This window comes from Delphinus delphis, chromosome 6 (genome assembly GCF_949987515.2).
Source record: "Delphinus delphis chromosome 6, mDelDel1.2, whole genome shotgun sequence".
Taxonomy (NCBI): Eukaryota; Metazoa; Chordata; class Mammalia; order Artiodactyla; family Delphinidae; genus Delphinus; species Delphinus delphis.
Window position 1 is genome coordinate 86,081,480 of NC_082688.1, and position 576,716 is coordinate 86,658,195.

The following is a 576,716-nucleotide window of genomic DNA, read 5'->3' on the forward strand; positions in this document are numbered from 1 at the left end:
CCTTTCCCCGCTCCCGTGGAGAAGGACCCTCTCCTCCCCTCAAAGGACTAAGAAGTCTTCTTGGAAACAGTGACCCAAAGGCTTTGAACTTGCAGACCCCAGGCAGTGGGGAGGGGGAGGCCAGGGGCTGAAATCAGGGTTTAATGTGAAAGTCTGCCAACCACAGGTGAGCAAGAAATTCTTAATGAAATACAAGAACATTCTTTCTACATTTTGGGAGTAGGAAAGTCTTGATTTTATAAACTAATTTTGTACTTATCTGAGTAATAGACTGTCTTCTCAGAGTGGCAGCAGCCTTCCAACCACCCTCATCCCTCCTCTTTTTCCAAGCAGAACTGCTAGTTTTCTCTGGAGAAAACCCACAGCCCCAGAGAGGAAACCTCCAGATACTTTGGTGGTAAAGAAAGAGGGCTAGGCATTTTTGTGTGTGTTTATTATTATCTAAGAAGTAGAGCTCCAACGTAATTTCTCAGCACCATCTTTCCCTGCTGATGGAAATGCCTTTACCATATATTAAATCCCTGTAAGGACTAATTCAACAAATATTGGGCACCTGTTGTATGCCTGAACTGTTCCAGGCACTTGTATTGGGGACGGTCAAGTATATAAGTAGACCATGTGGGGTCTAGAAGGTGTTATGTGTTAGGGACGAAAGCTGAGGGGTGGAGAGTGGGGTGCCACTGGAGACGGGGGCGTCAGGCCATATGGAGGTGGTGACGTGAGCAGGTGAGGGATGGCTGTGCATGTCTGGGGAAGGTGTGTGTGCAGGACAGTGCATGCAAAGGCCCTGGGCCCCCGTGGCTGGAACAGGTGGGTGTGTGAAGGGGTCACAGAGAATATTAGGTGGTGAAGTCAGAGAGTAAAAGGGGGCCCATACTGTGTAGGGCCTTGAAAGCCATTTTAAGAGTGTTGAGTTTTACTGAATGAAGACGGGAGTTTTTGTCGTGCTTTGATCAGGGGTGTGGCATGATGGAACCAGCAAGGGATCGCAGAGATGCTGCAGAGGGGCCAGGGCGGCGGTGGGGAGAGCAGGCAGATGCTGGTGTCTGCGAGGAGGGCAAGGAACGGTCCGATCCAGCGACGTCCTAGTGACTCAGACATGGGGGTGAGAGAGGAGTGAAAAATAACTACAGAATTGGGCCTGAGTCCCTGGAAAGACGGGACGGCCATCGACTGACTTGGGAAGACTGTGGTTTGGGGTCAGGGGGTTGGTGGCAGCTTTGGACCTGTTAGTTTGACATGGTCACCTGACCTCCCAGTGGAAACAGCCACTGGGCCGTAGGTATTCAGGTCTGCGGTCCGGGGAGGGTGCGGCCCCTCTGCACAGAGGTGGCTCGTGGAAAGCCCAGCAGAGTGAGGGTACACGTGGTGGCCCGGGCGCACCCGCCAGGCCGAGGTCAGGGGTTGAGCAGGGCCCAGCCCCCTCAGGCTGAGGGGAAGCCCTGGAATGTTCCACCAGCCAGAGGAAGCTGTCAGGGAGGATGGAGACCCAGTGGGTCAGGTACTGCCCGGGCTGGTGCAGGAGGCCTGAGAACGGTTGGCTGGAGCCCCAAGGAGGGCCCTCGTCATAACGAGTCGAGCTTCAGAATTTGTGCGTACTCTTCATTATACTCCATCACACTTCACTTTCAGGATCTTCCTGGCTGTTCTTGAACGTTTATTTTTCCATATGAATTTTGGAGTCAGATCACCTAGTTCTCCTATTAGGATTCTATTAAGTCTAATTTATCTCTCTAAGACAGTTACTGTTTCTATCCAGGATATCTTTCCAGAAGGAAAGAACCACCAGTTAGAGAGCAGTGGTTCTCAACTTGGCAATGTCTGGACAAAGTTTCGATCGTCGCTCCTAGGCTGGCACCTAGCTCACAGAGGGTGGGATCAAGCCGCCGCCACAGAGACTTACCCGGTCCCCAGGGTAGTAGCGCCACACTGGAGAAGCCTAGCCTCAGATGCCTGCACGCTGGCTTTCTGCTATGGGCCCTCGTCTTCCTTTTCTTACTGAGTAGAGTATCGGGCTGCTGCATGGCACTCATCCTTCTGCAGTGCTTGAGAAGAGTAGACAATAGGTAGTGTTGTGGACGTTCTTAATTCTCTTCCGCCGCCCAGGCTCTGGCCCCTTCCTGTCTGTGGGAGATGCAGTTGGCGGTGTCCAGTACCATCACAGAAGCGAAACCAGCTCCACACCTGCTTTCCCAGCTCCCCTTACAGCCTAAGTGCGGGTGGGGGACCTGGGCTTCTCTAGTCAGATACAGCAGCCAGGACTGTGACCAGCCCTTCAAAGAGCGGGGTGCAGGGGCCTGTCTCGCCACTGAAGGTTGCAGACCTTGCAGGACGAGCTACAAGGGTTGCAGAATTCAGTGACAGCAGCAGCAGCAATTTCCTCACCAGGCCACTCTGAAGCCGGGTTTTGGGCACTGCTGCTGGCTGGCTAGAGCTACGCCTCGTCTGCCTGACAATTCTGTGGGCTTTTAAATACCCTTTGGATTGCTTCCCTTTTGCTTTCAACATCGTGTCTGTTTCTGTTGCTTGCAACCAAGAATCCTGACTGATTCACATGGATTCATCATATGGTGAGAAACACCAGAAGTCGAGATTTTCAACATTGATTTATGAGACTTTCTACTTCTACAGAAAAGCTAAGAAGTGTGAAACTTTCAGTATCCAAGCATGCAAGTTTCCTACCCAAAACACCAAGTACAATAAGCTATATCACAGTTATGTCAGTACTGGGGAAAAAGGGAAGGTCCTACATTATCAACTTCCTTTATTACTGTCAGTCTATATATGAGAGAGATGATCTGGACCCATGCTATAAACAAACTGTGGACTTGAATTTTACAAGAAGGCTTTAAGACACATTTATTTTGCCTTAATTTTGGTTCTTTAAGAGTGAGATGGTTTGGTGATGATTAATAACTTAGGATTGTTTGACGAAATCCATGTCACACCTGGTGTCAGGCAGAGGAAGGATGCCATCACCAGCAGTGCTGGCTGTGGGTGACGTGGTGATGGGCTGGCAGAGGAAGAGGAAGGCAAGGACAGCAACACAGTCAAGTTCATCCTCGTCCTCCTTGGAGAGCACCATTTGGATTCCTTGTCGAATAAGGAAGAACATTCCTCACGTTTGTTCTCACTGTGCAAACGCCAGGCCCCTTTGGGTAACACAGGGACAGGCTCAGTTTAGATTTTCCTCGCATTTCTGCCCACTGCCCAGGTCCGCATCCTCTCCAGGTACCCCTTCCAGTCCCTGTCCTTGACTCCTCCACTTCGATGGAAAGTGTAGCTTTCTGCTGGCCTCTGGAAGGACTCCCATTTTTGTCTAGTACCCTTGTCCCAGCAAGAACGGGGCCGAGAATGGGGCCGAATGAAGAAGCCGGAGCCCAGGAACACCCGGACAGGGGCTTGTCCCCAGGTGCCCTCTGCTGTCTCAGATGCCTCCTGGACAAGATAAGAGGCCCTCAGCACCCGGTGCCAGGAAGCAAAGTGATCGTCCAGAGAACCCGTGCAGGCTGCTTGCAGTAGAACCGGGAGCGGCCAGGGTCCTGTGGGAGCCACGGGACGCGCGCTTCAAGGTGAGTGGAGCCGCGGGCCGAGTCCCTCCTTCCTGACACACAGGGGAGCCCGGGGAGGCCGGAGCGCCAGGGCCATGAGTCTGAAACAGCAGAACGAGCAAGAGGGTGGGCTGTGCTTGTCAGATGCGTTCCCGCTTGAGAAATGGGGGGAAGCATGTGTAGATCAATTCCGCTTACACTCAGTGGTAGTATTTAAGTCTGGCTTAAAGGGAAAAAAGGGTATTTATGTGTGACGCACTTCATTTGGTTTTAGCAGCTCCTGCTGACTGCCGGCCCTGCAGTCACTCTCCTCAGCAGATTTCAGACATCTGGTGGCAAGATTCCCAGGCCTAGAGATAAACCACAATTGGTCTTTTCCAGGGGCAGACCTATCTAGGTTTTGTGAGACCTGAAGCTTCCATGATTGGGGAGTAGAGGGAAGCTTTCTCTGAGAAATACTTAACGAATACAAAATTAGGTGCCATGTGACTTTCTATTTAGAATGACAAACTATAAAACAAATTACAAATCTGAAAAATCTAACAAATTCTGCAAACATCATGAAGTCCTGATGAATAACATAACCTCTGTATTAATGGGTGGTCATTAATGCCTTTTCTCCCTATAGTTTTGGGCTCTGTCCTCTTTGATCCAAGTCCAAGGCTTAGGAGAACGTTAGAGGCTTCGTAAAGGAATTGGGAAATACTACAAACAGACTGAGGTAAGGTCAGGACAGGAAGGGATCTTCCAGAAATGCAGCTTAAACAATCTGAGATAACCGTCTTGCTTTTATTGTTTGCTGTGAAATACAGTGTGAATGGATGTCCACCTGGAAGCGCACTCCACAGGGAGGTCTGGTTCCCAGTGGCCGCTTGGTTTAGGGGTTACTCACTGCCACCACACTAAGCCCTTTTCTTCATGTCCACAGAGGTTGGTCACAGCTTCCCTGGCAAAAGCCAACATAGGAGAGGCGCCCTCAACACCAAGGGAAGCATGTGATGATGGCACTAGTGATAAAAGTATTTTAACAGTATACCTTTCATACTGTAACATTTCTCTAAAGAAAGGCTCAGGTCAGAAGGTCTTGGAATTTTCCAGATCTTCAGGTGGATCCGTATACCAAAACAAGTAACTCCCCTAAAAGCTCAACCTCTAATACATCAAAACTCTACTTATACCTCAAACAGGAGCCAAGAATGAGAGAAATTCAGAGATGACTGATGCAGAAATCCAAGTGAGAAAAGTCTGGACTCACTCGACAAACAGATCATACACAAAAGAGCAAAAGAATAAACCTGAAAGGAAAAAAATATCTTCAACTAATGTGAAATAAATATTAATGTTGGCGTTGCCAGTTCTTTTTTTTTTTTTTAATAAATTTACTTATTTTATTTATTTTTGGCTGCGTTGGGTCTTCTTTGCTGCACGCAGGCTTTCTCTAGTTGGGGTAAGCGGGGGCTACCCTTCGTTGCAGTGCGCGGGCTTCTCGTTGCGGAGCATGGGCTCTAGGTGTGCGGGCTCAGTAGTTGTGGCTCGCGGGCTCTAGAGCGCAGGCTTAGTAGTTGTGGCACACCCACTTAGCTGCTCTGCGGCATGTGGGATCTTCCTGGACCAGGTCTCGAACCCGTGTCCCCTGCATTGGCAGGCAGATTCTTTTTTTTTTTTTTTTTTTTTGTGGTACGCGGGCCTCTCACTGCTGTGGCCTCTCCCGTTGTGGAGCACAGGCTCCGGAGGCACAGGCTCAGTGGCCATGGCTCACCTGCGGCATGTGGGATCTTCCCGGACCGGGGCACGAACCCGTGTCCCCTGCATCGGCAGGCGGACTCTCAACCACTGTGCCACCTGGGAAGCCCCCAATTCTTTATTAGAAGTTTCCAATTCCCATTTCAGTTAATAGAGAACTGACACATAATCTCGTCCAATGTTTCTAGAACACATCCTGTACCCTCCCGTCAGCCACCTTTGAGGTAATATGAGCTCTTTTGGTAACAGCCAGTGCTTAGCCAGTATAAAGCAAAAAGCCCCAAAGCTGGCTTTATTTCATTGCTAAGCAGTGTTGCTACCCCGTCACCACTACTTGCTACTGGGCTTGGGTGGGCTCTGCTCAGGGGGCACGGGAGGGAAACTTGAGGGATCCTGACTATCCCGGATGAAGAACGTCTTAGGGGAGCAAGAGAGTATCCCGGTGGATAAGACGAAATACCAGTAACAATTACAGGACTTCTTAAAAAAGAGATCTGTGGAAAACAGCTAAGTTACCTTCTAAATTGATCAGTGGTTCATGACCAATTTCTTGGTCCAAAGAGTTTGAAACATCCAAATAATAGTTGTGCATCTTGGTTTGATATGGGGGGGGCGGGGAAGGAAATAAACATCTGTTCTCCCATCCAAGCCTTTTCTTGAGTGACTCTCTAATCGACATCCGGGCTAACAGGCACAGGGAATGATGAACCATAACCCCGCCATTAGTGAGTAAATCTCACTGAATTCAGGCTAAAGCACCTGACTTCTCATTTTGTAAAACATGTACTGCCAGATCTTGCCAAGACGTTTATGGCTCATTCTTGCAACTCAAAGAGGGAATGCATGCGACAAACAGAGGCCGTAAGAAGCGGCCCCACCATTTCATCGCGTAGCCTCCCTGGTTAACTTGCCTGGGCTAGGCTTGCCCACGCAGCTCTGCAAGGAGCTCTCTGGCCAGTTTTCGCGACCTAGGGGCTTCCACACAAAGATGGTCCCATCTGTACAAGGTCTGGTCCAGAAAGCCAATAATCTCGTGCATTATTGCATCAGTCTGAGCCATCTGCAATGAGGACAGAAGAGAAGGCAAATTAAAACACTTTCCAGACAGATTCATCTCTTCGTCCAGTGGACCAACTGTAACCATCCTGTCCCCCAAAAGCACCTGCATTCCTATCAGCTCCAAAGGGCTCTTGTTTTGTCTTCAAGGCGATTAGCAAAGCGAATGTGTTCTCAGAGGTGGGCCATCTAGTGAGCAGAGCCATTTCCTAATGCTGGCCCTCTCAGACCCACAACGGCTACAGACAAATGCTGTTTCTTGGAACACCCATCACAAGCTTTGGGGTTATTTGCCGTGGGGAGCAGAGGCCAATGAGCATGCTGTGGCTTGACTTCCTGCAAAAGGCTCGCACTACTATGAGAACTGGAAAATGCTGAAAAGAGAGTGCCACCTGTTCTTACACAAACAGCTTTATAAATGGCATTCTTGGGCTAGCAGCAGGCCCACTTGTTTGTTAATAGGCACCCAAGGTTTTAACACTTGATACTTAAGGGAAGCAGGAAACACAGGAACTGTCAGTTCTGCTAAATACAGCCTTAGCTGTTGGTACCCATAAAGGGAGAATAAGAATCTAACGATTTATCTGCGTGGAGAATTTACTGTGATTTTTTTTTAGACACAAGCATATTGAGAACCTCTGTTTTTGAGAGCAGTCCACATACTCATTTCTTTTTTCTTTTAAATATGGAACGCTTCACGAATTTGCATGTCATCCTTGCACAGGGGCCATGCGAATCGTCTCTGTGTCCTTCCAATTTTAGTCTATGTGCTGCCAAAGTGAGCACCACATGTTCGTTTTTCACGTGTGAATCAAATATTTAAGTAGCCTGAGTAGCCCAAGGTCAGCTCCTCCTCTGTGTCCACACTGGGCCCTTCTGGTAGGGTGACCAGCCGCCCTGGTCCACCCGGGACTCTCCTAGGGCCCAGGACAGCCTTTAATCCCAGGCCACCCCTGGCCATGAGTCAAGGCAGACTCTCACTGCAGCACGGATACTAAGTGAGTGGCAGCGGGGGAAGCCCTGGGCCCCCTGGACAGCACTGGTGCTCCCCGGCCAGCTACTGGCAGTGGCCCAAGCTGAGAGGGCTCTGCTGGGGGCGGGGGCAGGCTGCCAGCCTGGGTGGGGTTCACCGGGGCTCTTGGTGTCCACAGAATCCTCTCTTGGTTTTCCTCAGAAGTCACAGATGCTGTAGATGACTTTACGGATGAAACAACATGAGCTTCCCTGGGACGCCTTAGAAGAGTTAATTTAGTACCTCAGACCCGAGTGGGGGGAAGACTGCCTCCCGCGCCAGTGCCCAGGGACCGTGGGGGCTCCTCGGAGCCGGACGCGGGGCAGCGGTGCCGTCACCGGCCCTCTTACAAGCCACCTCGATGCCCATGTTCCACTTTGTCTCCGGTCACATACAAACCCCGCCTCACTGCCACTGAGGGAGGGGAAGCCGCGTCCTGCAGGGCTCAGCTGAGGGCATCCTTGTGGAGGTCAAATTCATCTTGAGCTCAACAATTATAGAACTGAACTCTATATTTCAGATTCTGGCTAACTTTTGGCTGTTACTGCTATGGTCCAGCAACAGAAGACAGAAGGAGAGGGAGAGAGAAACGTGAACTCAGGGCAGGACGAGGGGCAGCAGGAATCCGGGCACCAGCCAGGCTGCTCCTCCTCATCGAGGCTCAAGGAGGAGAGAGCAGAGCTGGTAAAGCAGGAACAGGGCAGAGAAGCAGAACAAGGGGTGGGAAGGGCGGGGGTTCCGATGAAGGGATTCAGTGGAGACTCAGAGGCTGAGCCCTGGGGCCCGTGCGGGAGCCTGAGGAAGTGGGGGAGCGTGCTGTGGCTGAGGTTGGGGTGTGAGGCCAGGAGAGGAGGAAGGTGAGCTGATGGCACAAGGGGCAGCTCAGAGGAGGATCGAAGGCTGCAAAGACAGGGCTCAGACGCACAGCCTATAGCGAGCACGGCTCTCCAGAGCTGAGGGCAAGACAAGAGGGCCAAGACCAGGACCCGGGCCCAGAAGCTGGCCCTGCTCCCACCTCTCTTGAGTTCACATCAAAGCCAGGCCAGGGCTAGGGTCCTGAGGGTGGTGATGCCAAAGCCCCTCAAAGAGAAAGGCCGTCCACCTGCTCCTGGCCAAGCAGACCGGCCCAGGGCTCTTCCCAGGCTGCCCACAGAGGGAGGCACCAAGGAGCCCACGAGGGGCTGGCACTGGGTGGACCCCTTCCACCTGTCCTGCTGTAGCTGCTCTTGCCGGGCTGCCTTCAACCGATCGTGTGGCCACTGCAGGAAAGCTTCGAGTGAGGAAGGCCGGTATGTTTGTTAGTTGAAACAGTTGCTGAACATCTGCAAGGACGGCGCCCAGGAGGCGCTCTCAGCTGTGACGGGCTCCAAGGTGCCCGGGAGGCCAGCACCCACCTCCTAAGGAGCCGGTGCGGGAAGAGAAAACACCGAGCTTCATCCTTTAGTTAATCTTTTTTGCAGCTGAGCTGACTTCTGAACGTGAATGAAGGCGCCGGGTTGCCCCAGGCTCAGGTGTGGACCAGCAGTGCTGATGCGTGGCTGGAGGTGAGCTGTTCTGTGGCGACGGGGCTCCAGCATCGGCGGCAACCCTGAGCTTGGTGACACGACCAGCTCCTGAGCCCCAGCAGCCAGTCTGTGGGTGAGACCTGAGGGCGGTCCGTTGTGAACCTGGACTGTCTCCCCAGAATGGAGGGAAATGTGACTGCAGTACAGAAGCAGAGACCTGCGTGTCTCTGAGGAGCTGTCTCTGGGTTACGTTCTCTCACACCCTACGTGCCGGGCCGGCCGTGATCTCCTTGGCCTGCTCTCCATTCCCAGGGTGACAGGACACTAGAGGAGCAGGAGGGTGCAGGCTCAGGGAGGAGGGGCGGCCGGGTCTGAGCAGGCTCCACGGGCTGAGGCCCCTCCCACAGGTGTCCAGGGCCTGGGCAGGAAGTCAGAGGTCAGGCAACAAAAATGCCACCAGCACCTGCATGATTCAGAAGTGTCTGCCTTTGACTTTTAAAATAACTTTCAATTTTAGAACAGTTTTATAGTTTGACCCAAAAGAAAATACTGAGAAATCCCATATCCCCTACACTCAGTTTTCCTGTTAACATCTTACGTTAGTATAGTACATTTGTCAGAATTAATGAACCGATATTAATATGTTTTATTAACCTTATCTTTAGGTCAGACTTTTCCTCAGTTTTTCCCTAATGTCCTTCTTCTGTTCCAGGATTCCATCCAAGACACCACATTACATTTAGTCATCATCCCTCCTTAGGCTCTTCTTGGCTGTGACAGTTTCTCAGACTTTCCTGTTTTTGATGACCTTGACAGTCTTAAGGAGGACTGGTCAGGTATTTTTGTCAAATGTCCTTCAACTGGGGTTTTTGTCAGTTTGGGGTAGGACGGCCACAGAAGTAGAGTGCATGTTCATCGCTTCATATCAACGTGACTTATCCCTGCTGATGCTGACCTTGATCACCTGGCTGAGGTAGTGGCCGAAAAGTGACTATTATAATTTACACTTGGCCAGAGAAAAAGTTGGTTGATACCAAGTTCTACAGATATGAGGACATTATTTAACTCTCACCTGTGTAGTTCCCCACCTCACCCCACCTCAAATGGATTTGGAGGTGAGATGTACACTTTATAAAAGCACACGATAGATCATTGTGCTGGGGCGGGCCCTGAGGAGATGGCACCCAGCAGGTGACAAGCAAGTCCTCCTCTGCTCTCGGCCACACCCAGGCTCTGGGAGGTCTTCTGTCTGAGCCCGAGAGGGCGGACAGACAGGCTGGCCGCGTGGTCTGCCCACCCCACACACGTTGTTCTCCTAGGAGCAAGGAGAACCTTGTGGGCACTGGTTGCTGGGGTTCTTGGCAGTCCCACTGGTCACTGGGACTTTCTTCACGTTCACATTCAAACAGAGCCTGCCCTGGAGGGGAGTGGGAGGGGGTCTCTGGGTACTGGGAACATTCCTATCTTGATGTGGTTGCTGGCTGCATGGGTGTTTTTGGTTTGCAAAAATTCATCAAGCTATACCTTTCTGTATATACCTTATATGACAATAAAAAGTAAAAACAAAAACAGAAAAAAACCTAACTCCAAGAACCAGCACATTGTGGTTTTTTGGTTTTTTTTTGTTTTTTTTTTTGAGATGAGCTCATAACATAAAATTTGCTATTTTAATCATTTTTGTGTGTACAATTCAGTGGCATCAAGTACATTCACAATGCTGTACAACCACCACTGCTGTCCATTTCCAAAACTTTTTCATTATCCCAAACAGGAACTCTGCACCACTCCCCAGCCCCTAATAACCTCTATTCTACTTTCTGTCTTGTTTTCCATTTTGTTTGGCTTGGTTTACAGTGTATGTCCTAGTGGGTATGGAGCGGTACCTCACTGTGGTTTTGATTGCATTTCCCTAAGAGCTAATGATGTTGAACATTTTATTCATATGCTTATTGTCCATTTGTACATCTTCTTTGGAGAGATGTCTAAATTCACTGCCAGTTTTTGAACTGGGTTGTTTTACTGTTGTTGAGCTGTACAAATTCCTTTTATAGTCTAAACACTAAACATTAAACCCCTATCAGATACGTGATTTCCAAATATTTCCAAGTATAAATTCAAAATTTTTCTCCCATTTCAAGATTTGTCTTTTCACCTTCTAGATAGTGTCCTTCGATTTGCAAAGCTTTTTATTTTGATGAAATCCAATGTATTTTTTCTTTTGTTGCCTGTGCTTTTAGTGTCATTATTCAAGTAATCATTGCTGAGTCCCATGCCATAAGGGGTGCCACATTTGACTTGGACCGTAAAGAACCCCTCAGGTCAGCTGGGCTTCCAGAAGGAGCTCTTTGTAATTAGCAAACTTTTTAAAAAATTAACACATGAAATTCTTTGAGCCACTGCAGTGACCATATTCTCACTGAAGGCTTGTTTCTCTTCACGAGGAGGAAGAGTCATGGACTGTAACTGAAAGACGACAGCCTGGGGAGACAGGAGGTGAGCTTTCACCGTGGGCCCTGGCAGTGAGCTGTGTGACCTGGGAGAAGTGCGCTCCCTTGTCTGAGCCTCCCTTCCCTGTCCTGTGCCACGCCGGTGTCGCATAGGGCAGGCTCTGGGTCTGGCCCAGCTGTCCCCTCCCGGCCTGTCCAGCCACGTTTGGACAGCATCTTGGTACCCACACTCTTCAAAGGCTGGGTCCTTGGGTGATAACCCACCTTTTCCCTGGGATGAGAATGAGAACCAGGATGCCAGAAAAGGGGAGACTTACGAGCGTGATGACTTCCCGGGCAATCGCGTGGCCTCCGGGAGCCCAGAGCAGGAAGTTCAGGAGGAGGCGCCTGATCAGCTGCTGACAGGCAGGCGGTCTGGGAGCTCCCTCCCCGCCCTCTCCAGCTGCCGCCTGCAGGTCCCTGGCCGAGAGGGTCGGACTCCTGAGCAGCTTCATGAGGCGGCTGAGCACGGCCTTCACCTCCACCTGGGAAGTACAATTTCAAAGGGAAGAGATTAGGGAAGAGTCGGGACACGCAGGTTGTAGGATGACTCAGTTCTTTGAAGCAACCCCCAGAAACGGGAGAGGACTGGCGCCCGAGGGAGGGCAGGTGGGGCGGACCATGTCAGAGTTCACACACTGCTCCACACAAACCCAATTGCGCATAATGGAAATTTCTTGACTTTCTTTCGTCCTGCTCACTAAGCAGCCAGGGCATCATGCCAGGAATCGACCTTTTTTTTGTATGAAAGGAAATGGAGAAAAGTCCTCAGCAGAATGTAGTCAGATTTTTATATTGTGGGAAAAAGAACAAAAGGCTCCTTGAAGACTTGTTCACTATCACAGCCACAGGTCAATTAAAGCCCAGTGCTCGGACCTCCTCTGAGCCAACGTGCTGATAAGAAGGAGGTTGGCCTTTTTGCCACCTTCGGCGGGGAGGAGGCGCGTGCATGCACACACACGCACACACACACACACACACACACGTACCACACTGGTTTGGTTTAGACACTGGGACACTGTTCATACATGTTGAAAGCTCAAGCAGAGGTCACAAGTCTGTGGAATCCACATAGTAATAGTGGCTGTTATAGGTCTGTGGGTTGTTTTTGCATAAAAAATATTTATTTCATGCTGAGATTTCTGTTTGCTCTAAGAATGGTACATCAAGTTGTGACTTGGAAAACCGTAAAAACTGAAAGCTGTAGATCCAAAATGCCACATGGAACTCATGAAGAGCTATGTTCCCTCATTTTCAGAAGAATACTTAGGCCTACTCTGAAAATTCCCATGACCGATTTTATGGATTTTGTGTGAGTCGTTTTTTTCCCTGGAAGTTAGGGCTTCATTCAATGAAATCTGTCATAAGCTCCAGTACACTAGCAGTGCTGTGTGAGCGACTCCAATCACAAGGCAAGACCGTGAGAAACTGCACCCCAGGGCCCTTCCATGCAGGAGGGCGGTGCCCCTCACCCCCTCTTCTCTTGCCCGGGACCACCCTGCCCTCGTCTGACAGCGTCTACGGGGGCCCACGGCTGTCCTGCGTCTAGGCAGGTCTGCAAAAATGTCAGGGCTTAGGAAGCAATGCCTCCATATCCATTTTCTTCCTGACTGGCATTTGATTTTCTCCTCTTGTCCAATATTCCCTGAGGTTTGTCTTCTTCCTTACTCTTTCACTCCAGGCCGTCTTTCCCTTCAAATACCTTCCTCACATGCCCAAAACTTTAATGCTTTCTAAAAATCTTTTCAAGAGAAAAATATAAGCTTTCTTTTCTAAGTATTAATTTTTATCCTGCATTATGAAAATTTATATATGCTCACTGTAAAACATTTAAAAAAGTAAAAAGAAAAAGAATCAAAGTGACTATAACTCCACTATCCAAAGAGACTCGTTGAAAGTGAGGTTTACATCCTTATCATCTTTTCTCTATGCATTGTGAACACAGCACTCACTATACATGAGGTATTCTAGTTTTCACAGTTCACTCTAAGCAATTTACCATTATCGATAGCACATTTGCTTTGATAACATGATTTTTCATGGTAGAATGCTATTCTGTGGTTGTAATACACCACAATTTATTTAGCCGATATCCTTACTGTTGAAATATAGGCCATTTTCAGTTATTGCAGTTACAAGCAATGCTGCAATGATCTCGTACATAAATCTTTCTATGGCTCTCTAACTACTTCCTTAGGATAATTCCTAGAAGTAGAATGACAGGGTTAAAGAGTGTGAACCCTCACCTAATTCTTAAGAGTATACAAACATAGTCGTTTTTTATCATGATTTAATTCAACGTCAGCAAGAGGAGATGAACACTGGCTGGCAGAGAACATGGTTTGCAGAGTGGAGCGGTCTCTGAGCCGGCTGTACACGTCTCAGGCAGGAACGGCTGCTCTTTGCCCCACCCCCTCCCAATCCTGCACCTCAAGGATGCCCAGCAGAGGTGACGGTTCCAGTCACAGAACGCTGCTGCGTACAGTCCGGTACCGTGATTTAATTATGCCTTTCAAGGCAAAGGCACAGATATTGTCAAGCTCAGTCAAATCTTACAATAATCATGCTTTCAAAGACAGTTCACAGTTTGTCAAGTCATCCAACAGACCATCAAAGGTCAGGAGAGCGAGAAGTATGCACTACTAGTTAAACTAGGAAAACTGGGCCCCATTTGCTCCCCGGGATGCCACACAAACTGGTGCCTCAGGTTGAGCACCGAGAAGGAAGAGGAAGGAAACACACGTACTGGCACTAAACTACTGAGTGAGCTAATCTGTTTTTATCCAGGCTGCAAAGCACCCCCTGAGTAAGAACTAGGCATAAGTTTTATTTAAAAAAAAAAAAAAAAAAAAAAGGACCAACTTAACTAGTAGAAAGATAGGCCAATGCAGAACTCTCTAGAAAATAAACCTTATTGGACAATTTATTTCTCTACACTTCAAAAGTAATCTGTCAGCTTCTATGATAGATTTGGAATTTAACATATAACCTACCAAGTTAGCTTATACAGAATCAAATATAAAGTATATAAAAAGGCTTCAGAAATCATTAGTGCTTCATACATTTAAATTATTAAAATTAAGATACTGAAAAATTAGAATTCTCTTCAATTAGTTTAATGTGATATTTTAAAAGGGAAAAATAGGCTTTCTTTTTAATCAGATAGCAATTCTGAGATACATGTTAATTTCTAAAAAAAAATGTTCTATTTTTGATCCAAAATCATCACCAAATTTCAACTTTTTAAAATTCCAACTCTTTTCTTTCTCCTGCCATATAACATGCTTTTAAACAAGTAAAATATACAGCCATATCTGAACTAGTCTCTGTTTTGTTCAAACAGAAAACATCAAGCAAATAGGAGCACTGCTCTCTACATAAAGAAACCTGCTCCCTTTAATTATTAAAATCAGCAAAAAGCGCTGGCAGTTGAACTTTTAAAAACCAGCAAATAAATGTTTGTAAGGAAGGTGCAAATGCCTTTAATCAAAACATTGCTCCTGTTAATATTATATTCCACACAAAATAACAACTGTCTCTGCCACAGACAGCTAGCCACTCCTGTACTTTGCTGCTCTGTTATTTAGGAAATGACCAAGTCCTTTTTCAGAAACTAAGTGGTTAATATCATGTGATTACTTTTCTAAGAGTTCTAAACAAAGCCGGTTCTGTGAGGATCTATTGACTGATCCAAGAAAGGAGTTAAGTCAAGACGGAAGCAGACAGTGCCAGGCCACTGATCAGAAAGAGGACGATGCTCCTCAGAAGAGGGGTCAGACCCTGCATGGCATCCCCTGGAGGGAGCGGCCCCAGGGCCAGGCACGCCCGTGAAGCATGACAGAGTGGCAGTGACCAAGAAGAGATAAGATGACCCAGGGATGGAAGGGCTGCACCTCATCTCCTGGGTGCCTCCCAGGACAGCAGGCAGCGCCTGGCCTCCAGTCCACTCCTGAGGGCAGGAAAACACCTCGACCCCAGGCCCAGCTCCCACTCACTCGTCCAGGCGGATGTCTGCATGTACCTGCTGAGGTGCCTGGGGGTCAGTGAAAGCCACACCCACTGCAGGGCCCCTTCCAGCCCCTGAGAGACTGATCCTGAGGCCGCACACCATAGGCCTGGCCACCCACCATGGTCTGTGCTCTCTGCTGATGCCCAGCTCCTGGACCGCAGCTGAAAGCCAGGAGCCACAGCAGGGCCTCTGGAGCTTCAGCCTCAGCCTCCGACGTCAGTAACTGCTCAGCCGCCATGTCAGCCCATCCTCCAAAGTGAACGAACAAAAACCAGCTCTCAAAGGGGCCTCCGTAGGACCTGGAACAGAACCAGAACACATGGCAGCCGGGCAACTTGATTGCTTTTTCCTTTAGGTTCTTAAAGCAACTTGTGTTTGTGAATGGTTGGCTTCAATTGTTCTTATCCACTGAAGTACAACTTGCAAGGAATACGAGTTAGCCTCAGAAAAAGAGCTCACAATGCCGCCCTGAACCTGTCACAGGACTTTCAATGGCATGCCTCTCAAAACCTCATGTGCCCTGAGGACCTCAGACATTTAAATCTTTAAATCAAGGTCATGCAGGGACACTGAGTGCAAACAGGCCTTCGAGAAAGGAAGGTTTTGGCCCATGATCATCAAGAACGACGCAAGATGAGAACCTGCAGGCCCACGGCTCTGCCTTCTGCGTGGCCTGCACAGCCGGGCTGCTGTGGAGAGTGGGGCCCCTCAGCCACCAGGCAGCCGCCCAGGTAGCCCCAAGCAAGAAACGAGGGGGCTCCCTGGGGTCCAGACGGAGACCAGAGAAGGGACACAGGCCGAAACACGTGCTATTCCTTTTCTCACAAGACAAAAGATTCTGGTCAGTATTTTGGCAATTATGAATTTTTAATGAGCTGTATATTATACTCTTTCCTGGCATCAAGTATACATCAATGCTGAAAAGTTAAAGCTTTTGTGAAGCTATCCTTTTGTCACACAGGGAACCGGGAGTTGCAATAAAGGGTAGACTCTGCTTAAGGTAAGGACCCACTAATTTTGCATAGTGACAGTCCTAGCAGTTTAACATCTCCCCTGGGAGAAATGGAGCAGGACTGGCCTGAGATTAGCATAGAGCAGAACTTTCCTTCTGAACTGGGGAAGCTCCTAGAACAGGAAAGCTCTGAGCCCCTCTGCAGCGCTCCGTCTTTGCTGGATCTGGGTGCGTGGTCCCCCGCTTGGCCCGTGGAATCCCCAAGCCAGCGCCGTTCCCACCTCTCCTAGTCACTGCTCTCCTCCTATTCAAGTCCTCCCCGAAAACAAGTGATTAAATGTTCTGAAATCTAACTTGCAAAACAATGACAGAAAAGGAAGAAGGAGGAGCACCAGTCTTACTCCCTTGTCCCCACAACAGGGAGAGCTGATGCTCCAGGGGCCACATGAGCAGTGGGCTGGGTTATGTCTCAGAAGCAAGGAACCAGCTCCACAGGGTCTCCTTCCTGCAGGCCTCACGGACGAGTGAGCTGAGCAAGGGCTCCCCCATGCTCGCTGCCCCCACATGGGCATCCCTCCTGGATCACGGCTCAAGGCCTGGTCATTCTGCCTCTCTTCCTCTAGCAGCCGAGTGTGCAATGCAGTCCCATGGGGCTGGCTGAGAAGGTGCCTAAGGCTGCTCACAGAGCCCTCCCCGCGGGTGGCCCTGAAGCCTAGTTGAGGCAGATCTGGGTTAGGCAGGAGCCCTAAGATGTTTGGGGTCTAGGCCCTGCTCTTCAACAGAGACAGCCAGAAGGGGTGTGTATGGGGCTGCCAGGGTATGGCAGGTCATTAATATGGCCAATCCTCTGATCCCCACTTGGCTGACAGTTCTGTCTGTCTCCTCTGCTGGTAAGAGTTTGGGGGCAGGGTCGGGGAGGGAGGCTGTGTAAGTGAGAAACTGGCACCCAAACCTGCATCAGTGATGATGAACAGAAGAGCACCAGCCATAATACGTGATGGCTCAGTAATGAGATTATAGAGAATTTCAAGAAGGAAAAGTGGCAACAAATAAAGACAGTATCAGTAGGCTAGTATAGACAATGAATAAGATATGTATACTCTAAAAGCAAAGAAGTTAAGAGGAAGTCGAAGGGTACTATGTTACAAAGAACTTAGCAAAGCCTAAATGTGAATGCTTCTAGGGAAATAACACATATAAGAGGGTACCTAATATCATAATGTTAGAAATTACTTTATGTTAGAATGGATTTTCTAATTTTAGACAAATATTTATTACAAGGAGGAGGAAAAGAAACATTTCATCCTACTGTGCAAGAGAAGTTTAGAATTTCCTTCCCTAGAGAGGTAGAGAAGGGCCCAGAGAGGTGCCCTTCTCCTTCTGCAGGCCAGGGGTTGCAGCATGTGAGCACTGCTTTCTTCCTAAGGTCTATTATTTTTATTGTTATGCTTGTACATTTCAAAGCCTAACACTAGCCATTACTCAGAACAGTTGCTATGCCAGGTATTTACACATGCAGCCTATTTATTCTGAGCTGCTCAAAGTGCTTCCTCCACTTCTTACTCAGCAGTGTGCTTACCTGTTTGGGGATGGAAACAGACCAATACAGCCATACCTCATTCTACTGCACTTCACAGGTAATTGTGTTTTTTCACAGACTGAAGGTCGTGGCAACCCTGCGTCGAGCAAGTCTATTGGCTTCATTTTTCCAACAGCATTTGCTCGCTTCCTGTCTGTGTACAATTTGGTGATTCTCACAATATTTCAAACTTTTCCATTATATTTGTCATGGTGATCTGTGATCAGTGACGTTCCTTGTTACTATTGTAATTGTTCTGGGGTGCCATGAACTGTGCCAATATACGATGATGAACTTAATCGATAAATGTGTGTGTTCTGACTGCCCTACCAATTGTCCGTTTTCTCTCCTTCTCCTTGGGCCTCCGTAGGAGACACAACAATATTGAAATTAGGCCAGTTAGTAACCCTACAATGGCCTCTAACTGTTCAAGTGAAAGGAAGAGTGGCACGTCTCTTACTTTAAATCAGAAGCTAGAAATTATAAAGCTTGGTGAGGGAGGCATGTCTAAAGCTGAGATGCGCTGAAAGCTAAGCTTCTTGCGCCAAACAATTAGCCAAGGTGTGAATGCAAAGGAAATATTCTTGAAGGGAATTAAAAGTGCTACTACAGTGAACACATGAATGATAAGAAAGCAAAACAGTCATTGCTGATACGAAGAAAGTTGTAGTGGTCTGGATAGAAGATCAAATAAGCCACAACATTCTCTTAAGCCAAAGCCTAATCCAGATCAAGGCCCTAACTCTCTTCAATTCTGTGAGGGCTGAGAGAGGTAAGGAAGCTACAGAAGAAAAGTCTGAAGCTAGCACAGGTTGGCTCATGAGGTTTAAGGAAAGAAACCATCTCCATATGTAAAAGTGAAAGGTGAAGCAGCAAGTGCTGGTGTAGAAGCTGCAGCAAGTTATCTGGAAGATCTAGCAAGATAATTAATGAAGGTGGCTACATTAAACAACAGATTTTCAATGTAGACGAAATAGCTTTATATTGGAAGAAGATGGCATCTAGGACTTTCATAGCTGGAGAGGAGAAGTCAATGCCTGGCTTCAAAGCTTCAAAGGACAGACCAACTCTCTTGTTAGGGACAAATGTAGTTGGTGACTTTAGGTTGAAGTCAATTCTTATTTACCATTCTGAAAATCTTAGGGCCCTTTAAAACATCTACTGTGCCTGTGCTCTATTAATAGAACAACAAAGGCTGGATGACAGCACATCTGTTTACAATATGTTTTACTGAATATTTTATGCCCACCGCTGAGATCTACTGCTCAGAAAAAAAAATTCCTTTCAAAATATTACTGCTCATTGACAATGCACCTGTTCACCCAAGAGCTCTGATGGAGATGTACAGTGAGATTAATGTTGTTTTCATGCCTGCTAACACAACAGCCATTCTGCAGCCCATGAATCAAAGAGTCATTTCGACTTTCAACTCTTACTATTTAAGAAATACATTCCTCTGAGGGATCTGGGCAAAGTAAACTGAAAATCTTCTGGAAAGGAGTCACCATTCTAGATGCCATTAAGCACATTTGTGACTCATGGGAAGAGGTCAAAATATCAACATTAACAGGAGTTTGGAAGAAGTTGATTCCAATCCTCATGGACGACTTTGAGGGGTTCAAGACTTCAGTGGAGGAAGTAACTGCAGATGCGGCAGAAACAGCAAGAGAACTAGAGTTAGAAGTGGAGCCTGAAGATGTGACTGAATTGCTGCAATCTCATGATAAAATTTTAATGGACGAGGAGTTGCTTCTTATGGATGAACAAAGAAAGTAGTTTCTTGAGACGAAACCTACTCCTGGTGAAGCTGCCATGAGACTGTTGAAGTGACAACACAGGGTTTAGAGTATTACATAAACTTAGTTGATAAAGCAGTGACAGGGTTTGAAAGGAATGACTCCAATTTTGAAAGTAGTTCTGCTGTGGGTAAAATGCTATCAAACAGCATTGCATGCTACAGAGAAATCGTTTGTGAAAGGAAGAGTCAACTGATGTGATAAACTTCATATTGTCTTATTTTAAGAAACTTCCAAAGCCACCCCATACATAGCAACCACCACCATGATCAGTCAGCAGCATCAACGTTGAGGCAAGATCCTCTACCAGCAAAATGATTATGACTCACTGAAGGCTCGGACAATGGTTAGCAATTTTTAGTAATAAAGTATTTTTAAATTAAGGTATGTGCATTGTTTTTTTTAGACATAGTGCTATTGAACACTAAATAGACTGCAGGATAGTGTAAACATAACTTCTATAAGCACTGGGAAACCAAATAAGTCGTGTGACTCACTTTATTGCTGTGGTCTGGAACGAAGCCTGCAATATCTCTGAGGTATGCTTGTAATGCCTTCCCCTGTCAGGCCTGCTCATGGGAAGATAAGGATCCAGAGCAAACGCGTGTGAAACAGACCTACGAGTCATCAGTGTTTGCTTACCCATGAGTTTGGTCTTCAACTACTTCTTTGAGCATTTCAGAGATATGTTTCAGTGCCTGGTGCCAAAGTCCCTGTGGGATATCTGTGGGTGGAGAGAGCCATCAGAGAGGAGCTGAAGAAAAGTCAAACCTACTAGAAATCATCGACAGCTAAGACCAGAAGAGGCCATTTGGAGGAAAGGCCTTAATTTTCCTGGTCCACAGAATCCGTACCACCGCTCTCATGCTGATCCCATCCAGAATCTATGTCCCTGGCCTGGGAAGAAAGACCTGTCAGTGTTACACAGAGCTAAACTCAAAGGCTCTTTTACTTGGGTACATGGGAGTGGACAGAGAGACTGCACAGGCAGCCCACCGTAGGGTTTACAAAGGCTATGTGGAAGATGCCCCAGGGTTTTTTCTTTTCTACTCACCTACCCCCTCCTCCATATCACTAGTAATCTGTGATTTCAACATACATGGAGATTATAATAAAATAATCAACAAGGAATTAGGAATGGGCTGCCCAACTGTTTTTCTACGATTGTGATGAATTTAGAATAAGATTTCAGGTATATAGTTTTGTTTTTTTTTTTGCGGTATGCGGGCCTCTCACTGTTGTGGCCGCTCCCGTTGCGGAGCACAGGCTCCGGACGCGCAGGCCCAGCGGCCATGGCTCACGGGCCCAGCCGCTCCACGGCATGTGGGATCTTCCCGGACTGGGGCACGAACCCGTGTCCCCTACATCGGCAGGCGGACTCTCAACCATTTCGCCACCAGAGAAGCCCAGGTGTATAGTTTTTTTTAAAAAAACAAAGGTCAGAAAAAAATACATGGGTATCATACAGACAAATGTCTTTTCTTTAGTTAGTTTTTCTGGTTTCACAATTTTCCCATGGTCTTAAACACTTCTGACCATGTATGTATCTGTAGTTCTAAACAACATCTGAAAAAGGCTACCACATTTCCATGCAGTGATAGGTTCTATAATTAAATACACGAGAAAGATAATGTAAGTGATACAATAACCACTACTACCCTACAAATGTTAAAGAATCATAAATTATCTCTCTCCCTCTTCTGAACTCCCATAACTCCTGATTTGCAGGCTTTGAAGGCACTTTTGTTTTCTTCTTTTTATTAGTTGTTTAGATATGTATTTTATGTCTTCTTTACTTGTAGCTCCTGGATAGTCAGGGCTCATAAGTGACCCATGTTTAATGCCTACAAGACTTTACAGTGGGCATAAGATCAATTTCTGATGAATAGAAGATTCTACTGTTAAAAAACACTTCAATTTGTGAATGTAACATTATTTTTCCAAATGTAACATGCAGAAAACTGTTCTAGGAACTAGCAGAGGTAGTCTTTTGTTTATAGATTTCCAAATTAAAAAATAACAACCCCAATACTTTTTCTGGAGCTCATTCAGCTGCTCACACAGGCTGACCTTAGGCTTTGCTCATCTGATTTAGGCTGTGAGACGTGGCCCTGGAAAGTGAATTACTGACTTTTCTGTCTTGTTATTAAAGTTTTCCCATTGTGTCCCCACAGGTTAAGTTCCACAAAACAGCTGACTAGAGATCCCACCAGGCCTGTCACCACCTCCACCTCTAGCATCTCAGAGGACAGCATCAAATGGGTCACTCTAGGTGAGAACCTAATCTTTTAGAACAAGGAAGAGGAACTTTGATTTTGTAAAATGCTCTGAAACCTCGAATCATACTTTCCTCAAATGAATTTACTTACTCAAGTCTCAGGAAAAAGCCAGGGAAAAAAATGGCATAAAAAGGAAATATTACGGATTCTTTTACTCTTTTCTCTCCTCTTTCCTTCCATGGTCAGATGAATGCCGTTTTCTACAGCACAGAGTCTGTCTTGTGTCAGTGTTGCCTCTGCTTCAGATTTCAGGCTTTAGATGGGAAGGATGTCTATATTCTCTATTTCTGAAATGTTTCCTAAACAGGAGCTCACAGGCATGTTAACAGATCAACATCAGTGGAATCAGGGCAGAATCATCACTTCCCCAACTGGATATGGCCTCTGGAAGGCTGGCAAATGAAATCAGAGAGGGCTGTGGTCTAATACACTTACTGAATTCTTTCAAAAGGCTTCCCTTGGCTTGGTTAGGAGAAATTTCCACTAAACTTCCTTGGTTTCATTCATCATTTTATCTTTTCTTTTGCAACAGGGGGCACAGAGTAGAAAGAATGAAATACAAATAAACAATACTGTTTTATTCCGAATCAGCCAAGTCTTATTAGCCTGTTCCTGGCATCCAGGTAGATCTGGCTGGCACGAGCAGAGGCCTTGTGTTATCCAGAACAGACTATCAAAACCCAATTAGAGGCCATTTTGTTCTTTTTTCTTTCTTTTAGTAAATGATTGTAACTGGGAAGTCAAGCAAATTCTCACATCAAAATCCACAGAATGTGAGACCCTGAGAGCTTAAAGGATGTAAGCAATGACCAATTCCCTTTACAGATAAGGAACTGGGAGGAAACAGTTATAATTTAATCAGTGTATTCCCAGAAGTTATTTTAATATGGGCAGAATCAACCTTCACGTACCTTTCGGGTGTTGGAGTAGCACCATGACAAGAGACGGAGAAGCATAAGGAAAGTAGGTCTTGAATGCAAACTTCAGCTACAATAGAATCAAAAATTCAAAACCATTTGAACATTAGCATTGGAAAGGGTATTAAGAAAATACAAAATCTTGCATCCTCTGCCCCAAAAAGACCCTCTACTTTATGTGGTCAGAATGTTTCCTTGCATGCTTATCAAAAAAAAAAAAAAAAAGTCTCCTAATAATCTTGTAAATATGTTCCAAAAAAATTAAACCTTTTTAAAGTCACCTTCTAGGACTTAAGAAAAATAAAGTTATACTCTTGATGTCTTTATATCAGTTCTTCACCTCACATGAACTCAATTATATATATAAATCTTCTATTTAAGTGAGAGTTTCCAAGGCAGTTGTGAGATGGTTTTTTAATAATCAAAACAGCATAAAACAACAATGGTGCTCACGATACTTTGAGGGCCGAAGCGCTATCCTAGCTATGCCCTCAGAAGGCACAGAAGTTTTGAAGAACTTTTGTAAAAAGTTGAGGTAAAATCTATAAGCAGTGAAGTACAAGGGCTTTAAGTGTACAATTTAATGACTTTTGGTAAATGTGTAAATCCAATGTGACCATCACTCCAATCAAGACACAGAACATTTATTTTTTTTTATTTTTTTGCGGTACGTGGGCCTCTCACTGTTGTGGCCTCTCCCGTTGCAGAGCACAGGCTCCGGACGCGCAGGCTCAGCGGCTACGGCTCACGGGCCCAGCTGCTCCGCGGCATGTGGGATCTTCCTGGACCGGGGCACGAACCCGTGTCCCCTGCATCGGCAGGCGGACTCCCGATCACTGTGCCACCAGGGAAGCCCAAGACACAGAACATTTCAATCACCCCAGAAAGTTCCCTTGTGGCTGTTATAGTCAATCCCTCCACCCCATCCCGGCAACCAATATTTTATTTCAACAAGAGAGAGTAGTTTTGTATGTTCTTGAATTTCACACAAATAGAATCATAAGAGGATGTATTTTTGTGTGTCTGGCTTCTTTGGCTCAACATGTTCTTTTGCAACTCATCCATGCTATTGTGTATGCGGAGTTCATTTTTTAAAAAATTGCTCTGAAGTAGTCATTGTATGAATATACTATAATCTGTTTATTTATTCTCCCATTGATGGGCACTTGGGTTGTTTCCAGTTTGGGGCTGTTATGAATAAAGCTGCAGTTAACATTCACATTTATGTCTTTTTGTGGATATGTGCTATCATTTCTCTTGGGTAAATACCATAGGAATGGAATTAGTAGGTCATAGAGTAGATGCTTGTTTAACTTTCTAAGAAACTGCCATGTAATTTTTCAAAGTGGTTGTACCACTTCACACTCCCATCACAATTTATGACAATTTCAGTTGCTCCACATACTTGTCAACTTTTGGTATTGTCAATCTTATTAATTTTAGCAATATTAGTGGGTGTGAAATATTACCTTATTATGACTTTACTATTCATTTTCCTGATATGTTTACTGCCAACTTATACATATTTTTTGTAGTGTGTATTCAAGTCTTTTGTCCATTTTTAAAACTGAGTTGTCTCTTATGTTCTTGAGTTGTAAGAGATCTTTATATATTCTGGATATAAGTCCCCTGTCAGATATATATATTGAGAATATTTTTTACCTGCTGGTGGATTGCTTTTTCATCTTCTTAAGGATGTCTACAAACACCAGAAGTTTTAAATTCTGATAAAGTCTAATTTATCCATTTTTCTCATATTGCTAGTGCTTTTCTGCATTCCTTCTAAGAAATCTCAGATTATCCCAATGTCAAAAATGCTATTCTTTTCATTTTCTTCTAGGAGCTTTATGGCTTTAGCATTTATTTTGAAGTCTATGATCCATCTCAAATTAATTTTTGTGTTTGTGAGGTAGAGGTTCATTTTCTCCTACCTGGATATCCACTTGTTTCAGTGCTGTTTGTTGAAAACTTTCCTTTCCCCATTGATTTTCCTGGCATCTCTGTCAAAAATCAGTTGACTACATATTAATATATGTATGGATCTATTTCTAGACACTATTCTCTTCCACTGATCTATCCTTTTGCCAATACCTCACTGTCTTGGTCTTGATTACTATAGCTTCAAGTCTTGAAATCAGGTAGTTTGAATCCTCTGTTTTTTGGGGGTTTTTTTGCCTTTGAAATCTTTTATTGTCACTTTGGTTAAGGAATAAGTATTGTCTCACAGTGACCTATGATCTTATTTGACCAAGTGTTTTAAAACTTTTTGACAAACTTCCTAAAATATCAAATTTTAATTAAAGTTCTTTTGATTTCCAGCTAACTTTGGGATACCTTAGAGGGCCCCTGAGGTATCTCAAAGAGAAATATTTAATGAGGATTATTTCGTATGTTGAACTAAATATAATCAGATGTTTAACCATGCCTTTTAAGTCTTTTGTCATTTACAGATATTTTTGTACTCTGATGCTGTTACAAAAAGTGCTTCATCATCAAGGAGATTCATGGAAAGGCTATGGAAACCGTTACAACAGTTCCACATCAAAATGATGGCTATGCGAGGATTCCAGCACATACCAACTTAAAACAAGGAGCTGTCCTACCCCTGGGGCCCCTAGATCAGGCATCCAGAGATTTTTACTTCCTGACAGGCCCCTACTCAGCCTTGAAGCAGTTGCAGAAGATGGACCATTGCCCCTCTGCTTCCCATAAGAATATGGGAGTCTGAATTTTTTTTTCTTTTGTTTATTCAAAATTGTTCTAGCTACTGTAGGTCTTCTGCATTTTCATATAAGTTTTAGAATCAGCCTGTCAGTTTCTGTTTTGAAAACCATGTTGGGATTTTAACTAGGATTACATTGAACGAGGCATCTCAACAATTCATAAATATAGTTTCTCTCTTTATATGTTTAAGTTTTCTTTAGTTTGTCTCACCAATGTTTTATAGTTTTCCAAGTAGAGGTCTTATACACCTTTTTTTTTTTTAAAAAATAAATTTATTTTTGGCTGCACTGGGTCTTCATTGCTGTGTGCGGGCTTTCTCTAGTTGCGGTGAGTGGGGGCTACTCTGTTTCGGTGCACGGGCTTCTCATTGCGGTGGCTTCTCTTGTTGCAGAGCACGGGCTCTAAGTGTGCAGGCTTCAGTAGTTGTGGCACACGGGCTCAGTAGTTGTGGCTTGTGGGCTCTAGAACACAGGCTCAGTAGTTGTGGCACACGGGCTTAGTTGCTCCATGGCATGTGGGATCTTCCCGGACCAGGGATCGAACCCGTGTCCCCTGCATTGGCAGGCGGATTCTTAACCACTGTGCCACCAGGGAAGTTCCAGGAAAACTGATACACCTTTTAAAAAATTCACTTCCAAGTGTTTTATGTGTGACTGTGGATTTGTCTATTTCTCTTTTTACTTCTGTCAGTTTTTGCTTTGTGTATTTCAGAACTCGGTTATTAGGCATATATCTATTTGTAATTGGCATTTCTCCTGATGAACTATTGCATAATTATAAAATGTACCTCTTTTTGTCTGGTCATACTCCTTATCTTGAAACCTAATGCATCTGCTGCTAGTAGAGTGATACCAGCTTTCTTGTGCTTATTGTTTACATTACGTATCCCTTTCCTTCCTTTTAACCTATCTGTGTCTTTATAATTAGAACTGGTCTCTTGAAAACAACATATAGTGGGTCTTGGTTTTTCATCCAGTCTGACATATTTGCTTACTTGTTTATTTATTAATTAATTAATTTATTTTTGGCTGCACTGGGTCTTTGTTGCTGTGCACAGGCTTTCTCTAGTTGCAGTGAGTGGGGGCTACTCTTGTGGTGCGCGGGCTTCCCACTGCAGTGGCTTCTCTTGCTGCAGAACACGACTCTAGGCGCACGGGCTTTAGTAGTTGTGGCATGGAGGCTCAGTAGTTGTGGCTCACGGGCTCTAGAACGCAGCTCAGCAGTTGTGGTGCACGGGCTTAGCTGTTCCATGGTATGTGGGATCTTCCTGGACCAGGGCTTGAACCTGTGTCCCCTGCATTGGCAGGTGGATTCTTAACAACTGTGCCACCAGCGAAGTCCCATCTTTGTTTTTTACTAGTGTATTTAGTTGATTTTCACTTAGTTTTTTTAATTAATGTACTTGTAGATATATTTGGGTTTATCTTTTTATATTCGTTTCTTTTGCCCCATCTATTTTTTGTTCCTCTGGCAGCCCACAGCTCTGTCTTTTGACACCTCAAGTCAATCAGATTGTGCCTTGAGCTCTGGCCACCCCCTCACCCCTCCACCCACTCAACCCCCCTTCTACCCCTTACATGAGAGCCCTCATGGAAAAGTTAGAAGATTACCCAATGTGGTTTCCTTTTTCAAGGGTTGAATCCCCGCCAGTTTTAATCTGCTTTTTGGGTTGCTCTCCAGTACCTTCAAATAGTTTAAAAAAATATTTTCCCCAGAGTTTATAGTTTTTATCTGTGGGAGATTTAGTCTAGTACATTATTAAACTCTGTACTACTGGCACCAGAACCTGAACTGATTTGCTGTTTGTACTGGAGCCATTTGTTATGCAAGCTCAGAAAAGAGGCTTGTCATGACAGCCTTAAGTTTTTGCCTACTAGTCCGACTGGGCACATTGATGGAGCTGCACTGTGCTCTCCAACTAAAACAAGGGTGAGAGGAAAGGATGAAAAGAGAATGAGGAGCACTGCAGATAAACATTTCTGACAATGGGAAAGAATGTGGATTAATGGGATTTCTCATAAACTGCTGGGGGGAGGGACTTCCCTGGCGGTCCGGTGGTTAAGACTTCGCCTTCCAATGCAGGGGGTGCCGGTTTCGATCCCTGTTCGGGGAGCTAAGATGCCACATGCCTCGTGGTCAAAAAACCAAAACATAAAACAGAAGCAATATTGTAAAAATTCAATGAAAGACTTTAAAAATGGTCCGCATCAAAAAAAAAAAAAAGTAAAAAAAAAAAAGATATCATTCTAAAAAATAACCAAACCGCTGGGGGGAATGTAAATTGGCACAAGCATGTATGAAAACAATTTGGCAGTATCTGCCAAAGCACTCCTAATAACCAGCACTTCCAGTCCTACATATATGCCCCAGGATGTTCAGAGCAACACTGTTTATGAAAGAAACCAAAACCTGGAAATAATCCAAAAGCCCACCACCAGGAAGATAGCTACATTGTGGTACACTTTCCCAACAGAGCTCTACACAGCAATCCCCACCAGGACCACGACCACGCACAGCACAGAGCAATCCTGGTAGCACGATGCTGGAAAGAACAAGGCTCAAAAGGCTACATACGGTGTGCTACTCTTATCTGTTGTTTGTTTTATAAAGTGCAAAAACAGTCACAAGTAAAGAAAACACGGTTTAGCAATCATGTGATCAAACTATTTTCAGAAAAAGCAAAGGAATGATAAACATAAAATCAAAACAGCAGCTATCTGAGGGGAGAAAGTCAAAGTGACAGGATAGAGGAGGAGCATGTGGATACCTGAAAGTTGCTATAGTGGGCCAGGTCTTGTTGGATGTCAGGCTGGTAGATACTCATTTATTAAGAATGAATACGTGGATGGATGGATAAAACACCGAAAGAAAAGAGGGCCATGCATGGACCAAGTAGGACAAAGGATGTCATGCATCAGGGATTATGATTAATCTACAAAGGGGCACTAAGGAAGGCAGGGGACTGATGATGAGAATGGCATCGACTAGAAAGGCAGGCAATCAGGAACAGCCCCAGGAAAAGAAATGACATAACAAATGTGGATGAAGGCATTTGCAAAGTTAAGAGGTTATTGCTCTTGTATCCTGAACCCAAGGCGAGGGCACTGAATTCCTGTTTCTTTTTGGATCCCTGCCCTGCCTTCCACCAGAACCCAATCTGTGCCCCTCACACCAGCAGACACATGTAGCCTGGGCAGGGTACTATTTTAAATTAAAAGTGACTGTAAGAACAGTTCAACCAGTCCAAATCTAAAGTGCCAAGGCCAACCCTGCAACTCAGGGGAAAAGCTGGTAAGGAAAACAGACTCAGGCTAACGGTACAGAGCAATACTTCTTTCACCGATGCCCTCCGCCGTAACCTAGGTCTGTTCCAGGAGTCAAAGGCACAGGTTTTCTAGAGGTCAGTTCCTAATTGGAAATACTAAGAATATTCAGGGAAGATAAAAGATATTTATAGTTATGCCTCAAAGTAAGTGTGAGGGCCAGCCAGTGCCTTTCAGCAGAGCTCTCCTCCCGAATTCCAGGCTGGATACCATTGATAATGCTGTTTGCTACAGTCTAGCTAACTTCCCTTGGGAAAGAAAAGATGGGAAGAAAGCATCGTAAATATTTATCATTGCCTTAAAAAACAGAAACCTCTGCTAAAACCTGAGCGGTTTCTTGGCGTTGGAGTGTATGGGAGTTTAGTACAACCAAGCATCACAGCAGTGCTCTCCTAAGTCAGACTGCAGCAAGCACGCCAAGGGACCATGACATATCTCACAGGGAACTGCAGTGGACTTGGGCACTTGAACAGGCAAAGCACTACACAGACATTAGGTCTGCGGCCATCAGAAGTACAGGCCAGTTAGAATGCCCAAAGACAAAAGCGCTCTGGTAGAAAAGGTTCCTGTTACAAAGGTCACTCTAATCGATCAGCTGCCTCTGCTGACGGCCCCCCAGTGCAAGTCCTCCTGCAGATCCCTAGATCCAGCTTCTTGCTTACTGAGTCCAACTGACACCTCTTGATCATGGCCATTCCTAGCTCCTCATCTACAATTATTCAAATATTTCCTTGTCACTCTATCTCCTTTCTCCCCTGGAACCCAATTCACATTTAGGTCTCTGATATGAATGGAAACTAATAATTAAGAATGTCCAGTATTGCTTTGTAATAAGTGGCATTTCCTTCTTAGCACATGCCATATAGACTCCAGAATACCTCTCTCTAGCCTGGGAGGGGCAGGGTCCTGCTTGACAAACAGCATACAACACAGGGCCCAGAAAGTTCACCCTCTGGGGTGGCACGTGCTGGCATGGCACAGTTCTCTGCGCAGCAGTAGATAAATGCTTTTGGGTACCAGGACACAGGACAGACAGGAACCATCTTGATTTACTTTCAATTAAAATGGTTTTACCTTTGCTGGGTTTTTCATTTGGAAGCTTTCTTCTTGAACAAAACAGTCTATCAAAATCACTGAAAATAATGTGCTCCCTTCTGGTGATTAATCAAATACTCTTAACAGCTTCTTTTTCTTTGGGGGAATGAATAATATCTGCAATATAACGAACCTGCTTGTTTTCTTTTTCCAGAGCTTCTACAAAGCATCGTGTAAACACTTGGATAGTGGCCAGTACTTCTAGGGCTCCATCAGTTTCCAGGAGTGCGTACCTGAGCAATGCAAAGCCAGATCACAACACATTCAGTGATTAACCTGGCAAACACGTGAACCTGAACATGTAAAAGGGAAAAATGGAAACATTTTTTTGTGCCATAAGCTTCAACAGTATCTCAACTCATCAGTTTTCAGTCCTTGCGTGAAATCCCTTTTCTAAAAATTTTCTTTAAAATTGCAAACATGCAGAGCTCCCTTTCTTGTTTTTTAAATTATTAAGCACTTCATATCCCTTCCACATGGGCCTGGAATGCTCTTTACAAATATTTGCGCACTGTACGCCCAGAAATGCAACATTCACAGAACTTTTGCTTTTGCAAGTGGAGAAAGAGGTGCCCCGGGGTTAAAATGGCTCGGTCAAATCCACCTAGCAAAGTGGTGGAAGAATCTGCATATTCCTGGTTTGTTTTCTATGCATTTTCACACAACTAACCTTTCTTTATGTTTGTTTAAACAATAACAAAAAAATCAACTGAAACTTTGCTAGCTTTAAACTAAAAACAGCATTCTGACTTATTTCTATACTCATTTAGCTTAAAGTTGGTATGTTTCAAGACCAACCCAAGTGCTGGATTACTTGCTATTGTAAAAATTCTTTTCCCCAGTGTCTGCTGTCTGCCATGGGGCCTCTGTTTGCTGAGTGTGAGGGGGATGGGATAAAGAGAGTAGATACCCTGGCTGTACCAGCACCCAGGAAAGAGGCTGGAAACCCTCCCTGGGTGGGCAAGTCCGGCCCCCCACTAACTGGCAGCCATAACCCAACCTAATGTCCAGGGGTCTCCTCATCTTTCATCATTGTAAATCCAATGCCTTTACCAAGAAGTTCTGGTATTTGCAGAATAAAAATTAGTGTGCTGTAAGATAACATGCATAGTTGATTCTGCCTTTCAGAAGAGCTCTGTTAAGAATGGCATCATTTATTTATTATTCTTGGTTTTCCTTAGCTTTCAAATCCTTTAAAAAGATTGGTCAGCCCTCATGTGGTGAAGGGAGAACACTACTACGCTTTATTTTGAGTTGAGAAAAATTCTACATGAATATTGAATGATGTAAATCTCATGTAATTTTGCTTTTCTACCATTATTATTAGAATTTTAAAAGGTTAAAAAAAGATAGTTATCTTAATTTTTAGGCATTGGCTTTTAAATATACATTGACATTTGGGTTTTACCAAAAAGCTCAGCAGGAGGGGATGGAAGCAGAAACTAATTCCCCCGTGGTACAGCCAGAGACTACCACAGAGTTTTTTATTCGCATTTGGAAGCTGAACATATTTAGACCAATTTACTAGCAGAAACAGCACAATACTGACCTGAACATTTCATCAACAACTCTGAATATGGCAGGGTGGCAGGCAGCTGCAGGCTGTAAGGAAAGGACCATGAGAAAGTAAACTATCAGAAGCATTTCATCAATAATGACTTGCTCTTATCAGGCAAATGAATTGTCTAGAACTGCTGGTGTCTAGAAAATGGGTACATTCCTGTGAGTTAGAAAAAAACAAGAACCAGTTCATAGCAAAAGCCCTACATACAAATACAAACAGTAGTTCTCTTGGGGCAAGGGGATTATGTACAATCTTTATTTCTTCTTTATACTCTGTACGTTCCACATTTTCAACAATAAACCCATATCATACAGAAAAAAGAGTCATTAAGTATCATGGAACATTAAAATATACCTTCTAGGGTTTCCCTGGTGGCGCAGTGGTTGAGAGTCTGCCTGCCAAAGCAGGGGACACGGGTTCGTGCCCCGGTCCGGGAAGTTCCCACATGCCGCGGAGCGGCTGGGCCCGTGAGCCATGGCTGCTGAGCCTGCGCGTCCGGAGCCTGTGCTCCGCAACGGGAGAGGCCACAACAGTGAGAGGTCCGCGTACGACAAAAAAAAAAAAAAAAAAAAAAAAAAATATATATATATATATATATATATATATATATATATATACCTTCTACCGGCATGCTGTAATGAAGACACAGAGCCTACCTGTGTTGCTAGTTTTACATAATGTGCCCTGTGTGTCTGACCGCCTCACATGACTTAAAAGTGCCTCAAGGTCGAATCTGGGCCGGCTATCTTTTCATTCCTGCTTATTAGGAAATGAGTGCATAATTTAGAATTATTATTGAGGAAAGCAGTGGCCACTACCATGCCAGACTGAATAATATTACATCTTAGTGCCCTATGAATTTAGCAGCTTAAATTACTTCAGACGAAAAAAGAATAAAGGTACCATCATCTTGAATGATGAAAGCAATCTAATTTATTCCACGAGTATTTTTATGACAGGTTTGATTGTATAAATCTGCAGAAGCCGACCTACTGTGGCCTGAGTGGGGCTTCAGTGGGCCTGACCCAGATTCCATATCTTTTTGGCCAGAGCTCAAAGCATGACATTAAGCCAGAGGAAGATGCCATTTGGGTTCTAAGATATTTTACAGTAGCATCCAAAGGTTAGTGAATTGGCTCTATAGGGAATTTCTCTGAGTCACATTGAGCTTGATATGACTAGCTTTGGGAAACATTTTTTCATACCCCCTCAACTAGAAAAACATAAAAAAGGATATGCGTTTTCTCTTAAGTTTTCTAGACCAAGCTGAAGAAAGAATGATGCCTATCTCCATAGACTCTCTTCCACCCTGTTCTGCGCTGGCATTTCGAGTTCTAACATTGAATGTGCGCCATCTAGTGTTCATACACCGCCATTACAGGCTGTTATAGAAGGCTCCAGGCAAGAGCATTGTCACTTGTTAAAATGATGGGATAATTCCTTTTATTTGAAGAGAGACTTGCGATTTGTAAGTTACAGATCTCTATTTTCTGAGTAATCCATACTCCCTAATCCTTCATTGATGTCCATTTTTATCTAAAAGAAACCAACTAAAATTTTTCATAGATAAATTCATTATAAACTCAGTGATTTGGCAGAATTCAAACTGAAGAGAGGCAGAAGAAAGGCAGGTTCACCAGGAGAGGCGGAATATTTTTTGGCTTTGATTTCAGACAAGTCAGTTAATCTCTCTGCTTTTCAGCCTCACTGTAAATAATAACAGTTATTAAAAGGTCACTGGATATATGCCCAGAAAATATCATGGAAGTTTCTATGTATTCATAATGGAAAAATCAAACAAGAAGGGAAGAGCAGGGCTTCCCTGGTGGTGCAGTAGTTAAGAATCTGCCTGCCAATGCAGGGGACACGTGTTTGAGCCCTGGTCCAGGAAGATCCCACATGCCATGGAGCAACTAAGCCCATGGGCCACAACTACTGAGCCTGCGCGCTAGAGCTTGCGCACCGCAACTACTGAGCCTGTGCACCACAACTACTGAAGCCCGCGTGCCTAGAGCCCGTGCTCCGCAACAAGAGAAGCCACCGCAATGAGAAGTCCGCATACCGCAACGAAGAGTAGCGCCCGCTCACCGCAACTAGAGAAAGCCCGTGCACAGCAACGAAGACCCAACGCAGTCAAAAAATAAAATAAATAAATTAAAAAAAAAAAGAAGGGAAAAGCAAACTGCATGTCCTGAAGAAATGTGAGTCATCAAATTTGCCAGAACGATTTTTCAAAGTCTTATATATAGACAATGTGTGTTTAAGACCAAACAACACTGTCATGTGACACACAGTGCCTAAAAAAAAGTGCATTGATAGAAAATAAGACTAAAATTGAAAATGGTAAAATAGAACCTTTGTTCTAAATGGTTTAACTACTCCAGAACCACTCTATAAAGTTGATGCTAGTAGAAAATCATTCAATACTGATTACAGGGATTTCCAAATGGCAAAGAAAAGGCTGATCCAACATGTAGAACAGGGCTACCTTGAAAAGCAAGGGGGAAAGCAAGAAAGCTCTAATTTAGCTTGTTGAAAGAGGACAAGAGCTTGGACATGCTCTTCTTTTATGCAGTGTTTTCTAGCAAAACAGCTCAATCAAATGTTTTAAATATCTACAGACTGTGTGGAATCTGCCTGTTCTCTCCATGCCAATGGCCTCTCCTCTTAGATTTCTTTCTGTCCAAATATTTCAGACCTTTGGTTGCTCTCAACCTGCTTCTACAACCTGTTTTAGCTTTTAAAACAGATAAGATGTTAGGAGGCAGAGGAACCTCCTGGAGGTGACCAGGCTTGAAACAGCAATGGCAGAGATTTTGATTTAAAAACCAGTCTCCCTCGCCACTCCAGAGTTGTGAACAGCTTTCTCATCTGCAGCCTTTACAGATGGTTTTAAACATGATGCTCTTCACACTTCCCGAGCACATAATTTCAAGGTCACTGAGTCCCCTCATGAAGCCTGGAGTGCTCACAGGCCAGGCATGTGTCCCAGTGACATCAAATCACAAAAGCAAACGTAAGCCGCTTTTCTTATCAAGGGAATCCTCTAAATAGAATTAAAGTCTTAATTTATGCTCCTCTGGAAGCCATAAATTTCCCCCCTAAATCTTTACAGCATCCATGTGAGGGAAGAGGCAAACATTTAACCCCTCTGTATCCTGTTTTATTTTTAAAACAGGACCCTACATTAACACAACAGGTCACTCTGCAACCCAGAGCTCCACACCCTAGCTCCGAAGCCCCACAATCCAGGCAATTGTCTTTCCTGTTAAAATGAAGACAGAAAAGAAAACCTTTCTTGAAAATGAGGACAGAAAAGAAAACCTTTCTTGGGTTCCATCTGTTTGTCTGTTTTTCTCCATCCTACCAAAATCTGTTCCTTCTCAAGCTCTTCTCTTCCCCATATGGTCTAACGATTTCCGTGTACAGATTATTTCAAGTCTTGGGAAACTATGTTACCAGGAGGCCATCAGTAACAGGAGTTATGCCCTTCTTCTCTCCCCTCACGCTGCCCCCAGTTCTTTCACTCAACGTCAGAGGATGAACGGAAGATGATGACGGTGAGCTCCAGACTCTGGTTTCCTTTTCTTATGGACCAGATTGTTCTGGGGTGCTCATCCCTTTACCTCTGCCACAGCTACCCAGAACTGCATTGCTCATCTCCTCTCTGCCCAGAAGGACAGCCCATTTCCATCCCTCGAAAAAACAAGGGAAGACTAAGCAACATAGAGAAGTGCGCGGCGGCTGCGTTCTCTGGGCCTGCATTGTAGGCAGAGGTGAGGGAGAGGCCAGCTTGTCATTCTGTGCCGTGAACTGTACAAATAACATCAATACTTGCTCTCTGTCCTTAGTGTCTAACCTGTTTTCATCCCGATTCATCAATGATTATTACAAGCCACCTGCCACTTGAAAGAGGCCCAAGAAAACGGAAGAACAGAATTCTCAGGAAGAAATCTTTCCTTTTTTCTATCATTTTTTGATTCTTTGTGTGTGCGAGAAAGAAAGAGTATGGGTAGAGGGGAGAAAAAGAATACAAACCAGAAAGGGAAATTATACTATGATTTGAGGTAATTCACAGAGAAAAGTGAATGCCTCTCATAAAAAACAAAAAGGCAGTGAAGACACAGAAAAAAAAAATTCTCAAGCCGTCTACATTTATCACCCTTCATAGATATTTTTCCTAAAAAAATAAAGAGAGAAATTTCAGGTGAGAGATAAACTGAAGTTCAGTAAGCCTGGGATAGCTTCTCTTTCATAATCTATTTTTATGTAGTTTTATATAGTTCACTCCGGAGCAGAGTTTCTTTTTTTTTTAATTAATTGCTGATGAGACGCTTTTCCTCCAGTTTACCCGACAGCCGGCAATCACGTCCCACTGTGTAGCTGACTCTTCCAAACCCTTGACAGGCAGGAGCCCTTGTCTTAATATATAAGTTAAAAGGTGACTATTCATCAAGAAGTAACACTCTTCTTTAAAAAAAAGATTTTTCATAAGTTTCATTTCAAAAAACTCCTTTACTGAGTTCAAAAACAATTTGGTTTAAAAAAAAATCTACTTATATGAAAAACTTCACCTCTGTCATGTAAAATAAGGGACCTTTATAAACATGTATTTTCTTTTATTATGCCATTTTCTTCATTTCTTTCAAATACCAAACTTAGGACGGTAAATATCCCTTTTGCATTTTAAGATCTGTTTTGTTTCAAAACATTCACATTTCTTTCAACAAATTTGAGCTTGGAAAAATGATTCTTTCTTTTTAATCTTTACCAGATGTTGTTTATACTACAAGCAATTTTTTTTCAGTACTCCATAATGCAATTATTGTTTAATTAGTGATAAATCTGTCATTTCTGGGCTTAAAAAAAAATTAACAAGTACCAAATGTACTTTTGTATTTTAAATTTACCCGTGCTCTCTGAGAGGGTTAAGACACAGGGATGCCAGCTCTGGAAGCAGAGCAAAATCCCCCAAATCTGAAGTTCCTCTTCTAGCCTCGCCCAGTGGCCTCTATCCTGTTGGTTTGTGTAGCCTGAGCGGGGAAGATAGCTCTTCAGTCCCCTGCTGCTTCCTGGCGCAGCCTCTGAGTGGCAGTGACCTCCCAGGTCAACTACTGCCCTGTTTTGTTTTCTCTTTTTGGTTTTTCTTTTTTTTTGTTTCTCTCCCTTCATCCCTGACTGGCTGCCAAGTCCTGCATCCCCAGCAGTGAAAACAGAACATGAGATCTAGGCCTCTTTCTTTACAGACAATGCTGGGTGATGTGGTGCCCCCATGAGGTCGATGCTGGAAAGTGCAATTACTGAGATTTTTTTTTTTTTTTAACCTCTTAGCTACAAGCAGAAACCACCTCCACACTTTTCTATTCGATCACTGCTAAATTATCTACCTCAGCTTTCGTTAAATTACATGCATCACATTAAAGAGCTCAAAAACGAAATGCTTAAAAGACTGCTAATGAGAAAGCAGGAAAAGAAAACCCTAGAACATTAGTAAGAAGTTATTCAAACAGAGAAAACTGACATCATCCAGGATGTGGAGTTAATTCTTCAGTATAATTTTTTATTAAAGAGGAGCTGTGTTTGGAATTTTGTGTAAAAGAAGTTTCCTTTTCTTTTGGAAGTGGCTATGATTGCTATCTGGAGAATGAAAACAAGAATGCATCTTATCTCATATGAGGGAGGTCAAGCAGGACACTGAGGTATCTGCATGTTTATTATTCTTAAGCTCTTATTAGATCAAGAACTACTTTTTCACCCTATCTTTATTGAGGTATAGTTGACAAGATAAAGAACTAATTTTAAGGGCACTATGAAGAGAATACCAGGAGTGTTTCCTGATTTAAAATCTGAATAAACGAAACCAACCCCCCCCACCCCACCCCCTCACTCTTTCGTGGGCAAATCTCTAGATCCCGCTGGAGGGGCCAGCCAGAGAAGGATCAAATGGGAGGGCATGGGAACCAGGGTATATCCCGGCCCTGGCATGCAGCAGGGCGGCCAAGCACAGTGCCACCCAGCCAGCACTTTTCATTCAAATGTGGAATATAAACAATAGCTTTCTGGGCTCCACAAACAGAATTGTAACTGCGAAACATAACATCCTTCTGATTTGGGGCCAGCCTTGGGAAACCAAACAGTGCCAAGAAAGCTGAATAATTAGCAAGTGGCTTTCACTGCTTTTGGTGACATCAGTTTTTAAGGTCAGGTCTGAAGCTACGGATTAGGTCTTCCATTGCCTGTTCTGTCAAGGGACACACAAGACCATCTGCTTTTGAAAAGTGTCAGTCTGCTCAGTAGATGACAAACTGAGTTAATACCTTGGTTTATTTAGGAGCACCAAATGTGGCAGGTGGGCATGTACTTGGGGGAGGTCCAGCCCACGAGAGCCAAAGGGTGAGTCTCAAAAGTAAACAGGTTTTGAAAACTTACTTTTATTTTATTTTAGAAGTCAAAAACATATACATGCACTTAGAATTCAGGTGATTATTAGGTTAGCGGCTTATTATTCATAGTCTTAATGGAAAATACCAAGCCTTGCATCCTTGAGAGGCCAAAGAACATTTGGGGAGATTATTTCACTTTGTACAACCTGTACTACACTTTTATCTTTTGTTTTTGCAACATCTTGGTAACTATAGAATTTCTAGGGCTAATTCTGGATAGTCCCAAGAGATGGAAACATAATTAACAGTGCTCCATATAAAATACAAGTTATGTAGACCATCACACTTTAATTACTCTCAGAATCCAGCTCTAATGTAATAGGCATCGAGTTTCTTCTGGAGGAAAAGTACCGCAGTCCTGTGCTAGCTGAGTCTTCAAGATCTCTCTGATACTTATGCACGGTCCTGTCACTGCACCAAGATATTGTGCTATGATAAATGAATCAGATGATGCAATTAGGAAGCAGGTTCTTCAGGTTACCCTTCCAATCACTCAGTCATGTCACAGGCTTATTCCAGCCTGCCGGGTTTTTTGGCCCAGTATGCCTGAGGAGAGCAGCCCACGCCAATCAAGGACTTGCAGCTCTGTATTATAATTACGTCCTTGAACCATAAGGCACAGAGGGGTTACATCCTGCCAATGCCACAATAAATTAAACCAAATAACACCCTCTGGAATCCCCCCTTTAACCACAATGGAAGCTCTGAATGTCTACACACATGATCCTGATAAATGCTTTTGGTAAATCAACTGACTTCAAAACTGTTTGGGGGAAATCATTTTACACTGTAAATTGGAGACGGAAGGTTATACAATGCGATGTTTAATGGGAGCGCCTGCTCTCTCTCTCATACACAGTATCCTGTGTTTACTGAAGTGCTGCTCAGGCCCTAGGGCCACAGGGAAAAGGACGCAAAGAGGCTCAGAGAAGAATCACAAGGTTGCTGAATCAAACCAACTTAGAGAAGTCGATGAAACTGGAATTTTTCTATAGGGAGAAGGCTTAAAGGAAATTGAATGAGAACCTTGAAAGCAAGAAAATAGCTCAGTTACTATATTTTGCCACTGAAAAAGGACCAGAGCAAATTAAATTATAGCACGTATATTTAAGTTAGAAATAGATTTACCTGATAATAAAGGTAATGTTTTGAATAGGTTGCCAGGGGCTTCTAAAAGCCTTTGTTTATACTGAATTTTATTATAATTATTTTTATATAAAGTGTCTTCTTATTTTTCACCATAATATGCAACTCTTGTGAATGATGAGGTCAAGGAGAATTTTCTTAAAAGTAACTCTCTTTGGGCTCTCTCAGTCTTTATACCTATCTTCTTTTCTTTTTTTCTATCAGACACTATAAACTTCTAAATCAGTTGGGTTCAATTTGTGCCAGCTAACTTGCAGATGAAAGCATCATGACTGCTGGAGACTACAACACTACCCATGGTCACCTGGGAGGCCCCAGAATGGGAAGGCAAAGGGGAGCCCAGGAAATAGGGAGAAGGCAAGCACGGCCATGGTCACACACGTGAGCTGGTAGGGACTGATCAGGACCTAAAAAGAGAACTGGGATATTGTAAGAAGGCAGCAGATTCAATTATGATTCTCTTACACAGCCTCCAATTTAAAAGAGAAAGAAAAAAACCAGGAAGTTCTAAGTGAATTAAACAAATAGAAGGTGTCGGAGGGGGGGCTGTGCAAACTCAGCCAACCTCAGCGCACTCTAGGCAGAGACTCACCCCCGCCCAACACACGCCTCAGCTCAGCAGGGAGGCGCGCACTCTCCTCCGCCCAGTTTCCTGAACACCAACATAAGATCTGACGGTTCACCATCTCCCTTGAGCTAAGTTTCTCCATCTGTACAAAAGGAAGCAAATCTCTGCCCCATATCTCCCCTAGGTTACAAAAGCTAATGAGAAAACATGTTAGAGCCTACTGAAGTTCCTGTAAGAGGCCCCAGAAGCATGACACCTCCTGTAGTTTTTTAATTGTTTTTTTCAGAGTGCGTTGGTCTTTATTCCTGTTCTTACAAAAATGCACATAAATTCCAGAGCTGCCTCCCACAGAGGGAAAGCATCCGCATTGGTCAGTTCCCAGGGCTGCCGGAGGGCTTGGGCCCCTGACACTGGATTAGGCAATGGGGCCCATTTGGCCCACTGAGCCCCCGACTTCCCAGGCCTGAGAAGTGCTGAGTAGAGGGGAGACTGGGCAGCCCCTGAATGGAGGGAGGGGTCAAGGCTGGCAGGCTGACACCAAAAGAAAACTGACATAATTCTCAGTTGTTTTTGTTGTTTTAACCACTTTTCTTGGGTTTTGTTTTGTATCTTTTAAGTATTTTATTTTTCCTCTAGTGAAGGGTTAAAAGTTTATTTTTTGAATGCTTTTCTTTGTTAATTGATTCCTCCTATTGTTCATAAGATCCTCACTTTTTAAAACTTAACTTTTCATGTGGAAATGAGAAATACTGTTTTAAAAAATTTGTTGTCCAAATGTCAGGTCAATTCTTGTGAATATGCAATATAAGGTGCAATGATCAAGTAAATCTCGAAGCTTGCCTTTTTTTTTTTGCCCGTGCCACTCAGCTTGTGGGCTGGTGGGATCTTAGTCCCCCGACCAGGGATTGAACCTGGGGCCACAGCTGTGAAAGCACCAAGTCCTAACCACTGGATCACCAAGGAATTCCCTCACCTTATTTTTAACACATGCTCTAAGTATGCAGAAAAGCCCGCTACATTAGGCATTTCAAAAATAAAATGTAGATAGATAATTATTTTAAAAGGTGCCAATCGCTCTTTAGTTTACATTTTTTTCCGCTTGTGCTGACTAAAAGAAATGATACCCAGCATCGTCTTTAAGGATTTTTCTCCTCATCAAAACCCGGCACATACCAGCAATGAGTCTTTCATAAAACATTCGATCCTCCTCAGAAAATTTCTCTCACTGGAGATAAGCTTTTCAAAAAGATGCAGCATTGTATTTTCAAGGCTGGGAAGGTGCCGAAGCCAGAGGCAGAGTATAGCTGACGCGGGGAGAGAAATCTTCTTCCTTTCAGTAAGAAATAAACAAAACTTTAATATAAATGAGTCACTGAAAAAAGAAGCAACTGACAAAGGATTAATCTCCAAAATATACAAACAGCTCATGGAGCTCAACATCAAAAAACCAAACAACCCAATTAAAAAATGGGCTGAAGATCTAACATACAGATGGCCAAGAGGCACATGAAAAGATGCTCAACATCACTAATCATTAGAGAGATGCAAATCAAAACTCCAATGAGGTATCACCTCACACGGGTCAGAATGGCCATCATCAAAAAATCTACAAACAATAAGTGCTGGAGAGGGTGTGGAGAAAAGGGAACCCCCTCTTGCACTGTTGGTGGGAATGTAGATTGATACAGCCACTATGGAGAAAAGTATGGAGGTTCCTCAAAAACCTAAAAATAGAACTACCATTCAACCCAGCAATCCCACTACTGGGCATATACCCTGAGAAAACCATAATTCAAAAGGACACATGTACCCCAATGTTCATTGCAGCACTATTTACAGTAGCCAGGACATGGAAACAACCTAAATGTCCAACGACAGATGAATAGATAAAGAAGATGCGGCACATATATAGAATGGAATATTACTCAGCCATAAAAAGGAAAGTGGGTCATTTGTAGAGATGTGGATGGACCTAGAGTCAGTCTGTCATACAGAGTGAAGTAAGCCATAAAGAGAAAAACAAATATCGTATATTAACGCATATATGTGGAATCTAGAAAAATGATACAGGTGAACCTATTTGTAGGGCAGGAATAGAGATACAGATGTAGAGAACGGACGGGTGGACACAGTGGGGGAAGGAGAGGGTGGGTCGAATTGGGAGATTGGGTTTGACATAGATACACTGCCATGTGTAAAATGGATAGCTAGGGGGAACCTGCTGTATAGCACAGGGAATTCAGCTCGGTGCTCTGTGATGACCTAGATGGGTGGGATTGGGGGGTGGGAGGGAGGTCCAAGAGGGAAGGGATATAGCTATACATATAGCTGACTCACTTCACTGTACAGCAGAAACTAACATAACATTGTAAAGCAATTATACTCTTAAAAAAAAAAAAAAGTTCAAAATGCAATAACAAATCCAATCTGTGACTTTTTTTCATTGTGGTCATAGTAGCAGTTAATATTTATAGTATCAACGAATATGTACCAAGTATCCCTTTGCAAATATGCTTCCACTTCAACTCAAGAAAAAAAAATGCTTTCAAAAAGGACAAATAAATATATAGTGAAGGAAGAAAGAGAGTGATAAAAAATGTGATGGAAAAAGGCCTTGAGATATCCAGGTAAATGCAGTCCCTAATTTAAGAAACAGTTATGTTTGAAGGTGCATCCTAATGGTTTAAAATGTGGAGTCAGCCCTGGGTTTGAGTCCCAGAGCCACCACCTACTCACTATATGACCTTGGGAAAGTTACTTAACCTCTAAACCTCAGTTTACTCATCTGTAAAACAGGCCTAGCTCCCTCCTAGTGCTGTCAGAAGGATCAAATGCAATAATAACACATGTACAGTGAGTGCTTAGGACAGTTCTTGGCACATAGTAAATATTTAATCACTGTATTTGTAAATCTGTTGAAAATTCTCTTTAGTAATAATTTCATAAAAGCTGGTTGGACTGGTTGATCCAGTTGGTCCACAGCATGATACACTATAGACCCTAACCATTTTGTATAGTTACATTTCTATAGGATAATGTATTTGGAGATTCCTCCTATGTCAGGTCAGTGAATCAGGAATTCTACTTCTCCTGGGAGGGAGCTCTAGGGGGACATCTGTCTAACTCTGAGCCACCGGCAGGGGGCCCTCCCTGTGAATCTGGTGGAAACTTGGCTTTCTTCTCTCAGTCCTGCTTTTCCAAGGCCTCCTGCCCTTTCACCTGCAGGACCACAGAGAGCAGAGTGCTTTTCCAGGTTCTGCTAAAGATGTTTACTGCTTTTAATAAGAAAAATGAAAGCTGGGGACACAAAGGTTTCCCATTACCCAACAATCCCTTCAGGGTCTTTCCCTTCACCATCACTTCTGGGCCATTTCTCTGCAGGAGCTGGCATGAAGCCCAGGGAATGGGTACAGGGGCAGGAAATGAATAGGCAAAGACACAGGGTAGCAATTTCTAGTAGTTCCTTTTTGTTCTTCTCCCATAGCCTAACTCCTGTAGACCTTGTCCTAGATTAACTCTGGGGCAAGACTGAAAGAGGCTGAAGAATTGTAGGGTCTGTCACAGGAGCAGGCAGAAGGGCAGGAGAAAGGAAGAGAGGCATGGCCCTCATCCGACCCTCTTTATAACTCCCATCTCACCCTGAGCTTCAGCTCTTCTGGGAAGTCTTACAGGACCCCCTTCCCTCTCCATACCTGGCAATGAAGAACTGCCATGGTGCCGCAAACTCGTATCACCTGGCACATTCTGGGGCCACACTATGGATGTCCTCTATTGTGGCACCGGTGCTTTGGGCTGCCATTCCCATGCCACCACCCCTGTTATACTCGATGGCAAGGAGCTGGTAGTCACGCATTCAAGGAAGATGACTAAGCACTTCCCATGTGGCACTCAATGTGCTGGGTACAGGCCAAACAACTGGGAACAAACAGACCTAATCTGTATCCTTAGCGGCTTAGGGCCCAGTGGGAGGTATACATACATACACACACACACACACACACACACACACACATCAACTGTGATAAAGGCAATGAAGGAAAAGGACGGGCTGAGGAAAAAGAGAATATCAGGAGGGGCCCAATTTAGAGCAGGTGGTCAGGGACAGCCTCTCCAGTTGAGTTTAGCTAGAGACTAGCTTGGTGGGATAGGCAAGGTAGTACCGGGAAGAGCACCTCAGCAGAGGGAACAGCAGCTGTGTCAGAAGAGAGCAAAGGTGAGGCGGCCTGTGATGAGGCTGTGCAGGACCACAGGCAAGGCAAGGGTCTGGTGTTTTATTCTGGCCCAGAAGGTTTTTGTTTTTGTTTTTAATTTATTAATTAATTTATTTTTGGCTGCGTTGGGTCTTCGTTGCTGCACGCGGGCTTTCTCTAGTTGTGGTGAGTGGGGGCTACTCTTTGTTGCGGTGCACAGGCTTCTCATTGCAGTGGTTTCTTTTGTTGCAGAGCATGGGCTCTAGGTGCGCATGCTTCAGTAGTTGTGGCACGTGGGCTCAGCAGTTGTGGCTCGTGGGCTCTAGAGCACAGGCTCAGTAGTTGTGGCACATGGGTCTAGTTGCTCCACAGCATGTGGGATCTTCCCAGACCAGGGCTCGAACCCGTGTCCCCTGTATTGGCCACCAGATTCTTAACCACTGCGCCATCAGGGAAGCCCTGGCCCAGAAGGTTTTAAACAGAGGAGTGCCAGGATCCAATTTACATTTCAAAGATCACTCTAATTGCTGCATGGAGAACTCAGTTCAGAGAAAAGAGTGGGTGCAAATTTCCAGGGGGAGCTGGTGTTAGCTTGGACCTGGGTGGCACTGGAGAAGGAGAGATAGTGTATTTTAGCAGTGATATCAAGAGATACTGGCAATGAATTTGATGAGAGTTGGTGAAGACGAGGTAGGAATCAAGGCTGTCGCAAGTTTCTCGAGCTGCAAGATGGATGGACATACCATTTACTCAATGGAAGGAAGGGAAGAGAAGATTTGTGAAGGATTTACTGAGAGCTTAGTTTGGGGTGTGTGAATTTAGAATGCCTGAGGCACAATCCAACAGAGGCATGACGTAGGTCCTTGAATATCCAAGTTGGAAGTTCTGGGGAGAGATCTGGGCTGAAGATCTGTATTAGGGAGCTGTCAGCTGGCATGGAGCAGCAAGAGAATGGAGGAGAACTCTGAGGGACAGAGGTCTGAGTGGGGAGAGGGCCCAGGTCTGTGCCCCAAGGAGCTTCAACAGGTAAAGGAAGAGGTGGGGGAGCTGCAGACAGAAGGAGGAGTGCCAGACATTCAGGAGACAGAAGCAGAGAACCATGTCACCAAGGAAGAGAAGGCCAGTCCAGCTGTAACCAAGTCTGCGGAGAGGCTGAGGACATGCGGAGGGAAGCACGAGCACTGCGTCGGGCAGGCCCTTTGTGACCTCCCCAAGAAAAGTGTTGGATGGGGATGGAGTGATGGAAGCTGAAGGCAGAGTCCATGAGGAGAAGAGTGGAAGTGCAGCCAGCATTGCAGACTGGTCTTCAGAGGTACGGCTGTGCTAGGAGTGAGTGACAACAGGAAGCCACACAGGGTGGTGGCCTTGTGTGCTCCTGAAAGGTGGTGCTTTGGGCTGACTGCTGATGGGCCGGATGAAGAGGAGCTGGAGAGGCTGAAGGGCCAGTAGCTGCCATTTATTAAGGTCTCACCTGGAACAATGCTAAGCATTTTACTTGTATTTTAATCCTCATAACAACCCTACAAAACAAGTACCATTATTATCCTTATTTTTTGAGGTTGGAGTGGGACGGAGGACTCACAGCCACGATTTGAACCTAGGAGGTCTGGTGCTGGAGCCAGTCCTCAGCCTCAAGTCACACATAGGCCTCTCCACTCTGCAGGTAGGAGAGTGGAGGATGTTGCTCAGAAGCTGAGGCCTGGTACAGGGGTGAAAGCAGACAGTTTTCCCGGGTGAGCCAGATGCCTGGACCCTGTGTTCACTCCCTTCAGTGTCTAGGGAAGTCTTTTCAATAGTCCAGGCTATCAGCCAATTTTAGCCACATTAACAGACGCCTGGGAAGGGATTTCTGTCCAGCTTTCTTGAGAGAGAAGAACACCCCTTGGGAGTAGGGAGAGGGTGTCTATAGCCTCTGTCTCAGAGCCAGAAAGCTGCTGGGAGGCAGGGAAGCTCTGAGGTGCAGGGGGAAGAACTTGGCCGCACAGTGGCTCCTCCCTTCCCAAATAACACCTGCTCTTATCACACCTTATCTTTTTTGAGGACCTATGTGAAATAAATATGTACATCATTAGAAAAGTTTCTCACTTCAGTGAGAGTTCTTCAGAGGCAGTCCCATTCCTAAGCCCTCTGAGCAGCAATATGTGCAGTGTAGTTTCTATCATGAGGTCATGGTGGCCGAGTGATGCCCAGTGCACAGAGGCAGGAGCTGTTAAGAATGATGAACAGTAGATAGATATGAACAAATGTAAAAGGAAGCTAGTGTAAAATGGTAGTTCCAGCAAATATCTGAATTAAAAGATATTGCTCAGTTACAAATTTACATAAGAGTTGTGTAAGTTCTATACTCAAGTTAGTAAGAACATAAAATTTTTGTTCTATTCTCAGACACAGTTTGAAAAATGTATATGTTAACAATTGTCTTTTTATTACCCTTGATTCATAGCACACTCTACTAATTGTTGTAAATGATTAAATCTATGGGCTCATGTTTAGTATTTGAATCATCTATTAACCAAAAAAAATCTATTTTTCTCTAAAACATCAAAAACTTAACTACAATTAATCTTGGATGAAGAAATTACCAAAGCAACATGATCTTAATATATTGCATAACAGAATTTGGCTGGACTGTAAATGTAAATTATATATAATTTACATTATATATAAATTATATTTCAATAAAACCAGGAAAAAAGAAGGCAAATTATAAAAGAAGTGCAAATGGCCAATAAAAATATGCAGATTTTCAACCTTATTAATAGTATAGAAGGGTAAACTAACACATCCAGGAGGTATCATTTTTTCATGCTCACATCAGCAAATGTTTAGATGAATGATAACATCCAGTGCTAAAGCAGGTATAGGATATGGGTGTTCTCAGAAGTGGGACAGGGAATGGCTTTGCCCTTTTGGTTAAGTCATGTGATACCACCTAATAAACTGTAAAATACACATATCCCTCGTCTTCATAACCATACTTTTGTGAATCTGCCTGGCAGAAATAAAGGCATTACTTAGAAGGTATTTATTGCAGCAATATTTAAAGAAAAAATTAGAAACAACTTGAATGTATCCATTGGCAAATAGCTAAATAAATTAAGGTCCATTCATGTCAGGAAATATGTTCCTATTTTATAATGAATTGGATCTATATCCCTTGAGGGATACCCAAGCTATGTTGGTTAAAAAACAGGTTCCAGAGTCATGTGTATGATGCAATGCTGTTTTTCTTTTTGCTTTTTTAAAAAAGCTTATTAAAAAAAGAGAGAAAATTGTTTCACATAGATTTCTAATGTTTACAAGAGTATAAGGTATGGTTACCAGAAGTACTACAGTGTGATAAGGAGGGGATAATTGACATTTTCTGTATATACTTCTGCACTGTTTGACGTGACCTGATAAAGTGTATATATTTCTGTGGAAATGTTAAAGAGCCAATAAAGTAAAAAAAGAAAAACGTTTTTAGGGACACTGAAAATTTTCATTCTATTCAATATGTGTTAGTTACAGAAACTCTAAGGCTGTCCTTTTCCTACTCTGTCTATAGTTATTCCATCCATCTAGGCTGGATACTGATCAAAATTCAAGAAAAATAGATTAAGATTAAAAACTTGGCTCTCCAAAATTCCTTCCTAATAATCACAGGAAGTTTTCTGCATCATAGCAGTTTCATAATTTCTGACACAGAGCAGGAGAGGCCTGGACAGGACACTCTACCCTGTCCAACATCTCCTGCTATTAGACTCTTCTGGACAGATGCCTCCTGGACATTTAAAAAACTGTACTTTGTTTCCCCAAATACTCAATTTAGTAAGCTAGTTGTGTGCCCCATCCTCTTGAAAAAGATGTAATCAGGTTAAGAAATTGGTCCAGATGCTTATTAAATAATTTTGGCTCCAAATGCTTTTTATAGCAAAACCAAAATATGGAATTCAATACTTTGCAAGAGAGGTTCCGGAGGGCGGCGATCATCGGTAGAGAATGTGTTCTAACACTGTCTGAGAGGTAGAGGAGAGAAAGGAGCTTCCTTACTCAAGAGGAACGCAGGCAGTGTTCCATCTTTCCAAACCAGAAAGAGATCAAGGGCTGCCTGGGCTGCCAGAGTAGCCCACAGAAATCAGGACCAACATTTTTGGAGAACTACTTAATTCCAAGGACCCGGAAAGAATATTCTCTATTACATTTCAAAGGTGTATTTCCATGAAAACTTGATCGAAGAAGTATATCAAATTTGAGGAAACTGTGCCATCATTATCACTTATATGTGCAGAGAAGTCACTTCTTAAAGCAAAGAGCAGCAACACCAATCAAAGGAAACGTACAAATGCAAACATAATGGAACGTCTATTACAAATCAGTATCAGCAGGTTTTTACTTGAAAAGTAAACTTTTTCAATAACTAATTTTGTGATCATATTTTAGTAAGATTAAAAAAAAAAAGAAAAAAAAGAGGATGCCAGGATAGATAGAAATGGGAGTATTAGTTACTACTACTGCTTTGCTAACTTTTTGTCCTTGGTATTACACTAGCTTTTCTTCGTTTAGACATTCACTTATACTGACAATACTTAAAGACTGATTTTTCTCTCTTTTTTTTTTCTGGTCGTGCTGCACGTTTTTTGGGATCTTAGTTCCCTGACCAGGATTGAACCTGGGCCCCAGCAGTGAAAGCGCCGAGTCCTAACCACTGGATTGCCAGATTTAAAGCCTTAAAGCCTGATTTTTTTCTTATTGGAGCTGAAAAAACATAAAACTAGAAGCTTGGTTGAAGGCTTGCCTTTTCTTGTAATTTATTTTTTTCTTATTTAGCATCTTTGGAGGGTGTATTAGCTTTTTCAGCAATGGAAATTTAGCTACGTCTGGACTTAGTTCAGTGATAATTTCATTAGGAGGAAAAGATATAAGCTTGAGAAAACCTAATAAAACATTATCAAAAATAATATAATTATTATTAAAGTCAACAACAATAATAACAGCAACAAGCTAACAGTTGAGTATTTATTTTGGGTGCCAGGCACCCTGCTAAATATTTTATAGGCACTAGACCCATTTAAATATGTTCCAGTGTGCCTGGGACAGGCTTGTGTCTGTTATCCCACCATAATTATAATAGGTACCTCTTTTAACTCTCAAAAGTGTCACGGTCTACAATTTATAAGTGTATCGTCACCCTATTTGACACTCACAGTTACTGCTTGAGGTCAGTTACTTGGTCAGTCACACACCCACTCTTTCTTTCATTTGTTCATTGGCTCATTCATTCCAGTATGTAGAAAAAATTCTCCAACTAGTTATCAAACTTCTCAATATTTTTGAAGCAATGGATTTATGTTTACCTTAGAGGCCATGTCATGCAGAATTACTTGTACTCCACAGACTTATGAAAGGATTGCATAAGCCCTCCCAGAAAGGTTTTACACAATGTGCAGCCTGCAGGTGGCTATTACGGCAACCCCAGGGATAGACGTAAGGAGTCTGGTTTGACTTTTGAGCCAAGAAATTATAAAGTTCCTCTAGGTTATCTAAACTGCAGAGAGGAGCAAGCATCTGCTGTTTAAAAGAAGACAGGCTGCCCATTTCTGAAAATACATGACTATATTTGGAAGCCAAGGCCAAAGACACCCAACCAATTGTAAACCAGATGAAATTCCACTGGTGATTGTGGTAAGCAAATAGTTGGAAGGCTAAACACAGGGCAGGGCACCTTGGTCAAAGAAAGTACGTGGTTTCTAAATGACCACGCAGCACACTTGGGGAACTCTTCAAGGGGCTGGGGGAAAGGGGGTACCAGTGAGGAAGTGGTAATGTGAATCAGCCTCCCCGTGTCAACATGTGGCTGGGATGCTCTGTCTATGGGAAAGTGTCCATGGAAAGGCTCCAGCCCTTACGCCACTGCTTGGGGAACTTGCTGAGCTGAAGCCATAAGAATTGGACAAGTTGAAGACCACCCAGCATTTCTCGACAGTCTGTCCCCTGTGGATTAGCAGACATAATTTTCCAAACCAAATAAATTTTATTAGTTACTGAGGGAGAACATGCTATCACAAGTAAAATAAATAGCAAAGGAGTTCAGGCCTACTCGTGGAGCCGCTACCCTCAGCTTTCCATCTGAGCACTGCTGGTCGAGGAGGAGTGGCTATTCTCTAAGCAGGCCTCCTTCTCGCCAGTAATTTCTGAAGCAGCTTTGTGGGGTTTCACAGAGGATGCCGAGGGGCATTCTCCTTCTCATTACCTTTAATTCAACTCTTGCTGAAAAAGTAAGACTGGAAATACAAGTTGTTAAGACCATATTCTTCAATAAAATGTATGACTAAATAAATCAGAAATAGAGCTACCAAGATGAAATGCAAAGAGCATTTTACTTAAAAGTAAATACTATGAATAATTGCTTTGGAGGGTAAAAAATGAAATTTGCTGGGGTGAGCCACTAGAACCTGCAGTGTGTACTCAGGTAAATGATGTGACGGACACATGCATGTGGAGCACACTTACCACATTATATAGACTTTCAGATTGATTATTATCCAATATCTTACATAAATAACAAAGATAACTGATCAGACTCCTCAGGAAGTTCAGACTCTTGGATAAATTTTGACATAAGTGTAAAGTAGACAGAAAAAAAGACTTCATATGCTTAACCATGAAAATTATGTTCTGACCTTTTTTTAAAGCATCAAATAATTTAACATTCTATATCTCTTTCTAAATCTTACCTTAACAAATTCCTGAGTTATAACTTTCATAAAAAATGAAATTAAAATATACATTATAATTTTTAGGAATTATATGTAAAAAACAACAAATACTCTATTGGTAACTACTTCTTCTGAAAGAATGATGGCAGCTTTGAGGTTGTTCACTTTCCAAATGTAATAAATCAATTTGAAAATGGGAAGAAGATCCATTTACTACAGCATAAATAAATAAATGAAACCATTAGGAATAAGAAATGTCTAAAACCTATATGTGAAAAATATGTAAAAGACTCCTTAAGATCATGAAAGTAAACCTGAACAAAATGGAAAGACGTAAGTGTTCTTGAATAGGTGGATAGAAACCCTTAACATCATAAAGTTGTCCATTCTTCCTCGGTTAATCTACATATGTAACATGAGCCTCCCTCCAGATAACATGAGCTGACTTTCCTGGAGCTAGACAAATTGGTTTCAAAGTTTACTCGAAAGATAAGACAATCAAGAATTGCCAGAAAAACCCAGAAAAAGAAGAGAAATGAGGGGGAAATAGCCTTACTTTATATTAGAAAGACTCTGTTATTAAAACAAAGTGGTACTGATGTGTAAATGTATGATAGGCCAAAGAAACAGAACAGAAAATAATAAAACAGGCCTAAATGCATACAGAAATTAAGTACAACTCAATCCACGGGTAAGGAGGGCTAACTGTACTACCAACTGTACCCTGCCATTTTACATAAGGGACTTGAGCATCTGTGGATTTTGGTATCCACTGGCGTCCTGAAACCAATCCCCCATGGATACTGAGAGATGGCTGTATATGACTAAGGGAGCATCTTAAGTCAGTGGAGGGTTGACGGGGCGAATGCACCCTTTATCACACTCAAGGTGGTAGGATGCTCTGTAACCTGAAAGTGGGGAAAAGCAACAAAATTACTTCAAGAAATAATTTGCAAAACAAAAGGAACCTATAGATTGAAAGAGATTTGTGAACCCATCAACCAAATGCAATGTGTGGACTTTGGACTCTTAATTCCAAAAAACCAAACAGGAGAATTTGTTCTCTGCCTAAATACGTGGTGATGATCATGAATCAGTGTCAATTTTAAGATATAATAATGGTACTGTAGTTAATGTTTTTAAAAAATGTGCTATATAGAGACTTCTGGTTTCCCATTCTGCATGTCAGGAGCTTGTAAGTCACCACTTTGTCCTAACAAAAGTAAAAAGCAGAACAGACTGAAAAATCAACAACTCTTCTTGCATCCTTAAGAGAAGGGAGGACACAGGGCAAACCTTGGTCCCCGAGACTGGAGATAACAGGAAAGCGAATACAGGGAATCATAGCTGACTGGAGCAGAGGTCCACAAGTAGAAACCACCACAGGCACGAGTGCTGGGTAGGAAAACCTGAACTGGAATTAGCAAATGGCTGGAGGGTCACTGTGAACAACTCGGAAAGTTAAAAACTCCAGGGAGACTCAGTCCTAGAGGGGCCCCCACAATATTGTGAGATTTACCTCCAGGAGTTCCCACCAGGTTCACATAGTAAATATCAGAGAAAAAGTCACCCCTGCTTTAGGCAGAAAGAGGGGAAAGGGAATCACTTTTAAATACAACAGAGCTCTCTGTTTTTCTTAACAAGGCCTGACCTCAGGAGTATTATCAGAGCCTAACTGACCAGGCGGAAAGGAAATAACCACTTCCAGACAGCTCTAGGCATACTATCCCACTTAAGAGGAAGAAAAAACTGAGAAAAACTTATGAAGTTCCCAGTGCAGAGGCACAGACTCACTGAAAGACTGAGACCTAATCATAAGACTATAGAACACTTCCTCTCCCCTCACATCTCATCACCACATTACAAAAAGCCTATTTACAGCAGTTCCTTTTACTTAGTACACATCTTGTCCAGCTATTAAGAAAAAAATTACTTGACGTACCAAAAGGGGAAAGAAACACAATTTGAAGAGACAGAGGAAGAATCAGAACCAGACACGGCAGAGATGTTGGAATTATCAGACTGGAAATTAAAAAGAACTATGATTAACATGCTAAGGGCTCTGATGGATAAAGTAGACAGCATGCAAGAACAGATGGGCAATGTAAGCAGAGAGATGGAAATACTAAGAAAGAACCAAAAAAGAAATATGAGAGATAAAAAAATACTGTAAAAGAAATGAAGAATGCCTTTGATGAGCTTATTAGTAGACTTGGTGGGAAAAGAAATCTCTGACCTAGAGGATATATGAATGGAAACCTTGCAATCCGAAAAGCAAAGATGACAAAGACTGAAACAAACCAGAACAGAATTTCCAAGGGATGTGGCACAGCTACAAAATACAGCATATGTGTAATGGGTCTAACAGAAGAAGAAAGAGAAAAAGGTACAGAAGAAATATTTGAAATGATAATGACTGAGACTTTTCCCAAATTAATGTCAGACACCAAATCACAATTCCAGGAAGCTCAGAGAACACAAGCAAGATTAATGCCAAAATCCTACACCTAGGCATATCATTTTTCAACTACCAAAAAAAAAATTAAAGATAAGGAAAAACCCTGAAAGAAGCCAGAGGAGAAGAAATATCTTACCTATAGAGGAACAGAGATAAGATTACATCCAACTTCTCAGAAACCATGCAAGCAAGCAGAGGGTAAAATGACATACAAAAGTGTTGAGAGAAAAAACCCACCATGTAGAATTCTGTACCCTGTGAAATTATCCTTCAAAAGTGGAGAAGAAATAAAGGCTTTCTCAGACAAATGAAAATTGAGAGGATCTGTCGCCAATACACCTGCTTTGTAAGAAATGTCGAAATAAGTTCTTTAGAAAGAAGGAAAATAATATAGGTCAGAAACTCAGAACTACATGAAGAGCATTGAAGAAGAAATAACTGAAGACAAAATAAAAACTTTTATTTTTCCTATTCTTAATTGAGGTAACAGATAATTGTTTGCTCAAAAATAATAATATGAACAATGTACTCAATTATGTATGTTTATGTGTATGTATATGCTTACGTATGCTCATATGTATGTGAAACGAATGACAACAATGGTATAAGGAAGGAGAGGGAGGAATTAGGATTATTTTTTTATTATAAGGTATTGGATTTGGATTAGCTGCCGATGTATATTGCAAACTCCAGGGCAAACACTAAAAAAGTTAAAAAAAAGAAGTGTAAGAAATATGCCAAGAAAGGAGATAAAATAAGATCACATAAAATGTTCAGTTAGAACCACCAAAGGCAGAAAAAGGGTAGAAGACAAAAAGAGGAACAAATAGCAAGGACAACAAATATAAAGCAGTAATAAATATAATAGATATTAGTCCAACTATAACAATAATCACTTTGAACCTCAATGGTCTAAATGCATCAATTAAAAGACTGAGATTGACAAAGTGGATCAAAACAAGACCCAGCTATACCTTGTCTACAAGAAACCTATGTTAAATATAAAAACGCATGTAGATTAAAACTAAATGGATGGGACTTCCCTGGTGGCACAGTGGTTAAGAATCCACCTGCCAATGCAGGGGACACTGGTTCAATACCTGGTCTGGGAAGATCCCACATGCCGTGGAGTAACTAAGCCCATGTGCCACAACTACTGAGCCTGCTCTCTAGAGCCCGTGAACCACAACTACTGAATCCTCCTGCCACAACTACTGAAGCCCACGTGCCTAGAGCCTGTGCCCTGCAACAAGAGAAGCCACCACAATGAGAAGCATGTGCACTGCAACGGAGAGTAGCCCCCACTCACCGCAGCAAGAGGAAGCCTGCGCACAGCAACAAAGACCCAGTGCAGCCAAAAATAAATAAATAAAATAAATTAAAAAAAAAAAGACAACAACTAAATGGATGGAGAAAAATATACCACGCTAACACTAATCAAAAGAAAGCAGGAGTAGCTATATTAATTTCAAATACAGCAGACTTCAAAGCAAGGAAAGTTATCAGGAATATGTAGCTCATTACATAATGAAAAGGGGTTCAATTTTCCAAGAAGATATAACAATCCTTAACTTGTATGGGCCTAACAACAGACTGTCAAATTATGTGAGGAAAAAAACTAATAGAAGTGTAAAGAGAAATAGATGAATCTACTATCATAGCTGGAGACTTCAACATCCCACTATCAAAAATGGACTGATCCAGCAGCCAGAAAATCTATAAGAACATAGCTGAATGCAACAAAACCATCAATCAAGTGAATATGATTGTCATCTATAGACTACTTTATCCAACCACAGCAGAACACACATTCTTCTTAAGCGCACATGGAACATTCACCAAAACAGACCATATTCTGGGCTATAAAACATACCTTAACAAATTTAAAAGAAAAAAAGTCATATAATGTCTGTTCTGAGACCACAATGGAATTAAATTAGGAACCAATAACAGAAAGTTAACTTGAAAATCTCAAATAATGTGGAGATTTAATAACATAGTTCTAAGCAACACACAAATCAAAGAAGAAACCTCCAGAGAAATTTAAAATTATTTTAAACTAAATGAAAATGAAAACATAACTTATCAAAATTTGTGGAATACAGTGAAGCAGTTCTTAGAGGGAAATTTATAGCACTGAATATATATTTAGAAAAAAAAGAAATATCTAAGATGAATAATCCAAGTTTCCAACTCAGGTAACTAGAAAAAGAAGAGCAAGTTCAATCTAAAGTAAGTAGAAGAAAAAATAGAATTAGAGCTGAAATCAAATGAAAATGCAAACAGGAAATCAATAGAGAAAATAAATGAAACCTAAAGGTGGTTATGGAAAAGACCAATAAAATCAACTAGCCAGGCTAACTAAGAAAAAAGAGAGGGCACAAACTACTAACGCCAGAAATGAAAGAGGAGACATCACTGCAGATCCTAAGGCATCAAAAGGACAGTAAATGAGTACTCTGAACAAGTTTATGCCAACAAATTTGATACCCTAAGTGAAATGGACCAAATACTTGAAAGACACAATCTGCCAAAACTCACACAAGAAGTAAAAGACTAAATGAGTAGGGCTACATCTCTTAAAAGAAATGGAATGAATAAGTAATAACCTTTCAAAACAGAAAGCACCAGGCTTGGATGAATTCACTGGTGAATTCTGCTAAACATTTAAGGACAAAATTATACCAATTCTTTACAATCTCTTTTGGAGGACAGACGCTGAGGGAATACTTCCTAACTCATTCTATGAGGCCAGAATTACACTGATACTAAAAGCAGACAAAGACATTACAAGCAAAGAAAACTTAGAGACCAATATCTCTGATGATCATAGATGCAAAAATTCTCAACAAAATACTAGAATCCAACAATGTATAAAGAATTAAATATCATGCTCAAGTGGAATTTGTCCCAAATATGCATGGCTGGTTCGACTTTTGAAAATCAATCAATTAATATAATTCATTACATCAATAGGCTAAAAGGAAAAATCACATGATCATATCAGTAAATGCAGAAAAAGCATTTGATAAAATCCAAACCCATTCAATATAAAAACTTTCAGTAAACTAGGACTAGAGAGGCACTCCCTCAAATTGATAAAGAATATCTACAGAAACCCTACAACTAATAATCATAATAATTGTAAGAAACTTGAAGCTTGCCCACTGAGTTCAGGTACAAGTCAAAGATGTTCCCTTGCACCATACTTTTTCAACTTCATTATAAAGTCTAGCTAATGAAGTAAGAACAGAAAAGGAAATAAAAGCTATACAGATTGGGAAGAAAGAAAGAAAACTGTCAGGACTTCCCTGGTGGTGCAGTGGTTAAGAATCCGTCTGCCAACGCAGGGACATGTGTTTGAGCCCTGGTCCGGGAATATCCCACATGCCGTGGAGCAACTAAGCCCGTCTGCCACAACTACTGAGCCTGCACTCTAGAGCCCGCGAGCAACAACTACTGAAGCCCGCGTGCCTAGAGCCTGTGCTCCACAACAAGAAGCCCGCGCACCGCAACAAAGAGTAGCCACCGCTCGCTGCAACTAGAGAAAGCCTGCACAGCAACGAAGACCCAACACAGCCAAAAATTATTTTAAATAAAAATAAAAATAAATAAATAAATAAAACTGTCTTTGTTCACAGATTAACTGATTATCCATGTAGAAAATCCAAAATAATTGATTAAAAAACTGGAACTAATAAGCAATTATAGAAAAGTAGCAGGATACAAGTTAAAATACAAAAGCCAATCACCTTCTTATATACCAGCAGTGAACAAGTGGAGTTTGAAATTAAAAAGAAGATACCAAGTACCTCCCAAGTTAAATAATTATGTATAAATTTTACAAAGTATGTACAAGGCCTAGATTAGAAAAAATACGAAACTCTGATGAACAAAATCAAAGAAGAACTACATAAATGGAGGATATCCATGGATAGGAAGACTCAATATTGTCAAGATCTCAGTTTTTCCCAATTTGACCTATAGATTCAATGAAATCTCAATCAAAATCCCAACAAGTTATTTTGTGGATATCAACAAACCGATTTTAAAGTTTATATGGAGAGGCAAAAGACCTAGAATAGCCAATACAATACTGAAGGAGAAGAGAAAAGCTGGAGGACTGACACCACCTGACTTCAAGATTTACACAAAGCTACAGTAATCAAGACAGTGTGATACTGATAAATAGACCACTGCAACAGAGAGACCAGAAATACCTAAGTAGAGTCAATTGATTTTTGATAAAGGAGCAAAGGTAATACAGTAAAGATTGTCTTTTCAACACATGGACGTCCACATGCAAAAAATCTGATTCTAGACACAGACCTTATACCCCTCATAAAAATTAACTCAAAAATGGATCCTAAATCTAAATTTAAACTACAAACTATAAAACTCCTATAAGATAACATAGCAGAAAACCTAGATGATTGAGTTTGGCGATGGTGATGACCTTTTAGATTAAAAAAAAAAAAAAATCCATGAAAGAAAGAATTGATAAGCTAAACTAATGAGAGAGAGTGCTCAAATCTCAAATAAATAAAATTATAAATAAAAGAGGAAACATATTACAACTGACACCATACAAACGATCATAAGAGACTACTATGAAAAATTATACACCAACAAATTGGACAATCTAGAAGAAATGGATAAATTCCTATAAACATACAACCAACCAAGACTGAATCGTGAAGAAATAGAAAATCTGAACAGAATAATTACTAGCAAGGAGATTGAGACAGTAATCAAAACTTGCCAACAAAGAAAAGTCCACCCAGATGGCTTCACTGGTGAATTCTACCAGACACTTAAAGAACTAATATCAATCCTCCTCAGTCTTCCAAAAAAAACAGAAGAAGGAGAACACTTCCAAACTCATTTTATGAGGGCAGCACTACTCAGATACCAAAACCAGACAAGGATACCACAAGGAAGGATAATTATAGGTCAATATCCCTGATGAATATTGATACAAAAATCTTCAACAAAATATTAGCAAAACAAATTCAACAATACATTAAAAAGATCACGTACCATGAATGATATTGTGATTTATAATAAGATACGTATTTGGCCTTGGACCCCATTCCTGACACAGAGCTCCTAAAACCCTTGGAATTTCCTAAGTGAAGAGAGCTATTAAGGTATCTATTGCTATGTTAATGAGGTGACTTTTAGACTTCACTTAAGGGTAGGGGCTGGTTGCCAAGAGAACCAACCATGTGACTAGAGGATGGGAATTTTCAGTCCCATCCCACTAACCTCCAGGGAGGGGAGAAGGGTCTGGAGATTGAATCACTTGCCAATAGCCAATGGTTTAATCAGTCATGCCTATTAATGAAGCCTCCCTTAAAACCCAAAAGGCTGGTGTTTGGAGAGCTTCCAGGGTGGTAAACATGTGGAGATCAGGGGAGAGTGGCACACCTTGAGAGGGCAAGAAAGCTCTGCACCCTTTCCCCATACCTTGCCCTATGCATTTCTTCCATCTGGCTGTTGCTGAGTTACATCTTTTTATAATAAACCAGTAATCTAGAAAGTAAAATGTTTCCCTGAGTTCTGTGAGCCATTCTAGCAAATTAATCAAAGCCAAGGAGGGAGTTGTGGGAACCCCCAATTTGTAACCAGTTAGTCAGAAGCATAGGCAAAAACCTGGGCTGGCAACTACATCTGAAGTGGAAGGTGGTCTTGTGCAACTGGGCCCTTTACCTGTGCAATCTGATGCTATCTCTGATAATATCAGAATTGAGCTGAATTCTCGAATAGCCTGCTAGTGTCAGAGAACTACTTGTTGGTGTGGGGAAACCTACACACACACACACACACACACACACACACACGTTGGAATTGGGTCCAGGGGCCTAATTTGTTGACCAAGTGGGATTTATACCTAGAATACAAGGATGGTTCAACATCCACAAATCAATCAATTGTGACATACCACATTAACAAACTGAAGGATAAAAAAAATCTTATCATCATTTCAATAGATGTAGAAAAAGCATTTGGCAAATTTCAATATCCATTTATGATGAAAACTCTCAAAAAAACAGGTATAGAAGGCAAATAGCTCAACATAGTAAAGGCCATATATGACAAGCACACGGCTGACATCATATTCAACATTGAAAAAGTGAAAGCTTTTCCTCTAAGAATGCCCACTCTTGCTGCTTTTATTCAACATAGTACTGGAAGCCCTAGCCAGAGCAATTAGGCAAGAAAGAGAAGTGAAAGGCATTCAAATCTGAAAAGAAGTAAAACTGGCTCTATTTGCACATGACAGGAGATACACACACCAACACAAACACACACACACACACACACACACACACACACACTAAAGACTTCACAAAAAAACCGTTACAACTAATAAACAAATTCAGTAAAGTTGTAGGACACAAAATCAATACAAAAATCAACTGTGTTTCTAAACATTAACAATAAATTATCTAAAAAAGAAATTAAGAAAACAATCACATTTACAATTGCATCAAAAAGGCTAAAATACCTAGGAATAAATTTAACCAATGAGGTTAATGATCTGTTCACTGAAAACCATAAGATTTTGAGGAAAGAAACTGAAGAAGACACAAATAAATGAAAATATATACTGTGCTCATGGATTGGAAGACAATATTGTTAAAATGTCCATACTACCCAAAGCAATCTACAGATTCAGTGCAATCCCTATCAAAATTCTAATGCTATTTTTCACAGAGACAGAAGAAATAATCCTAAAATTTGTATGGAAACACAACCCTGAATAGGCAAAGCAATCTTGAGAAAGAAGAACAGGCTGGAGGTATCACAATTCCTGATTTCAAACTATATTACAAAGGTATAATAATCAAAACAGTATGGCACTGGTATACACACATAGATCAGAATACACACACATAGATCAGAACAGAGAGCCCAGAAATTAACTCACACATATATGGATCAACTAAGTTACAACAAAGGAGGCAAGAGGGGCTTCCCTGGTGGCGCAGTGGTTGAGAGTCCGCCTGCCGATGCAGGGGACACAGGTTCGTGCCCCGGTCCGGGAAGATCCCACATGCCGTGGAGTGGCTAGGCCCGTGAGCCATGGCCGATGAGCCTGCGCGTCCGGAGCCTGTGTTCCGCAATGGGAGAGGCCACAACAGTGAGAGACCCATGTACCGCAAAAAAAAAAAAAGGAGGCAAGAATATACAATGTGGAAAGAATAGTTGCTTCAATAAATGATACTGGGAAAACTGAATAGCCACACGCAAAAAAATGAAACTGGACCCCTATCTTATACCAAACACAAAAATCAACTCAAAATGGATTAAGGAATTGAATGTTAAGCCCTAAAACCATAAAACTCCTAAAAGAAAATATAGGGGATAAGAATGACATTAGTCTTGGCAATGACACTTTTGATTTGACATCAAAAGCAAAGGTGACAAAAGCAAAAATAAATAAATGGGACTACATCAAACTAAAAAGCTTCTATACTGCAAAAAGCTTCTAAACCATCAACAAAGTGAAAAGGCAACCTACAGAAGGGAAGAAAATATTTGCAAATCATATGTCTGATAATGAGTTAATATCCAAAATATATAAAGAACTCATATAACTCAACAGAAAACAAACCCCAAACAATCTGATTAAAAAATGGGCAGAGCATCCAAATAAACATTTTTCCAAAGAAGATATGCAAATGCCCAACAGGTACATGAAAAGGTACTCAACATCACTAATCACCAGGGAAATGCAAATCAAAACCAAAATGAGATACCACCTCACACCTATTAGAATAGCTACCACCAAAAAGACGAGAGATAATAAGTGTTGGTGAGGATGTGGAGAAAAGGGAACCCTTGTGCACAGTTGGTGGGAATGCAAATTGGTGCAGCCACTATGGAAAACAGTATGGTGGTTCTTCAAAAAATTAAAACTATAACTACCACATGATCCAGCAATCCCACTTCTGGGTATATATTCAAAGGAACAGGAAAGGAACAGGAAAACAGGATATCAAATAGATATCTGCACTCCCACGTTTATTATGGTATATTCATAATAGCCAAGATATGAAAACAACCTAAGTGTCTATCAATAGATGAATAAATAAAGAAGATATGATATATATATATCTATATCTAGTTATATATATGCTATATATACATAGTGTGTGTGTATATATACACATATACACAAAATCGGCTATTATTTAGCCATGAGAAAGAAGGAAATCCTTGGCTGTGACAACATGGATGGATATTGAGGGCATTATGCTAAGTGAAATAAGTTAGAAAGAGAAACACAAGTATGATATCACTTTATGTGGAATCTAAAAAAGCTGAACTCATAGAAACAGAGACTAGAATGATGGTTATTAGGGACTGGTGGGGTGGGAGAAATGGGAATATGTTGATCAAAAAGTACAAACTTCCAGTTATAAGTTCTGAGGATCTAATAATGTACAGGACGGTGATTATAGTCAATAATACTGTATTGCATATTTGAAAGTTGCTAAAAGAGTGGATCTTAAATGTTCTCATCACAAAAAAAGAAATGGTAATCCTGTGATGTGAGGGAGGTGTTAACTAACATTATGGTAGTAGTCATTTTGCAATATAAAAGTGTACATCTTAAACATGTGCAATGTTATATGTCACTTATATCTCAATAAAGCTAGGAAAAAATAAAATGTAATAAATTAATATAAATTCTGATATTTTTTCTTGTGCCTACATGGAAACATAACAAGAAGCAAGTGCTTTTTTGTCTTATTTGGTAATAATATTAAACATTTTTTTAAACTTTCCTAAATTTTATCCCAATTATTGTAGATATAAATACATTTTATGTTTCATATATTTTTACAAATTTTATATAACATATTTTTAGATTTATTTTATAATTTAATATTTTATTCAAAAATAAAATTTATTTATAATATATTTTCTTATATTAAAAATGGACCCCTGGCTTTACAAAGGAGAATTAAGAGATTTCTCTTCTCATCTCACAGGTGTTTCATCAGGAAAAGATGAAATCAAAACGTCAGAGATTTCTCTGACTTGTGAGAGTGGGACATCTACTCCAAAGTAATGCGCTAAACTGTAAATGAAAAACAAATACGAGGAAAGTTATTTTTCCCTTGGCTTTATAGATGTTAATAATTTACATCTTATAAATTATGTCTTATTCAATAGAATGTTTTCAAATACTATTTGTTTTCAAATACTATTATATTTCAAATACTATTTCAAATACTATTATACTGCTAATTAATTGCAGCAGCAACTTGAGACCAATCATTCAGAATCTAAACAAAAAGGAATTAAATAATTAAAATGTGTATGTGATAAGTTAATATTTCATCAACAGAACCGTACTTCTGCCTTAAAATTGAATCTCTAGATATGGCTGGACAAGTTGTGTTGCTTGTATTAACACAAGTTGGTATTAGCACCAACTAAGGACAGGAGTTTTTTTAGGTGAACTTGGCAGTACACACGTGGTACAGAAATACTTGAAGTGCTGAATAACTATTTTGAATCCCATGGTTCTCCTAGAACAACTGTGTTGACATATGCATTCATAGTGCAAAAGCAATAGTGAGTAAAACTGCTATGCCTAACACAAATCAAAGAAGGGACAGTAGTCACTGTATTCTTTACTACCACATACTCACAGTAAAAACACTGCCAGTTTCACATAAAAATGCATTTCATGAAAAATATTAATATAAAATATTGATTTCATTAAATTTTACCCTTGAGGATACTTTCAATTAAAAACATTCTGTGTGGTGAAAAGGTATGCATAAAGCATTTCTGCTACATACCAAAACACGATGATTGTCTAGAGGAGAAGCACTTGGGCAACTTGCTGAGCTATAAGATCAACTAGCCACTTTTTTCCTTCTTGGAAATTTACTTGAAAAAAATCACTGGCAGACAAACAATCGTTATTCAGACTTGAGTATTTGGCACATACTTTCTCAAAAATTAGAGAAGTGACCCTAGCACACTAAGGAAAACAACTGACAGTATTTATAACCAATGATAAATTTGAGTTTTTAAGCTCAGAAATTAGAATCTTGGAAAATTTGCTTTCACCAATGTAAGCTTTACAGCTTCCCAACACTTATAAGACATTTCTGATGAGACTGGTGGTGAATGAATGTAAATTTTGATAGTATAAAGTGAAATATGTCAATGTTTGGAAGATCTGCCTAACTTAATGAACCAATATTTTCCAAATGAACCATGTATGAAGCTATAAAATAAGATCCATTAAAAATGCAAGACAGACCAATTGGTTTTAATGTAACAGCATGAACAGCTCATTGATATAATTTCAGATTCCACATTGCAACTAACCTTTAAAAAACCACCATTTTCAATTTTTGGTGAGGTATCCATGTCGCATATCCACAATTACCTGAGATGGCTATTAAAATATGTCTTTAACAAGTACATAACTGTGTGAAGCTGGATTTTCTTCATATACCTCAACCAAAAAAACATATTGCATCAGACTGAATACAGAAATATCTGTGAGAACCTAGCTCTCTTCTTTTAAGTCAAACAATAAAGAGGTTTGCAAAAATGTGAAAACAATGCCACTCTTGTTAGACAATTTTTTTCTTGGAAAAGGTCACTGTTTTTCATTAAAAATATGCTATTTGTATTAACATGTAATCAATTTATTGTTATTTTAAAATGAAGTGATAAATATTTTTTAAACTTTTGTTTTAATTTCAAATATGGTAAATATTGATAGACAGAACCCACATTTTTTAGAAAGCTCATTGAGATCCTCAATAATTTTTAGGAATGTAAAGTGGTACTGAGACCAAAACATTTGAAAATTGCATTTCCAACATACTAAAGTATTCTAAGAAAAGGAAAAACAAAATTGAATGGTAAGGTAGATGGTCATCACTTACAGCAAAAAAGCCTCATTCACAGCATCACAGAACTCAGGCCAGAGCACTTCCTGAGGTTCATGTCCATGGTAGGTGAGCAGAGCCTCTACCAATGGTTCAAAATCTGGCAGAGTAACAAGTGGGACACAAACTCGTGACAGGGACCTTACTCGTTCAGGATCCAATCTATGGAATAAATAAAATGAGAAATAAGTACCCAAATCTTACAGCCACATGTACTGATAGTTAAAGGCATATAAAATCTTCATGTTAAAAAGGTTCATGACAGGTCATTTGCTTTGCCCCTCATATAAAAAGGGGTACCCTAACACCATCTATGAACTCTATTCTCTTACATAGTTCTCTAGGAAGAAACCCTTTAGCTGCAGTTCCCATTTTGATCTCTCTCATTGTCAGGACTGTGGCTTAACCCTCTACAGGCACCTCCCGCTTACCATGCCCAAAATAGAACTTGAATTCCTTCCCCAAATGTTCTCTTCCCCCAGTGCTCCCTATCTCATTTGCTCAAGCCCAAACCCTTGAAGTCCATCCTTGATTCCTCCTTTTTCTCTCCTGCCCCTTATCTGATCCAGTGGTTAATACCATTAGTTCATTTCATTACTTCTCTACACATCCATCACTACCGCCTAATTCACCATCATCTCCAGCCTGGGTTACTGTAGGGCCCTCCTAATTTTCTCCCTGCTTCTGCCCTCACCTGTCTTGTCTCTCTCTGGAACAGGTCCAGACCCCTTAAAAATTCAGATCACTTCACTTGTCTGCTCAATGGCTTTCCACCTCACACAAAGAACAAGCCAAGTCTTATATTAGTTGCCAAGGCCTTCCATGGTGGGGCTCCCTCTGTTTCTCTGGCTTTATCTTTCCACTCTTACTTTGCCCATTCTGCTCTGGCCTTTCCAGCCTCTGACTACTCCAGATAAGTTCCTGTTGTTCATTCTGCCTGGAACACATGGTTAGCTCCTTCATCTTGTATAGGTCTCAGCTCAAATCTTGCTTTATGTAGGGGAGTTCCCTGACCATCCCATATAAATGCACTGGCTAATATGGTAGCAATCAACCACATATGGCAACTTAAACTTAAACTAACTGGAATGAAATGAAACTTAAATTCCATTCCTCAGTTGCACTAGCACAGATCAAGAGGTCCAACAGCTACATGAGGCTAGTGGTTTACTGTATCAGACAGTGCAAATTCACAAGGCTTGTCCATTACTGCAGAAAGCTCCACTGACAGCACAGCTAAACATATGTGTCCTCTTATCTCACTGTGTTCTTCTCTCTCTTACCCTGTTTTACTTTTCTTCACAGTACTTTTCATCACCTGACCTATAATGTATTTGCTTGTTTATTGTTCATGGTCTGTTTCTTCCTGCTAGGACATCCACTCTGTAAGGGCAGGCACTTTTCCTATTTTGCTCACTCCTCTATTCCTAGTATGTAGGGACAACTCCTACTTATAGCTCCAGAAACAGATATTAAATGAATAAATGAACAACTAGAAACCAGGAAGATGAAAGTTTGGGATGTATGCTATTAGATCATTCTCTAGGTATCTTCATATAAAACCATAAATCTACAAATTTAGTCTTTTTTTGTGAAACACGAAACCACAATATAGAACATATAGCTGTCACTCATTTTTTTTTTACTTGTTGCCTATTTTTAAAATATATGTGTTTTGTATTTTAACAATATCTCCATTTATGGGCATTTAGGTTGTTTCTAATTTTTCACTATGAAATACTGCTGCAGCAGTATCCTTGCACATGCCTGTTTGTGCCCCCATGTGAACATCTGCATATTGAACTGCTTTCCAAAAGACTACAAATTTACTTTTCTACCCCTGACAGTGATATTATTCTGGATATTTTTACTTCTTCCTAATCTGGGCAAAAATTATCCCATTGTTTTCATCTGCATTTCCCTGATTTTTTTTTTTTTTTTTTTGGCGGTACACGGGCCTCTCACTGTCGTGGCCTCTCCCATTGCGGAGCACAGGCTCCGGACGCGCAGGCTCAGCGGCCATGGCTCACGGGCCCAGCCGCTCCGTGGCATGCGGGATCTTCCCGGACCGGGGCACGAACCCGTGTCCCCTGCATCGGCAGGCGGACTCTCAACCACTGCGCCACCAGGGAAGACCCCCTGATATTTTCTGAGATTGAATATTTGTGTGTTCCCCACTTGTATTTCTGCTTCAGTGAATTTGTTTTTGAATTTTTGTATATTTGTCCTATTTATTCATCTAATAAATATTTTTGAACCCTTACTATATTCAAACCTGTTTGCAGTGGTAGTGCTACAGAAGCAAAGACAAGACAAAGCTTAGTAATGAAAAGCATAAAATGCCAGATGATATCAAGTGCCATAATGAAAGTAAAATACACTGAGGGGCAAGAGAGGGCAAGAATTTACTGAGGGGAGCATTTGAGCAGAGATCTAAAGGAAGTGTATGAACAAACCATATATGTACGTGGGAGAAGGATGTCACAGGCAGATGCAAGGCAAACACGAAGCCCTGGAGTATCTAAGTACAACAGAGTCCAAGGTGGCAAGTCCACAGTGAATGTGGCGGTGGGGGTGGGGGGGAAGACAGGTTTTGAAGAGACCAGTGTAAGAACCTGGGATGTTAGTCTTTTTTTTTTAACTTATTTTTTAGTTTTATCAAACTTACAGATACAACTACCTTAAATAGTCAAATAGCTCTTCAAAGCTTATGAAAAAACAGCAGCTTTTGAACAAGCACTCCCACTCCCATTTTCTGATCTCAGAGGCAACCATTTTCAAGTCTAACTCATGCTTTAGATATTTAATATGTTTTTTCCTGTGGGTTTAGTGACTATTATTTGGCTTGCTTGTTTGCTTTTTTCTTGGCACTGATGATTATTTTAATGCTAAACTCCCGCCCAAGTATGTAATCTCCTTGCAATACGTTCAAACATATCTGATATTCTGCCATTTTCATCTTCTTAAAAGAAATTTCTCTTAGAACCTTCTGACCTATTCCAATCTGAACAGGTTGCTTTTTACTCCCTTTGTACAGTTATCTTGGGACCTCTACCATAGGGATTTCTTTCACTTCTCTCCTGGATCCCATATCTTCTTCTTTCTTGGTTTATTCTTCTTACGTGAGAAAAGGTACAAGAGAGGTAAAGTATTTGAGACCTTGCATGTTTGAAAATATCAGTACTTTACTCTCATACTTGATTGATACTTTGGCAGATTATAGAATTCTGGTAATTTTCCTACAGAATTATGAAAGTATGGTTCTACTATCTTTTAAATTTCAGTGTTGTTCTTGAGAAGTCCCATGCTGCTATGAACACTGACCCTTTATATAAGTCCTGTTTGTACTCCCTGGAGGCTTTTGGATATCCTCTTAGAAATTTCACACTGATGTGTCTTGGTATGCATTTATTTCTATTCATTGTTCTGGACATTCAATGGACCTTAAATCCGGAAAGATCTTTTGAATTTCTTTGATGATTTCCTACCTATTCTTTTGTCTGTTCTTTCTGGGGACTCTGATTTTTTGGATATTGAACTTCCTAGACAGTTCTCCCTTATCTTTTCTTTCTTATTTTTCATCTCTGGGTCTTTTTGCTCTAGATTTTGAAAGAATTGTTCAACTTTATTTTCCAATCTTTTATTATGTTTTTAATTACCACTCTCTCATTATTAATTTCCAAGAACTATTTTCTTCATTCTCTGGATGCTTCTTTTAAAAAAAAAAAACAGCATTCCGTTCTTTATTTAAATTTTATTTTTGTCTTAGGACTCCTTTATTGATTTAGTTTTATTGAAGTATAGCTGCTGTACAATATTATATAAGCTACAGGTGTACAATATAGTGACTCACAATTTTTAAAGGTTATACTCCATTTATAGTTATTATAAAATATTGGCCATATTCTCCAGGTTGTACAATATATCCTTGTAGCTTATTTTATACCTAATAGCTTGTATCTCTTACTCCCCTACTCCTATATATTGCCCCTCTCCCCTTCCATCTCCCCACTGGTAACCACTAGTTTTCTATATCTGTGAGTCTAGCATTCTGCTCTTGTTTAGTGGATATATTACCTTTTATTTTAGTAGGGACTTTTTTTTTTTGGCTGAGTTGGGTCTTAGTGGCGACATGCAGGATCTTTTTGTTGTGGCGCATGGGCTTCTCTGTAGTTGTGGTATGCGGTTTTTTTTTTTTTCTCTCTTTAGTTGTGGCGCAGCAGGCTCCAGAGCATGTGGGCTCTGTAGTTTGGGGCACGTGGCTCTCTAGTTGAGGCGGGCAGGGGCTCAGTAGTTGTGGCACACGGGCTTAGTTGCCCCATGGCATGCGGGATCTTAGTTCCCCGAGCAGGGATTGAAACCACATCCCCTGCATTGGAAGGTGGATTCTTTACCACTGGACCACCAGGGAAGTCCCTTAATGGGGACAATGACATGAATTTATTTTAGATGATCTTTTCTTTAAATAATCTTTTTTTTCTTTATTTTCACTGGTTTCTACTTTCAAGACTATATGCTTAATATATTTCCTTAAATATGTAGTGACCATTGCCCGTCATCTTTTTTTTAAACACCTTAAATATATATATATATATATATATATATATAAATTTATTTTATTTTATTTAACACCTTCAATAACCTTTATTGAAATCAACATTCAAATAGTATCTCAAGGGTGAAATTCTGTTTCAGCAAAACCAATTTAACAATTTCAAATATATATAAAAACATTTAAAAAGTAATCTTGTTAAAGGTGATCATTTCTCCTTCCCCCAGTTTATCTTCTATACATTACTGCACCAAATAAACAGGGAAGACTCTGTTCAATCATCTGCACCAAAAAAAAAAAAAGAAGAAAAAGAAAAGAAGGGAAAACTGCAGTTTGACCAGTGCCAAATATCAGAAATCACATCAAATCAGAGTGTAATTATAGGCTTAATGTGTTATAACTAAGGCTTTCGATAGTACAGGCCACAAACCCAATGTGAATTCCCACCATTTTAAGGGCTCCCGTAGCTTGACTTTGCTGGACTAAAACGCACAGGGGCCGTTACCTATGATAAATGAAGTGATGCAATACTTTTGGAAAAGTGGAAACGGGTAGTAACTAAAGGTTTACTTCCAGTTATTTCAGCAATAGTCTGGCTTGACCAGCCTGAGAAAGATTACATTTCTGGTTCTTGTTTCTGAGTTGGGCCCGAAGAGGTGAGCTGCTAGTGGAATAGAAGTTATGGCCTGTCATCTTATATTTAACAGTCAGGCACTAAAAACCCAGTAGTGAGTAATATGTGCATGGGTGGGGAAAGCTGACTGTGATCTTCACCATAGGACAGTAGTTTTTAGACTTTTTGAGTTTCAAAAACCCTTAAAAATTACTAAAAGACCAAACAGCTTTTGTTTCTGAGGATATAACTATTGATACTCATATTTGAAATTAAAACAAAGACACCTAAAAGTATTTATCAATTCACTAAAAGTAACCATAACAAATCCATTAGGTGTTAACATGAATAACATTTTTGTTGAAAAATTACTATATTTTACAAAACAAAAACAGTGAGAAGAGTGGCACTTTTTTTTAAATTCTTGGTAAAACTGGATCTCTTAGTTACTTGATTCTCAATTGAAAGTTCTTTTATTTTTAAAAATTTATTTATTTCATTTATTTGTTTTTGGCTGTGTTGGGTCTTCGTTGCTGCTAGCGTGCTTTCTCTAGTTGTGGTGAGCGGGGGCTACTCTTTGTTGCAGTGTGCGGGCTTCTCATTGTGGTGGTTTCTCTTGTTGCAGAGCACGGGCTCTAGGCACACGGGCTTCAGTAGTTGTGGCTTGAGGGCTCTAAAGTGCAGGCTCAGTAGTTGTGGTGCACGGGCCTAGAGCTGCTCCACGGCATGTGTGGTCTTCCCAGACGAGGGCTTGGACCCGTGTACCCTGGATTGGCAGGCGGAATGTTAACCACTGCGCCAACAGGGAAGCCCGGCACTCTTTTATATGTTTGCAAATTTCTTTCCTATATGGCTTGAAAGAAGACAGCTGGATTCTTGTATTTACTTCTGCATTTAATTTGTTGCAATACGTTTTTTTTTGGTTGAACTATATGGAAAGTCTAGCCCCACACAGATATGTAGTTTTAAAAGGGAGGAGTATTATAATAGCTTCTTCACACAATTACACATATTCTCTTTTGATATTACACCAAAATTTATCAAGCGCTGCTCACCCTTTTCCTCCAAGCCTATCTAGGAATGCAGGTAGAGCTGCCTGCCATAGGTCTAGGGGGTTGGTGATGGGTGGTCTCTACCATGAGAAGGGCTGAAATTATCCACAATTTACTGGCCAAGCCTTACCCTGAAAGCTGAAAGTCCTCAAACAGACTAGAGTACTAAAACAGTTACATCAAACGGATCCTGTCAATGAAAGTTTTGTCTAGGTGAAGAGATGGACTCCTGGCACTTCCTAATCCACCATCTTCCTTGACACCCCTTTTGATCTCTGTATTAAAAGTTAAAAATAAAAAGAAGAAAACACTTGTCTTAATTTCCATTTCTTTGTCCTGTTGTATTATATCCTAGGAGAACTACTCAGCTCAATCTTTGGAGTCATTGTTGGTTAATATTTAGCTTTATCTCCTATTCATAAACTCAATAAACTGTTTATTGAATTTTCTTTTTTTATCCCCTGTAAGTCTCTTTGGAAAAAACATCAACTTATTCCTACTTCAAGGTTTTGATAGTTTCTCTTACTATTCTTAAGATAATTAATTATTCATTTTTTATTTAAAAAATCCATTTGCTTGTCCTTGGGAATGCATATAATTGGTACATTTGCATTTTCTGTTTGTTGCATTTGGTTCATTTTTCCCTTATGGTGTCAACTTTTCATGAATGTCTGGTGATTTTCGTTTATTTGCTCTTTCTGGCATTTGGGGTTCCATGTTAGTCTCTCCGTGAGTGCTCTGTTCAGTGCAGCCCGCCTCCAGCACTTGGTCAAGGGTCAGGACGCGGTGCTGGCCAGGGCTGCCAGTAAACTGCATTCTGGGCGTTAGAGCATCCCCACACTGCTGGGAGTTGGCAGCCATCTGGTGCTTGTTCTCCTCCAAAGGCTCCTCCCCCATTCTTGTGGGAAACAGGACACCTTTGTTGTCTCTTTTTTGGGGGCAGCGGATGAGTTGGAGGAGTGTATGAGGGACTAGTCAGCTGGCTGTTATTACTGCAGTACTCTAACAAGTATCTTGTTGGCTGCCATGTACCCTACTACTCCTTGAATCCACCCGCGAAGTAACCCTCTTACAAACTTTCTGGGATGTGATATTTGCCTTGAAAAATATCCCACGACCAACCATTTTAAGCCTTTCTCACAGTTTGTGGGTCATCAAAAGCCCCCCTTATTTCACAATATTATATATTTAATTGTTAAAATTTCCCTGTAATTCTAGAGGTTGGAAGCATAAAAAGAATGCTAGGACATTCAGGTGCTTAGTCCATCACCTGACTTAATTTTTTAAATTACATTTTCATCTTAATCTCCTGGCTAGATTATTAGAGTTGCTATTCCTCATAGGTCTTGCACTTAGTCTTCAGGGTCTGTCCAAGTTCTCTATAGCAGAGCTACTCAAAGTATGGTCCTGGGAATCAGCAGTATCAGCATCTTTGGGAGTAAGGCCAACAAAACTGTTTACATTTTTCCAGGGGAATCTTATACACATTGAAGTTTGAGAAACATTGCTCTACACTTTAATAGCAGTCCCCAGAACTAGATATCAATCTCTAGCAATAATCTGAATACCTTAAGGAAACATGATAGAACTGCATTTCAGGTTTATATTTGTATTAATTAATTCCTACAAATTATTAGTTTAGCTGTATTATTTTCTTGAAAATCAAGAGTAAAATTCTCATAGAGATAATTTTTTTGTCGAGCTACACAATGATATCTTTTTTTGTGTGAACAGTTTGTCTTTTCTCTTTAAATATTCACCCTTTCTAAAACTCACTTCTTGTTCTTTACCACTTTCCTAAATGACTGAAGTCTCTTCAACAGCATTTATCTTCCACAGTGCTCTATCATCTTTCTCTAACTTACCGTCTAGGTGGTTTCAGACCTAAAATTTAATTCATGTGTTTTTGAGTCTATCATCTAAGTTGTTAACAAAAAGACGTATTTATCTTGAGTTGTAAATACCTTAAGTTTTTGGAATATATGAGCTTACTGGGTAGGATAAGAGAAGGGAAAGTTGTATTCGTGTGTGATGTAGGGTGCTTTTGTGTGTGCATATTTTGCACAGAATCTAGCAGAATATTTTGCATAGAGCAAGGGCGCTATAATGTTTGAGAAATTGAAAAATATGCCTGAGAATTACATGCACTCATAATAAATCCAGAACTCTGAAATATAGGAGGACAGAGATAGTGATCTTGCCTCTACAGCCTTGACTCATCAGTCCTCCTCTTTAAAAGACCTATAAGTACAACTTTTCTCTCATTATCTTAAAAAAAAGGAAGAGAGTCAGAGACTATCACTGGTAACTGAGTGGGTGGAAAAGAGGACCTCAGCACCAAGGGCATTCATTTATCAAGCGCTGAAGCTTATGGGCTGCAGATTGTATCTCTCATTAGACTGAAAAAAACCCAAGATAATTTTCCTGAAAAATTCTAAAGTCTCAGGTAAACTGAGGTAGCTCTTGGTTCTACCAAAATGCAGGCAGGCCAAATGATAATCTTCTGAAGGGCTGCAAATGGCTCACAGCCTTCAAGGCTCCCTCTTTTGTCAGAAGCTTGCCAGAGAGCAGAGATCCAACTTCAACCAGAGTTACGCAATGTTTTCCAGACTGGATTACACTAAGCATTAGGTCTTGACTGATTGCCAGAGCAGCACTTCCAAATGATTTCTGCACAAGAATTCAACTACAGAAGGCTCAATGGTAACCATATACTGCTGGAGACATCCTTCCTATGTGGTTGTACTGAAGTTTCCAAACCATCTGCAGCAAACCATAGAACTACAAGATAAACTGATGATGCTCAGAAAGTCCACAATGTTGCTCCTTCTAGACAGTTTGTAGCAAAGAGCAAGAGAGATTTTAAACATTCTGTCATTGGATTGTTGATTTTACTTGGTGGCAAGTGAAACTCTATTTAAAGCACTATGACAAGATCGTTTATCAGGCGTCTAAAAATAATGCAAAAAGAACCAAACAGATTTTCCTAATTTCTCCTTTTGTTCCACTGACAATTTATGCATTGATGTTATTACATTAATTTCTATATTTTCTATGAGGCTTTCAAATCTTTTGAAATGAACTTTAAGCATTCAAGTGGCAAAAAGAAAAAAAGTGTAGAAACCCTCTATAAAAAAACAAACCCCAGAAAAAAAGCAGTATAGTATCATTTATAAGCAATTTAAGTTTGAGAGTCTTTTGGTTGTTTTAACATTTGAAGCCATACAAGTAGAAGGAAAGTAATGATAAGACTCAAGTTTCATAAATAATAGGAATATCTGGATCCAAGTGTATCAGAAAGTAGTTTTGCCCACCATGCTGATGTACAGATAACTTCAGATATATAGTAGGATGAACACATTGTTATGATACATATTTTAATTATTATAATAACTTATTACAGCAACAACTGTAATGGCTCCAGCATGTTTGGCAGCTCTTTCAAATATTATCATGATGCCATTCCACTAACTGATTTCACAAGATCAGTTCCTACTCAAGACAAGAGAACACACTTGGTTCAATTTATAATTCACTAGAGAACTGTAGACTTAAGAGTTCTGAGTCTCACACAAGGTTTTACGGACCTGGGTCTTATCTGGAGGTAGAAGAGAACTTCCTGGTTTTAGGTCTTAAAAGTAGGATTTTCAAAGCTCTCTCTCTCTTTATGAGACTCAAAAAGTATGTTGGGTATCAAATTCCTTTTTAAATTCAACCTTCTGGTAAGTATAAATGAACCTAATCCAAGAGATTGAATTTCCCTAAAAACATAACACATTCAGAAAAATACCCACAAGAAGTTCCTCTTGTTGAATTCTAAAATTCTCTCTAAAAAGGAAAAAAAAAAAAAAAACTCCATAGAAAACATCATTCAATAGAGCAAATTAGGAATATATCGATGTGTCAGTGTCTAGAGGACATTCTATTAGCACAGGCATCTCATATTCTTGGTAAATTCAGTTAAGAATTTTACTAATTAAATCACAGATTTGCCTTGACTAAGAATGCTCTAAACTACTAACCAAATTAATCACCATTTTATCCTTGCTGCTACTGCCAGCTGGGGTGCCAGCATGGACTCCCTTCAGTGGACTTTGCTCTGCGCCAGGAAATTTGTCCATGTTGTTTTTAAAAAACAAATATCCTTAATGAAGAAACAGTCATGAATTTGGAAATGAACCTGCCCCACAAAATGGCCCAATCTGGTACAAACGGAGCCTCAGCTATAAAGAGAGGATCTGCTAATATCTTCCAGCAGGCTCTCCTGATTGTGGTCAGCAGAGTTTAGACACTTTTCTGAACTGCTGTCTTCTCTTGTCCAAAACTGAGAACATGAAAAGCACAAATAATTCTGAGAAAAATGTCTGAAGAGACCAGTATAATTAAATAATGGATAGAGTGCAAAAATATGTAAATAAAGGGGAAAAGTTGCAGAGAGGAATACATACTAAGCTATCTAAGGCTGATTAAAGATGATTATTTTTTCATGAACTACACCTGCTATTTTGGAAACAAGACCTGGAGGCAGGAAATCATTTCTTTATTTTGAATATTATCTAATTTTTAGCATTTTACTAGGTAACACTGCATTTTAGTTTTTAAAACTTTAATTATAAAGTACTTATGATGTATACAAAAACACAGAGAATTATTAAACATCAACTGTATACCCACTGCCCAGATCTTACAATGCTAACATTTATATTTGATGTTTTAGGAAATAAAATGTTTCAATTACAGTTGAAACACCTTTCTTCTCATCCCATTTCCTCTTCCAGGAGTTAGCACTCCCCTAAAATGGTGCAGATCATTTCTGAATAGTTTTTAACACTTTTACTTTATATGTAAGTATTGTTTTGAGTGTTTTGAAATTTTATGTAAGTAATGACATATTACAGATATCTTTTTGCAACTTCACTGCTAGTCTGTTCCATGGGTCTACATGTCTGGCTTTATGCCAGTAGCAAATTATTTTGATGAATGTAGTTTTGAATTATGTTTTGAAATCATGGAGTATGAAGCCTCTGGTTTTGTTTTTCTTTTCAGGATTGTTTTAGTTATTTGGAGTCCTTTGAGATGCTATATGGATTTTAGGATGTTTTTCTATTTCTGCGAAAGAAGAATGCCATTTGGATTTTGACAGAATTGCATCACACCTATAGACTGATTGGGTTGTATGGATATTTTAACAATATGGAGTCTTCTAATACATGAACACAGGATGCCTTACCATTTATTTGTGTCATATTTAATTTCTTTCATTAACGTTTTGTAGTGTGCAAGTCTTTTACTTCCTTCAGTTTATTCCTAAACATTTTTTCTTTTTGACGCTACTGTAAATGGGATTTTTAAATTTTCCTTTTTGGATTGCTCATTGTTAGTGTATAGAAACAAAACTGATTTTTGAGTGTTGATTCTGTGTCCTGTAACTTTGCTGAATTCATTTTTTAGTTCTAACCGTTTTCTTGTGGAGTCCTTAGGGTTTTCTGCATATAAGATCATGTCATCTATGAACATAGATCATTTTACTTTTTCCTTTTATACTTGAATGGCTTTTATTTCTTTGTCTTGCCTAATTGCTCTGGTCAAGACTTCAGTACTATGTTGAAAACAAGTGGTGAGACAGGGTATCTTTGCTTCCTGGTTTTCAAAAAAAAGGTTTCAATCTTTCACCAGAGAGTCTGATGTTACCTGTGGGTCCTTAACATGTGGTCTTTATTATGGTTGAGGTAGTTCCCTTGTTCCTAGTCTTTTGAATGTTCTTATCACGAAAGGGTATTGAATTTTATCAAATAATTTTTCTATATCAGTGGAAATTACTGTGTCGTTTTGTACATCATTCCATTAATATGGTGTATTACATTGATTAATTTTTGTATGTTGAACCATCCTTGCATGCTAGGAATAAATCCCACTTGGTCATGCTGCATCAGCTTTTTTTTTTTTTTTTGGTACGTGGGCCTCTCACTGTTGTGGCCTCTCCCGTTGCGGAGCACAGGCTCCGGACGCGCAGGCCCAGCAGCCATGGCTCACGGGCCCAGCTGCTCCGCGGCATATGGGATCTTCCCAGACCGGGGCACGAACCCGTGTCCCCTGCATCGGCAGGCGGACTCTCAACCACTGCGCCACCAAGGAAGCCCTACATCAGCTTTTTAATGTGTTGTTGAATTTCTTTTGCTAGTATTTTGTTGAGGATTTTTGCATCAATATTCATCAGGGATATTGGTCTTGGTTTTCTTTTCTTGTGGTATATCTGTATGATTTTGATATCAGGGCTGGCTCCATAAAATGAATATTGAAGTATTCCCTTCTCTAACTTTTTGAAAGAGGTTTGGGAAGGACTGGTATTAATTCTTCTTTAAATGTTTAGTAGAATTCTCCAGTGAAGTTATCTGGTCCTAGACTTGTCTTTGTTGAGAGGTTTTTGATTACTGATTCTATCTCCTTACTAGTTATAGATCTGTTCAGATTTTTAAATTTATAATTCAGTATTAATAGGTTGTACGTTTATAAAAATTTACCCATTTCTTCTAGGTTATTCAATTCTTTGGTGTATAAAAGTTCATAGTCTCTCTTATGATTCTTACTATTTTTATGGCATCAGTTGTAATGTCTCCTCTTTCATTTCTGGTATTTATTGCTTGAATATTCTGTTTTTGTTAGTCTAGCTAAGGGTTTGTCAATTTTGTTGATCTTTTAAAAAACCAACCCTAGTTTCTTTGAGTTTTTTCTACTGTTTTTTTCTAGTCTCTATTTAGTTTATTTCTGTTGTAATCTTTATTTTTTCATTCCTGCTGTATCTTTGGGTTTAGCCTGTTCTAGCTCCTTGAGATATAAAATTATGTTGTTGATTTGAGATATCTCTTCTTTTTTATTTTATTATTATTTAAATATTTATTTATTTGCTGTATCAGGTCTTAGTTGCGGTGCATGGGCTCTAGAGTACCCAGGCTCATTAGCTGAGGCATGGGCTTAGTTGTCCTGCAGCATGTGGGATCTCAGTTCCCTGACCAGGGTTCAGACAGGCATTCCCTGCATTGCAAGATTGATTCTTAACCACTGGACCACCAGGGAAGTCCCCTCTTCTTTTTTAATGAAGGCATTTACCACTAGATACTTCCCTCTTAATAATGCTTTTCCTGCATCCTATAATTTTTGGTATATTCTGGGGATGCATCTTCTCTGGGCCTAGGCACATAATTTCCCAGTTAGAGCTTTGCCAGTTTCTTTTTCAGGAGTTTATAATCTCTTCCTCCCTCTAGTGTTTATCTGTGGTACCACAGGTTCTCTGATGCTGCAACAAGCCACTAAGCTCTTTTGTTCTCTCCAGCCCCCCAGGCATCCAAAGTATGCTGGTTCTGTTACTGCCTCAAGTCAGGGCAGACGGAAACTAATCTCTAGGGTAGCCCCTTTAAAAGTTGTAACATGGTATGCACATTCCACTCTTCTCCCCACCCCCACCCCAAAAGAGAAGTTGTGAGTTGGGTACTTTGTCCTAATCATGCTGACCTGAGCCAACCTGTCTGTGGCACTGCCAGTTTTCTGTTGCTGCAAAGAGCAGCTGAGCTCTCTTTAACTCTCCATGGTCTCCAGCAATTGAAAGTATGCCGACTCCCTGTCAGTGGTCAGAGTCAGGAAGGACAGATAGCAGTCCCTCAGGTAGCCCCCCAAAAGTCAGAACACTGGACACTTTCCAGTCTTTCCCTCCCAAGGGAGATACTTCCAGCTGGACTTTTCCCCCCAATCCTCCCAAGCCAGGCCAGCTTAAGGGAGGGGCTACTGTGGTTGATATGAAATGGCTTTCTTACCCGTTTTGGTATGGCTATGCTTGACTTTGAGTTTGCCAGGGGTATTGTGACTTTGTAATTGATTTCTGAAGTCCCATAAAGTCTCTTTGGGTCATACACTAGTTTTAAGTTCGTGTCTCTGTGGAGGAACAGGACTAGGGCTTCCTATTCTATCTTGCTGACATCACTCCTAAAGAATTTTTAAAATGTTTATTATTTATTCAGTTTTCCTCTTTTGGTAATGACCTGCTTATACAGCTTGTCCATTTCCATACTGGAGTGTTTGCCTCTTTATGAGTGGTTTCCAGGAGGCACTTCTATAGTTTGCATACTAGTCCTTTGTCTGTTTTACAAGTTGTAAATATCTTCTACGTCTGGCTGCCCTTTACTATTTGTTAACAGGTTTTGTTTTTATTTTTATTTATTTTTAGCTGAATTTTAAGAAATCAATTTTACCTATATTGGGAGTTTGGTGTGGGGTGTATGTACACACTGCATCTTATTGATTTTTGAAGTCCCCTTCAGTAATTTTTAATTCTATTATTTAAAAGATCCATTATTCAACATTCACCTCAAGGCTAAATCAAAGTCTTTACCTGACATGTAAATGATGGTAAGTGCTTTCCATGCACCCTACAGGCTCTTCTTATTACTTTTTAAGGTATATTTTATATACCACAAAATGCACCTATTTGAAATGTACAATTCAAAGATTTTTAACAAATTACTGACTTGGACAACCATCATCATCATCATCATCATCATCATCATCATCATCCACTTTCAGGACATTTCCATCACCTCAAGATCTTTTGTGCTCATCTGCAGGAAATCCCTGTATCTACCTCTAGTCCCAGGCAACAACTAATCTACTTTCTGTCTCTATAGTATGATTTGTCTATTCTGGACATTCTATAAGCATGGAATCATACAATATGTGGTCTTTTATGACTGGCTTCTTTCACTAAGCATTATGTTTTTTTTTCTGCGGTACGCGGGCCTCTCACTGTTGCGGCCTCTCCCGTTGCAGAGCACGGGCTGTGGACGCGCAGGCTCAGCGGCCATGGCTCACGGGCCCAGCCGCTCCGCGGCATGTGGGATCTTCCCGGACTGGGGCACGAACCCGTGTCCCCTGCATCGGCAGGCGGACTCTCAACCACTGCGCCACCAGGGAAGCCCTCTTACCCATTTTTGAAGTGAGTTTTTTCTTGTTGTTGAGGTTTAGGAGTTCTTTTTATAGTCTGGATATTAGTCCCTTATCAGATATATCATTCTCAAATGTTTTCACTCACTTACTAGGTGTTGGCTTAATATTAATGAAATCCAATTTATCTACTTTTGCTTTGTTTCTTGTGCTTTTGGTGTCATATTCCAAAAATCCCTGCCAAATCTAATGTCATGAAGATTTTCTCCAGTGTTTTCATCTAAGAGTTTTATAGTTTATTTTAAGGGGTTAAATGCAAAGGACTCCTAAAGCCTGAGGGCAAAGACCATTTCTGATAGAGCTTTAATTTCCAATAGCTTTACAAAAAAAATGCCACAAATTTCTTTGGCCCCCAGATTCTCTTAATGAGTTGTTAAAAATGAAATGTTCACCAATAAAAACAACTTTGAATTCCTTCATATAGTGAAGAAACATTTTGTAATATTAATTGCCTTTAAATTTGTCTGAATCTGTTTGATTTGTTTAGTCTAGATTTTGGAATATTATGTTTCTTAAAATAGGTTATTTGTGTACATCAAATATCTACTGCCTTGTAAATATTCTGATCGTGTATGTGTGTGTCTGAACGATACACACTCACACTGAGCTGCACACTTCTTCCTTTTGTGTTCCATACTGCATATGTGGGGCTTTTTACTCAATGGGTGCCCAAGAGTCATTGTATGATCTACTTACTGACCTGAGAGTTGAGAGAATAGTAATTAAAAGAAGAAAATTTGTAAAACTTACCAATTTGCCATGTATCCCCTGAAAATAATCTCTCCACATAGAATACAACCATAACTATGAACATGCATTTCCTAAGAATTATAAAATTTTTCTCTTATAACCAAACTGATACATTTTGAAACTTAAGAATAGGGATGTTTAGTTTAACACCTACCGCCTTTGAGTGTTAAATCCATTAAGATGATTCTCTCTGAGTTCAGACACTAATGATAAAACCATCTGTAAAACAAAATCAGTTTCAGGTTAACTCACGCTGCAAACAGGATTACATCAGTTCTATTTTTCTTGATGTGAGTGATATTTCCGTTGAGATTCCCTACTCTCTTTCCCCACCAATCCTTTCCTTGTCTTACTTTGTCAAAGCAGTGCCGAGTCACATTTACTAATAACTTAGATTTTATGTTTAATGTCTGTTACTCCATATTCTGATGTAAGCAAATGAATAATAGAGAAGTCATTAATTTCCCCCAAATTAAAACCAAGCCTGTTAAAAATAAAACCATGTTAGAGTTAGCTTACTTTTTTCCTTTCTTAACTTAGTTCTTTATTTTTTTAAAATGCTATTCATGTATAAAGCTTCCAAAAGACAGGAATAGTTAATAAACATTAAAAATCTCATAACATTTTTTAGAAGAGCTATGTTAAGACCATAAGTTAAAATTTCTTGAATTTGGTTAAAATTTAAGGTAGACGAAATTACAGCTTTAATACTAAGATGTAAATATATAATACTATTTACAAGATTGTTATTATTGAATATTTTGCTTTAACATAAAATTCCTATCAGGTTATTTTTAAATACGAAATTCATCCAACAGTAAAAGGCTGTGTTTATATTGGTTAAGGAAATCTTTTCTCCCAAAAATCTTTGAGAGAATAAATGAGATGTATGTGTTAAGGGACAGAGAGGTTGGTTGATTTAGAATAACCTCTCCTGGTTTCCTTCTTCTTTCTCATAATCTCCCATCTCACATTTTTTCCTTACATGGTCATAGTCCACCCAAGGTAAGAAGAGATAAACATGGAAAAGTTAAACATCTCTCCTGGAGGACTGAAATATTTCCATTTACCTTTTTTTCAGATGGTACATTAAGCAATGAAAATTTCAATACTAATAAATTAAAAATACTCACATTTTTAAGTAAACCAGGATAGTAATCTGTGGGTGCATACCCAAGAACTTGAGTAAAAAGATCAACTTCTTTTATATTAAATCTGAAGGTGGAAAGTATATGAGATAACAACCCCTAAAAATCATAAACAGAAAGAGAAAAAGGTCTTAAAAATGAATGTAAGTCCCCATTATATATAATGCCTAGAATCTGGGTCATTTGCAAATGGGGTGGTCGCTATGAAACAAATAATCTTAATTTGTCCAAATAACTCAGGTCACTTTGATTCAGGTATAAAGAATAAATAAGTTAGTGATAAAATTATTACATTAAGTAAATTTAAACAAATACTAACAGTGAAAAAAATGTATAACTAATGAACAGTGCTTTTACCATATTAAAAATGTGATCTTTACTGTTTTCAAACTCAGTAAAATATTTTTATCAGAGTAGAGGTGATAATTTAATACATAAAAAGGAATGCACCACAAATCACAAAGGAAAGATTATGCAATAAATGGTGCTAGGAAAACTATTTGAAAAAAATTAGATTCTCACCTTATGTTATTTATTAAAATATACTTGAATTTACTGTAAATTAAAGAGATCAATGTAAAACTGGAATAAAATAATAAACAAGAAGAAAATACAAGTACTTTTCACATGTCTGAATGGGGAAGAACTTTGTAAACTGAAAATCAAGGAAGCAAATCACTGATCGTTTTAAATTAAAAAACAAAAAAACTCTTGTGTTTTCCAGTGAATAATATAAGCACAAAACTATGAAGAATATTAACAACAAATAATACAGACATATGTAATCAAATCAGTGTGCAAAATACCATATGACAAATACTAAGAGCATAAAAAAGGAGTATGAACAGATAATTTCTAAAACAAAACACAAATGCCCAAGAAACACATGGATAAATGTTCAGCCTCATAATCAAAAAGGCAAATTTAAATATCAACATAACATTTTCCATTAAATGAATTAAAGAGTTTTAAAGACATGAATACCTAATGCTAATCTGGGTTCTCTGAAACAGGTACTCTGTGTGAGCTATTGGAAAAATACAAATGGGATCCACACATCACTGCTATTGTGAACTGCACGAAGGCACCTATAGAGTGTAAGCAAGTATAACACAAACCATACCCACTCCCATGCTTGGACTGCCAGGGCTATGTCTGCCTAGATGTTTGTAACGTGAAGACACCTTATAGGTTGGTAGAGGCCTACTTTATAGAAAACAACTTGAGAATGTATATTAAAGGTTTTAAAAGCATTCAGAGCTTTTAACATACATTTAAGGAAATAAATCCAAATATCATGATGGGGATTATGCTCAAAGATGTTCACTACAGTGTTATTTCTCATAGTAAAAAACGTCTAACAGCAGGGAATGATTAATTTATAATACCCTCAATACCATGGCTCACTGTAAGCCATTAAAATGCTTATAAAGAATTTATGACAGCATTTTAAATGGTTATAATGTTAAATGAAGAAAGGAAGATGCAAAATTGTATATACAGAAATGATTTTATCAATATAAAAACAATCCAGGGGCTCCCCTGGTGGCGCAGTGGTTGAGAGTCCGCCTGCCGATGCAGGGGACACGGGTTCGTGCCCCGGTCCGGGAAGATCCCACATGCCGCGGAGCGGCTGGGCCCGTGAGCCATGGCCGCTGTGCCTGCACGTCTGGACCCCGTGCTCCGCAATGGGAGAGGCCACAACAGTGAGAGGCCCACGTACCACAAAAAAAATAATAATAATAAAAAGAAAAAAAGAAAAACAACCCTGTACCTTAATACTCAGTGTTGGCAAAGATGTGGTAAGGGGCACTCCATTGCTGTTGGATACATAATTTTTTTTAAAATAAATAAATTTATTATTTATTTATTTATTTACTTATTTATTTTTGGCTGTGTTGGGTCTTCGTTGCTGCGCATGGGTTTTCTCTAGTTGCGGCGAGTGGGGGCTACTCTTCTGTTGTGGTGGGCTGGCTTCTCATTGAGGTGGCTTCTCTTGTTGCGGTGCACGGGCTCTAGGTGCACGGGCTTCAGTAGCTGTGGCACACAGGCTTAGTTGCTCCACGGCATGTGGGATCTTCCCAGACCAGGGCTCGAACCCGTGTCTCCTTCATTGGTGGATTCTTAACCACTGTGCCACCAGGGAAGTCCTGGGAGCACAAATTTGTAAAGCCTTCCTGGGAAGTCACTTGATGATATGTAACCAAAGCATTAAAATTCATATCCTTTTATCCAGTAATTTGATTTCCAAAAATATATCCTAAGGAAAGATTTAGGTTCATGACAGTATTACTTGTAACAGTGAAAAACTAGAAGCAACCAAAGCACCCAACAACATTGGATTTGTTGAATCCATCTTGGTTTATCCAACAGCATGAATCACATTGTAAAAAAGATATTTAATGACATAGGAAAAGACAATGTAACATTAATTTGAAAATCAAGGTATAAAAACTGTATATTCAATGTGATATTAATTTTATATGCAAAAAAATACTAGGAAGAAACATGACAGTTAACATATATTATTTCTGGGAGTGATTTAAAATTTCTTCTTTATACTACCTGTATTTCCAAAGTTTCTACAATTACCATATCTTAACTTTTTATCGTAAAAAAAATTTTGTAAAATGCAATTATGCGCTTTAACTTATGTGTTTTTTCTCATAATTCCCTAATACAAATTGCTATGAAGGGACACAAGAGTTTTATCCCTGAATGAAATAAGCATAAGTCCTAGAAACAACATATTGAGGCCTTGCTATGGCTGCATAACTTCAAAACAGACACCTTAAACTTTAGACCTACAAATCTCTCTTTTAAAGTAAACTTAAAAATTGATAAGTACTTCTCATCGCTAAGAATAATATTTCTTACTGCCACCTAGTGGCAAACATTCTAAAGAAAAAACCATTAAAGATTCTGTAGGCACTGGCCCTTGGACAAAAATTAATTCCTACAGTCACACGATAATTGACTCATTTTAAAATGCTGACAAAGCAATCTTGGAAACCTTCTACTCCAACCCCCTCATTTTACTGATGAGGAAGTGAGCTTCTAAATACATAAATCATTATCTACAAAAAGATGTGCATGTATATGAATAGGCTCCGATTTGAAAGGCATAAAGAAAATGTGCAAATGCAACACGCTGACTAGTGATCTAAAATCCTTCAAGCGTGGAAAGTGCAGGAACCAACACAGCTGTGCATAAAACATTTTAAGCCTAATTTTGATTCATGTATGAGTTTGAACTCTGCTAATGTTTGAAAAGCCACTTAAAACTGCTTACACCAGGGGGCTTCCCTGGTGGTGCAGTGGTTGAGAATCTGCCTGCTAATGCAGGGGACACAGGTTTGAGCCCTGGTCTGGGAGGATCCCACATGCCGCGGAGCAACTAGGCCCGTGAGCCACAACTACTGAGCCTGCGCTCCGCAACAAGAGAGGCCGCGATAGGGAGAGGCCCGTGCACCGCGATTAAGAGTGGCCCCCGCTTGCCACAACTAGAGAAAGCCCTCGCACAGAAACGAAGACCCAACACAGCAAAAATTAATTAATTAATTAAACTCCTACCCCCAACATCTTCTTTAAAAAAACAAACAAAAAAACCAAAAAAAAAAAAAACCTGCTTATACCATGAAAGTGAACTTTTGAGAAGAAAAGTTTTAAATAAATCAGGGGAAAGTCCATTTCCCTTGTTTTCAGGTGTTCTTTCTTGTCCTAGTCTCATTGTATCCGCTCCGTCTTGTAACAGGCAGCACATTCACAGGCGGGTTAGTAAAGCTGGAGCTATGAGGCTGTGGTTTGGCGCAGAGTATGGGTGTGGAAGAAGGGCTGTGGTTTATACTTAGGCAAAGGGTTAGGAGAGCCAAATTGCGGTCAATACTCTTGAACTGAGACAGAGCACATATTTTATACTTCTCCAAACAATTTCTTCATCTGATCATTAAAGTCCTTTAGAATTTCCACCACTTTGGTCTCTACTACATCTATCTCTTTACACATAATATAAATAAAAACTTTGGTAAACAAGGATCCCTTATTCATTCATTCATTCATCAACAAACATATATTAAGTATGATCTGGATTCAAGCCACTCTACCGGGGCTACTGTGATAAGAAGCCCCCTACAATCCGATGAAGGGAGAGAGATGGAAATATCCGTAATACAAGACAGAATGCACTAAGTGCTATAATGAAGGGGTAAGACAATCACTGTGGAAACAGAGGAAGTAATGATTAATTCTAACTGTAGGGTTTCAGAGTGCTCCCAGAGATGATGACTTCTGAGCTGATTCTGACAGCCAGGGAAGGAGAGAAAGAGAGAGGAGGAGGTGTAGGAAAGAGAGGGTGTGTAATGATGGCTGCGCTAGACGGAGAAAAATGACTAGAGGGATTAGAGAAGGGCGGTGGAAAAGCAGCCATGGTGTGTGGGCAAAGACATGGGAAATGTTCCTGTAACCCCTACTACTCCAATCCTTCACTGGATTCCTAAGCATAGCCTCCCCTACAGGGCCTCAGCCTACCTGGTCAAACTTACTTCTCCCGAGGAGGGACCTTCAAGATTGTGGAGGAGTAAGATGTGGAGATCACCTTCCTCCCCACAAATACATCAATAATACATCTATATGTGGAACAACTACTGAGCACCTACTGAACGCTGGCAGAAAACCCCAGACTTCCCAAAAGGCAAGAAATTCCCCACATACCTGGGTAGGGCAAAAAGGAAAACAGAGACAAAAGAATAGGGATGGGACCTGCACCTCGGGGAGGGAGCTGTGAAGGAGGAAAAGTTTCCACACACTAGGAAGTCCCTTCACTGGCAGAGATGGGGAGTGGGTGGGGGGGAAGCTTTGGGGTCATGGAGGAGAACGCAGCAACAGGGGTGCAGAGGGCAAAGTGGAGAGATTCCTGCACAGAGGATCGGTGCTGACCAGCACTCACCAGCCCGAGAGGCTTGTCTGCTCATCCGCCAGGACGGGTGGGGGCTGGGAGCTAAGGATCCGGCTTCAGAGGTCGTATCCCAGGGAGAGGACGGGGGTTGGCTGCGTGAACACAGCCTGAAGGGGGCTAGTGCGCCACAGCAAGCCAGGAGGGAGTCCGGGAAAAGGTCTGGACCTGCCTAAGAGTCAGGAGACCATTGTTTCAGGGTGCGCGAGGAGAGGGGATTCAGAGCACCTCCTAAACGAGCTCCAGAGATGGGAGCAAGCCGCGGCTATCTGCGCGGACCCCAGAGACGGGCATGAGACACTAAGGCTGATGCTGCATCCACCAAGGAGCCTGTTTGCAAGCACAGGTCACTCTCCACACCTCCCCTCCCGGGAGCCTGTGCAGCCCACCACTGCCAGGGTCCCGTGATCCAGGGACAACTTCCCCAGAAGAACACACGGCGCGCCTCAGGCTGGTGCAACGTCATGCTGGCCTCTGCCGCCGCAGGCTCACCCTGCATGCCGTACCCCTCCCTCCCCCTGGCCTGAGTGAGCCAGACCCCCCTAATCAGCTGCTACTTTAAGCCTGTCCTGCCTGGGCGGGAACACACGCTCTCAGGCGACCTACATGCAGAGGCAGGGCCAAATCCAAAGCTGAACCCCAGGAGCTGTGAGAACAAAGAAGAGAAAGGGAAATCTCTCCCAGCAGCCTCAGGAGCAGCAGATTAAATCTCCACAATCAACTTGATGTACCCTGAATCTGTGGCATACATGAATAGACAATGAACCATCCCAAAATTAAGGTGGTTGACTTTGGGAGCAACTGTGGACTTGGGGCTGGCTTTCTGCATCTAATTTTGTTTCCGGTGTTATGTTTATTTTAGTTTAGTATTTAGAGCTTATATTATCATTGGTAGATTTGTTTATTGATTTGGTTGCTCTCTTCCTTTTTTCTTTTTAATATACATATATATTTCCCTTTTTTTCTTTTTGTGAGTGTGTATCTGTATGCTTCTTTTTGTGATTTTGTCTGCATAGCTTTGCTTTTACCATTTGTCCTAGGGTTCTGTCTGTCGGTTTTTTGTTTTGTTTTTTTTTTAAGTATACAGTGTGCTCTTCTTATTTACTTATTTTTGGCTGCACTGGGTCTTTGTTGCTGCGGGCGGGCCTTCTCCAGTTGCAGTGAGTGGGGGCCGCTCTTCGTTGCGGTGCGCAGGCTTCTTGTTGCAGTGCGTGGGCTTCTCACTGTGGTAGCTTCTCTGGTTGCGGAGCACGGGCTCCAGGGGCAGGGGCTTCAGTAGCTGAGGCAGGCAGGCTCAGTAGTTTGGCTCATGGGCTCTAGAGCACAGGCTCAGTAGTTGTGGTGCACGGGCCTAGCTGCTCCACTGCATGTGTGATCTTCCCAGACGAGGGCTTGGACCCGTGTACCCTGGATTGGCAGGTGGAATGTTAACCACTGTGCCACCAGGGAAGCCCGGCACCCTTTTTATATGTTTGCAAATTCCTTTCCTATATGGCTTGAAAGAAGACAGCTGGATTCTTGTATTTACTTCTGCATTTAATTTGTTGCAATATGGTTTTTTTGGTTGAACTATATGGAGAGTCTAGCCCCACACAGATACGTAGTTTTAAAACGCAGGAGTATTTTAATAGCTTCTTCACACAATTACACATATTCTCCTTTGATATTACACCAAAATTTATCAAGCGCTGCTCACCCTTTTTCCTGCAAGCCTATCTAGGAATGCAGGTAGAGCTGCCCGCCTTAGGTCTACGGGGTGATGGGTGGTCTCTACCATGAGAAGGGCTGAAATTATCCACAATTTACTGGCCAAGCCTTACCCTGAAAGCTGAAAGTCCTCAAAGAAACTTTTACCTTTTGTCCTAGGGTTCTGTCTGTCCGATTTTTTGTGTTTTTTTTTCTGTTTTTGTATAGTTTTTAGCGCTTGTTATCATTGGTGGATTTGTTTTTTGGTTTGGTTGTTCTTTCTTTTTATTACTTTCTTATTTTTTATGTTTAATAATTTTTTTAATTTTTTATTTTAATAACTTTTATGGTTTCCTTTCTTTCTTTCTTTCTTTTTCTCCCTTTTCTTCTGAGCTGAGTGTCTGACAGGGAATTGGTGCTCTGGCCGTCTGTCAGGCCTGAGCCTCTGAAGTGGGAGAGCCAAGTTCAGGCCACTGACACACCAGAGACTTCCTGGCCCCATGTAATATCAAACGATGAAAGCTCTCACAGAGATCTCCATCTCAACGGTAAGACCCAGCTCCACCCAACAACAAGCAAGCTACAGTGCTGGACACCCTATGCCAAACAACTAGCAAGACAGGAACACAACCCCACCCATTAGAAGAGAGGTTGCCTAAAATCATACTAAGTTCACAGACACCCCAAAACACACCACTGGATGCGGTTCTGCCCACCAGAAGACAAGATTCAGCCTCACCCACCAGAACACAGGCAACAGTCCCCTCGACCAGCAAACCTACACAACCCTCTGAAGCAAGCTTAGCCACTGGGGACAGACACCAAAAATAACGGGAACTACCGAACTGCAGTCTGCAAAAAGGAGACCCCAAACGCAGTTTAAGTTAAGCAAAATGAGAAGACAGAGAAACACACAGCAGATGAAGGAGCAAGGTAAAAACCCACCAGACCAAACAAATGAAGAAGAAACAGGCAGTCTACCTGAAAAAGAATTCAGAGTAATGACAGTAAAGATGATCCAAAATCTTAGAAATAGAATGGAGAAAATACAAGAAACATTTAACAAGGACCTAGAAGAACTAAAGAGCAAACAAACAATGATGAAAAACACAATAAAAGAAATAAAAAATTCTCTAGAAGTAATCAACAGCAGAATAACTGAGGCAGAAGAATGGACCTGGAAGATAAAATAGTGGAAATAACTACTGCAGAGCAGAATAAAGAAAAAAGAATTAAAAGAATTGAGGACACTCTCAGAGACCTCTGGAACAACATTAAACGTACCGACGTTCGAATTACAGGGGTTCCAGAAGAAGAAGAGAAAAAGAAGCAGTCTGAGAAAATATTTGAAGAGATTATAGTTGAAAACTTCCCTAATATGGGAAAGGAAATAGTCAGTCAAGTCCAGGAACTGCAGAGAGTCCCATACAGGATAAATCCAAGGAGAAACACGCCAAGACACGTATTAATCAAACTATCAGAAATTAAATACAAAGAAAAAATATTAAAAGCAGCAAGGGAAAAGCAACAAATAACATACAACAGAATCCCCATAAGGTTAACAGCTGATCTTTCAGCAAAAACTCTGCAAGCCAGAAGGGAGTGGCAGGACATATTTAAAGTGATGAAAGGGAAAAACCTACAACAAAGATTACTCTACCCAGCAAGGATCTCCTTCAGATTTGACGGAGAAATTAAAACCTTTCCAGACAAGCAAAAGCTAAGAGAAATCAGCACCACCAAACCAGCTTTGCTACAAATGCTAAAGGAACTTCTCTAGGCAGGAAACACAAGAGAAGGAAAAGACCTACAATAACAAATGCAAAACAATTAAGAAAATGGTAAGAGGAACATACATATCAATAACTACCTTAAATATAAATGGATTAAATGCTCCAACCAAAAGACATAGACTGCCTGAATGGATACAAAAACAAGACCCATATATATGTTGTCTACAGGAGACCCACCTCAGACCTACGGACACGCACAGGCTGAAAGTGAGGGGATGGAAAAAGATATTCCATGCAAATGGAAATCAAAAGAAAGCTGGTGTAGCAACTCTCATATCAGACAAAATACTTTAAAATAAAGGCTATTACAAGAGACAAAGAAGGACACTACATAATGATCAAGGGTTCGACCCAAGAAGATACACAACAATTGTAAATATTTATGTACCCAACACAGGAGCACCTCAATACATAAGGCAAATGCTAACAGCCATAAAAGGGGAAATCGACAGTAACAAAATAATAGTAGGGGACTTAAACAACCCATTTTCACCAATGGACAGATCATCCAAAATGAAAATAAATAAGAAAACACAAGCTTTAAATGATACATGAAAAAAGATGGACTTGATTGATATTTATAGGACACTCCATCCAAAAACAACAGAATACACTTTCTTTTCAAGTGCTCATGGAACATCCTCCAGGAGAGATCATAGATTGGGTCACAAATCAAGCCTTGGTAAATTTAAGAAACCTGAAATCATATCAAGTATCTTTTCCGACCACAACGCTATGAGACTAGATATCAATTACAGGAAAAAGTATGTAAAAAATATAAACACATGGAGGCTAAACAATACACTACTAAATAACCAAGAGATCACTGAAGAAGTCAAAGAGGACAACAAAAAATACCTAGAAACAAATGACAATGAAAAGACGATGACTCAAAACCTATGGGATGCAGCAAAAGCAGTTCTAGGAGGGAAGTTTATAGCAATACAATCCTACCTTAAGCAAAAGGAAACATCTCAAATAAACAAGCTAACCTTGCACCTAAAGCAATTAGAGAAAGAAGAACAAAAAACCCCAAAGTTAGCAGAAGGAAAGAAATCATAAAGATCAGATCAGAAATAAATGAAAAAGAAATGAAGGAAACGATAGCAAAGATCAATAAAATTAAAAGCTGGTTCTTTGAGAAGATAAACAAAATTGATAAACCATTAGCCAGACTCATCAAGAAAAAAAGGGAGAAGACTCAAATCAATAGAATTAGAAATGAAAAAGGAGAAGTAACAACTGACATGGCAGAAATACAAAGGATCATGAGAGATTACTACAAGCAACTCTATGCCAATAAAATGGACAACCTGGAAGAAATGGACAAATTCTTAAAAAAGCACAACCTTCCAAGACTGAACCAGGAAGAAATAGAAAATATAAACAGACCAATCACAAGCACTGAAAATGAAACTGTGATTAAAAATCTTCCAACAAACAAAAGTCCAGGACCAGATGGCTTCACAGGCAAATTCTATCAAACATTTAGAGAAGAGCTAACACCTATCCTTCTCAAACTCTTCCAAAATATAGCAGAGGGAGGAACACTCCTAAACTCATTGTACGAGGCACCATCACCCTGATACGAAAACCAAAGATGTCACAAAAAAAGAAAACTACAGGCCAATATCACTGATGAACATAGATGCATAAATTCCTCAACAAAATACTAGCAAACAGAATCCAAGAGCACATTAAAGGGATCATACACTATGATCAAGTGGGGTTTATCCCAGGAATGCAAGGATTCTTCAGTAGATGCAAATCAATCAACGTGATACACCATATTAACAAACTGAAGGAGAAAAACCATATGATCATCTCAACAGATGCAGAAAAAGCTTTCAACAAAATTCAACACCCATTTATGATAAAAACCATCCAGAAAGTAGGTACAGAGGGAACTTTCCTCAACATAATAAAGACCATATGTGACAAACACACAGCCAGCATCGTTCTGAATGGGAAAAACTGAAACCATTTCCACTAAGATCAGGAACAAGACAAGGTTGCCCACTCTCACCACTATTATTCAACATAGTTTTGGAAGTTTTAGCCACAGAAATCAGAGAAGAAAAAGAAATAAAAGGAATCCAAATTGGAAAAGGAGAAGTAAAACTGTCACTGTTTGCAGATGACATGATACTATACATAGAGAATCCTAAAAATGCCACCAGAAAACTACTAGAGCTAATCAATGAATTTGGTAAAGTAGCAGGATACAAAATTAATGCACAGAAATCTCTTGCATTCCTATAAACTAATGATGAAAAATCTGAAAGAGAAAATAAGGATACACTCCCATTTACCATGGCAACAAAAGGAATAAAATACCTAGGAATAAACCTACCTAAGGAGAGAAAAGACCTGTATGCAGAAAACTATAAGACACTGATGAAAGAAATTAAAGATGATACAAACAGATGGAGAGATATACCATGTCCTTGGATTGGAAGAATCAGCATTGTGAAAATGACTATACTCCCTAAAGCAATCTACAGATTCAATGCAATTCCTATCAAACTACCAATGGCAATTTTTCACAGAACTAGAACAAAAAAATTCACAATTTGCATGGAAACACAGAAGACCCTGAAGAGCCAAAACAATCTTGAGAAAGAAAAACGGAGTTGGAGGAATCAGGCTCCCTGACTTCAGACTATACTACAAAGTTACAGTAATCAAGACAGTATGGTAAAGTCACAAAAACAGAAATACAGATCAATGGAACAGGACAGAAAGCCCAGATATAAACCCTCGCACATATGGTCACCTTATCTTTGATAAAGGAGGCAAGAATATACAATGGAGAAGAGACAGTCTCTTCAGTAAGTGGTGCTGGGAAAACTGGGCAACTATGTGTAAAAGAATGATATTAGAACACTCCCTAACATACACACAAAAATAAACTGGATTAAAGACCTAAATATAAGGCCAGACACTATCAAACTCTCAGAGGAAAATATAGGCAGAACACTCTACGACATAAATCACAGCAAGATCCTCTCTGACCCGCCTCCTAGAGAAATCAAAATAAAAACAAAAATAAACAAATGGGATCTAATGAAACTCAAAAGCTTATGCACAGCAAAGGAAACGTATAAACAAGACAAAAAGACAACCCTCAGAATGGGAGGAAATATTCGCAAACGAAGCAACTGACAAAGGATTAATCTCCAAAATATATAAACAGCTCATGCAGCTCAATATCAAAAAAACAAACAACCCAATCCAAAAATGGGCAGAAGACCTAAATAGACATTTCTCCAAAGAAAATATACAGATGGCCAACAAACACATGAAAAGATGCTCAACAGCACTAATCATTAGAGAAATGCAAATCAAAACTACAATGAGATATCACCTCGCAATGGTCAGAATGGCCATCATCAAAAAATTTACAAACAATAAATGCTGGTGAGGGTGTGGAGAAAAGGGAACCCTCTTGCACTGTTGGTGGGAATGTAAACTGATACAGCCACTGTGGAGAACAGTATGGAGGTTCCTTAAAAAACTACAAATAGAACTACCATATGACCCAGCAATCCCACTACTGGGCATATACCCTCAGAACACCATAATTCAAAAAGAGTCATGTACCAAAATGTTCACTGCAGCACTATTTGCAATAGCCAGGACATGGAAGGAACTTAAGTGTCCACTGACAGATGAATGGATAAAGAAGATGTGGCACTGGGCTTCCCTGGTGGCGCAGTGGTTGAGATTCCGCCTGCCGATGCAGGGGACACGGGTTCGTGCCCCAGTCTGGGAGAATCCCACATGCCGTGGAGCAGCTGGGCCCGTGAGCCACGGCCGCTAAGCCTGCGTGTCTGGAGCCTGTGCTCTGCAACGGGAGAGGCCACAGCAGTGAGAGGCCCGCATACCGGAAAAAAATAAATAAATAAAAAAGAAGATGTGGCACATATATACAATGGAATATTACTCAGCCCTAAAAAGAAACGAAATTGAGTTATTTGCAGTGAGGTGGATGGGCCTAGAGACTGTCATACAGAGTGAACTAAGTCAGAAAGAGAAAACCAAATACCGTATGCTAACACATAGTTATGGAATCTAAAAGAAAAAAGAAAAAAAGGTTCTGATAAACCTAGGGGCAGGACAGGAATAAAGAAGCAGATGTAGAGAATGGACTTGAGGACACGGAGAGGGGGAAGGGTAAGCTGGGGCGAAGTGAGAGAGTGGCACTGACAAATATACACTACCAAATATAAAATAGATAGCTAGTGGGAAGCAGCTACATAGCACAGGGAGATCACCTCGGTGCTCTGTGTCCCCCTAGAGGGGTGGCATAGCGAGGGTGGGAGGGAGACACAAGAGGGAGGGGATATGGGGATATATGTATACATATAGCTGATTCACTTTGTTATACAGTAGAAACTAACACACCATTGTAATGCAATTATACTCCAATAAAGATGTTAAAAAAAACCCACAAAACTTATTTCTCCCAATCTTTCTCTTTGATCCCTGTGATTTGGTAACATCAGACTCCCTGCTGGTCTCCAGACTCACCCAGCCCTTTCCCACTGCCATACCATTTCTTTCTCCTGAGAAACCCAACAACCCTCACTCATCTCTAGCTGCCAAAGGTATACCAATCTTTCAAAATCCATCTTTCTCCAAGATTCCTCTTCCAGTTCCCGACAGTATGAGATAGAATTCTCCTGAAATCTCCACGGTGTCCTATTTGTATTTCTCTCGCAATGCCTTCCAAGTTCTGCCTTGTAGTTATATTTCCCCATTCTACTCGTTAGCACACAGGCTCTCCAAGGAAAAGACTGTCTTACTAATATTTATATTCTTTAGAGCAACTGTTAACTTGCCCTTGGCATTTCACACACTAGGTGTTCAATAAACCTTAGCTGAATCAAACTCATTAGAATGAATCGCTCATTTACACTCACTGAACAAGATTATTGCAGGATTCCTTTGTGACCTCATTACAGTACAAAATGATAAATCTTTTCACAATTTCCTAAGTTTTAGTCCATGAAATACCCACATAATACTGGAAAAAAACATTACATTGCTATGTACTTTTATTTCAAAGAGTATTACTTAATTTCATAACACTGACTGGAACCTGGCACATTGATGTGGATGTGATTTCATTGAATAAAAAACTGCTTTGGTGCAGCTCTGTCTGTGGCAACCTATGAGTATGCCACAGTATTAGAGCACCCAGAAGGGACAGGAGAATCAGTAAGTAGCAAGGACCATCTTTGCTGAAAGGGGCACTGGAAAATTACAGAATTATCTCAGATATGCTTAAATAAAAATTATACATTTGAAAAACATTTTTTCCCCAGCAAACCCAAATAAGAAAACAAACCTTTTGTTAGTTCAATCCAATTTATTCAATTATTCTTGGCCCAAAAATTTAATCCTCAAGGTACAGCACAACATGTTTAATCTTCTCTTTTCTCAAGCTTTCACAGAAGTATCTGGTGTATTCAGACCTTGGCCAGCAGAGATGCTGCCATTTTGAATATTTGGCAGGTTCTTTAACCATATGAAATACCTGTGCCCAAACACTGAAGTAGTCATTTTCTTTTTTATGTTCCCATGACATTTTATGTAAATATCTAATAAAACATTTATATTCTTATTCTGAAATTGTTTATTTACTTAAGCAATATTAAAATTCCCAAATTAATAAATCACTGCTAAGTGATTTAGATTTTTCTAAATTAGACACCATAGTGAAAATTGTCTAATTTTCTTAATAACACAATCTTAAATTATCATTTCTCCCTGCCAACAAAGGCAATCTAGAAACTAGACCAACATGTAAGCATCAACTAAATATATTACTTCACTGAAAAAAAAGTTGCCCTCTATAAAGTACTAAAATGCAAGAGATGCTCTGTGCACAGCACTACATAACAAAACAAGAAAGAAGACAAGTGTTATAAAACTTAAAGAAACACATAGTAAAGACCTGCATAAATGCAGAGATAAATCAATACTATGGTCATATCAAGAAAAATTCAATGTCATAAAGATGTCAATTCTCTGTCATATAGACTCAATACAATACCATCAACAACCCTAAATATGTTTTTTAGTGGAACTTCAGAAGCTTTTCTAAAATTTCCATAGAAAAGCAAGTGGCCAAGCATAGCACATGCTAAGGGAAAGAAGAAAATGATAGAAGTAAACATATAGGGTGACTCCATTTCTATGAAGTTCAAAAACAGGCACACTAAACAAGATGCTGATCAGGGGTACATATACAATGGGCAGAACTACATATTCCTCAAATTACTTCTGGATGCAGGTTCTAAGAGACAAAGAATAAATCAAATGAAATATTTCACACCATCACAACAGCTATTCTGCGCCTGTTAGTCTGAAGCACCCGTAATTCTGAGACTTCTCAGGAAGGAAATATCATTATTATGATGTAGTTTCACTTCTAAGTCTCCTAAAATCTGAAATCCTTAATATCTGAAATTATAAGGAAGACTTCATTATATAAGATATAATGCATACCCATTGCTGATAAAACTAAAATAAAATAAGATAAAAATTGCTTGAAAACTTATTTAGAATTCTGTTAAAAATTTTTTAAGCTTCCATGTATTTGTTATTTCTATAAATTAAGAATTAAAATATAGTTCAACATGTAACTGGTACACCCAATACTAGAATAATCTATAATTAAAATGGAGAAGAAATGAATCCTAAATTAAGGTATAGGTTTATTTCTAATGCATTCTTTCTAAAAATCAGACATGTCTAAATTAATTTAAAATCATTTTGAGGGGAAAAAACCCTCATTATTTTCATTACAAATATTTGTGATAATGTATTCTTTAGCAAAGTAATAATGGACGGTTAAATTTTTTAAGAAATGAAGACAGGCTAAGCTTAGGATTTGTACATTATTTCCTTCAAACACAAAATGGCAGTCTGAATAAATTAACGTAAACAATGCCAAAGAAAACAAACAATGCCCAATTCCCAATCTGGAACCCAACAACTTGTTTCCTACAGTTAACGGTCTTGCTTATTAGTCTTACTAGGGCATCACAGGTTCAAACTAATAGATCTACAATTACAAGAGTTCCTTTTATTTCAATACAATATTTTCCAGACTTCCAATTTCACAGAGTCTGTATCTACTTAAGCACAAGTGGACAAAGTTGAATTCGGTGGACAACTTACTACTGAAGAAAAACTAACCATATAAAACATGTGTTGAGAAACACTTTTCCCTATTACATGGTTGGGAAGCAAAATTCAATTAGTAGTTAGTCATTGATTATTTTGCCTCCTTCATAAACCACACTCTGAGATGTATAAAATTTCAAATATGATTTCAAATCAGGGAGGAAGCCAGAGTATAACAGTTTTTTTTTCCCTTAGAAAGCCTGAAAGCCTACCATTTAAAACAAATGGATTTATTACCCAGCACCCTTTTAAGTAAAGGTTAGTGCTGAGAAACTATGTATTGATCAAGCCCCTTCATGGGGCTGCTGAAATACCTTGATATGAGTAGGTTTTCTCAATCTTGGCATTATTGACATTTTGGGGCCTGATAATTCTTTGCTACAGGGGTGGTGGTGCTGGTGAGGGGGATGCATTTCTGGCCTCTATCCACTAGATACCAATAATAACCCCCTTCCAAGTTGTGATAACCAAAATTGTCTCGAGACTTTGCCAAATCCCCTCAAAAGCAAAATAGTCCTGGCTAAGAAACTCTGGTTTAACCATATACAATCAGCCCTCCATATCCATGGGCTCTGCCTCTGCAGATTCAACCAACTGTGGGTTGAAAATATTTGGGAAAAAGAGTTTCCAGAAAGTTCCAAAAAGCAAAACTTGAATTTTGGTGTACCGGCAACTAATTACATAGCATTTACAGTGTATTTACAACTATTTACATCGCATTTACATTATATTAGGTATTATAAGTAATCTAGAGATGATTTAAAATACACAGGAGGATATGTGTTTGTTATTAGCAAATATTATGCCACTTCATATAAGGGACTTGAGCATCAGAGGGTTTTGGTATCCTCAGGGAGGGGTGGGGATGGGGTATGTGGTGTTGGGGGTACTGAAACCAACCCCCTAGGATAGGGATGGATAACTGTCTGCTTTTTAAAATCAGTTTGTATTATACTTTTTGAATATTCCTTTGTCTCTGGTATAAAGATGAATACTGGCAATATAAAGGAGACCTTGTGACTGATACAGAAATAACTCCAGGAGTTAGTATTTTATGAAGAAAGTAAGTTGCAGAATAATACATCCAGTATAACTCCATTAATGTGAAAAGAAACATAAAACAAATTAATATATTTTCATATATAAATGCAGAGAAGACTAGAAGGATCTACAGTCAATTGATATATCAGAGTTACTTCTGTGGAGGGATATAAGGTTGGGGGAAGGCTGCTATGTCTGGATTTATTAGATTTTCTTTTGAGACTATTAATGTCTTATTTGTATAATTTAAGAAAGAAAGAAAAAGAAAGAAAAAAGGTCACGGGACTTTCAAATTAAACAGACTTTGAGGCCTAGTTACATGACCCTGGTGTAATTTTTTCTTTAACAGTGTTATGTCTCCTCAGTTCCTTCTTCTATAAACTGTAGATTATGAAACTGATTTTATAGGTTTGTTATAAAATTAAATGAGACATATACACGGGAAGTAGCTAGCATGGTGTGTCAGCTCACAGCACATGCTTGATCATCAGTGGCTGCTATATCGTAAGTCTCAGTTTGGGTAAAAATGAAACCTATTCCTGGGTTCTGGGTACCTTTAATCTTCTCTCTCTTCATTATCACAGTCAAGGTCTGTGTTCTGCTCTCTGACTCATCATAAACGCCTGGTCTCGCCTAACCTAACAGTGAGGGGAGCATCTCTAGGTTTGCCACAATCAAGTAAGAAATGTATGAGGAGACCCAAGAGGAGCTGTATGTGAAAACTGGGTTGCCTACCTCAGTGTTTCTCCTGGTGTGATGTGTAAATACCTGGATCTGAATCATCTGTTTTCTTACTACCATACAGACAGTCCACTGAATCAAAACCACAGGCTGCAGAGCTCTAGAATCTGCTTTTCCAACAGGATCACCACCCATCTCACTGCACTGTGACCCGAGCACCTGACCACAGCTCAAACACTATGTATCTAAACGCTATGTATATTCATGTCCTATGCACTGGGGAGAAAACTGAGAGAACAGAGAGAATCCCAGGTCTGGGGTTCCTGGGAAGGCAGAAATTATTGCCCAGTGAAAGGAAAAACATTAATTTTCTTTGTACTTATTATTTCTGTCCATACTTTTAAGTCTTTATAATCAATAAAACTTATATCCCTATAATTGCTGTTACCAGGAAATCTGAAACAATTAAGTGTTTGAGTTTGTTTTCTCTATAGGTTATCTGTTTCCTACTAATTTCTACTCCTGCAGTTTCCCATTCTCTCATTGTATAAAGTCCACCTCTCATCCCCCAACTAATAATCCTTCCCTGCATGACTTGTGGGCCCCTGTCTCTTCTCTTAACCCTTTTCTCATTTCACTCTGGATACTCAAAATTATGGTATGATATCCCTGTATAATTTTTTAAAATAATATTACAGATGAAAAGTTATGAATGATACCTAAAATCAAATTCAGAATGAGAATTTCTTTTAATTTAAAACTTGGTATATGTAATATTTTCACAATGGCATATTGTGCATTCTGGTACACTATTATTCAAGTCCTCTGGACATCAATTAAATGTACCAATTTCTCTCACTTAAAATATGGAACAAAGTTATTCCCATTCCTTTTGCACTTTTACATCCATAGCCAGAACAAATTACGGCACAGATTCCTGTAGCTTTTCCTTCAAAATCCTGCTTTCAATTTTTTTTTTAATTTATATGTCCCATTGCAGTTTAAATTAAATGATCTACAATAAAAAACTTAACTGGCCTGGTATTTTTAGAGCCTGTTTTACTATGAAATAAACACTCAGAAATCTGGAAAATTGCAGTGGTTAGGTTTGTAAGTGTGAAGGAAGGCTGCTCATTCACAGAACCGCCTAACACCCATTGTTTACATAGCTTACTCCATGAGCAGGATGCTGACATGACACAATTCACAGAATTTCTAAACACAGTTCCAATCATAACAAAGTCTGCAATTTTTACTTTTACTTACAGACCTCTTGCTTGCTCGCTCATTAGTTCCGAGGGGCAGGGGAGAGAGGATAGAGTTGGTTTTCCGAAAACCAAAATCAAAAGGCTTTAGAAAATAAGCCTGAACTAAATAACAGTATGAATGATTTAAACAATGGCATTAAAACACATCAATAATCATGTAACATAGAAAGACTATAAGTATATAGACATAGAAATGTATACTTTACTAAATACACTTACTATAAGCCACTCACGTGTTTGATAAACACGTTGCCAAGCTTAAATAATCACACCCTCAACTCCCTGCTTTCTGCCCACTCCCTTTCTAAAGTACTATGGTACTTGCCTTGTAAAACCCTGACCCTTGTGAATCCAGTTCTGCACTTTCTCTTTACCAGTCAGTGCCCACACAGCTGAACTGCTAAGAACATCAGACACCTGAGCCAATGACTCTGATTTCATTACCACAATCCTTGCTGGGCACTGTGCTGCCTGCCTCCCAACCCACCCTCCTATGCTTCCCTAGTCAGTCTGCTTGGCAACTTCCTGAGCAATTATTTCACGTCTTCTCTCTCATCACATCACCCCCGCTTCCCCGCTGAGGACCTTGCCTCATATACAGTTGAAAAAACAGCAATTAGCTTGAACCTCTCATCTCGTCACCAAGCAGCTGACAACCCTACACGCACCTACACACACCCCTTTTCTGGCCTCCCTCCTGTTCTGAAGGAAGAAGTGTCTCTGTTACCATAAAGTGGAGTTGGCCACTTGGTCTCTAACCCCCTCAACTCCCTTCTTGGCCAGGACTCTCTACAGCAGAGATCCCTAGTCCCTCTGGCATCAGCACTGAATTGCTCATGTCAGCTTACAAACATGCCTTAAGATGTCCCTGCATTAACATCTCCTTCCTTCTAATCACTGCCCATTTCTTTGCTCTCCATTTAACAGTTTCCTGAGAAAGATGTCTAAACTCGCCTTCTCTACTTCCCACCTCACATTCATTCTTCAGTCTTCTCTCCCTCCCGATTCACCAATCAGAACTCCATGATGCAAACCAATGGATCCGCTTCTGCCCCATCCTTGCTCACCTCCTCAGCAGTATGCTAGTGTTGACTCTCCTCCCAGGGGACCACCCTGCACACCTCCAGTTCAGAAACAGACTGCACCTCATGGCACTGTGGCACACACCTGTGCGGATACACATGGTGTCCCTAGCTTCTGCTTGCTTGAAATACTTTTGTCTTAGCTGGTAGCACACTACACTATACACGTTTCTTCCCTCATCCTGTCTAACTTGCTGCTACTTTCTCCTCAGCCTGATTTTTAAATGCTGGAGTCCTCAGAGTTCAGTAATCCCCCAGGAGATTTTATCTAGTTCCATGATTTTAGATACCATTTATTGCCAATATCTTCTGTCATAAAGAGTTTAAATCCATTTTTGATGTCTGACTGCTGACAGCTTTCAAGTCCCACTGCTCCCCTTTCCTCTTCTGCCCCACATCTGGGCAAGCTGATAAAGAAGCTGATAAGAAGGCCTGGGTGGAAGTTCAAACCTTGCGAGGCCCAGCTCACACAGGGTAACTCTTGCCCCAAGTGCATCCTCTATTCACCATGAAAGCTAAACCAGTCTCCTTTCTTGCTCTCTCAAGCCACTTTGGAACAGCTGGGGAACCAGCCCTGCTCCCCCATTGTGTGAGTAATAAATCTTTTCATACCCTCTTGGTATGGGTGTGGTACCCTCTTGGTTTGGTGCCCTCTTGGTTTGGGTGTAAGACCATCAGTCTCTATATCAGAACCAAATTGGGGGATGGTGTGTTAGGAGGTCCATCCTCTCCTGTAGGGTGACTGCAACACATTCCAAAATTCTAGCTCCAGCCCTGCCCCCTCTCCTATGCTCTAAATTCATATACGTAACTGGCTTACTTGATATCTTTTAATGTGTAATAGATATCTCAAAAAAAATTCCTAGTTTCCCAACTTAGCCAGCTTTCTAAATGTTTTAGAGCCTCACCTTTTTGGAGTGAAGGTATGATATTTTTCACAGTGGGCTGTTAAACACAATTATGTGTGAACAAATTACAGAGCACCATCCAAATATAAGTTGTTAATATAACTTCCTTTGACATGCCCTTCAGACAAAAAGTACTTTTAATTTGGCTATTTTTTTAAATTTACTAAAATTATAGGAACAACAGATAAAGATCATTATGGAAGTTTAAGAGATATATAAAGCTATACTCATAAGGTAAAAATTCTCGGGTATTACAATAATTATAGAATTCTATTTCTAGCTTGTTTTTCCCCGGATATCAGTCTTTTCCTATACAGTTTTGTTTCCTACCACATTCCTGGCCTCCATTCATCCAAAGGTTACATGTGAGACTGTGAATAGAAAGAATTTCATTAAGCAAAACAATTTCATAAATTAATATATGTTAAAATCAATGGAAACCAAGATTCTCTTGTCAGAGAGTTGCTTTAATATAAAAACTTTACTGTAAGTATATATAATTCGAAATAAATTAGAGGATATTTACTGAGCACCTACTTTGTACCTCACAACAGTGAACAAGACTGTTTAGTCACTGCACTCATGTAGTTTTTACTCTAGTAAGGGGAGGGGGAAGAGGAAATGAATAAATAAAGAGGTAAACAATATAATGACAAGTGTTGTAGAGGAAATAATCAGGGTGCTGTGATTAGAAAAGAAAAAGGGAGGGAGAGAATGGGATTTACTTCAGATAAGTAAGGAAAGGCAACTCTGAAAACTGAGCATGGGACCAAAAGCTTGTTGAAGGAAGAGCATTGCAGGCCAGAGCAAATGCAAGAAAGAAAGTACTGCTGAAGAAAGCCCAAGAAGGCCAGTGGAGCTGGGCCGTGGTGAGCAGAGGGAAGAATGGTATGAGATGAGGATGGAGATGAAATGGGATTCAAAACAGTGTCTTACAGGCTGTGGTAATAAGGACTACGGATGTTATATCCAGTGCAACAGAATGACACTAAAGGGTGTATAGTAGGAATGTAACTTGATTTGATATTTTTAAAGGTATTATATTTGAGCTATATTTTGCGGATAGTGAGGAATAATGAAAATGTTTCTCAGTGACATTAGCTATGCTTATGAAGACTGGGTTGGCAACACTGTTCAAGACAGACTGGAAGAGGAAGATACTGGAGGTTGAGAGACTAATAGCCAGCTATTATGTAAAGTCAAAACGTAGTAAGTGCTTGAATTGCAACGATAGCAAAGAAATGAAAAAGAAGGATGAAAGGGACATACACTACACAGGTGGAATGGACAGAATTTGGTTCAACTGGTGCAAAAGAGGAGGAATTAGAATTGTGGAGGGGGTTTTCAACCTAAAGACTAAATAATGCTGCCATAAGGAAGACATACAAAGTACAAAGGCATAGGCCTGCTAAAGGGAAGATAATGCATTCAGTTTTGGCCATGACACTACTTTCTTTTCATTCTGCTACCTCACTACATTATTCTGGTCCAGAATTCCAGTGTGTCTCATCTAAGGCTGGGCATCAGTGTCATTAGGGACCCCAAGCCACAGATCAATCCTACAGAAGAAGGTGGAGGTTATTTTCTTTTTAATTCCATTGGTGATTCTGATGTGCAGCTAGAGCTGAAACTTACTGGCTCACACGGAGTACAAGAACAGGATTGATTTCTTGTATTCTTTGCTGGAGGATTATTTTGGTCATTTTCCTTCTGCCTGAAGAAAACTTTTAGTATTTCCTTTAGTGTAGTCTGTTGGTGATAAATTCTCCCACTTTTTGTTTACCTTAAAATGCCTCATTCTTAAATGAAGGAGTCTTTTTCCCCCGCTGGCATTTGAAGATATCATTATCTTGTCTTCCATTACTTCTATTAGAAGTCAACGGTCCGTCTAATTATCAATGCTGGTACTAGAGTAATGCAAGTAAGGTGCTTGCCACGCATGCAAAACTGTATCCACTGTCACATTCCTACCAGAAATGTAAGCGATCCAGTTCCTCCAAATCCTCACCAACATTTCGAAGTCTATATTTCATTTGAGCCACCGGACAGGTGTGTAGTGATATCTCATTGCCATTTTATTTTTTGCATTTCCTGATGGCCAGTGAGGTTGAACATCTTTTCATGTGCTTATCTGCCATCTGTACAGGTTTTCTGATAAAATGTCTGCTCATGTCTTTTGCCCATTTTCTAATTGCGTTGCCTGTGTTTTTACTATTGAGTTTTGAGACTTTATACAGTCTGGACACTAACCCTTCATCAGATATGTGGTTTGCAAATATTTTCCTTCAGTCTGTAGCAAGTCTTTTCATCCTCTTCACATGGGTCTTCACAGAACAAAAGTTTTTAATTCTGATGAGGTCCAGTGATCATTTTTTCTTTTATGTACTATGCTTTTGTTATCAAGTCTAAGAACTCTTTGCCTAGCTCTAAGTTCTAAAGATTTTCTGTATTTTCCCCCAAAGTTTACAGTTTTAATTTTATATTTAATTCCCTGATCCATTCCAGTTAAATTCTGTGTCAGCTGTAAGGCTTAGATGGATGTCCAATTGCTTTGGCACCACTTGTTGACATTCCTCCATTGAATTGCTCCTGTACCTTTGTCAAAATCAGTTGAGCATATTTAATATTTAAGTGGGTCTATTTCTAGGGTCTCTGTTCTGTTCCACTCATCTATGTGTTTATGCCTCTGCCAATATCACGTGATCTAACCTTATAGTAAGCCTTAATATTGAATAGTGATTCCTCCCACTTTATTCTTTTTTGTTAAGATTGTTATAGCTAGTGCCTGTACCTTTCCATGTAAGTTTTAGAATAAGCCTGCCTTTGTCTACAAAAAACCTAGCTGCGATTTTAATAGAAAATGCTTTAAACTTATAGATCAATTTGAGGAGAACAGACATTTTTACTATGTTGAATCTTTCAATGCACAAACACTATATGTCTCTCCACTTTTAAAATTTAATTCATCAGCCATTTTGTAACTTTTAGCATACAGATCTGTTTTGTTAAGTATATACCGAAGTATTTCATTTCTTAGGAATGACTGTAATATTGTTTTTAATTTTGGTTTCAACATGTTCATTGTTATTATATGAAAATGTAGTTGATTTTTGTGTATTGATCTTATATATGGTGACTCTGATGAACTCATTATTTCTAAGAGATGTTTTCTTTCCTTTCATTTTTAGGTAGCTTCCTTGGGGTTTTCTACATAAAGAATTATATCATCTGCAAACAGACACAGTTTTATTTCTTCCTTTCCACTATGTAGAGCTTTTAGTTCTTTTTTGTGCCTTATAACAGTAGCTAGAACTTCCAGAGCTGAGATCAGACATCCTTATTTTGTTTCTGATCGTAGGGTAAAAACATCCAATCTTTCACCATAAAGTATGATGTTATTAGTGTAGGTAGCTGTAGATGCTCTTTATCAAATTAAGGTAATTCCTCTCTATTCCTAACTCATTGACAGATTTTTGTCATGAATGGATGCTGGATTTCATCAAATACCTTTTGCTGCATCACCTGATATGACAATATGATTTTTCTTCTTTTGCTTGTTAGTATGGTAGAGAATACTGATTGATTTAGAATGGTTATTTTAAAGTCTGAGTTCTATAATAATGCCAGTATCTGGAGCCCTTATGTGTTAGTTTTGTAGCCTGTTGTTTCTACTGATTCAGTTTTGCTGTCTAAACTTTTCATGTGACTGGTTATTTTTATTTTGTGCCGAACACTGTTATTTGCAAAACTGTTGGTAGAAATAATCTGAATCACCAAGGTGATGCTAGTTTCTTCCAAAGAGAATTCTGCCAGACCTGAAGCACTAGCAATCCAGGATCATCTTAATACAATTTCAGCAACTGAGAAGATCTGAAGCTAAGCTGCACTCCTTGTGAGGGCCTGTTTACTTCAGTTAACACTTACTCTTAAGGTATACCCTTTCAGAGTTCCGACCTAAATTGAAGGGTTCACCAGGACATCCTCACTTGGCAGGCCATGAACTCTTAATTCCTATCCTCTTAGCCTGCAATGCTGTAAAAGCACCTTGCTTCTTATAAGGTTGCCCCCTTTGGAACTGGTAGACACACTCCCAGCCCAAACAATGGATTTACTGCGCTTGGCCTCTGTCCTTACATGGATCCTGACTTGATAAGTCTTTACTAGTTTATCAGCTTTTTCATTCCTTCAAGCATGTTTTTAAAATATTGTTCATCTAGTTGTTGAGTTTTCAATTGTTAGAAAAAGAAGTCCCTCAAAACCTATTCTGAGTATCTGAGAAAAGGAATGAACTTTCTTTCAGGAAAACTATACAGACCTACAACATTCTAATACAATTTCATGGAGTTTGCTGACCCTCTAAAGCCCATCCATGAACTCCAGGGTCCAAGGTCCTCAAATTAAAAGCTTAATATAGTAAAAAGAAATGGAGACTGTATGGTTCACATGTACTGACAGCTTTCTCTGCTAGGTATGATGCTAATAGCACAGCCCTATAATCATGCTTGTTTTTGTGCTTACCCCTTACAGTCTCTGCAGGAAGCAAAGTTTGTTGGTATTGAAAGTGCTGGGCTGACTCATGAGGAAAACCATCAGTGCTAGGGGCATAACTTTCTACTGCTGCTCCTGCTGAGATGCTACTGAACCCCGAGTCAACATAAAGGAGTTGCTAGGCAGAAGGCCAAGGAACAATGTCTCAGACCAGGCCATGTTTTGAACTGATGGAGCCATCCAGATAGACCTTCCTGGTAGGAGGAGTAAAAAAACAGAGGTCCCCATAGGATCCAAAAATGGTAGTCAAGAGGACAATAGTGGCCATTTTCCATGAGTCCATAGGGAAGGGGTCAACCTCAGAAGGGGAGATGGCCTACAATCAAGAATATAATCAGAAGCTTGAGACTCTGACCCCTAGAATGGGCACATGGCTTCACGCTAGAGGCAACAACTGTAGCTAAGTAGGTCTCGATGTATACTAAAGGCACCCAGAGCCAGCACTCAGAGGAGTGAGACATGCATGCTTCATGACCTAGCAGCAGCTAGTGATAATGGAATTTCCAAAATGCTAACACACTTGACTGGTGTTAAAGGCTGTAGATTTGGGCAGAAAAAGTCTATAGTGCAGAACAGTGGTTCTCAATGCGACTAATCAAAATCCACTTTTTTCCTTTAAATTTGTGGCTCTAGTGGCATTTAATGGTTAAGAAAGCAAAGCCTAGAAATACACCTTACAATGATGAACTGTCACATACAATTTTCAGATGTCCCACGTATGTGTCTTCATGCATCTGAAACCTATTGTTAGAGCCTATATCTGTTTTACACATAAACACAAGCATTATTTGCATGTTTTGACATCCTCTGACTTCTCCAAAAATGCAACTACCATGTTGTCAGGGCAGATCTTACGGCGTTTTATATTTATGTATTTATTGTTTTAGATTTTACGGCATTTTAGTCAGAGCTTTATCAGAGTTGCCCATCATTTTAGAAGATCACCTCACAGAAGGCAAGGTCACTCATGGTATTTGCCTCACTGCCACATCACCCTCCTATATCAGCCTTCATTTGTGGTGGTCACACTCTCACAGAACCTATGTATACATCAGGCTGTTTATTATGTCTTCTAGGGTCATAATGTCCAAACACTTACATTTCAAAATGTACATTATTTTATTTAAAATTATTTTCCTTTTATTTTTTTCTTTACTTTAGTAAAGACAATATAATGATTTTTTTTAAAAGAAAGTATTTATGGATTTTCACAGTAGGAACTCTGGTCTGAAGGGCTGGGTATGAGGCCTCTGTGTGTGGCCCCCTATGAGCAAGTGAAACTAGTCTAAGCAGAAAGGAAAGAAAGAATCCATTGCCGGGGACTGGAGACAGATGGCTGAGCATAACGACTCTGAGATCACCTCCTCTCACAAACACACCAAAATCACAACTAACTGCTGAACAACCATTGATAAAAGACTGGAATCTACCTAACAAAGATATTCTACATCCAAAGATGTAAAGAAGAAACCACAAGATAGTAGGAGGGGCATACTTGTGATATAATCAAATCCCATACACCCTAGGTGGTGATCCACAAACTGGAGCACAATTATATTGGAGAAGTTCTCCCACAGGAGTGAGAGTTCTGAGTCCCATGTCAGGCTCCCCAGCCTACGGTCGCCATTGGTAGGAGGAACCCCAGAGTATCTGGTTCTGAAGGCCAGCAGGGCTTGATTGCAAGAGCTCCACAGGACTGGGGGAAACAGAGACTCCACTCTTGGAGGGCACATAGGAGGTCTCTCCTGTACTGGGACCCAGGCCAAAAGCAGAGACTTCACAGGAACCTGGGGCTAATCTACCTGCTGGTCTTGGAGGGCCTCCTAGGGAGGTGGAAGGAGGATGGCAGTGGCTCTCTCTGGGGTCATAAAAGCTGGTGGCGGACATACTGGGGACTGTTCATCTATGGGAACTCTTGCTGGAGGCACATAGCAAGACGCTTGCTTGGGTCATAAGCACCAAGACCTGGCCTCACCCAACAGCCTGTAGGCTCCAGGGCTGGATGCCTCAGGCCAAACCACCAATGTTTCAAAACACAGGACCACCCATTAGCAGACAGGCTGCCTAAAGAGTTCCTGAGCCCACAGCCACCTCTAGACACACCCCGTGACACACACCTGCCCACCAGAGGGCCAAGACCCAGCTCTACACACCAGTGGGCAGGCGCTGGCCCCTCCCACCAGGAATCCTGCACAAGCCTCTAGACAAACATCAGCCATCAGGGGGCAGCCACCAGAAGCAAGAAAACTATCATCCCGCAGCCTGTGGAACTGAGTCTGCAAACAGAGGTCAGAACCTACCCCAGAACTAGCTGGTCCCTGGCCCTTGGGTGACAAGAGGGGAGTGTACTGCTGGGACACACAGGACATCCCCTACAGAGGGACATTTCTCCAAGGTCAAGAAACGTAACTAACCTACCACATACATAAAAATACAAATAGAAATTTAAACAAAATGAGACGGCAAAGGAATATATTCCAGATGAAGGAACAAGATAAAAGCCCAGAAGAACAGCTAAGTGATGTGGAGATAGGCAATCTACCTGAGAAAGAGTTCAGAGTAATGATCGTAAAGATGATTCAAGAACTCGAGAAAAGAATGGATGCACAGAGTGAGAAGTTATAAGAAGTTTTTAACAAATAGTTAGAAAATATAAAGAACAACCGAACAGAGTTGAAGAATACAAAAACTGAAATGAAAAATACACTAGAAGGAATCAACAGCAAAATAAATGAGGCAGAAGAAATCTGGAACACAGAGTGGTGGAAATCACTGCCACAGAACAGAATAAAAAAAAAAAAAAAAGAAATGAGGACAGTTCAAGAGACCTCTGGGACAACATTAAACACACCAATATTTGCATTATAGAGGTCCCAGAAGGAGAAGAGGGAGAGAAAGGGCTTGAGAAAATATATGAAGAGATAATAGCTGAAAACTTCCCTAACATGGGAAAGGAAACAGTCACCCAAGTCCAGGAAGCACAGAGAGTCCCATACAGGAGAAACCCAAGGAGAAACATGCCGAGACACATAGTAATCAAACTGATTAACAATTAAAGACCAAGAGAAAATATTAAAAGCAACAACAGAAAAGCAACAAATAACATACAAGGAAATCCCTATAAGACTGTAGCTGATTTTTCAGCAGAAACTCTGCAGGCCAGAAGGGAGTGGCAAAATATATTTAAAGTGATGAAAGGGAAAAACCTACAACCAGGAATACTCTACCCAGCAAGGCTCTCATTCAGATTTAATGGATAAATCAAAAGCTTTACAGACAAGAAAAAGCTAAAACAATTCAGCACCACCAAACCAGTTTTACAACAAATGCTAAAGGAACTTCTCTAAGCAGAAGACAAAAGGTCACAACTAGAAACAAGAAAATTACAAAATGGGAAAGCTCACTGGTAAAGGCAAACATACAGTAAAGGAAGGAGACCTTCTACGCACAAATATGGTATCAAAACTAGTAATTGTGATAGGAGGAGAGTACAAATGCAGGATATTTAAAATGTACTTGAAATTAAGACACCAGCAACCTAAAACAATCATGTATATATATAGACTTCTATACCAATACCTCATGGTAACTGCAAAACAAAAATCTATAATAGATATACACACAGAAAAGAAAAAGGAATCCAAATACAACACTAATGGTAGTAATCAAATCACAAGAGAAGAAAAGAAGAAAGGGGGAAATAAAAAAGACCTACAAAAGCAAGTCCAAAACAATTAACTAAATGGCAAAAAGAACATACATATCGATAATTACCTTAAATGTAAATGGATTAAATGCTCCAACCAAAAGACACAGACTAGCTGAATGGATACAAAAACAAGATCCATATATATGCTGTCTATAAGAGACCCACTTCAGATCTACAGACACATACAGGCTGAAAGTGAGGGGATAGAAAAAGATATTCCATGCAAATGGAAATCAAAAGAAAGCTGGAGCAGCAATATTTATATCAGACAAAACAGACTTTAAAACAGAGAAAGTATTTATGAATTTCACTTCAGGACAGCCAAGGCGGCATTATAAAATATCTGTTCTAAGAACCTGGTGTCTGAAACTACCGTATTATTTACCACGTCCTTAAAACAATCTGCGCTCAGGTCACACTTTCAAAGTTCCCCCACCCCTTAAAATCCCTTCCATGTCCTCCTGCTGTGGCTCAGATACAAACAAACCCCAGGGTCGACCTCTGCAGCCCCACCTTGTACCCCACAGCCTTCACTGCTTCATTCAGCCCCTTATATTCATCATGTTCCCTTCCACTACATGTTGCCTGTTTCCTGTATCCCCTTCCCTCTGCTCTTCACCTACTAAACCCTTAATCCCTCTTTAGGTATTAGCTCCAACCAAGAGCACTTCATGTCCATTTGCCATGATGTTACTGGCCCACCCTTCTCCCAGGTATGGTCCCCTTGTCTGAGTGAGCACTGATTGATGACAGTCTGCCCCCTGGAAAATATGCTCCACAGGGCAGGGCCTGGGTCGGTTTGAGCACCACTATATGTTCAGTACAGAACAGGTAGGGCCTGGTACAGACAGGCATTCCATCTGGTGAATGATGGAGTGGAAGAACAGAGAGAAAAACACCATTACAGGCCCCTAGTTTCCATTCCAAGAATGAGTGTTTTACAGCAATGACTTCCTTACAGGGTTCTGAAAGGTGCACATTCACCTTGGTACAATGACTCTCTTGTTTAGATGAGACTCTTCCATACCTCACTCCCCCTCAAAGTTTTATATTACATTATTAAGAACCTTTTATATGAGAAAGGACTTATATTAGGTAAAAATTTTCAAAGCTTATATGAGTCTTCTTTCTCAACAAACAATGGTCTTACTTTTATACTAGTTAACATCTATCTGCTCCAGGTAGTATATCTACTGACAATAATAGATAATTAACATTTACAAATGTTTTCTCCTTCTTTCTTTTGGTGTAAATCTAAAGAATAAAACCTCTTATTTCTAAATTTTCATGTCAAATCTTTAAGATTACAGGCAAATGCAAAAAGATGCTATTAGAAATACTAGTGAATACTTGGAGTTTGAAAATTAGTGCACATGAACCACTATTGGGAGCTAATGTAGCATAGCAGTTAGGAATCCTGAATCTTAAGAGCAAAACTTCTGGGGTTCATACTGGTGCCCACCACTTACTGGCTTTATAACCTTAGGAAAGTTACTTAATCTCTCTTTACCTTAGTTTTCTCATCTACAAAACAGGGAGGCTGTTGAAGGGATTAAATGAGATAAGATATTATCTCAAAGTATGTGGCACTTTGAATGCGGTCAATAAATGTGCATTATAAACAATATTACTACTGCTCTTCATCCACATGTAAAATACAAAGGAGATCTAACTGGAAGCCAGTGTGGCTGTTTCGCTTTCATAGAGGAGCAGCAAGATGTTCAGTGAAGTACCTTCATTTGCCAAATGGGAAGTTTCAGGCAAATTCCTTATGGGTCTCATCTCATCTATGACATGGAGATAATTATATCTGCCCTGTCATATCACGAGGTTGTTGTGAGAATTAAGTTAGATAACATATGGATTTACTTCTAAATCTACTAAACAGAATCAAATCTAAAGTATTAATAGTTTTATTTTCCTTAGAAATTCACTATTCCTCGAATAACTGACATGTATAATAAGCAGATAACATATAAATGGCAGATCATTTTTTCTTAAAAACTATGGCAATATAAACAATAAAAGGCATCTATTTTAACTTCATGATATTTATTTGAATAAGACTTTCCCAATCATGAACACAGTCAAATGTTCTTTTCAGACAATCAAAATATACTCTCTAGAACAAGTCAACTAAGATTATACTTAGCTGTAAACTGAAGTACATCTCCCAACAAGAAAACAAATCCACACAATGCAATCTGGTACTAAGCAATATAAAAATACAGTTAACAAAACATCATTTTAAAAATCTTTAAACAATGTAACATTAAGCATTTTTGAATCATTTGATTTGCTTCCTTTTTAAGCAATAGGCAAATGTTAATTCTGCTAAAGCATTCTTTATTACACAAATCAAGAGGGAAAAGGCCAAACCTAACACACACACACACACACACACACACACACACACACACACACCCTTGCACTGTTAGTCTCTCATCAATTCCAGCTCAGTTAACCTCTGTGAAACTAGTACAGGAAAAATAAACTGAGCTGCTACTGTGGCTAAGACCACACAACTTTTTAATGGAACTGATCCAAGATCTGAAGTTCCATTTGAAAGTCACTAACAAAACCCTTGGAAATGTTAAGGAAAAAAAAAAGCCAAAGACTGAAGTCCTGGCAAGCTCTGAAGCTTATGCTTATCCACACTCATGAAAAGTAATCACAGGTCCAGTTCAGTTCTCTCCTTCCCTCTGCATTTTCTTCAAAGCGACCCACTAACAAAACTGCTAATTTTTTTTTCAGTGAAAAAAAGGAAAAGGATGAAGGAATGCAGACAGATTCTGCATAAACGAAATGTGGAAAAACCCCATTTATGCCACCACATAACAAAAACTACAATAGTTCTTAACTAATCCACAACGAAATCTGTTGGTTTAGCACCTAGTGATTTAAATTTCTTTATGCGTAAGAAACACCACACTCTCATACTAACCAAGACACAGAAGGCCACCTACTTAGACAGTAGTAGATCCATTTTTAAGTGATAGGTAATAGCTGGTTTAAAAGGTTTCCAAGTTTAAAAAGATTTCCAGAACTGAAGTCCAAAGTCCTTTAATATACTCCAAACCTCAGATTAGGATATTGCATTACTTTCTATAATAAGGTACACACCTACATTTTGCTTATTTAAAGAAAGCATTTACAGCTGTACCCATGTAATACAGAAGGCCGATAGTTCTTGACTACTATAATCTCGGAAGAAAACTGAAAATATCAGTTAGGTATGTATTTGGTAGAACGCAACAAATAGCGTAATTATCATGCAAATCACCTGCAATGCCAAATATATAGAATTGCTGCATTAAGCTCAGAAGAGGAAAACCTCCTCCCCATCCATGTGACTAGAGACTAAATGGAAGACTTCAGAGGTGCTGCTGGCTGCGAGGAGGGCTGGGGAAACTTGCCCAGCAGAGGTGGAAAGGACAGGGTGTAAAGGAAGAAATTCTAGTCTCAAGAAAAAGCCAGCCCTCTTAGCACGAGTCAGAAGTTGCGCAACTTCCTACATAGATCAGTGAATCAACCAAGCCCTAAGTTGCCAAGGAATACTCTGTTTCTGGAGACACACGGAAGATAAGCAATCACCTGTTCCAAAGGTTTAAGAAAGGAACTGGATCAGATCTTACATGACTCCATTTCCAATACAGAAATTTACTCCATAGGGCAGTTAGCCCCTTCTAAGTCAGAAGTAACCACATTCTAAAAGATTAGTTACAAAGCAAGATAAACTAAAAATGGAAGATTTAAGGTAAGACAGAGACAAATGAAAATGACAATTCAAAACCTATGTGATGCAGCAAAAGCAGTTCTAAGAGGGAAGTTTATCCCTATACAAGCTCACCTCAGGAAACAAGAAAAATCTCAATCTAACCTTACACCTAAAGGAACTAGAGTTGCCATAATGAGTAAAGTAAGTCAGACAGAGAAAGACAAATATCATATGCTTTCAGTTTTTCACCATTAAGAATGTTTGCTGTGGATGTGTCATATATGCTCTTACTATGTTGAGGTAGGTTCCCTCTATACCCACTTTCTGGAGAGTAAATATATGATATCACTTATATGTGGAATCTAAAAAAAGAGTACAAATGAACTTATTTACATAACAGAAGTAGAGTCACAGATGTAGAAAACAAACTTATGGTTACCAGGGGGTAAAATGGGGGAGGGATAAATTGGGAGATTGGGATTGACATATACACACTATTATATATGAAACAGATAACTAATAAGGACCTACTATATAGCACATGGAACTCTACTCAATACTCTGTAGTGGCCTATATGGGAAAAGGATCTAAAAAAAGAGTGGATACATGTATAACTGATTCACTTTGCTGTACACCTGAAACTAATACAACATTGTAAATCAACTATACTCCAATATAAATTTTTAAAAATTATAGAAAAAAATAAAGGAACTAGAGAAAGAAGCATAAGCAAAACCCAAAGTTAGTAAAAGGAAAGAAATCATAAAGATCAGAGCAGAAATAAATGACACAGAGACTGAGAAAACAATAGAAAAGATCAGTGAAACTAAAAGTTGGCTCTTTGAAAAGATAAACAAAATTGATAGCCAGACTCATCAAGAAAAAGAGAGAGAGGGCCCAAACCAATAAAATCAGAAATGAAAAAGGAGAACTTACAACCAACACCACAGAAATACAAAGGATCATAAGAGACTATTATGAGCAACTATATGCCAATAAAATGGACAAACTAGAAGAAACAGAAAAATTCTTAGAAAGGTACAATCTCCCAAGACTGTACCAGGAAGAAATAGAAAATATGAACAGACCAATTACCAGTAATGAAATTGAATCAGTAATTTAAAAATTCCCAACAAACAAAAGTCCAGGACCAGATGGCTTCACAGGTGAATTCTACCAAACATTTAGAGAAGACAATCAAAATACACCTATCCTTCTTAAACTATTTCCAAATAACTTCAGAGGAAGTAACATTTCCGAACTCATTCTATGAGACCACCATTACCCTGATACCAAAACCAGATAAAGATATCACAAAAAAAGAAAATTACAGGCCAATATCACTGATGAAAATAATGAAAATGATGAAAATAAAAATCCTCAACAAAATATTAGCAAACCAAATCCAACAATACATTAAAAGGATCATACACCATGATCAAGTGGGATTTATTCCAGGGATGCAAGGATTTTTCAATATCCACAAATCAACCAATGTGATATATACCACATTAACAAACTGAAGAATAAAACCCATATGATCATCTTAATAGATGCATAAAAAGCTTGTGATAAATTTCAACATCCATTTATGATATAAATTCTCCAGACAGTGGGCATAGAGGGAACATACGTCAAAATAATAAAGGCCATACATGACAAACCCACAGCTAACATCATACTCAACAGTGAAAAGCTGAAAGCATTTCCTCTGAGATCAGCAACAAGACAAGAATGCCCATTCTTGTCACTTTTATAAACATAGTTTTGGAAGTCCTAGCCTCAACAACCAGAGAAGAAAAAGAAATAAAAAAATCCCAAATTGGAAAGGAAGAGGTAAAAGTGTCACTGACTGCAGATACATAGAAAATCCTAAAGATGCTGCCAGAAAACTATTAGAGCTCATAAATGAATCTGGTAAAGTTGCAGGATACAAAGTAATATACAGAAATCTGTTGCATCTCTATACATTAACAATGAACTATCAGAAAAATTAAGGAAACAATCCCATTTACCAGTGCATCAAAAAGAGTATAATACTGGAAATAAACCTACCTAAAGAGACGAAAGACCTGTACTGGGAAAACCATAAGACACTGATGAAAGAAACTGAAGATGACATAAACAGATGGAAAGATAGACTGTGTTCTTGGATTGGAAGAATCAGTGTTATTAAAATGACCATACTATCCAAGGCAATCTACAGATTCACTTCAATCCCTAACAAAATACCAATGGCATTTTTCACAGAACTAGAACAAATCATTTTAAAATTTCTATGGAAACACAAAAGACCCTGAATAGCCAAAACAATCTTGAGAAAGAAAAACAGAGCTGGAAGAATCAGGCTCCCTGACTTTAGACTATACTACAAAGCTACAGTAATCAAAACGTAATGGTATTAGCACAAAAACAGATACACAGATCAATGCAACAGGATAGAGAGCACATATACTTATGGTCATTTAATCTACAACAAAGGGGGCAAGAATATACAATGGAGAAAAGACTCGTCAATAAAAAAAGTCTCTTTGATTAGTGGTGCTTGGAAAACTGGATAGCTACATGTAAAAGAATGAAATTAGAACATTCTTTAATACCATAAACAAAAATAAACTCAAAATGAATTAAAGACCTAAAGGTGAGACCAGATACTATAAAATTCCTAGAGGAAAGCACAGGCAGAACACTCTTTGACATAAACTGCAGCAATATTTTTTGGATCTGTCTCCTAAAGGAAATAAAAGCAAAAATAAATGGGACCTAATTAAACTTAAAAGCTTTTGCAAAGCAAAGGAAACCATCGACAAAATGAAAAGACAACCTACTGAATGGGAGAAAATATTTGGAAATGATATGATCAATAAGAGATTAAAATTCAACATATCTAAACAGCTCATAAAACTCAACATCAAAAAAACAAACAACCTGATTAAAAAATGGGCAGAAGAACTGAACAGACATTTTTCCAAAGAGGAAATGGCCAATAGGCACATGAAAAGATGCTCAACATCACTAGTCATCAGGAAAATTCAAATCAAAACCACAGTGAGATACCACCTCATACCTGTCAGAATGGTCAACATCAAAAAGAATACAAATGACAAATGTTGGCAAGGATATGGAGGAAAGGGAACCCTCATACAATGTTGGTGGGAATGTGAACTGTTGCAGCCACTGTGGAAAACAGTATGGAGGTTTCTCAGAAAACCAAAAATAGAACTACCATATGACCCAGCAATTCCACTCCTGGGTATATATTGGAAAAAAACAAATACTAACTCGAAAAGTTACATGTACTCCAATGTTTACAGCAGCACTACTTACAACTGCCAAGATACAGAAGCAACCTAAGTGTCCATCAAAGAGGAATGGATAAAAAAAGATGTGGATAGGGAGGGTGGGAGGGAGGGAGATGCAAGAGGAAAGAGATATGGGAACATATGTATATGTATAACTGATTCATTTTGTTGTAAAGCACAAGCTAGCACACCATTGTAAAGCAATTATACTCCAATAAAGATGTTAAAAAAAAAAAAGATGTGGTATATACATGTAATGGAATACTGCTCAGCCATAAAAAAAGAACAAAATTTTGTCATTTGCAGCAACATGGACGGACTTGGAGGGCATTATGCTAAGTGAGATAAGTCAGACAAAGAAAGACAAATACTGTATGATATCACTTATATGTGGAATCTAAAAAAATAAAACAAACTAGTGAATATAATGAAAAAGAAGCAGATTCACAGATATAGAGAACAAACTAGTGGCTACCAGTGGGGAGATGGAATGGGGGAGGGGCAACATAGGGGTAGGGGAGTAAGAGGTACAAACACGTAAAAAATAAGCTACAAGGATGTACTGTATAAGATGGGAAATATAGCCAATATTTTATAGTAACTATAAATGGAGTATAACTTTTAAAAATTGTGAATCACTATATTTTTACACCTGTAACATATAATTTTGTACGCAACTATACTTCAATTAAAAAGAAAAAGATTTAAGGTAAGAATAAAGGCAAAAGTAATGGTTATTTTGCCAGTTACTTTCTTTTTCTTCTTCATCCCCAAACTAGAAATCAATTGAAAAATAAAAAACATTAGGTAACTGATACAAATGTGGTTAGAAACATCCCAAGTACACATAAGAACAAGGTATTCTATGCTTATTAAAATTGCTGTGGATTCTATGATTGCCATGGAGTCATATATGGAATATGGCAATCTATAGTGTTTGTTAAAAGCCATATATTAAGATGCAGATAGGAGCATATTATGTCAAACTACAAAGAATATCAGTTATATAAGTAAAAGGGATCATAACTCTATAATCTATGTCTCCTTCTTAAATTTACAAGAGGACATTGGCAGCTTGCTTGATATTTCATTTATAAAAAGACACATCATGAAAACATCCTGAAAATGTAAAGGAGACATTTCATTAAAACCTCATGCCTGTGGGCTAATTTTATACATTTTATAGGCTCACTTGGATCAGACTCTCAGAGAAGCCAATGGAAGACTGATTTGAGAACCACAGCAACAGTCTTACTATTTAACGTAACAGTTCTTAAATTTTCTGGTCTTAGGACCCCAAAGAAAAATTTTTATATAGATTTTATATATCAATATTCACTATATTAGTAATTAAATCTCAGAAAATTTTACAATATTATATACTAATTCATTAGAGATAATAAACCCTTTACATGTTAACAGAAATATTATTTATGAAGAAAACTATATTTTCCAAAATGAACAAATTTTGAGTTAGAGTGGCATGGTTTTACATTTTTTTGGCAAATCTCTTTAATGTCTGGCTTAATAGAAGACAACTGTGTTCTCATGTCTGCTGCTGCATTCAATCTGTTGCAATATGTTGCTTTGGTTCAATTTATAAAGGAAATCCATCATCACAAAGATACATAGCTGGAAAAGGAAGGACATGGCAGGCTTCCTGGAAGTGTCTCAGAGACCCCAGTGTCCTTGAACCACACTTGAGAGCTGCTAGTCAATGACACAAAACATAATGATGAATATATTTACACTTTGGGTGAAGTGAGGGGAATACAGGACTGTAAATTCCACCAGGAGCATATAAACACCACATTGGTATATGTTAGTGTGTTCTTTATAGACCAAAAGCCAGGAAAGGAAATTAATTTCAAGAACAGTAATCTAAGTTCATGTAATATATTTGTGCTTTAATTTCATTCAAGAAACAAAAAACATAACGTACAGAGCATTATCTTCCAGTTTTGTTACTTTTCTCACTTGTATTGCTATGTATCTTTTTTTATGAAAGAAATTCAAGGGGATACATCTGTATAAACCCATGAATCTCCATCATGAGGACATCGGCATAATTACATATGGTAACCGGGGAAATGTTCTGCAAACAGGTCTGTGATAGAAACCTGCTGCACCTCCACTGGGTCTCATGCAGTGAGGAACCACACATGAGCCTGAAATGAGACATTTAAGACTCTAAGGCACATTTTCTGTGAAGGAGAGTTTACCCTGATGTCTTAGGCAAATTCTGGGAACCATCAGGAAGCTCAGGAAAAGGGAGATGGAACACTCAGTCATAAGTGTATATTAACCAGTACTATTAAAATTAAAAATGTCAACATCCCTGCTTTTGATATTGTTACTAAACTCCAAATGGTAATTTCTAAAACCAAAACCAACCTGCCTTACCCCTACTCCATTTAAAATTAAATGTAATCCTTCAATTTATAGATGAAAGACAATTCCAAAAGAAAGTTAATTTCAGCATCCTTAACTTATCCCAGTTGCACCCAGACTCTCAAGTTCCAATCCCCTCTGCCAGAGGGTCCCACATCAAACACCCGATGGTTCCCCATAAACAGACTGTAATGTACCATAGAACAAAGGGTGCCCAAAATAGCTTCAAAATACCAAAGGGGATTAGCCAGCAATTTTTTTTCTTAAATTAAGCCGTTGTGATCTAAAGCTTGGCAAGTAGCATTAGAACAGAGAATTAGATTAGCTTTATCATAAACGAAAATGACTAAAGTATTTTTAAATGCTTTCATGAATAACAATAAAATTCTCCAAAAATCTATGTAGAGTACTGGATTTTTTACAGGTATGACTTTAAAAGGAACTTATTTCTTCCAAAATATATAATCACTCTACTTTCTCTTTAAGCTGGTTTTGACAATGTCATTATACATTATAATTGTAGGCAACTTATTTATAATCAGTTTACGGGAAAGGAGTACAATATATGTGACTTTATTAGGGACTATATCTTATATAAAAGTTTGCAAATTATTTTCTTTTTTACATACCTTCTTTATGTTATTTATGTATGCTAACATAAAATATCAACTAAAATGTCATGTTTTATTTAAAAACTTGACAACTGGAAACAGTCTGTTTATAATTTTATATATGTTCTTATATATAGGAACAGCCTGTCTATAATTTTAAGCAATAAGACAGAGGAGTGAGAGGAGGTAAGGGTACACATTTGTAACATTAACTGTTCTTTTATTAACATATTTACATTTTTCCAAGTGTTTCTTTTAAAAATCCCTCTTTCAGAGAGAAAACGTTAAAGCTTCAGATAATACATTACCATTTGTACACATTTATCATTTAAAATAATTCCTCCCTAGAGAAATCGACCAAGAACTGTAATAAATTCCATTAATTCTCATGAATGGACAAAAACCAGTGACTTTGCATTTCCATCACTTGCTTTTTTCTTTGATATTCATAAACATTAAGGACTAGGACAGTACAAGTTTATAAAAAGGGAAAATAGATTACTAAGGAACAAAATAGGGTAGCAAGGACAACATTTTTGAATGGGGAAGAAAAATCTGCAAATGATTCAAATTTTCTTTTAGTCAAACAAACATCAAAGGAAACAAGGGACAGAAGTTAGATGTTTTAAAAAATGAAATAAGATAATAAGTTGATTAAATGCAATTTTCCAGGGCTTACTGCAAGAAGTTGCTAACTTGTAATGATCACAACATCCTACTGGTCATTTTCAGCTTTTGTGCTGAAATGGAACTTCAAAGTGTTAAACATACTTTATTTTGTTGCCAAAAAAAAAAAAAAAAGCTGAACAAAGAAAGCAAAAGCATATGCAATAAGGTTTCATCTGATAAAAGCAAATAATCTAAGCAACAAAAATTTAAAGGAGGAGGTTAGAGGAGGAGAGAAAGTGGAAAAGCAACCTAAAAGAAATGAAATCCTGAAAAGCTTGTGAAGTGCTGTTTACTTGTGCTCTGCTTCACAATCCCTCTCGCGAGGGGGCTGGACTGCCTGAAACGTCTGCGGACTGTGACCACCCACACTATGGGAAGCACTGTGATTAAAGAGAGTGCTGTACTCCAGTATCTGCCAGCACAGTCTATGCCATGTTGTAATTATTAAATTTGCAGTCTTTTTGTAATCTGTTGCATGTGTCATGGCAAGTTCCCTACACTGTGTAACAAGAAAACCACTGAACATGAATAGTAAGTTATTTTTAACGTGCATAAATGCCTAGAAAACTGAATTCTTTTAATATTACACTTTCAACTTTCACAAAAATGGTTTAACTTACCATACATCTAACACTACAATGAAAACAGATATGCCACTCCAAATTCCCTTCAATCCTCTTAAAGAAGACATATAGCCCAAGTTAAACCCCTTAATAAGTAGCTAAGAGGTAGGTTAAACATATACCAAGAAACAATTCACTCGTTATCTCTCCAGCGATTAAATACATGGGCAAATACCAAGGAATACAGCAGTTGTAAAATTCTGCAGGTCTGTTTACCCCCCAAACTTTTGTTTTCTATAAAAATTTGCTTTCCATTATAAATTTTTTCCCCAACAGTAATGTGGCTTTAAAGACATACATTTCAAGAAGCATTATCCCAGGTAGTGTGAAAACGTTAGTCAGAACACCCAGAATAAGCATTCAGAAAAGGATGTGAACTAAATGAATGGGAATGCTACCAAATCCTGTCATCTTCCCCCAACCCTACCCTCCCACCCCACTGGAGAAGTTGTCGCCCCAGCATAGCAGGCCTTCTCTGCAGGAGCCAGGATAATATGAAGTTGGGGTTTTTTTTTTTTAAGTCTTTTTAGAAAAGAACAAGTCAGCTCAACCAGAAACAGGCAGGCGGGTCTGGCCCAAAGGCAAGTAAGGAAGACCTCCAAACCTCCACCTAAACCTGTCTACTTCAGAGCCCCTGCCTTGGGAGGGGTGCATGAGTGAGCTCGCACAGACAGCTGGCCATGGCTTTTATCACTAAATAGGAGGGAAACCGAAAGAATAAAAGAAAACAAAATAACCATAAGAATTTTTTACAAGATCCTTTATAGGAGCATAAAATCAAAACAACCAGAAAATCATGACCCATCTCTGTAATGCTCCTGCCAAAATGAGCCTTTCATCTGGAGGACAGATGACAGCCTCGTTTTCCTCTTCCCAATGATCAAAGTCCTTAAAGATTATTTGCATAGGTTAAGCAAGGAATGAGGATCCTTCATTCCCAAACATACCTCAGAAAGCCATAAAATCCCCAAAACCACAAGACCAAGACTGAGAAAACCAACTCTGAACTGTGCTGGCCTCCAGGAGACAACAATTCCCATCTCTCCCCTGGATGTATGCTCCCGTGAATTGCAGATGGCTCCACTACTCAGTGATGGGGCAGAGAGAAGAAGGAAGTCTCTCTCTCACAACCTTCCCACGACCCACTCCAACCTAACTCATTATGTATATACTTTACATGTGGCAAAATGCTACATAGACAAAAAATGACACAAAGCTGTGTGAGCCATGAATTGACCTTACAATCATAAAGCAGTTTATGTTTAGAGGTTTAATTTAACTTAAATTTTACTTCGTTCCAAGGAAGGGGAAAACAAAAAAATAGATATATTTAAAGTTTGTAAAGTTATGTATTTGAGTTAAAGGCCTCAGACTGTTTGAGAGTTCCTTTTTGATGTTTATTTTAAAATGTTACTAATACAGATTAGACTTTGCTTATGAGTATGACACGAATGGCTCTGACTGCAATATTTGGGTCTGGCTCTTAATCTCCATCTTCTAATAAACTTTTTAGGGAGGAGGCAAAGGACTGGAAAGTAGTAAACTCTTTAAATGACTTCTGCTAATCCACAAGCCTTTTAAGAGAAAAGTCACCCATATATATCCTTTACTACTTTACTGCTGTTTTATATGAAGGCCATTTTCTTTTCTTTTTATAAATCTAATACAATTTCAAGTTTAAGGAGTTTTCAATAGAGTCAGAGGTCTTGGGCCCATAAAGTTATTTGTCCCTGACCTAGCTAGGAAATGGGGATTAGAGTATGTGTAATACACATTTAAAATATCTCATTTACACACATTATACAGAATACACTAAAATTCATACAAATCTCCTGAATTTTAAAGTGCCTGATTTATGGACACACAGATACAAGCTTAAAGTGGATTATGAGCCTTTAAGGGTCTTCTTGTATTATATACTGACTTCAGTATAAATTGTAACAAAAATAACACTTGCAACATTTGCAAACTGTTTATTCTTCTAAAGTCTTCCAAAAAACCCCCACAACTGTTTGTCTAAATCTGGAGGTGGGTGGTGGCATTATTATTGTTATTATTATTCTTATTAATTTCATACATAAGAAAGCTGCTCAAGTTGCCCATGTGACTGGTCTATGGACATCAAATTTGTGGTAGGTGTGCATGTGTGCACATAAACATGTCCTGTTCCCTGGAAATTGTAAATATGTTACTTTATATAGCAAAAGGGAATTAAGGTTACAGATGGAATTTAAATTGCTAATCAGCTGACATTTAAAATAGGGAGGTTATCCTGGATTATCTACATGGGCTCAGTTTAACCGTAAGGGTCCATAAAGGTAGAAACAGGAGGCAGGAAAGGAAGAACCAGAGAGATGGCAGTCTGAGAAGGACTTGTTGGTTCTGAAGATGGAGGAAGGGGCCACAAGCCAAGGAATGTGGGGTGGCCTCTAGAAGCTGGAAAAGGCAAGGAAATGGATCCTCCCCTAGAGTCTCTAAAAGCAACGCAGCTCTGTTGACACCTGATTTTAGCCCAGTGAGACCCATTTGGACTTCTGACTTCCAGAGCAGCAAGGTAAAAATGTATTGTTTAAGCCACTAAATCTGTGGTAATTTATTAAAGAAGCACTAGGAAACTAATACACATCTCATCAGTAGCAGGGCCAAGATTCAAACAAAGAGCTTCAGACTTCATCTCATTTGCCATGTCCCTTATTTTCCACTGTCCTTTAACAGATAAGGCATAATCCTTTACCTCCAAATGTCACTGCATTTAAATTACTTAAATATGCATAAAAGACCTTAACAGGATCATACCTAACCTATATGAAACTTAGCCAACTAACAACATCCACCAACACAGCTCAAAACTGGGTGTAATCAAGAGATATCAAGTTCAAATCTCAGGATATTCCTAAGGGAGCCTCTTGTATCCGTATTCAGTGTCATTACATATAATCCCAAACCATTTAGTTCTTATTTATGTTGAAAGCAGATCTAAAGCAGTATATGGGAAACAGAACAGTACAGTTTATAGGCAAGCGTACTGACATTACTAATAGTAGCTAATGGGATATTAAAACTTAAAAAAAAATACCCATGGATGAAATGAAATGAAATAAAATAAAATGTCTTATCTATTGTGAGAAGTCCCCATTTCAGTAAATGGCACCTCCATTTAAAACCCTGGGAGTCATCCTTGTTGTAGCCTTTTCTTTTCCATTTAGAGAAGACCCTTTAACACTTCTTGTAAAGTCAGTTTAGTACTGATAAACTGTTAGTTTTTGCCGGTTTGAGAAGCTCTTTCTCTCTCCTTCAATTCTAAATGAAAACCTTGCTGGGTAAAACATCCTAGGTTGTAGGTTTTTTCCTTTCAGCACTTGAAATATATGTCACTCCCTTCTGGCCTGCAAAGTTTCTTCTGAAAAATCAGCTAACAGCTTTATGGGGGTTCCCTTTTATGTGACTCTCCGTTTTTCTTTTGCTGCTTTTAAAATTATCTTTTTATCTTTAACTTTGCCATTTTAATTATGATATGTCTTGTTGTGGGTCTCTTCGGGTTCATCTACTTTGGGACTCTCTGCGCTTCCTGTACCTGGATATCTGTCTCTTTCTTCAGGTTCAAGAAGTTTTCAGCCATAATTTCATCAAATATATTTTCTATCCTTTTCTCTCTTCTCCTTCTGGGACCCCTATAATGCAAATGTTAATATATTTGATGTTGTCCCAAAGGTCCCTTTAAATTATCCTCGGGCTTCCCTGGTGGCGCAGTGGTTGAGAGTCCACCTGCTGATGCAGGGGACACGGGTTTGTGCCCTGGTCCGGGAAGATCCCGCATGCCGCGGAGTGGCTGGGCCCGTGAGCCATGGCCATGGGGCCTGCGCATCCAGAGCCTGTGCTCTGCAATGGGAGAGGCCACAGCAGTGAGAGGCCCGTGTACCGCAAAAACCAAACCAAACCAAACCAAACCAAAACAACAACAACAAAAAAAACTACTGCAAAGATTGATGTCAAAGAGCATACTGCCTACGATTTTTCTAGGATTTTTATGGTTTCAGATCTTACATTTAAGTCTTTAATCCATTTTGAGTTTATTTTTATACATGCTGTCAGAAAGTAGTCTAGTTTGATTCTTTTGCATGTAGCTGTCCAGTTTTCCCAACATTTAGTGAAGAGGCTGACTTTTCCCCATTGGATATTCTTCCCTCTTCTGTCATAGATTAACTGACCATATAAGTGTGGTTTCATTTCTGGGCTCTCTATTCTGTTCTATTGATCTATCTGTTTGTTTTAGTACAAGGACCATAATGTTTTGATTACTGTAGATTTGTAATATAATGTGAAATCAGGGAGCATAATAACTCCAATTTTGTTCTTGCTTCCCAAGATGGTTTTGGCTACTCAGGGTCATTTGTGTTTCCATACATATATTAGGATTATTTTTTTAGGTTCTGTGAAAAGTTTAATGAGAATTTTTACAGGGATTGCATTAAGTCTGTAGATTGCCTTGGGTAATTTGACCATTTTAGCAATATTAACTGTTCCAATTTGTGTATACAACATATCTTTTCATCTCTTTGTATTGTCTTCAATTTCTTTCATGAATGTCTTCTGGTTTTCCATGTAGAAGTCTTTTACCTCCTTGGTTAAATGTATTCATATTTATTTTATTCTTCTTAAAACAATTATAAATGGGATAGTTTTTAAAATTTATTTTTCTGATAGTTTGTTACTAGTCCATGGAAACACAACAGATTTATGTATATTGGTTTTGTATCCTGCAACTTTGCTGATTTCACTTATTAGTTCTAATCAATTTTTTGGTGGCATCTTTAGGATTTTCTACATATAGTATCATGTCATCAGCAAACACTGACCATTTTATTTTTTCCTTTCCTATTTGGATGCCTTCTCTTTTTCTTGTCTGATTGCTGTAGCTAAGACTTCCAATACTATGTTGAATAAAAGTGAAGAGAGTGGGCATCCATGTTTTGTTCCTGATCTCAGAGAAAGTTTTCAGCTTTTCAATGCTGAGTATAATGCTGGCTATGGTTTGTCATATACAGATTTTATTAGTTTGAGATATGTTCCCTCTATAATCACTTTGTTCAGAGTATCATAAATGGATGCTGTATTTTGTCAAAAGCTTTTTCTGCATCTATTGAGCTAACTATATGGTTTTTATTCTTCAATTTGTTAATGTGGTGTATCACATTTGATTCTTTGCAGATATTGAACCATCCTTGCATTCCCAGGATAAACTCCAGTTGATCATGGTGTACGATCCATTTAATGTTGAATTCGGTTTGCTACTTTTCTGTTGAGGATCTTTTCATCTATGTATATCAATGATACTGGTCTGTAATTTCCTTTTATTGTTGTGTTTTTGTCTGATTTTGGATTCACAGTGATGCTGGCCTTATAGAATAAACTCTGAAGCATTCCTTCCTGCAATTTTTTGGAATAGTTTGAGGGGGAAAAAAGGGTATTAATTCTTCTTTAAATGTTTGGTAGAATACACCTGTGAAGCCGTCTGATCCAGGACTTATGTTTTTTGGGGAGTTTTTTGATTACTGAAACAATTTCATTACTGGTGATCAGTCTGTTCATACTTTCTATTTCCTCCTAATTCAATCTTGGGAGATTGTACATTTCTAGGAATTTATCCATTTCTTCTAGAATGCCCATTTTATTGGCATACAATTATTTGTAGTAATCTCTAATGATCCTTTGTATTTATGTGCTGTTAGTTGTAACTTATTTTTCATTTCTGATTTTCTTCATTTGGGTCCTCTCTTTTTTTCTTGATTAGTACCACTAAAGGTTTATCAATTTTATCTTTTCAAAGAAACAGCTCTTAGTTTCATTGATCTTTTCTACTTGTTGTTAGTCTCCATTTCATTTACTTCTACTCTGATATTTATGATTTCTTTCCTTCTACTAACTTTGGTTTTTGTTTCTTCTTCTAGTTCCTTTAGGTATAAGGTTAGGTTGTTTATTTGAGATTTTTCTTGTTCCTGAAGTAGGCTTGTATCACTAAGAACCTCCCGTTTACAACTGCTTTTGCTGTGTCCCATAGGTTTCAGAGTGTCATGTTTTTGTTTTCATATTCGTGTTTCACTGTCTCTAGGTATTTTCTAATTTCCTCTTTGATTTCTTCAATGATCCATTGGTTATTTAGTAGTATATTGTTTAGCTTCCACATCTTTGTTTTTCTTTTTGCAGCTTTTTCTAGTCTCATACCACTGTGGTTGAAAAAGATACTTGATATGATTTCAATCTTAAGTTTATTGAGACTTGGTTTGTGGCCTAGCATGTGATCTATCCTGAAGAATGTTCCATATGCACTTGAGAAAAATGTATATTCTGCTGCTTTTGGATGGAACTTTTTATATGCATACATATATCCATCTGGTCTAATGTGTTAAGGCCAGTGTTTCCTTTTTTTCTACCTAGATGATCTCTCCATTAATGTTAGTGGGGTATAAAGTCCCCTACTATTATCATGTTACTGTCACTTCTCTCTCTTTATGTTTGTTTTATTTGATTTATGTATTTAGGTGCTCCTATGTTGAGCACATATATTTACAATTGTTATATATTCTTGTTGGATCAATCGCTTTATTATCATGTAATGTCCTTATTTGTCTCTTGTTACAGTCTTTGTTTTAAATTCCATTTTGTCTGATAAAAGTATTGCTACTCCAGCTTTCTTTTCCATTTCCATTTGCATAGACTACCTTTTCCATCACCCCTCACTTTCATTCTGTGTATGTCCAGATTTGAAGTGTCTCTTATAGACAGCATATATGGGTCTTGTTTTTGTATCCATTCAGCCACTCTTTGCTTTTTATCAGAGCATTTAATCATTCATGTTTAAGTAATTATTAATAAGTATGTACTTACGGCCATTTTGTTAACTGATTTCAGGTTGATTTTGTGTCTCTTTTTTTTTTTTTTTTTCTTTTTGCGGTACGCGGGCCTCCCACCGCTGTGGCCTCTCCCGCTGCAGAGCACAGGCTCCGGACGCGCAGGCCCAGCGGCCATGGCCCACGGGCCCAGCCGCTCCGCGGCACGTGGGATCCTCCCAGACCGGGGCACGAACCCGCGTCCCCTGCATCGGCAGGCGGACGCCCAACCACTGCGCCACCAGGGAAGCCCCTGTGTCTCTTTTTTATGCCTTTCTTCTTTGGCTCTTTTCCCTTGTGGTTTGGTGTCTATCTTTAGTGTTATGTTTGGATTCTTTTCTTTTTTGTGTGTGTATCTATTAAAGATTTTTTAGTTTGTTGTTACCATGAGGTTTATATATAGCAAACTCCATATGTATGTATGTGTGTGTGTGTGTGTGTGTGTGTGTATATATGTATGTATGTATACATATATATAAAATATGTTCCCATATATATATATATATATATACACGATTATTTTAAGTTGATGATCTCTTAAATTTGAACACATTCTAACAACCCTGCTTTTTACCCTTTCCCCCCATTTAATGTTTTGACATCATATTTTACATCTTTTTGTTCTGTGTATCCCTTAACTACTTATTCTAGATGTCAATAATTTTATTATTTTGTCTTTTAACCTTCCTAACTTTATAAATAGTTGATCTACTACCTTCACTATATATGAGCCTTTACCAATAGGATTTTTCCTTTCGTATGGAATATTTCACCCAATAATCCCAGAATACACATTTTTTTCAAATGCACATGGAATGTTCTCTGGAACAAACCATAACTTAGGGTGCAAAACAAGTCTTAATAAATTTAAAAAGCCTGAAATCACACAAAGTATTTTTTCCAAGCACAGTGGAATGACACTAAAAAACAATGATAAAATAAAATATGGAAAATCCACAAATATGTGGAAATTAAACAACACACTCTTAAACAACCAATAGTTCAGAGAAGAAATCTCAAGGGAAAGTAGGAAATATATAAAGACAAATGAAAATGAAAACAAAATATATGAAAACTTATGGGATGCAGGTAAGAGGAAAGACTGGTAAGAGGAAAATTTACAGTTGTAAATGTTTACATTAAGGAGAAAAACAATCTTAACAACCTAACTTTAAATCTTAAGAAACTAGAACAAAAAAAGAAAACTACATCAGTTACCAGAAAGAGGGAAATAACAAACACTAAAATAGAGAGAAACAAAATAGAGAATACAAAAACTAGACAAAAATCAACAAAACCTGGAGTTAGTTCTTTGTAAAGAACAAAGAATAAAAATTGACAAACTTTAACCTTGACTGAATTCGAAAAAAAGAGAAAATTGAGGAGGAGACATTTTACAGAAATAAAAAGGATTGTAAGAGAGTACTCAGAACAACTGTATACCAACACATTGGATTATCTAGATGAAATGGACAAATTCCTAGAAAAAAATAAACTACCAAGACTGAATCATGAAGAAATAAAAAATCTAAACAGACTTATAACAAGTAGGGAGACTGAGTAATCAAAAAACTCCCAACAGTTTTTGGTCCTCCAAAAGCCCAGGACCAGATGGCTTCAGGGGAGAATTCTACCAAACATTTAAAAAAAAAATTAACACCACTCCTTCTCAATCACTTCCAAAAAACTGAAGAAGAGAGAACACTTACTAAATCATTCTGAGGACCAGTATTAACATGATACCAAATCCAGATAAAGACACTATAAAAAAACTATAAAGCAGCATCTCTGGTGAATACTGATACAAAGAACTTCAACAAAATACTAGCCCACCAAACTCAACAACACATTAAAAAGTTTATACACCATGACTAAGTAGGATTTATTCCTGAAATAAATAAATATAAAATAAAGATGACTCATTATACAAAAATCAATCGATAAATGAACCATAATAACAAAATGAAAAAAACACATGACCATGTGAATTGATGTAGAAAAAGTATTTCACAAAATCAAAAGTCAATACCTGTGCAGGATAAAACACTCAATTAGGAGTACAAGGAAACTATGTCATATAATAAAGGCCGTATGTGAAAAGCCCACAACTAACATCACACTCAATGATGAAAAACTGAAAGCTTTCCCTCTAAACATGAGGAACAAAATAAGGATGTCCTCTCTCACCACTTCTATTCAATACAGTACTGAAAGTTCTAGCCAGGGCAATAAGGTAAGAAAAAGAAATAAAAGATATCCAAACTAGAAAGGAAGAAGCAAAATTATCTCTTTTCATAGATAGCATGGTCTTATATGTAGAAAAATCTAAAGATTCCACCAAAAACAAAAAAATGTTAGAACTAATACATGAATTCCGAAAAGCTGCAGGAGAGAAAGTCAACACACAAACATCAATTATGTTTCTATACATGAATAATGATGACCAAAAAGGAATCTAAAAAAACAGGGCTTCCCTGGTGGCACAGTGGTTGAGGGTCTGCCTGCCGATGCAGGGGACACGGGTTTGTGCCCCGGTCCAGGAAGATCCCACATGCCGCAAAGCGGCTGGGACCGTGAGCCATGGCTGCTGAGCCTGCGCGTCCAGAGCCTGTGCCCCGCAACGGGAGAGGCCACAACAGTGAGAGGCCCGCGTACCGGAAAACAAACAAACAATTTCATTTACAATAGCATCAAAAAGAATGATTTACTTACGAATAAATTTAAGCAAGAAGAAAATTTATAAACTGAAAACTACAATACAATGCTAAAAGAAATTAAAGAAGATACCAATAAAGGCATCCAATATTCACAGTCTAGAAGACTTAATATTACTATCAATACACCCTAAAGCAATCTACAAATTCAATGCAATCCCTATTAAAATTCTAAAGATGCTTTTTGCAGAAATAGAAAATCTATCCTAAAATTCAAATTAGACTTTCAGGGGTGTCCAAATAGCCAAAACAATCTTGAAAACAAAGAACCAAGTTAGGGGTCTCACTGATTTCAAACTTACTACAACTCTGTAATAATCAAAACATGGTGGTAATGGCATAAAGGTGAAAATACAGACCAATGAAACAGAATACAGAACTCAGAAATAAACCCTCATGTATTGTTTAAATGATTTTCAACAGGTGTGTAAGTCTCTCTGATGGGGAAAAACAGTCTTTTTGTCAAATGGTGTTAGGAAAACTGTATATCCACACGTAAAATAATAAAATTGGACTTTTACCTTACACCATATACAAAAATTGACTTAGGGTGGATCAAGGTTCCAAATATAAAACCCCAAACTATAAAACTCTTAGGACAAAACATAAGGAAAAAGCTTCATAACATTAGATTTGGCAACGATTTCTTCAATAGGACACCAAAAAATCAAAGGCAACCAAAGAAAAAAATAGATAATCTGGACTTCATAAAAATTTAAAACTTTTGTGCATCAACGGATGCTATCAACATAGTGACAAGGCAGATCTTAACATACTGGATCTCAACCTTTTTCATACATAAGAATTTTCTGTATGGCTTGAGGAGATTGGTTCAAGACGGTGGACTAGAAGGACATGCACTCACTCCCTCTTGAGAGAGCAACAGAATCACAACTAACTACTGAACAATCATTGACAGGAAGACAATGGAACCCACATCCAAAGACAAAGGAGAAGCCACAATGAGATGGCAGAAGGGGCGCAATCACGATAAAATAAAATCCAATAAGCACGAGATGGGTGATACACAAACTGGAGAACAATTATACCACAGAAGTCCACCCACTGGTGTGAAGGTTCTGAGCCCCATGTCAGGCTTCCCAACCTAGAAGTCTGGCAACAGGAGTAGGAATTCCCAGAGAATAAGACTCTGAAGGCTAGAGGGATTTGACTGCAGTACTTCGACAGCACTGGAGGAAACAGAGACTCCACACTTGGAGGACACATACAAAATAGTGTGTGCATCAGGACCCAGGGGGAAGGAGCAGTGACGCCATAGGAGACTGAACCAGACCTACCTGCTAGTGTTAGAGGGTCTCCTGAAGAGGCTGGGGGTGGTGGTGGCTCACTGTGGGGACAAAGACACTGGCAGCAGAAGTTCTGGGAAGTGCTCCTTGGTGTGAGCCCTCCCGGAGTCCACCATTAGCCCCACCAAAGAGCCTGCAGCCTCCAGTGCTGGGTCACCTCAGGCCAAATAACCAGTACGGATGGAACTCAGCCCCATGCATCAGCAGACAATCGGATTAAAGTTTTACCAAGCTCTGCCCACCAGAGCAATACCCAGCTCTATGCAACACAGTCCCCTCCCATCAGGAAGCTTTCACAAGCCTCTTAGATAGTCTCATCCACCAGAGGGCAGACAACAGAAGCAAGAACAACTACAGTCCTGCACTCTGTGGAATGAAAACCACATTCACAGAAAGAGAGACAAAATGAAAAGGCCAAGGACTATGTACCAGATGAAGGAACAAGATAAAACCCCAGAAAAACAACTAAAGTGGAGATAGACAACCTTCCAGAAAAATATTTCAGAATAATGATAGTGAAGATGATCCAGGACCTTGGAAAAAGAATGGAGATAAAGATTGACAAGATGCAAGAAATGTTTAACAAACACCTAGAAGAATTAAAGAAAAACACCTAGAAGAATTAAAGAACAAACAAACAGAGATGAACAATACAATAACTGAAATGAAAAATACATTAGAAAGAATCAATAGCAGAATAACTGAGGCAGAAGAACCGATAAGTGACCTGGAAGACAGAATGGTGGGATTCACTGCCACGGAACAGAATAAAGAAAAAAGAATGAAAAGAAATGAAGACAGCCTAAGACACTTCTGGCACAACATTAAACGCACCAACATTCGCATTATAGGGGTCCCAGAAGGAGAAGAGAGAGAAAAAGACCCGAGAAAATATCTGAAGAGTTTATAGTTGAAAAATTCCCTAACATGGGAAAGGAAATAGCCACCCAAGTCCAGGAAGCACAGGGTCCCAGGCAGGATAAACCCAAGGAGAAACACGCTGAGACACATAGTAAGCAAACTGACAAAAATTAAAGACAAAGAAAGATTACTAAAAGCAACAAGGGAAAAACAACAAATAACATACAAGGGAACTCCCATAAGGTTAATAGCTGATTTCTCCGCAGAGACTCTGCAAGCCAGAAGGGAGTCGTACGATATATTTAAAGTGATGAAAGAGAAGAACCTACAACCAAAATTACTCTACCCAGCACGGATCTCATTCAAATTTGACAGAGAAATCAAAAGCTTTACAGACAAGGAAAAGCTAAGAGAATTCAGCACCAGCAAACCAGCTCTACAACAAATGCAAAAGGAACTTCTCTAAGTGGGAAACACAAGAGAAGGACCTAAAAAAACAAACCCAGAACAATTAAGAAAATGGTAATAGGAACATACATATCAACAATTACCTTAAATGTAAATGGATTAAATGCTCCAACCAAAATATGCAGGCTCACAGAATGGATATAAAAACAAGACCCATATATATGCTGCCTACAAGAGACCCACTTCAGACCTAGGGACACATACAGACTGAAAGTGAGGGGATGGAAAAAGATATTCCATGCAAATGGAAATCAAAAGAAAGCTGGAGTAGCAATACTCATATCAGGTAAAATAGACTTTAAAATAAAGAATGTTACAACAGACAAGGAAGGACACTACATAATTATCAAGAGATCAATCCAAGAAGATATAACAATTATAAATATATATGCACCCAACATAGGAGCAATTCAATACATAAGGCAAGTGCTAACAGCTATAAAAGAGGAAATTGACAGTAACACAAAAATAGTGGGGGACTTTAACACCTCACTTACACCAATGGACAGATCATCCAGACAGAAAATTAATAAGGAAACACAAGCTTTAAACGACACAATGGACCAGATAGATTTAATTGATATTTATAGGACACTGCATCCAAGAACAGCAGATTACACTTTGTTCTCAAGTGCACAGGGAACATTCTCCAGGATAGATCACATCTTGGGTCACAAATCAAGCCTCGGTAAATTTAAGAAAACTGAAATCATATCAAGCATCTTTTCTGACCACAAAGCTATGAGATTAGAAATCAATTACAGGGAAAAAAATGTAAAAATCACAAACACATGGAGGCTAAACAATACATTACTATATAACCAAGAGCTCACTGAAGAAATAAAAGAGGAAACAAAGAAAACTTAGAGACAAATGACAATGAAAACACGGCGATCCAAAACCTATGGGATGCAGCGAAAGCAGTTCTAAGAGGGAAGTTTATAGCTATACAAGCCCAACTCGAGAAACAAGAAAAATCTCAAGCAAATAATCTAACCTTACACCTAAAGGAACTAGCGAATGAAGAACAAACAAAATCCAAAGTTAGCAGAAGGAAAGAAATCATGAAGATCAGAGAAGAAATATGAAATAGAAACAAAGAAAACAATAGCAAAGATCAATAAAATTAAAAGCTGGTTCTTTGAGAAGATAAACAAAATTGATACACCATTAGCCAGACTCATCAAGAAAAAGAGGGAGAGCACTCAAATCAATAAAATTAGAAATGAAAAAGGAGAAGTTACAACATACACCGCAGAAATACAATGCATCCTAAGAGACTACTACAAGCAACTCTATGCCAATAAAATGGACAACCTGGAAGAAATGGACAAATTCTTAGAAGGGTATAACTTCCAAGACTGAACCAGGAAGAAACAGAAAATATGAACAGACCAATCACAAGTAATGAAATTGAAACTGTGATGAAAAATCTTCCAACAAACAAAAGTCCAGGACCAGATGGCTTCACAGGCAAATTCTATCAAACATTTAGAGAAGAGCTAACACCTATCTTTCTCAAACTCCTCCAAAATATAGCAGAGGGAGGAACACTCCCAAACTCATTCTACGAGGCCACCATCACCCTGATACCAAAACCAGAAAAAGATAGTACAAAAAAAGAAAATTACAGAGCAGTATCACTGATGAATATAGATGCAAAAATCCTCAACAAAATACTAGCAAACAGAATCCAACAACACATTAAAAGGATCATACACAATGATCAAGTGGGATTTATCCCAGGGATGCAAGGATCCTTCAATATACACAAATCAATCAATGTGATATACCATATTAGCAAATTAAAGAATAAAAACCACATGATCATCTCATTAGATTAAAAAAAAACCTTTTGACAAAATTCAACACCCATTTATGATAAAAACTCTCTAGAAAGTGGGCATAGAGGGAGCCTTCCTCAACATAATAAAGGTCACATACAACAAACCCACAGCAAACATCATTCTCAACGGTGAAAACCTGAAACCATTTCCTCTAAGATCAGGAAAAAGGCAAGGTTGCCCACTCTCACCACTGGTATTCAACACAGTTTTGGAAGTTTTAGCCATGGCAGTCAGAGAAGAAAAAGAAATAAAAGGAGTCCAAATAGGAAAAGAAGAAGTAAACCTGTCACTGTTTGCAGTTGACATGATACTATACATAGATAATCCTAAAGATGCCACCAGAAAACTACTAGAGCCAGTCAATGAATTTGGTAAAGTTGCAGGATACAAAATTAATGCACAGAACTCTCTTGTATTCCTATACACTAACAATGAAAGATCAGAAAGAGAAATTGAGGAAACAATCCCATTCACCATTGTAACAAAAAGAATAAACTACCTAGGAAAAGACCTACCTAAGGAGGTAAAAGACCTGTACTCAGAAAACTATAAGACACTGATGAAAGAAATCAAAGATGACACAAACAGATGGAGAGATATACTATGTTCTTGGATTGGAAGAATCAATATTGTGAGAATGACTATACTACCCAAAGCAATCTATAGATTCAATGCAATCTCTATCAAATCACCAATGGCATTTTTTACAGAACTAGAACAAAAAATCTTAACATTTCTATGGAGACACAAAAGACCCCGAATAGCCAGAGCAGTCTTGAAGGAAAAAAACGATGTTGGAGGAATCAGACTCCCTGACTTCAGACTATACTACAAAGCTACAGTAATCAAGACAATATGGTACTGGCACAAAACAGAAACATAGATCAATGAAAGAGGATAGGAAGCCCAGAGATAAACCCACGCAACTATGGTGAACTAATCTATGACAAAGGATGCAAGGATATACAATGGAGAAAAGACAGTCTCTCCAATAAGTGGTGCTGGGAAAACTGTACAGCTACATGTAAAAGAATGAAATGAGAACACTCCCTAACACCATACACAAAAATAAACTCAAAATGGATTAGAGACCTAAATGTAAGACCAGACACTATAAAACTCTTAGAGGAAAACATAGGAAGAACACTCTGACATAAATCACAACAAGATCTTTTCTGATCCACCTCATAGAGTAATGGAAATAAAAACAAAAATAAACAAATGGGACCTAATGAAACTTAAAAGCTTTTGCACAGCAAAGCACACTATAAACAAGATGAAAAGACAACCCTCAGAATGGGAGAAAATATTTACAAACGAATCAACGGACAAAGGATTAATCTCCAAACTATATAAATAGCTCATGCAGCTCAATATTAAAAAAATAAACAACCCAATCAAAAAATGGGTAGAAGACCTAAATAGACATTCCTCCAAAGAAGACATACAGGTGGCCAAGAGGCACATGAAAAGATGCTCAACATCACTGATTATCAGAGAAATGCAAATCAGAACTACAATGAGGTATCACCTCACACCGGTCAGAATGGGCATCATCAGAAAATCTACAAACAACAAATGCTGGAGAGGGTGTGGAGAAAATGGAACCCTCTTGCACTGTTGGTGGGAAATGTAAATTAATACAGCCACTATGGAGAACAGTATGGAGGTTCCTTAAAAAACTAAAAATAGAATTACCATTGCTTTGGATTACCAGCAATCCCACTACTGGGCATATACCCAGAGAAAACCATAATTCAAAAAAACACATGCACCCCAATGTTCACTGCAGCACTATTTACAATAGCCAGGTCATGGAAGCAACCTAAATGCCCACTGAGAGACCAATGGATAAAGAAGATGCAGTACATATATACAATGGAATATTATTCAGCCATAAAAAGGAACAAAATTGGGTCATTTATAGAGACATTTATGGACCTAGAGACTGTCACACAGAGTGAAGTAAGTAAGAAAGAGAAAACCAATATATATTAACGCATACATGTAGAATCTAGAAAAATGGTACAGATGAACCGGTTTGCAAGGCAGAAATAGAGACATAGATGTAGAGAACAAATGTATGGACACCAAGGCGGGGAGGGTGGTAGTGTGATGAATTGGGAGATTGGGATTTACATATATACACTAATATGTATAAAATAGATAACTAGTAAGAACCTGCTCTATAAAAAAAAAATAAAATTCAAGAAAAAAATACAGTGAAAAAGGCAACCCACAGAACAGGAGAAAATATCTGCAAGTCATATATATAATAAGGACTTAATATTCAGAATATATAAAGAATTCCTACAACTCAATAACAATAAAACAAGCTGGTTAAAAAGTGGGTAAAGGACTTGAATAGACATTTCCCTAAAGAAGATTTATAAACGGCCAATAAGCAGGTGAAAAAGTTCTCAATGACACTTATCATTAGGAAAATGGAAATCAAAACCACAATGAGAAACCACTTTACACCCATTAAGATGGTTAATATTAAAAAAACAAACAAAAGATAGAAAGTGTTGGGAAGGTTTTGGAGAAAGTGGAAACCTCATGCACTGCTGGTAGGGATATAAAACGCCCCAGCCACTATGGAAAACAATATGGTGGCATCTCAAAAAAAAATATTAGATGACCCAGCAATTCCACTTTTGAGTACCTGACCAAAAGAACTGAAAGTAGAGATTCACAGAGACATTCGTACACCCATGTTCTTAGCAGCATTATCCTCAAAAGACAAAAGGTGGAAGCAATCCAAGTATGTTTTGACACATTAGTGGATAAATACATGTGGTATGTACATACAATGGATTATTACTCAGCCTTAAAAAGGAAGGAAATTCTAACATATGACACAACACGGATGAATTGTGAATACTTTATGCTGAGTGAAGCAAGCCAGTCACAAAAAGACAAATGCTGTATGAAACCACTAATATGAGAAACCTGGAATAGTCAAATTCATAGAGACAGAAAGTAGAAATGGTGGTTACCTAGGGCTGTGGGATGTAGAGTTCTTGTTCAGTAGGTACAGGGTTTCAGTTCTTTAAGATGAAAAAAATTCTGAAGATAAATGGTGATGGTGGTTGCACAGCAGTGTGAATGTATTTATGCAACTGAACTGTACACTTAAACAGTTAAAATGATAAATTTTATGTCTGTATATTTTATCACCATGTTTAAAAATTAAAGTTTTTAAAAATTCAACATTCATTTATCATAAAACTTTCAATAAATTATAAATAGAAGGGAATTTCCACAACTTTATAAAGGACAATCATGAAAAACACAGTTCTGCTTAATGGTGAAAGGCTGAATGCTTTCCTCTTAAGATCAGGAAACAGGCCAGGTGTCTACTCTCACAGCATGTATTCAACACTGTAGTGAAGTTTTAGCCAGTTCAATTAAGCAAGAAAAAAAAGTTAAAGGCATACAGATGGGGAAGTAAATATTAAACATGACTATCTATGTACAAAATCCTAAAGAATCTATGTAGGGCTAGTAAGTATAGCAAGGTCCCAGGATACTAAGTCCATTTTAAAAAGTATATTTCTATCAACTGGCCACCAAAGACTAGAAAATGATATAAATTATAAGCATCCCAAAACATGAAATACTTGGTATAAATTTTACATGAGCAAGAAATGTATACTATAAATTATAAAATACCGATAAGAAACATTAAAGACTTAAATGGACAGCTATACTATGCTTATGAATTGGAACACTCAATACTGAATATTCAGTTGTCCCTAAATTGATCTATAGATTCCAATCAAAATCATTTCACACATTTTTGAAGAAACTGATAATAAATATGGCTAATTGAATAACTGTATATCAATTTAGAAGAAAACAAACCTCTACTCTTACCTCACATCTATGTAAAAAGTTAACTCAAAATAGATCATGTATCTAAATGTGAAGGCTAACACTATAAAACTTTTGGAAGAAAACACAAAAGACCTTTATAAACTTGGTATATGCAAAAAATTTCACACACAGAAGTCTGAATCATAAGAGAAAAAATTGACAAATATAAATTTGAGCAAAATTTAAAATTTATGCTCTCTAAAGTATACAATTAAGAAAATGAAAACACAAGCCACAAATGGAGTGAATACTTTCTCTAAGGAAAGACAAAGGAGCACTATCTGTAATACTTAAAAAAGCACTCTTACACTTTAGTAAGAAAGCAATTTTTTTTAAATGAGGAAAATATTTGAATAGACACTTTACAAATGAAAATATAAGTACATAAAAGTTGCTTTAACATTAAATCATCAGGAAAATTCATATTAAAATCACAAAAAGAGACAGCCATGAGAGTGACTAAAACAAAAATAGACTAAAAATACTAAGTGTTGGTGACTATGTGGAGCTACTGGAACTCTCATACATTGTTGCTGAGAATGAAAACCACTTGGCAGTTTCTTATAACATTAAGCATATACTTATTACACAATCCAACAATTCCAATCCTAAGCATTTATCCAACAGAAATAAAAACATATGAGTACACAAAACCCGTACAGGTATGTTCATAGCCACTTATTCATAGTAGTCAAAAATTAGAAACAATCTAAATCAATATCAACAGATAAATGGATAAACAAATTGGTATATCAATACTAGGGAATATACTCCTTAATAATAAAAAGGAATCAACTACTCAGATAAGCTACAAATGGATAAATCTCAACAACATTATGCTAAATGAAAGAAGCCAGACAAAAGAGAGTATACTATATTACTCTGTTTAAATGAATTACAGAAAAGAAAAAGCTAATCTGTGGTGACAGAAAACAGATCAGAGTTGACTAAGACCAGGATTAAGAGAGTGACTGACTATAAAAGGCAACAGAGAACATTCTGTGATGAAAGAAATGTTTTATTCCTTGATTACAATGGTGGTTATAAGGACATATACACATTGAAACTACCCAACTGTACACTTTAAAAGGGTAAATTGTATTCTACATAAAATTTGCCTCAATAAAGTTGATTTTTAAAAAATAATATTGCAACCACAATAATACATTAGCATAATTATATGTAATAAAAGTAACAAATTAAAAGGAAAAACCCACCCAGATCCCACTTTCCTAACAAAGCCTTTTCATTTCTGTGTTCCCTCCTGACCTTAGTGAATGCATATGTACTTTGCACAGCTGTTATCATTTTGTATAAACAATTTTGCATTCAACTTTTTTACATATTTACATTACACACATTCTTCACATTCTTTCATAGGCTATATAAAATGACAATATAATATTTCATCAAGTAGATATAATTTGGTTATTTACTAATGCCTAGACATTTTGGTTACTTCTCACTCTTTCTGATCATAAAAATTATTATAATGAACATCATGTATTAAGATCCTTTCTTAATTTGAATATTGCTTGGGATAAACTCCCAGGAACTATGGCTAACTTTTTTTTTTTCTTTTTCATTTTAGAAGTTATAGTAAAGGGCTAGGGCTGCTGTAAAAAAGTACCACAAACCGAGTAGCTTAAAAAAATCACAAAAATTGGGACCTCCCTTGTGGCACAGTGGTTAAAAATCCGCCTGCCAATGCAGGGGGCACGGGTTCGATCCCTGGTTCGTGAAGATCCCACATGCAGCAGGGCAGCTAGGCCCATACACCACAAATACTGAGCCTGCGCTCTAGAGCCCGCGAGCCACAACTACTGAGCCTGACAGCCACAAATACTGAAGCTTGCATGCCTAGAGCCCATGCTCTGCAACAAGAGAAGCCACCGCAATGAGAAGCCCACGCACAGCAACAAAGAGTAGCCCCTGTTCACCACAACTAGAGAAAGCCCGCGTGCAGCAATGAAGACCCAACACAGCCAAAAAATAAACAAAATTAAAATAAATAAATAAACTTAAAAAAAAATCACTCCTTGGCTCACAGAGTATCACCTCAATCTCTAACTTCATCTTCACCTGACCTTCTCCCTGTGTGCCTGTCTGTGTCCAAATTTTCCCTCTTTATAAGGATACAAGTCATATTGGATCAGGGGCCCACCCTACTCCAAATGACCTCATCTTAACTAATTACATCTGCAATGGTCCTACTTGCAAATAAGGTCACATTCTAAGGTACTGGGATTTAGGACTTTAACACATGAATTTGGGGGGAACACAATTCAACCCAAAACAAAATTTATACTTGTTATTAAAAACTCAAAAGGCAGAAAAATATACAATGAAAAGGTGAAGGCCCTTCTCAGTCTCTGAGAACCAAGCCTTTCTAGAGAAGTAATCACTATTAGCACCTTAATTTTTCTAACATTTGAATAACACCTTGGCCTGCCAAAAACAGCAAATGGAGCTGTTGGTGTACCACAGACTAAATCTAGTATGGCAATTTTTATTCACTATAAATGCTAGAGGGGTAGTCTCTGAACACCAAACATTGAAACTTTTTTTTCCCCTCACTTGTAAGGTCTCTGCAGGGTCCCTGGGGCATCTCAGAATCAGAGAATCACATATTCCAGAGCTAAAAAGACAGGAATAGTATGATTTATGCTTCGCTGGTAGCACTATATTTTTTGAATGGCTTTAGAGTCACACCTAGATCCAAAATGGTCTGCCACATACTAGCTAGTAAATTACTTCTCTAAGTCTTCTCATCTATAAAACAGGGTAATAAATAATACCTGCCTTCATGGAGTTGTGAATATTTACTGAGATAATGCATCTAAGGTAGATACTAAGCACTCAATTAACAATAACACTATTAATTTAAAAATTAAAACATTTAAAAATTGTGAAAAAAGATAACATAAGATTCACCATCTTAACCATTTTAAGTGTACAGTTCAATAGTGTTAAGTATATTCACATTGCTTTGTAACAGATCTCCAGAACTTTTCTTCTTGCAAAATTGAAACTCTATGCCCTTTAAACAAACCCCCATCTCTCTCTCCCCCCACCCCTGTACTTTGTTTCTATGAATTTGACTACTTTAGATACTTCATGTAAGTGGAATCATATAGTATGTTATCCTTTTTTTAAGACAAGGAAATGAGGGTATGTGATTCATAAAAGGTCTCACTAGCAGAGCCAGAACAGATTTGGATTTTTGATTCTTAAAAGAGTGACTCATCTGAGGTCATTTTTTAGTTCCAGTTGAACTATGAGAGCCTTCTGATAGCCAGAATTTTTATAAGTACTGCTACGTCTACCATAGAGTAAAGGACTATTTTAAACCACAAAGCTTTTAAAAGATCTGGAAATCAAGATTTATGGGTTTAAATATGTCTGGTTCTTTTGCCATGCTGCTAATTTATAGAAACTCCAAAGTTGTCAATATTAAACAAAACCAGATCTGATAGGAACAACAGCCAGTAAACTAAGACAAAGTAGACAATCTCTAGGTCAAAAAGAATAAGCCAGTTATAGTTACCAGCTTACAATGCCTGGATGCTGGGAGGGATGTCAGTCCCCTAGAGAAATACACATGTAGTCTGGGAAACAAATGACTTCAAAACAGATGTAGAGATCATGCTGCCACATGTAGTACAGATATCCACACAGCCCCTCACCAGTGGCTATTCAAATGCCTCCCACTACAGACATTACCGTTTAAATTTGCTCTTCACAGGGACTTATCCCTAAACAGCCCAAAGAGCACCAGCCAGACAATTTAGATTGAAACACAGTGAGCCCATATCTTAGAAACATATATTTTATCTGTAACCCACAGACCTAAAAATTCCAGTCACTCCAGACTAAGGTTGGGGTACAATAAGAGAATTGGGGGGAGGGGTGTGGAATGAGGAGAGAGCTGGGAGTTAGAGAAGGGGATCTGGTTAATGTTCTATTTACTAAGCCAACTCAATTAAAATTATAGTTTAATGGAAAAGCCAACATGATCATAAAAAAAAATAAAACAAAATAAACAGAAAACATAAAACAGGTCATCCGGAGAACATCACTAAACATCTCAAACATCCTGTTCCTAATTGGCAATAAATGCCTTGATCTGGCCTATTTGAGCAGTGGCAACTTACTAAAAAAAATCTAATACGATTTAGAGTTAAAATGAGCAGAACTCATCTAAATGAAATCAAAAACAGAAAAACCTAGCCAAAACACAAATGGTATCTCATTTTGCCCCTTTAGAGGAAGCAAATTTTCAATCTGGGAAGTTTAATAGTAAGTTCAGTGTATTTCAACTCCCTCAAAACACGCACATGTAAAGACAAAAAACATTCACAATTAGACTTCATATATGCAATGAACTGCTGATCACATCAAATGAACTTAAAATACTTGGGAATGAGAATTACAGTGATTTTCCATTTCCAGAGCCTTGAAAAATCCTAAATATCATATTTATACTGCAAAACTATGAAACATTGAAAAAACTTTATCAGACTAAATAAAAACATGATATTTAGTAAGGCAGATGCCATTTTGTGGATTTACTTAAAGTATTTGCTGAATCCAGCCTACTACCAGACTCCACTGCCCAAACACAGTATGACAGACAGCTCTGGTGGTTTCCAAAACCCTAGGGAACACACATTAACAAAATTATAAAGAAGTTTTCCACGCTTTCCCATTCTCAGTGGCCTGTTCCCTGCCAGTTCTACTCAATAACAGACAGGAAGATAAATGGAAGAGGACTCAATTTGTATTATATTCCCTGCACTATGGTCCCAAGCATGTATAGGGACAACAAAAAGCAGTGAGGAAGGCAGGAGAGAAGACAGGGTCTCTACATGACACTGTGCTGGAACATGACACAGAAGAGGAATATGGGACACTTGCTGGGATGACCTGATCTCCACCTCCTCACTCTTATATGTTCTTTCTTGGCTTATTTCAGGGATCCTGCCACCTCTGCCCCTTATATTTCTCAGTGAATGGTACTACCATTCGCCATGATGCCCAAGTCAGAAACCTAGGAGTTCTCTCTTAGAGGGAAACATATTGCTTAGTCCTATTTCCAGAGAAGATAGAATATCCACCCCACTCCCTAGGAGGGAAGCAGAGAAGGAATACTTTTGGTACATGTGATGGATGTTGTGATGTCACATCTATATCATCCTCAGCTGTCTCTACCTTGCCCAAGATCACAGCCCTTTCCCAGAGGTGGCCACACCCCCATGACTGATGGACAGAGAGGTATAAAGGCCCAGTCCTCTTTCCCAAAGCAGAAAAGCTTTGAATGGTCTCCCATCTTTGTCCCTGTAGGCACAGCAGAAGCTTCTGTTGAGACTACATTGCAGCTAATCTTTTCCCTCTGCTCAGTCCTGCCTCCTTCCTTTCCCTTCCACAACTGTCACTCCCCCAAACACTCCCTGCACACTAATCTCCATCTCAGATTTCCAGCGAGCCCAAACTATGAGATCATCTCTCAATTCCCTCACTCTCTCCTCTCCAGCGAAAGAACTGGTCAATTTGCAAGAAGAAACTAAAAATGCCCAGCACCACACACTGCTCTCCCTGTGTCTTTCTGACTTACCTTACTTGAGAAAGGATGTGATCTGATCTACTGTTGCACCATGCTTTGCCAGGAAGGCTTATTCCCTGCCAGGCAGGCCTATGGCGGTTCATCTTACCTGTGACTGGCTGATCTGTCTACCAGATCCAGAGGAGCCCAGGTGAACCATAAGTTACATTCTTGAATCTGTTTTAACAGTTAAGGGACAGATGTTTTGATTTCCAACTGTCTACCTCTGATATCTTATATCTCAACTGGTTCCTATCTCAGGAGAAGACAGAGGTGTTCTTTATTAGTTCCTCCAAAGCTCAACATTATTCTTAACTGTTCTTCTTTCCTTTCCCTAACAACTAATCAGTACCAAGCCCTGTCCTAATATGCTCTCAAGTGTATTTTCAACACTAAAGCTACTATCTTGTTTATATTTACTGAGGGAATAAATATATTTATTTAGAAAAAATATACATTTATTTAGGAAATACTCCCTTTTTAGGAGTACTCATATTTTCCTGGCCATGCCCAACCTTCTCTGTGTTCATTCTCTTCTTTCCAAGTGGAAACCGTGTCCACCAATCACCACCACCAGATTTTACCATCTAAAACTGTACTCATTTATTTACTAATTCAGCAATCATCAAATGCTTATGTGCCAGGCACTGTTCTAGGCTTTAGAACAAAGTCTCTGCTCTTATGGAACTTGAAACCAAGTTGGGAGGTAACAGGGAGACCAAAAAAAAAAAAAAAATCAGTATGTCAGGGCATGATCAGCACTAAGAAGAAAAATAGTTCAAAATAAGAAGAGCAAGTGCTTGAGACAGGATGAGAAGGAAGGCCTCTCAGATAAGATGATATTTGAGCTGTGGCCTGAAAAAGGTGCCAGAAGAACCATGTGGCTCTCTGGGAAAGAGCTGTGGAAACGCTTGCATAAACTCCAGGGACGGGGTTGCTGGGTACATAGGAAGAACAGCAAGGCCAGTATGGCTGGAATGAAGTGAGAAAATGGGAGAGAAGATCAGAGAGGTCACTTGGGGCCAGGTCATGGAGGGACTCGTAACCCAAATACACATTGCATTTCACTCTGAATAATATAGGAAACTATCAAAAGGTTTTGAGCAGAGGCCTTTTTTTTTTTTTTTTTTGCGGTACGCGGGCCTCTCACTGTTGTGGCCTCTCCCGTTGCGGAGCGCAGGCTCAGCGTCCATGGCTCACGGGCCCAGCTGCTCCGCGGTATGTGGGATCCTCCCGGACCAGGGCACGAACCCGTGTCCCCTGCATTGGCAGGCGGACTCTCAACCACTGCGCCACCAGGGAAGTCCCAAGCAGAGGCCCTTGTAAGAAGATCATTTGGACTGAGACTATAGGAGAGCAAAGGTGAAAGCAGGAAGACAGACGAGGTATACTGCAGGGGTCCTGATGAGAGGTGATGGTGGCTTGGATGGAGGCAGAAGCATTGAAGCTGGTGAGAAGTAGTCAGATCCTGGATATATTTCATAGATAGTATCAACATATTTGTTGACAGACTGAAATGCAAGAGGAAAAGAACAGCCACAGATGATTCCAGAGTTTTTGAGTTGAGAAACAGGAAAGATGAAGGTTGCTTTTAACTGGATTAGGGAAGCCTGTAGGAGAAACAAGTTTTGGGGAAAAGATAGGAATTCATTTTGGACAGGTTCAGTATAAGATGCTCATGGACATCCAAGTGCAGATATCAGACAGGCAGTTATGAGTCTGGAGCTCAGAGGAGAGGTTTGACCTAAAGATGTAAGCTTAGGACTTAGTGCGTATGCACACACACATCTCCCTGTGCCCTCCCCTAGTACCACAATTTATCCCTCTTTCATGGGTCCTTCCACATTTGATCTGGAAACAGATTCATCTCAAAATAAAACAAAAAGTCTGATAATCTACAATTTAGGAAAAAGAGAATGAACAAAATTCTGAATTAAAATTTACTTAATTTTAATCCATTCAGTAGTTTTAAATTTTGTGCCTGTTGTAAGCTAAAAATACAATGCTAAACAAAACAGACACAACTCAATTATATGGAATTTAACATCTGGTAAGCTGACAAATACTGCTTAAACAGTGCTTCCTTAATTTATTTTAGTGATAAAAAAATTTTTTTAAGTATTCAATTCAGAAAAAATAGAGACTTTTTCAAGGCCACATGAAGAAAATTCTGCCCTCTGTTGTCCCCAGCAGTCTGGAGGACAGTGAACAAGCTCTCCTTCACTGCTTACTACCAATGTCCCTCTCCAGAAAATGTAGACACAGTGCAATCACACATACTGTATGAACTTTGGGCCACTGGCCAGAGCAGGCCAGATGTCATGTAGTACAGAGTCTAAATGCTTTTCACACAAGGGAGTGGTTTTACCAGGTTAAGTCTGTTTTCATGGGTAAGAAGTCTGGAGAAGCACATATCTTGCTTTCTACGTTGCATCTGGCCTATGGATGAATAAGAGACCATCATCTCCAGTGCAAAACTGTTTAACCTTAGTAGGAGAATTTTTTTGTGTAACTTTATACCATTTTAAAAATCTGACTTATTATATTCAATTTTAAGCCTGAACCTTTGAATTCTGCAAATTTTAACAAGTACTGTTTTTAGAACATTAGTTTACCCTTATGCTTTATTTTTCTGAGATGGTCTACATTGCAATATTTTCAGAAAGTAAAAACCGAGTCCATAAAATATCTAAGTTATGTCAGTTTTCCAAAGGAGGTTGCAAAGAAGCTTTTTAAAAACAATGGTTCATCAAATCAAGGTCACACTATATTTGAAAGTTTCAAATGTGGAGAAAGAAAGAGGTATACTGCTCATGACTGACTTGAAGAAGAATTTTTATGGAGATGCAGATCAGAGAAAGGGACATTTTAAAAAGAAATTTATATTGGCCAGTCCTTTATTATATGGTAAGCTGTAACATGGGATAAAGGTATCACATGTGGGCTAATCTCTCTTTCAGCAAGATCTTGTGACACTTTTTTGGTTTATGCCATTTCAGTCTGCTACTATGTAAATGAGTGTGAGGTGACAATTACATTACAATCTCACTTCAGGACTGTGCAAAAAAGTGAAATGAACTGAGGCTAGGAAGGGCCCTAACCGCAACCCAGAGTTTTTCTGCCTATTACCCAATGCACAGGTAGGCAAATATATGGCTGTTAGCATGACTGACACCATTTTGGGCCCTTAGTTTCTCCTATCCTTTCACTGACCCTACCCAGGACTGTACTGTGCAGTGAATCACTTCTCTGTTGTCAAGAGCTTTGTAGTTAACAGATATTGTTTAATAATCATTAGACTAGGTGGATTCTAGTCCCCGAACAATGATGAAAACCTTCCCTAACATATTCCCAGAGCCCACAACACTAGTTACTCATTCATAAACCTTGACTTTGGACTGTATATCCTGTTTCCAAGCACCTACCCCCATACCTTAGGTTAACTATAAAATTAGCCCTATGTGCCCTCAGCAGAGTGGAGTGGATCTGTGAATGCTTCCAGATCACTGTCCACCTCATCCAGATCCCACCTGTGAGTAACTTACCCTATAATAAACCGATCCATTGATGACATGGAGCTGTCTGCCTCGTTTTTCGATCTCAAGATGCATTCTCAGTTCAGTAGGCACTTTCATTCCCTCCATCTTCCAACAGTGAGACTCCTCCCGGGTCCCTTGGTGTACAGTGCTAGATCCCACAACTCCCACAGAGGCACTTTTGTTCACAGACAGTTGTCAAATTATAGATGCTATGGGGAGACTAAACTGAAGGAAGTCTTATGTCACCATGATGCTGCTGTCGGTCTTTTAAGGATACCTTCTTCAAAACATATCTTCCACAATGAGTGGTAGTGGTAAAAACAACTATGAATCAAGTATGAATTAAAGCAACTTTTAAGAAACTAAAAGTATTTCATTAAATTCACTGTTTATTTAGAGTATCCTTTGAATAAATAAGACTTTAACCCAGCTTTGTCCCTGAATTTCACCTTGCCTCTACTGTGTTTTACTAATCACCCCCAGGAAAATGGTATTTTCTCTTTTAAACTACCATTCAAATGTGGACAGAAATTCTTTCCCTAAGTTTTGATATCCCAGCTGCACCAGGCTGGCATTTTCAAATCCAAAACAGCACAAAAACAAATAACAATAGAAATTACCAATAACACAGACATCATCATGTTTCCAAAATATCAGTGTCGGTCCCTTGGCTGACCAATTCCTAATGCAGTTGGGCTGCACCAAACCTACTGTCTGTTTCTTCTGAGTCCCCTGCCTGTCTTACATCTTGCTGCACATACCACCATTATGTCTAATAATACTGGCTTTCTAAAAGTGCAGAATGCTCTCTGTAGAACGCCCTGACAATGATATGTTACACTAAAAATAACAAAACATACAGTTTGGGATTCACTCAAGAATCACTTTTTTTCCCTCTGAGTGCACAACATAATGATTCCGTATTTCTACACACGGTGAAATGATCACCACAGTAAGTCTAGTTACCATCCATCACCATTCGTAGTTACAATTATTTTTCTCATGATAAGGACTTTTAAGATCTACTCTCTCAGCAACTTTCAAATATGCAATATAGTATTATTAACTATAGTCACCATACTATACATTACATCCCCATGACTTATTTTATAACTGGAGATTTGACCTTTTAACCATCTTCACCCTTTTACCAATTCCCCACAACCCCTCCCCTCTGGTAACCACAAATCTATTCTCTGTACCCATGAGCTTGGGGTTTTTAGATTCCACACATAAGTGAGATCATACAGTATTTGTCTTTCTCTATCTGACTTATTTCCCTTGGCATAATGCCTTCAGGGTCCATCCATGTTTTTTTCCACAAATGGCAAGATTCCATTCTTTTTATTTACGAATAGTATTCCATTATATATACACAGACCACATTTTCCATTCATCCATCAATGGACATTTTGGATGTTTCCATATCTGGGCTATTGTAAATAATGCTGCAATAAATATGAGGATGTATATGTACTTTCAAGTTAGTTTCTTCATTTTCTTAAAATACCCAGAAGGAGAATTGTTGTGTCATATGGTAGTTCTAGTCGTAATTTTTTGAGGAACCTCCGTACTGTTTACCATAGCGGCTGCACAAATTTACATTCCCACTAACAGTGGACAACGGTTCCCTTTTTCCATATCCTCACCGACATTTGTTATTTGTAGACTTTTTGATAATAGCCATTCTGACAGGTGTGAGGTGATATCTCATTATGGTTTTGACTTGAGTTTACCTGATGATTACTGACGTTGAGCATCTTTTCACGTGCCTGTTGGCCATCTGTATGTCTTCTTCAGAATAATGCCTATTCAGGTCCTCTGACCTTTCTTTTCTTCTTTCTTTTCTTTTTTTTTTGCTGTTGAGTTCTCTGAGTTTTTAAATGCATTTTGGATATTAGCCCCTTATCAGATATACAGTTTGTAATATTTTCTTCCAGTCAGTAAACTGCCTTTCCATTTTGTTGATGATTTCTTTTACTGTGCAAAAGCTTTTAGTTTGATGTCATCCCACTTGTTTGGTTTTGCTTTCGTTGCCTTTGCTTTTGAGGTCAGATCCAAAAAATCATTGCCAAGACTGATGTCAAGGAACTTACCACATATACTTTCTTCTAGGAGTTTTATGGATTCATATCTTACCTTGAAGTCTTCAATCCATTTTGAGTTAATTTTTCTGGCCTAGTTTTATTCTTTTGCATGTGGCTGTCCAGTTTCCCCACCACCATTTTTAAAAATTTAAGTACCATTGATTTACAATATTGTGTTACACTGGTGTACAACAAAGTGATTCATTTATAAATATATATACATATTCTTTTTTGTTTTCTTTTCCATTATAGTTTATTATTGGATATTGAATATAGTTCCCTGTGCTATATGGTAGGAACTTGTTGTTTATTTTATATAGAGTAGTTTGTATCTGCTAATCCCAAACTCCTAATTTATCCCCAACCCCCTTTCTCCTTTGGTAACCATATGTTTATTTTCTACGTCTGTGAGTCTGTTTCTGTTGTAAATAAGTTCATTTGTGTCATATTTTAGATCCCACATATAAGTGATATATGGTATTTGTCTTTGTCTGACTTTACTTAGTATGATAATCTCTAGGTCCATCCATATTGCTGCCAATGGCATTATTTCATTCTCTTTTATGGCTGAATAGTATTCCATTGTATATAATACCACATCTTCTTTATCCATTCATCTGTCAATGGACATTTACGTTACTTCCATGTCTTGGCTATTGTAAATAGTGCTGCTATGAACACTAGGGTGCATGTATCTTTTCAAATTACAGTTTTTTCTGGCCTAATACCATTTATTAAAGGAACTTTCCATTCCCTAGTGTATATTCTTGGCTCCTTTGTCCTAAATTAATTGACCATATATGTGGTTCTATTTCTGGGCTCTTTATTCTGTTCCATTGATCTATGTGTCTGTTTTTATATCACTATCACACTGTTTGAATTACTATAGCTTTGTAATATAGTTTGAATAAAGGAGTGTGATGCCTCCAGCTTTGTTCTTTCTCAAGATTTCTTTGGCTATCTGGCGCCTTTTGTGGTTCCATACTAATTTTAGGATTGTCTGTTCTATTTCTGTAAAAGATGCCATTGGAAATTTGATATGAATTACACTGAATCTGTAATTTGCTTTGGGTAGTATGGTCATTTTAACAATATGAATTCTTCCAATCCATAAGCACAGTATATCTTTCCATTTATTTGTACCTCCTTCAATTTCTTTCATTGGTGTCTTATCATTTTCAGTACACCTCTTTCACCTCCTTGGTTAAATTCATTCCTAGGTATTTTATTCTTTTTGATGCAACTGTAAATGGGATTATTTCCTTAATTTCTTTCTGATAGTCCATTATTAGTGTATAGAGACAATAATATATTATACTGCATACTGGCTTTGTATTCTGCAACTTTACCGAATTTGTTTATTACAACAGTTTTTGGTAGAGTCTTTAGAGTTTTCTCTATGTAGTATCACGTCATCTGCAAATAGTGACGGCTTTATTTCTTCCTTTCCAATCTGGATCCCTTTTATTTCTCTTTCTTGCCTAATTCCTCTGTCTAGGACTTCCAATATTATGTTGAATAAAAGTGACGAGAGTGGATATCCTTGTCTTGTTCCTTATCTTAGAGAAAAAGCTTTCAGTTTTTCACCACTGAGTATGATGTTAGCTGTGGGCTTGTCATTATACGGCCTTTATTACGTTGAGGCACATTCCCTCTATACCCACTATGTTGAGAGTTTTTATCATAAATGGATGTCAAATTTGACAAACGCTTTTCCTGCATCCGTTGAAATGATCATATGATTTCTACCTTCATTTTGTTAATGTGGTGTATCATACTGACTGATGTGCAGATATTGAACAATCCTGGAATAAATACCACTTCATCATGGTATACAATCCTTTTAATGTATTCTTGAATTCAGTTTGTTAATATTATGTTGAGGATATTTGTATCTACATTCATCAGGGATACTGACCTGTAATTTTCTTTTCTTTGGTGTCCTTATCTGGTTTTGATATCAGGGTAATGCTGGTCTCATAAAATGAGTTGGAAGGCATTACCTCCTCTTCTATTTTTTGATAATTGATTGGTATCAATTCTTCTTTAAATGTTTAGTAGAATTCACCAGTGAAGCCATCTGGTTCTAGACCTTTGCTTGTTGGGAGGATTTTGATTACTGATTCAATCTTCTTACTAGTAATTGGTCTATTCAGATTTTCCATGTCTTCATGATAAAGTGTTGATAGGTGGTATGTTTCTAAGAATGTATCCATTTCTTCTAGGTTGCCCATTTTATTGGTGTATAATTGTTCATAGTGGTCTCTTATCCTTTGCATTTTTTGTGGTTATCAGTTGTAACATCTCCTCTTTCATTTCTCATTTTATTTATTTGAGCTCTGCCCTTTTTTCTTGGTGAGTCTAGCTAAAGGTTTATTTATCTTTTCATAGAAGCAGCTCTTAGTTTCATTGATCTTTTCTATTGCCTTTTGAGTCTCTATTTCATTTATTTTCTCTCTGATCTTTGTTATTTCCTTCCTTCTACTAACTTTGGGCTTTGTTTTATTCTTTTTCCCGTTACTTGAGGTGTAAGTTAGATTGTTTATTTCAGATTTTTCTTGATTCTTGAGCTAGGCAAGAATCACTATGAACTTCCCTCTTGGAACTGTTTTTGCTGTATCCCATACATTTTGGTATGTTGTATTTCCATTTTCATTTTTCTCAAAGTATTTTTTTGATTTCCCTTTTGATTTCTTTGTCAGTCCTTTGGTTGTTCAGTAGCAGGTTGTTTAATCTCCACATTTTTGTAATTTTTCCAGTTTTATTCTTGTAATTGATTTCTAGTTTCATACCATTGTGGTAAAAATAAAAAACTTTATACTTTCCATCTTCCTAAATTTGTTAAGACTTGGTTTTTGGCCTAACATATAATCTATCCTCGAGAAAGTTGTAGGTACAACTGAGGAGCAGATCTTCTGTTTTTGGATGGAATGTTCTATATACATCTATTAAGTCTATCTGATCTAAAGTGTCATTTAAGGTTGATGTTTCCATATTGATTTTCTGTCTAGATGATCTATCCATTGATGTAAGTGGGGTATTAAAGTTCTCTACTATTATTGGATTGCTGTCTATTTCTCTCTTTAGGTCTGTTAATATTTGCTTTATATATTTAGGTGCTCCTATGTTGGCTACATAAATATTTACAAATGTAATATCCTCTTGTTGGATTGATCCCTTTACTGTTATTTAATGCCCTTGTCTTTTATTATAGTGTTTATTTTAAAGTCTATTTTATCTGATATAAGTATAGCTATCCCAGGTTTCTTTTATCTAAAGTGAGTCTCTTATGGGCAGTATATAGATTATTATTATTATTACTATTTTTGGCTGTGTTGGGTCTTCACTGCTGCACACAGGCTTTCTCTACTTGTGGCCAGTGGTGGCTACTCTTTGTTGGGGTGTGCAGGCTTCTCATCATGGTGGCTTCTCTTGTTACAGAGCACAGGCTCTAGGCACATGGGCTTCAGTAGTTGCAGCTTGTGGGCTCTAGAGCACAGCCTCAGTAGTTGTGGTGCATGGGCTTAGTTGCTCTGTGGCATGTGGGACCTTCCCGGACCAGGGATCAAACCTGTGTCCCCTGCATTGGCAGGCAGATTCTTAACCATTGTGCTACCAGGGAAGTCCTGGTCTTATTTTTTTTAATCCATTCAGCTACTTTGTCTTTTTAGGGAAATTTTAGTCCATTTAAAGAAATTATTGATAGGTATGTACTTATTGCCATTTTATTAACCGTTTTCTGAGTGTTTTGTAGTTCCTCTGTTCCTTTCTTCTTCTCTTGCTCTCTTCCTTTGTGGTTTGATGACTTTCTTTAGTGGTATGCTTAGATTCCTTTCTCATTAGTTTTTGTGTATATACTATTGGTTTCTGCTTTGGGGTTACCATGAGACTTACATATAACACTTACATTTATAACAGTATATTTTAAGTTGAAAACAACTTAAGTTTGAATGCACTAAAGCTCTACATTTTTACTCTCCCCCTAACACATTTTATATATTTATGTCATTTTACATCTTTTTATCTTATGTATCACTTTAAAGATAAAGATTCTCCTTTTATCTTTAACTTTAGACATTTTAATCATAATGTGTCTTGATGTGGATCTCTTTAGGTTCATCTTATTTGGAATTCTCTGGGTTTCCTGAATCTGAATGTCTTTCCTTTCCCAGGTTAGGGAAGTTTGCAGCCATACTTCTTCAAATAAGTTTTCTCTCCCTCTTCTCCTTCTGGGACCTCTATAATGTGAATGTATTCTGCCTGATGTTGTCCCATAATTCCTTAACCTATCTTCACTTTTTAAAATCCTTTTTTGTTTTGCTGCTCTGCTTGGGTGAGTTCCACTGCCCTGATTTCAAGATCACTGATCCTTCCATCTGCTTCATCTAGTCTCCTGTTGAACCCCTCTACTGTATTTTTCAGTTCAGATTATTGTATTCTTTGGCTCTGTAATTTTAGTTTGGTACTTTCTTTAATTTTCTACCTTTTTGTTGAAGTTCTCACTGTGTTCATCCATGCTTCCCCCAAGTTTGTTAATCAAGTTTATGACCATTATTTTGAACTCTCTATCAGGAGTTACTGATAATTACTTATCTATGTTTCACTAAGGTTTTTCTTTTTTTTTCCCCTGAGGTTTTATTTGGTTCTTTCATTTAGAACGTATTCCTCTGTTTTCCTCATTTTGCATGACTCTCTATGTTTCTATGTATTACATGAAACAGCTACCTTCCCAGTGAAGGAGTGGCCTTATTAGGAGGTTCACCTTCATTCAACCTTGCCCTAGCAATGGTTGTGTCTTGGACCTTTGTGATTATCCAAGCAGCCTGTTTTATTTTTAACAGCTTCTAGAGCTTAAGCATGTGCCAAGACCTGTCAGTGTCCCAACAAGAGGGATCTCAGTCAGCACCTAGTTTAAAGCTAGAGGCCAGACCTACAAGCAACAGCTTTTAAAGTATGCAAATATATACAGTTGTATGGGACCACAATCGTAAACTCTGGTGGTCTCTAGACTAGGCAATCTGGAAATGTCCAATTGTTAAAGTCTGTGAGACTCAGGAACACAAGCTCCAATGGCCACCAGAGCCAGGAAATCAACGAGTGTCCCCCATGTGGCAGCTGCAAAAACTGGGGAACCAGAGGGCAGGAAGATAGAGCCCACCTTCTGAGGTCCCTAGAAAGGTTAACAGTCATCAATGAGATGTATGTTTAATTAGAAGCCTGCTTGTCAGGCTGCAGCTATGATGATGAGCTTATAGGCCTCTTTCACAGGAAGACTGATCTCCTGGGTCTGTTGCCTCTTCCTGGTGGAGGACGGTAGCTGTTTAAGAAGTCTTTCTCTGTTGGTTACAGTCCTGTGGGATCTGTGAGTATAAGCCATGATGACCTCCAGAGCCAAATGATATACAGGTGTCCCCTGGCAACAGCTACAAAAAAAATTAGGGCACCAGACTAGGGAATTAGCTCCTTTCTGGGAGATACCATCAAGCAGTAGCAAGGCAGAGGGGGAGCTCAATGACTCATCCACCAGCCTCTGTTTCCTGAGTATTCCACAAGCCTCGAGGAGTAAGCCAGACTAGAAGCCTCCCCTCAAGCCAAAGCTTCTGGGCATGCAAATAGGCTTCTTTACCAGAAAGATGGGAGTTGTGTTTCAGTCTGCTATCTATGCAGTGCCCTTGGGGTGGCAGACTACCAAGAACTGTCTCTCCAATTTTTACAGTCCCATCGGACCCAGGATGGACCCCCACTATCCTTCAGAGCCAGGCACTCAAGGGGTGTCCCTCAGCTATGGTTGCAAAAACTGGGGCACCAGGTATATAAAAACCTGGGCACGAGACCTGTGTAAAAGCTCCCCTCCAGGAGATACTGGCGCTGTGGAACATGGCAGAGGGAGAGCACAAAAGATGGCCTGCACTGAGGAAAAGAGAAAAAAGGAAAAAACTAAGCAAAACTGAAAAACCACTGTTTATTAGATTCCAACAGAGAGAAAACTTAGGGGAAAAGCAAAAAAAAGAAAAAGAAATGATACCTCTATATTTATTTTTCTTTGCCTGAATATTGAGATCAGACCATCATATTCATTTAGACGCAAAGCCTTTGTTAAGCTTAGGGACAGCAAAGTTTAACACACGATGTTATAATATAATATATAATTATTATAATATAATATAACCAAAAATAAGAATATATATCTACCAGACAAAATGTTTAAAATTATAACTTTTCCCCAAAACCTAGGCCATTCAGTTCTATACCTTTGCACCAACATGATAAATGGTCTTAGGGACTTGAGCTTCATAGTCACATAGATCTGGGTTTGAATTGCAGCCCCATCACTTACTCACTCTGTACTTTTGAACAAGCTACTTAATCTCTCTGTGTCTTCATTTCCTCATCTATTAAAATAGGGCCAATAATACCTCCCTGACAGAGTTGTTGTGAGGCTTACATGAGATCATCTATGAGAAGTACCTAGTAAAAGGCCTTTCCCATAGGAGATGCTCACTCCTTCACCTCACTGGACACTGTTTATGTGCAGCAGTGACAGACACATAAAAGATATACTAAAAATCCCAGAAAGTATTTATGAAAAAAAAGTATCATAAAAACTGAAAAAGAATTAATGAGATAGATACAAAAGTAAAATATTTAGTATTTAATACGACACACATCCACCAAAGGGCATAAAGGGCAAAGAAAAATCAAGAGGTCGGTGTATAAAACAGGTAAAGAGAAGGAGGAAAAATGTTCTGATGGAGAAAACAAGTGACAAGGTAAAGAGTGTCTTCAGTGGATGAAAGTGCATAAGTTGACAATAAGAAGGAGAAGCAAACACAAGGACAGATGTTCAGGTCCCAGGTACTGCACACCAAAATATATTGAAAAAAACAAAAACTACATAAATGATAAGTTCTACTACCATTAAAAGGAGTGAAATAGAGCCAGGGTAATGGAAGACCCTCGTAATAGTCCCCCAGAGACCTCTCAGTGCAGTGGACCTGGGTCTACTCCTCGGCAGGGCAGGAAATGTAAGAAGCAGCACACTCAACACAGGGAGGCTTCTCACACACTGACCCATGCTGGCAAAACTTATAGGAAATGATATATAGTTCAGACCAACAATTTACTGATTATAACAAGAAATATATTTTTCTATTTGAAGAGAATACTTAATGGTTTACTCTTCAGGATATGAGGAATACCAATTTTAAAAACTAGTAAAAACTAAGATTGGTAAAAATCAAAGTATCATTGGTCATTCAACAACAATCATATATCCAGCAAATATTTATTGAGCACTGACAGTATATGGTAGACACAAAGCTACATAAGCTTCAGCTACAAGGATTACTATGACACTGCCCTGCTGTTGACCATGGTAAAAGATACCTATAATACAATTACTTTCAGTATGAAAGACTAAGAAATATAGATACCATGCAAACAGAGCAATCCTACTTCAGGAGAACTAGGGAAAGGAAAAGAACAAATAAGCTGGATATTTTAAATTATCTTTCAAATATGAGCTTTCTAGACAAACAAGGGTTGAAAACCATTCCAAGAAGAGGAAAAGAAATATGCAAAGTACAAATCTGTGAAAATGTTTGCCATATATGGAAGCAATGTGGTAAGATCCTAGGATGTAGTAAGATCCTGAGATGGCCTTCCTGGTGTGTGGGGTGCAGACAATGGGAAATGGTGGGATATGAGGATTGAGAAAAGGTTGAGAAAAGCTGCATATATCAAGGTAGCATGTGGATTTTATCAATTAGACTAGTAGTCACAAAACTTGGGGATGTGCAAGCCAACTTGTGTACAAGATAATCCACTGAGTTGTGGAAAAAAGTTAGAATTTTTATATAAAAGGAAAAATTAAGCTTTAGTAAGATTTCATAAATGGATCAACACTGCAGCCTCATTCAATCTTAACATAAGGTGGTCATGTGTCACAAACTGTCCAAGTGGTATCTTGAAAAAAGAGTAGGGGTTCTACCACACACAGGGAACCCTCAGCCTTTCATTCACTTTCAGGCTATACATTATAGTTTCTACAGGACCAGCAAGGAAGATGTACTGAGTATACTATTTAACTAAAGTAACCATCAAATGGACACATTGCTTAAAAAGATTCTTGCAAAGAAGTCAGAGATTAAAGATAATACTATCAAGCCAACAAAAGTTGGAAACTAGGAAATGATAGAGCTGACACTTCTATTCCCACTGTGAGCTATTCATCAGCCTCATTAAGAGAATAAGCTAATAAGAGGTCAGAAAAAATTTTCAAAATTATCAGGAAGACCATTTGAAATAATGAATTTATAGACCTTAATAAGAATTCACTCACTCTTTCAAAATTTTACTGTGCAGGTATTGTTCAATTTGCTAACAGTTAAAAAGCTGATAACAAGCAATTTTGCCCTAAGGGTACAGTGTTCACTGAGAGTCTCACCAATTGACTGATTATAATGTCAGTCAAAATCCCAACAAGTTATTTTGTTTTGGGGTGAAATCTGACAAGCAGATTCTAAAATCTGTATAATGGTAATGCAAAGTTCAATCATCAGTCAAGATGATTTGATGATTTTTTTGATAAAAAAAAAACACCAAGCTGCAAGGACTGCCTCCTGGATAGTAAGACACTTAGAAGGCCACATTAATGAAGACAATGTGGCATTGGCATAAAGATAGTGTTTTAGTGGGGAATCTCCAGAGAAAAAGAACTAACAGGAGATTATATAGATACATATAGAGAGACCTATTATAAGGAATTGGCTCAAAAAAAAAAAAAAAAAAAAAAAAGAGAGGGCTTCCCTGGTGGCGCAGTGGTTGAGAGTCCGCCTGCCGATGCAGGGGACGCGGGTTCGTGCCCCGGTCCGGGAAGATCCCACATGCCGCGGAGCGGCTGGGCCCGTGAGCCATGGCCGCTGAGCCTGCGCGTCCGGAGCCTGTGCTCCGCAATGGGAGAGGCCACAACAGTGAGATGCCCGCGTACCACAAAAAAAAAAAAAAAAGGAATTGGCTCACTTAATTATGGAGGCAAGCTGGAGACCCAGGAAAGCTGATAGTTTAGTTCTAGTCCAAATTTGAGGGCCTGAAACAAGGAAAGCCAATGGTTTCTGAAGGCTGGCCGACTCAATACCTAGGAAGATCTAATGTTTTAGTTTGAATCTGAAGGCAGGGAAAAAACTCAGGTCCCAGTGCAAGCCCTGTCAAGCAGAAGGAATTCTCTTACTCATGGAAGTGTTCAGCCTTTTTGTTCTACTCAGCCCTTCAACTAACTGGATGAGGCCCACACACATGAGGGAGGGTAACTGCTTTATTCAGTCTGTTGATTTATATGTTAATCTCATCTAAAAATACTCCCGCAGAAACATCCAGAATAATGTTTGACCAAATATCTGGGCATCCTATGGCCCATTCAAGTTGACACATAAAATTAAGCATCGCATATAGACAATGAGAACATTGGAGACATTTAGGATCAAACCTGCACATAAAAAGACATTTTATTTACAGTATTTCCCTGGCGGTCCAATGGGTAAGACCCCACGCTCCCAATGTAGGGGGCCCAGGTTTGATCCCTGGTCAGGTAACTAGATCTCACATGCATGTCACAACTAAGAAGTCCCCATGCCACAACTAAGACCAGGCGCTGCATAAATAAATAAATACTTAAAAAAATTTTTTTAAAAAGACATTTGATTTATTATGAAGGTAGCATCATAGCTCAGTGAGGTAAAAAGACTTTTCAATGATGGTGTTGGGACAATGGGGTATCCATGTGGAAGCAAAGTGAAAATGAACTCCTACCTTAGACCACATAATGAAACAGTTACAGGTAGATCACAGACCTAAATGGGAAAGGCAAACCAATATACTTTTAGAAGATAATGTGAAAGGTCTTCATGACCTGAAGTGGGGATACATTTTCTTAAATAAGATACAAAGTTATTAACCAAAAAGGAGAAGACTGATAAATCTGACAACAATAAAATTTTAAATGTCTTTCTTAAAAGAAGGTAAGACAGGTATTTCAGAGGCCAGCCCAAGCCCATGTTGTTACCTGTGCTTCTGACTGACTGGCTACATTGTGACTGGAGGTCCCAATGACCCCCCCCCCAACTCAGGATGCTAATCCCAAACCCAGATTATTACCTGTACTTCTGACCGACTGGCTAAATCAGAGGTTCCCAGAACCCACTCACTGGGTTCAACTATTTTGTTAGAGTGGCTCACAGAATTCAAGAAATGCACTTATATACTAGATTACTGATTTCTTATAAAAGGATATTAAAGGACACAAGTCAACAGTCAGATGAAGAGATGCATAAGGCAAGGTCCCAAACAGAGAAGCTTCTGTCCTTATACAGCTTGGGGCCTGTCAAGGTGGCATGCAGAAACATTCTGCTTCCCCCATGTGGAAGCTCTCTGAAAAGGGGCCAAAAAGTGGTCCTTTGGGTTTTTATGGAGGCTTCGTTATATAGTCATGATTGACTAAATCACTGGCTAATGGCAACTGGTTCAACCTCAAGCCCCTCTCCCCTCGCAGGAAACCAGATGGTGGGACAGAAAGTTCCAACCCTCTACTCACAAGGTTGGTTCTCCTGCCAAGCAGCCCTCATCCTCGGATGCCCTCCAAAAGTCACCTTATTAACATAACACAAGACACCTTTTATCACTCTTAACACTTAGACGATTCCAAGAGTTTTGGCAGCTGTGAGCCAGGAACTGCAGACGAAGACCAAATATAAATAAAAAATATATTTTGGTCATCTGAATGATCAGACATATATTTCTTATAAATTACAATATCTCAAATACATACTGCATTATTCCATTTTTACCAAGATAAAATAATAGGCCAAACTGCATAATTAAGTGGTAAAACCATAAAGCAAGGTAAATAAAAGTCAGGCTAGTAGTAACTGCTAGCAAGGCACATAAGGGCATATAAATAGGAAGGGGCACTTGGGAGCTTCTAGGAGGGAGACAATGTTCCATTCTATTTCCTGACCTGGGTGGTAGTTGAAAGGGTATTTATTTGCAACAATTCGTTAAGCTTGGCATTTATGCCTCATGCACGTTTCTGCATGTTGGTTAGATTTTGTACTTTAAAAGGGTTTTTTTTTTTTAATTCTAAAGAATGAATTAGAGGGCTGAAGCAATACAGGAACATCTGGATATTGCTTACTACTGCATTTAAAGGGAATAAAGATTGAATAAAACCCTTTTGACTGATCTCCACTCCTGGTATTCTGCCATTTTCTTCTCATCAGAATAAAATACAATACTGGTATGGTCTTGCCCAAAGAACATAAGTAGTTCCTAAATTTGGCAGACCCAGAGACCTTCCCTTTGGATTATAAACTCTGAGAACAGACTGTCTTTAGATCCACTACTGTATCCTCAACTTCTTTAATAGTGCCAGGCAAACAGTAGGTTCTCAAAAAGCATCTGTTCAATGGATTCACTGGTAAAACTAAATTTTTCAAAAACCAAATATTCCAAAAAGATGTGAAAGAGTCCTGTGACTTCAACCAGTCTCTAAGAGCTGTAAGAAGAGCCACAGAGACGGTGTTATTTGACAGTACATTTGAGGTTACTAGTAAGACTCCAAAAAAATTAATGTATTTCCAACATAACATATTAACAAAGGCTAACATATGGCAAGCATCAAACAATTTCTAGGACAGGTGCGGAATTTGCCTCTGCACCATCTTCCATTGGATGCTGTTTGTGCCGTCACTGGAGGGCTGGCAAGATGACTGAGTTGAAGGATGTGAGCTCACCCCTTCCTACAAAAACACCAAAATCACAACTAACTGCTGAAAAAACACTAACAAAAAAAACACTGAAACCTGACAATAAAGATACCCTACATCCAAAGACAAAAAAGAAGCCACAACAAGATGGTAGGAGGGGCACAATCACGATAAAATCAAATCCCATATCCACCTGGTGGGCAACCCACAAACTGGAAAATAATTACACCACAGAAGTTCTCCCACAGGAATGAAAGTCCTGAGCCCCACATCAGGCTTCCAAGCCTGGGGGTCTGGCAACAGGAGGAGGAACCCCCAGAGAATTGGTTTTGAAGGCTAGTGGGGTTTGACTGCAGGATTCCACAGGACTGGGGGAAAAAGAAACTCCACTCTTGGGGGGCTCACACAAGGTCCCATGCTCACCAGGACCCAGGGAAAAAAGTAGTGACCTTGTAAGAGACTGGGCCAAACCTGCCTGCTAGTATTGGATGGTCTCCTGCAGAGGCAAGGGACGGATGTGGCTCACTGAGGGGGAAAAAAACATTGGCAGCAGAGTTCTGGTGAGTACTCATTCGTGTGAGCCTTCCTGGAGGTCACCATTTCCTCCCCAAGGCCTAGCCCTACCCAACAGCCTGTAGGCTCCAGTGCTGGGCACCTCAGGCCAAACAACAAACACAGCCCCACCCATCAGCAGTTAGGCTGCTTTAAGTCTTCCCGAGCATGGCCCTGCTCACCAGAGGGACAAGACCCAGATCCACCCACCAGTGGGCAGTAATCAGACCCTCCCATCAAGAATCCGGCACAAGCCTCTTAGATAGCCTCATCCACCAGATGGCAGACAGCAGAAGCAAGAAGAACTACAATTCTGCAGCCTGTGGAACAGAAACCGCAATCACAGAAAGTTAGACAAAATAAGACGGCAGAGGAACATGAAGGAACAAGATAAAACCCCAGAAGAACAACTAAGTGAAGTGGAGATAGGTTATCTACCGGAAGAAGAATTCAGAGTAATGATAGTGAAGATGATATAAGATCTCGGAAAAACAAAGGAGGCGGAGTTTGAGAAGATGCAAGAAATGTTTAACAGAGACCTAGAAGAACTAAGGCACAAACAAACAGAGATGAACAACACAATAACTGAAATGAAAAATACACTAGAAAGAATCAATAGCAGAGTAACTGAGGCAGAAGAACGGATAAGTGAGCTGGAAGACAGAATGGTGGAAATCACTACCGCAGAACAGTATAACAAGAATGAAAAGAAATGAAGACAGTCTAAGAGACCTCTGGGACAACATTAGATGAACCAACATTTGCATTACAGGGTTCCCAGAAGGAGAAGAGGAAGAGAAAGGGCCTGAGAAAATATTTGAAGAGATAATAACAGAAAACTTCTCTAACATGGGAAAGGAAACAGTCACCCAAGTCCAGGAAGTGCAGAGAGCCTCAGGCAGGATAAACCCAAGGAGGAACATGCCAAGACACATAGTAATCAAATTGACAAAAGTTAAAACAAAGAAAAAATATTAAAAGCAACAAATAACATACAAGGGAACTCCCATAAGATTATCAGCTGATTTCTCAGCAGAAACTCTGCAGGCCAGAAGGGAGTGGCACGATATATTTAAAGTGATAAAAGGGAAGAAACTGCAACCAAGAATACTCTATCCAGCAAGGCTCTCATTCAGATTCAACAGAGAAATCAAAACCTTTACAGACAAACAAAAGCTAAGAGAATTCAGTACCACCAGACCAGTTTTGCAACAAATGCTAAAAAAACTTCTCTAAGCGGAAAAGAAAAGGCCACTACTAGAAAGAAGGAAATTATGAATGGAAAAGCTCACTGGTAAAGGCAAGTGAGATCTCATTAGTTTTCTATTTTATACACAGTAGTGTATGTATGTCAATCCCAATCTCCCAATTCATCCCACCCCCTCTTTTCCCCCTTCGTATCCATAAGTTTGTTCTCTACGTCTGTGTCTCTATTTCTGCTTTGCAAATAAGATCATCTATACCATTTTTCTAGATTCCAGTAGTGGGGAACTTTAACACCCCACTTTAATCAAGGGACAGGTCATCCAGACAGATGATCAATAAGGAAACACAGGCCTTAAATGTCACATTAGACCAGATGGACTTTATCAATATTTATACAGCATTCTATCCAAAAGTAGGAGAATACACATTCTTCTCAAGTGCACATGAAGCATTCTCCAGGAATGATCACATGCTGGGACACAAAGCAAGCCTTAGTAAATTTAAGAAAACTGACATCATATCAAGCATCTTTTCTGACCACAGTGCTCAGATTTAGAAATCAACTACAAGAAAAAAATTGTAAAAACACAAACACATGGAGGCTAAACAATATGCTACTAAACAACCAATGGATCACTGAAGAAATCAAAGAGGAAATCAAAAACTACCTAGAGACAAATGCAAACGAAAACACAACGATCTAAAACCTATGGGATACAGCAAAAGCGGTTCTAAGAGGGAAGTGTATAGCAATACAATCTTACCTCAGGAAACAAGAAAAGTCACAAACAACCTAAACTTACACCTAAAGCAATTAGAGAAAAAAGAACAAACAAAACCCAAAGTTAGTAGAAGGAAAGAAAACATAAAGATCAGAGCAGAAATAAATGAAATAGAAATGAAGAAAACAATAGCAAAGGTGCATGAATAAAAGCTGGTTCTTTGACAAGATAAATTAGCGAGACTCATCAAGAAAAAAAGGGAGAGGGCCCAAATCAATAAAATTAGAAATGAAAAACAAGAAGTTACAATGGACCCCACAGAAATAAAAAGGATCATAACAGACTACTACAAGCAACTATATGCCAATAAAACTGACAACCTGGAAGAAATGGATAAATTCTTAGAAAGGTACAACCTCCCAAAACTGAACCAAGAAGAAACAGAAGATATGAACAGACAAATCACAAGTACTGAAATTGAAACTGTGATTTAGAAACTCCCAAAAAACAAAAGTCCAGGACCAGATAGCTTCAGAGGCAAATTCTATCAAACATTTAGAAAAGAGTTAACACCTATCCTTCTCAAACTATTCCAAAAATTACAGAGGAAGGAGTACTCCCAAACTCATTCTATGAGGATACCATCACCCTGATACCAAAACCAGACAAAGATACTACAAAAAAAGAAAATTACAGGCCAATATCACTGATGAACAGACGCAAAAATCTTCAACAAAATACTAGCAATCTGAATCCAACAATACGTTAAAAGAATCATACACAGGGCTTCCCTGGTGGCGCAGTGGTTGAGAGTCCACCTGCCGATGCAGGGGACACGGGTTCGTGCCCTGGTCCGAGGGGATCCCACATGCCGTGGAGCGGCTGGGCCCGTGAGCCATGGCTGCTGAGCCTGTGCGTCCGGAGCCTGTGCTCCATAACAGGAGAGGCCACAGCAGTGAGAGGCCCGCGTACGGCAAAAAAAAAAAAAAAGAATCATACACAATAATGATCAAGTGGGATTTATCCCAGGGATGCAATGATTTTTCATTATCTGCAAATCAATCAGTGTGATACACCACATCAACAAACTGAAGAAGAAAAACCATATGATCATCTCAATAGATGCAGAAAAAGGCTGTGACAAAATTCAACACCGATTTATGATAAAAACTCTTCAGAAAGTGGGCATAGAGGGAACATACCTCAACATAATAATGGCCACATATGACAAACCCACAGCTAACATCATACTCAACAGTGAAAAGCTGAAAGCACTTCCTCTAAGATCGGGAACAAGACAAGGATGTCCACTCTCACCACTTTTATTCAATATAGCTTTCGAAATCTTAGCCATGGCAATTAGAGAAGAAAAAGAAAAGGAATCTAAATTGGAAAAGAAGTAAAACTGTCACTGTTTGCAGATGACATGATACTATACATAGATAATCCTAAAGATGCCACCAGAAAACTACTAGAGCCCATCAATGAATTCAGTAAAGTTGCAGAATACAAAATTAATACACAGAAATCTGTTCTATACACTAACAACGAAAGATCAGAAAGAGAAATTAAAGAAACAATCCCATTTACCAACACATCAAAAAGAACAAAATACCTAGGAATAAACCTACCTAATGAGACAAAAGACCTGTACTCCAAAAACTGTAAGATGCTGATGAAAGAAATCAAAGATGACAAAAACAGATGGAAAGATATACAATGTTCTTGGATTGCAAGAATCAATATTGTCAAAATGACTATACTACCCAAGGCAATCTACAGATTCAATACAATCCCTATCAAAGTATCAATGGCATTTTTCAGAGAACTAGAACAAAAAAAAATCTCAAAATTTGTATGGAGACACGAAAGACCCCAAATAGTCAAAACAGTCTTGAAAAAGAAAAATGGAGCTGGAGGAATTAGGCTCCCTGATTTCAGACTATACTATCAAGCTACAGTCATGAAAACAGTATGGTACTGTCACAAAAAAAAAAATATAGATCAATGGAACAGGATAGAAAGCCCAGAAATAAATCCACGCACCTACGGTCAATTAATCTATGAAAAAGGAGGCAAGACTAGACAATGGAGGAAAGACAGTCTCTTCAATAAATGATGCTGGGAAAACTGGAGAGGTACATGGAAAAAAGTGAAATTAGAACACTCTTTATCACCACAGACAAAAATAAACTCAAAATGGATTAAAGACCTAAATGTAAGACTGGGTACTACAAAACTCTTAGAGGAAAACATAGGCAGAACACTCTTTGACATAAACCACGGCAATGTCTTTTCCAAGCTGTCTCCTAGAGTAATGGACATAAAAACAAAAATAAACAAATGGGACCTAATTAACTCAAAAGCTGTTGCACATCAATAGAAACCATAAACAAAATGAAAAGACAATGCACACAATGGAAGAAAATATTTGCAAACGATGTGACCAACAAGGGATTATTCTCCAAAATTTACAAACAGCTCATGCAGCTCAGTATCAAAAAAACAAACAACCCAATCAAAAAATGGGCAGAAGATCTACATAAACATTTTTCCAAAGAAGAAATATAGATGGTCAAAAAGCACATGAAAAGATGCTCAACATCACTAATTATCAGATAAATGCAAATCAAAACTACAATGAGGTATCACCTCACACCTGTCAGAATGGCCATCATCAAAAAATCTACAAACAATAAATGCTGGAGAGGGTGTGGAGAAAAGGGAACTCTCCTACACTGTTGGTGGGAATGTAAATTGGTACAGCTACTATGGAGAACAGTTATGGAGGTTCCTTAAGAAACTAAAAATAGAGCTATCATATTATCAAGCAATCCCACTCCTGGGCATATATCCAGAGAACACCCCAATGTCAATTGCAGTGCTGTTTACAATAAGCAAGACATGGAAGCAGCCTAAATGGCCATCAACAGAGGAGTTGATGAAGAAGATGTGGTACATATATACTATGGAATATTACTCAGCCATTAAAAAGAATGAAATTATGCCATTTGAAGCAACATGATGGGCCTGGAGATTAGCATACTAAGTGAATTAAGTCAGACAGAGAAAGACAAATATCACGTGATATCGCTTATATGTGGAATCTTTAATACAAATGATAGAAATGAACTTATTTACAAAACAGAAGCTGACTCACAGACTTAGAGGACGAGGAGGAGGGATTGATTTGGAGTTTGGCATTGACATTTACACACTGCTATATTTAAAACATAAGCAACAAGGACCTACTGTATAGCACAGGGAATGCTGCTCAATATTCTGTAATAACCGAAATGGGAAAAGAATTTGAAAAAGAATAGATACATGTATATATATAACTGAATCACTTTGCTGTACATCTGAAACTAACACAACATTGTTAATCAACTATGCTCCAATATAAATTTTTTTTAAATGACAAGTATAAGAAAATTCAGAGGAATAAAGTTAACTAGGCATTCAGCAAAATTAAAACACATAAAAAACCCAGAATTTCTATTACATCTCTGTCCTAAAAATACAACTAATCAATTCAGTCTACCATTTTCAAATTTAATAATTAACATGAATTTTTACTGCATTTTAGAATTTATAGAAGAAATTCTTTGTTTTTGACTCAGGGTGTTTCAATCACATTTGTGATGCTCCAGAAACACAGAATGACCCAAGATTTTATTACCACAATTAAAACAGGCTAGCATGTATCAGGTACTAAGTAAATGCTCACTGAATGAAACTAACAAATATTATTAAAATATGGCTTGTTATATAGTTTTAGAAGGATACTTGATGACAATTACACATTTTTAAAGCGTAATATGTCACTCTTTAACTTTTATGGAGAAAATATCACTTTTAGGATAAAAGAAAATATACCCAAGACATGTACAATTGATTCATAAACTAGCAACCATCTTCTGTCTTGCTGCATTTACAGTCAACATTATACAATTATGAAGGTACTGATTTGTGATAGGTATATGTAATTAGCTTTAGACTGCTAAAAGTTAAATAATTAATATTATTCCTACACATCATTTTTTTTATCAGTTAATATTACAGGTTTGCCTAGTACAACGATGAGGGAAACTGTTTTCCTAGTCTCTTAAGTGCTCAACTCCTCTCTAGTGGCACCATCTTCTCAGAGTAAAGCAGATTCAGAACCATCTCTATTTCAATCAACTTTCTCTCCTTCCTTCACTGCCAAGTTTCTTCAAAGGGTAATCAAAGTTTATTACCTCTGCTTCCTCACCTCCCCATCATTCCTCAATATCTATAGCAGCCTGGCTACTTCCCTCAACCTCCCACTAAACCTATTCTCACCAAAGTCATTCCTCCTTAGTGGCTAAATCCAAGTAGTGCTTTTCAGTCCTTATCTTGCTCTTTCAATCCTTTATGCTCTACAATTGCCGTGTCCAATACAGTGACAACTAGCCACATGAGGCTACTCAGCACTTTCAAATGTAACAGGTACAATGAAGAAAAATGAATTTTTAACTTTTAAAATTTTAATTAAATTTAAATTTGAAAACAGACACATGATTCAGCTTTAAGTTTCTTTGAAACAATTTGGGTATGTGAACCTACTTTTTCAACTGTATATTTTATAAAACAAATCAAGAATTTCCAATGAAAATTTAGCCTCTGAATTAAGATGTAACATATACACTGAATTAAGTATAACATATATACTGGATCTCAATGACTCAGTATAAAAAAGATTATAAAATGATCACATTAATAATTTTTATATTGATTACATATTTTAATAATGGTATTTTGGATATACTGGGTTAAATAAAATAATCATTAAAATTAGTCTCAACTTTTTCTTTTTACATTTCTTAAAGCAGGTACTAGAAAACTGAAAATTATCTATGTAGAATATACTTTGTTTCTATTGGACAGTGGCGTGCTATAGCATTAGATATAAATGACCACTCATTCCTTCTTAAAATGCTGCTGCTTTTCTCCTTCTTCTTCTTGGACTCCCCCTTTCTAGTGTGCAGTGTAACTTATTCTTCCACTCACTCCTTAAATGCCAGTGTCTCCCAGGGTTGTCCCTAGGCCCTTTCCCTTCCTCACACTAGGCACTTTCCTTGGGTGATCTCACCCTCACGCATGGCTCCCACTGTTCCTGTACCCTGAGGACTGTCAACCCTCTATGTGCAAATCAGCCCCTCTCCTGAAAACACTAAGTTCAACTCGACCTACACCTAAGTACACCTGCACTTAATTTGCCGTTACATCCTTACATATTTACCTTATTAATATCATAAATCTGGTCCCTCTTTTCCATTTCATTCAGGCCTTCATGATTTCTCACTTTTACCACTACAATTGCTTTGAAAGTGCTATCCCTGGCACCTTCCAAAGCAACTTCCTTTTGCTGGTAAGTTTCTAAAATTCACACCTAGCCATATGATTTCTCTATTTAAAATACTTCGGTGGTTTCCCCACTGCCTTCAAGTTAAAGTAAAAACTTCTTATAATCATACATAAGGCTTTATGCTTCATCATCAACCCTATAAAATCCCAAGCTCAGGGATATCTAAGCACCTGCAGTTTCCTGAATACAGCATTTGCTTCCTCACCGCCATTCTTTGCACATGCTCTTTTTGCTGGCAGGAATACCGTTCCTAAAACTCTATCCTGTTCTCTTAGTCATCCTTCAAAACTCAGCTGATATATCATCTCTCCCAGGAAACATCACCAAACCACCAAGTCTGAACAAGTGTCCCTCCTCTGCGTCACCATCACCCCTATACATAGTTCTACCAATAACCCAATGACACTGCCCTAGAATGACCTGGTTAGTAGTCTGTAAACTCCCTGAAGGTAGGAATTAAGTGTTTTAACTTTACCTCCCTGTGCTACACTTAATGAGCACCTATTTATTAAATGGACACAATATTAAATAAGGGAAACCCACAGAATAAACTTCAAGGCTAGAAACTTAAAACTAGGCTAATATAAGTCACGAGTTAAATGAAGAAAGTTAACCTAATCACTCTAAAAACACTTTATAAGATGGCCTATTTCTGGACTTAATGAGCTAGCCAATAAAAATATATATCCTAAATAATCACTAAAATAGCAAATACTCAACTAAAGCAATAATTTAAAAAACTGAAAACTAAGTATGTTATTCTATTTCTATAGTCTTGTTTTTCATACCTTTTCTTCCCTAATTCTACTTATCAGTTCCTTCCTTCAGCTCTTTAATTTTCCTTCGAGTTAAATGTTGCATTTTTTCCGTCCCTCGCCCAATCCTTTTCACTTCTACTGTCCCTCCAATTCTTCTTTTAATCTAACAAAAATGCAAATACTGTCTTTGTCATCTCTGTCAGCAATTCTGTATAAAATGAAGGAATGGTAAAAAGCAGTGAACGGAATGATATCACTAGTCAGATTGCTAGACAAAACCATATGCATTAATCTGGGTGGTTGGTTTCATAATACTAAGCAGCTAATCTAGACCATATGCATAGTAAGTGGAGTCTGACAGGCATCAGCAAGTCCTTGAGGTTATTGCAGCAGGGCAGTGGGGGGTAAGAGAAAAGACCAGCCAACTTGCTGGTGGTGAGGGCAGCTACAGCACAGCCTTACAACATTCTCCTATTTGTGCCCACCATTCAAGAGGAAGCAGAAACGGGGAATTCAGGAAGCTGTCAGCTATCTGGACTAGCACGGTCAGGTAACCGATTTTAACGGTGCTTGCAGCATTAGCCAACCAGCCCTAGATGCTAGTCTGAGCACACTGGCCAGGGCACCAACTTTAGGACACAAAATAAAGACTGCTGCTCCCAGGGCACTTCTGAATTTTAGTTTTACTACAGAATAGATTCTGAGAGAGGCAGAGAAGTACCTGAAGAGAAATTATATAAGTATTTAAAGTAGGTTGGTAGGAAGAAACAATTGTTAGAAGGAAGGAGAGTACATTCTTTTAATTACCTGAGAGTAACTTTCTAAAACCACTCAACATTAGTTCTTGCAGGCATGGGGAAGTTCACCCTGAGGACCTGTCTCTTAAGGAATTCGCAATCAAACAAAACTGAAATCTCTTGTAAAGCTTTACAAGTTTAACAGTGAAGGATGTGTCTGAAAAAGTTTCTGGACTGTCAAAGCAGCACCTTTATTGAATTCAAAGCAGTATAGTGCAAGATTTATTTTTACCCGTGTCCAGGAGTTAAGCTTTGATTCTCCAGAATTCTGTGGATCTTTCTTAATCAGACAACACAAGCACCATATTAGAATTTTTTGGCTTTCATCTGCAAAAAGGAAAACTAAAATGAGTAGGTTTTATCAAATAGAAAGAAAAGATAATCAGTATAAAATTTGTAACATTATATACTAAAGGAAATATATTTATTATATTTTAGGAAAATCACAAACTACTAAGTTCATAGAACAAGCATCCAGGACCATGTGTGAAACTTTGTGGTTTTTTTCCTTCTTGTGGGTTCAGGATCACTTATGCTTAGCCCTTGTGAGGTCAATTCTCTTTCTGTCACAGCAGCAATTTTTAAAGCCAAAAGAGAATGATGGAAAGAACTAGCTTTTTTAAAGATCAGTTCTTTATTTTATATTCAAACCATTAGTAATTTCAGCCTTTTTAAGGCAATATCACTGCCATAAGCAGTAGTCAATATTTCTGATTTAATCAAATTGGCCAAAATACCCCCACTTGTTAAAAATAAATTTAACAAAAAGAATTGTTTTAAAATACATTCTTTTTAGTACCAAATGGTTTGGATAAAATAGAAGCCTTTTACATGCTCCTAATTCTTTACTCTAAAATGTAAAACTTTACTAAATATGTGATAACAATGCTGACCTTTGAAATCTATTTGGCTAGGACATCTACTTGGTAAGCCATTTTCTCTTTCCTCCTTTGGTAACTAAGTCCATTCAAGTTGGAGATTCTATAACACAACTGAGAAGCAAAAATGAGACCTAAAAACTGAAGATGTCAGTACCTGAACTAGAGCCAAGCTACTATGGACTTTACCACAAGGCCATGGAGCTGATGCTGAGGAAACCCAGCACCCGGAATCACTCCTCTGCAAAATCACCTGATGCTCTTTACTTTGTTATCTACTGCAATTTCATAAACACAGCATTTCTACAGGGCTTCATTAACAAGAAATAAGGAGAATACAAACTACAGTAAGCTATCTCGGCATTTTCAACCACAAACCAAAGGACCCTGATAGTAATTTTAAATCCATTTTCCCCCCATAAACTTAGGCTCTCCTAACAACTAACACCTCTGAACAAACTTTATCAGGGGTTATCCTGAGGGATAGTTCTATTTTTCCTAGCTTTTATGAGCTCAATTACATCACTGCCTTGCCTCAAATCAGTTCATTGCAAGAATCACATAATTTAACCACTGGAGATCCTAGGGTTCTTCAGGTTGAACCAATGCCACTGATTAAAAATCTGACTGTTGTACTTTCTATGTTTTAAATATCAGAAGAAATTATAACTATCTGTATGTCACAAGTGTGACAAACACATCTAATGATATGCTTATGTAAGCAGCTTCCCATGTTATACAGAATGCAACCTGATGGGGAGCATTTCCAAAAATCAGACACTCACCACTGAAGAGAAAAAAGACAGAAAATGTTAATTATGGAGTGTAAATCTAAAAGTATCCCAAAGATAGGAGTTTTCCCCAGGTGTTGAGTGACTCTGCACATTTAGTTCAACAAGCATATTATTTTTTACTTTTCTCTCAAAAAGAAAAAGAAGAGCAAGAGTAACTTGCCCCCAGCCTTTATTTCTTTGCCCAGAGTCAATGCACTGAAATGCACTGCTAATGAGCTTACTTTGCTTTAGGGATTTAAAGATGCAAGCCATCACCTATTATTCATGAATGCCACCAGCACTGTCTACAGGGGATGGCATCTGTCAGGCTCCTCCCTAGAGGCTCAGACATCGGAGCTGGAGCACTGGGGATCGAAAACTGCCTGGGATTCATCATGCAGACAGTCATTAGTGCAAAGCACTCATCTAAAAATGAGTGTAAGGGAAAGGAATATACCACCATATATTTGTCACCTAATATTTTATTGTTTGATATCTTGAACTGAAAGCTCAAATGAAAGCTGAATTAATTCTATAGTTTAAAAGTGTGATGGCAGCATTTTTTTAGACAATAAATATTTGTTTTAAGCTGCCAAGTTTGGGGGCAAACTCTCACACAGTAATAAAAAGCATGAGGAAAACAGGTTATAGCTATAATACGTTAATCACGAGCTCAGACCTAGAACCTACCAGCCAGAACTCCAAGGAGGTGAAGGCAGTAATTTTATGGAGAGAACACCACTGAATAAAAGGTGTTTTTTCTATTAACTATTTTTTCTCTTCCCTTTGTGGAGTCTTTTAATTTGCAAATCCTTCCTCCTTCCTTATTATCCTTATTTCTGATCCTAGTCTCACTTACTTACTTCTTTCCTTGATGGAAACTGTTTTCTCTTACTGTACTTAAAAAATAATTTTGATATTACAAAACCATAAGAAAATATCCCTTCCTGGAAGAAAGTGCCCAACTAGTGAAACAACAGTGGCAACACAGGCAAGATTTGATTACTCATGAGTTCTGTGCCTGTCAGTCTTCTCTACTAGCTCAAAACCAAATGCATACCTCAAACAGGAAACTGAAATTTAATGGGCAGTTCAAATGGTAACACACACATTTAAACAGAAGGAGATGGAGAATTTGTTTCTGGTTCACAGAGGGGGCCAAAGTAATAGAGATTAGGTGCTAAGGAAAGATCACAGACAGATGCAAGTCTAAGTCCACAGGGAAAAATCAGTCCAGTCTCTCACTTTTACAAATAAAGAATCGGAGACCCAGTGAGTTCTTGCCTTAGTTCTTGCCTTAGAAAATCCTATCTCATCTATTTTCCTCCAAGAGTCAGCCCCTGCAAAACCTCGCCTGTGAAACTCTCCTTCCCCTCAGCAACTTAGTCAAAGCTCCACAGTACCAACCATCATCCTGACTCTGGCTGATCTCCTTAGGTTTCTTTTTTCCCTGACTGGAAGCTCCTAGAGGGCAGAAATTGTGAGCCATGTTTTCCTAGGGCTTGACATTAAAAAAAAAAAAAAAAAAAATAGTGACTATATACATTCACATGAAGCTGGCTGGTGGTAAAGCCAGGACTGGAACATTTCAACCACAGTGGTACAATCCATGGGGGCAGATCATTACAACAACATGGGCTTTAGAGGAGTAGGATCCTGGATTTTATTAGTTCAATATTCTGAGAAAAGTGACATATTTAGGCTAATCCATAAATATCTATCCTGCAAGCCTATCAAGAACTCAGTTAGACCCACGATGCAATCCATAGAGAACAGTGCTCAGCACAAAGTGAGCAATGCGTTCTACTTCAATTCTACAACCCAAACTTTCCCACATTTTAACATTTCTGAATTAAGGATGTGTCCCACATCCACTAGGTACACTTAAAGGGCATATTATTTTTTTTCTAAAAAGTGGTCATTCAATCTATGAAGTATCTAACTATGAGTGATGCCTTTAAATGGAGGAAATTCAACAGTTTCTTTTCCCTTCTCCTGCCATCAACAGCATTGGCCTAGCTCAATGTTTTTCACACTTTTGGTCACGACCTATAGGTGGATTGTAAAATCAGTTTTGGGTCATGAAAACCATTTTAAAAATGGTATAGTGAATATGAATTGTACATAATAAAAGCAAGCATTTTTTCATGAAACGTGTGGGTGTATGCGTATAACTGTATGTATGCATATACACACATGTATAGAAAATGTATTTCTGGTCAAAGGTTTTTTGAGAAACACTGGCCTAGTTGAAATATATAAATTTGGGGCAGGTAAGCATGGCCCTGGTAGGCAAATACAGTGATGGCTTCGCCATTTTAGATCAAGAACTTGAACAAGCTAAGTGGGTAAAGGAGGAAGCGTCAACTTAAGGGGGAAGAGGAAGCAAGAGGCATTAAGTGAAGAGGAAAAGGAATAGAATGAAGTTGGGGGTGGAGCCAGTAAGTTTGAGTATATGCAGTGCACCCATGCATGTATGCTCATGGAACCAAATGCAAATGTTGTCCCTTCCCCACCTAGTTCAAGCTCCTTCTAATGACTTAGAACAGGCTAGGAAAGAGATACTGTGTAATTCTCTAAACATCAAAGGGGAATATTCTTATTATTTTTGATTCTACTATCATTATATTATGCAATTAGTCTCTGACTTTAAAAATATGAAAAGTAGGGGGCTTCTCTGGTGGCGCAGTGGTTGAGAGTCCGCCTGCCGATGCAGGAGACACGGGTTCGTGCCCCGGTCTGGGAGGATCCCACATGCTGCGGAGCGGCTGGGCCCCGTGAGCCATGGCGGCTGAGCCTGCGTGTCCGGAGCCTGTGCTCCACAACGGGAGAGGCCACAACAGTGAGAGGCCCGCGTACCGCCAAAAAAAAAAAAAAAAAAGAAAGAAAAGTATATATTACATTAGCTAACAATATAGTCAAATCAAGGCAATAAACCTCCACTATAAACCTTCAGATGTGCCTATTCACCCTATGCTAAGCTCTGGGACAACAAAGAGAACTAAAACCACAGTTCCTGCTGTTGAGAGGCATTCAGTCTTCCAGGGCATCAGACAGGCAAACCAACAATTATAAAGCAGTGTAGTAAGTGTTATAATTAAGGGAGATACTGGCAGCTATGCACACACTAAGAAAGGTTCCTAACTCAGCCCTAGCAAGGCTATTTCGAAGAAGATTTGAGGACATGAGATGAGAACAGAGTTCCAGGCAAAAAGAACTGCATGTCGCAGGCCCAGACATCAAGCACTGTTAGTAATTTAAACTGTCTACAATGCATGTGGTATAGCTGTGGAGGATTAAACAGGAAATGAGGCTAGACAGGTAGGCAGGAGGTCAGTGAAGGAACACCTCCCCCAAAGTATCCCCAAATTCCTTTTAACCTTGAGTAAAACCAAACTGTCACCCCTAAATAATGGCAGAGCCATAGCAGAATTCAAACACTGAAGAATTTTACACATGGAAAATGGTGTGTGAGTTAATATGAAATTGCAAAACAAGAAATTATTTCATTATTATAACCATTTTACACTGAATTAAAAATGAAGTTATAACAATCATCTGGGAGTTTCTGCCCTCTAATTCAAGGAGTTCTGTTCTCCTACACATCTGCATGTATGTGCTTGTTTGTGTGTGCTTATCTATATACACATACACAAACATATATGGACAACACTAAAGGGTACCTTCTTTGTAATGGAACAAGGAATACGTTTGATAAGTTGTTTCATGAAAAATAAGAAAAAGGCTTATAATTTAAAGTTCTGTGTTTTGTTAAACAATGCAAAGATTAAAATTATCATTAGAAGTCTGCATTTTGAGAGGACATGTTTTGGATTCTTACCATATGCTAAGATAAAAGGATTCCAGCAAGTTTTTGCCAACAGTTGACCAACTGTGGGGAATCTTTCAATAATTGCACTTGAATCCTATAAAAGAAAATTATGTTTTGGTCAGTAAAAGGACACTACGCAACTCAGAAAAGCCTGAACTGCCATTATAGGTTAAGGGAGCTTGAATGTTTCTTGTTTAGCATATATTTTAGAAAAGTAAGGGGAGAAAAAGGTTAGAGAAGATCTTTAGGTAAGTAATTCTAATAAAGTTTAACAAGCAATCACCATACTTCATCCTTAAACCAGGCCACCCAAACTAAGAAGTACAACAAGTTTAGGTAAAATCAATATTATTGCAGCATTAACTTTCTTTTACTCATATTTAAGTCAAGAAAGGCCACTTTATCTAAAAAATAACAAAGACTGCATAATAGTGAAAAAAAATTATAGGTGACTAATATCTATATAACACCATACGTTCATCCTGGGTTTTTTTTCTAACATAATAAGAGAAGTTCCTGAGTCAGCTCCAGTAGCACTAGCTCAAAGAAGGTTTAGCAGCACAAGAACTCTGGAACTTGTAAAATGAAATAAAAGCAGCCAAAGCATATAGATGCATATCTCTGTTTATTACTATTTTGATTACTATATGCTAAATGACATCATATTTGTCTGCAACGACCTAAAACCTGAAACAAAAAGCAATCAACCAAATAGAAAACAGCTTAAGATTAAAAAATACACTTGCTGTTGTACACTTGGCCCTTTCCCACTTCTTTACCTTTCAAGAAAGTTAAAAAATAAGAACAAACTGGGCTAACATGCATGTAAGCTGAAATGATAAGCATTTCCTACTGCTGAAGCAATAAATTCCTCACATTTGTCTGAGCATCAAGGTCAGTCCTGGACTTTCTGGAATCACTTTAAGGTCAAGTTACTAAAGTCTCATTGCCAAAAAACAATTTTAAAAGTTAGCATTAGTTGTTCATACAGACAGTATCTTTTCTTCTTCTTTCTAAAGACATGTGAACTCACATCATCACTATTAATTGTTCTTCAAATTTCCTACTTGCTTCTTTGATTAAGGAAAGAAAAGTATAACACAAGAACACCTACATTAAATGACAATTTTGCTTTTCATTTTGAAATTAGAAAATAAGTATAAATAAATAATATTTTGATATTATGAAAATACATTAATTCACAAAAATACCTATTGCAATGAAAGTATGAAATCTTATGTCAAAATGAAAAAATACAAAATTTTGAACACAATAACGTATACAACAATAGTGAAGACACTCATAATCTTAATATTCACAAGAAAAGTCCACTTAAAATATTTATAAAGAAGAGATCTTAACATTTATCATCTCTTAGTAGAGCCCACTTTAGAATAGGGTTGAGAAAAGAGTAAGCATTTCAGCAAACCCTTCAATATTTAAGAGATACAAAGGCCTTTAAAAGAAACCCAACTATTTCCTGACAACAAGTGTCGAAGTCTTGTTTATTTAAAAACAACTTGATTGGTCGGGAAGTCTCATGTGACAATATAACTAATCAAGAAAGAAAAGACTGAAGTCATAATGAATCAGACACTAGGAAACCACATCCTGTCTGCAATATTTACAGGTAATTTGTCTGTCTAATCTTTCGTTAGGTCAATACCACAAGTCCCTGGACTGCATTCAGGCTTAATAAAATCTGGTAAAGAGTTCCTGATGTCACAAAATAACCTTATTATTTTGGTCCACTACTCACCATCTCTTTCAAGGCTTCATACAACTGCCTCAGGAACTCCTGGAACTGAGGCAGGTGAAGACAGGTGTCTTGTTGGGTTTCCAAAGTGGATGCCTGATCCCATACAGAAAGCTTGCGCATCCAAAACTGAAAATCAGAAGGAAGGCCTACTGAATCTTGAGCCATCTCAGAAAAAGGGAAAAGGTGATGTACCTTCACAGTGGTTTATCACACGCTGAAGGAAACAGTGAACACACATCAAATCTATAAGAAAGGGGGAAAGAAATGAAACATTTAAAAAAGGATCTTTTATCAATGCCTTCATACCACTGATGAGTGAAAGGAGGATTACAAGGGACCAAAATAGCATGCTTTCTGTGAAGTCATCTTTGAGTTATTTTAAAATGTGTCACCCAGCTGTATCTCCAATTTTTACCATCTGAACTTTTTATCATGAGTAATATCATTACACTAAAAGTCATTATACCTCCATAGGCACATGCTAATTATGTACAAAAAGCACAGCTGATAATACTTTATATCTTCTTTTTAAGACTGAGCTATTTTTAAATGTTCTGAATATGAAGTTCATTTGAGTATTTTAATGTAATGGGAAATCAAAAACATCCAGGGGAGTTTCATAATAGTCTGTGCCTAAGAAATGTTTTTGAAGTTCTTATGTTTTATATGCACTTCTGGCTTCTCATTTAGGTGTAAAAAAATCTCTATGCATTAGTGTCTAATGAATTTTCTTCCTAGTTTCTCAATTCTGAGAAAAAAGTAAAATAATTCATTCCACATGCACCAATTTGAACAATCTGCTTAATTTAATTAATGACTGCTGTATATGCTTGGTCTCCATTCAGAAGAAGAAATCATATTTTGGTAAAATAAGATAAACTCCAATTGTTGAGGAGGTATGCCAGTCCTAAGTGACAGAAAATAAAAACTCATAAACCTGACTTACGACATCTGAAGTACATGTTAAAAAGAATAGTGGAGTTACATGCAGAGTGAGTGAGTACCTCAGGCAGAGATAGGTAAATAAACTCCAGGTGCCTCACCACCATCCCAGCTCCTTGCCATCCACACCCATGGGAAGCATACTGGGCAAAGAAGGGAAGGCTGCTTCTCAACAGGTGCAGGCTTTTACAGACTCATAGTTTCCTGGGGCAGGGATGATACTCAGCTATCTAATTTCAAAAGATTACTCTGCAAGTAGTAAGTGAGTTTAAATCTTCAACAGCGATTAATTAACAGATAAGGTGCTCCCAATTAAATGCCAATAACATCAACAATGGAGGTTTTCATTACTAAACAGGAAAATAAGAAAAAAAAATAGGAAGACTGTACAAGTTTGCTGCAGTGCAAAAAAAATCTAGACCAGGAAGATGAATGTTTTAAAATAGTACTAAAAATTTAGTTTTGAAAAGTCCCATAAAATTTTTTAAAAGTTTAATTATAGAGGGAAATATGCATACTGTCAAATGGCACATACATAGCCAAAAGTCTAGATGTGGCTAGACTTCATATGGCTCTATATGTAAGTCAGTTTAGATATTTGGGAACATCAAATTGAAGAACTTTTTGATAGAAGAGACAAGAAACTATTTTATTTTAACAAAATTACAAACAACCTTCAGTTTAGCAATGGAAATGCATCTGATTGTTTTAAATGGAAAAAGCTTTAGGGATCATGCAGTACAGTGGTCCTGGACGCTCTATTTCACAGCCTATCTGGGGAGTGGGGTCAGTGGGAGTAGGGAGATGATAGTGGTTGTGAAACAGGTGGTACCCTGGTTGTGATGGTAGCAGTGGAGGTGCTGCTGGCATTTACTGTCCAAGAGCCAAGGATGCTGAACACACTGCAATGCACTGGGACAGCAGCTCAAAAAGGAAAATGGTCTTCCCCCAAAGGCCAACTATGTCCCTACTGAGAAATGCTGACCTAATCTGCACACTCTGGAATGGCCATCTGTTGGTTTTGCCTGTTTACCATTCCTCCTCCATTTTTAGTTATAACACCTTACTTTTCCTTCAGGAAAGTATCTCCCCTATGTTCCCCAAGTCTTGGCAGGTCCATTAATCAAGGTACCTATGCCATCAGTCAAGGGGTGAGATGATGATTCAAAGTAGGCAAACTAGACTCTCTACTGGGAATCCGAATCTTGAGCAGACTGCCATAAAGGTGGAACTAAGTCATTCAAAGATTCTCTTAGTCTAGATCCCTATGCCATCTCCTTAACAAGGTATGACTTTTCAGCTTTCTCTTTAATTCTGTCAGCTACCCAGGGGCCGTCTAATAATTTTTTTTTTTTTTTTTTGCTTAAATTAACCACTATTGGTTTCTGTGATTTTCAATAAAAGAACACAAACTGATATAGTCTGATGTTATACAGTATCGGATACAAACTGATACCAGATAGTGGGCTGCAGACAACAGACCTTTGGAGAAAGGAGGGGAATTTAGAAGTGCTACTGGGCCAAGTCAGGTAAAATGACAGTGAAACTTCTGTTCCTATTAGGGAACTGGAAACCAGAAGTCCATGGAAGAAGGTAATACAGATCAATGAGGCATCACCCTCACACAGGGGTCCTGAATCGTTACACTCTGCTAGTAGGAATGGCCAAGTGAAACCACTTGACTATCAAAAAAAAAGAAAAAAAAGTCACACATCTGATGACTTGCAGAGAACCTCACTCCTCAGCTGAGGGGCCAATGGGTCTTAGTCAGTGATATTAGGCTGTCATAAACGTAATCAAATGGTGACTCCAACTCAAGGTGTACTTTTAGATATGAATCCTAACTGGGGCAAATTAATACCACCCTTTGCACCTAGAATACAGTTAGGAAGCTGGTAAATGCATTTCTCCATGGGGATAAACTGAGGACATGAGAAAGCAGTTGACTTTCACCTGAATCAAAGATATCAATTCTGGATATAGCACATTACACTGGTCTACCATATTGAAGATATCAGGCTGATCAAAGTAGGAAGATACGGGTGCCTTGTTTGTATTCCATATGGTGGGATATAAATCCCATGAACATACAGGGCCTGCCACTTCAGGAAGTTTCTTGTAATCCAATGGTCTGTGGTCCGGTCAGGATATGCCCTTTAAAATGAAGATACACAAGAATCTAGTACCAGTGGTGGCCTCCATTGTGGAGACCTAAGTAGATGGATGATAAGTGCAGGAAAGGAAATGTTCTTTCCTGTACTTTTACTGTACACCTTTTTGCAACTTTTCAATTTAATGCCATGTGTACTAGTTACTGACTCAAAATTAATAATAATAAACAAACAAAAAAGAAAGTGAATGATAAGTGCTATACCTTACACCTGCTAAGAAGCAAAATGCTTGGCTGATACCTCTGGGATTCTGAAGGTAACATATACTACAGGGGTTTTAGACCATTTATCTGCTTCTACCCACTTGCCTGGCAAGGAGGAAATACGGGTAGGCCCAGAGGAATAATCACTATACAGCTTATCTGTCCATACTGAAGTGCTCTGCCACTCAGCTACGACCCAGCAGATCCTACACTCTTTAAAGCCTGTGTGGAAGATCTAGATTCTGGAAAAACCTTATGGCAGGACTCAGTGACTGGACTGATCTTCCAAGCCACAAAGCTGGGTGTACCCAGCAGCACTCTATCATCATGTGCAAATTATGCCTGCTTGGTCAAAATGCATAAGTGAGGTTTTTGGATGCTATCTGTATATGTCTTGCTTGCTATGTCACATAATTTTTAAAAATTCCCTTCTCTTTCATTTTCCCCTCTCCTACTACTGCATATATAAAGTATATTATTAGTAGATAAATTTGCTAAAATCTATAATTTACAGATAATAACAAAGATGGGAAAAGGAACTGACATTATCCAGAACCTCTGGACTTGAAGCTAGATGCATTAACCAGGCATTACTTTGAATTACCTCCCTTTTTGGAAGGAAGAGAAAGCTAAATTATGTTAGTGGAAAGTGTTTTAAAAATTCTTTGTATGGAAAGCAATAGGTTTGAATGTCTTGAGTAGCCAAGAAGAGACAGTGGGCATATCTGTTGTTTTTGCCCGCCTAACACCCTTTTCCTGTTCTTTTAATATACAGTCAGCGCTCCCTATCCACAGGTTCTGCATCTGTGGATGGAAATTTTTTTTAATTTCAGAAGGTTCCAAAAAATTTGCCATGCACCCGCTACTATTTACAAAGCATTTACCTTGTATTTACAACTATTTACACAGCATTTACATTGTATTAGGTATTCTAAGTAATCTAGAAATGATGTAAACTATATGGGAGAATGTGGGTAGGTTATATGCAAATACTATGCCACTTTATATAAGGGAATTGAGTATCTATGGATTTTGGTATCTGCAGGGTCCTGGAATAACCCCCCTGCAGATATCAAGGGACAACTGTATACACACCCCACTTATGCTCTGAAGAACTGCCCTTCCTTTCCGTGTAGTTTTAATGAGACTGGTTTGCCTCCTCAGAAGTGGAAGAGTTACACAAGTCTAACAGATAAAACTAACAGCTAAGGAATACACTATACAAAATAAAATGAGTTTATGTCCTTTTTATCTGACATAAACTGTAGACTTTCACCCATTAAGGAGTACTTTCTGATGATCTCACTTAAAACACAAACTGTGTGGCACAAGTGAAATTCTGTTTATGATGTTTTCTTTCTTTCTTTCTTTTTTTTTTTTTTGGTACTGTTCAGTAAGTATTTTTTAGTATTCAAAAAAAGAAGTAAACAGCCAAATGAATCCTATGTACCCTTTAAACAGTTCAAACAATTATCAAGATTTTCCATTTTTAAAGCAAATCACAGATACCATATCACTTTACTGAAAGTATCTTGATTTGTGTCTCTCTTTTTTTTTTTTTTTGCGGTACGCGGGCCTCTCACTGCTGTGGCCTCTCCCGTTGTGGAGCACAGTCTCCGGACATGCAGGCACAGCGGCCATGGCTCACAGGCCCAGCCGCTCCGCGGCATGTGGGATCTTCCCGGACTGGGGCACGAACCCGTGTCCCCTGCATCGGCAGGCGGACTCTCAACCACTGCGCCACCAGGGAAGCCCTGTGTCTCTTTTTCATAAAGACTTAAAAGAAACTTAACTATAATATCTCTTTCATAGCCAATAAAGCCAACAATGCTATCATCTAATACCTCTTCTATGTTCAAATTTCTTAAAAACTTCCCTTTATATTTGGATCGTTTATATTCGGATCCAAACAAGATCCACACATTGAATGTAGTCAATATTGATATTTCTCCTTTAATCTGTAACAAAATGATGTAAAAACAAGCCTTCTCTAATCTGTAACAAGTACCCCTCTTTTATTTGTTTTTAACCTCTTCATATCATTTATCCCCGGGAAAACCCAACACATTTGACCTATAGAATCTTTCACACTTGTGCATTTAGCATTTCTTGTGGTGGTCTTTAACATGTTTTGCTCTCTCTTCTATATTGCTTGCAAACGGATAGCTAGACCTAGAGGTTTCATTAGATTCAGGGTTAGTTCTTTTGCAAGAATACTTCATTTGTGGTGTTGTGTTCTTTGAATCAAATCAGAAGTCACATATAATATCTGGTTGTCTCATGTATCATAATGTTGAAACTGATCAGTGGTTTCAGGTATTGTCAAACAAATCCATCCATTATAAAGTTCACCACCACCTTTTCTCTAATGGTTTTAGGATCTTCTGATGATCATTTTAGGTCCATTAGAGGCTGAAAAATAGTGATTTTTCTAATTTTATCCATTCTCCTGCTTTTATGATGTTTCCTGATGTATAGAAGTTTTACATTTTTAGGTAGTCAGGTTAACAATCTTACCTTTGGAACTCCAATGTATGTCTCTCCAATCCTGTGAAACTGCCAAAAGTTCTGCTAACTTCTCTCACTTTTAGTAGTACAGGCCCTCTTCTAGGTTCTTGGTCTCTCCCAGCTTCTGAAGAAATGACAAATGCCCTGAGGTTGAAAAGTTGCTGTAAAATGTCTGCTCAGAACTTTGCACCTCCCTTCATCCCAAGATCTTAACCCTTTGAGTCATGAGTACCTTCATAGTTCTCCAGTATCTTCCAAATACGTTTTATCTGGCTTTTCTAGCCACTCTAAAATAGCTGGAGGTAAAGTCTATAATAAGTTCTCTTGATTAACCAGGATAGGTGAGGTAAAAAAAAGTATGATACAGACTATATTTAATGCAAACATACTTTCTTTAAAATTGCACCCAGGGCTTCCCTGGTGGCGCAGTGGTTGAGACTCCGCCTGCCGATGCAGGGGACGTGGGTTCGTGCCCCAGTCGGGGAGGATCCCACATGCCGTGGAGCAACTGGGCCCATGAGCCATGGCTGCTGGGTCTGCTTATCCGGAGCCTGTGCTCCGCAACGGGAGAGGCCACAACAGTGAGAGGCCCGCGTACCGCAAAAAAAAAAAAAAAAAAAAAAAATTGCACCCAATTTCAGTTCTATTTCAGACTATATAGTTGAGACCAACCTTCCTGCTGAAAGTTATTCTATAAAGCTACATGAAATATAAAAACGTAATTCAAAAATCACCAAAGAAACAGCAGGATAGTGTGGAATTTTCAGAGAAAGATCTTGGCACATAAGGTGGCACAGGCCTAGGGAGGCTTTTCTGATCCTGAAGAGGTAGTTTAAAGACAAAGCAGCAATTTTGACAGCCTTGCTAGAGAGTAAAAGTAGGAGGCCAGGCCTGTCAAAGTGAGGTCCTCGTAAACCACCCCACATTGAGGACTGCACCCACAGAGGTCCACCCTGAGAGTATGGGTGACCCAGAAGTAAACCAGCCTGCATACAGACTACAGCCTAACTATGAAACTGAAACTGAATTAAGGTGGCCCCAGGTTGCTAGTGCTGCTAGGCACCTGCAAGATGCAAACAAAATTCCTCTCTGGAGAAAAATAACATCATCATACCTTTCTAGTTATTTCTGAAAATAATTTTTCAAATCCAACAAAATTAAATAATTAAAGACAGGCACACAGGAAGAAAAGAACACATGAACAAGAACCCAAAAACAACGGACAAGAACAACAACAACAAAAAACCCCAAAACAGAGAGGTACTCAAGATAGTTCAAAAACTAGACAAATTCCTGGTGGCACAGTAGTTGAGAGTCCGCCTGCCGATGCAGGGGACACAGGTTCATGCCCCAGTCCAGTAAGATCCCACATGCCGCGGAGCGGCTGGGCCCGTGAGCCATGGCCGCTGAGCCTGCGCGTCCAGAGCCTGTGCTCCACAAAGGGAGAGGCCACAACAGTGAGAGGCCTGCGTACCGCAAAAAAAAAAAAAATAGACAAAAACTATAAAGTAACTAAGAGGGTCCCTTGTGAAGATGAAAGCCAAAATTTCATCAAGGAACTGAAAACTATAAAAAAATGACTCTGTAGATGAAAAACAAACAAACAAAAAAAGCAGGAATTCTAGAACTAAAAAAAAACTGAAATTAAGAATTTAACAGATGGGTTTAACAGCTACTTAAACACAGTTGAAAAGGGATTTGATAAACTTGGAAGATATATTAGAAGAAACTATCCAGAATTCAACATGGAAAGTAAAAACAATGGAAAAATACAGAAGAATGGATAAGATACACAGAAATACAGTGTGAAAAAGCTAGAAAACCTATCTTCAATGCAATGAAAGGAAGAAAGGACCAACCTAGAATACTACACCAAGCTAAAATACTCTTCAGGAATAAAGGTAAAATAAAGTTCTTTTGACACACTGAAAGAATCTGTCACCAGTAAACCTGCTCTAAAGGACGCTCTTCAGGCAGATGGAAAATGATTCCAGATGGAAGTCTAGAGATGTCAGAAGAAATAATAAAAAATGATAAATACATGTGAAATTTTAAATTAACACTTATGATATAAAATAAGAATAGTATTATTGGCGTTTTATTCATATATATACTGAAATTAAAATATAAAAAACAATAGTACAATAGTACTTAATAGTATTTATTTTATAATCTTACAAAAATTTTTAAAGCAATGTGTTAACACTGTAATGAATATAAAATGGATCCTAACTGCATGTCTTAGAAAATGTGAATTTCATAGAATTATTTAAGAATGAATCCCTAATAGCCCATCTTTTAAAGTATGTTAGCTGAATGTTATGATTGTGTAATATCATTTTAGGGCATTACAAAAAAAAAAAAAAAAACAATAGTACATATGCCAGGAGAATGACAGACTTAAAGAGTTCTAAAGTCCTTGCATTTTCCAGGAAAAGGAGGATAAAAATGTTAACATTCGACTTTAATAATCGAAAAAAGCATACCATAATTTCTAGGCTATCCACTAATGGAAGAATAAAAGACAGTATAGAATCTCCAAGTTATCAGAGGAGAAAAATTCATAGTAAAAAACACTTAACCCCCAAAAGGGCAAGACTGGAGAGAAAAGGAATATAGAATAGACAAAATAAATAAAAAGCACACAATAAGATGGTAGATTTAAACTCAAATATATCAGTAATTATATAATATGCAAATAGATTAAATTCCACAAGTAAAAACCAAAGATTATCAGTTTTGAATTTTTTAAAAAGCTAAATGTTGTTACAAAAGACACATCTAAAACACAAGGATATAGGGATACCAGAGAGGCTAAAAGAAGAATAAGGAAAAAAATGCCATGTTAACCTAACCAAAAGAATCAAATAGAGAGGGTGGGAGGGAGGCGCAAGCAGGAGGGGATATGGGGATATATGTATACATAGAACTGATTCACTTTGTTATACAGCAGAAACTAACACAACATTGAAAAGCAATTATATTCCAATAAAGATGTTAAAAAAAGAAAATCAAATAGTTTCAATTTAAATACACTTTAGGGCAAAAAGCATTATTAGAGGTAAAGAGAATCACTTCATAATGATAAAATGTTTAATTTACCAGGAATACGTGACAATTCACGTTTACATGTACACAATAACATGGGAATGTAGAACAACATATAAAGCTTAAAATATAACACAGAAATTAACATAACTACAATGAAAAATAATAAATTCCAATCATAGCAGGAAATTTTCACACACTTCTCTCGGTAAATCATAGGATAATCAGACAAAAATCCATGAATTACAAGTTTTCCCTCAAAGCACACTCTAAGCTTATGTGTTTATGTACACTAGTAGAATGCTCGTAGCAGTATTATTCATAATAGACCTAAATTGAAAACAACCTATATGCCAATCAAGAGTAGAATAAATAAAATATTCATACAAGGGAATACTATGGAGCAATAAAAATGTAGAAACTAGTACTACAGTCATAGAGATGAACTGACAATCACTGGCTGAGAGAAAGAAACCAACCCATAAGAATATATAAGGTATGATTCATTATATAATGTTCAAAAACAGGTAAAACTAAACTGTAGTGATTACCCCAAAAAAGCCAGGAAACCTGCTACATTTAGAGGAAAGGAAGCAGTATTATTGGGAGGGTATGTGAGAAAGGCTTTCAGGATGCTGGCAATATTCTATTTATTGACCTGGATGGCAGTTACATATATATTAACGTTTTAATAATTTATTAAAGTGTAAATCATGTTTATGTACTTTTCTACATGTATTATTTCCACAACTATAGAAAAATTGTTTTAACTTCTAGCTACATATTTGCCATACAGATATCACCCCAAAGGTAAGGAAAAAAAAGAAAACATAGTATAGTTTGTAAATGCGAATCAAGACGTAAGGTACTTGATGAACATAATAAAAGGTTTTAAATTGCTAAAATAGTCTGCATTTTCTATTTTTTAGTTGAGTTCTCTGTTTGAAAAAATTAAAACCACCAGAATTGGCCAGGGATACAGTTCCAGCGCTTGCTCCCTCTTCTTCATTCCTGTCCTCAAAATGTCCCCATTTTCCCAATCCTGGCTCTGCGGAAGAGAAAATCCACAGCCTTCTCCCTCCATCTGCCTACCCTTAGCTATATGGCTACTGCTTTGCCCTATGAGGGCCATTGCCACAGGAAGGGAGAGACATCCAATCTACCACGCAGGGGAGGATAACTGGTGAGAGCATGAGATGGTCTGTGCTCATGTATGAGGCAGTGTCCATGTATCTCAAAAACAAAAAGAGAAATGTATGCCTTGTAAAATGGGGGTGATTCTTCAGATTCATAGTGATTTCAACTTTTTTCACAAATGCACTGATTTTTTTATACCAGTTAATCTGCACACTTACTACACAACTGAGAACTAACTATACTTTTGATTGATACCACATCTTTTGATTGGTACCAAAATCCTTGATACTGCACTGAATGTAAATCCTTGGCTTTCTTATGATCCCACTGAGTGTATATGCCCTCACATGGACGTCTATGCCTATATTCATTTCATACAAACAACTAAAGAAATATTGTTTAGCATCTTTTACTTAAGAGCATAAAAGAAAGGTGGACGTTCAATGACATATTTCCTCAAAACTCAAGATTTTAACAAGTATTTTGTGCGCGCACACACACACACACACACACACACACATACACGCATATATATACTAATGTATACTAATGTAGCAAAAGCAAAGGGCATGGAAAGTCAGAAGGAAATCCCCTTTTTCATTTCTTGAATATTTCTCTTTTAGCACATTTACACAGGTTCCTAAGGAATCAAACCATGATTTCACCTTCTCTACATAGAGACTAAAAATAACAGAATTGCTAGTCTCCTCAGTATATATATCCAAAAGAAAATAAAATGACCTTCATAAATTCTTATGAAGAGTGAACTAAAGGGAAAGTCCTATGAGCAGAGAGACCTAGACACCTGAATGGAAATGGCTGTCCTGTGAAAGATTCCCATGTGCTTGTTCATGTCCCTGTTTCCTGCTGATCAGAGGAAAGCAGGAGGTGGGAGGGGGAGGAGTAAAGTGGCAAGGAAAACCAGCTCTGGGGTCCAGCAAACACCTGAGATACCCAAAAGAGACAGGGTCAAAATGGTGTCAGGTTGGGATCACTGCATTTGCCCTTTCCCTCTCATCTATAAATTGGTCAAAAGTTACTTTGTTGCTTGCCAAGTACTATTCTATGAACTCAAATCACATGGCACAAAGATACACTATTGCATACCCTCAATAACCTCAATGTCTATGAGGGTTCATACTCAGACTCAAAGTACAGCAGGTGAGAGAGAAGTAATACTTCAGGGCTAAAAAATTCCCCCATTTTGGTTGACTTCTATTCTTTAGGAAAAGGATATATTCAAAAGCTTCAGAGACATGTCGACACAAGGTATATGGATTTCACCAGGCACAATTCATTAGAGTAGAAGAAGGAAATAAAAGCATCAAAACACTTAACGTACTGTCTGAAGAAAGATGACAAAAAGTTAAGAAACAATTGGGAGACAGGCTGGAACAAAGCGTCCTAATTCATTAAAAACAAAAACATTTCCCTTAATTTAGAAATCAAGAGGTTTAAGAACCTGGCATGGGACAGCCCTAGGCCAGTGGTTCTCAAATTATCTTTCAGAAAGCAAAGTGGGTTCCTAAAGTTCTATGTTAACACCTGAGCATTTCAGCAGCCCCAACTTCAAAGAGCCACAAGTAGGGCTGCACAGTATGTCCAGTCTACCACAGTGCTAGGACCAGTGACCAGTAACGACATGAGCAATTTCAGCCTCTTGCTTAACATTATATGACATTATTTCCCCTCCTAAGTTACTAGGTTTCAGGATGGAAAAATAAACATTCTATAATTTAACCTGTGATATTCTGGTCCTCCATTTGCATTACTGTTGGTTGAATGACACTTTCACATCTCAAATGGTGGTTCCATCTAGAAACATCTTAGAACTCAACCTTTTAAAGATTTTCTGAAAAGTCTAAAAAGAATCCCTACTCAGCCGATATGATGAAGAATCTGGTACCTTTAAAGTTCTGTCAAAGGATACAACTGCCATGGATGAAAGAAAAAATATTTTAAAAATCATTTGGCCTTAATCATCGTTTTCTTTCATGGCAAATATGAGGTAATCTATAAAACCACGTGTGCAAATAAGAGTAGCCAGTGCCACATTTTGAATAGTGTGAGAAATTCTAAAGCAGTTATTGTAAATTAATCATGAGCACTGAAGTAATTACCAAGGTCCTACCATCTATACCTTCTAAACCAGTGCAGTGTGTAACACCCAGGATGACAAATGTGAAAATAACAGTGATATAGAGCTTTAAAGCTCTTTTAAAAATCATTTAGCAAAATGAAATCTTGTGTTAAAGTTCTACATACAAAATGGACAGACCCATGCAAATCATATATCTGATAAGGGATTAATATCCAGAATATACAAAGAACTATAACTCAATGATAAAAAAACAAATGACCCAGTTTTTTAAAAATGGGAAAAGGGCTTGAACAGACATCTCTCCAAAGATATACAAATGGCCAATAAACACATAAAAAGAAGTTCAACATCACTAATCATTAGGGAAATGCAAAGCAAACCACAATGAGATATACTTTATACCCATTTGGCTGGCTATCATAAAAAAACACAAAAAATAGCAAGTGTTGGTGAGGATGTGGAGAAACTGGAACCTCAACTGCTGGTGGGAATGCAAAAGAGTGTAGCTACTGTGGAAAATGGTATGGTGTTTCCTTTAAAATAATTAAACATTGAATTATCATATGATACACTTCTATGTACATACCCCAAATAATTGAAAGTTGGGCTTCCCTAGTGGCACAGTGATTAAGAATCCACCTGCCAATGCAAGGGACATGGGTTTGAGCCCTGGTCTGGGAAGATCCCACATGCCGTGGAGCAACTAAGCCCGTGTGCCACAACTACTGAGACTGAGCTCTAGGGCCCACAAGCCACAACTACTGAAGCCGTGTGCCCTAGAGCCCGTGCTCTGCAACAAGAAAGGCCACCACCATGAGAAGCCTGCATGCCATAACGAAGAGTAGCGCCCACTCACCGCAACTAGAGAAAGCCCGTACACAGCAACGAAGACCCAACGCAGCCAAAAATAAATAAATTAATTTAAAAAAAAAAGAAAGTAGGGACTCAAACAGATAATTTGTTTCCCCATATTCATAGCAGCATTCACAGTAGCCAAAAGGTAGAAACAACCCAAATGTTCATCAACGGATGGATAAACACAATGAATATATGCAGACAGTGGAATATTACTCAGTCATAAAAAGGAAGGAAATTCTGATACATGGATGAACCTTGAAAACGTTATGCTAAGAGGAATAAGCCAGACACAAAAGGACAAATACTGTATGACTCCACAGATAGGAGATACCTAGAATGGTCAAACTCAGAGGCAGAAAATACAATGGTGGTTGTCAGGGGCTGGGAGAAATGGAGGAGGTGGGGATATATTGTTTAACGGGTAAAAAGTTTCCGTTGGGAAAATGAAAAAGTTCTGGAGATGAACGGTGGTGATGGTTGCACAAGAATGTGAATGTAATAATGCCACTTAACTATACACTTTTAAATAATGGTTAAAATAGTAAATTTTATGGTATGTATATTTTACCACAATTAAAAAAGAAAGGATGGACCTGGGTGGAGTGGCTCCAGCCAAAGCAGAGGCAGGACCTGGAGCACACCCTGGGTCTGAGCCATGCCCTCCCTGCCAAAGCCCCTCCTCATAATAGTTCTGTAAACACTGCTGGTTGCCCATCCAACAGCCTAACTCCTCTACTGCTTCTTTGTTAACAGAATCAGTTTTGTCCAGGAATCTCACAGCCTCTGAGTCTTGGGGGAGGCTGGGATCTTCCCAAATGCCAGGGGTGAATCTTGATTAATGAAGACCAGTGGATCTCAAACATTTTATTCTCAGGCCCCCTTTATACTCATACACGTTATTGAGGACATTACTGACAGCTTTTGTTTAAGTAAGTTATATTTATCAATATTTACCACGTTAGAAATTAAAACTGAGAAAATTTAAAACCCAAGAATATATTCTATTAGTTGCCAGAGCAATGACGTCATCATATATCATGTAACCTCTTAACAACTCCACTGTAGACTAGTGAGAAAATTAGACTAGTAAAAAACACAAACGATGTTTTAGCATTATTATGAAAATAGTTTTGCTCTTGTGAATCTCCTGAAAGAGTCTCAGAGATACCCAATGCCACATTTTGAGAATGGCTGGTGCAGACCAGTCACGGTATTTCCATTTGTCTTCCGACTAACTGTAGGAATGTAGGAATGGGCAATGTTATGCAACTCTGGACAATAAGAACTTCAGCTGGAGGATTATTGAGAGAGTCTTTCTCAATCTTAAATAAATTCACTTTTTTCCATATTAGACACTGTAGTCTTCATGTGACACAAAATAACAGCAGTAGTTACCTTGGGAATCAAGCAATAAGTAAGCCTGAGGGGACTGGTCAACATGCTGCAAATAGCAAAGCAGAAAGATGGACCCGGGGTCTTCTCACTAGCACAGCTGAGGGAATGAAGGAGCCAATCCTGAAAATTTTCCTTTTGGCTTAAGTCACCTTTCATTGGGTTTTCTTACAGTCAAATGTGTCCTAGCTGGCATATCTCCTCAGAACCTAGTTTGCTGAACACATTCTGAAAACCACCATTGTGTACGTAGCTGGCACACAGTAGAAGCTCAATAAATATTTGTTGAACAAATGTGTGAATAAATAAATAAGTAAACAAACAAATCCACTAAGGCTGTTGTAAAGGAGAGACTAAGATAAAATTTTGACTGATTTTGTGTTGAAAGAACGCTGTGTAGCTCCCAGATTGTCAACATTTAAAACAACGCTCATTATAAACCTCATAGTATCAAAAATGGCTGCATACTGTACCTGTCAGGGGGGCCAAGAGAGTTAGAAATTGCTTCCTTTTAGTCTGCACAATCTCCAAGCCAGAGGTATGAGAGGTAAGTCTACACATGCCAAATACAGACCATAACCTACTCAAAGTGGCAACCTGATAAAAAGCACTGGTTTTTATTTTTCCTCATTTCCCCTGAGCACGAGTCAACTGAAGTCACTTCTCCCATGAAATAAGCACCAAACAGAGATTTATGGACAGAATGCTAGAAAACACACTGTTTATGGAAGAAGGAAAAGAGACAAATCAAACACCTAGCCTCCAATCAATGTCACTAACTAGGGGCACAATGGCCTTGTCTGAAACTACTTAAAACCTCCATAAATATAATCAAATATAAAGTTAAGAAATTTATGCTCAACTATGCTTAAACTTGACAATATTCCTCCTCTTCCTTACTGAAAACCTGATACCAGTATTTCTAATTTACTTTAATGTTTCTTTGCTTCATTACTTTAAGTAGAAGTGATCGATTTGTCTTTTTGTTTGTAGCGTTCTAAAAAAATTCACAATAAAATATTCTTGTTCCCATAAAGCACTTATGAGAGAAACAAGTGATATTTTTTTCCCCTAAAAACAATGAGGTTTTAAGAAAAGGTCCACTAGGAGGAGCTGGCTTTTTCTCTGTTGAGTCAGGAGTGTCTGGCCTCTGAGCTACTCTAACCAAAAACACAGACCTGAAATTTGCAGATAATTTCAAACAAACCCCAATCATAAACAAAATCTGGGCCTAAGGAATCAGAGGAGGCAACTGCAATCCAGGTGCAGAGTGTACACATTCTTCACTCAACTTCGCCAAGAATTAGGGAAGTTTAATTTAGCAGATAACTTTCTGGGGATTTACTGAACTCCATTCTCCCACCCATGTCCCTAGCCACATGGGAACTAGAGCTGCTCCCTGGATCTGGCTTCCAAGTAGAAGCATCCCTTCGTGAGTGGTTTACCTTTGAAGCTGCTCAGATAGAAACCCCTGACCTTGTTCTGCATCAGAGAACCAAAGACCTAGTATTGGGACTTGAAAAATACCAGTCTTCCCACATACATTCTGTTAGAAATAGTGGTTACTTACTTTCCTTGCATTCCTGTCCTCAATTCACTTAACTGACAGTAAGACTGTGAGCTTTTGGTGAGACCAGATAACAAAAATGGGCTGAGGAGCACATTCGATATAAAAATATTAGAAATCTTTTTGCCTACTTGGCTGCAAGTTATTTCTGCCTCTTTCCACCCTTAGTTCTACTCATAATTTATTACTAAATAAACAAAAACAAACAAAAAATCCCACACATTTATTGGAAAACTACCATACGACAGGAACTCTAAAAACACTGCAAATAAAAAGATGGCAGGGGCTTCCCTGGTTGCGCAGTGGTTGAGAGTCTGCCTGCCAATTTAGGGGACACAGGTTCGTGCCCCGGTCCGGGAAGATCCCACATGCCGCGGAGTGGCTGGGTCCGTGAGCCATGGCCGCTGAACCTGCACGTCCAGAGCCTGTGCTCCGCAACGGGAGAGGCCACAGCAGCGAGAGGCCCGCGTACCGCAAAAAAAAAAAAAAAAAGATGTCAGTGTTACCTGCTCTCAAGCAACCCATGGCTAATGAGGAAATCAGTAACTGCAAACAGATAAAACATAATCCCTTCTGGGAAGGACTGGGAGAGATGGAAACACAGGGTGCTGCAGGGAGCATTAAGAAGGGGCACCTCGCCCAGCAAGAAACAGCAATCTCTCACTCTCCCATTCAAACACATTGTTTACATTTTCACCTCTGTTCGGTTTTCAGCATCTAAAAGAAGTGCCACTTGGTGCCAAGACAAGCACAACTGCAGGCACTGACATCTTAAGACACTATTCAGTTAGAACTGTGAGCAGTTAGGTGTTTGGAAACAACTGAATTCTTAAAATTACCATGAAAATGAAAAATAAGGGACTTCCCAGGTGGCGCAGTGGTTAAGACTCTTCCGCCTGCCAATGCAGGGGTTCGGGCCCTGGTCTGGAAAGATCCCACATGCCGTAGAGCAACTAAGCCCATATGCCACAACTACTGAGCCTGTGCTCTAGAGCTTGCGAGCCACAACTACTGAGCCTGCGTGCCACAACTACTGAAGCCCCTGCGTCTAGGGCCCGTGCTCCGCAACGAGAGAAGCCACCGCAATGAAAAGCCCATGCAGTGCAACGAAGAGTAGCCCCTGCTCGCCGCAACTAGAGAAAGCCCGAGTGCAGTGACGAAAACCCAACGCAGCCAAAAATAAATACATAAATTTATATATGTATAAAAAAATAAAAGGTGAAATCCTTGTAGAGAACTATGGCATCCTGCTTAATCCCACGCATCTTTTTGGGGCTGCAAGCCTCTGAAGGAGGAGTTTAAATAAATGTATGCTAATGGTCACTGAAGTCACACAGGAAAGCATTTTTGTGGTTAGCTTTTAGTACTATGTAAAACCAAATATCTGACTTTGTTTCCTTTAAACCCTCAGCCCACGTGACCTCCAGTTAAGATGGCAAGTAAATTCACTCTTTGATGGATCCCCTCTACTCCAAACACAGCAACGAGAGAGGAAACAAGAAGAGAAAACCAAGAGGATGCAGGCAAGCTCAAAAACAATATAAACATTTCTGTGAAACTGATATAGGGCAGAAACACAGTGAGGTAAATCCTCAAAGTTAAAGCCTTTAGCCCGCTAAGCTCAGGATCCAAAAACAGGCACTGAAACTGGAAGCATGAGACCTACACAATTTGGTGGCTAACCATAACCCACAAAGGACAGACTCAGACCTAGCATCATACTTGAAGGCAGGGTCAGAGGTGAAACTGGAGGAGGGTTCCTCCATTCCTGAAAGAAAGATGGTTATCTCATATGGAGCTGTGGCCTAGGGAGAAGGGAGAACATAGACCAGCCAGAGACCAGGAACTCAATGAAGCAGCCTGTGATTGCCCAAGTAACTGAAACACCACTGCAGTTCTAGACTGGGGCTCTGTGGAAGCCAGTCAGAGACAACTATAAATTGCTAAACAAGAAAAAACTGAGCAGAGAGGGAAAAAGACAGGTGGAAAATGAATGAATGAAAGCAATTAAAAAATATATCTCATTCAAAATAGGCCATTCAACCAAAATTCTAAAGTACATGAAGAAATCTAATGCCAATAAAGGCAACTAAAAGTCAGCCATCAAACCACTAATTCATTTCAGATGAAATGAAAATTATAAAATAGTCCAACAAAATAAGTATATTTAACTGAATTAAAGACTTAAATTTAAGACCTGAAACCACAAAACTCCTAGAAGAAAACAAGCAATAAGCTCTTTGACATCGGTCTTTAGGAATTTTTTTTGATCTGTCTCCTCAGGCAAGGGCAACAAAAGCAAAAATAAACAAAGGAGACCACATCAAACTAAAAACCTTTTGTACAGCAAAGGAAACTACCAATGAAACAAAAAGGCAACCTACTGAATGGAAGAAAACATTTGCAAATGATATATCCAGTAAGGGATTAATATCCAAAACATATAAGAAACTCATACACTCAATATGTTAAAAAAAAAAAAAATCCAATTAAAAAATGAGCAAAAATGAGCAAAAATGAGCAGAGGACCTGAATAGACATTTTTCCAGAGAAGACATACAGACAGGCATCAGGCACATGAAAAGATAGTCAGCATCACTAATCATCAGGGAAATGCAAATCAAAACCTGTCAAATGGCTATTGTCAAAAAAATAACAGAGAATAAACGTTAGCAAAGATGTGCAGAAAAAGGAACCCTAGTACGCTGTTGGTGGGAATGTAAATTGGTACAGCCACTACGGAAAACAGTATGGAGGTTCCTCAAAAAATTAAAAATAAAACTATCATATGGTCCAGATATTCCACTTCTGGGTATTTATCCCAAGGAAAGAAAAACACTAATTCAACAAGATATATGCAAACCAGTGTTCACTGCAGTTTTATTTCCAATAGTCAAGATATGGAAGCAACCCAGAAGTCCACTAATAGATAAATGGATAAAGATGTCACACACACACACATGAACACACACACACAATGGAATATTGCTTAGCCATACAAAAGTATGAAATCTTGCCATTTGTGACAACGTGGGTGGATCCAGAAGGTGTTATGCTAAATGAAATAAGTCAGACAGAAAAAGACAAATAACATATGATTTCACTTACATGTGGAATCTTAAAAACAAATGAACAAACGTAACAAAACAGAAAAAGACTCATAGATACATAGAAAAAACCAGTGGTTGCCAGAGGAGAAGTGAAATGGGCAATACAGGTGAAAGGGACTAAGAGGTACTACCAACTTCCATTTATAAAATAAATAAGTCATGGGGATGTAATATACAGCACAGTGAATACAGTCAGTAATATTGTTATAACTCTGTATGGTGACAGATGGTAACTGGACTTACTGTGGTGATCATTTTGTAATGTACAAAAATATCAAATCACTATGTTGTACACCTGAAACTAATATAACATTGTAAGTAAATTATACTTCAATTTAAAAATCAAAATAGGGCTTCCCTGGTGGAGCATTGGTTGAGAGTCCGCCTGCCGACGCAGGGGACACGGGTTCGTGCCCCGGTCCGGGAAGATCCCACATGCCACGGAGCGGCTAGGCCCGTGAGCCATGGCCGCTGGGCCTGAGAGTCCGGAGCCTGTGCTCCGCAATGGGAGAGGCCACAACAGTGAGAGGCCCGTGTACCGCAAAAAAACAAAACAAAACAAAACAAAACAAAACAAAAACAAAAAACAAACCTACACAAACTAAAATATTAACTGTAAAAACAAAGTCTCAAAAGCTAACAGAAAGCACCCTGCACATCACTGGATCTGCTGGGTCACAAGGCTCAAGAGGAAAGCTGCTGGAGCTCTGGGTGAGCTCACTGAGACCGGACAGCCTGCCGAGACAATGGGGAATTAAGCAGCTCAGATCAGCACACCCAGGCTGATTCAGAAGTCCCACAAGAATTTTGCCTCTTCCCTTAACAGTTGGTGGATACAAAGTGAAGTGACCGTCTTTCATTTTAGAGACAACCCCAAGAAACTCCCTGAAAAAGCAGAGCCTTAAATGTTTCCAGCAACTTCTAGCAACAAGAGATTTGTCCTCCCTGGAATGACAGTCTGGATTTAAATTTCTCTTCCTTGCCCACCATGCTTCTGCCAGCAGCATCAAACATGGACTTTCTTGGATGCCTTGTTCACCATCATGGTATGACAACCAACTTCAGACCAAGACTCATTATACAGCAAAAGAAGTGAGGCAAGGAGCTGATGCCAGCAGGGTTCACTGTCAGCTCTAGTTATTACTAGCTGCTATCTGAACTTGATGTTTTTTCATCATTTTTGCTTTAATAACCACAGTAAAATGAGTCTTGCTACCGTCAATGTCCTCTTTCTCTCCTATCCAGCTTCAGCTATCTCAGTGAATACCGCTATTTCTAGAACTCTTCCCCTACTTGTTTTACAAGAAGCAGAGAAAACTCAAGGGGAGAACCTATAGTAGTTCTAATGGGCCTGGAAAGGATAATATGTCAAGTTATTCAGTCAAATTTTAAACCATACAAGGCACAATACTAAGATTAGGGAATTGTGTTTTGTTTTCCAAACTCATTTAAAGATGATTACAACAGTCTCCCCCTCCCCTCAAGGAGCTTAAAATGAACACAGAAGGGGCTTCCCTGGTGGCGCAGTGGTTGAGAGTCCGCCTGCCGATGCAGGGGACGCGGGTTCCTGCCCCGGTCCGGGAAGATCCTACATGCCGCGGAGAGGCTAGGCCCGTGAGCCATGGCCGCTGAGCCTTCGCGTCCGGAGCCTGTGCTCCGCAATGGGAGAGGCCACAACTGTGAGAGGCCCGCGTAACGCAAAAAAAAAAAAAAAAAAAAAATGAACACAGAAGTTCTAGACCAGCAAAGCTGGAGGCCAAATGAGATACTAGTAAAATAGAATAAAGAAGAAAATACATAGGGAAAGACAATTTATGGGATATTATTATCTAATATCAGAGTATGACATTGTTTCTGCTATGCTGTATACAAACAGAATAAAACTAAAGCCATGGCAAAAACAGGGTTCTTTCTGTAGCCCTTCAGGCTTTCATGAAGCTCTTAGTTATTGCCAATTACAAAAACCCTGACCCAGGCTCACTTGAACAATTCACATAAATTCTAGCTTGTAAGTCATTTAGTTTTGTTACATTTTATTGGTCTGATGGGGGTACTCTATTTATGAGCCATTGTATGTGTAACCTCTACTAGGCCTTAGATGTAATGAAATTCTAAGATAAAGAGCAACTGACTAGTTGACGTAAGTAAAGCAGAAAAAATCCCAACAAGTGATTCACAGGCCCATAGAATTAAAAAAAAAGGCATAATATTGGGTTTTATTTGTCCAATATAAAAGACCATAATGTTAGACTATACCAACAAGGGCCTAAAAAAAAATTTAGTAGGTCTGCTACATTTGACCCAATTTTGGTCCTCATTAGAATTTCAGGTATAGTGAAAATTTGCAGTTACCTCTCCAACACCCATTTTCCACATTCCTCCTTCCTAACAAGACCCAAAATTTCCCACCCAGCAGATTTTGGTGAGACAAGAATAGCTCTGATTGGTTCTCAATCAGGGGCAATCTTGATTCACAGGGGGACCTTTGACAATGTTTGAAGATATTTTTGGTTGTCATAACTGGAGGAGTGTGCTGCTGAAACCTAGTGAGTACAGGCCAGCGATGATGTTAAACATCCTATAATGCACAGGACAGTCCCCCAAGACCAATAATTATCTGGCCCAAAATGTCACTCCCTCACCCATGCTAGAACACTCTTCTCTCACTCAGGAGCTACTGAAAAAAGACTCTCTCTTTGTCAGATGTAAAGGAAATAAGAATTCTAGTTGCTGCTGGGAGCCATCTCACAACCACACGGAAGCCAGCTTTAGGGTGAAGTGTGGTAGGCAAACACAGATTTCAGGTGATGACTTCCTGCCATTAGGGGTCTTAAAAAGATATACCACTTTTTGGACAATGACTCCTTTTTTTCCCCCCTCATTATATGACCTTTTCATCCCATAGCACACTACATAAATCATCAAAGGTAATATATCGACATTACGATTTCAGAGAAAGAACACTCACTAATTTATACAACACAGCAGTTTTTTGTCAAGAATATCACAGTACAAAAAGATTTTAAAAATCATTCAAATATGCCACCTTATCTGCAGTAGGCTAAATGACGGTGACGGCCCTCTCAAATGTAAGGTCCCCCTGGGACCTGTAATTATTACTTTGAAGGAGTGAATTCATATTCACCTTGTAAGGCAAAAGATGTGATAGTTAAGGATCTTGAAAGGAAGTATCAATACTTATAACGGATTATCAAGGTAAGCCATAAAAGTAATCAGATGTATCCTTATGAGAGAGGGAGAGGGCGTTTGAGACACACACACAGAGGAGGAGGCAACGTAAAGACAGGCAGAGATTGGAGTGATGTAGCCACAAGCTCAGGAATGCCAAGCTGGCAACACCGGAAGTCAGGACCAGATTCTCCTCTAGTGTCCCCAGCAGGAGAGCGGCCCTGCCAGATTGCAGACTTCTGGCCTCCAGAACTATACACGAATAATACATTTCTCTTGCTTTCAGCCACTAAATTTGTAGTCATTTGTTACAGCAGCCTCAGGTAACTAACAGCATCCTACAAAGAGGTATAAAAATTGCAGACTACAAGAACGGAAGCAAACTTATATCTTGCTATTTTTTTGTTCCCCAAGATACTTCTTCTTTGATGCCAACGGTTTTCACAATCAGAAGTTTCTTCTGTCAAAGTCCCAAAGAAAAAAAATTATCACTAAGCACTCCTGATATTGAATACATGCCTGAAAACCCATCACCTGACTCTACCATCTTCCAAAGAATGGCTCCTTCCCTCTTCCATCAATCCCCACAGTCTGTCAAGATGCCTCTTTCTTATTTATTGAGGCAAGAAAGCAACATTTTATTTATATTTTATGTATAAACTGTAGTTGTTTTCAAATTATGGTTTACTTTTTACATAAAAATGTTTTCATTGCTCAATGATATATTTGTCTATTTGTGGAAAATGTTTGGGTATCTTAGGTTAGGTTGAAACACCTCATAAATTTTCCCATTAAAATTAACAGAAGTAGTTTTTTCTTCACTAGCTTTTCACTTAGTGACTGAGTTTACAGAAATGAATTAAAGTCATTAAGGTATATCTATTTCATCTATAGTAAATGCCTGGTAAGTAGATTGATTTCTTAACCCTCTTCATTAATGCCTTGTCAAGAATATGGAACAAAAAGTTTTAAAAATGGTTCAAACATGCCATCTCATCTATTGTAAATTAAATGGTACTCTCCCATTCCAAAATATTGAATATATGTCCACATCCTAATCCCTGGAACCTGTTAATATTACCTTTAAGGAATGTAAGAGCTATAAGTTGGAAATCAGTGATCCAGCCCAACCCTTTCACTTCACTGAAGAGGTAACAGGGGAAGGAGGAATGAAGTACCTTCCTTAGACCATCCATCTGGTTGGAGTCCCAGCAAGAACAGAATCCAGGTCTCCTAGCACCTAGTCCAGTATGCTACCTAAGGTTATGAAGGAACTGAAGAAAAATGCGATGAATAGAGAGTCAGAAAACAACAAAACTTTTTTCTTTTTTGAGAAAAGATGAAATGATACAGACATTCTTTAGCCTAGAAAAGGGAAGGGTAGTGAATAAGTTAATAAGTGCCTAGAAGTGAAGAAAACACTGACTGACTAAAGGCTACCTGACATACACTTATTTTGCACTGATAACAAGACCTTGACTTTCTTTTTTTGAGTCTTAGAACCCAAAGAGTCTTCAAGACTTTAATTATACAAGACTCTCTTATATTAGATTCTACTAGCACTATCTCAGTTGCAAAACAAAAACTCACACAACTAGCCCAAGTCAAATGGGGGGTGGTTACAAAAAGGCTACAAAAGATATCATGGATACACAAGGAAAGAAAACAAAGATTAGGTGGACCAAATGAGAACTGGAACTAGAAGCTCCTACCACCGTCTCTCATGGGTCTCTATACAGCTGCTCCACTCTACAGCTTCTCACTATAGACTAGCTTCTTCTGCTTTTTTTGTTGCCTCTGACTTGCACATGGCTTTTATGGTGTAGTTCAAAACGTGGTCACAACTCTATATGATCCTTCAGCCCAAGGATTCATCATCAACCAATTAACTCAGAATCTCAAGGTCCCCATTCTCAGGAGGAAAATTTAATTGGCTCAATCCATCCAATGGAGTCTCTAAATTGTTTTCTATTGGGTCAGCTGCTCATCCCACAAAGATAGGTGTTCGACAGGTACTAAAGTCTGTGCAGATTCTTCAAAGGCGAGAATAGCAAAGAGGAAATGATCAGCATGTGCATTAAGGTACTCAAGAGTTATATAGCTCTTTTATTAGGTTGGCCAAAAAGTTCGTTCACGTTTTTATGAACATCTTAACAGAAAAACCTGAACGAACTTTTTGGCCAACCCAATGGTTAAGCCTACCCAGGAAGATTATGTCATTTCTGTATTTGAGATCTGTGGAAGAGATGACCACTGTCTGTAAACAGAGTAAGAGTCATTTAAAAATTTCCTTCTAGCTCTATGGGTCTAGAGCAAAACCTTACTACTTAGTATTATCGGATGGTATCATTTATCCAGAAGTACCTCCAATTAGCAGACCATCAAGGAAATCTCAGGAAATGAAGGAACATCTCTGTTATACAATATGGTCACTGACTTGCCATTATTGGGGGAAAGGAAGGGAGGAAAGGAATAAAGGGAAGATATCAGTAGTGCTTACAGAAGTAAAAATCGTCTGAACTAGTTATGGTCAAAGTACAGTGCAACAGTTCAACAGAGCACTGGAATTGTAACAGAATGGGTCCTTGGGTAATTAAAAAAAAAAAAAAAAAAAAGCCTGACAGGGGTTGAGGAGAGGGGAGGATGAATAGGCAAGACACAGATAATTCTTAGGACAGTGAAACCACTCTGTATGATACTCTAATAGTGAATACATGTCATCATATACTTTTCCAAACCCATAGAATGTACCACACCAAGAGTGAACCCTAAAGTAAATGATGGACTTTGGATGATTATGGTATGTCAATATAGGTTCATCAACTGTAACAACTGTACTACTGTGGTACAGGATGTTGAGAATGGGGGAGATTGTGCATATATAGGGGAAAGAAATATATGGGAAGTTTGCACTTTCCACTCAATTTTGCTGTGAACCTAAAACTCCTCTATTAAAAAAGACAAGTCCTTTTAAAAAGGCCATGGTGACAGGAGCAATTTTGGCACAACAAACCCAAACCTACCCTACACACTCTGAGCATAAGAGTCAGAAATAGCAGGAGCAGAGTGAAAAAGACAAGAACAGCTCTCAACTATTATCTGGCAGCAGCTGTAGCCCTCATACCCTATATAATAAAGTAATCAGTTCCCTGAGTTACAATTTCATAAATTCAGACAGCCAGATGCTTGCTTCCTCCAGACACAGAGGATAATTCCTGTTGGTTATACTATGAGGTATTATCTGCTTCAAAGTCTACTATGTGAACTCCTCAACCACCAGGAAATTAAAATACAGAAGTTTTTTATTGGGTCCTCCCCTAACTCTACCCTCAAGATATTATGCATTTCCAATGTCAACTAAGAATTTCACAGGGGAAATCTCCTCTCACATGTAAGATATGAAGGGTTTTTGGTTGCTGGGTTTGTTTGTTCTTAAAGAAGTTTTCATCCCGACTTAGACTGCAGGATATTCTAACAGTACCATATGGCCTCTGGCATTAATTCCATGGACCAACTTTTCTTTAATCCCTTCCTCTAACAGATGTTCCTCTCCCTGTCACAAGGAACCTAGTCTTTTTCTTACCCTCCTCTACCTCATCTTCAAGACCCCTCATTTAGGGGCAAGGTAATCTCAAGTAACAGCTTAGTTATGTATGTATGTACCCAGCCTAAGTATTAATAATGTGCTACTGATCATTCCTTGTCACACCCCAAGACTTGTATTTGGTCTGGCAATCCTCAAAAGGTTTAACGACATTTATTTGGCTAAGATCTTAAAAAAAAAAAATGAAAAAAAAAACAAAACAAAGAAAGAGTATGAGTCCATTTGCTTACTAACTGTGGGTAAAGATCTTGAAATTTTCCACTAGCTTAAGAAGCATAAATGTAACCTTCGGCTAATTAAAGTTAAGACTTGAAAATAAACTAGCTCATACATAATTACTTTTGTCTACCTTGTCTTCTGTTTCTATGCCTCCTTCCTAATAGTACAAATTTCTTCCTTTAAACATTTGGGAAGGAAGATCCTATGAAAGTACAAAATGTTTACATGGTATATCCTGGGTCTTACCCATCATTTTCATTGGAAAAAGAAATTTACAAGCCATACTTTTATTCATTAAAAAAAAAAAATTTCCCAAGCACTAGTTCTGAGATACTTGTAGGGACTCCACAATCAAAGGGTTCAGGAGTCAGGTAAGGTTTCTAACTGTATGCTATAACCTCTCTTAGGGTATCTCAGTGCACAGTAACTTGTTAAAGACTGGGAAGTCTGGCATTCACACGATCATTCAACAAACATTCATTAAATGGCTACTGTGTACTAGGCACTGTGCCAGAAATTAGTGACAAAATGTAAGTCCCAGGAACAGTCCCTTGCCTCAAGGAGCCTCAGTCTAAAGAGTGATTTTCAAATTGCAAGTTGTGAAATCAATTAGGTAAATAGCAACCAAGGATTTTTTTAAATGAAGTAAGATATAGTAGAAAATATCATAGTGTACCATACATAGCAAGAGTAGGTGCTATTTGGTGAAACCTTTAAAAAAATTATGTGTGTGTGTGTTCTAAATAGGATATAAAGTGTATTTCTTATTGTGGAACACAGTGAAAAAGTTTTCGAAAACCCTGCTCTAGCAGAAGAAATACAATAGAAATTATAATAAAATATAATGGGTGATATAAGAGAGTAAACAGAGGATCCTATGGGAACAGCAAAGAGCATTCCCAAAACTTTTTTTGAGCCTAAACCCATTATCACTTCACACTTGTTAAAAACCTAGAGAAGAATGGATCAACTTCCAGCAAGACAATGTGAGGAGCTCTGCTGACCTGCTCCCCAGTGAAACTGGTGAAAATTATTAAAACAACAACAATGTAAAGCCTCTGGAAATGGTCCTACGGGCAAACAGCAAATGAAAAAAATTCAAGAAAATGTACGAAAATTTGGTAAGAGTGAGTCTGTGGTATTTAAACCAGACCACTATCTACTTCCTTCCTCTCAACTCAGTGTGGCCCACTCCACACTGCTTCATCCAGAACAGCTCGTGCTCCCTCTAGCTGCTAGCCAAAGGGCTTTCTTTCTAGAAGGAGTAGGACTTCAGCTTTTCTCATCTTGCCTCCAGCCACCTGTTGCTAAGTCCCAGAGGAGTAAGACTAAACGGTGGGAGCTCCTTTCTTCCACCCAGCCCCCACTTGCAGAATGGCAGCTCTACCTTGTGTGTGGCACACAGAGAATAATGGGGCCCTGAACACTCCTGCCCCAGTGGTTCCACACCAGATATGGCCAGCTGAGAAGACCTCAGGCTACTGCACTCCCACCAAGTGCTCACCTCCTGGAGCAAGAATGTCACTCAAAGAAGCTTGTCATTGTCACCAACCCAAGCTCCAGAGCCCCGACTCAGAGATTTTACCTGAAAGGGGAAGCCGGCCGTAACAGACAGCTTCTAATCTTTACCCAAAGGAACTGATTTCATTTGCAACAGAGTCTGAAGAAGTTCAAGCCTAAGTGTGCTCCCCAAAACACTGGAAAATGTGGGGAAAGGCAACTGGGAGGAGATTCAAGATACAGGCTTCAGTGCAGGCTAGCTAGTTTACAGGAGAGAACTGTGGATAAGTCAGGAGAAGCCCTTCTGGGCCTGGAACAAATATCAAACTCTGATCTCAAAAACTATACCTTCAAAGGAGTCACAATTTGATTGGATTAGTTTGTAGAGCAACGTGTGTCCCAGGGCACTGTTAAAAACGTAGAGTAATTAGCCAGCAATCAGTGGGAATCATCAGCTGGGTGTGGTCAGAGAAAGAGTTGAACAGAGCCCTACCACTATCACTGTCATCCCAGGGTGACAACTGGCATACCAAAGCTGCTGAGGAACAACATCAGAGGCTTAACACTGTAAAGGAAAATACACTAACCAGTTGCTAAAAAATAAACAAGTAAATAGCATAACAGGCCCTGGAAGGGGGTGGGGGAAGACAACCAGTGTCCAGGTTTGCTACAATATATTATTTAAAATGTCCAGTTTCCAACAACAACAACAAAAAAAAAAAAAACCTATGAGGAATGAAAACAAACAGGAAAGTATAACCCATACTCCTGAAAAAGGCAGGCAACAAAAACTGCCTGTGAGAGCAATCAGATGTTGCATTTATCAGAAAAAGATTTCAAAGTAACCACTATAAACATGTTCTCAGAACTAAAGAAAACCATGATTAAAGAAATAAAGGAAGGTATGATGACAATGCTGCATCAAATACAGGATATCAATAAACAAATAGAAATTATAAAGAAAGGACCAAATGGAAATTCTGGAGTTGAAAAGTACAGTAACAAACAATTAAGAAAACACCTCACTAGAGTGGCTCAATAGCAGATTTAAACTGACAGAAGAAAGAATAAGCAAACTTGAAGATAAACTGACATAGGTCAACTCAAAGAAGAAAAATAATGAAAAAAATGAAAAGAGCCTCAGAGAAATGTGGGATCCATTAAGTGCACCAACATCCTCATAACAGAAGCAAAGAATAGAGGGAAGGGAGCACACAAATGTGCGCGCGCGCACACACACACACACACACACACAACTAAAAATAATGGTTAAATTTTCCCAAATTTAATGAAAAAAATGCAGGAAGACCAACAAAGCCCAAGTAGAATAAAAGCAAAGAGATCTACAAACAGAAACATAGTAATAAAACTGCTGAAAGTCAAGGACAAGGAAAAAATCTTAAAAGCAGCAAAAGAAAAATAACCCATTACTTACAAGGAAACCCCAGTAAGATTAAAAGCTTGAGTTCTGAGCAAACTCAAAGTTCTGTTGTTCTTGAGCAAAAACAACAGGTGCCAGAAGAGACTGGGGTAACATATCAAAGTGCTCAAAGCAAAAAACTGTCAACCAAAAATTTCATATCCAGCAAAACTATCTTTCAAAAATGAAGATGAAATAGAAACTTTCCCACATCAAAAAAATAAAAAGCAGAAAATTTCTTTCTTAGAAGAAAGCCAGTTCTTCATATTGAAAGCAAGTAACCAGAGTCCACACGGTAAAACAAAGAACACTAGTAAATATAATTATGTAATTGTAAATGCATATTTTTCTTTCGTCTCATAACTGTATAAAAATCAATTAAAACATTATGTATATAATGTACTGTTGGCCCTATAGCATAAAGAAAGGTAAGATATGTGTGATATATTTGCCAATACCACTGCAAATGAGATGTGTGGGAGCAAAGCCCAGTAAGGCTAAGGAAATAACTACATATGGTAAAATAATATCTATAACAACATATGGTTGGGTTTGAAACATTAAATGATGTAATCTGTATAACACAAAAAGGTGGGGGGAGAAGGGAATAATATATATAGGATATAATAATATATAGGATTAACATTACTATATACCAATGAAATTAAACTAGTATAACCTGAAAATGATTAAAATAAGTTAAAATATATATGGTTAGCTTTCAAGGAACCACTAAAACAAAAAGAAAACTCAAGCTGGTGTGGCCAAGATGGCAGAGTAGGAAGACCCTGAGCTCACCTCTCCCATGGGCACATCAAAATTACAACTATTTACAAAGCAACTATCTATGAGAACAACCTGAAGATTAGCAGATAAGATTTTCCACAATTAAAGTTACAAAGAAAGAACCAGGTGAGATGGGTAGGAGGGATGGAGATGTGGTACAGTCAAGACCCACACCACTGGGTAGGTGACCCACAAACAGGAGTGTAATCAGAATTGCAGAGGATCTCCCCAAGTAGCAAGGAGTCTGAGTCCCATACTGGGCTCCTCAGACTGGGATGCACTGGGATGATGAGCCTCCAGAACAGCTGGCTTAGAAGACCAGTGAGGTGTGGGTACAGGATAGCTGGAGGGCTGTAGGAACCAGAGACTCCATTCTTAAAGGGTGGATGCAAAATATCACAAGTTCTAAGTCCCAGCACAGAGGCAGTAATTTTGAAGGAGCCTCGGCCAGACCCACTTGCTGATCTTGGAGAGCCTCCTGGAGAGTCAGGACGCAATGGGGACTCACCCTGGAGACACAGACGCTGGAAGCAGCCATTTGAGCGAGTTCATTTTACCACCAGGACAGTAATGCTGACAGTGCCATTTTGGAGTTCTCCCCCTAGCCTCTTAACACTAGAGGCTTACCCATCCACCAGCTGATTGACATCAGTTCCAGGGGCCCCCAACCCCCGCAGCCAGCCACCCCAGAATCATGCCCAGTAGGCAGGCACCAGCCCTAGCCATACCCACCAATGGCCAGCAGCCTCACCACAAAGCAGAATCTGGTGGCCAACTGGCTGAGAAGCCAGCCCCACCTACCAGCATGCTCACAGCAGGTGGCCTCATGACAACAGAAGGGCCCATAAAACCCACCTAGGGGACACCCCTAGAGCAGCAGTCCCCAACCTTTGTGGCACCAGGTACTGATTTTGTGAAAGACAATTTTTCCACAGATGGCAGGGGTTGGGGGCGGGGGATGGTTCAGGCAGTAATGCAAGCAATGGTTCAGTCAGTAATGCAAGTGATGGGGAGCGATGGGGAGCAACAGATGAAGCTTCACTCACTTGCCTGCCGCCCACCTCCTGCTGTGCAGCCCAATTCCTAACAGGCCATGGACTGGTACCAGTCTGCAGCCCGGGGGTTGGGGCCCCCTGCCTCCTAGAGTATGTTGCTCTGATGACCAGAGGAGAGTGTGTTGCTGGGCCCCATAGAATGTCTCCTACATTAGACCGCTTTGCCAAGATCAGGGACATAACCATCTACCTAATATATAGGAATAAAAACAAAGAATTAGGCAAAATGAAGTGACAGAAGAGTATTTTCCAAACAAATGAACAAGGTAAAACCCCACAGGAACTTAACAAAGTGGAAATAAGCAATCTATCTGATAAAGAGTTCAAGGTAATGATCATAAAGTTGCTCAACAAACTTAAGAGAAGAATGAATGAGCAAAGTGAGAAGCTGAACAAAGAGTTAGAAAACATAACAAGAACCAAACAAAGGTAAATAATACAGTAACTGAAATAAAAAATACATTAGAAGGAATAAATAGTAGATGAGAGGATACAGAAAAACTAATCAGTGAACTAGAAGACTAGTGGAAATCACCCAAGCTGAACAGAAAAAAAAAAAAAAGATTTTTTTTAAAAAATGAGGATAGTTTAAGAGACCTCTGGCACAACATCAAGCATACTAAGATTTGCGTTCTAGAAGTCCCAGAAAAAGAGACAGAGAAAAAGGGGCAGATAACTTATTCGAAAGGATAATAGCTGAAAACTTTCCTACTCTGGGGAAGGAAATAGACATTCAGGACCAGGAAGTAGAGATTCCAAACAAGATGAAACCAAAGAGGTCCACACCAAGACAAAAATAGCAAACACTAAAGACAGAGAATCTTAAAAGCAGCAAGAGAAAAGCAACTAGTTAAGTACAAGGGAACTCCACTAAGACTATAAGCTGACATTTCAGTGGCAACTTTGCAGGCCAGTAGGGAGTGGCACTATTAATTCAAAATGATGAAAGAAAAAAAAACTTAAAACCAAGAACACTCTACCCAGCAAGGCTATCATTAAGAGTTGAAGAAGAGAGAGAATTTTACAGACAAGCAAATCTAAAAGAGCTCAGCACCACTAAGAAATGTTAAAGGAACTTCTATATGTGAAAAAGAAAAGGTCACAACTAGAAATATGAAAATTACAAAAGGAAAAATCTCATTAGTTAAGGCACACATCATACAGCAAAGGCAGTAGATCAACCACTTATAATCAGATACGAAGGTTAAAGACAAAAGTAGTAAAATCATCTATATCCACAATAAGTAGTTGAGAGATACACAAAATATAAACATGTAAAATAGAATGTCAAAAATAGAATGTCAAAAACATAAAAAGTGGTGGAAGGGGAAGTAAAAATGCAGGGTTGTTAGTGTTTGAACTTAAGAGATCACCAACTCAAAATAATCACTCATATTCATATTTATATATGTTGTTATATATGAATCTCATGGTAACCACAAACCAAAACCTATGATAGATACATACAAAAAAAGAAAAAAAAAGAAAGAAAGAAAAGAATCCAAACATAATACTAAGATAATCATCAAATCACAAGGGAAGAAAGCAAAAAATGAGGGAGGAAAAGAAACTACAGAAACAAGCAGGAAACAATGAACAAAATGGTAATTAGTACATACTTATAAATAACTACTTTAAGTGTAAATGGAACAAATGCTCTAATCAAGAGACTCAGAGTAGTTCAATGGATTAAAAAACAAGACCCATATATATGCTGCCTACAAGAGACTCACTTCAGATCTAAAGACACACACAGACTCAAAGTGAGGGGATGGAAAAAGATATTCCATGCAAATGGAAATGAACAGAAAACAGGAGTAACAATACTTATATCACACAAAATAGACTTCAAAATAAAGACTTTAACAAGAGACAAAGGACATTACATGATGATAAAGGGATCAATCCAACAAGAAGATATAACAATTATAAACACAGATGTACCAAATGAAGAAGCACCTAAATACATATAGCAAATATTAATGGACATAAAGGGAGAAATTGACAGTAACACAATAATAATAGGGGGCTTTAACACTCACATCAACAAACACATCAACGAGACCAAAAAAAAAAAATCAATAATAAAACACCGGCCTTAAATGATTCATTAATCAGATGAACCTAACAGATATAGACAGAACATTCCATCCAAAAGTAGCAGAATACATTCTTTTCAAGGGCACATGAAACATTCTCCAGGGCAGATCACATGCTAGGCCACAAAACAAGTAATAAACTTAAAAAGATTGAAATTATATCAAGCATCTTTTCTGGCCACAATGGTATGAGCATAGAGGTAAACTACAAGGGAAAAAACTGCAAAAACACAAACATGTGGAGTCTAAACAATATGCTACTAAACAACCAACAGGTCACTGAAGAAATCAAAGAGGAAATCAAAAAAATACTTGGAGACAAATTAAAACAGAAACATAATGATCCACAATCTATGGGACCCAGCAAAAGCAATTTTAAGAGGTAAGCTTATAGCAAGCCTACATAAGGAAACAAGAAAAATCTCAAATAAACAATCTAACCTCATACCAAAAGGAACGCAGAAAGAACAAACAAAACCCAAAGTTAGTAGAAAAAAGAAATCATAAAGATCAGAGCAGAAATAAATGAGCTGTTTCTTTGAAAAGATAAACAAAATTGATAAACCTTTATTTAGCCAGGTTCATCAAGAAAAAAAGAGAGAAGACCCCAATAAATAAAATCAGAAAGGAAAGAGGAGAAGTTACAACTGTCACCAGAGAAATACAAAGAATCAAGAGATTACTATGAACAATTATATATATGCCAATCAAATGGACAACCTAGAAGCAACGGATAAATTCCTAGAAATGTACAATCTCCCAAGACTGAATCAGGAAGAAACAGAAAATATGAACAGACCAATTACCAGTAATGAAATTGAATCAGTAATACCAAAACTCTCAACAAACAAAAGTCCAGAACCAGATGGTTTCTTGGATAAATTCTACCAAAAGTTTAAAAAAAATTAACACTCACCCTCCTCAAACTATTCCAAAAGATTTAAGAGGAAGGAACACTTCCAAACTCATCCTATGAGCTCAGCATCACCCTGATAGCAAAAACAAAGACACTACACACGTGCGCGTGCGCGCACACACACACACACACACACAATTACAGGACAATATCATTGATGAACACAGGTAAAAAATCCTCAATAAATATTACAAACCAAACTCAACAATACATTGAAAGGATCTTACACCATGATCAAGTAGGATTTAGCCCAGAGATGCAAGGATGGTTCAATATCCCCAAATCGATCATTGTGATACACCATATTAAAAACCTAAAGAATGAAAATCGTATCATCATCTCAGTGCAGAAAAGGCTTTTAACAAAATTCAACATTCATTTATGATTAAAAACTCTCAGTGAAGGGAGTATAGAAGGAACATATCTAAACGTAATAAAGGCAATATATGACAAACCTACAGCCAACATCATACTCAAGAATGAAAAACTGAAAGCATTTCTCCTAAGATCAGGAACAAGATAAGGAGAGAGAGAGACACTCTCTTGCCATTTTCATTCAACGTAGTATTGGAAGTCCTAGCTACAGTAATCAGAAAAGAAAATGAGATAAAAGGCATCTAAATGGGAAAGGAAGTAAAACTACCACTGTTTGCAGATGACTTGATATCATATATAGAAAATCCTAAAGATGCCACCAAAAAAATATTAAAACTAATAAACGAATTCAGTAAAGCTGCACAATACAAAATTAACATACAGAAATTTGTTGCATTTCTATACATGAACAATGGTCTTTCAGAAAGAGAAATTAAGAAAACAATCCCATTTACAATTGCATCAAAAAGAATAAAATATCTAGGACTAAAATAACCAAGGAGTAAAAGACCTGTACCCAAAAAATTATGACATCGTTGAAAGAAACTGAAAATGGTGCAAAGAAATGAAAGATATACCGTGTTCATGGATTAAAGAATTAATATTGTTAAAATGACCATACTACAAAAGGAATGCAGATTCAATGCAATCCCTATCAAAACACCAATGGCATCTTTCACAGACATGGAACAAATAATTCCAAAATTTGTGTAGAAACATAAAAGACCTTAAATAGCCGAAACAGTCTTGAGAAAAAAGAATAAAGCTGAAGGTATCACATGCCCTGATTTCAAACTATACTACAAATCTACAGTACAGTAATCAAAACAGTATAGTACTGCAGTGTGGTACTGGCACAAAAACAGACACATAGATCAATGGAACAGAAGAGCCCAGAAATGAACCCACATTTATATGGTCAATTAACCTATGACAAAGGCAAGACTATACAATGGGGAAAAGACGCACTCTTCAATAAATGGTGTTGGGAAAACTGAACAGCTACGTGCAAAAGAATCAAACTGGAATACTTTCTCACACTTTACACAAAAATCAACTCAAAATGAATTAAAGACTTAAATATAAGACCTGAAACAATAAAACTCCTGGAAAAAAACACAGACAGTATGCTCTTTGACACTGGTCTAAAGGAATATATTTTTGGATATATCTCCTCAGGCAAGGGAAAGAAAACCAAAAATAGACAATTGGGACTCCATAAAATTAGAAAACTTTTGCACAGCAAAACTTTTGCACAGAAAAACAAAGGGACCATTCAAAAGATGAGCACTGATAACATTTTTGAAGGCACCCACCAAAAATATCACCACCACCCCATACTCTCCTTAACAGCTGCAATTCACATGACATTTTACTTTTATCTTTAACAGATTATTTTCAAAATGTATAAAATGTTTACATCATTCTAATCAACTGTGTACTAGGAATAATTTAAAAGATAACTAAATTCAGGAAAAAAGTTAAACGCATCATCTTAAATTATATACATTTTATTGCAGAATTTTAACTCTATTACATAACATACCTATATTCTTGTTTCACTGTATTCTACTCAGTCAGAAGTTTCTTCATCTTTGAACTATCTATCCTGAATATCCTCAACTTCCCATACTTGCCTCATTTCCAAATGAAGATTCATCCTTTCCTACTTCCCTGAGTTCCCTCACTTCTCCCTCCCATGATCCCTCACTCTTCCCACCCATGATCTACTCATATCTCTTCCCATCTCATTTAAGACTTTTTCCATCTACTGTTCTCTCTGCTCATCACCTCTTCCTGAGGTCTAGACTTGACAGCAAAACAGAGAGACTGCTGGAAGAGAAATGAGGATGAGAAGCAGAAATCTCCTGAGCCGCATGAAGAAGAGAGGCAAATAGTGAAAGTAATTCTGTACCCTGGCCTTTGATTTTTTTATTAAATGCAATTCCCTGAGAAGATGAACCATAATCTTAAACATTAATATGAATATCTTAGGAGGGACTTGTTGACAGTGAGTAAAGGTGGTTAGGTACCCCATCCCACCTAGTAATGGGGAAAGGCAGAAGAGACCGAGGTGCCAATGACAGGTAAAATGAGAAGGTGTCAAAGACACATTCTGCCAACAGCCAGCCTGGGCAATTCCAAACTATTCAGCCTGCCATTTCTAGAACACTCAGTTATAAAGGATGGAGTACAGGACCAATAATGCATGGTCTATTTATTACAGAGCATTAACAAGATCACTTGATCATTCTGTGACTATCACTTTGATTCTGAACCCACTCTTCATATTTTGTTTTAAACACTGTCTTTCTAGGAGACCATTTTATTTATTAGAAATGCAAGCTTATCTAAATTTTTATAAACACATAAGAATATGCTTTACCCACTGTTTCCACCATAATATTAGGTACAAGACAATTCATTTTAAGAGTTAAGAATTTAGGGCTTCCCTGGTGGTGCAGTGGTTGAGAGTCCACCTGCCGATGCAGGGGACACGGGTTCGTGCCCCGGTCCGGGAAGATCCCACATGCCGTGGAGCGGCTGGGCCTGTGAGCCATGGCCGCTGAGCCTGCGCGTCCAGAGCCTGTGCTCCACAACGGGAGAGGCCACAACAGTGAGAGGCCCGCGTACACCCCCCCCAAAAAAAAAAGAGTTAAGAATTTAATGAATGGCAATAGCTTAACTATTTTGAGCTGCCACTATACATAAAAGTAAACCTTTTCCAAAAACATGAACAGCTACTTAAGAGTCATCTATCCCCCTCTCTCTTTTCATCTAATAAACGTCAGTATAACAGAGTAATTAAGGAGACTACCTCTGGAGGCAGACTGCCAAGGTTTGAATCCCCACTCTGCCCAGTGACCTTGGGAAATTATTTAACCTCTCCATGCCTCAGTTTCTGCATCCGTAAAATGGGGACAACCTAGGAGGGTTACTGTGAATAATAAAATATATTACTATCTAGAAAGCACTTAGACTTGTGCCTGACACATTGTAAGCACTCAAAAAATGTTAGCTACTATCATTAGTTATGGCATTTCTAATAAAAAGACTATGATGGCTTTCTCCAAGATTTCTCCACTAGGTAGAGATAATCTCTCTTGGCGAATCTAAATGCCTGTCAGCAAAACTGCTCATGAAAGCAAGGGAGTCAACAGTGAGAATAAGCATCAATGCCTTGGACAGGCTGCACCACACAAACCTGAAAGCCACAAAGTTGTTTGTTTTACTATACCACAAATATTAGAGTCAGAAGTTTCAAGATTTTGCTAAGCCAGTTTTCCTGCTACATTCAAAATATGGTAATACAAGATGGTTTGGTCTGCTGTCAAGTCATGGGTTGTATAAACACTAGTTTACAGCAAAAATGACTGTAAAAGTGGTATGGTTCCTAATGGTTATATTAAATTATATTTGAGGCCTTTTATTTTTCTAGCTGAAAATAATAGCGAGAAGAGTCTACCTGAAAGCAAGAAACAAATTTAAATAAACTGTAAATTTCTCAACATAACTTGGAAACTTCAGTTCAGTCACTTTTATGTGTAAGACCAAACACTGTACAGTTTATAAGGTGAAATCCAAACACATCACTAGCAAACTAGGTTCCAATCTAGCTCTACCACTATTAGCTGTGTGCCTTAAAATATTTCACCTCTCTCTAAAAGAAAGGGGTAATGATACCAATCTCCTAGAACCAAAAAGTAGATTAAATGAGATAAATGTTAATAATAAGTAGAGTTGTAACTATTAATAAATAACACAGGAAAATATCATTTACTTGAGCTCTGAGATTACACACACACACACACACACACACACACACTCATACAATTAAAAAAAAGAAAAGGAAAAAAGAATCTGATCTAAGAAGTGAGAAGGAAAGCTTAGAAAGAACATAATTTAAGATTCCTCCTGTATAAAAAGGTTTTTATACCTGGGAGAAAGTGAAGATAAATAAAATGCTATGTTGTCAAAGCAAAGAAATGTAAATATGTAAATATCTGTAGTCACAGATATTTACTAAATAACATAAAAGAATCTGAAAAGAAACGATTTATTTTTCAGTCAGTATCAAAGATGAAATTTATAAGTAATTAGGAGCACCAGAAAGGATGGAATAACTCACCCAATCAGAGCTGGCTCTGAGAAACTATAATATTATGTTCTTTATGTATATCATAATAAAGTAAAAATAATGATGCCATGTAAAGGAGATCACATCAAGAAACACATATTTATTCTTTCATTCAACTGATACCTGGATTGCTTGACTAAATGAAAAAGTATTCCATAAGACTGGTAATCCAAAAACAAAAACCAGAGTAAAACAAAAGAATACCACTTTTTGCCTATAAAATTAGCAATTAAAAAATAATTCCAAGTCTTGGCAAGAATACAGTTAAATAGTCACTCATATACAGGTTTATGGGAGTATAACTGACACAAGTTTTCTGGACTTCTAGGAACTGAGCCTAAGGAAATAACCAGAGGCATAAGCAATGATTGATATAAAATGATGTTCACTGCATATTTACAACAGTAAAAAACCACTATCTAAATTTCCAACAACAAGCAATTAATTAATTTGTAATATAGCCATATGAAGGAACCAATGAACTCCTCCTGTCTCATTTTAGATGAACGTGATTTAGTGGCATGGAAAAACGCTTGTGTTAGACTGCTAAATTTAAGACTCTAAAACACTATATACAATCTGATTGCAATTTTCTTTAATACACACAAAATATATCCATATACAACCAAAAAGTGAAAAGCGAACACTGCAGTGTTAACAACAGTTATCTTTGTGTGGTGTTTTTATTTTCTTAATTATACTTTTCATTATCTTCCAAATTTCCTATGATAACTGTGTATTATTTTTATAATCAGTACAGTCATCTTTGTGGTTTACCCAAAACACTTATTCCACCTAAGTCTATCAGGGTAATCCCACTCCCCTGTCATGACTATATCCTGGCCAAGGAGATACAAGGAGACATCTGGGATGGAGGCTTCCAGGAAAGGTTTCCTTGCTTCTGAGAAGAAAAGTGGGAGAGGTATTGCTTTCTTCTGAAAACGGTCAGAAGATGTGATTCATTTATTTATCATTCAATACACATTTACCTGAACATCTACTGTGCAGTTCTTGACCCATCTCTAAATAGAGAGATTATGTTTGCTATTACTTCTAAGAGTCCTAAATTAATAGCTTTAGTAGTTAAATACAAAAATCTTAATTATCATCCATCTTCCACTTTATTTGTCACAGGTAAGAGAATTTGTTGACTCCATGGCAGTATTGTACAAGAAAACAAAACAAACTTAACACAACAACAAAAACCTGACCAACTGCATAGGTTAAGCAAAACAAAACAAAAATAAAGACAAGACAGCTTCAAGCCATCATTACCCTATTACACATTATGGACAGACAATATTACAAAAGATAAGAGGAGTATGAAAGTCTGGAAGGAAGATTAAGGGCTTTGTTTCTCTCATGCTAACTTTAAGACTGTGAACAAAATACATGAATCTTTCATTTCAACGCACCTAAGAATACACTAAACCTGACAGAGGTTGCTAAAATTACAGAGGAATTTTAAGTGCCAAAACTTGCTATATGTATTCATGATGGAGATCTTTTTCAAAAGCAGATATACAATTCCATTTCTTTTTAAAAGCACACCTGAAAATCTGGATGACTTTGGGGCTGGCCACCATTAAGAATTGCTGTGTAGCTCCGTAATATAATAATGCCCTTAGGGCGCACTGGGGTGTGTAGAGTTTTTTGCCCCTACCCTAAATGGCTTCACGTGGCTGTATTTTTTTTATGTGACATTTACTGGCTCATGTTTTAATTAGGAAAAATGCTAAGAAAATACTTACATTTTTCAAAAGTTAATTTTTCAAAGGTAACATGGACATATTACAAATCACCTTAAACACTGAACAAGTAATTCATTCCTAATTCATTTCTATAAAAATACATCAAATATACTTAGGTTATTAGAAGTAACTTCCTCTTCAAGAGACTTTCTTAATCTATTGATATAAAAATGATGATAATTATTATAGCAGCTAACACTTAAACAGTGCTTATTTTATGCCCACAACTATCAGCTCTTTTGACATACCTCAATTAATCTCCACAATCCCATTCTACAGATGAGGAAACTGAAGCAAAGAGAGATGAAATTTCTTACCCAAGGTCTTGTATCTTGTGAGATAGAACCATTCACTGAGGAACAGATCAAGTACTCATCCACATCACAATCACTGATGCCATGTCACAAAAGGAAAGAAGGCTGAATATAAAAAGTAACTTTTGTTTGTTTTTATCTGTAACAAAAGCAAAATTTTTTTTTTTTTGCGGTACAGCGGTCTCTCACTGTTGCGGCCTCTCCCGTTGCGGAGCACAGGCTCCGGACGCGCAGGCTCAGCGGCCATGGCTCACGGGCCCAGCCGCTCCGCGGCATGTGGGATCTTCCTGGACCGGGGCACAAACCCGTGTCCCCTGCATTGGCAGGCGGACTCTCAACCACTGCGCCACCAGGGAAGTCCCCCAAAAGCAAAATTTTTAAGGGACCTCGACCTAAAATTTTTGGCTTATTTTTTAAGGAGAAATTACCATTTTATTCTGAGCATTTGCATTCCTCATTTACATTCAAATTACTTAATTCTTCTCTCAAATCTCTCTAACAACCCCATCCCATCCCACATCATCAGGGTCAACTGTCTCATTCTAAATTCTCAGTGTGTCCTTCCAACTGTCAGAGGCAATCTCTCTGTCTGCTGTTTCTATTTACACATCCCATTTCTACCCACCCAAACTTCTGTGGGGAAACCACAGACAGACAATGCCTGCCTCCTGCCAAAGGATAAAGGGAGCAAAATGTTTTCCACACAGTTAAAAGAACTCCTTTTGTCAAATCAATCTGATGATGCTGAATAAACTGAACACCTCCCTCTGACCACCTCATCACCATTAAATTGCATAATTTCCAAGATGGAAATTATTCAAATTGCCCTCAAAAAGTTAAAATAGAAAATCTTTTTTGTCTATAACAAAAAGGCAGGCATTTGTAGACAGAAGCTATTACCTGCAATATGCTTTTTCCTGAATAAAAATGTGCTTCTATTCTCCTATATAAAAATTCAAAACACATATCCAAGATAACGGATTTGGTATAGATGTTTTTACCATGGCTATACAGTAGTAAAATCAGTTTTTCTAGCTGATAAGGTTTCCCTATCTTCCCAAGTCCGATTCACAATTTCTCTCAAGAGCTCTAAAATTTAATTTCTAAATTCATGTCCTCAGTTGTAGAAAATTCATGTCCTCAGTTCCTGATAATCTATGTACATATTAGAACAGGGTATGTGACAGAAGTAAAGTGTTTGGCATTTAACATTAATGACTGGGATTAAACATTGTTTCTTTTTTATCTAAAAACATTCGTGCTTTCTCTACAACAAAGGCTAATGTTTCAGCAAGGAAGAACAATTTTCAAAGTAGGGTTTTATTTACAATTTCATTGTCCAAGTGATCGTGTCTTTATGTAAGATGACGTGTCTTTACTAAGACCATAATAAAGGAAAATTAAACTTGGTATGGAACTATTTTCTCCAACAGATCTTTTTTTTTTTAACATCTTTATTGGAGTATAATTGCTTTACAATGGTGTGTTAGTTTCTGCTTTATAACGAAGTGAATCAGTTATACATATACATATATTCCCATCCAACAGTAGTTATAAATAAGACATTGATGTATTTTATTTATCTGCCCATGTACTTGAAAACCACTGGACCATTTCAAGGTCATTGCTTAATCTTAGCACGCCCTGATACAAGCTCCCCTGGCAAACTGCACTCTCATACAGGTGTCCATGTTTTTGTGTTTTATGTAAATGTCTTTTTAAATGTTCTCATAATAGGTAATAGTTATAACATGTAGCACATGGATTCAGTGTTTAATGCTGGTGCTGCATTAATATCTTGCATTATCAAGCTCTTGCCAGGACACAAATTTCCTATGCTCGTCCACCTTGATTAGTTCGTTGAGTATTTGCATCCAGTGCTTCTACTTGATTAGCATTATAGCACTTTACTCTTTCTCTTATTTCCAATCACATTTCTCTTTCTTCACTGTTTTCTGTTCTTCTAAGAGTTTCATTTCAATCTATAGTTTCTCCTTTTATATTTCACTAATGTGTCTTTTACAGTTTGTCAAAGGTACTACATGGGATTCAGCCTTTCTTTTTTAAATTTTCTGAACCTTTAAAAACTCTGGTGCGGTAAATGCTCAGAAGCATATATAATTCCTATAAATAGCACTACCTATCTCCTGCCACTGAGGTATACATAAATTAATGGGTATGGTTTTCACACAGTCACTGAGTGTTTGCATTTCCACTGGTTGGAGTAGGAACCTAAAAACTATACAACTGAACCTTGACAAAATATACATAAGTATATTATAAACAGAGCACACCATAAAAGGGCAGTTGCCTTTTACACCTGTATTTCACAGGGTAGTAATAATTTCATGTGTTAATATCTATAGTTAAAGCTTCTGATCATGCTAAAATTCATAAATCATTCTTCTCCACAGAATTCATATAAATCCCAATATTCATAAATTCTCTATTGTTCTCAATTTTTTTTTTAATTTAATTTTAACCTTAACTGTAGCACACAGATTTCAGAACATGCTTGGACATGTGTTAAGGTTAGGCCTGCTGAGAGAATGCTCCCAGAAAACTGGTCTTCATGTCCATCCAATCTTGCAGTAAACTCTGAAGAATGTGTGGGGATTGCTGTGTATCTATTACTTCTACCTATTGACTGGGTAGGCATGTCACTGGGTTCCAGAATAATAACATTCAAGCATGAGGGGTGCTAAATGACCAAAAATGTAAAAAAACTCATGAGAACTACTAAGGGGGCTTGATCCACAGATTTCCAAATCTATTACCATTAAGGAAACTGACCATCTTCCAACTGTATATCTCCATCACCAATATGCACATTAATCCACAGATCTTAGAACTCTAATTAATGCCAAGAACGATAAATGCCTTATTTTGGTTTCCCTATAAGTAGTTTATTTGAAGGTAAACTGTTAGGGAAGTGGAGAAAGGATACAGGGAAGTGAATTTTGAGGATAACCATTAAAAGAACAGACATAGGGCTTCCCTGGTGGCGCAGTGGTTGGGGGTCCGCCTGCTGATGCAGGGGACGCAGGTTCGTGTCCCGGTCCAGGAGGATCCCACATGCCGCGGAGCGGCTGGGCCCGAGAACCATGGCCGCTGAGCCTGCGCATCCGGAGCCTGTGCTCCGCAATGGGAGAGGCCGCAGCGGTGAAAGGCCCGCATACCGCAAAAAAAAAAAAAAAGAACAGACATAGAGTATGTAATTTTGAAACTAATAGAAATAAACTATGGAATGATTTTTTAAATTATCAATCAAAAAGAATGCAAGAAAGGAGAGAAAATGGAATGCAGAATAGTTGGAGTTCAAAGAAGGAAGGAAATAAAAGACTGATTTATCATTGGTCACACCAAATGTAAATATACGAAAATGATCTAGTTTGAAAAAGAGGATCAAATTGGATTATCCAAACATACAATGTTTATCAGCGTGACAGGTAAAACATAAGGATAAAGAAAGGCTGAGTATGGATACAAACACTGACAAAAATAAGGTTGGTGTAGCGATTTCTATTAAACAAAATAGGCTTTAGAGCAAAAATCATTACTAGAGACAGAGGTTCACTTCACAATGACAAAATTCAATTCACCAGTATGTTATAATAATTTTAAATTTGTATTCATCAAACAATATAGTATCAAACTATATTTCATACTATAAAGTGAAACATAAAGCAAAAACTGGCAAAACTCCAAGAAGAAATGGAATAGTTCCACAAACAAGTGGGACATAATTAAAGCATTTATAGCTGTAACTGTGTACATTTTTTAAAGGCTTAAAAATTAATGTACTCTAACCTTATACCATATACAAAATTAACTCAAAATGGAACAAAGATCTTAATATAAGTGCTAAAACTATACAACTCTTAGAAGAAAACATAGGGGGAAAGCTTCATGACACTGGACTTGGTAATGTCTTCTTAGATATGACATCAAAAATACAGGTATCAAAAGAAAAAGAGATTGAACTTCATAAAAATTTTAAACTTTTATGCATTAAAGGACACTATGAAGAGAGTGGAAAGAACACACAGAATGAGAAAAAAAATTTGGAAATCATATTTCTGATGAGTTAATATGGAGAATATATAAAGAAGTCCTATGACTCAACAACAAAAAACATAAACAACTTCATTAAAAAATGGGCAAAGGTCTTGAATAGACATAACCCCAACAAGATATACAAATGGCCAATAAGCACAAGAAAAGATAGTCAACATCACTAATCATTAGGGAAATGTAAATCAAAACCACCATAACCACCATGAGATATCTCTACACACCCATTAGGATGGCTACCATCAAAACAAACAAAACAGAAAATAAGTGCTAGTGAAACTGTAGAGAAATTGGAACCCTTGGGCATTGCTGGAATGAATGTATCATGATGCAAACACTGTGGAAAACAGTATAAGACTGTTCCTTTAAAAATTAAACAGAATTACCATATATGATCCAGCAATTCCACCTCTAGGTATATATCCAAAAGAATTGAAAGCAGAGACGGGAACATGTACACCCATGTTCACATCAGCATTGTTCACAATGCAAAAAGGTAGAAACAACCCAAATGTCCAACAACAGATGAACAGACACATAAATTGTGATATATATATACAATGAAACTTTTATGTTGTGTATATTTTATATGTTATATAACTTTTATGTTAGGTATATTTTACCACCATGAAAAAATTTTTAATTAATCAGTTAGGTATCTCAAGAAGTTAGGGAAAAAAAAGAATACAAATAAGAGCAGAAAGGAAGAAGTACTAGATTATCACTCAGAAGAAACTGTTCAAGAAAAGTTTATAACCCAGTTATGAATCTCTGTTATAAATTAAATTTCCTAACTATAAAAGACCTTATATAAGAAATATGTTCTTGAGACCTCTGTCAATACCAATAAAGTATATTATAGAGCAAAACATAACTAAAAGTTTTAAATGACTCTTTCAGACTTTAACTGTTGTATCAATCAAAACCATCTATAGTCAGGCAGAGAAAGACAAATATGATACCACTTATATGAAATCTAAAACAATAATACAAGTCAACTTATTTACAAAACAGAAACAGACATAGAAAACAAACTTATGGTTACCCAAAGGGAAAAGGGAGGGGGAGGGATAAATTGGGAGTACAGGATTAACAGATACACACCACTATATATAAGACAGATAAAACAACAAGGATTTACTATATAGCACATGGAACTATATTCAGTATCTTGTGATAACCTATAATGAAGAAGAATCTGAAGCTGTACACTGAAAACTAACACAGTATTTTAAATCAATTGTAAATAGTTAAATTTAAAAAAAATCATGTGTAAACTAGTGATACACAATAACAAGTGCTGATGGGTTGTGGAGAAACTGGAATCCTCATACACTGCTGGTGAGAATGTAAAATGGTGCGGCAAATTGTGGGAAACAGTTTGGCAGCTCCTCAAAAAGTTAAACATAGAAATACCATATGACCCAGAAATTCTACTCCTGGGTATAGGCCTAAGAAAATAAAAAACAGGTATTCAAACAAAAATTTGTATACATATATTCATATCAGCATTATTCATAACAGTCAAAAAGTGGAAGCAACCCAAATATCCATCAACTGATGAATGGATAAAATATGGTATACCTATATGATAGAATATCATTTAACCATAAAATGGAATGAAATATTGATACATACTACAATGGGGAGCCCTGAAAACATTATACTGAGTGAAGAAAAAAGTCACAAAAAGCCACATATTGTAAGAATCCATTTATACAAAATGCCCAGAATAGGCAAATCCATAGGGACAGCATATTAGCAGTTGCCAGGGATGGGTGGGGGGTCAAGGGTTCAAGGGGTGTTGGGAGGATAACAGGGATTTTCTTCGTGTAATGCACAGTTAATGTGAAGCATAAACCAATCATAGTGCTAGGGACAAGTTTCCTCTTGAGTTCCAGAAGGTGAAGATGTTATTGACCAGAAATGTACTCCGTAAGATGACAGACAAAAACAAGTGGTAAGGAATAAGCAGTGTGTGATGTTCAGAACCCTGGAGAAGTACTCTAATATTAGAAGTTGCTAACTGCCATATTCAATCATTTGTGACATACAGTAAGTCCCCTACATACGAACCTTCAAGTTGCAAACTCTCAAAGATGCAAACGTACGTTCCATCAGCGTCAGGCGTGAGTGAAACTGCAGCTTGCCCTCCGTCTCCTATTGCTGATGATTCTTCAGCTCTACCATCTCCCACCTTCTCTCCCTCCTCCAGTCAGTAACTCTTCTTGCCTGTTCACTCAATACCAGTCCCTGTATGCCAGCTGTTGTACTGTACTACTGTACTTGTCAAGATACTGTACTGTGAGATTAAAAATGTTTCCATTATTTTTTGTGTTTGTTTTTTATGTATTATTTGTGTGAAAAGTATTATAAACCTATTACAGTACAGTACTATATAGCTGATTGCGTTAGTTGGGTACCTAGGCTAACTTTGCCGGACTTACAAATTGGACTTAAAATGCGCTCTCGGAATGAAACTCGTTCGTATGTAGGGGACTTACTGTATTGATGAACTGAAGAATGCCTGAGCAGTAAATTTCTCATTAGCCCCATGTAAAATAAATTTATAAAAAGGTAGAAAAGAAAAAAATAGTTATTAGATATTCTTTAAGGGGCAGTAATAGGGTAGTGGATTAAGAGGTAAAACTACTATGTATAAAATAAAAACGCTAGAAGAGATATATTATACAGCATGGGAATATAGCCAATATTTTATAATTACTATAAATGGAGTATAACCTTCAAAAATTTACCTCATGTCTTAAAATTATGGACCTTTAAAAGGAAAAAAGGATCATCTAATTTCACCCTCTACATATTAATTATAAATAGTTTGGTGACTATTCATTTAGCCTTTGTTTTCTATGTGTAGTATAACAAAAATATAATTTTTTATTCTGCCCCCCCCCAAAAAAAATTATGGACCTTTACTCTCATTAAAGTTTTTTCTTTTTTAGAAATTGACTAGTGCCTTTAATACTTGATGTTTCATATTTTATATCCATGACCCTGTTTTTCTACAGAATATTTCCACAAAAAAAACAGACTTCTTCCTATCTTCAGAGCACAAACTAATTACCTATCCAACTTCTACAATTTCGCATTCGCTTGAGCAACTTTCACACTGGCTGCAGTACTCAGTGCAGCAGGTTCACTAACTTGATGACTACCATGGACTCATTCACATTTTAGTTCAGAATTACAATTTAATTAGACATCCTAATCTTTAATTTATACAAAACTTTACTATCACACCTAGAATCAACATGTTCTTAGCTCTTAATATTTTCTCTTCTCTTTCTTCAACAGGACTAGCAGTTGGCTTTCTTTATAAAATCATTTAAAAAATGTTTTATTAGTACTTCATAAGAACTATTGTGTAAGCTCTTATGATGAGCAGACAGCAAAGTCACTCTGAAAGGCAGACTCTGAGGCATGAGTTAAGCTTACTCACAGCGCCTCATGCCCACAAACTTGCCTCACAGTCAGCGCCTCATGCCCACAAACTTGCCTCACAGTATCGATTACTCAAATATGAGTCTCAGCAAAACTACAACTTACTGCATCTCATAGATTTTTGAAATCAATTGCAAATAGTCAAAACTGCACATGTTAAACCTGAAACTATCTAAAGTCTACTGTATATTATACTGAAAACCCTCTATATCACACTCCAATTTAAAATGAAATAAGGATCATGATATAGACACACTGATCTAATATATCAGGAGGCTTCATTGCCTAGAAAATAGAAAAGAGACAGAGGCCCCAAATGTCATGTCTTTTGGATGACAAAGAAGACTGTGATAAAGTGAAAAAAACATATTTGAAAAGAAATGTACTCTTTTTTTCATTGCTCCTTTAGATTCCACATCAAACCCATATATCTTTGTTAAGTATTTTTTTCTTATTCAAAGGTAATTTATTTGGATTTTCCAATAGGGTTCCAGTAAAGCATAAATTAGGAAATTACATATCCTTATTGGATTACAGTATGTCAAGCATATTAAACTCCCCTGAGCACAGAAATAAAAGTGCTCTCAGAAACAACAGTTCTAGACAACACCACCTGAGGAAAAACACCTGGTTAATAAAAGTAAATATCCATTCTAACAGGAGGGGATTTAGGGGCTAAGTGCTAAAGAGGGCAAAGAAAACTTTTAGGCTGAAAGTGGAGAAAATGCAGGTAGGGTATATTGAGTTAGCCAAACAAGCACAGGTCATGTATTGGGACAAGACTGGGCTGGCTTTAAAGCTGGAGTATATACCAAAATAAAGAACATTAAACATGAACACCAGCATTCACATTCAAGTCATTCACAGCTAGACTGGGGCAGGCTAGCTCTCCTCCACAGAATACCTTATGGTATGCTCTGCCTACATTTTTCAAAGTTGTAATTAGGTTCAAAGGCAACTCATGGCTTTATTGGTTTCAGGAGTGGAGAAATGCCTCGACTCTAGTCAATTCTCTTTTAAAAACCTCCTAAAATCCCTTTCATTTTAAATGGTAAAATTAGTCATAGTCAATGAACTTAAACTAAAGCTGCAGTATGAAAAGTGTTCTGTGGAATGGGAGACTCAGCAGAACACTTAATCCAGACTTGGGGTGTCAAGGAAGGTTTCCAGAGAAAGAGAGCTGAACAACATGTGAGGGTTCATCAAGTGAACAGTAGGCAGAATGTTACAGGTAGAGGGAACAGCATGTGCAAAGACTGAGGCAAGAGGACATGTCAGTAGACAAAGCACAGACTAACAAGAGAGCTGTTTTAGGATCTTGCCAAATCAGGAAATACTCCTTTCTCTGGGAGAGGCCAACACTGACTTCTTTTTTAATCATGAAAACAAACATTTTAGGGCATCTAGAGATAGAGACCAGCCAAAGGATTACTCTACTGGTGCTTCTGTATTCTGACCTCATCATTTATATCCCTCCACCAGAGACATTCTTTCCTTCCTTCCTTCCTTCCTTCCTTCCTTCCTTCCTTCCTCCCTCCCTCCCTCCCTCTCTCCCTCCTTCCCTCCCTCCCTCCTTCCCTCCCTCCCTCCCTCCCTCCCTCCCTCCCTCCCCCTTCCTTCCTTCCTTCCTTCCTTCCTTCCTTCCTTCCTTCCTTCCTTCCTTCCTTCCTTCCTTCCTTCCTAAGATTTTCAGGAACCCCAGTGTCTTAGAGGGAGACTTACCTACAGCCAACCTCTGTTGGCATGTTTGGGCAACTGCTTCAATGGGAGCTGCTGTTAAATCTTTTATTACCTTGTCTGGAGAAAAATGACAGGCTGCGGTGACATCTAATCACCTCCATTACTTTATTTGAGTCAGGCTCAATAAAGTAGATACCCTCTCTATAGTATGTAATAAAAACATTAAAATAACATCAAGCATAACCTCTAGAGATTTCTCAATGGAATTTGCCAACTAGTACAACTATTTGCTACAATATGTATAATGTATCTTTAGGAAGAAGGGCACACAGCTCTGACTGGGGTTTACTAATGGACAATGGACCACAATAAAATTTCTGGCTTCTCATAAGAAAAGCATCATGAATGATAAGTGTTAGGGGGACTTCAGGCTAAAACAGTAAATTTGACCAAGGCTGTCACCTTGTTTAGGCAAGCAGTAGATGGATGTGAAAGAACCTCATAAGATTGGTAAGGACTCTGGACTATATTCTAAGAGCAATGGGAAGCCACTGAAGAATTTTTAGCACAAAAGTGATATAATTAGGTTTGTATTTTAGAAAGATCACTAAGAAGCAGTGTAGAAAATGAGTAGAAAACAGGAAGACTACACTACACTGTAGGATAGAAGATCATCTTTTAGTAATCGAGGCCTAATCTAAATGCATGAAAGAATGTAGAAAAGTGTGTAGATATGAGAGATACTTAAGACGTAGAGTATATAATATTTAGTGTCTGATTGAACATGGCAAAAAAGGAATAGGGAGGAACTAAAGATGATGTTCAGGTTTCTGACTAGGGAACTAGATGCATGGTACCACCATGTACTAAAAGAGGGAACAGACGAACAAGGACATACTTAGATAGAAAGATGAGTTCAGTTTACAGCATGTTGAGTGTAAGATACTTGGGGCATCCAAGTGAAAATGTCCAATGAGCAATGGGCTATATGAGTATAGAGGCTAGGAGACAGATATGAGCTGAAGACGTAGATGTGGGAACCATCAAAAGATAGAAGGTATTTAAAGCCATGGAAATGGATGAGCTAACCTAGGGAGGATGGAAAAAAAAGAAGGATTGGGCCAAGGACATAGGGATGTGAGAGCTATGGAGGATTTCGTTGACTTGCAGATATTTAAACGAGGAGGGGAGGGAAGTTAATCGCGACGATAGTCATGTTAAGGGAGCAAGGTCTGGCATTCGGGAAGAAACTGCACTGATTCTCCTGGGACAAATTAGCAGACCTGTAGTAGGGAACAGGAAGAATGTCCACCCATTCTGTTCTTGGCTCTAGTTTCTAGGTTAAGTCTGCCACCTTCACAAAGGACTACAGTCATCCAAAATAAATAATCAGTAAAAACTGGCAAAATCATTGTTGTTCTAGTTTTCTTTTACTTAGTAATTCAAAACTGATACCATCTGTTCAGTGAAGCAATGTATCTTACTTAAATATAAGAATCATTCTTGTACCACTAATGCAATCCAAAAGCCATATCAGGGCAGCACAAACATACAAGTAATATCAGATGTAGTTTCAGCTGCTATAAAACACAGTGATTCTACATTTTGGTTCCAGGCTTTAAAAATACTATAATATATGTGGTTTTGAATAAGATTCTACATTGTAGTCAGATTCTTAGACTAGTTTTTTTTCTATTCAAGTGTTGACAGGAAAAAATATAGTTTTAGTCTGACCTTACAGGCACACACCATTTACCCTACTTTTAACTTGATTTGAACCTTAAAGGTATCCTTGCAAAGCAACAAGAATGTGCAAAACTAAGGTCAATTAATAACTAGTTTCTAAAATCTACTGAATTTTTGCCTGAACAATATCAAATCCCTATAATTTGTAATGAGCAATAATAAAATTAAAAATTTTCCAGTTTCAACTAGGAGTTCCCAAAAAATGATGAACAGTTTCTTTTAAGAAATTCTATCTGATTCATCTATATGTCCCTTTAACTGCTTCATTAACAATTATTCTATTGCTAGATATAAGGTTAGATATAATAACCACATTCAGACATTTTAGTAAAAAGGTGTCCAATTCAATACTGAAATTATTATTCAAATTTAACTGTCTTCTAGGAACAAAACCTTGTTTTCTGAGGCCCAGAATAGGTTCTATCCCTTAGTACTTAACATTTCTTCAAATAAGAGTAACTAACAGTATAGCCCTGTTTATTACCAACATAAAATATCTCTGTATACTTAAAACTCAGCTCCTTCTGAAAGTCTTTCCATTTTTATCTATCATCCATTCACAATGTATGTGTCACTGACACCATAGTTGCTTACTGTCATGCTGGTTTATCTCTGCTGGTGTATTTTTCTTGCACCTTCTACACAGGCAGGTACCTTTTCCCACAATGCATCATGAACTCATGGGAAATGGGGACTTATCATTATCTCTTTGTAAGGCTTTGCACACAAAAGCCATTTGATATTAGTGTCCAACTGATTCTACAGTCTCCCAAACACGACGAATCAAAAAGAAATTAGGTTCTTTAATGTCTTGTTTAATATTATATGAAACAATTAGCAGATGGTATATTTACCCCCACCTCCCTATCCCACCCTCCTGTCCCCACCCAATGAAAAACTAGATCATTAGATGCAAGCAGAATGAAAATCTGATTAGCATAGGGCTGATTAAGAAAAAGGAAAAAGTCTGAGGAATCAGAAATAGGGAAAATGTCAGAAAAAATGAGCAAAGTAAAATGACTAAAGGGAAATTTAAGCCAAAAAAATTAAAAAGGAATAAGATAGATAATAATAAGGCAATAATGTCAGATGATGACCAAGAAAAAGAAGCCTGTAGGAAATAAATTTAATCTCTTGCTTAAACTGATCACTAAACCACAGCTCACAGGACAACTAACAACTTTCAAATCCCAGTCCACCGACGTGTGGTTATCCCACCGTGGTGCTTGTTATGCCAAATATTACTGCTGACTTGGGGTGCTCTTGAGTCAATTGAGAAGACCACCATCATTTCCATTCCCTGCCAAGAGACACATCAGTGACTGGGGGCTGGAACAAGAGCCAGTGGCAAATATACCACAGCAACAGGCTAAGGACTGCACAAAAGAAGTCTGGTATTGAGGTTAAAATTAAATGAAATGGAAGAGAAATAAAGACAAGGGAGGATGAGAAGAACAAACACAGCACCAGTGTGGGTTCTTTCTACACGCTGGGAAAAGCAAACATCTGGAATTATTTGGTGCTGAGTGCCACCAAATTTAAGACTTTGTTACTCTCTTGCAATTATTTCTTAGTAACCATACAAAGAAAAAATAGACCTAAAGGCTAAAATGAAGGAGAGTGGTTAAAGTGGGTATAACAATAACCATTACACACACACACACACACACACACACACACACACATTTTTAAAGTAACAGAGCAGTGAACTGCACAAAGAATATTCCTGACTGACTTGGAGAGATGTTCATCCTAAATTCTGAAGTTCAACGAGGAAGCTGCAGACAAATACATATAATAACATGATAACATTTTTGTCAAAATATGCCTGTACAAACACAGGAAACATCTTTAAATGATTCCAAAATAAGTGCTGGTATTATGAGTGGTTTTTACTTCTTTTTCATTTTTCCTGCATTTTTTAATGTAATTATTGATAAAATAACAACAATCCCCTAAAATAAAAGAAAAAATATCCCCTTGCAGGTCATTCAGTCTTTACCTTGAACTAAATGGGTATTCAATCTACAAAAACCCCTTTTACATAGAGCACAGCTTTCAGAGACCTGCTCCCACCCAGTGGAGAGGAGGGGCCCCAGGCCAAGTCCAGTTGCATTATGGTGGAAAAAACACAAGCTGTGAAGACCAATGAAAAGACTTGAATCCAGCAACTCTATTCACTAGTTCAGTGACCCAGGGCAAATTACATGAAATTTCTGAGTGCTACCTTCACCTGGCTTCAGGAGTGGAATAATACATACCTCACAGGGTTGTTTTGAGGATTATCAAGACCAGCTCCCACATATGACAACAGACTGGTGGGCTAGGTACCAGGGAGATTTTGACCCTTCTGAACAATGTTAAACTGTTTATCATCTCATGAAACAATCTGCTCTGAATCATGCCACACTGTTTGCCACTTTTACTGACCTCCCCTCAGTCTATGATTCCTCAGACTAATTAGTGTTCAGCAGAGCAACCTGGTTACTGATGCTTGCTTCTACAGCATCTGTGTCTACTACCTCCAGGAGAGAGCAAACATCCAGCGGAGAAAAACAGTGAAGCAGGCATCAGATAACAAAGGCAGGTTTATCCAAGTTCTTTGTCCTACAAATATATAAGCAAGCCCAGAAGGAGTAGAAAACAGTTCTTCTAGGGGCACATACTGCAGAAGCATGACCAAATGAATAGCTTGATAATTGCAGATATTGTTACAGACTCAGCTTGACATATTATACTTTAACAGAGTTTGCACTGTAATTGGTGTCCATTTCTTACTGTTATTATTTTAAAAACTTTAAGGATGCCCACCAAAAACTTTAGTATTCATAAGTATGCCTTGAACCTGCAGAAGTTTGGAACCACTGAGACAGAAAATAAATAGTGAGAGGTTTGAGGCAACTATCTAGAAAAGTGCTGCTAAGAAAGACTTTCCTCAATGATGGAAAATTTTTCTCTATATTTATGTCATCCAATACCATAGCCACTAGCCACATGGGGCTACTGAACACATGAAATGTGGCTAGTACAACTGAGGAACTTAATTATTAATTTTATTTAATTTTAACTAATTTAAATTAATTTGTTTCATGAAATATGGCTATTGACTATTGTATTGGATGGCACAAATTTAGAACACTGGTTTAATGACTTGTGCTAACTCAAAAAAGGTGGTATGTGGATGAGTTAGCGAAGTTTAAAAGCTAACAGACAAGAAGAGAAACAAACAAAACACACACAAAAACAACAACAACAACAAAAACCCAGCACCATGTTAATATTTCTCTTGCTTCACACAGGATTCACCTTGATAAAGCTGAGGTCCTACTCTGATCTCAACTTGTCATAGTCAGCTCAGGCTGCCATAACAAAAAACCATACACTGGGTGGCTTCAACAACACAAATTTATCTTCTAACAGTTTTGGAAACTGAAAAGCCAAAGATCAAGGTTCTGGACAAACCGGCTCCTGGTGAGATCCTCTTCCTACCTTGTAGATGGCCCCCATCTCTCTGTGTGCTCACATGACCTCTTCTTTGGTGGGTGCAGGGAAATAGATCTCTTATCCTCTTTTTATAAGGCCACCAAACCTATTAGATTAGGACTCCACCCTTACTTCATTAAACCTTAATTATCTCTCTAAAGGCCCTATCTCCAAATACAGTCACACTGGGGGACAGGGCTTCAATGTGTGAATCGGGGGGTGGCAAAATTCAGTCTTTGCACAAGCTTCCACTCTCCTATAACTAGCTTTTTATTATGAGTTCCAATATTCCATAAGCCATATTTCTTGCCCTTAATTCATAATCTTCTAGAGGCTTAGTTTTCTGCCTTCTCTTACTATACCACCAGTTTACAACTGAGTAAGGCTTTAACCCTGTCATCAGACAACTCTGAAATTCACTGAGATTAAAACTTATCTTTGGCCCTCAAAAATGACTTCTTACCTCTTAAACTGATTATGCAGAAAAGAGTTATTTAACATAGCAGGCCTGATACTGCTCTCCTTAGAAAAAACTGTTTGTAAGGTTGGCCCCTGGATAGGGTCTGGGAACTTGGATACTGGAAGAGTTCCCACCTCCCTAACTACTAAGAGGGACTCTCTCTGCCCAAACTGTTTGTACAAACAATGTGATTGATGCTGAACATCTGCTTTCCTTCTGAGGGTCTGGAATTTTGGTACTTGCTAGACATACGATAACTACGGGACCAGCCCCCAAAATAAACCTTAGGCATTGAATCTCTAATGAGCTTCCTTGATGGATGACATTGCCCATGTGTTGTCACAACTCTGCTAGAGGAATTATGTGAGTCTTGTGTGACTCCACAAGGAAAAGACTCTTAGAAGCTTGTGTCTGGTTTCCTCCAGACTTCGTCCCATGCACCTTTTCCCTTTGCTGATTTTACTTTGTGTTCTTTCCCTGTAATAAATTATAACCATGAGGATAACTACATGCTGAATTCTGTGAGTTTTCCTAGTAAATCATCAAACCTGGGGGTTATCATGAGCACCCTCAACATATCAAACCACAAACATTTTTATATTAAAAAAAACTTGCCCCCCTATCTCTTAGAGAACATTCGCCCCAGTTACAGAAGCATTAATCCTGGAGGTCGAACTCCAAATACAGGAGGGCCAAAGAAAACAAAGGGAAGGATATAATCAACAAAACTTTTTTTTTACAACTAAAAGACAAGCATTTCCAGATTGGAAGGGCTGAACAAGTGCCCAGCACAATAGATGAAAAGATGTACCACAGTATGTCATCATGAAATCATAAAAGCACTGGAAAGCAGAAGGAAATGGAACAATGCCTCCACAATTCTGAAAGAAAATTATTTCTAACCTGGAATTTTATATCCAGACAAACTATCAATCAAGTATGACTAGTACAATGACACATTCAACAGTCAGTGACCAAAAATAATTTACCTCCCACACACCATTTTAAGAAGAAACTAGAGGATGTGCTCCACCAAAAGCAGGGAGTAAACCAAGAGAGAAGATATAGTAAAGAAAAGATATAATATCAGCGAAAGGATAGAAGAATGGATGATAATGAAGGAAAGTCCGAGGATGGTTGCAAAGAAGTTTTTAAACAAGAAAGGAAGGGCCTATTTATATCTGCCCAGATTACCATCTCAAAATACAGAAGTTCATGTAAATACCAAAAGAGATAAAAGAAACCTCCACAAACTCTTAAATTAAAAGAAGAGGGAAGGAGGCAAGAAAGAAGAGGGAGGTAAAAACAACAGCAGCAGTCATAGTGGTATACCAATCTTTTTTTTTTTTTTTTTTTTTTTGCGGTACGCGGGCCTCTAGCTGTAGTGGCCTCTCTCCCGTTGCGGAGCACAGGCTCCGGACGCGCAGGCTCAGCGGCCATGGCTCGCGGGCCCAGCCGCTCCGCGGCATGTGGGATCTTCCCGGACCGGGGCACGAACCCGTGTCCCCTCCACTGGCAGGCGGACTCTCAACCACTGTGCCACCAGGGAAGCCCACCAATCTTTTATGTTGATAGAAATATCCAAAGCTCTTTTGAATAAGGGATTACCAAATCAGCTCTGCACTTTCAAAATTACCGACTTTAGGTTACAACATGGTACTTGACAATGGTTGGCAATTCTCCTGATCAAAAAAATATGTTCAACAGAAGTTAAAGAACAAATGTAAATGAGAGATTCCACTGGCCTCTTTTGATAAATGTTGCCTCTTTTTATTCAGGGACTAGGAATAGCTTATCAACAGACACATAACCACTCTATTACCCAATTTAAAGGCTCCCTCAAAATTCTAGTTAAGGGCTTCCCTGGTGGCGCAGTGGTTGAGAGTCTGCCTGCCAATTCAGGGGACACGGGTTCGTGCCCCGGTCCGGGAAGATCCCACATGCTGTGGAGCGGCTGGGCCCGTGAGCCATGGCCGTTGAGCCTGCGCATTCAGGGCCTGTGCTCCGCAACAGGAGAGGCCACAACAGTGAGAGGCCCGCGCACCGCGATGAAGAGTGGTCCCCGCTCGCCGCAACGAGAAAGCCCACGCACAGAAAAGAAGACCCAGCACAGCCAAAAATAAATAAATAAATGAAATTTAAAAAAAAAAAATTCTACTTAAGAAATTTAGTAAAGGCAAATGAATTTTAAAATCTAGTCAACAATAAACAAGCGAACAAAACCAAAACAAGCACCTGCCTCCTTCCCACCACCCCCGCCCCCCGCCAGAACTATTTGGCCCAATTCATTCAAAAAGACTCCAGTGGACCTTTATAGACCCTTAAATTTGACCTTTATATACTCAAAATTCATACAAGATTTCATAGGAAATCAGAGCACAATCTGAATGTAACTCCAATCAGAATGTAACTCTAGAAAATATATTGCTGAATTGATACCTAACCAGTCATATCACTAAGTGGAAAATGAGGAGAAAAACAAATTAGAGTGGTGCAGATTTTGAATGCTTGTCCCACCCTGGTCTAGCTGAAAGACAAAACCACAAGAAACAGGCTCAGAATCATTTAAATAAAATTCTTTCTTTAAATATAGCACTCTAAAATGTCAAACTACAAAAGACCCCGAATAGCCAAAGCAATCTTGAGAAAGAAAAACGGAGCTGGAGGAATCAGGCTCCTGGACTTCAGACTAGACTACAAAGCTACAGTAATTAAGACAGTATGGTACTGGCACAAAAACAGAAATATAGATCAATGGAACAGGATAGAAAGCCCAGAGATAAACCCTCGCACATATGGTCACCTTATCTTTGATAAAGGAGGCAAGAATATACAACGGCAAAAAGACAGCCTCTTCAATAAGTGGTACTAGGAAAACTGGACAGCTACATGTAAAAGAATGAAATTAGAACACTCCCTAACACCATGCACAAAAACAAACTCAAAATGGATTAAAGACCTAAATGTAAGGCCAGACACTATCAAACTCTTAAAGGGAAACAGGCAGAACACTCTATGACACAAAACACAGCAAGATCCTTTTTGACCCACCTCCTAGAGAAATGGAAATAAAAACAAAAATAAACAAATGGGACCTAATGAAACTTAAAAACTTTTGCACAGCAAAGGAAACCATAAACAAGGTGAAAAGACAACCCTCAGAATGGGAGAAAATATTTGCAAATGAAGCAACTGACAAAGGATTAATGTCCAAAATATACAAGCCGCTCATGCAGCTCAATATCAAAAAAACAAACAACCCAATCCAAAAATGGGCAGAAGACCTAAATAGACATTTCTCCAAAGAAGATATACAGATTGACAACAAACACGTGAAAGGATGCTCAACACCACTAATCATTAGAGAAATGTAAATAAAAACTACAATGAGGTATCACTTCACACCAGTCAAAATGGCCATCATCAAAAAATCTATAAACAATAAATGCTGGAGACGGTGTGGAGAAAAGGGAACCCTCCTGCACTGTTGGTGGAAATGTAAATTGATACAGCCACTATGGAGAACAGTATAGAGGTTCCTTAAAAAGCTACAAATAGAACTACCATATGAGCCAGCAATCCCACTACTGGGCATATACCTTGAGAAAACCATAATTCAAAAAGAGTCATGTACCACAGTGTTCACTGCAGGACTATTTACAATATCCAGGACATGGAAGCAACCTAAGTGTCCACTGACAGATGAATGGATAAAGAAGAGGTGGCACATATATACAATGGAATATTACTCAGCCATAAAAAGAAATGAAATAGAGTTATTTGTAGTGAGGTGGATGGACCTAGAGTCTGTCATACAGAGTGAAGTAAGTCAGAAAGAGAAAAACAAATACCGTATGCTAACAAATGTATATGGAATCTAAAACAAACAAAAATGGTTCTGAAGAGCCTAGGGGCAGGACAGGAATAAAGACGCAGATGTAGAGAATGGACTTGAGGACATGGGGAGGGGGAAGGGTAAGCTGAGACGAAGTGAGAGTGGCATGGACATATATACACTATCAAATGTAAAACAGATAGCTAGTGGGAAGCAGCCATATAGCACAGGGAGATCAGCTCGGTGCTTTGTGACCACCTAGAGGAGTGGGACAGGGAGGGTGGGAGGGAGACGCAAGAGGGAGGGGATATATGTATATGTATAGCTGATTCACTTTGTTATACAGCAGAAACTAACACACCATTGTAAAACAATTATACTCCAATAAAGATGTTAAAAAATAATAAAATAAAATGTCAAACTAATACCATCCTAAAATATCGACTATTTTTAGTGTCTTTTTATATTTTAATTGACCAATGCAATTGGATTCCATTAATAGCTAATTTTTGCCTAATTTAATTCTAACAAACTCACTTAAGTTAAAAGACCATAATGAAAGAATAAAAATATTTATACCATATTTTTGCATTCCTACAATTCAAAAGCAACAGTATCAAATTTTTTCAGGCTGTGAATAAACATGCCATACTTTAGGCTAAAAGCATATTTTATCCCAAAATTAGAAGTGAAAATGAAGCTCAAAAGAAATGACCTCCCAGTCTTGAATTCAGTGGCATTAATATTAATGACAATCCCACTCATTTCAAAGGCATGTCCCAGAGTGTTTATATTATGAAAAATGGGTCTGGAATGTCATCTTCAGTAAATTTTAAACTGTTTAATCTGAGGTTTTGCTAGATTTGTAACAGCTGCACTTGTGTTTACAACTATAATTTACAGCACGGCACTCTTTTACACATTTTTTTTTTGGATATGGTTGGTACAAACATGCTGTACTGATCAATGGAAATGAGTTTGGTATCTCTCTATAGCTACAAGTTTAGTCAGAATATAGTTTTGTTTTGGATTAACACTGTAAAACAAATGCATCATGGACCTTCAGAAGTCTTATGGTATTGGTTAAAGAAGGAAAAGACAAAAACTTCCATTCATATACAAACATTTGGAAAATGACTCAATTTGTGTTTGTTGAATTCAAATTTTGTTTGGGGAAAAGATATGCACATCAAACACACTGTGGGTCTAATTTGTTTGCTGGCATTCATTGAGGGTCTCGGGGCACATTACCAAGCAGAAACTGGTTGGGCAGTATTCAAAAATTACATTTCTTCTAATGCCTCTATTTACACATAGAAAGATGCAACAAAAAAGCCTGCCAAAGACTTTCTTAAGAATGCTTCAGGGGCTTCCCTGGTGGCGCAGTGGTTAAGAATCCGCCTGCCAATGCAGGGGACATGGGTTCGATCCCTGGTCCAGGAAGATCCCACATACTGTGGAGCAACTAAGCCTGTGTGTCAAAACTACTGAGCCTGCGCTCTAGAGTCCACGAGCCACAACTACTGAGCCCACGTGCCACAACTACTGAAGCCCATGCCTAGAACCCGTGCTCCACAACAAGCCACCGCAATGAGAAGCCCGCACACCTCAACAAAGAGTAGCCCCTGCTCGCCACAACTAGAGAAAACCTGCACACAGCAACAAAGACCCAACACAGCCCAAAATAATAAATAAAATAAATAAAGTTATTTAAAAAAAAAAGAATGCTTCAATAGGAAGCATCAGCAACCCTTGATGTGGAGTTGCTGGTGCAATGAAAAGAGCACCGAAAAGAGTTAGTTTCTCAGGGTAACACTCAACAGCTTTGTCACTAACCTCATCTTCCTCCTCTGCAAACACTTCAAAGAGAAGTTATTACTGAACGTGAATGTTTTCTGCTAAAATCAGTTGAGTCTGGGTAACCAGAAATGCTCAGCTCTTTTAGTAACTGAAAAGGTTATCATGCCATAAGAATTAAGACACATGTAAAAGTTGCACAATAGAAGTAACCCCAGCAGTTTTCTAGTAGCTATCTTCTTTTTGGGCAATCTCTCGGGAACCCTTAATCCTGGTCAAACTTAATTTTTTTGAAAAAGCTCCACTCTATGTTCCTTTTTGTTTTAATACCTGTCTTACCTTGGTACATATGGTTACTGTAAGAATCACGTACAATCTATATGAAAATAATTTGGAAAGTATGAAACATATTTAGTAGGGCTTATGACCAAGGCAATGTTAGAAATGAACCAAGACCCAACAGTAGTGAAAAAAAAAAAAGCTTATAAAATCAATGAACTTCACGGGGCTTCCCTGGTGGCACAGTGGTTGAGAGTCCGCCTGCCGATGCAGCGGACACGGGTTCGTGCCCCTGTCCGGGAAGATCCCACATGCCGCGGAGCGGCTGGGCTCGTGAGCCATGGCCGCTGAGCCTGCGCGTCCAGAGCCTGTGCTCTGCAACGGGAGAGGCCACAACAGTGAGAGGCCCGCGTACCGCAAAAAAAAAAAAAAAAAAAAAAAAATTAATGAACTTCTTAAAAACATCAATAGAACAAAAGCTCTGATTTCTAAAGGGTATATGGTATATTATTGTTCAAGATAATAATAATAAGCTTTTTTCTACAAGTATGAAACTTTGAACTCACCAGAGAACATAGACTAGTGTAGTAATTTCCCCAATAAGTATGATAAATTTGTTTTGAACTACCCATTGTTTTTTCTGTCAGTTTGACATTTCAAAATGATTCAAAAGTTAGTAAATCACTTTAGACAAAGGTCATAAATTCAAATGTCCACAATAGGTAAGTATAATGAGTAAAGCAATCAGATTGGGCTTGAAGCAACCAGGAGACAAAGCACTATCCAAAGAAGACGGCCAGAACTTAGCTCCTGCCAGCTGCTGCCAAATAAAGAAGTCAGATTTAGTGTTGCCAGATTGCTTTTCATCTAAAAGATAAGCTGAAAATATGGATTTTTAAAGGTAAAATAACATAGTATTTAAATGTAGGTAAATGACTCAAAAAAGCTTAAAACATCATGCAAGCCACACCTATCTGCAAAGCAGATCTGGTCTCAGCTTTATCATCTCTACCATGTTTGCTCTATATAGATAGATCTATTTAAAATACCATTACAAGATTGAAAAGAACTTTGGTGACATTTTTTTAATGCTTTAATTATACTACGAGTCATGTTAATGTATTCAACAGAGTTTGCTTTTTCCTATAAAAATTATTACCTGAACTTCATCAAGCAAGAGAATTCATCTGGCCAATCGCAAATGGAAAACAGTAAACGATTCTTCTTTTACCAAATACCCAAGTATGCCACGACACCCTCTCCCCCCAATCCATCCTAGAAGGTAACCTCAGCTAGAAAAGGAATCAAGTCTACTTTGCCCACTATTATATCCCCAGCACCTAGCACAGTGCCTAACTCATTATAGTTGTATGTGACAGAGTTTAACAGTGCTCCCACATCTGGGGCAAATGAGTATTTCCCAGCTCCTTGGTAGTTAGGCTGGCCATATGACTAAGTTCTGGCCAAAGGAATGAGAGCATAAATGATGTATACTACTTCCAGGCCTGGCCTCTAAAACATCCTGTGCAGTAGTCTAACTTCTCCCCCAAAACACAAGGCTGGAAGTAAAGGACTGAGTCAGTGCAGCTAGAAAATGGAAGGAGCCCAGAGAAATTGGGGACTCTGCAGAAAATCTGTCATGGAAATATGCACAAAAGAGACATCTGACATACAGGGGCCTGTGACACCAGCAAAAATTAGCACTTGTATTATGTTAAGCCACTGAGATTTAGGATTTTGTTACCACAACTAGTATTTACTTTGACTAATACTGTGTTCAATATTTGTTAAATGAACACCTAAATAAATAAATAAATGCCTTAGGCAAGAATCTAGGCATCAAAAGTGCAAAGATTCCTGTCCCTCTGAGTTGGTTGACAGATGCTAAAGTAATGATGTTCAACCCCATTACAGACATTATGGCTTGAATTTCAAAACATAGGAGATTGTGGAAAACAACCAGAAAATTAGCACAAAGGCAGTCAAAACAGTTAAATGAGAATAGAATCTCCAAGAACTTATGTGTACCTCAACAGAGGGAGAAAAAGCATGTAACAAAAATTAATATCCATTCGTGTTTTTAAACATCTCATCAAACTAGGAATACAGAAAAACTTCCTCAGCCTGACAAAGAACATCTACAAAAAACCTACTACATGTTACATTATACTTAATGATGAAAGAAAGAATACTTGGAAAACTCAATATTGTTAAGCTAACAATTCTCCTAATGTGATCTACAGATTCAATGTAATCCCAATCAAAATCTCAGGAGGGTTTTTTGGAGATATGAACAAGCTAATTCTAAAATGTATATGTAAATAACCTAGAATAGCCAAACAACTTTGAAAAGAACCATGTTGGAGGACTTACACTACTTAATTTCAAGACTTATAAAAAGGCTATAGTAATCAAGGCATATAGACATGTATATAGACAGTGGAACAGAAAAAAGAGTTCAGAGATAGAGCCACACATATACTGTGTGATTTTTGACAAGCTCCAAAGCAATTCAACAGGGAAAGAATAATCTTTAAAGTATGGAACAACCGGAAAGGTACATAAAAAAATGAACCTGATCTCTTTCCTCATACAATACATAAAAACTGAACTCAAAATGGATCATAGACCTAAAATGTAAGAGCTAAGCTGGACTTCATTAAAATTAAACTTCTTATTCTTCAAAAGATACCATTATAAAAATAAAAAGGGAAGCCATAAACTGGGAAGAAAACATTTGCAAATCAGGTATCTGACAAAGGACTTGTACTAGAGAAGTGCAATTTAAAATGACTGTGAGCTATCACTACAAACCCATTAAAAGGGCTAAAATTAAAAAGACTGACCATACCAAGTATTGGTGAAGATGTGGAGCAACTGGAAACTCTCATATATTGCAAGTGAGAATATAAAATGGTATAACCCCTTTTGAAAATAACTTAGCAATTTTTTTATTGAAGTATAGCTGGTTTACAATATTGTGTTAGTTTCAGGTGTACAGCAGCAACTTCTTAAAAAGTTAAGCTTTCACCTACCCTACAATCTAGCCCTTCCACTCCTAGATTTTTACCCATGAGAAATAAAAGCTATGTTCATAGAAAGACTTGTACATAAATATTCATAACAATTTTATTTGTATAGACAAAAAATGGAAAGTACCCAATGTCCATGAAAAGGAGAAAGATAAACTGTGCTATATCCAAACAATGAAATGCAACTCAGCAATAAAAATGAACTAGTAATACATGCTATATAACACAATTATCAAAACAATTATACTAAGTGAAAAAAGACCAAAAAAAAGAAAAAAAGAGTAGATATCATCTGATTCAATTTGTATAAAATTTTAGAAAATGCAAATTAGTTTACAGTGACAGAAAGCAGATTAGTGATTGCCTGGGAATGGGGGAAGGGGTAGAGTGGATCAGGGGAGAAGATGACAAAGGAGCACTAGGAAACTTGAAGGTACGATATACATGTTCATTATCTTAATTGTGGTGATGGTTTCAAGGATGTATGCATACTTAAAGAGTACAATTTGATGTGTTTTGACAGATCTGTAGTTCACTGTATCAATAAAACCTCAATCTGTTTCAAAAAATAATTAAGGTATAGTCAGATACTCATAGCTACTGTGGCCACAAAACAACATAACCAAAGATTGTTCTAATCAAATACAACAGTATTTTCAAACGCTTGTCTTATTTTAACTATTTTGTCTCAAAAAAAGATAATTCTTTAAAAACTCATATTATTTTAAAGGTAAAGAAATTAGACAAATTATTTTAAAACTTAAAGAACTTAGTGCAGTATTAGCCATATATTAAATGTGTACTGTACACACTTGTAGAACTAAATGGAAATACAGATCTTTCATATAATGAAATAAATTTCTAGCTTTTAATATAGTTCCAAAGGAATGTCACTACCAAATTCAAGACATTGTTCACTGCACTTATCTTAATTTATAATCATTCAATTTAAAAATAAAGTCATTCTTATTACAGTACTTCATATAAAAGTATTTTTATGTGTGTTACTTCTAAAACTGGCTGCACAGTTTCAAAAAAATACCAATTCATCAAAATACTTATCAGCAAGCAAAACTTTCACTAGCTTTGCCAACATCTTTAGTATAATGACTAAGAAGTCTAATGGTGCTGATCAAAATCAGAAACAGGATATTTTTCTGTGTGCCAAATACTGCAGAAAATACCACTTGATAAATAAAATATCATACTGTTATACCACTAACACAAGGTTACTTATTCTCAAGGCCTATGATTACAGATACACAGCTAACAGCTTCAAATAAAAGCAAAAATGAGTCTCACTAGAAATTGGAAATGTCCAAATACACATTCTATATAGCCTTTTGTTATAAATGCTGATTTGCAGGGATAGGCTAAAGAATCATCACAATCCATGTTTTACAAGGTCATGTTTGAGTACCCCAAGTTCAGAAAGCTAGGGTTAAGTACAAATGATTTCTTCAAACAAGCATAAGTCTTACAAATCAGTTTGAATGTATAATCTGCATACACTGTGTATATCACATACACAAGTAATTATAAACTATATCACTTAGAATGCTTTTGGTTTCTAGTAACTGAAACCTAACTTTATTCATCAAAATAAGATAAATTATGCTATGGTAAGTTTTTGCTCATGCTGTATGTTCAATGCCTGTGTGGGAGGTGAAGGGCATGAGAGTGGTCTGCTTACTCACTTGTGGACCCAAGATGACAGATGCTATGACATCTTAGCGCCTGGCATCCATAATCACCACTACAGGGAAGAGAGACAGCTAGGTCATTCATCTACTACTAAATGTTTCTACCTAGAAGTAACCTGCTTAAAACCTATTGGCTAAAGAATCACATGGCTGTGCTTAGTTGCAAGTGAAGCTAAGAATTAATATTGTTGAAATGTCCATTCTACCCAAAACAATATACAGATTCAATGTAATCCCAACAAAATTCCAATGGCATATTCACAAAACTAGAACAAATAATTCTAAAATTTGTATGTAACCATAAAATATCCTAACTAGCCAAAACAATCCTGAGAAAGAAGAACACAGCTGGAGGTATTAAAATCCCTGATTTCCGACTATACTACAAAGCTAATAAAATCAAAACAGTATGATACTGGTACAGAAACAGGCATATAGATCAATGGAACTGAAAGTCCAGAAATAAACCCACACATACATGAACAATTAATTTATGACAGAGGAGCAAACAACATACAATGGATAAAGGATAGTCTCTTCAATAAATAGGAAAACTGGAGAGTCACATGCAAAAGAATGAAACTAGACCACCATCTTAAACCATACACAAAATTAACTCAATGTGGATTAAAGACTTGAATGTAAGGGAGTGGCCAAGATGGCAGAGTAGGAAGACCTTGAGCTCACCTCCTCCCATAGACACACCAAAATTACAACTATTTACAGAGCAACTACTGATGAGAAAAAAACAGAAAGTTAGCAGAAAAGATCTTCTACAACTAAAGATATAACGGAACCGCAGAGAAGGGCAGAAGAGGTAGAGATGCAGTATTGTCAAGACCCATATCCCCGGGGAAGGCAACCCACAAATGGGAAAATAATTACAGTTGCACAGAAGTTCTCCCCAAGGAGTGAGGGATCCAAGACACTCATCAGGCTCCCCAGCTCGGGGGTCCCACACTGGGAAGAAAAGCCTCTAGAACATTTGGGTTTGAAGGTCAGAGGGGATTATTTTCAGGAAAGCCAGAAGGCTGTGCAAAATAGAGACTCCATTCCTAAAGGGTACACACAAAATCTCACACACTCTGGGACCCAGGGAAGAAGTAGTAATTCAAAAGGAGCCTGGGTGAGACTCACCTGCTGATCTTGGAGAGCTTCCCAGAGAGGAAGGAGGCAAATGGAGTTCACCCTGTTAATACTGACAATGGTGGCAGCCATTTTTGGAAGCTCATTCTACCTGGAGGACAATGCTGCTGATAAGCACTATTTTGGAATCATTCCTCTAGCTTATTAGAGCTGAGACCCAGGCCCACCCACCAGCCTGTAGGCAGCAGAACTGGAACACCTCGGGCCAAACAACTAGCAGAGCAGAGACACAACCCCACCCACCAGGAGACCTGCTGCCCTGAGCCCCTGAGCCCACAGCAGCCCTGGGATTGGCCCTGATCACCAGAAGGCACAGGATCCAGCCCAGCACACCAGCACACCCCCAGGGCCCTGCATCCAGAGACCCTGGGACATGGCCTCATTCCCAGTGGGCGAGCACTAGTGCCAGGACCAGCCTCACCCACCAATGGAGAGACACCAACCCTGGGATCCATGGGACCACTGCCCCACCCAGGCAGGCTGATACTAGTTCTGGGACCCCCAGGGCTCTGTAGCCAGCCACTTCATGACCCAGCCCCAGCTACCAGCATACTAGCACCAGGACTGGAACTCCTCTGGCCATGCAGCCAACAATGCCAGACCCAGTCCCACACACCAGTGGCTGGCAGCCTCCACACAAGGCCAGACCTGGCAACCAACTGGACCAGGACTAGCCACTTCTACCAGTGTGCCCACAGTAGTCAGCCAGCCACAACAGGATGACCCATACAGCCCACATAGAGGGCATCCATAGACAGTACAGTTCTGGTGACAAGAGAAGAGTGTACTGCTGGGACACACGGAACATCTCCAACAAAAGGCCACTTCTCCAAGGTTTGGAAATATAACCAATCTACCAGATATATAGAAATAAAAACAGCAAATTAGACAAAATGAGGCAACAGAGGAATATGTTCAAAATGAAGGAACAAGATAAAACCCCAGAAGAAAAACTAAGTGAAGTGGAGATAGACAATCTACTCAATAGAAAGTTCAAGGTAATGATTGTAAAGATGTTCAAACAACTCAGGAGGAAATTGGATGAACAGATTGAGAAGTTGTAAGTTTTTAACAAAGAGTTAGAAAATATAAAGAAGAACCAAGCAGAGATGAAGAATACAATAACTAAAATGAAAAATATGGGACTTCCCTGGTGGTCCAGGGGTTAAGAATCCACCTTCCAATGCAGGGGACGTGGTTTCAACCCCTGGTCAGGGAACTAAGATCCCACATGCCACGGGGCAACTAAGCCCACGTGGCTCTAGAGCCTACGCACTACAACTAGAGAGCCCACATGCCACAACTAGAGAGAAGCCCGCATGCCACAACGAAGAACCTGCATGCCACAACAAAAGATCCCACATGCTGCACCAAAGATCCCGCGTGCCGCAACTAAGACCCGATGCAGCCAAATAAATAAATAAAATAATTTTTTTTTAAAAAACAAGAAAAATACACTAAAAGGAATCAATAGTAGATTAGAAGACAGAGGAATGGATCAGAGAGGTGAAAGACAGAGTAGTGGAAATCACTGAAGCTGAACAGAAAAAAAGAAAAAAGAATAAAAAGAAATGAGGACAGTTTAAGAGACCTCTGGGAAAACATCAAACATACTAACAATAGCATTACAGGGGTCCCAGGAGAAGAGAGCAAGAAAGAGATAGAGAACATATTTGAAGACATAATAGCTGAAAACTTCCCTAACCTGGGAAAGGAAACAGACATCCAGGTTCAGAAAGTACAGAGTCCCAAACAGGATCAACTCAACAACACACTGTAATTAAAATGGCAAAAATTAAAGATAAAGAGAGACTATTAAAAGCAGAAAGGGAAAATCAATAAGTTAAGTACAAGTGAACTCCAATAAGGCTATCAGCTTACTTTTCAGCAGAAACTCTACAGGCCAGAAGGCAGTGGCACAATATATTTAAAGTGATGAAAGGGAAAAACCTACAACCAAGAATACTCTGCCTGGCAAGGCTTTCATTCAGATTTAAAGGAGAGATCAAAAGTTTTGCAGACAACGAAAAGCTAAGAGAGTTCGGCAGCACCACACCAGCTTTACAATAAATATTAAAAGGACTTCTCAGGCTTCCCTGGTGGCGCAGTGGTTGAGAGTCCGCCTGCCGATGCAGGGGACATGGGTTCGTGCCCCGGTCTGGGAAGATCCCACATGCCGCGGAGCGGCTAGGCCCGCTGAGCCTGTGCGTCCAGAGCCTGTGCTCCGCAGCGGGAGAGGCCACAACAGTGAGAGGCCCACGTACCACCAAAAAAAAAAAAAAAAAAAAGTACTTCTCCATGCAAAAAAAAGGCCACAACTAGAAACATGAAAATTACAAAAGGAAAAATCTCATTGGTAAAGTCAAATATACAGTAAAGGTAGCAAATCAGCCATGTATAAACATGATAGGAAGGTTGAAAGACAAAAGCAGTAAAACCGTCTATATCCACAATAAGTAGTTAAGGGATACACAAAACAAAAAGATGTAAAATATGATGTCAAAACAGTAAAAATGCAGGGTTGTTAAAATGTGTTTGAGCTTAAGAGATCAACAACTTAAAATAATCATAGATAGATAGATAAGACAGCTATGTACAGTGTGGGGAATATAGTCAGTAATTATGTAATATTTTTATATGATAACAGTGTAACTAGACTTATAGTGGTGATCATTTTGAAATGTACAGAAATACCAAATCACTATGTTGTGTAATGGGAAATAACATAGTATTATAGGTCAGTTATACTGCAAACCCAAACAAACTCATAGAAAAAGAGATCAGGTTTGTGGTTACCAGAGGCAGGGGGTGGGGGGAAAGGGGAATTGGATGAAAGCAATCGAAAGGTACAAACGTCCAGTTATAGGATAAATAAGTACGAGGAAAACACAGGGAATATACCCAATAATTTATAATAACTATACTATAAATGGAGTAAAACTTTTAAAAATTGCAAATCACTATGTTGTACACCTGAAACTTACAGAATATTGCACATCAACTATACTTCAAAAAAAAGTTACAAAAAAAGATAAATAAGTCCTAGGAATGTAATGTACAATATGATAAATATAATTAACACTGTTATATGTTATATATGAAAGTTAAGAAAGTAAATCCTAAGATTTCTCATCACAAGAAAGAGATTTGTTTCTATTTTTTTTAAATTTTGTATCCATATGAGATGATGGATATTCACTAAACTTATTGTGATAATCATTTCATGATGTATGTAAGTCAAATCATTATGCTGTACACCTTAAACTTACAGAGCTGTTATGTCAATTATATCTCAATAAAACTGGAAGGGGAAAATAAAAAGACTCGAATGTAAGACCTGAAACCATAAAATTCCTAGAAGAAAACATAGGCAGTAACTTCACTGACATTGGTCTTAGTGATTTTTTTGTGGATTGGACTCCAAAAGCAAAGGAACCAAAAGCAAAAATAAACAATGGTGCTATACCAAACCAGAAGTTTTCCCATAGTGAAGCTTCCCCATCATCAAAATAAAAAGGTAACCTACTGATTGGAAGATATCTGCAAATCATATATCCAATAAGGAGTTAATATCCAAAATATATAACCTCATACAACTCAACATCAAAAAAACAAACAACCCAACTAAAAAATGGGCAGAGGTCTTGAACAGATATTTTTCCAAAGAAGACATACAGATGGCCAAGGGTTCATGAATTGCTCGACATGACTAATCATCAGGGCAAATCACAGCCAAATTACAGCCACATCACAGCAAATCACAACCATAATGATGTATCATCTCATACCCATCAGGATGGCTATTATTAAAAACAAAAACAAAAAAAAACAAGGAATAACAAGTGTTGATGAGGATGCAGAGAAAAGGAAACCCTTGTGCACTGTTAGTGGGAATGTAAATTGATGCAGCCACTATGAAAAACACTATGGAGACTACCATATGATCCAAGAGTTCCACTTCTGGGTATTTAACTGAAGAAAACAAAAACACTAACTTAAAAAGATATATACACTCCTATGTTCACTGCAGCATTATTTACAGTAGCCAAGATATGGAAACAACTTAAGTGTCCACTGATAGATGTATGAATAGAGAGTATGTGGTACATATATACGGTGGAATATTATTCAGCCATAAAAATGAATGGAATCTTGCCATTTGTGACAACATACATGGACCTTGAGGACATTATGCTAAGTGAAATAAGTCAGACAGAGAAAGGCAAATACTGTTTGGTCTCACTGACATCTGAACTTATTGATATAGAGATGAGATTGGTGGCTGCCACAGTGCGGGAGCAGGGGACTGTAACAGGCCAAATAGGTGAATGAAGTCAAAAGGTATAAGCTTCCAGTTATATAATAAATAAGTCATGGGAATATAATGTATAGCATGATGACTATAGTTAGTAATACTGTACTGCATATTTGAAAGTTGCTATGAGAACAGATCTAAAGTTCTCATCACAAGAAAATTAAAATTCTGTAACTATGTATGGTGACTAATATTAACCAGACCTTTTGTGATCATTTAGCAATATATACAAATATTGAATTATTATGTTGTATACCTGAAACTAATATATGTCATTATACCTCAATTAAAAAATGAAAAGTTGGGCTTCCCTGGTGGCACAGTGGTTGAGAGTCTGCCTGCCGATGCGGGGGACACGGGTTCGTGCCCCAGTCCGGGAGGATCCCACATGCCGCGGAGCGGCTGGGCCCGTGAGCCATGGCCGCTGAGCCTGCGCATCCGGAGCCTGTGCTCCGCAATGGGAGAGGCCACAGCAGTGAGAGGCCCGCATACCACAAAAGAAAAAAGAAAAAAGAAAAGTTCACATATACTTTGATTTGGCAATCCAATTTCTAGAAATATATACTACAATTATAGTTACACATGTGCAAAATGACATGTATGTGAATATTTCTGGTAGCACTGTTTGCAACAACAAAAAAAATTCATCTAAATCCATTGTGTTGCATTTACAAACTGAATAAAATGTAACTATTTAAAAGAATGGGGCAACATTCTGTGTACTATTAGGAGAGACTGCCAAGGGATATTATTAAGGAAATCCATCCTCATTATTCACTAATTCTGCATTTGTGAATTCATCTACTCAATATAATCTTCCTGTAACCCCAAAATCAATATCCACTGAACTTTTGTGTTCATTTGCGGATATACACAGAACAGCAAAAAATCTACGTCACCCTGTACACTCATTCTTAGCTGACTGAGGTCCAACAACATGTCTCTCTGCCTTCTTGTTCACTGCTCATACTATAAACAAATGTTACTCTGGGGTCTGTTTAGTGTCATATTTTTTACATTTTTATGCTTTTTGTGGGTGACTTTGCTGTTTAAAATGGCCCCCAAGCATAGTGCTCAAGTGCTGACTAATATTACTAAACACAAGAAGGCTTTGATGCACCTTATGGAGAAAACATGTGCCTTATAGTTACAGTGGCAAGCTCTGTGGAAGACAACTTGTTAATTGTTTAATAGGTTTTTATACTTTGGGGAATTTTATATCACTTGCATGTACTACTAAATCAAAAGATATATAATTTTATAAAAGAAACTGGCAGATCCTGAGACAGGGTAGACTTCATGATTGATCTACCTCCATCCTATTCCCCTCATGATAGCAAAATAGCTCAGTCATTACAAGAGTCCCATTACACACCATACCACCCAAAAAGAGAGTATAGATGAGACGCTGTTGCAGCATCCCCCCAAGTAAAAGACTTCAGATGTTTTCAGGCTGTACTTGTTTAAGCTTATGTCCATCCCGTGATCATGCAAATTTTATTGCCTATTTTAAGGCAGATTGTTTTAAGCCAATCAGAGTCTACTGCAGGAGCTAGTAGTGAGATGTGTGTTCCCTGAAGTCTATATAATGGTGACTTCTGAAAGAAAATCCAGGCCCTGTTAGGAAGGAGAAAAGCAAGAACGGATGCTGGGTAGGCACCCAGCAAGGTCAACAGTCCTGAAGAAGCGCTAAGAGTTGTGGAAATAAAGCATACACACATAAGACAACAGTATAAATTACAGTGCATAAGGACCAGAAGTGATCATCAAGCAATCAGGGCTTGGTAAGGAAATCTAAGGATACAGCACATAAATGTACAAACAAAATCAGAGAAATGGGGTTAGGATTAAGTACAAGGAGGACTTATAATGTGATTGCTCTAAATAAACAACAACAACAAAAAAGGAACCAGCCCCAGGAGGATGTTGGAAGTCATTAAGGTAAATGGCACATCCAAATTCCTATGAAAGAAGCAAATTAGTTTAGCAGTTCTGCACCTTCAAACCTGACCAGGTAAGGGATCATAGAGCCAAACTCAAATTCTTAAATAATGCCTGACCTGAATAATTGTGTGTATGTGAAAAACAGCTGTCTCAAACTGTCTTATTGGTAGTTACCAGAGTATCAGACCCCAGATCTCAGATTATGCTAAAATAGATTAAATCTACACAAAATGTTTATATAACATATATATTCTGTATTACAAAATCAGTGTTGGGCCTCTAAAGGAAAATGAAAAAACAACAGTCCTAAAAATCTGAAAAATGAAAACCATGTGGTAAAAGGTAATAAGAAGTATAGCCAGACAGATGTAAAGTCATGCCATCTGGGGGTCCTACCCACTGGATGCCATTAACACTGACCACAGTACAAATTCCCTTCCTCTTCCCCTTCCCTCTTACCCCCAACCCCACTTCCCTTGATATCTGTACTATTTCTAATTTTTGGAGGCCTGAAAGAAGCAAAGGAAATACAAAGCCCAATTCATCACTATACTTTTGTACAGTGACATACATAAGTCATATTCTCACCAAAACCTACCTTTTGTGATACGGAAGTGGTAATAACCCTAAGGTTTTACTTTCACAGTTCAAGAAAATGAATAGGCTAAATACTCTCACCACTCACTATCTCCTGAGAAGGTTGGAAGCAAAGATAATGGATCAATCTGGGTCCCATCAGGAGAGAGAAATCACACAGTAATTTGAATAAAGAAAATCAAATATAAACAATTAGTCACTATAACAGGAGACTAGAGTAACCAGGGATTAGCTAGTCAAAAGTAAAAAAACAAAAAACTAAAGAATATAGGAATAGCAGATATAAAGAGGACCCACTACCTTCTAGTGCTAGAATTCAGCACCCAAGGAAGAGCACCCCCTTTGACCTTACCCACCATGCACGCAGTAAGATCTAGATCTTGTTGGAGAGGGCATAGCCATGGCTCACTGAATGACGGTGAAGTGTCTATGGGTGCTGTGCCGGTAGAACTTGCTGGAAATCCACCTTTTGTAACTTGCCAGATACCTACCCTGTAGGGTGCCATGGTCACAAGGAGGTGTCTCACCAGAGGCACTCTGTTACAAAATCACCTGAGGGGAATGATGGGTTAAGTTGCTGGCAACTGGGTGCTGCTGGCCATAGTGCACAATAGGACTGGGCACTAAAAAAGCCACACGTGCCCAGGAGCCTGCCAGAGGAGCCACAAGTCCAAGGAGCTGGGCAGTGGGGGAGCCGTGCTCTGGAGGAACCACTCAAGCTACAGGAGCTGGGCACTGGGGAAGCCATGTGGGCTGCAGGAGCCAGAAGTACTTGTCCTGACAGTACGTAAAATATCACACTGGTCTCCTACTTGAACATTTGCTGATTGCATCTGATGAACAGGAAATAACAAGTACTCTAGATGCCTTATTAACACACATGCCAATAAGTGGGTGAGAGATAAACCCCACAAAAGTTCATGGGTCCCCCACCTCAGTGAAGTAAATGGGGTTTAATAGTTTGAAGCAGAAGTTAGCAAACTTCTTCTATAAATATCCATATAGTTCAAGAAATGAATAGGCTAAATACTCTCACCACTCACTTGGTAGGTAGTCCAGTGGCTACCTACAAAAGGTAGGTTTTGGTGAGAATATGACTTATGTATGTCACTGTACAAAATATTTTAGGCTTTAGGGATTCTGTCACATATTCTTTTGGGGGTATTTTTCAAACACTTAAAAATATAAAACATATTCTTAGCTCACAGGTCACACAAAAACAGGTAGCAGGCCGAATCAGACCCACAGGCCATAGTTTGCTGATTCTTGATCTGGAGCATGTCGAGGTATCCTCTACAGGGTGAAATATAAGTTTCTCTACCTTGCACCACCTACCATGAAAAGAATCACAATGGTGGGGTAATTTTTTTGAATTCTGGAGGCAACATATATCACATTCACATGTACTATTTTGACCCATCTATAGAGTCAAGGGTAAGCTGCCTGCTTTGAGTGGGAGCAGAGCAAGAGAAGGCTCTGAAGCTAGATCCTTCAAGAATACAGATCTGCTCATGTACCAGGCCAAAAACCCCAACCATCTAAGGCTCTGGCTGAGGGCAAAGGAAATAAGTGAATAAGTTGTGGAAAGAAGTCACAGATATCAATTATAGCCCTGTGGTCAACTAGAGGAACAAGGATTGTAAGTAGTTTTGCATATTTTCTATTTGCTTATTTTGTGTGTGTGTGTGTGTGTGTGTGTGTGTGTGTGTGTGTATATATACTCTCACATGTACACATATGTTAGAAAATTTCCTTCTCTTTCCTTCCCATTTTTATCTTATGTACAAGTTGTTAGAAGTTAGCTTTACAATTTTGTCTTTAAGCAACAGAATATTCAGTGGGACTACTGCTGATTTTGAAAAGTAATATAGTAAGCAATTAATACAATGACTCTTGGGATTGTGCATTTGCTCATTTGGGGAAAGAGTAAAATTTGTTCACTTGTAAGGATAGCTTTACCTTGTTGGGTAGAAATACAGTTGTTTTGTTGTTATACAGCCAAAACAACAGGCCTTAATAAATTTTAAAAGCACATGTTCTGGGGGACTTCCTTGGTGGTCCAGTGGCTAAGACTCCACATTCCCAGTGCAGGGGGCCCAGGTTCAAACGCCAGTCAGGGAACTAGATCCCACATGCCACAACTAAGAGTTCGCATGCCGCAACTAAAACCTGGCGCAGCCAAATAAATAAATAAATACTTAAAAAAAAAAAGCACATGTTCTGACCACAATGGACTTAAATTTAGAAATCAATAACAAAAATGTATGAAATCCTAAAGTATTTGGAAATTAGGCCCACACTTCTAAATAACCAGTGGGTCAAAAAAAGAAATCATAAAGGAAATTAGAAAATATCTTGAACTGAGGACAAAAACACAGCATATCAAAATTTGGGGGATGCAGCCTAAGCAGTGCTTAAAGAGAAACTTGTAACTGAACAGGTGTATTAGAAAAAAAATAAAGGTCTCAAATCAATAACTTAAGCTTCTACCTTAAGAAACTAGAAAAAGAACATCAAACTAAACCGAAAGCAAGCAGAAGGAAAGAAATAATAAAGATCAGAGTGAAAAATCAATGAAATAGAACACAGAAAAACAACAGGTAAAATCAATGAAACAAAAAGTTGGTTCTTTTTGGATTTGAAAAGATCAAAACCAATAAACCTTTAGCTTCACCAACAGTCCCCAACCTTTCTGGCACCAGGGACCAGTTTTGTGGAAGGCAATTTTTCCACAGACCAGGTGAAGGGGGGTGGTTTCAGGGTGATTCAAGCACATTACATTTATTGTGCACTTTATTTCTATTATTATTACATTATAACATATAATGAAATAATTATACAATTCACCATAATGCAGAATCAGTGGGAGCCCTGAGCTTCTTTTCACTTGCCACTCACTGATAGTGGTTTAATATGTCTGCAAGCAATTGATTTATTATGGTCTCTGTGCAGTCAAACCTCTCTGCTAATGATAATCTGTATTTGCAGCCACTCCCCAGTGCTAGCATCACTGCCTCAGCTCCTCCTCAGATCATCAGGCATCAGATTCTCATAAGGAGTGCGCAACCTAGATCCCTCACATGCGCAGTTCACAGAAGGGTTTGCACTCCTATGAGAATCTAATGCTGCTGCTGATCTGACAGGAGGTGGAGCTCAGGTGGTAATGCAAGCGATGGGGAGCAGCTGTAAATACAGATGAAGCTTCACTCTCATGTCCACTGCTCACCTCCTGCTGTGTGGCCCAGTTCCTAACAGGCCACAGACTGCTACTGTGCGTCGGGCACACAAAGTTGCATTTGGTAACAAAAGATTAAATGTTTTCCCCCTAAGATCCGGAACAAGAATGTCCACTCTCCTCACTTCTGTTCAGCAATGTATTGGAGATTCTAGGGGAAAAAAAAAACCTAAAGGCATCCAGATACAAAGAAGTAAAATTGTCTATATTCACAGTGACATGATACTGTATGTAGAAAATTCTAAGGAATTCACAAAAAATCTTACAGTAATAATCAAATAAGGTTGCAGGATACAAGATAAATATACAAAAATCAATTGTATTTTTACATAGTGATGAACAATCCAAAAACGAAATTTGAAAAATAATTTTACTCACAATAGCACAAAAAAATGAAATACTTCAAAATAAAGTTAGCAAAAGTAGGGCAAGACTTGTACACTGAAAATTACAAAACATTGCTAAGAGAAATTAAATATCTTAAACAGAAAGACATTCCATGTTCATGTTAAGATGGCAATGGCAATTCTCCCCCAAACAGATCTACAGATTCTATGCAATTTCTATCAAAATCCATGACAGTAGGCTTTTTGGAAAAAATGACAAGCTGATGCTAAAATTTATATGGAAATGTAAGGAAACCAGAATAGCCAAAACAATTTTGAAAAAGAAGAAAAACATCGGAAGACTTAGACTACCCAATTTCAAAGTTTACTACAAAGATACCATATAATAAAGACAATGTGGTGCTGGTGTAATAAGAGGCATAAAGATCACTCAAACAGAAATGAGAGTCTGGAAATAATTTATGGTCACTTGATTTTTTTTTTTTTTTTTTTTTTTTTTTTTTTTTGCGGTACGCGGGCCTCTCACTGCTGTGGCCTGTCCCATTGCAGAGCACAGGCTCCGGACGCACAGGCTCAGTGGCCATGGCTCACGGGCCCAGCCGCTCCGCGGCATATGGGATCCTCCCGGACCGGGGCACGAACCCGTGTCCCCTGCATCGGCAGGTGGACTCCCAACCACTGCGCCACCAGGGAAGCCCTGGTCACTTGATTTTTAACAAAGGTGCCAAGGCAATTAAAAGGGGAAATTTTTTTTTTCTTTTTTCTTTTTTCTGAACACATAGTGCTAGAACAACTGGATATTCATATACAAAAAAACATGAATTTGAACTCATACCTCATACCATACATAAAAGTTAACAGAAATTGATCATAAACCTAAAGAATGATCCAAAAAAAAAAAAACTGATAAACTGGACTTCCTCAAAATAAAAACTTTTGTATTTCAAAAGATACCATGGATAAAATGAAAAAACAGATAACAAGTTGGGTAAAAAAATATATTTACTGAAATAACTTATAAAACATATATCTGATAATGGACTTGTACTCAGAATATACAAAGAATGCCTACAGCCAGTAAGAAGGCAAACCCAGTGCAAAAAATGGACAAAAGATTTCAGTAGACATTTCAAAGACAACATAGCAACAGTTAATAAGAACATGAAAATATGTTCAACATCATTAGCCAATGGGGAAATGCAAATTAAAACCAATATGAGATACTACTTCACAGTAAAATGGCTATAAAAAAGACACAATAACAAGTGAAGATATAGAAAAATTGAAACCCTCATACACTGCTTGTGGGAATTTGATATGGTACACCCATACTGGAAAACAGTTTGGCAATTTCTTAAAAAGTTAAAACATGAACTTACTATACAACCCAGTAATTCCTTCATAGGTATCTGTCCAAGAAAAATGAAAACGTATGTCCACACAAAGACTTGCACATGAATACTCACAGCAGCATTATTCATAATAGCCAAAAAGTAAAAACAACTGAAATGTCCATCAACTGATGAATGGATAACCAAAATGTGGTATAATCATATAATGGTTATTCATCAATAAATAAGAACAAATTACTGATACATGCTACAACATGGATGAATCTCAAAAACTTTATACTAAATGAAGCCAAGCACAAGACAGCACTTATTCTATACATCCATTTATATGAAATGTCCAGAAAAAGTTAATCAATAGAGACAGAAAGCAAATCAATTGTTGCCTGAAGCTGAAAGCCAGCGCCAGGTTTGAGTACAAAACTCGCATGGGCAAACTTGTTAAGGTGATGCAAAACTTCTAAAACTGAACTGTGGTGATCACTGCACAATCCCCCAAATTTACTAAAAATCACTTAATTATTTAGAAAATGAGGATATAGTTTCCAAAAGGTGATTTCCATATGAACTCTACCTTCCTATAACTAGAGAAAGGTACCAGGAAGATTATAAATGTTCCTATATTAGAGATCGTAACAGAGATCTACACATGCAGCAGAGTTTATGAAGAGCCTAAGAGAATGGACCAGATAACTTTCCAAAGCCTCTTCCAAAATCAGTCCAAAAAGAAAAGTCTGATATTTAGTAGAAAATTAAAAATGCTCAAGATTTGCCTTGTTATCTAATTTTTCTGATGAAATTTTTAAACTTTTTCCTTCTCTACTTCTACTGCATTCTTATTAAAAGACTGCGAAGTCAGTGCACTTCCCCTATAGGTGTTCTTTCATATTAAAAATCAGTCATTCAAGATCTATGAACAAAAACAGAGAATGTACATACCCCAGCCTAAAATAAAATTTAATAAATCCATTTAAGGGAGGGGGATCAAGATGGCGGAATAAGAGGACATGGAGCTCACATCTACATGTGGAATAATTCTCAAGGAAAACTAACTGCAAACTGGCAGAAGAAATCCTATTAAATCAAGGCTGTAATAAAGATACATACATAATTGAGCAGGACAGAAAGAAAAGCATCAGTTGGACCTGTGCCCCTAGGATGGGACTAAGAGGGAAATGGAGATGGCATGGGCAGGCACTTACCCTGGGGAGTGAGTGGAACCTATGCGGAGGAGACAAACCCCCTTGGCTGACTGGAGAACTGCTGGGACAGACAGAAAGACTGGAGAAGCCAAGACTCCACTAGTAAGAGGTACATGGGTGCTGGCTCACCACCAGACAGGGAGGAAAGAGGTCTGCCCTAGCGGCTGCTTCCTTGCCACACTCCCCAATCCACACCAATCCCATCTAGGGTAGCCAGGACCTGGGGAAAGACTCGATCTAGGGACACAGAGGAGACATGGGGGCCTAAGGTGTGGTCCAGGTGAGGCAGCAGTGGCCATTGTTGATGCTTACTCAAACAGCACCACAGAAGCAGCCCAGACTTCTGAAAGACACGCCACTGCTTCCCCCAACCACCAAACCATGCTCCCCAGTCCCAGCTCAGTGAATGCTCCGGCCCTGCCCACTCCACCCCACACAACAACCTAGCACTAGATCTGGGACAACCACAACAGGGGAAAAGACACACCTTGAGCTGCGTCTGAGCAGAGCTGCAGATGCCTACAAAGGCAGAACATCAGGTCTTTGTAAGCACACAAGTCCCATTTGCTACAGTACTCCCCTCCTTTGAGGCAAAGGCCCCAGTGCAGGGAGAAGGAAAAACACATACTTGAAGAAAACAGAGCCAGCTTCGGTCCGACATTCAGGGCATCCTCTTCAGCAACCTGGGAGCAGAACCTGCCCCTTACAGGGTGGCTACAGCCACTGAGCAGAGGGCAAGTCCTGCCTTACACCCTGCACAGACTCTAGCTCCCCAATCATCAGCCACACCCCCTACCAAAGTGATAGCAGCCAGCACACTCTGAGGAAAAACATGATTGGCATCCACATCAAATTCAGCCCTAACACCAAAGGCACTGGGCACACGCAGTCTACACAGGGATGTTCCCACATAAGAACACTCCTTCAAGACCACAAGATATAACTGTTTCACCTAAATTCATAGAAACAGAGGAAGTTACATAAGATAAAAAGGCAGAGAAACTACCCTCAGTTGAAAGAGCAAGAGAAAACCCCTGAAAAAATAAATAATGAAACAGAAATAATCAGCCTACCAGACAATAAATTCAAAACATTGGTAATAAAAATGCTAACTGAATTAGGGAAGAGAATTGATCTCATCACAGATCATTTTAACAAGAAACTAAAAAACATAAAGAAGACCCTATCAAAAACAGTTCAACTTCTGAGATTAAAAAGCACTCTAGAAGCAATGGATAGCAGACCAAATGACACAGAAAAACACGTAGTGATCTGGAAGATGAAAACAATAGAAATCACCCAATCAGAACAGCAAACAGAAAGACAAATGTAGACCTTTTAGAATATGTTTGAATTTAAATGACTATCAGTTTAAAGCAAGTAGATATAATTATGGGTCAACATATATGAACCCCATGGTAACCACAAATCAAAAACCTATGATAGATACACAAAAACCAAAAAGAAAGGAACCCAAGCATAGGAGAAAAGAAAATCATCAAACCACAATGGGAGAAGAAAAACAAAAGAAGAAGAAATGAACAAGGAAGAACTACAAAAAACAAACAAAAACAAAAAACTGGTAAACAAGGAATAAAGTGGCAATAAGTACATATCTATCAACAATTACTTTACATGTCAATTGGACTAAATATTCCAATCAAATGACATAAGGTGGCTGACTGAATAAAAAAAACAAGACCCATCTATAAGCTGCTTACAAGAGACTCACTTCAGAGTCACACACAGACTGAAAGTGAGGGGATGGAAAAAGATATTTTATACAAACAGAAACAATAAGAAAGTAGGGGTAGCAATACTCATATCAGACAAAATACTAGACTTTAAAACAAAGGCTATAATGAAAGACAAAGAAGGGCATTATATAACCCTCCTACATTGTTGGTGGGAATGTAAATTGGTACAGCTACTACGGAGAACAGTATGGAGGCTCCTTAAAAAACTAAAAATAGAGCTACCATATGACCCAGCAATCCCACTCCTGGGCATATACCCTGAGAAAACCATAATTCGAAAGGATGCATGCACCCCAATGTTCACTGCAGCACTATTTACAACATCCAGGACATGGAAGCAACCTAAATGTCCATCGATAGAGGAATGGATAAAGAAGATGTGGTGCATATATACAATGGAATATTACTCAGCCATTAAAAAGGGACGAGGGACTTCCCTGTTGGTCCAGTGGTTAAAACTCTGTGCTTCCAATGCAGGGGGCCCGGGTTCAATCCCTGGTCAGGGAACTAGATCCCACATGCTGCAACTAAGAGCCCCCATGCCACAACTAAAAGATTCCCCATGCCACAACTAAAGACCCCAATGCTGCAACAAAGATCACACACGCGGCAATGAAGATCCTGCATGCCGTGACTAAGACCTGGCACAGCCAAATAAATAAATAAATAATAAAATAAAATAAATAAAAAGGAGCGAAATAATGCCATTTGCAGAGACATGGATGGAGCCAGATATTGTCATACAGAGTGAAGTCAGTCAGAAAGAGAAAGACAAATATTGTATAATATTGCTTATATGTGGAATTTAGAAAAATGGTTCAGATGAACTTATTTGCAAAGCAGAAATAGAGTCATGGATTAGAAAATAAACTTATGGTTATTAAGGGTGGACGAGGGGGTGGGATGAACTGGGAGAATGGGATTGACATAAACATACTACTATTTATAAAATAGATAACTAATGAGAACCTACTGTATAGCACAGGGAACTCTACTCAATGCTCTGTGATGACCTAAATGGGAAGGAAACCTAAAAAAGAGTGGATATATGTATATGTATAACTGATTCACTTTGCTGTACACTTTGCTTTACAACATTGTAAAGCAACTATACTACAATAAAATAATTTTTTTTAAAGGGGCATTATATAATGATAAAGGGATCAGTACAAGAAGAGGATATTATACTTGTTAACATACATGCACCCAATACAGGAACACCTAAATAATCAAGTTTTATTTATTCCAGGGTCACAAGGATGGCTCAACATACACAAATCAGTCAATATGATACACCACATTAACAAAAGAAAAGACAAAAACCAAATGATCATCTCAATAGATGCTGAAAAAGCATTTGACAACATTCAACATCCATTCATGATAAAAACCCTCATCAGGGCTTCCCTGGTGGCGCAGTGGTTGAGAGTCCGCCTGCCAATGCAGGGGACGCAGGTTCGTGCCCCTGTCCGGGAGGATCCCGCATGCCACGGAGCAGCTGGGCCCGTGAGCCATGGCCACTGAGCCTGTGCGTCCAGAGCCTGTGCTCCGCAATGAGAGAGGCCACAACAGTGAGAGGCCCGCGTACCGCAAAAACAAAACAAAACAAAACAAACAAAAAAAAAACCCTCATCAAAGTGAGTATGGAGGGAACATATCTCAACATAATAAAGGACATTTACAACAAATCCACAGCCAACATAATGCTCAACAGTGAAAAGGTGAAACCCTGCTAAATTCAGGAATAAGACAAAGATGCCCACTCTCGTCACTTCTATTGGAAGTCCTAGCCACAGCAATAAGACAAGAAAAAGAAATAAAAGGTATCTAAATTGGAAGGGAAGAGGTAAAACTGTCTCTATTTGCAGATGACATGATACTCTATATAAAGAGCCCTGAAGTTTCCACCGAAAACTATTAGACTAAATGAAACCAGCAAGATTGTAAGATACAAGATACAGGTTTAACCCTCCCGGACTTCAGACTATACTACAAAGCTACAGTAATGAAAACAGCATGGTATTGTCACAAAAACAGACACATGATCAATGGAACAGAATACAGAGCCCATGCACCAATGGTCAATTACTCTATGACAAAGGAGGTAAGAATATACAATAGAGAAAAAACAGTGTCTTCAACAAGTGGTGCTGGAAGAAATGGAAAGCCATAGGTAAAACAATGAGCTAAGAATATTCCCTCACACAATATACAAAAATAAACTCAAAATGGTTTAAACACCTAAATGTAAGACCCAAAACCATAAAACTCCTAAAAGAGAACATAGGTGGAATATTTTTACATAAGTTGCAACAATATTTTCTTGGATCAGTCTTCTAGGGCAAATAAAAGCAAAAATAAACAAATGGGGCCTAATTAAACTTTAAAGCTGTTGCACTGCAAAGGAAACCATCGACAAAATAAAAACACAACCTACAGAATGGGAGAAAATACTTGCAAATGATGCAACTGACAAGGGGTTAATATCCAAAATGTACAAAGAGCTCTTACCACTCAACATCAAAAAACAACCTGGGCTTCCCTGGTGGCGCAGTGGTTAAGAATCCGCCTGCCAATGCAGGGGACACGAGTTCAAGCCCTGGTCCAGAAAGATCCCACAAACCACAGAGCAACTAAGCCCGTGCGCCACAACTACTGAGCCTATACTCTAGAGCCCACTAGCCACAACCACTGAAGCCCGCGCGCCTAGAGCCTGTGCTCCGCAACAAGAGAAGCCACCACAATGAGAAGCCCGCTCACTACGACGAAGAGTAGCCCCCACTCACAGCAACTAGAGAAAGCCCATGCGCAGCAACAAAGACCCGATGCAGCCAAAAGTAAATAAACTAAATAAATTAAAAAAAAAAAACAACCAAACAACCCAATCAAAATATGGCAAAATATGGGCAGAAGACCTGAATAGACATCTTTCTAAAGAAGACATACAGATGGCTAACAGGCACATGAAAAAATGCTCAACATTGCTAATTATTAGAAAAAATGCAAATCAAAACCACAATGAGGTATCACCTCACACCTGTCAGAATGGCTATCATCAAAAAGTCTACAAATAACAAATGTTGCCAGGGATGTAGAGAAAAGGGAACCCTCCTACACTGTTGGTGGGAATGTAAATTGGTGTAACCACTATGAAAAACAGTATGGAGGTTCCTTAAAAAACTAAAAATAGAACTATCATATGATCCACTCCTGTGTACGGTCTCTGGAAAAAATGAAAACACTAATTCGAAAAGATACGTCCACCCCAATGTTCAGAGCAGCACTATTTACAATAGCCGAGATATGAAAGCAACCCAAGTGCCCATCAACAGATGACTGGATTAAGATGTGTAGTATATATATGCAATATGTTAGCCATAAAAAAGAATGAAATACTGCCATTTGCAGCAACATGGATGGACTTAGAGAATATTATGCTTAGTGAAATAAGTGAAACAGAAAGACAAATACTGTATAGTATCACTTGTACATGGAATCTAACAAATAATACAAATGAAGGTATATGCAATAACAGAAACATGTACAGATGTAGAAAACAAACTTGTGGTTACCAAAGGGGAAAGGAAAGGGGGGGAGGGCCAAACTAGGGGTATGGGATTAACAGATACAAACTACTATATATAAAATAGATAAGCAACAAGGATACACTGTATAGCACGTGGAATTATACCCATTATCTTGTAATAATCTATAATGGAGTATAATCTGCAAAAATACTGTACCACTATGCTGTACACCTGAAACTAACACAATTTTGGTAAATCGAGTATACTTCAATTAAAAAAATAACAATAATCCATTTGGTGCTGATTTCCAGCCTGACTTGAGGCTCCGCCACTACCAACCTGGAACTGCCACAGATGTGAGATTTCCTCAGCTGTCACTGTGGCCTGGATAATCAATCCAACTTTCTATTGGCTAGGCTAGCCTCCCTGTAACTGGTTTTCATAAATACAAAATTTGTATAATTGTTACTTGGAACTACTTGCTGAAATATGGAACTTGTTAAAAGTACCATTTATTTTAAAATGCACACTTTCACATACAAGCAGCAGCACATCTTTCACATCCAGCCAATCAATCAAGTTAATGCTTCGTATTAGACAACGGAACAAAAAATGCAGATATTCCACTACAGAGTTTGCCTTTCTTTTCTGGGGCCTTAGTAAACGTTTTTCAAGAAATCAAGAGGTATATGACTAAATAATGAAAAGAATGAATTAAAATGTATAATATACCAAGGTATAATTTAGCTCAACTCTAAAGAAGCAGGACCTTTTACTCTGGGGGAAAGAGGCCTTTGATATAACTAGGAAAAGCAAATTCTTTTTTGATGCAGTCTTTCTTGTACAGGTATATGAGTAATGTATATGAGGGCTTATTTCCCTGCGAATCTGGCACAGTACATTAGATTGAAACATCAATTTGATTTAAGCTTAATGGATAAAGTCACAATGAATATATTTTTATATAAGTTTATGTATAAATGACCCCAACACAGTATGAATTCTATCATTTGTAACAACCTTTCCACCTCTCATGAGGGGAGTAATGAAAATCTGTTCTGAGCTGCACATCACTAAAGGTGAGTGACATCCAGAAAGAACTGAAGTTGGGTGGTCCAAAAGTGCCTGCTCCTCTGATAAATAACTCAGTAACATCTCAGTTAAGATGCATTAAATGGGACACAGGTTAGAATGAAACCAGGTGCCCGGGAGCTTTCCAACAATTTCAGATTAGGACAAACGTAGAGGCACATACAGGTCTTTGCTGAAAATTCCTTGGCCTTTATTTGACATTCTGGTCCCAAATTGCTGATGTTTTAAAAACTCCAAATCTTTCCCCCTCCCGACTTTTCTAGCCCATACAACATGACCACAGAGGGTTCATGGTTGTAAACGCGCCCACGTAAAAAAATTCGAAAAAAGCAAGCTAAACAAACACAACCCCCGACCCCCCCCCCCCAAAAAAAAAACCTCTCAAAGCCTTTGGACGCTATTTGGCCTTTCATTCAAAAAAAGTGAGTTAGTGCGAGATGATCGCCCACCAGAACCCTCCTCCCCTCACAGCGGGAAAAGCCCGCAGAGTACGAGGGGTAACAGCCCGCCCCGGGCTCCTCTAATTGGCCTCCCGCTCCCAGCGCCCTGAGGAAGGGGGGCGGTGCGGAGAGCATGTGGCCAGCTGTAAAGGGTGATGAATTTTAAAAGGCGAGATTTTCACATCTCCCACGGATCCAAGGGCGAAGAAATTCACCTTTGCTCCTGTCCTTTTACGAAGACATAGCTAACCTAGGCTCAATGAACAGAGAGAAGCAAAACGCCAGCCCCCAGCTCCCAACGCTCTGGGGAACTCCCTTCCTTGCGACCACCCCTTACCCCCGACCCCCGACCCTCTGTCGGCTCCACCCCCTGGGCCTGCTCCGCCCTCTAACCACGCCCCTCGCCCGAGGCCCCGCCCCTACGGTTGGCGCCATCCCATCCCCTACCCACTCCCCTCAGTCCCTGCAGACAGCGCGAGCCCTGCTCACCCACCTAGAGGCGGGGAACGGAGAGAACGTTCTAGCGAGTCTCCCTCACCCCCACCCAACCCACACCCCCAGGCTGACGTGTCGGCCGGACCCCCGAAGGAGGCAGCTGCCTTCGCTGTCGTTCTGCGGCCTCTCTCTTACCAGCTGGTCCGCGCCAGAGCTGCTTCTGCAGTTTGGGCAGTGGCGGAAAGCCTGCCACCGCCTGGTTCTGTGGCTTGAAAATTTGACTTTGCCTCGTACTGGTTTTTTGTTTTGTTTTGACTTTTTTAGAACTTTCCCGCGGTCGCTCGTCAATGGAGCCGCGCGCGCACGTATCCGCAGTGCACTCTGGGGCCTGGCCAGCGGCTCCGCGCCCCCGCGGCCTCGCGGGAAAATTCCGACGAATCTCTTGCTCGTGGGGCGGGGCGGGGTAGGGGCCCCGGCTCAACCGGAAGTCGGTCTGGCTGGGCGGGTTCCCCGGCGAGGGGCCCTGCTGGGGCTGCTTTAGATGTCACCGGTCTCTGGTTGGTGTCGCTGGCCCCAACTAGACCGCAGGCAGTACCTGGAGGGGAAAAACGCGGATTTTTTAATCGGTTGTTGCTCAGTTATTTCAAGATTCTGTTCAAAATGCAGAGAATTTTTAAAAGAAAAATTGGGTCTTGGTCAAGAAGGTAAAACCTCGAAAGAAGACCTAGAATATGATTTTCTAAGTGTGGTCACACACAAAAAAGGGATCTTTCTTGGATTGATGCCCCTCACCACCACCAAAATCAGTTCTATACACTGATTGGGGTTCAAATCAGTTCTACGCTGCATTTAAACCTAAGTGGTTTAAATAAATAAATGGAAAACAGCATTTTTAAATAAACTTCCATTAATGTCATTAGTATTAGCGTGTCTTGGTGGATTTTTTAATTTTAATTCTTGAACTTAGTAATACACGAAGGTTTTTCACAGATGTTTAAATTTTTACAAAAAAATTTTTTGAGGAAACTACCTAACCTTAAGCCTTATTTTTTTTTTAAATCAATGACATAATCATAAAACTACAACTTAACAGGTGCTTTCAAAAAATTTACTACAAGGCAATGTACACACATAATAAAAATATTAAGACACCTCCAGCCTTCTATAATAAAGGAATATCCACTTTACCAAATATGCACTTTACCGAATAAATTGAATTCAGAGATTAGATAATCTATTAACGTTATACAGCTTGTAAGTGACAAAGTTAGTGTGTAGGGTAATGGTGACAACAACAACATAATTTTTTTAGTTAAAGGGAGATGCAAAAGGAACCAGACCTAGAATTTGAGACAAAATTGGCAGGATCTGTATCAAGAAATAAGGTGTTAAATATATTCTTGAAAATATTCCCTGACAGCCAAAGAGGTCTCTGCTTGTTTGATGTGTGCATAGTTCAAGGTGAGTAAATCTAAAGCAGGGCTTGTGCAGAGAGACACATGCTTGAGTGATATTCATCATGGCACTTTGGCCATAAGAAGAAAGTCGCCTAATGTGACAAGTTTAACTTTTGTGTTTACCAGCAAAGGAAGCAATTAAACCATGTATTTCTTTAGAGAAAATATCTGTTTTGTTACTCAGGTCCTTTCAAGTATTTGCTGAAAAATCATTTCTAGTATTTGTAGTGTTAATAATTGAGGTCTTGCCATATTGTAGTTTTATGTCTTTTTAATTCAGTGGTTAATAAAGAGTTGCATGGCTCGTTACAGTATATGAAAGGACATCATATTTAAGCCTAATTTAGACCTAAATGGGTAGCGTGTATAGTATAAATTTCCAAATATAAATTTATGGGAATTTATAGACATTCATTTTATCTGGCATCCATATGTATGGAGCTATCCTAATACTTTAATACTGAGATGATCACTATAAAATGCCTGAAAAGTTTCTTGAGAAAAATACTTAGATATGAATCCTATTTTTAGCTGCCTCATAAAGTTGAGTATGTGTGTTCTAGAAACAATTTTGGTTACAGTATAGAGTCAAATCACACAAATAATATGGCAAAAATGAAAAATGGCATGTGTAGGCGAAAATTATTTCATCCTTAGACACAATTAGAATTAGAATCTATTCTAATGGAATCCATCCTTTAGAATCTTTACATTCTGGAGAGAAGAAACACCACAGCTGCGTGCTGCAAGGTTACTGACATTAAATCTTCCTTTAAAATTCAGCAAACGAATAGAATAAACTGTCTCGGATTCTAGCCATTGTAGTAAGACTCATGTTTCCAGAGTTAGTCCAGACACCCACCTGGTTTCCGGCTCTTATATGGCACCCCAACACTTAACACTATCTTGTCCTTGGCTCTAATATTTGCCGCTGGTATCTCAACTGTGAATATTTAATAAGTGTTTATTAAGTCCCAGGCACTAGGCTGATTATTTTCTTTAATTCTCACAGTGATCTTTTGTGGCAGACAATATTCCAGTTTCACAGATAAAGAAACTCATGCACAGAGCAATCTCAACTAATAGGTGTTATACCTTCAAATACAAGTAGATTGATTCTGGTGCTTCTTATTACTTGCCATTCTCTTGCTCTTGCCCCAGTCTGGGTACCAGACCACTTCCCAAGATTTTAGTGGGGCAGAAGTGGGGGAGGGGTGATGTGACCCCAGAGGCTGTGCATGTTCATCACCGCACTGCTTTCCTCTTAAAACATTCTGACTGAGGAAATGAATGTTAAATTGCAGATGAAAACAGTAATAATAATGCTTGTGCACAAAATGCATCAAGAAATGGTGCAAGTAATAGTGAAAGTCTTTGATCTGCCACGCTGATGGCGGAAAAGCACCTGAGGTCAGGAAACAGGGCTGCCAGAGGTGGAAAATAACAGAAAAAGGGAAATGTATTATAACTGTTGCATGGTACTGCCACCCTCCCCCAACATGCTCATTCTCTAGGCTCTGTTGAAAGAATGAACCTTAGGAAAATATATTTGTACTAATCACCCAGCTCCCTGCCACAACGACTTGAATCAGAAATAGTAACCTGATCCCCACTGAACCAGTCAAACTGTTGCTGGGGAATTTGAAATCGCAGCGCTGGGACTGACCGTACCACCCCTACATCACAGAAGCCAAACCCCATGCCAACCAAAGACACTGGGGGAAGAAAAAATATAAGTAGCAAACAAAGTTAGTTGGCAGAGAATGTTGAAAGACCATGTTATTCCATGAGAGATAGAGGGTAGTTACCATTCCCAACTTTCCATTTTTAAGCCCAATTTTAAGGCAAACTGACTAGCTTATTTTTCTGTTCTTAGTTGTCGGTGAGATTCCCTTGTATCATTGCAACAATCACTCCCTCACTTATTCTGACTTCAGTGGGTTTCTCTCCCTTACTGCAAAGCAAGCCCTGACTAAGGACCTGGCAGTGGCAGCTCTTCTTTGTGTTACTGGGCATTAGCACTTTGGATAAAACCTACTTGATTAATTAATCAATGGATACCTCATGAGAACCTCCCAAGCAGAAGGCATGAAGCATATAGGCTGCATTGAAAACACAGATCCATCTGAGTATATTGGAGTTTGGAGAAATCTCACAGCTCACCTATATAGTCCAGGAGTTCCCTGTATGTGGGCCAGTAAAGTGTCAATAATATTAGAAGACTAACAGAGTTAACTGTTTATTAGGTGGAATAAAGACTGGGGAGCAAGGGGGACTCTACCATCATTTCACTTTTTTAGTAACATTTTTGACTTTCAAAAAAGATGGGAAGGAGTCTCAAAGAACAGTCTTATAAACTGAATAAATTTTGCTTCACGAAAAACTCATTAGATTGTCCTTATTAATCTTGTTTTACCACTTCCTCTTTCCTTGTTAGTATGAGAACACTGCTTTTACTTAGCATGGCAATGTGCCCAATAAAAAAGACTACATTTCCCAGACTCCCTTGCTATTAGGGGTGGCCACGTAAGGAGGTTGTAGCCAGTGAGAGAGAAGTGGAAGCTGTCGGGTAGGACTTTCAGAAAGGTTTCTTGAAAGGCCGAAAGACAATAGACAAGGAGCTTTTTAGCCCTTTCCCTCTTTCTCTTTTTTCCTGCTGGTGGTCCAGTCACCTTGGACCATAAAGTACCTCAAGGACAATGGTCATGGAATACGGACGGCAGAACAAAGGAAATAAAAGGACCCTGGGTCCCCAGTAATCATGGGAGTCACCTGGTTTTCCTAACTCTGGACTTCTTTTATTTTTTAAATAAATTTATTTATTTATTTATGGATGCGTTGGGTCTTTGTTGCTGAACGCAGGCTTTCCCTAGTTGTGGCGAGCAGGGGTTACTCTTCGTTGAGGTGCGTGGCCTTCTCACTGCAGGGACTCATCTTGTTGCAGAGCACGGGCTCCAGGAACGCGGGCTTCAGTAGTTGTGGCATGTGGGCTCAGTAGTTGTGGCTCGTGGGTTCTAGAGCGCAGGCTCAGTAGTTGTGGCACATGGGCTTAGCTGCTCTGCGGCATGTCGGATCTTCCTGGACCAGGACTTGAACCCATGTCCCCTGCATTGGCAGGCGGATTCTTAAACCACTGTGCCACCAGGGAAGTCCTGGACTTCTTTTAGAACAAACAAAAATAAATCTGTTTTGTTTCTAAAATAACTACTGTTATTTTTTTTAACATCTTTATTGGAGTATAATTGCTTTACAATGGTGTGTTAGTTTCTGCTTTATAACAAAGTGAATCAGCTATACATATACATATATCCCCATATCTCCTCCCTCTTGCATCTCCCTCCCTCCCACCCTCCCTATCCCACTACTGTTCCTTTAGGTCTTTCTTGCTAGCGCTGAACTCAGCTGAGGCACTATAGTAGGATCTGAGGTTACTCTGATGAAAAAAATAAAAGAAAGAGAAAAAATACATATCCTCTGCCCTTGTGAAGCTTAGTCTAGTGAAGGGGATCGTCCTTTAATTAATCAACATCTTCTCTGCCAGTAGCATAGATGTTGTCAAAATGAGATAAACTCAAGACACTAGCACGTTTCATTCAAAAAAGGGGGTGGGGGGTCCTAAACCACCTCAAGAGACAGGAAGGCAGGAGACTCTTATCCACTTACTAAAATCCTATAAATGTCATAGAATGGAGAAACAACTTTATCATTTCGCAATCTCTGACACAGAATTCCCAGAAAACAAAAGTTTGTTCTTTTTCCATTGATCAATGATATACCCTTTTTGGAAAAAAAAAAATAATAATAAGAAAAAAAGATATATATATATATATATATATATATATATAAGGGCAGTTTTCATCTGATTTTCTTTAGTTCAGTAAAAAATGCATTCCTATTTAGAGCATGCATTCCCACTAATCATGGTGTGTTGTAACTAGCATAGCACATTTTTATTGCCTGCAAAAAATAATAAATTACATTTTGAAAGAAGCACATGGCTTAAAAATAATTTTCTTCTTAAGTATTTCATAATGATTCATTTAGCATGAAATTAATAGTAAAGAATTGCTAAGAATAAGCACTTTAAAAATAGCAAATGAAAAGAAATTCTGCACATTTATGATTTGATTAATTCTGGAAACTATTTAGTCAAAAATAAGTAAGTTTTTTTCCCATTCTTGTGTCAGTTTCAGATTGACCCTTTAATTGCCTAGCATTTCTCAGTAAGACTAGTTAACTGCATTTATTAATGTGCTACATTTAGGTTTCAATACACTCAAATCATACAATAAAACAGCTGCTGGTGAGTGGCAGAAATGTGGAGATGTGGCTCAAAGGGTACAAACTTCCAGTTTGTAGATCTGGGGATCTAATGTACAGCATAGTGACTGTAATTAACTGTAATTAACAATACTGTATTATATTAACAATTAACAATACTGTATTATATACTTGAAAGCTGCTAAAAGAGTAAATCTCAAATGTTCTCATCCAAAAAAAAAAAAAAGGTAATTACGTGAGGTGATGGAGGTATTAACTAACCCTATTGTGATAATCATTTCACAATATACACATGTATCAAATCATCACATTGTATGCTTTAACTTATACAATGCTATATGTCAATTATAATTCAATAAAGCTAGAAAAAAACCTGCTGCATGATAAAGGAAAAAACCCCAAACATGACACCAACATGTATATATAAAGTATAGTATTATACTATATAGTATAATATATACATATATGTATATATTATACTGAATACATGTATATAGTATAATATATATGTATAATATATACATATATATACATATATATATAGCTTTCATTCCTCAAGATCCAAGATCTATAAGAGTGAGTGGGAGAAACTAACATTTAATGAGCATCTACTATGTCAGGCATTTTGTTAAGCATGTAACATTTATTATCTCATTGATTACTTTCTCTGGCATAATCTCATCACATGTAAGTATAATTTTTAAAAAATGTCACTCCCATTTTTCATGTAAGCCAGTAGAGACAATGTATCAGGAGAAATCATTTCAACTGTAAAAAAAAAAAAATCAGGACTGCAAGTGACAGAGCATCATCTGCAGTCTCACTGGGGCTTGATTTCACAACTTCCTTAAATGTCTTGGATCTCTTTTCTTCTCACACTTGCAGACACCTGTCTTTGCCTTGCTCCCTGGCTTCATGTGCATATATCTTAGCTCCCAACAAGGTCATAGTCATCTTAGGAGCTGAAACCAGGTCCTCTTCTTCTGTATCTCTTGAGGGTCTAGCAAAATATTGGGCCAGAAAGAATAAGCAAGCACCCTGAAGTTTGCATCTTGCCAGCAGACTTGTTTTGTTTACCTTGAAGGCTGTTTGAGAAAAAAATTGATTGAAAACATTTAGAAATCAGAGGATCTCACAAAAAATTCTTTACATCCCACTTTTCTTCTAAATATGGAAAATATGGGCACCCTGGGCCAGCGTTTCTGCCTGGGAACCATCACCTGTAGTTCAAGAGCAGTACCTCCTGTAGATAGGCAGTGGTTTTCCAGCTGGGTAGCCTCCCAGCCCCAGACTGACCCCAATAAGCACTTGACTTTGGGATTCCTGTACTAGACATGCCATAGAAATCTTTAGTGATGTCCTAATAGTATCCCATCATTTTTCAAGTGTGGAACCTGCTTGCTAAACCCATGTTTGGCCCAGGATCTATTTGAGGGAGTCTTCGCAAAACATTTTTTTTTTTTTTTTTTTTTTTTTTGCGTTATGGGGGCCTCTCACTGCTGTGGCCTTTCCCGTTGCGGAGCACAGGCTCCGGACGCGCAGGCTCAGCGGCCATGGCTCACGGGCCCAGCAGCTCCGCGGCATGTGGGATCTTCCCGGACCGGGGAACGAACCCGCGTCCCCTGCATCGGCAGGCGGACTCTCAACCACTGCGCCACCAGGGAAGCCCTTCGCAAAACATTTTTAACGTGTAAATTGTCCTCTAAGACCTTGCTAATCAAAGTGTAATCCGTGAACCTACAGCATTAACATCAACTGGGAGCTTGTTAAAAACTCTACTGAACCAGAATCTGCAGTTTAGCAACATACCCATGTGATGTGGATAGGAATTAAAATTTGAGAAGTACTCCTCTAGATGAAGTTCATGGCTAACCCTATCTCTCTCTCTCTCTCTCTCACACACACACACACAAACACACACACATGCACAAAAAACCCCAAGGCCAGGCCAAATTCACTCATTTTTGTGTCATGGAAATAATATTTTGAAAATTACTAACAAGTTTTTCTCTTTTGCCTTTCTGAAGGTAGAGTCAGAGGCATTCTTTTAAATGAATGGAAAGAGATTAAAAATACAAAAGAATATGAGGTAATGTCTCTAGGCTTAGGCCAAAAAAACCCAACTCATAGAATTTACCTATTATTCTTGATGACAGAAGGAGGATACACTGTAAGAACAGTGAAAGAAAAGCACCACTCTTTTCAGCACTAAGAGTTGAGCGAAGAATATAGAGGCAGGAGAGACCTTCGGTCCAGGGTCTGAGCATGTCCTACATGTCCTCCCTTCTCCAGAGAGGTGTATAGATTCTGTAAGGCCCACATGAAGGCACAAGGGTTTTTTTGTCCTCACTCTTCTCTTAAAATCTGCCTCTGACAAAAGGACAGCACAATGTAAAAATGGACAAAGGACTTGAATAGATATTTTTCCAAAGATCTACAAATGGCCAATAAGCACATAAAAAGATGTTCAACATCATCAGTCAACAGAGAAATACAAATCAAGACCATTTCACACCTAATAGGATGGCTATTATAAAATAAAACAAAACAAAACAGAAAACAAGTGTTAGCGCTGATGTGGAGAAACTGGAACTCTCATACATTGTTTGTTAGAATATAAAATGGTTTAGCTGCTGTGGAAAACAGTTTGGCAGTTCCTCAAAAAGCTAAACATAGAACGACTGTATGATCCAGCAATTCCCCTCCTAGGTATAGACCCAAAAGAATTGAAAACAGGGACTGAAACAGATATTTGTACACCAATGTTCATTGCACCATTAGTCTCAATAGCCAAATGGTGGAAACAACGCATGTCCACCAACAGATGAATGGATGAACAAAATTAGGTATATGCCTACAATGGAATATACCATAGCCATAAAAAAGGATGAAGTTCTAATCTATGTTGCAACGTGGATACATCTCGAGGACATTATGATGAGTGAAATTAGCTGGACACACTAAAGGATAAATATTGTACAATTACACTTACATGAAATATTTAGAATAGGCAGATTTATAGAGACAGAAAGTAGATTAGAAATGACCAGAGGCTGGGAAAAGGGAGCAATGAGGAGAATTTCTGTTTCAGATGTTGAAAAAGTTTTGGAAATTGTGGTGATGAATACTATGAATCAAATTAATGCTGCTGAATCATACGCTTAAAATGTTTGAAATGACAAATTTTATGTTATGTATTTTTTGCCACAATAAAAAGAATACTTTTTGCCTCTGGGGCTCCCCACAGTACTGTGGGTGATTTGAAAGTTGATGGTCAGAGTGAGTGGACAGTAAATGGACCTCTGGCTGCTTAGCCCATAGGCTGGAGGGAATATGTGGCATAGACCCAGGTGTCTATAGTCAGTGAAGGTCAATGTGATGCCAAGTCAGGAGGGGTCACCTCAGACTGTGACCAGTCTGACAAAGAGACCAAACCAGAGGTGAATGACATCCAGGCAACCTGCAAACAGGACTAGAGCCATGGTTCCAGAGGCCAGAGAAGTCAAAGGACACCTCAACCAGACATCCCAACCCTTCTCTGTCACCATAAGAGGGTATAAGACACTCTACCACTCATATCTCAAGATATTATCTCAAGAGAAGAAAGGCGGAAGGGGCAAATGAGAAACATTTCTATCTGAGAAGGCTGAGCAACAGCTTAAGACACTGACACAATTTTTTTTTTTTTTTTTTTTTTTTTTTTGCGGTACGTGGGCCTCTCACTGTTGTGGCCTCTCCCGTAGCGGAGCACAGGCTCCGGACACGCAGGCTCAGCGGCCATGGCTCACGGGCCCAGCCGCTCCGCGGCACGTGGGATCACCCCGGACCAGGGCACGAACCTGTCCCCTGCATCAGCAGGCGGACTCTCAACCACTGCGCCACCAGGGAAGCCCAACACCGATACAATCTTTAAGCCAGATAGAACTAACAGTTAATTTTTTAACTCCCTCTCTACTCCCCACCCGCACCATAAAACAAAGGGTGGGCTTTCATGAGGAAGATCAAATTGAGTAAACAAAGAAATTTCGAGAGCATGGCGGTGCGTCCCCCAGCGCCTGCTAAACCTCTTACACTGATTCTGGTGCCCCCCTTTTGGCTTCTACATGCTTTTGTGCTAAGGGCCAGGCCCTGTGGGGACTCTTTTTGAAAAACTTGACTGGGGCTCCTGGAACCACCTCACCTGCAGATGCAGACTCTGAAATTGAACGTTTGCTTGGTTTCTTCCCCTTCTCTGTCCTTCTTCCTCCATCCGCTTCCTGGTTTCTTTAGGCACCGCCCCCCCACACACCCCGTTAATAAGTCACTTGTATACAAAAGCTCAACTCATAGCCTGCTTCTGGGGAACAAACCTACAACATGCGTTTTTCTCTGCACTCCCAAGTTACAATATAATTTAACATCTTCAACCTTGTCACATCTGTTACTTGGCTGACTCCAAAAGTATTTGAGTTTGCGGCCCCTGTTGTAGGTGTTCTGCATCGTTTGTGGGAAGCACTGAGCCAGCTCTGTGGTAGGAGTACCTCAGGGAGGGAAATTTCAAGCAAGGTTGGAAGGAACAGTTGGGGAACAAGATCACAGAGGTGGGTACCTACTTCCTTCCTCCTCATTTTGGCCCCTCCTCCCCCAAACCCCAACTCTGCTTCTAGATGTTAGACTCTAGGCTGGTGAAGTGACTCCAGGAGCCCAAGTCCAGTTTTCCAAAGTGAATCACAGGAGGCCTGACCCTTAGAACAACAACAAACTCTTTAAAATTTAAAAGGTAATATGGGTTTATTTCAGAAACCATAAACTAGTAAGAAATAATAAAAATAAAAGCAACTAATTCAAATTTTCTGTTTTATATCCATGAATCCATTCATTTTTTTCTCTTTTCCTGATTTCCACTGGATACTTTGAGATTTCTTCTGCTAGTTTAATTTATGTAATATTTTTGTTCGGTAGCGGTTATACTCATGTTTATCCCTATTGACTTCTTAAACTTTTCAACATTTGCGTCTTCCCCTAAAAGTACTACTCAACTGCTACTACTCTAGTTCCAGGTATCACCGTCTCTCACCTGGATCACTACAAAGCATTGCTGTTGGATTTCTCTGCTTCCATCTTGCAGCTATACAATCCTTTTAAAAGCCAGAATTCGCACTTCTCCACTGAACATCTTCCAGTGGCACCCTATTTGACTAAGGAAAAAAAAGTCAAACTCCATAGCTTGGCCTACAAAGGCACACCGCGTCTGAATTCTTGCTCTCGATGTGGTATCATCCCCCTGTTAATCCCCCCTTAGCTCACTGGGCTTCAGTACATTGGCCTTTTTGCCCTTCTTCAGGCATGCTATGGAAGGTCCCACCTTGGGGCCTTTGTACCAGCTGTTGCTTCTCCTTTCTCTCACCTCTTTCATGTCTTTGCTCAAATGTTCCTTCTTAATGAGGTGTACCCTGATCCTCCTATCTAAAATGGAAACAAAAACCAAAACAGAAAGCACTCCCAATTCCCTTATCCTGCTCAATTTTTATTCTTTTTGACCAAAACATCTCCTAACATATTATGTAATTTACTTATTTATTATGTTTATTGTTTATTTTCTGGATCTTCCAACTAACATGTGAAGCCTTGAGGGCAGGGATCTTCTACTGGCTTGCTTACTGATATATCCTGAATACCCAGACCAGTGTCTGGCACAAAGCAGGCATTCAGTTAATATTGGTTGAATGAATGAATGAACGAATGAATAATGCTCTACTTTTCTTATGATTTATCTTCCAAGTTTCGGTCTAATTGTCTTTTTCCTTTTAATTACTGGGTTATTTCTTCATCTTTATTTTCTGAATATTGGATTGAATTTTACATTTCTGCAATCATATTTCATTTTCAAAAGCTCTTTCTTGTTTTCTAAATGTTCCATATTTATAATCCCCCATTTTTATCATGGATACAATATGTTCTCTTATTTTGAAGTTTTCTTGCATTGTCTTTTTCCTCTGTTTCTTTGTTTTTGTTTTCTATACTGAAAGATTTCTTCAAATTTATGATGAACTTTGTCTATTCATATTTAATATTGAGGCACTAAAGACCCATTGGAAATTCCACATACCTGGTTGGATCCTGTCAATGGGTGGTCCTCAATGGGTGGTGATAGGTGTCAGCCTGTCCTTTTCGCAGGGGAACCTTCAATATCAGTATCTATAGAATTTCGGGGAGGGGGCTGGTTAGTCTTCCAGTAGAGAAGCTCCTCCCTGAGATCATACTCCTGCCTGCCAGGAGTATGGGTAAGGGACCTGAGCAGAATACAGGGGACTGCAGTTCTCCCAGTTCAGAGTGTAGATTTTCACTGGAGTTTTCCAGTACAGAACTTTATCCCTGCCGTAAGTTGGAGTGTAGCTACAAGATCAGAGTCCATGTGGTTCAATCTTCCTGTCTTCAGCCAGTGTAGGGGCAGGGTAATTCTCTAGCTGCGTGGTGGGGAAGGGGCGGGGTGAGGCTTGGGGGTCTATTTCTTACCACCAATTTTACTCCTGCCTTTAACTCTGCACTGCACCCATGCTTCTGAAGTACCCAGCACCTCCAATTCCTGAGCCATCCCAGGGTTTAGTAGTGCAAACCTGCTCACTTCTGATCTTCTCAAAAGGTGGAGATTTTAGCTTCCAGTTTGCTAAGACAGATGTCAGCCACTGATTTGTTTGCCACCTTCCAAAATTTTATTAAGCTCTTGCCTCTGCTGTTGCCTCTTCTGCTTTCTTTATTCTTATGGGTTTATGTCTGTTTAATTTATTTTGCCCTATTTTAGTGGGGTTTTGGGAGGGACCAAAAATTAAATTATTAATTGGAAGTGATTTGTGTTATGTCCAATATAAATATTATTTATGTAAAAATAAAAGAAAACCACTTGCATTTTTCTTTTTGAGAGATTGTGTTTACATCAGGACACTGATTATCAAATAAAACCAAGTTTTACTCCATATATGCTTATTTGTGCAATACTATCTAAAAAGTATCTAATCTTTAAAGACATTTAAACATTTAAAAATGATGGGTGGAAGCATTGTAATTTTCCCCTCTATAACATGAATCATTTGTTCCGCTGGGACACTGTTTCCCAATATTTCTAAACTAATGTCTCTTTTGAACAAATATAAAACTTTTCATTTTCCCCAGTCCTTGCCATTTCTGATAAATTTCTCTTAAGGGCCTAGAAGATATTTATTAAGCTTTATATTCTGTATTTTGAATTATAAAAGTAAGGTTTTATTTATATTTCCAAATATAAAGTATTGAGTAAATATATGTATTCAAATCATATTTTCTCATTTCTCCAGATTCTAATTAGTTCCCCCTGCTGGGGGTAGGAGGGAGGACAGGTGACTTAGCAAGTTGGTAAAACTATGTTTAGGATGATTTTAGAAGCAATATTTTTCCCCCTGACTTATGAGCATAACTATTCTGTGAAATTTCGGGCAAGGGGAAGAATTTTCAAACAATGTATGTTTTAGACAATGATTTCCACCAAGGTCTATTGCCTTCCAGACTTGACTAAATCATTGTAATAATTAAACTGCTGGTATAATGTGAATTTAAGCTGACTAGATTATCATGGGAAGTTTATCATCTTCATCATGAGAAAGAGTCCCAAGCTACCTTAATAAAATTAAATGGACTGCATTTAGCATCTCCTCCACAACCATGACAGTGGTTATTTCACCATTTTAATAACGTATTTAACCACATTAAATTAATTGGTGGAAAAGGTATTTGTAAAATCCAACTATAGAAATGTAAAGAAAAGCACAAGGGAAAAAAGAAAAATTAATTAAAACAGACTTCATCAAAATTTAAACTTTGTGCTTCAAATGATACCATCAAGAAAGTGAAAAAACAACCCACAGAATGGGAGAAAATATTCACAAATCACATGTCTGATGAAGGACATATCTAGAACGTATAAAGAATTCTTACAACTCAGTAATAAAATGATAAATAAACCAATATAAAAATCAGTAAATTATTTGAGTAGACATTTCTCTGAAGAAGATATATAAAGGTCCGATGAGCACATGAAAAGATTCTCAGCATCATCAATCAATAGAGAAATGCAAATCAAAACCACAATAAGCCACTACTTCATACTGACTAGGGTGGCTATAATATCAAATATGTGGAGAAATTTGAGCTCTCACACATCACTGATGGGGATGTGAAATGTACAGCCACTTTGGAAAAAGAATTTGGTAGTTCCTCAAAACGTTAAAATGGAGTTACCCTATTATATGACCCATCAATTCCGCTTCTAGGTATATATCTCAAAGAACTGAAAACATATGACCACACAAAACCTTGTACATAAATGTTCATAGCAGTATTATTTATAATCGTCAAAACATGGAAACAATCCAAATGTCTATCAACCGATGAATGGATAAACAAATGCGGCATATCTATACAAAGGAATATTACTCATCCATAAAAAGAAATGAAGTACTGATATCCTGCTACAATGTGTGTGAACCTTGAAGGCATTATGCTAAGTGAAAGAAGCCAGACACAAAGACCACATATTGTATCATTCCATTCATGTCCAGAATGGCAAATCCACAGAGACAGAAAACAGATTAATGCTTACTAGGGGCTGGGATGAGGGGGAATGGGCAATAATTGTTAATGATTATGGGGTATCTTTTGGGGGTGGTAAAAATGGTCTAGAATTAAATAGTGGTGAGTGCTGTGTAAGATTGTTGACTATACTAAAAATCACTGACTTGTACACTTTTAAAGGGTGAATTTCAATATTTCAATAAAGCTATTATTAAAAAGCAATTTCCCTAATTATCTAAAAAGAAAATCTCTGATCTACCAGGTAGTTGTTGGAATCAAGATATAAGAAGGCCCACACAATTCATTTGGTTGATAAATCTCTTAAGACTCTTAAAATCCAACCATTTCCCTTCTCTTTTTCATGCCACTGATTTGTTGAAACAATCCCTTAATTAATACATCAGATTACTGTTTTGCTTGTGTTGCAGTTGTAGGATGGTGTAATGGTGAATTTCCTTTATTTAAAATTTTCTCTCAGCCCCTTTAATGTTCCATTTTCATTCTGGAAGAAATAAGCCTCGTTCCCTGTTATGGGAAACTTCCGAGCTTTCAGAGACTTAGATCCTCATTAGCCTGCCTCTCTCCACATCCCCCACAATCATCCCCTCGACCTCCCTCGTTGCTGACCTCGGCCTGTTCTCCATTACCCTTCAGCCCAGCCTGGCCTCCCCAGGGTGGCACACAGAATTGCAACTCCAGATGTGGACTGACCAGGGACGCACCTATTGGGATGGTTACTTCCCTTGATCTGGACGCCATCCTTTAGTTAATACAAATTAAGTTCTCATTAGTTAGTTCATTCATCAGCTCACATTCTTGGCTTATTTTCCCCTTGAAATCAACTAAAACACCTAGAATGTGTTTGCACGTGTGTGTCTGTTTTCTCATACAAACTTATGCCAGGCTGTGTACTTTACAGTGGGATTTTTGAACCTAAAGGCAAGTTTTTAATTTTACTTCTGTGCATTAAATTTCATTTTGTTGATTTTTGTCCATCTCTACAATCTTCAGAGATCCTTTGAATCGTACATACTTTACAAATCTGAGAAGCACATTTCTCTGTTGCAAGGTCAAATACAGAGCCCTAGAGCTTTCCTTTAAAGGCCTTCTTTCCCATATAACATTGATACATTGCCTCTTTGACCTCTCAGGTTTAATCAACTATAAATCCACCAGACTGTACCAATTCCCAGGCCTTAATTCTCCATGTGCTCTACAATAGTATCATGAAAGACTTTGAGAAGTGCTTATATGAAGCCAAGAAACTGTTCATTTATTTCCAGACTCATTTCATTTTTCCTTACCTTTCATTGCAGCTCACTAAACAATAAAGTGTTTCCTTGATCTCAAGAACGAAATGAGTCCCTAAATTGCAAGACTTGATTGTTTTGCTGAAATTTTTGATAACTACATTATTCTGCTCACAAATCCCTAATCTCTAATCTTTGAAACATAGTCTTTAAAACAAATTATCACTAAGTTGTTTTAACAGACCTCTGCCTTAATGAATATTTCCCTTCTTTTACCTTGTTAGTCTGAATTTTGTCTTATCCGGATAACATGTTGGACAAAATATTCATTGACTTCAGTATTTTGTTTTGAGGAGAATACTTTCTAATTTTAAGAAATTTCTTGAGAGTATCATATTTATTTAAGCTCTCTTAAATGTGTCTTATGATAAATACCATACGTATATAGTAATATCTTAACTGCTTATTCATTTTGACATCCTTTGTAGGCAACAGCGTGCTTAAATCTGTATACTACTCTACAGAAAATCAGAATGCAAAAGGTAACTGCCGAATACAGCCACGAACGCAGTGAATTCGATAAGGTAGGCTGAGAGACTCAGAGACTTCTTTCTGTCAGGTTCTGAAAGAAAACCCCACACTCCCATAGCTCATACATGATAGGCATTTATGAGACATCCACAAACTGTGTGAATGGCTGGAGAGTCTCTCCACGACTGGTGCTCTTGCAGGACCACATTAGGCTCTGCATTTGAACTGGCCACATTCGGTGATGTGGATGTGGACAGGTGAGCTTGATGCTCTGCCATTTTTACCATCAATCATCCAAAAAACATTTGCGCTCGGGAAATACTGGTCGGTTTAGGATTGCAAGGAAATGGCAGTTCCCTCTGCTTGATGAGGTGATCCACTCTAGGAAGATCTCACATTTTTTTTCAACCATTCCAAATGGAAAACAGCCAAGCTCTGGACAACAGCACATGGTTTGGTCTCTGCAAGATGCAAACTCCATCCTGCTCAGAGAAATTTTTTTCCTGCTAAAAGAGTAAACAAAGCAGTAAATAAAGCAAACATTCTGTAGGAATCCTATGTGGAGAGTGTGGGGAAGGCTGCTCTGTCAGAGCCGACATTTCAAGAAACATCTTCAGCCTGAAGGAGACTTATGCCTTTTGCGTTATTCAACCCAGTAATAGGTATACTGTGCTTTAGGGAAACATTCTAAATGTAACCATATTAATGGAGCTCATAACTTTACTAGTAGATTAATGAGGATCTGAAAGATAGGGTAAGTCTGATCTGGATAATGTGGTGATTAATGTTTGTGATGTAATAAGGAAGCCCCAATTAGGAAACTACAGGGGGAAAAAAACGTCAACAGGCTTTTTCACTTAACCAAAGCTTTCTACCATCTAAAGAAATTTTGCAGTGTCATTTAATAAGCTTTATGGACTCAGGACATAAAGTCAGAGGAAAGCCTATTAAATGTTGAATCAAGAGTAAGCAATGTAACGATCCACTGAGACTTCATATCTTTCCTTATGAAAATTCCGACATCAGAACAAATTACTGTGAAAAATATGATCTGAGGTTATAATAATAAACTGGCCTATGTTTGTGATATTTCAAGTACACTTTATACTCGGTTCTTTTAAGAATATGGGAAACATACAGCATCATTTTCAAGTGGACATTCACCTACAGTCCAATTTTCACTCTCATTATGACTTTTAATAAATTCATCCAAAGTATTAAGGACAAAAACAAACGCTCCCATCTTTAAAGTGAATTTTATACCCCCTTTTCTTTGGGCCAATAAAAACATCTTAGGATGCCAGATATTAGTAATAGTTTTCCCTACATACATAGCATATTTATGTCAAATTATTCTTTTGTATTGGAAGAACATTCTAGAAATAAAAACCTAAACAAACTTTAAACTACTATGCACATACATATACAATACGAGAGACATCTTCTTACTAAAAATATATATATATGAAACAATTATACAGCCTTTTAAACGATACTGGTGAAATCCTTTTCTGCACCCTACTTAGTGGTTTCTGGAGGTTAATAACCAGATTCTAGAGGTTAATGACCATCTGAGGAGGATCAATGAGCTAAGGCTTCGTCAGAACTATTAACCTCAACCAATCACTAATGGCTAGAAATGTCTTGGGTCTGGGAGGTTAGCTATAGTACAAGATTAAGGAGAAGGAACTGTAAGCTCTTAATACCATCTTTATGCTCTATGTCCTTTAATTTGGAATGTACACGGCAATTATTGTTTTATACATTGGCCAATCAGATGATTTAAAACACCATTCAGTATTCTGTCCAACAGTGCTATAATTAAAGGCCTTGGATTTAAAAAGGAAATAAAGTCTATTAATTTCTATCTATTTCAGTTGTTTATGTTTTTTTGTTTGTTTGTTTCTTTGCAGTACGCGGGCCCCTCACTGTTGTGGCCTCTCCCGTTGCGGAGCATGGGCTCCGGACGCGCAGGCTCAGCGGCCATGGCTCACGGGCCCAGCCGCTCCGCAGCCTGTGGGATCTTCCCGGACCGGGGCACGAACCCATGTCCCCTGCATCGGCAGGCAGACTCTCAACCACTGTGCCACCAGGGGAGCCCTCAGTTGCTTATGATTTTTATATCCCTTGCCAGAGTTAGTTTTGTATTTTTTCTTAGCATCTTTGTACAGGGGTTTTTATCTCTTAAAAAAGTATACCTATTTGTTAATCAATTCACTGGAGTGTAATCAGTACTCAAAATGATCTAGAACAGAGTCAAGAAGTCTTCTCAAAACGCTGCAATTTAAGCAACCACCTGCATTTCTCAGGTCCCAGAGAACTCTCTCTGACTCTTTCAATTTCACGCTTATCACTGAATGTTTTGTATTGGGCAGGGAAAACATCTTAGGTGTCTATGCAGTGTCTGTTTTGTTTTTAGCACATGGAAGTCCCCCCAAAACATGTATTGATTTGACTGTATACATGTGAATCAAGTCTCTGTATATGCATCTTTAAACGCAGTAGCTATTCTTATTTTCAAATACTCATGCTATACATGATTAAACATGTTCAGAACAGTGATGCCCATAACATATTACTACGTGAAAGAAGAAAGTATGTAAAATATAACCCTATTTTTTAAAAAAGAAAGGAAAATATTCTCAAATTATTTGAATTATTAAAGTCACACAACTGTGAACTTATTCAGTTATGTGTCTCTCTTTTTGAAAAAATTCCAGGTTCCTTGAAGAACAATGAGTTGGGAAGTTTTAGGCAAACAAATCAAAACTCGTCAAAGCATTCTCCTTAGTCTTGCCTTATATCAATCACCCTTTCTTATTAACTTCTCACCCTTAAAAGGTGTTTCAGTGAGGGAAAAGTATGTGGTAGGCTTGGGGGTGAGGAGTGAGTTATAAAATGCAAATTATATAGAAGGGAGCTACAGCTATAACAACACCTTATGTTTATTCTGAGCCTTGCTCAGTGTTTTGTAAGCACAATCTCCTTACTCCTGTGGGATGAGTAGGTGGCAAGACTCTTGATCTTTACTTGACAGATATCTACGATATAAAAAATTAAATGTGAACATAAGATCTTAACAGAAAGGAATTGGATGATGAGAAAGGTTAATTTTAATGTATGCCCTCAAGCACAGTTCAGAGCAATCTATACTACACACTTGATTTTCAGCAGCATTTTTTAGCATCTTCCAACATGCAAAGTTCCCATGTGGTAGGAGTCCCAAAAAACTGGTCACAGTGGTTGCCTTGAGGGAGAGAAATTTGGCAGATGGAGGGAGGGATTATTGAGGGGGAGATTTTTTCCCTGTGTACTCTTCTGTACCTTTTTGGATTTACCTATTCAAAATTTAATTAAAATTTTAAAAAACCACAAAAAACCTCCTAAAACAATTTTCAAGAGGGCAGATTCAATCAGAAGATCTGCTCCCTTGATGTTTTCCCTCCATTCTCCAGGAAACTGGGTGGCTGTGCTTTGTCCTTCATGTTTTTTTGTAATACTCTGATAGAAATCATTGCCTACAATTGATAGTTTGTATTAAATGTATAAATTAGCCTACAATTAATGTATACATTCAGAGATTTAATAGAAATGAGAAGTGCAGTGTGTTGAAAGGCACTTTGGCTCTCCCTCTCTGTGAATTTATATATGTACTGCACTTTCTTCATCTGGGTGGTGGATCACACCAAAGACGTTTCAGGTGTCTTTACAAACCACAGAGAGTTTTTAAAAGAGGAGGTAAGTGTCCTCCTTTTCCTGATTTCACCCAGTTTTCAACTCCTTATCAATTTAGTCTTGATTGAATAAAATAGATGTGAGGTCTTAGGCTGACTAGCAATGAAATACAACTTTTTAAGCAGGAACAAGAAAAGAACTAAATCAGGGTAACCGGTGTGTGTGGGGAGGGGCAGTGAGAAACATACTTAATGATTGTACATATACAATTTTGCGCCCACCTCCCAGTGTTTGAAAGTTATCCCAATAAATCCCAAGGGTATCACTGTTTCCAGACAGACCATATCTTTCAGCCTAGGAGAGAAGAACTAAGGAAAATGTCCTTCCCTGACCTCTGTGAGCTCCAGAGCTGTGCTCCTCCAATTCTGAAGTGCCTCTAGATCAACCCCAGCAAATGAAAGTGCATAGTTTTCTTGTTAAAATGCAGATTCTGGTTCAGCTGATCTGGGGAAAGGCCGTAGATTCTGCGTTTTAACACACTGCCAGGTGACATCCTTGCTGCTGGTTCAGGGAGCACACCTTGAGTAGAGAGGATTTAGACAGAACCCATTCTCAGTTGCATCAATTGTATCAACAGATTACGCTGGTGCCAACGATTAAGGATTTCTTTTTCTTAGCCAGCAAGCCTGGGGACTGGCAGAATTGGGCTGATGAGGTATTTCCACAATGCCATCAGGGATCTCAGATCCTTTGACTGTTTTTGCTTTGCCATCTTTCATGTGTGATTTTCATTCTCATTCTGTCAGTAGAGTGGCTGCCCTTCTGGGTATCAGATTAATTTTTTTATACAGGACATAGAGTTAATGGAAGAGGGCAAATGGTATATGACAGCTGAGTCTGCCTCTTTTAATCAGGAAAACAGTAGCTTTCTTGGAAGCCAGAATTCTACTTCTCATTGGCCAGTAGACTTCTACCGACATCTCATTGGCCAGACATGCCACATGAGCACATGCAGCTTCAAGGGAACTTTGTAAATAAAAATTTTCAACCAATATTATTGTCACCCTGAACAAAGTGTTAAAAAGGAAGAAGGGAAGACTAGATATTGGGTAGGTGTGGGAGGCAGAATAATGGCTCCCCAAAGATGTCCCTGTCCTAATTATTGAATCTGTGATTAAGTTACCTTGCATGGAAAAAAGGACTTTTTGCATATGTGATTCACTTAAGACTCTTCAGATGAGGAGATTACCCTGGATTATCTGGGTAGACCTAAGGCAATCACAAGGGTCCTTAAAAGAAGATGGCAGAAGGGACAGAGTCGGGCAAGGAGATGTGATGATGGCAGTAGGAGTTGAAGTGATGTGGGGCCATGAGCCAAGGAAAGTAGGCACATCTAGAAGTTGGAAAAGGCAAGGAGATGGATCCTCTATAGTCTCCAGAAGGAATGCAGCCCTGCATTTTGTGTGACTTTGTGTGACTGTGACTTTGACTTTAACCCAGTGAAACCTACTTTGAAATCTTGACCTTCAGAACTGTAAGATAAATTTGTGTTGTTTTAAGCAACTAAATATACAGTAATTTGTTACAACAGCCTTAGGATACTGATACAGTAGCCAACTAGCATTGCCTGTCATAAGGTTTGAGTTAGGAGAAGGTGTGAAGAGGCCTGCAGCAAGGAGGGAAAGAAGCATGAGTGGCAGGGCCATGCCCTGTAATCAACAAACTCACCAGATTGGGGTGAGTGCTTAAAGGAGAACTACTGAAAAGTTAGAACACAAACACACAAATACACTCAGCAAATGAAGACAACTGTCCTGAACTATAAACATTTTAAAATTCATCTGTTTGTTTTATTTTGTTTTGGCAAGTAATGTTTCTTTAATGGGATCATGGACTACAAGGGAACCATAGTGAACATCCCAGTCAAGCCCCTCATTTTCCATCTGAGGAGTCAGGCCTGAAGGTAAAGTAGTCATCTACTTCCTATGTGAGTATGTTTTCTACCATGTCCCACTGCTTCATGCTTTTAAGCGGGTTGCCAGATAAAATACAGGATAATTAAATTAAATTTGAATGTCAGATAAACAACAAATGATTTTTAGTGTAAGTTCTGTATGGTTCCTATTGCTCCTGTAACAAACTACTGCAAACTTAGTGGCTTAAAGCAACACAAATTTATTATCTTACAGTTCTATATGCCAGAAATCCCACTGGGTCTCACTGGGCTAAAATCAAGGTGTCAGCAGGGCTGCGTTCCTTCTGAAGTCTCTAAAGGAGAATCTGTTTCCTTACCTATTACAACTTCTAGAGGCCACTGGCAATTCTTTGGCTTGTGAACCCTTCTTCCATCTTCAAAGCCAACATTGTAGCATCTTCTAATCTCTCTCTGTTTCTGATCCTTCTGCCTTTCTTATCAGGACTCTTATGATTGCATTGGGTCTACTCAGATAATCCAGGATAATCTTCCATCTGAAGAATCTAATTTTTTTTTAACAACTTGAATAATCTAATTTAATCACACATGAAAAGTCCCTTTACACACATAAGATAAACTGTTCAGAAATTAAAATGTGGACACTTTTTGGATCATTTTTCTGCCTACTACAAGTCCCAGATATTGCATGGAACCTACCTACACTAAAAAATTATTCATTGATTTTCTGACATTCAGATTTAACTGGGCACGACTTCCCTGGTGGTGCAGTGGTTAAGAATCTGCCTGCCAATGCAGGGGACATGGGTTCGATCCCTGGTCTGGGAAGATCCCACATGCTGCAGAGCAACTAAGCCCGTGTGCCACAACTACTGAGCCTGTGCTCTAGAGCCCGTGAGCCACAACTACTGAGTCCACATGATGCAACTATTGAAGCCTGCATGCTTAGAGCCCGTGCATCACAATTAGAGAAGCTACTGCAATGGTAAGCCCGTGCACCGCAATGCAGAGTAGCACCCACGCACCACAACTAGAGAAAGCCCACGTGCAGCCATGAAGACCCAATGCAGCCAAAAATAAATTAATTAATTTAAAATATATATATACATAAAATTAAAAAATATATATACATAAAATTTAACTGGGCATATTGTGTTTTTATTTGCTAAATGGCAAATGGCATATATTCTCTATGGCATGATAACTATTACACCTAAGACTCAAACAATAAACAAAAAATTGTCTTTGGACTGGTGAGCCGCTTTTTCCATTTTGTGAAAATGGATATTCGCCTTTTAATATTTCATACTGTGTTTTTAGTGAAAATCTGCTGAACAATTTCTATCAAGTTAATCTTCAATGTGGGCATTTTACCCCTAAGAATAAATGAACACATCACAGCAGTCAGAGAGGAAGGATGCCAAGTATTTATTTTAAACATTTCCAATTTTCTCAAACACCAAATGGTTCAATTCTCTCAACCAGCCCATTAATAAATCTGTTATCCAAAAATGTGGAGCTAAACATGGCTTAGCTTGGCCTTACTTAATTATTGAGCGTATAGAATGTTTTTCCCTTTTAACCAAAACATTTCATGGGCAAGAGAGGGGCCAGGAAGTAGGACTATCACAGTGTAGGATGGGTTCAGATTTGATGCCTCCTTGACTGGCAGTGTTGAAATACCCCTGTTTTCCACCCCAGCTGCTTTCTGAATAACCCCTGGAACAATTGTCTCTGTGGGTACTGGAGGTCCCTAGGCCTTCTCATTTCTGCCGGCTTCTCTTACTTGACTCTTCTCTAGTGATGGTAGCAGGACACCTCTCCTCCTAGTGAAGGGTGTCTAATTTCAACTACTTCCCACTCAAGGAATCAGTCAAAATGTCTCTTTCTTTGAGCAGATCTCCTCAAGCTCCCTTTAATGACTATGTTACAATTGATTAAAATTAGCAGTATCTACTGATGTGTAAGTACTATAAGGCTCAAGCCCGTTAAAAAACACACACACACACAACAAACTTGCTTTAAATAGATTGCTCTGGTGGTATTAGATAATAACAAAAATTATTCAGAACTTAGAAATAAACCCAAGAAGATTGTCTATCTTTTTTTTTTTTTTTTTTTTTTTTTTTTGCGGTACGCGGGCCTCTCACTGTTGTGGCCTCTCCCGTTGCGGAGCACAGGCTCCGGACGCGCAGGCCCAGCGGCCATGGCTCACGGGCCCAGCCGCTCCGCGGCACGTGGGATCCTCCCGGACCGGGGCAGGAACCCGTGTCGCCTGCATCGGCAGGCGGACTCTCAACCACCGCGCCACCAGGGAAGCCCTGTCTATCTTTTTAATGTCCTACTAGAGCATGGTTTAACAGGCCCATCTAAGGATTATTTCATTCTGTGCATCTAGGAAGTTGTATTATTATTTTACTTCCCTAGCTACTACTAAAGACTCAGACTTCATGCAGTTAACTATTAACTTGTAGACCTGTATCTTGTCCAACAGAAGTGTGAGTGATTTCTTTCAGGTAGAAAAGATATCCCCAAAGGTTATGATTTCATTGCTCTGAAACATATTAACCAGTTTTGTCTTTAATTTAGTAATGTTATTCTAACCCCCTTTTTTAAAAAAAGTGACTTTCCTGATGAGTGATATAAACCCTTGTCCCTGAGATGCTCTTCAAACCAGCTTCACACTCTTATCAGATTCCTTATTAATTAATGAACTGAATGAAATAGTTGACGTGTACCCATCCTAGATTTCTATGAGTCATGTTTTAACTTTCTGAAAATTATGTCTTGACGCTAATCAGTCCATTTGTCTTATGCTATGGATTTGCTTTAACAATGTCTTTCCTCACAGTTTGAAGGTCCAGATTCTTAGCATGGCATTCAAGGTTCTTCATATTCTGGTCCCAGCTGGCATCTCCTTTTCTGTGAAGCATTCCCCAACCTCTTCTTTCCCACCCACACCATTCCTTCCTCTGGCAGAGTCAGATGTCCCTTCATCTTTTGCACCCAACATCCCCAAACACGTTTATTGATAAATTGACATATTTTCCTACCCTTGTGCTTGACATGTAACCTAGAGGTTAATTGAGATAATGCATTTCATCTCCTAGCCACAGTGATTGCTTCAGGTGGGGTTCAACAAGCACTGTTCCCAGGACATGTATGGGAATGGTGTGACAAAATCACTCTTTCTTTTCTGCCGGATGTGGACAAAAGCCTGCCGCCCTGGAATCTGGTGGCAACCATCTTGGGACCATAGGAGGAGTCACCTCAAGATGAAGCGGAAAGCAGCTCTGAGAACTGGAAAGAAACCGAGGCCTTGGTAACATGGGTCAGCCTCTGGATCAAGCCTTAAAACAGCCCTGTTTCTCGACTTTTTAGTTCAGTGAACTAGTAGATCTCTTTGATCACTTAAGCCTGTTTGAAGCAGGTTTTCTATTATTTCCAGTCAGAAGCATCCTAGCTGATACATACACCTGTATCACTCATTTGTATATCCATCAATGTTTCCTGAATAATTTTGTATCTGCCTAACTTCTGGCCAAAGAGAAACATCTTAGAAGGGCTATATTCTTGTCATTTCTGCAAGTAGTAAAATAAAAACCTACTTTCCCTACCTTTGCAGCCCCCAGTGTCTATAGAATTCCAAGTCTTAATCCTATTTTCTGGCATCCCTCTCATCACATCTGGAGCCACATGAATCTCTGTGTGCTTCTACCCTACTGTGCCCACCCCTGCCCACTTCCTCTGGAAATTTTCAGAGAGAAAAATGCCCGGGCTGGCAAACTGTGGGTCTAATAGAGCCCTACGTAAATATGCCTACATCATAGGTCAACAAGATGCACTTTGTCACTTGCTACTTCGGATCTTGAAAGTGATTGTGGAAATTCAGCATTCAATGGGGAGACTTCCTTTGAAAGGTATGGGTCCCACCCTCTGAGCAGCCACACTTGAGGACCAGGCTGAGAAATCACCTGGGAAAGAGATTTTGCTGCCAGATGAAGAGGGCCTGGGAATGAATCTCTTCTTAATCACCAGGCACAAATGCTGGGAAGCACTTTGGAATCATCTCTCTCAATGGACCTTCACAACATCTCCATCAGACAAGCATACTTGTCCTGCCCGAATAACCACTTTTTGACAAGCATGCCGAGTTTGTTTATTGGACTTGTTTCTCTCTTGTATGAAGAGTGAGAACTCAAAATATCTGTGGGAAGAACAAGCCTGGAAAATTAGTTTGTGCTTAATATATTTGCATACCTTGAGAGTAGTAAGGGAAAAACATTACTTTGAATTGGTTCGAGTAGGTGAAAGCCAGATAGATTTGGTAATTTAAAATCGCAATTCAGTAAGCCCTTAAATGCCCAGGGAAGAAATTTGTCTGTTTCAATTCCTAAATAAAATTGGTAACAATGCTGAAAAAAATGCTGAATGAAATCAAAGTGGTCTCTGCCAGTTCCATATTTCAGATGTTATTTATGTTGTGTTAGTTTCCCAGAATCCACTTCATCTGGGACAAACCATTGCTAATAATTTATATATGATTCCCCGTATCTGCATGTTAAAATAGAATGAAGTAACCAGTATCAACCTGGTTTTTACAACAAAGGCCAGAAACTTCTTTCCTACTCACCACCTGGGGTCCCTTAGGGGTGTGGCACTACCATTTAAACATGAAACACCCTCAATCGCTATATTTCTTCCTCTCCCTCTCGACTCATGAAACACTTGGAGTTAAAAACAAGAAGTAGGTGTATGAGGCAGGCACCCACACAAGGAAGCAGAACTTATGATTTGTGTCTTCCAGATTTAACAGATTTTCTAACACTTCCTCCTTTCATTGAATTTCATAGTATCTGATGCTACTACAAGCATATAATATTAAACTCATGGAGTTCCCAGTTGAGGTGTGGCTGTGAGGATAGAGCAGATGGACACCCATAAGTTATTTTTAGCAATGATAACCTGTCCCATGGGGTCACTGTGGACTTTCATTTTGAAAGGTGAGCCTGGAATATTTCACATCATAGGGACATATGACCACATCCACATTAAAATGAATGTTTTCTGCCCCCAAATTGAAAATGCTTAAAGGAAGCAAGATTAGCACTTTTACATAACAGAAGGGCAGCTGTTATCTCCGTGTTGCCTAAGATGCTCCCATTTTAATTTTGGCAACATAGCCATCATATCCTCAAAAAGGGTTAATAATCACGTTAGACTATCTCAGTGTGGGTTACAGAACACAAATTTGTAAAGCTTAATGTGGTAATTTCTCAGTGAAAATGGAATTTCTAAGCTGAGAAGTCTAGGCCTCTGTCCATCTATATGAATTTATTAATCAGTTCACTAATACCTATTGCAAGGCTAACGAGTGTAGGGGAAACTGTGAAGTCTAAGGCATGGTGCCTGTCTTGAATTGCTTATAATTGAATAGATGATAAAAGATTATATTATTTAAAAAACCCTCATATTCATCCTTCAAGAATTAGCTCAAGACTCTCTACCCTGACCCTCCTTTGGTATTCCTTCCTTGAGGGAGTTAATCACCCCTTTTTCTGGACTTTCCAGTACTTTCATTCTGAACTGTAATGCTTTCTACAGCTATCTTCTCCCCCACAGCTATCTTTGTAGTTGCTTAATATAGTTCAACATAGTAGGCTCTTGAAAAAATGTGGGTTAACTAAATAATGAACAAAGAGTTAGTGCATTAGAAGAACCGAGAGAACATTCTGGATTATATAATAATATGCATGAGACAAGTGGGGCAGAATGAGCCCTCCCTCCAACCTGGGTTGGTCAAGAAAGATTACACTGAGGAGATGGGAAACACACCAGATCTTCACGGCTGGACTTGTCAGATGTAGGTAATTGTGCATGGGACAGTGAAGACCCCATATCCCTGCTCCCCCAAATCTGGTGTTGCCTTCTGATATTTAAGTCAAATCAACATAAAATAAGAAGAGGTAGACTATTCTTACAAAAGTGTTTGACAAGAAAAAGCAGCTTCACCAAGAAGGGTCACACATTTGAAGGAAGAATGCCTCTACTAAGTGTCTGTCCAGCTCAGAGAATTAGAGTGGAGAAAAGCAAACTTTAGCAGTGAGTGCGTAGCATTGTCAAATAGAGAAAGAAGATGAATCTAATTCCTTCTAAATGGTCTTCCCACTCACCAGAAAACTATTTTAGAAGGTAAATTTTCAGCTAGCTAAACTCAACATACCTCAGATTCATGAAATCCTAGTTTGTACGCACTATGGAATATTTAATCCATCCTTAATCATAACCCTTTTCCATTCAATTGTGCATCTTCTTCCCGGACCCAACTTCCCTCTGCCCTAAACCTTCAAAGCTTCCTCCACTCCACTCCATGCCCTAGTCCATCTCTTGTCCCATATGGTCTTTGTCACCCATCATTCACTGAAGATTCTTGCACATTATTCACTTTTTAAAATAATAAATGAGGTTTTGTATCGTGGTAAAATATACATAACGTGAAATTTACCACTTTAACCATTTCTGAGTGTACAATTTACTGACATTAAGCATATTCACATTGTTGTGCAACCATGACCACTGTCCTAAATGGTGTATTTTTCATTACATCATATATATTAATTTGGTTCTTAATTCTATCAAAATTATGTAAATGCAGAGTTTTGAGTAAAATGGTTCCATGAGGGTTGTTCCTTACATTAGCAATTCCTGACCCACCCATTCCCCATTTCTTGCACCTCCCTCATCAAGATCAACCATCTCCAATTCTTTCATCTATTCCTTCTGTACTTAGGTCTACATATCAAATATGTTGCTACCTTTTGATTTCTCTTTTTTCTTTTTTTTTTTTTGGCCACGCCATTTGCGGGGTCTTAGTTTCCTGACCAGGAATTGAACCCGGGCCCTCAGCCATGAAAGCGCAGAGTCCTAACCACTGGACCACCAGGGAATTCCCATCTTTTTCTTTTTTTTTCAGTTTTCACAGGCACTTTATTCATTGAAAAGTTACCTCTCTGACTTTATCAGGCTCTGTTCTGAGGCAAGATCTGTGTTATGTTTATTTTTTTTTCTTCCAGTTTTATTGAGATATAATTGACATACATCACTGAATAAGTTTAAGGTGTACAGCATAGTACTTAGACTTACATACATCATGAAATGATTATCACAATAAGTTTAGTGAACATCCATCATCTCATATGGATACAACATTAAAGAAATAGAAAAACACTGTGACTGAAACTCTTAAGATTTACTCTCTTAACAACATTCATATATAGCTACAGCAGAGTTCATTATATGTGTCATGTTGTACATTACATCCCTAGTACTTATTTATCTTATAACTGGAAGTTTGTACTTTTGGCTGCTTTCATCCAATTCCCTCTCCCCACGCCCCAAAGCCTGCCTCTGGCAACTACAAATCTGATCTCTTTTTCATTGTTTGTTATTTTGAAGTATAACTGACTTACAATGCTATGTTAGTTCCTGGTATACAACATAGTGATTCAATATGTCAATACATTTCAAAATGACCATCATGATAAGTCTAGTTGTCATTTCTCACCATACAAAGATATTATATAAACTCCCAATCCATCCTTCCTTCACCCCACCTTCCCCTTGGCCACCACAAGTCTTGTTCTCTAGGTCTGTGAGTCTGTTTCTGTTTTGTAAATACGTTAATTTGTGTCACATTTTAGATTCCACATGTAAGTGGTATCACATGGCATTTGCCCTTTTGACTTGCTTCACTTAGTATGATCATCTCTAGGTCCATCCATGTTGCTGCAAATGATATTATTTCATTCTTCTTTATGGCTGAGTAGTATTCCATTGTGCGTGTGTGTGTGTGTGTGTGTGTGTGTGTGTGTGTACCACATTTTCTTTATCCATCATCTGTTGATTGTTTCCATGTCTTGGCTATTGTAAATAGCTCTGCTGTGAACATTGTGGGGTATGTATCTTTTCTAATTATAGCCAAAACCATTTCTTGAAGAGGCTGTCTTTTGCCCACTGCATATTCTTGCTTCCTTTGTCACAGACTAATTGCCTATATAAGTGTAGGTTTATTTCTGGGCCCTCTATTCTGTTCCATTGATCTATGTGTTTGTTTTTGTGCCAGTACCATAATATTTTGATTACTGTAGCTTTGTAGTATAGTTTGAAATCAGGGACTGTGTTACCTCCAGTTTTGTTCTTATTTCTTAAGATTATTTTGGCTATTTGGGGTCTTCTGTGTTTCCATACACATTTTAGAATTATTTGTTCTGGTTCTGTGAAAAATGTCATCAGTGTTTTGATAGGGATTATATTGAATCTGTAGATTGCCTTGTTGTAGTATGGTAATTTTAACAATATTAATTCCTCCATGAGCATGTTATCCATGTGTTTTTGTCATCTTTAATTTCTTTCATCAACGTCTTATAGTTTTCTAAGTACAAGTTTTTTACCTCCTTAGTTAGATTAATTCCCAGGAATTTTATTTTTTTGATGTGATTGTAAATGGGACTGTTTTCTTAATTTTTCTTTATGATAGTTTGTTGTTAGTGTATAGATACACAACAGATTTCTGTATATTGATTTTTTGTCCTACAACTTTACCAAATTCATTGATGAGTTCTAGTAGGTTTTTGGTGGTGTCTGTAGGATTTTCTATGTATGGTATTGTGTCACCTGCAAACTGACAATTTTACTTCTTCTTTTTCAATTTGGACAACGTTTCTTTCTTTTTCATTTTTGTCTGATTGCTGGTCTAAGACTTCCAATACTATGTTGAGTAAAAGTGGTGAGAGTGGGAATTCTTGTCTTGTTCCTGATTTTAAAGGAAATGTTTTCAGCTTTTGACTGTTGAGTATGATGTTCCTGTGGGTTTGTCATATATGGCCTTTATTATGTTGAAGTATGTCCCCTCTGTACTCCCTTTGTTGAGAGTTTTTTCATAAACTGATGTTGAATCCTGTCAGATGCTTTTTCTGCATCTAATGAGATGATCACATGATTGTTATTCTTCAATTTACTAATGTGGTGTATCACATTGATTGATTGTGGATATTGCATCCCTGGGATAAATCTCACTTAATCATGGTGTATGATCCTTTTAATGTATTGTTGGATTTGGTTTGCTAATATTTTGTTGAGGATTTTTGCATCTATGTTCATCAGTGACACTGGCCTATAATTTTCTTTTGTTGTGATATCTTTGTCTGGTTTTGGTATTAGGGTGATGCTAGCCTCATAGAATGAGTTTAGAAGCATTCTTTCCTCTGCAATGTTTTGGAATACTTTGAGAAGGATAAGTGTTAACTCTTCTCTAACTGTTTGGTAGAATTCACCTGTGAAGCTGTCTGGTCCAGGACTTTTGTTTGTTGGGATGGGGTTTTGGTTCCCTTGCTCCTTGGGGATAATCTCAGCAATTGTAATTATCTTCTTTTTTGTGGGTCGCCCACCTGGGTGTATATGTCTTGACTATACAGTGTCTGTGCACCTTCCACCCATTTTGTTATGATTCCTTCTTTGTACCTTTAGTTGTAAAAGATCTTTTTGCTAGTCTTCAGGTTGTTCTCATTGAGAGTTGCTTTGCAATAGTTGTAACTTTGGTGCCCTCATGGGAGGAGGTATGCTCAGGGTCTTCCTACTTTGCCATCTTGGCCACTTCCCTTGATTTTTTGCAATTTTAGAAATTATCTATTTTTTCCTACCATGAATATGAGGATTTTATTCTTGTACTGGCTTACTACTACCTCACACATGTACTTCTTATACTTCCATCCTCCCCATATAATTATACAATAATTGTAGCTAGATCACTATGCATTGTTGACATTTTCATGCTGGTAGATTTGGATGGAACACAATTTAGAGCAGAGCCATGTAGAAGATATTACTTTCTTGCACAGTATTTTGTTTTCCCTGGAGTTATTTTCTTATTTCCTCATATGCTGAGTTCTCTATATGTCTACTATAAGTTATCCCCAGACTCTTCTTCTCAGTTTGACTAAATCCCCTTTCAACATATTAGGACTTACTAGACATTCTATCAGTTTCATTTTTTTGAAGAAATCGCTCCAGGAACCTTCTTACCTGGTCATATCTGAACTGGCTGCTCTCCAAATTTCCTGAATAGTTGTCCTACTGAGATAACCTTTCATCATTAACCTGGGATTCACTTTTCTTTCCCCTGCATTGAATTCCCTTTATCCTGGATCCCCTGTCTTCTTCTCTCTTTGTTTAGTCCCTTATTTTTGTGGACCACACCCTATAGTAGCTTCTTTTTTTTTTTTTTTTTTTTTTTTAGTAGCTTCTTGAGAAAGGGTACATGGGAGGTAAATTGAGATCTTGCATTCTTTCTTTTTATAGCTTAATTGGGGTATAATTGACTTAAAATAAATGGCACGTGTATGCACTTGTGAAGCCATTACTACAGTTGTGATAATGAACCATCACCCCCAAAAGTTTTCCTGTTCCTTGGTCATATCTCCCTTCTGGTGCTCCATGTGCCTCTCTTCCACCTGTAAGTAAGAGCTGATATCTTTTGACATTATAGATTAGTTAGAATGTCCTAGAATTTTATAAAAATGTAGCCATAGAGGGTGTACATTTAACAGAATTATTTTGAGCTTATTCCGTGTTGCATTATATAAATTGTTCATACCTTTTTATTGATGAGTGGTATTCCATGATACACATATACCACAATTTCTTTATTCTACCACCTATGCATTTACATTTGAATTGTTTGCAGTTTTAAGCTGTTACAAATAAAGCTGTTATGTACATTCATGTACAGTTCCTCTCCTTTTACATAAAAATGCTATCATTTCCTTTGGATAAATTCCAAGAAATTTAGATCTGTGATTCCTGGAAGTCAAATGACTGGGTCTTATGGTAGGTATCTACTGAAGTCTAAGAAACCGCCAAGCTGTTTTTCCAAAGTGGTTGTGCCATTTTAAATTCCCACCAGAAGAGTAAGAGAGCTTCAGTTGCTTCTCACCAACACTTGGTGTAGTCAGTCCTTTTAATTTTAGCCATTCTAATTAAGTACGTACTGGTATCTCATTGTGGTTTTAATTTGCATTTTCCTAATGACTAATGATGTTGAGCATTTTTCATGGGCTTATTTGCCATTTGAATATTTTCATTGGTCTGTTCAAACCTTTTGGCAACTTTCAAAAAATGGGTTGTTTTCTTATTATTGAGTTTCGAGAAAGTTCTTTTTATATTCTGATTCAAATCCTTTATCAGATATCTAATTTACAAACGCTTTCTCCCATTTTGCAACATGTCTTTTCATTCTCTTAACAGTGTCTTTTGAAGAGTAGAAGTTCTTAATTTGACAAAATCTAACATCAATTAAAAAAATGTAATATACTTTTGCTGTTCTAAAAAAGTTTTGATCAACCCAAAGTTTCAAAGATTTTTTCCTATGTTTTCTTCTACAAGATTTATAGTTTTAAGGTTTACATTTTGATCTGTGACCAATTTTGAGTTTATTTTTATATATTGTATGAAATATAGACTGAATTTCATTGTTTAACATACAGATATTTAATTGTTCCAGCACTATTTGTTGGAAAGACAGTTCTTATTCATGGAATTAACTTTGCACATTTGTTGAAAGTTGAATGACTGTATATATTTGGGTCTGTTTCTGGACCTAGTTTTCTTCCATTAATCTACCTTTATGCTAATAAAAAACTGTCTTGATCATTGTAGCTTTTTAGGTAAAGTAAATTCACTATTTTGTTTTTCTTTTTCAATGTTTTGCTGGCTATTCTAGGTCCTTTGCATTTCCATATAAATTTTATAATCCTATTATCAATTTGGACCATAAAAAAGGTCTTGCTGAATTTTGATTTGGATGGCATTGAATCTATGGATCAATTTGGGGATAACTGATGTCTTAACAGTATTCAGTCTTCCATTCTATGAACATAGTATATTTCTGCATTTATTTACATTTATTTAGTTTTCTCAACCATGTTTCATAGTTTTCAGTGTACAGGTCTTACACATCTTTTGGTGGATGATATACTTACATTTTCAATACACTCAGATGATAAAAATAAGTTGATGAAAAAGATGGGGACGGAGGACCTTCAGGAAGGTGGAGGAGTTAAACGTGGAGATCGCCTTCCTCCCCACAAATACATCAAAAATACATCTACATGTGGAACAGCTCCTACAGAACACCAACTGAATGCTGGCAGAAGGCCTCAGACTTCCAAAAAGGCAAGAAACTCCCCACGTACCTGGGTAGGGCAAAAGAAAAAAGAAAAAAACAGAGACAAAAGAATAGGAATGGGACCTGCACCTCTGGGAGGGAGCTGTGAAGGAGGAAAATTTTCCACACACTAGGAGGCCCCTTCACTGGCGGAGGTGGGGTGTGTGTGTGGGGAGTTTTGGAGCCACCAAGGAGAGTGCAGCAAAAGGGTTGCAGAGGGCAAAGAGGAGAGATTCCTGCACAGAGGATCAGTGCTGACCAGCACTCACCAACCTGAGAGACTTCTCTGCTCACCTGTCAGGGCAGGTGGGGGCTGGGAGCTGAGGCTTGGGATTCAGAGGTCAGATCCCAGGAAAGGACTGGGGTTGGCTGTGTGAACACAGCCTGAAAGGGGCTAGTGCACCACAGCTAGCCAGGAGGGAGCCCGGGAAAAACTCTGGACCTGCCTATGAGGCAAGAGACCATTGCTTCGGGGTGCACAAGGAGAGGGGATTCCTTCCCCGTCTACCCACAGAAGGCAGAGCACCGCCTAAACCAGCTCCAGAGATGGGTGCGAGCTGCGGCTCTCAGCTTGGACCCCAGAGATGGGCATGAAACACTAACGCTGCTGCTGCAGCCACCAAGAATCCTGCGTGCAAGCACGGGTCACTACCAACACGAACTCCACCCCCCCGCCCCGGGAGCCTGTGCAGCCCACCACTGCCAGGGTTCTGTGATCCAGGGACAACTTCTCCAGGAGAACACATGGTGCGCCTCAGGCTGTTGCAACAGCTGTTTTTCTTATATTCTCCATTGTTTTTTGCCCTAACTGTCTCTCTCTTCCTTCTCTCTTTCATAATTGTATAATTTTCCAAATATATCATTCCCTAAATGTTCCTCCTTTTTCACAATACTGGTGACTTTGTATGCTGTTTGTTACATTCCTTTATCCATTCATTCACCCATTATTCATTCCTTCAACAAGTATGCCTTGTGTTCCTACCATGTGCCAGGCATTATGTACGCTAAGTGCTGGAGGTACTTCTGCCTGGAACATCATTGCCTCCAAATGCCCCCTTTCTCCACCTGAACTTCCACTTAATTGAATTATCTGACTTTTACTGTGAGCTTATTCAAGGTCAGACACTGTGCTAGACATGCTTTAAGCCTCTGCTCTCTTATAAGACTTCCTTTTTCCACCAGAGTTAATTGCTTCTGCCATACTCTGTATTGGTAATTCAGTAATGTTTTGCTTACTCATTTGTTTATTCACTCATTCTTTCATCAGGTATTTTTGAGAGCCTGCTATATGCCTGTGTTAGGAGCTGGGGAAACCATGGTGTGAGGTAAGTGCCAACAGATATTTGCACCTAATGCAATGGAAATTCTAAGTTGGAGCAACTAATTGTATGCTGTAATTATTTCCCTTGGTCCCTGGGTTCTTCAAAGATCTTGAGCTACCTGAAGGCATTGATTACATCTTCTTGTTATTTCCAGTACCTAGCACAGCCTCTGGCACATGGAAGGAGCTTACTAAAGGTTTGTTGTGTGTTTGAAGCCCACTACTATGCTATATAACAACTGGAGACCAACCTGCGTTGGATCATCATACAGTCATCAAATTAATGATCTCTCCAGGCACCCACATTTTGGCTTATGTCTTTTCTCAAAGTTGATTCAAAACAAAAGCTCATCTACAACTCAATTGCATTTCAGATGCTCTGCCCTGGTCAGACTGGCAATACGCCAAATTCACTTAAATTTCTGGGAGAAGGTTTGTAGATTCTGAGGGGTGGCTCATGAATATTGGGTGCTTAGTGAGAGGTGAAGGAGAAAAACAAGCTGTTGGAAAATGAGATGGAGGCCAAACATAAGGTTGGTCTCCTTCTTCATCTTTCTGGGGCTAATCAAAACTCAACAAGTTAGCTTTGGCCGCTGAGCCTGCGTGTCCGGAGCCTGTGCTCCGCAACAGGAGAGGTCACAAGAGTAAGAGGCCCCTGTACTGCAAAAAAAAAAAAAAAAAAAAAAAGTAAACAAACTTTTATCATAAGATTCAGCAATTGTGCTCCTTGGTATTTGCTCAAAGGAGTTGAAAACTTATGTCCATACAAAAGCCTGTATGTTTACGAAAGCTTCATTCATAATTGTCAAAACTTGGAAGCAACCAAGATGCCCTTCAGTGGATGAACAGATAAACTGTGGTACATCCTGACAGTAGGATATGCTTCGCTGTTAAAAAGAATTGAGCTACCATGCCGTGAAAAGACACGGAGAGCCTCTGAGTGCATATTACTAAGTGAACGAAGCTGGAAAAGGCTACATACTGTATAATTCCAACTATATGACATTCTGGAAAAGTCAAAACATTAGAGAAAGTAAAAAGATATGTGGTTGCCAGGGGTTGCAGAGAGGGAGAGATGGAGCACAGATCTTTAGGGCGGTGAAATTACTCTGTATGATACTATAATGGTGGATACATGTCATTATATATTTACCCAAACCCATAGAATGTTCAACATCAAGAGTGAACAATAATGTAAACTATGGACTTTGGGTGATAATGATGTGTCAGTGTAGGTTCATCAATTTTAACAAATGTATAATATTTTGGTGGGGGATATTGATAATGCGGGAGGCTATGCATGTGGAGTAGGGGGAGCGGAGGGCATAAGGGACGTTTCTGTACCTTCCTCTCAATTTTGTTGGGAATCTAAAACTGCTGTTTAAAAAGAGTCTTAAAAAAATAGGTGCTAGAGTCACTTAAAGTTTTTATGAGTTTTTTTTTAATGTTTCATTTTAAAAATTTTTTAAAATTTATTTATTTTTGGCTGCGCTGGGTTTTAGTTGCTGTGCGCGGGCTTTCTCTAGCTGCGGCGAATGGGAGCTATTCTTCATTGCAGTGCCCGGGCTTCTCATTGCAGTGAGAAGTGGGTTATCTTGCTGTGCAGCATGGGCTCTAGGTGCACGGGCTTCAGTAGTTGTGGCACGTGGGCTCAGTAGTTGTGGCACGTGGGCTTCAGTAGTTGTGGCACGTGGGCTCAGTAGTTGTGGCACGTGGGCTGTAGAGCACAGGCTGAGTAGTTGTGGCACACAAGCTTAGTTGCTTCACAGCATGTATGACCTTCCTGGACCAGGGATCAAACCCGTGTTCCCTGAATTGGCAGGTGGATTCTTAACCACTGCACCACCAGGGAAGTCCCTAAAGTTTTTATGAGTTTAAATGATACAGTATATGAAAAGTACTTTGCTCTGTGTTTGACATAAGAAGCCCTTGACATAAGAAGCCCTTAGTAACTGGTAGCCATTAAATATAAATAACATGATAAGGCAGCATTACAGCACAAGTAAATGACAACTGGGTAATGCAAAGTGCAATAGGGATGACCACAGAAAGTAGTGAGGAAAGGCTTTATGGAGGAGGTGGGCCTTGTCTGGCCCTTAATAAGAGAGCAACGCTTAGACAAGCCTCAAGGTGGGAGTGGTGAGGAAGACTACAGCATTCTAAACAGACAAGACATAATGCGCTGTGGTGAGGAGTGTGCAAGGTGCATGGCAGGCTTGAAAAAAGATTATTTGGATGATCCGAGAGGTCTTGTATAGAAGTCATAGCAATACGTCCTGAAAATCACTCACCTACAAAGTCCCTAAAAATTCTGGATTATTCAGGTCTTTAAAAATGTATAGCTAAAGTTTCAAAAAAAAAAGGGGGAAACCTTTGAATTCTAAAATGTGTAAAAAGGATGGATATAGGGAAGTAATGAGCACTGAAGCCAGCTGCTGCTCTGTGAGCCTTTGTCAGTCCCTGACTGCCTGGAGCATTGCTCTTTAAAGGGTTGCCCAAGGGTGACAAGGACAAAGGGTGTCAGCTTGGAGATCCCCACAAAAACCTGAAACTACTTCAGTGGGTTACCTGTACAAAAATCTGCCCCCTCAAAGGGAGATTGGAAGAAAACTCGTCCTTTTCTGGTTTTAGCTCAGGGGAAAAAGAAATCACTGAGAATTCACAACCACAGGCCAGCTCCTTATGGCGAGTGTGGCCTAAATTCACACTGCTGTGTGATTTGATATGATTTGATAAATATCAAGCTAAGAATTTAGTTCAGAGTGAACCAGGGTTGATAGTGCCTGAGATACACAGCAGATGCAAACTAAACTTCTCCCTGGAGGAATGCTCCTAAAACCAGGCCTCGAAGAACTTCTTTAGAGAAAATTATAGAGAATGTGCGTCAAATTTTTTTTTTTTAAATCAGAGGACATGCAAGAAAACAAGGTACTATGAGTGAGAGTCAGCAAAACAACAAACTGTAGAACCAGACCAGCAAATATACCCAATATTAAAGTGATCATAAACAGAGTATAAAGTTACTATGTTGAATATATTTGAAGAAACAAAAGAGGCTATTAAAAGTACAAGTAAGCAACTAGAGACTTAAAAATGACCAGGCAGATTTAAAAAGGGAAGCGATGAGAGATGAACCTGCAAAGCAGATAGTGGCATAACTGTGGGGAGCCTTGCCAGGTGAAGAAGTGGGACTTTGTATATACACACAATGGAACCATTGAAATCTTCAGACAGTGAGACTGACATACGTTAAGTGGAGTTTAACTAGGACTAATCTGGTAACTGTATGCAGAAGAGACTAGAGGCTAGAGGGTGCCAGAAAGATCGATTGGAAATTCCATGGTGGCAGTGCCAGTGTGTGCTCCTAAGAGAATAGAAAGAATTTGTGGAAGCGGGAGAACCATCATGATGGAGAAACCAACAGTATTTGGTGCCTGGATGTCAAGCGAGTAGGGAGGATTCTAGTCTAAGCCTTAGACTCTCTGATTGACTTCTTGTATTCCCTTCTCCTAGATCTTCCCCAAACCCAAATCCCTGGATTCATCCTCAGCTTCCACTTGGTCCCCATGACCTGGGCATGAGCAATGCGTGAGCAGAGGGGAGCTGCACGACCCTTCAGGATCAGGAAGCATCAGAATGCAGTAAGCTTCCTACTAACCAAACATATGTGGGCTTCACACAACTCTGCTGACACAGGGTAATAATAATCGTGCATCAGATATTACAAAGCCCTCTTATACGCCCTGTCGTGGTTGATCCTGGAAGCAATCCTTGAAGTAGGCTGACGAGACCTTATTACTTACCCCTATTTTAGGACTGGTGAAGCTGAGGCTAAGCGATATGAAGGAAGATCCCCCAAGTCACACAAGTTCTTTAGTGGCGAAGCCAGCACTAGACTCTCCCAGGCTAGAACGCTGTTAATTCTTCCACATCTTGGAGGGGGGGAATCTTAGGATGGACCCTGTTGGTTTTTGTTATGTTCTATTGTATTTTGGCCCTTGCAATGATGCAGGGCATAAAAAGAAGGGAAGTTACTGGAAACTTTAGTTCTAGCTTGTTCAAAGCTATAAAGAGGGAATTGTGTAATGGCAATGCATTTTGCAATTTCACTGATGCTTTGATCATAAGCTAGAATATTGAGTGGGGGGGGGGGTCTACCATGGGGGGGAGGGTTGAAAGAGACGAATGGAGTTGCTTAGAGAGATACAGTTGTAAAAGGGGATAGCAGCTGAGTTTCTGACCCTAAATTTTTTGGTGCCCTATGGTGTTAATTAGACATTTCTTTTCAACCTGATTGACAGTGCATTTTAATGAAGAAATAACAGAGCCCAGCAGAGCCTGGCAGTATACTCTTTTCTTACAATTTACAAGCTGAACTTCCCTTGGCAACCTACATCTGGTTTACTCTGCTAGTAAGTCTGTCAGTAGAACAATGTATAGGCTCTTTCATTTCAATAGGTTTGCTGTTATTAAAGCCTTCTACATTTTCCTCAGCTTAATTCATTAAGGCTGTTAAATTTCTTCAAATTACTTTCCTTAAATTAAAAAAAAAAAAAAAAAGCACAGTTTTGACCTGCCTGAATAAAAGTGGGATAGTATGGAAATGTGAAGGCTTTTAAAGGAAGAGGCTGTATGTTAAGGGTTATATAGTGGAGGCTTCATGGAATTCTTTTAAATTATTTTTTCTCTCCCTTTAAATGGGATGTTTCCTGGAAAATTAAAATAAATCCTGAAGGATCCCCTAAGCCTCCCGTGACCAGTTGGAAGCAGAAGGTCCCCACACATTAAATGCCTTGACCCCCTCAGAGTGCTGATACTTGGCAAGTGTTTCGGAACACTTATTTTTTTTTTAAGATTTCACTTTCGTTTTATATTTACAAACAGACTTAAAAAAATAGTACATCGTTTATTTTTGACTTCTACGCAGAAGCAAATGTCCATCTCTACCAGAGACTAACAGGGAGCCTTGCTTTTCGTAGATAATCCAGGTGACCGGGGAAGACAGGCAGGAAATACTGGGTTGACATACCGCCCCCTGCCTGGGGACAGGGTTGGGAGCAGGGCTGAACCTACAAATTGGGGGTTAAGTGACTCCAGTAGAGGCTCTAAAGGCAGAGAGCCAAGCAGATCATTATAAGCTTCTCCTCCAGGAAAATGGAAGCCATTTAAAAAATTCCAGGAATTGCTTGGAACATGCAGTATTCTTAAATAAAGGACCTTTGGCATTCAGAATTACTGAATTTAGAAGAGGAAAAGACTCATACCTCACCTGCCTCCCTTCCCTTGGTCTACTGCCACTACTTTGTCAAGATCAGTTGAAAAGACCTCCAAATCTGGAGTCTAACCACAGTCCCACATTTTCATGAGGAGGGCAAATGGGTGTTGTACCCTATTAAGGGTTCTGCCCATATGCTATTTCCAGGTGTTTGCCCACCTGGATTTCATGATCTTCAACTCTGTATTAAAATTTTCTTAGGTCAGAAAAATGCTTGAATTCATACAAACTTCTATTGCTGCAGGGATATGATAGAAGAAGATCATAGCAAGAATAAAGTTAAACCTCCACTCAGTAACTTCTGCTCACATCTTGTCGATTAGAACTGGGTTGTGTGAACACTCTTGGCTGCAAAAGAAGGTGAGTGATTTCTGGACCCAGGGCTGCCCCAGACAGAGTCACGGATTGATGGTAAGGAACAAGGAGAGGATGGACATTGGATGGACACTAGCAGGTTCTGCCAACTCACCATCTTTTGGGCATTTCTAACATTAGTTTCTATGAGCCAGTTACAACAGCTCCAGACTGTTGTAAAGCTCTTCTTAGTTCCTTATTATTCAGTAATACAAGTTCATTGTAAATTTCTTTAAATTAGAAAACAAAATTGAGAAAAAACAGAGAAAAAATACTTTTAACCTATTCTGTAGAAAGAACCCATGTTAACCTTGAGGTGTATTTCCTTTCAAACATTGACACATACACAAACATACACACACAGACACACGATACACATGCATACATATAAAATACTTTTTTTAAATGGACTGATTAACTTTGAATATCTTTATTTTTATTCCTGGCATTGCCATACTATAAGCTTGATTCTAAAGCAGAATGAAGGTATAATCTTGCCCAACCCAACAGGATGTTTGTGTATTTCAACTGATACATAGATTCTCTCTCTCTCTCTCTCTCTCTCACCTGTGTGCACATGTGCACATGCGCACGCACACACACACACACATTTGTTTTATCTGTTTATCTGTTGTAGACACAGGTTGTTTTCACATCTTGTCTATTGAGCATAGTGTTGCAATGAACACAATAGTTCTAATATCTCTTTGAGATCCTGATTTCAATTTTTTTTTGAGAAATATTCAGAAGTAGGGTTGTTGGATCATATGGTCATTTTATTTTTTATTTTTTGAGGAAACTCCATACTGTTTTCTGTAGCTGTGCACCATTTTGCATTCCCACTAGCAGGGTACAGGGTTCCAATTTCTCTACATCCTTGCCAACACTTGTTGTCTTTTGTTTTTTTTTATAAAAGCCATTCTAACAGGTGTGAGATGATATCTCGTTGTGGATTTGATTTGCATTTCCCTGATGACTAGTAACGTTGAGCACTTTTTCATGTACCTGTTGGCTATTTGTTTATCGTCCTTGGAGAAATGTCTATTCAAGTCCTTTGACCATTTTCTAATTGGGTTATTAGTTTTTTTGTTATTGAGTTGTAGGACCTCCTTATCTATTTTGGAAATAAACCTCTTATCAGGTATATAGTTTGCAAATCTTTTCTCCAATCCTGTAGGTTGCCTTTTTATTCTATTAATTGTTTCCTTTGCTGTGCAGAAGCTTTTTAGTTTGATGTAGTCCCACTTGTCTATTTTTGCTTTTATCGCCTATGCCTTTGGTGTCATATCCATGAAATCATTGCCAAGACCAATGTCATGACCTTTCCCCTAGATCTCACTTTTGGGGTCAGACCTCAATTCCAGAGATGTCATGTCCTTGAGGTGCCTTCTAGGGTGAAGGTGAAGAGTGGGATTTGAATCCCTTTGCTCCTTTCCCCAGGGGCTGGGAGCTGGCCTGAGAAGAGGGTTTCTGGGGGCCAGAGCTTGGGCCAGAAGAATGACCAGAAGTGATAAGAGTGCCTAAAGCAGAAGTGGAAAAGGGCAGATAGGGTGAAAGACCAGGACACTAGAGAAGTCCAGAGATTTCCTCAAACAGACGGGGGAGGCCAGGAGAGGGGGTGTGCTTGCCTGGGCTTATGTAGGCAGCCGAGGCAGGACTGGGTGAACCAGGCTGCTGTGTTGGATGGCTCATGGCATAGGCAGGGGCCCCCAGTCCAGGTAAAATTGCTGAGTCAAATAGTGATTCCACTTATGAATGTCTCATTATCAACATCTGCCCAATGACTTTTACATAAGTCTGCTATGTTTAACGCAGCCTTGACTTAGAGCTTTTTTTTTTTTTTTTTTTTTTTGCAGTACGCGGGCCTCTCACTGTTGTGACCGCTCCCGTTGCGGACGGAGCACAGGCTCCGGATGCGCAGGCTCAGCGGCCATGGCTCACGGGCCCAGCCGCTCCGCGGCATGTGGGATCTTCCCGGACCGGGGCACGAACCCGTGTCCCCTGCATCAGCAGGCGGACTCTCAACCACTGCGCCACCAGGGAAGCCCTAGAGCATTTTTGATGTTTAAACATTTCATCTGCTTTGAAATTCCTTTAGCAATGCTGCTGTGGGCACTTTCTAGTGTTTTCACAAGACTGTCATATGCTTACGCATTTGATTCATGAACTGCCTGATTCAGGAAGGGTCTCTGTTTCTCTGCTAAGAAAACTGACGTGCACAGAAGTAAAATCGCTTGCTCAAGGCTCGACTGCTGCCAGTTTGGAGGCTCTTTTTCTCAAGGCAATGAGCGTGATGATAATGCATGGTAATCTAGTTATCACTTATAGATACAGACACTCACAGAAGTCCAGGTTGACTAGAGGCTTTGTGACCACTAAGACTGGCCCAATCGATTGTCAGGGACTCTCCGTCTGGGCTGTCCACAGCTCCCTCCTCAGGAGTAGGACCATTTCCCCCTGTCAGCTGCTGGGCGCCAAGATGCCGCTCTGGGCTGTGAGGACAGTATGGTGGTGGCACAGAAGATCAGTGCTCAGTAGCTAAGCGTAAAGGATAGGCCCCTTGGGGCACATGACGTTCTCTTCTTCCGAAAATGAGAGTAATAACGACCGACTCACATTAAATGTGAACATGAGAAGACAAGGTGAAATACGTAAAGTCAGTTTATAAACCGAAAATTGCTACACAACTATAATGTAATATAATGACTCTTTTTATTATCAATAGTAATAATAATATCTAATATTTACTGAGCACGGTGCCACAAGGTATACATGAACGATCCTGTTTAGTCTGCAGAATAACCCCATGATATGGGTTTTCTTATTATTAGTCCATTTTTATAGGTGAGGATACAGAGGCAAGGTTAAGTAGCTTTCCCAAGGTCACAGCTGGTAAGTTATAGAGCTGGGACTGTAATCCAATTCTATCTGACTCAGAACTCTGTTTTCCTAGGTAATCCAGGTATGATTATTTTGTATGGTTTCCAGATCCTTCCTTATTCAGATTGTCCTCCTTGGATGCTTTCTTATTTATTTATTAATGTCTGTTTTAAAATACACCACCTATAACTGAAAAAATATTCCAAACGTGGCCTGACTATAAAAGAGTACTATGGGCTCATCACTTTCCTTGTTTGAGATATTTTATTTTTTTATTGCATCCCAACATTTTATTGGCTTTTTGAACAGCTTGGTCCCCCTAATGGCTTACCTGAGTTTAACGTCTTCTTAATTCCCTAAGTCCTTTTCTCTTGAACTGTTGTAAACTTGGTCTCCCCCATTCCAAACTCCTACGAATGAAATTGGATATTAGTCTTTAATATATTGCCTTGTTTGAGGCCCCAGCCAGAGTGTGGAAACTCTTAAGGAATCAATAAAATATTCTGCTGGGCGTTCCAAGCAAGATCCCCAAATGCTAATTATTATCGTTAAATGAGTGACTCATCTGAAAGAGTTTCCTTTTCAAGATGCATTGCATCATGTGGGAACTGTTTTAAATAGACCACCCCGTACACAAACATTCTCATCTTAAAGCATTCAGGCACCACTTCTGTGTAGTAAGAGAGTAATTGTCCTCTCCACCTCACAGACGGGGCGACTTCACAGACAGCACGCGACGTGAGAGCTTCCATGAGGCCCAGAGCTCCTGGGTCTCCTCCTGCTTCATTTCCAGAGGGTGAGACTGTATCTCTTCCATAAAAGGGAAAATTTAGCAGAAGAGAGAAAAAGGGCTGAGCAACCCAACCCGTTTTCCACTGAATTAAAAACAAGTCCCTCATGAACAAAAGAGGATTCTTTACAGTGGGCTTTAAAAAGAGGGACATAGGGGATAAGAATTCGAATTAAAATATTTTCGGGGCTACTTTTAACAAGGCAGGAGGAAGATGAAATGAATTTCAAGCCGCTCTGGAGGAGGAAAGACCGTGATCCTGGAGTACGTAGAATACATATGTAGAAGGAATACATATGTAGAATATGTAGAAAGGAGGGCCTTAGCTGAGAAAGTGAATGCATCGCACAGGAATTTAAGTTAACTGGTTAAATTGCAGACAAATAAGAACAACATAAATTTCACTGTTTGGAGGAGGGAGAAATCTCTTCTTAGAAAAACAACAACAACAAAAAACAAAGCAAATCTTCACCTCTCTGTGCATATTTTCCTTCTTTGCAGTGGTGAAAGTGTTTGCACTAATTTTCCAGGGAGACCAGAAAATATGTATGGTGTGTTTTGTCTCCAGTGGCATCCTGGGTCACTGAGCACCGTCATTCAATGCAATTTGTTGATGGATAGGTGGAAGAATCGAACCTTTTCAGCATTAGGGGGGAAAAAGTAACCAGAACTCAGTGTCTATATAGGAGCCCCACTCAAAATAATTTAAAATGTTAAATCTAAAAGTTATAGAAAACACCACGCCATGGGAGGAAGCACAGACATTGTCACTGGGAGAGAACCGGCCAGTTGGATTTTGCCTCTGTTGGATAAGGTCATGTTTCTAGAAGCTGAGTGACAAAAACAGAGTGTTCCATGTGGTTTTTCAATGCACCAGATTCAGGCTCTCCACCTCAATTGTGTGCAGAAAGAAAGGCCCAAACTGCAAACCAGGGTTGCCCAGAGAACTGGTGGGCTGGGGCGGGGGTGGGAGTGGGGATGGGGGAGGGGAAGAGCATTCTCTCTGCTTGCAGGGGGAAATTCTCCACCAGCTCATTCCCAGCTGAACGCAGAAAGGGGATGCATCCTGATACCCCCTCCAGTTCCCAAGGGAACGGGAGGCAGCTTGAGCCCTCCCCCTCAGTGCCTCTTGGTTCACTGAATGCAGTGGCCTCTTCCCTGGGGCCGGCGTGAGAGATCAGGGTGGCCCACCGCACCTGGAAAAACTTGTTTGCTCCTGTCCTGCCCTTCACTGCAGGCGCAGGTGGAGTCTGCTCTGAACCTGAGCTGAGCCCATTTTCCTGATCTTACATAGGGTGTTCAGAGGGAGGGGTGAGGGCGGCAGACTGGGATATGGTACAACCTGGAGTGGGGCACAGAAGACAGGAATGGGAAGGACAGATCCCCGGGCCCCTGTGATGTGCCAGGCCTGTGATAACTGCTTTCCAGCAGTTCTCTCATTTATCCTCATTTTTTCGTGGAGGACGTGGGGGCTCGGGGGCAGTAAGCAGTTTGTGGAAGGGAGGTGTCCCATCAGTAGAAAAGTAGGATTGCAGCCTGTGTCTGTCTGAGTGGCACGGTCAGGAGTGTCGCTATTGGCTTTGGCCCAGAAAAGCACCAGCCCTCGGCCTTAGGAAGTAACTCAAGGCTTCAGATGTGATGGTGTCATTTCCATACAGACAGGGATGATCCTGTCAGGCCTAAAAACCTTAAATGTCAGAATTCTCACCTTCGGCCTGAAGGGAGAGGCTGAAGTCTGAAATCAGACTTGGTCCCGGGTTCGGATCCCAGCGGATTTGCATTCCGTGGTTCTGTTGGGGAGAATTCTCGGATCTGCGTCCTTGGAGGAGAAGGGAGGCAAGCAGGACTGCACAGAGGAGGGGATGAGTTGCTAGACAGTCTCAGCAAAGGCCTCAGCCAACCCCAGCAGCTCTGGAGCTGAAAGTGGCCTCCAGGGCTGGTATTTCTCACCCCTGCCCCACTACTTATTAGATGCGAGCTCTTCTGGGGGAGGGGCGTGAAATTGGGAAAGGTAGTTCTTCTGAACCAAAGGCAAACCATAAAGAGGAACTCAGGTAAAAGCTGTTGGCAGCCAACACTCAGCACAGCTGAGGGAACCGGGGCCTCAGTCCTAGAGGGGCCTCTGGTGATGCATTCACAGTACAGGTGTACCCAAATACCAAAGCCGTCAGGCCAAGAGGGAACAAGACCAAAAAACAGGGCATTTCAAAGTATCCCTCAGTTGAGAGATACACAGTCTTCACATGTTAATATTTCTGAAATTGGGATGCATTTCGCAATTCATGTGAAAGGAGGCTTGCCAACTCTTCCCCACCCTGTCTACTCCAAAGCTGTTATTAAATTGATGGTGGATATTAGAGTAGAAAATCTTAGAATTGAGGAAATACTATGATGAACTGACTGGCTGATAAATAGGACTCTGGGGGCAAAGGTATCTTAGGTCTGCAAATTGCTTGAGAAGAGGGACTCTGGCTCCACTCACAGTCAGGAGGTAAGTGCTCCGATCTTTTCTTTGCTTCTAAGCTACTTTCAAATTTTGTTTGTTTGTTTGTTTACTTGTTTTTAGTCTGAACCTCTGAAAATAAGGAAAGAAATACGTGAGTAAAGAAAAATTGTGGAATCTGTCCTGTGTGTCTGTAAGGCCTCTTGAATTAATAAACCTTATTAAATTGCTTCAGATTTTTTTTCCAAATTGCTCTGGAAATCTCCCTAGAAAGTTGAACTCTACTGCTGGAAAATAATAATGTTGCCTTGTAAATAGAATTTAAAGTCCACAACAAGTTTTAGGTAATTTTTATTTTGTCAGTGCAGTACATGCACAATATTTATAAAGTGAAATAGTATACAACAGCTTGTGCCAAAACCGTGGTATCTGCTCTCCTCATCCTCCACTCCTGTCCTAGGGACAACTACTTTTTTTAAGCTATTTTTTCCTGCCAGTTACATGTCCATGATCCTAAGTAATGTATGTATGTACTGAGTGAATTATTTTGACTCACCTGTTTTTTGGGTTTTTTTGGCCATGCCCCATCACAGCATGTGGGATCTTAGTTCCCCTACCAGGGGTCAAACCCATGCCTCCTGCAGCGGAAGCATGAAGTCTTAACCACTGGACCGCCAGGGAAGTCCCTTGACTCATCTGTTTTATCTACTGACTTCATACTACAGTAGAGGAGCCATCCCCTCAGCCTTCCTTCCTTTGTTCCCCTGATATAATTATGTCACAAATTTTAGAATTAGTTAATATTTAGTGTTTACATTACTATGGCTATGCAAATATTCTCAGCTGAGCATTGTATTCTTCCTTATCTTTTCTCTCCTGAAGTTCATGATTGCCTTTCTTTTTCTTTTGTTTAGTTTTCTTTCCCATACCTATTAATAACCTCCCGGTACAATTTTCCACAAGGAAGGGCCTCAGGCTTCCTCATGAAGGAATCTATGCATTCCATTTATTTTCTTGGAGGTCCTACAGACCTCCACTCTCCCTCTATCTGGGCAAATGGTACAGCTGTCATCCTGAGACTTCTTTTCTGTCATCCTTGTAATTGCCTTGACTTTGTCTGCGATTGTATCCCCTAGTTCCTAGATCTTACATCTTCTCAAGGGAGGAATGGAAAGGAGTGGGGCAAAGCACAGATACATACACATACATCTGTATACACACACATATATCACATGTTAAGTTTATTGAGGTATCATTCACACTCAGTAAAATGCATGGATCTGAATTGTATAGCTCAGTGGGATTTGATAAATGAATATCCCCGAGTAAGATATAGTATATTTCTATACCCCAGAAAGTCCTCTTGTGCCATTTCCCAGTTAGTCCCACCCCACACTCCCCAAACAACCATTGATCTGATTCCCATCACAATGATTAGATTTGTTTTGCCAATTCTAGAACTTTATATAAAAAGTATTTTTGAGGGTCTGGCTTCTTTCACTCAGCATACTATTTCTGGGATTTATCTATGTTGTTGCACATAGTTTTGATTGCCAGGACAACTGTATTTTATTAATGCCTTTCAGTACTATTTGGCTTTTAAAGCTATGTGTATGTGTTTGAGGATAACAAGCAAGTCGTACAATGGCAGAGGGCATGGTGATGAGTGTGCTCCCCCGTGCTGTTCCCTGAGCCATGTTGTCTCTGTCAGGATTGGCTGCACTTGGCCTACAGCTGTATCTTGGGCTCTCTCTTCACAAGGGTCCTACACTCCCTTCGATTCTATGCTATGTAGAATTTCCTGTTTTCTCTATCCCATACCTTCCTCTTTCTTGGTTTACTTCCTCATTGTTGTGAAAGTATCCTCCAGTAGCTTCCTGAGAAATGGTGTGTAGGAGATACATTTTTTGAAACCTGGAATGTCTGAACGTGTCTTTATTTAACTCTCAGTTTTAATTGATAGTTTGTTGTACATAGAATCTAGATTGGAGATCATTTTCCTTCAGACTTTTTTTCTGAGGCATTGCTCCATTACTCTTAGTTTCCAGTGTTATTGTTAAGAAGTCTAAAAGCATTTTCATGTCTATCAGATTGTGACCTTAAAAAATATTCTCTAGAATATTGGAGGTTCTGAATTTCACAGTGATGTGCTTTGGTATGGGTTAATTTTCATCTGAAGGCCTAAGCCCTTTCCATCTAGAAACTTGTATCCTTCAGTTTTGGGAACGTTTCTTACATTATTTCATTGTTAATTTCCTCCCCTTTATTTTCTCTATTCTTGTCCTCTAGAACAACAATTATTTGAATGTTGGATAACCTGAACTTTTCAAGATCTCTTACCAAAGAATCTAGACTCAATACGATAGCCTGCACAATTGGAAGTGGTCTTTATGGTCTTCTCGGGTGGTTTACTGAAACGTGGACTCAATGGGTCAGCAGGACATCGACGAGGAAAATCTTCCTAGTTTTATGAACTTTAATTGATACAGCTCATTGTTTACTTTTCCTGAAAGATGAGATTGCTTGAAGTAAGGATCTTTATTGTTTCATAGGCAGTGGCTATCATTTGGACAAATGATCAGAGACTTGGAAGGACCAAGACTGGAGGACTGTAACAAGGAAGCTTGGAGAAGAATATTTTAAATGGACTTTTTTTGCAATTGTGTGTGACAATATTTTTTTTTTTTTTTTTTTTGCAGTACGCGGGCCTCTCTCACTGGTGTGGCCTCTCGCGTTGCGGAGCACAGGCTCCGGACGCGCAGGCTCAGTGGCCATGGCTCCGCGGCATGTGGGATCTTCCCGGACCGGGGCACGAACCCGTGTCCCCTCTATCGGCAGGCGGACTCTTAACCACTGCGCCACCAGGGAAGCCCTGTGACAATATTTTTATCCCATGTGATTGGCCACCCCAAAGCTCCTATCACAGAGGTGGCTACAAATATGCAGGTGGACAAATGACCCACCCTGTGGACATTAGTTAGCCTCTTTCACTAGCCTCCCAATTGCTTGTTCAATGGGCTTTTAAAAAAGTGGCCACAGTAGTAGGAAAGAAGTCTGTCAGTAAACAAACCCATGTCACTTCCCTTCACATCATTCCTGAGTTCCTAACTTGCCAACAGCAGTGACCATGCCTGAAACCCTGACAAGGTATCATGCCTGGGAGGACAAGCTAGTCACCTGTGGTAGGTGAAGAGGGCATGTAATAGATTTTTTCATTTAAAAAATAGGCTTTATTTTTTAGAGCAGTTGCATGTTCATAGCAAAATTCAGCAGAAGGTGCAGAGATTTCCCATATACCCCTTGAGCCCATCTATGCCTAGTTTCTCCATAATCAACATCTCCCTCCAGAGTGGTGCACTTATTACAATTGATGAACCTATTGATACTTATTTGGGGTTTGGCTTTTTTTCCCCTACCCACCATGCTTCTTCCAGCAATGCCATTCATGAATTTACTGAATACCTAAGCATCTTTGTGTTTTTGACAAAGAAGCTCACTTCATAAAGAAGTAAGGTAATGGAAAAATAAAAATGGGTTTCACCACCCACATACCCAGAAGCATCTGAATTCATAACAAAATAGTCTATAGAAGATGGGTGTGTTGCTAACAACACCTTGTGACGTTGGCACGTTATCTCGTGAGACATGCTGTTTGCTTGGAATCAGTGACCAATGTGGTTTCTCCCATGGCCAGAATTAATGAGTTGGAGAAGGCGTGGCACCTCTTATTATTACATTTAGTCACCTACTTAGAAAATTTTCCCTTATTGCCCTTGCAAAATTTTTGTTTATTGCCTCTATGACTCTGGTCTGTATTGATTTAGAAGAGATCTTAGAGCCCAAGAGAGAAATGCTTCCCTTGGGCACACAATTACTGAATTGAAAGCTGTGACTTCCACCTTGACTGTTTGAGGCTTTTCATATTATTAAGTGATCAGGCAAAAGTTAGATTAAGTGTTGGTTAGGTTGATTTATACTAATTGTCCAGGGAAATAGAATTTATGCCACCTAACAAGAACTGGGAGGAGTATGAGTGGAACCCACAAGATCCACCTGCTGGTTTTACCATATTCAGTGATAAAAATTAGTGAGTGACCAAAGCAACCCTGTGCAGTGAGACCAAGGGCTCAGATCCATTTGGGGTTACTCCATTGGATAAATAACTCTGAAATGTAAACCCTGAATTGAAAGGGAACATGGAATGGGTAGTGGAGGGGGGAATCATAAATATCAGTTAAAATCTTTTAACCAGTTACAGACATGAGGATTCTAGCATTTAAGTCTCCTCTTTTATTCTGGGCTGGTAGCACTTTAGCCAGTATAAAAAAAAAAACAAAAAAACAAAAAAACTTTGTAGGCTTCTAAGTATTTGATTCCAGTCCACCAATTGCAAAAACCATGCCACGATTCTTACGCCATTCTATCCAAATTTAATTACTGCTAATTGAGACATATTGGGCTGTTGTGGGATCACACACCCCTTAGCTTCTAGGAGCTGTTATACAGCTTAAAGTGTCTCCTAGATGCTAACGTGTGTATCTGCATGGAATAAGATATTATAAAACATGACAAACATGTATACATATGAAGATGAGTCAAACAAAACCTGTAAAAGTAAAAAATACTTTTATAGAATAAAAAACTAAAAGACTTGTTTAGCAGCAGAAGACAGAACTCATGAACTGCAATACAAATCAGAAGAAATTATTCAGAATGTAACACAAAGAGACAATAAATATGGAAAATACAGAAGAAAAGGTAAGAGCTGTGATGTAGTGAGATAAATATAACAAATACTTGATTTCCAAAAGGAGAGAAGAGAAAGAAATAGAAAAGGCAATATTTGAAAAGGTAATGGCTAGGAATTTTCTAGAACTGACCAAAGACATCTGTACACACATTTGAGATGCACACTGAGCCCCAAGCGTGCTGTTTTAGTTTTCTGTGGCTGCTGTAACAAATTACCACAAATGTGGCTTAGAAGAACAACAGAAATTTATTCCTTCACACTTCTGCAGAATAGAAGTCTGAATTCAAGATGGTGCAGAGCTGTACTCTCTCTGGAAGCTCTGGAGAAGAATCCATTCCTTGCCTCTTCTAGCTTCTGGTAGCTGCCAGCATTCTTTGGCTTGTGGCTACATCACTCCTATCTTTGCCTCTGTAGTCACATTGCCTCCTCCTCTGTGTGTCTGTCATATCTCTCTTTACCTACTTCTATGAGGAAATTTGTGGTGGCATTTAGGGCCCACCTATATAATCTTCTCATCTCAAAATCCTTAATTTAACTGCATATGCAAATATTCTTTTTCCAAATAAAGTAAAATTCAGATGTTCCAAAGATTAAGACATGGACATATTTTTTTAGGGGCAAGTTTTCAACCTACCACACATGATAAATGTAAAAAAAAAAAGAAACCCACATGTAGTCACATCAAAATGAAAATGCAGAAAAACAAATTAAAAAAAAGAGAGCAACCACAGAATAAAGATAATTTCTCTTCAATGGATTAGTAGTTAGATTAAAGGCTCATTAGGAATCATGGAAGCCCAAAGTCAGAGAGAGGATATTTTCAATGTTTTGCAAGAAGGTAACCATCACCTAGAATTCCATACCCAGGAAAACTATCTTCCAAAAAGGAAGGAGAGAAAAAAATATTCTCAGAGAAAAGAATTAAGAAAGTTTGTAACCAGTGGGTACTTACTGACTTTAATTCTAAAGGATATATATTTTAGGCAATAGAAAATTATTCCCAGATGACAGGTCTAAAATACAAGAAAGAATGAAGAGCAAAGAAAGTGGTAAAAATATGGGCAAATGTAAATGAACACTGACTATTAAAAAACAGTAATAATAATGTCTACTTGTGAAAAAAGAACAAGATAGAACTAAAATAAAGACAGTAATAACATACATTGGAGTAAAAGCTTTCAAAAATTCATGGAGTTAAAGCTTTCAAAAATTCTTGTATTATTCATTCAACAAAAGTTTTGGAGGTTTTGCTATGTACCTGACACTGTTCTAGGCACTGGGAATGCACTGATGAACAAACAGACAAAACCCTTGTTTTTAGAGCTTATTTATATTCTAGTGTGAACAGAGAAAATAAACAACAACAAAAAAAGTTTTTAAAAAGTATTGTATAAAGTGATAAGTACAGAAATAACTAAAACAAGTATGTATGTGTTGGGTGGGGCAGGGAGAGGGGCAGATGGAGAAGGAGAGCATTCCAGGCAGAAAGAAGACTGCAAAGGCTGTGAGGTGAGAACAAGCCTAGAGTGCTCAAAGAACAGGAAGGATGCTAGTGTGGCTAGATCTGAGTAAAAGGGGAGAATAGAAAGAAATGCAATGAGGAAAGGAATAGGGGCCAGATCCTGTGGGCCTTTTATGTCATGGTAAGGACTTGGTAAGTTTCACCGTGAGTAATATGGATGCCTTCAGAGAGTCTGAGCAGAGTGACATGATCTGACTTGAGTTTGAGCAGGATCACTTGGCTCTAAATTGAAAATTCAGGCAAAGGATAATTGTGACTTGAACTAGGATGGTGGTGGTGGGGTGGGGGACAGTGAGAAATTGTCAAATTCTGGATCTATTTAGGAGGGAAGCCAATATGATTTGCTAATGTAATAGATGTGAGGCAAGAGGGGAAAATAAGGGGTGAAGTATACATCAAGGTCAGGGCTGGTTGCACAATTTGCAGGGCTCAGTGCGAAATGAAATTGTGGGGTTCCCTGTTCAAAATTTGTGAAGAATTTCAAGACAGCTACTGCAGGGCAGTAACTTAGTCTCAAGGCCCTTTGAGTGTGGGATCCTGTGTGACTGCACAGGTTACAAGTCCATGAAGCTTACCCTGATCAAGATTTTAGGCCTGAGCAACTGGAAAAATAGAGTTATCATTAACTGATACTGGGAACCCTGGAGAAGTGATTAGAAAGATATTGATTAACTCTACCTTTCATCAATTAAATATGCATACTGTAATTTTTAAATTAACCATAAAATAGAAACAATATATATAGCTTCTAAGCTAACAGAAGGAGAAAAATGGGATTGATATAAAATAGTCAATGAGAAAAAAAGGAAGAAAGTTTAGGAAGATGTACAGAACAAGTGGGATAAATAGAAGACACATGATAAGGTGGTATATTTAAATGAAAACATACCAAGAATCATATTAAATGTAAATGGACTAATTTCAGATAAAAGATTGTCAGTCTGTCACATATTTTTTAAAAACGCTCAACTATATGCTGTTTAGGAGAGACACATATAAACGATGGAAAAAAATACCTGCAAATATTAACCAAGGAAAGTTTGTATACCTTTATGAATATTAGATAAAATGGACTTTGAGGCAAAAGGCAATATAAGAGTTAAAGAGAGCTAGCTCATAATTACACAAGACAGATTTGCAAGAATAATAATTTTAAATTTATATATGCATATATTATTGTTTAGCCTTAATATATTTAAATTAAAAATTCACAACTAAAATGAGAAATAGACACACTTATGATTATAGGACAAAATTTAACATCATTCCTCTCAATAGTTGAAAGAAAAATTCATGATAGAGATTTGTGCATGGTTAACAAACTCAACCTAAATTATGTATAGCACTCATGTCCAACAATTGCAAAATACACAGTCTTTTCAAGCAAACAGGGAACATACAAAAACTGATGATCTAGTGAGCCATAAAAGTGAATCTCAATAAATTTTACAGAGGAATGTTCTCTGACCACAATGAAATTATGTTAGAAATCAATCATTAAAAGTTAAATCAATTAAAATAAAACATTTCCATTTGGTTGGAAATGATCAAAGACACTCCTAAAAATATTACTGGTCAAACAGGAAATCACAATGGAAATTAGAAAATACTTAAACTGAACTAAAATGAAATAGTACATATTAAAACATATAGGACATAAAATATCTTAAAAAAGATAAAAGTCTGAAAATCACAACTGAAGTATACACCTCAAAAATTAGAAAAAGAACAGCAAAATAAACACAAAGAGCATTAAAAAAAGGAAGTAATAAATATAGGAGTAGAAGTTAGTGAAATACAAAACAAACATATAAAATGAGGACCAATAAGGTCAAAAGTTGGTTGTTTAAAAAGATTAATAATTGACAAATTCCTGTCATGACTGATCAAGGAAAAAAGAGAAGGCACAAAAAACTCAAATCAGGAAGTTTATGAAAATAGAGACATCACTACAGATGCTGTAGACATTAAAAAGATTATAAGAGAATATTATGAACAACTTTAAGCTAATACATTTGAAAATTAGATAAACTGGGAAAATTTTCTAGGAAAAAATGTAACTACCAATTTTGAATTAAGAAAAAGTAGAAAAACCAGATAGTTCTAGAACTGTGCTTGTCCAAAAGAAATATAATGACAGCCAAAAATATGAGTCATGTGTGTAATTTAAATTTTTCTAGTAGACACATTTTAAAAAGTAGAATAAAAACAGGTATGATTAATTTTAATAATAATGTATTTTATTTAGCCCAATATATTAAAAATATTATCATTTTAACATGTGATCAATATAACAATTATTAACAAATATTTTTCATTCTTTTTGGGTACTGTCTTTGGTGTGTATTTTACACTTACAGCACATCGCAATTTGAACTAGCCACATTTCAAGGGCTCAATAAACACATATAGCTAGTGGCTACTATATTGGACATGCAGATTTAGGCCAAGGTTGGAGAAGCTGCTCTACCAGATATCAAGATTTTATTTTTTAACAATGTAGTCATCAGGACAGTATAGATTTTGTGCAGAGCTAGACAAATACACCAAGGGCTGTGTCATCAATAACCAAGAAATGCAAATTAACACCACTTGATTTTCAGAAGCCTCAGAGATGCAGTGAATAGTCATGTGTGTCGAAATACTAAAACAGTCGAGAAAGCTGAAAGGTCTTAAACATTAACATTTATCAAGAAGGGTTATCTGAAGTAGAGTATGAACACAATGGGAATCTAGATCTAGAATTTTTAAGACTGCTTTATAATGCTTATTGACTTCCATAAAGAGAATAATTTTTTTTGTTGGTAGTTCATGGATATGTTTTGTGTTATTGTTCTTATTTTAAAAGTAATATTTAGAAAACACTAAAAGCATGAAGAACATAAAAATCACTCCAATTCCTATAACTGTATACTTTTAGTATATTTCCTTTCAGTTTTTAGTGTGTGTGTGTTTAAAATAAATTTTGATCATGCGGTTTTGAGAAAAGTAATACACAGGCATTGCAAACAATTTGGAAAATATAGAGAAGTATAAAAAAATCATCCATAATCTCAACAGCCAGTGGAACCCTTCCAGCTTTAATCATCTTGCTTCTTTATAAACTTTTTTATACAACCCAAGCAAGGCAGCTTTTTAGCTATATATTTAAGATGAGGGATAGTGAAACATTTCTCCACTTCAATGAAGCTAGGAAATCAGACAGGGTCTCCCTCACCCAGTCATCGAAGGAAGCTGGAGCCGCATAATAAGAGTCTACGGTGCCATGTATAATTAAGGGGGTATGTTGGTAAATGTATTACGAGCAAAGAGAAATGACAAGATCTAAGGAGCCAAGCATGATGGATTGCTTCAAAGAAGGCTGCTTACCAAGTGGGGCCTATATCATGATGTGCAAGAGAACACTGCAAAGAAAATCATATTGCTGAGGACCCAGAGGATGTATTTACACACATATATATATATATATTTAAAATCCCTTGGATGGACATTTGACCTGTGTTACCCTCTTTGTCTTTCAGAATTTCCATATGGAATGTTACCTCACCAAACCAAACTACTGTAGGGTCAGTGAGTTTGAAGTCTAATTAATTTTTTTTCCCATTACCAGAAGGCAATCTTGGAATAAGATCTTCAAAAACATTGTAATCTTTCTGTAGGCATATTTATCTCTTTCCATCAAAACAACATACCAGAGTTTACAAAAAATTCTTTCAGATGAAATTCAAAATGCTATGAGTGTTTATGTACTCGTTGACAGACATTCCATTCTAAGCTAGTTAGAAAACTGAATTTTTTTCCAGGCCCATAAAACTGTGGTTGAGCCTGTGATGCATTGAAACAGAGAGATGAAAAGTAAAAATGAAGTCAGATTTGACATTTACCATCCCAATGACAGACACATAAAAATAATGAGTTGCTTCAATGTCTGAATCAAAAATCTAAAGGTATAGACAAAAGGTATAGACATAGACAGTACATTGGACTTTAAACTTTTCATTAAATTTTTTGAGTGTTATGTAGACACAGTAGATGCTCAGAATTGAAATTGGAGGCAGAAGGCAGCAAGGAACTGGGAGTCCAGCTACTTCAGGGCAGAGTCTATGTCAGATTTATTTCTTCTTTCCATAATCTTTGGTCCAGTCCCTGGAGCTTGTGCTCAAAATATTTTTGTTAACTGAGTGACTGACGAACTGACTGAATGAATGAATGAGCATGTGAACATACGGAGTGGTAGTCTGTGCTGTAGATTGTATGTTGTAGCCTGTGTGCTTTACTGAGTCACTGATTCTATGACTGTGTTAAAAAAAAAAAGCTTTTAAAATATAAAATCAAAATCAAATCAATAAATCAGCAACTTTACTCATGAATCTAGGCTAGATATTGTGGTAAACATAAAGATGGTAAATCTTTACATGTGGAACATGTTGGGATGAGATTAAATAACAAACATTAAATACATTTGTGAATCCTGAGAGCCATGGGAACATTGAACAGCTTTTAACTGAGAACTTGCCCTATACTACTGTACACCAAAATTAAAAACAGCTTCAAATTGCTATTATTTTGACATATTTCCCTCCCTTTCCCTCTACCACTGCTACCAAAGGCCAAGTATTTCTGCCTAATTGCTATCCATTGAGGTCAGGCTGACACGAACAGCTGGATGAGACTTAACCTGAAGTTTTGGTTGGATCAATTCACCAGCCCCACTGACCCAGAATTATAGATATGACATTTGTCATTCACCGTATTAATCATTCTGACTAGATATTAAATTTGTGATTTACTTATTGGAGTACACAGACTTAGCCCAAGGGATAAGTCTCACCTGAAGTGAAGTAAAGTGAAAGTTTCACATCTTGTATCAATGTGACATTGAAATAATCAGTGAATATGATAGTAAAAAGTCAAGCCAGAAGGGTTTTCATGTCTGGGGTAATGATGGCTGCCTGAATCCAAATTTCTCTCTACGTATCCTTATACATCTACTTCCCAAATATAAAATCACCAAGTAGTATGAGTAAAACCACACATGGCCCATGCCTTCAGCATTACTAGTAGACAGAGAATACCACAATCCTCAAATTACCTGAAAATAGTGAAATAAACACCAAATTTCAGGAGAGTCCCACTACCACTTCAAGCCTGCGGAAGCTGAGAGTAAAGAGAGGGAGACTTAAGTGACTCACAAAAAAACCCAAGAGACAGAAGTGAAAGATATACGAAGCATAGGCAAAATCACCCCAGAAAAGACTAACAGTAAGTGTCAAAATATTGAACCCATGTCTGGACTTAGTAGCTCAAAGCATCATCTACAGAAGAGAGGCTTAAAATGAGCAGCCCTGGAAGTGGAAACCTTGAAGAAGCATTGCTGCTTCAGTGGAAAAATCAGATAGGGAAGTGGTTGTGGCCTTGAAGATGTTGCCATGAAGAACCAAAAGGAAATAAGAGAGAAAATTAAAGAATGAAATTAGAACACTCCTTAATACCATACACAAAAATAAACTCAAAATGGATTAAAGACCTAAATGTAAGACCGGACACTATATAAAACTCTTAGAGGAAAACATAGGAAGAACACACTTCGACATAAACCGCAGCAAGATCTTTTTTGACCCACCTCCTAGAGTAATGAAAATAAAAACAAATGGGACCTAATGAAACTTAAAAGTTTTTATAAAGCAAAGGAAACCATAAACAAGACAAAAAGCCCTCAGAATGGCAGAAAATATTTGCAAACAAAGCAACAGACAAAGGATTAATCTCCAAAACATACAAACAGCTCATGGAGCTCAATATCAAAAAAACAAACAACCCAATTGAAAAATAGGCAGAAGACCTAAATAGACATTTCACCAAAGAAGACATACAGATGGCCAAGAGGCACATGAAAAGCTGCTCAACATCACTAATTATTAGAGAAATGCAAATCAAAACTACAATGAGGTATCACCTCACACCAGTCAGAATGGGCATCATCAGAAAATCTACAAACAATAAATGCTAGAGAGGGTGTGGAGGAAAGGGAACTCTTTTGCACTGTTGGTGGGAATGTAAATTGATACAGCCGTTGTGGAGAACAGTATGGATGTTCCTTAAAAAACTAGAAATAGAACTACCATATCACCCAGCAATCTTACTACTGGACATATATCCTGAGAAAACCATAATTCAAAAGGACACATGTACCCCAATGTTCACTGCAGCACTATTTACAATAGCCAGGACATGGAAACAACCTAAATGCCCAATTACAGATGAATGGATAAAGAAGATGTGGTACATATATACAATGGAATATTACTTAGCCTAAAAAGGAATGAAAGTGAGTCATTTGTAGAGATGTGGGTGGACATAGAGTCTGTCATACAGACAGAAGTAAGCCAGAAAGAGAAAAACAAATATTGTATATTAAGAAATATATGTGGGATCTACAAAGATGGTACAGATGAACCTACTTGCAGGGCAGGAATAGAGACATAGACGTAGAGAATGGACATGTGGACACAGTGGGGAAAGGGGAGGGTGGGACGAATTGGGAGATTAGGATTGTCATATATACACTACCATGCATGAAATAGCTAGCTAGTGGGAACATGCTATAAAGCACAGGAAGCTCAGCGACGACTTAGATGGGCAGGATGGCGGGGGCGTGGAAGGGAGGTCCAAGAGGGAGGGGATATACATCTAGCTGATTCACTTCATTGTACAGCAGAAACTAATATAACATTGTAAAGCAATTATACTCCAATAAAAACAAAAACAACAACAAAAGAGAAGCATGATGTTTAGGAGATATAATGGCTCACAAGGACTGATAGCATCTCTTCCTAACCCTGTGTTCAATGACATCCCATTATTAGCTTGAAATCCACCATGGAGGCAGTATACATACCACAGAAAGTAGCAAATGCTACAAATCAGGCTACTGATGCCCCTGGAGATCTGGTTGTTAAACACTTATCAGCAAGCTGTTGAACCAATCAATCCCCTTTCTCCACCACCACCACCACCACCACAACAGCCAACAACATCATCCATTAAAGAAATTGCACTTCAATAAACTGGCGTAAGAAGGCACTCCAGGAGCCCTGCCCACAAAATGCCTAGAAATTGAAAAAAGTCAAGCTGATTTCTTAAGGAACAATTGTAACAAGAAAACAAAGTTAAGCTGATGAAAATCCACCCCCAAAACCATTCACAAAGCAGAAGAAAACTTAACACAACCCTGCAAACTGAATTAAGTATCCCAAAACAAATATGTGGAGATAGATTTTTTTAAATCCTAGAAATCATAAATTAAAAAAACTAAGAATATAAATGGATGCAAAACAGGAAGAAATGCAATATGAATTGATTAAACTTAAGAAACATATTGAGAAAAAGACTCAGTTCTCTCAGAAATTAAGAATAAATTACAAATCCCAATGGAGAATATATTTCAATAAAACTTTAACAAGTGGTGCTGAAGAAAGCTAGACAACCAACCAAGAGAATTAAAGTGAGACAAATAAGTTAAAAGGGTCCAAGAGAAAGTGGCTGAAATGAAAGGCAGGCAAAAAAGGTCCAGCACGTGAACAACTGTAGCTCCTGAAGGAGCAAACAAAATACTGGAATGGAACACTAGCATTTAAATGTATATAACTTCCTGGAAATAAAAGAAAAATTCAGTCTATATATAGAACAGCTTACTGTGTAACTATGAAAGTTGACATGAGACAATGATTTCCAAGACATATTCTAGTAAAACTATTAGACTTTAGGACAAAGGAAAGAAATTCTTAGAGTCTCCAGGCAAAAAGACCCAGTTACTCACAGGAAAAAAATCAGGCATGGCATCAGCTTCTCCTGAGCCCCACGCAAATGAAGACAACAGTGAAGCAGCATGTTCATGAAACTCAAGGAAAGTGCTAGTCAAGAATTTTATATCCATCTGAGCTATCCAAACCATGGAATACTTGATACATGGGAGAATATACTAGAGAATGAGCTTCGTTCAACTGAGTGGTAATAGAAGAAACTTCAGCAAAATAACCAATGGTGAGTCCTTCAAGTAGTTAATTATAGAACTAGGAGTAAAAAAAAGGGAGGGAACATGAGTGGCAAGCGTATAAAAATTGTATTTTCTGATAAAGTAGAAATAATGCGACTAAAAAATGGAGGGGAAAGGACAAAGATAGGGGAAAGCAGAATAAGATCCCTGCCTGTTATAATAACTGGGAGTCACACGATACCACTGAAGGGTCAGATAATAAGAGGTTCAGTAGGAAAAAAGGAGTTAGAGGAACTATAAAATATATAAATCCAAAAGTAATAACTAGAACAAAAAAATTCTTAAATACCAAAAGAAATTTTAAAATGAATATAGATGATATTCTAAATAGGGAAAGAACCACAGTAAATACAATATAATATACACTGTAATTATAACGTAAAATAGTATGATGAAATTGAGACCAAACGTATGTCATATTGTTAATATGAATAGCTCTAACTTGTCTATATATTATGACAAGATCTTCAAATTAGATTATATAGCACCACCAACTCTTTGATGTGATCAAAAGACACACCTAAAGCGTAATGATTCAAAGAGTAAAAATAAAGAGACGGACAAAGACTTACCAGGCTAATGGAAACAATAAGAATTCAAGGATTGTTATTGTGATATAAGACAAAGTGGAATTTAAGCCAAAAATCATTAAACAAGATAAACACTTATTAAAATTAAAACTATAATTCACAAAGGACTGGAACCTGTTTTGGAAGGGAAAATGCTATAAAGAAAATTATTGGCATAATTGTCAAAACTGCAATATGGACTGTAGTTTAGATAAAAATGTCATAGCAAAGTCATATTTCTTGAGTAAGAGAATGGCCTTGCTCTTAGGAAATATACATAGAATTATTAAGATGTAAAGATACATGATATATGCAACTTGTAAATGGCTAAAAAAAGTAGTGAATCTGGGTAGAGGGTAAATGGGAGAGCTTTGTATCATCCTTGCAACTTTTTGTTAAATTTGAAATTACTTTTTTAAGAAAGCAAATTGTATGCATTTGTTAACACTCATCAAATGAGGTCCACTTTAAATTTGTGCATTTTACCTTAAAAATTCCACAAATCACAAATGAATGTTGAACTCTAATTAATAGATATATGCTAAAGTGTTTGTTTAAGAGTGACGTAAGCAATTTAAAACTCTTAAAAAATAAGATGACTCGATGGACAGGTAAGAGCAATGTATAGATGGTTACTAATGTGAAAAAAGCAAATATAGCAGGTGGTGGGTATATGAGTATTAATTGTATGATTATTGCAGCTTTTTCTGTATGTTTGAAAGTTTTCATAGTAAAATGGGAGAAAAAAAGGTAAATCAGTAGTTTGATGCCATGTAGACTTTATAAATAACTAGAGGACTGACTAGATTTTCCACCTTCCAGCACTTTCTCTTTTTACTCGGCCTCTTTTAGAATCTAACATCCGGTCCAGTCACATAAAGTCTTGGAAACACAGGGAACCACTACCTGTGTCTTACTTGAGTCCTAAAGCTCTATTGGATGGGCAAGTTTGTTCACGAATCGAACCGGCCCTCACAAATCTAACTCCGATTTCCTTTTTCTTTAACTTGGAATAAACTAGGCCAAGGCCCCCTCATACATTGAATTTACTTCCTTTAAAACATACTTTGAATTTGCTTCCTTTGTGGGTACATATGCATCACACACACACACACACACACACACACACACACACACACGCACACGCACACACGCACACACACACACACACACACCTGTCTTCGCTGGGTGAGGCAGAGCCAGTTCCCACTGCTGTGGAAGTCTGGTTCTGGTTTATTTTTTAGGGTAAGAAAAAGGCCATTAAAATTCTCTCTGACGGTTGAGTCAGTCCTTGTTGGGGGAGGGGAGGGACAGAACCAAGGGAAGAAATTTCCTGGTAAGCAAAGCCCCACTTAAAAATTTTCCCTTTCTTTTTTTTGTTTCTCCTTTTTTCCCTCTTGAAGCGGCTCTCTCTGGAGTCAAAGCATTTTACAAAAACAAACCACTCCAAAGCTTTCAAGTCCAGGGAAAGCTCAAGCAAAGTTAATTAACATGAAGGTTCTCACAAAAGTTAATTAACATGAAGGGACTCACAAAAGCTGTCTGTTGGCATCTGCTCGCCTCCCATGTGCAGTGGTTCCTTTGTCTGATGGCAGACTCTAGCCCAGCCCTGCCGGCCTTGCAGCATCTCCCAGGGCCCAGGCTGCCTTCATTTCTCCCAAAGCACGTCTGCATCCTCCTCAAAGTTACACGACGTTCTAGGAGGCTCTTTGCTTCCATGATGAATCGTGGCTGCTTTAAGAAACCCCCGAAGAAAGCTAGTTTTAAAAATGCTAGTTTGAAAAGGAAAAAGAGGAAAGAAGGATAGGGAGAGCGGGAAAGAGGAGGGAAAGCAAATGAGAAGGAAGATTGAAAAAAAGTCCTTGTAACAGAGAGATGATTTTTTGTAGACCTATTAAAGAATACAGATACACGCAAAATATAAATCACTCAAAGAAATAATAATATAATGAAATAAATAACATAATAAATAATGAATAATGCAACATATTAAGTAATAATATGTAACTATCAAATAATATTACATTAATATTGATACATAATATTGAATACCATTTGCATGAACACTATAATGAAAATGTACACCCTCTTGGTCTTTGCCTCTGTTCTTTTTTTTTTTTAATATAAAAACTCATTAAAATAATTTTATTTCTTTTTTGTGCCTTTACCTGAATGGTTATATTTTCTATAATGAAAATATATTCTTTTTTTGCATAAGGACATTTCAATAAAGGTTATTAAAAGATTTAAAGTCTTGGGTTTCATTTCTTTTCCATTTTATTTTTAAAAATTATCTTCATTTTACATATGGTTTTCAGATTGCTGTAATTTAGCTTTTTTTTTTAAAAACATCTTTGGGGGTTTTTTTGGTTTTATATATTTTATTTTAATTATAAAATAGGTTGACACTCTAATAAGTTTTCTGAAAGTTGTAAAACATTTTGCTTAAACATTTTCTAAAGGTAACTAAAAGTATAAACCCAGACAACTTTAAACTCTTAAAACCAAGTACCAGTGTTGATTGCAGGGTTCTCATTTCAGAAGCATCTTATGCATGACAGGGGTGTACAGTCATATAAATCTGTGTTTTTATTGTTGTTCTTTTTGGGATCCTGTATGTAGGCTACATTTTTTTTTTTTTTTTACAGTGGTTTAGCTCACAGTACATTCTGTCCACAAAATACTGTTCAAATTACTGTTGAAGGTGTGTCTGGCCTTATCTGTTTAGTTCTACCCAGAGTATATAAAACCAGAATGAATTTAGTATTTCCTAGTAAATTCTTAGGTGCCTTCTTCTTTTTTTTTTTTAAACATCTTTATTGGAGTATAATTGCTTTACAATGGTGTGTTAGTTTCTGCTTTATAACAAAGTGAATCAGTTATACATATACATATATCCCATATCCCCTCCCTTTTGTGTCTCCCTCCCACCCTCCCTATCCCACTCCTCTAGGTGGTCACAAAGCACCGAGCTGAGCTGATCTCCCTGTGCTATGCGGCTGCTTCCCCCTAGCTATCTATTTTACGTTTGGTAATGTATATATGTCCATGCCACTCTCACTTTGTCCTAGCTTACCCTTCCCCCTCCCCGTGTCCTCAAGTCCATTCTCTATGTCTGAATCTTTATTCCTGTCCAGCCCCTAGGTTCTTCAGAACCTTTTTTTTTTTGTAGCTTCCACATACATGTGTTAGCATACGGTATTTGTTTTTCTCTTTCTGACTCACTTCACTCTGTATGACAGACTCTAGCTCCAACCACCTCACTACAAATAACTCAGCTTTGTTTTCTTTTCCATTGTATATATGTGTCACTTCTTTTTCCATTCATCTGTTGATGGACACTTAGGTTGCTTCCATGTCCTGGCTATTGTAAAGAGAGCTGCAGTGAACACTGGTACATGACTCTTTTTGAATTATGAGTATATGCTCAGTAGTGGGATTGCTGGGTCATATGGTAGTTCTATTTTTAGTTTTTTAAGGAGCCTCCACACTGTTCTCCATAGTGGCTGTATCAATTTACATTCCCACCAATAGTGCAAGAGGGTTCACTTTTCTCCACACCCTCTCCAGCATTTATTGTTTGTAGATTTTCTGATGATGGCCATTCTGAAGGGTGTGAGGTGATACCTCATTGTGGTTTTGATTTGCATTTCTCTAATGATTAGTGATGTTGAGCATCCTTTCATGTGTTTGTTGGCAATCTGTATACCTTCTTTAGAGAAATGTCTATTTAGGTCTTCTGCCCATTTTTGGATTGGGTTTTTTGTTTTTTAGATATTGAGCTGCATGAGATGCTTGTATATTTTGGAGATTAATCCTTTGTCAGTTGCTTCCTTTGCAAATTTTTTCTCCCATTCTGAGGGCTGTCTTTTCGTCTTGTTTATGGTTTCCTTTGCCGTTCAAAAGCTTTTAAGCTTCATTAGGTCCCATTTGTTTATTTTTATTTTCATTACTCTAGGATGTGGGTCAAAAAAGATCTTGCTGCAATTTACGTCAAAGAGTGTTCTTCCTATGTTTTCCTCTAAGAGTTTTATAGTGTCTGGCCTTACATTTAGATCTTTAATCCATTTTGAGTTTATTTTTGTGTATGGTGTTAGGGAGTGTTCTAATTTCATTCTTTTACATGTAGCTGTCCAGCTTTCCCAGCACCACTTATTGAAGAGGCTGTCTTTTCTCCATTGTATATTCTTGCCTCCTTTATCAAAGATAAGGTGACCATTTTTCATCCATGTTCATCAGTGATATTGGCCTGTAGTTTTCTTTCTTTGTGACATCTTTGTCTGGTATTGATATCAGGGTGATAGTGGCCTCATAGAATGAGTTTGGGAGTGTTCCTCCCTCTGCTATATTTTGGAAGAGTTTGAGAAGGATAGGTGTTAGCTCTTCTCTAAATGTTTGATAGAATTCACCTGTGAAGCCATCTGGTCCTGGGCTTTTTTTTTGTTGGAAGATTTTTTAGTCACAGTTTCAATTTCAGTGCTTGTGATTGGTCTATTTATATTTTCTATTTCTTCCTGGTTCAGTCTCAGAAGGTTGTGCTTTTCCAAGATTTGTCCATTTCTTCCAGGTTGTCCCTTTTATTGGCATATAGTTGCTTCTAGTAATCTCTCATGATCCTTTGTATTTCTGCAGTGTCAGTTGTTACTTCTCCTTTTCATTTCTAATTCTGTTGATTTGAGTCTTCTCTCTTTTTTTCTTGATGAGTCTGGCTAATGGTTTTCAATTTTGTTTATCATCTTCTCAAAGAATCTGTTTTTAGCTTTATTGATCTCTGCTATTTTTTCCTTCATTTCTTTTTCATTTATTTCTGACCTGATCTTTATGATTTCTTTCCGTCTGCTAACTTTGGGGGTTTTTTGTTCTTCTTTCTCTAATTGCTTTAGGTATAAGGTAGGTTGTTTATCTGAGATATTTCTTGTTTCTTGAGGTAAGATTGTACTGCTATAAACTTCCCTCTTAGAACTGCTTTTGCTGCATCCCATAGGTTTTGGGTTGTCGTGTTTTCATTGTGGTTTGTTTCTAGGTACTTTTTGATTTCCTCTTTGATTTCTTCAGTGATCTCTTGGTTATTTAGTAGTGTACTGTTTAGCCTCCATGTGTTTGTACTTTTTACAGTTTTTTTCCTGTAATTTATACTTAGTCTCATAGCATGGTGGTCGGAAAAGATACTTGATACAATTTCAATTTTCTTAAATTTATCAGGGCTTGATTTGTCACCCAAGATATGGTCTATCCTGGAGAATGTTCCATGAGCACTTGAGAAGAAAGTGTATTCTGTTGTTTTTGGATGGAATGTCCTATAAATATCAGTTAAGTCCATCTTGTTTAATGTGTCATTTAAAGCTTGTGTTTCCTTACTTATTTTCATTTTGGATGATCTGTCCATTGGTGAAAGTGGGGCATTAAAGTCCCCTACTATTATTGTGTTACCGTCGATTTCCCCTTTATGGCTGTTAGCATTTGTCTTATGTATTGAGGTGCTCCTATGTTGGGTATATAAATATTTACCATGGTTATGTCTTCTTCTTGGATTGATCCCTTGATCATTATGTAGTGTCCTTCTTTGTGTCTTGTAATAGTCTTTATTTTAAAGTCTATTTTGTCTGAAATGAGAATTGCTACTCCAGCTTTCTTTTGATTTCCGTTTGCGTGGAATATATTTTTCCCTCTGCTCATTTTCAGTCTGTATGTTTCCCTAGGTCTGAAGTGGGTCTCTTGTAGACAGCATATATAGAGGTCTTGTTTTTGTATCCATTCAGCCAGTCTATGTCTTTTGGTTGGAGCATGTAATCCATTTACATTTAAGGTAATTATCAATATGTATGCTCCTATTACCATTTTCTTAATTGTTTTGGGTTTGTTTTTGTAGGTCTTTTCCTTCTCTTGTGTTTCCTGCCTAGAGTAGTTCCTTTAGCATTTGTTGTAAAGTTGGTTTAGTGGTCCTGAATTCTCTTAACTTTTGCTTTGTCTGTAAAGGTTTTAATTTCTCCATTGTATCTGAATGAGATCCTTACTGGGTAGAGTAATCTTGGTGGTAGGTTTTTCCCTTTCATCACTTTAAATGTCCTGCCACTCCCTCCTGGCTTGTAGAGTTTCTGCTGAAAGATCAGCTGTTAACTTTACATACTAGGGGATTCCCTCGTATGTTATTTATTGTTTTCCCTTGCTGCTTTTAATATTTTTTCTTTGTATTTAATTTTTGATAGTTTGATTAATATGTGTCTTATTTGCCTCTGTTCTTATACAAAGATAGTCTTTTTTTTTTTCAGAAACAGGATTATAATATACCTACTTTTGGTAACCTGTTTTTTAATTGATGAATAGATTGTGAACTTTTTCAATGTCAGTAAACATTGGTCTCTGCAGACCCTCAAGGATTTTTCTGATTTCCAGATAATCAAATTGTCCCAAATAAATATGTATATAGGTTTTGCTATGTCACTTATCAGGCCTCTTATATATACGCATATAGTCAAATATAGAGTGTGTGTGGTATATATTGAACAAATCACATGAAGAAAGGTTATGTCTCTTAAGGGCTTACTGTGGGGATTCTTCCTTAGAAAGAAGTGTACACTTGTTTAGATTTATAAGATTTTGAAGTTAGGTATCATTCACCTAGAACTTTGATACTGGGAATGTTTGCAAAGAATGATGATTTGATTCCCTTTAGAGACTTTATAATATCTATTTCCAAGTTCCTAATGGTTATGAAAGAGTCATACTGACCATGTGTAAATCTTTCTTCATTCAGGAACTGCCCAAGTGGACGGTCATGGTCCTTTGACGCTTTGTGCTGCTGCATTGTTGTCCCTGCCCAGGTGTGTTCACTGGGATTTATTTAGGAATTTTGACATGTGGGACTGATGTAACTAAGACCCAAAGGCCGAGGAAGGCTTGATTCCCATTGCAGATATCTCCTATTATCATTGCCAGAAGTCTGTTTTGTTTTTCCAAATACTTTTTATAATTCCAAGCGTCACTAAGACCCCTGGGTTTACACCAGTTACCCCAGTAACTGCTCTGCTAGCTTCCATAAACAGAAGCATTTTGAAGTGACTGGCTCAGGAAGAAAAGAGGGCTGTACATACCACAGCCTTCCCAATGCCTGAGGTGATGTGGACAGGCTAGAAACAGGGTTGATTGCTTTTATTTTCTCCAGTATAGGCTATATCAGAAAAGTCTGCAGCTGATGACAACAATGGAAACTGTGGATATAATAGGTAAATGCAAAATTTAGAGACCAGAAATATTTCTAGACAAGCCCCAGACAGCAGTGAAAGATCATTCTGGATCTTGGGAGGAAGTGTGGGGTTTAAGAGCATGACCTGAGTTTGAATCCTGGCTTTGCTCCCCAGTGGCTGAAGGCGGTGGTGCATATAATGGCTGCATATTATGTGGTGGATTGGTGTCCTGCATCCATTCCAACCATAGTACATTTCAGAGGTGAAGAAATAAAAACACTTCCTAGACTCCCTTGCAGCTAGGGTAACCCTAACGGATGTGGTTTAGTCCCACCCATTAAGTGCAGTCAGAGAAAGCAGAAGTGCATTTGGGGGCCATATTTGTGTTGTTTCTGGTGTTTCTCCTGGGAAGCATGGTTGTGGTGGTGTGGTTCAGAAGCTGCCAAGAACTTTCCAGTTTGACTGGTGACTTCTTGATCTTAAAAGAGGCAGAAACCCTCTTGGTAGTATGTTTCTGTGGCATTGGCATTGCTCTTCAAAACAGCCCACAGCTTTCCTTCTCCAGCCTTCTCAATAATTCTGTTATTATTCTCAATCATTCATTACCTTGTAATACATCTCTTTTTGCTTAAACCAGCAAAGAATGGATTCTGTTCTTTGTAATGGAGCCAACAGAGCTGCTTAACCTCTCTGCAATGGCTTCTGATGTGTCTCCTTGGCTAGGCTCAATTGCAGTCCCCAGCGTTCTCTTTCCAGTGTATTTCTGGTTAGGGTCATCCTCTTTCCAGACTTGGAGCATGGAAGGGAAGCAGTGGTCCTTTTGTAGCATGCACACACCTTCTCCCAGGTGTTCAATCAAACACTAACATAGGTGCTGCTGTGAAGGAATTTTGCAGATGTGATTAAAATCCCTACTCAGTCACCTTAAGTTCATTAAACTTAACTTCATTAAAAAGAAGATTATCATGGGTGGGCCTGGCCCAATCAGTTAGAAGGCCTTTAAAAGAAGGTACAGGCCTTCCTCAGCTTTAGAAGTTCTCTCCTGTGAACAAGCTTCAGCTCACGCCTGTGGGGTTCCAGGCTGCTCATGATCCTTTTCTCCTCTCTGCCCAAAGAAGGACCTTGGACTTGCTTAGCCAGCTCCACAATTGCATTTGTCAATTTCCTGTAATAAATCTATCCATCTGTCTATCATCTTCTGTCATCTCTTTTACTTCCTCTGCTTCTCTGGTTGAACCCTAACTGATACGCTCTCTGAGCCTCAGTTTGTTTGACTGCATAATGAGGCTTACTGTCTTGCACTAGGCTTGCTCTCTAAGGGTTACCTAGAGAGTGAATGTGAAGCACAGTACCTGACAAAGATGTAACTCTATTTTGCTCCCATCCAATCCTGGACATTCATTCATAGGGTGGCTATAGCTCTGCCAGGTATGTAATCTCAAAAAGACCAGTCCTCTCTCCGCAGAAATATCAAAATGACTCTGCCAGTTCACAGTGATCCTTCCAGCCTCTGAATTTCTAGGTTTTGCTTACCTCTTCCTGAAGCTTAACCCCATCTTCCTTTTACTATCCTTTTATCATCTGATACACTACACTATGCAATAGTTGTTCCCTCCCTAGCTCCCACTAAGGTACCCAAAAAGATTGGGGTATATACTGGTTAAATTGAATCCAACTGAGACATTTTTGTAAGCTGCATAATACTCTTTGCAAGCAAAATATGTGTGTTATTGGGATCAATGGACCCGACCTATTCTTCCTTTCCTCACCCCACCCCCAACAGGTGGTGATGGGAAAGGGTGGGGATATGGTTAAGTCCGTGGCTACTCTGAGAATGGAATGGGGCCTCCCTTTGGTACTGAAGAATTAGAATCTCAGAGGTTAGATCATTCCTTAGGATGGTCATTTGCTTGGTTTTATTATTACCACATATTTTCACATGGGAAACACTCACACTCATCCTGTGTATCTCTCTCCTCAAATGACTAAACATAGGGTTACCATGTGACCCAGCAATTCTACTCTTAGGTATATACCCAAGAGAAATGAAAAAATATGTCCACACAAAAACTGGTACAAGAATGTTTGTAGCAACAGTATTCCTAATCACCAAAAGGCAGAAACAACCCAAATGTCCCTCAACTGACCAATGAGAAACAAAATGCAGTAGAGCCATACACTGGAATTTTATTTGACCATGAAAAGGAATGAAATACCGATACCTGCTACAACATGGATGAACCTTGAAACATTATGCTGAGTGAAAGAAGCCAGTCGCAAAAGACCACATACTATATGATTCCATTCATCTGAAACATCTAAAACAGAGCAGAAGGTAGGCTGGTAGTTGCTTAGGGCTGGGGGAGGGGGAGGGGTGGATAAGGGAATGAAAGCTAAAGGATGACGAAAATGTTCTAAAACTGACTGTGGTGATGGTCGCGTAACTGTGACTATACTAAAAACTATCGGATTGTACACTTTAAATGGGTGAACTGCATGATATGTGAATTATAGCCCAATAAAGCTATTAAAAGAAAAGGAATCCAGAAGGTGGAGATAAAATTTATTCAGCAAACACATGCTATGACTTTTATTTTTTAGTCAGCAAATACACATGCTTCAAGTACACCTGCCTCATGCCCAGATTCCAGATTTAAATGCTGTTATCTAAATGCTCATCAACTGATGGACCCCCACCCAACTCACTGGGCATCACCTTTTTAAAGGGCCGCATCCAGAAATGAATTAATGTAAATTAAGAATGCAGAACACAGTAAGTCTTCACGGTCTGGCACAGAGTAAATAGCCTGTACGTATTTGTTATTATGACTGTTATCGTGGAATTTGCAACACCTCCCAGTTTATGCTACTTCTTCAACTGCTCATTCCTCCCTTTGTGGGTTCCTTTGCTTCCTCTGCTCCCCAAGTGGGGCGCTCCTCGGGCTCCATCGTTTTCTATCTACACCCTCTCTCGGCAGGTGCCCGTCAGCTATGGTTTCTATTCCAATGTTTCCCAGATTGACATCTTTCTGGACCTCTGGGAACATCTTTTCAAGTGTTTAAATGCTACCAGTTCAAAATTAAATCCATCCTCCCCCTGAGTCCACCTGCCCCTCCTCACGCCCTCATCTCACTTGCAGGCGTCCATGTCCTCACAGCGCTCACTCAGGCGGGAAACCTAGCTGCCATGCCTGCTAGGCTCCACCCGTGCCAAACTCAGCATCCTTTCCCCAGCTGCGGGAGTATCGGTGACTGACGTCTCGGCTCAGTCCCTCTTTGGGAGTTGTGCTTGATGGAAGAGAGACACCTGGCCCAAGAGCGTGCCTTTTTCCTGACAGCAGCCTGCATCCGATGACTAGTCAATGTGAGAATGTCAAGCTCTGGCCTCCTTGCCATCATTTGAGCCATCATCTCGGCTCCCCACGGGACCAGCTGCATGACGGTTCAACTTCTCCCTCTGCTCAGTGCTGCTTCTTTCACTTTCCCATAGGTTTTGACCCCGTACACAAATCTCCTTCTCAGAGTCTGCTTCTCTTGGAATCCGACCTTCCGCACTGTCAATCGCTTTTGACTTCCCCAATCTCTTCTCCTTTTAATGACAATCTAAAGCCTGTCGATGTCCTGTGAATCTGTGACTCCCATATCAAGTCCGAAGCCATGGCTGAGTTTAGATCGTTTGGAACAAAAAACCTGATTCCCGTTGGCCTGAGCACAAAAGCCGTTTCAGAATTGAAAATTTCAGTCATAGATGTAGCTTTAGGTACAGCTTGATCCAGGTTTGAAATGATGTAACCAGTCTCGACTTCACCTTCTTTCTTCCTTGGCTCTGCCTTCTGCTCTACTGACTCCTTTCTAAGAAAAACTCTCGAGCTTCCCTGGTGGCGCAGTGGTTTAGAGTCCACCTGCCGATGCAGGGGACACGGGTTCATGCCCCGGTCCGGGAGGATCCCACATGCCGCAGAGCGGCTAAGCCCGTGAGCCATGGCCGCTGAGCCTGCGCGTCCGGAGCCTGTGCTCCGCAGCGGGAGAGGCCACAGCAGTGAGAGGCCTGCGTACCGCAAAAAAATAAATAAATAAAAAATAAAAATAAAAAAATGAAAAACTCTCTACCCTTCAAGTTGCAAGGAAGCTCACTTCTCCTCCTCGCTGCCCCACCCCTCTCTCTTCCTCATCTTTTCTGTTTCCTCCTGCATTTTAGTGCCCTTTCCTGCTCATTTTGAGTCTCTGTTAGGGTCATATTTACTGGGTTTATTTGGTGAGTTAAGTTAGGGCCTGACACATATTAAGCAAGAAACTGTGGTTTTTATTGCTAGTAGCACTGCTACCCAGGGTGGAGCTCCACCTTTAGCATCTGTATTTTGGATAGACTTCTGTTGGCGTTGGTGCTGAGAGAGTCTGACTCCACTGAGTATGCGAGAGGACAACCTTCTTGTGGGAGGGAGAATGAGAGGAAGGAATTCAGAAGGGGTCAAAGGTGACAGGTCAGGACTTTCTACGCATGTGGGTATGTTTGGGCAAGCACGTGCATGCATGATGTGTGTTTTAACAGTCCAGGGTGGATGCAGGCTATGTCCTCAGCAGTGGAAGAAGAATTCATAAATACAGGCATCCTCCCTTACTTACACTTTGAAAAGCCCACCTTAATTGTGTGCGCCTTACGGTTACAGGCCATTAGAGACCATTAGTAGATGAACTCTGAGATTTCAATCATGAAATGCAAACTGTCTTGTGAAATGCAAACCTAGTTTCACGTAGTAATCACTTCTAATTAAGGAGGAACATTTTAGCCAATTAGCTTTTGGAATTTAAGTGTAATCAGAAGGCTACTTCAGAGATTTGCTAACCGCTTCCCCCCTTGCAGTTGTTTGCATTTAGTGCAGATATATACCCTGTGTACATGATTATGCATGTACCCGTGGTGGCTGAGAGGCCCAGAGCTCTTTGGTTATAGTAGTTATGTGGACGGCAGTCACCCATACCTCTGAAATTATCACATAAAACAAATGGGGGAAGGAACGAGGGCAAAAAGAGAGAATAACATCTGACTGAACTAGATCCACCTTCTAAATCTGACTTGACCGCTGAAGGTGTTGGCTCGTGTTAGGCACCAGATTTCTTGGATACAAGATGACAACAGTCTCATACAGCTTCAGTCTTCCAGGATTCGTGGCCAACTCCCATGATTCATGATAACCTCCCATGATTCCATGTAAGGCGGGAGCTGTACAGGAAAAGGTAAAGCATCCATTGATAGAAGGGCCAAGTGAGCTTATTGCCACTTCAGCATCTGGCAACTGCTCTTGTGGCCCATGGGTGTTCTGACCATCTCTTGACAATCTGTCTCACTCAATCTTTTTCATACCTCTTCCTCATTTTAATGGTCTTTTCCATAGTATCGGCCTCACTTTCTGGACATCTGACCATGTCCCCTCTGATGGATAGCTGTTCTCTCTCGCAATCCATAGCAGGGAGCCTCCTGCTTCTCTCTGTTCCTGCCTCATCTCGCTTCTTCTCTTGCTCAAAAGAGGCTCTCACCAGGAGTCTACCTACCACTGCTGCTGATTGAACTTTGGAATTACAAAGATTATTCTTTTGGCATCTTGGGCTAAATGCTGCAATCCTATTATATAATAACTCACCAGTCAGAACTTGCTCATCAATTTCTCCTCCATCTGTATGATTTTTTTTTCTTTATAAACATAAAACAGGTTCTTTTCTACCACTCCCCCTTCCACAAAAATACAAGCTGTTGTCCACTGTGTACAAAGATGGCGCTACTGCTGACAGAGGTTATTTCCCGGGATTACTTCAGTGTGAACTTTTTTTTTTTTTAAGGAATTTTGCCTTTTTATTTTAAAATTTTATTAATTAATTAATTAATTAATTAATTTATTTATTTATTTTTGGCTGCGTTGGGTCTTCGTTTCTGTGCGAGGGCTTTCTCTAGTTGCGGCAAGCGGGGGCCACTCTTCATCGCGGTGCGCCGACCTCTCACTATTGGGGCCTCTCTCATTGCGGAGCACAGGCTCCAGACGCGCAGGCTCAGTAATTGTGGCTCACAGGGCTAGTTGCTCTGCGGCATGTGGGACCTTCCCAGACCAGGGCTCGAACCCATGTCCCCTGCATTGTCAGGCAGATTCTCAACCACTGCACCACCAGGGAAGCCCCAGTGTGAACTCTTACCTTTATTCTTTGCCCTGTTGGTAGCTTACATCACACTCCTATACCTTCAAGTTCTGTGGATAGGAAGGAGATGAATGAAGAGGACACTTCCCGGGGAAAAAAGGAATATATATAAAGGGGTTTAACTGACTTTGAGAAAGATTTGGCTGCGGTTGCCTCTTCTGATTGCCACTGCTCGCTGGGGTGTGTCTCATTCTCAGAGCAAAGGCTACCTCTACAGGCTTTGTTTCCCTTCACAGCATCTTGGCTGAAAGGTCTCCTTCCCTTTGTCCCAAGAAAGGAAATCCCTAAGGGAGAAGGCATACATCAATGATTAGAACACCCTGCCATGTAGAATGTTTTGCTTTGGCCACGCCAAGCTGAGTTTGGGTTATCGCTATTGGTCACTTCTTTTTGTAGCAGAGTTCCCTGTGTCCCTCTGTTTTCCTGAGGTCCACCATGTTCCCGACAGACCAGAATGTCCTTTCAAGATCCTTCTGATGGCAGTTGTAATTTCCTGTCAGGGAACCTATGCAGAAAAGGTGTCCAACATGCCTTCCAACGTGAACAGTTAAACAGATTGGTGTTCGAGGCATGTTCTCATTAGGTGCAGGCTTCATTAAAAGTCATTAAAATCGGGCAAATATTCTTGTTGGATGATTAAAAGGTCATCTCCACTTCTCCTTTTGGGAGGTCATTGCCAGTTACCAAAAATGAACACCTGCCTTTACATCAACATGGCTGCTGCCTGCAACTTAGCAGCACACAGCATTCCCGAAGCCGTTAAATACGTCTGTCGTGACAAAAAAAGTGGGGCCTTACGTTTACCTAAGTCCTGAATAAATGTGGTGGATTTTGGGACACAAATCTGATTGTTCTCCTTAGGCCAATATTAAAAACTAAGTTAGCTTACTTAGGTGTATGTAATTTCTAAAGAATATAAAATGGAATGGCAATGAATGGTCATCTTAGTGGTATAAAAAACACACCGAAAAGAAAGTGTCTCTCAGTTTGAATCCCAATTAACGCAATTAGTGTTTTCCAAGCTCAGTTTCAGGGAGTACAGATGCACCATGACTTCTGAATGAACCAAGAGAGCATTACGGATGAAATTCACCACTGGAGGGCTGAGGAACACATAGCTGATTATACCAGGAGGTAGGAAGATGAGGTTATATATGATAGAAAACCCTGCTGAATACTTTATCTTTTCCAGGTAAAGTATCCGTTAAGGAGGACATTGTATTACCCGAGCACCTTATTCCTTGGTCGGTGTACTGTATATCCAAAAACCTTCCCCTAGCTACTCTCACGCTTCTGTATGAGGGCCTGTGTTGCCTCGGAGGCTGAGAGGTGGTGATTGAACCAAACTCAGTGCGGGGTCCAGAGGCCCTTCTGAGTCTTTCAGTTGACTCTTCCTATCCCCTCTGGTCCAGACCTCTTCACAACCACCATTGCTTTCAACCTTCAGAAGTCTGCGAGGGACAGGCATCATCTTTAATTTACGTACAGATGAGGACACAGAGGCCCCAAGGTTTCAAACGACTTGCCCGAGTCACAGCTGGTCAGCTGGAGCCCTCTCGGTGGGAAGGGTAGAAGAGGGTCTGGCCTGGCATGGACCTCCCCTTCCCCCCCACCCCCACCGGCCTGTTAGGTCATTGGCCCCCACCCTCCAATGAGGCCTGCCCCACAGCCGTGGCAGAGCACTAAGAAGGGAATTCCTCTCTCAACTCCCAGGCACAAACGCAGAGTTCACGGGTCTCTACTCTCCCACAGATGAACATGTGTTTTTGTGGAAAGACCACACAGAGGAGTTGGGATCTCTATGCTGTTTCCAGATCTGGCCTGCATTGGCTGTGTAGCCCGAGTCAAATTATAGAACCAAGGCCACATTCAGCTGGAAGGAATTTAGAGATTGCCTCTGCTGGTGCATCAGAACCACCAGGACAGCTCATGGAAGCAGATTCCTGGGCTTCAGTCCCAGGATTCTGACTCAGTAGGTCTGGGGTGGCACTGAAGATCCTGCTTTTCTAGTAAACTTCCAAAGCATGAGTGCCGCCGATGCACGCACCCCACGTGAGTATCACTGGCCTATGATAACCTTGTCTTAAGATGGGTCAGCAAACATTTTCTTAAGGGCCAGTGAGTAAATATTTTAGGCTTTGCAGGCCGTACAGTCTGTGCTGCAACTATTCAATTCTGCCGATGTAGCTGGTAAGCGGCCGTGGACGATCTCTACGTGCATACGGGCCTGTCTTCTGATAAATCTTCATATCCACAGGAGGCCCCAGGGCTGTAGTTTGCTGATTCCTCACCCCATGCTGATAGAACCTGAGTTCTTCCCCACCACGCCTTGCTTTCAGCTGTAAAATGGGGATGCTATTCCTGGTCTTACTTTTCTCCGTGGCTACGATGAAGACAAGGTACGATAAACACTCAGAAAAAACATTTTGTATCAGGTTCAGTCAGTCCCATATTGTCAGCTATACTGTTTTTAAGCACAACACCTTCCTTTATTTTAATAACCATTGAATTGGACTTATAAATATCCCCTTGAATTATTAGGCATCACATAAAAAGAAACACAAAAAGGCTAAGAGATGACAGAAGGAATCATTTTGAAGGGTAATTTAGGAACTTTGTGTCAGAAAATAAAAATGTAGAACTCTTCCTATGTCAATAATGCCTCCATGAAGGAGAACAAAAAAATGAGTATTTCACAAGGTTAGTCAGACAAAAAACAAAGTTTATGATGGCGTGACGCATGACTACTGCCTTCGTAAAATATTTTAATTAAAAACCATTCCATACACAAAGATGTAACCAACAAGTTATATTATTTTTTATTCATGTTAGAATTTCTATCAGTGTTTGAACATTAATATTTAGAGAGTTTGTACATTTTTGCCTTCTGAGGTTTAAAATGAGAACCACACTAGGTCACAAATGGTAACTAATACACATTCCACAACTGCATGAAGATTCACTCAATCTCACTCTCTTAACACTGTTAAACATTTTCTTCTCCTTGCTGTACTTTACAATGAAAAGTGTGCCCCACTCATGTCTCAGCAAAGTTCCAGACATTATGGATTCATCACATATAAATTCTTTAAAAATATACTTCTGTCAAAAGACTTGATGACTACTATGTACACTACAAAAATAAATTTTCATATAAATAAATTATATGGCATACTTTTATCTTTGTAACTGAAATGACACAAACCCATTTCTGCCCAAATGGGCAGACAATGAGACCCAGTTTGAATATTTCCTTTAAACTCCTTACACTAAAACCTACCATGAGTTCTTAATGAAAATGTTATATACTCTGAACTATTTAACATTAGTAAGCACTCTATACAAATAAAAATTCTGTTCAAAGGTAAAACATAGCTGTAATAGTGTTTCCAATAGAAATAAAATCCCTGCATTTTTCTGTTATAAACTGGCATGACAAATACTGTAGGAAAACATTCTTATGATACAAAATTATAAATATCAGCAAAGATTTTTTTTTAAAAAAATTAAAACATCCAAATGAACAAACAAGACAGACAAAATAAAACTATTTTAAAAAAGAGAGAGAGAAATTCTGGTTGCCTGCCAGCCCCCGAGTTCTCCCTTTGCCAATGTGACTACTGGAGAGAGCTCTACGCTGTGCAGAAAGCAGGGGCCAGCCAAGCAGTCAGGCACCATGCAAGCTGGGCTCAGGAAAGGAGTGAGGGCACTCCTCGAGCCAGAGGGAAGCAGACCTCTGAATTTTGCATCATCTCTCTCCTGAATGCGGGATATTGAGTTTTCTGAGCAGAGCTGAGTGTTAGGTAGACAGACAGTGTGGCTGACAGAGGCACCAAACAGTAGCGGTGGGGCCATTTGGGACCCTGGCATATGAACACACACATCTGGTAGCCACAGTCTCGCGGCGAGTTTTACAGTCTGAGGTCACTACACTGCTGGTACTATTGTGGGCCGTTGCCTTTCGAATAAGATTTTCCATGTAAAACAGGAGGCATAATGGGAGCTGCCCTTTGTGCACTCCTACAGTAGCTTAGTCTGGGTACCGAGTGCTTCCCCAACATTTGTTGGTCTCTGGCTAAGAGCCTAGGAAGACCAAACCTCAGAGCAAGAAAACAGAATTGATATGGAAGCAGATCTTTAAAAATAACACCTGGTTGAGAGATATGTCTCTATATACATTCTTCAGTGGGGGTTATGCAATTAGCATCTTCCTGCTCTTCAATAAATGTCACATTGAAAGAATACTAATGACGGTGAGAAGAGGGGGATGAGATACTTAGGAAGCGTGCACCCATCATGTTAATATTAACACTTGGAGGATCAGCCTTCTGAAGCTCATATCCTATAGAATTTCTGATTCCGTATCACCATATTGGATGCTCACTATTTTAAAGAGGAGGCAGACAGATCCAGAAAGCCCCAACCGTGCCATTTAGCAAGAGAGGGAGTTTAAATTGTAGGGACTCAAAACATCACCTCTGGGTCTGTTGTGGACCCAGAATTAAGAGGTCATTGTCTCCAGAAGATTTCCAATCCACTCTTAAATTTGGGTGGTGATAGTGGTGGTGGTGTGTGTTAAGTGTGTGTGTGCGTGTGTGTGTTGTGCGTTGGTTACGAGAGAGGTACAATGAAGGCTGCGTACTTTAGAGGATACGCTCACGGCCCAGCTGAGGCTCCCACTGGGCATGTTCTCTAGGTCTTTAATACCAATGAAGTTGAAGAGATGTGAGCTCTGTACCCTGAGGTTCCAACATCCACCACAATGGTCCATGCGAAGGAACTTATCTCCTCTGAGGCACGAGTTGGGGTGTCTGGATGGCAGCCAATAATCTTAAGAGATGCCCTGAACTTGAAGTGAGTCTGGCAAAAGGATAAAGGAGATGTTTAGGGCTAGCCCTCCACCAGCGCTAGCACTAGAGATATCCTGACTCTTCTGGCCTAAGGTAGAGCCCACCACGGGTTCACAGACAGCAAAAAGAAAAAAAAAGAAAAAAAATCACAGTACAGTACATTGGGAAATCACACACATGTTCACACACACAGCCAAACAAGAGAATCTCATCCAACTACACCTAGAGAAGCCACCGGGGTTAACGTGCTTTCTTCATATTTGCTCATTAAACAACAACAAAATTATCACGCATAGCGTGTTTGAAAGTTAACAGTAACATTTCATACTACCACAGGGTTGTGATATGCAAATTTAAAATATTTTAAACAGAAACCTTTACAAAATAATCCTATTACATAAGCAATATTTGCATAGAATTATACAGGTAAATTATACAATATTTAAGCAGCAGCAACATATGCTGAAATTTAAGACTAAGTTAAGCTTGGTTGTGGCACAGAGACCAATGTACAAATAGGGAGGGGCTCCGCTGCGGTCTCCCCACCGCCTGCTCTGGAGGCGGGAGTGTAGAAAACCCAGATCACACTACTTTACATCCGTTCCTTCGTATATTACATATGTGTACACCTCTTAAATATTTATAGAAATATTTCACAAAATAATACAATCAGTTACAGTAACAATGAACTGCTGTCTGGCACAGCACGCCTTTCTAACTCCGCAGCTCTCTTCAAGCAGTTCTGGTGGGGCAGGGTAGGGGTAGGGAGGGGCTTCCAATCTTTGGCCTCTTTGCTTCAGATTTTACTCACCCTTTAAAAGAAAAAAAAAAGGAAGTCAAAGTAACAGGTCTACGAGTCCCTATGTATAAAGCACAAACACAGGCAAAACGGGTCTGGGGTACAGAGATCAGGACGGTGGGGGATGGGTGAGGGCATGAGGGGCTTCCAGGGGTGGGTCATGATCTCTCCCTTGACCTGGGGGCTGGTGACAGGGATGTGCTCACTTTGTGACTGTTCACTGAGCTGTGCGTTCATCAGACATACCTGCTATGGCTTTAAAAGACTGAAAAATAGGTGAAAGGGGCAGCTGTCAGTGTCTCTGTTGAGATGCATTAAACCTCCACAGGCTAACTGTGAGGGACAGATCCAATCTGGAACTCAACTGGTTCTCCAAGGATGACGAAGCTTAGACAGGCAACCCTGCCTGTGGGTAAGAGGTCACTGCGGTTCAGTAGGGGACACATGAGTGCCCAGGGCTCCAGGAGGATGCAGCCATCTGCGTCCCTCTAAGTCCCTGAGGGGTCATTGAAGAGCAGCGCCTCAGAGGCCCACCCACCTGCCCACCGGCCCCGCCCACCTCAGTTGGAGCTGCTGCCCCGGCGCCTCTCCTCACATTCCACGTCCTGTAGCTCAATGACCTCCACCTTGGGATCCCTCCTCTCGCAACGGACGTTAAAAGGCACATGGGGGTCCTCAAACAGCCCGTGGTCAGTCTCGGGGTAGTCCTCGTAGCCCGGGCGAAGTCCCCCTCGGGGGTTCCGACTGGGCCCGGGCGGGGGGTGCACTGCAACAGTCACGGACGCTGAGGCCGTCACGGTGGTGATGGGCTGGCAGTAGCTGGGCACGGAGCTGCCCGTGGCAGTGAACGCTGGGTGCCGAGGGTTGTGAGAACGGGTTCCCCGGGGGCCCGTGCGGTCCCTATTGCTAGGGCCAGAATGCCCTTCAGTAGAAATTTCGAAAGCGTCTCTGCGCGGTCTGTAAGGGGGCGGCCTCAAGCATTCTCTGGGGGCCTCTCTTCTGGGCTGCTGGCCTGGCCGTCCGGGTGGCAGGGACCCTGAGTCCAGATGGGGCTGCTGTCGAGGGTTGGAGGGTGGGTGCTGCCTCGGTTCAGGATGGACCACCTGCAGAGGGCAAGGGCAGGCTGAAACAGGCCGGGTGCTAACCCCAGGCTGGGCATCGGCCCCCGCTGCCCCAGCCCTCCCTTCATGGCTCTGACTACCGCCCGGCCACCCACACACAGCTCTTTCTGAACTAGAGCTTAGTCAACCCCACAGATGGCCGGGAGCGCCCCAGGGAGCGACCAGGGGCCTTCCACCCACAACGACGTGGCAGAGGTACGCCCTGTTTGGACCCTATGCCTAGGCTTTCTCCAGCACAGCTGGCCGGACACATACGGCCGGCTGCCCATAAATGCAGGGCTGTGGTCTAAGTACCCGAGCTGCCTCTCTCCCACAGTTCGCCACCCCACCCTGCTGGGTAGAATCAGATCTCGAGCTCCTTCTTCTTCTAAAATGACTAAGTGTCTGGCCCTGGCTCGCCCAAATGCAGGATGTTACCCGGACGTTGTCTACACTGTTGAATACGGTAGCCATGAGGGACACGTGGCTATGTACGTTTAAATTAACTAAAATTCAAAATTCAGCCCCTTAGGTCGCACTAGTCACATTTCAAATGCTCCACAGCCACATGTTGCAGTGGCTACCGCACTGGAGAGCATTCGCACTGTCACAGAAAGTTCTACCGGGCAGTGCTGCTCTATCCTGTTGTTAGGAATCTGGTTTCTGGGTCTCTGTACAAAGCATGGAGCAACACAGTGGCCACATCAATCAAAAGGACCGTGACCAACTTCAAAGTCGTTCAGCTTGTACCTATTTTTAGGCTCCCGCTGAACAAAACCAGATTCACACTGCAGCTCAGCAGGCATCGTCACGGGGGGTAAGAGGAAGAAAATTTAGGTTATTTGGTTGGCCTCTCTCTCTTTCATGGAAGGGCAGCTCCAGCCTGGGACTGGAATACCCATTTCCTGGAGGGACAGCAGGAGGCCCCCTGTCAGAGCAACAGGAGCCTTAGAACATTCCTTGGGTTTTGTGTGCTGTGCTCCAGGCCTGGGGGGCCGAGGACATCCTGGGGAGCACAGAGAGGGGAGAATGCGATTGGGGCTCTCAGGGCCTCTGAGAAGAGGCTCCGGGCTGCTCACGGTTTTCCTGAATTACTGAAGGCTGGTTCTCAGCTTCTCTGCTCCTTCCCGCCACCTAGGATACGAGCTTGGAGCCACAAAAGCTTCTGGTGAAGTCTTAGACAGTAACGATTGAAATAATTTTACACCAAGGGTAATTAAAAGGAACAGAAGTGGAAGGGAAAAGAAATCACTTCTGCTGGCAATAAAAATACCATTACATTTTGAAACAGGTATCCTCCTACAATGATACGTAGCTTTTAAAGAAGGGGGGCAGGGGGAGCAAGGCATGCTTTACCTCCGGTCCTTAAGCTCAAACGTGATATATGCTGACGGATGTTCTGTGTAGCCACCAATATTGGTCCCTGCCCTTTTCAATCTGTACGAGATACAGCCACATGAAACTGACATTTTTACAGTTTAAGAAGAGCCAAATATTGGCCATTTCATATGAGTCCACCTAACCTATACATTTTTTGGCATGCTGTCTGTGATTTGCTGTTCAGAGCAGGCAGGGGCTGCCTCCTGGGGTGACTTATGACTTACGGTGGAGCGGGCGAAGACAGGGTTCTCTGTGGCCTCCACGATCACTTGGTGGGAAGGGCCCCCGGCGCCCTGCTGGGCCTCGTAGTGCCGAAGCTCCTCACTGATGCCCGACACCGTCGTCTGAGAACTGTACTCCGAGTCAGAGGAATCAGACCCGTTGTTCGTGTGACCAGGGGGCAGAGCGAACCGGACCACACTGGGGGGCGGCTCAGGGGAAGGGGTGGGCAGCCGGTTCAGCCCGTTGGCTGGAGACACCTATTTAAGGGGATTCAGTATTACAGGTGTTATCAACCATTTACCTGGTGGCCACACTTAAGGTTCAAAGCACAATATTGTTCAGGGGTCGCTGCCCCTCCCCCGCATCCCCCCCGCCCCCCGCCCGGCCTCTCACGCTACCCTGTATTCACTTGGCCCAATCCCTGCCACTCTGAAGACCCTTGGGCCTGACAGCTGGAGCAAAAGACCTGCCCTCTGCTTTCACACTCTGGAAAGGCAGGCTGTGCCCCTTTTACTCCTGTTCAAGCCCAGATATTCTTCTTGAGTGGAAAGTGCTTCATTGATAGAGACCTACAAGACTCAGGTTGCCAATCACTAGGTTTCAAAAATAAACAACCTAAACCAAACCAAACCATTCCCCCTACATCCCCTAAGACTATTAAACTGAAGAGAAAAAAAGCCATAGTTATTTGAGCTGTTTACTGAAAAAGTAAACAACCAGCAAATGTGGATATACTTAAATACCTAAATTAAGAGTGACACCAGGAAAAACAATATTCAGGTGGTCTGAGGGCTGCACATTACACTGGCAACAATTACTGACCTCAGGATACGGTCCGAAGAAGGACAAAAGGACTGGCAGCAAAACCAGTCCATTGAGAACACCCAGGATTGTTAGGATTGCCAGGACAGCAAAGAAATACCTTGAAGATAAAAGGGAAACAGGAACATTTACCATGGCAAAAGTAAATTAAGCTACCCTTCACGTGCCCAAACGTCAGAGCCAAAAATTAACAAAACCCACACCAGTGAAAAGGCTGTTACAACACTGCGTTTCAAATTCAGCACAAGATTAGGGTTTTTTTCTCTTTTCTTTTAACCTTATGACTTTGAGGACTACATTCTACAACCCAAAGTGTTAGTTCATGAAGGGAAGAAAAAAAATTAGGTTTGTTAATTTGCTGAAATCTCATGGCATGTAACGTTATTTATGAATGTGTTACACAAACACAAAAATATGGAATGTGAACTGAATGGCCGAGCAGACTGAAAGCACAAATACAATGCAGAGGGGCCCCGTTCATGAAAACCCAGCAGAAGCAAACAAATGAAGTGAAGGGTGTAGAATTTAAACAATTTAGCCCAGGAGGAAAAGCAGCCCACTTCTGCAGGCAGCTAATCCACTGTGAAATGCTTCTGCATCTTAGAGCAGAATCTCTAATTAAGTCTCCAGCGTAGCAGGTAAGGCTTTCCCCGGGCTTTCATTAACCGCAACTTTCTGCCCAGAATTCTGTGAGTTCCAGTTTTACCAAACAGTTCCAACTGCAATCTTTTTAGAACACTGGAACCAGCTTTCGGCAAAGAAAACACTGCCCATTCTGTGGTTGCTGGGGCATTTTCGGGGGAGGGCGGTCCACAATGACGGGCTGCTCTGCCGGCCAATCTTTTGTTGAACAATTTAGCATCTCTGAATACTCTTGTTTTGCGTCAGCCAATTCAAACATAAAGGCCGCAGCACCATGAAGAAGAGGAGAGTGCACAAGTGGCCCTGCTTTCCCACCGTTGAGGGCTAAGGTCTGGGATCCTTCACGAATACCAAGGTGAACCTGTCAACCAGGGAGAGTGGCTGGAGGATGTTGCACACAGCTGGAGGCAGCGGGCTCCACGCAAGCATGCGTTTCTGTAACTAACGGTTTCTAGGGCAATTCTGCTGGAAGTGGGCTGGGGTGGGGGAGAGCTCAGGATGTTCTGGGAAGAGGGAGGGCAAGATATCTATCTGCTAATGGTCCTCTTGATCATAAAACGGAACAGGCACCAACCTTTGCTGTGCCTATATATGTTTCAACATTAGATGAAAGGAGAGAGAATCCCTATAAAAATACAAATACCTCGCAGCTATTGTAAACATTAGAAACTTCTGAGCTGCATTAGTAAAGACCAAGCAGCCGATGTCTTGCACTAATGTAAACTGCTGCAACTTTAGGCGGAGGCATATATCAGCAGCAGGCATTAAGACATTTGCATCCCATCCATCTAACTGTAGAATAAACAGACCAATTAGATTTCGGACAGCTTAGTGTATACAATGTCTGCTCATTCAGTCGACCTCGGTGAGGGCTTTATCAGGTTAATCCATCCAGTTCTAGAAAATGGGAAGCCCTTTTAAGTGCTTGAAACAAGAACCCTGATATCTCTGGGAGAGAACAAGACGCCATGGGTTAGATGAGAGAGCTGGGATCCTGCTCTCCACCCAGGTCCCAGATGGTTGTTCTAATTCAGGCTACGTTTCTTCTCTGTGGCTCCCTTGGCACCCCCCACAAGGCTGAGTTAGATCCTCTGAGATCCCATCACACTCTGTTTCCCATGGTTTTGAATTGCCTGTGACCTTGTCTCTCCCCCCATAGACCGTCAACTATGTACAGGGGGACGGGGTCTACATTACTTGCAGTTGTGTGAAATGGCACTTATGAGGTGCTCACTACATTGTGTTGAATGAGACATTACACAAAGAAACTCTATTTGACATAGGGTTTTTACATCACAGAGAAACAACTACTCATGCCCGAATAACGGAAAAGTCAAAATCAAATTAAGAGCTTAAAACAAAACCCAGACCAAAACCTTCATCTAGTTTAGGCATATGTCTACCTGATATTGGCAAACAGGGAGTACTAATTGGGCTTGTTAAGTGATCGGTCATCTGTGCTGAGAGGATCAGCAACGTGGCCATCATCTGGGAGCTGGCTGGAAACGCAGACTCTGCTCCCCACCCCCAACGAAGTCCGATCTGCACTTACAGAGAGCCCCAGATGACTCACGAGCACGTTACAGCTTGAGAAGTACTGGTCTACACCTCTCCACTCATTCTCCACCCAAGCGCCAGTGAGCCAACCCTGGCACTCACTCTAGCAAGGCTAAATCTCCATGATGCCGACCCGCCCAATGGGGTAACGTCACAGACCCGTGGACTGATCTTTTCTCGTAATAAAGAAACGTTGGCTACAACTTAAAATCCTCTTCTTTTCACTTGGAATTGAAAGGCCTATCGCAACATACACATCAGAAAAGCCTGTTTAGAATCTCTCTCTAGATTATCGAAACGTCCCTAACGATCAAGTCATTTCTCACATTTCATTCTGCTTTACCATGGTCCTAATTCTGGACTATCTTTTACTTATCGATGATTCTGGCCTCGCCCCTCCACGGAGCAACAGGGTTACATCCAAGGGCAGCTTTGTCAAAAAGCTGCGGAGGCTGTTCAGAGAAGAAAATGGTCTTTCCCTGCAGTTCTCAAATTCTTTTTAAAAGGAAAACTTGCTCTCCTTTTATACTTCACAAAGTCAAATCCTTAATTAAATTCACCAGAAACTGCTTGCCATGAAATCCAAATTGAAAGATGTATCCAACTAGGCTTGGATCTCAAAAATTTATTGGTGTTAAGTCACACGTTAAATGCTTCTTAAATCTTAGTGGCAACTCAAATGTGAAATCAAGGCATGTCATCTTCACTTCTTAAAAGAATAAAATCTATGTGAAAACTGTAGGTATCTGTACGTTTTCCTTTCTACAGTTTTTTTTTTTTTTTTTTTTTGTGATACGCGGGCCTCTCACTGCTGTGGCTCCCGTTGCGGAGCACAGGCTCCGGACGCGCAGGCTCAGCGGCCATGGCTCACGGGCCCAGCCGCTCCGCGGCATGTGGGATCTTCCCGGACCGGGGCACGAACCCACGTCCCCTGCATCGGCAGGCGGACTCTCAACCACTGCGCCACCAGGGAAGCCCTTTTCTACAGTTTTGAAGGAGAAGTAAAGGTCAAATTCAGTCAATTCATGGGAACCAGGTCATTTCTTTCTGTTGGTATTTCTAACCTCAATAGCAATAACTGGGATATCGGTTTCAAGTTGTAGAGTTGCCTTTGTTGCTAGCCCCACTCTCCATCTTTTCTCCCTAAGATATTCCCCAAGACAGCTCTAGAAGGGAGCTTGCTTTTATGCCTCTCAGGATACCTCTGAGTTAATAAACTCAAAAGAGAGTGGAGTCACAGATTGTGGCAATCACTTCACAATGTATGCATATATCAAACCACCATGTTGTACCCCCTTAAGTATATACCATTTTTATTTGTCAATTATTCCTCAATGAAGCTACGGGGTTAGGAGCGGGGAGTAGAGTCACAATGAAGACATGCTGCAATCTTCCAGAGGCAGAAGGAAATAAGCAACAGAGGTCCCATTAGAAACGAATGCTTACCTGACAATGAAATCAAACTCGGATCCCGCAAGCATCAGCACTCCTAACAGAGTGGAAACGGCACCGTCCAGAACGGGTGCAAACATGTGCTCCAGGGCGAGCATGGCCCTGCGGTTCTTATCGCCAATGGCTGTTAGAAAGGCCTGCGCAACGAGGAGAGGTCAGATGATCAGATGCCTGGACTTGACTTGGTCAACGGCCAGCTTCGTCTTCAATGCTATTAGCCACTTTCATCTGCCTCCACTGAACCTCTCAGATCCTACCCTCTATCTACTGGCATGTGTAACTGGGGCTGCTCAACTAGCTAAATCTAGGCTTACGCTAAATTGACCTGTTCACGATAATGGGTTGTATTTGGTATTGATGTAAATCTTGAACATCAAGAAGAAAAGAAGAAAAGCATATTTACTTTAAATTTAAAAACCATGCCAAAACTATACAAATGAGCAAAATGTTCCCTTCTTTTCACTGTTACTCACGCTTGAGTTTACTCCCCACACTTAAATGATCTAGCATCATTCACATGGGAGACCTCCAGTTGTGAAAGCGACAGCATTTTGCCCGATTTTTTGAAAGGTCAAGATCTTACTTCCAAATGGGCTTAGCACCTGGGTGCTAAATACCTATTTCCTCACTATTATGCTGAGGTTAGAAATTCTGTCACCGTGTTCCAACTGATGTGTTTGTAGTACATGTAAGTACCACGAAGGTATCACAAGAAAAAGACAGGGCTGTAAATTCAATCAAGCCTGTTCTAAATATGTGTGGCTATATCTCACCTCTTATGCATTCTCTAAAGCTCTTCTAGGTCAAGGATACTGTTGATACCAAATGGGAACTTTATGGAGATCTTGGTATATCAGACTATTGGCTTGAGAGTGTGACCCAGGACCATTTCAATGTGGGTTAGTTACTGTTACACCCTGTCTGCTCCCCCAGTGCGGGGAGGGCTGAGCCTGGCAGAAGCTTGCTCTCTGAAAGTTAAGGCTGCTCTAGGATGTGCTGAGAAGAGGGCTTGGGGCCCTTGCAGGTGCACTAGGGAAGGACAGGACGTTATTCTACTTAATGGATGAAGAAATAAAATGACACAAAAGTCTGCAAAGGTGCATTGTGAATTTTCCTATTTTTCTCTGAAGTGGGGTCTATGTATGGACGCTCTTTCAGAGCTGGGAGATTTTAGGGTCAAAGCAGTTGTCTTTTTCTCCTGGGAGGAAAGCACCAAGATGGTTTGGAACCATGGTGCTCTGTGCTGTATCTGGGCTGTGAGGCCACAAGGGTCAAAGTTGGGTTGATCTTCTTGCATAGAACTTATGCTACGGAAACAGTAAACTGCCAGGCGCCCATCGATTCCTTGATGACTTTCACATACAGGACACGGTAAGAACACCATGTCCTGTGTGTGGGTAGCCTCTTGATGAAGACCTGGGCTAGCAGCACAAAGCCAAGCTGCCTCTTGAGACTCCTTCAATTCTCAGGAGTAAATCTTGCATGAGGAATAGAGGCGTTCCTTCACTGTTTATCCAGCACCGGTATGGATATTTATGTTCATACTACCTCAGAGATCCAAGGGGCCGCTACAGTTTAAAGACTGTTGTTAGCATTTCCACCGCAAAAATCTGTTCTAGGACCACCCTTGTTTGTAATGCTAGCTACCAAGAAGAGCGGTTTTCATTCACATCAGAATAAAATGATTTGTGGATTTTTAACTCGCGGGTAATTTTTCTCCTTTTTAAAAGAAATGATATCGTCATTATGTGTTCTCTAAGCTCTAGGCTCTTCTTTCTAAAAATCCCCTCTCCTTCTTCCCAGCTCAACTGAGGAAAGTAATTAGGGTAGGCTCAAAATGTAGAAAACTGTTTCTATATATTATCGGCTTTTTATTATACATTGGGGAAAAAAACAGGTTAACTGCAACAAAACATTCCTTCTGAAATATAAACATTTATCATCTCTACGCAGCATAAATATGGCCCTGAAAGAAGACAACAGAAGGTAGAAGGCAGAAGCATCTGTCTAGACACCCATGTGTGTAGCTATGCATGTGCCATGTGTTAAGCCCAAAGAAAATCAATGCTAGAGATGCAAAAGCAAGGCTTTTTGCAAGAGCAAAGGCTTTTACTCAAAGTAACTTGATCCAAGTCAAATGCTTGGTTTCCTAGCTAAGCATTCCAAACATCAGTATTTATTCAGTCAGTAAGTATTTACTGAATGCCTACATAAACCCAAGGACGCAGACTATAAACACAAGTGTGTACGGAACATAATTTACGCATCGCTATAGGGCTTTTGAATGATTCTCTGATAAATGTATACGATGGGTTTGTCTCTTGGGTTAGACTCCTCTTGAAGTTTACTTTTCTCCCACAAAGATTCACAGGACTGTGCATAGAAAGAGCCGGGTGGGCGTTGGCGGGGGGGGGGGGGGGGATTCCTATTGAGAGCAATGCTAGTTCTCCTACTTTCTGCTGTCGTGAATTTGGAAGCTGGGAGGTCGAAGGAGCTGGGTGGGCCCAGGTGGGAGAGCTAGTTCCTCAGCCCCAGGGTATTTCCTCAGCTGCCAACTCACCTCACCCTCCACTATGCCATCCCCACCAAATCTGTGAGTGTGGTCTCATTTTATCCCTGCTTTATGACTGTGATTTTAAAAATCGTGTGTATTCATGCACACGTATACACCATCTGTCTTAGGAACAGCAGACGAGTTCAGGACCCGTGGTGACACAACTGACGACACCAAATGAGCAGAATCCTTCCTGGCCCACTCGGACACACCAAAGACACTGCCTACTGCCGACGTGGCCTGGCTTTCACCTTTGACACCCTTTTTCTTAGATCTCCCCCAGAGGGAAAGGAGTCTGGCTGAACTTCAGCCACTCCCAGGGAACGTCTGTGCTCTGAAGCCTTTTTGCCGTGATGTGTGTCAGGTGTGTTCCTTGATGTTGGAGAAAATGAAAAGGTTCCCAACTTGGAAACTAAAAAGAGCCAGAGGAAACAGGTTGCCTTTCTAGTGAATAGCTTTCACTCAAAACGTCTCCCATACCAGAGCAACATGAACGGTGAACTCCACTCCAATGCCGACGGAAGCGATCAAGATGACCACAGGCACGGCACTCAGCTTGATTCCAATGAGGCCCATCATGCCAAAGAGCTCGACCGTCATCAAAGCCAAGACTGTCACCTTGAAAAAGACACACAGGATGAGTGGCTGGGCACAAACACACTCTAGGTGTCGCAAACATTTTTTCAAAACTGTTCCCCGAGCGCAATCTATAAGGAATTATAGAAACACGCACTCATTGCTGGCTACAAATTTAATACAGTTTAAAACAAGGTGTTTCCTTCTGTTTTGATCTTAACCATCAGAGACCATCCTTCAACTTATAACTGAGTTGCAACTAGAGTTTTTGGTTGCCTTGCCCTCCATCCTTAAGAAAGCTGATCGGACGGGGTGAATAAAAGTTCTTTGACGTAAAAGTAGCTTTGCTTTTGCTTGGAGAGTCCATGGACTGAGTGAGGATGACTTGGGAGAAAGGGGACGTGTGGTCAGCTGATGTGGGTCAGGTTACAGCCCCTTCACTTTGAAGAAATGTGGAGTTACTGGGGTGGACAAAGCAAACAGTCAAATCCAAGGAAAAGCTTTTATTTGCCTTTCTTTCATCTGCCTTGTAAAAATTTCTAGGGGGATGGAAAGAAAATCTGTGTGGCAGACTTTGGAGTTTTTTGGGCCAAAGAGGAGAAAATACAAATAAAACAATGAACTGCACAGAGACAAAAGAAGGAGAGAACGATCTTTCCTTCTGGAGGTGGGGGTCAGCAGGCAGTGAAGGGGGGACAGACAAGTACAATAAAAGTTCCCTTTGCTTTCTTTTAATAAGCTAATGAAAGATGGATAACATCAATTGCTTAAGTACCATGAAAACTCCTATAGACTAAACATTTACCTTTAAACATACCTGTTGCACAGACTTATGGTGCAGAAACAAGACCTGGTCTCTGTTTTTATAATTCTGGCATTTTGAAGGCTATACCACAGTTCATGGAATTTAAATACTGCCATGATTTTATTAGACTCTACCCAAAACTTGTTTCAAATCTGAGAGTATTATACTTGGAGAAAGAATGCAAAGAACAGGTTGATAATACTCGTTTATCAATTCTGCCCAAGAGTGAAAACAAACACACCACACAAAACCATCCCTAAAACCATTTGACCATATACCACCATCCTAACTCCTTGAATTATCGCTCCATTTAGAAGAATCTTCTCTATATTTGGTCTGGGATGTAGTAACAAAATGACACTTGAACTGAAAAAACAGTTACGCTTTGAGTGTTTGTATTTAATAAATGCTCAGCTCTATATTATGGAAAGTGTGCTCAAAAACTCCCCTATCTTTACACAAAAAGTTTAAAGGAGAGGGGACAGAAGATTAAGGCCATTAAAGGCTCTACCTAACCATGAACCTCACCACCTCCAGTAGAATAAATACAGTATGGATGATGCAATCTATACCCTCCTCCAGAGGCCCAGACATAAACAAAACTTCCCGGCTGCAGAAAGAGCTATGCTGAAAGGAATGTGACTTCCACAAAGACCCTTAGAATAAACTCACAATGATCCCGGCCGTCCAGGGGTTCAGGAGGAAGACAGCACACACGAGGAACGTGCAGGCCAGCACCACGCTGATGGACAGGAGGAGCCAGTGGCGGAGGCCGATGTACTGCTCCCAGAAGAGGAAGGGGTAGCCGTTGGGGTAGCTGGAGAGCCCCAGGCTTGTGTAGTTGTTGCAGATCGTTCTGACTTTTTCAATTGCTTCAACGAAGTCTGAGGTGTCACGCAAGCCGTTGAGGTAGAAAGGGAACTGAGCGTATTCGATGGGCTCTGCTGCTGGGACTGGAGAGAGAAGGCAACAGGGAGAGGGCCCATGGATCAGGGGCTCCTGGCAATACTGAGAAAGGCAAACGGACGCCATCCAAGGGTGGAAGAAATGCGACAAGCTCCCACCGTTAGCCATCCCAGACGTGCATCCCCAGATTCTCCACAATTGCAATGAGAAGAGAAAGAACTCGGCAAGAAAGTCCACTTACTGCACCTCTTTCAACATGAAGGACACACAATACCAATGATGGTCTTCAGGTCTTTACAGTTTCAATCTTTGGTTTAAGAAATTTTAAACAATGATCAACCTTTGATTTGGGTGTGTGTGTGTGTGTGTGTGTGTGTGTGTGTGTGTGTGTGTGTGTAGGAGGAGCCTGTGATCTGTGTATTGATTTACCCTTAGATTTTAATCTTCTAGAAGCAGTCACTCTTTGGAATGGGTCTAAACAACTTAAGAATTCAATTGTGGGAACATTTTTTTTGTTCAACTGACACAAGTGAAAATACTAAGTTCAAACTGTTTTACTCAATCACTTATGAGAACAAAATAACTCGAAAGTCATGCTTTACTGAGAAAAATGCTTGACTTTCTTATCCTTTTAGTGATCTAACACACTTAAACCTTCCATGCTTCTTTTTTTTAATGCAATGCTAAGTCTTCAGCAGCAGGGGAAGAAATCCTTACACAACAAGCATTTAGTTGCTGCCGTTGTGTGTTCCAGACCCTCTGGGGTCATTCAGTTGACTTGCTAAACATGATTTGCCCTATTATAATCTCAACTATAAATTTTCATTAAGACAAGCCTTGGCTGCTTGCCACAAGGCTCTGAGGTTTAGATACAGGGAAGCACAACCCGCCTGCTCTCCAGCCATGTTCGCAAAGGGACCTGTCTTCTTTCTCACGTCCTCCCTTGGACTCGTACCCAAGGTATACGCTACTAATATCTCTAACCCAAATGCAAATTAAATCCATCCAGAACCACCTTTCAAAGTCGGGGCTGAGAGGTGAAAGGAAGAGGACGCTGTTGTATACAGACTTTTCTGCTCCGGTTTAAACAGCTTTGACAGAGTACAGGTGCTTGGTGGCTTATAGGAATGACCCAACTTGCCAAAAATCCCTTCAACACCAGAGTTGACAAAGTTAAGATAAACATATAATCCCCAGCGATAAAACTCTGCAACAGTAACACAACACTCGACCTGGAGGCGTCCCCAACTTTCACATGGAACAGCTGGCATTAAAGAGAGAGGCCTGGTGGACGTTTTCGAGTCAAAGGCACGAAGGGAGATTACAGACTCTTATTTCTCAGTGTGATAGAGCATGAGTTGCATTCGATTACACATCCTCATCTGTCTCCCAGAGTTTTAAACTAAAAGAAATATATTGTTCTGTTTACACTGTTGAACCCTGAGTAGTGTCGACGGATGAGGGCCGGGACTGAGCCTGGAGGTGTGGCGTGTAAGGAGCCCCACAAGCTTGCAGGCCCAGTGGAAGGCTACTTACTTCTCAGCCTGGTTTCTGGCATGTAGTCGGCTTTGTCGTGGACCCACTCAGGACGGTGAGGCCGGATGTTGGCTTGGGAGGCGGCGTAAGCCACGGGGTCGTTGCTGACCCAAGCGGTCAGGTAGATGTAGAAAGCGTTGGGATTAATGATGCCGTCTGCATCCACCAGGCGCCGTTTAGTGAGCTGCAAAATGGGCAGAGCAGAAGCCTTTCAGAGGGGTGCTTGGGGTACACACACTCCTGCCTAGAGAGAACAGGAGCGGAGCTCTGCACCAGCATTTGCAGCAAAGGAGAGAATGCCCACCGTTTGCAAGTACAGAAAATCCCATCAGAACACCTTTGCTTTCTTTCAAAATGCACTTATCGGAGGATGCAATAACCGGCATGTTTATAACACACACACACACAGTTCTGCAGACGGCCCAGGAATGGACTGAACCAATTAAATCTGAATGCTAAAAGACTGTCTGCTGCCAGGGCGGAGAATGAACAATCTGAAGAAACATATTTATAGGAGAGGAAGGGGGAAAAAAACCTGGCAAGAATCCCCATACACGTCTGTGTGCAGTTAACCTCTGCTGTTAACACTAAAGGAAATGCCACCCAGTAAATGGAGGAGAGCTATAAAAATAAAACAACATCTGTATAAATTTTGCTAACACTAGCCTCCTATGACCTGCGTATTCAAAAAATGCCCATCGCCAGAAAGTGGAAGGGACGGGTGCACAGCCTTGGTCTTTCTTGGAATCTTATTCCGAGAGAGGCGGTCACACATAGTACGCCACATCCTGTGAGGATGCCAGATACTATGCTCCCTCTAAAGTGGGTCTGTGGGCCTTGCATAGGTGAAAGGCATCAGATGACAGATATACAGAGACACACACGTATGTATGCATATACTTTTTCCTGTTTACTTTAGATTGAGAAGCGGGTTCCAATGCTTTCGGTCTTTTTTAACAAAATGAAAACACCAATGACAGAAGTTAATAGAGAAAGAGTGAAGGAAGAAAGGGGAGGAGAGTGAGAGAACTAAATTTTAGGGATCTGGATTCAATTAATCCACAGGATATGTAACAACTGTACGTCTTCAAGCCGTCTCTGGAATTACATAGTACAGCTCACGGCCTCCGTGCACACAGCACGCCCTTCTCCCTCCCAGGCAGAGGAAATGATGTCCGGGGGCCTGGCCCAATCACATTTGTTCCACAGTGTCCCCGGTCCCTAAAACCCAACCCAGCCCCCCCGGGCATCCCCGCTATCTCTCAGACAGACGCCTCTGCCCGCAGCCCTGTCAAACCAGACAGCATGCCCCATGTGGCCATAAAGCACCAAGTTCACACTCCATAATAACTCTGAACAATGTACTTTGTAAATCTGTCACCTTTAATGCCAGCAAAAAAGGGGAGACAATACACAGAGCTGCTAGGAAGATCATTAGCATGACGGTTTTCTGCCTGAAGTAAGCAAGCAAGTAAGCTACAAGGGGAAGCCAGTAGTGGGGCTGGACTCATTTGAAATCTGAAGGGTCCAAACGCCCTCCCCAGCATGCCCAAGGAATCAAAAGGGATATGCCGGAATCCAAGTGTCACAGCCAAGAGGCAAATGCAGCTGGAGAATATGATTACCAAACAGAAACAGCTCTTCTTACTTAGGGGGTAAGCACAACAGTGAGTCCACTCAGATTCCAAGGATTTCCATCTGCCTCGCTGATGAGAGAGCAATCCGTCTGTCCTCCTCTGCCCCTTAGGCCACAGCAATGCAAAGGAATCAAACACAACAAATCTCCTTATCCTTCTATCCTTCCCTAACCCATCCATCTGCGCCAAATTCGATTCTTTCAAATTCTGCTCCCCGATGGATCCACCTTTCCAAGTTTGAATAAAACCAAGACTGACACGGTAACAAGCACAAGAATTCGAAAGAGAACAATGCAACACAGTATGTCTAACATCTGAAAGAGTCTGCATTGCCTCAACTAGACTTTCTTCTGACAATTGCTCTGAAGGTAAGTAACACACTTGTCCCCACTTGACAGATGAGCAAGGTGAGGCTCTCTGGGTTGCCTGCAGTCATCCGATCTGCTGGTGGAATGAAGAGAATTAGAGCCAACTCAATAGTCATCCTTGCTGCCCCCGATGCCTCGGATCTGCAGAGAGCACAGGCTGGGATCGCATGCTGTCAAGCAGTCTTCAGTGGCAGTTGCCCCAAAGCCCTGCTCAACGACGCTCTCCGAAGCTCCCGTGGTATAAGGCAGTGAGCGTACCTGGCTGATGTCGATGGGCTTATCACGGCTGCCGGTTTGCACCAGGAGTTTGTAGGCAAGGACCCCGTCATCTGATCCATTTTTGTAATTGTTTGGCATGATTTTCCCAGTTTCCCAGTCACTGTCAAATGCATCCTGAAGTCCTAGGAAAGGCAAATGTGTGTAATACATTATAACTCTTATCCAGAATGATCCTGGTCCTAACAGGGTGCTCTGAGGACAGCGGAGCGTTTGCCATCAACCCCAAACACTCTGTATTCTAGTTGTATTTGACTTCATGTGACACTGTTAGATTTTTCGTGAATGAACTTCAAGTTGCTGATAATCACTGCCTCAAAGGCAGAAGGGGAGAGTATTCATTTCTAGGAAACAAATACACGTTTTACCTCAAAAAGCCCCCCCCCCCAAACTCCACTTCTTCTCCCCCATGACAAAAGAAAGCAAGAGGGCTGGGTGAGAAAGACACGCCAGGCGCATTCAGTGTTTCGTGCCACTTCAGGTGCTAAGCCATGGGTTCTTCGATACAACCAGAAATTCCACTCAGAGCAGGAAAAACACATTCAAACTCCCAACTTCAAACAGCAACTCAGTTGCTTCTCCAGCCCTGGGTGAGTGAACATGATTCTGTCAATTTGTTCCATCTGTTCGACTTGTGGAGCTAATACAAGCTGTGGGATCGGCTGCCAGGTTGTGTAAAGATCACAGCCGACACCTATTCACTCTGGACTGTTCTCTTCCTCTCTGCCACCCTTCCTCCAAGAGGGGCTGTGGAGGAGAGAGGAGGAGGGATCTTGTGTGCATGTGTGTGCAGGGAAATACCTCACAGGGTAAATTTGGATCATATTGAGAACAGGAAGCCACAGGCCAATAGAAGGAGGCTCTGTGAGAACAGATGACAAACCGCAAGGCCAAGGAGGGGAAGGAAAGAGCTTTCTGGGCTTGGGGGATGGGCGCGCCCACCAGCCCACCACACACAGCTGCGCTTGGCTTCTGTAATCAAAACCATCATTACAGACCTGACGGTTTGGCTACAGCTGTAAAGAGATAAGCGTGTTGGAAGAGAAAACAGGGCCCTGGTGACCCGGCCCTCGGGTCTGAGCAATTGCTGGCTTGCACACACTCTCCTCTGACACCCCCCCCCCGCTCTTCCGTCGCCCTGCTCCCCCAAACCACCTCCCACGTTGAGCTCCCAAGCCCCAGCAGCCCAGGAAGCCACATCTTCTGAACCAGCTGCACGTGCACGGGTTAGACGTGGCCAGTAAGGAGGGAGGAGGGTTTGTTTCATTTCACGACACGCCCCCGTTCCCCGCAACACACGGAACTGGTTCCGTTTGTACTCAAAATAGTTAAGCTCTTGGGGTTTGAAGTTGGGGGGAGAAGGGAACACAGGACTCTCTCTCTCTCTTGTTCTCTCTCTCTGTCCCAACTAAACCTTCCTTCCGACATTGCTGTGGGCGTTGTTTTCACAGGAACAATTTGGGGATGAGGGCCTCGGGCTCGGTGGTGAAAGGCGGCCCTGTTCGGGGAACGTGGAGTGGCCGCGGGGCCGGGCGGGGAGACCACCAGGATGGCTGCGCTCCCCTCTCACACAGACTGTTTTTCATAGCGAGGCATGCATACAACCGTCAGTACTGAACAGATGTTATTTTATTACCTAAAGCCTTTTTTTCCCTGTTTTTGAAAAAAATAAACAGGAGAGAAAAAAACAACCCCTACCAGAAAAGAGGCCTGTTTTGTTTTCCTCACCATAATAGAATTTCCATCACTCTGTGGCCTGTAGGCACTTTAACCCTTTCCTCTTGACCTGCTATCCTGAGGAGCAGAGCTCACGCTTATTGTGAGTGTGGGGCTGTCTAAGCATTTTACATTGATCACCCCTCGTTCAATTCTTAAAACGACCTCATGAGATAACCTACTAGTATGATGGTTCCCACTTTACAGATGAGGCTTGGGAACGTGAAGTCACTTGAGGAAAGTCACCCAGCGGGTAAGTGCTGGAGCTAAGCTTTGAACCCAGGCAGCCTCTTCCAGGGTCAGCTGGAACCACGAATGCTCTGAATCGCCCTGAATGCACTATGGTGCCCAGGAAACAAACATCTGTTGGTAGCAGAGTTAACGTGGGCACCAATGACATCTGGTGGCAAACAGGGGGCCCCAAAAATCTGAGTGCGGTTTTAAGATATTTATACTCTACGACTCTGGGGACACCCTAGAGTGAAACAAGGAAAGAAAGATCTGATCTGGGGAGGTCAACCCTGTTGGCAATTCCACTCAACTCATCACCTGCGCTGCTGGCCCCCTACTCGCCATTCACTCTGCTGGGGGCTTCACGATGAATGAGAAATAATCATTGACTTCACAGAAAAGTTAAGTTCTTTCATAATTAGTGTATTATTTTCTGATGAATTATCAAAAGGCTCAAGGAACAATGGTTTGGCCTAAGTGCACGCACACTATACGGTCTTGACACAAAACAAGGAACAAGGATTTGCTTCTTCCCTTGGCCAAATATTTCACATTCCAACACATGCATACTGTAGGAAAGAACTGTGACGTTTCACTTATTTTATGGCAAAACATGAAAGTTTTAGCTAGAACTTTTTCATTTAAAATATTTTATACTAGAATTTATTTTCTAGTGTGAAGTTCTGAGTTAATTATCTCAACTGCCAATTTTTCTTTGATACAGGACGCTAAAAAGAAAATGCTAATCTAAATTTTATTTGCATATTTCAGTGTGAAATATAAACAAATACCATGTGTACAGTGTGGTTTTTATCTCCAGGGTCACCTTATTTGCATGTATGCTTAAAGGTGACATTGGAGATAATTTCTGTATCACCATTATACATTTTTATGAGTAAATCCCTCCCCCCCCAAACTACTGGAATGTTGCTAAAGACCAATGGGATGACGTGGTTTGTAATGGTCATTCCATTAAAAACTAATGAGGGTCCTATCACTTAGCAACCACACAAAGTGCTTTGAAGGAAAGCTGACTCAAGGATAACTACTTCCTAAGAGGAAATGTTCAAAGACCAAATCAACCACTCAACAGGCCTGAAAAATGTCTAGGCAGCCGGTGGTCCCAGTATCTGGCCATCCCGTGTACACTGCTCTGCCAGACCTTGGTAGAGTCAGATGCAGAGGTCTAGGGCTGGCTGGGACGCCGACCAGTGGGCATGAATGGATCTTACTTGGTCTAGGTGGGTGCTGTTCACTTAGCAATCAAAACATGATTCAAAGGCACCTTTTAAAAAGATTCCCAAGTCCAACTGCTTTAGGTCTTTAAAGGGATGAAAGCATGGGGATAATTTACAATAGGCTATAAAAAGGTTAGCCCTCTGCACTGCCTGGAGACAATGCCCCTCTACCCTCTTCCAAAGCTCCGCCTAACATGCCATATTGAACATTCAAAGGAATGGCCGAAGACACTAAAATCAATTCCAGGATAACCCTTCTTTGCTCAGATACTGGCAGTGCTCTGCAGATCTCTTTGTTATTTGTGGCAAGTTATTTGCATGTCTTTGGCCAAAGGGGGAAAAATGAAAAGCAGGGAATCTCTCAACTTTCTCGTCTTCTTTTGATTCATCATCTGAAAAAAAAAAAAAAAAAAAACCCACTGCTTCCCAAACTACTGTAAAAAAATAAGACTGGGAACAAATTCAAGTTAATCTCACGAGCATGTTAAAAAATAATGTTAATGTCATGTAGTTCTCTTCGCCTTCCTCAGAAAAAGAGGTCAAATCTGGTAACACATGCACGAACAGAATTCTAGGAACACGAGTCAAAGACAGAAACCGTACTGAAGAATTTTCAATCAAATTCAAGTTGTTTACCATTTCATGCAAACTCACAGGGAAATTGGCTGCTTAATCTTTACATACAAGTGTATTGACTTAAGACCAAAAAAGGCACTTAAATTTGTGTTTAAACAAGCCTAATTAAGTGGGAAATTAAGACAATCATTTGGATAACTTAAGCCAAAAAATGTTGGGGCCATAATTATTTGGGTATTTCAGTAAGAGTATTTTTGCTTGAATTGTGTAGATAATTATCTTGATTCTCCACTTTACTTTGCATGTGTCAACACAGAATAAATGAACAGATGTTCTTAGAATCACTGAATACATTCATATTCAGTCAGCAGTTAGGAGCAAGTTGAGGCCGTCTTTCTCTCCAGTCGACTACTATTTCCTAGAAATGTTTCTAAGGGCAAGGTCAGAAGCTAAGAAGGCATTTTAAAGCAGAAATTGATTATTTATGATATACTATGAGATGTGATCAAGCGATTAAGCTTACTCCATATGGTAAGTCAAAAGATGGTCAAAAGACGGAATTTTAAATTATATTCACCAATGATGCAAAACTACTGATGTAGTAAGTTACAACTTGGCAGTGAGTCAGCCTAGAAATTCCATTAACACTTGGATTTCACTTGGTCACCAAACTAGCCACCATTAAAAAAAAAAAAAAAAGTACTAGAAGCATCCAGCTCCGTCTTTTATAACCTACTTTCCCATTTCCTGCTTTAAAATGCCTTTCTCAGCTTCTCACCTTGCTCTTAGAAACATTTCTAGGAAATAGTAGTCGACTGGAGAGAAAGAAGGCCTAAAGTTGCCCCTAACTGCTGACTGAATAGGGATGTATTCAGTGATTCTAAGAACATCTGTTCATTTATCCTGCGTACTCATAAATTCTTACAGAAGTTCCTGAATCGGCCATTTGAACGGTTTGCATCGTTTTATAGGTAAAAACCAGATTTGGGAGCTGCCCCAGAAAGAGTCTATATAAGAATTTTCAGCAACAATTAGAAGTCAGTGAAACATGTCAGCGTTACGTTATCATCTAACACTTTAATAAAGTGAACAAAGGGAACCTGTAGAAGCTGAACACACCAAAGACCAAATGGTGAATGTTTACCAAGGACAAGGGCCCTCCAGCGGCATCTTACCTTGGAGCCAGTCTCTGAAGTAGTGAAGCCACATTTTGGGAAGCTGTTTATTTTCTTCCAACATGACATACTTCACATTACTGAAACTCTTATGAAGGTCGTAAAGTAAGTGCTGGATATTGGGGTAGTCTGCCTTCTGAGTGACTATATACATGTTGTAGAAAGAGAAGTATTTGAACTGTGCAGCAATAAAGTCATATTCTCTAGTTTCCCGAGGCACAATGTCTGTAAGGTCCAGCCCATCACGCACTCGGGTGGTCCCATAAAGGCTGACCCCCAGCAGGCCCAGGAAAAGGAAGATCACCACGACCTGCAACAGAATAAGGGGCCCGAGATCAGACCCGGAGGAACATAACCGACTCTCCCTTGACGAAGATGAGCTGTTTGGTTTATACCTCACTCTTACCATCACACTATCCGGATGTACAGTGTAGGGGTCGTTTTCCCAGAGGAAAAAACATAAAATCATGGTAATTTTGCTTTTTTTTTTTGGCGGTACACAGGCCTCTCACTGCTGTGGCCTCTCCCGTTGCGGAGCACAGGCTCCGGACGCGCAGGCCCAGCGGCCATGGCTCACGGGCCCAGCCGCTGCGCGGCACGAGGGATCTTCCCGGACTGGGGCACGAACCCGTGTCCCCTGCATCGGCAGGCGGACTCTCAACCACTGCGCCACCAGGGAAGCCCGGTAATCGCATTTTTTAAACAAGCTCATTTAGAATAAAATCTTTAAAATGCAAGGAGTTGACGTAAATTGAAAGAAACATTTGCCACATAGAGATGCACTCCTGTAGAAGATGAGCTCATTAAAATGGCCTCGAGCTCTAAATGGACTGACTCGTTAGGAGGCCTGAAATACATCACATCTGAGGAAGCAATCGGATGAATTCCAAAGGCGCCTGCTCTGTTATTTTTTTGCAGACAGTAGGAGTCTTCTGTTTTGGTAATTACCTTGGCTTTTGGTTTCAAGAGGAAAGGGGCATAGTGCTTCTCGGCAAAAGATGAGAGTGTCCACCTGCTGCAGGGGGGCTCAAGGCAGTGGAGGCTAGAGTCAGAGAACTGGGAGAGCAGGTCCCTCGTGGAGCTGGTGCTCTCGGGGCTCTGGCAGCTGAGCGTGTCCTGGGCCACGGTGACGGGTTGCACGGAGATCTCGGAGCGCGGCTCGGCAGTGGTGTAGTACACGTGCGTGTGTGGGTCGTACTCTGTGCGAAGCTGCACCGTGGACTGCATGGTGATCTGGGTTTCGTGGGCGAAGCTGTGGCTGCTGTAGGGGGGCGGGGGGCTGTAGCGGGTGTTATTGTGAGTCTCTGTGTAGGCCTGGGGTTCAACCTGAATCACTCTGCTGACACAGGGGCTGAAAGAGGGGGAAATATGTTGGAATGGTATACCGAAACAGGGAAACGGTGCTTTCATTTCTGCCAATGACTGACATTATTCACTTTACACAGCTCTGACTTAGGAGCAAAACATAGCACGGAACTCCACAAACACCATCCGGTTTATCCATTCGGACACAGACATGAGTCAATCAAAGGAGGCCAAATGGATGGTTGATCCTGAATTTGCCTGACAAAAATCAAGTTACATGCCGATGAACCTCTTAATGCATAATTCCTTTAAAAAAAAAAACCCAAAACCAAACCACCCAAAGGGTGATATGTTTTCCAGATGGTGGTTTTCAACCTTCGTTCTGCCCTAATCCATAGAGATACAACACATTCCCAACAATCAGCAATACTGGTGTGTGGTAAACAACGATCCTGTGTATCACAACCTCGGGGCTGTAAGAATGTTCAGTTGAGGGAGGGGAGAACCCCAGTGACTCCGATGTCCCCCCGAGGAAGCATCCTCTGTCCGTTATCTCCCCTGCGTTCGGCACACTGTTAACTACGCTTCCTTCTAAGTTCACAGACTGAAAATTTCTCTAAACATGACCACTCTGCTCCCAACAAATAAAGGCCACAGGGGCCAGAAAATGTACCTTGTAAAACAGCAGAAAATATCCAATCTCCTGTCCTCACGTCGATACAAATCCATGCTGAGAATTGCAGGAAAAATCAGCAGAACCATAGCAAAATTGAATACCACCACTACAGCCGCCTGGGAGGAAAAAAAAAAAATGTAGAGGTCACTAATACATTTCCTCCCAGTCAGAGGACTGCTTTGAAAATAAAGATGCTTTAAACAAAATCTTTCTTTCACTTTCCTAACTGAGGTGTTTAAGCCTGAAATAGATGCTGGAGTTTCTCATCACTTTGCTTCTCGTCCTTCATTAAGAGACCATTTGATTAGAATAGAGGCCCCCATCATTCCTTTCCATCTCTAATAATTCCATGAGCCCACAGGGTACAAACACAGGAACTAAACTAAACCAAACTGACAAAAGCAGAACAGAGAATATGCTTGAAATGTTTTACTTTAAGATAAAAAGAAACATTTTCCTCTTAGAACATTTCTAAGAGTTCACGTAGCCCTGATTTTACACTTAGAAAATTTATACATAAAGTGGATCGAGTATATCCAAATGTCACCTTTAAAACACAAAATAAAAATTCAAACACGTCCCCCGAGGTTTTTAATAGGCACATTCCAAATAGCCTCTGGAGTAGCCTGTGGGGTGTGCGAGCGCAGTAACATAAAAGGTCAAGGAGAGTTAAGCAGAAATTCCTGTGTGTGATTCTAGTATGCAGAATAAATAAGTACGGATTCAAAAGTCACTCCATAACCTAGAATAAACACAGGGCTAGATTCTGTAGCGCTTTGGCAAATCTCCTGCTGACCTAGTAAAAATTACACAATTGGGCTGTTAATAGGGGAAAGTCAACAGAGGACAGTTGAAAGGGCTCTCCCGTACAGAAAGGCATGGAAGGCAGCAGCATGATGAAAAATGCAACTGGAGTGCTAAGTAACCAAGAAATCATCAGAAAGTTTTTTTGAAAAATAAAAACTCTTACAAGGTTTTTCAAAGAACTGCTTAGTTCTAAAACCTTCTCAAACTGGGTAAACGTTTCAGGGTGAGAAAAGAAAACCCGATTACAACTGGTACCGAACAATACCAGAGGAGAACCTTGCAAAGGTCTCTGGATAGTAATTTGTGAATTTATGCTTGAGGTGAAATAGCAAGCCCAAGTTCCGGAGAGATGCTTTTTTCAATAATTAATTCCCTGTCAAGTCTACAAAACCAAAAAATAACTAAGAGTCTCCTAAAAATGACCCAACCCCTCTCTTCTTCGTCTGCCTTGAAAATTCCTCATCAATTCAAAATATATGAAACATGTTAACTGGCCACTCTAACGTATATAACGTACTTTAAAGACCTGCCTAACATGTTATAAGCAAATCACTATTTCGACTAGAGGATTTATCTAAGAGGCAAATAGAAAAAAGGAAAGTCAGGGCAGCGTATTGGGTACAGAAGACACAAAGATAAATAAGACAAAATCCTGCTCTCAAGGAAAGACACAGCCAGAACTATAAACAAATTACAAGCTAGGCTGACAAATGTAGTAATAGAAGCATGCCAGGGTTCCAGAGTGGCTCAGAGGAGGGGAGCATGCAGGTGGGGGTACACGGGGGTGGGGAGAGTGGCCAGAAAAGGTTTCTTGGGAGATGGAGAAGACAAAAAAGGATTTGGGGAGGACCAGGGAGGAAGGATGCATGGAGGAAATCCGATAGGCCGTGTCTGAGTTTAAAAGCTATGCAGTACTGCTGGGTTTAAAATTCTGTTGAGGGAAGAGAAAGGAGGAGGAGTGATGGGAGGTCAGGTAGTTAAGTTACACACGATCCGTTCGATTCTTACAGCAACCAGGAGGCAGACGTTAGTCCTGCTGTCGACCCTTTACCTAATAAAGACCCGTGGTGCAGAGAGAGGAAGGTCACCTGCCTGAGGCTCCCAGTAAATCGGATTCAAACACAGGCTTGATGGCCTAAGCCCCCAGCCCAGCTGGGACCTGGGAGTTCTCGTTAGATCTGATCACCTCCTGAAGGGACAGACACGGGGGGAGGGTTAGGATTCCTGACCAATCGGAACATAGGGGAGAATGCATCTGCTCCTCAAGGGTTTTCCAGGAAAACTTAATCTTGGGGGGTGGAATCCTGTCAGCTTTTCTTTTTATTACAGTCATGCTTAGAATTCAGGAGTATAATTGCAGACAAGAAACTCTGGGCATCTCATTTTGAACAGAAGTTCCTGAGGATGAGGACAGGGACTGTGAAAAGATAAGCCATGCAGGTGTATACAGGTGGCCCAGATGTTGCGGCCAAAACAACACTGATGCTTTCTGCCATGGCTGGGGAATGTATCTGATACCAACCAGCCTCATCCATCAGAGAAATCTGATGGGCATCTTGCTTGGTCTCTTTGTGGTGGAAATGGAGAAACGAAAGAAGAAACCCAAGGTAGCTTCCCATCTAAACTTACTGTCCAACAGCTTATTACATACATAGGTAGGACATTTACTGATAAGAAAGTTGTAAAACTTCAACATCCTCTAAAGTGCACTGAAATAATAAAAACAAACGGCAAGGATTGCTCAGTAAGCGAGAAGTGTCACTGCTAGAGCAAAGAGCACTTTAAGAAATTTCAAGTAAATGTGAAAAGATGATGGGGATGATCCTGCACCGTCAATCAATTCTAATTGCTGTGCTTTAAGGAAACGTCCCATTCCCCTGCAAAGCATCTATGGGTGGCCCCACTGAGACACTTGCAGAGCAGAGAAGAACTGGCCCTGCCTAGAGGGGCCCTCGTCTAAACCCTCTTACCATTTGGAACAATAAGGCATTCTGTTCGGGGACTTTTCATTGAAGAACAAATACCATTCAGTTACCAGCAAAGCCCCAGTGTAGGGCATTCGTTTTCAAAGAATTATAAACAGTGCCACTGCTTTCTGGTATAGAGGTGGCATTTGGACAGATGGATAGAGATTGACAAGGAGGTTTCTTTGGGAAAGAAATTCTATTTATTTTGGCAAGGTTACAAAATTGGAAAGGCTCCACAAGGAAAAATTTTAACGTGGGTTTATCACTGGACAGAACCATTTTGGATATGTCCTTCTGATGCTTAACCTAGAGTATCCTGAAAATACAAATACAAACGAATACCCAAAGTTACAACTTAACACAGTCACTAACGTAAAGAGAAACTATATAATGGTCAATTTCAAACGTCAATACATTTTAAAGGGAACCAAGTGTAAAATTCCTGATGGCTACTGCAAAAATCATGGCATGCTCTTTTTTCTTAAATTTTCTATTCTTCTTTTTTACTTTTTGTGTTTGTTTACTGAGAATGAGCCAGTATCACAGGAAGCCATTCTCTAGCAAATGAGCACTTCTAGAAGCTGTAGATGCAATTCCTAAAGTGATACTCCAGTGCCTTGGAATAGAAATGCAAAACCAACAGTATTCATTTCATCTCAGTAAGGTGCTTACCTTGGGAGAACTTAGCGTACTGGATTTTCTAAAAGGCGTAAGGAAAACTCATGTAGCTTTTCAGACCACCACACCATAGGATATCATTAAAGGACAGTATGCCTTGATGAATCATCAGTTTGTACTGACAGAGGAGAGGAGAAAATGAGAGAGAGGGACAAGAAGAAAAGAAGGAGCGTGAGGTAAAGCAGATAAAGAACAGCGAGGGAAAAGGCAGGCAGAGAAGGACAGAGGAGGAGGGAGGGTCCCACTGTTAAAAGACTCTAGAACAGTTTCTCAGTACCAGAATCTGCTGTATACGAGACAAGAGCAGGCTATCAAAGGGTGCTGCACACGTGCATGGCTGTGCAAAAGGTGTCCTAAAACTTCAGTTGTACCAATAAATTAGTGGGCATCTTTTATTTACCTTCCGTATTACTGAGCACTTCTTAGATATATTTTCATTTTCTTTGAACTTTGGTCCCACTTTCAGATTTAATGTATTCATTTATTCACTCACTACTTCCATTTCTACTTTCTATATGTTTATAATAAAATGAAAATAAGCTTTTTTTTTTTAGTATTTTTCTTTTTGGGGGGCCTGGTGGTCATAGTGATGGGTACAAAACCTTACAAGAGTAAACAAGTCTAGTGTCCCAAATGCAGTAAGATCACTAGTTGCTTAGGCCTTTATCGGTAATTAGTGAAATAAGATTCATATCTGAAGGCTAGAAAAGAGCCGAGTGTGTTGACAAAAATATAAATAGAAACCTAATCTATGACTTGTCAATTTCTCTTCCTGGTCACAATCCTTAGAACCTTTTGGTGATTAAAAGGAGTAAAGCAGTATGAATAAGCTGGATGGATGTAACAAGAGTTTAAAAAGTGACACCAAAAATAGTTTCCTTTAAAAACCTGGCCATCTCAGGAATTACTATCCCATTGTGAGAGAGGAGGAAGAGGGAAAGCCACTGCTCCTTTAATCTTTCTTGGAAACCAGTTGGAGCTTTAAAATTTGAATTTCATTCACAAAACCTCAATAATATCCTTGAGAAATCAAAACCCTAAACCACTTCAGGCTTAGGAAGACCACGCCACAAACTGGGCAAGTAGCCTCCTTTATCTGCTGCGTTGACCAATTTCAGGATCTCCCACGAGTTTCAAGCAGCTGAAGAGCAATGCCAGTACTTTACACCAAGCACAGAACTGACCATAGCTGCATCCCCAGTCGCGGGAACTCTCCATTCTTACAATTCATGTTAGCTGGCTCTTTGGAAACATATCTCAGAGGCCTCTAGATGTGAAAGGGCCTGGTTTGGAAGGAAAGAACAGAACAACGATGGACCAAATTGCTCTGCGCAAGAAAGGGAGAGGAATTCTGTGTTTTCTTGGGCAGCCTCAGAGTCCGGTAGGGAACCAAAAGGAAGGAGAAGAGGGGCCAGGAAGAACAAGGAAGGAGAGGTGGCAAGTAAGGGCTGGCCAATCCCTCCTCACACAGTGAGGGATCTAACGCTCAATTTTAAGGTATGGCCTGGCCTGGGCTACCCTGCAACCCCATCCTCGTATCCGTGAAGTCTGCTCCGTGCAGCGGCTTTGTGTTGGGGGCTGCTTTAGGGAAATCAAGAGATGGTAGCCAGCAGGGGAAGGGGGTGAGCACAGAAACTGAGAGTGGAGTTTGGAAGCAGGGAAGAACAAGAGCTGGCTGCACCAGGGCCCAATCCTGATTATCTGCAGTACGGGCTTACAGGCGTCCCACATGGAGTGGCCCTGGGCCATGAGGATACCCAGGCCTCAGGCTTCTGAGCTATAGGGCTTTAAAGGAAAGAAAGAATCCTAGAACTTTCTTTCAGAGGGAGTGTCAAGGTTATTGCTTAAAGAAGCATCCAGCCAGAAGAAAGAGTCCCCAAAGCTGGCATGCTGCTTTACTTCACGGTGGTGGTACCGTAAGCACATCACTGGAGAAAAGTAGACCTGGAAGGCTCGCTGCTGAGCGCAGCGCTCACAGATCCCCCCCGGATCTAGTTACTGGAAACTCACCTGCAGGGAGAACGCCCGCAGAGCGGGAATCGGGATCAACGCAGCCATGAAGAAGGCTGTGACGTTGCTGATGGATGTAAGGGCCACGCTGGCTCCCGTGCGCTTGAGACACTCCCCGGTCCTGTCCTAAGGATGAGAAACCACAGTGCTGAGAGCTGCACAGGGCGGAGTCCCCGCAGACCACAGACTGTGTGAAATAAGACAACTGGTAGTTTACAATGCTGACGTGAGGGGATAAGAAAGGGATATCTCTGCCTTTCCCTCTAACAGCAACACTGAAATTCAAGTTTTCAGTGCTATCTACACAGTCATGTATTGTTCATGGTTATTACTATCCAAGGCACAAAGCTGCAAGATAATGATTTAAGTACATTTTTAATATGGTTAAAAAGGGGCAAGGAGAAATGAGAACAAAGTAACCAAAAAACCCAAAGAAACAAACGTGCACTTTGGAACAAGTCTCCTGAGATGCTTTTAACTTACTTCACTTATTTAGAGTCAGTCACGTTGTCATCTGACTTGGGACTGAAATATTTACTGGGCCAGATAGAGAAAAGTGGAAGGACAAACACTCAGGAACAGAGAGGGGCTTCTGCTGTCCTCAAAGGTTTCTTCTTTTGTTTTTCTATTACCTCAAAAGGGATTCTTTTATTCTGTCCCGTTTCACTAAATGCATGCGCCAGAAGGAAGACATCATCCACACCAACGCCAAGAGCAAGAAATGGCAAAACCTGTAGTGAAGACACAGCACAGTGACATGAGACACGTGAGGTCCAGTTCTGAGAATTCTACAAAGCCATTTAAAACACTGCCACCAGCACCCCAAGGAGCTTACCCAAAGGATGGCTTACATGAACTCATGTGAAGAATTTAGTTTTATCTGATAGTTAGACCCCAAAGTCTAGCAGTTGTGGCTCACAGCAGATCTTGTCCATTACTATGTCTAAGCTCCACGTACAATAATTTTTTTAAGTTAACAAATGAGAAGGAATTATACTCCAATAAAGATGTTAAGAAAAAAAAAGTGAGAAGGAATCCATCTCATTTAAAGCAGTGGTTCTCAGAGCGTGATGCCTAGACCAGCAGTGTTGGGAGCTGGCTAGAAATACAAATTCTCCACCCTCACCCCAGATGGACTGCATTAGAAACTCTGGGGATGGGGCCCAGCAATCAGTTTTCACAAACCCGCCAGGTGATGCTAACGCACACTCAAGGTTAAGAACCACTACTCGAATAAATGATCTAAATTCCACCGATAAATGAAGCATCTCTAACTAATCAACAAGCCCATTCAGACCTGCCACTGTCAAGTGGTCCACTTAGAGACAGCACCCCCCTGAGAAATGGGGCATCTTAGTGGAAAAGGCTGGAAGACCCTTTAGGTGACATGGACACACTGGAGGCCAACTGGGCAAGCCCGGAGAGGGGTGTTTGTCAATGAACAGCAGACGGACGGCTCCTTTAGTACCTGAGTTGTTGCAGCATTAAAGGAAATCCCGATCAATGAGCACAGGCCCAATCCTGCAGCCACTGACAGTGCAACCAACAGGACACCAGCCAGCCCCACGGCACCCTGGGACTTGGAGCAGTCCCAGCGCAGCATGGTTAAACAGGCATAGGCAAGCTACAAGCAGAACAGTTGGGCAGGGTGGTGGGGAGGTGAAGGAATGAAGGGGAGTTGGAGGAAGGGGGGAGAGGAGGAAGGGGGAGACACAAAACAAAAGCCAAACATTAGAATGTGTAAAGATTCTAATGTTTTCCCCCACCCATCACCCCAAATCAAAAGGTAGAACTTATTAAATCGAACAACAACAAAAATTTACATTACAGACATCATACGAAATGATACGAGTCAAAGGTGGGCAAACTGCAAATGGTAATAAATGCTTTACACGACCACTTTTTAAACCGTTACGAAGCCGAGCTCTCTCTGTCTTGGGTGCAAGTGTGTGTTAAGAGCAGTTAAAAAGCAGGGGCAGTCATGGAAAGGTAAAAACTAAAAAACAAAACAAAACAAAAACGCCCCCTGGGAGAACCGAATTGATTGTTACCATCAGTAAATAGCCACTGGCCACTCGGATGACGCTGACATCAGAGAAGGACTTGAGGATGTCGTCCAGGGTCGTCGTGGTAAAGGAAAGCACCTTCTGAGTGGAGTTCTGAGCGACGCTTTGATGAACTACCTGCGGTCACAACGCAAGGATAAATTCCCAGATGGGATTAAAGCTACGGTGAGCTTCAAGAGCACAGACCTCTCAGGTGACATGTCCCCTTTACCCAACCCCCACTTTTTTCTGATGCCTTGAAAAGAGCTCTCCATGATTGGGGTTTGAACTTGGACTAACGTTGAAGGACCTGAGCCTGGGACAATGAAGGCTATTGCTAATCAAACGAGAATGTGGTGCTGTGGTGAGCCGGTGAGCCTGCGTAATTGAAGTTTTCTCCGACAGCCTTATTTATGCTATGTCTAAGACTACTATTCTCCTCTCCATAACTCTACAACTGATTTGCGGGCCCATCAGTTCCCCCCTAATCCAAAACAACTCATTCTTAGGGGCACTCCTCCCCCTCTTCATTCGCTGGCCACTTTTAAAAGGTCACATGCAGCTCAGTAGAGGTCACTGCTTGGGAAACAAAGGCCAGCTCCTGTCACATGACCTAACCAAGGGGACTGCAGCTGTGAACAGATTCTATGCCTTGCTAATGTTTTCCAGACACCTTTTTTCGCTAACCAAGTGTTTTTTTTAAACACTGTTATGCCTTAGCTCTGGGGTTCACAATTGGTTACTCAAAATGTTTCAGGGCATCACAATTAGAATTAGCATCACCCAGATAGTGAGATTTTCAATATAAAGAGAAGGAAGAAGTTTTCATCCCCCCAAGTTCTCAGAATTACAATCAGTTTTGAAAATAAATTCTAACGAAAACAATGCTTTAAAACGTTAAAACGAAGTATTTAGTAACTAAGGGGTTTGTACTCAGGTTCAAAGGGCGTCAGAAGGCCACCCATTTACCTCCACATACGTCCTCTGCCAAGCCTCCAGGATGGCTGCTGCCTTGTCCTCGTTCCAGTTGATGTGCGAGACATACTCATAACCCTTGAAGTGTTCGTACATTTGCTTGGGAGTCATTAACTGAAACATGGTCTGCAAGGCGTGGGCGCTGTGATGGGGTGGAAAAGGCACACCATTAGCCTCCCCAGGAAGCAGCTCTCACTGTGCAAAATCCCCACCGAGCACCCCCGACTCACTCGCAGCCATTCTGTCCTACGTGAGCACATGTTTCCATTAAAACGGGACCTGGATGGTTATTTTATTTAATAGATTGATGTACCATATTAAAGGTGTAACCTTACAAACCTTTTACAGATACACCCCCAAATTAAATTAATAGGCAATTTCCTTTCTCAGTTTCTAGTCAACGAAACAGGAAGGGTAGTGGAGTAGATAGCCTGATCAGATATGCTGGGCTCCGCGCTGCTCGCTTGCTTGTGCAGAAATCCCAGACGACAGCTCTCCCAAGGGAGAAATCTCAGACGGAGCGCCTGACACTTGACGGAGCGGAGTCCACAAGTGCACAGAGGATAATTCTCATTTAGCCCTCAGTCGTTGGTCTTTCCCTTGAACAGTCTGTGATGGAGTTCAGCTCATATCATTTAACTCCACATGGTATGACCGATTCCTCTTGCCTACTTTATAGTTGCCCTGATTTTCTACATCACGGGTAGATCTTCTAAAATCCTACAATCACTAACTACAGTCTCAATGAAAATGATAAATCTTGAAAAATTCCCCATAAGGTGCTTTTCTGAGCCGGTCTAGTCCACTAATATTTCCTAATATTCTATTACACCAGACAGCTAGCTAGGGTAACAGTTAAGTATTAATACAAATACACTTGCAGACGTCAGAAGGGAAGTGGTTTCTGAGGAAAGGACAAAAAATAGACGGCTTGGATTTTCCTCCACGTGTTGGATTACCTGACAAGCTTTCCAGTGCTGTTCTTGACTGTGCCACCCACAATCAGTTCCTCCTGCCAGTGCATATACTTTCTGGATAATCCATGACACCCACCATTCAAAACAAGGGCCATATCAAGAGGCTAAAAATAAAGAGACAGCCTCATAATTACAGGAATTAGTAGGCAGGTCACATGCCTTGTTAAAATCCAGTGCATTAAGGGCTTGTTTGTTTCAGTGAGAACATTAATAACGAGGCTAATGAGAGGCGTATGGCAAATCTTACAGCAAAATTTAGCTCTTTAAACAAACTTAGTTCCATAGACCAAAAAAGTCATTGAGAATGCAATCTTAAAAATAAAAATAATAGAACTAAAAATGGGGGCACATGGCAAGTTTCTCTCCCTTCCCCGCCTGAGGAGCAATCAATGGCTGTACTTACTTTGGTTGCATTTTTGTTGGGGGCTGTGGCAGGGCAGTCTGGATCAGCCGGATTGAGGCAGGGCCGGTCCATGTAACCATGACCAACTTCAGCCTTATTCAGCATTTCCTCCCAGCTGTCCACTTGATAGTTTATTTTCTTTAACTCTTCTAGGAATTCCAAAGGGTCAAAGTTTGTCCACTGCAAAGGAGGCTTACCTCTGTGAAAGAAATTAGGAGGCAAGACAATGAAAGAGAGGCTTCCGAGCCCTTAGTAAAATAACAAGACTGAATCTACTGCATCTGGATTGTAGGATGCTTTTCGGGGAAACAACTGTAATTCTGGGACCTTGGCACAAAACCCAAACGCTCCTTTCCAGTATACCTATATGCAAACCTAAGTCAGGAAAATAATTCATGAATGAACATGGCGAACAGAGAGCTTATAAATTAACAAAGGTACCAAAGAATCTTAACTTGCTGATATAGTATATTTAATACCTAACACCCAAATTAGCCAAATGGGTGCTTCTAAGCATAAGACTGAGACCCAAAATTAAGGGGTGGGGGGCGCAGAGGAAATCACAATGTCAAATTAGCACTTGCCAGCCTAATAAATGCTTTGTAAATGTCATCAATCAAAATATTTGATCTCCATTACCTTTAATAATCCCATACTTATGAGCTCTCTCTGACAGCCTGGCAGTCAGCCCCACGAGCCCCCTGCTGCCTCTGCCATCACCGCCATCAAGGCCACTTCCCCCCACACTCACTTTTGAATTTGTGCTGCTGACAGACCAGAAAGGCTTTTGGCTGCCTGTTATGTGGTTCAAACCACACTGTAGCTGCTTAACCAGGCTGAAGTCATTATTCAGAATCTCCCAACCAGAAAACACAAAACCCCTTATTTCCCACCTAAAACTGTACACTGAAGGTCAGGGTATGGCCACTGCAAATTGCTTTTGCAGATATGCGCAAGCTAGGAGAGAAACAATAACCCAAGCACTAACTCTTGCATAATTAACTGAAAATGTCTACACTGATTAACAATTATTCCTTAAATGATGCCGTGTACATAATATTCAACTGCTAAACTGCGAAGCATCCCCTACCATGACCTTCAAAGATAGTGGATTTCCCTCTTAAATGCCATTAATGTGATCCAAAGAAAGGTCAGCATTTCACTTAACAGGAAGATCTTGAACTTCGACATGTACCCACTAATAAATTCTCTCCTTAAAAAATAAGCTAAACCCACGTTAAGTGCTCGGTGTACAAAACTGCAAATATTTTAAAGAGTTAAAAATCACACATACTCTGAAATAATTTGCATTTTATTTGCATATAAATGGGCTGGTAAAAGTGAATGAAATTTAATGATGCCTACAGAACTTTTTTTGAAAAGAGGAGAAACATTCTGCCGAAGTGCCCTCTCCCCCAACTATTCACTCGAAACATGCACATGGAATTTCAATGTTTTTATTTCTTGTCCAAAACTGAAACAGAATAAACAATGATAAGGTAACATCAGAAACATTCTAGAGTTTAGAAATCACAGACATCAGAAAACAAGATCACACACTTACAGTAGGTATGCTGTCCCAGACTGTAACTTCGCCCCTTCCCAGAAGCAGTCCAAAGGTGTAATAATTAAACAAGGGTAAAGATATTCTATTATCTGTCAAAGTTGAAAAGTATAGGCCACGCATTAGGCTAATGTATACCACTGGGCTATTTGAGAATTTTTGAGAATTTTTTTGCAAACAGAAAGAAAATATACCTGATCCATGTAACCTGTTTCTGTGATAAGTTCTCCAGATTTATAACACAAATGTTCCAATTTCCATTGCCTATTAAAATAAAAAGCAGAGACAAAAGTTTCTTATAGTAATAAAGGAAATGTGTGCAAAATCAGAACTATAGAACATACACAGAGAACTGCAATTTTGATCACTTTTCAGTATCTGTCAAAATGAGCAGAGCTTTGCCAAATGGATTCAACAAGCTTGCTTTAATGAATAGATAATACTCAACTGTAATTAACATGTGGGGTGTTTATGTAAATGAATGCTACCCAAAGTACTTGAAAAGTCTTGTTTTCTTAAGTGTTCTCCCAATAATCTTGTTTACACCATTAATCTGCTTTTCCACATACATTAAACAACTTCAGGGCAGATAATTCAGAGCTGAATTATCACAAATTCAAAATAGGTGGGGACTAAATTAGTAAGGTTTATAATGTATTAACATATATTGAGGTGGGAAAATATTACTTTTTTTTTTACTGGTAAATTATGTCCTTATTAACAGAGAGTGTTCAAAATGAACTTTCCCTGCTCTTAACCACAAATGCTATAAAGAACATTACCAGGTAGATTGGTTTCCCACTTTACATTCTTCTATTCTTGTCCTACAGAAATTATATCAAATATACTGATCAACAATTACCTATACTATCCATCATCTATTATTATAGCATTTTGTTATCCCTAGAAGAGTGCTGTATAAGCCCAGGCCTTCCCAAGTGTATTAGGGAAATGAGTCTAATTTGAAAAAAGAGAAAATTAGGAAAAGGTGGGGATGGGAACTCCAGGAAAAGAAAAAATATAAAACTCCTTCTAGACTGCTCTGTTTCATTGGTCTACTTTTTCTTTTATTAGTCGCCCAAAAAGAACGTTCTGGACTTCGTCCTCTTCCTTGTGGAACCTTCCCATCCATCCCTCAGTGCCCTGCTGAAATGCCACCTTTTTGCTAAGCTTTCTTTGATCAGTGCTGTTGAAAGTGACCCCTTTCTCTTGAACCCCAGAGCGATGCTGGTCGGCTCTCCTTCTTGACACTGGAGCACCTGTAGGAGGGACTGCCTGTGTTTGGCTTTGTACATGCTTCTCTGTATTGTCTTTCCTCTCCCTAACTTAGGCTGTGGTGGTTTCATTCCAGAACTCCTCCTATGCTTTTACTACATCCACAGCATTGCTAAATTAGCTACAAAGCTAAAGGGTAGTATTTGGTAAAGGTGTGTGAATCCACCTTACTCTGCCTACCTGTCCCCAGGAATTCACCACAGTGGCTCAGCTCAACCCCCTATTTTTTGGTGACACATACCAACCACTAACATCTGTAATGAATAAAGTAATGAGAAGTAACTTCTTTTTCTTTTTTATTCTTTGTGAGGTGACTAAAGGCGATTCAAAATGTAACTGTTCCAAAAACAGGTTAAGCAGTGAAACATCTTCAGAACGGTGGACAGCCATCCAAATGGCTGCTTGAAGGACCATACTCATTTGGGTACAGTGCCAAGATACTCACTGAAAATACATTATAAAGTAATGTAGTTCATATGTTACTAAACTTTAGAGACAAATCAAGATTTTAAAAATCATTTCACGAGAAAACTGTTTGAACTAACACTTCCGCTGTATTTCCAGGGCAACTTTATTTGCTAAAACAAAAGGGTCTAAACCAGCAGCCTCTCCCCACCACCTTACCTGTTATACATATATACATGGACCCGGCTGGCCTGGAGCGCCGAGTCCAGGTGCTGTCGGAGTGCCTCCGTGGTCAGGACATTAGCACCGTCTTCCTTGGGGGTCTGAATCATGAGTTGAGGATTAAACATAGCCTCTTCTCCAATCTTCTGGCGAGTGTAATTTAATTCACGACTAACTCGCCCACCAACTGGTAAACACGTACAGGTTTCAATTAGAACAGCAAAATCCCCACAAATTCACATTCTGTTACCTCACTAACAGGAGCAGGGTACACAATAAATGAACTCTGGTCACAGAAATGTATGGCTGATGTCTAAGGGGTAACATTCACTTTATTATGACTGGCAATGTTAACTCTACCAATAACAAACATATGAAAAATACTCACTAAAACCTATTAACAATGGTCCTGCCTGTCACACACGCAAACCTAATGCATGCGTGCTTTGTGCACCTTCTAACTAACACACCATATGTATAAAGGGGGAGGGGGAAGGAAAACTTGAGACACTTTTCCTTGCAGACCAGACCAAATACCCCTGTTACAATTTCTTTCACTTGTATAAACAATGTGCCCCTGTAGCACATTTCAAGATAAATGGCTTCAATTTACACTCTTCTCCTAAATAATCTGGCAAAGGTAACAAGGAAATGTTTCTTCTTGTTGGAAAAAGAAACAAGGAAAGGTGGCAAATGTGTATTTAGCACAAAACTTGCCAGGAGAAGATAAATAATGTGATTTATGTCAGATACACGAGGGGAAATCCCACTTGAGAAGAACCAAATGTATCAGCCATGGCTGTCTTGGGAGGCCCTGGAACCTGCTCTCTCAGATTCACCTGGTCAGCATCCAGAAAGCACAGGTGCCAGGTTCTGAGTCACCTGGGGGCGGGCTGCCTGTGTTCTGGAAGCTCCCCTGCTGATTCGGAACCCCTGCCCCAGCTTCTCCAGCAGGCGGCCGAAGCTGGGCGTGAGAGAAGCCAGCACAACAAAGCACGAGTAATGTTGTTACTAAAACCTGCTTTTTTGGTCTTCTTCCTCGGGCTCTAAGCTGTATTTCAATTAGGGTTTTAGAACGCGCCAAGCTCAGGATGCTGCACTGTCTGGGACATATGGAGGGAAAGGAGTTTTACTTCTCAACAGGGCCCTGATGGGAGCTGTGAAACGAAGCTCTGGTGAGGCTGCTTTGATTCAACACGGCGAACGGTAAGGACTTTGAGGGAAGGCCCGCAGGGACAGCTAACAGAAGAGAATCCTCGAGCACCCTCACCCCTACACACTCCAGTTCCAAAACGTACTGTAAGCTGAATGTTTACTGAAAAGCAGGCCTTCAGTTCTATCTTTTAGAAAGAACCCTCAGGGATCATCTTAGCTTTCCCACGAGGAGAAATCCTTTTTCTTCAAGTTTAGTATTCAAGGACATAAACATTTGGTTTGAGCAAGTAAATAAGTACTGGGAACAGCGGGTTGTTTAGTTCTCTTGGCATATTTTATAAACAAGGGAGCAAGCTAAAAAGCAAATAATGCCCTCATTAGGAAAACTAGTCCAGATTCGCAGACTGGCAGAGTCATCTGTGCAGGTTCACGCAGATGGCCAAGGCCACCGTGGAACTCTGTGAGGTGAGGTTGAACATACTGTGGTGTGTTGGAGAGACAAGAGGAAGAGGGAGGGGAGGGGGAGGGGGAGGGGGAGGGAGGTGTAGGAGGAGAGAGAGGGAAATGATCATTGGCTATAAAAACTATTTAGATGCTGCGGAAAACTTTGGCAGATAGCCCAGGGAACTGCTGAGGCCCCAGTAATCAGTTTGAAGTTAAAGACCATAGGAAAAAATAGGAAACAACTTGCAGCAGAGCCGGCATTTACATAAGGCCATAGGCCTTCTCAGGATGCTACATAAAAGCTGCCTGCAGGCAGGGTCTGGCTCCTTCTGGCAGGAATCACTACGTATTATGTCAACCAATTAGTGAACTGAATTACTCTCAATCCACATTCTCTAGAGATAGAAAAGCTGTTTGAGGTCCCGCCCCCCCCAAAAAAAGCCAATTATTAGTCCAGAGGTCACTCCTGAAAAGCTACAGAGCTGCACACCAAGGAGCTCCAAATAGCCTTTTTGAAGAAAAGCTCAACCCCTCCTTTTTTCTGGCTATCAGACATCAATGCCCCTGCCTATCAGTCATCTGTACCTGCCTCCTTAAGCACTGGCATAGCACGTGACTTCTCATGCTGCTTACAAAGTCGGAACGCCAGGTGAATTCAGACCATGAGGTAGAAACAACCACCACCAAAGCAGGACCATAGACCTCCCCGCGGCCCACTGCCCCCCGGCCCCTGCCTGCCCAGCAGAGCGGCTGCCTACAACTATAACCAATAAGGCGATGACCCAGGAGAGAAGTGCACACAGAAATAAAAACCAAATGCAAGGTTCATGCTGCTAAGAACTAACTAAGCTCTTCTAGACCAATCTCATAATGGTTCGATTCATTTACCTCAGGGGGTTTCAGAAATGATGCTATTTCCTACAAGATATAAAATGTACCTCAGGGATTCCATAATGTCACCTTTTTAGAGTTTTTAAGATGTATATTTAAATAAACATCTATATTTTAATAAAGGGGTACGTTTTTCACATCTCTAGAATTGAAAACCTTTTTGCTCTTCCACCTCTTTACTCTAGTGATAAATGTGAATATTTTGCTAACGTGACAACCAGTTTCAACGAAGACAAGACTATTATCATTGGTAGATCTAGCAACTAGAGTTGAAGGATCCTGAATTCTAGTTTCCACAACCAGCTATGCTGTATCCTACTTTTGAGTACTGTTAAATTAGATTTACTTTTCCATATTACATGACCATATTTTACTTAACACTTCATCTTTGATAAACAAATATGAATGTTTCTGCAAAACTATTCAGTAACTTTTTAAAAAGTTTAGCTGATATCCACTTTCTCTGATAAATAGTTGTAACATGACTCATTCAGCCAGCAAGCATTTGTGGGGTTCATGCTAGGTGCTGTGTATTGGGGTGTGTGGTAGATTAGACAGCTCCAGGAGGCTCGCTGGCCAGTGAAGCAAACAGGCAGTACACAAGCAAACCAATGTGGTAGTTTCATGGCATGACAAGTGCTATGGAGGAAATCAAGGTGGCGGTGCCATGTGAGTTACTGGGTGGTGGGGCAGGGGAAAGGCCACTTCAAATGGAGTTGCCAGGGAAGACCTAAGAGGAAGAGATACTTATGTTGACCCTGAAGACCTGGGGAAACAGCATTCTGGCCAGAGGAACTAGCAACCACAAAGTCCTCAGGTTTGGCTTGCAACAGGGAGAGAAAGAAGGCAAGAGTGGCTGGAGCTGGGTGAGACCATAATCGTGTCATTCACTTGATTGCACTGGTAGACTTAGCTCCTTCTCAGGTGGACCTGTGTCATAAACTGCACAGCATTCATACGCTCTTACATCAGTATTCACCCAAGTCACTCTAGAACAAGCTACCAGGAACAGAAGTCCTTCTGGACAGGGCAGTTGTACAGATTCACTGACTTTTGCGACTCTAGCAAATGCCTATCCTACATCACAGCTGAGTGACAGGCCCCGAGCTTTCCTTATCTTGCCGTCTTCCTTACCACGCAGGAGTGTGAAGCTATGGTCTCAGGAAGCCCTTTCAAGTACTGAAATTACAGGTGTGGTTTGGGGGAAATGGTTTGCTCCCTTCTCTTTACCATTATCAAGGTCAAAGTCCTTTTTTAATTGAAAAGTAATCTCATATTTATGAAATACCACGTAGTCATTTTTGACTACTGAGCGGAATGACCTGTAAGGTCCAGCATTTGTGATATAGATGTAGGTATACAGCCATGTGAACAGTGGTTATTACTGTGCAGTGGTTTATGAATAATATTTACTCACTTTACTTTTTGGGGTTTATCTCTATTTCTTAATGCTTCTGCAGTAAACACGTATAATTAAAGACCCCCATGTGACAAAAAGAGAAAAATACGAAAGCTACTTGACAGGTATCTGAATTAAAAACAAACTCAATGCAAAAATATTATGCATCTCTATCATATTCTGAAGTCCTCTGATATTTTTTTCCTTCTTCCAAACCGAACAACTGTAACAACAAAATTAACAACCAAGCTTTGTGAACAACACTCAGGAAAACTGTTACTTAGGATCCTGGACACAAAATAAACGTTTACATGTGTGTGGTGCTTTCCACTTGCAAAGCCCTTCACACTCATTATATACTTATTTTTAAACATTTTGCTTACTGCTACTCCCCAGTCAAGATGGGGCAAGGTGGAATGGACAGGCAATGGGAACAGATATCAGAAGACCTGGGTTCTGAGCCCCAGTCTTGCCACCCGAGGCACTGAAATTTGGGATACAGTTGAGTCTCAGTAACCTTCTGTGTAAAGTGGAATAAAAATGATACCACTAACCTCACAGGATGGTGTGAGCACTGACAATTATATGAAATTTCCCAAACCCTTAACCAGGTGCCGAGCAGACATCCATTCATTTATTTGTTTATTGCAGGGCATGCATCATCGCCCTTATTTTACAGAGCAGGAAACAGAGCTGCAGAGTCTGGGTGACTTGCCCAAGGTTACCAGCTGATACGAGGTGGAATCAACCTTTAACTCTGAGCCCAACTGTCCTGCAAGCCTCAGGGCTTCCGTGCACCAGCTGAGATTATGAGTTCAGGAGCGCCAAATGACACATACCGGACTAAGTAAGCCCACAGATAAAAGAGTTTTCAGAATGCACAAAAGTATTGCACAGGACAAATAACTGGTATCTTTATTTAAAGGACAACAATGTTGCCTCTCAGATTGTTCACCACCACTGAAAAGACAGGTTTTTTTTCCATAGGGCCCCATGGACAGTCGTAGACAGGCCCCGTTTGCCTCTGGTCCTCAGAGGTGCCTGTCTTAGAGGGGGCAGAGAGAATGAGGGCACACGGGGAACAAGCAGCCCTAAGCCTCTTTACCTACAAATTCTGCCATTTTGTTTTCCAGGAATCGGAGGCTTAAACCAATTCTTTGAAAGAGGCAGGGTAAAAAGCATCACTTCTGCTGATCCTTTCCTCTGCAAATCAAACCAAGTATAGTTTTCCAAGGTGAAGAGGGGCCGACATAGGTAGGAAACCATTCCGCTCAGGGGTCCGTACCCCCAGGCCAATGGCATTCCAATCCATGGTAGACACCAGACGGTCCCCATGATGTTCTGCTGGATTGTTCCTCAGCACGGCCTTTCACACAGAGCTTAATAAACATCTGTGGCATTCATGCAAAAAGCTTTTGGCAAAAGCTTATTGTGATTCACATAAAGATGTTCTGAAGGACCAACCAAAGTGTTTTTCACAATAAATTCCAAGTCCTTTCAGGGAGGCACTGTCCGCTGCCCACTCACCTCGGTGCACACTCAGTGTGTCGGATGAATAAATGAATGAACAGCCTCAATACAGAGCCTTGGGAACAGGCAGTCATCTGTATAAGATATTAATTCTCCCCAAAGCCTCAAAAGTCAATCAGTCAAAACAAATGACCCTTTCAGCCTGAAAAGTACCCACTCAGAGTCCAATTAGGAAAATGGGGTCTGTGTATATGCAAGTGGGGCATTTGCATTTGATTAATCCCATGAATTATCTAACAGCCTCTAGACAGATTTTCCCCCCCTTTAGTTGCTTCAGGTCCTTCTTTCAATCTTGTGATTAGTTATTGTGAGCATGAAAAAGTGCAAATCTCTAAAAGGGTGTAACTGTAAAATTATTAGCACCAGCTCATTTTCTAAACTGAAAAAAATGAAGATTCAGTAATTTGGGCAATTGGCTGAGAACTCCTGGGCTGTGAGTTTTAGTCACTCTTCCACCCATCTCTTTTATTCATGACTAGCCAACTGCTGCTTAAGCTTCTGGGCTGTTTTTCTCCTGGTGGGATTGTGCCCTTGGGCGTTGCCATGGGAAAATGCTAGAATCATATAGCCCAAAGAGAATCTGTCTTCATGAAGTGAACCCAGCGCGATGAAGACAGCAAAAACAAGAGCAGGACAGACACACTGCGACGCCTCCCCAGGGACTGTGAGGGGGGAGGAGGGCCAAGCGCAGTGGCAGTAGCGGCTCTGAGCATGTGCCTGCTACTAGCCCCCGCACCAGCTGTTTGCGGTACCATCTGTTCCCACCCGGGCTGCTTCCTCTGAACGGCGTTCCCTGAAGCCGCCAGCTCGCCCTGTCGGACACGATCAGGTCAGCCCAGCACCCTGCCCACACTGGACCTGCTGCCTGCCACAGCTCCCCCGACCCGGTATTTCTCACAGGGCCACCAGCTCCCAACATGACACTGCATCTGTCAGGAGGCCCATTCTTCACTGGTCACTTGCTGCTGTGGCAAATCAGGGCTGGGGTCAACCCCACCTATGACAGGCTGAGTGAAGTCAAGCCTGCAGAAGGATGTTGCTGGCTTCCAGCAGAATGTGGCAGCGTAGAGCTGGGCTCTTTCCCTAACTGCATACTTGCCCGGCTGTGAACTGTCCCAGGTCCTACCGTGATTGCACCCAATTGCTCAAGTGCTACAGGCAGGCAGCTGCAAACCCCAGACCTGTACTTCAACAGGAGCTGAGCAAGCCCAGGAGGGTCCGACAGAGCAGCATGCTTGCTCGGAGGCAATGCTGGACCAGGAAGTGGAACCCAGGGACCAAAGACAGCATGCTGTTATCAAGTTCTAAGTTCTTAGTGAAGGCCTCCTCATGTCTTCATAAGGACACAAAGCAACTGAACGACAACAACAAAACCAAACGCTTGCAAGGGCTGTGGGCTCTCTATCTAGTAGTCAGGCTGTCGGATGACATCAACCCCGGTTCCCTTCTCCCAGCTTCTGTGGGGCGGATATCACCTCTCTGCTCTGAACAGTCTTCTTGCCATGATCCAGCCTGGGCCTCTTTTCACTGGCCTCCTGCTTGAGTGGCCTGGGGAGCGGGGAGACAACGTGAGTCCCCACCTTCGCATACAGGCTCCCTGGCCCCTGCGGAACTCCACGCTGGCCCGATTTATCTCCTGCACCGACCCTTCCCTCTGCATCTGTGTGGGGAGACGCATGTCACTGGTCACTTGGGGCCACTTTCATGATTGTGTGGCCATCAGGATTAGCTGGATTAGGGGCTGATGCATAAGGACCCCCTGGTGCTGTGAGGAAGTTTCGTCACTAGGTCAGCATGGTGTGAACTATGTTCTGTCACCACCACCACTCCTAGAGTCACCAACCGAAGAAAAGTGGGGGTGGGGGGAGGGTGGCAGAAAAAATGCTTCCAGAGCAAAAATGCATGAACTCCTCATAGCAATAAATTCCCCCATCATGCATTTCGAAGGACGTGAACGACTGAAGACTGTCTCCCTTTTAATCAAGAAACCTACAGGATTCTTTTCTTACCCATAAAGAATTTCATGGGTCTGAGAGTGGCGGTAGGTGGGATGGTAAGCATAGCTGCCATAAGACACAAGGGAACTTCTATTCTAGCCCTTTGCTAAAGCCAGTCAAGCAGTTTGGGAAGAGAGTCAAACTGTTGGAACCTTATTATGTTCAAGGCGAACTAACACCTCCACAATGGTCAATTCTCATTCTTCTAAAGATGCTTGCACTAGCTCACCTAAGGGGGATTCCCCTGTTTAATTAGAAGGAAAACAATATGGACAGGAACAGTGGAGGGGATGGGAGGGGGGCAGGGGGAACAAGAGGATGGGGAGAAAACCAGAGGCACAACTCTTAACTCCTTTTAAAAATTCACTAACTGAAAGTTTTCCTCCCAGGAAATCATTTGGCCCATTCACCTACCCCAACCTCCCATCCTGGCCGCCACTCATGTGGATCCTGCATGAAGTAAACACAATTTGTAGAGAAAGTAATGGGATTTCTGCAAGTGTGTGTGAGTGTGTGTGTGTGTGTGTGTGTGTGTGCGTGTGTGTGTGTTTTATAGAATAGTCCCTCTTGCACAGAATCGGGCTGTCCCATCAAAGCCGTATCTGTTATATTTCTGTCTTTCTCTTCTGTTTGGCGTATTCACCAACAAGAGAAAAGGAGGTAAGCTTTGGCGGCCCTGACCTGCAGCTGGAACACAATACTTTCGCACAGCCCTGCCGACCCCTGACATAAATTTTACACCGCAGCTGGCATTTACACACTCAGCATTACCATATGTATAGCTGCTCGGTGCTAATTATGCTAATCACCTGTCTAACTCGCTGCTGCGAAAAATGGTTGTATTTAGCAGTCCAGTGCCTACCAATGCAGCTTACTGTGTGGCTGAAATGTACATTCAGACGGCCCTGAATGGCAAGATTTTTCCACGTTGCTGGCTACATTCAGGCCTCAGAAAAATTTATTCAAGTCAACTGGTTTCGGTCCGCAACAAAAAAGTTACGAGAAAAAAGTGAGTGTGTTCTTGCCCTAACATTCTGGATCTGCTTGCAAGCAAAATGATAAATCAATTGGTGTGGGAAACAAAAAGGGAGAGAGATTTCTTTTGGGAGCCATGTGAAACTGTAGCCTATTTAAAAAAAAAAAAAGAAAAAAAAAAGGGTCATCCTATTCCCCAAATCTCTAGAAAGAGCAGTTAATAGATATTTAGCCCTAATCCCAATTCTCTCAAATTGCAAGCTTTGTTTGCAATTAAGCAAGGTATTAAACATGTGCAGTTTTTTTCTGGATCATGTGTGACAAAAATGATGGTATCGTTTTTTAACTTATTACAACACTGTATGAACCTCATGGGGAAAAAATCAGGTAAGAGGAAAGGAATGATGTCTTAGGTAGTCTCGGAAAATTATTTCATTACTTTATCTTTTAGAAAGCTTCTACTTAAAAAGACACTGTGTGATATTTACATCTATTTTGTGAAGTTTTCTGGCTTCTCCACTAAAGGAGCAAAAGAAATCAATGGAATAGGGGTGGGAAAGATGGGAGAATTCAAAATAAGAAAAAAAGTGGTTGGGGAGGGATGGAGGGAGGCAGGAAGGGAGAGAGAGTAAAAAAGTCTACATTTTCCTTAACCTCAAAATTCCTGTTTTTATCATCAATGTTTCTTAAAGCAATTTTCTCAGATCATTCTATAGAATGGATTTCTAAAATCAAGATAATATTATTACAGGTTGTTTTAACAATTCCCCAAGTCCAAACTGAAACCCCATTTCCTCCTAACTCACAAAATACTTCCCTATTAATTTTTAAAAACCCTGAATCTAGTCATCGTAAGGACTGCTTAGTATTTGATTACTTGCGTGTACAGATATGTCTAGGCATTCCAATTTCCACAGCACATAAGACACATTCTACTGGAGGGATGGCCCAAAGTGCTTAGTTACTTTCTCACCTCTAAATGATCATCATTAGATTCTTTATTTAAATTTAGAAACTGGAAGCAAACTGGAAGGCCATTCATTTTGCAGGGTAACTTGGGTTACCCTCCCCCCAATGCTACAAAACACCAGAGCAGCTCTGTGATAAATCTCAGGTTTACACACAGAAGGTGGACCGACCCAGCAGGAAGGGGCTGTGAAAGAAGCTGGCCTCTCCTTGCCTTGCTTCACTCAGCTTTCAATTTAACTCACAGCTGATAAAGAGGGTGATGCTCATAGTAACTTGAAGATGCCGCTCTGAAGACAACAGCTTTCTTCCTAGCAGCTCACCCCACCATTCTGTTCTACATTTGATAAACTTATCTGACCCAATGAAGCAACATTATCCAAGCCACATCTTGCTCTCTTTGGCATCCCAATTCAAGTTGCTTTTCCTTGCCCGTACAAAGTATTAATTCAACTGGGTTTTTGTAGTTTCAAATCTTGACTATGCAGCCAAAAATACAAATGACACAATCACTACTGTGCTCAATGCAGAGGGCTTACCCCTCTCATTCCCTCTCAATCTCCTGCTCTTCTTAAACAGAAGATGGACCACCCTGCCTCATGGCACAGAGCAGTGTTTACATTGCAGTACTTGACTGTGTAATACATCTGGCATTTTTGGGCAGGATTCCTGAGCTAGGGGCCAGAAGCCCTTAAGCAATGATTTAAGGGGAAAAAATCGTGCATATGTACTTAACAAAGCCCACTTCCAGTTCCTTTTGCTTACTTTCCTACATGTTTCATCAATAACTGAAGACGATCCTGGTTGATGAATTGGGGACGTCTACTGTTTTTCATTTATTTTAACTCTAATAAATAAAGCTTGTGCCGCGGTATGGAGGCTTGCTTCTCACTAGCCTTGCCTTCATAGCCAGTTTTGGGACCCACAGGCAGTGTGGATTATTTGGGCCAACTCACACCTGGGTTTCTGGATTGGTAATAAGGCCCTGCCGCCACATTATAAACCTCTCCAACAACACACTTGTCACTCATTAGCAGGTACCTGACTGCCCCCCAACAATACAGTTTCCTTAACACATGACAGCTGTTTTTCCAACTATGCTCTAAACCCCCAATACAACAAAATGGTCACAGTCCTGAAGGAACTGAGGACAGGATGCATATTTCTGTACATACGACTCCCCAAAATCTCCACGATGGTCAAGCAGTTTCTCAATGGCAGCATTCTAATGATTTGAAAGGCTTATTTCTTCTGTCAAACTTAAAGATACATGTAGAAAAACTGAGATATTGCAGTGTAAAGGAAACAACAATCCTAAATCCAGTTTAAGAGGGAAAAAAAAAATCTAAGAAGTATTACCATAGAGCACCTAAATTCAGAGTTTGGAAGCAAAGAGTAAAAAATGTGTTTATATTTTGGTGGCCCTGATGATGTCTCTGTAGTCAAGGGAGGTTTCCACTGAGAAAATCCCAAGGAGCGTCCTTCCTCCTGGACTGCCAGAAACGCCTTCATGAGCAAAGCTGTCTGCTTTCTGGGACGTCAACTGACATTTCTCATGTGGATGGACCATCTAATACTGTGGCATCTGCCAAAATTTGGATGTGGAAACCTGTCCTCTTCCATCTCGATCTAAGCTCCATGTTCCCTTTGGTTTTGATGTGGGTTTCACCCAGGGAAAGCCTGAAGGTGGAACACCTGGGCTAGAATGTCACGGTGCACGTTTCACTTACTATCTCAGAAATGCTATGGGGCCCAATTCTTCCACATTTCATATGGTACATTAAGCACAGGGGACCGAGACTTGTTTCACAGTCCACATGTCAATGGATTCTAAAGTTACGTCAAAAGCTCATTAAAATGCCATGACTCTTCAATAGGGGAAGCACATCTGCTGATAAGACCCCATCAAAGAGTATGGTCTTGAAACAAACCCTCACCAACCTACGAACCCCAAGGATGCAAATGGCAGCTCTGCATCTAGAATCTCCTACAGCTGATTTGAAATAATACATTTACTAATTTCTCCCTGTCAGTTTGTGATTAACCAGATTTACTACCATTTCAGATTTCACACTAGTAAATCCAGAGATCCACTGCGAGGAAATGATTTGGGCAGTTTATGAATAGGTGGGTAGAAGGAAGGGTGGGAGGCAGAGGGAGAGAAGAGAGGAGGGGAGATGAGCAAAGGGATATAGGTGAGGGAGGAGGGAAGGAGAATGGAGAAAAGGTTCTGGGAACAGGTGAGCAGCAAAGGAGATAACAGTATTATACTAATAGAAAAACAGTGCTAAGTTAAAATACTGTATTTCTGCAAAGTGGCTTCTATTAAATCTGGTCTCCTTTCAAATAATTTAAAATATTTCCATACTTGTTTTTAAAGCCAAAAAAAATTTTTTTTAAAATAAAACATCCCCCTCCTCTCAACCAGTTGAATAGACTGCTCCTCAGGGGCTAAATCTGGGCAGATTGCTGGCATGGACAAAGTGTGTGTGAGGGGGGGAGCCATATAAATGGCCCCTTCCACTGCATCATAATTGTGACCCCCCCCCCCCCAGTAAGAGGAGGAGGGCAGACAAGTTACAGCTCAGCCCGAGTGGACAGAGCTCCAGGGGTCACAGGGAGGTCAACTTTGAAGGAGAAATCCCAATGAAATATAAACATGGCATTGTGGAAACCAGACAAATCTCCCATAGCTTGTCCAGCCTGCGTTAATCTCGCCATCAGCTGTGGCGCATAATGCAAACAAACCGATCCAGCGGTTCATACATCTGGAAACTGTCATCTTCTGGAGCCTCCAAGCAGCGTTCCGTGTATCTGAAACACCCCCTCACCCAACCCGACTTCTAAACTTGTCGGCAGGCAGCAAAGAGATATGATGATTCACAGGGTCAACTACCCTGGGAAGAAGGCATCTGAGGCTACTTGTTATTTTTAAAGCAATTATTGTTGGGCATTAATTTTTTTATCATTTTTCTCCAGATATGAAAGATATGCCACAATTGCTTCCACCTGTAAGTGCCCACTATCAGAATCTAATCAATACCTATCTAAAAAGCATATTCTTGACTTTAAAAAGTGCCTAGGCAACCAAGGAGCAGCAAGGAGCTTCTGTATTTCATTCTTTTTGTCCCTTGTGACATGCCCAAAACCCCAAACTGACAGCCCCAGAAAGCAGAAACTGGGTGATAACCTTGGAAAGGGCAGTAAGAGCAGAGCCCACGCACCGCCTGTCTGAGTGACGTGCCTCAGTCCCTCGCTGTCTCTTTGGTTCTGCTGCATAAGAGCAAGCACCTGGGGAAAAGCGGTGTGTGACAGGAACATCTGGAGAACTAGACCACCAAAGAGCCAATGTCCTACGTGGGCTTCGGAAAGGAGCCGTTACTGCAGTATGAACAAAGTCCAGTGGTGTCTTTTATTGCTTTTTACAAAGTCACATTCATGCTAAAAACCTTCAGCCTACTGTGTTTGAAATGCACTGAAGTCTATCTGCAAAATTAAGTTACCTGAAGGAAAAGGAATAAAAAGTATTCGAATATAACACTTCTCCTTTCTTCTACGCCTACCCCCACCCACTCTCTCTCAACTTCATGATGTTTTTATTTGCTATGTAATGTAATTCTACGAATAATCAAAAATTTAAATTATTTGCATGAAAAAAGTTAGTTACCTGGGTCAGTAAATACCGGGATGGGGAGGGAGGGGTATCTTGAAAATAAAACTTTTGCATTTATAGCAATGCTTTAGCAGCCACAACTCTGTCATAATAAAAGCCTTCCATCTGCACAGCATGGGGCTTCCAATTGAAATCTATTATCTAAACCAGTGGTTCTCAACTGGGGCAATTTTGCACTGCCCCCCCCCATACATTTGACAACGACTAGAACATGCTGTCACAACTGGGAGAGTGCTACTGGCATCTAGTGGGTAGAATCCAGGGATGCTACTAAACATCCTACAATGCACAGGACAGCTCCCACAACAGAGAATTATCCAGCCCAAAATGTCAATAGTGAGAAACTTTGCTCTAAACTGAAAAGGATGGTGAAGCTCAATTATCTCCTCTAACTGCCTGACTTGGAGCCAAGAACACCGAAGGCTTATGTTAGCAACTACAAACTCTAGCTACAAACTCGAGAGCACTTAGAAACATCAAGCAAGCATTTTTTAACAAAACTTACCATTTCCCTTAAAAAAACAATCAGTCACAATTTGTGTCCTCTCTTGATACTGGCCTCCAGAGATGTTAATAACCAAACACAAGGCAATATGGATTCATTTCAAGGCTGTTAGTTTTTGCAGTAAAGGAGGCTGGGGGCTGGGCAAGCTTTGAGAATAAAACCAAAAAGCTCAAAAAGATAAATGAACATTCTGTCACTGGAGAATCATGACAATAAACTTGTGTCTGAGAGAGGGCTGGAGTGGGGGGTAGATATTCAGTGAGGCAGAAGCATAAAAGTGCTAAGCAAAAATGAAAAGCCAACAGAGAAATGGGCAAGGTTAAAAAGAAGGCATTTCCCTTCTATGCCCAAAAGGATGAGAAGCACTCTGGTACCAGGGAGGGCGCTGGAGGCCAAATACACCAGTGTAAATCTTGAGGCAGGCAAAGAATGGCTAAAAGGAAGAGCTGGCAGCCCCCTCAGCCAAACACCCTGCACACATCAGAGACCTTCCTGCTATGCATCTGGACCTTCCAAGCCTCAGGGCTTTCCACATCAAACCTGATGCCCCAACCAAAGGCAAGCACTGGGAGTTCTCCCAGAGGCCACACCCCTGTCCTCTGTGCCTTTGCCCAGGCTGTTCCTTTGGCCTGGAATGCCCCACCACCCTCACCTCTCCAGCCCTGGTCCTGACTCAGTCACCCTCCCTCAGGGCTGTCCTGGAAGGTGCCCCTGCCATCCTGCCACTTGTCTGTGTGTCCGGTGGGTGGAAGTCCTCTGAATGTATCTGGGTCTAGATGTACACAGTTGCCTTTGTGTTTGTGTATATGTATGTCAATTTTTTACCCACAGGAGAAATAACATTTTCCAAACTGTCCCTCAGCATTCTCTCCCCTTAAAATCTCTTATGCTTTCCTTTCTTCTGTTGCTTTTTAACTAAGGAAATATCCAACCTCTATGCATTTGGTTTATTTAGTGTAGCAACCACACGTGTTTATGTCCAGAACATCTGCAGTCTCTATTAAGAAAAGACCATCTAACAGACTTCTTTGCTGATAGCGATGAAGAATTTATCTGACGTTAAAGTACACAATGAACCTAAATTCCACATTGCTTCTCATTCTACTCTACTAAAGTCTAGGATAGCAGAGCATTCTTACTCTGAAAAGTAAATGCTTCCACTACTTGCTGTTAACAAGAACACTAAGCTCACTATGTCAGGAACAAGACTTCCTCATTGTTACCTCTACTCTGAATTTAAATTAAAATTATAAAATGGTATGGTGGCCTCCCTGGTTGGGTTCACTTGCATTTATGAAACTGTCGCTTCTTCTACAGGGGAAGAACCTAGCATGCAATGAATGAATGAATGAATGAGAAATCAAGGTCAGGGCAACAGGAGACCAGGTTTACTTAAGTCACTAGTAGGCAAAGTGGACATGGAGACATAGAGGATCCATAGCTTCTCATTTGTAAAATGGGACAATAATTCACTTACAAGTTAAAAATGCTACATAGGTTATCACGTTATAAAAATAAAAATAATAATAGATAGCTACTTTACTGAGTGGTAAGGCATGTCATAATATATAATAAATGGTAAGGGTAGCTGCTCAGCAAGTGATAGTATTGAGTAAATAATACTTGGCCAAAGAACCAGTGTGCCACACTGAAACTGGCAAAACAGAACGGGAAGGAAAATAGCTCAGAGGCCCAAAGTAGGCAAAATGAGTCTTATCTCAGGTGTGTCACTCCCCAACACTCAGTCACTAAGCTAGAGCCCAAGTGAGAAAGCTAATAAGCAGGTTTCTCCTCCTGGGACTTGACGTGAGTTGTGTAATGCAAAAACATAGTTAATTCTAGAAATATTTATAAAATGTTACATAAATAAGTTACATTAGCTCTCTTTTTTTTTACATTCGTTCTCTTTAAACTTATTAACAATCTACTGAAAAGTCTTGCTCAAAACAACAAGATACAGTCTTTTCTCATCATCATGACACCCAACAAATCTGTTGGCCCAAGTAGCAGAAAGTGAACATTTGGAGAGAGCTGGGAGCCCCCTTTGCTCATCACCTGCTCTGTCTTAGAACCTGTGGTAGCTCCCCACAGTCCAGTCAATCACATCGTTTCCAAACTGCAGTCCTGCGGTCCAGGGCCCAACCTGCTGCCCAGGGCCCAACGGAGCCACTGCACCCTATCCCTGCCACACTGGGGATCTCCCACTGCCGGATGTCCACTCAAGCTTGGGCCTTTGCTTGACCCCCTTCCTGAGCTCTTGCCTACAACTCCCTCCCTCCTCCACTCTGTAGGTCGCTCCAATTTGCCTCACCACTTCCATGGAAGCTTCTTCCTTTTTCCATTTAACTTTCATGGCTTACTGCAATTGTGAGCTCAAATTTAGTGCAAGTCTGACATTCAACTCTAGTAGTTTGAAGTGCATGAATTTGTGCGCTTGGAGTGCCTCACATCTTTAGTGTCACTTACAGTGCCTGGACGGTGCTAGGGCCATTATAGATGCTCAGTAAACTTGCAGCTAGGACATCACAGGTGCTTATTAAAACCCTTCGTTATCTATCAATGACAATGAGGTGCTGAGTTGAGGTAAATTACCCCATGGATTCAATCCAGAGAACACTTGTATTAATTACCAAGCTTCTTAAGGCAAGAATGTTTTCTGGTCTTAATTATTTGAACTATTATTTTGTCACTACTCAACGGAAGACACCACCATATTCTTGCAAAACACTGAAAGCTGAATCTTCACAAACAAGGCAAGATTAACAAAATATTCTCCAAGGTTAGTTCTCCAGCAGCATTGAGAGGGATCAATTATGCAATTATGCATGCAACTCTTAGGCTTCCAAATTCTGTCTTAGATAGCTTTCACTAGGAATGCCTCAGATATTCTGGTGTGAAATATCTACATAATTACGGCAATCCTTCCCTCCCAGCTCATCGTAAGAGATTCCCTAAGCAGTGTTTAGGGGTTAAAATGTTTCCAAACAGCAACTCTGTTACTTTCCAAAAACAATAAAAAAACAACGAACAGAAAATAAAAACAACCGCTCCTAAAACAAAACCCCTGAATCAAGAGAGTCACCAGAAAAAAAAAAATGTAAAATGTTTCCGTCTGGGGTGTCAGGGGTGGGAGGTGTGATCTATTTTAAATTTACAACCACTTAAAAAAAGGGTTCAAGAACCCCCAAATTGAGGAATGTGGATAAAAGACTGGCATAACCCCTAGGAGAGCTCCTGCGGCCCCTCCCTCCAAACCCGCTTTCTTAAAACACATTTATTCTTTCAGCCTCTAAAACGCAACCTTCCCCCAGCATAATTCCATTTTAAAAGCCCCCACCCGCGAGGAAACATTAATCTACTTTGCAAACAAGCGTTCTAGTCTGTGCTTTACTGCTTTTTTTCCAACTCCTTTCCCCCCACCCCCCCCCCCCTTTTTTTGTACCTTGAGACAAATGTTTTTTTCCCCAAGAGTTGAAAGCTGTCCAAAAACAGGACCACACACGCCGCCGCCTCCGCAGGCCCGCGCTGTGCCCGCCCCCCGCCCTCCGCACGGCGGTCGCGGCCGCCGGGGGCGCGCACACTCCCTCCAGCCGGAGGGGTGGCCTCTCTCTGCCCCCCCCCCCCCCGCCCTCCTTTCTCTTTGGACGCGGTGGGTGGGGGTGGGGGAGGGAAGGAAACCGAGGAGTACAGCCCGGAGTCGAGAGGCCTTCCTCTGGCCGCGTCTCGGCGCGCGGCGGAAGCGAGCGGCGGTGGCGGCGGGACCTGGGGGCCCCCCGGCCTTGCGGAGTGGTCTGTCCCGCGGAGGGGCCCCCGCGCCCCCGCCGGCCCGCCCTCGCCACTCTCTCCCACAACACCTCGCAAAGCGCAGCGCCCCGAGTAGATTACAGCGCGGCCTTTGTCGGGCGGGCCTGGCTCCCGGCCAGGCGCCCAAACAATAAACAATTCCCCCTGTTGCGGGCAGGGGGTTTTCGCTCTTCACAGAAAGGATCTAGGTGTATGCTGGCAAATATCTTCATCAATTGGAAGGAAGGGCAGGGGGCCCGGGGTGGGGGACGAGAGGGCGCTGCGGCGGGCGCTGGATCTCTTACCTTCCACCCACAGCTCCTCCACGTTGGTCTCGAGATTAGCTGCCTTTAATCCCACAGCGAAGGCCCCAAATATGAGGAGGCCTACAACCAAGAACTTGCCGCAGTTTTTTTGAATGTAACAACCCAGTTTAAATAGGAGTCTCTGAAACTTCGCTCTCAGCCACAGCGGCGCTTTCCGGCCAGTAGCTTTCCCCTGAGGATGAAGCAGAAAGGAGGAGTGAGCGCCGGGGAGTCGCGGCCCGCGCGCCCACGCCAGCTTCCGCGCACCCGCCCGGCATCCCGCGACAGCCGTGAGGGGTGCCCTTTGGGCTGGACCCCAGGTCGGCCCAAGGAAACACGAGCGGCGTGGGGGGGCCTGGTCTTAAATCAAAGTCAGGCTGCAGCGTGGCAGCTGCACCTTGGTCACAGCAGGGGCGCCCCCACGCGCGGCCTTCGTAGCATCCCCGAGTGTGACTTGGAGGTCTGGGAGGAGGGGCTGCAAGAACAAGGGGAAGCCGAGGCAAAGAGGAGAGACACCATTCAACACAGGCAATATTCACACCAACCTGGGAAGGGAGGGTCTGCGTAAACCCCGCGATGGAGCCCAATGTTTAAGAACCAGCAAACCACGGCGCCCTTCCCTGCAAGTCCTGCCCCAGCCTTCACCCTTCTCGGGGTGCTCCGGCGAGGACAGAGGCTGGGGGACGAGAGCACTTTGGGAACAATGTTTGGCGGGCTCCCGCATCCTGATCCCCCGCCCGACGTGGTAGTAAATTGGGATACACGTGGTGAGCGTGGGCGCCGGAGCTCACTCGCGACGTATTTCCATAGCGTTGGGAGACGCCGTGTGAGCTGAATTAGGAAGTGGGGCAGCCATCTGCAACTTACGACAATATTTGTGATCGGAAGAGGGCAGCCACATGGATCTTTCCCTCCTCTCCCTTCCCTTCTGGTTAAACGTGAAAAGCAGCAGAATGCACAGGGGAAGAGCCTGGGCCGACGCAGGCGGGGGTCCTGGCTGGGCGCTGGCTGCTCCCGGCGGTGGCGTTTCCCCGGCGCTGGCCGCGGCCCCGGCCGGCCCCTGTCTGGGTGCTCGCCTTCCCCGGATTCCACACATTTCAGCGAACCTCGTAAACACAATGAACCCGGCCGCTCGGCAGACCCGCACCGCGGATTTAAGGTGGCAATTTGTTTACAACTTTCCCTTTCCCCACAGGCTCTGAGAAGAAGTGGCTCAAAAACTGGAAAAGAAGAGGGGAGATACCCTCTTGCGAGGATAATTTTTAAGGGAGCAGAGATTTCATGCTCAACAAAAGCAAAACCGGCTGCCAAAAAAGGAAACCACCTTTATTTCGGCTCCCTCCCCCCCCGCCTCGCTCCACTCCGCCTCCCCCTCCAAGAGGTTAAGAAATGTGGCAGTATTACAGGGGTTTAGGCTGCAAATAGGGGCAGGGGCGCGGGAGTAGGGGGCTCAGGAGCAGGGGGCACAGGGCAGTGCCGCGCTGCGGCGGCCCTGGAGGTGGTCCACTGTGGACCTCTTTCCAGTGCTCCGGAAAAGGCACGCCGGGGAGGGCGCGTGCACACACACACACACACACACACACACACACACACCCTCCACCCCCCACCCCCTGCGGACTTCAGACAGCCCTTTCCTCCCAGGACCGGAGGGAGGGTTTGAATTTTTCAATCCCCACTTGTCTGGGTTTTTTTCCTGGAAAGGGGTGTGTGTATGTGTGTGTGTGTGTGTGTGTGTGTGTGTGTGTGTGTGTGGCGGGGACGATCCCAAAGAGGAAGAGGAGGGAAGAGAGAGTGGGAGGAGAGGAGAGAGTCTGAAATGCACCTTGGAAATCTGCTCCAGAGCGAAGGCGGCGTCGCAGTAGCTGGGCCGGTGCAGATAGTCCCAGTCCGGCGCGGCGTTGCGGCGCAGCCCCCCGGTCCTTCTGCGCCTCCCGCCACCGGCCGGCCGGCCCGGGGTCCCGCTGCAGCTGCCGCCGCCGCCGCGGTCCTGGGGCTCGGCAGCGTTACCAGCCGAGGCCATGTTGCCGCCGCCGCCGCCGCCGCCGCGGGAACCGAGGCTTCCCGGGCGGCCCGGCGCGCTCCTGCCGCCGCTGCGGGCTCCTGGCTCGCCTGGGCGCTCGGCTTGCGAGGACGCTGCTGGCCGCCGGCTGTTCGGGCTGGGGCTCCGGTTGACAGACCTGCTGCTGCTGCTGCTGCTGCTGCTGCCGCCGCCGCTGCTGCTGCTCACACTGCGGGCGCTGCTGCCGCTGCGGCCGCGGCCGCTGCCGGGGAGTCAGACCCTGCGCCTTCCATTGCCACATTGCGCGGGGGTCCCGAGGTCTCTGCGGCTGCCGCTGCCCACATCCAGTTCTCCGGAGAGCGAGAGCCGGCGCGTGGAGCCAGCCTGTCCTTCGGGCGCTCGCGCGGCGCTCCTCGCTGTCCCCAACTCCCCCTACCCGTCCCCCGCCCCGCGCCGCGACCCCTTCACTGCAGAAAGCGCCAGCAAATCCCCGCCGCTCCCGCCGGCCTCGCTGACTCTCTCGGCGTCTCACGGGTCGCCCGAGCGGCCGCGGAAGGTAAGCGCAGAGCCGCCGCCGCGGGGTCCGTGGGCGCCCGGTGGGTCTCAGCGCTGCCGGGCCGGGGCAGCCGCCGCCGCCGCCGCTGCTCCTGCGGCAGCTGCTGCTGGCGGTGGCGGCTCCTGAAGCTGCTGCTCGGACTGCTCGGGCTGCTTGGGCTCTGGCTGCTGGGTTCTCGGTAGCTGCTTGGTCCCGGACTCTGCTTTCTTGTGCTCCTCGCTGTCCCGCTGGACCATTCTGCCCCAGTGCAGCGCGCCTCTCTCGCTCCCGGGACCTGGGGACTCCGCTCTGTGTGTGTGCAGCGGGCAGCGGCCGCAGCAGCTCCTTGATTCAATAGATGAGATGGAAGAAGAAAAAAAAGAACTCTCTCCATTTGGAGAAAGAGGAGGAGGAGGGGAGGGGGTGGAGGGGGAGAGAGAGAGCGAAAGAGAAAAAGGCTGGAGCTCCCGCCCCCGGGGCTGTCAGATGGCTTGGGTTTCTGCAACATGATTGGCTCGCGGAGGGCAGAAATTACTCAGCAAACATGACTATTATTAGCTGCTTAGCAACAGCTCACCAAAGTAGAGAGACCACCCAGGTAGGCAACCCCAGTGTGTGCATCCCCGGCTTCGGGGGGAGCCTCCGAGAGCGCCAACCTTCTCGCATGCAATACTTCCATTAAGGAATGCTCCCCCTCCCTTTCTTTCTTATTCCTTTTCTTTTCAACAGTGTCTTCTTTTTGTAAGATGCTTTTTGCGCGCGCACACACACAGACACCCACGAGCATTTGCCTCGCGATAGACACGGGGGAAAATGTAATTTTTTTAAGCGCTTAAACAATTTCAGAAATTCCTCAAAGAAAACCCTTTCAGAGGCACCTTGGCCTCAAGCTGCAGCAAATACTGGGAGGTCCGGCTTGAATTCCCAGGCCTGCACCAATAATGACAGGGTGGTGGATAGTGCGCCAGTGTGTGCCAGATTTTTTTTTTTTTCCCTTCTCTCTTTTCTTTTATAACCAAAGAGAAGACTTAGGCTCTTGCAGGGAACAACGACTCGCATTAAGATAAACAAAATGGAAAGTTAAAGAGGAAAGTAGGGACATTGGGAAAAGCCACCTTTCTTAAAGTTCGCTCCCCCCCGCCCCGCCCCTTTCCCTCTCAAAACCCCTCGGCAGCACAGCCCTGGTTTGAAGGAGTCAGTGTTTTATAAACGTGGAATCCAGACACCGAAGTAGTCTCGTGGAGGCAGAGGAGTTTTTATTTGAATCTTTAATGCGACATAGGTAAAGGAGAAACAACAGAATCCTTTTAACAACCCGGAGAAACAGAAATGTTTTCTCTAGAAAGAGAAAAGTTTTATTTTGGATTCATTTGGACCCCCCCTTTTAATTAACCACAAGTCCCTATTTATTTAAAGTCTGTTTTAAACGTTCCCTCCCCAAACTGGTACGCATCGTGTTGTATTTAATAGTAGCGTGACATAAAGGAGAATAAAGGCTTTGATGCTGGATTCATTTGAAACAAATTGTGCGCTGATTGCTAGGACTTGTCCGGACACTGCAGCCAGTGTCACCGAGACATGCCGGGGATTCGCTTCCCCTGGAGAAGAAAACACGCGACTCTGAGGTGGATCCTGGGGCCACAGACAAATTAAACTGTATACACAGCTCCGACTTTTACGTAAAAAAAATTTTTTTTGAGAGTAATTTTCTTTTGCAAGTTAAGTTCCTCCCTGAGATGGGGACCAGATCCACAAACCCTCGATTCTGTCTCGTTTTAGTATTTTTTTCCTTTTCTTCTTTTTTAAAAATTGGGTTGAACTGCAGAGGGACTCTCGGCAGCAAGTAGCTGACTGAAGCCGTGAAATGGGGCAGTGTGGCTTTAAGATGCACACGGTGTGTGTTCATTGAAAAAAAAGAAAGAAAGGAAAGGAAAGAAAGAAACCCAGATGGAGGGAAAGGGGGAGGAGCGGGGGAGAAGGCGGAGCCCGTGCGACCACGTGACCCAGGGCCCGGCCGGCGCGCGCTCTAGGGCACGGAGGCCTATTAACGCGCGCGCGTGTCCGAGTGCGCCCGCTTGCGCGCGCGCCGGAGCTCCGGACCCCCCACGCCCGCGCAGCCCTGGTCAAGCAGGTAGGGAAGTCGTTGCGCTCGGCTAGCGCCAGGCGGGCTCCAAGTCTCCAGCGCTGGCTCCTGGGAGCCCAGGCGAGCCGCACTCCCCGCCGGCGCGGACGGACGTGCCGGACGCGCCGGACGCGCCGTAGTACATTCCTGAAGGCGGTCGGCCCCCTTACGTTACCCAATGCCTGCGCGGCCTCCCCGCGGCCGGCCAATCGCTGAGCGCTCGGGTCCCTTACCATTTAGCTGCCCTCTACCGAAAGGGACTGCAGCCGGGCGCGCCGGCCACCCCGGGCGACTCACGCGGCTCCCGCAGGGGGTCTGTCGGCCAGCCCTCCCCGCCGCCTTACTTTCTCTTCGGCGGCTTACCCCTGCCTCCTTCTTTCAGTCTCCCCTTTCCTTTCTCCTTCCTCTTTCACCCCTTTTCTCCCCCATCTCTCTCCTCCCTACCAGCCTCGCCACCTTCCCTCTAGCTTTTTCTCCTTCCTGGTTTCACTGGGAGGCCCTGCCCTCTGAATCCCAAACCGGCAAAACGTGTGCAGTACCCTGGGCAGGGTAGGGTGTCCTGCAGAATAAAGAGACAAAGAGAATAGAAGTGTCTGGGGGTGTTCACGAGATCAGGAGGAGGACCGGAGTACCCGGCCAGCGCGGACATTCAAAACTCAAACTACGAAGGAGCACGTGATTTTGTGCGCGGCTCTGGGAAGGGCTGCGAAAATGCAGAAGGGAAGACAAGCAGCGTGCATTTAAAATGACAGTAGGTTAATAAATAATATCGCAGGAATATTGGGCTCGACACAGAGCAAGCTTAATCTTTGAGCAATATCCTGGTCTTCATTATGTTTGGTAAATAGTATAAATCAGGAAACGTGATTTTTTATTCTGGTTTTTCTCACTGAAAGGTTCTACAGACGTTTCAAGTCAAACCATTTTGTGCTTTGCCGCTGGAAATTAATTTTTAAAGATTGGGGGTGGAATCCCTAAAAAGACACGTCAGTCTTTTTATATTTGAGGCGTGCTGTATAGCAAAGGTAACCATGTAGCTATAGGCAGGGTGCTGTGTCTGTACAAAATTCTTTACAACGTTTTAGACCAAAATATTAGTTTTTCCACCCAATCTTTTATTTATAGCAATTTTAGTATAGCTACTTAGATTATGGAATTCTAAAATGAAATTATAGGCTATTTACACATAATGGTTCCCTATTACTCTCCGCACGCAGCTGCATATCCTCTTGTTTTGGCGCTGCTACATGTGCACCATTTCAATGGCAAAGCCTCTTCCACTCGGGCTCATTTCCCTGGGTTTGACTTAATTCCTAAACGTTTTGAACATTGATCTCAGGGGTTTTCAGCTCCCTGAGCTCCCTCACCCGCTGTTTGATAGGTTAACTTTTCAGCATTTCAGACAATGCTCTCGGCCTGTAAATTCCACCCATCGGTTCCAGGACGCAATCCCCAGCCTGGGCTCTAACAAGCGCTATCTTAATCTCCCCACCCCCACCCGCCGCTTCCCCTGTGGTCTGCTTTTTTCATACACAGAGATGAATTACTTTGAGGATCTAATTGGCCTTGTTTCTGTAACGTTTTAAGAAAGCGAAGAGGAGCCAGTGTAAAAGCCTGCTCGACTTGGGTGGTCAGGGCTGAGCCTGCCCCCAATTTGCCTCATTGCTGATGCATGTGAGTTCGACATTCCCAGTGATAATGTTGTTCCTAATCAATCTGCCCTTATTTACATTTGTAAGCATTGTCGGCTTTAATATGCATGCCCTGTGCAGGGGACCGCTGCGCCACACCGGGTTTGTTAACTTCAACTAGTATTCTCCAGACCTGAGATGAGGCTGACAGGAGGGGCCAGGGCTGTGAAGGTGTCTGCTGGGAAAAGTCCCTTTAATGGTCTTTCTGCAGCATGGCTCCCCCGTGAGAGTTACCCAACAAGTGAGAAGCTGGATGCCTTTTCAACCAGCAGGAGTTGCTGGCCCTCTTTCTTGAGTATCCCATTGTCCCTTTCCAAGTAAAGTCCATCTCAACGCATTAATTGTCATTTTGGTCTCCCCATCATGACCCAAGACTTCATTGGAATGTGTAGTTTCAAAACACATTCCTTAAACTCTTAAAATATGATTCCCTCATATCTTCTCTCTTCTCTGCTCCAATAGTCAAACAGCCGTGGCCACGCCACACACATCTCAGAAATGACATCTGATTATCCAAATGATGACACTGAAATAAAACATCTGCCCTTTGTGTTTGGACATTCCAGTGATAAGCAATTGTGGGAGCTGCACTTGGTGGAGTAATGAAAAACCACGATAGGACTTGACTTTTCACTGGTTTCCCAGATCCAACTAATTGGGTCTTTAAAATGTAATGTAATTTAGCTAATATTTGCGGAGTACAAATGAATGAAGGAGTAAATATATCTAGTAATTTGACCCTTGGGCCATGTTATAATTTTGTCTACGGAGTTTAATACTCTTTTCCACAAATGCAAAGAACTGCAAACATTACATTAAGTGCCACAAGTATTCCTGTTGAGAGGCTATGATGGGGAGAGGAATTGGGGATTTGATGTAATATTCTATTTATGGATGGAGAGCCCAGGGTACAGGATATGAGTGATGGCCCAGAGCCTGAGCAGTTCAAAGCAGGTACCTTGGATAAGAGTTAACTCAATTCAAGCCATTTCTTGGCTCCCTAAGAATGCCTTATTATTTTCTCATTGGCAGCTTTTGTATTTGCTTAAAGGTGATGGTAGAAAATGAGTCTAAAAGGGGGAGGGAAAAAAACGATTCAGCAGTCACAGAATGTAACCCCCTTAAGCATGACTCCCCTCCCCTTCTCCCTTCCATCTTCTGTTTCCTCCCCTATCCCCCCTCCCCAGAACTGGAGGAAAGGGAACAGCTCTAGCCAACTTGTCAAAATAATGCTGCTAATTACCCCTGATCTCCTTTAATGGGAAGCTGCTCCCAATTCTACAAAAGAGTAAATGAGGGGTCTACAGCACAAACCCGGGAGCACTGGCATTTTTTGAGCTTACAGTGAGCTTGGTGGGGGGAGGGGGTGGTAGAGGGAAGATGTCCTGAGAAGGTCCCAGAAATCTCCCCATTTATTACTCCAGGTTCACATACTAGTTTGAAAAAGGGAATTAGACTTTATGCAGTGCCAAAGCTATTGGTATTCTTTTGCTGGGAATGTCACCAACTGCAGAGAAAACGTTCAGTCTACAATGAACTTGAAAGAGAACAGCATTGACCCTTCTATTGATTTCCTCCCTTGTCTGTATATCTTCTTAGCCACATGACTTTAAGCAATAGGGATGTATTTCTGGAAAGACCTAGACTTTGAACATTTTTCCCTGCGTCTCTCTCCTCGTCTCTGTCTCCCCATCTAATATATCCACATCAAGCTCTGCATTTGGCAGAAGGCACGCCATTCACTTCCGTGATCTCTGCCATCAGGTCTTACATGAAAAAGAAGCTGAGCAACATGATCCCTTTGACCCACTGCTGGAGCAACAAATTTATTAGAGATATAGGCATGAGAAATGAAAGGGAAGTAAAACAATTCCAGCTTATTGTGTGTCTTTCTTTCATACTGCTAATCCGGTTTACACATCACGCCTACACGTCTCAATAGGGCTTTATACACTGTGGCAGAGGCGGGAGAAAATAAAAGGTGTGTGTGTGTGTGTGTGTGTGTGTGTGTATGTATGTGTGTGAGAGAGAGGAGGATAAAATAGGGAAGACAGATATTTTAATCCATTCAATACCTATTGATTTGCCTCATTAGTTTTTCTATCTGTAGAAAGTTGAAGATAATTTGTAAAAAAAACAGCCTTTTTTTTTTTCACCAAATAATTCCAAATGGTGCTAACTCCTATTCCGATAGCTTGTTACATTATGACAAGATTATAAGCAGGAATTAGATACACTTCTCAGTGAGTTTGAAATGAAGCTAATACCCCAAATTCAGAATGGGCCCATTGGTGTCTACCTCGATTCAACATTTTAATATAAAAAGATCTTGGACTCAAAGGTGTTCTATAGCCTTGTGGAAGGAAGCTGGGTGACAACTGGAACACACACAAACTCACAATTGAAAGCCCTTATTTTACAACATGGGTTCACAATGCACCTGAGGCAATAATTCATCCTGAGGTACCACCCAGAAATAATAGGTGACAGTGACAAAAGGTAATACCAAAAAGCATTGTCTTTCTTTGTGGAGGCAATTTAATTGCATGTTGAACTACCAGAGCCAAAAAAAAAAAAAAAAAAAAAATCGAACACACAATGCTGAAAAAGGATTATTGTAGTAGTTCAAGACCTCAGTTATCTAATTATTAAATACTTAGAGCCACCCACGGTGGGTCTTTATGATTTACCTCTGGTTCTTTTATATTTTTCCTCCCTAGGGAGGAAGGAAGAACAGAAAGGGAGGAAGATGGTCTTCTCTCCCATGTCTAGGAAAATAGAGGTCTCTAGGTGTCTTCCATAGACATCAATCCATATGGTTCTTCTTAAGTGATGGAAATTGAGATCTGAAAACTCATTGCTCACCCACCAAGTAGGGGTAATTTTTAACATGAACTTAAATACCTAGAGACATACTATATGTCACCCCCCAAGGTACAGTCTCTGGAAGTCCTGTGGTCCCAGTGTTGGCACCGGGTCTAAATCGGTTTGGATCAGTCTGGCCCACCTCAGGGCTCCCCTCAGGCCACACTCAGCCCTCTCAGCATTGGGCTAGCCGCCCACCTCTTTAATGGTTGGCAGGCACCAGAATGCCCGATTCCGTGGGTGCAAGGGTCAACACATAGCGCTCCTACCCGTGGCCCCTTCCTGAACTCAGGAAAGCCCCTTTGGCTCTTCTTCCCACCAACTGCGACCAGGAGGAGGATGTTTGCGCTCCGGGTTTTGATAAGGTGCTTCTCTCCTAGCCCTAGGCGTCCCACTCATTCAGCGTCCCGGCCCGGGTGCCGAGAGCACCGGGTGTGGGTGCGAGAGCATGTGCCCAGCCCCTCGGGCAGACCTCCCCGAGCTCCCGGGAGACGAGAGAACTCGGCCGGGTGCGCGCGCGCTCTCGGCCCGCACCCTCCCCCCGGCGCTGTCACTCTCCGCACCAGCCCTCCATCCCCAGCTCTGCCTCCGCTGGCAGTCAGTAGCCACCACCAGGCTGATGAGCGGAAGCCAAGGTGGCGACCCTTTCAAGCGTGAAAATGGGATCCCAGGCGACCCCCTCCGTGAGAATTCCCCTCGGAGCCGTTCCCCGGCCGGGCCCCGCAGCCAGCCCCCTCCCCGCCCCGCTGGGCCGGCCTCGGGGGGCGGGGGCCCGGAGCGTGCGAGAGAGCGAGCGAGCTGGGAGACGCGGGCCAGCGCCCCCGCGCCCCGCCGGCGCAGCCCACCCAGCCCCGCGGCCCCGGCGCGCCGCCCGCCCGGCCCGCCCGGCCCTCCGGCCGCCGCGCGGGGCGCCTCGGCCCCGCAATCCCGCGTCCCCGGGGCGCACGCCGCGCGAGGGCGAGGTGGCGGCGGCGGCCAAGACGGCTGCACTCACCATAGCCGGCCGTCAAGCCCTGCCCGGAGCGCGGGTGCCGATGGCGCGGACGCTGCGCTTGGATTTCACATCAATTCCTTTTTTCCCCCGTGCCCCCCTTTCCTGGTCCTCCGCTCCTCCGTCTTCTCCCCGTCTTCCCTGGTCTCCCCCTAGCCTTGTCGCCGCGGATCTCTTTGTCTTCCCTGTCGTCGTCTTTTTCTTCGTCTTCGTCTTCTCCTCCTCCTCCTCCGTCTTTACAAAAGGAACGGAAAGTGTAAAAACCCCGGCGCGCTGGGCCGCCGGAGGCTTTCGGCGGAGTGCAGCGCGGACTCACAATTACAAGCCTGTTTCTATTAAGCAGTTCCATGGCCCTCGGCGTGGGTGGTCTGCCGCGCCATAGGCAGGACCTGTCAGGGTCACGTGACAGATCCGAAAACTTTACCCCTTTACAATAAACTCAAGGAAAGCAAAGTAAACTCGAGGAACGTGCTATCAGCACAGCCCTCCTGGGTAAACAGGCGCTCCCCTCCCCTCCTTCCTGGGAGGCGCCCCGCCGAGCGAGCTCCTGCGAGCCACGGCCGCCCCTCCCCGCCCCCCGCGGCCCTGTCTGCGGGGGGCCGCCGGGCGGGGGGTCTCCGCTCGCCACCTCGCCTTCCCCATCTAGTGCTCCCCCACCCTACACACGTTATTTGCTGACATTTAGTCACTTGCCCGAACCCCCGGGTGGGGGGTGCTGGGGGAGCAGGGAAGCTCATTTCAGCATCCCCAGCACTTCGGGAAGTGTGGGGTGCCCAGAGCGCTGCAGAGGAACACCACCTTCCTGTCCGCAGTTCTCAAAGCCCTTTCCTGCTCGCATTCCCACGGAAGCCCCGAGAAGCTGGGAGCATTCTGGTTGACAGGCCCACAGGCTGACAGGGAGGCAGAGAGCCAGGGGAGCCGGGCAGATAACAAGAGACTCCCGGGGAGGGGTGGGGGGAAATGTTCAATGTACTAAGATGTATGTGGATTCGTGCAGCTTCTGTCGGAGGTCCCTGGGAAGCTGATTCTTCTGAAGAGACTTTGGTGGAGTCCCTTGGAAACCAAGATTGGTAGCTGGCTGAAGAATCACTAATTGATATTTGCTCTTTTCCCTTACAATTACTGTGGTTTTTGGGGTATGCCACCCAAACACTCCCACCCACGCTGCCTTCCCAAATGAGGCCAGCTTGGGTGATTGGGCTAGACGGAAGTGCTGTGGCTCTCAGGCTCTTACCCTAAATGGAAAGTCCTATTCAGGAGAGACCTTGCTACAATGTTTACCATTTTATCTACTCAAACTTGCAGGGTAGACTGTTTCACACACAAGACAACTAAAAGGTGCTATTTTAAATGGACTCCGTTTTGAATAACGACGAATTACAGATACACGGGGAAGGGGTAAGATAATTTACTGAAACTACCGAGAGTTACCTAGCAGATCTTCAAGAAAAGCCAGACTTTCCTCACCTCATTCTGGGCTGACAGTGTGATTACATGTGTGTGTGTACCCGTGGTTATTAAAACAAAATAAAACAAAACAAAACCTGAGTCACAATTCATCTCCTTATCCCAAAGACGACATACCGTTCTTTAACAGTGTCATTTGAGTTTACAGGGTGTTTGTGTTTGAAACACATTAAGTAATTAAACGTTGGAATGCTGGGCAGCCCTATGAATTAGGCTGGTCCAGAAAGCCGTTTCATACCAATTGACTTTAGTATAAAATGGTCTCAAATGGATATTAGTTGAGCATGGATCCTAAGAGTAATAATAATTGGAAAACCAGACTCACCAATATTTCCCTCTGAAACACTACATTTTGGTGTCATATCAAAGGACTCTGTTCATATCCTGTTATAAACTTGGGTGGGGCAAGGAAGAGGAAGGTATAAGTACATCTCCAAATAGAGTGGCCTAGAATATGACAGAGAAAGAGGGATAAGAAAAAAGAAGAAACAGCTTAGCAAAGGACATTTAAATGGCCCATAATATAAAGTTGTTTGGTAAGCTAGTTTTGTGGGGAAATTCCAGCAGAATTTGTGGAGTTTGCTTTTCCCAATTAAAAAGAAGACCCTCATGCAAGCCCACTTGGCTATGTGCTCCCTGAGTGTGGCCAAGGTTTGGTGGGGTCTCAGGCATATGCAGTTTTTTTTGGGGGGGGGCTTCTTTAGGAAGTCAAAATTACAAACAAAATCAACTACAGGGTCGTGGAAGGGGGATTGTGCGATACGGGGCCCTGAAGCTGCATGAGCTTCCTGTCAAATTGCCCCCTTTATAGTACAGAACAGTAAGGTTACAGAGCTGCCCAGATTTTGTGGTCTCCATTAGTTAAGACTGAAAGTATTAATGTCATATTTCAGTCAAGTGCTTTATAATTGGGAGCAAAGACGAGCTTGGTTTGGGTGTGAATTACTGGAGTTGGACAGTGGTGGTTTAGTGAATCAGGGAGATAAAACCTTTGGTGTAGGAACCTAAAAGCTCAGGAAGGACGGGAACACACTTGAAGAGCTCTCGCTCAATAGCAGCTTGTCCTTCCTTTCCTTCCTCTGAAATCAGGCTTTGAAAATTATCTCAGTGCCATGTCCTCTCTTCCCTCTGTTCCTAGATGTTAGAAACGTTAAATCATCAATTCTGAGACATGTGTTCTCCAGGGCCCAGAACCCCATACGTTGTTACCTTCTGGCATTTCTCTGAGACTCTCTGCCAGGGTGGGTGGGCTCTTTCTCATCAAACAGCTGTGTCCACCATTCTAAAGTTGCCTGTGCTTCCCCTTCCTGCAAAGCCAGCTCCAGTGTGGCCCAGTCATAATCCTCTTGGCGTGGAGGTGTCAATGACTGTCAAGGCTTCCAGGCAGCAGAGCTCAGTTGTAGCCTGCCCAATCTGATAAGCCAATTTGCGTCAAGATGTTTGTTAGTGGCTTAAGGGGCTACTAGACAATACTTTTGCAAGTTAACTTGGACTTTTACAGCCATGCCCAGAGGGATAATTCCCAAGTTGGAGATTTCAGGGCATTAAAGCAGGACCCAATGGAGACATGTGGGGCATCTGAGGAAGGGACAATGGAGGGACCTTTCGAAACAGGTCTGAAAACAGACCACATGGGCATGATCAACTCTGTTGATGAACAAGATCATCCCTGACTCTGTTTGTTTCTGAATATCTGCTGCTACTTGAGATACAGCTGTTACCCTTGTCTCACACACACGCACACACACACACACACACAAAGGCACATGCATGCATGTACATGTTTCATTCTATGCTCCCCTCTTCCCTGTCCAGTAAAAGTGGGTGCCTAGGCACTTTTACTCATCCCCTCCCTAAGAGCAGCCTCCAGCAGCTGGAGAAGAAACATTTGTCCACATTTGAGAAACTCTCCATCTCAGGATGAATGCCACTCTCATACTCAGTCAGTCACCCTAGGTGTGGCCATTCTTTAATACTGGATCAAACAGATGAAGCTTTCATAAAAAGCAATTTTGCCCAATGTAGGGATTTCCATTCTAAAATGACTACCCTCCCCCATTCCTGTCAGGAAGATACCCCAAGCCAAACCAACTTGTAGAATTGGGGCTTTGAGGACAGAAGGGTAAGAAGTATTTGAAGGTGGTTGGTTGGAATTAGGAGACTGAATGAACAACTGAATTACAGTGCTACCTGCAACACTGAAACAGAAAAAGAACTGTTGTGTAAACAACAGCAAGAAGTAAAACAGGATTGAAGAACAGAAAAACCTGCACAGACAGCTTGGAAACAAAGGAGGTGGAGTGAGATGTGGAATGTAATAAACCAAAGTCTTTAAGGGACAAAATTACCAAGTAGGGAGGCACATGGAGGAGTTATAGTATTCAAAGATAGGACAATAATCTCAGGAGAGGAAGAAGCAGGGAGAAAGATACCTGTGAAACCCCCTACCTCAAAAAATGAAACTGATCCAAGTTGCTTACTCTTGTAACAGATGTCCACATAGGACTCCCTCTGATGAGAGGATTCCCTTTATGGAGACCTGCAGGGGCAGCCTTGCAAATGAAGAATGTGGTATGAAATGAAATGCCAAAGGAGATTTTTAAACTGTGGGAGGCAGGTGTGCCCAGGCTGGCTGGTGATGATGGTGATGGTGATAGTAGCAGATCAGGGCCAGGAGAAATAGCTTATTGCAATCAAGCAGTCAGAAAAATAATCAAAAGGTTCAAATTATATCTAAGAGGACTGAAAAAGACATTAAATGTGGTAAATATAAAAAATAGCCTCTGTCTGGAAAAAGAACAAAGCTGGAGATATAATCCTTCCAGACTTCAGACCATACTATAAAGCTACAATGATCAAAACAGCATGGTATTGGCACAAAAACAGACATATAGATCAACGTAACAGAATAGAAAGACCGGATATAAACCCACGGACCTATGTCAATTAATCTATAACAAAAGACACAAGAATACACAAGGGAGAAAAGAGTCTCTTCAACAAGTGGTGCTGGGAAAGCTGAACAGCTACTTGCAAATCAATGAAATTAGATTGACTGCCTCACATCATATACAAAAATAAACTCAAAATGGTTTAAAGACCTAAATATAAGACATGACATCATAAAACTCCAAAAGAGAACATAGGCAGACATTCTCTGATATAAATCATAGCAGTATCAGTCTTCCAAGGCAAAGGAAATAAAAGTAAACATAAACAAATGGAAACTAATCAAACTTAAAAGCTTTTTGCACAGGAAAGTAAACTATCAACAAAATGAAAAGACAACCTACAGAATGGGAGAAAATATTTACAAACAATGCAACCAACAGGGGTTGATATCCAAAATACACAAACAGCTCATACAACTCAATATTGAAAAAACAAACAGCTCAATCAAAAAATGGGCAGAAGCCCTAAATAGATATTTTTCCAAAGACAACATACAGATGGCCAACAGGCACATGAAAAGATTCTCAACATCGCTAATTATTAGAGAAATGCAAATCAAAACTACAATGAAGTATCACCTCACACCACTCAGAATAGCCATATCAAAAAGTCTACAAATAAATGCTGGAGAGGGTATGGAGAAAAGAGAACCCTCCTACACTGTTGGTGGGAATGTAAATTTTTGCAGCCACTATGGAGCACAGTATGGAGGTTCCTTAAAAAACTAAAAATAGAGCTACCACATGATCCAGCAATCCCACTCCTGGGCATATATCTGGAAAAGACAAAAACTCTAATCAAAAAGATACATGCACCCCAATGTTCATAGCAGGACTATTTACAATAACCAAGACATGGAAACCACCCAAGTGCCCATCAACAGACGATTGCCTTAAGAAGATGTGATATATATATACACACACACACACACACACACACACACATATATATATACACACATATATATAATTATATATGTATAATGTGTATATGTATATATATGTGTATATGTATATATATATATTAAAAAAACAGCCATTTTAAAAAATGAAATATTGCCATTTGCAGCAACATGGTTGGACCTAGAGAATATTATAATTAGTCAAGTAAGTCAGACAGAAAGATAAATACCATATGATATCACCTATCTGTAGAATCTAAAAAAAAATACAAATGAATTCTATATACAAAACTGAAACAGACTCACAGACATAGAAAACAAATTTATGGTTGCCAAAGGGGAAAGGGTGGGAGAAATTAGGTGTATGGGATTAACAGATACAAACTACTTTACACAAAATAGGTAAGCATCAAGGATTTACTATATAGCACAGGGAATTATGTTCCATATCTTGTAGTAACCTACAATGGAACATAATCTGAAAAAAAAAAAACTGAATCACTATGCTGTACACCTGAAACAAACACATTATCATAAATCAACTATACTTCCATTTAAAAAAATGACAATGCTTACAATTCCAATTTTGCATGTAGTGGTAATGGCACTATTGCCACAGGGATACAAAACAAAGCTATGTCCTTGGAAAATATATGTATTCATCTATACTTGTATAATTTATATTTTTATTTAAATATGAAAATATTAAAGTTGGCTGTCTCTGAATAAAATAGCCTCTGTCTGACAAAAAGTGCTGTTTTACACAATTAAAGTTGTTGCTTCTCAGAATTCATCACGTGTCTTAAGACTGGTGGGAAAATGTGCAGAAGCAAACTTTATTTATTTGAGCTACATGATTCAAAATTTGGAACAGTGAGCCAAATTTCATTTCCACTCTGTGAGTGAAAGAGGCTGTGTGAAGGCGAGGCTCCGTGCGGGTGAGATTGTGGGGGAAGGTTTGAGGTGTGAGGGGAAGGCTGAAGCCTCCCTGAGCCTGTCATGACGTTGCGTTCGGAGGCCGCTCAGCTGCAGGTGGGCCTGCTGATGGCTCTGCGGACCCCTCATGTATATAGACAGCAGCACTCCTTGGGCTTGTGAAACGTACCCTCTGAGGAACAAGGGCCTGGAGAGGATGTGTGTTTCTGTTTCCTTGCAACCCCCACGGGAAAGGCACTGGGCAGTGGCGCCTTCTCCGGCAACTCTGACCAGTTGTGGATGGAGGCCTGCTCTGTGGGGAGCTGGGGGGGTGGGAGCCTGGGTCTGCCTGTCCTGTTGCCCGACTCTAGGCTTGGTGCCTTCCCCTCCACACCTGTATTAGTTTGCCAGGGTTACCATAACAATGTTCCACAAACGGCGTGGCTTAAACAACAGAAATTAACTTTCTAACAGTCCTGGAGGCTAGAAGTCCAAGATCAAGGTGTTCTCAGGGTTGGTTTCTACTGGTGCCTCTCTCCTTAGCTTGCAGATGGCCACCTTCCAGGTCTTCACACGGTCTTCACTCTGTGTGTCTGTGTCCAGATTTCCTCTTCTTGTAAGGACACTGGTCTTATTGGGTTGGAACCCATCATATGACCTCATTTGAACTTAATTACCTCTTTAAAGACCTTATCTCGAAATATGGTTATATTCTTGAGATACTGGGGCTTCAACATATGAATTTGGGGGGGATACATTTCAGCCCATAACAGCACCCAAATGTTGACAGGAGCTGGCTTGCATCTGAAGGGCGAGTTCCTCTCTCTGCCTGTGATATTCAGAGGGAAGAGTCAAGATGGACTGGAGCCAGATCCTTCTTGGCTTCTAGTGCTGAGAGGACCTGGCCTGCCACCTCCCAAGAACCTGTCCACACCTTTGCAAAACTGATGCTGGGTGACACATTTCCTAGGAATGCTGGTGAGCTGAGAAAATGGCTTTAGGCAACCAGCAGAACTTTTTCCCCACCACAAAGGATGAACACTGTTGGGCTAATTATAAATCTGTCTTTTTCATTTATTGCAGCAAGTTCCTTCAGGCTGTGGTTTCCAAGGCAGGCTCCTCAAAATCACCTGGGGAGTTTAAAAACAAAAACAAAGAAACAAAGATAGATTCTTTTCTTCCATTTCAGAGCTATAGAATCAGAATCCCAGCCTTGGAGCAAGACATTTTTCAAAAGAATCCCCCTAGAGCAAGTATAGTAAAATGCTAATGGTAGGATCTAGGTGCATGCTTTCACTGTGAAATCCTCCCAAACTTACTGTATGTTTGAAGTTTTTTCATAATGAAATGCCAATGATAAAATAAAAGGATACCCAGGTGATTCCGTTGTGCAACTAGATTGGAAGACCAAAGGGACACATGGTTAATTTACAAATATATTCTTATCATCCTTCTCTATAATTGTGCTTGTCACATTGCATTATTGCTGTTCATTCGCCAAATAAAAGATCTGTGAGCTTCCACTAACTTGCATCATCCTCTGTTAGGTGCTAGGAATTGGGGAATGAAAAAGAAGTCTTCCTTAAAAACATCATGACATTTCATTTTATACCCATCAGATTGGCAACGTTTAAAAATCTGACCATAGCAAGTGTGAGCAGACTGAAACAGTGGGAAATTTGGGGCACTGCTGGTTGGAGTGTAGATTGGGTTCATCGCTTTCGGAAAATAATTTGGCATTATCTAGAAAGGGTGAATCCCATTCCTAGATATATCTCTAAGAGAAACACGAGGTCCAGGATGTGCATTCAAGAATATTCACATCAGCATTGTTTGTGAAGGCATAACACTAGACATGACCAAAGTGTCAATCAAAGTAGAAAACATAAACTGTGGAGAATACACACAATGAAATTCTACCAAGAGGTGAAAATAAATGAGCGATAGCTACTTTGTAACAATATGAATGAACATTATCTTGGGTGAAATACCTAGGTCAGAAGGAAGCTCCATGAGAATGCATATATAAAGCCCATTTTTTTTAAAGTTCAAAATCAATACTTGTGAATAACCCATACCTTGTGAATAACCAATTCAAGGACTGTTACCTCTAGGGGTACAGGAGGTGAAGGGATTGCGGAGTTCAAAAACAATTCATTTTTTTGTTCTTTAAAATGTACATACAGGTGATAAATATACTTTTGAAGGTATGATCTATTTCATAGGAGAAACTTTTTTTTTTTTTTTTTTGCAGTACGTGGGCCTCTCACTGTTGTGGCCTCTCCCATTGCAGAGCACAGGCTCAGTGAGCCCGCTCCGCGGCATGTGGGATCTTCCCTGACCGGGGCACGAACCTGTGTCCCCTGCATCGGCAGGCAGACTCTCAACCACTGCGCCACCAGGGAAGCCCGGAGAAACATTTTTTTAAAAGACACCATTGTAGCCCTAGAAAAACTGGTGGCCTGGTAGGGTGTGAAGAACAAATAACTCTAGAATAATGTGACAGGTGCAGGAGCCACAGCGTACAGAGAGTGTGTGCCTGAGCCCCACCTCCTGAGAGGTCAGGGAAGGGGGAGGGGGACCCTGAAGAAAGGAAGAGGGACTGCTGACCAGATCAAAGGGAGAGAGAAAGTGAGCTCCTTGGGAAGGGACAGGGGAGAACCAGAGGCACCCCAGAGCAAATCCTGTTGTTAGAACCCAGGCCCCTATTTCTGGACCTGATCCTGTCAAACCTGTGAGCGACTGCCTTCATGCTTTCTCTATATCAAGACAATGCCCTAGGTACAGACTAGAACCCCACATAATCTTTTCCTAGGGAATGAGGATATATAAGCTTAACGTCAAGTCAGAAAATGTTGTGCAAATGTACTGTTACTTTATGGGCCCAAACCTGGGTTAAAAAAAATCAGTAAAGTCGATATATAACCATTCCATGGGGTCACCTTATAATGACATTTCAGTGGTTCTTTGTGTATAAGGTGATAACATTTATTTACTGTAAATACTATTAGGAGCTATAAATGAGAGTAATAGTAAAAATCCATAAAACAGTGAATTTGCATGTTGATAGGATGTTTTATTATAGGGTCACTCAGCTATGGATAAAGTGACAGACAGACTGCTTAAGAAATATTCAGTTATAAACAAGCATTGACCTGGTGGAAGTGAAGGAGAAGGTAGCTTACAAATTGCAGCTCATCATTTACTTTGACAGATGAACACATCTGTTTAACCTTCATGGATTGAAACAGGCTACCAGCCTACCCTTCACTGAGTGGCCCACCCATTTCCATGCCCCCACTTCTGCAGATATAAAATTAATTCCATTTGGCTACACTAACACTTTTTTTTTCATTTTTTCTTAATATCTTTATTAGAGTATAATTGCTTTACAATGGTGTGTTAGTTTCTGCTTTATAACAAAGTGAATCAGTTATACATATACATATGTTCCCATATCTCTTCCCTCTTGCATCTCCCTCCCTCCCACCCTCCCTATACCACCCTCCCTATCCCACCCCTCTAGGTAGTCACAAAGCACCGAGCTGATCTCCTGCTGCTATGTGGCTGCTTCCCACTAGCTATCTATTTTACGTTTGGTAGTGTATATATGTCCATACCACTCTCTCACTTTGTCCCAGCTTACCCTTCCCCCTCCCCGTATCCTCAAGTCCATTCTCTAGTAGGTCTGCCTCTTTATTCCCGTCTTGCCCCTAGGTTCTTCTGGTCATTCATGTCTTTTTCTTTTTCTTTTTTTTAGATTCCATATATATGTGTTAGAATACGGTATTTGTTTTTCTCTTTCTGACGTACTTCACTCTGTATGACAGTCACTAGGTTCATCCACCTCACTACAAATAACTCAGTTTCGTTCCTTTTTATGACTGAGTAATATTCCATTGTATAATGTGCCACATCTTCTTTATCCATTCATCTGCTGATGGACACTTAGGTTGTTTCCATGTCCTGGCAATTGTAAATAGAGCTGCAATGAACATTTTGGTACATGACTCTTTTTGAATTATGGTTTTCTCAGGGTATATGCCCAGTAGTGGGATTGCTGGGTCGTATGGTAGTTCTATTTGTAGTTTTTTGTTGTTGTTGTTTGTTTTTTTTTTTTTGCAGTACGCGGGTCTCTCACTGTTGTAGCCTCTCCCGTTGTGGAGCACAGGTTCTGGACATGCAGCCTCAGCGGCCATGGCTCACGGGCACAGCTGCTCCGCGGCACATGGGATCTTCCCAGACTGGGGCACGAACCTGTGTCCCCTGCATCGGCAGGTGGACTCTCAACCACTGCACCACCAGGGAAGCCCTATTTGTAGTTTTTCAAGGAACCTCCATACTGTTCTCCATAGTGGCTGTATCAATTTACATTCCTACCAACAGTGCAAGAGGGTTCCCTTTTCTCCACACCCTCTCCAGCATTTATTGTTTGTAGATTTTTTGATGATGGCCATTCTGACCGGTGTGAGATGATATCTTATTGTAGTTTTGATTTGCATTTCCCTAACGATTAATGATGTTGAGCATTCTTTCATGTGTTTGTTGGCAATCTGTATATCTTCTTTGGAGAAATGTCTATTTAGGTCTTCTGCCCATTTTTGGATTGGGTTGTTTGTTTTCTCGATATTGAGCTGCATGTGTTGCTTGTATGTTTTGGAGATTAATCCTTTGTCAGGTGCTTTGTTTGCAAATATTTTCTCTCATTTTGAGGGTTGTCTTCTTTCTTGTTTATGGGTTCCTTTGCTGTGCAAAAGCTTTTAAATTTCATTAGGTCCCATTTGTTTATTTTTGTTTTTATTTCCATTTCTCTAGGAGGTGGGTCAAAAAGGATCTTGCTGTGATTTATGTCATAGAGTGTTCTGCCTATTTTTTCCTCTAAGAGTTTGATAGTGTCTGGCCTTACATTTAGGTCTTTAATCCATTTTGAGTTTATTTTTGTGTATGGTGTTAGGGAGTGTTCTAATTTCATTCTTTTACATGTAGCTGTCCAGTTTTCCCAGCACCACTTATTGAAGAGGCTGTCTTTTCTCCACTGTATATTCTTGCCTCCTTTATCAAAGATAAAGTGACCATACATGCGTGGGTTTATCTCTGGGCTTTCTATCCTGTTCCGTTGATCTATATTTCTGTTTTTGTGCCAGTACCATACTGTCTTGATTACTGTAGCTTTGTAGTATAGTCTGAAGTCAGGGAGCCTGATTCCTCCAGCTCCGTTTTTCTTTCTCAAGATTGCTTTGGCTATTCGGGGTCTTTTGTGTTTCCATACAAATTGTGAAATTTTTTGTTCTAGTTCTGTGAAAAATGCCAGTGGTAGTTTGATAGGGATTGAATTGAATCTGTAGATTGCTTTGGGTAGTAGAGTCATTTTCACAATGTTGATTCTTCCAATCCAAGAACATGGTATATCTCTCCATCTATTTGTATCATCTTTAATTTCTTTCATCAGTGTCATATAATTTTCTGCACACAGGTCTTTTGTCTCCTTAGGTAGGTTTATTCCTAGGTATTTTATTCTTTTTATTGCAGTGCTAAGTGGGAATGTTTCCTTAATTTCTCTTTCAGAGTTTTCATCACTAGTGTATAGGAATGCAAGAGATTTCTGTGCATTAATTTTGTATCCTGCTATTTTACCAAACGCATTGATTAGCTCTAGTAGTTTTCTGGTAGCATCTTTAGGAGCCTCTATGTATAATATGATGTCATCTGCAAACAGTGACAGCTTTACTTCTTCTTTTCCGATTTGGATTCCTTTTATTTCTTTTTCTTCCCTAATTGCTGTGGCTAAAACTCCAAAACTGTGTGAAATAATAGTGGTGAGAGTGGGCAACCTTGTCTTTTTCCTGATCTTAGTGGAAATGCTTTCAGTTTTTCACCACTGAGGATGATGTTGGCTGTGGGTTTGTCATATATGGCTTTTATTATGTTGAGGAAAGTTCCCTCTCTGCCTACTTTCTGGAGGGTTTTTTTTTTTTATCATAAATGGGTGTTGAATTTTGTCAAAAGCTTTCTCTGCATCTACTGAGATGATCATATGGTTTTTCTCCTTCAGTTTTTTAATATGGTGTATCACATTGATTGATTTTCGTATATTGAAGAATCCTTGCATTCCTGGGATAAACCCCACTTCATCATAGTGTATGATCCTTTTAATGTGCTGTTGGATTCTGTTTGCTAGTATTCTGTTGAGGATTTTTGCATCTATGTTCATCAGTGATATTGGCTTGTAGTTTTCTTTCTTTGTGACATCTTTGGTTTTGGTAACAGGGTGATGGTGGTCTCGTAGAATGAGTTTGGGAGTGTTCCTCCCTCTGCTATATTTTGGAAGAGTTTGAGAAGGATAGGTGTTAGCTCTTCTCTAAATGTTTGATAGAATTCACCTGTGAAGCCATCTGGTCCTGGGCTTTTGTTTGTTGGAAGATTTTTAATCACAGTTTCAATTTCAGTGCTTATGATTGGTCTGTTCATATTTTCTATTTCTTCCTGGTTCAGTCTTGGAAGGTTGTGCTTTTCTAAGAATTTGTCCATTTCTTCCAGGTTGTCCATTTTATTGGCATAGAGTTGCCTGTAGTAATCTCTCATGATCCTTTGTATTTCTGCAGTGTCAGTTGTTACTTCTCCTTTTTCATTTCTAATTCTATTGATTTGAGTCTTCTCCCTTTTTTCTTGATGAGTCTGGCTAATGGTTTATCAATTTTGTTTATCTTCTCAAAGAACCAGCTTTTAGTTTTATTGATCTTTGCTATCATTTCCTTCATTACTTTTTCATTTATTTCTGATCTCATCTTTATGATTTCTTTCCTTTTGCTAACTTTGGGGGTTTTTTGTTCTTTCTCTAATTGCTTTAGGTGTAAGGTTAGGGTGTTTATTTGAAATGTTTCTTGTTTCTTAAGGTAGGATTGTATTGCTATAAGCTTCACTCTTAGAAATGCATTTGCTGCATCCCATAGGTTTTGGGTCCTTGTGTTTTCATTGTCACTTTTTTCTAGGTATTTTTTGATTTCCTCAGTGATCTCTTGAATATTAAGTAGTGTATTGTTTAGCCTCCATGTGTTTGTATTTCTTACAGTTTTTTTCCTGTCATTGATATATAGTCTCATAGCATTGTGGTCAGAAAGGATACTTGATACAATTTCAATTTTCTTTCTTTTTTTTTTTTTAGATGTTGGGGGTAGGAGTTTATTAATTAATTAATTTTTGCTGTGTTGGGTCTTCATTTCTGTGTGAGGGCTTTCTCTAGTTGTGGCAAGCGGGGGCCACTCTTCATCACGGTGCGCGGGTCTCTCACTATCGTGGCCTCCCTTGCTGCGGAGCACAGGCTCCAGATGCGCAGGCTCAGTAGTTTTGGCTCACGGACCTAGTTGCTCTGCGGCATGTGGGATCCTCCCAGACCAGGGTTCGAACCTGCCTCCCCTGCACCAACAGGCAGACTCTCAACCACTGCGCCACCAGGGAAGCCCAATTTCAATTTTCTTAAATTTACCAAGGCTTGATTTGTGATCCAGGATATGATCTATCCTGGAGAATGTTCCATGAGCACTTGAGAAGAATGTGCATTCTGTTGTTTTTGGATGGAATGTCCTATAAATATCAATTAAGTCCTCTTGTTTAATGTATCATTTAAAGCTTGTGTTTCCTTATTTATTTTCATTTTGGATGATCTGTCCATTGGTGAAAATGGGGTGTTAAAGTCCCCTACTATGATTGTGTTACTGTCGATTTCCCCTTTTATGGCTGTTAGTATTTGACTTGTGTATTAAGGTGGTCCTATGTTGGGTGCATAAATATTTACAATTGTTATATCTTCTTCTTGGATTGATCCCTTGATCGTTATGTAGTGTCCTCCTTTGTCTCTTTTAATAGTCTTTGTTTTAAAGTCTATTTTGTCTGATTTGAAAATTGCTACTCAGTTTTCTTTTGATTTCCATTTGCATGGGATATCTTTTTCCATCCCGTCACTTTCAGTCTGTATGTGTCCCTAGGCGTGAAGTGGGTCTCTTGTAGACAGCATATATATGGGTCTTGTTTTTGTATCCATTCAGCCAGTCTATGTCTTTTGGTTGGAGCTTTTAATCCATTTACATTTAAGGTAATTATCGATTTGTATGTTCCTATTACCATTTTCTTAATTGTTTTGGGTTTATTATTGTAGGTCTTTTCCTTCTCTTGTGTTTCTTGCCTAGAGAAGTTCCTTTAGCATTTTGTTTTGTTTTGTTTTTATAAATTTATTTATTTATTTATTTATATATTTTTACTTTTGGCTTTCTCTAGTTGCGGTGAGTAGAGGCTGCTCTTTGTTGTGGTGCGCGGGCTTCTCATTGCAGTGGTTTCTCCTGTTGAGGAGCATGGGCTGTAGGTGCACGGGCTTCAGTAGTTGTGGCTCGTGGGATCTAGAGCACAGGCCTAGCAGTTGTGGCACCCAGGCTTAGTTGCTCCGTGGCATGTGGGATCCTCCCGGACCAAGGCCCGAACCCGTGTCCCCTGAGTTGGCAGGTGGATTCTTAACCACTGCACCACCAGGGAAGTCGTAGCATTTGTTGTAAAGCTGGTTTGGTGGTGCTGAATTCTTTTAGCTTTTGCCTGTCTGTAAAGCTTTTAATTTCTTCATCAAATCTGAATGAGATCCTTGCTGGGTAGAGTAATCTTGGTTGTAGGTTTTTCTCCTTCATGACTGTAAATATGTCCTGCGACTCCCTTCTGGCTTGCCGAGTTTCTGCTGAAAGATCAGCTGTTAACCTTATGGGGATTCCCTTATGTGTTATTTGTTGTTTTCCCCGTGCTGCTTTTAATATTTGTTCTTTTTATTTAATTTTTGATTGATTAATATGTGTCCTGGCATGTTTCTCCTTGGATTTATCCTGTATGGGACTCTCTGTGCTTCCTGGACTTGATTAACTATTTCTTTTCCCATATTAGGGAAGTTTTCAACTATAATCTCTTCAAATATTTTCTCAGTCCCTTTTTTTTTCTCTTATTCTTCTGGGACCCCTATAATTCGAATGTTGGTGTGTTTAGTGTTGTCCCAGAGGTCTCTAAGACTGTCCTCAAATCTTCTCATTCTTTTTTCTTTATTCTGCTCTGCAATAGTTATTTCCATTGTTTTATCTTCTAGGTCACTTATCCATTCTTCTGCCTCAGTTATTCTGCTATTGATCCGTTCTAGAGAATTTTTTTTTTTTTTTGGTACGCGGGCCTCTCACTGTTGTGGACTCTTCCGCTGCAGAGCACGGACACGCAGGCTCAGCTGCCATGGCTCACGGGCCTAGCCGGTCCGCGGCATGTGGGATCTTCCTGGACTGGGGCACGAACCCGTGTCCCCTGCATTGGCAGGTGGACTCTCAACCACTGCGCCACCAGGAAAGCCCCCTTCTAGAGAATTTTTCATTTCATTTATTGTGTTGCTCATCACTGTTTTTTTGCTCTTTAGTTTTTCTAGGTCCTTGTTAAACGTTTCTTGTATTTTCTCCATTCTATTTCCAGGATTTTGGATCATCTTTACTATCAGTATTCTGAATTCTTTTTCAGGTAGACTGCCTATTTCCTCTTCATTTCTTAGGTCTGGTGGTTTTTTGCCTTGTACCTTCATCTGCTGTGTGTTTCTGTGTCTTCTCATTTTGCTTAACTTACTGTTTTTAGGGTCTCCTTTTTGCAGACTGCAGGTTCATAGTTTCTGTTGTTTTTGGTGTCTGTCCCCAGTGGCTAAGGTTGGTTCAGTGGGTGGTGTAGGCTTCCTGGTGGAGGGGACTAGTGCCTGTGTTCTGGTGGATAAGGCTGGATCTTGTCTTTCTGGTGGCCAGGTCCAAGTCTGGTGGTGTGTTTTGGGGTGTCTGTGGCCCTATTATGATTTTAGGCAGCCTCTCTGCTAACGGATGGGGTGTGTTCCTATCTTGCTAGTTGATTGGCATAGGGTGTCCTGCACTGTAGCTTGCTGGTCTTTGAGTGGAGCTGGGTCTTGGCGTTGAGATGGAGATCTCTGGGAGATTTTTGCTGTTTGGTATTACGTGGAGCTGGGAGGTCTCTTGTGAACCAGTGTCCTGAACTTGGCTCTCCCACCTCAGTGGCACAGCCCTGACGCCTGGCTGGAGCACCAAGAGCCTGTTCTCCACACGGCTCAGAATAAAAGGGAGAAAAAAAAAAAAGAAAGAAAGAAAGAATAAAATAAAGTAAAATAAATAAAATTATTAAAATAAAAAGATAGTTATTAAGAAAAAAATGTTTTTTAAGTAATAATAAAAAAAAAAACCCAAAACGGACAGACAGAACCCTAGGACAAATGGTAAAAGCAAAGCTATTCAGATAGAATCACACACAGAAGCATACACATACACACTCACAAAAAGAGAAAAAGGGAAAAAAAAAATATCATTGCTCCCGAAGTCACCTCCTCAATTTGGGATGATTGGTTGTCTACTCAGGTATTCCACAGATGCAGGGTACATCTAGTTGATTGTGGAGATTTAATCCACTGCTCCTGAGTCTGCTGGGAGAGATTTCCCTTTCTCTCCTTTGTTCGCACAGCTCCTGGGGTTCAGTTTTGGATTTGGACCCAACTCCGCGTGTAGGTCGCCTGAGGGCGTCTGTTCTTCGCTCAGACAGGACGGGGTTCAAGGAGAAGCTGATTCGGGGGCTCTGGCTCACTCAGGCCTGGGGAAGGGAGGGGCATGGAGTGCGGGGCGAGCCTGCGGCAGCAGAGGAACGAGCCTGAGGAACGCCGTGCGTTCTCCCGGGGAAATTGTCCCTGGATCACGGGACCCTGGCAGTGCCGGGCTGCACAGGCTCCCGGGAGGGGAAGTGTGGTTAGTGACCTGTGCTCGCACACAGGCTTCTTGGTGGCTGCAGCAACAGCCTTAGCGTCTCATGCCCATCTCTGAGGTCCGCGCTGATAGCCACGGCTCGTGACCGTTTCTGGAGCTCCTTTAAGCGGCGCTCTTAATCCCCTCTCCTCGCGCACCAGGAAACAAACAGGGAAGAAAAAGTCTCTTGTCTCTTACGCAGCTCCAGACTTTGTCCCGGACTCTCTCCCGGCTAGCTGTGGCGCACTAGCCCCCTTCAGGCTGTGTTCACGCAGCCAACGCCAGTCCTCTCCTGGCACTCCAACCGAAACCCGAGCCTCAGCTCCCAGCCCCCACCCGCCCCGGCCGGTGAGCAGAGAAGCCTCTCGGGCTGGTGAGTGCTGGTCGGCCCCGATCCTCCGTGTGGGAATCTCTCCGCTTTGCCCTCCGCACCCCTGTGGCTGCGCTCTCCTCCGCGGCTCTGAAGCTCCCCCTACTCCACCACCTGCAGTCTCCGCCCGCGAAAGGGCTCCTAGTGTGTGGAAACCTTTCCTCCTTCACAGCTCCTTCCCACCGGTGCAGGTCCCGTCCCTATTCTTTTGCCTCTGTTTTTTCTTTCTTTTTTTTTTTTTTGCCCTACCCAGGTACGTGGGGAATTTCTTGCCTTTTGGGAGGTCTGAGGTCTTCTGCCAGTGTTCAGTAGGTGCTCTGTAGGAGTTGTTCCACATGTAGATGTATTTCTGATGTATTTGTGGGGAGGAAGGTCATCTCCACGTCTTACTCCTCCACCATCTTGAAGCTCCTCCTCCAGACTCCACTAATACTTCTTGATACCCTCTGCTTTAGTGCTTCTCGTTCTTTCCAACTTTTTATGTCATGGTACACATAGAAAAAATAATATTGGTACAAAACAATGGAATAAACTGGAGGAGATTGGAAGGCACCTATCTGTGGGAATTAGTGGAAAATTTGCATCTTCTTTATATTATAAAATTATGAGATAAATAAATAAGTGGAATATTACAATGGAGTATTATTCAGCCTTAAAAAGATGGAAATCCTGAAATTTGCAACAATATGGGTGAACCTGGAGACCATTATGCTAAATGAGATATGCCAGGCAGAGAAAGACAAATACTGTATAGTATCACTTATATGGAGAATGTTTTTAAAAGTCAAACTAAAGAACCAGAGAATAGAAAATTGCTTGTCAGGGGTTGGAGGTGGGGAAAACAGGGAGAGGCTGGTAAAAGGGTATAAACTTCCAATGACAAATAAGGTCTGAGGATCTAGGGTATAATATGGTGAGTATAGTTGATAACACTGTGTTATATACCTGACATTTGTTAAGAAAGTAGAACTTAAACATTCTCACCAAAAAAAAAAAAAAAGTAAATATGTGAGATCATGGATGTGGTAATTAACTCAATATCTTCACAATGTATACGAAAACATCATGTACACTTTAAATATCTTACTATCTTATTTGTCAATTGTACCTTAATAAAGATGAAAAAACCCCAAATTTACACCTGTTGAAATTATAGTCAAAGAATCTAACAAATTCTTTGTTGGGCAAACTTGTTTTGCTTTGACAAATTTCATATTGAAATGTCTTATGATAATATGAATGGATTTCTAATTTTCCATGTGTTTGTTTCCCAGAGCTGTTATAACAACATAAAATAACAGAAATGTATTCTCTCACAGTTCTGGAAGCTAGAAATCCGAAGTCAAGGTGTTGGCAGGGTTGGTTCCTTCTGAGAGCTCTGAGGGAGAATCAGTTTCAGGCCTCTCCTAGCTTCTGGTGATGGCCAGCAATTCCTGGCATTCCTTGGCTTGTAGATGTATCCCTCCAATTTCTGCTCCATCTTCCCACGGTGTTCTCCCTCTGTGTGTGCCTCTGTGTCTCTTGTCATCTTCTAAGGACACCAGTCATAATGGATGAGGGGCCTACACTACTCCAGCACAACCTAATCTTAACCAATTACATCCGCACTGACCCTACTTCCAAATAAGGTCACATTCTAAAGTACTGGGGGTTAGGACTTCAATATATCTTTGGGGGCAGGGGGCACAATTCAAACCATAACATCATAGAACTTCTTCAAAGCAAGCATTTCAAAATAACAGTGAAGCTCCAACTTGCAGTGTAGGCACACATGGTTAGACAGTCACCCTGAGCCAACTTGGACACCATTCAAATAGTGTACCAGTTGCAGAAAGGAGAGACACATTCAGTATATGTGTAGACAGATTTGCGATTCCTGGAGTCTGTTTTCTGCCTTCCACCCTCAGCACCAGACAGCTCCACTTCCAGCACCTGAAACATGACCATCACCAGCTGACTCACTGAGCCTTACTCATGGGTGCACTTCAGCCAGTCACTGACCGTGGGTATCCCGAGGCTCCAGTGTGCTGTCACTGTGGAGCAGCAAGTGCTGCAGGCTGGCGGGGATCTCAGTGGTCGGACCCCATTCCACTCTAATGCAGGAGTTCCAGCAAAGGCTGCTTTGTGGCTGGAGAGGCTGCCCTGGGGCTCCAGCCTCTTTGGTCAGCATGGCTGCCCTGTGGAGGACAGAGCGTTACCCTGAGGCACTCCTGAGGCTTCTTTGTGGCATGCTCACGTCTAAACTGTAGCACCTGGTGGTAAAGCTCTGTTCTCCTGCCTTGGCCTCTGTTCTGCTTCTACTTGTCTGACTGTTCCTCCCCAGCTTCCTTTGCTGGTTCCTGTTCTTCCACTTGCTCCTGAAACGTTGGTGCTCTCCAGAGCCCATCGCTGACCTCAGTTCCTCTTGCCCACTTACTCTTTTACCCTTATAGGTTGGACAGTGAGCCCACTGGCACCCAAGTCTCCTTCCTGAGCTTCAGACTCTACATCCAACTGCCTCCTGGACATGGATGTTTCACAAGTGCCTAAAACTGAACATATTCCTGCCCACCTCCTCCAGCTGAATTCTGTGTCTCTTCCGCATTCCCCAAATCTGCTCTTTTGAATCAGTGGCTCTTCCATTAACACGTTGGCCAGTCAGAAATTAAGCTGCACCTTTGATGCTGCCTTTCTGTTGGCCAAAGGAGTTCCTCAGGCACCATGTCCACATTCCTTGGTGTGGTTTACAAGGTCCCTGGTGGATTTCTTGGACTCCTTCCCCTCCAGCCCTATCTCCTCGCCCTGTCCCTCTTCCTTAGCCAAACAGAATTACATGCAGTTTCCTCCCTCCTCTATGCCTGTGCATTTGCTCTTCCCTCCATCTGCCTCCTATACCTTCTACCTTTGCATACATCCTTTAAGATGCAACTTAAATGCCACTTCATCGGTGCACACAAAGATGGCATCAACTCTACAAGAGGAGGGTCAGAGAAAACTTCACAAATAAGGTTTTCGTTTACAAAATTAAAATCTCTCAAATATTATTAGTCATTTTGATGGTAAATTGTTAGTAATTAGTAGAATTATTAGTCATTTTGTTATTAAAGTCTAGAGACGTGGTTCTCAAAGTGGGGTCCCTCAATCAGAAGCATCAGCATCAGCTGGGAATTTGTTAGAAACGTGAATTCCCAGGCTCCAACCCAGAACTACTAAATCAGAAGCTCTGGGATGGGGCCCAGCAATCTGTGCTCTAACAAGTCTTCCAGGTGGTTCTGGTGACAGCTAAAATTTGAGCTCTATTAGTCTAGATCTGGCCAAAAAGGAAAGAGAAGATGCACTTGCATTGTGAATTTGGCCTCTGTAGGTAGCTAAACGGGGCTTTCCTTGGCCAAGACCTGCACCTCTCTCCTCTCTCTCCCAGGTACAGTCACTCATCTAACCGACTTAATGCATATTCAGGTTGGTTTCTTACCCAGCAGAAAGACTCGAAAATGCTCCCTGAATGGAACGAAATTGGTCTCACTATCAGAGTGTTGGTGTTCATGGCCCACATTCTTCATCTCTTTTTCTTTTTCATTTCTTTGCTAGGGCTTTCTTTGTTTCAAATTATCAGCCTCAATTGCCTTTCATGATTTCTCATTCAATGGCAAACTAGCCAGTACCATATGACTGCTTCCCAAGAATACAAAACTCAATGTCACCAAAACTGCCTGTATTTTCCAACCTCCAAACTATTCATATGTGTCTGTCCTCCTTCTGCTTATCTTCCTATAAAGGACCTCAAGACAGGTTCTCTAGGCAGAACCTGGGTTCATGCTTATCCTCCAACTTGCTTTTAGAGCTTTGTCGTGCTTCTCCTAGTCATGAGGAAAGTAAAAGAGGTTAGTAAACTGGAATAGAGAACATAGGAATAGATCCCCAGTAAATACAGGAACTTAATATCTGACAAAGGAGATTTAATTCAATGGGAAAGATTTAATGGGAAATTTGATGGTGCTGACCTAAATGGATATCTCCTGGAAGAAAATGTAGTTAGCTCCCAATCTCGAACATTTGCAAAAATTAGTTCTCGATGGAGTGTTTACATGTAAAAAGTAAAATAATAAAAATCATATAATTTAGCATGACCGCGGATTGGAGAAACCTTTTTAACAGAGGTAGGAAGTTAATTGTCTATAAGAGAAAAGAAATATTTTAAGCAAAAACAAATTAACCATTTTTGAACGGTAAAAAAATATTTAAAAAATTAAGTAACCAGAAAAATACAAGCTTCATATAGGGGAAACACTAGGGAGTGATGGACAGTATGGCGAATGCAGAGTCCTGTCCAAAGGGGCCAGCAACTACTTAGCTCCAGCAGACGCATTGTTGCCATGCGGGGCTGTGGGCACAGTGCAGACAGATATTCTTGTCCTTAAATCCCCTTATACTCAGAAAGTTTATAATTTCTACCTGAGTTGTCTACTGGTGTCCCAAACTCAAAATGTCAAAATAAAAATTATCATTGTCTCACCAAAATATTGTTCCTCTCCCTCTTTCTCTCTTCACACACACGCGCGCGCGCGCGCACACACACACACACACACAGACATCAACATCCATTCATGCCTGGCACTTTATGTAAATGTATATTTTTCATTTTCTTCTCTTGCCCAGCTCACTCCCTACTCCAATTCAAGCTGTCACCACTGCTGTTTCTGTCCCACATCTTTACCCACTGTCATTTCTCTTATATTCCGTCACATTCCTATACTCACAGGGGCCCTGGCCCTAGATACTCGGACTTCTCGTGTGGACTATTGTTATAGTTTTCAAACTGGTTCCCTGCTTCCCACCTCAACCGTTCTAGTCCATCCCATCCACGATGGCGAAGTCCCATTCCTAAGGAACAGGTCTTTTCAACCAACTCCTGGACCAGAAACCTTCGATACTTCCCCATCACTAACTGAATGAAGGGTGAATGCTCAGCCCTCCCACCAATATCCTCAGCCTTCTCAACCTCAGCTCCTCTGCTCTCACTATGAAGCACCCAGCTGAGGTGCTCTGTCTCCTAGGTGACCTTTCTCACCTGTGCTTATGCTATTTCTTTTATGTAAAACATTCTATACCCCATCTCCTATCACTCGCTCAGTTCACTTGTCACTTGCCCCGAGAAGACTTCCCTGGTCCCTCACTGAAATAAGCTTTCTTATCTCTTACATCCCACAATACTTACCTTATCCAACCCTCTATTCTCTTTTATACAGGCCAGAGTGGACAGCTGTTATTTTTGATACCTAGCCTCCGCTTACCATTTCTTCAGCTTGCATCACCTCAGTTTCTCCCTGTTGAACTCCTATTCCCACCTGAGAGCTTCAGGATGAATTGACTTTCTCCCACACCCCTGCACAGGTCCTTAGACTGGCCCAGCTAATTGGAGCATCTCATTTCCCTGGTCACGGTGACTGGTTCAGAAAAGGGCATGTGAACCAATCTGTTAATGAAACACAGTGAGATTTTCTCTGGGACCATTGAGAAAGAAACAATCTTACTTTCTCACTGAGATTCTCTAACTATAAAAATTACTATATCTGGATTTTGCTAGAAACACTAGCTGGGGCCTGATAATAAATTAAAGCCAATATCATGGACGACAGAGCAGAGGAATGGAGAGAAATTCCATCCCGATTACAGTTTCTGTCCCTGGATCAGGCATTGACTTTATTTACATGGCCCATTACATTCCCCTTTTTTGTTTAAATTAGTTAGAAGTGGACTTTCTGATATTTGCAATCTAAAAAATATCTAGAATAACATGTTAATCTTCTGTTAGCCTGTAAGTTCCTTGAAGATAGGGACCATCTTGTTTATATCACTAATTATAAAATATCTTGCTCAAAAAGGTGCTCAATAAATATTTTTTATTGAATTAGTTAACTATTGATAACTCTCTCCTGGACTTCTCTCTGCTTTTCTTGGTCCCATTTTACGGGCATTTAATCCATGACAGAGGGATACAACAGAAACTAATAATCACCACCTAGGTATTTCACCACAACCTAGAAGTTAAAAAACTCTAAGACTTTCTGGGACTTCCTCAATCTCCTCATGCAAAGGACAAAGGAGCTAGTGTAGGCAATGCTAATAGTAACTTCTCTCCAGACTGTTAAGCATCGGAAGAGTCTGTGAACCTCACTTTCTGGTTTCTGTGTTGTTGAAACGCGTCTCCTTGTAGGAAAGAATTTTCCTATGTTATCATATTGTCATATGCAACAGTTGCGCAAATAATTTTTAAAACAATTACGTTCAAAGATATTTAAATATTAAATCCTCTTTTAATCAATTTTTAACATTGTGATAAAATACACGTAACATAAAAGTTACCATTTTAACCATTTTAAGTGTTCAGTTCAGTGGCAGTAAATACATACACGTTGTTGTACAACCGTCACCATCACCCATCCACAGAACTCTTTCATCTCGTGAAACTGAAACTCTGTACCCGTGAAATACTAACTAACTGGCCTTTCCCCTCTCCTTTAAGTCCCTAATCACCACCATTCTACTTTTTGTCTCTATGAATTTGACTACTCTAGGTATCTCATCCAAGTAGAATCATGCATTATTTGTTCTTTTGTGATTGGCTTATTTCACTGACACAATGTCCTCAAGGTTCATGTACATGGCAAGCATGTGTGATAAGTTCCTTCCTTTTTAAGGCTGAATAGTATTCTATTGTATGGATATACCACATTTTATTTATCCTTTCATCCATTGATGGACACTTGGGTTACCTTTACTTTTTTGGCTATTTTGTGAGTAACACCTCTATAAACGTAAAGGTGCAAATATCCCTTTGTCGGCTCAAAGATATTTTATGGGTTTATCTATTTTCTTTTACTGGTTAGCCCACTGTTTGCTGGTATCAGCTCCTCCATAATAAATCCAATTTTAGAAGATAGGTTCTGACTGAATCTGCATATTCAAGGAAGTTCTATTTGCTTTGAACACTTAGATGACTTTATGATTGGAGTTAGTCTTCACAACATCTAGCCAATCAAACCTTTAGAATACTTCTCCCTACTTACCCAGAAACAGCTTTTGGTAGGAATTTTATGACATTTTGTGGATGTTAGAGTTCCAAAAATTACACAGATTAAAAAGAATAAGGGAGATGGCATGGAATCAGGATCCATTTTAGGAAAAATGAAGGCATTGATAAAATTGATGATTTTTAGGAGCCTCTGGTAGGCAGAATAATGGTCCCCCAGAGATATCCATGTCCTAATCCCAAGAACCTGTGAATATGTTACATTACCTGGAAAAAGAGACTTTGCCAATGTAATTGGGTTAAGGATCTTGATGGGTTGTTTACCCTAGATTATTTGGGTGGGCGGATCCAAACTAGAATTCTTAAAAGTAGGAGAGGGAGGCAGGAGGAGAGCCCGAATGCCATGTAAGAAAGACTCCACCTACCATTGCTTGCTTTAATGGAGGAAGGGGCCACAAGCCAAAGACTGTGGCCAGCCGTAACAGATTTTCCGTAGAGTCTGCAGAAAGGAACAAAGCCCTGACAACACCTTGAGACAGTGAGACCCATGTCAGACCCAACACAGTGAGACCCATGTCAGACCTCTAACTTACACAACAGTAAGATAACAGATTTGTGTTGTCTTAAGCCACGAAGTTTGTAGTAATTTGTTACAGCAGCAAGAGGAAACTCATACGGGGACTTTATCTTTTTCTTCCCCACTTTCCCTCTTGTTCCCTGAGACCACACGCAAGAAAGAAAACTTTTTTTTTTTTTTTTTTTTTTTTGCGGTACATGGGCCTCTCACTGTTGTGGCCTCTCCCGTTGCGGAGCACAGGCTCCGGACACGCAGGGTCAGTGGCCATGGCTCATGGGCCTAGCCGCTCCGCGGCATGTGGGATCTTCCCGGCCCGGGGCACGAACCCGCGTCTCCTGCATCGGCAGGCGGACTCTCAACCACTGCGCCACCAGGGAAGTCCCAGAAAGAAAACATTTTAAAAAGTGTTATTTATGTTCTCTGGCTGAATAGTCTGGCTGAACCCTTTGTACCCTCTAGTAAAGACATGACAAATAGTTGACATTTTGAGAGCCAATCTTGATAGCCTGAAAGTGGCTGCCAATCATCTGATGTGGAAGAGGATTCTGAGCCAGTGCAAGTCAAAGGGAAAGGGACATGACTGACTAGTGGTGTCTGCACGTGGAGCTTGTGCTTTCCACTTCTATTCTGGCCTTGCCATTCACCCTCTTTTCCAATCCTTTCATTTCCTTTGTTGTTTTCCACAGGGCCCCCAGTAATGACTCACAAGCAAAGCTCTACCTGGGCAAATTCAAGCCCCAGGAATGTTGGGTACCTGCTAGAGATACTCAGTGATGGTTGGCAGGTCACTATATTGACCTGAAAAAATCAGGCCTACAGTGGGTGTTGTCAGTGCCTCTCCATACCTTCCAGACTCATCTGTGAGCAGGGAGTGCTCTTCAGGTTTCCAGCTGCTAGAATCTGCGTCTCTGTGTGTGGTAGGATGATATAATAAGAAGTATATATTTGGTCCTTGTCCCCAGTTCCTTCCACAAGAGCTTCTAAAACCTTGGAACTTCCTGAGTGATAGGGGTGAGAGAATGTCTTATAATAAGCCCCTTTCATTCATACCTGTTTGTGCTAATGAGGTGATTCCTGGTGAGCCCTTAGAGAGCTTAGGATTGGGGCTGGTTGCCAGAGGAACCAACCATGGGATTAGAGGGTTGGACCTTCCAGAAATAGCTCCTCCCTCCCAACCCCCTTCCCCTCCCCTCTCCCCTCTACCCCTGTCCTGGTCTCCAGGGAGGGAGAGGGGCTGGGGATTGAGCTCAATCACCAATGGTCAGTAATTCGCTCATTGGCTACATAATGACACCTGCACAAAATCCCTAAATGCTAGGGTTCGGGGAGCTTCTGGGTTGGTGAACACATGTGCCAGGGGAGTGTACCCTCCAACTCCATGGGGATAGGAGCTCCGGCACTTGGGACCCTTTTGGACCTCTCCTTGTGTACCATTTCCTCTGGCTGTTCATTTGATCCCTTTACAATGAACTGGAAATAGTAAGTAAAGCAGTGTCTGTGAGCCATTATAACAGATTATCACATCTGAGGAAGGGGTTGTGGGGACCATCCAACTTGTAATCAGTCACACAGAGGTGTGGATAACCTGGGCACCCACTACTTGTGACTGGCTCCCGAGGTAGAGGGGCAATCTGCACATTTAAACTGTGGGGTCTGTGCTAACTCTGGGGAGTTGATATCAGAATTGAATTAAATTGTAGGACACCCAGTTGGTGTCTACAGAGAAGTGGAGAACTGCTTGGTGTGGAAAACTCACACATTTGGTGTCAGAAGTGTAATGAGTAGAAACAGATCATAGTACTGTGCCTGAGGATTCTTGTCCCTCCCAACAGCCAAATCCACACTGCCCTTTAGTGCTTGGGAATCAACAACCTCCCTGCCCCCAGCAGCTCACAGTGGAAAATAACCGTTGTAGGAGGTGGACTCGCAGAGGTTGGTGCATCAATACCCCAGCTCCCTCAGCCTGGGTTGGATAATTCTGAGGCTTGCGTTGTGCCCAGAGTTTCCCTGTGGGATTAAGCTTCATCCTCTCCTCACTGCCCGTGACTATGCATTTGGATTTTCCGTTTCTCTGCTCCTGCTTTCTAAGCAGGCCATACATTTTCAAATATTCAGTACTTAAAAAGGAGAAATACACTTCCATAATAAAAAGCCACGCAGTGCTAAAGGGTATGGAACGAAGAGTAAGTATCCTAGTTCTACCCTTGACTTCAAATCCTCCATTATCTTCTCCAGAGACAACCATAATTTTGTGATTTTGTTTACCTTTTAGGATTATTGTGCATGTAATTAAGCCTATAGACATTTAAGAAGTAGCATTATCAAACTACTGTTCTATCTTCTACTTAAAAGCGCAGCTTAACCCTCACCCCCCTTTTTTTAAAACACAGGATTGCTTACTTCTTGGCATCCTTTTAGCACAGCTTTGTGCTTTTTCACCAAATCCGTGCTGATCTGAGCAGGTGATGTAATTTGGTAGGCACAATTCATAATCAAAATGATAACATGGACGATGGGGACGGCAATACTGTGGGTTTTTCCTCACAGCACAAACTCTTTACCCACATTCATTTATTCTGACTGAGTCTTCAGGAGTCTTACTACTTAATGTAAACTCTGCCTAGTTCATCTCACAGTTAGAGCTATTCGTTTGCTTTATGGGTGAGAATGCTTTAGTAGAGAAGGGGATCCTTTAAAAATGAGTACAAACCACAGTGCATTTGAGTCAGACTTCAGAAGAGCCTGTGTCTAAAGGAAGCCCACTGTGACCTGGAGAAAAGGAGATTGTGGCCTTTTAAATGGGGGAGGGCACTGCAGAAACCTTAGAGGTCCCTGTGTCTGGGATAACAAAACCATCATTCCCAGGGCCATTTTCTGGTGGTTTCCTCTCAGGGGTTCCTTAAATGTTCTTTCATCTACTATAAATCGGCTCTTTTACAATGTCTATGTTAAGGGAACAAAATTTCCTCTAGAAGAGATGATGTGAGGGGATTCCTTATTGGTTGGAATACGGAAGATCCTTATGTTTCATGCTCCAGTTTGATTTTCAAGTTGTTCCAGATGCCTTTCTGCAGCAACACTCTTTTAAATTAATTGTCGCAGACAGTGGACTCTGCTCACACATTTTTTTTTTTTTTTTTTTTTTTTTGCATCTAGGGTGTGTAAGCTGTAGTAGATAACTTTTCATGATAGAGATGACCAGCATCAGGTAGAACCTGGAAAGTTTTGTGTCAGCTGAGCTCCTAGCTTCTGCTTCTCCTCCTAAACATATGGTCTTGTATTTTGTATAATTGTCTCTAGAGTATCTTTGAATAGTTTTGTAGTTTTAAAATGGATTAGGGACAAATGATTATTTTTCTTTGTAGTGGGCTTTCCATAGAAACAAAGAACTTAGGGAGATTCTTTGAACAATTATAAAAGATAAAATGAGAAGTTACAAATATAAAGAATTCAGGGTTTTTTCAAGACTAAATTAAAGTGTTATGACTTTAATGTAGGAATATATAGGAGGTCATTGCTATAATTCCTCAGAAGGATGGGAATTTGGCTGGTTCAAATTCGCTTTGAGTACACACAGCAAGGTTCATCAAATAAACCCCTTTATTACTGCAACAGCCTATAAAGGGAGGTTATTTTAGGTAGGTAGGTTTTTCTCAGTTGGAGGGAAAGTTTCTGAAAATAATTTCATGGTCTATATCAGTGCTCTATCTAACTGGTCCAGTTTTGCCCGCATGATGGGGGATAGCAGCTTTTATAGTGTGCTTCATTGTACAATTACCAGCTATTTCAGGAAATTCCTTTCCAACTTCAGATAAGAGTTACTTTGTGCCCCGTAGCACTGGGACAACCCCCTTATAATTGTATTCAAGCTCGGGTGGTTCGGGCGCTGCTTTTAGTCATACACCATGGAGATTCATTAGACCTTCTTTTTCACTGAGCACTTGGCCACACGGAATGTTCATTTGGAAGTTTCAGTCAAAGGCCCATAGAGCCCCACAACCCTGCACAAAGTTGTCCTGTATTTGGTCAACTGACTGTTGAATAATTGGCACAGCTCTTGATGCCAACGTGAAAGAAGCAGTGCAATGCCCGACAGTTAGGAAAGATATGCTGGTCTTGCATGAATTCCACTGTGTTTGGAGTTGGTGGTACGTATGTATTTATTGAGGTGCAGGGAAAGTCCTTCCAGTATAGGGTAGTGGTTCAGAACTTAGACTTTGGAGCCAGATACAGTGTGTTGCACATTAGTGCATGACCTTGGAGAAGTTAAATACCCTCCCTCTTCGGTTGTAAAATCTCAATAATAGTACCTACCTCCCAGTGCTGCTATGAGTTGAAAAATGAAATCATAAAAGTACAGGGCTCTGAACAGAGCAAGCACTCAATAAATGGGAATTAATTCTGTACTGTCCATCACTTTGGTAGATGCTATTGGTGCCCCTGCTATATTCCCTTGTCCCTACCACTACAGCCTCTATCAGCCCAACTTTTCCTTGCTGCTTTTTTTTTCCTTGCTGCTTTTCCTTGCCAGAGCGCTTTCTCTGGTCACTAAACCATTTCTGCTGTCCTCATACAGTTGGCTGGAGGAGGTGAAGAATGAATATGTCAGGAAATAGCCTTCAAGCAAGGACTGACGGGTGTATAAATACCCCAGCTCTCCTGCCTCTTGGTTGGAATAAACCTGACTCTGGAATTCCCCAGTGGGATTGAGTTACATTTATCTGAAGGGATGACTTTCATAATAATGGACTTTTATTGGCTACCTTCCCTTTCTTCCTACTGCACACCCCCACTTGCCACTCCCAAGTAAACCACTTGCACTCAGATCCTTCCTCAGGTCACTTTTGGGGAAACATCCATTAAGACAATCACCTTCAACATGAGGAAAGAATTTTCAGTTGGACTCAGTTATGAGTATACATATGGGTTCAGGTCTCAAAATTCCTACAAGGAATCTTCTTGCAAGTAAGATTTGAGACCTTTTAACCAACTGAGTCAAAAATGGTCTTTTTCTTTTTTATCGCTTTTAAAAAAATTTTTTGGCTGCACTGCATGGCTTGTGGGATCTTAGTTCCCCAACCAGAGATTGAACCCAGGCCCTCAGCAGTGAAAGCATAGAGTCCTAACCACTGGACCGCCAGGGAATTCCCAAATGTTTTTTATTCTTAATCCGCACAATTTATCCAAAGGAAAACTCTCTAGGAGCTGCTGCAATAAAAAGGCTAAATAACTTTCAAACAGATTTGTTTCTTTTGCAGCAGTAATGCCTGATGCTCCATTTGCCATTTTTTTTCACCTTTCAACAGAGGTTTCATTTTAGAAGGTTGTGCAAAGACATCAAAACTCTTTTTGAGTTTTGGTATCTTTTTTTTTGAGGCAAAAACAACACTAATATGTATAAACAGTGGATAGTCAATCTTTGGACATTATTTTGAACTGGATGCCTTCTAGTTATTTTTGAAAAGGGAGGAAACGTTTAATGAAAGTTTTGAAGCTGGCAGGAGCCTTTATTGCTAGTGGGTGGTGAGCATGTGGGTCTGAGCCCCGGCAATAAAAAGACGGGTAAGTCCTGCTCCTGCTATGGCTGAGGAAACAGCCATGTGAAAAATTAACTAAAATAGAGATGTGAGTTTGAAATATGTTTACGAAGTTTGTCTAACACTTTTCAAATTCTATAATATTTCATTAGCAACATCCTGATGAACTTGCCACCAAGTTATATGGAGTGTTCAAAGTAATATTTTAAAAATATTTTTGTTTTATTTCAATTTCAAAAAGTGTCCATGTTACGTGTTATGGTAAAGGGTAAAATGATGAAGTAGCTTTTGACTAGACATCTCTAGCTGATTGCTTTTCTTAGTGGAGGTATGTTTAAGGAAAGGGACTCTGATATTTTTACATGAGTACTGTTTTAGTTTTTCCGTTCAACTTGTATAGTTACATCAGATGAATGAGCAACAAATAAACATTTTGTCAAGGATTATGTATACGCATATGTTGTTTAATCTTGTGTAATAACTAAGAGGTGGGAGCAAAAACATGTAGTGCTTATGCTTTGGGAGATATTTTTTGGTTAATAATTCCAAAGCCGTCCAAATATACAAAATAGGTATTTCAGAGAAAAATGGATATACACACTCATTCATGTATTCATTACTTCAGCAGATATTTATTGAGTACCTACTATGTGCCCTGGCACAGATCTAGGAGCTGGGGATGTAATAGTGATCAAAACACATATATAGGACTTATGGTCCAGCAAACAGATATTACTTATTTAATTGCACAAGTGAATGTATAATTATACAGTGAAGAATGTATATAATTATAAAGTGAGATTGTGCTCTGAGGGGTAGCAGTGAGTTCCATGAACTCACCTAATAGTGGAATCTGACCTAAGCTGAGGAAGCAATGTTTCTGCTGTGATATGAAGGATAAGTGGGGTTACCTAGGCCAAATGCACTGGATTGGAGAGTGGGGAGTTGATGATAAGAATGTTCCGGGAGGAGAGAATAGCAAGTGCAAAGACCCTGGGGTGGGAAGGAGGCAGCCTACATGAGGATCTAAAGGAAGGTCTGAGCACAGATAGCTCAGAAGACAGAGGCAGATGAGACTGGGGAGCCAGATTGAGGCCATGTCATGAAGGCTTTCTAGATCATTTAAGGAGATGTCTTTATCCTGCGAGCCATAGGTAGACGAAGAAGGACATTATATAGAAGGGAATTGTGATCAGGTCTGTGTTTTGAAAAAACAAAAAAACTCAGATTGGCATCAAATCCACTGGGGGCAGGGCCAGAGGGAATAAGGGGAGGGATGGATAATTAGTAAGCTGTAGCAGAAGTCCAGTGGAGAGACGACAGTGCCTTGGAATAGAGTGGAGTGACTGGGAAAGAAAGTGACTAGATTATAGAGGTATGTCGGATGTAAAGTTGACAGGGCTTGGGGATGGTGTAGCTATGGAAAGCAAGAGAGAGGGAGGGAGCAAGAGTCAAAGATGACTCTTAGTTTTCTGACTTGTGTCTCTGCATGGAGAGTCGTGCGTTCACCATGAGTTGGGGGGAGAATATAAGTTTGCTTTTCAACATAATAATTTTGAAGTGCCTTTGAGTCTTCTAAATGGAGAGGTTGAGCTGGCATTAGTATATAGATCTGGAGACCAAGATGGTCTTTTTTATTATTATATAATTTGTTCTTTCCAAGATTTTAAAAATTAGATGAAATATGCAGGGTTTAGGTTTGCAAGTGCACATGTGTGTTTCTCATCCCTTTACAGTATTCACTTTAGCTCATAAAAATTTTTGAAAATACGTATAATGGATTTTTCTCCCCACCATAGGAGATTAAGAAAATCTTCTTCTTATCTCCTATTAATTTGGAGATAATTGCATGAAGGTAAGTCTGAAACTTTGACATGTAACCTTAATTGGGAATTCTTCTGTAATTTCTGTTAAACTTGAAACATCAAGAGCTGGTGTTTAGTGCTGGCAATGAGAGCAGCGGAGATGTCCAACGAATTACCTCTTCTATGTGATTGAGTGTCCTCTGACCACTTCTTCTTATTCTGCATTTCTACCTGGACAATTTCTTCACTCCCATGAGTTAAATTACTCTTCATCTAACAGATGTTTATGGTGTGTACTGTTCTAGATGCTGGATATACAGCAGTGAACAAAATACATAAAAACAGTAACAAAAAATTCATACCCTTATAATGCTTGAATGTGCTAATGATTGCCAAGCCCATGTTTAGCTCAGCCCTCTTTTCAGCGCTTTAGACACACCTATATTTAATTATTCCTTGGGTCCCTCAAACTCAAGATATCTAAAACCAAACTCCTATCCTTTTGTTCTATACCTGCCCTCCTGAATTCCTTGTTTGTCCAACAGACCGTGCATCCATCCACCTACCCAACTGCCCAATCCAAAGAACTGGGAATCATACTTAATTTCTCCTTCTCTCACTCCTAAATCCTATCGGTAACCCAGTCTTCCTATTGCTTCTAAAATAGTTCTCACACCTGTCCCCTCATCTACTTCCCAAGTGGCCCTTCCTAATAAAGTTGGCTCTCACCATCTCTTGCCTGGACTGCTGTAAGAACCACCTTCCTAGTTTCCCCCAATCCTGTATTGTTTCCTTTAAATCCCTCCTCTATGCAGATGCCAGAATGACTGCTCTAAAAGCAAACCTGGCCATGTTCCTCTTTAATGACTGAAACTCATTAACATGCCATTGAAAGCCTTCTGTGATTGTCCTCTGCCCACCTATCCGGTTCATCTCCTCCCATCCTCTCCTTTCTCTCATATACAACAATACTGAGTCACCTGTAGTTCCCATTCCCCAAACATGGAGGGTCCTTCCCAGGACTCCTCAGCCAGCTACCCCTGCTCAACTTCTAAGTCTAGGCTCATGTGACATTTCTTCCATGAAACCATCCCTCATCCTCTAACTCCCTCCACAGGACTAGGTGATCTCCAGGGCATCATGTGATAGTTCCTTTACATGTTGTCTTGAAACTTCCTGCTTAACATTGAAATTGCCTGTCTTCCTCACATTTTGAAAGTAGGAACTGTGTCTTAGTCTTGGGTGTAGCCTCAGTGCCTGCCACAATATCTGGCACATAGAAGGCCAACAATCAATATGTGTTGAACGGTGCTGCTGAATATGTCCTATTTAGAATACTTCTCTATCGAGGAAATTGCAAGAACGTGGTGTATGATTTTTCTTTTCTTAGAGGTACTAGGATAATGTTGTAGGAATCCTTTAATCTAAAGTATGCTTGGAATAGAAGGGGAAATATAACTTTCTGCAGAGAAAAGCTCTTTCCTGCAGAAAAAAAGTGAGACTCACCATGAAAATTCTCAGTATATTGAGACTCACTCAATATACTGTAGTTTTTTCCTAAAAGAAATTGTCTTTTACAAGTGTCTCAAGTGTAATATAGCAAAAGATATACCAAGCAAGGGAGTCACTGATTATTTTAAATTCTAAAACCTTCAGCTTACAGACAGGCTAACACTGTGTTGAATTTGGCATCCTCTCTTGACAATGCTATGTACACAATTGATTCTATCACCTAGTTCTTTCCTGTCTTCAACTTATTTTCCTACAACAAAGGATGGAAAATATTCACAACTCAGAACATATGTATATTTGGAATAGTTAGCTCTTTCTGCTTTTTTTTTTTTTTTGGTTCTTTGAAAAAATGTACTTTGATCTTCAGTGTACCACATGAAGGTCCTTTGAATGCAGTACCTAATGGGAAAAATAAATAAACCAAGAGCTGCTGTAACTTAAGATGTTCGCCTTGAGAACTATTGGTTTTTCTGTCAGTCTGTCAGCCCGCCTGTCTATGTGAGTGAGACTCTCCATTTTGAATGCCAGTGTTTTGTGTAAGTACCTTAGAGGTTTTGTTTTAATGTCTAAACACTAGCTCCTCAGTGTTCTTGCCAATTGCTATAGAATTCTTTCATCACTTAGCAAGGGCAAATTTTCTTTTTTGTTTCTTATTCAGCTTGGCTTGCTAAACCTCTTAAACAGCTAAAGAAGACATCTCTACAGACCAAAAAGAATGATTTTGTCTCTCGATTGATTTTGTAACAAACAAACAAAAAAACAACACAATTACAAATTGATTTGGTGAAGGTGGAAACATTCAATGTATAGTGGATGCTGTAGTGTGCTGCCCAGATTCCCCCTTCAGGATAGGGATACTTATTCTCTAATTTGCTGGGAACATTGGCTTTAACAACCCACAGTTAAATCCCTCTTTGGGAATTGACTTCAGCCCAAGAAAGCTACCTGGCACAAGTATGATGCTTCCTTGCTCTGTTGCAAGAGGGGGCAATTTACAAAAGCCTGGCCTGCTAGCCTGAATTTGGGACAACTTTCTAGGGCCATGTCAGCTCCAGGACTCCGCACAGTCCGATTTCTCACTCTGCCTCACTCACTTGGGTGTTACTCCTATGAACACTACGGCATAAACCTCTTGCCCACATGTATCAGAGTCCTAGAAATCTTTCCCAGGAAATCCAACCTAAGACATAAGATATTCAACAATGAATCAATTCAGGGAAAAAAGACTGGTGTGTTAGAGTTCTTGAGAGAAACAGAACCAACAGGAGATACATTTCCTAATATATATCATATAATGTACATCCATCCATATATATATATATATATATATATATATATATATATTTACATGCAGTTGACACCTGAACAACATGGGAGTTAGGGGTGCCAACCCCCCCCAAAGTCAAAAATTTCTGTATGATTTTTGACTCTCCCAAAACTTAACTACTAATAGCCTACCATTGACTAGAAGCCTTACAGCATAAAAAGTCAATTAATACATATTTTGTATCATAAATGTATATCTACATATATTTTATAACATACTTTTTAAATTCTTTTTGATATTTCTAGGCTGTGTGGTTCATCTGTGAGTGTTTTCAAATTGTTGCAAATCTCCAAAAAAATTTCCAATATATTTACTGAAAAAAATCCATGTATCAATAAAAGTGTGCCTGCACAGTTCAAACCTGTGTTGTTCAAGGGTCAACTGTATATCTATATATCTCATCTGAATTACATATATGTAATAAACATTATCTATCTATCTATCTATCTATCTATCTATCTACCTATCTATCATCTATGTATACTTCTTGCCTGGAGTAGGGGATGGATATGCAGGAACCAGGAAGACTGCTAGGTTGTACAGGGGACATAAAATGTTCTAAAATTTCTTTTGAAGAAATTTCAAAAGAAATCTCTTCAATCTCTTTTGGGGACATAAAATGTTCTAAAATTAGATTGTGATGATCTAATTCAGTGTAACTGTGAATCAGTTTAAGTGCCACGTCAAGTACAATTGCCTTTTTCAGCTTAGATTTTTGGAATGTTTGAACACAAACATGAACATGAACATTGCCTTGGAGACTGGTTGTTTTCTGCCTGGGAGACCATGGATTGAGAGAGTAGGCAGCCCTGTTGATTGGCTGAGAAGATGAGGGCTGAAAAGAGCACTGGACAAGAAAGAGTCGTCAGTTTTATGGTTGTTTATTCACAAAAGCACTTTACACTCTGAATTTTCTCCAGCTCCTTCACCTCTCTACGTAGGTACATAGAGCAGAGGTAGATACAGCCTTGCGGAGACAGCCACACAGCACAGAGAACAGCACACAGCCTGTTGTTATGTTAGGAACATGCTACCTTTACTTTGGTTCCCAGTATACTTCCAGCTCAAACATTTGAGCTGGCTGGTCTTCTTAGCTGTATCAGCATATTGGACTAATGTATTTAGAGAGTAGTCTACTATAACAAAGGTTTATTGAGCACCTACTATGTGCCGGGTACTATTCTAGGTGCTGTGGATTTGTGGTGAGCAAGTTTGATAATGAATTTTAGATTCAACATTCACTCATCCAAAAACCATGCATTGAGCACCTACTGTTTTTCATGGCTAGTTCCAACTAATGATGAAAACTCAAAAATAAAATTGCAGCTATAGAGGAATCATGTTTCAGTGAATTGGGGAGTTAAATAAAGCCAGGTGGGCAATCCCAACTTCACCCCCTCCTAGTTCTGTGACTTTGGAAAAAAAATATTTAAGCCAAGGAACCTCAGTTTTCTCAGCTGTAGAAGTGGTAGAGAGAGTGCGGAAACTACCTATGTCATTACATCCTGTAAAATTTATTGAGATAATATATCTCATTGAACATGCAGCTCAATGTCTAGCCCTTAGTATCTAAAAATAAATATTAGTTGTCTTTTAATTTTTAGTTCACTCCCATGGATTTAAATTATGGTTTATGTAGAAAGCCATTTGAATAACCCTGTAATTCATCTTCCTCATTTATAGGTGAAAAAATTGGGACCTACATATCTTACCCAAGGTTGCATAACTAGTTAATGTGAAATCAGCACTGAATGCCAGCAATCTCAATTCTCGGTTCAATGCTCTTCTACCACATCACAGTAATTGAAGAGATTTGTTTGTTCTCTGTCTCTTTTACTTGCATTCTCCGTAGGGTTTAGCGTTATCTTTAAACCTGGAGATTGCACTGTGGAGTCTCAGAATGGTTTTAAAAATGTCACTCACAAGAGAATGATACAGATGAGATGAGATTGGCCATGTGTTGGTAATTCTTTTTTTTTTTTTTTTTTTTTTTTTGGCGGTACGCGGGCCTCTCACTGTTGTGGCCTCTCCTGTTGTGGAGCACAGGCTCCGGATGCGCAGGCTCAGCGGCCATGGCTCACGGGCCCAGCCGCTCCGCGGCATGTGGGATCTTCCCGGACCGGGGCACGAACCCGTGTCCCCTGCATCGGCAGGCGGACTCCCAACCACTGCGCCACCAGGGAAGCCCTGTGTTGGTAATTCTTGAAGCTAATGGATGGATTCATTGGGATTTATTACACTACTCCTTCCACCTTTGTGTATGTTTGAAATTTCCCATAATAAAAGAGTTAAAAAAAATGTCACCCAAATCTTATGCCAATACCAATTCCGGAAAACCCCTACTTCTACCACTTCTCTATCTCAAGATGGTTTCATTTATTCTTCATTTTCAGTCTTCAGTAGATTCTCAATCCCTGACAGATTATTTATCCCATTCACAAAGGAGCTCGGTTTTTCAGTTAAGGTTTGGCGTTTAGAATGTCTAAACAAGATGGCATGGCCAATTTCTAATAGACAACCTCCTTGGCCACACTCAGTGGGTCACCCAGGAGCAGAGGGAGCTGGGTGTTGCTTGTTGTACTTGCTTCTCGTGGGGGCACAGAGGCCATGCTCCAGACTGTGCCACGTTTGAGCAGCTCTCTGAGGAACCAGGGCACATCTGTAATGCTGAACACAGAACTGGTCACCTGCTAGAGTAGGGGAAGAGAATTTAAAAAGAGCACTTAACTTAGTATCTCAAGATATTGACATAACACTTTAGGTACGTAATAAAACTCTGAGGCCTAGGGATGAGTAACTATTGTAACACAGAAAGCGCTGTTGAGTTAGTGCCTTCTTCCTTTCAAAAAACAAGAAGAGAATGAGAGTTTCTCTCACTGCAGCTGTGTTCAGGCCCCAGAGGAGCGAGTGCTCAGAGTAGAGAGATAAAGTAGAGGACCATGGTCCCTGGCCATGGATGGAGTGGTGATTTTTTAAATACCTTTAGCAGACATTTGGAGAGTGCTTTGAGAGGACACAAGTCTCCTTAGATATGCACATCGAATGGACCCATGACAAGCTGCTTAAATTGTTAAGGAGTTGTAATGCTTTTTTATTGAAGTATAGTTGATTTACAATGTTGTGTTAGTTTTTGGTGTACAGCAAAGTGATTCAGGTATATATATATCTGAAAATGAATATATATATATATTCTTTTTCATATTCTTTTCCTTTATAGGTTATTACAAGATATCAAATATAGTTCCCTGTGCTATACAATATATGTCCTTGTTGGTTATCTATTTCATATATAGTAGTGTGTATATGTTAATCCCAAATTCCTAATTTATCTCCCTCCCCCCCCACTATCCCCTTTGGTAACCATAAGTTTGTTTTCTATGTCTGTGAGTCTATTTCTGTTTTGTACATAAGTTCACTTGTATCTTTTTTTTTAGATTCCATATATAAGTGATATCATATGATATTTTTCTTTGACTGACTTACTTCACTTAGCATGATAATCTCTGGGTCCATCTATATTGCTGCAAATGGCATAATTTTCATTCTTTTTTATGGCTAATATTCCACTGTATATATATATACCACATCTTATTTATCCATTCATCTGTCAATGGACATTTACTGCTTCCATGTCTTAACTATTGGAAGTAGTGATGCTGTGAACATTGGGGTGCATGTAGATTTTCAAATTAGAGTTTTCATGTTTTTCAGATATATGCCCTAGTGTAGGATTGCTGGATCACATGGTAGCTTTTTTTTAGTTTTTTAAGGAACCTCCATACTGTTCTCCATAGTGGTTGTACCAATTTACATTCCCACTGACAGTGTAGGAGGGTTCCCTTTTCTCCACACCCTCTCCAGCATTTAAATGTAGACCTTCTGATGATGGCCATTCTGACTGGTGTGAGGCGGTACCTCATTGCAGTTTTGATTTGCATTTCTCTAATAATTAGCGATGTTGAGCATCTTTTCATGTGCCTGTTGGTGATCTGTATAAGACCTTGTAATAATTTGAACAATTAGTTACGCCTGAGTCCTGAGTATAGCATGGCCACTCAAGTTGTGCAGAAGCAGGTGGAAAGCAAAGTCAGAACAGTGTGTATTCATGGAGGGTCTCAGAACTGGCCTGGCAGCAGTAACAAAGCTAAGATAAGCGTGTGAAGGAGGTACTTAACTAAGTAGCGCAATAAAAGGACACCTTGGCTGTTATCTCTGAGCCCAGGCCCACACCTCCAGGAGAGATGTGAATTTACTTGTCCAACGTGAGCATCAGAGCCTGAAGGAGAACCCAGGTCTCTGACTTCTCCACTCAGCACTCTTTCAGCTACCAGTGTTCCTCCACCTTCGCTGCACATTAGAATCCCCTGGGGATCTTTAAAAAATACTAATGCCCTGGTACCAACCCAAACCCATTAGATCAAAATCTCTGAGGTAGGGGCTTGGGTGTTAATAGTTTTAAAAAAGTTCTCAGGTGATTCTAACGTGCAGCCAAGGTCCCAAACTGCTGTGCTGTACTTTGCTGTTGCCTCCCCTCTGCCAGCTACAGCCTTGATCCGCTGGTCATGTCACATCTGCTCCCACTGCTTCATCAGCCCCGATCTAGCTGCTTGCTTTCTGGCTTGGTGGCCCTTCCTGTTTCGGAATGGCTGCATCCTTGCTTCTCTCCAGAGGTGGAGGCTTAACACTCACCATTTATTGTGGGCTGTTTACTGTCTCCAGAAGTTCTCCTTGGGTGGTGTGAATGGTGGCTCCCCAAAAGCTATGTTGTGTCCTGGAATGTGACCTTATTTGTAAAGACAGTCTTTGCAAATGTAATTAAGTGAAGGTTCTTCAGAGGAGATCATCCTGGATTTAGGGTGGGCCCTAAATCCATTGACAAGTGATCCTTATGAGAGATACACAGAGAGAAAGAGGAGAATGCCACATGAGGACAGAGGCAGAGACTGGAACCACAAAGCAAGGGATGTCCAGAGCTACCAGAAGGTGGAAGAGGCAAGGCAGGATTCTCCCCATGAGCCTTTGGAGATACCCTACTGCTACCTTGATTTCAGACCTCCAGGCTCCAGAACTGTGAGAGAATATATCTCTTCTGTTTTAATCCACCCAGTTTGTGGCAATTTGCTACGGCAGCTTGAGGAGACTAACAGAGATGCCATCTCAGTACCCTGCTTTTGGCTTGGTTGTATCTGTAGCAGACAACCATCCAATTTAACATGTTTCCGCTGGACTTGCTTACTGAACTCAACAAGTTTTGCCTTATCTGATTATTACATCTAGAAAGTTTTGAGGTATCTACTAGGGCAACACACCCCTCTTCCTGTCTCCCTTCCAGCCTTCTCCTCTCTATCCAGACTCTACAGCACCCATCAGAAGCCATCTCACAGGGGTCACATCCTAGCCTCTTCTTTTACAGGTTTTAATTTTTTCATATCATGCTTCTTTTAAAGTGAACAAGATTTGCATCTGGTTATTGTACACAGTTGAAACAACTTAGACGAATAAGTTCTGCCTTCACCTGCTACTTTCCTCCATGCAACTTCCCATACGCACCACTGCTAACCAAGAACAGTCTGATGAATATCCCCCAATCCTTCTTTCCAGGCGATAACTGACTCAGACAGGAAATATAAGCTATGATGCAGTTGGAAACAGCACTGCACTTGTTGAAGCAGGCAGGGGTGGGGTGCTTAGAGCCCACCGACTACTTCTCCTAGGATCTCTCTGAACAACCCACAGGCTGCAAGGAACAGAGACACATCGAAAACCACTATCTCAGCCCTCTTGGTGTCTGGCCTGGGGGCCAAGGTGGGGACCAGGGTAAAGCGATCGTGGCACATTTAAGGAGGCACTCACGCTCAGGGCTATGCACACCTTAAGAAATCTGCTGTTTGGGTGGTGAAGACCCCCATCCATGGCGGAGGAGGGGACCTGTCTCTCTCTACGTGTGGCTTCTAGGTGTTTCCAAAGGAGGAAGAAGCTGCAGCACTTATTTCTGGCTTTGTACATCAGTAAGTCAGATCAAGTCTGACTTGAAACCCTCTGATGTCTTTCTAGCTCATCTAAGGTGAAAGCCAACGTCCTTGCTGGTCACACACGGTCTGCTCTCCACCCTGTCCCAGGGGCTCTTCCTCTCTGATCCAGCTCCCCACGGGTATTCCCGGCACTCACCCCACCCCAGTCACACGGGCCTCCTTCCTTTTCCTTAAACACACCAAGCGTGGTCTATCTCAGGCCCTTTGCAAACTTGCCATCCTCTCTGCCCGCGACGCTCCTCCGCCAGGGATCCAGGAGGTTCACTTGCTTACTTCTTCCGGATCTCTGCTCAGAGGCTACCTAACCAGAAAGGACTTCCCTGACTGTTCTACACCAGCAGCACCCCCGGCCAACCCCACCACTCACTGTGCACTTTGTGCTGCTTCCTTTTCCTCTGATTATCTCCTGTCTCTGCAGTCACAGAGAGACTACGACGGGTTTTGTGAGAAAAGGTACAAAAACAAGCTAGATGCTTTCTCCCACTGACTTCACTGTGGGATGCCTGCTGAGCGCAGGGTCCACTGTGTTGGGTTTTGCTCCTGTAGGAAGAGCCCCACAGACATGCCTTTTGGAAGTTGGACACAGGGAAGCTGCACATCCCTGAAAGCACTGGCCTGTGTCTTTGTGAACTTTCTATTCCAAGGTGCTAATTGAGTATCTGCAGGGCTGCCTTTTTCTCTTTGGCTTCCAGGACGTTGGGGGCCAAACTCGAGACTGAACTATAACAACTTTGTGAGACTTGAATGTCTTTCTTTCTGGTTGGGATTTTCCAGACTTATTTACATTTCCCCACCCCAGATTGTTCCTGTTACGCTGTGTTATATGCTATAGTTTGTTCCTTTTTTGTAATCCAGGGATGAGGTGGGAGAGAAACAAGCTAATTATTGGGGGCACAGATGAATCCACAGGCATGGTGAAAGCGAGACTCCTGGATTGACCGCACCACTGGCATGAGCGGGTGGGACTCTGGCCCGGCAGGCACTGTTGGAAATTTAATACTGCCTTGGACAGAGAGGAAAAAGATGGGTGGAGACAAGAAGCACAGTCAAATCCTGAGGTCAAGTTTTTGCTCATATAGTTGTTACTTGTAGTATAATATGAAGAATATGTATCCGTAAGTTTATAGAATTTCTGAGCTGAGAGAAATTGTTGGTAAATCCAAATATTTTCTTGTAGAAATGAGGAAACTGAAAACCAAGCAATTTGCTTAAGGCCCAAAACTATTTATTGGCAGAGACGAGATGAGAATCCTTTTCTCTCTCCTCCTGGCCCAAAGCTTTTTCCACAATACCACCCACAAAGTTGCAGTTCTTCCCATTTTGTGTACTAAGAATTTTTCATTTGAGATCCTTGGAAAATGTGTTAAGAGGTTATGCCTGCATACATGTAATTCTTTTTCCTCCACAGACTTTCCAAATTCAATAAAGAAATGGAAGGGAAGTGCCCCCTGATCGTTTTCCTCAAAGCCAGCAATGCTCTGATTTTCCCTGATTTTAACGCTCCAGCTCAAAAACACACTCGTTCCCGTGGGCTGTGGACAGAGAGTGAAGGTTAAAACACGGGATAGAGGAAACGACAGGCCTTGGGCAGCTTGGGACTGGAGGTGGGCTGTGGGTGAATTCCAGGTGGCAGGTGGGATCGGCAGAGGAGGGGGTTTTCAGGGAAAGCTGCCTGCTGGGCCCAGGAAAAGAAAGATGGGGATTCCAGATGTGCCCCAAACACGTCTAGTTTCGGTCAACATTGGAGGAATCCTCAGCGTAGGTTCTCAAAAATGCATAGAATCTGAGGGGGAGAGCAGGCTGAAAAGAGAGAAAGGGAAGCCCTTGCTGCCTGCAGAATCCCAGGTCTCCAGGAGAGTTTGAACACAACAAAACGCAGCACAGGCTTCTTTGGCGGGTAGCCTTAGGGGTTAGGACCTAACTTTGAGAGGAAAATTGTCCTGATGAATGGGTATATTTGTCTAGTTCCGGCTAAGTGGTTTTCAAGGATGACTTCAGCCTAGCGCCCTGCAAAGCTGAGCTGCAGCCACCTGGTGTCACAGCTGCTTTGTTTTACCAGTTAGTCAAGCACAGAGCCCTGGGGGAGGGTCGGGGTGGGGACACCTGGGAGAAGCTTAGGGCCTGGGAGCTGCCGCTGCCTGGAGAGACAGCTCTACCAAGCTTCTCGTCAAAAAGGCAAGGACATATTGGGCCTGCTCATTCCACCCTCTTGCATCGCTCGGGTGTGTCTCCCTAGAAAACCAGAGCCTTTTCAGGCCCCACTTGTACTGGACACGAGCTCTTGCAGATTTAATGCCCGTGTCAGCATGGGGCCTTGTTTTCTGTATTGCACGTTGCAAAATGATGGCCTTTATGATGACAAGTAACCAGCAATGATCCCAACAATGATCGTATAGCTACTCTTTTAAAAGCTAAGAAAAGCGATCAAAGGTAGGTAAGAAACTTTGCAATGGTCAATCTTCTCATGAGACACAGCTGTGACCTTAGACAGAAATGCAATTCTGAACTTCACCCTCAGTTTGTTTTGAAGGTTACCTAAACTGTTTCTGGTTTTGAGCTGTCTTTGTATCTCTCTTCCTTATGATGGTACCATGCCCACTCAAAAGAGGACTTGAGGGAATGAACCTGAAGACCCTCAGCTGATCAAGCCAGAGCACTAAACTGGGAATCAGGGTAAGCTTCCTGACCATCCCTTAAATCTCTTTCCAGCTATGAGGTCATTTCCCCAAGCCTGGCCTGAGGACCACATATGTTAGAATCTCTCAAGCTCTTTATTAAGCGTAGCTTCCTGAGCCTGAGTCACGCTCATTGGATCAGACTATCTTGGATGTGAGACCAAGAACCTGTATTTTCAACACCTAATTCTTACGCATATTTAGTTTTTTTTAAAAATTAATTAATTAATTTATTTTTGGCTGTGTTGGGTCTTCGCTTCTGTGCGAGGGCTTTCTCTGGTTGTGGCAAGCGGGGGCCACTCTTCATCGCGGTGCACGGGCCTCTCACTATCGCGGGCTCTCCTGTTGCGGAGCACAGGCTCCAGACGCGCAGGCTCAGTAGTTGTGGCTCACGGGCCCAGTTGCTCCACGGCGCATGTGGGAGCTTCCCAGACCAGGGCTCGAATCTGTGTCCCCCGCATTGGCAGGCAGATTCTCAACCACTGCGCCACCGGGGAAGCCTGCATATTTAGTTTTTTAAAAAACAGTTCGATATTTGCCTGCAAGTGGACACTTATGTAGCTATCACCCCTGTCAAGAAATAGAACTTTATCAGCAATACAGAGACCCCCTTATGTCTCTTCCTCTCCCCAAAGGTAACTATTATCCTGATTTTACGGCGATCACTTTTCTGCTGTCCCTTTGCATTTACATGTAAGAATACATTGGTTTTGTCTGGTGTTTCAAGTTCTATAAGTGAAATCATAGAGTCTATAGCTTTGGCCTCTGCTTTTCTTTTCTTTTTTTTCTTTTCCTTCTCACCATTATGTTTGTGAAATTCATCCTGTGGCTGTAGTTGTGTTCTACTGTATGACTAAACCACAATTTACTTATTTAGTCTACTGTCGGTGGACACAGTTTGGGACTGTTATGAATAATGCAGCTCTGAACATTCTTGCACACATTTCTGTTGGTTATACAGTAAGGGTGGGATTACTGGGTATGCTTATCTTCGATGGTAGTAGGTAATGCAAGCTGTTTTGCAAACTGGTGACTGCAGGTCCAATTTTAAGAACCTTTATCTATACTTTTTTGCAGACTGGTAGGTGGAAACAACCACGGAGCGAGCTTTATGTGTAATTAATTGTCATTTCCTTTTCCCCAATTTATGGAGGTAATGGCTAGATCTGTTTTCAACTGGAGTTTTGTTGATAAGTTGGATTTCTCTTTTGCTGATTACTGCTAAATCCTCCTGAATTTATATCCTAAGTGATTTCTTGATCTGTCCAGAAATTAAAACAGATATGCGTGAGAACCTGCTATGTGTCTGGCCCAGTGCTAGGCTCTAGAAACACAATGGTGAACAAGACAGGGAAGATCTTGGCCTTGGAGAAGCTTAAAGTCTAGTGAGGGAGAGACACAAATGAGAAAAGACACATGTAAATATATAATTATAGATTGTGAGATGTTCCATAGAAAAAGAACAGGGTGCTGGGGGAGAAGGAGGGGCTGTGGGGAGGGGTGGTACCACCTAGATAGGAAGGTTCAGGGAGGGAGTGGGAGAGAGCTTAGCTTGAAAAGTGACAGCTCAGACCTGGGTGAATCTGTGAAGAGTCAGTGGAGGATGTTCCAGGCAGATAAGCCATTCTCTTGTGTGGGCTCTTACAGAGAGAGGAGCTTGGTGCGCTGAAGAACTGGAAGGATTATGATGGATTTATGGCAGAGGAGGGTAGGCGGAGTGAGCCTGGTGAGGAAGGCAGGACCCAGGTGTGGGTGTGGAGGCGTGGGTGTGGTCTGCTGAGTGGTGCAAAAGAATGGCTCTGGCTACTGTGAGGAGAATGGGTTATAGGAGGCCAGGTGAGGGAGCAGGGAGGCCAGTTAGGATGATGATGTTAGGCCAGATGACGTTTAGCTGGACTAGGACGCTGCCAGGAGACTTGGAAGATGTGGATGAATTCAAGAAACATGCTAGAGCTGGAACTAAGAAGTCTGGTGAGGAGAGAGGGAGGGACAAGCAAGAAGAATGACTCCCAGGTCTGGCCTGTGAAACTGGGTGAGAGGAGTTTACCAAGATGGGGAAATCTCTCCTATGGACATCAAATTCCTTTTATAGCACTTAAGACCTGCCCACATCCTCCTGTAGTTCCAATGTCTTTCTACACTCAATGCCAAAATGAAAGAAGTCTCCTAGCTTTTGTTAACGAACTTCAAAACAAAACCAAACAAAACAACTTTTATTTGTATTTATTTTGTGCTGAATTTATTCTGGCCTTAAGTTTTTATTTCTTCTGGGATATCTTTTTCTTTTGTGCCACTTCCTCCTCTGGTTTAGGAACACTCTGCTCTTTTCTAGTAAGGATCATCTCAGTGTGGCAGTAGGAGCTCACATAGATCTGTAACTTCAGTGGTGCATCTTGGGGCCTTTGTTCACCTGGATGTCCTCAACGACCAGAGAATCTACATCTAAAGCCTTAAGTTCAGCATTACTCTCTGCATTTTTAAGCATGTGCAGCAAAAATTCAGCACTGTTTTTGGGCCACTGACCCTACATCTAGCTCCACTCTTGGGCCTGGCACACCCACCAACTCTGCCATTGTAAGGATGGAATGGTACACATTGATTCCGTAAAACGACACCTTTTCAGATATACATAACCTTGATGGCTCTGGGCAGTTTCCTGGGTGTCCTTAAAGCGAACGCAACAATTTGAATCTCTTGATTTACATGATTTTGTGGAGTTTTCCGAGTCAAGCGAATAGCAAACTATTTTCAGAGACTGCCACTTACAGGAAGAGTTTAACAGTCTTTCTTCTACCCTCTTCCACCATTATCACTTATTTATTAAGTGTTTATTTGTATGCTTATGGTGTCCAAAGCTTCTGGGCCATAGTTTTAAGGTGTGGATTAGTGAATGAGTTCTTTTTATTACATAAACCTACAGACCCAAGTCAACCTCCAGATTCTAAATATGGGTAGGCTGCCCTGATAGGGAAAATAGCAGATCTAAACATGATTCTCAGAAAAAGTGCACTTGCTTAAAAATTATCTTTTGAGGAGTACAGTTATGAAACATTGAAATATGATGTTAAAACCCAGTAAAAAGTTCTAAATTCAGAAATGTAAAAGAAGTGACAGAAAAAAAGAACTTACTTCAAACTCTTCTTTTCAATAATGAGTTGGACTAACAACATTTTCTTTTCAAATTTCTTTTTCTTAAAAGAATTTTAACTACATTAAGGCCATTTGAAGTGGGCTTCCTGTATAAAATACAAGATATAATCAATTTCTTTGAGATCTGTACCTTTGAACATAAACATAGCAGAAGTGTTTTTGGTTTAGAGTTTGTGAGGAAATTCCTAACTTTTCAGATTTGTTCATCTAGTGTATATATATATATATATATATATATATATATATATATATAATTTTTTTTTTTTTTTTTTTTTTTTTCCAGTACGCGGGCCTCTCACTCTTGTGGCCTCTCCCATTGTGGAGCACAGGCTCCAGACGCGCAGGCTCAGCAGCCATGGCTCACGGGCCCAGCCGCTCCGCGGCATGTGGGATCTTCCCAGACCGGGGCACGAACCCGCGTCCCCTGCATCGGCAGGCGGACTCTCAACCACTGCGCCACCAGGGAAGCCCCTCTAGTATATCTTTAAAATTAGGTTTTGGTCTCTTGGCTGGTCCTTCAGAATCTGTTTCCATTCCCTGGAGTCTGATTGGGAGCACTGGAGAAGAGATAAGGAAGTGAACTGAACTGACCACGCGGCCATCCAGCTGCCACTCCATCGCCTGGAAACAGAGAAGAGGCCAGGCTTTCTCAACCATAAGAGTCCAGCTAGTGAAGCATTTAGTACAGAATTTCCACGAGTACCAGGGAACTAAGCTTGGATGTTACATAGTCAGGAATAAGCAACCAGAAGAAAACCAACCACGCAATGAAATTGTTTTTTTAGCAGAAACCTCACTGTCCTCACTGCCAACTCTCCAGATCATATGCTGCTGGGACCACAGAGAGAAACGTGGCCAAGGCTGTCATAGAACAAAAGCATTCCAACAAGTGCTTGCCAGGAGATCCCACTTCCCCTCACTATGCCACCTCCCATTGCTCACTGCTGCTTTCCAAGTCTCTCATGGATGCATCTATCTGGCACAGTCTAGAACACTTGCCCACTCCCTTGAGAATGCAGTTCCAACTGTCTAATAATTGGTTTTTAGGGGAGTCTGGGAAGGGTGGCCTTTCCCTTTTCAGCCTCTACAGAGCAGGGACACATTCTAGACAGTGTTGGAAATGATGTTGAAATATTTTGCAGTATCTGCCACAGATAATTAACAAAATCACCAAAAGAAATGATCACCCCAAATCACTGGTCTCCTCCTCCCAGCACTAATTCCATTCAGAAGAAACAATTACCTAGGTCTTGCCTACATTTCCCAAACATTGTCATTTCAGGCACTTCCTCTTTCAGAACTGGTTCAACATTACTGTGCACAGAGCACCCAACTAATCGCCCATCTAAAGCCAGTAGACTTGAGGACCCTCCTTTCCCGTGGAAGGCCCTTGGGCACCAAAGAGTCAAGCTGTCACTTTCAGTCAGTGGCCTTGCTCTTCCCTGATTTCTGTTAGGTTTTTTGATTCAGGTCAACTGATGGATTAGAGGGCAGTTCTTATTTTTAAGAGTGTACTACAAGAAGCATAAAACATGAATAATAGTGACACTGTTTGCTTTCTTGTTTCACGGGATAGTGGTGGGGACAAAAGTGGCTTAAAAAATTTTGGGGGGATTTTCTCTTTCCATTTCCATATGTAAGGAGATTAGCAGTCACCCCTTTGTCCTAATAACAGGTAAAAAGTTGAACACACTGAAAAATCAACAACTCTTCTAGGATCTGTAAAAGAAGTGAAGACACAGAGAAAACGGCTGCCCTCAAGATTGAAGAGACAGGTGAACACAGGGAGCCGTGGCTCAAGGGAGTGGAGGTCCACAAGTAGAGACCACTGTGGGAAACAGGGAGGCAGGAAAACTGGAATGGTAATTGATGAATTGATGGAGGTTCAGTGTAGATGACTCCGAGAGTTAAAAACTCCAGAGGGACCCAGCCATAGGAGTGCCCCCTACATAGCAGGCTCTAGCCATCATATCCTATCTAATGGCGGGTGGGGGAGAAAAAAACTGAGGAACGCGTGTGAAGTTCATAGTCTAGATGCACAGGCTCATTAAATGCTGAGACTTAATCATAGGACTATAGAATGCTTCCTCTCTTCACCACCTCCTTACTAAAGGTCTATTTACAGCAGTTCCTTTTACCCAGTACACTGTGTCCAGCTATCAAGAAAAAAATTACAAGGGAAACCAAAGGGGAAAAAAACCCCATAGAATTTGAAGAGACAGAACAAGCTTCAGAACCAGACATGGCCTGGATGTTGGAATTAGCAGCCTGGGATTTAAAACAATTATGATTAATACGCTAAGGGCTCTAATGGATAGATAGACAGCATGCAAAAACAGATGGGCAATGAAAGCAAAGAGAAGGAAATCCTAAGAACCAAAAAGAGATGCTAGAGATCAAAACAGAATTTTATTTTAACAGAGTTAAAAATAATTCTTGGATCCAAGATGGTGGCTGAAGTACCAGTCCCTTGTTTCAGAGACCACAGTGTTGCCTGTAGCTGTGGACGCAATGGTTCAAGGAGAACCAGCAGTCCCTCATTTGACATGAAGAGAACAATATTACATGGGTAATGATTGGTTTCAATGATTGGAGTCCAACAAGGAAAGATCTTGATAGCTGAAAATATTAATATCTCCATGATTTCCTCAAGGATGATCTGATGTCTAGTATGACAGTCTCACCATATATCCCAGCACTGCACCAGAAACTGCATTCCCTGAGGTAGATGGGATCACAGCAAATGTCTAATTGATCACTTCACACTTTTGAACCAGGAACCTACTCAAGTTTATGGCTCCAGGGCTGGGCCCATGGCTGGCAGTGGAAAGCTTGGATCTGATTTAGAAGCATAAAGAACAATGAAACGAGTGAAGATCCAAACTACTGAGACTGAAAACAGAGACCTTTGCTAGTCTAGGTCCCTGTCTTCCTATGTCTTCCTCATCATTCAGCTTCTAATAAAACCTGAGCTCTGATATACCCCCTCCAACCCTAAACCTGTTTCACTAAAGAGCTGCAGCAGGTGTTGATGGAAAAACCAGATTCTCTGCTGGGTTTCCTAGTTGGGATGCATGTAGAGGAGGGGGACAAGACTAGGCCTCTTGAAAACAGTACGACAACTTGTAGCCTCTCTCTGCTTGGGGGAATGGGCATCCTGGGGATACGGAGTAGTTGAAAGTGTATATATAGGCTTTTTGGCTGCTGGAAATAGACTATTGTTAAAAGCTACTTCTTATTAAAAAGGAGGAAGCAGAGGATGAAGATGCCGTTAGCAAACTGCTAATACAATCATGGCTATCTGGGAGAGCGATCTGGCTCGTCCTGCTAACAAAAAGTGGTGGTAATTGGGCAGGAAGAATTTAGGAAAGTGGACAAGTCACACATTATTGTTGGAGAAAGTCAACTTCAAAGGAGACAATGCTCAGGGCTTCCCTGGTGGCGCAGCGGTTGAGAGTCCGCCTGCCGATGCAGGGGACGCAGGTTCGTGCCCCGGTCCGGGAAGATCCCACATGCCGCGGAGCGGCTGGGCCCATGAGCCATAGCCGCTGAGCCTGTGCGTCCGGAGCCTGTGCTCCACAACGGGAGAGGCCACAACAGTGAGAGGCCCGCGTACCGCAAAAAAGGAAAAAAAAAAAAAAAAAAAAGAGACAATGCTCAAGGACCGAGGAGGTTTATTTTAAAGTGCCTAATTCACCACCTCTGATGATGTGTTTGATTTTCAAGTTTATTTTAAAGAATGGTTTTCACATTGTAGCAAAGGTGAAGAAAGTCAACTCTTATAAAAACATATTCTACCAGGAGATTTTTGAAGCTCCACACCACTTTTAGAAAAGCAAAGCAAATGTGCTTAATCTGCTGAAAATGTTCTTCAGAATCCATTCCTGGCTCTTGTGACCACCTCCTTTGGTCTGATTTTTCTATCCTAGAATCCTGCACAACATGGAGTCAAAGTTCACGATGTGGTGGAATCTACCACCTGCCCACTTTTATAAAACTCAGACAAAAGTTTCCCACATCCATCTTTTTTGTACCACGCCTGTGATTCACAGTTCTGCAGAAACCAGCAGAGATCTGGTGAAAAATGCCCACTTTCTCCCAGTTCCTGGTGCATATGTTTCTCGTTCAGGTATCTCAGCTGTGTTTCCCAGGTTCTTTGGATCCCAGGAACAGAGGCGATCTCAGGCTGGCTCAGGAGGTGAGGTGTATTGAGCCTACTATGTCAGGAAAAGAGCCAGCCTCTTGGGGGTGAAAGATGAGGAGCTGGGGCACTTGGGGCTCCTTCCCTCATGCTTCACAGCTCCTGAGAGCACCAGCATCTTCTCTCCAGTGTCCCACCTCCACCTCGGCTTGGCCCCTCTCTCGGCCTCACCTTCTTTTGTCTGTGTCTTCTTGCTTCTCTTATCTTTATTAACCGGCTCCTCTCCATCCTGCTCATATCATCTTCTTCCTCATAATGTGGTTTCCTGAAAACGTCAGCTTGCTTATGGCCTCTTGTGGCTTCTTCTGTACTTCACGTGTCTCCTTTTCCTGCATCCCTTCAGCTTGGGTTCCCACAGCCCGATTCTCTCCTTCCTCAAGCCAAGTTCCCAAGAGTGAGAACCCATTGGCCCAGCTCATTCCTGCTTGGTTACTCCACGGAGTGGCTACACCTGGGTCTAATCATGTAGGCGGGTCAAGGTCCTGTGATGACGCACAGCCGCCTAGCTCTTTGAAGACAGTGGGGCCTGTGGGAGTGCTGGGCCCTGGGATGCCTCAATCCATTATTTCTTCTGAGCTGAATCCCTAACAATCCATGGACCATTCTTTGTGACAGGAAGGAAAACTAGACTGAAAACAATAATTTTCCAACCTAATCAAAAAGGAAACAAGGTAAGGTGTGAATATTGATTGCCTTATTCCCTATTCTAGAGAATCAATGGTAAGCTCTGTTAACCTGCCTTTTCACTTTACTGAGCTTCTTTCTAGTACCAGGAACTCCATGTCCACCCGGCCAAGCTCTAAGTGCAGGTCTATTTCTTTCCCTACTGAAGAACTCGACAAATCTACCATTGCAAGGAGTTGAAAACCTTCCCCTGCTACATGTCACCTTGGCACTTTGCTTCTGCGTTGGCCTAGCTGGAGACAGTGCATTAGAAAACCCCTGAGACCCGGGCCTGGGAAATCTTGACCTGCAAGTGTCTATGAAGGGAGAGTGCAGTGGGCGTTTTAGTTACCCTGGCCTGTCTGGGGCTTGTGCAATGAGGTTCATGAACACTTGATGGTGTTTCTCCTTATCTGTGGGCATTAACTTTTTCCACTATCCCCCAGCCCTGGCCTGCCCTTTTGGTGCTATAAAGGCCCCCCAACTGGACACAGTTTTCCCATTGTGGGTGCAGTGAGTCAGGCTGCTGTGTTCAGCACACCTGGGGGAACCTATTACGGGGCGTGTGATGTGACAGGGGAAGAAAATTTATTAGGCATGAATAGTCTTTGATTTCTTGCTTAACTCACTAGGTCTCCCCCAACTCTCCCCACCTCCAGCTCCACCTGAATTACCTACATTGTTGGGCGCCTGCCGTATTACCTCTCACCGTTGAGCTTTTGCTCCTGAGTTCTGTCTGGAACGTGTTCTCATTCTACTTGACTTCTTCTGAGTCTGAGACGTTGCTTCCTCTGAGAAGCCTGACCTGATTCCCTCTCCCTAGGATGGGACTGAGCTCTCTGACACCCACACACACGTGCTCCCAGGGCAGCTACTGTTTTTCTTCTTTGTTGTAATCACTGCTAATTGTTTTGAGTGGAGACTCCTGGAGCATAGTGCCCTCGGTGTTTGGCACATAGAAAATGCTCAATAACTTCCTGTTCGGTGTGGAACGTGTGAGCTTGAAACTTGGCTCGGCTGGTGGAATCTTCTCATTCATTCTGGGTTTAGGATAATATTATGCATTCCGGTGAGAATTCCTGGTGGTGCTTCATTAATAACAGCAGTCAGTATTTCTAGAATAATTATCATATATCAGCGTACCATTAAGTGCTTAAGTACGACACAGGTGTTTGTCTCTGTCACTCTCTTCAACCAGCGAGGTAGATACTACTTTTAGCTCTGTTCTATAGACTAGGAAGCTGAGGCTTAGAGAGGTAGAGGGAATGGCCTAGGCCACCCAGCGAGTAAGTGGCCACAGTGGAGTTGGAACCTGGACGATCTGGTCCCAGCCCTTCTGCCTGCGATGACACCTGCTGCCATGGAGTCCCTGGAGCTCCTCTGCTTGGCACAGGCATTAGGAACCTGCAAGAGACTTAAAATGCAGCTCTCTGTGTCTTAAATAGTGCTTTCTACTAGTAATCTTGAAAGTCTTCAGCTTAAAAAAAAAACACCCCAAAACCCAGGGTGTCCTGCCAACTGAGGCATGGTATTTAAAAATAATTGTAATTCTTACTTATGAATGTAAATCCAATTTCTTTTTTCTGTTCTTCTATTATTTTTGTTGCTTTTTTTTTTTTTTTTTTTTTTTTTTTTGCGGTACACGGGCCTACTCACTGTTGTGGCCTCTCCTGTCGTGGAGCACAGGCTCCGGATGCGCAGGCTCAGCAGCCATGGCTCACGGGCCCAGCCGCTCTGCGGCATATGGGATCTTCCCGGATGGGGGCACGAACCTGCGTCCCCTGCATCGGCAGGCGGACTCCCAACCACTGCACCACCAGGGAAGCCCTGTTACTTCTGTTTTATTATGCAAGTAATACTAAAGTGCGTTCTTCTTTCTCAGCGATTCAGATGAATTAGGAATACGTAGAGTAAAATGTGAAAGACCTCTTCACCTCTTGCTTCTCCTCACTGAGCAATTCTGTTTTCTTCCTCAGAGGTAACAATTGTTAAGTTTGGAGTGGATCCTTCAAGTCCTTCTTCTATGCACTCACACACAGGTGTGCGTCCAGGGAATAAAATTCTTTTTCCACATAAGTGGCATCATCCTCTGTGCATGGTTTTGTCACTCAAGTTTTTTTCTGCTAGGCACTACATCTCGGAGACCAGCCTCATTCTATTTAAGAACTTTATATATAGTCTTTACCATCCCTAAGCTCTTCCCTTACTGATGGAAATATGGGGAACACCCAGAAAAATTGCAAATCGCAGCTTGCTTTTGCTTTCTAAAAAATGCTCAAGAAGAGTGCTCATTTCGTGTTGAGGTTTACTGCTCCTTTTCTCGAACTTGTATAATCAGTGCCACTCACACTTTCTTGAATGAGGAATTCAGTCTGTTTTGTTTTGGTAAAATTAGTGAGTCACAATGTCTCCCCTCTTTGCTGACAGAGGCCCAGTCTATTGTGTGCTTGGAAGGGGCACAGGATGTTGTTACACTTGGCTACTCAGTTGTACAATGGTCTCACGCTAGGTAAGGCCCCTTGCTAGTTAAGCCCTTGTTTGCTCTTCAGATACTGACCGCAGATTGGCACAATGGGATTGCTACCTGTGCGGTCAAGGCTTACAGGTGCGTGTGTGTATGTGTGGTGTGTCTATGTGTGTCTATGTGTGGTCTGTGTGTATGTGTTGTGTGGGTGGTGTGTATGTGTGTGCACGGTCTGTGTATGTGTTGTGTGCAGTGTGTGTGGGGTGTGTAGGTGTGATATGTGGTGTGTGTATGTGTGTTGTATGTGTATGTGTGTGGTGTTTGTGTGGTATGTGTAGGGTGTGTGTGTGTGCATTGTGTGTGTTTGTGTACTGTGCGTGTGTAGTGTGGTGTGTGTGTGGCATATGTGTATGTGTTGTGTATATGCGTAATGTGTGGTGTTTGTGTAGAGAGTGTGGTGTGTGTGTGTGTGTGTGTGTAGACACCAGCCCACTCCTCTGCACTGGCCCACTGGCCCATTCATGTGATTGCAGGAGTACCAAGAGAAGGAGGTTTACGCAAGGAGTGGAGCGGTAAAGGGACATTGCTCCTGACTCACTCTGTTTTCTCTCTCTTGTACCAATTATTTCCAAGTCCAGAATGTATGCAGAACTTAATGAACAAGTATTTCCCCTTCTGTGTAGAGGGTTCTGCAAGGACAATGAACATGATCTGGTGCATCTGCAAATACAGAATCTCCCTGTGGGGAAAGCTTGGGGAAACTCTTGCTAGGAGTTATCCTTAGAGGAAATGCTGCTCCACACATAGTTTGTGAATGAGTTTTGGTGATTCATTTTACTCTAATCTATTGCTTGGACATTTGGCATCAAAGTCCTCTGGCTGCTTTGTTTTCTGTGATCAGAAGGACCTACTCCATTGATGTAAACAGCCCAACACTGATTTTTTTTCTCAATTTGGTTCATAGTTACAATTTTACCTTCTATTAGCACCTTGAGTTTTCTGTTAGTAAATTTCCTTTCCACTGGTGTCCAGAAATGACCAGATGCTTGTTCCATTAATATTTAGTGTATGGAGGCTGCAGCTTAGCCCATGGGCTGCTGCAGAGTAGCTACTTGAAGATGCCCACCATCTTGGGCTCTTAGGATTGTAACTCTGAGGTCAGGTCCATCATGGTACCAGCATGATCTATCTTTTCAGTGGAAAAACTAGTAAGAATTGTATGTACTTTGGGATTATGGTCACACCATTTTTAAACTTTCATTTCTTCCTTCCTCCCTAACTTTGGAGTATTGTCTCTTTTCCCTAAGAATTTAAGTATTTAAAATTTCATGTATTGCTTTTTCTCTTTCTTTAAAACATTTTTCTCATATTACATATAATTCACCTCATTGTTTTAAAAAATTGTAGAAACACATACTATAGAAAGTGAAAATCCCTATATCTCTTTCAGATATGGGTTTGTTGTTCTTGGGTCTTCCTCTACTTTCATTTCTTTCAGACAATGAAATTTGAAAATAACCCACAAAAATACAGAGGTAAATTCATGTACTAATTTAAACATTCATAACTCTTAATGCAAGTTTCCAGGGCATGAGTATCTCCTTAAACAATTATCAAGAGAGAAAATAGCGCACTGAGGTTCATTTCAATTTTCAGTGAAGTACATAAGGTTCCTTTGATCATGTATTGAGGAAATCCAAATTCTTTATTCTATTTCCCTTTGGAGTTGGTGACTAAGTGACAAAGACACCAGAAATCAGCTGAAGATGAAAGGACAGTATCAGCTTTAGTCCTCAAAAGAGAGGGCTTCAGGATTACCTCTCTTTCCTCTCCAAAATGTGGATCTTGGTGGGAGGATCCATCTGCAGGGCAAAGCTGGACCATTGTAACCCAGCCTCCTGCATGGAGGATCTGCACCCACTCCCGGCCTGTCACATCAAGACACAGAGAGCTGTTAGGGCCTGGGGTCCGCCCAGTTTACTTCCCACCTGGGAGCAGACAGGCAGGTCTGCTGACTTTCCCCTACTGTCACCCATCATGCAAGTCAGGTCTTCTGGATGAGTGCCTCCAAGGGTCTCTTCCAGAAGATACATGCCCTGCCCTGAATGGCCCCAAGAACAGGGCACAACCAAGCCCCCAGAGGTATGATCTAGTTTATCAGCTGAGTCAGAGGCAATCAACTTTATAACCCAGGATCCGATATCAGTCTCTGCTTTCTCCAGCCTGACTATGGGGCTGAGAGGGTAGCTCTTTCCTCCCAGAGCGCCTGCATTTTTTGAGGATGGAGTGAATGTTTGTGTTTTCATGAGGCCATGCGAAAGGAATGTGAATATTAGAAAAGAGCTCTATTTGTTAAAATGATAATTGCTAGAATGCTCTGGAGCCATCCATATCTCATGAAAGCCTGAGGAATGGGGCAACATCTGACCCTGACAACTTGCACTCACCAAGGCGCTTCCGGATGATAGAAAGTTGCTGTCATTTTCGTTATAATTTTCACTAATAACTTGGATTTCCCTTTGGCCACCGAATATTTCAAAGCAACTGGTTTTTACAGCATCCAAGAGCTGACTAGCCCCATGACAGTTGCCCAGGCTAACTTCATGGAGCGAGCGTGTGAATAAAATAATAAACGAGTGTATAAACATGCATAATTTATTTGAATCAATATTCATGCCTGATTACACCGTGGGCCGTTTCAGATGTTTGAAAGCCAGGCCTGGCTGGCCCCCGCAGACACCCCCTGCAGTAATTCCCTCAGGAAGTGAGCTCACCTCCCCTCCTGGAAGAGCATTTATAAAATGCTTGTGTTCTTCCTGGTGCCAACTCTGCGGGGTTGGGGTCAACTACGAGTTTCAGTTACTCCTTATAACAACTGAGAGAGTCTTGGGGAACAAGCTTGCCTCCTTGTACCTTTCAGTTTGTTTCCTCCCGTGTGGTGCCTGGGTTTTCCAGTTCAGAGGCGCCTCGGAGACAGGGAAAAGGGAGAAAGGAAGAACAGTGGCCTGTGACAGCTTGGTCTCTTCAGTCAAGTGAAGGGTCAGTGCTATGGTTTAGGGGAGATGCTCAGCAAATGGAAACATCTGCATGTGCCCACTTTAACCATCTGAAGGTGTCAGCCTCTAGGAACCGAGGTCCCTGTGCTGAGCAGCAGCACGGCCTGGTGATCAAGTGCTGAGTTAGGTCATGTCAGATGGACCTGGTTTGCATCCTGCCTCTTCACATTCCCAGCTGTAAAGCCGTTGGCTACTTCGCCTCTCTGTGCTTTAGACTTCCCGTCTGTAAAACAAGAATGACAGGAAGGCCTTCCCCATCATGAATGGAAAAGATCTTAGAAGAAGTCCTGTTCATAGAAGAATGACTGAGGAAACAACCAGGGATCAGTGAACTCCTGTCTCTACAAGGGTCTGTGCACACATTTCGTGCAAACCCACCCCGGGAGGAGAAGGAGAACCCCGTGTTTTCACTGGGACTGGGTCAGAGGTTTAACAAAAACTGTCTTTTATGCCCTGGCCACCACTTCACTGCAATATTTTACGTTTCTTCTATGGTACATCAGAGGTGTAGACAAGCTCTCATCTTTCAACAAGTCATGCTTCTGGCCGGGCTTGGCACACAGACGATCTGAGGCACAGATTTTGCTGTCTCTCCCAAGTCATCCTGACGGTCCATATCTTCACCTTGTTGCAATAACATAATAAGGTCTCTCAAGGGCTTCCCTGGTGACGCAGTGGTTGAGCGTCTGCCTGCTAATGCAGGGGACATGGGTTCAAGCCCTGGTCTGGGAGGATCCCGCATGCCACGGAGCCACTGGGCCCGTGAGCCACAACTACTGAGCCTGCGCTCCACGACAAGAGAGGCCGCGATAGTGAGAGGCGCGCGCAACACAGTGAAGACTGGCCCCCGCTTGCCATAACTAGAGAAAGCCCTTGCACAGAAACGAAGACCCAACACAGCCAAAAAAAAAAAAAAATTACTAAACTCCTACCCCCAACATCTTCTTTAAAAAAAAAAATCTCTCAAACATTCAAGTGGAGATTATGTGTTCAATCACAGACTACTTTCTCCTAATTGTCCAACATGCTTCTAGAATGCTTCCCCTTTCACTCTTATCTCTTCTGCCTCAGTCCTCCCCTGTTCCGTCACCAGTGGAAAAAAGTATTTTCCTAAAGCTCAGGGCTTCTCAACCTTGGCACTACTGACATTTCGGATCAGATAATTCCTTGTTATGGAGGCTGTCCTGTGCCTTGCAGGATACTTAGCAGTGTGCCTGACCTCTACTCACTAGATGCTAGTAGCACGCTTAGCCCCAGCTATGACAACTGAAAATGCTTCCCGACGTTGCAAATATCCCCTCGGGAAGGGGGAGCAAAATCTTCCCTGATTGAGAACCACTGTCCTAAAGGAATGCAACATGCTTCTAATGTTACCCTAAAGACAAAGACTGGTGGTATGTATGCGCATGTGTGCACGCGGAGGGAGGGGTGCTACACAAAGAACTCTATAGTGCAATCCAGCGCCAGATGCTTGGAAGTTCTCTTATTTCTAGGGTGAGCTCAGGCTCCCTTCTCTTCCCTCTTTCCACCCAACTCCATGTTCAAGTAGGAAGCCTTCTGAAAACAGGCTGCAAACTAGAGTCCTATGAAAAATGGGACCGCTGTGGAGGGAGTGGAGTTTGGAGTTGCAACTTTCGAAAGAATGAAATGGATGTTTCCTTGTTCTCTTTCTTCCCCCTTCTCTCTTTCCTCTCAGTGTGGCTGGTGGTAAGACTCTGGAGAGAACTTCAGCCTGGAAAGCTAAAAGGGGCTGGGGTGGAGCTGCGTGGAAAGGAGGCATCGTGTAGGCAGGGTAGGCAGGCTCTTCCCTCACATTTTCTTGCTGCCTGGAGCTGGTTGTGATGAGGGGACTCCCACCAAGGTGCTGGCAAGGAGGCTCCACCTCTAAGATGTGCTATAAACTGGAGCCACTGATCTGATCCCGTCACCTGGGCGGCTGGGATGGGAGGTATACAGCCTGGGCAGCTAGGATGGGAGAAGGCGTCTGGTGGGCGGCTAGGATGAGAGAAGGCGTCTGGTGGGCGGCTAGGATGAGAGAAGGCGTCTGGTGGAGAGTTGCAGGAGCAGACTCACACCTGGAAAGAAGAATGAGAAGCCACGAGACAGCAGAAGCTATGAGGTGCAGAGATGGAGGACAGAGAGTAGAAAGAAGCAGGGACTCAGGGGCCAAGCAAGGTGACAAGTAGCTTTGAGAGGCTCCCTTGACCACTAGAGCTACTGTAAGTGCTGACTGGCAAGGAACAGCATTCCATTTCCCAATGAGGTTTGACGAGATGGGTTGTTTTTCCTCACTTCCCTGTTCATCCTCACGGTAAACTTCCCTCAGACTAAGGAATCTGATTATGTGGGAAATGCCTAACTCAGGGCTTCTCCAACTTCAATCTATGGATCTCCGGAGGTCCGCAGACATAGTCTCTGCTGTTTGCAAGTGGTCTGAGAATAAGCCTGGCTTTTAGGTAGGCTAAAGTGATTAATACAGTCACATTCTGAATCATTTAGAATGACTACACTGTCCAATACGGTAGCCCCTGGCCACATGGGGCTGTTGAGCATTGAGATGCGGTTAGTCAAAACTGAATTGTACTTTAAACTTAAAATGCACACTGGATTTTGAAATCTTAGTGAGAAAAAAAGAATATAAAATATCTCAGTAAGTTTTTATACTCATTACCTGCTGAAATGATAACATTTTGAATAGATTAAATTAAATAAAATATGATATGAAAATTAATTTTGCCTGCTCTTTTGACTTTTTTTTTTTTTTTTGCCGTACGCGGGCCTCTCACTGTTGTGGCCTCTCCCGTTGCGGAGCACAGGCTCCGGACGCGCAGGCTCAGCGGCCATGGCTCACGGGCCCAGCCGCTCCGCGGCATGTGGGATCTTCCCGGACCGGGGCACGAACCCGTGTCCCCTGCATCGGCAGGCGGACTCTCAACCACCGCGCCACCAGGGAAGCCCCTGCTCTTTTGACTTTTTAGTGTGGCTACTTGAAAATTTAAAATCATACATGTGGCTTGCATCATATTTCTATTGGACAGCACTGGTCTGGATTATGCATTCTCAAAGGGGATGATATCGTGCCTTGTGGGGCAAAAAATTGGTTCTTGGGGGAAATGTGGTGAAAATTTGTAATCTTTTAATAATTAAATAACAGATATACGTATAACATGTAAACAGATATATAGTATGCCTATGGTATTAAAATTTCACGGCGGGGGAGATTCGTAAAAACAAAAAAGTCTTAAAAAGCTCGTCAAGAGGATAATAATGAAAAAAACTGAGAAACACTGATCTAGATGAATAACTAATACCCCAAGAAGCTCTACGTAAGTGCAAACCTGTGTCTACATTTGTTTTTAGGATCCTATTCATGTCAAGTAGAAATATTTTAATTATCTTGAGTTCATGGGGAAAGAATTGAGGCAGGCTTCTTATGTAATAATGAATTAGTACTCAATGAAGACAAACTAACACCAAGGTGCTCCTTTAAAGGAAAGTTTCAAATCAGTATGAAAGAGAAGAAAGGGGATGGGTGGAAATGAGCAGTCACATGGCTGGCTGGGGGGCCACTCTCATGAGAGCATCCGAGGCTTAATAGATAAGAAATAACAGAATCCATCTGTCACGTCACCTTGATTAGTGTTGCTAGCTTGAATTCTATTATTTTTGCAGATTTTTAAACATATAATTTGTTAATTTGTGTGGGAGTTCTATAGCATCAAGTTTATTTATACTTGGGTGTTAGTGGTGGTTACACTTCTTTTCTTTGTCTGTGTTTGGAATCAGAGATGCAAGAAGCAGACAGATGATCAAAATGTCAGCTCTGTAACTGATAAAAGGTAGACTGGGGGTCATGGCTTAGATGTGTTACATGTCACTCCAGAATGAAACTTGGTCAACTGGCCTTTGCGCTGAAGAGCTTCACTGATCCAAGGCAGACATCAGAGCAGCATCCTGATCCCTGTGGAGGGCAGCCCCAGCACAGGGAGGGGCTGCACTGAGCATGCCCAGTTGCTCTTTCCCAGCTCACCAATCAGATAAGCCCTTCTCCTCCCCAGGGAGGATCCAGCAGCCAGGACTACAAGTGTTAGGCTGATGAATGTTTCTCCATGTGGAATCGTGGGAAGAGGGGAATAAATGTTTTCCCCCCATCAGTCCCTGGTCTTATGCTTATACTTATTTATGTAATGCAATAAAAGTAATTTAGTAATTTGGGTTTGTAAGACCTTTTTAAAGCATTTATTCTGAGTTACTGACCTATCACAGGGATGTTTTGGCATATTTCATGTCAGTGTGAACGTGAGTTGACTTACATATCTGTGGAACAAGCCCTGCCTGACTTGCTTTCTGTCCTGGCCCTGCTGAGTCTGCTCCTTCTCTCTACTTCTATGGTTTTCTACTGCCTCACCCCATGAAGCCTTTAACTGTACAGTAAAGGGGGAGGTGCAGTGAGAAGAACGCGTGGGTTTGGAATTGACAGGTCCCTGTTCAAGTCTGGGTCCTGCCACTTCCAAGCTGTGTGATTCTGGGCAAGTTACTTAATCACTTCCTACCTCACTTTTCTCACCTGAGATGTGGGGTGATGCCTCCCTCCCAGAGTTGTTACGTGGCTGAAAGGAGATGATGAATGTAAACTCATTCAGTGTTCAAAACAGTTCCCTTTTCTCCCTGCTTCGCTGAGTTTTGGGCCTTTTCTGGTGTTGCATCTACTCAATTTTCAGCTCTTCAAATGCCCATTTGCTTGACATAGTTATAAAACTCAAATGAACACCAGTAGGAGGAAAGATAGATCAGGTAAGCCAGGCTTAGGACTCGTTCAGTTTCAAAGGATAATTTTCAAAAAGTTAAATGACTCTCAAACACATATTTAGTGATTGTGTATCAAAGATATATTTAATGTGTTAATGAGAGAACTGATGGATGGTAAAGCAGGTTTGAGTGAGGATTGGGAAGACTGGTATATATAGTCCATCAAAGAAAAAATGCTGAAATAATATTGCTAAGTTAGATACAAAATTTGTTAGTATCCTACAGCACAACAAAACTGTAACCTTTGGAGTTATCTTTTTTCCTAGATAGAAACAACTTGCTTTTTTAGTGGACAAAAATAATTTTTAACTCTACAATTAATAATTTTTAACTCTACAAGTTAATAACTTACTTTACAAACAGTAAACAGTAGTAAATAGTGAGTCAAACAAAGATCACAAACTCTAGACTCTTAGGGGGGCTTTTTAGACAAGGCTCTAGTATGACATTGAAAGAGCAGGAGTTATACTTTTAAGTCCAAGTTATGGATAATTTTTTTTAAAGCCTACGTAGGATCTGATAATGAGAATATATGACATAGAAGCTACTTATTCTGGGTAGGGGTTGGCATGAAGCCTTCAGTTATAACTTCTAGTTATGTCTAATAAAAACTCTTCTTTAAAAACCAAAACAAAAAAACAAAAAAGGGAAAACCACCCAATTCCCATTTAAACTAAAATTTCCCATTGGGTCCAATGATTCTAGCATTATTTTTCTTTCTCTCATAAATTGTTTTCTACTATTCTGAACACTGAGTATCTTTGGATAATAACAGAGGATTCAAAGTCACACCCCACACTTGACAGTGATGCTTTAGGACAATTCCTAACCACCAGAATCTCCTGGCTGTGAAATCTTGTCTTGAACCATATTTGAACCTTTTGGTATGAGAACCCTGCTGGCTGGCTGGCACACCATAGCTTCCTGGTTTTCAGAAAAAAGGCTCAAGAGAGGCGCCTTGGACTTCAAATGGCTATTACAAAACAACATTTTGATGAGTTAAGTGTAAATGAATCAGAAGCATATGGATTTAATTAGGCTCCGAACACAGCCATTTCAAAATGCAGAAAGGAAAAAAGCATGCTTGTGTCAAAACACATCTTGAGGTTTTCCTGCTAAATTCAAAATGATGGAAAAACAGATGGGACCATCTGCCAAGCGTTCAGGTTGTACTCTCCACATGTACTATCTTATCAGGAACACAGAGCAATGGGAAATTTCTACCGCAGCAATCAACAGCGTTTCGGCATCATGTTTGGCAGCCCATTTGTGGCCTACATTTAATTAAACCAGGCCTACGCATGGCCGCGGAGAATGCAACTCCCCTGTTTTTGAAGACGGTCCAGGGTGCAATCCACATGGGACCATGTGTGTGGTCTTCTTTTTACAGTTGAAAACCCCCATATTATTATTCTCATGCCCCTATAAGTTTTTCCATGTTACCCCTCAAGCTGACCATGAAGACATTCAAGTGCTGAATACAAGTTACTCCTATTGCCTCTTCTTGGTGAAACTCAGTGGCTTCAGGCAGAGAGTCAAGGAATATACATGCGTTTTCACTTAAATGTGGAACTGTTATTTCTCCCCAATGAGAAAGGTGCTAAAAGTTCAGGGGTCAAAAGCTGCCTTCAAGTTGAAATGAAAGGAGGGGCCTGGTGGGCTGAAATACCTCAACATGAAATAAACAAAATTTATTCATATTGAGGCCCAGAATGGAAACATGGGGCAATTCTTTTCATAGCTTTTCAAGAAATCATGTATCAGGCTTAAGCTTTTTTATGCATTGTCCAGAGGTTGTCCAGATTTACCACCGAACGTACAAATAATACCACACGTTTATTGAACAAGGGCCTACAAGGTGCTTTTTCATATACTAATCTTTAATCTTCACAACAACCTGTGAATGGAGTGGAATCCTCCCCATTCTATAGAGGAGGAAATTGGGCTGATTGAGGTTAAGAGATCCACTCAAGTTCTCTCCGTTAGGAAGGGACGGAGCTGGACTTGAGTTTAAGTCTTTTATTTATTTATTTATTTATTTATTTGCGTTTAAGTCTTTTTTTTTTTTTTTGAGGTACGTGGGCCTCTCACTGTCGTGGTCTCTCCCGTTGCGGAGCACAAGCTCCGGACGCGCAGGCTCAGCAGCCGCGGCTCATGGGCCCAGCCGCTGTGCGGCACGCGGGATCCTCCCAGACTGGGGCACGAACCCGTGTCCCCTGCATCGGCAGGCGGACTCTCAACCACTGCGCCACCAGGGAAGCCCATGAGTTTAAGTCTTTTAATTCTAAGATTAGAGCATTTTCCACTGTCCATATCCACCAAGGAGGAATACGTGAATTACAAGTTTTATTTAGGTGCATATCGAAGACTTTCACTCACTAGCCAAGGATACCTCCCAGTAGAGGAAAGCAGAACATGCCCTGGGGCTCCTGAACTCATATCACGGTTTACCTGGGACATCCTGGCTTAATTATTAATAGTGGTCCATTTTACTCTCAAAGGTGTTCCAGTTTAGATGATAAATTATCTGGATAATCTACTATGAACCCAGTCTAAAAGAGTCAAATTTTGCTGGTTTTATTTGGATAAGTCATTGAACCTTTTCGTACCAGGGGCTTCCTATGTTTTTCAAATCACTGTTTTCCTGCATGGGAGAGGAATGTTTGTTTTTAGAGAGTTTTCAGGTCCTCAGGTATAAATACTCAATGTGGAGTGAAAGCACTGATTAGGTATCCACGAAATTCTTTATCCGTTAGTTCAAACCAGAAATCCTACAAATTGCGTCTTACTCCAAAGTTAAGTATGGTTTTCTCAGGCACCCCAAGCAGGGATGCAGGTCTTGGGTACCTTTTCACTTCCCTCCCTCTCCTTCCCTCAGGTACTGTCTCTTCTTGTTCCCAGGCATACAGTGCCCTCAGATTGTTCTCTGGGTTCCTACAGTCTCTGACATCAGCCCTCACTATATCTCTCACTACATCCCATCAAAGTTCAAATTTTCTCCATTTTATTGTCCTCAGATGCATTTTAGGAAAGCAACTGAACGCCCTCATTTCCGGTAATCTTCCTGAGCCTTGTTAATGGGGGTGTTTGGGGCAAGAGGACATCTCACATGCTACTGGAATCACAGAGCTCACGGGTAAGGCCAGTCCCTGTGGGGTAGGGCGTGAGTGAAGAGGCAGAGGGAGGGGAAAAAGATTTCTGTGGAAAGCCCTGACTGCTGACAGGAGTCCTCTCCATGGTTCTACGTGGCCCTTCAAAGCTGTGAATCGCTTGCTTCCGTGGAAGGGGTTCAGTCACATTCTTCCAAGGGCAAGAACTTCCGCGGAGAGTGGGATCACAGGGGAGGACTGAAGAGAGCTGGCCTCTGGGAGGCGCTTCTCCCCGTGTGGGTTTGCTCCATCCTCCTCCTCAGAGCAGCTGGCTGCTTGGCTCCGCTGTCCTGGAGGGCCGTGACCTGGTGGCACTTGGACCTTGTGGCTCCCCACCCTCTCTCTGGCCCCTTTCTACATTCTATCATTTACTGTTCTTTGGTTGAAAGCGAAAGAAACCAGCTCTGGTTAACCTACCCGAGGAAGAAATATTTTGGGAAAATAATGGGGTATGTGTGCTGTAGGTTCCCTCAGAAGCAGACTTTGAGAAAAGGCTTTGGGTGCAAGTTGTCTTTTGGGGAGGGATTGTTTGTTTGCTTTTTGTTTTTTTTTTTTTTTGAGCGGAGATATCAGTAGGCCCATGTAGAGGACTGGAGAAGTAAGTTGGGGAAAGGAAGGCAGCCGCTGAGGGTATAACAAGAAGCAGGTTTCCACTCTGGGCAGTCAGGGCTCAATCACCTTGGGGACCTCTGGGAAACCATACAGATGTGACCTGTGATTTAATCCCCCCATATTTGAGGAAGCTGGGGCATTTATACTCCCATTCATCTAGAGTTAAGAACTGTTCCCAGGGGTGTTAATTCTCTGGAATTCTGTCTTCCATAGGCAGGCATAGTACACTTCCAGCCAGAGAACGTCCTCAGGCAGAGTTGCATGCACTTGAAGTAAAGAGTCACTGGCTATGGACTCTGGTTCCACGATGGCTACCATTCATCAATTCCTTCCTTCCACGTATGCACAAGCTATCCCCCTGTTGAAAGATGGAGTCTACTCCTCTGCCCTCTTGAATCTGGGTGGGCTGGTGACTTTTGAGAAATAGAATATTGTGAAAGCGATGCCTTGTAGCCTATGCCTGAGTCTCTCGAAACACTCACTCTGGGAGAAAACAGCACCTGTCGAAGAAATCTAATTACTTCAAGACCACCATGCTGTGAGGAAGCCCAAACTAACCATAGTTTGGGCTTATGGAGAGATGCCCTGCCAGCCCCAAGACATTCCAGACATCCCAGACCAATAACACATAGGTGAGTGAAGAAGCCTTCAGATGAACTTGGCCTTGGCCTTAGACTGGCTGCAATGATATGAGAGACCCCAAGTGAGAACAACCCAGCTGATCCCATCAACCCCCACAGTAATAATAAATTATTGTTTTACTCTGCTAAGTTTTGGGGTGGTTTGTTTAGCAACACCAGATAACTGGATCAGTGAGTAAGGGAGCAGTGGGTGCCAGGGGGTATGGCAGGATACCAGCAGGATGGCTGCAGGGCAGCACATGGAGTGAAAGAAAAAGCTAATGTCTAGACCTCAGAAAGAGAGGGCAATCACTTCAGAGCATTGATCTCAGCTGCTTTTTATCCTAGTGTCACTCCACTCAAGAGTCAATTTCCCGAGAGGGAAGGAGTCCAGTTATCCTAGCATGGGTCAACGGCATCTTGAGCCAGAGGTGACAGGGTATCTTGACCTCTTAACACCACACTTGCATAATAGAGAAGGTAGTTCTTTAAAACATGAAAAAGGAAGTGAAGAAGTGAGGAGACCAGAAGAAAGGGGAATGACAGGGCAAAACCAAGGACTGTCCCCTTCACGTGTAACTCCACTGCACTCATCCCCCCCAGTTCACCTGGCTAACTCCTAGGTCTCCAGTTACCAGTTCCAAATCCCAGGACAGGAATTGATTTATCTAGTTCACCTTTTCAAGCCACACAGGGGCCTGGGTTGTCAAATGGTCAACTTCCCATCCCTTGGTCCCCAAAGTTGTGGCAAGATGGGAGAGCTCAATCGCATGTTACAAAAACCTCACTGTGCCTCCTGGAGGAGGGGGCGTGGGTAGGGCAGTTACCTGTGGCAGGGGTGTGGCTGGACAGGAATTCTGTACTGACCACGTAGGCAGAGGTTATGCCGATGGACTCTAGGTTCAAGTCCCAGCCTTACCAATGGCAAGTCTCTACAGAAGCTACTCCAATTGTGACAGCCAGTTATCTTCTCTGTGATCACAATATCTACCCATTGGCTTGTTGGGAGGAGCAAATAAGGAGCATCTGGTACACTGCCTATACATAAGCTTTTAGTGGTGGTAGCATGTCATTTTTATCTAAAGGTTGAGGTCAGCCCCCATGTCAGGTGCTTAACCCTCGGTGAAGAGGACTAGAGCCTTTGGTGCAGAGGTACATGTACCTAGTCAATACCCTCTCACCCTTACCCTTTCAGTGCACGTTGATTCCCAGCGGCTAGCCCTTGCATCTCTTTACTGAAGGACTTTCTTTGTCTCCTAGGGTGAGCTCTATTCAAGGCAGAAGTGCGGGAAATTCATGACCTCTCCCCTCCCCCAGCAACACCCAACCAGTACTGTAGGGAGTTGGTGTATCAGTACCCCACTGCCCTTGCCCATTGGGTGGGATGCTTCTGAGGCAAATGTTCTATGGTATTTTCCAGAATTCCTCAGAGGGATCAAGCTCCAATTATCCACAGTGGTAGCTTTCTGGATGATACATCCCTAATTGGAGGCCTATCTTACCCCATCTCACTTCCCCACTCCCACTGGTGTTTCCTAGGATCCCGTATGAAATGAACTACTTACATGTGAATTCTTATCTAAGGGTCTGCTTCTGGGAGAACTCAAACTAAGACAGAGAGGAAGATTCCCTGGTCTATGACAAGAAGGGTCCCAACTTCCAATATTTGTCTTGCCCTGGTTCCCGAACCTCATAGTGATGGTCCTTAGATCACCTGGACTCCAATCCTGGGCCCCATGGCCCTCTGAGCAGCTCCCTGCTGTGTTTCCCCCCGAGACCTCTGCAATATTGGCATTAATTCCATTCTTTGACTCCTCCTTCCCAGCTCTGTGTTCTTAGGAGATGGGCTATGGCCCACTAAGATGCTTCTCAAACTTGACTTGCAGAGGAGGGAATAGACCCCTGAGGGCTATGGGCCTTCTGAAGGTGCTAGTCACAAGCTCAAAATTCATTGCCTCTTCCCTCTCCCCCTAAATGTTGATGTGAGTCTTGCATTTAACACAAATAAATGTGCCTTTAAAAACTATGCTTGTCTTAATGTACACATTAATATTTTCAGTTGCTTATCATTGGATAAAATTGATGGCTCAATAAGATGGTCCATGCTTATTCTTGGAATTGATTTTCCGGTAGTTCTCCAGATTCTTATCCTGACCTGTTGAAGTAGCATGGATCACGGGGTAACTTGGGCCCTAGGTCTTTCCTAGGCTACTTCCTGCCCCAGATGAGGGCCAGGCAGGACCCAACCTGAGGAACAATGGGGTTTCATAGTTCCAGTCTGGCCCCACCTGGGGAGAGCTGAGCCAGGTGATTTGCTTCTTGGACACTGGCATGGGCGTATAACGGACTGCTCCCAAGTCTCACGCTCAGCTCTTTTCTCCAAGGCAGACATTTAAAGCATAAGAAGTAACAAAGGTCTTAATATCTCCTCTTTCTAGTATCTCCTGTCTCTTTGAACCACTCTCCTTTTTGAAGATGACTGGGAGAAGGGGGGGATCAAAGGAAGAATTTAGTTTTCTTGGTGACCAAAGGGATGCTCTCAGTACATCTGCCTTCCTTAAAGACCTTATTAACATCCCTGCAATGTGCTATGAGAGATTTAGCTCACTGCTGTTCTTCTCTAAAGATGTAAAAAGAAGAAAAAGAAAAACAAAAAAACTCCGTTTCTTTCACTTTCTGAAAGCAGAATGCCATGAAATTTAGTGTTCGTTGAAAAAGACATTAATAAGTTCATGACATCTTGGGGGTGGTTGGAAGGAAGAGGGTTGTGGGCAGCCCACCTCAATATGTCATTGTGGGGAGTCATGGGGTGGGGGTTAAGTCAGGTCTGGGGGGCTGAGAGTGGATTCTATTACTTAAAAAATGCATACAGGGGCTTCCCTGGTGGCGCAGTGGTCGAGAGTCCGCCTGCCGATGCAGTGGACGCGGGTTCGCGCCCCGGTCTGGGAAGATCCCACATGCCGCGGAGCGGCTGGGTCCGTGAGCCATGGCCACTGAGCCTGCGCGTCCGGAGCCTGTGCTCCTTAACGGGAGAGGCCACAGCTGTGAGAGGCCTGCGTACCGCAAAAAAAAAAAAAAAAAAAAAAAAAAAAAAAAAAAAGAAAGCCTACAGACAACATGTTTAACTTTTATCTTTTAAAATTGATTCAAGAAGCTAATGGGATTTTCTTAAAAAAATTATTTTATTGAAGTATAGTTGATTTACAATATTATCTTAATTTCTACTGTACAGCAAAGTGATTCAGTTATATATATATGGATTCTTTTTCCTATTCTTTTCCATTATGGTTTAAAATATGATACAAATGAACTTATCTACAAAACAGAAACAGACTTACAGACATAGAGAACAGACTCGTGGGATTTAATTTCATGTTACCTGGCAAAGCCAGCGCCAGAGTCTTCTATTTCCAATTTCTACCGGGAATTTTATTCAAACATAAATGTGCCGCGGAGACAAAGGATAAAGAGGAGAGAGGGTGGAGTTGATGAGCAAATTAAATGGCCTTTATCCCTTTAGCAAGCTGGCTAATTTACAGTTGAAACTTCACAACAGGCGCATTCTTCCTGACAACATCTGCATTTTATAATGTGCCCTGTGACAGCGGCTCTGCCATTATCTGCTGTGTGTTTTATACTATGTGCTGTGCTGAGCGCCCAAGGCATGGTCAGGGAAGGCCTTCTTTCCACGGTGATTAGATTTATGGCCCCGGTCTCCATCTGAGGAGAGATTAGCAGGACTAGGGCTGTTTAGTTTGGCAAAGGCGAGAGGAGCAGGGTATGTGATAGGTACATTATAGAAAATGATAAATGAAGAAAGGGAAGACTTTGGGGGCCCCTCATTTGCCATTGCAAAGACACTTAACACACTCTGGTCCCCAGCCCGGGCGTGTCATTAACCCCGGGTGGTTTGAGGCTTTGGAGGGAGCAGGGGCAGGCCTCAGGGAAAGGCGCTATACTGATGGGAAATGTCTGGGTCGATGTATTTAAATGAAATAGCACCTATGGTTACATTAGCGAGGATCGGTTTACCGGGGCCATCCATCCTACTTTAGGGCATGGTGACAAGGCTGGCTGTACTTCTTGCTTCCCATGGGAGGGGGCCCCAGACGACTTGGCACCAGTCCCCTCCACAGGGTGTCTGGGTTTCCAGCAGCCTTTTCTCCATAGGAGACAGAGGGGGAATCCAAGCACTGAATGGATGCAAATATCTGGGGGGTTGTGGGGTGGGCATGCCTAGATGCTGCCAGTCCTTAGGAACTTAGTAAGGGCCACTATCAACGTGGCCCACGGAGACTGCTGGCCTCGAATGGGAGAGACCTGGAAACTGCTGGCTTTTATAATTCACCTGGGACTTCCTGTATCTCTGGCTCCAAAGCGAACTGGATCCTTTAAACACTGAGGCGTGCAGGCCAGCCGGCTCCTGATGAGGGCAATACCTTTGATGGCAATGTTAGCAGTGGGTCTTAGCGGCAGAGTCTTGGGGGGCATTCCCATTTTCTTCACTGACTCCTTTTTTTTTGTCCTCAGTTTCCCGGTTGAAGACTGCTATCCTAACCCCAGGCTCCCTGAGGCTGGGGGTGGGAATGGTGGAGGGTCAGTCTGTTAATGTCTGACGGGCTCTTTGAAGTCCGCTTTGTGTAAGCAAAGCCCCCTCGGGGCACTTGCGGTGTAAACAATTCCAAACTGACCACCACTGGTGAGTGAATTCTTCCTCGCCTTCCACCCTTTCCCTCCCAGCAGCCCCTGGAGCAGCTAAAACCTCCTCTGCAAAACTGACTTTCCACAACTTCCCCTTTCTTCCTCTCTCTGTCTCTCCCTACCTCTTTCCCTCCCTCCTTCCCTTTTTTCTCTTCTGTAATTCTCTTTTGTTTGTTGTGTTTTGTAGGAATCTTAATTCAGAACTTCCTCTTGTCTGTGTATAGGAAACTTGTACCGCGGCAACCAATTTGGTTGATGTATCTCTCTTTCTCTGAAATGGAAATGCAATGGTGTCCAAATCTGGACGGTGCTTCTCAGACATCTGACCTTCCGGGGCAGCAGAAAGAACAGTAGGAGGAAAGCATTTTGATTTTTTGTTTGTTTGTTTCTTTGTTCTGTGGCTTTAAGCAAGTCACCTAAACTCTGAGTCATTGTCTTCAGCAGGAGGCAAAGACCAATGCTCTACCTGAGACACACACACACACACACACAGCCACCCAGAGCCACCTTTTCTGGAGATGCTGAAAGGGACATACATAGGGAATTAGGCTGATCAGTGGAGGGGTTGGTGGATGCCTGCTAAAAGCAGATAAGACACAACATCTAGACAGCAGGCCATTGACAGGTGCTAAATGGCTTGGGGAATATTATTTTAATGTTTGACCCGCACGCGTTATTTATACTAATTAACCACAAACTCATATGCTGCTGGACTTTCGTAAATAGAAGAATTGATAAAGGCGGTAATAAGACAGATTTATAGGTATCTATAGCCAAATTTAAAAAGCTGAATGAAATGCATTATGTAAGGGCAAAAGCGTGAACTCCACATGTGACGTACAAAACACTGAGACTGCACTTCATTATCCCAGGCTTAGGAGCTGTGTGGTTTCAGGCAGTTAACTTAACTTCTCTGAGCTTCTCAGTTGTCTAAACAGCTAATACTTACTGAGCACCTCCTGTGTACTAAGCATCGTTCTTAGCATATATTATTTCATCCCACAATAACCCATATGGTAGCTACTATTATTGCATCTGTTTCACTGATGAGGAAACTGAGGCACAGGGCATGGAGAGACCTACCCAGATTCAAATAGCACAGATGTGGCACGGACAGGATTTGAGTCCATAACACACAGCCACCATGGTCCTAACCCCATACATTAGTCAGGGTTCTCCAGAGACGCAGAATCTGTAGGATACGTAATAAAAGATTTCCTATAAAAAACTGGCTCATGCAATTACGGAGACTGACAAGCCCCGAGATCTGCAGGGTTAAGTCAGCAGATCATGGTTAAATCTCAAGTCAAATCTTGAGCTCCATTCACATAAAATGACCCGTGTGTTAAGCTAGCTGACCTCTGTAGGTGTCGTGCTCCTCAACAGAGAGGAACAGTATTTCTAGAGGCAAATGTCTCCTTGTCGAGGCATTTTTACTTTCCCCTTCTCCGTTCCTTGGCTGTCTCCTCTTCTCGTCCATCTCTGGGGCCTAACTAGGAGCCCAAGCTGGGCTGGGGTAATGGAAGGTGTGACAGGGACAGTGAACCAGTGGCCTCCTGTTCTACTCACTAGGGGTGCCGGCATCCTGGGCCACCCACCCTGGTTTTATTTATTTCCAAGCCGCAGCAGCGAGGTCTGGGAGTCGCTCCCAGGCGGGGCATTCTCCCTGGCGAACAAGTCATCTCAGGGGGTGGGAATTGCCCAGGGCAGTGCCTTTGAGAGATGCGGCTGACTCTGTCTCAGTTCTCCGGGGTGGTCAGCCTGTAATTTTAAGATTTACTGGCCTCGCGGAGATAGCCACAAATGGGGCAACAACGGTAATTACAAGAGGCTGCTCTGCTGATCCTTGGTTACAAATGTTAGTTAGAAGCTAAAGAAGCTTCGTGCAAGCATTTCCTGGAGTTGCATGGGCTCCATGTCCTTTTTGCTTTTATTTTCCTCTCCTTAAAAAGGTAGAAAAATGAGAGAGGGAGAGGATGAGAGAGAGAGAGAGAGAGAGAGAACGCGATAGAGAGATAGAGAGAGAGAGAGCGCGATAGAGAGAGAGAGAGAGAGAGACTGATTCTTATTTAATTTCATTGTGGCCACTAGGAATTAGAGTCTTTGAAGTTCAAATTATTTTAATGCTTTTTGGGGTTTGTTTTATATTTGGAATTGGAAAAAAATAGGAAGCTGAATTCCTAAAGCTCATGGGAACCCGTGTTGTAGGTTCTGCCAGTTCGTGGCTGAAGAAGGGCTGAACAGAATGATTTGGGGGAAAAATGTCTCCAAGCTGAGTAAAAGAAATCAAACTTCTGGGACTCCTGCCTCCTCAGAGAAGTCTGGACCGTGATTGCCCTCCTAGCTGCTCTCCCTCCTGAGAACGGTTAGAGGGAGCCGTTTCATACTGTGCTCATTTTCCTTAGAGAAGCCTCCCGACTTAATATCAGCGTTAACCCCATGAGCTGTATGAAAGCGACAAGAGATGGCCTGGGCTTTCTGGAGACAGTTCATGGTCTTTGCCAGACCACCTGCCCTCCTGGCCTTGACCTCTCTGGAGGCAGTTATAGGTCATTCATTGGGCCCAGGAGGGCTCTGAAGATAGAACTGACCCCAGAAGAAGAGAACAGCATTGGTTGTTTTCCTCCAATTCTTATCTTAGCTTCCAAATGTTTAAACCCACTGCAGCCTCTTTTGATGTGCTCCTGAGGGCTACACAGACCACCCCCCCTGCCCCGAGACCACTTCACACCACAGGAATCAGAGGAAGGCTGCTCTCACGGATCAGGCCATCTGCACTCCCTTTCCTTGGAAGGTCCATTGCTTTATAAGGCCTTGTGGTTTTAAGACTCCCCCCGAAAGATCCTCTGTGTACATCTTCTGCCCTGGAACAGGCCATTTCCGCCTCCCCATCCGTGGGAGTCTGCCTCTGCCAGGCTACATCCTGCCTCCTGCTGAGGGCCGCCTCCCAGAGATGCTCTGAGGGCAGGTTTTCTCCTCCTCCATGGAGAGCTCTTACATGGGGCAAGACAGCACAGTTACCATTAATAACAGCTGTTGTGACAATAAAATTCTCTGACATAGCCATCTGACCCTGGAGCAGAGCAGGCACCCAGGAAGGGAATGGAGCTTCCCTGAGAGTTTTCCTTCCCGCATAACGAGAGGATACACTGATGAACCAGAACGAGCAAAACGGCTTTAACTGAAATAACCGATGTCTTCCTCTTTGCTTGAGTAAGCAGAGTCTCCAAAGGGGCCATTTCCAAAACTTGCGCCCAAGCATGTTTATTTTGTCTTGATCAAAGTTAGTTTGTGAGTGGTCTCTCAGGACAAGACAACCTCTCTGTGATTTGGGATGCCGTCGCAAAATCCTTGGAAACCAGGAGGACATCTGTGGCGTAGAAGTGAGGGCACCTGTTTTGAGGCAAGCAGTTCTCAATTCTGACATCGACTATCACTTGTCAGCTGAGAGATACTGAGTAAGCCACGCCAGCTCTCTGCGCCCCAGTTTTTCCATCTGCCACATGGGCGTGATGGCAACGCGTGCGCGGGGTCCCGTGAGGATCACAGGCAATGAACAGACGACTCCATCACGTCGCCTGGCAGGCGGCAAGGGCTTAATGCATGCCAGTTGACCTGCGTTGGAGTAAATGGATGTCCGTTCTCTCTCAGCTTCTAGTGCTAAATACTGGAAGGCTAGTGTCCCCTGCATTGACTTCTCTGGTCCAGGGGGTCTCCCCAAGCTGCCCTTTTAACAACATTTGACAAAGGAGTCAAGTGAGTTTCTATTCAAGCCATGCCAAACTTTTAACCCCAAACCCGCTTATTAGCAACTGAAGCTGAGTCACATTTTCTTAATGAATACAGATATATTTAATATATATATATTCCTTTCTAGCTACCATTTATTCATCATTGTTTGCCAGATCTTGTTTTTTTAACTTTTACATATAGTGTCCCATTTACTTCTCAGTTAACACTTGTGAAGCACGGTGGTTAATTTTTTGTGTCCACTTGACAGGGTCATGGGTGCTTACATGTATGGTCAAACATTATTCTGGGCATCTGTGAGGGTGTATCTGGATGAGATGAACATTTAAATTGGTAGACTGAGTAAAGCAGGTCACCCTCCCTAATGTGGGTGGGCCTTATCCAGTCAGTTGAAAGCCTGAATAGAAGGAAAAGGCTGACCCTTCTCTGAGTAAGAAAGTACTTTCTCCTGGATGGCCTTCAAACTGGACCGTCAGCTTTTTCCTGCCTTCGGACTTGAACTGAAACATTGGCTCTTCCTGGGTCTCCAGCCTGGGGGCCTGCAGTCTGGAACCACACGTTCAGCTCTCCTGGGTTTCCAGCTGCTGACTTACCTGCATGACTTACCTTAACTGCATGAGCCGATTTCTTACAGGAAATCTTTTATTACATATCCTACTGGTTCTGTTTCTCTGGAGAACCCTGGCTAATGTATGAGGTTAGGACCATGGTGGATGGCTGTTATGGACTCAAATCCTGCCCGCACCACATATGAGCTATTTGAACCTGGGTAGGTTACTCAGTGCCCTGTGCCTCAGTTTCCTCATCAGTAAAATAGATACAACAATAGTGTCTGCCATATGGGTTATTGTGATATTAAATAATATATACTAAGAACGATGCTTAGTACACAGGAGGTGCTCAGCAAGTATTAGCTGTTTAGACAGCTGAGAAGCTCAGAGAAGTTAAGTTAACTGCCTGAAGCCACACAGCTCCTAACAGAGCTGTGCTGGCTGATTCAAGGCCCTTCTCTATCCTTTGGACCAACTTGATTCACAAATGTTGCCCTCAGCATGGAGTGGCCACCACTCACGGAGTGGCCTGACTGGGGCAGAGCCGCATTCGCATCTCCATCATTCAGCCGCATGGCCCTGTGGGTGGCCTCGGTGTGGGAGCAGGTATTACCGGTGGCTCCCACCACTCTCTGCAAGATTGAACGCGACCATGCAGCTTGACTTTGCCCTTCCAGCGGTATGCTTTTGTTCCTTCCTCCACCTTCTGCCCTCCCCTGCAGCCCTCTGGCTGGCCAACTAGAGTTATTTCCCAGCTGTGTTAGCAGGCAGTGTATCAGAGTTATTGTGTCTGGCTGAATGGCATGTGGCTTGGGTGGAGCAGGGCGGGGTGCAGAACACACTGCTAGGTCCTGGGGGTGTGTGGAAGGAGGAAAACCCACAGCCCAGCTCTTGAGGTACCACAATCAAATGGGAGAAATAAGGCATGTCACGAAAAAGCCCCAGAATAGAACTGGGCGGTCTGGGACACACAGGCACATCACATGACAGATTCTGCTTACCTAGATAAATGACCGGTAAAGCTTTAAGGCACTGAAACTGGATATGGCCAGTCCAAAAGGGTACCAGGAGGAGGTATGCTGAGGACTGTTTTGAAGAATGGATAGGAACTAACAGAGTGAACGAGAACACTCAAATTCCTTCCGTAATTATGATTTGCACCATACAATGAATAGTCATGATAGTATCCATTTATTGGACACTTACTAGAAGCCAGGTATACAAGTGTACACATGTATGGGATCTTTCACGCATTCAGTCATCTCATTCAATCATCTCATTCAACACAAATTCCTTCAGTTGTTGTAATTTATGTTCATAAAGATAGCAGTAAAATGATAACCTCCTTTTTAAAAATGATAACCTACTTTGAGCACTTATGATGGACCAGTGCTCAAATACTGTGCTCAGTATCTTTACATACAGTTTGGCATTTCACCAACACAGCAGTCTGGGGGTGGTGGGTATTAATATCTGCATTCTACATACGCAGCACCTGAGGCACAGAGAGGTTGAGTGACTTGCCCCAAATCACACAGCAGAGCCCAAATTCGCATCATCGAACCGAGTCACAGGGATGGCAAACCTAACTCTTCTATCATCAGCCCCTCTCTTTTTTGAGAATTATCACATTGCAAAATGTGTCATTCACGTATGCAAAGTGTATGCTGAACAATATGTTGGTGCTGTAAGAAGATTGAGTCCTTGAGCTCCAAGAGTTTTCAGTTTAGTCATGGTGCTCACGACTAATAGCAATGCTCTAGAAGATAAATAAAACAATGAACAGGATAGAGTCTCTTCTGGTAAGTGTTTTGGCATATCAAGACCTGGCTTTACATAAAAAGTATTGACAGAGAGCTTCACAAATAAGTTCATTTCCTGAGTAGAATTATTTTACTTGTTTTCTATTTTTATTATGCACTGGCAAAATGCCAGTCAATGTGGTGTTAGTTTTTTTTTTTCCAATGCATTTTATAGTCCTGGATTTGTTTGCTGGGCAGCTTCTGTCAGGGTTCCTAGTGATACCCACTTCTTGGTACTCATGCCCCTGTGTAATCTCTCCCGAGTGTGGGCTGAACCCAGTGACTTGCTTCTTATGAACAGAATATGGCAATAGTGCTGGCATCTCATGTTCATGATTAAATAACAAAAATCTTGACTTCCATCTTGCTGGCTCTCTGTCTCTTGCTGGTATTATCTATGGGCCTCTTATTTGCTCACTTCGAAGAAGCCAGCTGCTGTATTTGGAGCTGCCTTATGGAGAGGATTATGTGGCGAGGAGATCATGGCCCCCTTTGGCCAACAGCCAGCGGGGAGCTGAGTCCTGCCAACGACCCCTTAAGTGAGCTTGGCCGATCCTTCGCCAGGCGAGCCTTGAGATAAGACTGCAGCTCTTGACACCTTTTTTTTTTTTAATTAATTTATTTTTTGCTGCTTTGGGTCTTCGTTGTTGCATGCGGGCTTCCTCTACTTGTGAGCAGGGGCTACTCTTCGTTGCGGTGCGCGGGCTTCTCATTGCGGTGGCTTCTCTTGTTGCAGAGCACAGGCTCTAGGGGCATGGGCTTCAGTAGTTGTGTCATGCGGGCCCAGTAGTTGTGGCACACGGGCTTAGCTGCTCAGTGGCATGTGGGATCTTCCCTGACCAGGGCTCAAACCCGTGTGCCCTGCATTGGCAGGTGGATTCTTAGTTACTGCACCAGCAGGGAAGTCCCTTGCTGACACCTTGAGTGTAGCCTGGGGAGAGATCCTGCAACAGAGCCATGCCCAGATTTGTGACTTTTAGGAACTGTGAGATGATAATTGTTATTTCAAGCCACTAAGTTTGGGGTAATTTGTTGTGTAGCAAAAGATAACGAAACAGGCCCTAGATAGTCAAGTACTATCTCTGGCCTTCTGTACAGCCCTTACTCTTGTCGTGTAGCCCTGCCCACCTGTGCCTTCTCCCAGGGAAAAGAAGTGTAGAAAACAAATGCTCCCTCTTTGGTCAGCTTGCCAGTGGTCAGCTCCCAGTCTGCATCCTTCTTGACCATTCAGAAATGGTTGACGCAGTTGATCCCCCTCCCTCTATCTTCAAAATATATCTAGACTTCAATCTCTTCTCACCACCTCCATGGACAGCACCCTGGTTAAGCCACCGTCACCTTTCTCCAGGATTACTACAATAGCCCCCAGCTGGCCACTCGGCTTCCTCCTCTACCCCCTTCAGCACAGTGATCCTTTCAAAATGCGAGGTCCGGCCGTGCTTCTGCTCTACATCCTTCAGTGCCAAGACCCTGCATGAGATACCTTTGCTTACTCTGCTCCAGCAACACTGGCCCCTGGCTGTTCTTGGAGAACCTGCCTGGCACAGTCATGCCTCAGCGCTTTGCCCGTTCCCACCGCCTGCATGTTCAACTCCTTCACTTCCTTTCGTTCTTTCTCCAAATGTCACCTCCTCACTGAGAAGCAATTAAAAATTACAACTCTAACCCCTGGTAATCCCAATTTCCCTTACCTGAATATACTTTTTCTTTTCTCCGTTGCACTTACCACCTTTCAACACACTCTTTTATTTACTTTTTTAGAATTATGCTTGCTAGGACAATTAGGCAAAGAAAAGAAAGAAAAGACATCTAGATAAGAAAGGAAGAAGTAAAACTATATTTGCAGATGACATGGTATACGGAAAATCCTAAGAAATCCACTTAAAAACTATTTAAAAACTAATAAATGAGTTCAGTGAGGTTACAAGATACAAGATCAATATATAAAAATTATTGTATTGAACAATGCAAAAATCAAATTAGAAAACAATTCTATTTACAAGAGCATCAAAAAGAATAAAATGCTTAGGAATGATTAACAAAGAAGTGCAAGGGCTTCCCTGGTGGCGCAGTGGTTGAGAGTCTGCCTGCCAATGCAGGGGTCAGGGGTTCGAGACATGGTCTGGGAAGATCCCACATGCTGCGGAGCATAGGCCCGTGAGCCACAACTACTGAGCCTGAGCGTCTGGAGCCTGTGCTCTGCAACAAGAGAGGCCTGCACACCGCGATGAAGCGTGGCTCCCGCTCGCTGCAACTAGAGAAAGCCCTCACACAAAAACGAAGACCCAACACAGCCAAAAATAAATTAATTAATTAATTTAAAAAAAAAACAAAGAAGTTCAAGATTTGTACACTGAAAACTAGAAAACATCACTGAAAGAAATTAAATGGAAAGGCATTTGTATTCCTGTTAGAATATTTAATATTGTTAAGATGGCATTACTCACCAAACTGATCCCCAGGCTCAACGTAAAACCTATCAGAATCTCAACAGCCTTTTTGGGGGCAGAAATCGAACAGCTGATTCTAAAATTCATATGAAAGTTCAAGGTACTCAGAATAGCCAAAACAATTTTTTAAAAATAATCTTTAATTTTTAACTTTTAATAGATTTTATTTATTTATTTTTGGGTTGGGTCTTTGTTGCTGTTCACGGGCTTTCTCCAGCTGTGGCGAGCGGGGGCTACTCTTCGTTGCAGTGCACGGGCTTCTCATTGCGGTGGCTTCTCCTGTTGTGGAGCATGGGCTCTAGGTGCATGGGCCTCAGTAGTTGCGGCACACAGGCCTAGCTGCCCCGCTGCATGTGGGATCTTCCCGGACCAGGGCTCGAACCTGTGTCCCCTGAACTGGCAGGCGGATTCTTAACCACTGCGCCACCAGGGAAGTCTACCAAAACAATCTTGAAAAAGAAGAACAAAGTGGACTGACACTTCTAAATTTCAAACTTCTTAAGGTACAGTAATCAGGACAGCGTGTTATTGACATAAGGATAGACATATAGATCAGTGGAATAGAATTGAGAATCTATAAATAAACTCTTACATTTATGTTCAACTGATTTTCAACAAGAATACCAAAGCCATTCAATAATGAAAGAAAAATCTTTTTAGCAACTGGTGCTGGGGCAACTGGATATCCACATGTGAAAGAATGAAGTTGGACCCTTATCTTATGTGAGATACAAAAATTAACTCAAAATGCATCATAGACCTACATGTAAGAGCTACAACTATAAAACCCTTAGAAGAAAACAGCAGTTAATCTTTATGACCTTGCATTAGGCAAAGCTTTCTTATATAGGACACCAAAAGCATAAGCAACAAAAGAAAATATAGATGAATTAAACTTCATCAAAATTGAAAAACTTTTGTGCTGCAAATGGTACCATTCAGAAAGTGAAAGCACAGCCCACAGACTGGGAGGAAATATTTGCAAATCATATGTCTTATAGGAGTTTAGTATTCAGATATATAAAGAACACTTACAACTCAACAACAAAAAGACAAACAATCCAATTAAAAAATAGGCAAAGGGTTTGAAAAGCTGTTTCTCTAAAGAAGGTATACAAATGGCCAACAAGCACTTGAAAAGATGTTCAATGTTATTAATCATAAGAGAAATGCAAATTGAAATCCAGATGAGTGACTACTTCACACCCACTAAGATGGTTATAATTTTTTTAAAAAAAGGAAAATAACAAGTGTTGGAGAGGATGTGGAGAAACAGAAACATCTAAACATTGCTGGTGGAAATGTAAAATAGTGCAGTCACTGGAAAACAGTTTGGTGGTCCCTCACAAAGTTAAACATAGGATTACCAATTGTACACCTATGTATATACACAAAATGATTGAAAATAGATATTGAAACAAATACTTGTACCCGAATTTTCATAGCAGCACTCTTTGTGGCAGTCAAAATATCCATCCACTGATGAATGAATAAATAAAATGTGGTATATCTATACAATGGAATGTTATTTTGCAATAAAATTCATTCATACCACGATGTGGATGAACCTTGAAAACATTATGCTAAATGAAAGAAGCCAGTCACATATCGTATGATTTCACTTATATGAAATGTCCAGAATAGGCAAATCTGTAGAGACAGAAAGTGGTTAGTGGTTGCCAGAGGCTGAGGTGGAAGGCGGCGGGTAAAATGGGGAGTGACGGCTGATGTACATGTGGTTTCTTTTCAGGGTGATAAAATTATGTTTGCACAACCTTGAATGTAATAAAAACCATGGAACTGTATACTTTAAATGGACGAGCTTTCCGGTATGTGAATTATATCTCAATAAAGCTGTTTAAAATAAATTATGCTTGTTGTTTATTGACTGTCTCCCCTACCTAGAGTGTAAGTGAAATGAGGGCAGGGGTCCTTGTCTGTTTTGTTCACTTATATATTACCAAACATGTAGAGCAGTGACTGGCGCTCCATAAATATTTACTGTATGAATGAATATAAGAACGTTTCACGTTGACTTTTTGACTTCTGAAAAATGTTAAGTACCCCTGCATCAGGCAATAATTTTACCTATGGTCCATGATATAAACCGACATGTAATGGAATTAATTTGCTACCTTCCTTAGACGGAATTTTGATCAAAGATAGTGGAGAGAATCAGAGAACTGGAAGAAGGCTGGCTTCAATGGGACAGGAGGCAGGATGCACTGTGGCGACGAGGGCTGGCCCGGTGCTATGGGTACAGCAGCCTCTACCATCCTCTAAATCAGAAGATATAGACTAAAGATGTAGGAACCAAATCTGGCCTCAGATGTGTTTTCAAAGCTCCTGGCAGTACATTCAACATCTATGTGTGAATTCCAGAAAGGTGCCCTGTCCTCCAGCCGACACCATTCTCACTCACCCTGGTACCAAGGTACAGGACTTGGTGGGAGAAGCCTGGCTGATTATTCCCCTCTGTGTATCTCCTCATGGTTGACCTTGAAAAGTGGATAAGATGTACAACCTTATTACAGTGGCCCTGTGCATTAAAAAAGAAATCTTGAATTGGTTTCAATATCCAAGTGCACAGAGCTTATATGAGAGTTGATCCCAGGACACACCAGTGGAGGAGTAGGGACATGAGAGAGGGAAAGGATGGGCAATGATTAAGAGCCAATTTTCAAGCTTGTCAACGATGGTGCTTACTCCTGGGGGAAAGTCTGGGAAGCAATGTGGGATATGGCTTCAAAGTTATCCCAGCCTGGGGTGAGGGACCTGGGGCATTTATATAAAAAGTCCTATCAGTTGCTGAAGGCTACTCCTGCAGGTGTTAATTCCCTGGCAACTCCAGTCTCTGCACGTAGGCAGAGGGACCTTCCAGTGCTTCAGAGAAGCAGCTACTGGCAGCTGGAAGTCAGCCTACACACTCTGAAGTGATAAGGGCCCAGGATTTGGGCATGGTACCCATTGTTTCTTTTTGATTGCCAACATTTTAAAAGCAGGGAGCTTTTATGAAAAAATGTGAATTTCTGGCTCCTTGAGGAAAAAATGTGAAGACCTGGCAAAAGTGGGCTGACATTCCCACTTGGCAGCTCCCAGCTGGCCATGCCCCCTGTAGCAGGATCCTGTGTTCCAACCGATCACAGTCCCTTCCAGGCTGCTGCACTCGCTCACAGCTCCTACGTGGCCCCGGGGGGCACTGGCATTTGTCATTCTTGCCCAGGGCCTGCACAACTCCTGGCCCAATGTGCATGGGGTGTACAACTCCTGAGCTGATGTGCCCTGTGAAAAGTGGCATAAAGAAAAAATCAGATATAGATGGATTTTTTTTTTCATTTTCCTCCAAAGAGCCATGACCTGCACACACTTGACTTGTGGTGAGAGTGCTGAAAGCTCTTGCCAATAGTTTCATATATGTAGCTCCTGCCGCACCGCCCACCCCTCCCTCCCCAAATCTAGGAGGGGCCAGGGCTTTGATCCGGGGCCTCTTCGCGCATGACCAGTCCTCGGACTCGCATGACCAAGCCTGGGACGCTGGAGGACTCAACAGGCCAGCCCTTGTGTGTACCCTCAGGTCTGGGCCTGGCCTGGGGCCAAGGCTTGGTGGTGCTCATCTACTGGAGAAATCTGCTGATGCTGCGTGACCTGGGGCCCACTCAGTGCAGAGCGGGAGCCAAGCAGGGGTCCTTGTACCAGATCTGTGGAGAGCGGTGCCTATTAGTAGCCAATTGGGCATCACAATAATCAGTTGCCATGGAAAGCAGTGAGAAAGGATTGTTTTCATAGACACTACCGCCCCCCTCACACGCAGAGCTGGCCACCATGAAGGAACATCAGAAAAATTGTTTCAGAGACAGTCTTTTAACTTAGTGTCTGCAAATATAGAAAATCTGGCTGCAGGCCTCTACCTCTGCAGCCTTCTCTTTGGTTACATAGCAGTTCTGCAAGGCTGGGTCTTTTCCTTGGGTACCTCGCTCTAGCTCTCCCTGGTGTCTCCACATGGGCTCTCCAGCATGTCAGTGTCAGAGGCATGGTACTTCTTACACTGTAGGTGTGCCCAGAAGGAGAGAGCTGGGCAGAGCCTCTGTCACCATTTCAGATCTGGCCTTGGGAATCACGTGACATCACTTTCACGTGCTCTACCAGGGGCAGCAGTCACAAAGGCCTGCCGGCCTCAAGGGAAGGCGACACGTGGACTCCACCTCTTGATAGGGGAGTGGCAAGGTCCTGGAAGAGCACGTGGGAGGGGAAATAGTGCTGCCGCCACCTTTGGAAAGTGCAGTCTGCTGCAGTCTCCTAATCGGTCCCTGGTCTATGGCATGGGGGGGCAAACCTAGGGATTCTGGAAACTCTGGGATTCTTGTGGGCCCTTTGGCATGACTAGTCACTGGAATGAGTGAGGCAAATTGAGACCACTGTTTGTGGCTGCTCCCCGTGTTCCTGGGTGGTTTGGTGGTGTTTGGGGTTTGGGTGAGCCAGCTGTGAGTTCTGTCCCCAGAGATTTTTAAGTGAATGAAATGGGAGAAATGTCAGATTCGAGACAATATTCATTGAATTTCTGGGGTTTACTGTTAGGGGCAGGTGATAGGCCTGCCCCTAACATTTGCAGGGCTGGAAGCCAGAGTATACACATGGAGACCTACCTACCAGATATCTAAATATTTACAGTTTACAAATATATACGTTGCTTTTATAAAATGTATAAACTAGTTGTTAAGTAAATAGCTTATCCTGCTATCTTGGCAAATACCCTTCATGACAATGTGGAAGGCTAGATTTGAAGTGAGATTTCTTGGATTCCTGGGAGTTCCCGAGTAGGGAGGACCAAACCTCAGCCCTCAATTTTTTCCATACAGCCAGGGGCTTTGAATGTATAAGTGCAAACACCCCCATCAGCACAGCCAATCTCTATCTGCACACCCTGCAAACAGCCAACTCTTGGTCAGTCCTCAGACCTAAAGTGTACACCCCAGAAGCACAGTCCTTCATGGGGTGTGGATCAGGGAAAGAGGCCCCACACAGCTTGGAAGCAGGCTTGGGGGCCCTTGGGCAGGTGGGTCCCAGGTACTGAGAGTGCGGTCTTCTCACTCCATGGGGGTGGGGCAGGAGTACAGTGACCAGAGGAGGGCCAGATGGGTTCTTTGAAGTGTGTGGGAGGCCAGGGGCAGGGGCTTCTATCACCCAGGTCCAGCTTGGTGTCTGACCCACCTGGCTACGGTGTACTACTTCTGACAAACCGGGAGTGCTTTCTTTGGCTACAATGGATACATTGATACAGGTAGGTTGAATATAGCACTTGTATGTCTTCAGCATTTAGGAAGATGATACATATTTTGTTATTTTTCATTCCATTAAGCGGGGGACATTAGAAATTATAGGGACTCTAGGACAGACTATATACCTGTGATTGCCCAAGGCTTCCTTCAGAACCTCCTAGTAATGATAACTACCCCTTACCCAGGCATTGTGTAAATGCCGTCCATGTGTCATTTCTTTTCATCCTTACCACAACCTTAAGAAGCAGATGCCATTATTTTCCGCACTGTACAGATGACAAAATGGGGGCTCAGAGAGATTAAGTACTGTGCCCAAGGTCACATAGCTAGTGAGTGGCAATTTCAGTCTTTGAACTCGGGTTTCTCTAACTCCAAAGCACATACTCTTAACTGTTACACTTGAGGAGACCTTGATATGCACAACGGTTGTTTTGTCCTGTTAACAAGTTATTGACTGATGGGTTCCTGGGAGCCTCTTCATCTGGGTACAGTATATCCCTGGATTCAAGAAACAAGCCGCCAACTAGTTTTCCTGCATATTCTGTCTGAAATTTGCATCCAGGCCTTCCCTTAGGCTGGGCCTTTCGTGAGAAGAAGCTGCAGAACTGAACCAGACAGCACAATGCATTTGTGATGTGGAAATATGCCAACTAAAGAGGGGAAAGAATTTTTTCTATTTGGTTCCCAGCCAAACCAATTCAAGACATACATAACATTTTAGTCTTTGATTCCCCGTATTTTTGTTTCCCCTCTGCATTTGGCTTTCCCATGAGCGGCCTCTCGTTCCCTTACTATTATCTTTGATTGAATTATGAAACCGGAAGAATTTGCAGAACTAAGCCAGAATAAATGGGTCTTGCTAATCCTGTGGTTAGAAGGTCAAATCAGCAAACACTTGGGTGTGAAATGTCCAGGGCCAATTTCATTATGGCTCCAATTTGTAAAAACTGGGTGAGGAAAATTGTATTAATAACCAGGAAAGGATACCTAGAATGCTTTTCCAATTTCACTTATCCCAGCCTACTCTACAGCACACTGCAGAAATCCAACTCTCCAGTAAGGAAGTCATCTAGCTTTCTGACCCAACTTTCTCATCTGGAAACATTATTCTTTATTAAATCTCACAAATATTCTTGGTGAATTAGCAAGTCAGGTTCAAGGCAGAAGTTCTGCCTCCAAAGAACAAAGTTCCCAGGCTATATTCTATCTTGTTGTTACTTAGAAAGTCTATGGATGCAAGGCTGGGAATTACCGGATACCATATGGCATTGCTATAAAGAGGAGAAAGAAAAGTCTACATAGTAGATTGCAGAATTGTTCCCAATTCCGCCCCCCACCCTCGGTATATATGTCCTTTTCCTTCTGACTAGATGTGGAGAATGTATATTTTTTTTTTTTGTTTTTTTTTTTTTGTTTTTTTTTGTTTTTGCGGTACGCGGGCCTCTCACTGCTGTGGCCTCTCCCATTGCGGAGCAGAGGCTCCGGACGCGCAGGCTCAGCGGCCATGGCCCACGGGCCCAGCCGCTCCGCGGCACGCGGGATCCTCCCAGACCGGGGCACGAACCCGTGTCCCCCGCACCGGCAGGCGGACTCTCAACCACTGCGCCACCAGGGAAGCCCCAGAATGTATATTTTTTAACTTTTATTTATTTGGCTACTTCGGGTCTTAGTTGCGGCACGTGGAATTTTTCATCGTGGCGCGTGGGCTCTTCATGGCAGGGCGTGGGCTTCTCTCTAGTTGTGGTGTGTGGGCTTAGTTGCCCCGCGGCATGTGGGATCCCAGTTCCCCGACCAGGGATCGAACCCACATCCCCTGCATTGGAAGGTGGGTTCTTAACCACTGGACCACCAGGGAAGTCCCTAGAAGTGGAGAATATTTTCCTGCCCCAGTGATGTTGGGTTTGGCCGTGTGGCTTGCTTGGGCAGTGGGATTTTAGTGAATACGTTACAAACAAAAACTTGAAATGTGCTGTGTGATTCGGTCCATCCTATGGTGCTTCTGTTGTCACCATTAGAATGTGTCCTGATTGCCCGTTCATCCCCCAAGTAAAGGAAATGTAAGGAGCAGACCCAAATCAAACCTGCAGCCTGGAGCCAAGTTCACCACAAAGCCCAGCTGACCACAGATGTGTGAGCCAGAAGGCATAATAAATGCTTATTGGTGTAGCCACTGGTTTGGAGTGTTTTGTTTTGCAACAATATTATTGCAAAAACTAACAGATTATTCAGGGTTCTTGAGAGAAACAGAACCAGTAGGATAGATATAGAGAGACGCGCAAGTTGGAGGCCCAGGAAAGCCAGTGGTGTAGCTCTAGTTTGAACCCGAGGGCCTGAGAACCAGGAGTGCCAATGTCTGAAGGCAGGAAAAGAAGGAGGTCCCAGCTCGAGCAGAGAGAAATTTCGTCCTTCCTCTGCCTTTTTGTCCCGTGTGGAACAATGGATTGGATGGTGCCCACCTGCATTGGTGAGAGCAATCATCCTTACTCAGTATACGGATCCAAATACTAATCTCTTCTGGAAACACCTTCACAGACACACCCAGAACTCATGTTTTTACCAGCTATCTGGGCATTCCTTAACCCAGGCAAGTGGACCATAAAATTAACCATCACACAGTCCACTAGAGACTTGTTCAATTCCTATCCTTTCTTCTGTTAACACAACTCAGGAAAGCAAGGATACCCACACCACAGCTCCATTGCGTGGCTTCAAGGAGTCTCCAGCCGACCACGTAGACATACAATAGGGCTCTTCTTGAAGAAACTCAAACGATGAGATCTGATAATATAGAATTTATGGATCAGTTCTAAGGCTGAACAATGGCCATCTAAGAAAGTTTGCCTGGCAGAGAGGGGAGGGAGTGAAATGTAGCAGTCATGAACAGGGCTGTGAAGTTTACAGCTGAGGTGAAATCATGAAATAAATACTGAGAGGAAAAAAGGAGCATTGTACGTATGTTCTCCAGGATGAAATTTCTTCAGGGAGGTGAGTGAATGTTTGAGTGTGTGTGTATGTGGGGCTGTTTTTCTTGATTCTTCTCTGGCTGTGGATTTGTGAGAAAGGATTACTCCTTTCGTAAACTGGTGTTTGAATGACCTCCTGAAGCCACCCTGTGACAATACGTTTGGCCTCTGTGCCTGGACCTCTATTTTCTCTTTCTGCGTTCACTCTCTGGGTGATCCCATTCAATCTCACAGCTGTAGATCCCATCTTGATCTGATGAATTGAAAACAGTTCTATCTCCAGTCCCTTGAACTCCTGTCTCTTATATACAGCTGTCAACTGGAGGGCTTCACTGACAATAGTTATCACCCAAAACATGTCCCACATTGAACTGATATTCCCCCCCTAAATAATCTGTGTCACCCTTTCCATCTTAGTGAATAGAAATTCCATCCGTCTGACATCTCAAGCCAAAACCAAGGAGTCATTTTGACCTCTCCCATTTTTTCATTCCTTTAGCAATTCATGTGGACTCTGTTCAATACCTATCCAGAAAGCAGCCACTTCCCCTGCCACCAAGGCCCCTTCAGTGGCCCGGGCCACCACCTGTCCCCTGGATTTTTCAGTAGCCTCCTAACTGATCTTCCTCCTAAGCCCTGGGTCCCTTTGGTCTATTCTCAACACTGTGGCCAGAATGATTCTGTTAGGCTGTAAGTCAGGTATGTTATGCCTCTGCTTCCCATTTCACTCATGGCAAAAGGCAAAGTCCCTGCTCTGAGTATTTAAGGTGCCCACATCCCATCGGCCTTCTGCTCCTCTGCTCTCCCCTTCTCATGTCGCTTGGTCAGCTGAGCTCTTCATTTTTCCTAGAGCATGTCAAGATTGCTCCTCCCTGAGTGTCTTCATACTTGCTGTTCCTGCTGTCTGGACCACCCTTCCTTCCTCAAGACTCAGCATGGCTCCCTTACTTATTTCAAGTCTTCACTCAAAAATCATATTCTCAATTAAAAAATGGGCAGAAGACCTAAATAGACATTTCTCCAAAGGAGATATACAGGCAGCCAACAAACACATGAAAGAATGCGCAACATCACTAATCATTAGAGAAATGCAAGTCAAAACCACAATGAGGTAACACCTCACACCTGTCAGAATGGCCATCATGAAAAAGAACACAAATGACAAATGTTGGTGAGGATGTGCAGAAATGGGAACACTTGGACACTGTTGGTAGAAAGGTAAATTGGTACAGCCACTGTGGAAAACAATATGGAGGTTCTTCAAAAAACTAAAAATGGAATTACCATATGACCCAGCAATTCCATTCCTGAGCATATATCCAAAGAAAACCAAAACACTGATTCAAAAAAATACGTGCCCCCGATGTTCATAGCAGTACTATTTATAATAGCCAAGATATGGAAGGAACCTGCGTCTATCAACAGATGAATGGATAACGAAGATGTGATATATATATATATATATATACACACACACACACACACACACATATATATACACACACACACATACACACACACACGCATATATATATACACACACACATACACACACACACACACACACACACATGCATACACACAATGGAATAACACTCAGCCATAAAAAAGAATGAAATTTTACCATTTGCAACATGGATGGACCTGGAGGGTATTATGCTTAGTGAAAAAAGTCAGACATAGAAAGACAAATACTGTATGATATCACTTATATGTGGAATCTAAAAAATAAAACAAAATAGTGAATGTAACAAAGAAACAGACTCAGAGATAGAACAAATTAGTGGTTACCAGCGGGGAGAGGGAATGAGGGATGGGGCAAGATGGCAGGGGGGAGTAAGAAGTACAAACTACTGTGTATAAAATAAATAAGCTACAAGGATATATTGTACAGTACAGGGAATATAGCCATTATTTTATAATAACTATAAATGGAGTATAACCTTTAAAAATTGCAAATCACTAGGTTGTATACCTGAAACATATAATATTATAAATAAACTATACCTCAATGACATATTTAAAAAAAAAATCACATTCTCAGTGAGGAAGCTACTCAATAAACACTAGTCAAACAAATGAATGAGCTGGGCTGCTCAGCAAAAGGGTATTCTGTTTGGTGACCCCCTTGCTTGTCACACTCTGCCCCAGGCATGAATCCAGCCAGCTCACACCACCTCTGTCAGCGTCAAGTATGATGTTGACGTTCCATTGACCACATGCCACGTCATGTGCCCTGTGCTTCCTCTGTTCCATCCCACTTATTTCTCCAACCACCTCAGAAGCTAGATGCTCTCACCCCCAACGTTGGGGGTGCCCCTGTGCTAAGTCCTGGGCTCTTTCGAGGCAACCTTCTGAATTCATCTAAGCTTGGAGGGTGTTTCCCCAGCACTCTGGCCCCAACCTGGAGGGACTTAGGGCTGTCCTCCTAATCTGACCCTCCAAGGATCCTGGGAGATTTGAAGTTCAGGACAGCTTGGGGAAGGTGTGGGCCCAGGGCCGGAAGGTGACACCAAGGGGCTACAAGAACCGTGCTCAGCGCCTGGCTCCGTGTTTGCTGATCGAATCAGTAAAGGACCTCCCAGAGGCTGCCTGGTGTGGGACAGCAGAAAGTGAAACAAGTTAAAGAGATGAATATGTTTAGATTGTTTTTACAGCAACAATGTTTGGTCAAAGTTGGAACAGAATAAAGCTAGCCCAAACAACTGGAGGGTCGTGGGTGGTCTCTGAGGGATGTAACTACATGTAATGGGGTGAAATTGAGCAAAGGAAAATGCTCTCACAGGGAAGCTGACTATATGGTGCCACTGGGTCCTAAGGAAGTGGTAAAACCCCTCCCTGAAGTCGTGTTGGGCTACTTTGGGCGACGTGCGGATCCGGCACACAGTGGAGGTGGGTGCGGGCTGCCTTGCGGGCCTGTGTGGCTTCCTCCGTCCCCATAGAGTCCCTAGAAGGCCGCTGAGCCTTTTTCATGGAAGAACCCTCGTTTTAGACCAGGGTTGGGACGTTTGATCTGAAAATGCACTTTAAGGAGATTGTGCTGGAGCTTTTTAGGACTTCCTGAGTTTATAATCAAGAAATAGAAATGTTTATTTCCCTTCTCTAAGAGCAACGCAGAAGCGTCTCAGCGTAGGTGGGGAGATGTACATTGTGCTTAAGAAACAGCAAGCCTCCTGGAGGCCAGCAGATCCCCAGAGTCAGCCTCAGAACCTCACATGTAGTTTGCGTTTTGAATTCCTCTTACATAGATCCGAGTCTCATGGGAATCCTTGTCAGGTTTTTCTAGTCAGGTTTGGGGTAAGGACAGGTGACAACGGCAAAGAAATGTCCCCGTTATCAGCAAGCTTGTGGAGATAAGTGGTGCAGGGGATATTTTTCTTTTTCCCAACTTATTCAAGAAAACAAAGGACTTGAAATGACAGTCCTCAGGCCAAATTCAGTCACAGCGTGTCTTGCCTGGCCTCTACAGGGTTTTTAGGAAACTCTGAGCCAACATTTAAAAATTGGGAGATTTCACGTAAATATCTGAAATTTTGGAAGTCCTAACAATTCGTAAGGCCCAGGAGCTCCAGTCAGCACCCCATACCCAGTGTGGCAGCCAGCAGCCGTGATCCCTTCCATGAGGCTGCAGCTCCCCAGCTAACCTCAGACCCGTCAGGCGGGCCTCAGACATTGCCATGCACTGCCTCATCCCAGGAGAACTGGAGTTTGCCACTCCTGAAATAAAGTAATCTTTTATTTCAAGAAGAAAGCATGGGAATTTGAAAATTTGAAAAAAAGTTGCTTTGTAACACAAATAAATTGTACAGAAAACCTAAGGCTGTAAATCCTGAGAGTAATGCTCTCAGTAGAGTCTACGCAAGGATTAAAACAAATAATTCCCTGTCTTGGGTTGGGTTTTCTAGAAGAGGAGCCCAAGCCAAAGATTCCTGTGCAAGGGATCTGATGGGTCTTTGCTCTCAGGAGAAGGAGAGTGAGAGAAGCAGGAAAGGGGATGGGGAGGGAGCTTGGAAGGATGCAGTCTCAGCCTGACCCCACAGGAGCTCTGGAACTTGAACCGTACCACAGCACTGGTCCCACCGAGGCAGGGGGCACCCTTTCCCACTCCTGTGTCACTCAGTCATGGGGAGACACATGGTAGGGGAACACCCAGGGTGAGAGGCTCGTATTCAGGGTGGGAAGAGGAAGGCTGTAAGTTCTAGGCAGAGGAGGTCTGGGGTGGGTGGATGTACCGCCTTGCTAAATGGCATCTGTGTGGAACATTACCTCCCACCAACAGTTATAAAATAATGAATTCTTACTATTAAGAGAATTAACAAATGTAGGAAAGGTTAAGAAAAAATCATTTCTTACCCCACAACTTAGAGATAGTAATTGTTCATATTTATGCACTGAATTATCCTTTCCTTTTTCTTTTAACTCTGAGTTAAAATAACTTGGACCCTTATCTCCCTATTTGTGGGAAATCCAGCACCCTTCCCAGTATTCCTAAGCATTCCGCAGGGCAGAAAAGGGGGTATGTCATTGACCAAAGGCCTCCTCTGCTGGACTCTGAAATCCATCACAGTTGTTGCGCTGAGGCCCCTTCCACCAGCCTCCTCCAGTTATATTTTCTCTCCAGGCGTTTTTCCTAATGAAATCCTTGCCTGTTTCATCCCATCACGGCATCTGCTTCTCAGACCCACATTAACACAGTACTTACATTCTCCTAGAGCTAACTGCTGCTCCCTTCACAATTTGTGGTTGCCTCTGGCCATCCTGGCCTCTGCCCCAGCTGGAGCATTCTGGGTGCAGGGGTGGAGTGTCCAGAGGGAGAAAAGAAAGCAGAGAGAGGTCCCAAAGACTCATTTGGCCACTTGACAACTTTTCCCTGGCCTTCTTTGTTTTAAGATCCCTCTCTCAGGTGCTGAATCCTGGACCCCCTTGGAAGCCCACCCAGGAGACCAGAGAGGGCCAGGGCCAGGAAATAGGGGCTGTGCCCCACACATCAGTCAGACTGGGGGAGCTGCACTGTGTCTTGCCCCTGACCCTGCTGGTCTTCTCTCTCTTATTGTGTGCTGGCTTCTTGTTCTGCATCTTGTGCTGCTAAGACTTGATGACATGGTCACTTTCTTATTCTCTGTCCCCTACAGTGAGCTCCTTACCTAGCTTTCTGGTTTTGACACTGATGTTTTTGTTTCCTCTTAGAGCAGATGCTGTTCGTGCCCCCCCCCCCCCCATCATCTTGATGTTCACCTCCATGCTCCAAAGGCTGCTCACTGCAGACACCTGTGAGAGCTTTTTCTGGTCATGGGAGATGCTTGGTTTGAGCTCAGGGCCAGCCAGAAGTGCTATAAAGTTAATGTTCTGGAAGCAGCTCTGACCAATGATGGACAAGGCATGGGATACATGCCCCAGCTTCTTGCCTTGTGGTCGGGATAATTCTGAGGGTGCTCTGCACTGCCTCTGGAGTTCCCACAGGATTGCCCTCTGGGGTAACTGGCTTGGAAACTCACCCTTTATCATCTTCCTTTCTGTCTTCCCACTCCCATACCAGTGTTTCTTGGAATTATCTCCCAAATAAAGCACTAGCACTGGAATCCTTATCTTGAGGTCTGTTTTAGGACACCAGAAAAAGCTATCTCTATGTGCTCGCTGCTGCTCTGGGCTAAATGTCTGGATGTTGAGAACCCTAAGGGTGGGAGAGAGGCACATGAGGACTGGTGCTGTCCTGCAGGTCATGGTGCTACTTCTGAGAATGCCGAAGAGGAGGCCCCCTCCTTCTGAGGCCAAAGGAGCAGTAGGCTCAGCCCAAGGAGCACGTGCAAGTGTTGCAGAAGAGGACTTTTGGATTGGTTTTGGTCCATGAGATGACTTGGTTGGCATGCAAGTTTTCAAACTTGAATTAGTTGTCAAAACCGGAAGAGTTCACATAAAATCTACCTTTGCGTCTTGTTTGGAAGAACTGGGAGATGTAGCTGACAACACTGGCCAGCACCCCTCCTCGTGCCAATGATCACCCTAACTGAGCAGCCGCCAGCCCCCCCTTCAGACGGGGCTTGTGTGTTCCAGGTCTCCACCCACCACGCTTCGTGTGTTTCCTCAGCTTGCCAGGATCCTGCAGGCATCTGGGCTTGGGGTCCTGTGCTAGGATTGCTGGGACCCTAGAACTGGGGCCAAGGCATATGGCCCTGGGCTAACTCACCTGGAGGGTGATGGGATGTGGAGAGTGCTGGTGCCAAGCCCTGAGTTTGCTGTCACGTGACCGATGGGCCATGCTTGTTTCAGGAGCCCAGTACCTTCTTAAGAGGACAAAGCCAAAAAGGCCAACAGGATCCTGAATATGAAGCTTTCTAGCCCAGTGGTTCTCAACCCCTGGTCTTACTTCTTAAAAATACCAGCATTTGGGCCCCATCCTCAGGAATTCTTATTTGACTGGTCTGGGGTTGGCCCAGGGTATTGATATTTTTAAGTGTGTTGGTGTGTGCCAGGCTTGTACAGCTCAGGAGAGACCATGGCCTGTATCTCCTGTTGAAATCAACTACAGTGGGAGTATTCACACCATGGCGACAGAGCTCACCCCATCCTTCAGAGAGCCTGTTGTTAGACATTTCCCAGCACATCACTGAAGAAATGGGAACTACACCATGAGCTGTGTCTTTAGCAGGGATTCATGACCCTGATATGGGATGTGTTGCCCACTCTGGGGCAGAAGTCTCTATACGTGGAGGGAGTGGGTGGGCGCCATATTGACTCTTTAATTCAACATTAGAGTTGGAATTTCTGTTCTGCTCATTGACTGTGTGACCTTGGATGGTGTCCTCAACCTCTGGGCCTCCAGCTTGCCATCAATTCCATAGGAAGAGTACTCTTTACCTCTCAGGAGAGTTGTGTGAAGGAAATGAGATACCCAAATTGGTCATCTGCCATAGAGTCATACTCCACAAAGGCCACTTGTCTTTCCCTTCGTCTGAAAGGGACACAAAGTACACAATGTAGTTTCCAGAGCCTCCTGCGAGGAGCTGTTTCATGAATGGTGACTGACTGCTGATATGAATGGGTTTGGGTGAAGGTCCACTTGGAGGCCAGCTGGGAAAACCCACGACTAACTGGTTCTTCAGTGGCTGGACCTGGGCCCCGGGGGGTGGTGGAGTTAATCTTTCAGTTGGAAATGACTCTTCCAACTACTATTTTGATACAGGAAAATCAGGGGCTGTTGTCCATTGAAAGAAAAAAAAAGAGCGACATTAATTACAGTCTCACCCATGACAATTTACTCTGACTAAAATCTCGCCACTCACCATTTGTATGATCTCTTTTAACCTGAAAAGCAGCTCTTTTGCTCCCTTTCTAACCCAGACCCAGTATTTAGCAGGGTAATGGGATTTATGATTTTGTTTACATCAGTCTCCGTGGCGATCCACCATCAAAGATCAGTTGCTTGGCAACGTGGCATTGTGGTGCTGCAATGGAGGGGGAATTTTTGTCTCTCTGAAGCGGGGCTTAAGGAATAATGAAAACTTCTGCTCATACTTCTCATGAATGCTTTTATTTTCAAGGTCAACCAAATGTTTTTTCAGAAAGACTAATGCACTTTTCTTCAAGTGATATACCGTAAAATGTTTCTCCAAGATTATCCTGTCTCTGAGCAGAGGACAACAGGCTCTAGACGTTTTTATTTTCTCCTTGCTATTGCAAAATTAGGTTTGAGCAACTCTGGGCCCATCATAATGGAGTGCGTCTCTCTCATTTACTGGCATTTTCCGCACTCATTAGCCAATTTTTTTTTTTTTTTTTAATGAGCTGCTATACACTCTGAATCACTTGTCATCTTAGAAACCAGTTTCGTTTGGTCTGTAGTTGGTTTACCACGATCCCTTTGATGATGGGGTCAATGTTAGCAGAGGCCTGGAGGGTACAAAACCCCAATTTCCCTCTGTGGTTCTTATTGACTATAGATGTTTCTACGAATGATCAAAGGACCTGTTTTAAGACATGCAAATGCACCTTCCTGACCTCTTTCTCAATGAGGGTACACATGAAGGGGAGAAGAAGTTGATTCATAGAGATCTGCATGGACATAGCCCAGGCTGGAGATGTGGAAACCATGGTGAGAATCATGGTGAAGATGACAGTAGTTGACCAATCACTTGCCACACGCTTTACATGTAACATCTCACTTGATTCTTGCAACAACACTAAGCCACATGTAATCAGCTGGGGGGCCAGTCACAGCAGCCCTAGCAATTGAGAGCCCCCCAGCAATGTCTCCCCTTTGGCCCAAGCCCCCCACCAGTGCCTTCACTGATTTCTCTTCACTGTTGTTCTTTCAAGCTAAACTCAGAGCTCAGCTTCGCATGGTAAGTGACCCTCAACTGCCCCAATCATAGGCCCATCCTCACCCAAAGCCAAGTTTAAACCTAAAGACTTTTTTGCATCCTTATTAGGTGTGCTAATGATCTACCTGACTGTGACTGACTTAACGTCTACTAGGCTGTGGCACCGCGGACTCATGTGTCTCTAACCTGAAGATGTGTGAGAATCACTTGTGGGTCCCGAGGTTCCTCACCCTCAGAGACTGATTTAGCAGGCCTGGGGCGAGGCCCAGGAATTTTTATTTCTAACAAGCACCCAGATAGCACTGCGGGCCCCCTGGGCCCCTCTGTGAGCAGAGTATTTTGTCTCAGTATTTTAGCCTGGCCCCTGCTCTGAAGTCTGCAAGCATTGCAGTTTCTAGCCTGAGACTTTATGTGGAGTCAGTACATGTTTGAAGTGACACTTCATCATACCCAATTTTCATCTCACTTCTTGCCAAGGACTTGGCAGATCTTACGTTCATGGACTGTTTAGAATTTACGTGCGTTATGTTGCGTTTGTGGAGTAGTTTGTATGCATTATGTTATTTGGCCCAGTGGGGTATGGTTTTGCGCATTTTACAAATTAATAAATGGAGCCTGAGATGATGACTTACTCATGTTCAAAGGGTAGTATATGAATTATGAGCCAGGCCTTTAGAAGCTAAATCCTTTTGTCTGTTCATTTCGCCATAGCTGCCTACCTTTGTTTCGTGTCTTGGAGTTGTTGTCTCTGTGCTATGAGGCAGGAGAATACATGCTCTCTGAGGAAGCCAGGAAACTAGGTGAAGAAAGGAAAGGATTCCTTCGATAGAGGCTGAGAGATCCAGCCATCACGCCAGTACCCAATTCTCCATTCATTAAATGGGGTTAACAGTATATCTACCTCACAGTTTGTGCAAAGGGTTAAATGTGTGTAGTGGGTTTGTCCCAGAGTGAGCTGTTATTAGTATCCCTAGTGAAGAAGAGAAGATACTAGAAGTCCTGGGACAGTGAGTCGACTGCTTCTGTTGATTCTAGATGTTTCATAGGCAAAGGATTTGTAACATTTTTTTTTTGACTGTGCCACTCAGCTTGCAGGATCTTAGTTCCCTGACCAGGGTTGAACCCGGGCCCTCAGCAATGAAAGCACGGAGTCCTAATCACTAGACTGCCAGGGAATTCCCCATTCTTGTGATTTTTTTTTTTTTCGTTTAGCTCTGAAATGCTCATACAATCTGCAAAACATCATTTTTGATGGAATTAAATCTTGGTTCTAAGGCAGTCCTCAATTTGGAACATGGAAATCCATGGCTGTAGGTCATTTTGTTTCTTTTCTTCCTTTGGCTCAAATTAAAGCACTTGAAAAGGGGTGTAAGAAATTGGTTGTTCAGCCAACTCCTGTGTAAGCTTGTTACTGAAGAATCAGGGATCGCTAGAGAAATAAAATAATGCTATTTATCAAGCACTTACTTAGTGCCAGTCACAGCCATGGCGTGAGAAGCTATGAGGTATGAGGAAACTGAGGCTGGGCATGGGGTGGGTCCCCTGCCCAAGCTCCAATTCAGGCTCATACGGCTCTGCTTCCAAAGCCAGCTTCTTAACCACTCTGACACATCACCATGCCCCTCAATCAAACCCCCAAATCTACCACTAATAAAAAAAAAAAAATCTAAATTTGGGAAGAGAACCTTCTTCCTCCTTTCTTATCCAAGCTTGGGCTGTTTTCTAAACTGGCATGTCTGGGAGCACATTTCATTTCCTCTCAAGTTTCCTTCCCCCCAACACCCAGTAGTTACGACATATTCAAAAGACTAAGAGGAAAGAGAGAGAATGAGGGGCAAGGGGACCCTTGAGGCAGAAGAGGCACAAGGCGAAGAACCTGAGCCACTGATGCTTTAGAAAAGGTGTCAAGCCTGTGGCCCCCAAGGCCAGCATCCACGGGGTGGCGGGTCGGGAGGCTTTGTGTGGAGTGCGCTGTGTATCCAGTGGGCCTGGGCTGCCCTGGTGGTAGTTTGGGATTCATTGGGCCCCGCCCAGTGCCAATTAGGTGAACTCTCCAGCCTGCTGTAACCTTGGAGCGTCTGCAGCCCTGCTTGCAAAGTTCCCTCTGTCTGGGTCTGAAAACTTCCTGGGGTGACCCCTAAACTGAGTAATTTGAGCCTCCCTGCCGATGTATCAGCCCTGACGTCATCATAAGAGCAGCTATTCCTTTTAGCATTTGGTATAAGGAGACGCCCTGCAAGCTGGCTAGAATTAACTACTCTTTCCAGACATGGAAACCGAAGCTTAAAGAGGTTCAGGAAGGTGCCCGGGAACATAGAGCTAGTAAGCAAGTGGTCTGGGTGAAAGCATCCTAACCTGTCTGCCAGCTCTAAATATATGTCCCTTTCACCATTCTGTGCTGCCTTTCACAGGAAGACCCACCCCCTGGTAATCATCTATATGAGGAATGGGCCTGTGGGAGAGAAGGCTCTGTGGAGTGGCTGTGCTCTCCCTGAGCCCACCTTCACCCCAGGCCACCTGGCAGAGAGGGTGGCAGTCCTTCTCGGGTGTGGGAAGGTGCTGGAGGATGCTCACCGGCCACCGGCAAGTCCCTTTACCCCCACCTCCATGCAGCACCTCCGTGAAGCTCAAGCATCGCTGATGAGGGAATGCTGACCCAGCCTGAGAGAGAAAAAAGGGCAGGAACAAGGTGAGCGGATGAGCTAATGTAGCTCGGTTTCATTGGTACTGGGCTCTGCCTCAAAAAGTCCAGGTGGAAAGTGGAAGTGGCTCTCAATGTGGATGGATTCCCAAGATGCTTTTCTGAGTGAAAAAGACAAATCATAGATGGGTAGCATACCACTTATGTAAACACACATATTCACGCAAAAATGCAGCAGGCAGGCGTCGGAGATACTTACAGGTTCAGTTCCAGACCACCGCAAGAAAGCGAATATTGCAATAAAGTGAGTCACACGTTTTCTTTCTTTGGCTTCCCAGTGGTTATAACAATATACTGTAGTCTATTAAGTGGGCAATAGCATTATGTCTAAAAAATGTACGTACCTTAATTTAAAAATACTTTATCACTAAAAAATGCTAACCATTATCTGAGCCTTCAGTGAGCCGTAATCTTTTTGCAATAGTAACCTTAAAGATGACTGATCGCAGATCACCATAACAAATATAATACTAACAAAATAGTTTGAAATATTGGGAGAATTACCAATATGCGACACAAAGACACAAAATGAGCAAATGCTGTTGAAAAAATGGCACTGATAGACTTGCTTAATGCAGGGTTGCCACAAACATTCAATTTGTTAAAAAAAAACCAAAAAACAACCGCAATAAAGCGAAGGGCAATAAACCGAGGTGTGTCTATAAATAGTTTCTGGGGACACATATGTGCACACACTTGCATGCATACATGTGCACATACACATTTCTAGAAGGAGTTACTCCTAACTTTGGCTACCTCAGACAGTGAGATTGGAGTGGTGATTAAGAAGGACTTTAGCCTTATCCAAATGTTTTAATTTTAAAAAGCAGAGTGCATTTGTGTATTATTTTTCCAGTTAGACCCTAAATTTAAAATGATATTTAAAAAAGAAAAAGCAGCCCATTGCTATGGCTGCCACCCAAGGGATGCCTTTTTGACAACTCTGCATGGACTGTCCCCTGAATAACTGAGGCTGGGAGGCTTCTTGCTGCAGTCCTGTCACTTCATTCTTTGAGTGGAGGTTCTGCCAGGTTCTCAGTGCCCTTCAGCAGCTCAGGGACAGGCAGTAGCCTTAGCAGAGTGGGGACAGGTTCAGCGGCTCAGGGACAGGCAGTAGCCTTAGCAGAGTGGGGAAGACCTCCCCCGCCCGGTGTGGGAGGCCCTGTCTTTCTCTTTGGCTTTTCACTTCTTTCATTTCTTCCCTTTCAAATGTCTTTGATCCATTGCTTTTGCCACATCACTTTGCAGGTGGCGAAGCCTTAAAGGTCATTCTCCCCAGACACATCTGAGTTTTACTAACAGGTGAAGATAGGGCATTCTGGAGAAGGGGAGGGGAGGACGACTGTGGTCTGGGACACTGGCAACCAGGTTTTATGCAGGTGCTTCCACTGCTCGCCTGCGAGTCTGGCTGTTCCTCAGGCCACAGGGAAGCAGGAGACGTGTGGTCTGCAAAGCAGGCAGATTCTTTCAACAGGGAATTCCTTCTCAACTCATTAGCCATGGGATTAAACAGACACTGCTTTCTCCCTTCACCTAATCTCTGATAATCCCAGATAATCTTCCCACTGAAGGCGACAAAGTCCTCAGTGGGGTTGACTCCTATGTCCTCCAGGCTTGGGCAGCCGGGTGCCTCCTAATGTGTAAGCTGTCTCCCTCCAGTTCCAGCTCTAGTGTCTGGATGGGACCCTGGATTTGGTGAGTTGACCTGGTGTCAGAGTAAAATTCTCATCTCCCCTTTGACCACGCAATAGAGCTTCAGCCCTCATATTCCAAGACTCTAAACCACACAGAGGGTGTTGGAGCCTGCATCCCACAAACCTTTTCTTCCTTATTTCCGACTGGAGTGGCAAGAGTGGTCAGACTTCCCTGTTGGGTAACGAAGTCATACAACATAGCAAAGGATCTGGTGATAAAAGGACCTGACTGCTTGAATGTGAGGAGGATTTGGAAAGCCAAGGAGATGATTTAATATAAAATAATTGCACCTCACTTTGTAATAATTGATGAGAAGCCAATCATGCCTGGGAAGAATCTTTATTCCCTGCTGCCAATTTGTAGCACGTGTCCTTCCCTTGATGACGCAGCCTGGTGTAGGGATGAGGATACAGATTCTGGAGACAGGAAGACTTGAATTCGAATCCCACTTCTGCCACTAACTAATGGTGTGACCTTGGACAACCATTCTCTGAGTCTTAATTCCCTCACCAGGAAAGTCAGTCTTTATAGTGACCACCTTCCAAGGTTGTGAATCTTAGAGATAAAATGTATTTAATCTGCCTGGCACATACTAGGTACTCAGTAAATGGTAGCTACTATTATCATATTATTATCTATGGTCCGTTACTCAGGACTCATAATCACGAGTGGTATAAACCTAATCACGATAAGTCAAGCAAAAAGGGAATTTATTGGTTTATCTAACTGAAAAGTCTAGAACTTCAGACATGACTTAATCTACGTTCTCAAACTGATTTATGAGAAATCAATCTTTCTCCTTCTCTACCTCTTAGGCTGCTTCCTTCTGAGCTGGCTTCATTCAGGTGATGGCAAAGGTGGACACCAGTAGATCTAGATTTATATTCTACCTGTTGAGCAACCCTAGGAGAGAAAGGACATGTTTTGCAATTGTTTAAGCAAATTCCCAGATTATTCTAACTTGAATGGTTTAGGTAGTTCATCTTCCCATCCCTGAGCCAATTATTGTGTCTAGAAGACTGGAGTATGTTGGTCATGCCTTGGTCATGTGCCTGTACCTGATCTTGCAGGATAAACCCCATATGAAACTGAAGGAAGGCTGGGGGAATAATCCTAAGGAAAACTGGGATGGGTACGATTATCAGAAGAAGGGACAGTAGATGCTCGGCAGGCTCAAACGAAAGACCTCCACGACAAGGGTGTGTTTTCAGTGGATTTTCTAAGAGATTGACAACCTTGGAAGATTACTGTTCAACAGAGGGTTGCCATTCATTTCCTTAGCTGTGTGTAAGTTTTCTGGTTCTGTATTTTTTTCAGAAATGCAAATGAGTGAGCAAATTAATAAGTATTTCTTAATATATTCAAATACAGGAATATAATTTGAAATTGCCCATTGTTCTAAATTCCCATGAGAGTAATCATGCTGGGGTTTTAAAAGTAATTGGAATGGACTTCTAGAAAATGCTTTACAGATCTTACCATCATTATGGAGGGAAGTTAGTAGACACCTGGGCCCCCCAAACCACTTTAGGCATATTGCCCCAGGACACAGACTATTCCTATTGTATTAATTGGGCACCTTTGGAAGCAAAAGTTCCTAAAATGCTAGAAGATTTTCTTGCCATCAGAGAATACTGGGCTCAGTTTGTTCTAAATCAACAACGACTGAGCAGCATACCTTGATGATGTAGAGAACAGACACAAATCCTAACCCAAAGGGCGTAACTGCACAGATAACTGATAGACGACAGAATGTTAATGTTCTTGAAATATATACTGGGTTTTGGGGGATTCAGAAAAGGATAATGAATGTTTGGGGACTGTAAAACCCCTTCATGAGGAGAGCAAGCTGAGATGGACTTTGAAGGGTGTGATCTCGTTTGTGGAAGTTCTTCTTGGCAAAATGAACCTGAGGGGACGTTTTCAAGAGTTGCTTGTGTGACTCTCAAAGTGTCATTAGTGATGCTAGAAGCTGGGAATGCCTGGGGACATTGGCCTGGGCCCGTACTACTTGTGGCAAGCCCCCCACAGACATTTCCCTACCTGAGCTAATGTTGTGGCTGGACCAGCACTTGTGCTTCTTGTTTAGATTCCAAGACGCAACAACCATCAGGGAACTCTGACAAAAACAAAGCTTATTACTCACAGTCCTGGAGGGTACACAGAATGCCCAAGGGGCACACAGAGAGGTAGAGAGATCTGGGGTTCTGCCTTTATTGGGGGTAGGGGGCCTAGGGCTTCACAAGTTCACTCTTTATTAGCAAAGTTAAAATATAAGAATGGGAATTAGGGTGAGGGAAGGTTTCCTTCCCTTGAGTGGGGTCATTCAAATGGTCAGTTATCTAGGTCATCCAGGCTTTCCAAAAGGGGAACTTCATGGGTGGGGCAGGTCTGGCTTCTTATCTGGTTGTTTAGTTAGTAACTGTGTCCCGCAGCTGGGATATGTTTATTTGAGGTGGTGTCTTTGAAGTGGATGCTTCGGCGATCAAATGCTTATTGTCTGGTACTTAGAGCACAAGGGTTCAAGCCTCCAGAGGAATTCTCCTTTCACAGCCCCAAAATAAGAACAACTGGATTTGCAAGAGTGTTTTTGAGCTCACGAAATGCTTTCACAAGCATTTTTTATGGATCTGAGAACAAAGTCTCCCAACCAGTAGACAGAGTCTCTCTGACTGCTTGCTTTGGATTTGGGGTTGTGGTTCAGTGATGTGACCTGCCTTGTAATCAATGCATCTCTCTCCATCCACGCTCCTCCTCAAGACTGTGGCCTTCCTGCTTCCCAGGCCTTCCTTGAGCTGTATTCGTAGGCATTGCGGCTTGATCTGGGAGTTAGATCAAAGGCATTGCAAGTTTCAGAATCTCACTACTGCTAACACCTTAATATTATAGATAAATTGATTACAATACATTAGCAAAGGCGGAAAAGACTAGACTCTCCCCTTTTCCAAGCTGATGGGTGTCTGGTGTCCAGCAAGGCTCTACCTGAGTGGTGACTCTCTCAGAATCATGCAGGCAGGAATTTTCAGCAGTCACTTAGATTGCTTCCTTCACTCCGTACATTTTTATCATGGCCCATTAATTTATGACCTGGGAAGACTTTTAAAAATCAAAAACAAATTAGAAACAATTTTTTTTACTTGGCTCCTGTTCTGTGTTATACTTTGACTGAAAGGTAACCCAGAGAGCAGGCTGTTCTGAAGGTCTGAGCTTGGACTGGGTGTCTGGGCCACTCGGTTTCCACTTCTGCCACGGCATGGCTGCCACCCTGGCCTTGGTCAGGTTACTTTTGTTCTCTTGGTGGCCACCTCTCCATTTCTGAAAAGAGACCCTATTCTGGAAACAAGCTCATTCACAGAACAGGGATACTTTCTGGCCCTCAGCTTTGTCTTTCAAAGGCACTGAGTTTGATTCACATCTCTACGATGCTGTCAAGGATGAGAGTTGCAGAAGAGGAAAAAGAGAAATCCCCACCAGGGTAGTGAGCGATCCAGGCTGCCCAGTGTCTTCCCCGGGGATCGCGTCCTGACACTAGCCGTTGACAAGTCTCTCCCTTCCCCTCCGTTTTGGCCAGAACTTGGCTCTGAGAGACACATCCCTCTCCGCTCAGCCAGTTAGTGTTTACTGAGAGGGAGACACCCACGTGAAAGGGGGGTGTTTATTGCTCCCCAGCTAGATTTAATGGGAGGGGAGAAGTGGAAACTTCTGGCAACTCAGGCAGGGTTCTGAATTCATGGACCCCGTTGCTACCCAAAGGGGAGAACTGATTTTAGAATCAAATCTGTTGACATGCCATTTGTGACTGTGCCAACCTAAATGTCTTTCATATATTGAATGGCAATTCAATAGAAACCCCAAACAGTCTACCCGTGAAAGCCGCGGACCTCAGTGAGAAGGATTAGAGACGTCCTGATATTTGGATATGTTTAAAAAGAGAAAAAAGTGAAAGCAGTGTGCTCAGTGGGTGTGGGCCCCCCAAAGCTGTAGCCACAATAAGGTGCCACGGTGAGAGGATTACAGCCAGGAAGAGGAAAATACCTGCACCCATAGCCTGGCCGGGAAGCCTGTGGAAGGAAAAGAGGAAGTTCGTGACCGGAGGGGTCTAGCCAAGTGGGGAGTCTGAAATCGGCAGCCCTGCTTGGCTGTTCTTTATTCTTCCTGTTGGGCAGAGTTTGGTAGTGGGGTGAGCGGGCTGAGCTGTGTGGGCAAGGGCGTTCAGGGACTCCAAGGAAGGGAAATCATTGCAGCCTGGCCAGGTCTTAGCTCCTTTGTCCATAGCCACATGTGAGTGGAGAGTCGGGCTTCCCTGGGAGATGTTCCCTTTGATCCACTAGAAAATCTCTGCAGGAGTTATTAGAAGAATAGACTATGAGCAGGGAAATCAAGAATATGGGATGCCAATTCTATTTGACTTTCTGTGTATGTGTGTGTGTGTGACAGAGAGAGAGAGAGACAGAGACAGAGACAGAGACAGAGACAGAGAGATTCCTCTTCAGCTCATGAACAAACTGTGATGATTTTCCCTGTCTTCCTCATGGGGACACACCCTGGGGCTGTGAAGAGTTGGGCAGGTTACTGAAGCTGAGGTGAGAGCCTGGGATAAACTCTACTCTGAATGCAGATTCAGAAGGAGCACCTAGGGCTTCCCTGTTGGCACAGTGGTTAAGAATCCGCCTGCCAATGCAGGGGACAGGGGTTCGAGCCCTGGTCCAAGAAGATCCCACATGCTGTGGAGCAACTAAGCCCGTGCGCCACAACTACTGAGCCTGTGCGCCTAGAGACCGTGCTCTGCAACAATAGAAGCCACCGCAACGAAGAGTAGCCCCCGCTTGCTGCAACTAGAGAAAGTCCGCGCATAGCAATGAAGACCCAACATTGCCAAAGATAAATAAATAAAATAAATAAATTTATAAAAAATAATTAGAAGCACCTATTGTAGGTATGGGGAGCAGGGCTCAGTTATCATTGTATCAATGGTGAGGGGCACAGTTCTAAGCATTTTCATAGACTTTATTCCATTTGATCCCACAATACCTCCAGGGGTGGACAAAGCAGGCGTTTTTCAATTTTTCCCCCATTTTTTGTTTTTTCCCCATAGATGGGGAGACTGAGGTGCAAAGAGTTTGGGTCTCTAGCCAAGGGTCTACCTAGCTTTGGGCAGAATCCTGTTCTCACCTCCTTTACAACTTATGAACCCATGAAATGGCTTTGCTAGGAAATTGGGGCTGCTTGAAAGGTGGTGTCACCTCTGGAGTGGCAATAGTGATTCCAGTGGGCCCATCTTGAAGGTGAGGAATTGACCTGCCCACCTCTCAGGGAAGGGCAGACTCAACAAACACAAAGCTTTGACTGAAGGTGTGCTGGCTTCAAGGGAACAACCCCCAAACCTTGGGCCATGGGGAATGAGTTTCTCACTGGGTCAGGCAGTCCCCTCTGAGCTCTCCTGTCATGTGAGTACGTCCTCACTCAGCCCTGACAGTATTCACCATGTGCCACGCAGTGCCCAAAGCAGACAACAACATTCTGTCCTCCTGAGTTTACATCTGAGTGGCAGAGGACCCAGGAGTGTCAAGTGGAAGTGTGGACTGTTACACAGTGATAAGTACCGTGGAGGAAACAGCAAGGACGAGGGACAAGGAAGAAGCACAGGGAGCAGTGGGAGTTGCAATTCGGAAGAGACTGGCCTACAGGGCGTTGCTGAGAGCCTGTGGGAAAGATGTAAAGCCAGGCAGCGGGGAGGGGTGTGATACCTGCGGGAGCCCATTCCAGGCAGAGGGAGCGGCAAGGAGGCCACATGGCTGGGGCTGCAGCTGAGGGCCAAGGAGGGGAGCGGGGAGGACATGCTCGTTGTTCAGGGCCCGGTGACCCACTGTGCGGGGTCTGGCTTTTCCTCTCAGTGAAATGGGAAGCCATTAAGGGTGTGAGCAGTAGTGTTAAGGTGTTAGTAGTGGTGAGACTGTGAAACTTGCAATGCCTTGGATCCAACTCCCAGGTCAAGCCGCAAAGCCTACGAACACAGCTCAAGGAAGGGTTGGGAAGCAGGAAGGCCACAGTCTTGAGGAGGAGCGTGGATGGAGAGAGATGCATTGATTACAAGGCAAGTGACATCACTGAACCACAACCCCAAATCCGAAGCAAGCAGTCGGAGAGACTCTGTCTAACGGTTGGGAGACTTTGTTCTCGGATCCATAAAAAATGCTTGTGGTTTAATGCAATCTCTGGCTGGTGTTGAGAGGAGAAGAGAAGACAGAAACAGGGAGGCAGTTTAGCTGCCATTGCAGTAATGGAATGAGACATGATAGTGGCTCGGGCCAGGGTGGAAGCAGTGATTGGATTCTGATATACCTGCTGGATTTTGTGTAGGGTGTGAGAGAAAGCAGGAGTCATGAGGACCCTCACTTTTTCCCCAAGAGAATAGAAAGATGAAGTTACCATGAACTAAGACTGTGGGATGACGGTAATTTGGGGGGAACTCTTGGAACCCCCTTTTTGGATATGTTAAGTTTGAGAAGACTTTTAAATACCCAAATGGGAATGTAGCAAGCGGCCAGTGGATACATCCGACCAGAGTTTAGGGGTGAGATTTAGGCTGGAGATGTAACGGTGTGAGCCCTCAGTATATGGATGTCATTGAGAGAAGAGCCCTGGGCCTCTAGCATCAAGGTCACAGAGAAGAGGGAGACCTTGGGGAACACTTTCTGCTATTCTGGAAACGGGTTTGTCTAGAGAGCTACCGCCTATCTGGCTACTGAAAACTTTATCTCTAATCACCTGCCTGGAGATGAGGTTCCTTTCCAGACTGGGCCTCTGCAGGTGACACTGGCCTGCGCCTCTTCATTTTCTTGGGGCAGCAGGGACCTGTGGTGGTTAGAGGCCGAGCAGGACCCTGGCGTCTGAGCCCCATGCACAGCACTGTGAACAGCATCAGGGAGACAGGCAGCCAGACAGGGGTTGGACTCTCCCCTCCTCCCTTCCTCGGGCAGCTTCTCCCTTCCACTTCTCCGAGCTTAGGTTCCTCATCTGTGAAGTTGAGATAATGACAGCACCTGAGCCATAGGATTATTTCATGGAGTCAATAATCACGTAAGTTAAAAGCATTCAGCTGAGTGTCTGAACATAGTAAGCTCTCAATAAACGTTAGAGATTATTGTTGTTATTTAAGATTATCTTTCTTTAAGATACTTTGAGGGACTTCCCTGGCAGTCCAGTGGTTAAGACTCCGTGCTTCCACTGCAGGGCGCATGGGTTCGATCCCTGGTGGGGGAACTAAGATCCCACATGCTGCATGCCTGTGCACAGCACCGTCAAAAAAAAAAAAAAAAAAAAAAGATACTTTGTGATTTGGGGTGAAAACTAGCAGAAAAAAAAAGAAAAGAACCATTAACTATCAGGAGTTTGAGATAAAGTTAAACTTAAATGAGGCCATATTTTACTAACTCAAAATAAAAACCAAAGCTTTTGAATGTTCATATAAATAAACTATTTACTAGAATCTGCACTTGAAAATACCCAAATTAATGGGGGAAATTTTAGGTGCTCCAATATTTCTCCATTTTTTTTCTTTAGTTAAATAAAGTTTTATTTGACAACCAGCTGACGACTGTTCCTCTGTCTGAAGGAACATTGAAATTTCAAGAGTTAAAGTGAGAAAATAGATATTCTCCTTTTTCAGTGTGATTGAGGCTAGGTCTGTCTTGGTCCTCACTGCTTCTGGGATCATTGGCTTCTTTCCACTCCCTTCACTTTTCCCTGCTTCTCTTACAAAATCCACGAGTTCCTTGAAGGCAGGGACCGGTCATTGCTCACCTACATACCCTCAGCACACAGTGACCACTCAGGACATATTTGTTTAAAAAAACAGTTACTGGTGACCGATTGATCCCCTGAAGGAGTGAATAAATGAATGAAACTCAGTCCTTCCCATGGGATGGAGAAGGCAGGTGTTCACATAGATCAATTAAAATAGTGTGTGATTATTAGGACAGACAACTTGCTATAGGCAGGAGTTTTGAATTGGAGTGTGAATCCAAAGACTTCCCAAGGGGGTACACAGACTGGGAAGGTTTCAAAGGAATCAACTTCAGATACTCAAAGTCCACACTGAGTGAAAAATGGCTGTGATGGGGTCAGCCCATCACCTTCCTCAACTCCCCATTCACTTCGCCTAAGAAAGGCGTGAACCTCTCACTCATTCTGAGTCTCACCATGGGGTCTTTCCCAGGAGTGTAAAAGTCTTTGGGGCAATAAAGAAATGATTCAACATATTGGTGTTGACAAACCTTTTATAACCGGACACCAATGACCTGCAGAGAACCTAGTGTCTTTCTGTTATGGGCTGAGTTCTCCAGAAGCAGAAGCTGAGAAAGAGTTTGGGGTGCCAGGGGAGAGCAGAAGAAGTAGGATTGGGCAAAAGAAGTTAAACCGAGGGACTTCCCTGGTGGTCCAGTGGCTAAGACTCCCTGCTCCCAACGCAGGGAGCCCGGGTTCAATTGCTGGTCAGAGAGCTAGATCCCACATGCCACAACTAGGAGTTTGCACGCCACAATGAAAGATCCCACATGCCACAGCGAAGATCCCGCACACCTGCGTGCCACAACTAAGACCCGGCACAACCAAATAAATAAATAAGCATTAAAAAAAGAAAAAAGAAGTCAAACCGAGATGCAGGCTAACAGTTGGACACTTGGAGAGCTCTGGGGCAAGCACTGCCCACCAGAGTGGCCCCCGCTGGGCAGGAAAGACAGACCAGGCTGGCCTCCCTGAAGGTGAGGCTGGCCCTGCAGGAGTTGATGGTTGGAGGCCATCTGCTGGCCTCAGTCCCCACAGCTGGGCTTCCTTGGAGGGAATCTTCATGGCGCATCTCTGCGTCTAGCACACTTTTCCTGTGCTGCGTGCAGTTCTGCTAAGGGTGAAATGTAGTGCTCAGAAAGGAAGTATTTTGGCCTCTGTTGGGTGTTCTGAATTCAGATATCTTGTACAATGAGGCAGGAGTGAGGAGGATTTCTCTTCCACAACCTCTTCTCTCCCATCACCTAAATAATGCCAAAGACTATATGCCTCCTAAAGAAAGATTTCCAAACGTGAAGTGAAGAGGGCACCAAGAAGCAATAGCAAAGGCCTAGTTCAAGGAGACAATTAATTCATGGTGTGGTGCAGTGCCCTCTCGATTTCTTAGACGGATAGCTGGTCTACCAACGATTTGCCTATCTCTATCTCTTACCTCAGAATTATAACTCAGAAGTAAGATGATTGGATAGGGATGCATATGAACACGTTTATTTGAAATTGAAGTTGTTTTTTTCTAACTGAAACTAGATCTGGCTCGGCTGCTTGGCTGCACGGTTCAAACTGTTTTGCCAAACAGGTTGCATGACAGACGTTTTTATGAACCAAATGAACTAAATCTGAAAATCTGAGCTTTTGATGAAAATATATTTAAAGCATGTTATGATATAAAAGAACTTTATTAAAGATTGTATTGGCTGGCGTCGGCAGGGGAATGAGGAGTAACTGCTGGTAGGTGCGGGATTTCTTAATGGGAGTGATGAGAAGTTTCTGGAATTAGATAGTGGTGATGGTTGCATAGCTTTATGAAGATATTAAAACCCACGAAATCGTCCACTTTTAAAGTTTTGTGACATAGGAATTACACTTCAATTTTAAAAGCAAAAATATCGTATTGGCAAAGTTGTATTAAAATAACAAGTATTTCAATTTTCCCAGTCTTTTCAGTTTAAACAAGGCCTCTAAGTAAATGAGTAGCAGGTATAATTAGCAGTCATTTGAGAAGTTTTGGTACAGTCTTTTTGGTATATTTCCCAGAATTAGGAAAGTGAATGACTAATGACTGGGTAACAAATACGTTTTCAGGTCTCTTGGTTTCAAATTTTCTTTCAACAAGACTGAAGGAGGACCAAACTAATTGGACAGCTGATAGGTTACTATTAACTTTTGATAAGAGATTGTTATGTCATTTTTGGCATCACTTTTCATTTGTATCTTATTTTGGGGAGAAGATTTCTCAGAGTTTTCTCTCTAAAAATGTAAAGTAGGAAGAGAAGGGATTCTGAACCCTGTCTCATTCTAGCAATGAATAATTTCTATCCATGGGTATATGAGCCAACTGAAGAAAGGTCATTTTAATTCTTTAGGAGGTGAATTTTTAATAAAATTTACCCTTAAATTTAACAATTATTTATAAAAATTTATAATATATTGTCTTGATTAGTTGCATGCTGGTGGTTATTGAAATTATAACATGGCCTAGAAAAAGCTGCTTAAAACTTACAGACTTACAGTGATAACAAAATTAACTTTTCAGCACATTTACATTTTTTTTGGTTACAGAAAAGAATAATATGATACTCATTTACGGAAAAACTTTCAAACATAAAAGTGTATGACAGGGCTTCCCTGGTGGCGCAGTGGTTGAGAGTCCACCTGCCGATGCAGGGGACGCGGGTTTGTGCCCCTGTGGGAAGATCCCACATGCCGCGGAGCGGCTGGGCCCGTGAGCCATGGCCACTGAGCCTGCGCGTCCGGAGCCTGTGCTCCGCAACAGGAGAGGCCACAACGTGAGAGGCCCGCGTACCGCAAAAAAAAAAAAAAAAAAAAAAAAAAAAGTGTATGACAATTGCTAAAAAGTACCAAGAGGAAATAAGATGGAAATAAGAGTTCACGTAGGAAATGGAACAATAAATTGGTAAAGAAGACTTGTCATATATTTTAAAAATTGTTACTGGTGAGTATAGAATTGCTCCAATCCTTAGATTCCATTGGCCACGTTTAAAGGAGTGATGTAATAGTTTTATTTGAAAATGCTAGTATTTATAATACTAAGGAAATGACATCTTCTGCAACTATTTAAACTTACAGTAAAGGTTTTTGTTTTTGTTTTTAACGTCATCTAAAAACTGTGTGAGAGGCTATATGGATTTTCAAACCACTTTTAGGGAACGTGCAAACCAAAAACTTAGGAGGCCACTGCTCTTGGGGGCTAGAGAGGGGATAACAGGATCTGCTCACGTGGGTGGAGCTTTGTGGAGGAGGTGATGTGTGAGCTGGACCTTGACAGATGGAGAAAGGTGTCTGCCAGGCGGAGGGAGGGCCCTCGGCAGCTGCCAGCCTGAGAAGGCTGATGTTTTCGGGGCACAATGCCAGCTCCTGGCATTCTCACTAGTAGGCCCATTACCATAACCTTGAGCCTTATGATTGTGACAACTGAAACCTAGTCCATTTTATCGAGACCTGAGTGAGAGAAGAATCTAAGCGAGAGGTCGGTAATTTAGCCTCAAGGTGACCCAGTCATTTGCTGACTCCCTGGCAGAGGTGCTAAGTATTACTCTCCGCTTTCTCTTCCCATTGGCCAAATTGTAGTACCTTTGTCATTGTTCGGTCGCATCCTTCCCTTCCCTTCCTTTCCCTTCCTTTCCCTTCCCTTCCCTTCCCTTCCCTTCCCTTGCCACCAAGTGCAGTCTCAGAGCCCACAGCGTGCCGGAGGGAGGACAGCCAGTGCGGTCACCCTCAGCCTTCCAGAACTCAGGCTGGCATTTTCCATCCCTGTGATCTGTGGGGTCAGTACAACGAGACCTGATTTGGAAAATGAACAAGAATAAGCTCGCAAAGAGCAGAAACAGTCTTTGGGGGAAGGAAAGTCTTTAGTAAAGTTGGGGGGTGGGGACGGGTCCTGGGTTGGAGGGTTTCCAATTAACCTGAAACGAAACTCAGGCATTTTCACCCTCTGAGCTGAGTTCAGAAGTTTGAAGATGTCTTTGGGGGAAGAAAATTTGTGCTGCAGACCTCAAAATCATGTTTGTGTTGAATGGGGAGCCACAAAGCAGGTATGAGATTCTAACGAGTTCTCATGCTTCTCGAAAATGCTACAATTAGAGCCTGTGCAGTGCAGCTCTCCTGCGGGAGGAGAGCAGCTTTGGGGGGGGGGCGGTCCACCCAGAGAGGAACCTCAGAGGCCCTTCCCGCCTTCCACCCTCAGCTTGGATTCTGCTTTTATGCATATTTATTTTAAAGTGTGTATACAGATGTGTGGGTTTTCTGGAAGGGATCTGAGAGCAGGGAAGCAAATGTGGCTGTGCAGAGCATTTTGAGTCTTAGCCATCGAGACCCAGAGGAAGTGAGTTTGCTTTTGCAAGCTTGCCCAGATGGGCCGTGCATGTGGGTTGTTGGCTCCGGCACCGCTGCCAGGCTCTGTAAACACCGAGAGGCCTCTCCCTCAGGACGCGTGTTGACTGTCACGCCTTACTGCCTAATTGGCTCTCACCGCCGAGGAGCTGCAGGACGCTTCTTTCTGGTCTCTGTTGTTCCGTGGGGAGCCTTGAGGATGGTGATGGGTGTCAAGTTATTCGGTTCTGTCCCTTAATGTCCACTTGTTCATTTCCTAGAGGACCTAACCTAACAGCGAAGAGGGACTTGCCTTCCCTTTGGAAGACTTCACAGCCTCTGACCTATGTGTCTTTTGGGATGGAAGGGCAGGTTTGATTAGCTGCTTTAAGTTAGGTCTTGGACAGGGCAAGGGATGCCCCTTACCCTCCAGCCCTTTCCTCACAATCATTACTTTTGCTCCTTCTTGGGTTCTGTTTTTATTTCCACTCTGGGTGAGTGCCTTTTCTTTCTGTTCTTTTCATTTCAACCACCCAGATACGGCTGTGTGTAGGGGCGACACATGTGCACACTGAGTTAAGTCAGCATGGACGGATTCCAGGTGCCAGGCTCCACAACCAACAAATCACACCCTCTCCACAGCCCCGCTACAGCCCTTCTGAGACTTGTGTCTATAAATTGCGCCATGACAAGTCCCTGGAAACTTCCTTTGCTGCTGGCAGCTCCACGCCCATGCATTTCCTTTTTCCTGTAAAAAATCCATTCCCAGGTCCAACTCAAGACAGAAGGTCAGTTATATCGACACCTCCTGCACATGGATGCTGTATTTTCAGGAAAATATTTTCACCTTTGAAAGTTTTCGCCAGGGGTCCCTTCCCTTCCTCCACCCCCTACTTATTCCCCTCTGCACAACAGTCCACCTTAAGGCCTGTCCTACAGCTACACACCCCAGGAGGCTGTGTGCTTTGAGAAAATCTCCAGTGGTAGCGAGGAGCTCACCAGAGGTACCCATGTATTCTCCTGTCAGCAGGGGAAGGTCATTGAGAGAGACGCCAGATGTCAGGAGATGGAACCTTGAAACAGACTTCCTTGGCACACGGTAGGCATTTCTGCTTAGCTGATGGTATCGGGCAGCATTTCTTTCTTCCTTGCCTGCCTTTCCTCATTTGTGAAATAGGAGAGTAATAATTTTCCAGGAGGCAATGTATATACATTCACCTTGTAAGTTTCCAGAGTTGGGATGTTTTATGGGATGGCGCTGTCTTGTTTATGCTCAGGCCAAGGGACCCTTTTCTGCCTTTCCAAGGAAGTCAGTATGTTTCCAGAAGGCTTGGGTTAAAATCAAATATATTACTTAGGGAGGAGGTGAAGTGCTCCCCATTCATGCTAATAGCACCCCATTTGCTTTCCAGGAAATTGCTTCATCCCCATTCTGTGCGTTCCAGGGAATTAACTCACTCATGTTGGTAGACTGTCAGTCAAGGTGCCCCCACTCTTCCCAGCCAGGTGGTGGGCTTATTATCCACACTGGGCCGACTGGATTGCCCCTTTTAGGTATGGGATCTAGAGCAGTGTCACAAGTGAGGACATGGTTGGAGGTGACATGAGCACGGTGGTGTGCTCCCTAACCCGACAGCTGTGGCTCTTGCCTCAAAGACCCCAAGAGAGGTCCCGGTTCCTGTTCATTCTGGCCTGGAGCAGTAGTGGCCCAAACAAGACTGAAGTTAATGTTTCCTACCAGCCTGGTGCTAAAGTAGCAGGAAACAATTCTTCTTACCTACCTGAATTGGTGAACTGAGGGACAAATCATGGAGTGTCTAGCAGCACGCTGAGGATAACGAATTAATCCACAAATACTGATGGATTGATTGAGAGTGTGAACTCTTTGCAAATAATGGAACGCCAGATTCCAACATCACCAAACACACATGTCTTTCTGCATTTATGTCAAATAAGGAAGGGCACCTCCTTTTTCTGCTCTTCTCCTTCCTTTTCCTCTGTTTCTTTTTTCTATCTTTCTTTTAGTGGGCAAAGTTGGACCTTTTTTGATTGAGGCTCATTCAGTCTCTCTTACTGTATCTATTTAACTGAGTTAAGGACCTCTCTTTATATCTGGATGAGCTTCCATAGCTGAAGTCTGAAAACCAAATTGGTCATTCTGGAGCAGCTCCTCTGGGAATTGAAGCTATTGCTAGAACTATGTCAAACCAGTTTAACAAAACAAGCTGTAGGACCAGTTAGTGTTCCTTTCTCTTTCTTCTGTCACCTGTGGCAGAGAGAGTGTGGTTTTCTTGCCATCAGGCATGCATCTTCCTTTGTTCCGAGTCTTTGGGAACACACTTTTTCTTTCAAGACAACTTTTCACTGCTGAAGCTCACAGGCAACTTGATGTAAGCTGCACTTTCCCCAGCAGAATTGCTCAGGGCTTACCTGCTAAAATGCCAACAATGAGAAGAAACCATGGTAACCATGTGAGTTCTTCAGTGGAGGGAGCCACATTCCAGATGGATTCCAAAGACCTGGAAGTCTGGGTCACACAATCTCAGAGAAAAGGTGGACATTATCTCAGGAACTGGGAATGACAGTTACAGCTGATCTTTTCCCAGTGGGGGTGGAATATCAGTACCTTCCCCTTCTCGGAGCTCAGCCTAGTGGCTACTGAAAGGTCTATGGGTAAATTTTTACTAGCGTTTCCAAATTCTCTTCTGTATTAGTCATAGTAGTCAGTGCTAGCTACTGTAACAAGTATCCCCCAAATTCCAGTGATTTAATACAATTTTATTCATATGTCAATTATATCTCAATAAAATAGGAAAAATAAAATACAAGTTTATTTCTCACTTATGCCAAGGCCACTGAGAGTTGGGTTGCTCCCATGGCAGCTCTCCTCTAAGCAATGACTCAGGGATCACTGGGTGTGGCTTTACCACCCTAACCAAATGCTTCTAGTCACATGGACAGAAGAGAGAGGGTAAAAGGAGCACCAGATACTTAACCACTTCAATCAGAACTGCTATTCCATTGGCCAAAACTAGTCATGTGGTCAACTTAACTGCAAAGGTATCTGGGAAATATGGAGGCACACCTGGATATTGGCGAACACTAACGTACTCAGCAATATCTTAAGGTCTCAACTCCTGGTGAAACTTCTCCCCTGCAAAAGAGTCTTTTAGGAATAGTTTGAAACCTTCTTTTTTTTTAAATTAATTTTTATTTTACAACATTACTTTATAATGTTTTGTTAGTTTCTACTGTACAGCAAAGTGAATCAGCTATACGTATACATATATCCCCTCTTTTTTGGATTTCCTTCCCATTTAGGTCACCATAGAGCATTGCATAGAGTTCCCTGTGCTATACAGTATGTTCTCATTAGTTATCTATTTTATACCTAGTATCAACAGCGTATGTCAATCCCAATCTCCCAAAAAACTTCTTGACACTAAGATAAATGAGTGACATGTTTTCTTACTCAGGAATATGGTATTTAAAGCTGGCTAAACTTCTTAACCTAAAAGAGGATAATGGAGAGGTCTTTTAGAGTCTTCCCAATTTTCAGGCCCATGAAACTTAGACGAACGTATGTAAAGATGGCCTTGCTGATAGCTCAGCACTACACACAGTCCCCAGGCTCAACCCTTGCTTGAATAGCCATCAGTCTTAGAAGAAATAAACATGGAAGGAATTTCCACTTGTGTTACTCATGTTAAATGAGGAAAGAATTGCTAGGCCTTAGTTCCTTTTGACCCAGTGCTTGTCTCATTTGCCTTTTAATTTTCTGGTCAGACTTATGTTTGGGGCTTTCCAGCTCACAGACAATGGGAGTGATTTCCATTGGGTGGTTCTGTCCTCTGGTGGGTCACCCTGGAACTTTATTCTTTGTGCTCTGCTTTAGAACAGAAACAAGCTAAAGAAAGAAGAAGGGGGAAAAATCTTCTTGACTCACAATTATAATGTGAATCAGTAATGAAGCTCTAAGTTCAGTGTGTGGGAAAAACATTGCTCTCTGTCCATCCAACTCCTGGTTCTAATTTCCAAGAACCAAGAAAGAGCTTGAGAGAACAAGGAAGAAATAATAAATTCATGGGGAAATGGGGAGACATAATCAAAGGGAGGTTGAACTCAGGATGAAAACATTAGGACTAGGTTGCCAACAGAAAGCCCAGAGGCCATCTCCAGTCCCCACAGATATTTTGACTGGCTTGCTGGTCCATGAAGCATAGGGTAGAAAATCTGAACTAGTAGCCAATATTTAAATACTTGGAGATTTCACATAAAATCCAGATTCATGCTTTCTCTGGAATTTGGGGTAACACTGCCCATATCTCAGCAGAGCAATAGCTGGCCTGAACTAGGTCGTGGCTGCCCCCTTCAGACAGAACAGTGGCTGTCTCCTTTCAGTTGACTGTGGTCTCACCACTCCACTTTGCACCCCAACCCTAAGCCCAAGTGTTACTCCTCTTTATCTCCAACCTACTCCTCCCTAGAGTCTCATTCATTCACACCAGCTACCTGGGTACTGTGGGTATTTCAACTTGTAAGCCATGACCTAAGGGACCTCTATGCCTTCAAAGTTGTTGAAAAACATTTAAGACAAGGAAGTGGTGACAGATATTTGACTACAAAGGAAGAAAAGGAGAATAAGGACCTTGAAGGCAATGAAAGAAAACTCGGGGAGTCTATTTGCTTCCCAAAATTAGTGCTTCTTCATAGTCATGTATCAGAATGGTAAAATGGGACTCTTTCTGTCTCCTTTGTGACCAAAGGCCAAAGGCCAAGGATAGATGATAGAGTAAGTCCCAGGTACCACCCAGGTTATAAGTGAGGGGCGGGGCCAGGTCTGTGTCAGGCTTGCAAAGGGAACAGACAGTCAGATAAGAGGAGGGGGTATGGAGATGGTGAGTAGAGAGGAGTTTTGCTGAGAAGGGGGCAGAGGGAATTGGAGCAATAGTTGGAAAGGATGAGACCAAAGTTTGTTTTTTAAAGTGAGCATCTGTTCACTGATTGGAATGTTTCAATACAAAGAGGAGACTGATGATGCTGCAAAGAGAGGGCCAACTGCAGTTGTGAGGTCTTCGAGTCAGTGAGAGGGAATGGGATTGGGCCATAAAATAGAAGTGCAGATGATCCATACGGTAAGATAAGAAAGAAGGCAGAATATAAAGAACAGATGCAGTGAGGTTGGTAGATTTAGATGTTTAGAAGGGGAATGTTCTTTAGTATTTATAGCCCCAGTTTTCTTCTTTTCAACTATTGGTAATAAGCTTACTAAAATTTGATTAAATTTAATTGATTGGGTTTTCTTTTCATTTAAGTTTGTGTAAGTTGTTTGCTGCATAAGGGCACCTGGCCAAGGGGATGAGACAAAAATCCAGTCTATGCTCTCTGCTCACAAGCAGTGTGCCCTGGTGTGGGGTTAAATCCTCCTGGGGTAAGGGGCATCCTTTTTTTGTTTGTTTTTTAAATTTGCGCAAAGGACTTCATGGGCCAGAAGGGACTGTCCTTATTTTGTTCTCTAGTTGTGTGACGTGAGTTAATCTTGTCTCAGAAATGGGAGTGTGAGATCCCTGAAGGAAGAGTCTGTCTCATATTAGTTACCACCAACAGCCAGAGTGTGATTTCCTCTAGCATGGTCCATGGAAAATGTCTATAATATATAAATAGTTGTTCTGTAGAAAGAAATCCATGCAAAATTTAAAGAAGGAGAAAGAGGGGAGAATCAACACAGGGAAGACAGTCGGTCAGCATCACAAAATGACATTGAGAAAAGTGTCATGCACACTTTTTAATGAGGTATCATTGGGCCGAGATGTGCCCACTCACGTTTGAATAGGGGGAGTTCAGTCCACTGTGGTCCTCCTGTTGAGGCTTCTGTGTGAAAAACTTCTCCTTGGAGGTCTGTTGTGATATCTCAGACACGGAGGCCCACAAGGAAAAGATGTTCTGCTGGCTAATCTGAGTACTCTAAAAGGGTTTATGTTATTTCCAAGAGGGAGGTTTGGGCCCTGGAGCGATCTGACTCAATATGTTCCTCTACCAGGAGCACAATACCTGTAAGATTTCTCCAGCGTTACTGCTCCTTAGAATTATCCGAGGGTTCTTTCACTGAGTTTTCTTTAGGCTTTAAACTCTTCCCAGATGTCCCTCAAACCCATCCTAGCCCATTTCATTTTTATTCTTTATTCCAAGAAAGAGAAAAACTGAAAAACAACAGGCTGACTATCAAGTGGATAAAATGGTGGTGAATACCATGGGAACTGGTGTGAGGCCCACTTGAGTTCTAATTCTTAGTTGTGTGGCCTTGGACGAGTGACTTAACCTCTCTGGGCCTCAGTTGCCTCATCAAAAAAATGGAGGTGATACCAGGCTTGTTGTAAGGATAAATGAAGTAAGTATATATAAAGTACTTAGTGATTGGCCCATAGTAATTGCTCAGAAAATGGTGGTGGTGTCACTGTCACCATCACTATGAATCTCATCTTGATGCATTGATAACATCCTTGGTGCAAAATTCTAGCTGCAGCCGGACTTCAGTTGTAAATCCTGAAGGTTTCTGGTTTGACTGACTGAGTTTGTGGTAATCCTGCACTCTCTTTCTATTTCAATTTTTTTTTACCTGCCCCCCTCCCTACAAACGCCTGGTCACGTTAACTTCAATGCTTTCTCTCTCATCAGCTGACCCACCTTTTCCATATAGAGGTCTTTCCCAGCAGATCCTGAGAGCTTGTGAACACCCCATGCCAAAGATGGATTTGGTTAGATTACATTTAGTGCCTAAGGCATTCCTGAGTAGGATTTGAGTCCACCTGTGTTCTAAGTATAAGCTTTTCTTTGTGCACCCTTACCTGCTATTCACACTCAAAGCATTGCAGACACAAGAGGATTAATTAAGGACCCAAGTGTGAGAGCCTGTGGTGCATCCTGCTTCCTGGAGGCAAGAGGGCAGCCAGAGCTCCTAGACACAGGCAGCTTTGTCTTGTTTGGAGACCCATGGATAGCCTCATTCTGCTCATTTTTATAATTCCTCTCAGTCTTAGGTCTCCACACAGAGCTGTCAGCCTCAATGAGAGTGCCCCAGGGAAGCAAAGGCCAACACTTGCCTTTGGAAAGAAACGCATTCTCTCTGCAGGCCTTTGAACTTCCCTGGAGCATTGCTCTGGCCTGTAGATCTTATCTGCAATGTTTTCTTCAAGAGGCCCATTCCATCACCCGCAGCAGTGGTGTGACACAGGCCACTCTCTCATCTGGTTCCCAGCAGCTGGAAATGTGGATGTTTGCCTCTGGCCAGCACACACACAGACGGGGTCTGCCCCCCACATGTTCCTGGAGAACTGGCACTAAGACTCCAGTTCTCGATGCTTTGTTAACACACACTTCAAATGAGTGGGCCGGGCTTGGTCTTAATCAAATGTCTCATTAATATCTGCCCTTGGTCCAGCTCCAATTCCTGAGTGCTGTGTAAGAAGAGACATTTGTATAACAGGCACGTATACTCACACATATGGCCATACCACCCACTGTCATAATGTGAAGCCCCAAGCTTATGATGAGCCTATTTTTTCAGCAGAGATGGTTTAAATAAATGGATAAAATAATACTTCCTTTCCCAGCAGTCCATTTTCAAGGTCATTCAACAAGAAGGAAATGGGATACAAATTCTTGAGCTGACGGTTAAGTCCAAGGCAAACCCTGTTCCTCACCTGTCTTTTTTGTTGTTGTTCTTTTAAACTTATGAGTGTAGACACAATCAACGAGTGTTTGCTTGGGAAACATCTAAATATTTGGGCCCAGGTTGCCACGTAAAGTTCTTCCTGCCCACTAAGTAAGAAAGGTGTACACCAGAAGGATCTCATGGAGATGTGCTTTGAGGTTAATGTAAGCTTCAGAACCTGAAGCTAGTCTCTCCATGGTGAATCCTCAGGACTACCTGCATCCCAGAGACTGGGGAGTCAGTCAAAAGGCACATTCCTGGGCCTCATTCCAGATCTCACAAATCAGAAAGCACAGAACTTTGGAAGTTTCTTTTTTACAGTGCTTCCCAGGAGCATTGTAAACCACATGTAAGTTTGAGAACCATCTATTCAAAGGTTCTTAACTAGAGGAGCACCTCAGAATCACATTCAAAACCCTTAAAAAATTGTGGAGACCAAAAAACATTTTCTCTGTTCTCTTGATATTGATTTGATACATTTAAGGGTGAATCCCAGACATCTGTGTTTGGAAAAAGTTCCACAGTGATTCTGATTAAAGAGCACTCACATGGGTCCCGATGTTTTTGTTTTGTTTGTTGTTGTTTTTGTTGTGGCCTCTCCCGTTGCGGAGCACAGGCTCCGGACGCGCAGGCTCAGCGGCCACGGCTCACGGGCCCAGCCGCTCCGCGGCATGTGGGATCCTCCCGGACCGGGGCACGAAGCTGTGTGCCCTGCATTGGCAAGCAGATTCCCAACCACTGCGCCACCAGGGAAGCCCCCCAATGTTTTTTTAATTTTGGTTGGTGTGCATGTGGCGGGGAGGAGGGGGTTGGAAGGGGTTCCTTTTAAAATGTAGGTTCCTGGGCCTCACCTCCAGAGGTGTCGATCCAGCACGTCCAGGATGGGGCCTAAGAGCTGGTACTTTGACAGCCTGCTCCTCAGATTCTCATGTAGCTGGTTCTCGAAGACAGGAACCCAGTGAGGGCCCTTGTGGACTCTCCCCTCCCCCTTCACTTAGCTCCTGCCATCATGAGGCCACCTAAACACCTGGGGGCTTTGCTGACACTTTGCCCTCCCACTCTTGGCGGCTTCGGCACAGCCAGCACTGGGGACGGGCCCAGCCTGTCAACGGGCCCAGCCTGTCAACATGTGAACATAATCTGTAGAGGGTCCTCCAGGAGGTTCTTCGAGAGCATTTCCCACTCTTCCTTTCCATCTGAGTTTCCTTTCTCTGGGACAGTGATGACAGTGCCAAAGAAATGTCTAGATTCTGAATTTAAACAAAAATGCCTTGAAGCAAAAGCAAGATTTTCTGCAATTTAAAGCCTGGAGATTTTCGTGGTTGTTATTGCATCAATACAGCTCCATAAAACCAGGTGTGGGATGGGGAAGAGGAAGGCAACCTCTCTGATGGCTTTGCTCTTTCTGATCATTTAGTGTTTACCAGGTGTTAGCAACAGACATGTGTCCATCAAGAACTGTTCATAATCCCATGCCCCATAACCCCCATCCTCAGACACCTAAGCAAAATCTAATTACCACTTTTTTATGACAGTTTTTATTTTTTAATGATCTTTCATTTTATCAAAGTAATATACACATACACTTTTGAAAGTCAAATATTGTAGTATGGTTAAAGAGTAACAAAATTGTAGTATGGTTAAAGAGTAAACAAAAAGAGTACTCCTTCCTGGGAAATTTTTCTCATAGGATTTCCTTGTGAATTTCTTGTCAGTTTCTCTCCCATCGCTTGTTCTTGTTGAATGTCCTGATTGATCCTCTGATCATTTGTCTTTTCTCTTCTGTTGTTCATCTCTTTATCTTTACCCTGTCTGAAGGACTACTTTTTCTTTAACATCTAGCCCTCTATTGACATTTTAACCTAGCTTTCATATTTTCTAATTTTCAAAATGTCCTTCTTTTTCATTTTTAGAGTATCCTGGTATTGCTTTATGGGTGCAATATATTCTATTAGGTCTCTGAAGTTTGTGATTTTTCTCAAGCTTTTATTTTGCCCTCTAAACTGCTTTTGTTTCTTCAAGGTCCTGAGAAGGGCCAAGTCTCCTGAGATCAAGTGCTGTATTCTGGTTTTTGAATGAGAGGAAGCTGGAGGTTTCACTGTTCAGAATGCAGACTTTTATTTAAAACTCTTGTTTTCAGTTCATCTCCAGACCTCTGACTCTTCCCTGTGCCTGTGTCTTTGTGTTCAGGGACTCTTCAGTTTCATAACTCTAGACCCACGCTGTCCAATACGGTAACACCTCATCACTTGTGGCCATCGAGCACTTGAGATGTGCTGTGAGTGTAAAATACACACCGGAATTTGACGATACTATGAAAAAAAGTGGTAAAATATCTCATTACCATGAAAAAAATTGATTGCATGTTGAAAGATAATATACTGGATATACTGGGTTAAGTAAACTGTAATGTTAAAATTAACTTTTAACATTTAATATTATGGCTACTGGAAACTTTGAAATCACATCCATGATTTGCATTATATTCTATTTGACAGTGCTACTCTTCTGTGGTTGTAGGGATAGGGGTCCATGGCTGCACTGCTCCTGTTTCGGCCCCTCACGTCTGTGGGAGCTGTTGCTTCTAGTTCCTGATCTTTTCTGAGCTCAGCATGACAAATTGCTTGCTTCTCCCTGGTGTCCTCTGCAGGCTCTTGGTTTCAACTTTGCTCTGCTCTGTGTAGGTCAGTTATCATACCCGCCATCCCCCCATCTGCTTCAAAAAGTTGATTGACATTTCTCCTCTTCCATTCTCTTAGGATTTATGGTTTAATATTTTCCTTTACTGTCATTTTAGTAGGGTTTTGAAAGGGAGTGGTGATAAATGCACACAATCAAGCTGTCATTTGTAAATTCTAATGGCCCCTTGAATCAAAATAAATTGTTAGCTTTAAGGCTCATGGAATTTCTCATTTATGCCTAAAGTCTCTGTGCTAGTCAGCTTGGGCTGCCATAACAAAATTCCATAGACTGGGTGGCTTAAATGACAGGAATTTATTTCTCACAGTTCTGGAGGTTGGGAAATCCAAGAGCAGGAGCTGGCCGGTATGTTTCCCCAGTGAGGGTTCTTTTCCCGGCTTATAGATGGCTGCCTTCTCACTGTGTCCTCACATGGCAGAGAGAGAGGAAGCAAGCTCTCTGGTGTCTCTTCTTATAAGGATACTAATCCCTTCATGAGGTCCCTACCCTGACCTCATATAAATCTCCCAAAGGCCCCATCTCCAAATATCATCATATTGGGGGTTAGGGCTTCAACTTACGAATGTTTTCACTCAAATGTCATTTACTCCTCCCACCCCTGCCCACGTGTCTGCCACCAGGATATTCACTTCAAAGTTTCCTTCATCTTCTTCATAGCAAAGACTTGGTCTGTCACCTTTAATGTCTTTATTCCAGAAATTGATAAGACATTTAAAAAACTTATTTGGAAAAACAAAGGACCAAGAACAGCCTAAACAATCTTGAAAAAAGAAGAACAAAGTTGGTGGACTAATACTATTTGACTTCAAGATTAGTGTGATTAATCAGATTAGTGTGGTATTGATGAAAGGCTAGATACATACACCAATGGGGCAGAATAGAGTGTCCAGAGATAAACTCACAAATATATATATGACTAAATAATTTTTGATAAGAGTGCTAAAGCAATTTAATAGGGAAAGGAAAATATCTTCAATAAATGGCACTAGAACAATGAGATATTCATATATATATATATACACACACACATCCCATTATGTATGTGTATTTATACACACACACACACACACACACACACACATATACATACATATATATATGAAAAACCTCAACCCCTACTTCACACCATACAGAAAAACTAATTTGAGATAGATGTAATATTTAAATGTAACATCTAAAACAATAAAGATATAGGGAATTCCCTGGCGGTCCAGTTGTTAGGACTCTGTGCTTTCACTGTCGGGGCCCAGGTTCAATCCTTTGTTGGGGAACTAAGATCCCACAAGCCACATGGCATGGCCAAAAAAAAGTAATAAAATAAAATAAAATAAAAAAGCCTCAGTTTCCTTTAAAGTAAATAAATAAATACATACATAAAGATATAGAAGAAAACCTAGAGGAATATATTCACGACCTTAGGGTAGGCAAAAATTTATTGGAGAGGACACAGAAAGCACAAATCATTAAAAAAAAAAGTAAGTTAGACTTTATCAAAATTTAAAATTCCTGCCTGTAGAAAAACGAATCAAGGCAAATAAATGGACAAGTCAGACTGGGAAAAAGTAGTCACAACACATACATCTGACAAAGGCTTTGTATCAAGAATATGTAAAGAACTCCCGCAACTCAATAATAAAAAGACAAACAACGCAAATTTTTAAAATGTGGACAAGAGACATAAATGGGCACTTTAACAAAAGAAAATATGCCAATGACCAATAATCCCATCAAAATGTGTTCAATATCATTTATCAATAAGGAAATGCAAAACAAAACCATGATAAGAAACTATTAAACACCCACTAGATTTGCTGAAATGAAAAGGATCAACACCACCAACTCTTGGAGAGAAGGTGGAGCAACTGGAACTCTCACATGGTGCTGATGGGAGTGTACAATGTTATAACTAATTTGTCTGTTTCTTAGGAAGTTAAACATACATCTCCTCTAGGACTTAGCAATTCCACTCTTAGGTATTTGTTCAAGAGAAATGAAAATATGCATTCACAAAAAAGCCTTGTACAATGAAGTTTATAGCAGATTTTCATGACAGCTCCAACTAGAAACCACCTAGGTAGCCACCAACAGGGAAATGGGTAAACAAGTGATATAGCCACATAATAGAACATTCCCAAAGCACCCAACTGTGGCCGCAAGCAACAACATACATGAATCTCAACAATAGTATGCTGAGTGGAAGAAGTCTCACACAGAAAAACATATGCTGCCTAATTCCGTATATAGGAAAATCTAGAATAGGCAAATGTAACCATCGATAATAGAAATGAGATCATTGGTTGCTTCATGGATTGTGAAGATGGACTGGGAAGGAGCATGAGGAAACATTTTGGGGTGATAGAAATGTTCTGTGTATTGATGTTGATAAGCATTTTTCAAACCTGATTGAATGGAACCCCTAAGATCTGATCATTTACCGTATGTATATTATATTTTAAATAATGAAAATAATGAAAACAAACTGCTGCTTAAAATTTATTCACTGGGATCCATTTTATCAGATGAACCTTAAGAAATTACTCATCTTACTTCACTTACTTCCCCAATTTATACATTCTTCTGACATAAGTCAAAATGTTTCTCAGTTTATATTTTATGAAATATAGTTCTCCAAAGATATATCTTTCTAGGTAAGATGCTTGACCTAACTGATTTGATGATCTGGAACTAAAAACATGAAGAGGAATTCCTTACGACATCCCAGAAGAAACTTAGAGTGTTGAGAGAGCTGAGTTGCACACCTCTGCCTATGCTCTCCTTTATGGCTAAAATGCTCTTTCTAAAATTCTTATTCCATCGTATCAGCTGAGAGTACACTTTGCCAGTTCTTTAAAGATGCATTTTTATTTATGTATCTGTACCACTCAGGAGGCTTTCAGCTGGATGTAGTAGAAAATTCAACCTGAAATGGCTTATTCTTCAAGAAAAATTTATTATATCCTGTTACTGGAAGTCTGGAGGTAAGACAGTTCTGGAGTGGGTTATATTAGCAGCTTGATGACTTCCTTAAGGTCTCAGGTTCTTTTAATCTTTCTTTTTTGCCATTCTCAGCACATGAGCTTTGTCTTCAGGTAGTAGGTGTTCATGTTCATGATTGTATCTCATTGTCACAAGAGGACTGCTGCTGATCCAGGTATCACATCAAGAAAAAAAAATCTCCTAGAGCATGAAGATCCGTGTCTTCCTGTGTGTCTTTTTTTCTTTTTCTTTTTTTTTTTTTTTTTAGCAAATGAATCTTTCTCAGAAGCTGCCACTCAACAGACTTCACTTGGCCATCTCATTGGCCAAACATGCAAAGGAAATGGGACTGCCATTATTGAGTTAGACCCAGCAGATCCCTTCCCTAAAGCTGGTACTTGGGCCATTCTCCTTGAAGGCATGGGCACATATTGGAGGGTTTGTACCTATAATCAGTGCTAGGAGGCTGGAAATGGAGGTCCTGATGGATGATGGGTTGGTAATTAACAGTGTCTGCTACAGTATCATTTGTGTTTGCTCTGTTTTCCCCATAAACTTAATCTTGAGGATAGAGATTATTTTCCCCCTTTCATATAAACATGATAAATAGTATAAGGGTATGCTCACGATAAGCTCTTCATAGTATTGCTTGATTGATTGATACCCCAATCTCATTCCAGAAAAGAATTAATTCTGCTCAGAAGGCACTCAACAAATGTTTCATGACCTCAAAATGTTCTAACCGATGGGACAAGTTTAAGAATACAACTAAAATGATATATAAACCAATGTATTTTAAGAAGAATGACTAGATTTTATTTTATAATCAACTTGAGTAACGTGGTTTTGGGGTATTTTCCTAAGTTCCTAGGTTATCCCCCTCCTTTTTGTCCTCAATGTGACCATTCAAAAATAGGAAGGAATCAGAAGTCTGACTTTTAAGGGCTGTCATTTATGGTTAACATTCTTGCTTAAAAGGAGACTTGTGGAGAGGGCTTGATGCCTCCTTCTCTTGGCCTCCATTAGTGCTGTTACCTGTCATCTAGGATGGGTGAACTCAAAGGATCCCTCCATGATGTTTCACCATGGGGGCAGATGTTATTTGAGTGGGGGCTGGTTCTTCTCTGGAGTCAGGAAGAGCTGGCAGCTTTCAGAGATGCCCAGAATACCTGGGGCCCCGTTTACACAGTGCTTTATGACGGCAGACGGAGGCACAGTGAGCAGGGGATTCCAGAGTGGTTCCATGTCAGCACCCCTGCAGGGCGGGGCTTGTTAGTTGACCTAAGAGATTCCATTCTAATGCGCTGAAGATGGATTTTAGGCCTGGACTTTGCTAAGGCTAAGAAAGATTCATTGCAAATTTCTGTTTACTTGTCTGGCTTTCGTGGGATAGCCAGTGTTTTCCCTTGTCTTAGGTTATCTTTGGCTGGAGGGCAAGAAAAACAGTCAGTGATGTCTTGGAAGCTTAAGTCTATACTATATGGCTCTTTTAAAAAATATTTGGTTATCCAGCAAGATATTTCTTGTGTTTCTACATCTAAAATTTCTTTGGGGTTTGGCGGTACCAAAACTTTTCATGGCTGCCAGTCATATCTTAATTGGATCACCTTGTGGAAACTTCAGAGAGTTTTCCTAGAATTTGCTTCCAATTTCTGATGCCGACCCAGCTTTTATTATCTAAGGTGAGACAGATATGACAATCTCCTTACTTCCTTTCTCTTTAAAAGGACTTGCTACATTTTCCAAAATACCTCCCAGAGCGTGCTTACTGTGGGGAACATTCTCCTTTCTTGGCAAAAAATGTTCTTGTTAGTTCTATTGCCCCTCAAGTGATGATAACTTTTTTTTGCAAGTGTGATTGAGAAAATAGGTAACAGAAATTTCAAAGAAGGAGAAAAATTTCACTTTTTACTCATCCTTGAGCCCATTGTATTATTATTATTTTTAATCATACTGATGTAAATCTACCTTGTATTATGAATTAAAAAATGTGCTTGCCCTTTTCTTTTGGTACAAAATTAGAAGCTCTTTGAGGGTAGGGAAAATATCTAATTCCTCTTTCTTCATCAGCCAGGGTGTCTGATGTGTAATAGGTGGCTAGGACATATTTATGGAATTAAAATGCTTGAAATACATCCATGGAAAACTATGGATGAGTGGGTATTAAACTTTTTTCCAAAACCAGTTAATGACATCAGAAAAAATGATTTTAGTGAAAAAAGCAAGGCACAAACTTTACATATAATAGAATTCATCTTTTGTTATAAAGGGGCACAGATATGTGGACACAGAAGGAAATATGACAAAATAGTAAATATGGGAACGTGAGGGTGGTGAGATTAAGAGGTAATTTTAATTTTTTTAATGATTTCAGTCATATTCAAATTATCTACAATAACCATTTTATAATTAGAAAAAGCTAAAAAGGAAAATTTGTGTTCAAATTTAACACGGTTATTTTTATTTATTTTAAAATTTATTTTATTTTTTTTCAAGAAAGTATATATTTAAGCAAGAATACGCTGTCAGAGGGTGAGTGGACAGACAGGTAAGTAGCTCTGTGTTCAGTTATTTTTAAAAAATCATTTTCCTTGAACATTTTAAACCAAGACATTGCAATATTTATTAAAAATTATAACAACCATTTGTATTTAGTCTGACTATGTGCCAGGCACTCTGTGGAGTGCTTCACATGATTATCTCTGTAGTTGTTACTTAATGACTGCTCTATGTGTCTTAATATCTCCTTTTTATAGATGAGGAAATTGATGCACAGAGAGGCTAAGGGGCAGCCAGGCAGAAGAAGAGGGGATCTGAACCGGGCCCAGTGGATGCTAAGGCTCGGGCCATACATAAAACACTCACCTCATTCGCTCCCAGTAGCCTCTATCTGTAGATTCTCCAAACGGACCTTTGGGACCTGTCAGCTTCATGCTATTCTCTCTGCCTTTGGCTCACATATTCTCAAGTGTCACAATTGTATCATCTTCATGAAGTATTTAGTCCTTTGTAATTTATGAATATATAAAGACTTAAACACTGATCACAGCAACCATGATAGTAAAGATTAGCATATGTGTAGATGAAAAGAGCAAATTCCCTACATGCCCCAAACTCTTGATGACAGTTGCTAGATAATGTAGTTTTGTAATGTTTTAACTCTGTATAATGAACACGTATTATTTCTAGTCCAAAAAGACAATGAAAATATGAGAAAAGGTAGAATTAATTCATAGCTAAAAGCAGAGTCAGCAAACATTTTCTGTAAAGGGGCAGATTATAAATAGCTTTGGCTTCGCAGGCTATGTGGCCTCTGTCACTCTACTCAACTCTAACAGGGTAGCACAAAAGCGGTCAATAGATATTGCATTAAGGAACAGTCAAGCTCTGTCCCAATAAAACTTTATTTACAAAAACAAGCAATGGGCCAGATTTGGTCCACAGGCCATAGTTTGCTAACCCTTGCGAATTAGCCTTCTGTCACCACTGTAACAAATTATCACAAATCTGTGGCTTATAACAACACAAGGTTATTCTTTAACAGTGCAGGAGGACAGAAGTCTGAAATGACCATCACTGGGCTAAAATTAAGGTATTGGCATGGCTGCACTTGCCCTGTAAGCTCCAGGAGAGAATTCATTCCTTGCCTCTTGCGGGTTCTAAGGCTGTAGTCGTGGCTTATGGCCACGTCACTCACATCTCTGCTTCTGTCATCACGTTACCTTTCCTTCTTCTGTAGTCAAACCTCCCTCTGCCTCTGTCTTTTAAGGACACTGTGATTGCATTTAATGCCCACTTGGATAATTGATAATTGAGGATAATCTTCCCACCTCAAGGTCTTTAACTCAATTACACCTGCAAAGTCCCTTTTGCCATATAAGGTGCATTTACAGGTTTTGGGGCTTAGAATGTGAATATCTTGGCTTAAAGTAACAAAAAGGTTGGGGGATGCTGTAAAAAGAACATTGACTTAGGCACAAACTCACCTGAGTTGGGGGTCCCAGCTTCAGCTGTAACTGTATGTAATGAATGGCCTTTGGAGGGTCATTTTACCTCTCTGGTTTTTAGCGTTTCTCATTTATGATGTGAGCGAATGAGACCATGTGATCCCTAAACTTCTTTCAGCTGTGTCATCTTTAAATTTTATGATTTTGTTGAAGAGCATTTTTTTTAACATCTGCCTTCTGTCATAGTGACCTTTATCATAAGTAATGTAAACCCATTCTAAGCAGCTTTGTGCTAAGTTGTATCAGGGAAGATTCAATATTTATAAGTAAAATAAAGGAAGAGATAAATTTTAACTATTCCCAAGTTAGCATAAGCCTGGAGGAATTATAGGCCAACCCTCTCATTAAGAATGAAACTTTAAAAATTTTACATGCTACTCTGTACAGAAGAGCATTTGAAGAGTCCACAAAAGTACTTTTAGAACTTGCAGATAAAGAATAATAAACTCAGGCTGATGAGAGAGGGAGAGTTAAATTACTACATGGAACTAGATCAAGAAAGGCATGCACGTATGCTTTATGCAATTTTAAAGGTGGATATAATTTTGTCTGTGAGTTCCTAGTGGCAAAAGCAAAGAGAGAAAGATGATTATATAAGAATAACATTGTTGGGCTTCCCTGGTGGCGCAGTGGTTGAGAGTCTGCCTGCTGATGCAGGGGACACGGGTTCGTGCCCCGGTCCGGGAGGATCCCACATGCCGTGGAGCGGCTGGACCCTTGAGTCATGGCCGCTGAGCCTGCGCGTCTGGAGCCTGTGCTCCACAACAGGAGAGGCCACAGCAGTGAGAGGCCCGTGTACCGCAAAAAAAAAAAAGAATAACATTGTTAAAATAATTCTTTTAACTGCTAGAAGTTCCTGCAACATGAGTGATATTTCCCATGAGTCTACCCAAATGGGGACACTAAAGTTGTTCTAACATTATCATTTCATCCATTCAACATTCAACAGGTATTCACTGATGACCTACTTAATTTTGGCACTGTACTAATCAATAGGGAGCTAGATAGTCATGACCAGATAGAAATGCCTCTGTTTTATTGGAGATTACAGTCGGGCAGGGAGTGCAAATGTTGACAATGCAGTGAATCATCTGAAAGGGAAGGAACAGAGAGATATAGGAGCCTATCTTAAGGAAGCTTTATCTACAGACTAGTCAGGGAAGACCTCTCTGGAGAAGTGATATCCCAGGTGCCTACGGGATAACAGTAATTAGTCAGGCAAAGAACAGGGGAGGAAGTTTCTAAACAAGGAGAAGAGAACGGCCTGTTTGAAGACCTGGAGGCAATTGGTTGACCTATAGTTGTCCAGTATTGTCCAGTTTCATTGGTGTGAAGAGAGAACAGAGCATGGGCTAGTGCCAGAGTGTAGAGAGCCACATTAAGGATTCTGCACTTTATCCCCTGGTCAATGTAAAGTGTATCAGAGCACTCTTAGCTGCTATAGCAAACAGCACCCGAGATTTCAGTGGCTCAGTGCACACTGTTGTTTATTGCTGACTCTCATATTAGTCTGATGCGATGTTCCTGATGGACGGGCAGCTTTGCCTCAGGTAGCAATTCTACTGTGTCTCCTCCATCTCTTTGTCCATCTCCTGCTGACAGTGGAGGCGAAAGAGAAGGTGGAGAGAGCACAGGTGTGTCCTAATCACCTTGCCCTGGAAGTAGTCTCAGAGCCCCACCTAGACGCAAGGGGGGTTGAAAAGATTGTCCCTGACTGGGCAGCCATCTGGCATTACTATCTTCACTCTGGAAGTGGGGTGTAGATTTTGGAGGACAGTTAACTGTTTCTGCCACAGGAAGCCCCTAGAGAGCTGTAAGTAAGATTATTGTATGATCAGATTAGAATCTTTAAAAGACCATCCTGACTGCAGAATAGAGAATGGACTGGAGGGGGAAGACTGGACACAGAGAGACCAGTTATATTGTGCAATAAAGACAATAGCAACTGTCACAGAAGAGTTTCTTAGGGCATCTCTCAATGACAGCAAAGGACATAATGATGCCAAAGTGCAAGTTTGTAGAAGTCAGGGAAATGTCAGTTAGAAATATTTATAACCGGGACCACGGAAGGATTCATTTTCCTTTTTTCACCAGAAGTCTGTAGGTAGGCAGCCCATTGGCTGGTGCTAAATGTGATCAAAGGTTGTTCCAAGGGCTTGCTTCCTTCTGTCTGCTGCTTCACTGTCTTAGGCATGTAATTTTTATTCTCATGGTCATGGGCTTGTTGCACCACTGGGCAGGAACAAAGTGGGCAGACCAATAAGCAAGAGTCATCTGTCTCCTCCTGACATTTTATTCAGGAAGGGAAGGGAAGCCCAATTCAGGAGCCTTCACATCTCATGGGTCACGTGGCATCCAGCTTTCAAGGGAGTCTGGGAAGCTGAGTATTTTCGAATTGCGTGCATGTGTATGCATGTAGAAGGGAGGCTTGGCCGAGAATTCTCGGGGGCGCACTGAGGATGGGAGATGAGACTGGAAAAGTATAGACTGCTCCTATAGGACTAGTCTCACAGCGAGGCATAGTATTCTCTGCTGAAGACAATTGTACCATCACGGCTAGTGACATCACAGCCTTTTATTCCTGTTTAGACTCTCCAAATACCTATGAGACAGTTCATAAGTGATCATCTCTTCTTACTCAGCACAGTCACGACGCCAAAATGAGGGACCTGACTGAATGTCAGGGATAGACATTTGAGCCCTGTGATCTGGATGCCCAGCCCCTTTGCCAATACCGGTGCCAATACTTGTCACCCAAGTCCAAGGCTAGGAGGTGGCACTGGAGAATCGAGCCCGAGCTTCTCACAGGACACCACAGGAGATGGGGGTAAAGATTAGTTCAGCTCTGGGTCACTCCCTCCCAAACCACCCGCTCTGCTGAGACAGGAGGGAGCAAAGAAAGGAGGGGAGCAGATGCAGGGAAGTTAGGAGGCACTCGCTGGAAGAGCTCTCCTCTCTACACCACCACAAATGTTTGTTCCCTATTCACCAGGTGCTCCAGCCAGACCCATGGGTAATAGCACCTTCACCGTGTAATATGTGCGTTTCAGTGAATTTTAAAAATCATCTTATGGAGTGGTCCCTCTTAAAAGGAATTTCAGATGTTACTGAGTAAGCAGGAAAATTATTTGGGGAAGTGGACCCCTGAACTGTGGAAATGATATTAGACATGCAATGACAGACTTTTTTGACAGTGTGGATTCCCCGTCACATGCTGTCGTATCTGTCCTTAGGATGGCATTGAAACTCCAGGTCTCTTCATAAGGCTCTCTCTGTTTCACTGGCTTTCATCTATTTTCCATGATATGTGTTGACTAGCCTCTGATGACTGACTACACTTCTGTTCTGACTGTCTTGTCTAAAAACAAGGGTTATTCTCTTTCATGCAGATGGTCATATAGCTTCCCTACATTTGAGGTAAATGAAAAGAAATTTTACTTTTACATTTACTCTGCTGACTTTTGTCTCAATTCCTCGAATGGCCTCTTAGTTTGGAATGCAGGCACTCTATCCATGTTTATCCTTGATAGCACAGTTTTAACCTGAATTTCCTCCAGTCTCTGAAACAAAGGAGTTTAGAATTAGAAGGGTCCATTGATGAAGCATCTATCTAAAGCTGATTTGAGGACTCTCTTTCTTCAAAACAAGTGATTGGTCATGTTGCTCTGGGAGACTTGATTTCCAAATGTCCTCAGGGTCATCAGGCTTCCATCCTGCTGCTGGCACTGACCCACAGTCAGTAGAACCTGGACAGCCCTGCCCGGTACATCAGTGGATCTACTTTGAAAGGCTGTTTGTGGAAATCATTTCTAGATTGCTGACACATGGGTAGGAGGTATTTATCAAGACATAAGCATCCATTTTTTTTCCCTGACTGATTGGGTACAGAAATCCAAAGAAATAAAAGAACACAACCTGAGTGGAAAAGCTGCAAATCATCTTCTTTCATGATATGTTGTTCCTCCTGCATGAACTAAAAGAATTATTCCTACTGCACAATTTGGAACTGAACCCAGTAGTGGAAGGAGGCTACTAGGAATGGGAAATTAGTTTGAGGTGGTAAGAGGCACATGGTGGATACATGCACCATTGATGGAGAATATGATGACATGCCTCTGGTTCTGAAAGAAAGTATCCCTTCTGCAGCTAACAGGACTACTAGTTCTGGCTTCTAAAAATGTGCCATTTCAGCTACCAGACATTATGTGTGCCTCCTGACAGAAGCATGAATCACTACCTATGCAGTATTCTTGCCAAAAATTAAAACCTGAAATTTGATCAAGCAGAGAGTCTAGATTTAACTATCAATTTACAGCAGACAGAGAGTGGTATAATAAAGAATGTGTCTAGTATTTGTCCCTGATCCCTGTCACAAAGCTCAAAAACTCTTAGAATTTCCCGGGATAGGAGTATTTTATTATGCTAATGAGGTGACTCATGATGGACCCCTAGATAGTTAGATAGCCTCAGGATGTGATTAGAGGGTTGGAACTTCAGGCCAGCTCACCTCCAAGGAGGTAGGAGGGCCTAGAGGTTGAGTTCAGTCTGGTGGCCAATGATGTGATCAATCATGCTTAAGTAATGAGACCCCAGTAAAAACTCTGGACACCAAGGCTCAGAAGGGATTCCTGGTTGGTGAACACATTGACGTGCCAGGATGGTGACACATCCTGACTCCATGGACAGGGGCGTGGACGCTCCCTGTCAAGGACTCTCTGTGTCCCTGCCCTATGTACCTCTTCTATTTGGCTGTTCCTGAGCTGTGCGCTTTATAGTAGAATTGTAAGTACAGAACTTACTGTAAGTACAGTGAGTTCTGTGAATCATTCTAGTCAGTTATTGAACCTGAGGACATTGTGGGAATTCATGAATCTATAGCCACTTGGCCAGAAGTGCAGGTGTCCCCCTGATTGCTGGAGATGGAGTCTGAAGTGAGGGCAGCCTTGGGATGGTTTCTGCCCTCGCTACGTGGTGTTGCACTAATTCTGGCTCATATCAGAACTGAACTGAATTGCAATACACCCACTTCAGTGAAACAGAAAAGTCAGAGGAACATGATGAACAGCACCACAGAGATGTGATGGTAAAATACTGTTGTGGGAAACCCCACAGAACGAGTGACCCAGTTTCTTCAGCAAATAAATTCCTTGGTGGGAAGAAGAGAGACAAGGAAGGGAACTTATAGGTTAGACAAGACCTAAGAGACATACCAACCAAGAGCAAAATAGAGATTTAATTTCAATCCTGATCAAAACAAATGAACTGTAAAAAAAATAATATATGAGACAATCAGGGGAATTTGAACACTGCCTAGATTTTTAATGATATTAAGGAATTACTATATTATTTTATTGTATATATTTATATAATATATTGTATGGTTGTACTACTTTAGAACATTATAATGTTATGTTATAGTTATTTCAGGTAGAATAATGGTATTGTGGTTCTGTTTACAAGAAGAAACCTTGGCTTTTCGAGATACATGCTGAAATACTCATGAATGAAAAGGTGAGATGCCCAGAATGTGCTTCAAAGTAAACTAGGGATAAAGTGGGTAGGGAAATGGAAGAAGCAAGTTCGACCACGAGTGAGTAATTGTTGAAGTGGGTATTTATGACACTCTTTTCTCAATTTCAGTATATGCTTGATGTTTTCAGGAAAAAAGGACAAAACAACAACAAAAGAAATTAATAGACTCAACACACTGTATGATTCCATTTATGTAGAGTTCAAAAACAGACAAAACTAATTTATGGTTTTAGAAGTCAAGTTTATGATTACCTTTCGGGGGGGAAGTGGGTACAAGAGCAAGTTCTATGTGAAGTATATTGGTCGTGTTTTAGTTCTTAGTCTGCTTACATGGGTGTGTTTACTTTAAAAAATTCATTGAATTACATTTAATTTATGTACTTTTATGTATGAGTATTACACTTCAATAAAAATTTTTTAATAGTCCTATTTGATGTAAATTTTGCTAAAAATTCACAGAGAGGGAATCTGAAAGAGAAAATAGGAAGACTTGTTGGTAATTTAATTTTGAAATTTTAGCTAGGTAAATATGTTTTAATACATAAGCAAGGATGGATCATAAAAATCTCAGGATTTTTCCTTTAGACAACAGGCTGAGAGCCAACGATAAGCTTCTCACTGACTAAATCCTGAGTATCTGGCTATCAAATGGAAGGAGGCTTTACAAATCATCTAAAGCAACTGCCTGTCCAAACTCTTGCCAAATATTTGCCTAGCTTCTGCTTGAATATCTCTAGTGATGGGACACTCATTACGTGTTACGGCAGTCTGTTTCATTTTGGGGAATCTCCAACAGTTGAAAATGTTCTGCCTTATGCTGTTTTTACTATGACTTCTTCCTCATGAAGGTTCTTCAGATGTTGGAAGGTGGGCATCAAGTTCCAGAATCTTTTCTACTGGCCAAAGATTCCCAGTATTCCCAGCTCTTTTTCGTGGTTTCAGGCTCTTTCTCCTTCCCGGCAATTCTCTCCTGACCTTCAATACGTCCTTTAGTATGTTCAGTTAAAGTGACACCCTGAATTGAATGTAACAATCCAACAGAAGAGGCGATCATTTTGGTCATTCTAATCCTGCCATCAAGGTGACTCATTGACCATTTTGCCCACTGTGTTCTATCAACGCTGTCCACCCAAGTATCAGCTCATCCACAGCCAGGTGGCTCTGCCTAGTCACCTTGATCTCACTGCGAACCCAAATCTCTACTTAGAGATGCCAAGTCTCTCTGTTTTGCTAACTGTACAATCTGGTTTCTGGACTCATGCTGCCCTTGATATATATTTTCCCCTAATAATTATAAAATTGTGTTTAGAAGTGACTTTTTTTAAAAAAAAGTTGCCATATTAAATAGTTAAGAAACTCAAGGATTAAAAAATAGCAATGAACTAATGTCTCAGTCAATGATTTAATGCCCAAAGTAACTTTATAATTAATCAAACCAGAAAGTTCAAAAGGACCTAAATTATAGCAAAATTAAATATAAGAAGACAGGCATAGAACACAGTGATTTGTATGAACCACACAAAATCTTCCTTGAGTGGTTTTCTTCAGCAGACCACTTTCTTACATTTAGAGAATGTGTTTTCCATGTGTCCCAGGGTTTTAAGAGATGTTGATAGGTATGCTCCCCATAACTGTTCTGTGTTCAGACAAATTTGAAGAACACTACATATTCTAGACCAGAGGTCATAAAACTTTTTCTGTCAAAGGCCAGACAGAAGGAAGTATCTTGGCTTTGAGAGTTTGTATGTTCTCTATTGCTGTCCTCAACTCTACCCCTATAGCCAAGGACAACTTGTAAACACATGGGTGGGGTTGTATTCCCGTAAAGGCTGGCACTGAGCCAGATTTGGCCTGGGAGTCATAGCTGGGCCCCTGCTGTAGCCACTCATGAAGCTTCCCTTCTTACATGAGCATATTGAACCATGCTCAAAGGCTTTGAGAAGCTCTGCAGAAACAAAATCTGTCAGTCGAGTTTGACCCAGCATTTCCCGATCTATTGGCCAGTGAAACATTTTCTTCATGCCATCCTTAATAAGCCACATGGACTAACGTCCTATGAAATATCCATTTGGGAAACAGTGGTTTAACACAAAAGTTTTCTTTGAATGATTTCTTCTGTGAGGATTAAGAAAGAGAAAATACAGGGTTCTTTTAGCTTTTATGAATTACCAAAAACAGAAATACACTGAATTAGAAGAGATTTAAGAATAAATTAGCCTTTTCAAACTCTGCAGGCCAGAAGAGAATGGCAATATATATTTAAAGTGATGAAAGCGAAAAACCTACAACCAAGATTACTCTGCCTGGCAAAGATCTCATTCAGATTCAATGGAGAAATCAAAGCTTTACAGACAAGCAAAAGCTAAGAGAATTCAGCACCACCAAACCAGCTTTACAACAAATGCTAAAGGAACTTCTCTAGGCAGGAGACACAAGAGAAGAAAAAAACTGACAAAAACAAACCCAAAACAATTAAGAAAATTGTAGTAGGAACATACATATTGATAATTACCTTAAATGTAAATGGATTAAATGATCCATCCAAAAGACACAGACTGACTGATATATGATATATGCTGTCTACAAGAGACCCACTTCAGACCTAGGGACACATACAGACTGAAAGTGAGGGGATGGAAAAAGATATTCCATGCAAATGGAAATCAAAAGAAAGCTGGAGTAACAATACTCATATCAGACAAAACGGACTTTAAAATAAAGACTATTACAAGAGACAAGGAAGGACGCTACCTAATGATCAAGGGATCAATCCAAGAAGAAGATATAACAAATGTAAATATTTATGCACCCAACATAGGAGCACTGCAGTACATAAGGCAAATGCTAACAGCCATAAAAGGGAAATTGACAGTAACACAATAATAGTGGGGGACTTTAACACCTCACTTACACCAATGGACAGATCATCCAGACAGAAAGTTAAAAAGGAAACACAAGCTTTAAATGACACAATAGACCAGCTAGGCTTAATTGATATTTATAGGACAATACATCTGAAAGCAGCAGAACACACTTTCTTCTCAAGCGTACATGGAACATTCTACAGGATAGATGACATCTTGGGTCGCAAATCAAGTCTCGGTAAATGTAAGAAAATGGAAATCGTATCAAACATCTTTTCTGACCACAACACTATGAGATTAGAAATCAATTACAGAAAAAAAAACTATAAAAAAACACAAACACACAGAGGCTAAACAATATGCTACTAAATAATCAATGGATCACTGAAGAAATCAAAGAGGAAGTAAAAAAAATGCCTAGAAACAAATGACAATGAAATCATGATGACCCAAAACCTATGGGATGCAGCAAAGGTAGTTCTAAGAGAGACAAGAAAAACCTAATAAACAACCTAACCTATACCTAAAGCAACTAGAGAAAGAAGAACAAACAAAACTCAAAGTTATGAGAAGGAAAGAATTCATAAAAATCAGAACAAAAATAAATGAAATAGAAATGAAGAAAACAATAGCAAAGATCAATGAAACTAAAAGCTGGTTCGTTGAGAAGATAAACAAAATTGATAAACCTTTAGCCAGACTCATCAAGACAAAAAGGGAGAGGACTCAAATCAATAAAATTAGAAATGAAAAAGAAGTTACAACTAACACCACCGAAATACAAAGGATCATAAGAGACTACTACAAGCAACTATATGCCAAAAAATGGACCACCTGGAAGAAATGGACAAATTTTTAGAAAGGTATAAACTTCCAAGACTGAACCAGGAAGAAACAGAAAATATGAGTGGACCAATCACAAGTAATGAAATTGAAACTGTGATGAAAAATCTTCCAACAAACAAAAGTCCAGGACCAGAGGGCTTCACAGGCAAATTCTATCAAACATTAGAAACAAGCTAACACCTATCCTTCTGAAACTGATGCAAAAAATTGCAGAGAGAGGAACGCTCCCAAGCTCTTTCTACGAGCCCCAATACCAAAACCAGACAAAGTTATCACAAAAAAAGAAAATTACAGGCCAATATCACTGATGAACATAGACGCAAAGATTCATAACAAAATACTAGCAAACAGAATCCAACAACACAGTAAACAGATCATACACCATGATCAACTGGGATTTGTCCCAGGATGCAAGGATTCTTCACTATATGTAAATCAATCAATGTGATATGCCATATAATAAATTGAAGAATAAAAACCATATGATCATCTAGATAGATACAGAAAAAGCTTTTGACATAATTCAGCACCCATTTATGATAAAAACTCTCCAGAAAATGGGCACAGAGGGAACTTACCTCAACATAATAAAGGACATACATGACAAACCCACAGCAAACATCATTCTCAATGGTGAAAAACTGAAAGCATTTCCTCTAAGAACAGGGACAAGACAAGGATGTCCACTCTCACCACTTTTATTCAACATAGTTTTGGAAGTCCTAGCCATGGCAGTCAGAGAAGAAAAGTGAAAGAAATCCAAATTGGAAAAGGAGAAGTAAAACTGTCACTGTTTGCAGATGAAATGATACTGTACATAGAAAATCCTAAAGATGCCACCAGAAAACTTCTAGAGCTAATTAATGAATTTAGTAAAGTCACAGGATACAAAATTAATGCACAGAAGTCTTGCATTCCTATACACTAACAGTGAAAGATCAGAAAGAGAAATTAGGAAACAATCCCATTTACCATTGCAACAAAAAGAATAAAATACCTAGGAAAAAACCTACCTAAGGAGCCAAAAGACCTATACTCAGAACACTGTAACATAATGATGAAAGAAATCAAAGATGACACAAACAGATGGAGAGATATACCATGTTCTTGGATTGGAATAATCAATATTGTGAAGATGACTATATTACCCAAAGCAATCTACAGATTCAATGCAATCCCTATCAAATTACCAAAGACATTTTTCACAGAATTAAAACAAAACATTTTACAGTTTGTATGAAAACACAAAAGACCCCGGTAGCCAACGCAATCTGGAGAAAGAAAAACAGAGCTGGAGGAATCAGGCTTCCTGACTTCAGATTATACTACAAAGCTAAGTAATCAAGACAGCATGGTACTGACACAAAAACAGAAATATAGATCAATGGAACAAGACAGAAAGCCCAGAGATAAAGCCATGCACATATGGTCGCCTAATCCATGCCAAAGAGGCAAGAATATACAGTGGAAAAAAGACAGTCTCTTCAATAAGTGGTGTTGGGAAAACTGGACCACTACATGTAAAAGAATGAAATTAGAACACTCCCTAACACCATACAAAAAAATAAATTCAAAATTGTTTAAAGATCTAGATGTAAGGCCAGACACTATAAAACTGTTAGAGAAAAGCATAGGCAGAACACTCTACAACATAAATCACAGCAAGATCTTTTTTGACCCACCTCCCAGAGTAATGAAAATAAAAACAAAATAAACAAATGGGACCTAATTAATGCTTCTGCACAGCAAAGGGAACCATAAACAAGATGAAAAGATAACCCTCAGAATGGGAGAAAATACTTGCAAATGAAGCAACTGACAAGGGATTAATCTGTAAAATATACAAACAGCTCATGGAGCTCAATATCAAAAAAGCAAACAATGCAATAAAAAAATAGGCAGAAGACCTACATGGACATTTCTCCAAAGAAAACATACAGATGGTCAACCAACACATGAAAGGATGCTCAACATCACTAATTATTAGAAAAATGCAAATCAAAACGGCAACGAGGTATCGCCTCACACCCGGCAGAATGGCCATCATCAAAAAAATCTACAAACAATAAATGCGGGAGAGGGTGTGGAGAAAACCCTCTTGAACTGTTGGTGGGAATATAAATTGATACAGCCACTGTGGAGAACAGTGTGGAGGTTCCTTAAAAAACTAAAAATAGAACTACCATATTACCCAGCAATCCCACTACTGGGCATATACCCTGAGAAAACCATAATTCAAAAGGACACATGTACCACCATGTTCAATGCAACACTATTTACAGTAGCCAGAACATGGAATAAACCTAAATGTCCAACGACAGATGAATGGATGAAGAAGATGTGGCACATATATACAATGGAATATTACTCAGCCATAAAAAGAAATGAAATTGGGTAATTTGTAGTGAGGTGGATAGACCTAGAGTCTGTCATACAGAGTAAAGTAAGTCAGAAAGAGACAAACAAATATCATATGCTAACACATATTTGTGGAATCTAAAAAAGAATGGTTCTGATGAACCTAGGGGCAGGACAGGAATAAAGACACAGACGTAGAGAATGGACTTGAGGACATGGGGAGGGGGAAGGGTAAGCTGGGATGAAGTGAGAGAGTAACATTGACATATATACACTATCAAGTGTAAAATAGATAGCTAGTGGGAAGCAGCTGCATAGCAGTGCTCTGTGACCACCTAGAGGGGTGGGATAGGGAGAGTTGGAGAAAAGCACAAGAGGGAGGGGATATGGGAACATATGTATACATATAGCTGATTCACTTTGTTATAAAGCAGAAACTAACACACCATTGTAAACCAATTATACGCCAATAAAGATGTTAAAAAGAAAAAGAAAACCATAATTCAAAAGGACACGTGTACCCCAATGTTCATTGCAGCACTATTTACAATAGCCAGGACATGGAAACAACATAAATGTCCAATGACAGATGAATGGATAAAGAAGATGTGGTACATATATATACAATGGAATGTTACTCAGCCATAAAAAGGAAAGAAAGTGGGTCATTTGTAGAGACGTGATGGACTTAGAGTCTGTCACACAGAGTGAAGTAAGACAGAAAGAGGAAAACAAATATCATACATTAATGCATATATGTGGAATCTAAAAGATGGTACAGGTGAACTTATTTGCAGGGCGGGAATAGAGATGTAGACATAGAGAACGGACATGTGGACATGGGGGGAAGGGGAAGGTGGGATGAACTGGGAGGTTAGGATTGACATATACACACTACCATGCGTAAAACGGATAGCTAGTGGGAACATGCTACAAAGCACAGGAAGCTCAGCTCGGTGTTCTGTGACCACCTAGATGGGTGGGCTGCGGGGGGGTGGGAGGGAGGTCCAAGAGGGAGGTGATGTAAGTATACATATAGTTGATTCACTTCACTGTACAGCAGAAACTAGCACATTATAAAGCAGTTATACTCCAGTTAAAAAAAAATTAAAATAAATAAATAAATAAAATTCTGCCTTACTTTTAAGCAGATGAAATGCTGTGTGTGTGTGTGTGTGTGTGTGTGTGTGTGTGTGTGTATGTTTCAGGCACTGTACTAAGCCCTGGGAACAGACTTCCAGTAATTGTGTCTGGATAGCTGGCTGAATGGCCTCCGTTACTGAGAAGTATTTCCTCCAGTTCTCTGGCAGCTAATCATATGGTCTTACTTCTTTTCCTACCTCTTTATATCTTCATCCAAGTGCATTCTAGCAGTATTCAAACCTTGACTCACACATATCCAGAAGAGATAATTTTCTCAACATCCAGTCACTACTTGGTTTAAAGACAGTTGTGTCCAGTGCACAGTCAACACTTTTTTTTTTCCACCAAAAGCCTGATACTATTCAATTAGGCATCAGTAAGTTTGTGTTTTTCAAAATTTATGTTCAGTTCATTCTTCTCCTTCCTCTAATCCAATAGCCTGATAATCCTTAGAACGGGATTGGCTCCTCTCTAAGCCTCTGGTGGATAATGGCAGCGTTTTATTGGGTTTTAGTGTTCATTTTCAGCATAATACAACTATGTGGAGAAAATACTTCCATCTGTATTTGCAGCTCTATAGCACCTCCTTGCCTTCAAAATCACTTTTCTTAAACTGTACAGGAGAGTTTAAACAATTATGACATTCCTGAAACTGCCTACTCCGTTGCCAAGAAGTCTTCTTCTGGCCAGTGGCCAGAATGGTGGCCTCAGCTACCTTTCTGGAGCCCGGATTCCAACATAGCACTCTCTCATTCTTCTTAATAAATGGTTTGGACATCTAAAGTAGCCACAAGGATTCCTGGCATTCGTCAGAGGCGGAAATCCGCATGGCAGACTGAGAGAGTCATGAAATCTTTGTTTTAGTTTAGACTCATTTAAAAACTGGAATGAAATTAAAAATGTTTTTTTCTTATGTGTTCACTGAGGTTTCCTCTTAAGAGGTGGGAACTGTACCAGAATACGATGTATAGGGGAAATGATGATGGGAGTTTTTGTTTTTATGTTTTGTTTTGCTTATCCATGGAAGTATGAATCTCCTAGCCTTCTTCTGAGTCCCTTACTTCAGTCAAAGCCCTGAGTCTGACCTGTATTTTTATTGGTAAGTTTGAAATGATTTTACACCACGGTCTGCAAATGTGCTTTTGGAACGTGCCTTCCTTTGCGTGCAAATATCCATTCCCACATTCTCATGTTTACGGATTCTCTTTGTCTTCCAGAAATACTAAGTGTCTGTCCAAACCTTTTAGACCAAAAGGGTGTAACTTTTGGTTTGTGGTCTCATCTCTCAGAGTCTCTTGTTACAATAATACACAGAAGCTGAGAAAGGTCTGCTGAAAAGGGAAGAATATTCCCCTCGTCCCTGCTCCCCAAGTCACTCTGTTTTAGGCACATTTGAAGACATGAGAATGGAAGGTGTCTGGAGGGTGATCCCAATAGTGTTGCTGGACAATACTAATTGATTAGAGGCCCGGACACTATAAAGCCATAGCGTAAGCTAAGAAATATGTTAACAGACACAGCTTCAGGCCTTGGATGAAATCTGACCTGGACAGTTAAATGAGAGATGATTCTTGTAATCAAATTAATTCAGTTCTTTGAGCTTTAATACAACCAAAGCCAGTTAAGAACCATTACTGAGGGCTTCCCCGGTGGCACAGTGGTTGGGAGTCCGCCTGCTGATGCAGGGGACGCGGGTTCGTGTCCCGGTCCGGGAAGATCCCACATACCGCGGAGCGGCTGGGCCTGTGAGCCATGGCCGCTGGGCCTGCGCGTCCGGAGCCTGTGCTCCGCAACGGGAGAGGCCACAACATTGAGAGGCCCGCGTATCACAAAAAAAAAAAAAAAAAAAAAAAAAACCATTACTGAAATTCTTTCATCCATCAAACATTTCCTGAATGTTTCTGCCTTGAGCCAGGCTCGTGTTTGCTTCCAGGTTTACAGTCCTGGGGCCCAGACCTCAAGAAGCTCCCAGTCCAAGGGTGACAGTCAAGACAGTCACCTAATAGATGTCTGTGTGCAGATGGCTGTGAACAGGGATGCACAACAAGCAAGTGGGGTGCAGAGAGGGCCCAGGGAGGGGTTGGGGATGGACAAGAGGCATTGGAAGCTGTTTTCAAGATGAAGTAAGGCATGGCCTGAATCTTGACGGTCAGGGAGGAGTTAGCCTTGTGGGCACAAGTAAAGATGGGCAGGTCAATGGAGGGAGAGTGTGCATAAAGCACTTAGGTGTGTGGGAGAGCAGCAGGGGGCTGAGGAGAGAAGAGGTTGTAAAGCTGGGAGGCGCTGCCTCCTGAAGAGCCAGCCTATGGAGGTTTAACTTTTTCTTCTGGAAGTAATGCAGAGCTACTAAAAAGCACAGATGTGATGCGGGCCAATCTGTAGTTTAGAATTATCAGCATGTGCGTTATTTATCACAAAAAACACAGGTAGTCCATATGATGCAGAAATAAGAAGTCAGTTAGGTCAACCTGACCCCATCCATGAAACTCATCAGTCAAAGCACTTTGACAATGTTAAGTGGTCCATACTTTCAAAGTAGGAGTTACAAATTAAGCTGTATTCCCAGGGGAAAAGTTTCTTTTCTGTTCTTCTGTGCTACAGTGAAATTCACTTCACTAGCTCTCCAATTGCTACTGTCTCTTTTTCTACAGTGCAAATCAGTAAAACTTATACCTGTTCAACATTTGTTGATTAATTTTCAGGAAAAGCCTCACCTTCCAGTTTATCCTGGATTCTAAATTAGATCTATTCCTATTATCTTTGGGGACATGATTGTCTATAATACATTTATTTTCTTGGTATTATGACCATTATAGCATGAATTGCTTACTGTGGTATTATAGGCTCAAATTTGGGGAAGAAAGAAATACAGGATGAAAATGACAGTGAAAGTCGAAGTATTCATAATTAACTATTGGGATATGTTTTACAGAATATTAAAATTCTTGAAAAAATGCAATATTTCCTGGGATTAAAAATAAAAATTGAGGGCTTCCCTGGTGGCGCAGTGGTTGAGAGTCCGCCTGCCGATGCAGGGGACGCGGGTTCCTGCCCCTGTCCGGGAAGATCCCACATGCTGCGGAGCGGCTGGGCCCGTGAGCCATGGCCACTGAGCCTGCGCGTCCGGAGCCTGTGCTCCGCAATAGGAGAGGCAACAACAGTGAGAGGCCCGCGTACTGCAAAAAAATAAATAAATAATAAAAATAACAATTGAATATAACAGCGGGAGTGATATTAGGCTAAGAGATCCATAGAAGGGGACAATTTTGATTATCTTCACATTTCTAGGTAAAATGGAAGAGGATATTTTTCTTTTTTCTACCTTCTGCTTTAGGCAGGGTGGACAAAATTCCCTTTCAACTTGGTAGTCCCATTTTAAGCCTATTGTCCTGGGGTCCTATATGGTTTACCATTGGTCCCAGATCTCCACTGTTTAATGAGGAAATATTATTAACGGTTGCCTTAAAATAAGCTGGGTTTGGTAGGTCTCCACCTCATACTTCCAGCTTCTGCCAAAGTCTCATCTAGTAGTGTGTGACACACATGGGCAGTGAATAGAGGTCCTACACTACATGTCGTTATGTCTGAAAGCGGACAACAAATCTCTCTTTTCCTAATCCTTTCCAGACCATGAACAACCAATACCTTCCTTTCGGGGAAAGCATGCTGGATTCCCATTGAAATGTAAAAGGTGCTCAGGAACCAGGGACTAATTCCTTCTGGTTTCAAGTGCAGGGACGGGGAGAAGCATTTGCTGCTGCTGCCCCTGTCGGCTGCTTTGTGCCATCCAGTTGTGCCATGGCTCAGCTGCAAGGTGCACGAAGCCACTGGGCTTCCAGTCTTCAGGGTCCATGGGAAATGTGGGAAACCGTTAGTTGTATATGAAGTATACACAGGAAATAAAGGCTGACTGTCCTGCTGAATCTAAATGTTGTTGCCACGTCTATTGTCATTTATCATATGATATAAATCTATAACTATTTACTTATTTTCTTGTTTGGTAACATTTTATTTTATAATCAGCCCTTTTAGCAGCATTGTACTAAAAAAAAGTGCATGTTTAATGAAAAATTAAGTATTGAATTTCCAGTTCTCAAAAGTTGATGATAAATATGCAACTTCCCAAAATGTTTGTCAACATTTACCCTCCACCATGGGGACCACTATGATCTCATTGGCTCCATGGAAATCAGACACGAATCTGTTGGAAAAACAGCATCTACTTCAGAAGTTGTTTGAGGAAGAGAGTGCCTAAAATCAACAATTTACCTTGTGTACCTGCAGACAGTATGTTAACATATCACTCTGTATAGCATGACTTTTCATTTAGATCAAATGACTGTTCTAAATTACTTTTGCTCATTTTTACTACTGAGTTCTCTTTTGAATCTATGAAAATTGAAGTGATGGCTGTTAATGCATTGGCTTCATTGGCACAACCTTGCAATGAAATGATATCAGTTTTATATCAATGTCATTACATGCTTCGAAAAGAAAATCATGAGCCATTAATTTTTCTGTGTATATGCATAAAAGAAATAAGTGCATATGTTGACAAAATACTTGTACAAAAATGTTCATACCATCTTTACTCATAATAGCTCAAAATCCAAACATCCATCAATTGAAGAATGCATAAATCGATTGTGGCATATTCATACAATTGAATATTACTCATCAGTTAAGAAACTGAGAGAACATGCAATAATAACAATGAACATACAAATCCACCATGTTAAGATAAAGAAACTAGCCACAAAAGAGTACATATTGTATGATTATATTTAGATGAAGTTCAAGGACAGACAAAACTAATCTATGGTGATAGAAGTTCCATACAGTGTTTGCCTTGGGGTGGGTTTGGGTGTGTGTGTGTAGAGGGAACTCTCTGGGACAATGAAAATGTTCTGTATTTTTTTCTGGGTGATCGTCACATAAGGTGAATACATGTAAAAACACATGTAAGATTCATTTATATGTATAGTACTATATATATATATAGTACCTCAATAGGAAAAATAAAAGGAAGAAAGAGAACAATTAACTATTATTTTTCATTCAATTTATGGAATGAAAATAAAACTTGAAATTCAACCTGTCAAAGATAATTCATTCAACGATTTACAAATGCTACTATAAATTCTGTTAAAAATGTGCACAAAGACGGTAAAAACGTTGTTTTTGCAATGATAATGCAAATGCAAATTTTGATGGAGTACTGCATTTTGGCCAAAACAATGTTCCTAACTAAAGGAAGATACTAATGGAACAGAAAAGTATTATACTAGAATTGGTTGTGATGCAGACGTAATGACTACATTCAAACTGCAATATTCTACCAGTCAAAAGAACAGGCTTAGTTTTCAAAATTTGCAATTAAAAATACATGTACAATTAAATTACAAAAATGTTTTATAAAGTTGATGTTGAATTTAAAAAAATGAGGCTATCAGGCAGTAAATATTCTCTCTTTGCTGCCCACCATCAGCTGAATTTTAGAAATGGTTGAGCCTTTGGACAGCTGCTTTGCAAATAAACCTAAGTGTCTTACAATGATAGTGAATATTTTTGTGAGTCTTGTAATTTTGGTCACATTTTGTTCAAAATTAGTTTAAGTTCTGCAAAGTATTTAAAGAAAGGAACATAAAAATTTTAGTTATTACACATATTGAGATTACAAGTATTACAAATTATTGATATTGAAAACGAAGCTGAAAGTAGGAAGAATCTATAATTTATGCCTACAAAAGCAAGGAACTGAATAAATGAGCCAGTGAGGGCTCAAATGATGCACAAGATTTTGAGTTTTGAATTCTTTAGCTGCCTTGTGGGAAGACTCTTTTGAAGGAATTTCTATTTTAAATTTGATAAATTTTTATCCTGAACCCTCAGGAAGTGATATTTTGAAATCTTATATTTTGCTGCATCTACATTTAGCCGGTGTGACATGTTAGACTTGTAAAAAGTATTTTGAGTGGAGGTTAAAAAGACAGAAATTGTAAAAGTTTGGGTGGAAGTATTTACCCATATCAATTAGAAAAGTTAGAATTGACAATATTCTCTACTTAGGAGAATTTGTATACCTCTGCACCTGCAGAAAAAAAATTTTTTTCAACTAAAAATAGTATGGTCTATTGAGATGGCTTAAAGATGTCAATACCTTAAAATTTATTAACCATAAAAAGTGACTTTGAAGAAGGTTGCAGGCAATTTTATAAAAAGATAAAAGGATAATAATAAGACCAAATTAAAGAAAGTGTACTTTTTAGGAAAAAGAATTAGTGCCATGACCTTCAAGATTGATATAGCTAAGAAACTGCTCAAAGCAAGTGAATATGTACCAAGAATAATTCTACTTGTTTTAATAATTCTTTTGTTTCTTTTTTCTGTGGAAGTCTGGGGTTGACTGCCCAGTCCTGCCTCTTCTGTCTCATTCATCTAGTGTGTGGATGCAGTCCCTCCCTATTACCGTGTCCAGTTGCTCCAGCTTCAGCTGTCTCAGGAAACTGCAGTCAGCAGGAAGGAAGGAAGAGGGAAAAGAAGGACGGGCACTAAAGGACACATGCCAGTTGTCTTTTAAGAAATTTTCCAGAAATCACTTCCTCACATTTCAGCTTACATCACCTGGGCCAGAATTTACTCACAGGGCCATATTTAGCTGCAAGGGAGGCTGGGAAATCCAGACTTGGTCATAGCTAGTGATGGACCAATGTTAAAATGAAGGATCTATGACCTAAAAGAAGGACAGTACAGAACAGCAGTCCCTGCCACACACTGTCCCTGCAAGTGCATGCCATCCACTGCCAGCCCCACAGGCTGACTGATTTAGTTAAAGAAGATGCTTTGCTTATGCTTTTTAAGTATTCCAAAGGTGGGTTCTTAATAGTCTAGGACTGAATTAGTATCTCTCATAATATATCCTTCAATCTCTCCTTTACTTGAAGATTCATGCAAATTTTGAAATTATTTTATAATATTTCCATATTTGGTTTAAAATATAAATTATGTTAAAGTTAGTGTACGACAAAAAACAGATTTTCTTAGGAAAACGCACCTGTTTTGTCTGTGGCTATGCATAGCTCTGATTTGAGGACAAAGTGTTTCTCTAATTTGGATGGCTCCGCCATCCCAAGGGCATTTGATCTGCATTTTAACAGAGCTCTCTAAATTCTAAAGAAAGACATTTCTTCTGGGGGAATTCAGGTGACTGGGAATGCATTATGAATGTGGGGCTCCCCAGCCCTCCACTCGCACCTCCTGGATGGACACCTCTTGGTCATGAATTTTGTCTGTGTCTGGGGCTGGTCCTGGTTTTGATAGACAAGGAATTTACTTCTTTAATTCACTGTTTAAAAAAAAACACAGAAGCAAACTAAAGTTCTGAGGAAGCCTGGAAACCACGTGTTCTCTATATGTTGTTTGTGTCAATATTTAGAATTCCAATGTCAATTATTTGGAACTTCAATATATGAGCCATACAACCCTTGCATCCATCCACTAATGATTATCACACTTGACCACAGCATGCACGGCCTTCCTAGCAAGGAAACTGTACACTAAATATAAGACAGCATGAGAGTGTTAGGCACTTATGAGAGACCAACGTCAAATCTTTAACTAAAACCTTAGTTTGCGTTAGAAACTAATAGATGCAATGTAGAGATATCTAGTAAGAATTCTAAAGGTAGGTGGGAAATATTTATTCATTCAAAGAATCTTAACTGTGTGCCCAAATGTGACCTTCCTGTGCAGGACACTGAGGATAGACTGGTGAATCAGAGTGTGAATGTGGATGTCAGCCCAGTCATAAACTGGGCACTCACATGAGATTTAGTTAATTAACTGTAAAAAATTCTATAAAGGAAAAATACAGCCTGCTGAAAAACTGCATAATAAAGATACCTAACCCACTCTGAGGGCCCAGCAAGACTTTCCCAAGGCAAGCCATATCCACAGGTTGACAAAGTTGGGGAACAGTGTTTTCAGGCCTGGAATTTTTAAGAATTGCACACAGATCACCTTAAGGAATTATTGAAGGCTTTAAGCAGAGAAATGATGCATTCAGATTCGCCTTGTCAAAAGACCCTGGAAGTTGGTGACGTTGGGTTGGGTAGGAAGTCACATGGGCTTAGATGGAGTGGAGGCTGGAAGCAAAGGTGAAAAGAGGTGGGTGGAGATGCAAGGATGTAGGATGTAACATTGGTGAGACTTGTACATGGATCCCATGTGCTGATGCTGTGAGGGAGAGGCTGAGAGAGGACAACTTGCAAATTTTACAGGACAGTGGGGGAGGGTGCTGGTCCCAAATACTGCGACAGGGAACACAGGGGAGGAGAAAGAAAGACAAACGTGAGGCATCACAAGTCATAGAATTTAAGAGGTCACTGAACCCAGCCCTTCACTTTACAGTTACAGGTACTCAGGCCCAGAAAAAAGGAGCAGTTCCATTTGAGACCTTGCTCCTTGAAGTATGGTCCAGAGACCAGCAGCATAAGCGTTGACTGGAAGCTTGTTAGAAATGCAAAATCTCAGGCCCTCTCAGACCTACTGAATAGGAGTCTACATTTTAACAAGAATCCTCAAGTGATTTGTACAAATAAAATTTGAGAATCACAGTTCTAAGGAACTTAATATATTGTAGAGCTGGGTTAGTATTAAGTTAAATATATGTTTTGGAATCAGTTTTCTTGCTTGTATTAAACATTTTCTGTATGTATGTGTTAGGAATGATGCCCAAGTTAAAAAGGTAGGTTGAGCACTGCCATGATTTAGGGATGATTTATTTAATGGACAAAGGGCTACCAATGTTTCACCTATAATATTAAGGAAAGAAGGAGGGAAAAGAAGGGAAGCAAAAGAGGGAGAGAGGGAAGGAGGAAGGAATGAAGGAAGGAAGGAAGGAAGGATTGAAGGAAGGAAGGAAGGAAGAGTGAAGGAAAGGAGAAAAAGAGAGAGGGAGGGAAAGAGAAAGAGAGAGAGAGAAAGCAAGCAGGCAAGCTCTTCAAAGGCCATGTATGCAATGGATTATTCACAACTTGTGAATATGAGATGAGAAAGAATTGGCCAAGTCAACTTGGCATTACATATTGTGTACACTTGCTTCAATATGTTCTTTAAAAAGGAATCAAAACTCCCAAATTCATTTCTTTCATTAGTTTCTTTTTAAGGAAGGGATAGTGGTAATGATTATGGATTTCTAAATGTTGCTCAAATAACCAGTGCTATAAAAACTTCTCAGCAAGACATTTCTTTTTGTTTTTATTACTTATTAAGCCCCATCAGGCAGGAATTCCAGCTAACACTGTGCCATGTGTCAAAATATCTAGCATATTGTTGGTGCTGAGGTATCAAATCTCAGCACAGGTGTAGAGTTGAGAAATGGTGCACTAACAGTGTATATTATCTAGTTTTGTGTAACCAATTACTCCCAAATTTAATGGTTTAACACAACAAATATTTCTTGTCTCAGAGTTTCTGTGGGTCAGGAATCTGGGTTTGATTTTGCTAGGCACCTCTGGTTCAAATCTCCTGTGAGGTTGCTGTCAAGCTGTCAGCTGGGGCTGAGGTCTCATCTGAAGGCTCAACATGTGGGGACCATCTGCTTCTAAGCCTGCTCCTGTGGTTGCTGGCAGCCCTCAGTCCCTCCCCACAGTGCTGCTGCCTCATGGCATGACAGCTGGCTTTCCCCAGGGTGAGCAATCCATGAGAAGGAGAAAGAGGGTGCTTAAGGCAGGAGCCACAGTCTTTTTATAACCTACTCCCAGACTAGTCACCTGATCACTTCTGTCATATTCTAATTTTTAGAAGCAAGCCAGTAAGTCCCACACTCAAGGGAAGGGGATGCATGAGGGTGTGATACACAGAGGCGTTCTGAGGTCCATCTTAGAGCTTGTCGACCACACAGTGTTATTCTTCATTTATGCTCTCATCGGAGTGATATGATACTTAAAGACAATTTTCCTATTTTTCTGACCAGCCCAGGGCACTGTACTTTACCCCACATATTCAGAGTAGAGATTTGGTTTAATTTTTTTTTATAGGGTGAATGGGACAAAACCAGGAAGCCCACTGAGGCGATCTGAAAGGGCTGGGGCGGGAGATGCAGGCAAGATGGGAACGATGGGCAACTGTCCCCGGTTGCCACTCCATTAGCACCTTCATATTCTAGGTCTTGCATGCAATAGGGAAGGTCTCCTGTTCATTTCTCCCCTCCTCTCTGCCTTTATACTTGGGTAGTTCTATCCTTAGGCAGGCTTTTCTTTCCTCACACCATCTCTTGCATTTCCAAAGGCCCAGCTCATCCTCCTGCCTCCTGCACTGCCTTAGCCCTTCATCACTGAGCCTGCACTTTGCCTCCCTGTGGAGGGTGCTAAAGACAACACTGTAGGCAGAAGAGACCTCTTCCTGTCCTCAAGGACTTCACAGTCCACTTGGAGAGACAGGTAGTAATCAAATGACCACACCATACATTTGCTGCAAAAGAAGTGAGCTTACAATGGAGAGACCTAAACTAGTCTGGGGTTTGCACAAGGGTTCCGAAGGGTCATTTATGTAGAATCTTGGGAGGGTAGCAGAGTTGGATGCGTGTGGCAGAGAGAAGTCGTAAGGCAGAGGCAAGCCCAGGATAAGGTTTAGAGTGGCCAGTTTGAGAAGGAAAAGAGGACCTAGGAGCCTAGAATGAGGATCCAGGCTGAGCTGCACACCTAACACAGATCCAGGCACACACTTTAGTGTGTACTATGGAGTGACAATGTAGAAGACAGAGGAACCACAGCTCAACGGGCCTTGGGAGTAGAATACGGAATTCCCTGGGGTCAGAGCTGGGCTGGAAGGTGTTGGATGGATCTCAGATGTTTGGGTCCTCCAAGACTTTGCAGGCAAACTTGGGAAGTGAAGTGGCAGCGTCTCCAACATCTTAGTCCCCCCCACTCTCCCTGCCATTTCCCACTCCTTCCAGGGCTTGTTCTCTACCTTCCACGTAGGCACTAACACCCAAATCACACTGTGATGAAACCTGGATCCGGGCTTCTGGATGGGTCTCTTCCCTCAGCCCCTGGGTCTGCTGCTCCTTCCTGTACCTGGTTCTGGTCTCTGCCCTGTTCAGGAGGTTGCTGTCACTGTTGGCTTTCTCTTCTGTGAACACACTGAGTTTGCGTGGACCTCACTGCCTGTGCACTTGTAGTTCTCCCTGCCTGGAATGCTCGCACCTGTGCTCCAAATGTCCCTTCTCAGGGCAGGACCACAGACATAAGTTAGGGGGCCCCACGTAAAATGAAAATATGAGGAGTGTCCTGCTTTTAAAAGGAGGAAAGAAGCTTCCTCCTTCCTTCTGCAGTCTCTCTCTTGACTGTCATGGTGTTTTTGATTTGCTATTTAATGTCCTGCTCCCTTGGGCATGAAGATACTTGTAGTACAAACCCTCACAGGCTCCCGGGGATCATGCTCGACCCCGAGGTTCTCTGTGTTGGTGCCCCAGCCCAGCTGTCCTAGATGCACGCTGCAGTGTCCCTTCAGACATCACTCGCAAAACACAAAGTCAAAGATAAAATTATTAACAATTTTGATACAGCGACTACAGAGTATTAATCTCCGAGTGTGGGTCCCCCTTTGGAGCACTGTCTCAGGGGTCAGCTTGGATCCCATATCTAAAATAACCCCATCCTGTACAAACTGTGCGAGTCACACCTCATCACATCACCCTGTTTTATATCCCTTAGAGCAATATTACGTTCTGAAATTATCCCTTTAATCCGCTTTCTCTTTTTGGTGTCTACCTCCACCACGAGAATGTAAACTCTGTGAAAGCTTGTCCTGATTATCTGCACGCCTAGTGCAGGAGCTGGCACATGTAGACCGTCAATACCTATTTGTTGACTGAAGGAATAAATGTAAAAGAGAGTTTATCGTGCATAGCTTTAAATAAACTTGCTGCTTCTCCTAGCTCATACACACTGGCAATGTGAAAAAAACTTTCAGCTCATCACCTCTTGGTCCTCTCTTTGGAGCGACTAGCCCATATCAAGTCCACGTCAAGGCCAGCTCCAGTCTACCTTTGTCTTGAAACTTGCTGCGGAATACTTGCAGGCCCCGGACATTTCCTCTTTCTGCTGCTTTCTAGCACGTGCACTGTGTGTGTTATCTGCACTGCGCCTTAGAGCTGGGAGGAAGGAGCACAGCGAAGCCCAGGACTTTGGAGAGCCCAGTCCTTCCACAGTTCATCAACACCGTGGTTGACCTTCTTGGCACTCCCGTCCCACCTTCTCTCTGTCTTTCTGTCCACGATCCAGACGGCTCTGCCCACCTAGGGCACCCTCCAGTCATCGTGGCCCATGTTGCTGGATGATTGCCACTCACTTATGCTTAGGCTGGATTTTTGGAAAGCCCCGGAGTGTACCACGATCTTATGTTCCCAGGAATGAATATAAGAAGTGTCCCATCAGGTTGACTTTTAAGGAGCTTAAAATATTCTTGATTTTTAAAACTATATATATATATATATATATATATATATATATATATATATATAACATTGTTATGACAAATATGCCATTAATGGAGGCTTGCAAGCTGTTTTAGTTATGCAGAGAGTTTTTCTTTTTTTTTTTTTTAACATCTTTATTGGAGTATAATTGCTTTACAATGTCGTGTTAGTTTCCGCTATAACAAAGTGAATCAGCCACATGTATACATATATCCCCCATCCCCTCCCTCTGCGTCTCCCTCCCACCCTCCCTATCCCACCCCTCTAGGTAGTCACAAAGCACCTAGCTGATCTCCCTGTGCTATGCAGCTGCTTCCCACTAGCTATCTATTTTACATTTGGTAGTGTATATATGTCAGTGCTACTCTCTCACTTCGTCCCAGCTTACCCTTCCACCTCCCTGTGTCCTCAAGTCCATTCTGTATGCCTGCGTCTTATTCCTTTCCTGCCCCTAGGTTCATCAGAACCATTTTTTTTTCTTTTTTAGATTCCATATATATGTGTTAGCATATGGTATTTGTTTTCCTCTTTCTGACTTACTTCACTCTGTATGACAGACTCTAAGTCCAAACATCTCCCTACAAATAACTCAGCTTCATTTCTTTTCATGGTTGAGTAATATTCCATTGTATATATGTGCCACATCTTCTTTATCCATTCATCTGTTGATGGACACTTAGGTTGCTTCCATGTCCTGGCTATTGTAAATAGTGCTACAGTGAACACTGTGGTACATGTCTCTTTTTGAATTATAGTTCCCTCAGGTTATATGTCCAGTAGTGGGATTGCTGGGTCATATGGTAGTTCTATTTTTAGTTTTTTAAGGAACCTCCATACTGTTCTCCATAGTGGCTGTATCAATTTACCTTCCCACCAACAGTGCAAGAGGGTTCCCTTTTCTCCACACCCTCACCAGCATTTATTGTTCATAGATTTTTTGATGATGGCCATTCTGCCAGGTGTGAGGTGATACCTCATTGTAGTTTTGATTTGCATTTCTCGAATGATTAGTGATGTTGAGCATCCGTTCATGTGTTTGTTGGCAATCTGTATATCTTCTTTGGAGAAATGTCTATTTAGGTCTTCTGCCCATTTTTTGGATTGGGTTGTTTGTTTTTTTGATATTGAGCTGCACGGGCTGTTTGTATATTTTGCAGATTAATCCTTTGTCACTTGCTTCATTTGCAAATATTTTCTCCCATTCTGAGGGTTGTCTTCTTTCTTGTTTATGGTTTCCTTTGCTGTGCAAAAGCTTTTAATTTTCATTAGGTCCCATTTGTTTATTTTTATTTTTATTTCCATTTCTCTAGGAGGTGGGTCAAAAAGGATCTTGCTGTGATTTGTGTCATAGAGTGTTCTGCCTATGTTTTCCTCTAAGAGTTTCATAGTGTCTGGCCTTACATTTAGGTCTTTAATCCATTTTGAGTTTAGCAGAGGGAGTGTTCTAATTTCATTCTTTTACATGTAGGTGTCCAGTTTTCCCAGCACCACTTATTGAAGAGGCTGTCTTTGTTCCATTGTATATTCTTGCCTCCTTTATCAAAAATATGTGTGTGGGTTTATCTCTGGGCTTTCTATCCTGTTCCATTGGTCTATATTTCTGTTTTCGTGCTAGTATCATACTGTCTTGATTATTGTAGCTTTGTAGTATAGTCTGAAGTCCAGGAACCTGACTCTTCCAGCTATGTTTTTCTTTCTGAAGATTGCTTTGGCTATTTGGGGTCTTTTGTGTTTCCATACAAATTGTGAAATTTTTTGTTCTAGTTCTGTGAAAAATGCCATTGGTAGTTGGATAGGGATTGCATTGAATCTGTAGATTGCTTTGGGTAGTATAGTCATTTTCACAATGTTGATTCTTCCAATCCAAGAACATGGTATATCTCTCCATCTGTTTGTATCATCTTTAATTTCTTTCATCAGTGTCTTATAGTTTTCTGCATACAGGTCTTTTGTCTCCTTAGGTGGTTTATTCCTAAGTATTTTATTCTTTTTTTTGCAATGGTAAATAGGAGTGTTTCCATAATTTCTCTTTCAGATTTTTCATCGTTAGTGTATAGGAATGCAAGAGATTTCTGTGCATTAAGTTTGTATCCTGCTACTTTACCAAATTCATTGATTAGCTCTAGTAGTTTTCTGGTGGCATCTTTAGGATTCTCTATGTATAGTATCACGTCATCTTCAAACAGTGACAGTTTTACTGCTTCTTTTCTGATTTGGGCTCCTTTTATTTCTTTTCCTTCTCTGATTACCCTGGCTAACCAGGTGGCTTCATAGGAAAATTCTATCAAACGTTTAGAGGAGAGCTAACACCTATCCTTCTCAAACTCTTCCAAAATATAGCAGAGGGAGGAACAGTCCCAAACTCATTCTATGAAGCCTTCATCACCCTGATACCAAAACCAGACAAAGATGTCACAAAAAAAGAAAACTACAGGCCAATATCACTGATGAACATAGATTCAAAAATCCTCAACAAAATACCAGCAAACAGAATCCAACAGCACATTAAAAGGATCATACACCATGATCAAGTGGGGTTTATCCCAGGAACGCAAGGATTCTTCAATATATGCAAATCAATCAATGTGATATACTATATTAACAAACTGAAGGATAAAAACCATATAATGATCTCAATTGATGCACAAAAAACTTTTGACAAAATTCAACACTGATTTACGATAAAAACTTTCCAGAAAGTAGGCATAGAGGGAACCTACCTCAACATAATAAAGGCCATATATGACAAACTCACAGCCAACATTGTTCTCAGTGGTGAAAAACTGAAACCTTTTCCTCTAAGATCAGGGACAAGATAAGGTTGCCCACTCTCACCACTATTATGCAGAGAGTTTTATACTAAAAAATAATGCAGCATGAGAACTGTAAGGAGGGTGGAGAGAAAAGTGTCTGAATTCGACCTACAAATGATTTCAAACAGCTCTATTTCATAGATGCGATGAAGAAATACAGAAATGAAATAACAGTCTTCTATTTTTAAATGCTACTTTGTATCTTATTTATTTAAATAAATATTTAGTAATATTTTTGGCAAATTCCCACATGTTGTGTGTATGTATGTGAGTTTCAATTTAACGTACAGTTTAGGTCTTTTTCTGTGACTACTCCATTTGACTAGATGTAGGAAGCCAAACTGTTTATTGCATGCATAAATATGACCTTTTCCTACTTTTTAATGGAATAAGTATTAATGGCTTTTAATCTTCCTGAAGTAACTTATTTTTCCAGATAAACCATAGGAGTGGACACGTGTTACATGTGTATTGAAGTTTTTTTTTTTTAAGACGTTCAGAGAACCAACATCTGGCTTTGTTGATTTTCTGTATTGTTTGTTATCTATTTCTTTGATTTCTGTTTTTACCTATTTTCTTTATTTCTCCTACTTTGGGTTTTATTCACTCTCCTTATTCCAATTCTTACGGTGAATGCATAGATACTGATTTTAAACATTTTTCTTTTTTTATACAGGCATTTAAAAGAACAGATTTCCTCTCTAAGGATCGTTTAAGCTGCATCCTACAAATTTTGACATGCTGAATTTTTATTATTTTTCAATTTGAAATATTTTCTAGTTTGAATGATTTCTTCCTTTTTAAAAAAGCTGTGTGTTATTAAAAATGTGTGATTAGGGCTTCCCTGGTAGTGTAGTCGTTGAGAATCCACTTGCCAATGCAGGGGACATGGGTTTGATCCCTGGTCCGGGAAGATCCCACTTGCCACGTAGCAACTAAGCCCGTGTGCCACAACTACTGAGCCATGCGCCTAGAGCCTGTGCAACGCAACAAGAGAAGCCACCATGATGAGAAGCCCACACGCAGCTATGAAGACCCAACACAACCAAAAATAGATAAATAAAATAAAGAAATTTTATATCTCCAAATGGATGGAGATTTTCTAGATATCCTTTCTAAAAGCATCTTATTATTGATTTATAACTTAATTCCATTGTGATCAGATTTAAATCCATGAATACAATTTGAAATTTATTGAGACTTGTTTTCTGGCCTAACATGAAATATGTATTTTTAATGAACTGCCACATCACTTTCAGTTTTCAAATTTCACTTCAAATTTCTTTCTCCTCTTTAAACTTAGCATGGAAACTAGAGTAAATGTGCATATGCAGAATAGGAACAAATATGGCCAATGCAGGCCCTATCTCTGTTGGAAAGATCTGTTTATTTTGCAGTTACCAGAATTGACAGGCTTCTTCTAAAATGTTTACTTCAGGACACAGTTTTAAAATAGTCTCCCCTGAAATCAAGTGATGAATACAAGAAAAACGTGGCAATCTCTGTCTGTGGTTTCAGTGCCTTTGAGAGGCAAGCGGCATCCAATGGGTTTCAGCATAGGCTGAAGTGTAGGATCTGTCACTCTCACTCAATAATTAAATGTCTATGTCATTCTCCCATCATGGGTTCCAGTTCTTTGACATTCCCACAATGTCCCACAGCCTTGAACATGGAAACACTCAAGAAATTCTATTTAATTGAATGATAAACAGAGAAAGAGCAGCAGTGAAATCAGAAATGGTGGCATTGAGAAAACATATTTATGAAAATAAACATCCCCCGTTAGACATAGCATTGATTTTTTATGTGTGTGGTATGTGGGCCTCTCACTGTTGTGGCCTTTCCCGTTGCGGAGCACAGGCTCTGGATGCGCAGGCTCAGCGGCCATGGCTCACGGGCCCAGCCGCTCTGCGGCATGTGGGATCTTCCCAGACCAGGGCATGAACCCGTGTCCCCTGCATCGGCAGGCGGACTCTCAACCGCTGCGCCACCAGGGAAGCCCAGCATTGATATTTTTAATGAAATTGATATATTGAATGTTGCCAGGTCACTCAAAGAGTCAATAATAAATACCATGGCTTCTATGAAAATATAAAGTCCTCATTAAGAAATACAACAATTTGACTCTAAAATCAAGTCCTCAAATTTTAACATGAACATAGTGAGAAGCTTTATTAATAAATTAAGAAGTAAAGCATTTAACAGTATAAAGTATAAAAAAGGGCAGATTTGATGGGAGGTAGAAGGGAGTAGAGAGAGGTAGTTTTCTCTTTTACAGGATGTCTGGTATATTTACACTTGGTGGTGGAGTAAAGGAAATGCCTGCAAGACAGTTTTATCCTTGTGACTAAAGTTAATCTTGTATGAAGAATGGTGTGCCAATTACATTTTTATGGCTTTTGTTTACCAGATTACAGAAGAATGCGTTGATTCATTAAATTTAATTTTCAAATCAATCAGCATCTAGTAGCCAAAATAATTTGCTGAAGATCTGGGTTGTCCTGTTATTAGTTGGTTATTTTAGTGTTGTGCTGTGCCTGGCATATTATCTTTTACATAGTAGATGCTCAGTAAATAATTCTTGGATTTAATCAAACATTTTGTACAGCTGGAATGGGAAACAAGGCAAAGCTTTGCTGTCATTAATGCTCATTTTTTATAGGACAGACTTAAACTTAGAATCAACAGCTAAAGAACTAAAGAATAGTCTTTCTTTCTTCTGTACCAACCACGTTACTATTCCCTGCACACTTCACCAACCCTCGTTGTTCCATTCAATCTGCTCACAACTTTGTCAACTGTCTTTTCAGTGAACTCTCTTGGGTAACCCCTCTGAGGTTGCTTTCTGTTTCTGGGACCCTGTCTGATAAGACAGAGTTGGGGTTTTGGTAGCCGTTAGGTCGGGTTCTCTGGAACATTTGCAAGCAGGAGGTTTATTGCGGAGTATTCTCGTAAGTGAGTGAGGGAAGCAGGACGAGGCAGAGGGAGAAGCTGAACAGGGTGAAGGTACCTCAATGATGGTAGGCCTCCGTGGATTGTTAGAGAAATAGTAGTATTGCAGCTGCTGCTGAATCTTTCAGAAAGCAGAGCACCAGAAACAGAGACTGTGAGGGGGTTTTGGGGCTGGTCATAAAGGGTTCATTGGGCCTGGGAGTAAGGCAGTTGGTAGGGGGCCATCAGCACTGGGGGGGTGAGGTGACAGATTGGGAAGTATATTTTACAGTGACAGTAAAATCACCAAAAATTGTGATTTGAAAAAATGATTAATATACTTTAAAAATAAATTCTAATGCTTTTTATTGTTCTTACTAGGTATTTGAAAAACGGTCATTTAAAAAGTGTATAGAGAAAGACAATGAATACATGTTTTGCTGAAAACAAGACCATTGGTTTAGTCAGATTTGGGGTCTTAAAGGAGACTTCTTAGAATAGAGGAGCTCATTTCCATTTGAAGGCCGCGGCCCTTTTCTTTTTGTGCGTGCTGCAGCTACCACCAAACTCTCTGAGTTGTAAATCCGTCTGTCCAGATACTCATCTCTGCCCCATCCCACTGCCCGTCTCCTTGGGAGGTTCGTGGTAACTATCTGCACATGGCTCTGCCGTTCTCCACGGCCTAGCTCCGGGCCAGCGTGGCTGCCAGATGTCTGATCTCCTCCCTGGGAGAGAGCTGGGGATCACCTCTTCTGCCTGGAGGCTTTCAGCTTTGTGTGTCGTTCTCAGAACCCACTTTTGGCTTCCAGCTACCAGCAGAAAGCCAACTTTGATCATGCTTGGCTTAAAGAACACCATTAAACATTGGCAAGTGCTATAAATTTTATTTTGGATGGAGCGCTTTAAAGGTTAAGGAATAAAACTGAATGCATAGAATTTTATTCTGGTTTTTGTAGATTTCCGAAAAATAATTCCACTCCCCTGTCAAACTTGTATCTAATGGTCTAGATTCCCTGGTCCCCTGGCTGTTGGTATCTATTTCTGTCATTTTCATTTCTACGTCCAACTCTTAATTTTTTTTCTCCTATGTTGATTTTTTTTCACCTTGCAAAATAATCACTATTTTGGATAATTAATAATCTTTTCTCCTTACCTCCTCCTCTTGTCCTCCTTTCAGTATAATGCTCTCCTTTTTCTAATTCCCTTTCCTGAGCAATTCCCAACTTACAGATAATTCCCTCTGTGGCACGTCATTAGTCTTAGGCTCCAAAGTCAAGGCTTTCTTTGTCAAATTAGTCTTAGAATGTACTTGACCTTTCCCAAAAGCTACTGAAGCAATTTTGCCACTGCAGTTAGGGACCTACAGGTGGTCTGAGGCCACCTCCTGAGTTTTGTAAGACTGCTTTTAGTTCATTAAATTGAAACATTTTTAAAAGTTTAAGTTCAGCCTGTCCATGGAATTCATGTTACTTTTTCTGATTGTAATGGTTCCCCCATGACTCTAGGAACATAAGTCGGACAGTCGTCCATCTCATCTTCATCATCCTCATTGTCAACCACAAATATGCTGAGTTTCCTCAGCGTGTGGGAAAAACAGGAGGATCTTTCTCCTGATAGCATGTATCATGCCCTAATCGATGCTGCTGTCAAAACTTAGTATATGGGCTTCCCTGGGGGCGCCGTGGTTGCGGGTCCGCCTGCCGATGCAGGGGACGCGGGTCCGTGCCCCGGTCCGGGAGGATACCGCATGCCGCGGAGCGGCTGGGCCCGTGAGCCATGGCCGCTGGGCCTGTGCGTCCGGAGCCTGTGCTGCGCGGTGGGAGAGGCCACAGCAGCGAGAGGCCCGCGTACCGCAAACAAAAAAACTTAGTATGAAAGCTACAAAAGTACAGAAAATAAACTTTTGTCTGTGGAATTCCAGGACTCCTTTTGCAAGTAGAGTTTTGAACATATGTATATATTTTTGTTAATTATTAACCAGTTAATTATTATTATTCAGTTAATTAAAAAATTAAAGCATTTCTCTGATTATAAAGTAAATAAGAGTTAATTGCAGAGAAGATAAATGATGAAAAGTATATAGAAGAAAATAAAATTCATCCATAATTGCACTGATTAGACAGGATTACTGTTGGCCATGGGGTTATTGTTTTCTAATTGTTTTTTTTCTTTTGACATTACAAAAGTGGCACCAAAAGATGTATACAGTTTGTAAACTTTTATTCTCTTTGCATTATGGACAGTTTCTCATATATTTAAATGTAAGATAATTTTTTTTTTTTTAAACACCACATTTTTTTTTTTTTTTTTTTTGACTGTGTTGGGTCTTCATTTCTGTGCAAGGGCTTTCTCTAGTTGTGGCAAGTGAGGGCCACTCTTCATCGCAGTGCGCGGGCCTCTCACTATCCGCGGCCTCTCTTGTTGTGGAGCACAGGCTCCAGACGCGCAGGCTCAGTAGTTGTGGCTCAAGGGCCTAGTTGCTCCGCGGTCTGTGGGATCCTCCCAGACCAGGGCTTGAACCCGTGTCCCCTGCATTAGCAGGCAGATTCTCAACCACTGCGCCACCAGGAAAGCCCTAAGGTAATTTTTAAATGACAACATACTATTTGATCAAATGGCTAGCCACAATTTATTTGAACATTTCTCATTTGTCCTGTATTTTGGCTCTGTTGAATATTTTAGTGTCATAAATAATGTTGCCATAAACACTGAATACCCAAGTAGAAATGGAAATATTGGATCATATTATGGTATTTTATAATTTGACAGAAGCTTGCAAGCTGAAGGCAAAATTTCAAAACCAAATTTATGGGGATTTTACAACCTTAAAAGAGATTTCATTATCATTCTGGACATTGTGTGAAGGGTCTCTTTCATTTCTTCTTTTTTAATAGCTAATATAATTGTTGCAAAGATCTACATGTGGAATATTTATCCCAAATATTTTAACTGGTGCCAAAGACCTGAGAGCACAGTGAGTATGGACTGAGGAAGCTCTCTACACCCTTACGAAGCTAAAATCGCAATCAGTGTGTCTCCACAGTCACGTGCTTTACTGAAAGCAAAAGAAAACTGTCATCCTCAACTCTTTCTGGACTTGTATTGCCTGACCCCACAGTCCATAACCCTGTCATCCAAATCCCCAGCCATCGCTCTTCTCTCACATCTATAAATCTATTTGTCACCACCATTTCTCAGCACTACATTTGCTCTTGACTACAACATAAAGACAGAGTTCCTCATTTCCTGTGGCCATTAAGATCGCTCTTCTCTTCACTCAAGGGATGACCCCAGGGTGATAATTTTTTATTTCCCTGTTTAATGTATTCTCATCCTTGTCTAGCTCAGTTCATTTCTCCTATGACACCATCTCTTCTTCCCAGAGTGAGCTATCTTCTTTTTCCTTCTCTCATTTCTCATGGTACAGTATATTTTTATCATGTTGTGTGATGATTATTAGTTTATCTGCCCTTGCATCCCTTATCAAAGACTACCTATTTATCCCTGTATTCCTTCTATCTGCCTAAAACCTGTCAAACTGTTCGTAATACTCGGTGCTCAAATATCTGCTAAAAGTATGAGTGCTAAGCTCTGCCCAGTGCTTGTTTGTGTGTAACTCATGGGATGTTTGAGGGGGAAATAGATTATATGAATGAAAGACTATTACATGTATGGAGATCTTAATCCTTCTTTTTCCGCAGATAACTTATAACTTCCTCTCACTAGTGTTTTCAAACTTTTCACATGTGGGCTCTTATATTTTTGTAAGATTTTTTTGTTCATGATATTTGGGCTTACTTTCCATCCTGGATTCATCCAACACTGGACCATTCTGCCCTCGAATTCATGAGAGTTGATGGGAACACTTAAAGTTGGGTTCATTCCATTTGGTTATCTCCTCGTTGCCTTTCCACTCTTTCTCTGCATTCTTCTTGATTTTTAACCTCGGTAACTATACAGTGTTGTGTAGATGTGTCTGTGGATAGAGTGTGTGTAGGCGGGACTCTCATGGTTTGAAAAAGACGAACCAAGAACAGACTCAAATAATTAGTATTAATCTTTTACATTAGCTGGGACCTCAAAGTCCACGACAAAAATACTGCTTCCCCCTAGCATAGAAAAGACTGTTCCCTTACAATGAGCCTTTTCTGAATGGAATTTTATTGAAATGTTGTGTCTTTGAGATACCTTTTAAATAAATACAAGAGTATATTTCAGATGCATTAAATCTTCTAGGGAGCAAATTAGCACATGGAAACATTTAAGGTAAATTTATTTGGTTTTCTAACTGAAAAAGTAGAATGATATAATTTCATTCCATATTAGACTATGACTAACTGATGAGTAGTTCTTAA

The 576,716-nt window shown here is 41.0% G+C and overlaps 2 protein-coding genes and 1 non-coding gene across 3 annotated transcripts; all 3 read right to left on the reverse strand.

The window, feature by feature from the left end:
• Positions 1 to 4,424: 4,424 nt before the first annotated feature.
• FANCC (FA complementation group C) lies at positions 4,425 to 266,629 on the reverse strand. The gene is made up of 16 exons (XM_060015002.1): positions 266,465 to 266,629; positions 184,766 to 184,900; positions 178,933 to 179,175; positions 177,183 to 177,267; positions 171,923 to 172,017; positions 81,120 to 81,233; positions 80,141 to 80,205; positions 64,026 to 64,190; positions 40,922 to 41,078; positions 31,577 to 31,629; positions 30,161 to 30,260; positions 22,880 to 22,955; positions 20,332 to 20,413; positions 15,481 to 15,661; positions 11,632 to 11,838; positions 4,425 to 6,354 (listed from the first exon to the last, which is right to left on the reverse strand). Exons 3-16 carry the CDS (start codon positions 179,095 to 179,097, stop codon positions 6,211 to 6,213), a joined length of 1,689 nt encoding a protein of 562 aa, XP_059870985.1. The 5' UTR covers positions 179,098 to 179,175; positions 184,766 to 184,900; positions 266,465 to 266,629; the 3' UTR covers positions 4,425 to 6,210.
• On the reverse strand, positions 7,030 to 7,136 carry LOC132427804 (U6 spliceosomal RNA). Its single transcript, XR_009520009.1, has one exon. It is a non-coding gene; the product is annotated as a U6 spliceosomal RNA (small nuclear RNA).
• An 80,164-nt stretch (positions 266,630 to 346,793) lies between the features above and the next one.
• PTCH1 (patched 1) lies at positions 346,794 to 403,166 on the reverse strand. Its single transcript, XM_060015003.2, has 24 exons — positions 402,702 to 403,166; positions 400,880 to 401,072; positions 383,254 to 383,443; positions 381,549 to 381,618; positions 381,355 to 381,446; positions 379,791 to 379,989; positions 379,370 to 379,491; positions 378,405 to 378,552; positions 377,442 to 377,573; positions 376,859 to 377,014; positions 376,023 to 376,121; positions 375,391 to 375,516; positions 369,926 to 370,044; positions 368,896 to 369,298; positions 367,948 to 368,257; positions 362,994 to 363,136; positions 360,731 to 360,914; positions 358,961 to 359,241; positions 357,388 to 357,525; positions 354,348 to 354,490; positions 350,703 to 350,802; positions 349,883 to 350,137; positions 347,738 to 348,281; positions 346,794 to 347,191 (listed from the first exon to the last, which is right to left on the reverse strand). Exons 1-23 carry the CDS (start codon positions 402,897 to 402,899, stop codon positions 347,739 to 347,741), a joined length of 4,344 nt encoding a protein of 1,447 aa, XP_059870986.1. The 5' UTR covers positions 402,900 to 403,166; the 3' UTR covers positions 346,794 to 347,191; position 347,738.
• Between the last annotated feature and the right edge of the window lie 173,550 nt (positions 403,167 to 576,716).

Coding starts and splice junctions, on each gene's coding strand:
- FANCC (XM_060015002.1), bottom strand. CDS start 179,097: ATGGCTCAAGATTCAGTAGGCCTTCCTTCTGATTTTCAGTTTTGGATG. Junction 81,234..171,922: donor AGCTTAACTCCTGGACACGG/GTAAAAATAAAT, acceptor TATGATTTTTAG/GGGTTGTTATCTCATATACT. Junction 15,662..20,331: donor GTTGAAGACCAAACTCATGG/GTAAGCAAACAC, acceptor GTTCTGTTCCAG/GTCCTACGGAGGCCCCTTTG.
- PTCH1 (XM_060015003.2), bottom strand. CDS start 402,899: ATGGCCTCGGCTGGTAACGCTGCCGAGCCCCAGGACCGCGGCGGCGGC. Junction 359,242..360,730: donor GCCAGAAACCAGGCTGAGAA/GTAAGTAGCCTT, acceptor TTCTCTCTCCAG/TCCCAGCAGCAGAGCCCATC. Junction 348,282..349,882: donor CTGTCTTCGCCCGCTCCACC/GTAAGTCATAAG, acceptor TGCCCTCTGCAG/GTGGTCCATCCTGAACCGAG.